Below are 560,948 nucleotides of genomic sequence, written 5' to 3'. Positions count from 1 at the left end.
AAACCAACTAACTTCAGCTTCATGTTTCGCAATCTATAATTACATAGAGTGAAGAAATGCAGGAATTGCATGGAATACAAACCTACTTGAGTCTCAGGAAAAAATGATTTGCCCTTCAAGAAACTACTCTATGTAGGAGAAGCCTATGCATGTTTTTTCTGCATTGCAGATCTAGCCCCGTAATTGCATTTTCCCATGCTTCAAGCTTATGCTGAAATACAATGCTGTCAGGAATGGCTTTGCTGCAGTTGAAGTGCACTTAGTTTTTGGCATTACAGTACTTTTGCACTGGTGCCAAACCTCATGATGAACAACGTGTGTCAAACACGACAAATTAGTGCTCAATTCAGTATGAAAATAACAAGGATCATATCGCAATCTTACGAGCTGTCCCAGAAAGAAACTAAAAATGCAATGATGAAGCATTTCTAGATATAGCCTTAGCTGTGCAAAATATTTAAAATAGCATTTAGAAAGCACAGTCATGGACAAATACGTGCTTTAACAAAGGAGGAAACTGGATGCATTATTTAACAAATGGATTTCAAACATTTGAGCAGTGCTATCACAGAGCAACACTTAAAAATGCATTACTACACTGTAAGACAGATTTCCATTCATTCCTCTTGCAATCTTAAGAGTGCATACAATATTTTATTCTGATTTTTATACACTCAGTTGAATACCAGATACTGGTAAAAGAATCATAATTCACAGATAAATTATTAATCCTGATTTCTGCTGTGTGAGCTACTTTCTGGTATGTCTGAATCTAAATTTCAGGGACATTTTCGGTAAAAATACCCTTTACAACAGAAAGGCCATACTTAAGGATTGGCATGTGGGTTACCTACCTGATCAAAGCTACATAATAACTGCTCAGAGCAAGCACAGCTGGTCTCTTCAGTGTTGACTAATTCATGAAGAAATGAAAACTTGAGGGAACGAGAAATGGCAACTTGCTGCTTTAGGATGAAGGTGTTTCATTAGAAACAAACACATGCTTCTTCCTACTGAACAGGGCAATTCTTGCATGTATTGCATTGTGTAACAAAATTGTTTATCAAAACTCATTGTTGAACTGTTTAAGTTCTGTTTAAGCCAGAAAGAAAGCAGGCCTGTTAACCTAGCTGTTTAGAAGCATTTGTCATAAAAAAAGTGTTCTACCTCTTCAACCAGTAATACAAGGCTGCATAAATCCTGCTAAACAGATGACATAAAATTAGGCCTCAGCAGGCGATCCTAAAGACAGTATTTTCCTTTCTTCCAAGAATATCACAGTCCAATCCTTCCCGTTTTCATAATAGAACTAATGAAATTATTAATTACATTCTTGCACCTCTAACACTAAGCATCTCATCACTTTATTTTGCAAAATTTAGGCAGAGGCCTCAGGTAAAAATTCAATTCAATTTGCACATAACTCTGGTATTCCATTTGCTCAATTTTTTTATTTTACATGATCTTTACCAAGGGTCTAGTGAGAAAGATCTCAAAATACTTCATTTTAATTTATATTTTTTAAAAAACTTCTCGAGCTTCCTTAGTGATTGACTAACACTTTTATTCCTCTTCATTTCATCCCTATGACAAAATGAGAGATAATCTTCCAACTTCAGACTTTGCAGCAGCAGTTGATGTAACTCAGGTGGACAGTATCACTTCACTTGCAAGCACAGGCTAAAGATGTTCAGACTGGGAGGCTTATGGGGAGGTAGTTTCTTACTTGAGACTCAGGTCATGTAAGGACCTGCTAATTCCTATCATGCCATTTTGTAATGGTCTTCAGTCTTAATTGATACTGTCAAATAAGATTAGACTTCACATGTAGGCACAGAATACAATATGGGGATCGAACATTCTGTGAGTTAGAAGGGAGGGAATTTTTACATGAAAATACTCTGAGGAAAATTTAATACTACTACTTATATTAAATATAATTTAATACTACTAAAATTAAATAAAATTTAATACTACTACTAATATTAAATAAAATTTAATACTTCTACTAATCAAACAAAATCCCAAAACTTTTCACAATTGGGCTTTCTGAAAATAAACTTCAGAGTCTATTTTGACACTGCCAGAAGCAGTCTCTTCCATAAACTGGCCACATTGCTAAGAAGCCAGCAAGAATAAAATTGACTTAGATTTTCACTGTTTTGTCTTCTCCTTTGAAAGAGAGCATTTTGGGCAGGTTGTTCAATACAGACAAGCCTTTTATATGGGGAACATTTTGGGGGTATTGGAGAGGTTTTATGTTGAATTACTGAATTAAAATTAAAAAAACAACTTATGTAATACCAAGTGTAGATCACATTTTCAGGAAAGATCAGAAACCCTTTGTCTTGTCACAGGAACTTTGAAGATCAGATTACTCTGTGTTTATGCAATGTTCTTTGTCTTCTTCAGCAGTTGCATTAAAGTAAGTAACTTAATTTACTGTAGGTACCTGATTTAGACTTAAGTCACCTTTTTCCACTAAGCACTCTCTTCAGCTCAGTCTGTTCTTTTCCCACTGCAAGTAGGGCATGTGAGAGAAGAGTGCAATCAATAACATTTCCTGTGAATCCAATCCAACCAGCCATGCTCATTGCTCTGTTTGCAGATGTTACTTGACCTACACTCTCATGGCCTTTCCTCCCTCAGAGATTTCTATTAAAAAAAGACAAGACTTGCATCCTTCCTCAATATTCATAATTAATCCTTGAAAGAGTCCAAGGATCCTCCAAGGATCTCCATTGTTGTCAACATGACATCCAGACAAATGAAGATGAGTGAAGGAAGAGTTTACAAATTTGACCAATATTTTGAACTCTTACAAGCATTTTAAGCTCCACAGGCACACTGTCCCATGTATTTACTGCTAAAGGCTTTCAGAGAACCCACTTAATTGCAATAAAAACTAGACAGCAATTCTCACCCTGGTGCACTTCATTGAGATTGAAGATACATTGGCAGCTATAGTCAGTAAAAAAAAAAAAGTAAGGCATTGAAAAATATTACGAGGTGAAGAGAGAAAAATATTTCTTTTTTAATTTTAAGCACAGCCCAAAAAGCAGCCTTTCCCACTTGGAAAAAATAGGAATTATGAATGAAGCAGAATATATTTGCATTTCAAGTGACAAACACAAACTTTAAAAATCAAAATATTTTAATAACCAGTAATTGTGAGACATCCCCTTGCTCATTTACTCTATCTAGACTAGCAGCTAATCCACAGCCAGTTTAACACATTCTGCAAGTTTTCAAGGGTACATACCCTTATTCTGTAACCCTAGCAACATGAATATAACACTGTAAATAAAATCTTACAAGGTACTATTTGAAAGCCCTGTTCTGCCAGGCTGTACTATGCAATTAAATTATTATATGTCGTTACAGAAAGCTAGCACACTGGAAATGCTGCCTCATTCCACAGTTTATCCAGACTTACACATTTAAAATCTTAGGCTACACAAGTAATTAAGTAAAACCAGTCATGTGATTATGTGATAAATAAATAGTTTTGTTTAAAGTTGCCTGTAGATTAAGTTATTGGACCATGCATTTTTGTAATAAATATGCAATCCCAGAAATACAACTCATTTAAAACTGCATTTACACTTAATGATGTCTTTTCATCCAGATAAAAATAAATATATGTTCAAGAACAAAACCAAATCTCTTATTAAATGGTTTGCAGAATTTATTAGGTCTCTTTTAATATATTCCATACTTTATCAAGCTAGTTGCATATAAAGTGATCTCCACCATATACATTAGAGTTTCTGTGCATCATCTAAAAAAAGTCACCAAAAAGTAATATTTTACAGGTTGCAGTTAACTTTTAATTAACCTAAGGTGAATCCTTCTGTAATTTAAGACACTAACCTGCACATTGCGACTAACTGCAATATTTAAATTATGTTTCACAGCAAGCTAAACCTGCATTTCAGGGAAAAATGTCACTGCCATCTCAACTTCTGAACTTCTATCGTTTACTTCCTAAACACCACAAAAAATTCATGTGGTGTTCACTCCAAATAAGGAAAAAGTATACAATTCCCTTAAAACAAAGCCTGCTCAGAATACATATGCTTTAAAAAAATCAGGAAACTCCTTGAGTAAAAGGAATTCACCCCAGTAAAAGGAATTCACCCTGATGTATGAATGGAAAAAAACCTTTTAAGTTCTTCTTGATTAATGCTAGGTGCTGCTCATAAAAAGCAAAACCAGCAAAAAGTGAACTAGGATTGGATATGACTTAAAGCGAAGAAAATTAGAAAAAGATTATATCTGCAACAAGCATATCCCAATTTAGAACAATCTTTTAAAGGGTCTCACGCAGATAATTAACAAATAGGTTTTCTGGTATTTTCATAGGATGCTCATTTACTGGCCAGGCACATATATTGTAAATATACAAAGAATCCAGAGTGCTGAAGTTTACAGAGCACTTAAAGGATTTAATATAATAGAGGTGGGTAGGACACAGGAAAAATATTTAACAACTTGTATAAATATATTAAAATCTCAGCAAGAAAGGTAGGAGCCCATGCACACAAGACAGTAAATGGAAGAAAACATTTAAGACTTGACTTCTTCCAACAGCACTGACACCTGAAGTCTGGAAAGTCAACAATTTACAGTATCTTAAACCATCTTTCTCCACACAATCTAAATGTACTGAATCATACCGACATTACATAGCACGTGAACAAGCAGCAGATGCATCAAGGGAACAGGAGCTATATGCATCATGTGGCCTGCCCAGTTAGAGGCAAACATCAGAAAAACTGTTTCTGACATAGGCAGAGATACAATCAATAGAGCTAATTGTATACCCGTCATTTTCAAGAGTTAATCCACAGTATGGGAAAGGGGAGCTTTAGGTAAAAGTTATGCACCCAGTCTCAGAAATGACAGAAGCAGAGATCTGTCTTTCAAAAACTGGGTCCATTCTGGACTGGCCTTGATGCACATGCAGTACACTTATTTTCAGAATGCAAGATTAATTGGGAATGTCTGCACTGGTGTTTCGATTGCCGTATTTGTGATGAATGAATAGCAATACCACTCCTAAGAAGAAGCATATGGACCCAACAGTGATGTAAGCAATTCCCAGGAAGGGATTTTTGCCTCCCATCCATGATATGGTGCTTAGGATCATCCTTTTTCGTCCATCAAAACTGTGTACAGGATAATCTGAAAAAACATTCAGGAAAACAAGAAGCAAGTTTCTAAACCCAGCTTGAAGTGGACACATGAAAATTTTCGTCATTTCAATCAGGTTCCAAATACTAACTGCTGCCTCTGGAACTGGAATTGCAAATATGGAACATTCAGCTGTTCTTTTTGGATAAAACTAATCTGGGCATTGTCAGCTACTTCAAAACAAAAGCCATGTTAGGAGACACTAACCATGAAGAAGAGTAAAATGCATGATTTTGTGTGTTTATGAAAGCAGCTTCAATAAAGCGAGGGAAATACAAATTTCAGTCCCTGTGTTTATTTTACTACAACATTTTTCTTTACATTCTGTTTTACATGCACTCCCCACATTTTTACAGCAGAGGAGAACACTGCAGTAGCTATATAAAAGGTATTATTAAGTGCTTTTGAATTTTAAGAATTCAGTAACTATGACAACCCTCCTTCTCTAGTCTCCTGCATTTCTACCTAATATTTAGTCTCCTCAACAAAGAATGACGGTCCTTCCCCTGATCCACAGCTCTGTCATTTTTGTGACCTTCAGCCAGTCTGCCTTTCATCACATGTCATTTCACCTTGAAGTTACAGTTCTTAAATTCCTTTGCTACCAGCTACATCTGTTCTTCCTCTTTTCCTATGCTTTTCTCAGTTCCTTCCCAGCATCCAACCAATCTGATTTCCCTGTCTCTATGAGGCTATTAAAGCTATAAAACTAGCACTGAGAAGAAGTAAAAGATGGTAACAATCTATCTGGGTCTCAGTGCCAGTTTTCAACCACAGCTCAATACCATCTCTTTTTAGAGACGGTATGAAGAAAGGCTAGTTCCATCTGATAACTTGCATATCATAGATATCTATTTGCATAATCCAGCTAAGGCCTGCTTTCAAAGGATACTGTATGCAATATCCAAAGAGTATTTTCCAGCCTGTAAGGTAGGCTGAAAGTTGTTTTTCCTTTCAATGAGACGATAGAGCTTGCGAAACGTTGGCAGAGCAGCTGTGCGCATCCACACGATGAAGTCCTCGTTGATAAAGCCGTTGTTGTCAGGCTCTGAGTCCAGCATATACACTGGCTTGGGCCAGTTCACAGGTTTTGTTGTGCCTAGGATTATGCAAAAATAATAAAGTATTTCAAATACAAAACTGAGTAACACATTGGCTCATCAAAATCCATTCTAATCCACAAAAGAAACACATGAATTTCCAAACAGTATGAACAGATAGGCTGACTCACTTCTGTTGCAACGCACTGGGCTCTTTAAGAACTTTTTATTTTGCAGTTTTAATAGTTTAAATTCCATAAATAAATAACATAATTCATAACAGCACTGTCCATTTGTTTAAACAATTCATGCAGGAGGGAAGTCAAGTCTCAAAGCACTGCTTGGTGGGTAATTCTCCATTATGATGATAGGCCCTCTACTCACTTGGTAGAATTTGAGAACCAGGAGCATGTAATATTGTAAACATCATTTCAGATTATGTCCAAATGCTTTTGCTACTGTTATTGGAAATACAATTCCACATTGTATTAAGGTAAGGTATCTGCTTTTCCAAGGGTAGCCATCATACTGACAACACGTAATTTGGCTATGACTAAGCAAGAAACCCCCATCAGGTTAAGCCTGAAGGTATTATATACCTTGCATAAACACACATGCTCTTAGAGCCCTAAGAAGGGGCTTTTTCAGACATAGCAGCCAAAGAAAACTTCTATCTGCCAAACTGCGTATAATCTAAAAAATTAGACACACCAGTCACTTCTAATAACAAAAAAAAAGAATCAGTTTTTTTAGAGAACAGCACAACCTAGACATAGAAACATTTAAATGAAAACTCCGTATGAAGAGTTTCATTTAACAACTGTAGGATTTCTTTGTAAGTTAAATCCAAACACGATAGAACTTTTACCGGTCTTGACTGGAATAAAATTAAATTTCTTTACAGTGGCTGGTATGGGACAATGTTTTGGATTTGTGCTTGACACATTGTTGATAAAGAGTGATGTTTCTGTTATTGCTAAGCAGTATTTGCCAGCATCAAGGCATCTTCTGCTCCTCAGCTGTGAGGAGATAGGAGAGGTGTCCAGGAGAGACTGGACAGGGACACAGATGGGATAGCTGATCCCAGCTGACCAGAGATATCCCATACCATAGAAAAGGGCAGGTAGAGGTAGGCAGGGCCTACTTCAGCTCAGGGACTCAGATGGCGGTGAGCAATTATTTTCTTTTGCATTACTTGTTTTTCTTGGGTCTTATTTTCCTCTCTCCTTGCTGTGTTTTTGGTTTGGTTGTTTGTTTTTAATTACTGAACAGCCTTTAGCTCAACCTATGTGCCTTCTCCCTTTCAGCCTTCCAATTCTTCCTTCCACTGAGCAAGGGCATGGTTAGTGAGACACTGTGTCATGATGCTTAGTTGCCAAGTGGGGTTAAACCCCAGCAGTGTACATTTCACATTTTTTAGTATTCAGGGTACAAAAAAAAATCAGAAATTAAAAACTACCAAATTAATGATTACAGTAAAAGTAAAAACCAAACATGTTTATGAGAAACTTGCAGGTTTTCACTAGTTATCCACAACTGTGAGACGTGTGCTGCCATCAAGCAAGCCAAGCGAGTGAAGCCCCTATAGTACAATAAGCAGTAGTCCAAGACTGATAATAGAGCGACCACCTCCAAAAGAGACTTTCTGAATTTGTCATCTTTTTCAAAGTAGTGTCATCTGGTATTGTTCATTTGTGTGCTGAAGAGTGCTGTGCCTGTTAAATAAACAAGTACTTTCCACTTCTCTCAGAAGAGTTCTTCCCAAACTGGTTAAGAAGAAAAGCCATCTAAGTTTGCTTTCTAGAGGAGCCCCTTTAGAGATTCTCTACCAAATTTGCCCTAAACCAAAACAATTATTTAAAGACAATCTTTCAAATAGCCGAGTAGTCCTTAGCTTGGATTTCTTCAGAGAACATTTATTTAGCACATTCAGTAAAATGTCTGAGGTAAAGCTCTGAAATCAAAATGTGTTTGAAATCAAAAGGTGTTTGAAGCATTTTGCTGCTCTTAAAATGTCACTTTTTTTCTTTTTTTACCTTGGAAAAGCGCAGTTAAGTTGTTTCCATCTCCTGTAGGATTCCTGAACTTTACATTTTTATCTGTCCACCATGCAATGCCTTTTTTGATCAAAGTAATCGGAGTCCTTGTGTCATTATCAATGCGGTATAACTCCAGGGTATCTAAAGACAAAATCAAATTAGAAGATCAGCTGCAGAAACATTCCTTAGATAGATGATCATGATAAGCACTGAAACAATTACCTCCAGGAGAAAACAAAATAAAGATAAGCAGGCAAGGCACGCACTGTCTGCCTGACACAATAACAACCTGTTCTGTAAGAATCAGTGTATATGAGATAGCAGTTTATTATCCATATATGATATCTATGTTTCTAAATCACAGCAGTAGCAGATTCTCACAACAGGTATTTCCATCCTTTGTGTGCTAGAAGATTAAATTAATTCTCCTAGCAATTTTTAAACAAGTACAAGCAGTACAAGATATTTATTTTATTCTGAACAATGAAAATGTGTTAATTCAAAACAAAAAAGCCCACACTATTTTTATCCAGAATAATGTGCAACACAATAGATAACATACACTAGATCACAGACCCATACAAATGATAAGTTAAAATTGTGACCATACCATTAAACATACTGTTGGCAATAGCTCCACAAGGAGCAATGGGTTTGTCCTCGTTTGTGCGGTAAGGCTCACATTCCTTACTTGGATTCTGATAGTTAGAAAGAAAAAAGGCAAATGAGTCTGTCCTAGTTCACACAACTAACTTGCTTTTGACTACATGATCAATACGAATTATAATACTTTACAGTTAATTTTCAGTAAACAAAATATCAATTCCTTATGGTTGCCTACTATTATGCAAAAATTCTACTACTTCATTATCATGAAACTAAATAATTTATGTGGTGATTTATGCAATAGACAGAAATTAGTTGCTCATTCACATCCAAGCATGAATACCTACAAGTAGTGAACTGTTGTCTCCATTTAGCTGGCTGTCATCCCGAGATTTCACGTAACGACGGTGGTTTTGATAAAAGTTGGAAAGCCCATAATACATGAATACATTGCTCTACAAAAAGCAAGAAGGGGGAAGAAGGATTTCATTAATACAAACCTGCAATTTTAAGTTCTTAAACTCTTAGGTTTATAGCAACGTTCATAAAGTAAGAACCTCAATCCTCAAACTTCATATGAGTACACAGAAGTACTGTCCTAACAAGGCTGAAGTCAAACAATATAAATGTGCCACCAACTATCAGAATGATATTCACCAGCACCAACCCCAATACCTGTCTTGTCCAAGGTAGAACCCATAAGCCTCATTTGCCTCCAATCTGCCAGAAAGCACTTATTTGGTATTTCCAATTCCTGTTAAACTGAGATTTTTTATATCATGCAGGAATAGCTCATCTACTCTCTAGCTGTGTGACACATAGGGTAACTTTGAATGTGTAAAACACAAGCATTCCACTTAATGTTTTATGTTTCCAGACAAATGGAGGCATTAACAAATATCTCATCCCTCCTGACAAAAAAGGGAACACAAAAGTCAGATCCAAGTTCAAAGGAAAACTAAAACTAATCCTCTAAAACAGAAAAAAAACTTAAGTGACAAAACTTTCATTTTCAATATTAAATAGATCATATAAACTGTTTTGACTTCATCCTGCATACAGGGCAGCATACCTCAAATGCATGTTCCAGTGTGAAATTGATGGTGCATGTACAAGGGGGTGTGCTGTCCCAGGACACATTTAAGCATTTGTTGCAGGGACTAGAAGGTTCTGTTCCTGTATAGTCAATCTGTAACAGAAAGTGCAGTCATTAATTTACAATGGGAGAATAAAGAAAAGTTATTAAGCAAGAGAGCTGCTGTGGCATTTATTTTGCAATCATATTATATCTCAACACCAAGAGCACATTCAGGCCTATCTGATAATCTCAAGAAGTTTTCTCCAACCTTAACCATTCTGTAAATGAGTTTTTGATTCTGACTATATGCTTGATTTCAGATGCAAACAAATTAAACACTGAGGTTAAATTACTCCTGGAGCAAAACCAAACAAAACCAACAAGCCCCCCACGCAGCCCCAATCCTGCCCCAAACCAACCAAAAAAACAACACCAAAACAAAACCAGCAGACACTCCACACAATGTCATGTTTCCAAACACACACTCTATGAAAAGCAGATCACAGTTTTTACATGCTTTCCAGAGAGATTAAGCTTTTAAAAGTCTAGCTATTTAATGAAAAAATATTTGCGTTAGAAAAACTTGCTTTGTTGACCATTTTTAGCCACTTAATTAGAAGAAAAAAATTTAAAATCACTTAATGCCCAAAAATTGTCCTAAACCAGGAAAGATTATTACACCAATATTATTTTGTCAGGAATAGAAAAATAATCAGTATATGGACAAGGAAGATGATCAGTATTAATCTGGCTTATACAGTATGTTCTGTCTTGAATATTGTAGACCATAAAAAGCCTTTTTTAAAAATTTCTACATTCAGCCTTATCAGCCACAAGCTCACCCTACAGTCCAAGCCAACTCAAGTAACTTGACCACATCAGCTCTCTCTCACATGTAGCTCCAGCAAGTGGGGCAGGAGAAAGCTTATGTCTGTCTATAAAAGATGTATTTCTACACTTAACATGAATTACCTATTTCAGAATTTAGACTCAGACTGGTGAAATATATACTTCACTGCAAAAAAACTGTGCAGTAGCAGTAGCATTTAAACTAGAACATCTATACAGTTATACAAAAGGCTGCTGCAAGTTGTTTGTCCTGATTTATGTTTGTAGTGAAAGGCATAACCAAGAACTAGTGATTTATGACTGGTCCTAATGCCCATATAGCTAAAATAAACACACACAGTGTACTCAGAAAAGAACTGAAGCCTATTTTCCTCGACATCTTCTTCAGGGTCTCTCTTCCTGTGATTTCTTCAGTATCTATTAAGCTGCAACCAGCTCCATCAGCAAACACCTTTACTGATTGGCATTTGCTCTGCTGCCAGATTTCTGACAGACAAAACCTATGCACTAGTGAGCCTAGCTGAAACTAGACAGCTTCAGAAGCTATTACCTGGCAGAGAGAGAGATTGAGAGAGGATCATGATCTTTACAGCTCAGCTGAACACGATATTAAGTTTATGCTGATCTAGAAATAGCACTGCTGCAGCAGCCATGACCAGCTTTGTTCAGCTGCAGCAGACAGACCCCACTGCTGCTCCCAACGAACAATGCATCTCATTTGTTGAAGGCTAACTGAGGGGTGGGTGTGTTCTGCTAAAGTAAGCTGAAGCAAGCATTTCCTTTAGAAAGAACTTGCCAGTGTGAGAAGTTGTTTCAGGTCAAGAGCACACACTAAAGACTAAGATTGCAATAGACCTAAATATGTCACTTTTAAAAATGTAATGTACTAAATTCTGTGGAGCATGAAATTGATGTATATTGAAGCAGTATTATGCTTTGATGCACTGTTATCAGCTTGCATGCTATCAAAGAGCTTTCCTGTACAGTAACTGTCAACACAAGTGTATTTTTCTGCATCCACATTTACAGATTAAATTCAAGAGAGCTTATTTAAAAGGATGAAGGCATCCATCTTCACCTCTTGACAAAGTAACACTTTTGACTGTGAGAGCTAAAGACTGACTATGGAGTCCATGGCAAGAACCTGCCTGACCCCTCTGTTCTGTCCCATGGGATCACCCAACAGCTGACAACCAGACACAGTGAGCCCTTACAAAAATCTCCGGATTTAAGGACATTGGGTCACTGGGTATATCCAAATTATTCCACACCAATGGCCTTTCAGGCTGTTGATGTCTATCAGCTGACATACACCTATGGAAGTAACATAATTACTGCATACACATATTCTCCAAACTATTTGTGATTTTGCAGACTTCATACTTTGTCCTACTCTGCTTAACCATTTCTTGTATAACAGGCAATCCATAAATCTGGTCCTCTTTGTAGGTTTTATTAATTTTTTATCATTCCTGACATGAGGCTACAGGAACTGCACACAAGGCTGAAGATGCAGGCAACAGTAATGTACTTACTTTCAGTCATCCATTCCTAGCCATGCCTTAAGTCAATCTGGCTTTTTATCTACCATTATGCATTTCACAGCAGCAGTCACAGCACAAAGATCTCTTTCCCACACATTTAATACTTTGTATATTCATCACATTTTATCATATATTAATATGCTCTGTCAGTGCTTCTTATTCACTCTGTATATATTTTAAAAAAAAACCAACACTCCAAAGAAGAAAAAAAACACCTCCAAGAAATGATCTATTTTAACAACAGACTCAAGATAAATGACTGATTATGCCCTTTTGAAACCATGAAAAAATGCTAGAGAAAACACAACAAAAACCTGATAGGTCTAGTACACTTAAACTGTTGGAAATCTTCCACATTTGAATTCAAGACATCTTATAAAGGAAATCAATGGAAGAGGTACATTTTGCTGCTCAGTCCTTGCACCTGTAGAAGAACAGCACAGTCCACAGAGATACTAATGGCTACCATACCTTGTTTCAGGAAAGAGTGACTTGAACCTAAATATGTATTCAGGGTCACAAATTATACATCCTACTCAATTCCAGTACACTAAGCTTACAGGCACATACACACAGATTTGAGAGCTATGCTGTTGCTTAGGAGGCAGGTGTAAATCACCACCTGTGCTTCCTGCCCCGATTACATTTCTAAAAAAGCTTAGTCACTGCATGAAGCTTCTGGATGTCTTGTCTCCCACAGCCAAACTTACAGCTGTTTGTGAATAACTCTTGGAGGTTATAACAAAAGCCAGCATTCTAAGCAGGGATGTATGTAATCTAAGCATGTATGTGACAGCAGTGTCTTAAACTGCACCCCTCAGTGGTGTTTGGAGCTCAGATGTTGGTCCTAATTGGTAAAATGCTTTATCTGTGTTTTGCAGCTGCAACTATAAAGCCTTTTTTGATTTAAACTTTTGTTTTCTTAAATTCAGCTGCCTATAGGATGATAATCTCACTTGTAGAGTGTCACTTCATAAAACAAATATGAGGATCAGGCAACTGAACACAAACTTGCCCCTTCTGACTTAGCACAGGCTCCAAAGTCCCTCCTGTCCTCACAAAAGCCTAACAATCAGATTTCTGAGAATTTCAACAGGTGAAAGGGTAAATCCATACAGTAAAACAAACAAATTAAACTCTTTTCAGTCTTGACTATCCTGAAATTGGAGAGGACTGAAGGCTTGTAACCACTACAAATGGTTACTGCTGCTCTCTACACACAACCTGACTGTGTAGGGGAGCGTTGGTTGGGCTCCCAGCTCACCTACGACTTTTGTCAGATGTTAGGCAGGAACAGCTGGTTTTTGGGTTCTACTGGAACTTACCAGCAGTACCTGACTGAGCTGCTTAAGCAACAACAGTATATAAAAATCCTGTATATGCATACAGCAGCAATACAGGTACAAGAAGTCACATACATTTTTGGACTCATGAAACTGATGCATTTCTTGTTCCCATAGATCAATGCCGATTCAGTCATAATGGAAAAAGGACATATTTGTCCAATTATAATGATCTAAAACTTTGTACTGATTTACTATAGAAATGGCTATTTTAAATGCAGTTGTCAACAAAAATCAGAGTTAGCAAGGATACTTTTATACTTCTCTCCAGGAGTCTTGGAAACATGCAATTGTATTTACCTTAAATATGTTACAACATGACAATTTAAAAATCTTTGTGCCCATGACAAGTTGGCCATGTTCTCTGAAGCACCTGTGCCAATTTTCAGATGTTCAGCACAACCCCAACACTTGTTATAAGAAGCAACTATTTTATAAAAAATATGCTTACATACAAATTAGGATGCTATAAAACACACTTCAGCTTTTGGGTTTTTCCCTTCTGCTTTTCTCCTTAACTGTAACTGTAGATCTTAACATAAAAGGAGGTAAATTGGTTTCATTATAACCTTATTTGCATTTTAAGAGAAATATGGAAACACCATTCATTCCCTACCTCATGATTTCTTTAGCTAACTGGGCTTCAGTGACAACTTGCCACCAGCTAAGCTACTGTCTTAAACTCTATTTATTTGAAAGTGGCAGCTTAATCCAGTAACTGGAGTGATTTGATCCCCAAAAATTCATACTCTCCAATAAAAAAACACAATGAACAACCACACACCTTCTTCCCTACAATCAATCTCAGTCATACTAGCTCACCAAAACTAATAGCTGTCAATTGCTTCTCAAGGCTGCCCACCCCTAAGCCCTGTGCGTTATTTCCTTTCAACACAAACTGGTTCTGTTATCAAATGGATCGATCTGTGATACACAGTTCAGTTTTCAGCTAATGCTCAGTAACTTTTCACAGCAGTAGCATGGCTGGTTATCAGATGTAAATCTGATAAAACTGTAAATCTGATAAACTCAGACTGGAGTTTTCTAAGTCTTAATTAGAAAAAGCCATACTCTTTGATCCTTGTTTCCAAGCTTACTCTGGACATCCTGGTCTCCCATACAGCACCTGCAACATTAAATCATCGGTGCAGGTAAGAATAACAGCAATACATTCACCACAGAGCTTTGTTCTGAAAATACAATTACTTTGGAACATTTGGACATAAATAATGGACTGCCACAGGCTATTCCACGGATGATGCGCTGCCTGTACTGCTGAAGAAGAAAAGGAGCACTGGGCTGTGTCGATTAAAGGCAGGCAGTAACTTCCCTGAAGCTCCCTCGGGAACACTGACAGAACTCACGGAAGAGCTCCAGCCTATCCGCAGACTCCTGTCACTCGCTGTCTGCTCGGGGCAATTAATGGACGCTCTGCTGACGAGCACAGACGTTAGGCCGGATCGGAACCACCGGGTCCGCCCCGCACGGCCCCCGCCTGGTCCCGGCCGGCCGGGAGGGGACCGGCTTTGCCCGGAGCCGCAGGCGGCCCCCGGCCGGCGATGCCCGCTCGCCCTGCCCGGCCCGGCCTCCCCGAGCGGGCCCCGGGCTCCCAAAGCCCCGGCCGGGCACACCCGCCCGCGCACCTCGTACTCGCGGATGTTGTTGGAGGTGACGAAGATGCCGATGCCGATGGGGATGAAGATGAGGCCGATGATGAAGAAGGCCGGCAGCACCGTGCCCGCCGTCAGGATGGGCTGCCAAGCCGGCAGGCGCTGCTGCTTGAACGCGGTGTTGTCGGGCTTGCGGGTCTTCACGGCGCCCCCGCCGCCGCCGCCCACCGCGCCGCCGCCCGGCACACCGACGCCGCCCGAGGGGTGCCCGTCCGCCTCCTCCTTGGCGCTGTAGTTCACCGCCATGGCGCCGCCGCCGCCGCCGCCGCGCGACACGTGACCGGGGGCACCGCGCCTGCGCACTCGGCCGCGGCGCTGCGGAAGGGGGCACGGCGGGCGCGGCCCGCCCAGACCAGGGAGTCCTGGAGTGATGGAGGCACGGAATCGTCAGGAGTGGGAGAGACACGCAAGATCATCCGGTCCGATTATCCACCCGGCACTACCACTGTGACCCCTAAACCACTAAACCGCGTCACCCAGTGCCAGATCCAGTCATCTCTTGAACACGTCCAGGGATGGTGACTACCACCTTCCTGGGCAGCCTGTTCCAATGCCTGACCACCCTAATAATGAATATTTTTTTCTAATATCTAATTTGAATCTCCTCCGTCTCATTTCTCCTCTCTCTCATTTCCCGTTGTCCTCACTGCAGACACGGCAGAACAAACCAGTCCCTGCCTCACTCCAACCTTTTCTCAGGGAGTTATGGAGAGAATTATCTCCCCAGGGTTTTGGCCTTTTCTTCAGGCCAAAACCCCCCAGCTTCCTCAGCTGCTCCTCACAGGATGTGTTCTATGTGCTGGCCAGGCAGGCTGTGCTCTGGTGAGGATTAGGATTCTAGATTTAGGGCAGGGATCCTGCCTCCTCATGCCCAGGGTTGGGGTAAGACCGAGGCCCGCAGCCTTGTCCTCCCCTCTCTGTGCTCCTGAGCACTGCCCCTCATCCTCCCTGCTGGCATGCACTGACCCAAGGCAGCATCCATTGGGTCAACAGAGAGGTCAGCTTCGGCTTCCTACCCTCATAAACAGGATTAGTGCTGCTGTAGAGATGTAACAATGCATGAGAGTTTTGAGGGTTTCTCTTAATGGAGCCATGTATGCCAACCACCACTTTTGGGAGCTCTTGTGCTCTGTACTCCTGCTCTGCTGTCAGGAGGTGTGAGTGAATCAGTGCAGTGGATACAGAATCACAGAGCAGGTAAGGCTGGAAGGGACCACAGAGGGTCATTGGTCCAACCCCCCCTGCTCAGGACTGCATCCAGATGATTTTTTAATATCTCCAGTCAGGGAGACTCTGCAACCTCTCTGAGAAATCTGTTCTAGTGCTCTGGCACCCACACACTGGAGAAGTTCTTCCTTGTATTCAGGTGGAACTTCCTGTGCATCAGTTTCTGCCTGGTGCCTCTTGTTCTGGTGGTTGGCACCACTGAGAAGAGTCTGGCTCCTTCTGACTCGACATCCCCCTTTAGGTACTTACACATATGGATGCTGTTGTTTCCCATTAGGAGCCAACCTGACTGCATTAAATAGAATCACAGAATCAATTAGGCTGGGAAAGACCTCTGAGGTCATTGAGTCCAGCTTTTGACTGAACACTGCCATGCCAACTACACCATGGCACTTGCTACCACTTACAGTCTGTTCTCTGACACCTCCAGTAATAGGAGCTCTACCACCCCTCCAGAGCTGCCTGTTCCAGTGGTTGAAACCCTTTCCTTGGAGATGCAATCACCTTGTGGAATCCAGTGTGGGAGTATGTACTTGTATCCCAGAACACCTGCTTTAGCAGGCTTTGCTCAAGCTAATGCAACCTTGGAAGTCCATGTTTCTCACTTCACTGGCACTTCTGCATTAAAGTCTGTTTTGTGAGGACTCTCTGGTCCTTCCTACACAGGACCCCAAGAGTGCTACCAAATCCACATTCAGAAAATATTCATGTATTTACTTGATTTCAAGGAAAAAAGTAAGTGGAACTATTTAATTAAATAACTTTATAATGTAGTTCAATCTGAAGACTTTTTAGCTGGCTATGGAACAGTTTATGTAAAATAAATGCCTTTAAGTTCTCTGGAGCACCGAGAGCATCAGCCAAGACCACTGGGGGGAGCACCTGACTTGTGCAAATGTATTTTGCTCTGGAGGCACCAAAGGCCTCCTTGACATAGCATAGGAAATCCGGATATATATAAAAATGTCTAAAATATAAGTATTAATTCTGTGCCTAAATAATTATATAGGGTACAAAAGTTAATAATATTCCTTGTGGCATCTGTGCTAAAACTATATTTCATTCCTAATTTATCTTTTCCAGTATCTTGTGGACCCCAACTTTTGCTGTCATTCCCTCTAAATAAGCCCATTGTCTCTAGTACCACCCTTTCCTTTATTGTCTTCTGTTTGCAATTATTACCTTCAGCTGTAGTAACTTTTATTCCCACAGCATCACAGAGAATCCAGAGAGATGCAGCCTGGGATCCCAAGGGAACAAGACTGCTTGAAAACCTGTGGCGAGAGATGGCAAGAAATTTCCCTGGCAGCAGGATAATAATCAAGGGGCAATAATGGGAAGCTGGGACCTGATGCTCTCAGGTGTGAGAGAACTGGCAAGAAAGGGCATGATAAATTTGTTTAATTATGTTTGACAACAAGAGAAATCTATTTGAGATTTTTTCATGGATTGAAACTATATTTTATCACTATAATTATACTTCACAGGTCTTTCAGTCCTCTTTAGACAGTAAGAGATCTCTAAGGGAAAAGTAGATCTTTCGCTGGTTTTCTATTGCTTAACAGCTTCTGATGTCTATAGCATATATATATATATATATATACACACGTATATATACATATATATATAGCATCGATATTTCACATTACCTTAGTGTGAAAGTTCTCCCCAATTACCTCCTTTAAAATTACAGTACTTGTAGAAATTAATTACATTGTTAGTCTATATTAATCGATTTCTTCCTGAGTGTCCCCAATATATAGACTAATTATGTGGTTAATGCACTTTTTTTACATCTTTATCTTAGATTCATATTCAAGTTAGGTGATGTAAAAAAATTGACTAGGAACATAAATACAAGATGAAATCACCAGTCTCCTACTCCAAAGTGTTGCAGTTCATCAAAAATATTTTAAAATCCAAATTATTTCAATACACCATGATTGTATGTATGTTTTAAACAAAGCTTTATTTTAGGAAGCTTAAAAACTTAATCTAAGTGCAAAACCATAAAAAATTATGTATTTGTTTATTAATCATAAACTTACACTCATAATGAATTTGCTTTATATTAAAATTTAGACAAGGAAAAATATTTTCTACTTTGACTGTGACCTTTTAAATCTAGACTCAATTTTGGAATACCATTTTACTTGCATCCTACTCATTTTAAAAGCTGAAGTTTATTTCAGGCATGTCACCATCACTTTCAAATAGCCAGGACTTTCAGTCCAGCTGAGCTTAGTGTAGATCTTAACATGGATAGGTTTCAATTCCCAAGTAATGTTTTGAAGATAGAAGATCTGGGTCACGACAATGTTCATTCTGCTGTGCAGTAAACTGAAATGTGGCACGCACTAAACTTTATTCACCTCAGCTGTATTGCTGTCTAAAAGCTGGAATTTTTCTCAGCTTGCACTAAAATATGATCTACAAACACAGCTATGTTATTGGTATATATTGTCTGTTATACAAAAAAACTCCCACTCCTTACAAAACATGGTGTACCAACTAAGTATAAGCTATACCAATGAAATTACTCTTCTGCCAGGATAAGCAGCACTTAATTTTGATTCCTCAGTATGGCTGTAATAGTAAAATCTTCACAATGGAGATCAGCTCCACAAAAGTTCATACAGGTGCCAGAATATCCTGCTTCTCTAGAGTGTCAGCATTTGCTGCAGAACTCATATGTAAAAGGAAAAACAGCTCCCGTGGCTCCCATGAAGACAAAATTGACTACACAGCAATGTGATATTCCAACTTCAAAGATGGACCAACCTAACCATCCCAGTGGGATGCTGCATTAATGCAGTCTTTCTGGCATCTCACAGCACATCTCCTGCAAGCAACACTCTTTTCCTTTCCAAAAATTAATTTCTCCCAGTAGCTTCTGCAGTTAAAAATCCGCAGTATTTTAGGTATGTGCCAGTGACTTAGATTAAAAAATCATTTGCTATGAAATATAAAAGAAAAAAAGACCCTGCCTGGATTGGGTGTAGCTTTATTTATCATTCTTTCAAAAATCATCCTAAGTATAGCTGCCACAGAACTCTCTGGATGCTATTTGAGAAGCTACAGCCACCAGTGTAAAAGGGGCCCCTCAGCATGTCAAGAGTGCCTGTGTCTAGTCCAGGTGCTAGTCCAGGACTAAAGAGTCTGACAGTGCCATCTCTGCCTGTGCTGTGAAAGCACAAGGTTAGAAACAGTTCAGTCATTGGGAGCTTGGTGATTGATCCATCTCTGTATCTTAACTTCTGAGCCTACAAGAAAAATGGAGCGATTTGCATGGGCATGTAGTGACAGGACAAGGAGGAATGGTTTCAAACTGAAAGACAGTAGGTTTAGATTAGATGCTAGGAAGAAGTTTTTCACTTTGAGGGTGGTGAGACACTGGAACAAAATGCCCAGAGAAGCTGCTGAACAGCTTTCCTGGAAATGTTCAAGGCCAGATTGGATGGGGCTTTGAGAAACCTGATCTAGTGGAAAGCATGCCTGCCCATGGCAGGGGGACTGGAACTACGCAATCCTTAAGGGCCTAACAACCCAAACCATTCTATGATTCTATGAATCAGTTTCACCCTGTACATCACTGTGACACTGTATGAGACACCAGTCAAAAAAAGGAACTTCCAAACCCATATTCTGTTCCCATAAACAAATACATGGATGAGCAATGCCAACCTAAAGAAACTGGAGTTTAAATGCAAACACCTGATTACATTTGCATAGTTGTGAAAATTTATTAGTTACAGTGTAATGAAAATCAACTTTTTTGGTACAGGCAGAAGTAAAAACATACTTTATATAGAAAAAAATCACAGCTTTAAAAACTGACTTACATAGTTTAAAATGAGTAAATTTGGTTGTATTTCAAGGCATTGGACTTTAATACTTAATTTTATGCCAAACCATCACACAGTGTAAGAAATATTCTGCAACAAATTCCATACAGCAGTCTTCAGAGTATTTAGTCTCACAGAATCTCATGGTGGCAAAAAAAAATATACTGAATACTTTTCCATTTAAACAGAAAACATTTCTTCACATACTCTCCATTACAAAAATATCAAATTGCAAATTTGACAGTGTATTCTACAAATAAATGTGTCATAAGCAACAGGAATTGCAACTTTGGCACAGCTACTTTACAAAGTGTATTATAAAAATAAATTATATGGCAAATATCAAACAAAATCAAGCACGTGCCTTAGGCTTTGCAATTGAGAGTGAAATTCAGCTGGCAGAAAGACTGCTGCTCTCTCTCTGATTAGATACTTTTAAAATACCAGCAAGGCCATTGGTTTTTAAAGCTCTACCAAGAAAAAAAAAATATAAAACCTAATGGAAGCCTAACACTTCCATAAGTAATCAGTAGCACAAGTGACCATGGTGTTGATGGCAGAGAGCTTCTGCAGTGATCCATCCACAGGCATGGAGGGTAGTGCACACAGAGAGCTCTACGGGCGGTAACTCATCTAGAGTTCACGCGTAACTGGTGAATGATGACACTCTCTAAAAGAAAAGAGAGCAAAACATTCGGGTTTATGGAACTACAAACGCATTGCAGCTTACTTTAAAGAAGAACAATTACAGTGGCAGTGCAAGGCATTTTTCTAAAAAGTGTCACAAACATACTCTCACATCCCTGCTTGATAAAACTGTCCTGGCTAATGCTAGAAAGGGAAACTAAATTAGTACCTGTCAAGGGCTCAGAGGGCCTTGGCTTCCACTTCAATGTCAAGACCATCATTTGGTTGTCCATAGGGAAAAAGGAGTAATACAGTTGAATGGATTAAAGCAGAGGGACACCAAAGGTCCAGTTCCACATCCAAACTAGGTAGAGAAAGACTTGGAGTTGGGTGTCTAGTATATTGTCTAAGCAACTTCATCATAAATCTGGTGGCAATTCATAAATAGAGATGAGGAAGAGGTATGGGGTCATTTCTCATTTTTTTAAATTTAAACTTGGTTTATAAACCTATGCTGTGTTTATTCAGCAAGTCTTCTTGAATTTTGCTACTGACTTTAATGGGGATAAATTTCAGCCACAGCTTGCAAAACTGGGTGTTGGCATTTTATTTAAAATGCTGGGTGTAATTTGCCCTGTGTGTAGTACCAGAGGTCCCTGACCCTGATTAATCTGCTGAAGTACTAATGGCCTGGTCTTCTGTTCTTCTACCTATATATGCAGCTCTTACAGGCAACCTTTTTAATATAAGAATTTAACTGTCAACTAACGTTTTTCTCTGAAAAAGTGTCTTTTATGAATTTCAAATAATGTAGCTGTACCAATACTAATTAAAGCATACAGTTATACATTTTCAGAAATATTAATTGAAATTACTTTTGTTACCTTCCTTTCTTAATAGTATGAAGATTTTTCAAAATTTACAGGACCCAAGAAATGACACTATTGATATAAATTTTGCCTTTTTAATAAATATATATATATAACTTTTACATAAATATATATATATAAATTTTGCAATTTTGTTGGCTTCTGCCTTTATCTGCTCCTAACTAATATTTGCAAGGTGTTTCATGAAATTACATTCTAAGAAGAAAGTAAAATGAAAATATTTTCCATGCACTCTTACTGCCAGAACTTTGCCACTAGATGGCAGATCCCAGTGCTGCTTTTAATACGTGGTGAAGTAAGAGCAAGGATGAGGCAACGTCCAATAAAATACCTTAAGGCAAATGAAATAATAGAATTTCCCGAATTGAAAGTATTTATTTTCCATAAATTTTATCAATAACGAAATATTTTCAACAAGAAATGTATATCAGTTCCACCATATTTGAGCAGTGAATGTGAAAGAACCACAAACTATTGCAAGATTTTACCTTACTGTTCTAACTGTGCTAACTTGAAGCTCCTGTGGAATATGATGTTAAAAGCTACATTTGCAAATTATTTTCTAAATATTAAAAATATTTTTTAAGAATTTTTTTTGATATTCACTATGTGCATTTAATAAAGAGACAAAATTCTAAAAAATGCGCAGCAGAAAAATATCACACTCCTTGTTAAGGCTCAGTCACCGAATAAACAGCAAAACTACAGTCAGTGTCTGAATCAGACATCTTTCTCCTACAGACCCAAAGAGTAATTGCGCAGAAAAAAGTAGGAGAAAAAATATTTTTTTAAAAACTCAAATAATTTCCAGTGATATTTATCTTCCATTCATTTTTCACATGTCTAGAGAACACACACTCTAAGTTTGTCTCAGTTATTTCTATTTGAAATCCTTACATACTGATTTGTATGTATGAATATATATATATACACAATTAGAGTAGAGCCAATTTTGTCAGAGTGCTTTTGGGCCATCCTGTGTAGGAATATGATTATATTTGAAGGATATGATTAAATAAATTTTAGGATTCTAGATGGAAATATTTCAAGGAGCTAAGTATTCACTTAAACAAAACAATTTATTTTTATGACAGAAAAAGAAAATGAAGTTAATGCAATACAGCTAATTCTGCTTTCAGTCCTCCTGATGTAAAGCAGAACTTCTCGAGGAAACACATCAGGATACCAGTTCATATAATAAAGCACATCAAGTGACATTTCAACATATAAAGTTTAATTTCTCCTTACAATATATACAAGTATCACCAGATAATACAAAAATGAATGTACCACAGACAATGCACACCCAAGCAACAAAAGAGAACCATACATCAGTATTTCTGTTTTTAAAAGCCCAAGGAGAGGGTTTTTTTGTTTAGAGAACCATTCACACCTGAGTGTTTCATACCCAAGAGCTGATAGCTCTGCACCTGACAGTAGTTAACCCTGGTTTCATTTTAAGGAAAAAAAGCCAAGGTAAGAGCAATGTGTAGGGAGTAAGATTCAAAGTGAAGTTAATATTTATAATGAGAAATATTGCATATAATTTTGCCCAAGAGAGCTCAAGCAAAATAAGGAGAAAGAGGGTAACTCACACTGACACAGGGGAGAAAACCATTCCCCTAAATGAAAGCAAGTTCAAAAGATGAGCTCACAAAAATTCCTGCCGGCAAACTGTGTTTCAAAGCAACTCAATGAAATTGGCCACTGATGTGTGATGGGAACATATAATTGGTCTGAAAACTGTCCTGACTGTTGCAGCTTATGCCAAGTACCTGAAACCCAGAGGGACAGTAGCTTACTCTATGCTCTTCCACATCTGATCAGAATTACTGAATGTATTCATGTATTCTGCATGACATATTTCAAGCAGTGACATATGACTTGGCATCCTGTTGGCTTGGATCAACATATTAATGTGGCTTTAGAGATTACTCCCATGGTGGTAATTACTATGTGCTTTAAGTGGTTTGAGGTCTAAATACAGTGACATGTTCTGCATGGGCAAATTACAAAGAGTCACAAAGTGTTTGGTTTCTGAAAAATCACACTAACAGGTGTCCCAAAAGGAAAAAAAAGTGAGCAAAGCAAATCAAGATCTCAATTATTCTTCTACCATTTGCTTAGGATGTTTACTATTCTGAGAGAAATCCCTCTAGGCATTACAGTTGAAGCTCTGTGCTCCTTCTTCAGTCACACTTACTCAACTGTATTGATCTACTAATGACTACATTAGCAAAACCCCTATGCAGCAGTAAGTCTGGTGGGATGGGATCTGACTCAGGGAACACAGTAGAAAACTTGCTAGGAACTAAACTTAAAATCAGAGAGATCATCTGGAGAAGTGAGGGTGCACCTTCTCAGTCCATGTGTGCTGCTCATGAATGGGCTGGCATTTTCCCTGCTCTTCCCCCTCTCCACCTTACTGCTGGTGCTAAGCCATGAATTACTACTGCTGGGCTTGAGTTATCACAACTTCATATATGGCCATGTCATCAGCCAAAACAGGGCTTCTCTCCAGCTGACACTGATTATGACTAAAGGTACAAAGATTACTCAGTCATCTTAGTTCCTGACAAAGTATTGCAACTATCATTATGATTCTGAGTGCATTATTTTGCTACTGAAATTGTTCCACTTCATTACAAAAAAGCCAAACAAAATGACAGAAAAAAGTTAAGAGAGAGAAAGCATAAGCAAATGATCATTTAGGAAGGCTTAGTTTATTATGCATTATAATCCAGTAATGCAGAATACACGAAAGCCCTGTAAATAAAGCCCTAATATTATCCTTTGGATTGATGTGTCAGAGATTGATTCTTTGGTGCCTAGTAAAATCTGAGGTCTGAACAAAGCTTGTCCTTGTGGCATTTATGACATCACTCTTGTGTTTATTCTTTGATGCTGTCTGAAGGTGAGCTCATGCCCTACTCTTCCACACAGTAAGGCACTGCTAAGCTCTTGTTCCTCTTCTCTGCCGTCCTTTTCATTAAACTGGAAAAACTTCTTATTCTGGAGATCCCTATCACTCTGTCAGGTTTGCATGAAATTGGTTGGTTGTTCAGTGTTATTCATTAGGGAAGGAGAGATGGAAGGATGGATGAACACAGACACTTCATCTTATAAGCCTCCTTTTCAACAGGGCCAGGCTCAAAGGCAGCCTTTGGAACAGGGACACAGATCTGGGGAGGGCTCCCTCCTAGTTCAATATCCTGACCCCTCAACCACTCCCTTGTTTCTGCTCAGTGAATACTGAAGCATTCCATGCAGAACGGCTCAGCCTTTCCAGGAGGGAATGAGAATGCCACCTTCTTCCTCCTCAGCTGTCAGTGCCACCAGTGAACCTGCCTGCAGCTGATGTGGGTTTGAGTCTCCTCAGATACTGTCTCCTACCTTTGAAAAAAGGTTTCAATCAAAAGCTTTTGAAAATAAGCAGCACTACCCCTGCGTTTGTGTGGTATTTGATCTACTAGAAGGCATTCGTGATCCTACAGTCATTTTAAAACACCAACTGGTTTCTTGTGCCCCCCTTCTTTCTTTTTCTGGCCTGTGAGCCTGGCACTAAGTTATGTTAAAGTCAGCCTTTACGCTTTTTTGCCAGATTTCTTTTAATTCAGATCAGTTTCCCAGTTAAATTCAAACACTTGTGCCACCTCAAAGGACAACCACATAGTCAGTGAGCAATTTCTTGGCTAGAGGTGACAAAAACAGGACTACAGCTTTTCAGTCCAGCGTGGAGTTATATCCTGACTTTAAGTGACCATGAAGTCCTGGCTTGACTTAAAAGCCTCGGAGGAAACACTAGAATACCTGCATTACGGATCTCAGTGAGGTACAGCAGCTGCAGTGCTACATTTAAGTCATAACAGTAACACTGGCTAGATAAGGTCTGTGGAAGAACATGAGGAAGATCTTCAGGATGCCTCTTGGGTTTAGGCATTGTTTTTAGATTTGGTTGTTTAAATTGCCTTTTGGAGCTGACCTACTGAATGGAGTATCTTAATGTAGTCACTAAACATAACTGTCTTCAGATTCAGAGGAAATTTCAATGTAATACAAATAGTTAGACTTGAACTTTTAAGACTTCTGAACTATAGGCTTTTCTTTTCTCTTCATCTTACCCTTCTTCTACCTTCAGGGAACAAGAATATTAGGTCAATTAAAACAGATGTCAAAAGTTCTGAGTATAACAAAATACCTGGCTTTAGCTAACAGTTTAACCAGCTGCCCAATTCCAACTCTTTAGACTTCTACTGCAGAGCAAAAGTCCATTTTTGTTGTGCAGCCCCTGGGGAAAAATACTGGGATCCTAAGTCTGACCTCTCTGGAATTTCTGAAGTCTGTCTCATCAAATCCTACTGATTCTACAGGAGCAACTCCCAGCCTATGCCTGCAATTCTGGCTCTAGCTGTGCCAGTTTGTGTGCCCTAGGTTTCAGGTACTGTGAGGCTGGCTTGTGTCTTCAGGTGAATTAGTTTCTTAGACCTCAAACAGAACCAAAATTTTCAACCACAGGCACACACAGAACGTTGAATATGGCAACAGTTAACTAAGGAACTGTTTCTTTGATGCAAAGAAGGCTTAAGGCAGCTGTATCAAGCTACATTATCTTGGGGATCATGTTTGCAATATTATTTGACTGTTTTGACCTTCTGTTTTGACCCTGTTTTGACAACTTCCTTCAGTAACAGTATTTAGAATCAATATCCAGAAAAAAACCCCTTTTTTTCCTTTAAATATCTATTAAAAAGTCTGTGTTACAAAAAGAACAGTAAGATCTCAGCAATGATTTATTTACATACTGAGGCTTTTAAGTGATAAGAATTCCTTGAGAGGATCTGATGTATTTCTGACATATTAACTCACATTGCTTGCTAATTCCACTTTCCAAGTTTTATCTGAAGTACTGGGAATAGGAGTTATGAAAAAATGCTACTAATACTAATCTGATTTTTGGATGTCATAGGACCTAGAACCTGAAAATTAACAGGCATTTTAGGTGCTACATATGTAAAACAACAAAACCTACTTTTTTTAATGTGGCAAAGAAAACATGTCCTTCATGTGAATAATAAAATGCCAGCTTTACAACGGGATAATTGTCATATCTGGATGTGAAACTGGAGAGCAATGCAAAGCAGATGGAAAACCAAACATGCTTGGATTGAATAGAATTTTGTTGACCTTTGGTGACAGAGTTCTTCCATCAAGTATCTTCTCCCAGACCAAATTTCATATTTCAGTGCATTTTCCTTTCTGTGATTTTTATTTATAATTTATTGGTGGTCTTCCCACCTTGCTTTCTGTTTTAACCACTGGGCCCTTCACAGCTTGCTGAGGTGAGTGAAGCATTATACAACTTTAAACCCATTATTTATTGGTCTTCTCAGCTTCATTTCTTTTGGTTGTGACTTTCTTCTGTGAAAAGTGATTGCTTAATGGAAATGTGCTTTAATAACTCTACTGTTATCAAATAGACAATCATAACAATCATCAGCATCCACACGATTTCCATGCTGGAAAAATTCCTTAAAACATGCTTGAAAAATGCAAACATACAGATGAGGAAATCACAAAGAGGGAAGGAAAAATGATGAATCACCATGGTATTGTAAGGTAGTCTTCATTTTATGACAAAATATTTTAAACAACTGAAAACTGAGGGTAATTTCTTTACCAAACCCTCTCTCTTTCATTGTGTACCTGAGCTGTGCCTTTAGATAGCAATTCCTGCCATCAGCAGGCTGTGCTGACTTACCCTAAGGATGCTTGGCAAGTGAGGTTTAAATGTAAGACCCAAGACCCAACCAGGAAAACTGAAAACCCAGTCAGGTCAATGGAATGAGGTGCCTCATAGCCATTAGTGGTCTTTGGAGCAGGCACAAATGAATTGTATTGATTTTTGCCAGATAGTGTTTCCCAAGCTTTTGCTGAAGACTAAGCACCTTCTGGCTCACAAGCCTTCATCTGAGCCCTGAGCGAGCAGTATTCCAGTGTGTGTAAGTCAGGGACCTGCTTCTAAGTTTTGTTTACAAGTGTTGACTCTCTCTGGAAGAATTAAATTGCTGCCAAACATTGTGCAACATCCCTATGCCCCTGAATTTAGTAACTGTCTTGAGAAAGCAGCTCCCTGCTGAGAAATGGTGATTTTCATGGGAGGCTCATAGAGAGGAGGCCACATGGTCACATGGTGCCCATCCTTCCTCTCCTCCCCTCCCACACATGAGGTACTGGCTTTCATTAAACAGGACCCCAATGCACATGGCAAGTCTTCTGGCATTGCTTCCCTAGGCCATGTGGCATTTCAATAATGTGATCAAGGCAGGAAAGTAGAGCATGCAGCAGCAAAGGTGGAAAGTGATCTGTTAAGGTGGGAAACAATCTAGTAAAAGTGACCACACCTCCTTTGATCTACTAAAAAGTGACCAAGTCTATCATTAAGAATTCCTGATACAGATTAATAACTTATTTCAGTTACCCATTCTCACTTCCTAGACTGGAAACCTTAATTGCCTTTTTGACAGCCTTTTTTTTTTTTTAATTTGACAAACAAAAGGATTTTGTTATTTAAGTAGTCAGTGCACACGCTTATTAGTTTGTTGTTAAGTGATAGCTGCAGGACTTTGTTAGTACAGGCAAACATGAACAGCTACACAGACAGGGGAGCCGACTCCATGGCAGCAGTAAAACCTGCAGAACGTACCCCCTGAGCCACCGCCATCAGCCCTGGCCCCCGCCCAGGGAGGCAGAGCTGCTGGCTGAAGATTTCTTCAGTTCTATTTTCATAGACTGAGTCTCAGCACGAGGCTCGAATTTTGTCACATTTCCTGCTCCTGGAGCTGCCACTACTGGCTTTCCTGCTTTCATACCTTTTGACACAGGAATGCGGGTGGGTGTAGGTCTCAGGGATGACCCATCCTGTCCTGTCTGCAAAACAAAGAAAAATGCAGTGAATTAAGGACTTTTCCTCATACATGCTCATCTTATACTTTGCTTTGGTTCTTCATTTACCTCTCAAACAACAATATCCCAAATCACACCTATTAGCAAAGTAATATTCACACTTGGAATCTGGCCATGGCACATACTGCTAGAGTAGGGCCAAAGGCACAGCTGTGATGAAACAAGTTTCCCAGAGGTGTGATGCAGTGTTTTGAATCAAGATGTCACAAGGATGGGAATTTGTGCAAATCTCCCATTCTACAGCATGATAAAGTGCAAGATGGCCTTAGAGGCTGCTACAACATTGGCCTGGCTGTCAGGACAGGTAAAATATTAGCATCTTGTATAGACACTAGTACAGGTCCTCAGAACAGCATAGTCCAGTGAGGCTAATGAACCCAGGGTAACTGCCAAATTTTAGGAGCTGGGGCATGATCACTCAGCATTGTAAATAAGATTGAATTTTACTTCCCAAAGTATGCTGAGCTCATGGCTGGGGCCATTTATTTCTGCACTGGGAAGAGCAGGGGGTTGGGAGAGAAAGAGAAAAGATCTGGATTTCCTTTTCCTGTGGCTGTGGCAGGAGGGATGTGAGAAAGGGCTCTCCCAGTCCAAGCACAAATCACAACTTGAGAAACTCTGGTAAGGGTGAAGCTGCTAACCCAGATTTCCAAGGATACCTCGAGGCAGTGTGGACACGGTCATTTTACTATCTCTGCCAGTCTTCTGCCCTGGACAACAGCTGAGCAAGCACACTTATCCTCAAGCTTGAGTACTTCAGAATTAAAAAAAAAAAACAAGAACAGCCTAAGTGGTTGGCGTGGGTGGCTTGGGGCTGGCAGACCCAACACAGCTCCTGTGTCCTTCTGGAGCCCCAGCTGGAGACCAGGCCAGAGCTATCCCATCGCTTTGGCCAGATAACGATGCACGTACTCTTCAAGGTCAAATCTGGAGCTAGCCCATATAAACCGTGACTTAAAGAAAATACTTATAAACATGACAATTCTGGAAGGAGAATGGGCTTTATCTCCTGCAGTGTGCAATACAGACACAAATGTTAATGGTGACAATTTCAGTGTCTCGGTTGAATTTCATATGTGACTGACATTTCTGTTCAGATTATGGATTAAGACTTTGATCTCACAAAAGAGAACAAGTCTCCTAAAATCCTGTAATCCTAGCTAGACCCACCTGCTAAATGACTAAACACTGCAACTTATGACATATAAGCAAAGTAAAACTTAACTGCTGAAATAGACTGGACTGGGGGCCCATGTCAGCTGCAACATGCATTTATACATTTACTTAAAAATGCTCTACAAGTGTTTTTCAGCCAGTGGCATCAGAGCTTTCTGTCTGCATCCTGAGCATGCAAAGGAAAACCATTCCTTAATCTTCTAAGAACAGTTCAAAACCCCATGTGTACACTAAAAAAAAATCACAATTGGAAAACTTGAATGCTGTCTGCCTGACAGGAAGGAAGCCATTTTCAATAACTAAAAGCAACATTTACAATAGCAGTCTAAAGGCTAATATGGAACTCACATGTAGATGTCAAAACAAGTTAGGCCCATACAATTCTGTAGGGCAAAACATGCAAATGCATTCCATCAGCCTTGGAAAATATGTCAACATCCCAGGGAACCCAAATGACAAACATCTTGTACTCCCTGAAAGAGTCCCACAGTGAGTAAACATGAGGCAATCAAATGGAGTAGCTGGAATCTCAGGCATTTCTTCAGCTTTATTCACATGTAAATTATTAACTAAGGATTTGGGCGCTTTCAAGTTACTCATTTCAAGCCTAAATCACTCAAAAGCACTTTGAAAAGGACTCTAACTTGCTTTAAATTTCTTAGTTGCCTTCACTCCAGCATACTAACGTGTTGATTGCATGGAAGCTAATGCCTGCTTCCCGGGCAGCCGCAAAAGCATTTTGTGTTTGCCAAGTGAGATGGCACAAAGGTGCCTCCCCAGCCGGCTGTCCCCTTGGGCGCGGAAAGGGGCAGCAAGCAGAGAGAGACACATCCAGCCCACGTCTGCAGCATCTGCGGCACAGAACCCACACGACTGCCTGTCTCTCCATCATTTCTTCCAAGAACTCAAAGCCATTCCTTCCAGCTGTTTGTCTGTAGGCTGCTGTCTTCTGGTTGGTCTGGGACTGTGGCTCCAACCAGAAACTAACCCTTACACAGCTGGAATGGAGTGCCTGAGATGCAGCCCCACGGGACACTGGATGATGGATCTGAGCAAGGCAAGGCAAGACATGGTGCTGGAACAGGCACCCAATGAGGTTACACAAGACATTACTGAGACTGAGATGAACACATGCAGGGGCTATGGTGCAGCCATAATCAGCTCTCACTGCAGACACAGGTGTATTAACCTCTAAAGTTGCAGTAAGGTTGGGCAGTCCCATTAAAGGAAAAAAGCAAACTGACCATACAGAACACATAGCATGTTTGAGTAGTTTGTAACAGATCCTGCTTGGTGCATTTTATTGACACACAGAGAGAACACACTGGTTTCTGGAATATTCTAAGTAAAAAAGTGGTTTTTCAGCAATTGTTCTCAACCTGATCGGGCCCCAGCTTGCTCTGGACAGAAATGATTCAGTTCAGTGACCAACAGACACCTTGAGCAATTTGATATGCCCTGGGCTACTCAAGCAATGTACACATGGCTGGTAGACAACACAGATGACCCAAGGAAACCTAAAACTTCTGATAAAGCAGCTGGAAGGAAGGCAGACCACTTGACAGCACTGAAAATGGCACTAAATAAAGTATGTTTAGGTAACTTTATCCTGAAAGGGTGGGACTTGAGATCTAGGCAATATAGTCGGCAGAGCCAGTGGGCAATTCAACTCACACAGAAGCTAGCCATGTCTCAGCTGGATCACCCCCCAGCCACCACAGGCAGCACACAGGCCTCAGTGCTGCCACGGGGAGCACACAGATTACAGACTGACTCAACTGCCCACACTGAGCCATCTTGTGCCATCTGAGGCGTCCCATCAGCTGCCAATGCAGAAAGGGACAGGTCAGTCATCCCTCCCAGCTTCACACAGGCACACACTTGCCAGCACTTCTCAGTTGCCACAGGCACACAGCCAGCACCACAACACCTCTGCACAGGCAGGCGAGCTGCTCCCTGCCCCTCCAGGGCAGCTAGAGCATACATGGGACACCTACACAGAGCTACATTTAGATGCTGGTCTCAAACTAAATGTTGTCCAATTGCAAGTGGCCTTACAGCTGCACAAACACTTGTCCCCTTCACTCTGGCACCCAGCAGCTTCTCAGCTGGGCCCTCCTGCCATGGTTACAGGATGCCCTGCATGGTTGGTGCTGTGCCACCGTGCTGGCTCTGCTGCAGCCGGGATTCCCTCTGCTCCCTGCAGATTTGCATGGCACTGGAGTCACTGTGTACCCTGGCAGCATGAACAGCTGGCACTCAATGCCAGGCTTGTAGGAGGTGGGGAGTACAGGGATTAAGTGATTATAGGACTGACACCCATCATGGTAGCCAAAGAAGATCCACATTCACCAGCAATCCTATAACCAAATGAAAGCCTAAATCAAACAGGATGTAGGCACCACTGTTTTGGGGGTTTTCACAAAGAATACTTGGGCTTATTCTGTGGAATTTTTTCTGCAAACTATATGAACTGTCCTGGGAACAGAAATTTGGGCCAATGTGCTAAGGGAAAACTAACAAGCAGGCTCATTTTGGTTTCCATACCCTCTGGTCTCTGTGGTCCATTTGCAATAAAAAAAATCATACCCTAGGTCTGCTAGGATAGTCCAAGTATTTTCCTGGGAGTGAGTTTGACTCCAATCAAGCTAAGGAGGACTAAACACCATTTTTTCTGTTTCTGTGGGAACCATCCAAATCCATAGGCTGCCATAAAAAAGGCACTAATACATTGTACAAAGCATCTTGTGTGAGCAGAGTTAAGACAAAAATTAAAACCAGTGAGCTAAGAAAGCAGCTGTGTATCAGTTTGTCTTGTTCGATTTTATTAAGTTAAACCTTCAAAACTGTATCTGTTGGTTTCATTTAGGGTTACTGCATAAATGATCACAGCTTGGGTTTTCTGACTAGGGGCAGTGAAGTGTGTTTGTAAAGTTGTCATTTGCAAAACAGATGGTGAATACACTTTTTTTTCTTTATAAGAGGCTGGGGAGGAAAAGACACATTTGAGCTTGTTCGAAGGTGCCTTTCAGCTGACTAGGGACATTAAAAAACAAAGGGAAGCATAAGATAAAGTAAATCCTATGGCTGAACTATTTTCCCTACATTCCAAATCTGGGAGGATAAAGTGAAGAAAGAAGCCAGTTTTTAGCCAGAAAAAAAAAACAAAACAAAACAAAAAAGTTTTGTCTGCCATGGTTCACTGCATCATCACAGTAGAGACAGACATTTAGTTAAAAGAAAAAGTTTAAAAAGAAGTTTTCCAGGCTTCTGAGAGACAAAGGAGTTTGTAAATTAATTCAAGACTTTAAAAAATGAACAGTTGCCTCTAATATGTAAGGAAACACTGTATAATAAAGTATCTACAATACTTTGTATAGGTGAGAAGAGAGAGCGAGCACATGTGTAATCCCAAACAGATCTGTGTGATGAATGCAAGTTTTCTTAATTCAGAAGCCTTAAATGGGAATGGCAGCTTCTCTCCAGAAGTGTGAAAGTTTAAGATAAACACATTTTGACATTTCAGCTTGGGAAGAGATGGCTGACGAGGCGTGTTGTGGGGCTCTGCTGACTCCCGAGCAGCACGGACAAATGAGCAGGGGATGACTATTCAGTATTTGTCAAGATACAAGAAAAAGGCTGTAACCAATGAAGGTATTGCATAAAAGGTATCAAACAAAAGAGCTTTTCCCAAAGCCCACAGCTGAATTCACTGCCCCCTGATGTTGTGGAAACAACAGTGTAAATGAGTTCAAAAAGCAATTAAAAGAATAAATAGAAAAAAACTCTGCCATGTTGTATTAAAGAGAAAGATGTGGCTACAGGCTCTGGTTCAGAAAGAAATACCCACCTATTGCCAAAAACTGGGAACAGACGCTGAGGGAAACATTACTGTGTGCTTACCCACTCAAAATAATCTTCCCCTAAGCATCTGTTGCAGACTCTGTCTAGCTAAGTTTTTGGACTAATACAGTACTGCTAGTTTTCTGTTTAATACCCTGGTTAAATTCTTTCTCAGGGTATTTCCAACTCAAGCAATAGAAACTCATGTCCAGTAATAAACTGGGGGAGGACTATCAATAAATACTGCCCACTATGCTTAAAGACAGAGGTGAGAAGTCTTTCACTATGAAAAAGAAGTTGGGTTACCAGCACAGAAGCCCAAAGAGAAAGCAAAAAAAATATAATAGAGGACACTCTATTGTAATACGGCACTTACAGAAATTCAGAGAAACAGAAAGAGCTCTACTATTCACTGGCTAAAGAGGCTTAGAGCTGTAAGCAATGATAACATGTCTGCTTATTTATTTCTTTGGAGCTCAGTAATATAGCAGATATTAACTGAATTATATGGGGATCAAGGGATTATACCAAAGAAATGCCAGCCTGCATAATTAGAGTCTAAAGACTTGCCAGCTGAGCCAAAAAACATGAGGTGTATTTTCAAAATTTAGATATTGCACTCATCAAAAATAAAAATACAGTTTCCTGCTCTGTCATACCCATTATTCTTTGTCCCTCTGTTTCTCACTTGTAATTTTGCTGGGTTGCCATTATGAAGGTAACTTTGAAGGGACTTCCTCTGGAAGTTAACTGCTTTGGGAGATAATACCAAAAGCGAACCAGCATCCAACACTGGTACAAAAATGCATGAATTGGGCAAATTCTGATTTTATAGTTAAGCTTGAGCCTGGAAGAAATGTAGGGAAGACAAGAGTTTCTCCTCACCCCTCCCATTTTCCCTGCTGGTGTCTCAAACCGGAGCTATGGTTTGTCCTTCTCCCTGCCATGAAGACCACACCATGAGACCACGCTGCTTACCACTGATTGTGTTCCTCGTGTGGAAGATGTTGTAACAGGTGTGATGGTGATAGTGCTCGTCACCTTGCTGGCTGCAGGTCGTGGGGACAGGTTGTTCCGAGGCGATCGAAGGACAGTACCAGTCACCACCTCCTTCTCTGCCGCGATGTTCACCGGCCGGACTGTTATCACAGGGCTCGCGCCGTCAGGCACGGCACCGGGAGAACGCTTAAACTGGGAGCCCAAGTGGATGTGGATTTTGTTGTCCTCTGTTGTGATAATGTTGGCATTGGCGTTGTACTTGCGGATTGGAGTCGGGACGGTTTGCTTTTCTGGCGTGACTTTGAAGACAGCCCTGCCCATGGTCATGTCTTGTGACTGTGGAGAGACGGAGATTTCCGCCGGCGCCGCAGATGTCGACACCGTCATGATCTGAATTGGCGATGCAGGTCTGTCAGCGAAGGGTGCTCTCCCTCCCTCTGGGGACTTTTCCCTGGAGAATGTTGTTATAGTGACTGGAGACATGGAACGATCTGGGCCCATGGGACTTTCACTGCCTTTTCCTTTTTGTGGCATAACATTGGGAGAGGGAATGATGGTTATTCGTGGCTTCTGATTTCCCAAAGTAGGAATGACAGTGGTACTTGAAAAAAATTCCTCTGCGGATGGACTGGTTATCTCCAAAGTTGCTGTACTGTTCTCATGGTCTGGTGTCACCCGAATATGAAGAGGTTGACCCTGCTTTGGTGAAAGGACAACCTCCCCAGGATGTGCTGGACTACTGTGGCTTCGGGCTCCTTTATCAGGAGTTGTCTGGGCCCCAGTTTCCCTCTTTTTCATCCATGGTATCCAGGATTTCCTCATAGCAAGCTCATTTGCTGCTGGAGGATATCTCTCAAGCACTGAAGAACGCTCCATGGGTTTTTTCAGACCCACCTGCCGTAGATTGCTCATGATATGATTCTCCTCCTGGAAGGATTTCCTTATAAACACTGCTGGAGTTTCTTCTTCTGCTGCTTCATTGCTGAGAGCATCTGTCTGCACGCCGGTGGATGTCAGGGGAACATCAACCATTCTTCTCCCGTTCATGCTGGGCCTCAGAGCACGGCTGTAACGCTTAGAAAGCTCCAGCTCTCTTGTCAGGTTCAAAACTTCCTGCCCCATGCTCTTGTTTTTGTTTTCCTCTTCCATAAACCTTTGCTGTAGAACTGAATAATCGACTTGGAGCTGAGAAAGCTGGTCTTCTTTGTTCATGAGCTCATGGATTTTTTCCTTAAGTGCTTGAACTTCTGCTTTCAAATCTCTGCTTTTGGCCTCTTCCAGACGAAACCTGTGCCTCAGCTCTGCCTCCTGGCTCACCACCTCACCTTTTTCTATTGCTTTCGTTTTGGCAATTTGGAGTTTCATCTCCTCCAACTGTTGAGAAAGAAAATTAGCTTTATCCTGCTCAGTCCTAAATTTCTGCTCTAGCTGATCATACTCATCTTCAGTCTTCATCAAATCTCCTTCAACCACTTCCAGTTGTTTGAGACGTTTTTTCAATCTTTCGATTTCAATGGTAAGTTCCTTAATCTTGTTGTCCTCATGACAAACATGCTCTGCTCCTTTCCTAGTTCGACCTCTTGTAATTTCTCTTTCTACTTCCTCCATACCATCAATTCTTTTCTTTAACAGGTCAACTCTACAGCTTAATTCAGATGATTTTTCTTCTTCACTTCTCAGTTTGCCAATTAACTCATCCCTTTCCTTTGTCAAACTAGATACTTTTTCCTCCATTTCAGATTTCAGTTTCAAAAATTTCTTACTTTCTTCTATCAATTTCTCTGTTACATCCATAACTTTCCCTTGTTCAACTTTAAAGTTCTTGTTTAGACCCTCAACCTTTTTTTCCTCCTGTTTTATTTTTTCCATCATATTTTTTCGCTCATCAACCAACATTACAGTAAACGACTTCAGCTTTGTAAGGTCATCTTTTAAGCTTATTTCAGCCTTTTCCAACTTGCTTTCAGATGTCTCAAGGTCCTTCACTCGAGTCTTCACCACTTCCAACTCATTTATCAAATCCTTAGTCAAATTTTTTTCTCTCTCCAAGTTTAAGTGTAGCTGAGTGCATTCTGACTTACTTTTACTGAAAGCCTCTTCCAGCTTCTCTAATTCTGACATTCTTTTCTGCAGTTTTTCCACTTCAAGTTTCAACTCTTTGCTATGATGCTCTTCCTCCTGCAGTTTGTTTTTCAGCTCTTTGCACTGGGATTCGGTTTTTGTGATCTCTTCATCTTTCCCCTCCATTTCAAGCACGCGCTTGCGGAGGTTTTCCACTTCTGCCATTAAGCTAGAGTTCCCACATTCCCCTTTTGCTATTTTATCTCTTAATTCTTGAAGTTCCTCCTCAGTTTTTTGAAGATTTTTGTTAGTTTCTTCTAGCTCCTCTATTCTGCGAGTCAACCCCACTAGCTTGAGCCTTAGCTGTCTATTATGTGACTCTTGATTAGCCAGTTTAGCAGTCATCTCCTCATGTTCTTGACAAAATGATGATGTTTTGTGTTCAAGTTCTGCCTCTAATTTCATCAGTTTTTGTCCATCTTCTTTTGTTTTTGCAGTAATAATTTTAAGCTTTTCTTCTTCCTCCTTTAGTTTTTGGGTTAAGTCCTGTATTTTCTGGCTTTGTTGACCAAGTTGTTCAATATGCATTTGTCTTTCATCCACCAGCATGAGTGCAAATGATTTGAGCTTGACTAGTTCTTCTCTTAGTTTATTGATTCTCTTTGTATGCTCCTTCTCCTTCCGGGCTTGATAGATCTTCTCCTGCTCAAGAAGTTTCTTCAACCTGAAACAAGTCAAAAGAGATGTGTCAGACTAAAATGCATATATACATGTCTGTATGTGTATCTCTCTATTTTTAAAATCACATTTTAGCTTCCTTTTTTATTAATTCATTAATAATTAAGTAATTTATTAGTTCTATTTCATTTTCAAGAAATAACTACCTACTACAGTTGCATTCCCAAACCAAGTATTTTGAATTACAGTAGTTAAATGAAAAATACATAAAATCATCTGGAAATCTGAAACACAGTAAAATTTTATACATGTACAGATAACAAATACATTAGGTTTTAATTTCCTTACATTGATTTTTCTGTTAGGATGTTGGTAAAAGTACATAATATTCCAACAGGACAGGTATTATCTACTCACTAATCAATTTACACCAAATTTGTTTTACAAGGTGAATTCCTCTGTATGTCTTGCATACAGAAAAATGTGTAAAATAAGGTGAAAGATTAAACTAATTGTTATATGCAGCCACACATAAACAGACTAATCCTGGTTACAAACAAACCAGCAGGACAGAAGATTACAGTAACACACAACTGATAACCATCTGGGCATCACAGGCTTATGAAATTAGTAGGAAGGTAAATTTTCCAACACAGTGACTATTATGCTAAAAGGTTTCTTCTTCTTCTACATTTCATTTAGTAGATGTTGTGAACCACAAGGACCAGACTAGTGAAACCTCTGGCTATAGCTGACCTCATCTGGAAAACGCTCTTCTCTGTACGGCCTCTACTGCGTTTTCAGACAATATAAAAACTCGCCATATATCCAAATTAGGTGCTCCTCAGAAAGATAATAAAAGCATACATTACCCAGCCTTAGCCATGCAACATGGAGCAATATATTTTATATCTGTGATTAATATTCAGGATCTGATGACACCAACATAGGACGTTCCTGCACATGTTCTAAGCACAGATTTATGAGGATGGTGATCCTCAATTGAAAGAGGTACAGATAACACAGGGATGCATCCCAACCAATCTAAGAGCCTTACTGTAAAAGCAGCAGTCTGACTTAGAAAGACACAGGTATGCACACTGAAGTTACTGTGAAATTTTTTTCCAAACTGCTGTCACAGCACCTACAGTTCCCACATCCTCTATCAAGACACGAGATAATTCAAATCCACTTGCTTTGCTTACTCTAAGTCTGAAGCTTCTCAGCTTCCTTTTTATAACTGAGATGCACATCCAGGTGGTAACAGCAGAGCAATTAATGCTTGGTAATTAACTCAAACTAACTGGAACATCCATATCTTAGCAAAGATCAACTTTTATCAATATTCTTATCTTACATGTTGGATTGTAGATGACAGCAGGTGGAGCACAGATATACATTCCTCTCTGCTACTCCAGCAATGAAGTGGTGCTAAGGGCCCTGGGGCACAATGTCAGACCCAAAGGACATCTCCCAGAGCCCTCACCTGAACTCTACACTCCCAGCAAGAGCCAGATTAACTCTGTACTCAGCAACTGTTAATGTTTCATTCCTTGTTCCTGGGGGACCCAAATCAAAAGGAACTGGAAAGAAAAGCTTTAAGAAAAGAGAAGGAAGTCAGAAAGCAGAACACAGGATGCAGTAGGTAGGGAAGGAGAAGCTGAAGAATGCATTTGAAACAAGACTCGGATAGGATGTGGGAGTAAGAGAATAGTAGGAACCAGCGGTAGAGAGAAAAACAAACAAACATTGCAGCCAACCTTGCTGGGTCACAGATTATTCTCAAAAGAAAAGTCTCTTTAGTTGTGGCAGCTCTTTGGAAAAGACTGAAAAGGCATGCTGGTGGATGCCTCATTATTGGGCAAGTTAGAATGTCAAAAGGTAAAAAAAGACCCACTGTCACTCACAAAGCACGCACTTTTCACACTGAAGAAGGAACTTTATTAGCATGCAATATATTCCCTGGCTGCTCTGCCTCAGTGCTTCATGCAAATGTTTCAGCCAAGAACTCTTCCTCATCTCCCCCAGGCTACATTTTTCAAGGAATAGTATGTATCCTTCCACAAAAATAACTGTTTGCCATGACAGAATAGTGAAGTCGAACCTGGTGGTGCTCTAAATGACACCTCTTCCAAAGTCATAAACATAGGAGAATGTTTCCAGCCTCCCTTGTCCCACAGGAAAATTTTAAGGTGACCCCTATAAATTAAAAAACCCCAGAAAACCGCTTTAAAAAAAATTGACATCCAAATGCCTAAAGATACTTAGAAAACTGTCTTTGATTTGTAATTCCTAGGTCTGCACATGTGATTTTCACCCAGCAATTGCTCCAGGCAGTGCACACCAGCCAGGCTGCTTAGCAGAGTGCAAAATAATGCACTGACTATACGTGGTTCCACGTGATTACCTGAGAGTCTACTGGGGAATACTGCTGAGAAAGCCACTGAAAAAAATTGCAAATACCTGTTAATCTAAGACAAGAAAATGTCAGTCATGAGGCTGAGCAAGAGAAGAAAGCATGTTAGCCCTGTCACTGTCTTGCAGGAGTGCTAGCAGTGGGGAATAACCAGCTTGGCCCCTCTGGGAAAATAAAGCAACATTCAGCACTTCATTCTGCTTCAGCTTTAGCATAGGGAAACTACATGTCTTAGATATGACAAGCCAACTTTCAGAGAAGATACTTATGAATACTTCTGTTTTTCATGTCTATGGGAACTGCTTCTAAAATCTGGGTCTGTGGGGGAGTTGGAAGGCAGCACACAAATATATGTGTTAATTGCCAAAGTAATTGAAAAATCTACACCTTTTCAGTGTTACTTCTAGAGACTAAAATAAAGCTGAGTTTAAGCTTGCTCCTGCTTCTCCATCTTTGTACAACTTTCATACCTCAGTGGTTAAACTGGAATTTCAGCAGGACTGCAAGGTGAGGTTGTCCCCTCTTGACCCTCACAGCACATTTGCTGATATCAGGCTTTTCATCTGACTGCTGCTGCTAATGTTTGCTAAGCAACACCGATCTACATGGGCTCCTATGCAACACTAAAAGCCCTTAGACTCCCAGCATCTGGTCTTCAATGTGTTAGCCAGAGCAACTGCAGGCTGGATTGTCAAGAGGCTGAAAGCACCTGCATTCAGGATCAAAATGAAAACAAACAAAACCTTTAGTACTGAAACATTAGATACAGCCAAAACACCGACAATCAAACAATTTGATACCCCCAGCCTGCATGTGGTGTCTTGGTTTGTGTTTTTTTAGAAACAGAAATGAGAAATGTTTGGATACAACTGAATAACCTGCCTCCATCACTGAGTCTCAGGGGTTTGGCTGAATGTCCCCAGAATGAAGCACACAGATGTGATCCAGCTCCCTGCCCTCGTTACCACAGGTGCCATGGCAAAGCCTGCAGCCCAAGTCAGTCCCTGAATACACAACCTGAATACACAGCCATTGCTGCCATGGGGGTCCTCTCCCTCTCCTTACCATCTGTCCTCCCCACAGTATTGAGGAACAGGCCCAGTACTCAAGGCAGGCCCATTACCCCTTGCAGTACTGTATGAATAAGCAGCAAACCCTCAGGTATGATGACCGTGTGCAACTGTTCACTGCCTCAGTTACAAACAAACACCCCAGGATGCTGCTGCTCCGATTCTGCTCTATAAAGAAAGATGCCTGACTGGCACGGGCAGGATGCTGGAGTACAGAAGCCACTGCTGCAAGCTGACATGGACCTGCTGCACAGGGAGCTGCCTCTCCTGGATCCCCACCAGCCTCAGCTGTTCACAGCCACACCAGGCACTGCTGGGGCAGCAGGAGAGCTCTGTTGGCAGCCGTGCTGAGGAGGCAGGAGCCTGAAAACTTTCAGCAACCAATCTCGGTTGCAGAGAAAGCGGACACTGGACAGGAGGAAGAGCAACTATGGAATTAGTTTTAACAACTCTCATGAATGGTGTGCTGGAAGTAGCTGGCAAGGAAGATGTAGGAGAGGATGGACAATAACCAGGCTCTCCCTCTCCTCCTGCCTTTAGGTTTGGTGCTGAAGTGTTTCACTGCACAGTCTCTGCTTCCCCTTCCCTCCTCCAAGCTATGAATCAAAGCACAGTGGGATGCTGACAGCTACAACTCTATCCCTCCAGTGATGTGGGTTCATTTCTTTAGTCATGGCTCCTCTCAAAAAAAACCATCCACTTCCAAGTGTTTAAAACAGAGCATGCAAAAGCAAATAGCCCCCCAAACATTTATTGAAAATCATACCAGTGTGTGTATCTCCCTTTCTGTTTGTACTTCCAGCAAGATGAGATAACATCACAGGTACTCAGACAACCTTTTCCACCTCTAGGACAGAAATAGGCACTCACCTACACAAGGAAATCCTGGGAAAGCATGGCAAGCCAGATGATGCCCTGAAAGGCCATAAGCTGCTCCCATGGTTTGCATGCACATCAACATTACAGCACCATAGTTCAGCTGTGTTGGCCTGTTTTAGCCCCCTGCTCTGCAAACAAACAAAGCCAAGCCTCCCAAGGTGTCTCCCAGTGTTTAATTAAGCACTCAAAGGAGGGGCTAATGTAGAGGGAAATCTGGAGAAGTGGAGAGCTGTTTCTCCTGCTATCAAAACTGGCAACAGGAGGAACAGCAGTTAGAAGAAAGAGGATGGAAAGGAGTCAAGCAGTAAGGTCTCTAGGGGACCTTATTAATTGAGTTCATACACAGCCTGGAGACCCACAGAGTTTCTCACTGCTGCTCCAGCACAAAGCCATGAGACTTCCCTCTCCTGTAGTACCTTACTTTGCCATTTACATTCCAAAAGTCTGTTGCTATGGGATGTAATGACGTCTATCCTATTTCACGGATGGCCAGTAAGTGGGAGTTAAGGCAAATACATTAATGAGGACTTGGTCACTCTAAGGATCAGATGACTGAGGGCTGATGAAAGCTTCTTCCTCCTGAGGGGCGAACAGCATTTCTCTGCCACTCACACAGCAATCCCAAGGGAATTTCCACTGGGAAAGCAAAAGTCTTTGCAAACTCATCTTTCCACTTAAAACCCAAAGTTTGCTACTGTACATGCAGAGTTAGAGAGGCTGGACAACTTCCTAGTGGTAGCTAGAAAGCTGCTGCCCATTAAGTGATGCAAGAGTCTGTAATCCCAGGACAATGAAAACCAGCAAGAGGTGGTTTAACTCAATAAAGGAGTTCCCTTTTTTTTTTTTTTTTTTTTCCTGTTTCATGTACAACAGCTGATTTTTGAAGATTATTTCTACAGCCACTGGGAAATCCTCCACATGTCAGGACTATTTCCCAGTGCTCCTGTGTTTGGGGCCAGGCTGAGATACACAAAAGGCTGAATTTTGCTAGTTCTGAGTACTTACAACTTGAGCTGAAGTCAAAGAGAGCCAAAAGGTGGTTAGGCTCTCTAGGAAAAAAAACAATCAGGCCCAAGACTTAAATTAGGTGATGAGGTCACACCTTTGAATCATCAGCCTCACTACTTCCCATGCATCCATCTCAACTGGGAGAAGAAATATGTAAACGAGATCAGATCCCATGGCAAGAAAAAGAATAAAGCACATCTGTATTACTTTTCTCCTTACTATCCATTACATTTTAAAGGTAAGGAATGAGAAAAATGTTTGAATGACCTTACTACAGAACTTTCCAACTTCTTGTTCAGTTTATGACAGGGTCAACTCTGAAAACAAACACAAGCTTGTTTAAAAAAGTTCTAGTAAACCCAAAGACAATTTTTTGTGGCTCTCTAATGTACAAACTCAAAGTGTAAAAAAGTGCATGCTCTTCATTGCTGAAGAACTGAATTAACTTTGGAAAGTGATTGTATCAAACTATATAAGAAAAACATTAATATTCTTGCTGCTTCTAAACTACATGATAGTTTCTAAAATACACTGAAAGTAAAGGAAATGTTTTCTTCCTTAATTAGGAGGACACATTGCTTGTAGTCTACAACAGTTTATCTTCTGTTTCTAACACTGATTTTGTAAAAAATTAAATCCAGTTTGCTGAAATAGTTCATTTGTGTTGCAAGTGTATTACTCCAACTGAGCAGTGACTGAAGGCAGTATTTTGGAATATGAACACTCACTAAATTCAGTGTCCCCCCACCCTTCCAACACACTGGTCACGTAAGAAAAACACTAAAGATCTTTAAGAACAAAACCCGACCGACATCCTTTCAGACTACATAACAGTATCGTCCACACTCATTCCGGAGGTTAGAGGAGGGGAAAGGGGATGCACAGAAAGCAAGCACGCAGTACCAGAGAGCGAAGGCGAAGCAGCGTTCAGCTGAGAGATCAGAATTGCCAAACCTGTCTCCGGGCTGCGGTTATCCTTCCCTGACCCCTCGGTGCGCGCTTCGGGAGGGGGACCCGCACAGCACAGCCCCACCAGGTGCACCTTCCAAGGCTCCAGCCCAACGCTACATCAGCCCCGGCCGCTCGGCGCTGTCCTGCTCCGTCCGCAGCCAGGGCCGCCGCGCATCCCGGCGCGCCCGCTTCCCGCTGCCCGCTCCAGCCCCGCTCCAGCCCCGCTCCAGCCTTGCTCCGTCCCGCCCGCGCCTACGCCACTGCCCGGTGCGCTCACCGAGCCAGCCAATGGCGCACGCACTCGGCAATTAGAGGCGCTCAAATTAAAAAAACAATTAAAAAATCAAAAATAAGAAAAAAGGAATTCTCTTACCTTATAGCTAGACCTACTCTTTTCTTTCTTTTTTTGTTTTTTTTGTTTAAGCAACCAGAGCGGCAGCCCGGGGGGCGATGCGGGGCCCGGCTCCGCGGCGCCGCTGCCAGGTGAGGCTGCGCCCGGGGCGGGCGGGGCTGGAGCCGCCGGGCCGGGGCAGCACCGGGGCAGCCCCGGCTCCCGTCCGCCGCCCCTCGCCCGGCGTTTGTTACTGACAGCCCCCCCGGGCTCTCTGTAGCTACAGTTCATAGGTGAACGATTAAGAAATAATAATTTGATCGCAGAGAGCCCCTGGGAGTTGGTTTTGCTTAAGTGGACTGGGATGCACGGAGCGCTGCTACTTCCCAGTCCCAGCTGCCGATTCATTCCGCTGGCTCAACAAAAGTTCCTGTTGCTTTCCTCTTGTCTTGCCGGTGTTTGAAGTGGCAGTACTACTGCTGGTACGCGCTGGCTGATCTTAAGATCGGCTGATAAAGGCATGAATAGATGAAGAAAAGCCCCTGGGGATTTAGTATACGGGAGTGTTTGTTTTTGAAAATCCATGCATAGTAGCAAGCCTAACCAAGTCTGGTGAGGTCTGAAAAGCACCATTCTGCTAGCTCCCTGCTTTAAAGAAGTCCTAAACCAGCCCTTTTGTTCCCAAAACAGCATAAAAGAACTTGAGGATTCCTTCTGTTTCCCTTATTATTCCCTGTATTGCTCCCAGTCACTTTTTCAGATTTGGGGAGGAGAGCTAGGAAGGGCTCCCTTTCCCTTTCCCTTTCCCTTTCCCTTTCCCTTTTCCTTTCCCTTTCCCTTTCCCTTTCCCTTTCCCTTTCGCCTTTGCTTTCCTCCTTCCTTTGCCATTCACTTTCCACTTTTCTTAGAAAGCTTTCAATAGCCAAAAGCACTGAAAGCATAGAATTTCAAATATTATTATACACTAAAAATGGATGTGAGTTTACATGTTTGAGAAACTGTCTAATTTAATGATCTTTGATTATTTTTCCTTAGGACCCTCATTCAGCACATAGCCTAGACAGAGCTCATTTGAAAAGCAGGTGCTTAGAGACTGGATTTATGCTTTTTATTCAAGATTTTATTGTTATTTACCTCACTCTCTTCAGACTCTGCTGAGAACAGAATTATTAATTTCTGGGTGGGAGGTATAAGTAGAAAAGGACCAAGGTTTTGCTTGGGACACCTGCTGTGGGGTACATTGGGTGTGGGTTTCAGAGTGCAGCAGGATGTGTTGTGCATGCAGATCACAATCCCTGTGATTTCGCCTGTTCCCAGGAGTGGATGCTCCAGACTCCTGCACATCTGAGATCCAACATGCTCCCAAAAAGACTCCATTCTTAGAATGGAAAACATTCACAATCCATGTAAATTAGCTTCACATGACTACTAGCACCATGTAGGAACGCAACAGTAAAGTCACATTTTCCAGGGAAATCTAAACAAGTCTTAATCATTCTCTCCCATTTCATATTCCTTTACCTCATTTACTAAATACTTTCCAAAAGATGAATCTGGGGTCCTATAGAGAGATTGTTGCTTCCTGTGGGCAAAGCTGATGCATCTTGGTATGTTTCTGTTTTTCCAGTGTCAGAGGAAAGGTTTCTGTACAAAATGCGTTTGTGCAATTACAAATGATCACATGCATTGAGCAGACCAATGATCTGCTTAGTCTATTTACTGTGTCCCTTGCAATCCCATTGTTTGGTAGAGCCAAACATTCTTTTAAAAGAGGAAATTGCATACACAATGGCAAACACTAAGATACTGACCATTGAAATGTAATGATGAGCCATTATATGGGCACTTTAATAGTTCATCAGGAGAGCTTAGATCCTTTGCACAAAAGTCTGCACTCTAAGTTTACAAAATAATTTATAGCAATAGCAGGGTGTCAGCCTCGAGGCAGTTTGATACTAGAAAGGCATGGAGCACTTTGCAAGCAAGTTTCAAAACTATCTGCTGACAGATGGGTTTGGCTGTGATCAGCAGCCAGGAGCAGGGCTGTGCTGGCTCGGCAGGGGAATCTCTGCTCACACACCCCAGCCCATCCCAGCTGGCTCTGGGCTTGGAGCTCATTGCACAGCTCGTCCCAGTCCCACTGCATGTGCTGCTGAGTCCCAGGTGCTCCTCACCTCTGCACTCCATTGCTAACCCCCACCCTCCCAGATCAACAGCCCTTCTGTGGTGTCTGCTCTGGCTGTCCTTTTGTCTGGGTTGCCACGCTTGGGCCGGGCTGGCACTGCAAGCGACACATCTTCCCTCATCTGTGTTCTCATGGTCTCAGCTCTGAGCAGAATGGTCAGGGATGTCAAGAGGATGTCAGAGAAAGTGCAGTGTAGTAGTAGTGAGCCTACACACCTGCACTGGTTAAGTCTGTACCACCATGAGATTTCACAATGAAAGTATTCTTCCATCACCATTTCAACTACTCTGGGTACCCATCACTACACTGGTACCAGACCTACAGGGGATATCAGGTAGGATGTCACAGCTAAGGCCAAGCGGGCCTTTAATATTTACAGCTTTTCTTTTACTGCTTAGAAATCACATTATGTGCCTATATAAAAATAGAAAGGTACTTCATATGTTGTTATTTCTCAAGAGTACCTCAACTTTAGGTGACTTCAAAGGCTGCGAAAATTTAACTTGCTCATGAATTTTTTTGTTCACACATTCATTGGGATGAAGTAGTTCAAGAAATGCATTCCTGAGTAAAGCAGCACTTGCAACATTGTGAGAGCAGATAAGAAAAACAACAAGAAATAAAAGCAGCAGAGGGAATAGATAGGAATCCCAAATTTCAACTCATCTTGAAAATCAGAAATGATACTCTGCATCTAGCATGATTGCCTACTACAGAGAAGAGTAACTGGGAATCAAAAGATGGAATTGGAAATAAATTAAAATTGAATGATGTGCAAATACACTACACATTTCTTTGATAAGCTGCTCCCTTTAAAAATTTTCTAACTATGCACAGCAAAAGATTCCTCTTGTGGATCTTAGAGACTTGAAACAAATTATTGCCTGATTATAAAATTCTCTGTAAACAGAGTTTTGTAACCTTCCCAGCAGACTGTCCCTGCTCTCAGTTGTCTCTTTACCTTCAGTGCAGAAACACATGGAACATTTATAGTGAAGGCAGAGATCTTGTAACTCTCTCCAAGTTCTCAAACATGTTACAAAAAGCCCAAAAATTACTGTTTGTGCAAAGCAAAGTTTTTCCTAAATTTGTGTTTACTTACATACATGACAAGTTACACTGTGTGCTTGCCAGACTTTTTTATTTTTTGTTCACAAAAGCTTCAAAGCAGTGAAAATCTTCCATCACTATTTTGTTTTTCTTTTTTTCCCTTCTTTTGCTTAAGTCAAACTGATTTGGTAAGTCAGACCTGACCTCCACTTTCTGCTTACAGTTGTCTGCTCTGAGTGCAACAGATAGAAATTGATTGAGTGACATCTTGACAGAACAAGAAAATTTGAATATTTAGGGAGGGAAGAGGCTGATTTTAATTTGCTGCTGAAGATATAATGAGCAAGGTGATCCATTGGGCCTTTTGGAGAAGAGAAATAAATAAAGAAGATGAATGCAGTAAATTCTTGAAACATGACTTTGTAGGAGAAGCCTGAGAAAAATACTTCAAGTTGGACTCTGTGCTGTATGTCAGGCAATACACTTTATATGGCATACGTCATGCACATTAGAAAACTTCATTTGGTGAGCTGCCCTGACAACTGGCTTTGTTCACCTTTGTTCTTATTTAAAACAGGTTGTTCCATGCATCTGTTAAAGAAATTGTGTGCACACACACATTTGCACACAGGCTTTTTTATTACCCCTCAGATCTTTCAGAATAAGTCATGCTGCCTAGGTTTTAAATTATTTTTCTGTTTATTGCAGCATGAAAATCACCCTACGTTGGGATCTGCTGCCTTTTGTCAAAGCATGATTCAAAAGTTTAACAAAAGCATTTCCAGCTTTTTTTTTTTCCTGTTGCACTCTATCCCCTTCCATTTGGTTTTCTGCTTTCTTAGCACTTGTGTGTGACCTCGTGATGGCTGGAAAGCTCAGCATCTCCAATACTGCTGGGGTTATTTTAAGTAAAAGTGATTACAGCTGAAGCAGGACCTGCCTGTGTCATGATTATTGCTTCATAGTATGATTTGGTCATATTTTGGGAATAAGCACCAGGAGTCTCATAGAAGCCTCTTGTGGCCCTTCAACAAGAGCACCTTGGGAGCCAAGGGGAAAGGTGTCCTGGAGCTGAGACAAGCACACTTGGCAGGATGCTGCCCTCTGCACCCACCATGGTGAGTGCTGGCTGCTCCACCTCCATCAGAGCCCCTCACCAACGCTGTCTGCCTGCTCTGGGCTCCACCCTTGTTCTTCTAAGCTACTTGCTTTTGAGGTGCTAGGTGCTCATGGGGAAAATTAGGTGGAAGAGTGAGCTCAAGTCTTTAAAAGCAGGGAGAGCCATGCCTATTCTTAGTTTACCCAGAGAGAATTAGTCTTTTGGGAGTGTCTTGGCATCTTTTGCTCCAGCTGGGTCTAGGATGTGAAATTAATCCTGACTGATTTTCTCCTTTCTGTTGCTTTTGTTTTGTTGGCCTACACCTCTCTCTTTGCTATTTGTCTTTTTTTACAATCCAGGTCCATCAGTTCAGTTCTTGCCCCACTGGTCTCACTCCTGCTGATCTTTTCTGAACATTCTTTTCCTTTGTGTTTCTTCCCACTGACCCTTCCTTCAAACAAGGTAACCCAGTAACTTGATGGGGTTGAAAGGCACCTGGGTCCTACACCTAAAACTAAAGGTTATCTGCCTCACTGCTCCACATTTGAAACACCACTAGAATATAGTATTTGATAGAGTGAGTAAAACTAGTGAGAAGGGAAAATGAGAGAAAACAGAATCCAAAGAATTCTTGATTCATTTTCACATCAAACCATACAAGTGATAGTGTGTCTGTAGTCACCACAAGAGGGTCACCAACATTGGAAAGTGTGCCAGAAAAAAGAAAAGAGTGACAAAATTTAAAAACTGGATTTAGGAAATAGCATTATTAATATTGTCATCATTTTTGCATGCAATTGCACACACTGGGCTGGTCAAGCATGGAGAAGCTCACACAGCTGTACAACATCAATGCAGCTTGAGAGCAAGTGTCTGTTCAAGTGGAGTCAATATAAAAACTCATCTCTGTCAATGCAGAGTCTTTTTTAGAAATACTGCCTTTGTGTGCACTTGTTCATATCATATTCAGCCACCTTGGTCACAGTGACCTAAGAATAATACAATCCACACCTATAAAAGCAGAGAAAATAATCTAATGAAGATTCCTTCTTGATTTTTAAATTACTTCCTTGTGAGTGTCATATTATCAATGATTTAGCAAATAATGAATCCTCAGAAAAATTTTCCAATGCTGTAGAAGAGCAGCCAGCAGCTGCTTTTATGATCTAGAGAGGGACCGATAGATTTTAACAACATCAGCATAGAGTAATCCTGGCTGTCACACCACATCCTAATATGCCATGTGCCAGCTCTCAGTCTGAAAGGCTGGGAAGGTATTTCCATTAATTTTGATGCCAGGACCCTCAGCTCTTGCCCTGAACACAAAAGTCCACACGCATTCCACCACATCCATCCCACAGCCCCACCTTTGCTACTGCTTTTTGCCTGTGTACTGGAGGTGCAGCATAAATGGGCACCTCTCCCCTCAAAAAACCAACAAAAATAAAACAAAAAAAAAAAAAAAAAAAAAAAAAAAAAAAAAACAAAAAAAACAAAAACAAAAACAAAAAAAACCCACCAAAAACCAAACCCACCACAATTGTGAAAAAACACTGAAGAAACCCCCCTTCACTTAAACAAAGGTGTTTGATTATCACATAGCTATTTATTACAGCTCATGCAATTCTAATGATTGCATTAGATTTGTGTCTATTGAGAGACAATTGGAGTAGAGTCTGCCCTCACAGCTCCCCTCTCCAGCCAATGCACAGGGCCTAGACTCACCCAAGGTTTGAGCCTGCTATTTTAACCTTTTACTTCTAGTTACTTAGAGCAGAATTCAAAAAAGACTCCCATAAATATCTGGAATGCAATCAATTAAGAATTTTAAAAGGAAAATATAAAGAAAACAAACAAAAAACCCAAAAAGCCCCCATTCAAACCCAAACCAAAAATACAGAACCACTGCACATATAAATATGAATCGTCACAAGCATCTGATTTTTGAGCAGATCTGTATTTTGGTTGCCCAGATTTGCTGTTGCACATCCTTGGTAGTCCTGTCATCTTGCCTGAACTGAGCATCATTCTTCACCTAAGGTTATTTGGGCTATTTATATTATGAAATACCTGTCTTTAAAAGCCAGGGCTTTGTTCTGAGGACAAGAGAGACATGGGCTGATGACAGCCCTTGCACAAGAACAGGACCTGTCAGTGTTTCCATTCAGAGAAACTCTTACTTGCACCAGCCCCTGTGCATCTCTTGCCACAAAAACATCATGTGTGGCTTTATTTCTCTCCTCAGTCTGAAATACTTCTAGTTTGCACTATCCCTTTCCAAGATCATATCCTGGCTGTAGCCTGTTGAATTTATGAACAGCAAAAAAAAGGACAGGGAAAACTCAGGTTCTGAGATAGAGAGCAAGCAAGGAAAAACTGGGCCAGTTTCATACACTAAGTGGGAATTAGAAGGTGCTGTGCTTGCCTTGGTCTTCAAATTTCTTAATTTCTTTCTTCCATGTCTGTATTGATCTCTGAATAACTGCAGGACTTAAACAATCTGGCCTTGTTGCTCTCTAATCAGGTATTCAGTCATTAGCTGTTGACTTCCACTGGGCATCCTCACTTACAAATCACTATTATTTTTTAAAATCTTCTAGTGACATAAGTGCAGATGATGCCTCATGCACAAGGAGGCAAAAGCTTACAGCATCCTTGGTGGAATCAATAGGCAATACTGACCAAAAAGCATGCAAAACCTAAAAGGCGTAATTTGGCTGTGGAAATTATGTAAAAAATTATAGGAATTAAAACTATTGCTATTATCATTGCTGTTGTTATAATTACTATTGTTATTATTGTTGTTATTACTATTATGCTTTATTGTTGTTGTTGTTGCTGTTATTACAATTGCTATGATGAACCAAAATGCATATATAAGTTATATAAAAATATTATTTTACAGGAAATATGTATTGCTGACAAGTTAATTTTCTGGATTGCAGACTCCCATGCAGAAGGTGTAATTGCACCCAACAAACTGCTGTACATAACACATTTATATGTGCATGTATAGACTTCTACAGGTACAAGCACACACACATTTCGGAATTCCTACTCTGATTCTATTAATCCCATTAATCAAGAAGAGCTCTACTGACTTCAAAGGAGTTGCAGCAATGCCAGCTTTGTGCTCATAAAAATCCAGCATCAGGATTAATTATTTCCTAAGACCTGAAGAAGAGGGAGGCAGAAAGCTTGGGTGAGCTAATGGTGGGCACGGGGCAATGGTGCCCGTCACTGAAAGCGAGTTGGAGCAGCAGCTCTGGTGCTGTCAGGTGGGGACACGAGGCTGTGACAGCAGGACAGACTCCCCTCTATTGCAGCATGAGCTGTGCCCGTGTCACATGAGCTGTTCTCCACACTGCCTCTCACTGTGACAGACACTGCTCTGCCCCTGCTGCCTTTGGAAACCACGGTTGTGTCCCAGGCAGTAATTTTCAAAATGGAAAAATGTTGACAGCTATGCATCATTTTAAAACGAGTTAAGTCATCTAGGAAAAGCCTGACATTTAAATGATGAAAGAGAATACATCTATCCCCTTCTGGTTCCTCTGAAAATGAACTTTTTAAATGGAATTGTACAGGAACTTTCATTCTATGATATATGTACTTATCACCAAGAGATACTTTTTCAGCTATGACATAATTGCTATCATCAGAAAAACATTGCTGTCATTCTGCTATAATTTAGCATCATTTTCTGCTCATTTCTTTATCTTCCCTCATTAAGGCATTACATGTTACTATTAATGATTCCCTAACATAAGCGACTGAATAACAAAGCTGTGTAATTGAATTTTCAGTTTCAGAGCTTAACTAAAAATTTAAAAATATATTTAAGAAAGCTTATTCTTTTTCTCTCATTCAAGTGAAAAAGTGTTTCATGTGGATTTCAGTGAAACATTTGTTTGTTTCAGATCAGTCATTTCATTTCCTCTTTTGTCATTTTAAGAAAAGCATGGGATAGAAGGGACTGTATCTTGGCCCAATTCACCAAACCAACAAGTGAAAAATCCTCCATTTTTCAGAAGATCAAGTGATCTGCCTGGACCAGTGAATTCCTCTGTCTGGGAAATTTGAATACTCAGGCCCTGACCTACAAGAAGATTTTCTTCTCTTTGGTGAAAAGAACCCAAAATGATATAAGTGACTTGTAAAAATACAACAATTTTTCCCAGGAAAAATGGGAACAGCCACCCCAAGGAACCAGTGATGTGGCCAGGAAGGCCTCCTCTGAGAGGTGGATTCAGGTCCCAACAAGTTGACAGAAGGATTAAAAGTCTATCATGGTCCAGGTGAGTGCCATAATCACAGGGTTATTTGATATGGTTTTTTGACTAGCTGGTCTTGTGAATTAGGTCACCAGATTTTCTTTGTTGACATTAATAATAGTCTTACACCCAAAATGGTATGTCCTAATGAGTTTTTTAAAAGTTAGTTGAAATACTAACTATGGCAACACAATATTATAGTCAGGCACCTACTCAAGTACCTTACAAATATGTGATGAATTACCCATTTTGCATTTCTCTGCTCTCACATTTGCACAGGCCTTGGCAAATTTCATGGGAATGCTTTGTCTGGATATTTGCACCCCCTGGATTTTTTATTTCTGCCTTAAGAATTCTTCACACAAAAGCCTTAAATAGAAATGAAAACTGAAATGGTGCAAATATAAAACTCAGTATTTCTAATCTCCACTGCTGCTGGAGATGTTGCAGGAATGAGAAGAGATGCACGACTTAGCACCCTGTTGGGGAAAGAAGATGGAGAGAGCATTACATCTGTTTAGGGTTAGGAACGCTTCCATATAGGCTCACTGATTCAGAACAGTCCCCTAGTCAGATGATGTCCTGAGGTTCTTGCTACAACTGATGGAAGTTATCAGACCATACAGAACAGGTCTGGGATATTAGTAGGCCATTAGGGCAGAAGGTCATACACTTCACTAATCAGACTGTGCACAGGATCTCTGCACAGGTAAACTTGCATTTAAACATAAAGCAAATATCCAACATGTATCCAATATTCAAGCTCGAGAGCCCATTTTATATATTTATGCTTGTAAATAAGTGGTATCTATTTAAATTTTTTAGAAATTCACTGAAACCTGGCATTTCAACTGAAACCTGTTTCTAATCTCTCTGAATGAGGAAGCAATTTTCCCTACATGACCCTGATTCAATTCTTGTTTTCTTTGCCTAAAAAATGACAACTTAAAAACATGGCCTCAGTAGAGCTGCGAACTGATCTTTATTTCAGTAGTATAATAACTCTGAAACATGCCAAAGGCCTCCTAAATGTTCAAATTGTTACCTATTGCACCCTGGACAGAGTTTGAGTTCGTGAGTAGATTTTGAATGACGTAATTTTTTCCCCCTGTCTGACCCTGGGAGCATTTGAATTGATGATTTTAGCGAGCAAACTTGCTAGGAATAATGAAGTACATATAGTTTTGTATAATAATTCTCTCTCAAGGGCTGTGAAGCTGATGCCTACTTAGAAAAAATTTTGGAACTGTAGCTGAAACAACACATGATGCCATTTTATATAATCCCAGAAGTGACTGAAAGACTGGACAGTTTTGAGGACTATCCAAGTGTAAAGAGATGGATTTGGATTAGTCCCAGCTCACATTGTGTAAGACTTGCAATACTTTCATATTGTTTCTCCACAGTCAGATGTAACTGTTTGTTCTCTTGTTTTCAAATTACCTTTGGAACCATTTTGTTGGAAGCTGGGACCAGATTCATTAGTTAAAACATAAACTTTTAGTCATCTCTGCCTTGCAGTCAACTAGAGCTGTAAAACAGGACCTGCAAAATGTACTGCCTTCAGATTTATTTAACTGTGCAGAAATTGTATTTGTCATTGCCAGGTTTTTTAATTCATTTCTTTTCATAGACTACCCCAGAATTTCTGATCTGTGACCCTGTGAATATATTATATTGACAGAAAATAACCAGCTTTTTCAAACCATACTGACAGCATGCCAGCCTGAAAAGAACAAAAATGCACTGCTGCCCTTGTCTTCTACATTATAATATTAAAAGTTTAGAGATGCACTCACTGAAAAGTAGACAGAGTGACTCAGTGTTCTAGTAAGGCCAGTAATGTGCAGTAAAATGAGTAACTGCTGTAGGCAATGGTGAAGCCCCTTTGGGATGGCTTTCCTTTTTTTTTGGTCACAATTTGGAAACCAGGACATAGAAACAATCTCCATATGAGAAAAAAAAGCCAGAATACAAATATGGCTAAAAACTCTTGGGGGGGGGGGGGGGGAAAGAAGATAGCAAAAATATTTCTGTAATGTCACCTAATTTCCAGACTTGAGAGGAATCACCAACAGATTACACTTACAGGCCAAAATCTGTGTTACATGTTTGGATCTTATACCTCACCCCAATACTTCTGTATGGGCCTATTTTTATCACAGAATTTGGCTTTATGGTGATAAATCACAGAAATGTATTAGTCCTGAACACTTCATATTTTTGGCTTGATTGTTCTCTAAACAAGTAATTGACTGATGGATACTCTGGATACTCTGCCCTGCTGTCTTCCTGCCAGCTCCTTTATTTTACAGTCTTCATAAAAATCGAGGGAAAATACAAACTGGAAAGGCAACACACTCAAAATCTCCAATCTGTATCACACTCCAGCCTTTGCACTTGCTTGGATCCATGAAATGCAGGGAAGCGGAAAGGCAGGCACTTCCCAGTGAAAGGCTTGGTGCTGCCGTCTCGTGGGAAAAGGGAGAAGGGAAGCCTTGATACTAAAAGCAGAAATGCAAAAAGGGGAGGAAAGGGAGTTTGTAAACTTGTTAACATCAACACTCCCATTTTAGTTTCAAGGGGGCTGTGTGCTTTATTGCTCACAGATCAGTTTCCTTTGCAGGTGATGTGGGCCCAGAATTACATCACCAGCAGAGCAGCCAAGAGCATCTCGGTGCCAGCATGACTGAAGCCCAGAGGAATGTATTATCACAGACCTCCGAGGGCCTTGCCAGTGCATTCCTTGCTGGGGGTGCTGCAGTGGGGAAGGCAAAGGGGAGACAATTTTACGTGAAGACTGAAAGGGAACTTTGTGGGGGAAAGAGCTGGGGTCACAGTCTTGCTGTCTCCTCTAGGCAGATCTAATTATGGCCATGTACTTCAAAAAGAGGGTTTAACTAAAACCAGATTTAGCAGGGCAATGCTTAGGAAACACAGACTGAATCCTCAGCCTTGCCTTTGAGGAAAATGTGAAATGCTTCAATGCACTGAGAACACTCACAGTGCTTGTAAAGAATAATTTGAAGCACTGAGGACAGCAAGAACCAATATTAAATCCTCATCACTTCAGTGAATACAATAAAGTATTCAGCCTTGCAATAAAATATGTCTATACTTTAGCACAGACAGCACTGAGATACTGGGTATACATTTCCTGATCTATGTGGTGGGGTGACAGAGTCTCAGCAAGCTCAGGGATCGTGCTGGAAATGATCAAATGACTCACAAAGCAGTCACACGGATGGATCCCCCATAACAGAGCTCCAACAGAGCCTTTCTGCCACATCACACCCTCTGTTTGGCAACCTACTTCTCATCCATATAAAGAAATTCCCTGCTCCTCCTTTTTGCAGGCTTTCAGGCTATTTCTTCTATCCATCCTGGATGGCAGGACTGGCTCAGTGGTCTTCACCTCAAGCCTCTTTCTCAACCTTTAAAATCAATGGGAGCTTTGCAGTGCTTTTAATAGGAGCAAAATGCGCTGTCAACCAACAGGATTAAAAGAAGGGCACAAGAAAAAATTTTCAGAGATTAGCACCTCTAAAAATGTTAGCATTTTAAACCTCATCTCCTAGGTCAATCAAAACATCAAAGAAATGCTGAGATTGCAAAGATCTCTATCCATTTCCACCAGAAAAAAAAAGCCCTGCTGATCAAATGAAAAAGTCCATATTTGATGAACCCAACCCTGCCCCCAGGTCCCTAAAGGGAAGGCAGGAGGGCTGGGACTAGGCAGCACAGGGAACAGCCAAGTACCAGTTCATGTTAAGCCTGCTTTATACTAGAATTTTTGGGGTCATGAAGTACCAATAGCTGGTTTAGCTGTGCCCAGCTCAGCCCAAAGTCACGCCACCAGCTCCCTCCCCAAAGCACAGCTGAAGTTCATGAGGGTGCCTCTGCTGGGAAGACTGATTTTATCCCTGGGGCTGCTGATGCCAGCTCTGCTGCTCTCCAAGTGCCCCCTGCAAGCCACAGCACCAAGGCAGTTCTGACCAGACCCTTCTCCACCTCTCAGACCAGAGACTCCTTACACCACCATCTTTCATCCAAGTCTTTGAGGGGGCCTGGGGGCCTTCAGCTCTTCCCCATATTCCTCAGCCTCCTCAGGAGGCTCCAGGAAGATGTCTGTTCTGCATTCCCCAGAGTCAGAGATACCCAAGCACAGCTTGATGTTAGAGAAACAGCAGCTGAGGTGGGCAAGCATTGAAAGGGGAAATCTGATAGCACAGAAAAATAGAAAATACTCTCCATAACTTTCAAACATCATTAGATACTATTATAGCACACTATAGGGAAATTTGCAAAACGCTTCAGCCACCATGTCTGTAGAAGCACCCTCCACTAAAAGTACCAGATTTCTTTCATCTCCACCTGGCAAATGGTCATCACTACTCTTTTCCTGTAACATGCAAACCTTTTCCACAATCTTTCTTCAGGTCAGTTGCACTTGGTCTTGCAGAGCCAACCGCAAAAGTGAGGCCCTTCAACCATCTCCATTTACCCCCACATCCCCAGCTGTCTACATTTTGAATATCCCAGTGCACAATTTTCTCTTTTTCATATTTTTCACGCGTCATTATTTTTGAGAAATCATGTTTTCCTGTTACTTCCTTCCTGTATGAGGCTGGCCTAACAATTATTCACTCATAGGAACTGTTTGCTTTCATAGCATGTTGTTGTAGATGGATTAGAGATAATGTATGAAAGCGCATGTAAAAAGTGTTCCAAAGTAAATACATTAAGAGAGTGTCAGACATACATTAGAACTGAGGCATATTTCTTTCTTAAAGAATCCCCTTTTTGCTTTGTTCAAACTTTTTCACAAGACAGCAAAAGCAGATGTGGCCTGCGAAAGTTGATGTAGACAACAATGGTTCGGGAAGATGGATAAAATGCTGTGAGGAAAGAAACTGCTGAAATTACTTAGAGCCAGTGTAGAAATTATTACTTCTCTCATTGTAGCAGACTGCTGTGAGATGGCCATCCTGCAGCACTGTTCTTCCTCTGGCTCACCCTGTCTCATTAACATTATAACTGCGAGTGCAGCAGAGTGGCTGACGGGCAAAGTTCAACTCTGTGTCCCTTTTTGTTTTCATGGAGACTACAAGTCTGTTCAGCTCTTAATAAAATAACCCTCAAAGTACCACAGTAAAATGAATTATATGTATAGTGGTACTTATAAAACAAGAATGGCTATGCAGGACCTTAAAAATGCCTTTGGGCAGGTCAGTTCTCTGTCCCAATATGTAGACTGAGTATGAGATTTTTGTATGCTTTAATCTCTTGCAACCTAATTTTTCCACTTCTAACTTTCTTTTTGACAAAATCTATTGCCACTTTGGGGCTTTCCTAAGAAGTCCCTCTCACCTCTCTTTCTTTGTGAAATCCTATCACCCTCTCTTTCTTTGTGAATATAGCCCTCAAACAATACTACTTCTAGTTTTTAATATCTACAAAGACGTGGGTGCAGCCTCAGTTTCATATGCACTCAGAAAACAAAGGTAAAAAGTTGAGATTGTTTAAGACTTTATGCTTAACAAGTAAGCCCATCCTGATTTTGCCAATCTGCTCTGCAAGTGATCTGAGAGGAGGAACCTGAAGAGGGAGGTACATGCATCTTGGTTTTCTATGTTTAGCTGCATGTCATGTTCCCTCTGCTTGGCCACTACTATCTTGAAACAAATTAGTGTCATAGACAAACAAAGTGGAATGAATAGCAAACATCAGATTTCTGGTGCTACTCAACATAAATCAAAAGGGCTTCAGCACTGCAATTATTGCCCTGCAGCCACCTGTACAGAGGCACTGGTGAATAAAGCCAGTGGATTTAGTTGCTCTTAAAGATCTGCTTTCAAGAGAAATTCAAATTCAAATTTTTCTTTTCTTATTGCTGTTTTTCTAAAAATTGTAGAATGTAGAAAACTTGAAGTTTGAGAGAGCAGGAAGGGTAAGAGAAAATGACCACAGATATGGGACATGATCTCTTAGTGGCAAGACAAAAAGCTCTTTAATCACTTCATTAAAGGAAGTAAATTCAACCCAGGTCATAATAGTAGACTATTTAGTGGCTTTCACACATTGAGAGGGAATAATAAGAAGGCAGTAATTTTCACATTAATGTGAATATTAAAATGTAAGGACAAATGTAAATGGTATTTTAATACCACTTTTGTAGCATTTTAGTGGCTGCATGTCCACACATACATGCATATTCAGCATAGAGACAAAGTGTATTCTATGAGAATCAGATGTGAAGTTGCTCCTTACTTGAAAATACAACATCTTTTATTTCTTAAAGCATATTTATTTTTACATTTTTTCTTTTCTGCTGTGAGAATCAATTTGCATAGATGCAGAAGCATTTTTGTTCTCTAAAATTTGCCAATCAACCCATGAAAGTAAAGACAGAACAAAACCAAAACCTATTAAACTAGGAAATATGGTCACTGTAGCTCATGTACCACCTACTCAAAGTTGGCACTGAACTGAGTTCAGGAAATACACTAAACAGTTTTGCTCCTGGCTTTTTGCAAATGTCTGCCACAAGCCTGTGGTTTCCTCAAAAGCATTTCTTCTTTGAACTTGCCTTAAGTATTTTTCTTAGAACTGTTTAAAAAAAAAAAAAAAAAAAAAAAAGAAACACAACATGGATTGATTTCAAGCAGTTTGGTATAAGCAAAAAAATTTCATATTGACAAACTGAGGCTGTTACTGGTGCTCAGTCTTCAGCTAAGGTAAGTGATATCTTTCTTTTCTTAGAGACACAGAGAACAAATTACTCATCCAACAAGCAGGATAAACACTCAAAAAAAAGAAATGTGGGGTGTATGGGACTGTGAGATAAACACCATGACAGATAATCCATCACAGGCTGGGCACATTTTGTGAGCATGATAATATTTTCTTCCAGATAACTTGCCTGAGGCATGCGTCTTCAAACTATGAAAAAGAATGCAGATGGTTTGTGACTTTGCAAGCCTAAACGCAAAGGGCATGGCAGAGTCCCACCACTGGTGTGCCGGTATCCTCATGTGTGTTGTGGTTTTCCTTACCTGCCCTCCTGCTGTGACAACAGTGCTCTGTCCCTCACAAACTCAGCACTTAGCTAAGCAAGCCAGTCCCAAACTTAGCCAACACAAATGACATCTGATCAGAAGCTACCTGGAGGTGAACGCAAAATGGCCATGACAAATGCAAAACAAATTTGTTTCTTAAGTCAAGCTCACACTGCAGGAACATTCAGCGGTATTCCTCCAGCTCCAGACTTGCACAGTAACGTGTGTACAAATGACAGGAGTGGACCAACATTTACAGATGTTTTACACAAAAGTTTAGTGTCATTTTAATACAGAAATTCCTGGCTGTGTCACTGCTGAAGGGACAAGCACTGGGGGGGACTTTCACTCACCTCTCCCGCTCCTGTTCCAAGAGGTTGGTGAAGTCATCGCTCTTGTTCATGTAATCTGTGTGTTTGTGTTTCTCGTTCTCCAGCTCGTAGACGGTGCGACGATGGCACTTCTCTGCCAGCAGGAGCTGCTCCAGCATGCGCCGGTACGTCTCCTTCTGCTTTTCTTCAAGTCTGTCCAGCTGGATGGTAGGAAGGGAGAACAGACTGTTTTAAAGGTCTCCTTGCTTACTTCATCTGATTTATTGACCAACAATGTTGTGTTTGGTAAGTGCAAGTCCCGTAATTATATGTCTTGGGTTTTACATAAAGCAGTGACTAGAAATAAGAATAACTGCCCTGTGAAAGTAATGATTTATTTGGATGACATATTAGCAATAAACATTTGCACAGTTTTCAGATGCACAAAGGACAGAATTTCACTCAGCTTTAGGGTAACAAATAATATTGTTGCAGTGCTGTATTTCCCCTGTGGTGAGGTGCTGTGCTGTGCTTTCTTCATTTCACTGGGAAAAAGCTGTAACTCAGAACTCAGAGCCTGGGAGCCTGAATTCACACACCTGTGTGGGGACTGGACACGTGCGCGAAGAGCGTAAAGTGTAATTTGAAGACTGAAATTTGAGTTACACATCTTTAACACACCTGTAACTCTGCTCAGATAAAAGACCCAAATTATTTAGATTCTGTCCAGATGCAGTTTTACATTACCAAATACAATTCAATATAAGCCTTAGGAATTTCCCCTCAGCCTGTTTTTTGACAGAAATTCTCTTTATTTATTCACAACCTTTTACCCTTTTTGTCCTCTGCATTTTTTATTAATTTAATATGCCAACTATTATTCAAACAAACAGGAGAAAAAAAAAACCAAACAGGAAGGTGTGTCTACAAACTTGCCGGAGCACTCCAAATCCATCATGGCTATTCATGTTGCTCCTTTTGCTCTTTCTTGGGTGCAGATGATCAACTCCAGCCTCCTCCCTGCCAAAGCAGCCCTCAGCCTTGGTACTTGTCTGGTTGCTCTGCCCACTCCCAACCCTTGCCCTGTGAGAATCGCATCTTCCTCAGCCCCAGCTGCCCTGGGCTGCTGTTGTTTCACATCATATCTCAGTAAACTGAGGGAAATAAGAGAGCAGGAGGACCATGGCAGTCTGCTCTCCAGAAGCTGACCATAGCAGTCAAAGTGAAAAAATCATTGCATTTTATCAAAGAGCCAGGTTGGATTCAGCTTTTCAGAGTAGATTTTTGCACTTAGTTTTTCTACTTTATTTCAATGTAAGCCTTGTGAATCTGTGCATGACAAAAGTTTTACATTGAGGTCCCTGTCAAATTTTCAGCTTCTTTGGAAAAAAGCCTTGCTAAACTCTTTTAATCTTGTTTGACAGGATTTTATGCATGCTCCCACATACTATGGTTTGATTTCCTTATTTACTAACATCCCAAAAATTCCAGGAGATGCTTCAATGAGAATACACAGTACAGAAATATCCCATGGTAGACACAACTCCTGGTGAGCAAATTAAATGTTCTAATTAGATGAACTTTGTTGTTGCATGCTCCTTCCCCATGACCTGGACTGTTATGAAACTATGAACAGGAGCAATGGCTGTTTATTTTGGCATTCACTCTGGCCTCAGACATTCTCAGGTCTACTCTAATTCTCAGGTCTACTTGACATTCATTTATTGCTTAAATTTTAAAGCAAGGAGTCCTGTAAGTTTCCTTTAGGGGCTGAATTGACTTTACAGTCCTAGAGTTTAAGTGATGTAAAATGAATATGGATTTATGATCCCATAAATATGGTCAAAGTCAATCTCCAAAGGTCTTCTTTTCTTAACTACCCTCATGACAGTGTTCTAGTATGCCAAGAAAATCAAGGAGTAGTTACCAGTGCTGTGAGCAGTAGAGGTTGAAGCCTGTAATTGAAAGGAATTTAAAAACTAGAAATTTAACACTCAAAGATTTTGGTCTTGCTTAACAGCACCAGCCCTTGGAAGAATACAACCTCTTTATGATTTGTGTTCAAATCCAGTGACTTCGCTTACAAATTATTCTGTGTATGAGTGAACAAGATTTTGTTTTCAGTGTACAAATCCCGTGTAATCCTTGTGCATGCTTTGAATACATCCAAAATATATGGAGTCTCACTTCTGGTTAGGCTTCTCCCTGCACATACATAATAATCAAGAAGTTGTTACCTCTGAAATTGGTTTCTCGTAGACATCTTCCCCTACAGACTTTTCTTGGGCGAGGATGGCATCCCTGTGCAGCACTCGAAGCACGTGCTCTGGAGTTGCAGACCCATAATGAGCTTCTAAAACTTCAGGTTTGGTTTTCTCTGTCTTCAGCATGTGGATCACATCCTCCCTTGCCTGTAATATTGCAAATCACTATCATGAGTCAACTTATTAACCAAGAGGGAGCATGGGGAAAATGGGGGCATTTCATATGTACAGACTGCATACACAAAAATAAAATAAATTAGAAAAATGACAGGTTGTCAATGCAAATATAAAAATGTTGGGAGATCTCAGATTAAACATGATCAGTCCAATACAAATATTGTACTTTAAGGGATGAATTATTCTGTTCCTGTATGACATTACATTTGAATGATATGAATTTTTATCTGAATTGCAACTATAGCCAGAGAACATCATTATTCTTCATAAACTGGATTTTAGTTGTTGCCCATGGTGTTCCCTGAAGGGACAAGGAAATGAGGAGAACAAGCAGCACAAGGGAGCTGAACTAATATTTCTCAGACAGTTACCTCCTATTCACTCCCTAACTGAATTTGTGGCTAAATACTCTTTTCAAGTAACCTTTAAAATAATTTTTCTTTTTTCCTTTTTTTTTTAAACAAAACCCTAGACATTGCAGACACCAGCTAACGAGACATGGTAAGTCTGAGCAAGTCCTCCCAGCCATGGAGGAGGGCTGTGCTGCTGGAGCAGGGGCTGGGAGCTGGGGTGCCCCCAGTTCCAGCAGCAGGAGCAAACACCTGGGCATGACCAGGCAGCTCTGCAGGGCCACCTGGCTACGCACAAGGAGCACTTCGGGGCTGTGCTGTGGACAAACACTTAAGCCAGGGCTCTGTTTCTAATGATGCTTGCCAACACCTGTTAAGCCATCTGTAAACTGGGGGCAGGGCACCTGCTTGTCCTTCAAGGCATGTTTATGAGGCCATAGTCCAGGGAGGAACTGTAAAACCTACAGGCTCTTGGTGGGCTCCTGGATTTCCCTAGAGAACATCTTTCCCACAAGTGCAAATGGATGGGGGAGCAGAAGAGTGTGGGCATTTTTCTCTTGCCCGCCTTTCTGACAACCCATGTGAGCTTGGGAAGTAAATTAAGCACTAAGGAAAGGTTCAGACATTTTAGGAATAAATTCTTTACAAATCCTGCCCCTGTGCAAGCAATGACTGTTTTAAGATTTATGAACTGACCAACTCTTCACGCTTTTCCATGCCGTTCATAACTGCATTCAATTCATCCCTGTAGCAAATCTTAAATCTTTACCCAGAACCACAGAGGCACCACAGCTCAACAAAACTACTTGATTTGAAAATGAGCAAGAAAATAATTTTTGGAAATGGCAAAGATCCTTTAATTTTTTTTTTAAATTTAAAACAGTCTAACATGAAAATAAGTTATGAACTTCAGGCAAAGATCATGCCATCTAATTAAGAACTAGCCCAATATATGTAACATTATGCATAACATTTTGTAGCCTGAAGTAAAATATTTGCACTTGCCTGCAAGATACAAAATGCAAATTGGAATGGTGTTAATCTTATTCCAAAATGAGAGCAGGAAAGGTTCATCACTCATGGATGTTACATTATGTGAGCTAGTCCCAAAGAAAGGCAGAAGACCATGTACACCTCACTACATCACATCCTAAGGCTGTGCCATTCTCAATACAGGAAAAATGTTATTTTAGGCAGGTTTGTGAATGTATTACTTTTCTCTATCCCTGTAGAAATAACAGATGTCTTAGTGTCTTCATCACCATGGGGCCAATGCTTCTATATTGAAGAAAAAGCTTTTAAAAAGTCCAGTAGGATAGCATGGGAGTATGGAGGGATTCCTAAAAGTCCAGATTTTATGATGTGTTGTCTTAAGCCCTTTTAGGAAGAGGCAGTGCTGAGGCCATGAGGTTCATCCTGTCCCAATGAACTAATTTGGTATCCTGCTGTGTGCTTCCCTGTGCCACAGGCAAAGGGAGCACCAACACAGAGGGATGGGGATGAGGAAGCAGCTCCCTTCTACCCTCTGCACCAAGGGACACAACCAATCATGTTGAAATGTTTTTTTGTTTTGATTCTGAGCACACAAAGCTTCATGCTCCACACAGCCCTTTCCTCAGGGACAGGCACATCTCAGACCCTGTTTGGGAGGGGAGGAGGATGAGTTCATTCTCTCCCGTTGGAACTGTGGGGCCCTGGATGGCAAAATTAAACACTGGCAGGGCTGGGCAGAGCAGACAGAGACAGCTCAGGATTGGGGATTTAACACTGTGAATAGGCAGAGCAAAGAGCTGGACTCCATTCCCTGTAGTGGTTATTTGATACAGAAATAGCTGTGCAGGCAGCTGCTCTGCCCAGCAAGTGCCCCTGCCCTGTTCAGTTGTGCACTGCCTGACTTTCCTTCAGGCCTCATTAGTCTGTCATCACTCACTGTTCAAATGGAGCAACTTTAGCACAAGGGAGTAGGAATAAGAGCCCCTGAAACAGCTAAGAGTATCCCTGCTAACTGAGAAGGGCTTCTGGATGCTGCAGGTTTGGGTCCCCCAAAAGCCAGAGGGAGTCAAACCAGAGGGAGCCAAGCCAGGGGAATGGATGATGCTGAATGGAGGAACTGACACCCCAAGAAGGAAAATAGGTGCCCAAGCTCAGTTCAGAACTTTGAAGAAAAAAAACCATTCGTTGCTTCATCTTTAAAGGGAAGCAGTGATGAGCCTGGCTCCAAGGGAACGGGGCAGGACAGTCAGCACCGAACAGCCCTTGCTCAGCCCATGGGAGGGTACCTAGCCCAGAATCAGGCTGGTTGGCACCATGCCCTGTCCTGTTCCCTTCCTGGGTACCCCACACTCTGCTGGCCCTCAGATTTGGATGGCCTTAATGGGGCAAGCTGCCTTTTGCCTTTTCTGGGCTCAGCCATTTCTCCTATCCTTATCTTCTCAAGGGTATCGGTTAATTCACCAAGGACTTTGTTTCAGTTGTGATAACAGCTTGTGAAAAACAAATGACAAACAGACACACAGGTTGCTAGGAAGCATTGGACCAAAAAGGGAACCTAATGCTAATAATAAACTGGAGACAAATTTGCTTTTATTTGGTCAGAAACAAGCTCCATCACAGGGAGATTCTGAAGGGCAGCTAACCTAGGTCAGAGAGACATCCAAGCAACATCCATCAGCTTGGGGTTTGTGAATTCCAGTCAGGCTCTCTGAAACTCCTCAGGATGATATAGAGGGAAGGAGCTGGAACAGCATGCCTGTGTATCTTGTGATTTCCTATTTCTCCAGATGACCAATTTTCCCCTGAAACACCTAGAAGAGAGGTCAGGTAGAGGTGTTTTCTTCCAATGTATAGTGATCTGCAGGAAGCAGACCATCTTCAGAAAACAAGTCAGAATAATCCTGCAGAGGAGCGCTGGGGCTACTTCAAAATCCGTACCTGTGAATTTTGAAGTAGCATACCTTTGAGCACGAGAGACTCAAAGTGGGGGTCCCTAGCTAAGAAGAGGGAGTTTTCAGCAAGCTGTTTCTACTGAGGGACATCTGCTGCTGGTGCCTCTCTTGCCCCAAAGTGCAATCCTGTTTTGTGTAAATCATAAGCTAGGACATAAACACAAGGAAGGTATTTCAAACTGCGAGTAAACTTGTGTATAGATGCCAGAGAACAGTTTTTAGCTGCTTTGGTAGAAGGAACATGATTTTTGGTGCAGGAAAATCATCTCTCAAGTCCTGCTTTTGTTTTGTTTTGTTGGTGCTGTGATGAGAAAGAGCATCCAGGCTTGAGAAGACTGCATATTGCAACAGCTTGTAACACAATGAAACTTATTTGCAAAAGTCCAGAAGACTGCAATTAGTCAGAAAAGCTCTTTTAAGTCAAAATATGGAATTTAAAAAATTTACTTTTATTAGTTTTTCATTACTTCAATTGTCCTAGAGAAAACACTGAGCTACCTTTCTGTCTATATTGTTAAGGTTGTGAATTCTTGAAAAAAAAGATACTTTTCCATTAATGAAGTGTCCCAAGTACCAGATTCTCTAAGCAGTAGGAGCAATAAAGACAGATTGAAGATGTACTCATTTAACTCCTTCGGTTGCTCCTGCTGATAGAAGAACTGTAAAGTTGAACTATGTCTAAGCTTGTTTTATGCTTACTGGAGGTGCCAAAATCTAAAGGCTGATGACCTCAGCTCTTGAGCACGCCATGGATGGCCTGAGGTGCTGGGGAGCACTGCTGTCCCACAAAGTTTTGCCTGCTCTCCTTTCCCTCCCCTCCATTCCCCACTCATGAGTGCACTTACCAAAGAGATGGGGTCTGTGTTACTACCTGGGAAATCCAAGACAATGCTCCCCTTCTCTCATGAGTGCACACTGCTTGCCCAGATGGAAGGCTGGCTCTCACTTTTTGGCAGAATAAAGGAGAAGGACTTTGTTGTGCTCACCGAATGAGCGGAGCAGGGGGCTGTGTTCCAAACCTCGCCTTACTACACGCCTAGTAAAATATTTAAAAGATATAGAAAGGATGTAAAGAGGTTCCTGCATAAAATTGAAACCATTTAGGAAACAATGGCATGACTCTGCTGCTTGTAAAAGGGGTCTGGCAGCCTAGCAACCAGATTCGTGGTCAATGGAAAGACTGTTACGCGAGCTGGGCGTTCAGACGTGCCTCTTCCTCATGCCCTGCCCTGCCAATTTACTACAGCCCTCTCTCCCCATTCCCACAGTCTTTGGCCTCTCCCATGAGCCTGCTGACAAAACTCAGCACCCACTAAACGGGGAATTTTTGCCACAGGCCATTTGTCACCTGGGAAATGGGACTGAACTGATCAAACTCGTTTCTTATAAGGCATCTAGTAAATCGGGGGAAAAAATTCACTTGTGCTCAAGATGGGTTGAATGGAGTTGAAGCAATCACTGTTTTACACTGTCAGGTGTAAAACCCAGCTCAAGATCATTTGCCAGTACATGTCTAAACTCTTCTCCTGATTCTTTTTCCTAAGTAGCCTTCCTGCAAATTCATAGTTTGTATCTCAAAATCAGTTACTGGTACCTATTACCTTCATAGCTCCACATCTGGAGTCATCTAACTACTTTAGAGAAATCTCTATATTTCAGTAACATGACAACAATCCTCTTAATTAGATGAAAGAAATTTTGAAAATTCAGGAGCAAGAGTAGCATTTATGGGAAATGCAATTATGTAATATTTTAGCAACCTGATATTTCCAGCTTTTGAATATTTCTTTTCTGGTTATGAAGACACTTTATTATACCTACACAAGGAAGTGCACTAAGTAGCAGATGTTTAATATTTATGAAGTTGTATTTTTCTTGCCAGAGATTAATGACAAAAAATAACTATGAAACCACAGACAGGAACCTTTACTTCTACTTGTGTTGTTGTTCCTTGCATTGCACACAGTTCAAGTTATTTATAGCACAACAGCTGCTCTGTTCAGCATCCGAAACTAGATAAGGTCACAGGTTATCCATATAATGTTGGGGTCTTACCAGTGACTGATTTCCTAAATGCCAGTAGGCTTTACAAATATTTCACCTAGAGTTAATAAACATCACACTCTAAGCATCCAGAGGGAGATCAGGAGAATGTTCTCACACTGCCTTCTGCGCTATCCAGAACATGATGTGCTGCTATCAGGGCAGGAATAGCCTCATTTCTGAAAAGTTCCATTAGAGACCTCAGAAAGTGGATATCACTATTTTAATGAAAGATTTTAATGAAAGCAAGCACCTTCAAGCAGGGGCACTCAAACACCTGTATCTGAAAATCTTTTCTAACACTAATCCACTCGTCCCTGTTTAAGACAAATAACTTCCCTTCATTCTTATCTTAGGAGGAAACAAAAATAATTAGAAGGAAAGTGTACTTTCTTAATTTTGTCTCATAATACTATAAATATGTATGCAGAACGTAGTAAAAACTACTCCTGACAGCTGGAATGACACTTTTGTTAAAGGCCTGATTGCTCTCTCTAGCCCCTCTATTGTACAAAGCATGTTTCAAAGCAGGGAGGTTAGATGCTCTATGGCATATTGCATCACACAAAGATCTTTTTGCCAAAAACTGAGTAAATACTTTTTTTCTCCTGTACCAGATATCTGAAGTAGCCTTGTTTGTATCACTCACTCAGTGATGCTAGCCATGCAAAACGCTGGCTAATTACATAAAATCATAGAATCATAGAAGTCCTGAGTTGGAAGGGACTCACAGAGAACATCAAATCTAAATCCTGGCCCTGCACAGGACAACCCCAAGAGTCACACCCTGTGCCTGAGAGCATTGTCCAAACACTTCTTGAACTCTGTCAGGCTGGTGCTGTGATCACTTCCCTGGGGACCCTGTTCCAGTGCCCAACCACCCTCTGGGTGAAGAATCTTTTCCTGATATCAACCTAAACCTCCCCTGACACAGCTTCAGGCCATTCCCTTGGGTCCGGTCACTGTCCCCACAGAGCAGAGATCAGTGCCTGCCCCTCCTTTTCCCCTCATGAGGAAGTTGTAGACCGTGATTAGATCTCCCCTCAGTCTCCCCCAAACTGAACAAACCAAGGGACTCCAGCTGCTCTATGGTTTCCCCTCTAAACCCTTCACCATCTTCACAGCTGTCTTTTGGACATGCTCTAATAGCTTTATATCTTTTAATATTGTGGCACCAAAACTGCACACTCGAGTCAAAGTAAGGCTGCACCAGCAACAGGAATACATCGGGGTTTTTTGCAAGGAAGACTTCATGTACAGCAAAGTTTTTTAAAACTTTCATCTTAGCCTAATTTCCTAATACTTGAAACTGGGAATTTCACTTGCATGAATTTCTTTTACCTTTTCTGTATTCAAGTCTAGGTACACAATGTACTCTGGAGGTAGAGATTACTTCAGTGATGAAAAGTGACCATTTGTTGATTGTTGATTTTGTACAAAGGGTAAGTGAAATATAGATCCAGAAATACAAATGATCCCTCATGGCCCTGAGGATATTGAACTGAACTGCCCTGTCTTCTCCACACTGTGCAGAACTTTCTGGCCTTGTATGATGCCTTTGGAGCTCTACACTGTATTTAATTTTATAGTGCTTTATCTTGTGATAGCTCAGAAAGCTCTTCTAAAATCAATACTGGAGAAGAGGCACATGATAGACTGGCTCAGCCACTGCATAAATCTTCTGAAGTGGCTCCAGAAGAATTACATCAGAAATTAATTTGGCCTGTTATGTTTGAAAAAGTCCCTGCTAAAGATTGCAGAGCTGAGGAGAAGCAGCACTGAGCAATGTATTACTTCTTCCAGCAAGCCTTGAAACAGATCAAATGAGCACTAGAAGACATCTGTCTGTTATTTCCTGCCCACACAGCTTTGTTCTGCTTTATTGCCAGAGCGCTCCATGGATGATGTCACTTTTTTTCTGAAGAAAACAGGCCACCAGAGCCTTTCACTGACATAATTAATTATCTGTAGTCTGGGCCACAGCCAGCAAAATTCCCATGGCAAGACCCTGAGAAGTATTAACTCCACACTGCTTGATGTTTGCAGAATTGTTATGGTCTGGGATACCCTGTCTTGTCTTTTCACACTGAAAGAGTGCTTTGCTTGATATTATCAAGCCGTGGGGCAGTTACTGCAGCATATAGAATTACAGTGTCATGATCCAGTCAGCACAGAGACACCAGGGCAAGGGGTCACTGTCAAGTTATGTGCATGACTCTGCATGTTGGGATATGTTCTGCATGCTCCATAAATGCCTCACAATGGCTAAACCCGCTGGTTTGGGTTTGCTGTACCCAGTCGTAGAGTTTTTGTCTCAGCCAACATTAACTATATAATATTTTTCACATGGCCCGAAGTCCAGCAGCAAGCAGAAACCACAGACTGATCCATCTAGCCATAAAGCTGCCATGTTCCTTTGGTAACCAGAACTTATTTTGTGATTTGTTAGAAGTGCTTTAGGAGGGAAAAAAGTGACTGATGAAAGGGCAATAACAGGAAAAGCATTTCTTTTCCTCTTTCTTCTCTTATCATCTGGCCCTATTAGTAGGTCTGGACCAAGACACGAGACCCATGGATCATGAACCTCTTTCTTATGCTTCACACATAAAATTACCACGCCATGCTCCATTTCCATTCCGTAAAGGAAATAACATTTCTCATGAATGAGATTTAATTTCCAAGTATATAGAGGATCTAGATATGCTGTGAATGCTACAAAAATATGGCACTCTGACATCAATATCAGTGTTCTCCTATTAATTTTTCCCCTTTTGTTGTATTTTATTTCTGCCAGGTACAGGTTCTTCTGTACTATCATCCAATTTGTTGAAATCCATTAGAAACTAAAAAGTATCTTCATTAAATGTGTAACTCGTCTAAATTGCTGTTTGCAAGTGCTACATTGGCGGTATAGAGAGCACAAGCATCTGAAATTAGGTGTTCTGAGTTGAATTTCAGGGATGCCCTTCAAGCAGCTGCTGTGAGTACCCTGTCTCCAAGAGGAACAAATCAGCCCAGGCTTTTTTTTTCCACAGTGATCTTGCTGCCTTCTGGCAGGAGCAGGCACACAAGGAGCAGGATGGAGCAGGACAGGCTGGAGCCAGCAGGGCTGTAACCACCAGGATGATGAAGTCAGAGGCATTCCTTCTGCCTCTTCTGTGGAGACAGGAGCATGTGGGACACTAACAGACCTAAGTCTGTGTACATGAGTAATAAACTGTATACACAACTTTCTCTTGTCCAAGCGTTTTGTTGGCTTCAATGAGATGTTTTTGAGTGCTCTGTGCTGCACAATGTGCATCCAAGTTACTGGTGGCTGATGAATGGGCAAGAACAGTAGGGCTGCATTTCAGCAAGCACTCACCAGCACAACCAATTATTTGAACACAGGAGTTGTCTGAGGAAATGAGGGAAGTGGCCAAACTCTGAGTGTGAAGCACCTGGGGTGGGTGGGCAGTGAAAAGCACAGAGTGAGAGCTCCCAGCCGTGCCCATGATGCCCTCAGTTGTCTCCAAAATCCCCCTGATTCCCCCCAATGTCTGTCCTTCCCTTTGCCCTCCCCAAGCCCCCCTTGGGGACATCCTTGCCCCTCTATTCTCCCACTGCATTTCCAAGAATGACTCTGAATCTCTTCAGAATGCTGTTTTACCTGAACTGCTGAGATTACCCAAGCCAGTACTGGGGAATTGGGGTTCCATATTCACATCAGTATTTCTGATTTGTCTAAACCTGAAGGTGACAAATGTCTGGAAGTTGCCATGCAACTGTATATTTGAGTTAGTTCAGTTCCACTCATTTTTCCGGCATGGAAGAGTTGATGCTAATTTTTTGCAAAGAAATCCAATAATTTCCAGGATAAGAAAGACATCACTTGCAAAATCCAAACCCTTCCTGTCTGAGGAAAGGACTTCCCTTCATAGTGCCTCCCTCAGCAGTGCATCATTTTGGGTGCCACATCTGCCCAGCCCTCTGAAATAAGTCAGAGTTTACTTCATTTTGGACATCACACAAACAGTCAAGGCAGCAATTTTGTAAGATGTGGCAAGACACAGGATGTTCAATAGGACCTGCAGTTTTCTATGTGAAAATGTTACATTTCTCTCACTTTAATCAACCAATAGGTGGAGCCTTCAACCCTAGAAACAAGACATTTTCTCAGCCATGTTATGACAATTATTATGTAAAGATTTATATTTGCATTTATTAAAGCTTGTTTTGGATGAAAAATAATCTGTTTTGCTCTCAAGAGCTTATCTGATCCTCAGCTAGAGGACAACAGACAAAAACTTAATAAACACAGAACTGGGGCAGCAAAGTTAATAAAAACAGGTTCATCTACCACTGCAATGTTAAATTAACAACTGGTGACTCAGAGTACTGGACAGCATTATGACACATAAGACATATGCTCGTTGCAAGTTCTCCAAAGAATCCCAGATATTTTAAAGCCAGAAATCTCATGCATTTAACATTGATTGCAAAATGATTGGCCATGTGCTCTCCCACAGAGTGAACTTCCAAGAAAAATGAGAAAAGATACAAACTTCTTTATTACTGTTGCACTAAATATACAATTTCCACTAAGCAAATGTAAAGAAAAAGAAAAATATATAGTCAAATTATATCACTATTTAAAACTAATTTTTAAAAGTTTGCAAGAGAGGATCAGTTTGGAAAAGGACCAAAACTTTAAAAGCTGGTTGTAGGCAATTCTGTTTTGAACAGAAAATGAAGAATTTTTGGAAAAAAGCCCCAAGCTGTTCCTAGTCTTCCTTCCACTCTAGATAAGATGTTCAGTGGGTCAGAGACACTTGTCAATTATTCCTCTCTCTTCTGATCCTTCAAGCCTAACCAACACAACAGATACTGCTCAGGCATTACTAGAGAAGGATGTTAAAACATCTTTGTGAAAGAGCTCTTCAGCCTACAGCTGTCCTGTGACAGGGACATTCTACTGGGGATCATTACTTTGAAGAGCTGAAAAGCATACATGTAGTTCTAAAGCAATTTTAGTACCAAAGAGATGGATGGCCACCATCCCTCTAGTTGACAGTATCTCTGCCCTTTATTTCAGATGGAGCAGGAAATTGCCTAAATAGCACAATTTAACTATATTTCAGTATACTGTCCTACCTTTGCTATTTTTTTTCCCTCTCACAAAACAGCCAGGTTCTATTTTAAAAGTGATGATTTTGGGACTTGCTAGACAAGTTCTTCTTACCTCCTCTGGTATATTCTGCACTTTGCACAGCAGAAAATGCAAGCTACAGAAAACAAACCATACTATTCTGGACAAAATTAATCTCTGGTTATAAATTATTCAATAAAAATAGAAGAGAGCATCTGTGGTCTGAATGTTTTTTTTTTTTTTTTTTTGTGCTGCAAAAGCATTCTTCACCAGCAAAACACAAACAAGCCAGGGGTCAGTCAGAGAGGAGAGAATTTACTCATTTACTGATATGCCAGACATTTTTAGGGTTTGTTTTTAGGCTTTTGTTTTGCTACACTGTGGATACCATCTACCCCTTCATTTTCTTGCCTTTTGTGTGCCCACTTTCTGTGTCTAGCTTGGCTCCATTTATCTCTGTTGTGTTGCCCTTTTGCTTACACTCTTTTTCTTCTATTGCCCAGCCTCTTTCCCCTCATTCCATTCTGCTTAAGTCACCTCTCCCTCCACACATTAACCCTATCTTCTCTTTTTCCCTGTAGCTCTGTACTTGCCAAGGTTTTTCCCATGGGGAATTTCCATTTCATCTATGATATGCTCATAAATCCTAAATTATTTCAATTCAATCAACAGGACTTCACAGATACCCTGCATGCCCTTTTCTCTGGCTTTACCTATTCTTTCTGCCTTGGCTCATCTGCTGCCTGTTAATCTGTGCTATTTTGCTAATGACCATCTGAAAACTCCTTCTCTTCACTGCTTGCTCTGGTGCCAAGGCAGCTTGCCCCAGCTTTCTCTTCTGGTTTCTGTTACCTGCACAAGAAACACATCTGGTTTCTTCCCACCTATCTATCCCACATTCCTGGCTTGAGCTTTCAGGCAGATCCATATTTATTAATATTAATGCAAGAGAATAAAAAAAGGCACTGGAGAAAAATATAGAAATTTGTACAGTGTTTTTAACTAAACAACTAGGTGGTTACTTCCAAGGTGGTTACAATATCTTGGAAAAGTCAATAAAAAAGCAGTTTGAGGCATTGCATGCAGGCTTACACAATGCAGCAAGAGGAAAAAGAGACAAAAACATCACAACAACAGCTACAGAGTCAAATTCTCTTGCTTATACCAGTCAGAGTGACAAGTGATGGGAAGGCCAGGTAATGCCATGCCTAAAGAGAAGGGCAAGTATGAAAGAAAGCACATGCACAAGGCATAAAGCAAATGCAGAAGGCACAAGGAGCTCTGTCCCACAGCAAGCACCACGAGCAGCTCCAGCTCCAGCCACCAAGAGGGGACCCCGGGGTGTGACTGCTGCTGGTCAGGGGTGATGGGGACATGGAGAGCCCATTTTGCCAGAGGAAATGGACAGGATGTGGTACAGTAGCACAGCAAAAGCAAAGGCTCAGAGCATGCAAGGCTGCTGCCTACAAACACATCAGGCATTATAGGCTGCAGGGACAGAGGCGGGCTTTCAAAGCAGGATCTCTGTATAGCAGAGTTTCATAAAGGTTTCACTAGACATAATTAAAGTTGCTTTAGAAATTAAATGGGAGAAATCAGATAAACATTAAAGATTTTCAGTTCTGGGACTGTTTTTCCAATAGGAGTAGTCCAAGTAAACAAACTACCTAAAACATGGCTTACTAAGTTAACAAAAAGGTTAAAGGGAGCATTTGCCTAAAAAATTAGATGATGGGATTTTATATACAGTAGATATTCTACAATTTTGTCTCCAGAATTCTCAGGTCAGTCAATGCATCTGCAGGATGAGGGAAGCCTGAGCTGGGAAGTGAAAAAAGGTAGAGTAAGAAAAAAGGTCACAACTAGAATAATAAAAAAGGGAAGAAAAGTGAATAGGGAAATTTAGCTCTTAGGAAAAAGAGTAGAACAGAGCAATTATAGAATAAAAGGCATTATATAATATGTAACCCTGCAAAAGGGAAAGTAGAAAAGCAGAAAGATGGAAACAGTAAAGAATTTTCCTTTCCTTTGCATATACAAAGCATAGTTTTCTGCGAGAGAGACAGCCAGAAAAATACTAAAATACCTGTTAAGATGTTAAAATGCAATGGGTAGTTTATCACCTATACCCATGTGAGTTAATTGACTTTGTTAAGAGAGAGGATTTTCCTGGTGACCAGATGTGCAGCCACTGATACCAAAGTGTTTCATAAGGACCTTGCCAGGGAGAACAAAACAGAGTCCTCTGCTAACCTTTCCCTGATCCTCTGCTAACCTTTCCCTGATGCTCCCAGGCTGAGAGGAGAGTCTTGCAGCCCACCTGAAGGTGAGCTCCCCCTGTCTCTGTTGGATGAGAGAGCTCCTTCCCCCACACCTGCCTTGTTTCAGCAACCAGCCTCCCACACTTGCCCTTCAACAAGATATTGCTCTAGCACCTCCTGCAAGCACTCAAATTAACCATTAAATGCAGTTTTGATTACATACTTGTAAGGAAGGGATTTCTTTGGCAGCAGAGTGGTTTGGTCTCTCCCTTTGAACCAGGAATGGTATATAAATAGGTTTACCTCTGAATATCTGCTACATCATGTTTCCCTTCAAATATCAAACCAAACCCAACCCAGTGTTACATTAGACCATTTGGAAGTTTGAGGACTTGTCAGAAATTGTGTCTTGTCTAATTAATAAATATTAATTTATACATCCCTTGTCTATGACACATCCTGTTCCTCAGGACATCACATTTCACACATTGCCCATCTGCACCCTCAGGTCTGCAGCAGAGGGAATGTGACAGCAGCTGGCAGCTTAACTTGCATTTGCTTTACACCCCATGGCTGCCTGGCTTTGAGGAGCTCTGCTCCTCAGGAAACATTTCAGCCCTAAGGCATGCAAGGGACCTTGACAGGAGTGAGGGGCTGAGCTGCAGGGGATGAATGCCACGCTGGCACTGGAGAAACCCAGTGAAACATGGACTATAATAAAGGCCTTGAGTGGAAAAGTTGCTCTTTTTTGAGTTGGTGTGAAATACAGGAAACTGTCTCCCAAGCTTAAATTGGCCTGCAGCAATAGGCACAGAATCTGGATAAGAAATTATTTTCCTTGAGAAACCTAATGATTTGTAGTGGGATGCTGTCATTATAAATATACTTTTATTATTGTGGGTTTTTTTCCCCAAACATGCAATGAAAGAGTGAGTCGTAAACATGTAAGAATACTCCTCCTCATTTCCTTTTGGGCCCCCAATCAGGAAATGTTGAAAATCAGTGTTGGTATTGCTGAAGATTAATGGCTGCTGCTCAGAAACCATACAGAAAGGGAATATATTCCTGCCAGGACAAATACATAGGCCATTGGACAAAAATCTGTGAACCACAGATAGTATTATATCATCATTATAAAGATCCACACTGCCTGTCTTGCTCTGTAATTAATAATATTCACATGTGGGTTTGACTGAAATCACTGTAACAACCAGGCAAATTAATGCCATGCCTTCATGGTCCAATTTATTCTATTGGTATTTGAAGTTTTCTTTTCAAATCAGCTTTACAGTATTTAAAAATTAGATATTTTTTTTTTCCAGGTATGGGAAGCAATACTTCCTGGATTTTTTGCCACTATATGTTCAATATGGGTTTAAAGACCATGTAATCACTACTTTTTTTTATATGAGCAGTTAGATCTCACAAGAGGACATCCACTCCACTGAGCTGTAGGCCCATTAAAATAAATCCCTGTCATCTGTTCATTTGCTTCCCACTCTCCTTCAGAGAGGCTGTACTTAAGAGCTCTCCTGCCATGTATATTGGGATGCATTCTCATCACCACAGCTTCTGTAAACTTTTTCTTCACTTTTGTTTTCTTGCAAAATAAGGCATAGGCTATATGGTGACCTCAGATGTTTGTGAAAAGCTTTCCATCTCTATATTCAGTAAATGTACAGGGTCCAGCCAGGAAACATGAAGACAGGCACAGCTGAGTCCAACTTGGTTCTAGAAGCTAAAGCACAAGCAAGCTACCTGAGGGTATTATAATTTCAAAAACCAATCAAGGGAAAATGAGGACATAAACATCATTTCCAGGGCATCTCTCCATGGTTTTCTGGCACATTTGACTTCAAAACAAAGAACTGGGGCATCAAGTTGTAAAGTAAGTGCTTAATATTGGTACCAAGATCAATGTCTCTGATGTGAGATGGTATGAGTAGTGAACATGAATACATTACCAACTTACCCTGCTAACCCCACAGTTGTCACTGTCACAGGTTACCTCCCGTGGCTTAGCACACTGTTTGAGGGTTCCAAGGCAGTGTCACCCTGGTGGAATGGGCATAAGGTGCCCCCTGCTCATGGCTGAGTAAAAAATTATGGTATTTTATCCCAATTTTTTATTCGGATAATAAGGTATCTCCCTACAGGTACAGCCTGATGCCATTCTCAAAACAAATTCTTCTTACATATGTCTAGATAATGTTTGCTTTGCCAGAATTGAAATGGCTTCAAAGTAAACCTGCAATATGATTTGTCAGTCCAACAAAATGCCAGCCACCAGAGATGTCTGAAAAGATCTGAAAATAAAAAGCCATTAAATGTCTCAGTGCATTAGGTCACTGTGACAGCCAGGAGGTAATACCAGAGTATTTACTTTGGCTGCAGCTTTCCTTGGCTCATCTTCCTTTGTAGTGTTAAAGCCAGGCTCTCATCTCAAGCCAAAGTGCTGGAGCTTGCCCACTTCAGAAATGGGTCAACACAGGTACCAGGGAAATAACTAAAATGGGGGGTTTGACATGAAATTAAAAACTTGTGTGGACTAAAAATAATTACTCTCTTCCCTGCCTGGCTGCAAGGAGCAGAAGAAGAGATGCACTCTATGGCCACCAGTGTGGGTGTCCCCCTGCCCTCCCGTCATGCCAGGAAGCTTCAGCTTCTCCCCATCTCTTTGGGGTCTGTATGTAGGAAAACCCCTAAAAGTATTGTCCAGGATCTATTCCCATCATCCCCATAGGGATAATGAGAACATGAGCAGTCCTTCAAAGCTTGTGTAACTATCCCACAAAGTAAAAGACTACGGTGAAGAACAGGAGAATTACACAAGCAATAAAGACCACATTTATTGCCACACAGGAAGCATTAGTGACTTTCTTCACCTCGCCTTTCCAGACCACAAAGGTGACTTCAGGGTAAATCTTTGTGAACAACATGAGCACGATACATTTCTACTGAGGTTTGGCTCTGTTCACCACAGAAGCTGCACGCTAGCTCCATCTCTAAGGAAATTACATATACAAGATTTTGAATAAAGTCAAATGGAGCACAATAAAAATGGCTACTTTTCTGTAATGGTAATTTCTTTTTTCTTCTCCAAAATTGCATTCAACATATTTTCTTCCTTTTTTCCCCGTGTAGTTTTTCATTGTAAAATGACTATTTTCTGTCTTTGACAAAATTATTTATTTTGAATGCATACTTCTTGTAATTTAGCAGTAGTTTCTGACAAACTAGAGGTGAATTATGTGCAGAAAAAGTGATACTTAATGATACTTAGTGAGATGGAATCTCAGAGTTGTGCTAATGGTGACTCATGTACCAAAGAAATTAACAGAACAATTGCTTCTTGTAATCAGATAAAATGGTAACAAGTTCAACATCAAAGTAATAATGTTATGAATGTGGGGAAAAGTAAAGTCTTCTATGAAAAGTAAAACAGTAATAGTTCATTGGAATAAAGGGATTAAGACAAAATGTTTCACACAGCTTGGGTGGCTTTTTTCTGCTTGTCCATAGGTTCAGTAAAAAAAGTCACTAAAGTACAACCAAAAGAACATATGGATTTGAAAAGCAGTCCTACCACAAAAGGGGATAACTTTTGAAAAGCCACAAGTCTTCATATTGACTTTTTGAAATACCACATTTCAACTTCTTATTTTGAAATTCTCTGGAGAGAATCTCTCATGCTACAGAGAGTTAAATGATGTATTAGCATTACAGAGAATCTCAAAAGTGGGCAGACATTTGGGAACAAGTTAAGTGCAAAATCAGGCTGACTGCCATCAGGGACTTACTACTGGGCTGAATTAACACGCAAACCAGGACAACTGAGAAAGCTTTCAAGCAAGCACTACTCCAAGAAATAAACGAATGGATCTTTGAAAGGCAAAGAACGTGCAAAGCACTGGGCTCTGGAAATCAGACAGGACAGGCAGAGCTTTGGCTGAGGCCTCAGTAACATCTAAATATGCAGAAGTTCCAGGGGACATCCTGAGACCATTTTCAGTATTCCTGACTTGTATATTGACCTCTTGAATATTTTCAGAAATGATTGTAATTGCATTCCCTATATTTACTTGTCTTTCCTGCTCCCTTCTTCCCACCCACCACTGATTCCCCTGTGGTTGTTTTCAGCCTCACCAGCAGATCCACATTTGTTTGTCAGGTGTTTCTTTGACAGGTGTTTGTAATTTATCTTGCTTTGGTAGCTGCAGTGGGAAATAAAGCATCACTTAAAACTGTGACTGTTAAACACCAACTACCACTGCTCTCTCCCTGTGGTCCTTTGCCTTATAATATGGATGCTCCTGTTAGTTGAGCCCTGTGCTCTTTGGACAACCTAAAAACAGATGGGTACGTAGAAAATATGGTTTAGAAGATGTTTAATTTACCTGCAATTCTCCTTCCATTATACTGAGTAGTTTTATCAAGTCTTCTTTAGAAAGCTCTATGGACTTCTTGTTCTTTCTCTCGCTAGGACCGGGTGATTTTGAGTGCCGTTTGACAGTTGCTGAAACCATGACCTCATCTTCCTTCCGTTGAGGTTTGTTCTTTTTCTTGGCATCCTCCTGAAGTTTTTCATTCTCTGTGTGGCTGATGACAGGCTTGGAACTGGAGAAGTGCCCGTTAGACGAGCTTTCTCCACCTTGGTTTCGGGACCTCATCCCTGCCTAGAAAGAAACAAACATAAAGATGCATTTGTAAACTAAATTACTTACAAAAAAAGAAAGCCACAGTGGAAATGCTGCCTTTGGTAAGAACAACAGTCTTCTAAAAACTGGAGAATACTGTCATGCTCAAGAGACTGTGGTGGAAAGCTCAACCATTCCAACAACTCTGTGTGTGGCAGAAAAAAAGTCCCGAGGTAAGGTTAGCCATCTTTTTCAGCACGCCAAATGCTGATATGAGTTTAAATGTATGGAACTTAAAATTGATGTGAGACAACATGTTCCAGTGTTTCCTTTTCTTCAGCTGATGTGTTGATCATTCACAATTCAATGCTACAAAACAAAGCAGGTTGTCAAATAGATCTTTTTTTGTGGCTTACTTGAGAAACAGAAATGAGATTAAATTTTTGAAAAACTTATTCCTGAAGTAGAAATTCTCTGTGAGAGTGGAGTGCCAAAGCATAACAAATGTCAGTCTGCTGTTTCTCTGAAATAAGCAATAATTTTATTGCAGGTAACCAAGAAAACTGGAGAATGCAGAGTAAATCAGGTGGCAAATACTGCACAGGATTATTAGACAATAAGTTTCATAAAGGAAAGTTGAAAAGAAGTTTGAAAAATGAGCACAAATGGTATGAAATTACTAACAGGTAAATGGGCAATATCAACACACTCTTTCCAGAAGATTCAGGGTTTGTCTAAAGGTCTCATGGTTATTCAACGCTCCCATTTCTGTCTTCTTAAGCACCTACATTGAGCCATAGACTATGACAGCAAACATTTCTCAGCTCTGTCACCTGACCAACTGTACTGCTAAATTTTTATAGCAATAAATCTAATGAAAAATATTCCACTGCTTCCAAGTATTTCCTCTTGTTTAAATTAATCTCTGGTGTTAGTTTGCAGTTTGCTCATTATTCAAACAGATGCTTTTCGACATCAATAACATCACACACACTACTGATAAGGAGTTCAGAGCAGCAGCCCACTAGTGAGGGAGCAAAACCTGAAATACATTGATTATTCAGCTTTGCTAAATTACACTGGGTCTGCAGTGGCTTGCCTACGTACTTGACTCAGGCCAGCATTATAAATCTCTTGCCACAATTAGCCTTGCACTTTTGTATTTTCACACTCAGCATGAAGATTGTCCTTTTATTATGACTGGTTACTCATGTCTTCACTAATTCAATGGAATTCATCCAGCAGTATAAACAGGGAGAGAATTAGACCCTCTATTTTGGAGTAAGAGAGTTTCACAAAGAGATTCCTTGCATTGTAGGCCTGCTTTTATCCAAACAATATGTGATACAGGTATACAATGGCCTTTAGCTTCCTGAATGCTTATGCAGGGTGTTTTTCATCAAACAGTTTGGATTAAATACATGAATTACACTTTCTAAAAACAGATCTCCATTATAAGCATGAACAATACCTGAGAACCTCAGGAAATCTTTTAGGTTTCAGATTTATAATGGAAAAATAAACATAGTACTATGTTTCCTCTCAGATAGGGCTTTTCAATTTGTTTAACTTTAATGGGTTTGAAACTTTCCAACCATGCTTCCTCTCAGGAGAGAGCACTTGGGATTCAATCTGTCTCTATTTTCTAAGTGTTTCCTTCTGAGTCCCTGTGGGTCACAGCCTCCAGCCACTTTCATCTCTAAACCAAACCTATTTTTTATGGCTTACAGTGAATAGCTTCATGGATCCAGGACATCCCACATGTTTTAAGAACAAATATTTGAAGACTGCCTTGTATATGTTTTGCAGTGGAAAACAGATTATTACATTACAGTATATTCTGCTTAGTAACGTGCCATTTTAGGGATTTCTCTGTAGCAAGCTGACCTGAAAGTGCACAATTAATGTTAAATTTAACTTATGTCTAGTTGAGACACATCATCAACCTGAAACATTGCATAATAAACCAGATGCACTTAGCTGAGTTTGTTAGACTTCATGAAAGGTGGTGTGTCACCCAGGCACATCATAACTCAAGACAGCCACTTTGATCCATCTGTCCTTGTGGGAGCTGAGAGAACAATTCATGAAGCTGTGTAAAGACTGAGCAGTTGACTATAGGCTTATCAACCTGTTAACAGAGAAATTAAGAATGCATATTTCAAGCGTGCTTATGCTCAGTATAAATCAGTAGAGGCCCACCAAGGACAAATGCAAAGTTATGTTCATTAAAATGGCAACAGAGAGGCTTAACCAATTGACCTGGTGTTTTGTATCATCTGGCTAATTAGCATATGATTGCTGTTAGAGGAGATTGAACTTGGTCTCTTTCAAAACTTCTTTTGAATTTTAGATTTATTTTGCAGCAAGCCTTACCTGACAGTAAGTGTGGCAGACATTCTGCCACATTCAGGGACACTGCCCCTAACAGCCTTTCTTAGTGTGAAAGCCTGCCAAAGTCAGGATAATGCTAACACTTACTCTGTCTTCCCTTGTGATATTGATACTTTTTCAACACATTACCCAAATGCAAAGGTGACATGTGCTAAAGCCAGAGATGCAGGTGACAGAAGCTTAAATGGTGACAGAGAAGGCCAAGGTTTCGATATTCACACAGTAATTTCCAAGGAGTTTAAGGGCCAAAATCAACGGCATGATCCAGCTGTTGTGCAGTGCTCTAGGAACACAAAGCAGCTGTAAGGATGACTGAGTTTTAATCAGAGCAGCGTGAAGTAGCCAGAACATACCAGTGATGTTGGCTGAAATACTGTGTGCTGGAAAGGAGTGCTCAGCATTATCATTTTGGATATCCGTCTGCATTTCTGATGGCATCACGATAAAGGAAAGTTTCTGAGTATTTGCATGACATTATTTCAGTATGCAAATATCCAAATCCCAAAACTTTGCTTATCTGTTGTTTCACCAGGGTTCCAAAACTGATTCTGGGGACACTGCCAGTCCACCACTGGTAACAAATGACCTCCTGCTGTCAGTCCTGACCACATCTCCATATCTTACAGCATTCCTGATCTGCTGAAGGGATTGTGTTCCCTGAAGAAATAGCTCGTATGATTTATAACAACTCTAGCATTTAACTCTACTTCTTTTTTCCCCACTCCTTATCAAATTGCATATTAAGCTGGGAACCTTTCCTAACAGTTTCCAGTCAAACAAGAAGACTTTATGTGATCAGTCACCTTGATTTTGACATTTATTGGCTACTCATTTCAATATGTGCTCACAGCATTGGTACTCGGCATGGGAACTCTTCAGCCCCTCCTCTGGTTCAGTCATTTTTTAAGCTTTATGCACAAAGGACAAATTCTATGGTTATTTACATGAGCCTGAATTGTTGTTCTGGGCATGGATCCTTCAGTTTTCACAAGTTAGAATCCACAGAAGATTTTATGAAATAACCTTTATGTTAGTTTTACTGACATCAGGAGGAAATCTGTGAGGAATTTGCTGAGTAGGATGTCAGGAGAGGACAGGCTGCATGCTATTCCAAGTTCTTTCCCCCTCTGATGGCAATTTGTTCTCCCCAAAGCTCTTGAAATGGCAGGTTAGATTAGGCTCTGTTACTGGTTCTGCTGGAATCAGATAACGCAAAGGGGCTCTTTGAACTTAATGTGCAGCCCCTCTTGCTAATTGGACATGATGATTTTGGCTCCACAGCATTTTCCCTTAAGATAATAATACTAATGTTATAATACACACACACATGCACAAAAGTTGATTTAAAGCCATGATATGGTTGTTGCCATTGGCAATAAGTTTGTAGTCTGGATCTCAGTTGCAGATCTAAGTGATTAGAGTATGACATGAAAGTGCTGGGTTTCTGACAGGCTAACAAAGTATTGCTGGGACAGTGCAGCTGGGTTAGTGAACCAAAACTGGAATTTGTTTCTCTGCTGTGACTTTGGGAACTGTGTCTTTCAGGAGCTCTGCTGTGCAGGAATTTGGAGTGGAGCAAAGTGATGTGCATAAGTGCCTGGGTACACAGGGTTGATTGAGGAGAACTCAAGCACTGAGCAAGACAAGTTTCTGCCTGGTGATTATGGATCACTATATAAGACTAGGAGAGAAAAATAATATAAATATACTCAAACTGGACACCAAATAATATAAACCCTCCATCAGTTCTGAAACACCCCACAAATGATGAGGAGAGCTAGAAAACTCTTTACATAGTGTCAGTCTGTATCTAAAAGTAGTAGGTACCAATTAAAAAAAAACATCAAAGACAAGACAAGACAAGAAAAGGGGAAGGGAAGGGAAGGGAAGGGAAGGGAAGGGAAGGGAAGGGAAGGGAAGGGAAAAAGACATTTTCCTAAATTTCAGGAGGAGAGGAGGATGAGGGCATCAAATTGACCTTGTTGGCTTAGAAGTCCTCAGCAAGAACCACCCCAGATGGGAATGGATGGCTTTAGCCCCAAGGGATCTGGATAGCCACAACTAAGTTTACCTGGCTTCAATGGTGTGACTTTCACAAGACAGTCATGTAGAGATACAACTGTTCATACCACCTCAGAGACTGAATAAAATTATTAGTTTTCATATTGGTTATTCCAGGTCATTTTCCTGGGCTCTGCAGATGTTCATTATTTTGTCTGCCTGGAAAAGATTAAAAGGAATCACATTCCCAAGAGGTGGTGATAGGCCCAGTAGGAGCTGTGGCTGCACTGAATGAGCAATGCTGGGCAGTTGGACTCTAACACTGCGTGGAGCAGCTCTGGATGTGACAGACTCTGGACTGTGAATGAACTAGGCCAAGGGAATGCAGACCTCATTCTTGCTTTTGCTTTTGCAGATGACTGCTGTGTTTGTTTCAGTCATGATGGTCAGAGAAGAGCAATAAACCTAATGACTAATACAATGAAGAACAGAAAAAATATCTGGCCTTAGTCATCCTGGAGTTTCCTGAATTTCTAAATTTTCAATCCTAAAGTACTAATCCATTGTGCTGTCTAACCCCAGTCTCTTGTCCTCATATGCATCATGATTTGAGCAAACAAGAAAAGGTCTTTGTTCCTTTTGACAGTGTTACACTGTGCCAATGTGCTTTTGTGAGAGCACATGTTTGCTGCTTGCCCTTCTTGTTGGACTCTTGGCACGGAGCTATGGATACTCTTTGAATCAGGACAATTCTCTACTTAGTGAACAGCTTGAATAGCCAAACCACTGGGCTGTAATTCCTGTACAGACTACAGACCTGTGCCTAGTCTAGCTATGTAAACCATTGCTGCTTTCATCCTTTCACCTGGTCTGCTTGCTGCCCTGGAAAAGTGTTTCTCACACAGGTGTTAGGAGGAACAGCACCCAGTGCTGAGCCTCATGCACTGGAGAATAAATATTTGCTTCATCCTGTTGACACTGCTGCCATAGTGGGATTTGCTGTTTGCAAGTAGTGTAGAAAAGTAGCAAGGTTATAGCAGACATGCTTGCTGAGGTACAGCATGAGAATCAGCAAAGCCTTTTTGCTTTATCAAAGAATTATTTTTTTTTTTTAAATTGATTCTTGTAACAGCAGTGCATAGTAACACACAGACTGTGTTCACCAAGGACTATATCAACAATAGTTCCTTTGCTTGAAAAAAAAAATGAATAAGCATAAATGTACTCAGAAAGAAAATAGATTTCTGAAAATTCCATATCCAGTTATCTTTCTAAATAAGTATAATCAGCATGAAAGTAGAAAAGGATTTCACAAAATTAAAAGAGGAAACACAGTCATCACCAAGGCAGATTTATACCACTTTAACTCCATTTTCTTAATTCCAAGGTAAACTCTTCTCTAGCTAAATTATGGCACAGGTTTACAAAGAACAGAGTTTGTGCTGGTATAATTCCATTAATTTTGTCATTTTCAGGAAAACTTGTGGTTTCATCTGGAATACTTCTACATGAGTAATGCATGCTGACCAACTAAGGAGTAACATAGACTTGTTTCACAAAGATTCATGTTTCCCAGGCTTCATCTGGAAAAACATCTTGGATGCATGAGGCATGAGGAATGATAAGCTATTAGATCATAACTGAGTCAAAAAAATAAACTTTTATATATCACCCTACCCATGTTTTGATTACTGTTCTTCCCAGCTGCCAGAAAGCACAAACAGGAGTCACAGAGGAGACAGTTCAAGTAGCTGACACCACTAGACAAACATGCCACAAGGTCTGATGAGGGCTGAGACATTTATTCTCTGGAGTGGCCATGCGGCTGAGAGGCACTAGCCAGGAGCAAGGAGGGTAGCAGCAGTGCCAAGTGCCTGCAGTGCAGCCTTTCCAGCCCATTTCAGCTGGGCTGGGAGAGATGGGCGAATCATCCTCTTCCCAGCACACTGGGGTGTCCCAGGGCCAGGAATACCTCTGATCTGAAGGAAAATGAATCTTTGGAGGAAAGTAATGCTGCTGCTTTCTGGGGCCTAGCACCCAGCTGGTGCAGCCACTCAGAGCGCTGGGCTGAGCACTGTGCCCTGTCATGATTCCTCACATATTGTTTTACAGCTCTCTGCTCTTTTGAGTTAACCCATTTCAAATCAAACTGTGAACTTCACATGAAGACAACACTAGCAGTGTCACCATTAGTTCCAGTCCAAACCTCCTAAACATTTGTTTTATCCCCTGACAGGCAGAGCGTGCCTAGAGAGTGGTAAGAGAGGTGATGCAGATTAGCTGGCCTACCAAAGGTTTTTCACTCCTGCAGTTGGCAAAACTCTGGTGTTAGGTAAGCACTGGTCACTTCTTTCTCTTGGCAGCATAGAACCAAGCTGATAACCCACAAGGTGAAATACACTGTGGACATAGGAACAACACTCTGGTGTCTCTAGTAAGTAATTTCTAAAGTCCACTGCTCCTATAACAGCGCACAGTCTCCTGCCAAGGTGGTAGAAAACTGCTGAAAGCAGCAGTACACAGGAGCAGGCTGAAACTCATCACAGGTCTTGCCTTGTTTGTAGCCTCACTATGACCAACTCAAATATCTAAAAATCAAATATCACTGAGGGAATACAGCACAGAAAGTAAAGTCATTCCCTGAGCTTTGCAAGCCTGCTTCAACCTACTGATGAACCATGGGACAAATAGCAAATACAATTAAGAAATGAGGAAGCCCTTAGCTTTCTACAAGATAAGTTTCAACTTTTCACTTTGAAATTACTTTTTATTTCAAAATTAACTTGTATTTTTAACAAGTATGAGATGAGACAAAAAGATTAATGTCCCAAAAGCAAACTCTAAGCTTTGGGTAGAGGTAAACATTTTGGTGTCTCCTTCTGACCTGATGTGGATCTTGAATCTGTCTTCTTTTCAGTAGCCATAATTTGCACAGCTCTGATTTTGCTGAAGCAGTAAACTATAGCTACATTTCACATGCGACTAATTAATCTTTCTTTTGTTTTAAAAAAACACAAAAATTAATCACAACGTAGATACCCTTACAGATTTTACGGCAAAAGGAAAAGAATTAGACAGAGGTCCTGTATCTTCTACAAATATAGTCTCCAAGAGACAACAGTGTAAAAAAAGCCATCTGCAGCATCTCAAATTTCAACTGTCAACCAAAGCAGGGAGCAAGTTCCAAATCTCTGTCAGTGACTCCTTTGTAGGAAGTTTCAGTTGTTGATAGACACAGAGTACCAGCTTGCACATGAATGCCTTGTCATCTGGTGAGACGTGAATTTAACCCCCTCCATTAGACTGGGCTGCCTTCCACCTCCCAAAAGGTTCCTCCTCTGTGAAGTTTAATTGGTTTTAAAACAAGGAGTTAAAAATAGTCTCTGATTCTAAACCTGGCCTTACTATCAATTTTGGTGGTTTTACAACAATATTTTTCCTATTGGGGAAAAAAAAATAAATTCTCCGGCTACACGTATGCTGGAGATTAACCATGCCCAGGACTCCTCTCTGACTGTGAGGCCAGCTGTCCTGGAAAATACTTCAGGCTCTCAAGCCCTCTTAGCATCCATAACGTGTTGGCTGCATCCACAGCGCCCACTGGGAATTGCTCCTAGCCCATGCTGACTCCTGAAACGTGCTCTCAGATGGGATGGGAGGGTGTTAAGTGCCCTGGGCACAAGTGTGCCAAGGACCACTGCAAGAGTTTAGCAAGGGTACACACATTCACCTCCCAGTATCTGTGCTCATGCCCCTTCACTGTTTAATTTACAACCTCTCCTTTCCCCAGCCTTTACAAACAGAGGAAATGGAAAACTAATCAGCCGTGCTAAGGGAAAGCACAACTCACCATAAATACACAGTCTGGAGAGAGAAAATAAGCAGTGGGTGGTGGGAAAACAGAAAAAAACCCCGAATCTTTCAAGTTAGATCAAGGCATGCTGAACTCTAGTACTTATTCTAGAGGCATATTTTTAAGTTGCTCCTGAGGGGTATTTTGGTGATAGAGAGGTTCAGCAGGAGCAGGGAGAGACAGAGAAGCTGAAGCACAGAGAGAGGCTGTACAACATCCTCACTTCACACCAGCCTTATCCTGGCTTTTGCTGGGCTTGGTGGCACAAACCTGGAGCTCTTTTTGTCACTGATAAGGGGACTGGCACTGTGAGGCTCCAGAGTGGCCCTTGCATTATTCAAAGCCCTGGCCTTCACTTGTCATTACTGTTTGCAGAGAGGTAAAAGGAAAGGAGAGTCTTACTTCATTCCTGGCAGTGCCAGCCCAGTGACTGTCATCATTTCCCTGCAATCCTGCAGCTTTCCACTGACTTCAGAACTTGTGGCAAAGAAAGTAAAGAAGTAAATGTCAGCCTAAATGATTTAAATAATACCAATGTTTCACATTGCTGACAGAGAGCAGCACAAAAATCTGCAGATGCCTCACCTGGCATTGAGAATGTCCTCAGCCACTTTAATAGTTTTCATTTTTAGAAACCATATTTGCATGCCTCTTGTAATGACATGGTTTCAAAATCCCTAGACAACAATTTCTTCACTTGAAAAGAATGAAGTTAAAGAGTTATCCTGCATGTACAGGTTGAGCTGGTTTTGATGGGGCTTTTTAACAGCCTTTTAATGTTAATCTGCTTAAATCTTCACCTGGCCTTTTAATTCAGAGCAAAAATTCAGGCTAAGCTGAAATACAGCATAGTTACTTTGAGTAAGGAAGGAAAGGAGAAGGAAGAAGCAAATAAATATTTCTGCATAGGCTTGGTCTTGCATTAGCATTACTAGGATTACCTGTTGCCAGGTTCTTTAATGTCTGTAACATCTTAAAATCCAATTTCATCAGGGATAAAATATAAGTTAATTGTGTTTGTCTTGTTGCAACTAGCCAAACACCCTACCTTTCTTAACTTCATTAAAAGGGTTTAATTTTCTTTTTTTTTTTTAACTAGGAAGGATAGCTACTCAGTTGCTTTTCTTAGAAAGTAATTTCAGTTCGGAGCTATGGAAAGATATTAAAAAGAGATCCAACAAATGGAGTGGGTGCTTTACAAGCCTACGTGATGTTAAAGTTGTCTGCACTGGTATAAATTCATGATGCTCAGCTTTAAGTATTTCACTTGTGTGACTTAGGTAGAGGTTTAGGTTCCATCCATAATCTGCAGTGTCTTTGAAATGGAGTCTGAGCTCTCTGAGGCCATGTTAGGACTGCAGGTCCATCCTCCTCCTCAGTCAGGCAGCTCTAGTGACCACTGCTACCCCACCATGGCTCCTCTTTATCAGGGAAAGCCTCCCCTGGTTATCTTCCCATGGTAGAAGGTTCCGACTAGAGGGTGGTGGTGTTCCATTCTCCCTGGGAGAGTTCATGGCTGGAGGTCTCAGTTTTGCCCCTCTGAGTCAGCCCTGATCTCTCTGCACCCTTAATTGGGGCACATCAGTGAACTGGCTGATGAACTGGGGCCGCATCCAGAAATGCATCGTCACAAAGGCCGATGTTGCTGGTGGGTGGGGAGGCACTAGCAGGTATTTGGCACCTCGTTATCAGCATCTGACACAGTGTCACACTTGGTGGCAAGTGCTAGGACATGGCAGAGGCTGTGGGACCCTGTCTGCCCTCACAGTCCCTGCTGTAACCAACCCTGCCAGCTTTGCAATAATGAAGTCACAAACTGGAGTGGCTTGTGCTGTTGGGATGGGTTTTCTACGAGGCGTCAGACCTCTGCTGCAGGCACACTTCTGCCTGTGAGGGGCAGAGAACACAGTCATTCCAAAAATACAGTGAAGAAATTGGTGAAAAGAGTCAATAGGCGACCCTTACTGAGCTCCCTAACTTGGAAATGAGTTCATTCGGTACTCCAGCTACAACCTCTCATGATAAACTGTTTTCTTGGGAGGAAGAGTGGGGAGAATTTGGCTGTAATTGTACAAAACAACTAATTAAAGAAAGAGCAATTAAAATGGATCTATGTTAGGTTTCTTCCAGTTAGGGAAGGTAAAAGTAGAAACTAATTTTTATTAATGAAAAATCTGAAAAAAATAATAAAATTTTCAAGTTCCTATTTCATATGAGGAGCTGAATGACAGAAAAGCAGTGGGGATCTCTGTTGCTGAAGGGAATTGGTGGGATGTCTCTAAATATTAAGGCATCACTGCGTCTTGGAATTCAAATTTTCAAGCCTGATTTGACATTTCACAAAATTTTGGTCACCATCCAAAAAAAAAAAAAAAGAGAGAGAGAGAAGTGCACATACAGATGGCATATTCTTGATAGGTCAGGTAAGAAAGCAGCATACATAAGTACATCACTGGTTTTCTTTATTTAGTGAAAAGCTGTCTGACCCTGCAGTTATGTAATGTCTCAGCATTCCTTATTTGTTTCCTAAATATTTTTCATCTGCCTTCAAGGAAGTTTAGGTGACAGAAATGACTTGGAGCTGCTTCTCCTGTGTGGGGGACCCAGGGCCAGGTGCTGCTGCTGGCAGCTCTGTCATCTCTTGGCTCTGCTGTGACCAAGCTGGACCAAACTGTGATGGGGAAAGGGGAGATGAGGCAGTTTTCCTCCTTTGAGGAAGCAAATCCACCTCTTGTCATATTCAAGGTGCTATACTCAGTTATCTTAAGGAACAAGATTTCATTTAGTGTTTTACACTTCACATTTCATTTACTGCTTTACTCCCAGTGAGAATAAACCTCACTCAGTGTTACATGCCCAGTGAGAGCGTCTGAGTGAGCTCTCACTGCCAGTGCTTGCTGTGGTGCTATTCACTACAAAGACCACAGACAAGAGCTTTTCCTTATCTGCATTTGTCCACACACAGACTGCATGAATCTCAGAGGTAAGAGGGTTTTTTCAGACCTGCCCAGAGGAAAGTTAAAGGGCAGCTCTCCAGAGCACCCAATAGCCAACTGCTAAGCACAGTTGTGCCAAAAAAGCAAGCTCAAACTAAACAGCTGAACCTCCGCTGTATATATACTGAAAATATTTCCCAAGGCTTTCAGAAAAGTTAGAATTAAGTCCCCATGTTGAATAAATATTTCCTTGCTTTTACTAATTAAGAATATTTTATACCTTTAAACCTGAAAGACTCTGCTAAATGAAACGGAATTTGAGGACTACATACACCCTATGCCCCTATATTAAATTGTGCAACTCATTTAAGCAAAGTAAATTCAGAAACATTGTAAATTCATAAACATGGTATCCATCTTTTCAATTCATGCTGAACAACATCATTGACTGCAAAAATACCCCAACATAAATTTAAAAAAGAAAAAATCAATCAGCAGTTTGTGAGTGAGTTCTAGGCCTGCAAAACCACCCTGCTGTGAAATGGCCAGATAGTTTAGAGAAACTCTGTACAGCTGGCAGATGGCCACGAGCGCAGCCTAAGGTGGCTGTCATGCTTGCAAAAAATATCTATTACTTTTTGCCGTCAAGAAAAACCAAAAGCCTGCATGGAAAAGGGCTCAGAGCACATCCCAGTGTTGTGGGATGACTTGGCTGCAGCACTGGATTTCCAGGCACTAGAATTCACCCAGTGGAAGCAGCAAACACCAAGGATTTGACAAACCTTGGACTTGTCAGATAAGCATACTTGTCAAAGACAAAGGATTACAATCAAAGGGATAGGAAAGCCTAGAAAATAAAAATACTGGCAGAACCCAATTTAGGAATGTGGTACAAAAGTCATGAACTGGTGTGGCAAGCCCCCTGTCCTCTGCTCAGCCACAGTGTGACACAAGGTCTTGCAAAGGATTTTTGCAGGTGGCCAGACAACTATTTAAATAAGCAAGAACAAGGCTGGAGAGCTCTGTGTAAATACTTGTCACTGACTGATCTCTTATACCTTGAAGATGCATTTCTAGAAAGGAAAAAACCCTGAAAATTGTTCTTCGCATTGTGTATTCAAAAAAGCTGAGAAGTGCCATTGTATTAGTCTTTCTCAAACCTCAGAGAAACTTTTCCAAATGCCTATACAGGCAAATATTAAATAAATGGCTTGCTGAAATAATGGAACAGTTGTTGGACTTTATAACACATGCATATTTTTAAAAGAAAGAAAGAAAATACTGGGAGGGAGAGTAATTTTTTTTCTTAAATGTTTTGAAGTCCATAACTAGAAACACATCGTTACCAGTTTGTACTCACATCAACTTTATATCAGAGAAAAATAAAGTTTTGTTTGTTTAACATCGTTAGATAGAACAGTAACTATATAAATTTAAGAAAGCAAATTGCTTATGCCAAGTTAGTGTCAATTAGCATTATGGATGATAGTTTAAGGAGGATTAGATGATGTACTGCAGGTTTGAAACAACTAAAAATAGAAAAGCCATACAAGCCATAAAAATTGCACAATGTGCAACTTTCAGTTCCAGGAAGATTGTGTTTGCAATCCTTGACTACAAATGGAGCTGCTTTCTCACTGTTGGGGTAGATCTTCTGGGGCCATAATTAATACAGACAGTCCCTAGCTTTCCAAATGACTCAGACATTTAAAAATATGAAATGATATTGGGCTTAAAGCAGTGAAATTTTTATAAAATAATTTAGTGTTTGCCTTCCAGTTTCTGAGCTGGGTTCACCGCTCCAAAGTATGTTCTAGCACCTTGAGGAACTTTAAAACTGGAAATAAAGAATGCTGTATAACCAATGTGATACTAGCAATGGGGCTTTTAAAAGACAGGGAAAATCCAAGATGAATATTGTAAGACATGTCATATGGTCATAGGATTCCATGGTGCCTGTTCCTTGTTACACTAAGTCCTTAACTCAGGATGCTTATTTTTAACTCATTGTGCTAAAAAATTTCAGAGAAAATAATGCTCATTGAGGATGTCCTTGGGAACTGTCAACAGTCCCCAAGGGTTTAGCAGCTCTGCAATTCAGATGAGCCTTTGAAAAACTCTTGGTTTTCATGTTCACATGGTCGTGGTTTGAAATAAGTAATTTTGGTTACCTCCTGGAGCTGACATCTGCAGAAAGCTCAGGTATTGCTTTCAGCCATGCTATTGCAACACTGCTGAGTGTTATTTATTTAGGAGCGTGGCTCCAGCTGGGAGCTGTGTCAGCAGAGCAGCCCGTGCTGTGCAGGAATACCTGAGTCAGGGATGCTCCCAGGGCAGGGCTCCACTAGAATCTGGGTCCGGAGTGGGGAGGAGGGAGTCGAGGGTAGAGGTGTCCCTGTGCCATCTCTGCTGCTCCCACCTGAGGCTGGCTGGGGTCCCTGCTGCTCCCTGGAGAACAGATAAGGTTCAGGGGCCACATGCCAGGACAAAGAGCAGCAGCACATTCTGCTTTTCTGCCAGCCAGCCAGCAGGCCAGCTAGAAAACAGAGGTTTCCAGACCTTAAGTGGCTTGAAAATACTAATATTTTTTATTAGAGACTCCTGTTGACTTTATCCTTGTGTTTCCAAAGCTGTGACAGTGCACAGTGGCCTCAAGAATCCAGGAGGATTTGCAGGTATGATACAGTACAGCAACTGGATGGTGACACCTCACACTCCCTTTGCCTCCAAAGAGCCGTGCCACAAGTCACAGCTTTCTGCTGTAATTCAGCAATCGACACCAAGAAACCCCTCATCCCAAAAAAGCAGCTGTAACGAGGGAAAAACCTGGTAGGTGGTGTGCTGGGATCCTCACTGAGCAGAGCATGTGCAGGGCAGTGACACAGCGTGGGGACAGGACAGCAGAGTATCAGTGACACTGCAGGCAGCCTGCAGCACAGCTGCCACCAGCAGCACAGCAAGACATGGTTTCTGTCACAGCCCACGAAAAAAGGAAGGCTGGGGACATGGTGACAACTCCAAATGCTGTGGAGGCACGGAGGATGTGCAGGGAACCAGGAGCTCTGCTCCAGGAGAGCTGGGGATGTTGCTGGGCCTATGGGATCAGAGCCATCGCGCTGGACAAAGGCAGGGTCTTGTGGTGATAAAAAATTCATTCATGCATTTGTTTGGGTTGCCTAAACAAACAGAATGGTGGACTCCCTGAATTCTGCCCTGACCCTCCTGACTGAGCAGCATGTTATGGCATAGACAAAGTTCTGCAGGTCAAATACATTCCAGACACAGCTGGCATGGAAACACCAGAGCCAGTGGGTCTGAGCAGTGCTGCATCCAGGCAGGGCCAGTGGCAGGGCAGGAGGGCTCACAGAGATTCTGAGGGCTGTGAGACCATGGAGGTCTTTCCTGGGCAAGGAAATCATGGTGTTCTGGGGAGCTGTGATCTTTTTAAATAAAACAGTAACAATTTTGTTCACATCTACAAAATTACTGTTATTTAAATAATTTATGTAGTTCTAAAAACAGTATAGCCATACAAGGAACATTACCATTCAAGGAAGAAAGATCTACTGCACTAAGTTAGCAGCAGTCAGAGCAGTGTATGACCCATTTGCCTATTATTTCTTAACAAACTGTATGTGAGTTCTTGCAAAATAGTAACTATCCACTTGGTATTTGTATATTTTTTCCCTTGTTCTAAGTGGAAAGAACAAGATCTATTGCATTATGGGCAATATAAGGAGAGATACAATAATGAAATCTTAACCAGCTGTAATTGGTGCACACATATTAAGGAAAACGTAGCTTAAGATTATTTTACTGATAATATTTTTATTTTCTAGAAAATTTGCTTAGAGAACTTCAATCTTGAGCAGCAGCTACTTCTTGGAAAAGATTGAGCAATTGCCTATTTATTTATTTACGAATAGCAGAAAATATTTCCTACATGTGCAAGAATTTGGGTTATCACACTGTTATACCACAAGCCCTGAATCACATCTCTCATGACAATTCACAAGAAGCAGAACAGAGATAACTTGTATGAGACACATGGGATTTACAGTAATTAATTCTTTGGCCTGTGAAAGATTTGTCCTTCAAAAAAAAATCAGTGAGGTTTTTTTCATTAATTTGAATGGAGGAAGGATCAAGACTATTGTCTTTAAAAGTATCTAGACCTAGAAAAAGAAAATGAGTCATGTTTTTGCAATGGAGAGCTGAATTTGCAATGCAATTCACACAGTGCAAGAAGCAAAGAAGAGTTTGCTGTCAACAAGCACATACTAATTATTAAGATACAAAAAGGGTGGACCAAGGCTTAGTGGGTCAAATTCTGACCTCATTTGCCTTTACTCTTCTGAGTTTAAAGAGGTTACTCTGGATTTTCATCTGCCTAAATGAGATTGAAATCTGATGTTCTGTAAGCAAACAAAAGTGACATTATTCATGATTCGCGGAAACCTTGTTCACTGAAGACATTGTTTAAAAATAGACCCTTAAGGGTACTTCCTTTCCTTTATTTATTGTTTTAAAGTCATTTTACAAGTGTAGTAATAACACCTATATCTTCCCAAGAAGAGACATCCTGGAACAGAGATAGGACTTAAGTAATTTCCACCCTCTAATTCTTGACCAAGCAGCAGGATAAGGTAGACACAGTACACTCTTTCTCCATTAAGCATTGATATATGTCAAGATAATATTTAGGCCTATACATGTCTTCTTCATTTTAATTAAGTGATGACAGAGTAAATAGTGAGCAAAAGAAAGAGTCAAGGTGAACATCACTTTAGCACTTAAATTATTCCCCATTGTACAACATTGTGTTGTATTAAGAAGCCCATGAGCTTTTGCTGCTGAGCTGAATACTGATACAGCTGATACTTCACTCACAGACATCACACAGGTGCATCAAAATGCTACTAAACCCCTGTCAGACTAATGAAAGACAAAGCTTTGGTTGCAGACTCCCTCACAAGCAACTTAAACCTAGCAGGGCTGCAATGGCATCACAGCTATTTGGGCTGCCCTTTCCATCCCAACTGTTGAGAGTTTTATCATGTGATAAAAGAAACAGAATAATTTTGTTTGTTACTCTCAGCAGAGTAGTAAGAAGCTATTGATTCTCTGTAGATTAGTTTTGGAGAAAGCCTCTCATCTTTCCTCATTCAGAGACACATGTTCCCTCTCCCCCAGTGGAGATGGATCAGGAAACCAAATGTAGCAGAAAGAAAGCTGAAGTTTTCTTTGGCAGGTTTGCCAAGAAGCCCTAATGTAAGGGGTCAGTGAAAGTCCCCATATTCCCATTGATCTACAAGCCACCATTCCCAGGACTTTCAAAGGAAAAGCCAGGGAAAGCAAAGACCTCTCAAAGCTGCTTTTCATTCCAAGCCCCAGCAGCTACACTGGGGATCACACAACAAGGGGCCAGTCCTGGGCAGAGAGTCTGGTGGGCTACTGTGAAGGTCTGGCTGTGCACAGTCAGTCAGAATGGGACACAAAATGAAGCTGATTTTGTCAAGCACCCTACAACCCACCAGCACCACTGGACAAGGCTTTGGGATGCAGGAAGGGGCACCTCCTTCCCACAACCCACAGGCCACCGTGGGGGCAGGAGCCATGTGACAGCTTCCGCCATCAAATCAACCCTTTGACTATCACTGTTATCATCAGAAGTGTTTGTTAGAATTACAGTTCCATTTAATTTATTATCAGTGCCCCAAGAACCCCACATTAGCCCCCCTGGGGTCACCAGTCCCAGTCCCAGGATTGCCACACAGCCACACACAGCCCAAGCCTGCCTTGCCTGCCCATGAGGGCACCAAGCTGGGCCCACAGCCCATCCTGGGCTCCTCCTATCTCCAGGAATGTGCCTGATGCCAAGGCCTGAGGCTGTCCCCAGCTGTCTCCCTCAGGTCTCTGTTCCCCAGGGGATTGCATCCCCAGTCCTCAGAAAGCAGCCCCTCCTGCATGTATTTCTTTAATTGTCTGTGTAACTGCTTGTATTCACAGCTGGGATTCTCCTTTGCTCTTGTTCCAGTGTTTTAAAAGTTTTTCATTTTCATTGATCTTCATATGTGCATGTAGTAGCTTAAATTTGTGCTTCCCTTTTCCTACCTATATTACAAAAGCTCTTTTTGCCTTCTGCCACAGGGCAGAAAAATGGAACTCAACCTGTTTATTCCTAAGAAAAGAAGGACTGTAGAAAAACATATGCTCCCCCAGTATCTCTCCTTTACACTTACAGATACATCCTGTTCTGCAGTGATCCTGATGCCAAGCACTGGGATGTCAGGCTCAGAATTACAGGAGAAAAGTTTATCTCTGAAGCTCCCCTTGAAACTTGATTAAACTATCAACTCAGTAAGGATTACAAGTAAAATAGCCAAAAAAAGATTGCTGTCACAGTCTTATTAGCTGGCAGTCAGGAGTCTCCTGGAGTTTTCCAAGAATCTATGGCACAAGAGACATGGGGGACACTGGATTTGACCAAACATCCTTTTCTCTGTGGTCCAGGGAGGTGGTGGGATCAGTTGTATCCACATTCTCTTCTGCTTTCCATTGGCTCACACCAACAGGAGCACTCTGCAGAGGTAATTCCAGGGTAATTCCAACTCTCTGAACTCTGAACCCTCTGAACTGAGATTTCTTTAAGGCAACATATGAATGAAATTGTGCCTTTCCGGGAAAGGTTCATCACTATTATACAGTGTTCATAGGAATTTTCCCAGTCAATAATTGTAAAACTTTGCCAAACAAACTTTAAAAATACCAGATCCATTTCTTCAATTATCACTGTCAGAAATCTAATGAACTGCATACAATGGTGGCTGAAGGCCTCAACCAAATAAAAATTTTCATTGATTTCCCAGCTTTTGATTGAAACCCTAAAACCTTTCATACTCCAATTTCAATCAACAGCTTGGGGAGGCGGATGGGGACGCACATTATTTCTAATGAAGATCCCCTCAGAAGATTCAAAACCTTTACTCAACCTCCTAAATATTTGGCACAGCACATCCTTGCAAGCCTGAAATTATTACTCTGTTTGCTATGGTTTCTTTTATTGTGCTGTCATGCAAGACTGTTGTACTTTGTCATTTGTAGCACATTACCTCAGACTTGTCCAGGTACAAAGATGGACTTCTGGGATGATCAGGGTAATGGAGCCTATCATATGAGAAGACAGAATGAAGAGCTTGGCTTGTTTAACTTGGCAAAATAAAGGCTGTTAAGGGATCCAGTTGCTGTGTATAAATATATCACAGAGGCAAACATCAGGGAGTTGGGAGAGCCATTTCAACTAAATGACAGTGTTGGCAGTGGAACACAATGGCATAGATTGGCCAGAATTCAACCCATGTGGGAAACCAAAAACAGGTTCTCACATCAGGCAATGGGATTTGGGAACAATTTTCCAGCTGGAGAAAAAGCAGCAAAACTCCTAAACGCACTCACAGTGGAACTTGATAAGTGTATGAGGGAGATTATAAAACATGATTCCTGAAATATTATAACAATATATTTGATGACCCATTAGATCCTTTCCAGTCCTCTGTTGCCATATAAACCTATAATATCTCATGCAGATTCTGTACACATCAGTCATGTATGCTTCAAAACAAGATATGCCAGCATACTTTATATGTTTTAAGCTATTTAAAAACAAACCAAACCAAACCAACAACTCTAACCAAATAGTTCAGTTTAGTAAGTGTATTTGTTCAGGGTAGGGATAAAACTTAAAATAATTTTCTCTCCCACAATGACAATAAATTCAATAGAACCCAAATATATTACAAAATAAAAATATTTTACATTCACTAGTCCAACACCAAAATTACTAAGATTATTGATAATTAGTTCTACTTGTCATCTAGAACTGTTTAAGCTTTATTACATTTTTTATAAAATATTTTATCCATGGATTTAAAACTTTTGCAGCTGAAGTTCAACTGTTATTTATGGTATTCTGCTCTAAGCTATAAATTAATTAAGGACAAGAACATTTTTGTGCTAATGCATTTTATGTTGGAAGGTATCCAAAAGATATAGCCAAGGGAACAGAATTATGATTGTTTCTAATTTATGTTGGTCATAGCATGGTTGAACACATGAGAGGGAAGACTTTTTTAAAAACAGAGTCGTCTGGTTTTGGAGACACTTCTTTTTTTTCACGCTTACAAGGTTTCTTATGCTGAGCTTGAAGTAAAAACCTATGAACTCTACAAAGCAGAAAATTTCTTGGGTAAAAATAAACAGTTTGTAAAAATCTACTTCCACCAAAATTAGTAAAATGGTTACATAAAAATTAATTATTTATGAATTTATGAAATCATAATAATTTATGAAAAATTCTTCTTTCTAAATGCAAACCCACACAGATACACACAGAGAGCCCCTGAGAATGGGACCCAACTATAGCCATGACAGTACTACACATAGTTTCACTTTCCTGTACCTCTTTCTTGAAATTTTGATGAAAATACCAGCATGCTATCTTCATATAGCTCAGTGAAGGCAAATTTTACTCCAAAGATGCCCCAAAATTACTGTAATATCATATCTTATGGTAATTAATAATATCAAATTCTGATTCGCTCTACTCTCAACTAAGATGGCCTCATAAACCTAGCTTGAGGTTTCCTGGTTTTGTTAGCATTCACTGTCTTAGCCAGCATTAAAAATTAGTTAAAAATCTCTCACCATTTTCTTGCAAGCAATGCTGAATTCAGCTCTCGAGATTCAGCATTAGATACTCAGGAAGAAAGGATCCAGGAGAATGGAAAACATGTCTCCATTGTCATCAGTTAATGGACGGCTTAGGACCTGAATTACTGACTTCTAACATCTTTTCCTCTCTTTTATAAAAATTATTCTGAAAGCATTCTAAGTTTCTGAATTTAATAGAAGACAGTGACAATCAATTTACATATATCTACATAACTTTGCATGCATTTCTTCATTTTAATTTTTTGTTTTATCATTTGCACATTCACTTATATTGTGAAGGAACATCCACCCATCCATCTTCTCTAGCCTCTTATTATTCAACATCCTTCCTCCATGCCTCTTCACACCTCTGTCTCTCAAGTAAACAAATCAAAAGTTTCACTTTTGACTCTGACATTGCTGGTGATTTTCATCATAGCCCATTTGTGCTGGTTTTGACTGGGATAGAGGTAATCACAGTAGCTGGTATGGGGCTGTATTTTGGATTTGTGCTGGAAACAGGGCTGATAACACAGGGAGGTTCTCCTTACTGCTGAGCAGAACTTGCACAGAGCCAAGGCCTTTTCTGCTCCTCACCCCACCTCACCAGTGACAAGGCTGGGGGTGTGCAAGGACTTGGGAAGGGACACAGCCAGGACAGGTGACCCCGACTGACTAAAGGGGTGTCTCATACCACATGGTGTCACCTTCAGCTTTCTAGCTGGGGGAGTAAGAGGGGAAAGGGGACATTTGGGGTGATGGCATTCATCTTCTCATGTGACTGACACCCATGATGGGGCCCTGCTCTCCTGAGGATGGCTGAACACCTGCCTGCCCATGGGAAGTGGTGGATGAATTCCTGGATTTGCTTTGCTTGCATGTGCAGCTCTCACTTGACCTGTTAAACTGTCTCTATCTCAACCCACAAATTCCCTCTCTTTTACTCTTCTGATTCTCTCCCCAGCCCACTGTGGGGAGGAATTGAGTGACTGTGTGGGGCTGAGTTGCCAGTTGGGATTAAACAATGGCACTGTTATATATGATTAAGGATTCAATCAGAAGAGATAGGCACTTCTCAAGTTCCTGATTTGCCTCAGAAGTCCATCAAAACAGCCATGTTTCCTCCTTAAACTGCTACTTTTAAATTTTCCTCCTTAAACTGCTACTTTTGTCTCAAGAAAAATTAGTTCTTGATTTGAACAGAAACCGTCCACATGCTTTGAACTCTTTCAGAAGCAAATTGGTCATGAGTAAATGAAGACTGATCAATTTTCAGAAGACTGATATTCTGAAATATTTTCTCTTACAGGAGAAAAATGTCTGTGCTAATTTTAAGAAAAAAACTTGATCCATATTCAAAAGAAAAAGTTATACACTGTCTGACACTAGATTCTGGATTTACACATTATTCTGGGAAATTCTGATACAATCCTCATGGGCCACATTATTTTGCTCATGTTTTTATGTCAGAAACAAGACATAGCTTCACCAAGGAATCTCCAGCACTGTAGGTTTTAAGTCCCTATTGTGACTGGTCAAAGTATAGTAGAGCCTCTGTAAGGACTGCTAGTTTCTGTGCTCCTCTGAAATATTAGTGAGAAACAGTGTAAGGATGGTCAGAAAGTGTATGATACTAACTCTAGGTTTAGAGCCCTGGACAGCAATTCCATGTGCTTATGTGCTTCCCTTTTTGTTTGTTTGTTTTCATTTCCTATGGAAGACAAATCTGTTCTCAAGGATCTCCCAGTTTTCAGATGATTTCTGTGCATCATGGCAGCCAGAGAGCATTAGCTTTGGCTTTCCTTAGTGATCCACAGCACAGGGATCTGAGCTCTGCAGGGCTCTGGCACTGACTGCCTTCCATCCTGGCTGTGTCTGGGAAGAGACCCAGAAAGGTGAGTGATGCTGACATCTTTCAAACCCATAGAGTTCTAGTAGAAAACTAATCTATGCTGCTATCACATTCTGGCACCTGCTCTCTTTTGCTGATTATTGTTGCTTTACATGGGCTTTGAAGCAGTCTCCACCAACAAACAGAACAGGATGGTTCTTCACACACTGAAGAGCAGAACTACAGAATGCCTTCTCCACGAATGCAGAAGTTAAACATGACTTGGGAGGAGACATTCTTGGCACAAATACTCACTTATGGTTGCTACCCAGATAAACCACATCAGGTTAGGGCAATCTCTTGAACTGAAAATAGCTGGAGACAGAAAAAGTGCTTTGGGGAAGTTTCAAATCCTTGCCATACACTTGCTTTCCCCTGCTGGCAGTTTTCAGCTGCTGGTTTGTGTGTTGGTTGGTTTGTTTGCTTGCCCAGAGTGGAGCACAAATGCAATCCCCAGCTGCCACTAATTATGCTGCAGAGTTCCTTGCCACTAATTGAATTTCAGGGGGTCACACAGAGAAGCCTTGAACCTCACTTTGGGAAACCAGTGGTGGCTTACTACTAATTCAGTAGACTTTTCTCCCTTCATCTGATTGCTTATGACAAGATATGGAAGTAAAACTGAAGGACTTGATGCTCAGCTATTTTAAATTACTGTGGCTTGGCTGGTACCCTTGAAAGCAGGCTTCTTTGTCCCACTGTAGTTCTGATATGAAAAGCATACTGTTATCTCAGCAAGGATGGTTTATTGAACTGCTTTGTTCAGATACAAAGGACTCCTATTTTAGAACCAAAACTGTAATTCATGCCCTACAACAACAAAAGCCAACTGTATCCTGAGCTGAGGTACACAAAAAATTATAATACCTCCCGGCAGGTATCTGGAGCTGACTTTTGTTAGTCTTAAACCACAAAAATTTATTGCCATTACTAAGCAGTTCAAATGTGAAAGCTATTCTTGCAAAACAGTCACTAATGAGCCTGCAAATAAGAACAGAGCAGCAGGGAACTGCAAAACGTTATCTCAAAAGTACTTGCCTCACCCTCAAATGAAATCCAAAAGCAACTCTTCCCATGGACAGAAAAGAAGGGCAGAGCACGTTGCTTGTTGCTGAGCATGTGAACAAATTGCATACCATAGCTCAGATGTCACAGCACTTTTTCAATAACACTTTTAAGCTTTGGCTAATGCCTCAAGCACCTAAAATCAAAGGTGAAATTGGATAGGAAGGATCTTAATCTTACGTATATTTAGATATTTATATTTATTGATGTAACAGTTGTTTCTCAGAAACTGTTCTGTTGAATTAGTGCTGGAGCTGCAAGTTTTTAAACAATCTGCATCTAAATTTTTGTAAAGCCAAAAAAACTATTTAAGATAAAAGTAACAGAAACATAAATTATGTTTTCAGAGCTACAATTTAAAATTGCATTGAGTTGCTTCTGAATTGCAAAACAATCCTATATCTGAAATCATTAGCAATGTTCACCGTGCATATCACAACTAAAATTCCATTTAAGCATATTTTTAAAATTATCTCTTCTTTCACTTAGCCATTTTGTTCAAGAATCTCTTTCTCATGGATGGGTTGGTAAAATATGCATCACTCAAAGCTCTGTAAAGAATGCAGCCTCTGCTCTGCTTTATGTCAGATCATTTCATCAGCTCTTGGAGAAGGATTTGAAAGGCATGTTGGCAGATGAAAGTCTCTTGGTTTGCTCTAAAACTGTGATTTTCAAACTTTAACAAACATGATCTGAACACAGGGCATTGAAAACTTGTGGAAGAAAATGGGTGGTCACTTTTACTTTGTGCTGTCATTTCAGGATGGAGCTGCCTCTGAGGTTCTGCTTCACTTACAGGAGTGAGCGACTCCTGGGGCTCTAAGGCACCACCACAGTCCTTTCACAGGAGAGGAAGGCCAAGGAATTCATCTGGTCAGTCCTCATGAGCTGCAAGTTCCAATGCTCCACTTTTGCATGGAACAGTGCAGAAGGCCCTGCAAGGCCTGATATCCCCACAAACATAAGAGTTGTGTGCTCTATTCTGCTGAAGGGCTCAAAGTGGTTCTTTGAGTTTCTGGTTGGTTTGTTGGCTGTTTACAGTTTAGTTCTTGATGTATCAAGAAGTTTTGGGATTTTTTTTCCTGATGGAGCTTTTCTGTATGAGTTTTTTGGGTTACTCATTCAATTGCTGTTCAATAAAAAACAGTCCTCCAAAAGCATATGGTTAAAATTAACTTTTTCTATTGGCTTTTTTTTTTTGCTTACATTTTGCGTTTTGAAAAGGAGATAGTCCTGTGAAATCATGCACCCACTTGTACTTTTAGCTCTAAGCACTGTTTGTCCATTAAGAACTAAGAAGACCCAATGAGCTGTTTTTAGCTTCGACTCATCTGACTGAAGCATCATCTGCTGTGCTCATTAATGAAGGTAGTTCAGGTGGAAACACTGATCCTTGAGCTTTATTAAAATTGTCTCTGTTGTTTTCACTCATCTAATGAAAAGAGAAAAAGGAAAGTAGATAGTAAAAAAAGATGCATACAAAGGATATATACTAAAATAACGTCTGAGGAACTAACTCAAAAAATCACTTTAAACATGTGTCACAATATTTTTTCCAATGCTAGAATTTTTCAATGTTAGAAGTTCAAAATATGCTTGGAAAACAGTCTCTCTAGCTGTAATCTTAGAGAAGTCTGATTCAATAATAATAAGTATAGCTTTATAATGCAGAAATGTTTTATGTGATTGTTCAGATGATCCCAGGCACTTGGTGGGCTCAGGTGAGTGTGACATGAGGATTACATCTAAACAAAGAGATTGAGCAGTGCCAAGGTTTGGTCAAAATTTTGGCATGGACTAACCAGGGGTCTTCCTAGAATGGTTCAGGAGCTAGCCCTGCCTGGGCATTAGCCTAGCCAGAGATTGGCAGCCTGAACCTGTGAACCTGTTCTGAAGTCCACGTTTAATAATGTAGGTATGAGCAGCCAATGGCTGAGGGTCTGAGAACCAGCACTGGCATTGTTTTGTGTCACCCACATATTTATAACTGTTTCTGTGTGGCTTTCAAACTGTGAGAAATGGAAACACAAATGCTTTACAGAACTGCAGCAGAGCTGCAAAGCCCTGGCTTTGGAGAGGAGGGCAAGCAAGTGAGGAACACTGAGACAGATGGCACAGTCAGATGGAATAAATTCCTTGGGGGTCTGCAGCAGGGAGAGGAGGAAGAGTGAGCATGGTAAAGTTACGGGAACAGCAGCTGCCATAGCTGTTTCTACAAGAGCAAAGCAGGTTGAGCAAATTGCCTTAGGAGCCTGCCCTGTGCCCAAATCCAAAGGGAAGAGCTAAGAAGACAGCTTTGCAGAGAAGTGTGGTACCTTGCAGATGGGTGAAGTTGGAGAGTTGCAGCTATAAGAGGGGGATTGGGGAAAGCTCCAAAGCTCACAGCTGGAAGACGAGCTGAGGTGGATGCTGGGACACAGAGATGTCCAACTTGTTGTCAGGCAAGGGTAAATGCCAGACAGTGCAATGGCACAAATCTCACACCACAGAAAGACACAAACTGAGATAATTCTGATTCCAAATGTGAATCAGCTGAAGATTGAGATAAATGCCTAATAAAAGCATATTTACACTGGCAAAGTGTCAGTATGATTGTTGATTATTCTCTGCCATCCCAAAGGCAATAAATCCATCCCACAGCAAAGGTGATGACCAATATTTATTGCTGGCAAAGAAATCCTGACAGACAAGGTACAACAGCACCACAAAAGGACTTAGCACTGTGCTGTTCCTCACCCGTGACCCTCCCTAGCAGCTGGAGCAATCATGCTATCCACACATCTTTTGCCACCATGGCATAGGCTCTGCTGAGGAAGTATTGTTGAAACAGAAAAAGCGAGGACTTTCATGTCATTTTGTTTTGAGCTGTAAGCTGAAGCACCAAGGGAAGGAAGAGTGTTTCTCAACCCAGTGGTGCACAGAGGTGCTCTCTGTAAATGGCAGGTGCCCAAGTCACCGGCAATAGGTGAGATAGCAGGAGCTGGGGCAGCTTTCAGCGTGTGTGGGCTGTTCTGAGAAGCCAGTTACCAATCTCTACCAGGTGTCTTTTCACAAGATATCCTTGGTGAGTGCTTTGCTCAGTGGCTCTTAGCCCAGCATAATTTTCACAGGAATGGCAAAAGTCAATTTTCTGCCACAGAGCAGTTTCCTGGCTGAATTTCAGTAGATCACTCTGGAACACAGAGACATTAAAGTTCTTCAGCAAATGGTTATGGGATTGTTTTCACATGGGCAAACAAGAATTTTCTCTCAACTAATTCTTGGAAATGCTCAAAGCATTCTAGCTGAAACTTCCAAAAACAATTCAGACTCAGCCAGACATCCAGCCTGAACAACTGAAGTTTGGCAAAGCTGTAAACAACTGGGCTTCATATAAGACTAGATTTTTAATGAAAAGTGTCAGGCAAACTCAGATAGGGCTTTGTTATCAGAGCTTGCTCTGCAGTATGTGCTTTCTTCTTATATCCCAGCCTAATATTTCAGTTGTAAATCAGTTGTCATGACTGTTTATTATAGTGTTTTGATATAGCATTTCATATCTGCTCACATTTATACTTCAAATTTTCATATACTGTGAATTACCAGTTGATTATATATATTTTACCAATAGTAAAGCAAACCTTCAAACTAAGAGAAATCCATCAAGTGCCACCATTAACAGAGTTTCAGGTTATTGTCTAGATAAGAGAAATCTGTCAGATGTATAAAAGTATCTCATGGAAGACCTTGATTTTTACCAGTTTTCTCTTGACTTTAAGCAGGGCTTGCAAAGAAAATTTAAGGGAAATCCACTGAAGAGACTCAAAATGTACCAACTAATGTTGTTAAGACTGTTTATCAACAAATCCATTCCCTTCCTTCTGTGTTCTAAGAGAAGTATTTTTAAAGATGCTAAAAATAAAACCAGATGTTTTATTAAATAAATTAATATATTTTTGTTTGTAGTCAAAACATCAGAAGGGATGTCTGTTCTGACTTTCACTATCTTATTCTTGGTTGATTTTGTGGTTTTTTAGAGAATACATAAAAAAGGACATGATCACAATCTGTGAGCTGACATAAACAGTACATTCTCAGACATGCTCTAAGCAAATTCTAAATATTCCTTATTATTATTTCAGCCAAACTTGCCAAGTTTTTTTTTTCTGTATTTGACCTGCAAATGATGGCTATTTTGGCAGTGCTCAAAAAATATGCAAAAATAATAAAATGTCTGCAGTTTGTGTTTTCCTGCCTGCAGTGCTCTATGACAGCATTTTTAAGATGAACCAGCCTGACACTGCCAGGCTTTTGTGCAATGTCCTTGGGAATTTTGACCTATTAACTACAGCAGATTTTAATGCAAGCTGTTTCAGGCAGGCTGGTTTCCATGAAGAAAGTGTTTGGATTTGAGGGGTCACTCAGATGAAATGCCACTTGTCAGAGTTAGAAACCAGATGATTGCACTGAACTGCAGGACAGAATTGAGAAGTTTTGCCTTCCTTGGGAAACCTGTGGAAAGGGAGTTGCATCAAAGAGAAAATGGATCCAGTATAACACAACAGTGCCCATATTAGGTATTTCTTGAACTGTCAAATACTACATAATCTAATATCATTACCTGACACAGAAAACTGAGCTTCACTGCCTTCTTCACAGTATAGTGACACTGTACTATTTATTTGTATTGGCAGATATGGTTTTCAGTGGTGTTTTGTGCTTGCTTAGGTTCTCTCTCTGCAGAGAAATGGAAATATGAGGTTAATACCAATATTCTCCAGCCGTAAATTGGGTCCCATGGGCCCTAGAGAAGGGCTAGGACACCTTCACACTCCCTGTCAAGGCTCAAGGATGTGCTTTCCTCAGCCCCTGGTGTTACAGCTGTGCAACCATCCTGCTGCTTGCCTCGTGTGGATTCCCACCACAGGGAACTGGAGGCACAGCAGTCTGATTAGAGCCTGCAGCTGAAATTATGCTGGGCAATTTCTTCTAGTAAACAATTAATTCTGCCTAAAAGAATGGGTTTGAGTACTCTGAAGCAGATTTGGGTCAAATTCAGCATAAAGTTGAAAAGAAACAAGAAACAATATTCAATGAAAATTGAATATATGAACTGCAGAAACAGTTCCTTTTCCTATTTCTGATTTTTTTTCCCCACACTAAGATCACAAGAAATCAAAGGTACTATAGGAGGGGAAGAAGAACAATTTAAAGAAACTTATTTCACTGCCTTCTTCTACCAAAAAGTCCCAATTTTCTGTCCAAGCCCAGTAGTGTCTTAAATTCTTACAGTACAGAAACTTTTTTTCAAATTGTCTGTAGGATTCAAAAATGGGTATTTGAACAAAAATGTGTGGATTTTCGGTCACAGGGAGCCAACCAACTCTATCACTGCATGTAGCTTTGGGTCTTTCCAAGTGCTAGCTCTTGCTCCATGAATATTTAAAGATTTCACACAAAGTTGACTTTTCTTCCATGAAGTGAAACAGTCAAAGTATTTTCCTGGGAGATGTTTTAATGTCTATACTGTAGTGAAAAGGTATTGTAACCTTTTCCTTTATGGGTTGTTTTGAATGATTCCAAACTCCCCCTTGTCATCCTGTTCTTTAAATTTTGATAGATGAGCCCCATAATAAAAGCAGTATTTTGAAGTCTAGTAAAATATTAAATGCAAACAAAAGCTAATGAATCTCACTGCAAATCCTAAAAAAACCCCCAAAACAACCAGAAAACATAGCAAAACATTAATTTTTCTTTTTTTTAACTCTGTCATCACTCAAAAAGGTACAGTTATACCATAAATAATTTTCCTGAGAATTTCTCTTGAGGACTAAATGAGCAATTCCTCCTTCTCACTTTTCTTTGTCTCTTTCTCTTACATGTTGACTGCTTACCTGTCCTCCAGCTTCTCTTTCTAACAGATATGGATGTTCAAGGACAGAACTGGGAGCACTGCAAATGTTCTTTCTTTCTCTCAGGGAGGAAAACAGTCCTGCATTTGTGAATAGATCCTTTTGTGGGTGGATCACCATAGTATTACTGAGTGCTTGATTATGATATGAAAACTCCTATGGACCAAGAAATCAAAGCCTGTTTGCTAGGGAATTATATATTAAGATGGATTAAATAACTTTTATGTTTGCTATAGGAACAAATATAATTAAAATAAAAAGATAAGGTGACAACTAATGTAAAACATAAAATATCAGTTGTTATACTACAGAGGTATATATGCAAAATTATTTTTATTCCCAGGCTCAGGTGCCTATTTTCTTAGGACGTGGGAGAAGGAATGAAGGGGAAGAAGAGGAGCTGTTGCTGCACCATTCCCAGATGAGAGATGGGTGATGTGCTCCCCCAGCACACGGCCTGCCTGCAGCCCTGAGCCTGCTGCTCCACTGCAAGAACCAGTGAATATTGCACACTTGCAGAGCTGCACTGTGATGCGGGTAATGGCACAAGGAAGGCAGCATTTTCAGCCTCAGAGAGCCTTGAGACACAGTTGATGTTGGGGTGAACTGAAATGTTATCTGTCAGCTGTAGCTGTCAGCAAAAATATTAAAGGAATAGCAGCTGCATCATGCCACAAGCAGGGGAGTGGAGCAGCCGTAGCTCCAAAATAGATTTTAGAGTCAGACAAGAGTTTTCTTTTCATTAACTCGAGTAATAGTCAAGGACCATTTATTTTCTAAGCTACTTTGAGCCAGTTGATAGTGCTACTGCTTTTAAAATGTTTTAAATGTTTGAGATGCAAGTAAAGAAGAGCTATTAAGAATAGGATGTACTGAAAGGTATGTTACTAAACCTTTAATTTGTAATTTTTCCTACTAATTGTTTTCTGCTTCTGTAGCTTTAAATTTGCCCTCACCATTTTCTAATGTAGGTTCTGATACAGCAATAAACCTGATATAACAGCAATAAACCTGATATGACAATAAAAAATCATAACTATGTTTCTCAGCTGGAAGAAAAATTACTGGCTTAATATAGATTCTGTAGCATTTATTCTTCCTTTTCAGGTAATTTAATTAATAAGATACTAAGTTATCCTGAAGGTATTTATTAAAGAATAGCATCTTACAATCTTTTTGGATAGTCATTAAATAAAATAATAATAAGCAGTGGTCTCTTCAGGATCTTGAATTCCAAGATAAATGCAATAAAGTTTGTGGCAGTGTGTTATTGTTTACTGCTTGGAAGAACTTAGGCAACAGCAGAATATTGCTCTGATTTTTGAGCTGCTGCTAATGAAGTACAACCAGACAGGGCACAGTTGTTATGAGTCAGGAAATGTGGATGCTCCTGGACAGAGGCCAGGGGGGCTTAGACACACAGGGATGAGATGTATATGCATCCTTTGGAGGAAATACACTGGGTTGTTTTGAAGCATCTCAAGCTGCCTGATCCAAGAAGCACCCAAATGGCCACCCAGAAAAGAGGCAATTCCCTCTCACTTTCTCAGGATCACCCCTTTTTTTATATCAGGAAAACAACAATGAAGTAGGCTGTCCAGGGGAGCTTAGAGATCAGATATTAGGTTCAGCCATGAGACAGAAGGCTCAAAATCCCGAGGGCTTAACTTTGTTCTTTCACCATGAAAAGAAGAAAAAACAATTCCACAAAAACCCCCACCAATCCCACAACCATAAATAATAAAAAAACCAAACAACACAACAACAGCAACAGCAAGAAAACACCAACCAACTAACCAAAAATGCCCCCTGATGTGCTACAATTTGCTGTGAGACTTTAAACAAACCTTTTGAACTCATATTCTGCTATAGTATGGTATGAGTTTTTTGTAAGAGAATGGGTGTTACCACTGCACATGGGGACAAGCTCCACTCTCCACAACGACAAAGAATTTGCAGAAATGCTGCTACATTTCAGTACATGGTACATATGCAACTCTTTCCTTCTTCTGAGCATTCTAAACGTCATCACTGTGTGTCACTATTTTTTAAGTGAAATTAACTAGGATCATCTAAAAGAAACTACTGATTTCTTTTCCTTTCCACACCTCTTTCTTGCATCTGAATATAACTGCCCCAGAAGACTGATTTTTTCACTCTTTTGGTAGGGGACTTTTCCTTATCTTCCTGCAACCCCTCCCTGTGTCATTCCCCAAAAGGGGACTACAGCTTTCACTCCCCTCCCAGCAGAGCAGGACATGCAGACCCTTTTTCTGTGCTGGTAAACCCAGGATGTGGGTGGCTGCTTGGACTTGCACACTTCACACCTCTTTTTCAGGGGAGCCCTCACAAGAAAGAGCTGAGCTCCCTTTCATGAAATCCAAGGAAGGGTCATTTATTACCTCATTCTCTCCTCAATCTGAGAGGCTCACAACTGAACTAAGGAATTATTTCCAGACCTCCTGCTTTGGTCTGGGCTAGTTTTGAGGCCATCTGTGCAGTTGTCACTGCTGTCACCCTGGCAGGGCACAGTGTGACAGGCCCACGCTGCCCTCAGCTGTGTCCCAGCAGCCATGGCCTCTCCTGAGCAGTGGCACATCTGTAAGGGTGGGACTCTGCCCTGCTCCCAAACTCACTGTCCCCTCTGGTCACTGGCATCACCAACCACACAGATTCAAAATCTCGAGAAAATCTTCCATAGTTGTTTTTCAGGACATTTTAAAACATCATGGCACCAGGTCATCTAGAGATCAGGGACTTCAACTTTCTTTAAGACATCAGAACTGCATTTTCTTCTAATTTTCTCTGGTTTTAATTAAAGCTGAGTGCCACGTTATGGCAGCTTAATTCCTTAGTAAGCCCTCATCAAAAATCCCAGTTGGCAAGAGTCCCTTGAGCTGCCACCATTGCTTTAACAAAGCAGGCATGACTGGAGACACTGCAGGAGCTTGCAGGAGACAGGCAGCACCACAGGACATTTCTGTTTTCCAGGTGCTCCCTCTTCCTCCCTCCCCACAGCCCCATAGTGGCTCCAGAGCTTCCAAACACCATCTAATTTGGGCAGTCACATTCAGCTCACCCCTTCTCTCAAAGGTTCTTTTTCCTTCAGGATTATTTTTTTCCCAGTGGTCTCCTCCTTGTACTAGAGAGCTTGTCCTGAGCACTCCCAAAATAACAACAAGCTCATGAGCTGACAGCACTCCCTTTGCTCTGTGAATTACTTCTCGTACAACTGAACCTGAGGGAATGGTTTTGATTTTCCTGAAACATCTTAATACTGACATTAGTTTGGTTTCTATTCTGGTTTGGTTTTGTTCCTGTTCTGGTCACATCCCTGGTCTTCCTTCTTCCTTTCTTTGCTGTGCTTTACCAGTATGGCTGGTTTATTGTGACCTACAACTAAGGGCACAGCTAAGCTTCCCTCCAGAGAGCTCCTCTAAAAATACATATTCTTGTCACGCAGACTAATTCAACCTCTATTCCTATTTCTCCCTGCAGAATCTGGTTTCTAAAGAGGGCTATTTAAGTCTTCTTATTCAAAGCTGTTGACATGATGTTCAACACTGCAACATCTCAGAGTGTCAAAGTCACTACTGTGTTTATTCTTGTAACATTCCAGGTTGTTATTAAAAGTGGAGAAGTAACTTGCTGAGAGTCACGCAGGGAGTCACTGATGTGAAAGTCAGCAATTTAAGCAGCGTTTCTCCTCCCTGGTATGGCAACTATCACCTCACATTTTAAGGTAGCAGTATTTTAAACAACAAAATTCAAATATGACGTGAATATTTTGGAGAGGGAAGCTGAATTTAGCAAAGATTTTCTGGTGAATAAGGACTCTATGAGATGTGCTGCCACTCTTACAGCCTTGCAGTTCAATCACTCTCTCACAGTGTTATTTAGACTTTGTTTACACAACTAGTGCTGGTGGTAAGTAAACTAACCCTCCCTGTGTGCAATTATGCTTGCCTTATTTCTAGACACTCAGTGCTGTCCTGGAGGGATTTTTGGAGCTGACACCAGCTGCCATTGTAGAATTTTTTTGCCATTCTACCAACTCCTTAACAAACTGTTACAAACTGTTGTGTTACTATGAGTGCATTCACTGAACACTTCTGCAGATTATTCAGTTTATTTCTGTTCATTTTCCTAGGCTTCTTTTGTGCTAGGATGAGAAACTCATAACATTGTCTACAGCTCTCTACATATTTCTCTAGCACTCCATTAGTTCTCATGGACCTGTAGAGATAAAGGTTGTGTGGCTGATAGTGATACAGGACAGGGGCTGGAAACTTGTGTCACTGCAGGGAGTTTGTTTTCTTGGAATGAGGAGCTCTGCCCCTATCACAGAGAGAGAGGGCTCTGAACAGCTCCTCCTGGGCCCCCAAGCACCACAGCAGTACAATCCTCTCAAGTAAGTTCTGTAAATTTTCATTTGCAAATGGATGGAATTCTGTACCAAAGATACTTACATGGCACTCCCACCATGGTTCTAATAAAAAGCTGTTCCAAAATAATTTGAGGTTTTAGAATATGTTCTCTGAAAGCAAAGGAAAATCAATTTAGATATTTTTTCTCTCCAACCCACTAGCTACTTTTGAAACCTCTACCCATATGGATTCAAGGCAGGGTAGTTAAAGATGTTTACCTGGAAATTCTTGATTAAGAGGTTTAGAGTTTAGCTTTAAAACACTCAACTTCCTGGCCTCCTGCTAAAGCATTTCTTGTCTGTCCTAGGCTGTTCTGGTGTCTTTCAGAGCACGAGCTCTTCTTCCTAAGCCTCACTACGTTTCTCACTAAATTAACCTCACTGAAGCTTATGTCCAGTATTTTTTTATTAAAAAGGCTGCAAGGGTTTATATGACCAGTGTGTGTGTACCAGCTCCTCCAGTTCCTCTCTGCAGCCAATGCTGACTTTGCTCCAGACAAGTACAATGGGATCTGAGACCTCTGTACACCACCAACTACAATAATTCCCTCTCCTTTTTCCCTCCATATGTACAGATGATGACAATACTCTAGTTAAAGTTCCAGTTTTAGGAACATTATTTATCTACAGAGAAGACCACCTGTCTTCAGGGGTTATTCTTGTTAGGTATAAGACATCCTGTATGTAAAGACCGACTGCCACATCTCTTTGAGTGTCACAAGCCCTCTGCTTTGTCCTTGTTTCATGCTACAATCGTCACTAACAGGTAAATTTAGATGCTTCCACAAGTTGAACTTTTTAAAATGAGCCTAAGCTAGTCAGGCTAACCAGAACTCCATCTAGGAATCCTGTTAGCCATATGTGCATCATGCTCTGCTCCTGATTAGGATACAATTGGAAAGAGATGTTCAGTGAGAAAAGGAAACTCAGCAGTGGAAACAGTCTCCAGACTTTCCTTCCTCAAAAGCAGGCCCTCTGTTATCCTTTCTTATACACTTGCTTTTTTATTACTTACATTTTCCAGGCTAGCCTTGCAGCTTATTGGACTACCTGGAGAGAATATACTTAACATTTTTCAGAATTGTTTTTGCAGAAAGATGGCGCCTCAGCTGTGCCTAAATCTAAATGTTTGCCTTTCAAACAGAATGTAGCAGGCAGAAGGAAAGGAAGAGGGTGTGCACTCTGAAAGCTGGAGTAAACTAAGATAAAATATTACATACAAGACTTTTTGTCCTTATTATTCCTATTTTAGGACATAAGACATCAAACACAACAAAATCAAACAAAAAACCCCAAACAAACAAACAAACAAAACCCACTACAAGTGGGCTTTTTGCAATTTTGAAAGTGTCAAAGACCTGTGATTTGTTACCATCAAGCCGTCTTTTGTTCAGTGTATTCTGTATTTTGATATACTGAATATCATTTCTTGCAAAATATTCCATAGCCAGCCATGTCCAAACCTTTGTGATCCAAAGATCACAAAGTTGAGAGATTTTAGAATATTTATAAATTAAAAATACTCAAGATCCATGAAAATTATCAAAGCCCTGAGCAACCCGATCAGAGTCTGGAGATGGTTCCACTTTGAGGGAGACTGGATGATTTCTGCAGCTCCTCCCACCCCAGTTATGGCTCTGTAAATAAGTGGCAAAGGATATGCCACTGTGACCCTGCCTTTTACTAATTGCACTCTGGTGACTTTTGTGCCTGGGATTCCAGCCTCTGTCTGTGCCCCTGGAGCGGCAGTGGCTCCACACTGAGGCAGCTGCCTCAGGACAGAGGCTCCCCTGGCACTCAGGAGCCATGTGTGTCCCTCTGGGCACAGGGACGTTTGTGCTGTGCTGGGTTTGACACAATGGACATCCAGCATGGCACCATTCCCTCCCTGCCTTCTCCTGCCCAGAGTCAAGAGATGGAATGTGTCGTTTTCTCTAAAGAATTTTATCAGACTGAGGAACTGAAATCCTTATCTACTGGAATAAAATGTATGTTTCTTTTCATTACAGAAGTCCTTGTTGAAAAATAAAAGGAGAAATAACACACTATAGAAGAACTACTGTAGCCTTTACCTTAGAAGTTAGATCCAAGAGGCTTTGCAATTAGAGATGGTGAGACAAGTGAGATTTTCAGGATAAGTATGAATGACAGACACAGGAATAGAGTAACTTCAGCATGAGAAATATATACTTAATTAATTTTTAGCCAGGCCAACACTAAACCAGTCATCATTAATCACATATTCTTTCCCACCCTTTTGTTTATGCCATTGCTTATGGCTTTTAAAGGGTTATTTTTTGAACAATCTGGATTATATATTTTAAAAGTAAGAATGTTCTTAGGGACACATAACTAGATAGTGTGAGATTTTATGAACATCCTTTCTACTGTGTTCACCACTTTGAACTTGAGGATAAATTGTGTATGTTTTTTTCAGTGTATATTTGTTGTCACAGCAACTGCAGTTTTCCCAATAAATGGAAATTGCATCGTTTCCTTAGCATTCAGGTTATTGCACTGAAATAGCACCATGAACTCACCGTTACTTCTCCCTTCCTGTTGTCAAGTTAGATCTCATTTAGTTGCAGGAGCAGGCACTAAAACAGGTTAGTTTAGATTTGTGTGCATTAGAAAGCTGAAACAAGTCTGCCTAGCTGCATTACATCCTATGACTCATGCCTGTGTGGGAAAGACCTTATTTTCACAGAGATCTCTTAGATAAACAAGGCAAGTTGGCAGCAATTCGATTACACTGATGCAAGCAGTCTCTGCTTTCTGTTGCATTCATTTCCTTTATATTTTCTGAAAAACACAAGCAGGCTGATAAACTCCAGTGAGAATTCTTCTACCAAGGACACATGAGCTTTCATTTTCAATTACTTTTTTTTTATAATAGGAACAGCCTTAAACCCAGTTTCTAAAAAAAAAAAAAAACAACCCTATTCTGTTACTGCAATAAAATAATTTTTTATCAGTTGGCTTTTTCCAAAGTTTGTTAGCGAAGCTGTAGCTCTTGCTATCGACAACCATAACACACTAGTCAGTTAGACACCTCCCTCCCACAAACACACAAGCCTCTAAATACTGGATTTAGAGGATTTCAGATAGAAAATGGATTTAGATTCCAAAATATCACTTTTACATACGCGCTCGAACAGATTTTTGATCAGCATAAATCACAAAACATTGCACTCTTTGTCACCATTTCCCCAAAAAGGAAAAGTGAAGAAAGTAACCATTACTGTATTGCAGAGCTCTAAAAGTGTGTAAATCAAACAAGTTAGTGCAAATTCATCGAGGTTTCTGCTCTCATTTTGAAACCCCACCAGTTTATACCTGAATGACTTTGGCCACATCTTAGATAATTAAGATTTTAATTGCCATTTTATCAGCTTTGAAATGAAACTCACTTGGACAAAGTGCAGCAATCTTTCAGATTCACACCCCCCTTTGCCTCTGTCAGCACACAGCAACCAGGGTTGTCCATTTAAGGGAAAAAGTACAAGCTCCAGCCTATTTCCCTGTGCTCTGGATGTGTTTGTCCCACTCCTTCAGCAAAGCATTCTGTTGTGCCAAAAAGCACTTCCTTCCTTGCAAAAGTCATGCACACGTGACCACATACATTGCCATTTCTGATGAAGGTTTAATTTATCTTTCAATTGTATTTTCTCAGTATTTCTGTGTGTGTAAAATATTGTGAAGGATGCTACGATCTATGTAATCTTACAGATCACCTTTACAGCTACAATTTGCATGTTTTACTTTTAGAAAAGGTTTAGAGAGATAGTCCAGACAAAGCAGAATGAGAATCGCAGGGCCAAGCCATCTTGAATTTAAAAACAAAAAAAACAAAAAACAAAATACAGCTGTCCCAACCTAGGAAGATTTTCTATTTGCACTTATATTAGGACTTATTTTATTATGATGCTGAGAATAAAAAGTAATATAGAAAGTACAGATTATCTGCAGAAGCAGGAAGAGTAGGGGCATAGACCCAAAATAAAAGGGGAAATCTAATCAAGTGTCATGAAATGCAGGATTTTCACAAGTACATGAGGCATCACACATTTTCAACATGATCAGAGACTCCCACTGTCTCTTGTGAACAGAATACTGGCCCAATTGTTTCTGCCTTCACCTCAAAGCATAAGTGCAGGACCATGTTACAAGTTCTGGTGTCACTAGCTTGGTACAAACACTGGCTACTAAGTAGAAAAAGAGAGGATAAAAAAAATCTTAATGTTTTATGAATTGATTGTCTTCTCTGTTATCCAGTATGCTTCAAAATGAAGAAAAGCCTGTTGTCTCTAAATAATTACCAATATTCTGTATAAAATTAGGAAACAACTTTCAGTAGAAAACAACAAGAGAAAGGAGAACAGAAAGGCTAAAAATGAAAACCGCCACAAGCTGAAAAGTTTAGACATTTGAGCTTCTTGTAAAGAAGTATTTAAACATCTCTATACAATAGGATATCCTTATTTTATCTTTCTAGTTTTCAGTTCTTATCCTAGGTTTTATACACTAAATATTTTGGTGAAATGGGAAGTATGAATAGATGGAGTTCCTTCTCATTTGTAATGTTATCTGCCTTCTTCACAAATATTCACTTTATTTTTCCAACTGTCATTTTAGATATGTAGAAGGACAAAACCCCTGACCAAAATTCAGTTTACATTTAAATAGCAGGACAACCTGCAACAACAGACCTTGAGAAAGGAAGAAACAGGAAATTCAAAGCAAAGTAAAATGTCTCTTAGAAAAAAAATATTTGGACAGAAATAGAGATGATCTCTTTTGTTAAATGCTCTTGAGGGGACTGGAAATGTATCTGCTAATTCCTGAATACTAAAACTTGATCTTATTCAATTCAAAGGAAATCTCAGTCTGAATTCAGTGGCATAAACCTGACCTTTGACTGGCACAGCTCTGAGGCACATTCTTAATTTCTGCCTGGAGGTACCTGAACTCAGTTAGATAAGATTACCAAAAGCCTTAAATTAACCATGTGTGGAATGTCTGCCAGCAGAAAGATCCTGTATCAGGAGGAGTTTCACTGATACACCTCTATCAATAGGAAGCTTTTATTGTGGAAATGGCTTTAGTGGTGAAATTGTAACCCAGAGGAGCAAAACAGGGCATACCAGCAAAACAGATTTCCTAATATTCTCATGCTTAGTCCACAGGCTGCTTCCAGGAAGCACATCCATTTTTTCAGGAATCCTACTTTGGCTGACACAGCTCTATTAGTATGAATGTTTAGTCTTTCCATTTTGTCAGGTGTGACAGTGAAAGGCACTACAGAAAACTCAGATGTCCTGAGGTGTCATCAAGCTCACTAATACCAGTAGCATGAAGGATGTACCGGTAAACACCAGAGCCAAAGGTCAATCATCTACCACATAGCAGCAGGAGGAGCTCAGGAAAATCAGAGCATATGTAAGAAGGGACAGAACAGTGCTGAGATTTGGAGATGAATTTCAAGTCTTTGAATTTGGTGTTAAAAATAATCAGATCCTCTATAGAGAGACTAAAAGACTCAGGTGATGAAAACACTCAGTCAAGATGGTGACTCTAGCTGTGACTAGATCAGCTAAAATTATAACAAAATTAATGTAATAATTAAATAATAATAATACTATGAAAACATCATAAAATCAAAAAAGTCACCAACATATTCTGGAAGTGAATTCAGATTGGAAGGAGCCTTTAGCATCATGAAAGGCACCATCCATTCCACAGTTATGTAAATATAAACAAAATCAAAATGATGCATGAGGGACAAAATAATTGGGTATGCTATGTCTACTTGTGTTCCACCAAAATCACTATGTGTACCACCAAAACATAAATTACTTTTGATTTGATATAAAATCGACCTTGGTTTCACTGTAGTCATTAGAAGAATTGGCTATCTTTCAAATATGAAGCCATCTGTTGAATAGCCACATTACATATTCCACAGATTTGATTGGAAAATCCCAGAGCCTCTTTGTGGACACCTGTTGAAAAGAGTAATTTTAGCCTCCTCCTCCATTTTGAAGTGGAAAGGAAAACAGATGTATGTAAAACCACAACTCCATGTGTTAGAGTTTGAAGTTGCTACTAGACTGTTCAGATGTCACTTCATTTGACAGTTATCAAGCTAATAATTTGCCTTTTGATTTAAAAAAAAATGGCTAAAAGCAAATTGTGCAAAAAAAGGGAAGTTGTATAACCACACATTACACTGAGCAACAACTAAACCAAGAAGGGAGTCAATATTACCATAGCATTTTCCCAGATTTTGCCATCCCTACATTTTCAGAAGGTCAAATTTGTAGTTTAATTTGCCAGATATTTCATTAAAGAGAAGAGGCAGTAATTTTCACTCTAATGTCAAGATGACAAAGACTGTACAAATCATATTGTCTCAGATTTATTTCTCACTGTGTAGCCTTCTTATGAAAAAAATAACTTTCTCAGGATATGCCCTTATTAAAAAGTCATTCCAAAGTTTCCTTTTGAGACTTAGATTTGGGATACCATAGTGCTTTAGTAATTCCACAATAATGATTATCATATTAAATGATAGCTGCCAAAAAGTGCTTTAGTGTGCCCCTTGCTATGAAAAAAATGTACACTCTGTTAATTTTTTCTTTTAAGAATTTTTTTCCATCCTAATACTTTACTTATTTTATCATTTCACAAGCAGTTACATTCTCAGTCACCAAGTACAAGTTGCTTCAGAGTATTTTAATTCCATCCAATCCATCCAGTGCTAAGATGTGGTATTGATGTCATTTATGTAGTATGCAGGGATGCAACTAGAATTATTTAGCTAAAGCAAGACATTCTCATCTCCCTGAGGCAGTCCCAGCGTCCACAGACTGTGTCCAACACCACAGACACTCAGCACAGACTCAGTTAGTTCATTCCTTCTTTAGGACAAATATTTTTCATCTGAGACAATTCTACATAAATCTGTGAACAGGGTTTTAGCACAGGGTAAGTGCATTCTTTAAATCTCTGCCTCCATAACTGAATTCATATTGCATATGAACTTACAATCAGTCTCTTAACAATTAATGTGCACTAGATTTTTTTGCTTGCAGAAAACAGCTTTAAAAGAGGTGGCAGGGAGGAGTGGAATTCATTCTCCAATGGATCAAACAACTTTTGTCAGTTAAGACAAAGTAAATCACACTAAGCAATTCCTTCCCCTAAATTACATGACCGCTATGGGGCCATGGGATATGCATTTCCAACAACAAACAGGCTTCCATCCTGCTGCCAGGGTAAAACAATCATCTGAGAACTGGCTTCTCATTTATGATTTTGCTGCTAGAAACATTCACTTTACCAACAATGACCCAGCTCAAGCACACTTAGCTACAATGAACATAAGGTCAGTCCTTAGGACAGTTGTATTATGCTGCTAATCAAAGCAGCAGAAATTAATATTCATTCTATGTAAATAAGCACAAGAACCAAGAGTGGCTGTCACAAAGGCAGTATGAAAGGCACCAGGTGTGTCCTAAAAGTTTGCAAGAAAACAAAAAGTACAAATGCGCTTGGCCACAAACTATTTGGTTAATTCTGTTAGTGAAAGGCTTCTTCCTTTTATTTATCACACAGGTTGTCACTGCTTTTAATAGCTGCTGGACTATCACTGGTCAGAGATGATATGTATTCTATTATTAAATGTTGATTTGTCTTCTGTCTGCATGTAAGCAGAGATAAACAACATACACGTCAAAATCTATGCACATTTTTTCTTATTACTACTGGCTAGTTCATTATGCTTGTTCTCAGAACTGCAAAAATTATTTAAGCAATGCTTTTCTATCATGAAAACATAAAAAAATCTCTAAAACTTTTATTCCAGCTTTCATCTATTGACATTTCCAAATAATTCAGAAGATTGTTCAAAGAAGGAAAGAGACAATAGACATTAGAAAAGAAAATTTTTGTTAAAAAAGACGCTAGAAAATAAAAGTTATTGTAAAAAAAATAAAAACGACAGAGTGTTTAACTCAGTCTTACCTGTCAGCAACACGGACCTGGGAATATATCCTTTACACTGCAAGATCACAGTAGCCTGTCCCACAGCACTGCCACGGGAGTAGAAATGATCCAGCTCAGGAGATCACAAAGACAGAAACTTTTCCCACTTTTCTGGGTCTACCAGCAGTTGAAGTAACGAAGGAAACAAGGTAGAGAGCAGAAGACCAGAGCTGCTTCCCGCAGAAATCCCAGGCAGGAGAAGCAGGAGGTATACTCTGTCTGTGTCTCACCCAGACTTTTGTTTAAAAGTTTTTTCAACTGTTGCTAGGTGGTGTTAGGCTTTGGCAGTTTAGTTCTCAGATTGTATTTCCCCTCTTCTGGTCTCTTCACACAGTGTTACAGCAATGACTTTGTTGAGCTCAGCTCGCTTGTGCTATATTTAACCAGTGTTCTCAGCAAGTCAAGCCTGTCAACAGCTGAGAAGTTTGGAGCAGGCTTTGCTGAGTTCCTCAGCTGCTGAATTATCAGTGGATGTTGCACTGCACAGCCCAGCTACTACATTCACTGAAAGATTGTGGGGAAACTGTCAAATCCTTTTAAGGGCTTCCAGTGACTTCACAGGAGTAATTACTATTTAAAGCACTAAATACAAGATGTGTATTTAGGCATATATTTTAGACTGCTAGAGAAAGAATACTTGTGTTTGCTGCAGATGAGTTCAATTATTTATACAGTGAGAATTTTCCTAGGACAAGTAGGAAGTTTATAATTTGAAAGGTATGCACTTCACTTGAGGAAAAATTACACGTGGGAAGAACTTTTTGCAGCATAATTTCTTACAGAGTTTAAATATACTAAGATGACATGGAGAAATTAATGAAGGCTTAGGGTGGAAAGTTTTCACTGTGATATTTATTCCAAAGACAACCTTCTTCTCCCAGACCAAGAGCTTCCTGCAGTTATTCCTATACTGTCTCTCACTGAAGAAAAGGAAAGCTACACATATCACAATTGGTTTGACAGGAGTATTCAGAACACATTACTCCAGGGCTGTGTGCATTCTGATGTATCCACACTTGCTTCTGGATCTAATTACCATTCCTAATTCTAAGCCACAAGTCTCTTAATCAACAGACCAGCAGTAACATCAGACAGCTCTCAGCCCACAAACTGTCATGATATCAAGACTCAAAGATGTTGCAGATCTCAGATTCTAGAACAAGGTTCTACCAGCTCATGGCACAACAGCCTCTGAAAATGTCTCTGGCAAGGAAAATTCCCTACCCAAACAACTCTGTTCTCATCTGAGCAGTACTTCAGAGTTAAATGCAGAAAGAGCCTCCTTTGGAAGGCTTTTCCTTGTGATGGTCTGAGGTATTGATCTAGGGCTAGATGAAGAGGCAGGGAAGAAAGAAGATGAGGAAAAAAAGCAAAATTATGCTAAAAAATTCACTTGTGGATATTTATACATTTATATATGCAGAGCAAAAAAATATTCAAGCGGGTCATAACAGTAGCCTGCAGTAATGCTGGGTGTCAGTGCAAGGAGTAGGATGGGGAGTGAAAAGGTATCACACTGTGGCAGTTTCAACATGCAGGAACATAACTGGCCACAAGGATATGAGACACCAGAGGGTGAGTACAAGCCCTTACAGGAAGCAGCTGTGGAATGAGCTGTAGCCTGGTGCTCTAACCCTGTCTCTGGAATGACTTCTGCTTGATCTGTGTCATTATCTAAACAAGCAAGGAACAATGAAAAAATACTTTCATTCCCAAGTTGCTCATAAAGAGAAAATGAAGTAAATATTAGGTATTATGTCAAGTAACTGATATTAAGACATTGATGACGCATTTATGAAAGCCCCAAACACTTCCATCATGTCAAATATATTTTGTTTTGGAGACCAAGTAATAATCACTAATTTCCATTTGCATCTCAATATTTGACTTGGACAGAATAGTTAGAATGTATAAAAAATGGGAAAACTTCTGGTTTTCAAAAACAGTTATTTGGAAGATGATTTTAGAGACAAATAATATATTGGCATAAAGTTTGTTGGTATATGCTTCCACTTTGAACTGAAGTAAGATACAGATATTCACATTCTAAAACGAATCTCTAACTTAGTTCCCTCATAAAATTGAGGTGCTCCAACCAGATGTATAACTTTTGGACTATTCTGGCTTTAAATTCTTGCTCAAAGTGCAGTACTAACAGCACTTTATTCATTCAAGTATAATAAATCAGGCAAACAAAACAATTAACTTGGCTTATAGATCTCAAAAAAACCCAAGCTATTCTCAACATTTCTCTCCCATTAGTTCCTGGCACGTTCATTGAGTGGAAAACAATACAACTTCTTAGGAGGCATTCTCTGCTGCCAGCCCTTGTGGGTGAGTTTCAACAGCGACCTGCTGGTGCGAGTCTGCTTATTCTTGTACACTTGCAAACTCACTCCCCAGCTGTGCACCATGGATATAACCCTCTAAGACCAGGGGAATTTCAGAAAAAAAAAATAGGTAAAATAGAATAGATTAGGTTTTACGAGTCAGAAAATATATAAGGATTGTATGGGAAAAGGTGTAATTAATCAGAAATACTGGAAGTGTAACATTTTTACCTTTGTGAAGTATGAAAATGGTTCTCATCTAAATGTTTCCCCTACTGAATGATGGAAAAAATAATTACAAATAGGTTGTGGAGGGTGGGAAATAAAAGGAAAAACAAAACCATGAAAGACACTTTTGGCATCTTATGTTAGGCCCTAATGTCAATAAAGATCATCATCCAAAGTCTTAGTGACATCCTCCAACTAAGTCTAAAGAGAAACTTTCTTTTAATTTCTGATAATTATGTTCTCTCTTAGTCAAGAAACCAAGATAATGGAGTCCAAAGTAAATAATTTTAAGAAAATTTGTAATGGAAGCCAAATATCTCAGTATTTTTTCAATCAAGCAACCAAAGGCCAGAGCAATGCAAAACAAGGGAACAAAATATGGCACTAGAGAGAGAAGAGCAGCAGCAAGACTTGTTGCCATTTTCAAAGATAATGTTAATCTCAACTACAGATGAGGGCCTGTCACTGTTCACACAATCATATTTCTTTGTGCTTGCATTGCTAGAAAATGAAAGAAAAATTTTTATGATATGAGCTGTTCTAGAGAAATTCCAGGCTTGAGGCAGAAATTACTGGCAGAAAATCTATGGTTTTTATGGAGAAGATCAAAACAGATGTCTTCTTCTGACCTTACTGGATTTTATTGACCTTAAAATGTATGCCTGTAAATAAGATTTTTCTGGAACACATACAATAGTATTACTATGCACGTTTTACCTCAGTCATCCATCATTTTGATGTACAAGTATATCTCATTGTCTTAGTCATAAAGGCATTCAGAGATACAGCCTACTACCTTTGTCCTTTTGAAATATTTTACATCAGCCTTAACTTCACCAATATACTGGGAAAAAATCTATGTGAATAGACTTAGAATTTCTTAACTGTATGTCTTGGTATAATTCTGTGTGAGCAACCACTGTGAGTTCTTCATTAAGCTGCTCCTTAAAATGCATTGAAGTAATCAATATTTTAGTTTCTAGTAAATTATTTTTTCATTTGCTTGAAAGGTAATGCACCACAGTTTTGTGATAACCTGCTTTCATACTTATTGCTCACTTACATAGATCTCTATTATTTTACATTATGCTACTGCTTTTAGCTTTGTTTTGGCTTTTCAGTATAAGTTGTGTGCTTCTTTACAGTTTGTTGGAAGGGAGGGTGTTGAATCATGTTTTGATTAATAAGATCTTGGCTATACCCCCTCAAGTCTGTATTTTGGGAGAGATGGGTGTTGATTTTTTCAGTTTTCCAGATATTATTGTCACCTTATAAAAGCCAATGCTGCCTTTTAGCTGTTAGGTCTGCTACGTTTTCATCTCAACTCCTGCTTTTTTATAACCAAAGAAAGAAACATATTTCTGCATTTTGTTCATAGATTCAGTTTAGTTGTCTATTTTATTATCCTGCCAAAAAGGTTCCCACCACATTCACAAACCTCCAGGAACACTTGGAATGTTATAGTATTTTCTGTAATAGTTTTGCATGCTTTATCAGTGAAATAAAACCAGGGTGTCGTTCATTTGAATTCTTCATATGCTGTCTTGATCTATATATTTTCTTCAAGAAACATTTTTTTCTTTTTTAGAAGTTACAATCTTAATAAAAGCAACACATTAAAAGACATGTCTATTTCAGTTATTTTATACTTATTTTTCCATTGTACAAAGAAAAATATTGGCATCCCATAAGGTGTCTTCAAATGAAGTGAGATGCAGATCAAATATGGGGCAGTTAGATATACAGCCACATCAAGAACATCAGATGACCCATTGGACTTAGGCACAACCCTGTCTCCAAAAAGGACCAAAAAAATAGTGATAACTTTAAAATCACATTTGAATACTTCAGAATCCAAAGACCCAGAACCTGGCTCTCACTACAGCTGGGTCAAATGGAGACAATAGGAAGCACCAGTCTGTAGGAAAGTGTCAAATCAGACCTCTGGATATTGAGTAAATCATCTTATTAGCTTCACTGCCACACCCCAGGAGTGGTATGCAACTTGCCCAAAAAGTAAAATAAAAATGAGCTGAAAATGGACTATTTGCTTTTAAGGCCAGAAAAAACTATTTTCATAAGCTAACAGTCTCCTATGCAGGAAAGGTTGTGGAATTTTCTTCATGCAAAACAGCAAGTTGCTGCAAATTAAAGCACATCTTTGAGAAAGATTACATAAATCAAATATGGATAACTTGCTACACTGATGTATAAGTCCAAGAGTAAATCACACTTCCTGTTTCAAGCAATCCCAATCTTTGCAATCTATTTCCAGTTTGATCTCAGCTGACTTGAGCTCCCATGATGGTTAGTCAGTGGCCTTCAACATCTCTCAATTTGTTCAATTCTAAATAAGTTTCTGTGGTTATTAAAAACCTTGAAGAGGAAATCTCTTTACCAGCCCCTCCCCGACCCCCCCTCCCCATACAAATTAATAATTTTCAAATGAAATGAAGAATTCTGAGGTGAAACACAGCAGTGTGTGTAAACTAACAACATTACAGAGTAAACAGGTAAACTAGGAGCAAAGAGTGCTTTCTCCAAACAAAACAGATCATCTGAATTTATTACCAAGGCTGTGGCACCCAAGGGCCAGCTCCCCAAGAAGGATGGCTCTGTCCTTGGCAGCAGCTGATGGATGCTCAGCCCTGCTCCGCCATCCCCAAGAGCACAGTGCCACCTACCAGCGGCAGGGCTAACTCATCGCGGGCCGGGGGACAGCACGGCAAGAGGGAGCTCTGGTCCTTTCACCCAATTCTGCACCATCCCTTCCTTCCTTGCTTGGTCTTCTGTGGGCTAGGGGGAGGATTCTTCCACTGCACATCCCCAGATTGCAGCTGTGTTTCCTACAAAACTGGCTTCTGTCATCCACTCAGTGCCATGCACATGGGTCACTACAAGTTGAGACCGGTCACATCCTGCTGCAATGGAGACACTGTAAGCCAACCCTCATTCATCAGTGCTTCTCCAGATTTTACTGACAGGAGCCTAAACTCATTATTACCTAATCTGTGCATCTGGAGGACTTGAACTGCTGTGGAGAAAGAAGTGCCTAAAACATCCCAATCGTCTAAAAATAAGTACCTGCCTGGAGTCCTCTATCTAGGAACAGCTGGGCTAGGAAGAAGTTTTGTTTCCCTGGAAGCCTCAGGACAAGATGCCCCAGAGATAAACCATAGATGTATTCCAAATGTAAATAACAGTCCAACTAACTTTTTCCTGTAGAGCTCTTTCCAGTCCCATGACCAAACTGTACACAAACACCTCTCAGAGACAGTCACAGCATTGGTACAAATTATTTGTGTGCAACTGAGCAGGAGAACAAGAGGGAAGGGATAAGGTGTTTAGATTCAGGCACAAATCTGTGCTTGAGGAATATTTCTGCAAGGGGTCAGAGGCAGAGTTTTGAGATTCAAGATTTTAATCTCCATGAAGTATCAAACATTTGATCAAACATCAAATATTTCTTTACATTCAATGTAAAGAAATAGAGGATATATGCAAAATAACCTCATTGGGCATAATTTACATTTTCTGGTTTTATGTTCACAGATGTGGGGAAGAGGAATCTGCTTTCTTCTTTCCTTTATTTAAAATGTGGTGAACAATAATGAAGAGGGCTCAGTTAAATTGGTGTTCCAGTAACTTGTTTGCGAAAAGACATTGCTTGCCAGTGATAGATAAAAGTGCTTAAAAAGGACTTGTTTTTAAGCAGTGCTGTTTAGAACAGCTCCTAAGCACAGTGTTTACTGGGGAATGTTAGGAGAGATTAATTTTGCTTTTTTTATTGACTGTTGAAAGGGCAGGATAATATAGATAACAAAATAATAATAGTAACAAGTGCAGGTGGAAATAGGAAATCTGGGGGGAAAGAAGGTTCTATTGCTTTAGAGTCAGCTTTGCCCATACTAGCATACAAACTTTCTGTATATTTTGGCACAAAAACTATAAAAATACTTTTGTTTTGGTTTGATTTTGGAAACAGCAGAAGGATTTCTATTTTTAAATCATATCTGCTGGAAAATATCCTCTGTGAAAAAATCCCCAAATGCTACTCCTGTTATTACCAGTAAGTCATCAGTTGGGATTACAGAAAAAGTTTGAGCTCTAAACATGTTTGGGCTGAATATAAAATCTGCCACCTTCATTCTGACTACAGAGCACTGTGCTGGAACACCACCCACCATATGTGACTTACTTAAACCACATGTTCATCATGCCAAAGAGCAAACTAACAAATCTAAAGCCCTTTCTTTTGGATGTAGAGCCTATGCAACTGCTTAGGAAATCTATCTGAACCAAAACCTGCAATGAATGTCTGATAATCTCAGTACAGCCTGGTGTCCAATATGTTTCTACTAACACAAATTACTTAGATGAAAACCTCTCTAAGCTGGAAGAAACTACTTGAGTCCCCTTAGTCCTCATAATTGAAATTCAATTTTTAGAGAAACAGTGATAGGAAATTTCCAGAGATGGAAATTCCACAGGCAACAGGGAAATGTTTTAGTCCACAATGCCGAAGTCAAGAGAAGGGATACAGAGGAAACTGAACCTACAATAGCAAGAACACTACAGGAGACTTCCTCATAAGGCATCTCTTCCTGAAAAAGGAAAGGGAAATAAAGCAAGTACCTTAAACACTCCTCATCCTCTAAACTACTGCCTTTCAGGGTATGAAAATCTCAGCAGAACAAGGTACTTACTGAGTCAAAGGTAAGCATCAATCACCACTGACAACCATGTAAGTTTCCTTCTTTTTCTTTACCTGACTAATTTAAGCAGACCTATATTCAGTCAGTTCCTGAGGATCCCGACTTGCAGTAATCAAAAGCATAACAGCACAAAGACTGCTTAGCAAAGAAGCCATCGACAGTACTGCCCAAAGAAATTTGTAAAAAAAGCTACATCATACTATTCATTTTATTAGGTCACCTTTTCCTTTACAAATTAACATATTACTACTTTCTACTTATAATGTCTTGGTTTGGTTTGGTTTGGTTTGGTTTGGTTTGGTTTGGTTTGGTTTGTGAGGGGTTTTTTGGGGGTGTTTTTTTGTTTGTTTGTTTTTGTTTTTTAACATATGTCACAGAATTAGACAACAATTCAGATTCAGAGGAACCTCTGGAGGTCATCTCATCCAATTCTGCTCAAACAAGGTGACCTAGAGCAGGCTGCCTAGCACCATGTCCAGATATCTTCTGAGTATCTCCAAAGATGGAGTGAGCACAGCAAATGAACAGTACCTTGAGCAGATCTGTCTCCTCTAAATCAGCCATTAATTAGGTATCCAGTCTGAGCTGCTTGGTTTTGCTTAACCTGTAGTAAATCAACATCAGTCATTGAGAGGAGATGATTGACCACTCATTTTAGGACAGTAAAAGTAATCTGATAAGAACCTAGTCTGCAGCACAATTCCACATCTTCTCTTTTTCCCAGAGTAATGATTTGGGTTTTTTCATTAATGTGTTTAGTAGTATTTCTCATGTGTTATTGTACGTAATGCATTATTAAGAAGTAAATAAAGTTTAGGCTTCACAAGAAACTGAAATAACCAGATAATTCTTTGGGGTTTATTCCCAGAAATTTCAGAAGTTTAACTTCAGAAGCCAGAGTTTAACTACCTAAGAAAAGCCCAAAGAACATCTTAAACTACGCATTTCAGTAATACTGAGACAATTTACAATTCAATTCATATTCAGAGATGATGCACTTTATGCTACTTCTGTTGCATTATCCCTAGAATCCATATTAAGTCTAAGATTTCTTTAACCAAAACCAGATCCCTTTCTGGCAAATACTCCTCCTTTACAGAATGTGGGAGGCCAAGATTTTTGAGTATTTTGTGCTTCCCTCCCACATACATAACTCTAAAAATTAAGGCTTACTTTATTTTGTCATGTTTTTTCCCCCAACTCTTTCATATTAAGCAGATTTTCTTTCTCCCTAAGGTCTAAGTAAATCCTTCTAGAAACTCAAGAATACACTCAGGCATCTCAAACCATTCTTCTGTATATCTGCCAGAAGGATGGCCTCCTGCTCATCCACTAAGTGCTTCTGCATCGCTTGTGTTTTATTAGTGCTGCAGCTATGACAGGTTGGGGTATAAAAAAATTTGCAGCCAATAACAAATCTCCAAGGCATCATAACTAAGACTCTTTTAGGGACAGTTTACCCTTCAGAAAACAACTAATAGAAAAAAAAAAGTTAATCTCCAGACCACAGTAACATCGTTGGGAATTAAACAAAATAGAACAACATGACCATTTTAAACTAAACCCAAGACAAATCAGTGAAACATTGCAAAACAAGTAAAATAAATCATTATCAACAGAGAGTAACAAAGTACTGAAGCAAAACATGAGCATCTGAAGAAAATATTAATTCTGTTGTAGCTAAAAGATATGGCTGGTTTGTCATATATTGCTGTAGTGCTCTATAAGACAAAAAAAAAAAAAAAAGGCCCAGAATTGCTTACTAGTCAAAGAAGGAGCAAAATTTTACGCAGAAGGGCTCTGTATTATTCACTGTTAATATTAGTAGGAATTGTAACTTCTCTAGTTTAAAATAGGCTGACAAATAAGAGGAAAAAAGCTCCTCAGATACAGACAATGTAACCAGGAGAGGGAAGAAAACAGAAAAATGTCCTGATGCAAACAAGAAAAGAAAGCAGTGAAAAGGTGGGAAGGGCAGTTTAGTGCCCCCCAATATATTTTAGCAGGAGTGCAGAAGTTTCAGTGGTGAGGGCAGCCTGAGAACCTAACTAGACAGAAACAACCGTTTCGTGCAATCAGTTTGGCTTACACTGCCAGCTGACACACACTGTGAAACCCAAGTCTCTTCTAATCCAAGATTAACAAACACTTTTTATAGGAGTGTGAGTTTCAAACCTTTACCTGCATTGAGGTTTACTTCTACCATTCATAACAAAAATAGGAGGTGTCACACAGAGCAAGGGGTGGCTACCAAGTTAGAATCTGAGCTTCAAACAAGGGGATTTGTTATTTTTTCATACCCACATATAAAGACACGTAGCAAAGCAATTTGCCTTCAAACATTTAAATAAACTTCAACAATCATGGGTTATTGTAATGTCAGAAGAGAAATATTATGAGAAATAATGAAGTAAATTAGTAAGGGATTTTAACTAGCTTCCTGTAGTGATAACAGAAGCCAGTTAACCATTACATTTTAGGAAGTAGCTGCCTGTAAACACTGACTAGTATAAAGACCTTAGGTTTCCCCAGGCCTGAGGGAAAGACTTGAACTCAAGAAGCTGAAATGCATCTGAAGGCACCATTCATCTCTATCAGGCCAAAATATCGTACAAATATTTTCTTTTTGGAAGCAAGCAACAGAAAGGGATGGGCAGCCCATCCCCATGTACAGTAAAGGTGAAGGGCAGCCAGAGTGCTGGCTTTCCATCTGATTCCACACCTATAACCATTGTAAATCCTGCCACTCACAGGATCAGCCTGATCACTCTGCTCAAACCACAAAGGAAATATTCTCTACATTCCTACAGGGAGTACATTAAAAATAGAGAAAAAATACAGAAAATTACCATTTTGCATTTGCTCATCAGCATTTTTGGGGGTAGGTCTTAGGGATAATGCAGTGCTCCAGGCACAGAGTAGTGGTAAGTGGGTACAGCAGCACATCACAGGCCTTTCACACCCTGGGAAGACCTAAAACTGATGGGACAAAGCAAACCTGGACAAACATTGCACTTGAATGTAATTGGTAAATCTGTGCAGCACTCCTGGGCAATCAGATTACTGATCTCAAATCATCAGGATGCCACAGGTGGAACTGAGATGGATGTGGAATGAGATTTACATTTGAGAAGTTTTATTAGGATGGTAGGAAAGGATGCAGCTCCTCACTACACATTTTTCCACCTGAATATAAGGGAGCTGCCAGTAGCTGACTGTAGTAAACTAGAAAGGCAAGTCAAAAGATAGCCAGAGTCTGAAGTTACACAGAAACAGCTTCCACTGGCCTGCCAAGGACATAGGCAAGACTAGTCACCCCTAGGAAAGCACTGATCCTAAAGAAAAAGGGACTCACTTCCCAGTAATGAGCAGTATCCCCTTACTTTGAGATCTCTCTCCATCAAAATATTTATTTACAGAGGCACTGTGGGAAGAAGTTCTTCCACTACTGTCTTCAGGTCGTGGACAGAAGCTGGAAGGACTTTAGAGAATGCTATCTAACTGTTTAGTTACTCTTTTTTTGTTATCACTGATTACCTGTCCTTTTTATTTAATCCCAGCTAGTGCATGTCCTTTTATTTCATCCTGGATTTTTTTTCCTGGATACATGACAAGAATGTATGGAAAAATAGGTTACTCCACAAATACTATGACCTGTACTTTTGAAAGATTCCACAAATGACAAAATATAGTAAAAAATATGTGGTTCATAGAAACTCCAATGCCATTTACAAAACTGAATATCAATATCTCTCTATTCTTTTGTGTAACTTTTTTGAGGTCCCAGATCTCACCTCAGGTTATTCAATAAACAAGAAGGTTCAAGAGAAGGCAGCAGAATAAGTTTGACATATTTTTAATTCTTCAACATTTTTGTCTTCACAAATTAGAGTTTTATAAGTATTACAAAATTTCCTTGTAACAAAATCATTAGCACAAGTATAGTAAACTATATTTATGAAGAACAACTTCAGAAACAAAGACAAATTTTTGTCTTCTCTACTGTTTGAATAAAATAAAAATAGATGAGATGAAGCATATAGAAGGACAAGAAGGAGCACTGAAATGTTGCCCAGAAAGATCACTGATGAACAAACCCTCCCAAATTCCTCTTCTTTGACTTCACCGCAATCATGACATTAATTCCTGTGGAACGTAAACAGGTTTGTCTTCTGTTAGCAGCTACCAACAAAATGAGGTCAGTCTTTGCCTGACTTTTGCAAAAAATAGAATCAAAGAGATACACATTCCCCTGGACTGCCCACAGCTTCTAAAGCTTCTGATTCTTTCTCTGGTACACCTCGTATTAAAGCAGCAATGCACTATTTGTTAAAAAACCAGCATGACACTTCCTTGGTTAACTTGTATTACTTGTCTAGTTCCATCAATTTAATAAACTTCATATTGCAACTTTTCGGTGTATTGCAATATGAAAATGTTGCTTAAACTTTATCCCACAGCTCTGAGACGATTTCATGAGGCTCACCCCACAATTACACTTCATACAAGGAGTGTGTCTGTGAGAAATCTGACTGATACTCTCATCTAACAAAACTTCACTGTCTGTGACTTTGGGCTTCAGCCAATGAACTTTACATTAAATGGAAGGAAAACACAACCATAATGAGCTCGAGATAACTATATATTAAATAGTATGTAGAGAGATTTCAACTGAGCAGCTAAAGCATACCTAATTGATTGATTGATTTATTTGGTACCAAACACCAATCAGTTTTAAAAAGTTTTGCAAGCAAGGATTGAAGAATTTCTACAGGAAGGAGGGCTAAGGAGGCTCTTTGCCCCACAGTTTGATTTGAGCTGTAAGTGATAGCCCCCATCATTATATTAGATACCCATGACAGAGGTCATGTACATGACAGTCACCTTAGGATCCAGTTGAACTAATATACTCTTGAGTTATTTACCCAGTCTCCCTGTGCTATTGAGAGAAACAAGCACTTCTGAAGCAGACCTCCTCTTCTGCTAATACAGTTGGTGAAATCACTCCCTGGAAGTGTTTTGTTCTCTCCACTAATCATAAGCTGAGTTTAAATCAGGTGCCCATGACAAAATAAGTTACATGACTCTCACCCTTCCTATCTCAACTTGTTGCTCTGGGATCCCAGGTGTCTGTCTTCTCTCCAGGTATCTGCAACTCCTTCACAGATATGAAGCTTTCATTCAAACAGCTATTTTAGACAGCTAATTTTCTGTTCTCCATTTCCATTACATTAGGCAGCCCTATATTTTCCATTTTTTCTTCAGCTTTTCTGTCTAGCCAGAAGGTCATGCCACAGACAGTGAAGACTACTGAGACCTACTGACTAGATCAACAGAGATAGGGATTTAGCTAAGATGATAAATGTTTTTCTCCAAGTTTCAACCCATCTTTGCTATGTGAACTTGAGCCTGATGTAAACTATCTCTGTGGTCATGCTTATATCAGCTGAATGCAGTATAAACAAGAAATGGCATAGCACAAAATACCAAAAGCTCTTGGAAGCATCATCATTATCTCAGGTAAGTTTAATGACTCTGATTCAGGCCTTATTTATATCAGATCTTCATAAAGAATGCTACATCATACTCAGTGTATGCAGAAAAAAAAATCCCAAACAAACCAACCAACCCACAAACAGAGAAAGAGAGAAAGAAAGAGAGAGAAAGAGAGAAAGAGAGAAAAAGAGAGAGAGAGAGAGAGAGAGAGAGAGAGAGAGAGAAAGAGAGAGAGAGAGAAAGAGAGAAAGAGAGAAAGAAAGAGAGAAAGAAAGAAAGAAAGAAAGAAAGAAAGAAAGAAAGACAGACTACTTCAAACAGACCTAATTTGGTAGGAGACAGACTTACCTATAAAGGCTAAATGAAATACACTTGTATATTTTATATATGTGTGTATGTATATATATATATATACACACACATATGTCCCAGTACATTATATATTATATTATATTAAGCTTATTCTATTATACTATGCAGTGTAGAGAGAGTAAATGTGATTGGTGAAATAACAAACTATGTTTATTATTACCTTAATTTTAATAAAAATTTGTTAGATTAATCCCGAAAATAATTACATATATTTTTATATCTTCTGCTCCCATGTTCTAATGACAAATATTAAAAGCATACAGGATAGGAAGTTTTTTCCAGTAGTGATCCACTTACAGGTTTGGTTACTCAGGCATTCACTAAAAAAGCTGTCTGCAAACTTTGACAGCCTCCTGGATCTGGAAGAGACTGCTGCCACAAATTCAGGTTTTCCACCGTGACCAGATCTGAAGACCCTCTACTCCCTGCTGGTACCATTACCAACAGGAAATTTAATAAGGTTAAGAAATAAGAGTTTTTACATTAACTTTAACTAAAAACATGCCTAAACAAGATTCACAGATGAGTGAAATTTGAATTTTTATCAAAATTCATGAGAGAAATTTAAAAAATAATTTTGCTTTAATTTACAAAGGTGAATCAGCGAAAGCTCTATGCCTGTAGAGAAGTGGTCAGAACTGGGACCATTATTAACAAGATGAGCCTTTGGGCTATGGGCTTTGTGTGCAGAACTGAAGCACTGGAAAAGCAGCTTCTCATGGATATTTTCTCTCATTTCAAAGCCATCACAGCAAAGAACCAACTGAATAGGCTTTGTCAAAAAAAGTCCCAGCGGCCGCAGTACTCTTGGTAGAGATACACTGAGACAGCAAATTTTGCATCTGAGACTGGATTTCAAGCACAGTAAAAGTTATGAATAATTGGTCCCAGTAGTTAGTTTCATCCTAAACACTGGGAACATTTGCAAAATTCCTAACTGGAAATGAGTGCTGAATATCATCCGACTTTGGAGTAATTAATCTCCAGGGTTTTCAGTGAAACCCATCTGAAGCAGTAAATCAAGATTGAATACAAATGGTGACATTGCAGAAGAAACCTTAGATTGTATGATTGCATTGCACTCACAATGCCTTTGTCATCTGTCCCGATTTTTAATATTATTAAATATTAACCCCAGAGATCATTTTAAGTGTGTATGAACTCCTAGTCTGAGTTAATAAACTAGCAATTACTGGTATGCTGTTACAAAAACAATATGCAAATGCATCTTAGTTCCTGGACTTACACTGATACCTTTTAAAGTTGTATGAGATGTTATTATTGCTATTTGTAACCAAAAATATTTGTTGTGGTGCACCCATTTTCAATTTTCTACCGATTTTCAGGTAACCTGAATGGGTTATTAGGAGTCTGCTCCCTTTTATACATCCTCAATGACCACAGGATGACATCTAGTGGTACTAAAGGGCCTCAGTCTTTGTTTACTTTAAACTGTTAAATTTGAATTAAACACACATTACAGTTTCCAGGATGGGAACTTCCTTCACATATAGGAACCATAATTCAAAATATGAAAATAGTTCTTTAGGAAAAGAAACCAAAAACCGAAATCAAATCAAATAAATTAAAATCCCATTCAGTTTTGTGCTCTCTGCCTTCTTGCAGAAATGTATAATCTTCTGCCACAAAATCTGTGAAACAGTGATAAAAATACCTTCCTAAAAATGAGAAGTGAAACTATTTTTTGAAATTGTAATAAATTTACTAAATATCTGAATGTCATGCACCTGACATATATGCATATGTATATATAAGCATATATTGTCAAAAAATCCAAGTCAAACAACATAGCCTTTAACAACATCATAAGTTACATCAGGTCTTCTTTCGTACTGTGTTTGACATGAAAGAAATATTTGAAAAGGTATTAATAAGTAGATTACACTTTTTCTACTGAATTAACATTCAAAATTAATTTTCCAACATTTTAATTCTGTACATAATATAATATAAAACTGAATTTAAAAAAAAATGTCCTTACCATCACCTTTGTCACTGTTTTCCAAAAGTTTCTGGTCATTCTACTTTATTACTAAAAAGCAGAATCAAAGAGAAGAGATCAGATACACATCCTAAATGATGTTTTAAAGTGCTTAAGAAGCAAAAAGTCCATTCATATCCAGAAAGATTTTAAAGAGCACACTGAATTTTGTAGACACAGCGTGCTGAATGTTTGCCATCTGGTCTGTATCTCTGGTTAGATTCTAGAAAATGTCTTAAAGAGGACTTTGATTCTGTTTAAGTGTGGGATGTACTGTCCACAACAACATTATGCATATTTTTCCCCTACATAATGTCCTGGATACAATGAATAAGGTCAGTACACACCAGATATACAAGTAGGAGTAATGGTAGCATGGAATAAATATTTGGCATAATGAACACATTTCTGTTTATCTCATTAACTATTACCATAGGGCTCTTAAAAATACAAGAGGTATACATACCAATTGTGGAAATGTTAATAAGGCTGCTCTTAAGAAGAAAAAGTCAAAGGCAAGTTGACATCTCGCTCTTTTAAAAATAAAGCACAAATTTCAACAACAAGGCTTTGTAATGCTTTCACTTGATCTTAGAACAATCACCACACTGTGCTTCATCCCACATACATATGACCTGCAGACTGAGAAAAGAGATCTATGGCATTCACTCCTTTGTACCAAATCCAGACATTTGAGGATGTGCATTTATACATATGAAGATATATAATCCCATTTAAATAATTTGTGTTTGACTTTGTCATCAGAATTTAATGTCACATGTTTTAATCAAATGCCATTTCCTTTGACAGTTGTTATTACTACATCTATATACTTCACACACACGCAGACACATATATACATATATATATAAATAATGTGAAATTACCAGCTAGATTCTATTCCATATCCTTTCTCATACCTTAAACATCTGAGCTGACATTTTCTACTTGTGATCTCAGTTTCAGGCTCAGATTACTTTTAGTTGGTTTGAGATGTTTTATTTCAGAAAAAAATCTTGCCATCCCCTTGTAAAGATTAATTGCCACTCTGCTAAAAATAAGATTTTTTTATTTTGCCTTACATAGAAGACCTGATACTTCTGAAGATGGGTTGCTTTTACAGTGTAAAGCCACTATTTGTTATCAAACTATAACCTTCTGTGCAAAATGATCTCATATTGCACATGCTTAAGAGGAAAATGCTTAAAATTGTAGCTGCTTGTTAAGAGTTTTGCAGATAGAAGATTCTGTCTGTATAGATCAACCTCCATGCTGAGGGAAGACAGAGTATTTGGTGAAATTCATCCCTGAAGTGCATTTAGATGTACTTTGATTCATCATCTCTTGTCTATTTTCAGCAGGTGTCACTGATAGTATTTCTGTTACATGTGGTTAGAAGTGGAATTTCATGGAATTATTACTGGTTTTCTCTGTATACAAAACAATTTTTGATTGTTTATTTTCTGGGTTAAAATTCAGGAGATTCTTTAACATCTCATTTGAATTAGACACTAGCATGTACTAAGGGTTTAAGGTCTTGAGCACAGACTGATCTTGACAAAGCTGGAGCACTATTCCTTTTTCAGTAATATCTAACACAGTGAAGCCTAATTGTAACATAAATAATTTTGGATGCTGTTACTTTGAATTCCATAGCAAGGTTAAAAGCCACAATAAAGATTTTTTAAGTGTTTTATGGGGATGTTTATGTTTATGTTTTTTAAAGAAAGAGGTTTATTTATGGAACTATATTTCTACTGGTTTAATTTATCTTTGTAAATAAATTTTATTTTTGAGGGGTACTACATAGTGTTAACACATGATTACCAGAAACTGTGGTTTGTGAGTTTGAAGTATTGAAAACAAGCTTTAATTAATCAAATATTTCTTACTTGCCTTCTTAAATTATAAAAGTATGAAAATGGTATTAGCTAATAATTTGCAGTGGTTGACTGAACACTGTGAGTAGTGAGTAGAATGAAAAATCCATGATAATATATTGTTTAATTTCACTTCTTAAAAAGTGAAAAATACAATCCCCCAGAACGAGCATTCATTTTGTGACTGAAGTATTTAAATAAACCCCTTACCAGTCAATATTGATAAGGAAATCAACCTGCAGACAGCAATGTATTTCAAGAATTCCCAAGTGATGAATCTGCGGCTCCTGCTGACTGCTGGGGGAAGTCACAAAGTTCAGCAGCACCGATCTGCCCCCTTGTGGCACACTAACAGAAATTGCTAGATTTGTAAAATCTGGAGACCTTCCGCTAAAAAAAATTAACTAAGCCTTCAGTGGGTGAAACTGGAATCAAAGTTATCTGGCTAGCTCAAAGTTTCTCCACGCTATTGTTGAAATATAGCATGACTAAATACAGACTGCTGAAAGTCACCAGAGATATACCTCCAGATGCCTTGTAACACTTTGGCTACTTTTGCCCTAATACTGTGGTCCCTTGTGTCACAGAGTTTGCTGATACTAGAGGGTATCTTACAAGATTTGTAAATTCTTCTGAAGAGTGAAGTGTTCATACATACTTTCATGGTTAATTTCACCTATTTTTAAGAAAAAGACTATCAAGACGGAAGGTTTTTTTCTTCTGTGTTAATGGCACAATCTGCTAGCTTCATAAAAAAGAAATATTTTCAGTTGAAATTCATCTGCCTAAAACTATAGTTCTAAAAGCATGATTTGAAAAGGTGACAAAGTAATTTTTAAGGAGTTTTGATCTTTTATTACTGTACATATGTGGTTTAGAAAGCCAAGACTGTCTAACTATTGACATATTTAGGAATTGTTCCTCAGTTCACTGATTAGAACTCCCTCAAACACTTGAAGGTCATTCTTCAGGCTCAACTTTACAAGGGAATGAAAAATCAAATTAACATAATCCTTTAATTTACTTTGTAAACATCTTGTGGAAGGACAGTTTTCCACTTGACTCTGAAGCACAGACAAGTAGACTATAAATTTTTATAGCTTGCTTAAAATTTTGTATTCGTATTCTTCAAATGCATAGGTCAGCACTGTAAAACATTGTCATAACAACACATTTTCATGAGTTGAAAAATTTCATTCCAGAGGTGATAAAAGAGAGAAGTCTTAACAAAAATTGATTAAAGGTTCTGCTTCCACAAGTAAAATTATATCTATATGAGGCAAGGTAAGGAAGAATTTCATCTAGAGTTCCCTGTTCTCAGGAGATAACAGTTAAGGGAAAATGTCATATAGCTGTTTCTGTAGTAAGTGATGAAGCTAATAAAAAAGGAGAATGATACTGTGGATGCAATGATTATAGATGCAGACTGCATGAGGTGTAGCTGTCACTTGAAATTCCCAAGGAGATTAACACATCATTTTAGTAAAAGTCAACTCAGTGGAGAATTTCAGTCTCACTGTACTCCAGTGACTGTACATAATATCCTTTGCCCACTATAGAACATCTTCTAATCTTAATTAGTGTGATTGCAAGTTTAAAAATAGCTTGTTAGTTCCTTGTTACTCACACCAGTGTAACATCAAATTTTGATTCTTCCTATCTAGAAAACTGGACACTCTTTTCTTTAGAGTTGTGTATTCAATCAGCTCACATGGAAGAAAGAATGAATAGCTTTAAAAATTCACCAACTCCAAGGCATCATTCTGCCTTTTCTATTTTACTTACCTGCAGTGATCTACCCTATTACACAGTCATAATCCTAATCAGGTGAGCAGCAGACTGTGCAGCTGCTCTGCAAAAATAACAAATGGAAGTGTCCTGCAGCTGTGCCTACATGGTTACTTTGGATGGGCCCCCTCTGCCCATGTTCTGTGATCAAGACACAGGTGAGTGCAGTAAAAGTTGTGCCATGCCAGGGCTAAGAAGGCTGCTCAGTGGCATGGTTATTTGGCCAAGCCAGGCTCTGGACTCAGGCACTCTCAGCTGGCTCAGAACCCTTGTGGTGTGAGGCTGAATCAGCTTTCAGCACTGGCACAGTGTCTAGTCACAGCCTGACATTCAGGCATATTCTGAACATTAATCAGAGTCCAAAAGCCTTAGGGGACAACCTGTTGTTGCATTAAGAGTACAGAAATATGGCAGAAAATAAACCCCCTTTCTTTCCAGCTAGTCCTGGAAGATTAAAGGTGTTTGGGTAAAGCTAAACTTAATTTATTATTATAACCAAAAATCCTGGTGACAGATTCACTAGATTTACAAAAAATAAGCGTATCGTGCTCTGTACGAGTTCTCAGGAGTATGCTCCCACACAGTCAGAGGTGCAAATTTTAACAGAGGCATCACTGCTTTGGGGAAGACAAAGGAGCAAGCCCATCAATTTGTCTGCAAGGTGATGCTATTTTCTGTCCACTGACATGGAGGATTTCAAATGCCAATTCACACTTTTGGAAGAAGTGGAGGTGAGACTGTAGTCAAATATGCTGTCACTGCCATTATAGACTGGACAGGAGGGGAAGACTGTTTATATGTAAAATAGTTACAAAAAAGAGATTACAAATGCTGTGGATCTTGCCCAAGAGTGTATCTGTGACAAGTTAGTATCAGTCTCTCTTCCATTGTAGTGATAAGGGTCATTAGGCCTCAGCCTGATTACCTGTCAGAAAGCCATCACACCCATGGTAATCCCTTCATTTATCTCATGGCATGTTTCATGGCAGCCTCATTCCTACAGCTGCCCAGAAAAATCACTGAGGAAAGGAATAAAATTTTAAATTAATCTGGAGACAATTGCAGAGGGCACAGAATTCTAACATTATCCAGTATTTTCTTCTTTAAGAGTAGGGATTTATGTGTGATTCAGGAAGTCAGATAGCCAGCCTGTATTTTCTGCAAAGTCTGTCAGGATACAATTCATCTATTCAAATAGGGACTCCTACACTATAGAAATCTACATCCAAGCTAGACATCTAGATACCCTTTATAGTAAATTAAAAGAAACAGGAGATTTAAGGAAGCAATTCATCTCATTCTAAAGCAGATAGCTAAATACATCTCAAATGAGTCATACCTCAGAAGTGCTTATTTCTCTCCATTAAACATAAAAGAATGACAGAGCTCCGGCTTAGATGTAGACTACAGTTCTGCATTCATCTAAAAACATGAAAGACAAATCCTGTCAGTTCTTATGTTTCTTTAATTCTTTAACTGTATTTCTTAATTGCTAGGAACATTTTAAGGCATTAGAAGCTGTGAATAGTTCAAAGACTGATTTCTCAGGGGCCAGCTAGCTGTAACAGACACTTATTTCTATAATGGAATTAATAGAAGAATTCTTACTTCTAAGGACAAATATTTTGAGATCAATATATGTGAGATATTTTGTTCTTAATAATACCTGGCTTCATCCACACATTTCACAAACATCAGTCAGTATTATCTGTATTATGCAGCTGTCTTGTAAGAACATAAAGACCAAGTACTAATTTTCTGACTTCATCTTTAATTGCCCAAATAAATTGTTCAGTTCTCCAGAACATTTAATAACTGGTCCTGATGAAGGACTAAAAAGCTTTATTCGGATCTGTTGGTCCTCTGTCACTCTTGTTACCTTTTCCCTCCCAGTTCAGGATCCACTGACTCCTTGCTCCCACTATTGAGAGAGTTCAAGCACTTCTGTTTGAAACTTGAACAAATTACCTCTACCAACTTCTTTCAAGGTTTGGTACTAGTGATCAATTTAAAATCAGGTTAAACTGGATTCTCCTCTCCCCTGCTGACTGCTGGTACTTAGTAACAGTATTCTGAGTGTTAATTTATCTCATGGTGCTAGGTTAATTTATCTTACAGCACTGATACCCCATTGCTAATCTTTAGTGTTTTGATCTATGAGAAAACAACTTATTTTCAGTTACATCATTGTTACAAACAGAATAGTAATTATTGTACCAGCGGATCCAATTAAGAAGTAGGCATGCCTCAGACAGTCACTGATGGTAGATCTCTAGCAAATTAATCCTAACCTCTGCTGAAGACAGGAATCCACAAACCTTTACCTCTGAAACATAAGTTGCTAGTTTTTGACTTTGTCTAAGGAGAAGTGGGGGTTATTGCTTAAACCAAAGAGATCTGTATCAGAAAGCCATTACATTATGCCTTGTTAATGTCCTGCAGAGTGTAAAAGCATCATGAACAGCATCAGGGCCTAAGAAAGGCAAATGATGACAATAAAGTTAACTATCTCTTTGCACTTACCTTTGGCAGTACATCTTCTTCGAGGTACATATAAACTATGGGTAATTTAAAATACTCTTCAGTACAGTTTTTGCTTATGGGTTACTACTGTTCTATAGAAATTGAAATACTGCATTTGTTGTTTGCAATACCAGTTTCAGATACACATCTCAATCTAAGTGTTGGGAGGCTAACATATTTATTTATAGCAATCTAAGTGCTATGACCAATATGCTTACAAATATCCTACATGATGAATAACGGTAGGGAAACATTGATTCTTATGAAGTTCATAACAAATAGCTTGAGCAAAATAAGAATGGGTTGACCAGCTGCCTAAGAAAAAAAGAAAAGGCCTGTGAGTTTTCAACTGAAAATAATGCTTATGGTCTCTGGATTTGCAAACTGCTCTCTTCAAGTAACATGGCAACCAGTAACACAGTGTCTATATTTAACCATAGCAGTAACCCCAGGTTTCATTAGACAGTTGCAAACACATTTTTGCACTCAGCAAAAGATCTTTCCATCTTTCCTCCCCCTTTACTACCAACGAGGAGCAGCCAGAGCAGAGCAATGCCAGAGCCCTTCTTTGAGGTGTGGCTCCACTTTCCAGCATTTGCAGGAGGGGAGGGAGGCAGCGCTGTGCCCACTCAGTGCCCGTGGAGCTGGCCAGCACCAAGGCAGCATGAGGTGACGTTCGGCAGCTGCCAGGAGTGGACATTACCTGGAGCTGCTCCAGAAAATCCCACCAGAAGGCTCTCCAAACAAGGGATATATATTTTTTTTGTAAGATATTTCCTTGTCCTGCTTCAAAATTCACTTTCTCCAGGCAGTTGCTATGAGCCTGTAAGTAGTCACACACTTGCACACTTTAAACTATCATGGTTTTTTTTCCCAATTATGTTTCTACTTATTTGTTTTCAACTGAGCTATTTCCTCACTTTGCCTTACCAAACTGTGTCTAGATGAAAGCTGCTCATTCTGGCCATTTAGATCCCTAGGATCTCATGTGTTTGCTTTTTTGTTTGGGTGAAAAAAAAATCTTAACTTTTTTCCACTACTATCTTCAATGAAGATTTTACAATTAAATGTACTAGTTCCTACCAAGTTTAATCCAGCAGAGCAAAATAGGATTACTGCTTTGTAACATTCCTGTAAGAAGGAGGATATTATTTGAATAGTTCCTCAGTACAATATCTATGGGGTTCTGTTCAATATTTCAGACTGCTACCCACCTCTATTTGGACACATTGTCTCATTGCTGTCTATTTATTATTACAGGAAACCATATACTTCAGGGATTTGCCAGTCATCTAATTGTTGAGTGTCAGATTTCTTCAGAGCTAACAGTGGTTAAACGCTAGCAGTATCCATCCACTTCATTTCTAACAACCTTCAAAACATTAGCCAGGTCTTTGTAGGTCTTTTTTAATGGAAAGACATATTTTGCAGCCCTGAGCCATATTTTGCAAAACTGAGGAAATGGATTACATTTCTCTCTTTTGTATTGGTAGAGTTTTTCTTCTTTGTATTATCCTTGGTTTAAAATCCTGTCGAAATTACCAGATTGCCCTCTGGTTTGCCACAGTTTTGTATCAGTGCCACACAGAACACTTCCAATTCCAAACATACATTTCAAGGGTGCAGAAAAATTACCAGGGATCTCAACTTTTCACCTTCATCCAGAACCAACAAAAAATTAAGGTTTGATTACCTTGAGCGGCAGTGCCTGGACCCAGCATCCTGAGTAGAAATCAAAACTCATTAGCTGAGTGCTGAGGAATATTGTCCAATGTCTGTAAAAATACATTTCCATGTTCTCTGAGACAGTCTTGTATCAAAAATCTCACAGCTGAAGAATGTAGAGAGTGGGATCAATGTTAACTGTCTCTGCTGGTTCAAATACACACATGAGCAAAGTGAAGTTCCTCCAACAGCTTCACAATAAATCAGGTGTTATTGCCTGCATCACTTCAATACTAGGTCAAATAAGGTATAATTTGTCTTTCTGCAGTCAATGTAAACCCTGAATAATCAAAGTACTGTTTTGTATCTGCTCAAAAGAGGTGATCTGTGTTGTTCTATTTAATCCAGAACATATCTGTATTGTCAAGTGAAATAATTGATTAGACATTGGTATCAGTGCAGTCTGGGGAGACTCCTGGATCTAACCCAAAAGACACATTAGACAGTCAGAATTATCTGAAAATCTCACTTCTTTTTGTTGGACAACATAGCTTGAATTGATCTGACTTGAAGCAACAAATTAGGCAAGGAAGGAATCTCGACTGGTATCTCTGGGCCTACTGTATAGTCAGTGGAGTAAACAGGCAGAGGGCAGATCACAGCTCAGGAAGACTGGATCATTGTTTGGAGACACTCTTCCACCTCCCTAAATTGTACAGAAATTGTGAGGTGTACATACAACTTTGGCCCCATTTTTTTAGTGCTTACAGTTAAATGCAATGATTTCAGGCCCTGAAGTCTGCCCCTTTTGAATTCCCACATGATTCCATGTAGCTGCCTACCCTGAAATAGAACTACTTATAATTGGTCAGTCTCCTTATATTATTTTTCAAGAAATACCAACCAATTTCTTCCCATAATTATTTAGCCATTATACACAGGCAAATAGATAGTTGGAAACTAAAAACATGCCAAAAATTCACTTACAGGCAGGATTTATGTTAATGATGTTTAACAACATGTTGCAGCTTACATAATTTTTTTTTAGTATTTATCTATGCACAGTAGCTCTACAAGCCACAATGATATAACTTCCTTTGAAGACACAGAATTTGACAAAACCTTGTGCAGTTAACTCACCTATTAAACTGATGTTCTATTTATGGAATAATACAGCCCATTCTCTAGCAATATGTGGTCATGTAAAAAAAAGACCCTATCACACAGACACAGGAGGAGACAGAATAAGGTTGCTATGGGAACCTTAGCTCTAAATGGTCTGGCTTTTGTTGGCTTAAAATCTCAAACATTGTGTTGCATTAATTATGTTTTGGTTGAGCTTCTTTGCACTGAGTATGAAATTTGTTTTGCATGCTGTTTCTGTCTTACATGTACGTATGCAACATTTTAACGAACAGAATTACATGGGTTAGGTAATACATAAGAGAAGAATTTGTTTTATTACTAAACTGAGTCATGGCATTGAGGAAAATATTCTCAAGAAATAAGGGCAAGATTTTCTTTTTACTCATCTAGCTAAAACTCAGATAACACTATCCTCCATTACTGAATATGGACCATGGATCCTAACAAACTAATATAGCAGAAGCAGCAGTGGGAGGGAGCCACAACAAATGGCAAGAATGAGGTGGCAATTGTGGGACAAAAAGGATTGGAGAAGTCTCTGTTGGAGGCATGGGAGGGATTTTAGTATGGAGAGATTAGATGGAAAGAAGCTGAAAACAGAAACTGAATGACAGGAAAGAGCCAGAGGAAAGGATTTTAGGGGAGACTGAGTGAAGGGAAGAATGAGCAATGACAGAAGTTGAAGGACTGCATTTAGTGCAGAAGCCACAGGGAGGAAAGTGGATAAAGAGATTCTGAAAACAAGGTTGAGTCTGTCTGTTGGGGAGGAGGAAATGGTAGCTGACAGTTTGCTGTAAAATATACTAATTAGGACAGTAATGTAACTCAAAATACCCCCAAATTATGAAAATATTGTTAATCAATCCTACAAATGAGAATAGATAGCATATATATTGTTCCAAAGCATCTTAAAATCTTCTGCTGTATGAAAACAACAAAATTTCATGCATTCTACAAACTAGAAACATTTTACAACACTGAATTTCTTCACAGGACATTTCAAGTGTCATGATGATGATTTTAATGACAATTTTCCTCTTGTAAAACTAGTTGAGGGTCATGAATAAGATTTAGTTTTCTTTTCTTTAAATTAAATTATCTATTATTAAGAAGATTATATTTAACTTGCTGAATTTTCCCTGGAATGATTACAATCTTTATTCATCTTTATGGGTGGTAAAGTCTGGAATTTTTATGATGAAAACTGGAATTTTTATGATGAAAAGCACTTTAAAACTTTTCTATGCTGAAAACCAATACATTTAATTTCTATAATACCAGGCAACAAACAGGACAGACATTAATAATAGGTCAGCTCCACTTTAATGTTCTCATATGGTAACCATAATTTAAACAGTCTGTTAAAAGTTTCACATTGTTGTAGCAACCATAGACCCTAGGTCAAAATACATATATCTTCAAACTGATTGAAACTGTTTAGTTTTGCTATCTTTATTTTGTTTGAAAATAAAGAAAACAGTGTTTGTGATCTAGATTATTTTCACACAAATTTAAAGAGTTCCATGTATTAAAGTAAGCAAATTTAATCACAAGTTACAAGGTTTTCTCAAAAAGAAATAGAGATTAATGTCTTCATAATACTAAAAGGAGCATTATCTTTCTTCTGAGCACTAAACAGTCTGAGTAATATGCTTACATATGTTCACAATATGCTCGCAAGCTGATGTGGATCTCAGGCTCCAGAAAAGACAAGTAACTGCTCAAGTCACTCTCAAGCATTTTTAGCGTAAAACGGTCAATAACACCCAACACAGCATAAACCACTCCTGTAAAACTCTGCAGGCAGTCACATAACAGTTATGCTCACAGCAGTTAAGTTCCCCTTAGCTTTTGATGAAACCAACAGCAATGCTACTGATGTTTTAATGTGAATGACTGTGTTATTTTAGGGGGCTCCAAGGATCTGAGACAGGACTCACAGTGGCAGCAGCCACTCCCTGGCCCCAACTATCTCTCAGCTTCTTGGCCTCAGACTTTTAACAGCTACATCTCCTTGAAGAAGAACATGACCTAATGGTATCCATTAGGAATAACACACCAAGAGTAACCAGATTCATCTTGTTTTTATACAGGCAGCTAATGATAAGGATTATACACGCCTGGAATGAATCAAAGACAGACACTTAATGACTGACATTGTCATTTATCAAAGAGCATAAAGACTTGGAGAATCCTTAAAGTTAAAACAAATGCTTGTGTTAGGCCACTTTACAAATTGGTACAGCTTGTTAACAAATACCACAGATGTCACAAGGCACTGTGAGTTAGAACATCCCCTCCCACTAAGATGTCCTTATACAGTATAACTTTGGGCCCACAAAGGTAACTCTTAATTTCTTTAACCTGCTCTGTCTCAGGGCTCATACTGCTTAACATCAATCAAGGTTCTCTACAGACTGCATCAGGGCCACACTCTACACCACAAATACTTCTTGCGTCTTATTTCATAGGGGCTAATTGAGTTATAATTCTGGAGAAAACTTCATCTTGTCTGAGACTTCCAAGCACACCTGGCATTTGACCATGCATGTATACCAGCATTTCATGTGGACTGCTGCTGTTAGGATATAACTTCATTAAAGAATGTAAATGACTTCTTCAAAAATAGCAGTGGACATCCACATCCTTCTAACAGAGGGAAATAATGTCTCAGAAAGCCATTCTCATCTTGAGGAGAAACACTGAGAAGATTAAAACACTCTGGACTTCTACACAGATGTAAATGTCTTCTTACAGATCTCTGGCACTTGTATTCCAGTCTCCTGAGAATCACTGAAAAGCTCTGATGTCATGCTACAGCTCTGTCCATCTTCTTCGGAATAGCTGGTATGTAAAATCAATAGGGAGAGAAGAAAGCAGGTGATATTGACTCCAGTAAGATATTAACTGTTGTGTAGGACTTCTTAAAACTGAACCAGGAAAAAAGCTGGGAAAATGCACTTTCCGTGTGCTTCCCTGACAGTCTGAGAGAGGCACTTGATCCTAAACAGGCTTATCCTACACAGGTTTATCCTAGATGTAATTCTATTATTTTCACTGTCAGAGCACAAGTACTGCAAGCACCTAACAAGGGGTCAAGGACAGGATTAGAATTAAAAGAAATTACTTAAACCAACAAGATGATACGCAGCAAAGAAATGTAGAAAATCAGACACTTTAGACGGAGAAATCAAATGAAGTGATACAAATTGAGATACAGCTGCTAGGGAACAACACTACAATAAAGGATGGAGGGTTTATGCTAGATTACAGATTGACCATGATCTGTGGTTTCGTTGAAAAATATTTTAGGTTATATTGAAGGAATTGCAGTATGTCAGAAGTAGGAGACAGTAGTCATTCCACTCTATTCAGTTTTGGAGAGAGCTACATTAGTACTGCATTCTGATTTGAATGCCCCACCTTTAAATACAGACGAGTTAAAGAGACTCCAGTGAGATTGAAAATAATAAATAAAAGAAGACTGAAGGACCTCTAGAAAAGGATGAGATACACTACAGCAATCTCACAGTATAGAGAGGTTACCAAAAAGTGCACAGTGAATTCTAACTGAAGAAGAAGAAAGCTATTTCTAGAAAAGATTGTTTAGGTTAATATGGACATTCCCCACTCCTCCTGTTTTAGTGTACTATCTGTGGAGACTGAAAATCAATCTTAAACTGAGACTTTTAAGAGCATATACTAGTGACATTTTAAGTCATAAATCTAGGCAGAAGGACACATGAAATTATCCCTTATCTCTTTCAAATCCTGTATTATGTGGATTCTATTACTTGCAGTATGGTTATTGTTATGTAAGCTTTAACTGGCTCCACTTCCCAGATGAGACTGAGCCAGTACAGAACTTGAGCAGTACAGTGCACTGACAGGAGCACATCCATTTCCCAGCCCAGACCCCTACACACATTAAGAAAGAGGTTTCAGAAGTTCTTCTGATTAGAAGGGGAATTTGCAAGGAACAAACCTGGTGTCTTCACCAGCAGCATGAGCAGTAAGGGAGTAAGTAATGCAAATTGAGAACAGGTGTGATTGTTTCACCTCTGCTTTCATTATGATTGCTACAAGCCCATGGGTCATGTTCATAGGTATAGAAATGTCACCTTTTTCTATGCTTTAGAATGTATTTTTGCACGTATGCGTACAGGTTAATATTTGCCATTTTACGAGTTTAGTTTATTTTTAGAAACATGATTCCAATATATACAAAAGTATCCCATATGAAACACGTAAAAACTTTTCCGAAAAGATTGCCTTAATTGCTTTGAGGCACAAGTATTCTTAAAGCTCCAGACACATAGGTATCTAATGAAACAGGCAGGGACAAGGTGATCCTCCTCTAAGAGGTGTGAGCCAGCTGAAATATATCAATATATCAGTTAGATGTGTTCTATTTACTACATGCATTTGGTTTAAATAAGCCATCTCTAGTAACAAAGTTCTTAAAGCCAATGGTTATTGACAAAGGATCTCCAAAGATACCAGCTACAAAACAGTTTCTCTTTCTAATGGTGAGACCATTTTAAAGGAAGGCCATCTGCAAGTTCTGCTATCTGGCAATTAACCTGTACTTCTCTCCACAAGTGATCATGAGAATGACTTCTGTAAAACTTCATACAAAAGGAGTTTCAGTATCTATTAAATGTGTTTAAAAACACTTGACTTAAGACATATTTCCCATTGATTTGAAAAGCAAGAGATTAGAGAGACAATATCCGACCCTGTGCATAAATGTATGTTTTGTATGCTGGATGTTTTTGGATGCCTGACATGCCCTAAGTAACAGTTTGAGCCTTGCTATGTTTTTATTATTTATGCTTAAATGTTATTGTAGAAAAATGTCTATTATTTTATTTTTCTCAATGTATACCCTTTGATTTTAGCATTTTTGTGCTGTAGATACATTTTTTTTTGTGGTAGATGAAAGACTACATTGTGGTTATGTCATGCTATTTAGGATGACAAATGAAACATTTTATATTTTTCCTTTTAAATCAGAAAGAACTTCTGCTCTTATCAGTAAAATAATGGAAGAGTTACACAGAAAGACAAAGAAAAAATTTATGCTGTTGCCTAATCTTAAAGTTGAAATGCAATCAATAAATGCATTTCATCAGTCTGTTGGCAAAACCATATTTCCCTTAGACCATCAACATAAAAACACCAGAAAAAAATAAAAGTTACAATACTGTTGCTACAGGAAACTTAAAGAAAATATGATAAAGTGAGTTAGACATTTTGAATATACACTGGAAAGCATATTCTATGTATCTTAAAACTAATGTATTTTTCTCGAGCCTTTTATATGCTCCCCTTTTAACACTTAGAAAATTATCAACATTTTAGTCTTTTGTTAGTTAAAGATAAATCTTTGCCTCAAAGATTTAATGTACATTTACCTTATGTACATCACTAGGAAATAATTAAAATATGAAAGATTACCCCCTATTTTTCCAACAGAATATATTTGATTTATAACTGGCTATTTCTTCTATAGCATCATTTCATGCATATATTTGAAATCATTCTCCTTTATAATGTTTTATTTTTCCTTATTGATCATAATTATTTTTCTATTTAGAGATGTAAATGAAGTAATGGTTCTGGACTGTGCAACAAATTCTCTACGTTTTTTTTCTCTATAAAAAATGACCTACCAAATGTAGCCCAACCCTGCAAAATGAAATTTTTATTTCCAAAAGTAATATCTAATGCTATGTTGTAGATAACAATGTTGGCATTTGACTCAATCACTCTTTTATACCTATAAAACTCACTTTGATGCTTAATTAGTTGTTATGTTTTTAGCTCAGCAAGTTGCTGTATCTCACTATCCAGTAAGAGAACTTGCAGATTTAAAACAAAACTGTTTCTCTTTGAATAGTTCTAATGCAATAATGACCAAATGCAAAAGATACTTAAATGAAAAATAGCCATCTTAAATTTCAAAATTTATAACAGCAGCAGAAAACCTAAAAGGTATTTGTTTATTATGGTTATTTTCCAACAGCACCAGGCTGAGTTTTGAGGTAAGTTGGTGAGATTCAAAAAACAGGTCTCCTTCAGGGAAAGAATTAGGAAAATAGTTTAGACAAAATCCCAATGATCTTAAGCAGTTCTTAGTTATTTACTACCTACTTGACAATCTATCTTTTGATACCACAGTTAAATAAAAAACCTTTTCCACATCCTGATGTATCACTGTAGTCCTAGCACACAGATGAATAGTACTCTTCCCTCTGGAAACATTCCTCAAGAGCTACCTGCAGTATGCCAGCTATCCTGGAATGACAACCCCTGAAATTAAAGCACTAACTTTAATGACAAGATATTGTAATCAAGAAATACATCTGATTTCACTTTGAAAATGCTAAGGAAAAAAACTAGGCAGCAGGTCATGAGGACAGCAAGAAGAGGACATGCATGAGGACAGGTTTTAAAACTGAGAACACAGGCTGTGTTTCATTAACATGTTCAAGAAACAGCTCAAAGAACAACAATGAAAAACAGTGAAAACTAACTTCAGAACACTTACTTCCTGAAAAATGGGAGTGTTAAATAAGTTACTTATAGTCTATTGAGGAAGTTCATGCGTTGTAAATAACAAAAAAAAATTCAAGGTGCCTATAAATTCCCTAAATGTCTATATTCAATTTTCATACCAGTACAGAAAACTAAGTAATGTACATTACCACAACAGAAGCTGTAGAACTGCAATCCCAATTCCATTTTATTCCTTAAGCAAGGAATTAGTGTTTCTAGGAAATAGCTACCTCCATTATCATGGCTAACCTTACAAAAACATAGAGGAAGCAAGAAGTAACTGGAAAGAATCAGAAATACAAAGAAAAAAACCTTTTCAGTTTCTGTAAAGTAATTTTCAGTACTGAATCATCTAAGCCACATTAATTAATAATATCTTTTTCATTGTGGGAAGAAAAGGAAAAAATAGATTTCAAAGATGAGACAAAAAATTCTTCATCACTCTCTGATGCAGTAATGAGCTTTCCACCCTACACAGAGCTGTGCCAACAGAGCTGAGCACAGGCAAGTGTTTGTAAATTCTGGATCTTACACTGGCCTGTGATTGTGAGCTACCCACAGTGGGACTGGTCAGCTGCTAGGGGATGCTAAAGGCCAGGAAGCAATGACCTGATGCATGTCATCCCTGGGCTCTTCTTCTGTGAACACAATAGAATTCTTCCTTCAGAGAGAAAGAAAACTCAGTAAATTCTGTAAGATTTCCCTCAGCAGGAAGGAGAACACTAACTTTGTCTTTCTCATTGTTCATTCTGTTACATGAAGAAAATCTTCTGGTTCCAGGCAAAGTTAAGAGGATCTGAAAAGATTTTGTAAGAATTGAGTGCTCTCAGTATTGTATTCCCTCACAAATAGTTCTCAAATGAAAAAACAAACCACTCTAAGGTTGAAAATAGACTACTAATAAAAGTTTAATTAATAAGAGTTACCCTCTTGCATCCTTAAAGAGCTTCAAAATAAAGGAAAAAAGAACAATGCAATGAGATGTAATTCTGAGCAGGTCTTTTCTATAAAAAAGTATATGTCAAATTATCAGACAAAAAGTCCAAAATCAACCATGCATCTAGATTAACACTGATAGCTTATTCCCTTATCCTTTCTACTTTTAAAGGGTATTTTCATCTACACTGCATCTCAGTTCACTAAAACTCTGAAGGTGTATTTGTTACCTTGATCAATGAATCCAATACTGTGCATTAAACATTTATTCAAATAATTCATAACTCTAAATCCTTAGTTTTTAAAAAATTGTGTAGAAATGTGTAGACCTGGATCAGTCTAGTATCAACTATCAAGAAGATCTTGTTTTAGTGGATTAATGCTGCAACCTCAGCAGTAAATCCTTTAACTGGACAATGCCCCTCTGAGATACAAGACAAGAGGTATTTTTAAAAATCAGATTCTAAATTTCTTTTTTTTTTCTTTTTTAACTATTAGGTTTCTATTGAACAGATGATTTTCTTGGTTTCTCTGTAATTAGCTGGGACCAATTTCTCCTAATGGTTTCCCGTTAACCTCATTACTAATGAAACAAGGATAGTTTGTGATCTCTCTTTCAGGAAGCCATTTTTTCTAAGGAGATTTTGAAGACTGAGATTTGTAGATTTACCAGCAGTGTTACAGCTTTTGGGATTTGTTCTTTAATACGTGCAAGCTCTGGTGGTGTGACGTAGCACTTGGGCAGCAGTTTGACATCTCCTGCTGGCTTCCAGATCACTCTTTGCCTCTCCATTGCATAAAAACTGAGCACTCTTGGAAGTATTTTAAACATGCTAGGTGCACTCAGGAACAAAAATACCAAATTTAGAAGACTTAAAGGAAAACAACAATTTTCCTTTTTAGCCTTTAATCGTTATATGCACTAGGCGCTTTAATTTACCTAATTTAGGATTTCAGTCTACAAACAAGTCTTCAGTTCGAGGATTTTTGGAAGATGACTTTTCAGGGGTTAGAAATGTTGGGAACCAGGTACTCTAGACATGAGAATCCCCAAATCTGCAATAAAGTTGGAGGAGAGACAGAGTCAGTAGAATCCCAGATTGGAAAAACCTGTTGCAGAAAGGAGTATCTGGTTTTCCCTAGCTATAGAATGCCATAAACTAGCTTTTAGTTTCTAAAGGATGTATGTTTTGGGGTTTTTTTTGTATTTTGGCCTCACGGGAAAGCTTTTCAAAATGTAAAACCATACAAGCTAAAAGTCAAATGTATTAAGGCCATGACTTGCAATTTCACTTTAGTTGGTGTGGCAATGCTGTACGTTTTACAAAATCCAACTTTTGGATTTGAATACGATCAGGCCACAGAATATTTTAAGATTAAAAGGAATCTTTGAATCTTGTGAAGACCTTTCCCCCGAGCTTGAGGGGGTGAGAGGCCGGCGGGCCGCAGCTCTCCGCCATGGACTCCCGCTCTGCTCTAACTTCATTCATTTTACCCGAGCCACCTTCTGGCCTCCCGAAAGCTGCTGCCTCCCGGCTGATGGAGGAGGGAGCGGGAGAGCCCGAGCTACGGCGGGGCGCAGCGCTGCTGCGGCCATTTTATGGTCCCGGGGCCGGGAGAGCCGGCGGCTCCCGCGGCGGGCGAGCGGCAGAGCGGGCAGGCCAGCGCCGTTCCCGGAGCTCCGCGTTGGCGGCGGCGCGCTCGGAGCCCTCGCCCTCCCGCGCTCTCGGGGACGCGTGCGGCGGAGTCTCGGCCAGGCCCGCCTGCCCCGACGGGCGCCAACGGGCCCGGCTGCGGCCGCTCGCGGGTATCTAGCGGCGGGCGCGCTGAGGGAGGAGCGGGCGTGCTGCTGCCGCTTCCTCCTGCGCGGGGGCCGGAAGGCAGCGCGGCCCGGCAGCGGGAGAGGGCCGGGCCTCGGCGGTAGTGCCGCCGTTGCGGGTCAGCCACCCAGCCTTCCGCAGTGGGGGCGGGCAGGCCGGGGGAAGGGCCGGGCCCCGCCGCCGCGCTGGGCGATGGAGTGAGGGAGCGCTGCGCGGCAGCGGGAAGATGGCCGGTGGCGGCGGCGGCGGCTGCAGAGACAGCTTGTTTCTGGAAGGTGCGTGCAAGGCTGCGAGGAGGGAAATGTGGCCCGCGAGCCGCGTTTCCCTTCTGGCGACCAGTAAAGGGGCACGGCACAAACTGGGGAATGGGGGAGGCGGGCGTGTGAGTTCATATGGGGTGGGGGTTATGGGTCCCCTTTGGGTGCGACGACAATGAGAGGTGGCTTCGCGGTGGGGGAAGGGTGGCTGCCGTGCCTGAGTCTGGTGAAAAGAGACCTGCTTTTCAGGGAGGGCTTAGTGAGGGCGATTTGGTTCGTTTTTCTTTTTTCCTTCTTTCTTTCTTTTACTGTTCCGAGGCGCCAGGAGTGCGGCGTTTCTTTCCTTTGTCGGGGCAGCGGCGAGAGCAGCCCGGCTCGGTGCAGCGGCCGGACTCCGGCGCGGCTCGGCGGGCGCTGGGCTGGGGGCGGCGGGCAGGGTTAGCGCCGGGTGAGAGGGAGGGAGGCCGGGGCTGCATTGCCCTGCCCTCAGCCCGCTCCCAGGCCCCGGCCTAGCCCGAAAGCTTTGGCCCCACCATAAAATAAGTCTTCGCCTGCTCCTAAAAGGCTCCTGTAAAGGTTTGGGACCGAGTTTAATTTTGTGAGGGGGGTAGTGCTTATAATTGTGATACGAAGGGGAGGATGAGCCTTATTACCTGCATTTGAAAGAAACCTTTTGCGTTTGTAAAGCCTTGACTCTTCTTTTTTTTTTTCTTTTTTTTTTCTTTTTTTTTTTTTTGTTACACGGTTTTGATGTCTTGAGGTGTTTTTTGTTTATCACTGTAAAGCTTTCAATTATACCGCAAAAAGCCTCCTGATATGGGGATATTTTTAAACTGTTGAGTCTTTATAGTTTCATTGATACGTCAAAAAATTACTGCTGTAGTCTTGCAGAATTGCTATAAGCACATGTCCTGATGGCATGGACCAGTAGTCTGGTAAATTCTGCCAAATTACCGCAATGATAACAAAGAAAAATTAATGAAATTAAGTATTCCTCATAAGCAGAGTTTTTCAAGTCAGGAATAAGTTTAGCGTGGGAGATTTGCAGTACCTGTATTGCACAGAACATACCCTCTTGCAGATTTTCTCTTGCTGCAGGATGTTGGATATTGGCTTTTTATTACAAGATATTCTGGAATAGATGTACCATGTGAACAAAGTACTGCTTGTTGTTTTAATAATTAATCTGGAATTTTGATGTTCAGAAACTCTGGGTAATAACAGCTGTCACGGTACTTACCTCCCTTATGCCTTGAAAGGATTTGGTGGTGAAATGCAGACACCCCATTTTTTTCCTGAAGTCTCCACAGACCGTGGTGAGGTTTGTGCAGAGAGCTAAAAGTGTCAAGGTGATTACTTGTCACTGTCTTCTCTGTGCACCTTGAGTAGTTGCTGGCTGGTCAGGTGGCTGAGAGAATGTGCATTTCATATGCAATATTCACACTTTTTTGCTTATGAATTCTCATTCCAACAGCAGGAGCAATACAATACTGGATAGCATCTCCATTTGAAGCTTCAGTGTTCCACGATGGGTGAACTGAGTTAGCAGCTGGTTTTGTGTTTCCCCATTGTTTGGGGACATGTTCATTTTAGGACTGATGAGGTGATAGAAACCCTAAGAGTTCAGCCACATGTGAAGAAAATCTAGTGTAGATGGTGGTGACAGAAAATTTATGGAGGTGGCCCAAGTCCAAATGGGACAGTCACACTTGGGCTGATTTAGTAAGAGCTGGTAAAATCTGTACTGATTTGAAGCAAAGGGAAAAGGCTTCAGATGTTATTTGATAGGTACTTATTAGAGATATTTATAGAAAAAGTACAGGCATAGAAAATCTATAAATACATATATATGCATGAGATTTTTAGCAATCTGCAGTCTGGAAAGGTAGCATATTAGCTCAGCCTAATGATGTTACCTAGAAGCACCGTTACCCTAAGGCTAGGCAAGCAAGAGATTGCCAGATTTGTGGGACAAGTATAGTGGGGACAAAAAAGGGGATTGAAGTATGCAGAGTAGGAAATAAGGCAGCTTCTGTTGCTGGATGATAGTTATTAATACATGAGCCAAGAGCTGTATCTATAACTTGTCTGAGTGTATTTTTCAGGGAGTCCTTTGAAGGCTGTGTAAGCAACAACCAAAAATTGTTTACTTAATGTTTTCAGAGGTGTTTTCTCAAAGACTGGCAAAGGGGAGGGACAGGGCTCCTCTGTCCATCCCTGCACAACAGAAGAAGTCTGGGTGAAATGGATGCCAGCTCTATCACCGGCTCAGCTCAGTCCAAGGGACACTGTGCTGGTTAAATATGTACCTGCATTTGTGTGTGTGCATGCAGGTACACAGGCATTTCTGGTGCTGTCCTGTTTAGGTTGACTATCAGTCAGACTCAAGATAAATGCACAGTTAAGTGAAATAAATTACTTTTCAGTATCACAGTTGTTCAGAAATTTGGTTTTGATTCCACATGTCCAGTGAGATACTGCTTTTCTTTCATTTAGTGTAACAGATGTTACTGTGAAGAAATATGTCTGTCATTCTAGTGTAAAAGTGCTTCCTCTTAACATTTTTATTATTCTATTCTCCAGTAAAAACAAAATGGTCTTTCTAGAAGGGTGTTCCTTGAATGATTGATTTGTTGCCTTTCTGGTAAGACCATTCTTGAACATGGTGATTCATAGTGATTCATGGTTTTTGTCCAGTTCTTTGTATCTAATGTGCATAATTTTTTATGCTGTATTATATAGACTGTTTAATGGAAATGTGAAGAAGATCCCTAGAACTGTAATGGACTCTTTTTAAAGCTGCATTTGTTACCATTCTGAAGCAGTGATAATAGTTGTTCACATATACATGGATATACAGGGCCTGTATGATTACTTCACTTGAAGTGCCAGGACTGTTAGAAGTGTGGAAAGTACTCTATTTTTGTTATTTAATCTAGATGCAAGTGAAAATAGTAAAACTGTTCTGAATTTGCTTTTTTAAAGCGATGTTTCAAGTTAAGGGCTGAACATGCAGAAATTGCACTAACAAAGTATTTCTCTTACATGGGAATTCTTTCCTGATGAGGAGGAGGAGAAGTTTAGTGAACTGTCTGCTACAGTTCCTGTGTTTTTTAATTGATAGTCATGTCTAAAATATAAAGAATGGTAGGCAAACTCATTTGGACTTATGGTAGGAGGCATGTTAAATATATGGGAATGGACAGTACTGTTGATCATAACCTTGGAGAAAAATTGCAGGAACTCTTGTTTTCTGACTTCTTCACTATTACTGAATTGCAAGGAAATTGTAATTTCTCCTTTCCAACATGAAATTTAAGTTTACCTATGTTTATGCAGTAGATAATAGGTAAACTTCAAAAGAAGAAGGGAGAAATGTAGTATTCTTTCCTATCATTTATTTCAGTCTCCTGGTGATTACAGTAGTGAGGCTGAGAACCAGTATTGAATTTTCTTTTTGAGGATCTCCTTTCTAAGGAATGTTGCCAGTCCCTAGCATTGGAGCTGTTGAGATATTTCAGTGCAGTCGTGGCAGGAATTTGCTCAATTTTCATTCCTATTTCTTGGCTACAGGTTTCGTAATAACAGTAAACAAAACTATGTGGTCTACCTGTTAGCAGCAGTAGTGTAAACTTCACAGTTGTCTGCCAGAAACCTCCAGAAGACTGCTTTATTCTTCTTTCAGTTCACATATAAAGATTTGTCTTCACCAAAGCAAGAGTTGTAGCCTTATGTATTTTCTTAAAGGTAGCTGAGATTCTGAGGTGGTACAGAAATGCAGCTTTTGTGTATTAGTGTAGAGTTACACACTTACCTTTTGAAGTGGTGGTAAGCCCCTCCTCTCTTTTTTTGTTTCTGTTTTTAATCATACTGAGAAATCTCTGGCTGGATTAATGCAAATTAGGAGGGTAGAGTGGAATTTATGTTCAGGTAGAACACTTGAAACGTTTCTACCTGCAAGACTCTTCTCTTTATTTTTCTCTTAACAGTGAAATTTAATTATTAATTGTTGCAATTGTCTCTAAGTCTGTAGTGCATTATTTGTGATCTAATGGAGATTGTGATTAGCTTGAAAATGTGGGGAAGGGTTGTTTCGGGTATCATTGATCTATATGAACTCCTGCTTTGTCCTGTTGAATTCTTCTCTGGTTTGCATCTGTCCCATCAATGTCCAGACAGCTTGTTTCTTCTGTTTTTCTTGAGAGTGTTTTCTTTAAATGACAGAGTGTGAAGTTTGTGACTTCCATAGCTTATCTATATGTCCCAGTCCTTTGATACATTCAGATTTTTTTCCAGCACTGCACTTACATCTTCTTAGACTTGAAGAATGTTCAACTGTCCTGTCCAGGGGTTTTCAGAATAGGAAACCATCTGACTTGAGTAACAGGTTGTTTTCTGTGAATGACACTCACTTGTTGAGAGCTATTCCTCAACAAAGTCAAATGGAAAACATTTCTTACTGTCTTATTTTTTTTATACATGCCAGACTAATTTGGGTGATAGGTGGCACGAAATATTAGGAAAGATGGGTGCTTCTTAAAGTATGCAGAAAGATACTAAAAATAAACCTGATTTATCTACTACTGCTCTATAGCATATGTTGCAATGTGCTTGGGAGCACCTTCTAAGGTAAAAGCCTGTGTCCCAGTCCTCTTCCACATCATCACCTCCTTAATTTTGAGACAGGATTCTAGGAGCCCAGGCTTGTCCTGAGCTTTCTGAAGTAAAGCATCTGTGCATAATTTTCTGGTTTTCATTGTGGAGGCATTTAGTATTTGGTAATTTTTCCTAAGTAACTCCTGCTCTATGTTTTCTCAAAGTGGGACATAGAAACTTCTGGTCTAACTGTCTTGTTTGGGATACCTCATCCACTATTTCTGGCTCTTGGATTTGGTAGTAAAGCACTACTCTTTCCTCAGAAAAAAGTTAAGAATTTCTGGTGAGTTTTAGTGGCAAAAAAAAAAAAAAAGAGAATGTTGCTAGAAGAGATCTTTACACTCTTCTTTATGTAACTATAAATAAAGAAGCAATAGTAATAACAAAAGTAGTAACATTAATACATGGTGGGATAGCAAACATCAACAGTTAGCAGATGTCATGCTTGTACAGATATGAGCCTGTTTAGATATTTCAGTCTTTCCCTTCTTGTTTTATGTACAAGGATAAAACAAAATAGATTATTTATTTTAATGGTTTCAACAGCAACTTTGGCTTTTATTACTGTTGTTTCTGGAAGACTGCACATGGGTTTTGGTGCAGTATCAGAGTTCACCTAGTCTATAGTTTTATCTTTGTGTCATAATTGAGGAGTACCAAGGTGTTTTGTGTTGTAGTAGATTCCATAATATGAGAATAGCCACTGAACTTGCCACTTTTAAATATTGCTTTGTAAGAATATGAAGGTTTTTTGAGTCATCTCATAATTTCGCCTCCTTCCTTCCCAGTAACAGGATCACCTATTCCCAACCCCCTGCCATAGGAAGGGACACCTTCCACTAGACCAAAATTGCTGGAGGCCCCATCTAACCTGGCCCTGAACACTTCAGAGTTGGTGCATTCACAACTCCCCTCAGCAACCTCTGCAAGTGCCTTACCACCCTCAGTGTCCTTGGCTACTGCTTTCTTACAAGTAACAAACATGGTAGCATAACTTCTATTTTTCCAAAACTTAAACCCCTCTTATTTACAGAGGTGTAAAGGTAATTTTTTTTACCAATTTACTTACAGGTAAAAATACAGAAGTTCTGTGAAATTTGCTCACTCTATTAAGCAGGGAAGTCAAAATCACTGTGCCTGAAGTGCAGGTTTCAGTATTGTGTGAACATGGTTCAGTTTGCTGCTCACTGGTGTTTGTTCCTTCAGTGGCTGAGCAGTCAGGGGTCAGGGCAGTGAGAGGACTTGGGGCACAGGACAGCAAATACCTTCACCTGTGTGTGTTGCTAAGAAAGGCGTGGAAGAGTGTGCAGGATAGCTTAAGATGCTGCAGGAGGCTGAGAAACCAAACAGAAATGGAGCTGTTGTGGTGGAGGATATTGTAGAGATACCAGGAACAAATCTGGGTTTGGGGAAAAAGGACAAATGTAATTTTCTTATCTTGGCAGTTCTAAAAGGCAGTTACACTGGGAATGAGGGGAGGGCATGTGTTAAGTTCCTTTCTTTTGGCCCATGTTTTGGCACTCACTTGGTTTCACTTTTTTAAGGTAGTGATAGTTTTACATAGATTGAAATCTGTCTAATGCTCTGTACTTACTTGCTATGAAAAGAATCAAAGCATTAGTAGAATATTATTTTTCTTATTATATAGAATTAAATTTGTTGGCAGCTTTATCTTACACATTAAATTTTTAAAAGGATGTATTCCTAACTTCTGTTTCTGTGTTTAGCAGCCTAGGATGCTTAATGCCTAATATTTTCAGGTTAAGATGACCTTAAGTCAGAATTGGTGTTCGAATGTCACGTTAGTGGGTGTGACTCCAGTTTGGAAGCAGAGCTGCATGTACTCTCCACCACCCTGGAAACTTAACCACTTTCTTGCCAGAGAGGTGGAACTTGCTCTGTTCTGTCTTGCCAGGTTGGCACTTTGCCAAACTTATGTTGAATTTGCTCATTGAAGGGTAACTGGTAGGTGCAGGACAATGGCTTGGATGGGGGAGAGCATACAGCCTCTCTTCTCATGTGAGAATAATAGCACATTTCCTGTTCCACCTCTGCCTGGTGATCTCTTAAGTCAGGCTAAGGTGTATGACATAGCTTAAACTTTGTAATTTTAGGTATTTTAGTGTAAGAGCAGCTTTATTCTGCCCAAGGAGACACAACTGTTTTAAATAGCAGGTTATCTTTTGTGAAGAACAGGGTTATGGTGAAGGTTGGAGACTGGAGGGAATAAATTAACAGGCTGTGGTTATTTCTTCTCAGGTTGGTCAGCAGGCCTTTAAAAAGTTTTTGTTAACAGGCAAGGGATGTAAGTGCTGCATGAGGCAAGGAAGCATTTCTGCATGTGTGTCCCAGTAATTCCTATGAAAGAAGAATTTGGAGTGAAAGACTTTGGGGTATCTTTCTCTGAGTTCATCTTGAGTGATTATAGATAAAGAGCAGTGATGATTCTAAACTCTGCGTTAAGCCCTCCTGGCTTTTTGTTTGTTTGTTTTCAGACCATATGAGCTGGAGCAAAGTCTCCCTGCTCAAATCTCTGTGAGATTTCGTTTGTTTGTTTATTTTTATTAGAAGACTTGCCACAACAATGTTTTAGGAATGAAAAATACCAATAATACTCTGCTGGTGTGGTTAAACATATTACTCTATGACATGATTAATAATATGTAATCTTAGAAATTTATGTCTGTAAGAAACAGCTGCAAAATATTTATTTTATGAGTATGTTTTTATTCAATGTCATACAGTTGTTTCATTTGTACTAAAATTCATTCTACTGATGTATTTTTATTAATGTCATAGGATATAATGTTATATTTGTTTGACATGTACAATTTTTATGGCTCATTTAGCAAAATATGAGTATCCTGCTGATGACAGAATTTAATACGACAGTCTAACAGAAAGATTATTCAAGAGCCCATTAGATGAGAATTTGAACTATGCTGTAGATGTTAGGTTTCATATTTACAATTGCCGTGGTAATTTCTGAGGCTCACTTGTAGAAATGTTTAATAGAGTGTGTTGTAATTTTATTTTTACCAAGGCTTACTGCTTAAGAAACAATTTAAGGATCCTTTACAATTGGGAGTAAACTTTCAAAAGGGAACTTTGGGACTGTGCTGGCCCCCAGGTCATTGTGATACCTGGCCCTGGGACAGTAAAACTTCAATGGAGATTTTGTAGCTCTGCCATAAGGCAGGTCTGTTGTAGCTGAATCTTTACTTGATAAATACCACAAAAAACTGTCTGTCATTGATAAAGTAAAAAGTTCTTTGTCATGTAGCAAAGCCTATATTAGATGAAAAAGACACTGCTCATTAGGGGTAAGAAAGGCTCTGTGATAGAAACAACCTAGAGATCAAGGTAAGCAGGAGTTTCTTTGGATAGAAGTGACTGAAACTCTGGCTGCAGGATGGTCACTTCTGTGTTTTCCTTCAGCTGTCTTTGGAGTGCTGTTTCTTGAAAAGAAATTGAACCTTTATAACTAGGTTCAATTAGCGAGCTGGCCTGTGTTATTTTATTAAAAATGAGTTGATAGCCCATCTTCATTTTTGTTGCTTTTATGAACAGTTACTGAGAAAACATTTGCTTTTCATGGGATGTTAAAGTGATTTTTCTAGCTTCTTAAAAAATAAAGCCTGCTTAGTGGATCTTAGTGTACTGTGACCTAGTCATCAGTTGTCAGTGCTCCTTAAACTCAGTTGCTGTTAGGTCTGGAGAAGTTTGGTGCTTCCATTACAAAGATTTCTGTGATCTTAATGCAGTACTCCAGTTGCATTATGTCACACCTTGCTGCATTGATGGTTGCTAATTGCAAAGGGAGTTAAAGTAAATAGTGTATCTAGTCTGATCAGAAGGCTGTTGCCTATATTTCTGTTGCATTTCTCTGATTTTTTTTTTTTAAGAGACATAATGTCCATAGATCTAAACTGTACGTGGATTTGCAGAGTCACAGAAGGGGCTGTGTGTGGGGCCATTCTGTAAGGGCACGCAAGGAACCGTGCCTGCAGCTGGCAGCACAGGCAGCCCCACTGCGGGCGCTGCTGGAGGGACAGACAGACAGAGCTGCTGCTGGGAGGGACGGACAGACAGAGCTGCTGCTGGGAGGGACAGACGGACAGAGCTGCTGCTCGGACGGACAGACAGAGCTGCTGCTGGGAGGGACGGACAGACAGAGCTGCTGCCCCTCCCGGAGACAGGGAGCTCCGGCTGTGCTGCGCTCAACACTGGCCCTTCCCTGGCTCATGGCAGCTTGGCTGGAGGAACTGAAGTGACAGAAAACTAATCTTTGGGGTGGGCAGGAGTGTTGGTGGAGCCAGTCTATTCCTTTTCAACCATATTAGAAATCCACCTCAGCTGACTGCTGCCTTGTGTGGGTATGAAAGCTTGCCAGTGTCTCTAAGAATTGGAGAAAACTCCAGGTATTTAGCCTTTACAGAAGGGCAAATGCAAATATTTTTCTTGCCACACAGTTTAACTAACTCTTTCATCATCCTTTCCCTACTCAATTATTTTCTGAAATGTCCTTTTTTCATGTGACCAAATTTTGAGGTTAATTGAGACTGTTGAGCATTTTCTTTGTATGCTTTCTTTGCTGTCTATTTCATGTGAATTCTGAACAATTGACAACATCAAAGAGGTGTCTTGCTCTTTTTTTCTATTTGAATTACATTTAGAGTTTCTTGTTATGGAATAAACATTTCTTGTGGAAGTGTTCAAGGCCAGGCTGGATGGGGCTCTGAGTGAACTGGTCTAATTCAATGCCTCCCCCCTGCTCATGGCAGCAGGGCTGGCAGTAGATGATTTTTAAGGTCCCTTCCAACCATTACCATTCTGTGATTCTTCTGTCCTGTGTGGGCAAGTTAAGTTCTTGCAGAGATTGTGGAACCTTTCTGAACTTTCAGTTTCTGTATGTTTTTATAAAGGGGCTAGTATCTATCTGACATCATGTGTGAAACTTTACAGGATAAACCCAGAAGAATTAAATAGTACAAATTCTTTTTTTTCTTCTTCCTCTTGGTATGTAAGATACAGTGCTTTATTTCAACCTGATGTTCCAATTTCTGCAGCAAACATGGAAACCTTCTCAAAGTGTCAGTTGCCTAATTTCCAGGTAGTTTGGATTATTAATCTTACTCTGTCTGTAACTGCCTTTCAGCACTTTCTCAAAATAGATTGCCATTTGTTTAGTGCTGCTGTATTCTCAGTTGCAAAAGCTTAGGTTTTATGTGAAGATGGATCCCATGGTGCATAACAAAGTGTGCAAATCATGTGCATAATATACTTTAAGGTTTCATGCTGTGTTTTGCTCATCTTCTAAAACTATTCCAGTGTTCAGAATTTGAGATCATCTGTGATTAGTGTAATATACTGATTTGCCACAGGAAGTGTATTCTGGAATTCTTGTTCAACTGTCATCTTCCTCAAAATGGCTTTTTAGCTTGATATATTTTTTCATATTTTGAGAGTGAATTGGCAGTTCAGAAATTGTTCTTAGGCTAACCTCACCTTTTATCCTCTATTTTTATCTATAAAATAGGAATATACCTCTCTTTGACTTAACTTTCCTTAAAAACAACAAAACTTTCTTCCTAATTTCTGAATTTTTGGTATATCTCCAAGTCTAGCAGTAGAGGTTTTAGGTAAGTAAAGAATTCATAATACTAGAGATGAAAACAATACTTTATTGTTTGTTTCTCCTTTCTTCCCTGTTTATTGCTGGCTTCTGCTTTTGATATTACTCAAATTATTTTACTTGTGTGGGAAGTTTGAGTGGGAATCAGACTTACTCAGAGAGGGAAAAGAAGGAAAGTGACTGTCATACTCCTTTTGGGAAGTTTTTGTGATGGGGTGCAGTTGCTTCAGGGGATGCTTTGTGCCTGTGAATAGTCACTGGTTTTACTTGGGGCTGGCTGGGTTCAGGTGGGTTGGAACATCCTGTTCAAGCCAGACCCAGTCAGAGCAGGTTGCTCAGGGGTTTGTCCGGTCTCTGTTGCCTCTCAGGTCAGTGTGGGCCACTCTTGAGCACACACGTGGTAAAGAATAAATTCTGTCTTCTGCAGACTAGCCTGTAGTTCACCAGCACATCCAAGTTGTCCTTCTTGAAGGGCAGTGATGTTTTTCCAGTCTTTGGGTACAACTGGCTGAAGTGTTCCTTAATCACATCTTCCTTGACTGTGGGTGATACTGCATTCCAACAGATTCTGCTGATAGAGGTCAGGAACTGTGAAGTCAGAGGATAGAACTTAGCAGTGAAATCTGGGATAACAAAAAAATGGATCATATTCTTAATATTTTTTCATGCCTTTTGTCATTAGGTTTCTGCCTCATTGAGCACAAAATGCCCACAAATTTCTGTAGCATTCCTTTTGTTGCTGGTGTAGACAAAGAAGGCCTCTTGAAGTAGTTCTGTATTGTTTTCTGATGCTGTTGTAAGGACACCATCCTTGGGTGGGGTAGATACCTCTACACCTCTGTTGAGAGAATCAGTAGAAAAGGTGAAGAAGCATTAGTTGTCCATTGTGTGGTTATCACTGCTGTCTACCCAGATAAACTTTCAAAGGCATCCCAAAGAAAATGTTTAACATACTTCAGAGCTCTATCCTTTCATCCTCCTCTGTTACTCCTTGTTAATACTTAAAAAATGTTAAACAGTTCAGCAAATTATCAAACTTAGGCAGTTCTGTGTCCTTCAGTCCTGTCATCAGTGCAGCAGCCTGCAAAGTAAGCAGCCCAATGTGCTTACAAGCCCTGAAAAAAACCCCAATAATTTACCAGAATATGCAGATGATTTCCATCTTTAAAGTACAGAACTTTCAAAAATGCTTTTGCTTTTCAGGGTCATGAACACTTTTGTCCAGGAATGAATGCTCTGTGTTTATCATTTGTTTTCTGTGGACATCAAGTTCTTGGAAGGGTGTGGGTGTTTTTGTTAGCCAGCTAAGAGATTGAATTCCCTTCACGTGCAAAGGAATGTCTGTGCTTGATATCCATTACACTGGTATCACAGAACTTCATTATTCAACTCCCTGCTTCATGTAATAGCTCAGCTACTGTGAGGTTATGATTACTGCCTGGTACTGGAGGTGCTTTTGACTGGTTTGGTTTTTTTTTTTTCTGCCTCTGTAGCTAATTTAGGGAGTGGAAAGTTAAAGCATCTTTTGAGCACTAGATATTTAAATCTCTACCTGTTAATGTAGATTAGGCTACAATTCCTTGGAAATTTCCTCGGTATCCATAGTACTTAGGTTAGTTTCAGTTCCTGGATGGACCTCACCTCTGCTGTGCTGTCACGGCTGCACTGTGTTAGTGTGGTTGAACAGGAGGAGGGACCTGATATATAGGGGTTGGAAAATAACTTTTCCCCTCCCCTGCTGCTCAAGGAGTTCTTGCCTGAATTATTTTCCTTCCCCAGCTTTTCTGTCAGTGCTGACATATGCAGAGTGCAGGACAGGAGCGAGAATTGGCAACTCTTAGGAAGAGTGAGGGGCCTGTAAAACTCTTCATGTAGTGCTACTGAATTCAGACTGTGAAAATGCAACCTCACTGTGGTTACACAGTTGATATAGTAGAGCTGATGGTATCAAAGCTGGAAGATAAAAAGCTGTTTTGCATAGAAGCCTGTCTGGAAGAATAATGAAGCAATGGGGAAAGTAAACCAAAAAATATTTCTGTGTTAGAGTTTTATGAGTACTTGTATCCTCTTAACAATATATCTGATGACTCTAAATGAGCAACAGATTAGAAAGCTTAGAAGCATTCTTTTTCATTTATTTAAATATGAGTCTGGATGAAGGCAATGATTCTGAGTACATTTAAATTAATTTACATTTTCTGTGCAAGCACTGCAATATCTGATAAGTTGGTTGCAGTTGTGATGGTGTAAGCATTTGTAAAATGATGCTTGCAGTGTTTCTTTACCAGCAACTGGGGAAAAAGAATGTAAACCTCAGGTCTTTCTGAAAAAGCATCTGGGTCCTGAACCTAACCTTCGTTTGATCTAGATTGTGTGTTTAGAATGGTTCTTGTACACACAGAAATAGATGAGATTTCAGCAGATGAAAGACCTACAAAAGTTTCTATGTGTGCAGTAGAGACCTTGAAGTCTCTGCTATTTTGTTCTGGGGGTTGGTAGGGAGTTGTTCTGGCAAACCAGTGATATATATGAAAAGCTTACTTTCCTAGAAAAGTTGATCCTTGTGTGGACAGTAAATGCATCTGACTCCTTTAGTGAGTTGATCTGAGAGAATCATACAACTGTTAGGTGTGAAAGTGATCTTAAAAAACATCTAGTTCCAATGCCCTTTCTGTGGACAGGTATACCATTCACTAGATCAAGTTGCTCAGGGCCCCATCCAGCCTGGCCTTGAACACTTCCAGGGGTGGGCATCCACAGCCTCTCTGGGCAACCTGTTCCAGTGCCTCACCACCCTCCCAACAAAGTATTTCTTTGTAATACATTTAATCCAAACCCGCCCTCTTTCAGTTTAAAACCACTCCCCCTTGTCCTATCACTGTCTGTCCATATAAAAATCCCTCTCCTTTCTTTTTATAAGACACTTAAGGTACTGCAAGACTGCAGTAAGGTCTCTTTGAAGTCTTCTCCATGCTGAGCAATCACAGCTCTCTCAGCCTGTCTTTGTAGGAGAGGTGCTCTCACCCTCTCATCATTTTTCTGGTCCTTCTCTGGAGTCACTCCCAGCAGATCCACGTCTTTCTTGCACTGAGGACCTCAGAGCAGGATGCAGTACTCCAGGCGGGGTCTCATGAGGGCAGAGTCACCTCCCTCAGCTTGCTGGCCACTCAGCTTTCTGTGCAGCCCAGGATACAATTGGATTTCTGGGCTGTCACTGAGCACTGTTGGCTCATATCCAGCTTTTCATCCATGAGAATACCCAAGTGTTCTCCAAAGGGCTTCTCTCAGTGATTTCTTCTCCCAGTCTGTACTCATGTCTGGGATTTCCCCAACTCAGGTGCAGTACCTTGCTCTTGGGCTTGTTGAATTTCAAGGGAAAGCCCACTTCTCAAGTTTATCCAGGTCCCCATGGCATCAGGTCCTTGTGTCCTGGTGTCAGCTGCACCGCTCAGCTTAGTGTCATCTACCAACTTGCTGAGGCTTCTCTTGATCTCACCATGTCATTGATGAAGACATGGAAGAGCTCCAGTTCCAAGAGTCAGGAGAGACCTGAGGGATGCCACTCGTCACCAGCTGCCACCTGGACATTGGCTGCATCCATCCAGCCAGTTCCTTACACATTAAATAGTCCATCCATGTCTTTCCAGTTTGGAGATAAGGACATCATGTGGAACCATGTTGGAGAAGTGTAGGTAGATGGCATCTGTCAGTCTTTCCTTGTCGACCATTGCTGTCATTCATTCCATCATAGAAGGCCACCAGATTGCCCAGGCATGATTTGCCCTTAGTTAAGCAATGGGCACTGCCATGGGTCACCTTCTTGTCTTGTATGTGCCTTAGCCTGTCTTCTGGAAGGATCTGCTCCATGGTTTTCCCAGGCACAGAGGTGAGGCCCTCTGACCCCTGCAGCTCCCCACTGCTACCAAAATCTTGCTGTACAAACCCAATCCAGCATCACATTCAAAACAATAAGGCAATAGGGATGTTTTTGTAGTGAGTTGTAGTGTAGATTGGTACGGAATGATTTGCCTTAGAGGCACAAGGTACAAGACATGAGAAAAACACATCTTCCAAGGTGATGTCTTTTGCTGGACACTAACACTTTACTAAATGCTGTGTATGTCACTTCTCATTTAGTGCTTTAGGCAGAATTTTAACTGGGTTTTTTGCAACTGCAAAATTTAGCTCTTATTTCATGGATATTCACTATGAAGTTTTTCCTTCCATTTAGGAATTGCTTGAATTGTTGAATGACAGTAACTCCTGCTGAAGGAGTTTACAAAGCAGTGTCCACACACAGTAATTTAAAGGTGTTGATCTGCTTGCTGACATTTTCCTGCAGGCATATTTTGCTTTCTAATCCAAAATTTGATAAGTGTGTTTTACACAAGAAGACTGTATAGCTTCAGGGTGTGGTTAGTAATGACATAAATGTCCTAATGAAACACGCTATTTTTTCAGGAATTTTTTTAATTGGCTTATTAGAAATTACATGTAACTGTTGTTTAAAAAAGCAGTGAAATGTGTCAGCTACACCTGTGTAACTTCTCTAGTTAAATTCCATGTCCTTTCTTGGGCTCAGAACTGATACCTCCCTTGGTGTAACAGCACCAAAGGGAGTTAGTAGTGGGAGGAAAAATGAGAGTGAAATCTGCCTCCAGCATGCTGCCTGTCCTAGGCAGAGGTACAGGGATTACCTTCTCTTGACGTAATATCTTAGGGTTAGCTCTGCTTTTTTGAATATTTTCACCTCATGGTAAGACTGTGCGTTGTTGATTTAAAAGACCTTGAATAGTGCACATAGTGAAAATTGCATCATTGGGGTTCCAAATTGAAGTCTTAGTACAAAATAGTCAGCAGCTTAGCCTTAGTAACAGATTACTTGTTATCCCCTTAAAAAAATTTAAAATCCTGTATGGAATCAGATACCAAGTGGCTGTTCAGATCAAGTAACTCAGGTGAACACTCTGGCTAACATGATGGTATACTTCTAGATTTACATTTTTGTTAGCACCAAGAGTGCTAGAGAGAGTGAAAATTGATCCAGGGTTGAATGAGCAGAACTGGGATACTGAGACATTTTCCATGATCATTTCACTGATCAGTAGCAGTGAATGAACTGTCCAATACAAAAATGCATAATTAAAAGAAGAGTTACAGAAAATGCTAAGAAACCTTTTTAAAAAGAAAGAAAATATGCAGCTGGAGTTGTAAAATATTTGCAGCCAGCTTGAGAGTTATTTAAAGGTATAGGAGGCTTACAGCATGCATGCTACTTGTTTAAGTAGATTTCAAAAGGCTCCCCAAATGCTAAAATGCCTGGCTAAACAGCTGAGTAAGATATAGTATCTGAAATAAAACTTCATAGTTCTTGAATCAGATCTTTTATCTGAGTAATGAAAATAGAAGTTAATAACAAAATCTGGTGGATTTAACCTGTAATTATAATGAAGTGGGGAAAAAATTGATTAGTAACTCCCAACAGACAGAAAACTATTGCTAAGTATTTCTTCAAACTCAGCAGGAAAGTTTGAGGAGTGTCTGGAGGATCAGTAGACAACCCAATTGAAAAAGGTGGCTTTGGAGTATGTAAGGTCATAGCTGAATAATGGAATTGCTTGCACTCACTTTGGCAATGCTTAGAGAGCTCTTCATGCCAGAATGTTTCTTAATAAGGAATGTGACAGAGTGTACGACTCAAAATGAAGCATCAGTGGAAGAAATTGCAGTACATTGAGCAAACTGTGAACAAGGCAGCCTGATCAAATGGCATTCATCCAAGTGTTGTAAGAGGAACTGGGGGATAAAGGAGCTAATGACTGCAGTGTGTTGCTTGTGGTTAGCATCATATTTCTGCTACAGGTAAGGAGGGTAGCTAGCGTGATATCAGCATTTTAAAAAGGCAGCGGCAGTATTTGAGGAACTTTACATCAGTGAGCTTTATAATTTCATGGAAATTATAATGGAGACCAGAATTGATTTCATTGTTCCCTCTGTAAAGTCAAAGGCTTTAGGAGAGGCTGAATAACCTCTGAATAAAATGGAAAAAAATTATAAGAAACAATTGGGAAGAGTTAGAAAAAGAGGACAGAAAAGGTTTGTTTTGTTAATAGGAGTAACCAGTTGAATTGCACAAGGATCTCTTACATTGGTGGACAGTTATAAGGAAAAGGGTATGATAGCCAGGTGACCAGGTTAGTAGATGGTTAAACTATACTTGTGTTAGTATAATGTCTAGCTATTTTTAAAAAGTTGTAAATGCTCAGGTTTTGAGTTATGTGGGTTGAAATTGTACATGAAATTCTGTGTAGGTAAATGTCAAGTAACCTGAGCCACTGAGAAGTAAAAAAGGGACATTTTTGTAGGTAACAATTGGCTCTGAAGTGCTTCTTAACCAATCATGAGTGAAAGGTAGAATTATCTGGTACCTAAAGAATCAATGCAGTTCTCCTAAGCAGTGAAAAGAGCAAATCCACTGTAAAGATTTTCTAGGAAAGGAATAAAGAACAAAACAGAAACAGCATTCTGCATCTGTAGAAATTTGTGAGATGTATGCATTTTGAGTATTCCTCATAGTGTGTGTATCCTCATCTCAGCAGGGTACAGTAGACTAGAAGAGGTTCAAAGAGAATCATCAAGAGGGATTTAAAGGCTTGAAACAGCTTTCATGTGAGGAAAAATTAAGCTGACTAATTTTTTTTCTTGTTCTGCCTGGGAAAGGAATACCGTGGAAGAACACAACAGGAATCTATGCAATCATGAGGGCATAGGGAAGGGTTACTTATTACTGTCTTCCTGAGTACATGGGCTGGAGAAGTAGAGTACTTAGAGCAAAAGGTGCCAGATTGAATCATAGTCAACAAAAGGAGATACCCGTGTAATTAAGCTGAGATACTTTCTGCTGCAAGATGTTGTTGACTCTATATAGCAGTCTTGATTAAAAAGCAAGCAGGGACAAGAAAAGGGTAGGAGAAGCTGTTAACCACAATGTTAATATGTAAAAATATGTATTTAACTTATTCACCCATGGCTCAGGACCTGCAGTAGGTGCAAGTAGTTGGAAGCAGAAGTTGAATATGCAATAAGTATTTCTGTGTGCATTGTTTATAGTTTATACTTCATCCTAGACATATGTTGTTGGTTGTGATTTTCTTACTCTTTTCTATCAGAGTATATGAATTTCATTCATTATTTCTAAATGCATTTTCAACAATGTAAAGACAAATGTAGTAAGAAAAAACACACTTCAACCATAATGAAAGCAGCTGTATAGTTTGTCTCACACAGAATTCGTGTGACAGCTCTTAATTGCAGTATTTAGGCCCAGGGGGAACAGTGCCGTGCTGTAACGGGTGCTGTCTCCTGCTCTGGAACACCTTCACTTAAGAATACCCCATGCCATGATATTAAATGAAAATCTCCCTGAGGGTGGATACTGTAGTAGAGAAATCTGAAATTTTATGTAGTATGACAGAAAGTTTTTACTTAGTTATGTTAACGCTGAAATTTTAATTTGCGTTGTATGTTAATTCAGGTCAGTGACAGATGTAGAATTAAAAATCCAGCATATTAGGTTGAAATTGTTCTTCAGACAGTTTGGAATTGTTGCTTTTATATGGAAAAATTCAGAATACATTTGGTTATTAGTCATGTAAATAATCCCTTTTTAGGACCCTTTCTGTGTGTGGCATACAGTTCATATCAGAGAAACTACCCTTAAATTTATGAGTATCAGTAAAACAGTTGAAAAGAGTTACTACATGACCTCAGGTCATAATTTTTAATAGCTTGCTAACTTACTGCTAATAAGACGTTGACAGATACTTTTATTTATTTAGGGAAATAATAGTCACCACTGTATTGATGGACTTACTGGTGAAATGGCAGTTAAACACTGTTGTCAATAAAATAAATACTGGGGGAAAATACGTGCATCTGGTTTACTCCTCTAGTTTGTGTTGATTAATAACTCAGCTTGAAATCAAGACTTATCTTAACTTGTTCTCATTTCAGCTTTGGATAGATCACAGTCCAAGAGAGATGGAGGTTTTAAAAGTAATTGGAGCTTTGATCATGCAGAAGAAAGTGAAGGAGATGCAGAGAAAGAGTAAGGATGCTTTTATCTAGGCTATTGAAAGTATAAATGTGTATTTATAATTGAATACTTACTTTCTGTAATTTATGAATAAGAAACAATATATAACATTTTAAACTTTCCGTGATTAAGAAGAAATATTTCAAATAAGTTGTTATTTTAAATAGTATTGCCAAATAGGAGTTCATTATAATGTAAGCTTTATTGGGAAAATGGGGCTTACAACACAGGGCACAGTAGATTTCGCCAGAGTTGCAGTTGTCTTTGGAACTTCTGTGTAAGTCTAAGGAACACAGACAAGCAATATGTGAACATGCACAATAATGAAGTTGATAGGTAGGGTGTCCAAGCAGCTTCAGCTTTTCCTTCCTTTAATGAGGATGCTACTCAGAACAGTTATGGTTCAAGTACTGCAGTGGCTTTAGGCCTTCATCAAGTTAAACTGAGCTTAAAGATTCTAGGTTTTTCTGTTTATTTCACTGAATGGAGTTAAGGCTGTTTTTTTTTTTTTCCTTATAACTTAATCCTTTACTTGGTATGTTTGGATTTTGGCTAAAACTTTAATCCTGTGTGTATAGTTTGAATGCATACTTTGTCCTTGTGACATTTTATTGTTACTAATATATTTTCTCAATATGAATATATTTATTTCCAAAATGACTAATGAATTGTTAAAAGAACAAGTGTCATGCACAAAGAATTCATGTCAATTTATTTGTTATTCTTAGATATTTGGAGAGTAGAATCTGCAAATTTAAAAGATATGCTGTGGTTCTCTAGTAAGAAGTCGCTGAATCCTGTGATTAAGTACAAAAATAATTCATATATGAATTTGTATCATCTAATATTCTGCCAAACACTATGGATTGGAAGGGAGGTAGGAAAATAGACATAACCACAGAGGCTGCAGCAGCAGGCTATGCTGTAATCTTAATAAAACATTAAGAAATGTGAAATTTTAGTAATTAAAAAATTAATGCAGGAGTTAATTAAAGTGTGAGGTAAGCATTAAGAGCTCTTGTCAAAACAGAACTATATTAGAAGTTAAAAGCACTTTTTAAAGGGTTCACAAACTAGGGGCATTTTAGTTTTATAGAATTAAGGTCGTGTTGTTCCCTAGCAACTTTCCGTCCATTTGTAGTACACACAAATATGTTCTAAGAGCAGTACATACCATACAGTTACTGTTTCCATTTTACTTGCCTTCAGAAATAAGTCACATTTGAAAACATTGCAGCTTTTTTTTCTACTAGTAATTTACTGCTGTTTTCCATCAGTCTCCAGCTGATGTTGACTTAAGAACATAGAATGAAAAATGTATAGAGTAATGATGCTAAAAATAAAATTTAGAAAAATTAATATGAAACATAATCTTTATGTAATTGTATCTGATTTTAAGATTGTATGTCTGGGTGATTTTTCATTTCTTTCAAATATTCTCTACAATAAGCAGTTTTTCCATAGCTAGAATTGAATTTTTATTGCCTACTTAGATAATTTTTGATTTGCTTTTATATCTGTGAATTATGCAAAATCTTACTCTGAAGTATAAATAGAAGAGTAGTTGGAAATTGATTTAAACTGGAGGTCTCGTCTTCTTTACTTAGTCTGATACCATTTGAGGCAATTTCTTATTCCCTCCAAACTGCCACATGTTTTAAGCTGCCCACTATTTACTTTTGGTAACACCTGGGTTTGTTTATCTTAAAGACATAGTGAGCTTTTAGCATTTTGAAATAATTTATATTTTTTGCTTTTTTGATGCATTTTTATTTCATACAGCAAAACATTGACAGAAGGGAGTCTTCAGAAAACAAGTAACAGTAAATTTTCCTTCCTTTTTTTATTTCTAAATTTCCTTTACCCTTAGTAGAAGATTTCAAAGATTAGCAGCTTTAATTCATGTAATTGTGCCAGAATAAAGCTTTGTGTCCCTCCCAGTATTTTGAGCATATTGTGCAGTAGGTAGGTATTTGCTGTAGTGTGCTGATACTAACTACAGTGTTTGACTCTTACATGGTTTCTTTGTGGCGAGAGCTGAGTCTGAAGCAAGCAGCTGGATGCATCTCGTGCTTGTTGTGGAGGCACCGGGGTTATGGTGCCTGACTTTATCAGAGCTTTTTCCCTCTTAATGGCAGACACACAATAGGTTTGTTTTGAACTGGCCTGAGAATAACATCTCAGCACTTAAAGGAGTGGCTGTATTCTTGTATTACTGCATGAGACCTGTGCTAATGATGTTGGTCAGCACTGGATGCCTGCTTGGATGATCTTTTCTTCAGTGAGATGAACAGAAAGTATGTGGTTAATGACCTCCTACCACAGCAATTTTTAGAATAGGTAGATTATTTTAAAAGAAGGGTGTCATTTAACTTACTTCAGACGTAGGTGAGATGAGTCATAATGGTTAAGATATCAAATAATGAACACAAAAAGACCGAAGAATATTTGTAAACTGAAGAAGCTTTGGAAAAATGATGATAACCCAACACTATATAAATTTAAATTGATGCCAGAGTTGATACTCAGTGTGGAACAAGAGTTACAGAAATTGAGAATGGGAATTAACAAGTATCTTATCCCAAAACAAATGCCTGCAGATAATGCTCATCCGTTTGAAAGAGTAAAAGTGACATTTTTGATGTTCTAAAAGGTTTGATCTACTCAGGATGGTAGCAAGTGGCTTGAGACTTTCCTTGCTTTATAATTGGAGATCCCATAGGAGATCTGCCTTTATGGAGAACCACAGAAGAAAAGACCAGTTGGTCAGTTGAGCACACCGAAACCTGTGTAGTCCACCACAGAATAAATGGTGGAAATTAAGCTGATCTTGTGTAGCAGAAGATATGAAAGGATGGCAGACTTAAACAAACCTGGCCAGTTTAATGTATTTGTATGATTCATGACATTAACATGTTACAAGATGCTTTCTGGTGTTACAGCTTACTCTCTTGAACTGTCTTGGATAATTTATGTTTACTGCCTTTGGAATATCTCTGTAAATGTTTTTGAAATGTATCAGTATGCTCCACAGTGGTTTTGTAAATGGATGGGCCCAGATTTCTTTTGGCTGTCATACTGTTTTCTTTATAGTCTAGACTTCTGCCTTCCACTGAGATAACAGTAGCCTTATCAAAAATAAGAAATACAAATAAATGGGCTTAATATATTTGTACTACAGTGTCTTTACTTAACTACAATTTTCTTTCAAAAAGCTTTATTTTTTGCCCCTTCCATTTAGAGGAATAAACCTCTTTTTTCCATGTGTTGACAAATGGAAAAGCATTGTACTGTGTTATATATTTACATTGGTATTGTACTGTGTTATATATTTGCATTGAGCTTTTTTCCACTGCTTATAAAATTTGTATTATTTTCTCAAAAAATCCATCCATAGTTAGATAGATTTTGTTTTTACTTCTTTTTTGAACCCATTAGTAGGGCACTGTAGCCTTTAAATTGATGGAAACTTTTTAAATGATGTCTAATTTTAATGGAATGACTTTGTAAATGAGTTAATAATAATACTCCTACTTCTCTTGTGCATCTGATAGTGCAGCTTTTTTAGTGTGCTGCCTACCACTATGTAATTTAAAACAAAGAATGTACACAGTGTGCTGTGAAGGCAAATACGTCAGCCTACTGGTTTTATATGTAATAGTTTTCAGAAAGAAATTCCAATTATGTTTGAAATGTGACTGGATCAGTTGATAGAAATGTGCTTGCAGCTTATTAGAGTGTAACCTCAATGGTCAGCAGAGGTTTAAAGTTTGAGTTGCTTTTAGAAAGTAGTGAAAACAGCCTGTTAATCTCAGCTGTCTTAACTGACTATTGCATAGCTCTTAATGTTTTAAAACATCAAACAAATGGCAAGTGATTAGAGGTAAGTAAACAGTAATTTTTGTTTTCTTGTTCAGTGCCTAAACATGAATGTGTAATTATGAATTTCCCTTAAGAACTCTGTGTAGGTAAATTACTTCTATTTCCCCCCTCCCCCCCCCCCCAATATTAGTAGAGAGTTAACATTCATTTGTTAGAAAATTTTAAGGAATGCATTGAAAAGTTAGAAATTATGTTCCACTGTGAAAATAACCAGGAAACCAGTGGTTCCCTGGTTAAAAGTGACAGAGTGTGGAGACATCCTCCCAGCAAGACAACTGAAGTTTCATTTCAGGGATGTTAAAAATATTACTGACTGGTATGTTGGGGGAGTGGTATAGTGTTTGTTTTGGGTTGCTTTTGGTTTTTTTCCTGGCTGTATAAATTGCATCATTGAAGCAGACGGCAGGAAGCATGTGATACATGAGCAAATAGACATTGCTTGGTTACTATGTATTCTGCTCTCTGAAAAAACAACCTTTCTGCTTCTGATGCAGATGCTTCACATTCCTTAAGATCTAAAAGTACTGGTTTACTTAAAACTTCCAATTTGCTAATACTGTTCTAGTCATGTTGCCTGGTAAGAGTTACTCTTGTTCTTTTTGATTTGAGCCTTGGCTCAGTGTTTTGGTCATTTGCAATGTGTTAAACTTCTTTTACCTCCCCCCTCAATTGCCCTTGGTTAAAATGGCTGCCGTATTGAAGCATGTTGACATCCTAAAAGTATCAACACAGTACAAAGGTGTTCTGAAAATAGCCATCATTTTTGTATGAGCTGAAGCTAAAGAACAAAAGCATTTAGAGGTGAAATGATCTGACTAGGACAGCACTGTAGGCAAATGCCAGAGCTGCAGATACTGTAGATTGCTGCTTGTGTGTGTTGCAGGGTTTTGTTTATTTTTTAGGATGTGGAAAATTTCTGAAATTGCTAAACTCTGTGTCTACTGATGAATGTTTGAGAAGGCTCCATGAGCCTCCCTTGAAAGGATGATTTGTTCTGAAAGAGAATGTTAAAAAAACGTTGCAGGATATAAAAATTTAATATCTGTGGGTAGTCTGTACAGGAGTACAACTGTACTCTTTTGCCTTTGTTTGAAATTAGTGATGAATCTACTACACTGTTTTACCATTGAGCACCTACAATTGTGGTGCTCTGTAAATGAAGGGAAAATACAACAGTGCCACTGGCTATATGTTCACATTTACATCATTCTTCCCTTTTCAAAATCAACAGTATGCACAGTCTTATCTCCTGAAGTTTCAGAGTCTGTATATCTCACTCAACATTTTAATTTTATTTTTATTTGCTCTAAGGATATTTGTATTGCATAAGATGGAAGAATAAGTTGTTACATGAAGGGAAGTATTGTGAATGGAAAAAGTTGTTAGGAACTTGAGGGATGGAGCACTGAGTAATTAATTTATATATATATGAAGAGCTAAAGTCATTGTATGCATTGCAAGCCAGCATGTCAAGGTGACACAGCTAAGAAAAGTATGTTTCTCTTGTGTAGTTCTTCCCTTTTAACACCTGGCGTAACTGCTTTGATTTTAAGGAATTTCTGCCTGAGTGATCTTGATTAAAACTTTTCAAACCATGCAATTATAAGTTGTCTAAAAGTTGCTTTTTTGTCACCAACATAGGAGTAACCCTATCAGGATTGATGAGATGGGATTGTCTGCAGGTTGTTCCTCCTGGAAGCAAGAATATGTTAGACTAATCTAGCTGCTGTCAGTATGAAGTGTGTGGTTGGTTTTTAAATTTAAATACTTAAGATTACTTGAGGATAACTGCCTGTTACTGGAAAGAATGGTTTTAGAGTGTCATAGAGTGGCTTTCTCTTTTTTTTTTTTTTCTTCTTCCTCTCCATTCTAATGGTTGGGGATTACAGGTATTGAAAGTGCTAAAAAACCCACATTTTAGTAAGCAGTAGAACCAAACTGAATATGTTCTTTTTAGTCTTTTTAGGAGCACATACTTTGGGTAAAATGTAGTTACACTAAGTTCTTCTCTTAAAACAGTATGAAGTCTGCAGTTTTAAACTACATGCTTGAACATTGATAGGCATAAGCAAAGTAAGATCGTGTTTTATAGGTTAATGACGTTTTGGACTCAATTTATGCAGAGAGTGTAGAATCTTTTATAGTGTCAGTAATATTGTTGTAACCATATTGAAGGTTCAGTAGCATTGTCTGTTTTGAATTAATCCTTTTAGTTTTGCATTTTGCAAAATAATTTGGTTTACACTTTAAGTTCAGGTTCACATTATGCATCTGATCACTCTGTTGCTCATTTCATGTTCCTGTTTTATGCATATTTATACAATGTGTATATGATGCATTTAAATGTGGAGGGAAGGGGATAAAAAAACCTTTTGCATTTAAAATGTTTATGTGTGCTCTGTTGGATTACAGTGTATGTGCTTTTCTCTCCCACACCATTCTAGCGAGGCAAATCTGCTCAGTTTAGATGACAATGATGGGTCTTTCAGTCCCAATGAAGAAAAAAAGGTAAATAATTGGTTTATCTCATGGTGAAAATGTATCTTTAAAGCTTTTTAGATTCTTAAACAGTATTGCGTAGCCATGTGTCCAGTGTAAAGAAATGGAAGTTTCGGTTGTGTTTTAGGAACATATGCCCAAGCTGTTTATCTGTCTACCCTTAAAATTTTTGTTCCCCTCTTGATCTCAATAGTATTCTGAAAAATATGAGCAAGACTAACTATTTCTAAGTTTAGACAATTATCATAAATAGTATACTAAATATAAAATATATATTGTATTTTGTTTAGTAAGATGTCGTAGTATAGGTGTAGACAGTGTATATTTTCCATGAAATCTGGTATAAAAGCAGTTTGAAAATGGAGCCAAAGTAACATTTATATTAATATTTTGCATTAATTTTCTCCTTCTAACTTCTACACAATTATACAATTATTTTAATATGTGAATTCTGTTGTGGCAGTCAATTCGTTGTCGACCCGGAGCTATCGGCGGCAGCAGCGATGCCATAAAAGCATATGCAAGGCGAGGCAAAGGTGGAGGTTTCAAGCTTCTAAAAGGGAATGCAATTGGCCTCAACATGATGGGAAATAGCAAGAAACTGAGGTAATACATTTAATTTATGTGTCCTTGCTTTGATCATTATACAAATCAATACACAATAAACAGAACTTCTAGTCCTTATATCTTGTGTGCTGTGCATTTTAATAAGCTATAGTGTACAGTGCTTCTGAGTAAAGAGGGAGTAAAGCCTAGATTAAGATTTTTTCTCTTAAAAAATATTTAATACTGCATTAGTAAAGTACCAGAAGCCTGTTAAAATGAATTTAGAGCATTCAGTGGCATGTTTGTTAGTACCTTACCCATGTTGCCTGCACGTGTTATTGTTCCCTCTATACAGTGATAGCAGGTAGGAAAATACTTTTTACATCCCTATCCAGATTCACTTCTTTCTGTGATGCTGAATTGTCAAGGTAACTCAGGATGTGTTTTCTGGTTTTCGTACTGCAAGATACATTTTCATTTTGGATTCACAGACTTTTTTTAAAGATTCAGCAAATAGCCATACTTGTATAGGCCAGCTTGAGACTGTTGCTTGCGTTTAGAGCAGACAGGAACAGTTTTTAAGCATTCACTGTTGTACTTGCTTGTTACTGTTGTCCCTAGCTTGAAAGAGACTGCTTTCTTTATTTAGTATATAATAAAAAGTGATATATTCACCGAAGTTTCTCAGGGAGTGTTTCATATTGCTGAAGTGCACTCACTGTAAAGGTTGGTAACCTTTGCAGGAAGGAAAAGTTTGTAAGATACCCAGCTATAGATGGGCCAGTCATCAAATATCCAATGTATCTGTAGCTACGTGAGGGATCTCCGTGTCTTCCTTTGTATGGCTTACCACCATCTGGAAACTGAGCTCTAAAGAAGCCACTTCCCTTCTTGTCCCCTCCAGTAAGAGAGGGACAAGGCAGAGACTGTGGGTTGAGCTAACCATTTACTGAAAGCAAACAGCAGTGGGGTAAGAAATGCACAGTGACAGCAGAAATATTAATAACAAAAACGTACAGAAGTAAAGGAAGGTGCTTTATGCACAAAAGGTGTTTACCACTTTGACTTAGTTCCATGTGGCATGGGAGAAAGACAAGATGGTGGGCACTCCTCACAGCTGGCTCTCCCCATCCCTGAGCCTGAGACAATGAAAAACAGTGAGAGACAAAACCATGGAAGTGAGATCATCTAAGCTGTGCTGCGCTCCTGCTCCACTGCACCAGGCTTGGGTTCAGGCTCAGCTCAGGCTCACTTCTGCCACTGCTTTGAACCACTCTGCTGGGCTCAGTTCCACACAGCTCTGCTGCTTTTCAGAACCACATCCTGGGGTCACATCTCACAGGAGTGGGAGGGTGCTGAGTGGCAGCAGCAGCAGATGGAATCTGCAGGGCTAATCCCAGCAACTCAGCCCTGATGAGGAGAGTGGGACAAAAATGGCACACTTCTGGGGATATGGTCCTTATTGTTCCCCCTGACACAACCCCCAGCCTTGATTTCAGAGGGGCAGTGTAGCAGTGTAGCCATGCCCACAACGTAGCCCCAAGCTCTGGCCCCTCTCTGCAGTCAGGACTCTTGTATGCTCTAAGCACTGTTAGTTCGTGGGACCATCTTACATAGCCACTTGAAAAAATAAATCCTCTAACTTCTGTGTGATAGATCTTCTTTCCTGCTGTTTCCTTCAAGCCTGATTTCTTAAGATAAACTGCTGGACTATTATGTGGAATTTAAGAAAGTTTTCTTAAAAGTAAAATTTACTTATTAATGAAAAGGGATTTTTTTAAGAGGTTATTTTTATGTTTACACAAATCAGCATTGTACTTCATTTTCCGTGATTTATCTATGCAAATAATGTTTTGTCTTTAAATTTTTTTTTTGTACACACAAGAGATTTGTAAGATGATATCCAGATTTCTGCCTTGCACATCTTCAAATTCACCAGTTCTTACAGAATCATCCTGGTCATTTCCATTCTTTAGTATTCTGTTCTTGAACATAGATTTGTAATTGTTACTTCTACCTTTATGTCTGTCAGGGCTCATTTGCTCTGTTTTACTATTGAGGAAATCTGTGCATCTTGTTCTTTGTTTTGAGTACACATTTAAAATTTTCCTTTGTCTGGCTATGGTATTTGTAGTGAAATCCAACCTTACCATGTAAGGTTTTTTTTTTGAAGCAGTCAAACTTGACTGCACATGTATGTTTATACATATTGTACGTGTATGTTTTTTTTAAGTTTTTGTTTTAAGGTAAATAGTTACTGAGGTTTTGTTAGATGGTCTACGCATGTAGTTCAGACATTCTGTTGCCTAGATTGGAACTGCCTTCTATTGACAAATAATACAATATAAACCTAAGACCTAGTAGGATTTATAAAATTCAGCTAAAAAGTTAGATCTGTTGCATGTAAATAGGCAGCCACCTTTTGTCTAGTACTGAGATGCATACTGAATTTAAATGAAAAATATGTGTTTACCCTTTTCTTAATAAACTGTCGTTAATGAAGGACTTTGTTATGAATAATGGATGTGTATAGACTACTGTGACTGCTTCTCACATTTTGGTCACTGCATTTTGTGTTTGTGCTCCTAGTGATTATTTCAATTTAATGACATTGGATATTTGTTGTACCTTTCATAACGAGTATCAGTGAAGGTTTGGGCTCTAGTCACTGCAGTGGTGATTGCTGGTTTGTTCACTTGGACATGCAGAATGGAAGGTGCTTAATAGTTACTCTTTCAGTATTTAGACTCTTCAGCTAGAGGAGATTCTGAAAGTTGATAATACAGTTAAACTGCTAGATTAAATACAAGAAGATCAGCTATTTGATATTCTTTATCTGTTCATGGTGATTTTATCACAATGTTGGAGTCTTTTTCCATCTAATCTGCAGAATAAGGACAAAAAAATTCAGATCAATGGGGCTTGGCTCAAAGGAGTATTATTCTAGTAGAATAGTCCCTAAAATTCAGAGAATAAGAGATAGGAAGAAGGGATATGCAAGTACAGTGAGACGAAATATCTCCTGTACTGCCAGAGAAATTGAAACCAAGCTAAAGGTTATGATCTGTTACCTGATTGAGCAAATTCAGTGTCAAACCATTAACCTAATTAGTTTTGGTTGTATTTATTTAAGCATGATGTCTTACTTAAAATAGTTTTATCTTTGCTAGCTTTCAGTAACTTGTGTTCAGGCCCTTTTAGATTTTCTTTGATAATATTTTGTTAAAACATTATTTGATGAACAGCAGAATTAATGTAGTCTGTAGTTGTGACTTTTTGAAATATTGTTCTTCCTTTACTTCTAGCTCCATCCATTTGTCCAGTTCAAGCTTTTTTTTTGTTTTGTCTCTTGAGTATGTGGTGGTAAGAATTTCTTAGGATCACCTGATAGTACGTGATAGTAAAACCTTGCTTTTGTCAGAGCCTAGGCTTCAAATTATTCTGTGGTTTCTGAGCTAACATTGATGAAACATTTATTGTTAAAATACTGTAAATTCTTTTTAGAACATTTGTTCTTTCAAGGAACTTTCTGACCTTTGCATCACCCCGCTTTTAGTGTGTTATACTAATTTTCAAGAAATTGTGCTGAAACTTGCAAACTCAAATTTCAGTTCTGACGTGCCTGTTTTGCAACTTGCTAGGACTTTATGATTGTATTTTCTGGTGTTTCTTCTGTGTTGGGTATGTTCCATTCAGAGAACAAGATTATGGAGCAGATTGTGTTTTAGAGCTGTCCTAGTTGGAAACATGTCTGACACCATAAGAACCATTTAAGTGTGCCATCCAGAACAGTCTGCTGTGACTCAGATCTGATCCCTGAGCAGTCTGTGATACTCTATTCCAGCACCTACTGGAGTTTTCACCACGTGAGTGAGGCAGAAAGCAAAAGTGCTGCTTAACAGTTTTTTTTCTGCTGTGGGGGCACACGACAGAGTTTCACAATCATGATAGTTTGGCAAAGGTCAGATCCAACAAACATCTGATGCATCTGAGATGAGATGCATCTGAGATGGATGTGTTTGCTTTGAGGAGGTTGGTGTTTGCATGGATGGTATTAGTTTTCAGGATGTTGGACTGTTAATTCAAATGGTTTATGATGTTTTTAAATTTCATATTTTAGAGAAGAGGATTTAACCCCTTGGGTTTGATAAGTCTTGTTTTGTTATGTTTGTGGTTATGTTAGGGAAATGCTCTGAAAGCTTCTCATCTTGACTTATGTAAGGCTACCAAAAGGGTTTGTAATGCTAAACTGAAATTAAAAAGCACAGTAACAGTTTACTCATTTTCTTCTTTTGGGGGGAGTGTAAAGCAGGGATTAGGAATTGGTTGCCAGCTTTTTTTGAATTGTGGTACTTCAGGTTTCTTTTGTGGAACTTCTTCATTGTTCATAACAGGACAAATGGCAAGATAATATTTCTGAGAAATATTAGTAGTAGGAATGATTTTTCATGTAATTTTCTCTAGTGCAGTTAATATTTCCAAGCAATTTGAAAAGCAGAGTTTAAGCACTGTATTTCCATAGTTTGAGACAGTTTGTATCATCAGCATGTTGTCTATTAAAAGTTGTGTGACTTTTGAACATTTCAAGCATAGTATTGTGTGTCCTGTCACAGCAGCGTGCAGGATAATTCTTTAGGTTTAATGATCTCTGAAGGAGCACTGTATTATTGATCTATTGTGTCTTAATGTCAGCTTTTACTAGAGAGAGTAATGGTAAGAAATCTTCTCTCCATAATTACTGGTTTTACATAATAATGAGATAAAAGTCAAAAGCAAATGAAGAAACCCAAGAAATGCTAGGATACATTGGTGAATGAGTACCTGAGGATCCTTTGGTTTTTTTCTATATGAGTAGAATCCTTTGGTTTTTACTATATGAGTACCTGAGAATCCTTTGTTTTTCTTTGTGAAATGTGTTGATTTTTTTCAGTTACAAGTCATCTTGCATCCATAAATTTTCTCTGTTCACTTTTTTTTGTGAGGGACATTCCTGAATTCAGTCTGTTCACATTTTGCCCCTTAAGTCATATTAAAGAAGTTAATATTATGCCTTAATAAAATGAGAGATGAAAGTATAAAATTATAAATGGTTACAAGTCATTAAAAAGGCTGTGTCTTTTCACAGTACAGGGTTGAATGAAAAAATCTTTGCCTTTTTTCCCCAGAAAAAAAAAATTGTGTATATTCTTTTACATCTATTTTATTATAAGGCTGAATGTTGATATGCCTGTAAAGTGATCCTAACAATATGTGTTATTGGTTCAGAAATACTTTAATACTTTATGTTGTGTATCTGGTCTTGTAAAATTAGGACACAGCATGTTTTACCAAAGACTGTGCAAACACACCAGAGTCTTTTCTTAAACATTTTCTATATGTTTGCAGTGAAAATGCTCAGAATATCTCTGGTCCTGTAACTGTGGTACATGGCAGACGTTTTCAGCACGCACACGCACAAACAGCCGTAGTAAAAACAGCAGCCCAAAGGTAAGAATAATTACTTGTGTTTCTGCAGGTGTTTCACTTCAAAAAAATTCTCCCTGGTTTTGTATGTAATGATTTTCCTTATGCTATGGAGTGTATTAAGAAAATCACATGGGTGCATTCTTGATTATGAGCTTTGACCTTGATTACTGAAGTTTCATAAAAACATTTAGGAATTACTATCATATAATACTAGAATTTAGTAATTTTAAAGAACATTGGCAGGTAGTAGGAGAGCACCTGCTAATATAAATATTTTGAGAAAATACTTTGAAATAGACAACCATAGGTTGCAGTAGAAATTCACTTAACTGACAACATGATCAGCAACTACTAAGTAACAGCACCTTCAGCTTGTGTAAGACCCACGTAAACATTAAATCATAGATCTGAAGATTGTATATGATCTGTATATATAATGTAAAACAGAAATTGCAACATCTTACAGAAGCAAGGTTTTGCATCTATGTAAATTATTTTTAGAAAAGATGACTGGAAGCCAGGGAATCTTATTGAGCTATGCTGAATTTAACTTAATTGATTTGAAACTTGAAACCCTGTCAAAGTTCCGTAAATTGTAGGGTTGGTTCTAGGTGTTTTGTACACCTAATGTGTTTCACAGACGTATTAGATAGCAACTGTTTTAAGGAATTTTCTTTCAAAATTTATGCATTAAGAGCTCTTTTTGTTTATGAATTCTGTGGATTTCCACTCCTTCATGAGTGCTTTATCCTGTCTGCATTTTGTAGCTTCCTTCTTCTTCTATCTTTTTTTTTCTCTGTTTTTAAGTATAGATTTTTTAGGATGATGGGATCATATACAGGCATTATCTTTTTGGTTTTTTCATTCTACTTCCCTCAGTTTGATTTGCTGACTTCAGGAAAAGAAAGCCCATATTCTAATGTGAATGAATGATATGATCCAAACTTGTATTAGAGTAATCTGGCATTGAATAAACAGACTGAAAAAGGAATTTTTCAGTCACAAAATAATAGTCATAGAACAGTTTGTGGTGAAAGGGACTTTAAAGGCTGTCTAGTCCAATCCCCCTGCCATAAGCAGGGATATCTTCAACTACATCAGGTTGCTCAGAGCCCCATGCCACCTGACCTTGAATGTTTGCAGTGATGGGGCAACTACCACTTCTCCAGTCAGCCTGTTTCAGTGTTTAACCCCTCAGTGTAAAACACTTGTATCTAGTCTGGATCTACCCTCTTTAGTTTTAAACCATTACCCCTTGTCCTATTGCAACAGGCCCTGCTAAGCTGTTTGTCCCCATCTATCTTTTAGGCCCCCTTCAAGTACTGAAGGCCACAGTAAGGTCTCCCTGGAGTCTTCATTTCTCCAGGATAACAAGCCCAACTCTTGCAGCATTTCCTCACAGGGCAGTTGCTGTCTTATCCTGCCCTTGAGGACTTAGGCTGTTGCCTCTTTCTGTTTCCAGCAGTACTGTAGTCTGTAAATGCCATATAGGTGAATGTATATGTGGTATATAGGATGGACATTTCCTCCCCCTTAGTAATAGTAGATGCAGTAGTAGGTTTCTCTTTTCAATTCTTTACATTTCTTGCCATCAGTGTGAGGCTGATGACTAAAAAAATTGGCAGTTTTTACCATGAGTTAAGCTGAAAGATGGGGTTGATGTTACCACTGTGGTTTAGACTGAATCAGCTGTGCTTTTGCTTGCATGAAGTCCTTTTTAGAATATTTTTGTTCAGTGTCCCATTGAGGAAAATGTGGGCCATCTCTAAGTATTCATGCTCTTACCTTTCTGGTGGGTTTTGTTTGTGTGTGTTTGTGCTTGCTTTTGTTTATTTGTGAGAGAGGAGTTGTTTGTTTGTGGGGTTTTTTGTTATTCTGAAGGATAAAATTTTGATTTGCAGTGCTAATGAAAATGATTTGAAGCAAAATCATACAAGACTGCTCTGATTGTTAACTTGATAATTCTCATGCACTTGATTAAGCCTTGTTGTGAAATGGTTCTTCTAACAGCCAGTCAAAATGGCTTCATCTTAGCAAGTTCAGTGCCATAGGTTTCTTCAACCTGCTCCAGAGATTCTTAATCTTCAGTGGATGTTGGATTTGCCTGCTTGCCTTTCTTGCCTGTGGGATTTACTTCTTTTTAAACCTGCAATGTAATGTGAAGAAAAAAGGCATGTGTGACACAGAAAGAAAACTAATGCATAACATGGGCAAGCTGAATATTGTGTGCAGTAATTGGATAGTAGTCATCTTGAGTGTTCTAAATATGTTTTCTCTTAGGATTGTTATTGTAGCTCATTTACATTAGCAACAGACAATTAACTCTTATGCTAGGAGTATTTTTGGAGTTTTAAAGGCAGGAAACAGTCATAACACTTCCAGCAGTGCTTTGTTACTGGAGGATGTCAGAACCAGCATGATCTAATTGACTGAGGGTGAGCTTTACATAGGAACTTTGCAATGAGGTTTAATTCCAGTAGCTTCTGACTCAACTGACTGCTTTCTAAAAGCTTCTAAATCTGTTTCTGAGTTAGAGGATTGAAAATTAATAAAATGTGGCTTCCTGACAGACTTTTTTTTAATAAATAGAAGAGAGATTTCAGGGCTACTTGATGTTGAAAACAGCTTTCTGAGTGAGAGGGGAGTAGTCAGAAAAAAGCCAACTAAAATAGGACTATTTAAAACTGACCATAGTATAAAATTCCTGACCATATAAATTGGATATTATATTTTGGTCATGTATTTTCACTTGTATAGGAATTTTTTGATACCCTTTTTTGGCTAGTCTTTACTGACATTAGGCAGTAGTTGAGTTTAAAAGTAAATGCTGGTGATGATTCCTCAAAAAGGACTATTTGCAAAAAATGTGAGTGCAAACCAAGAATAACATTCTAGGTATATATCAAGACAGAAGAGCTGATAGCATGGAAATTGAGCTCTAAATTTTTGAGTTTTGTTTTCCTGTGCTAATTTGCAGGTGACTCAAAGTTGTGTTCTATTAATTTTTTGCATTTGTAGATTGTTTTATGGTGTGGTGATCAGAAACAACATAGGGAAAATAATTTTATCTAATATATGGATAAATTATTATATATTAATATATTTTATCTAAAAAGTTCTTGAAAGCATAACCAGAAATAAAAACATTATTAAATAAGTTGAGCAACTTTGGTCTCTGGCACTGATGTAACAGATTCCATGACTTACACTGGGTTCTTTGGGTGGGGATGGTGTCACATGGAACAAGCTGATTATGAACTCAGTTATAATCTCTATCAAGTTGAATTTTTGTATGATTTGTACTGCATTTCTTATCTCCTGCAATTTTTTTGCACATACATGTTACAGTCTTTTTGAGAATCTCTTGGACTCATATGTAAAATGCAAGTTTCTAGCACACCAAAATTTGGTATTTCAAAATAATATTATGGTAAATATTCATGTTTTTTCTAGTGGAATCTGGGGATGAAATTAAAATTTGTTAATGTCTGATACAACAGATTTTCAGATATAGTTTGCTCTAGTGTTGTAGTTGGTTCACACTATTTTGCTTCATTTAAAGCATAGTTCTGTCTTATGCTATGGACTGACTGTTCTTCCAGACTTGGCATTGAAATAGCATGTATGTACTGCATGTTTAACAAATCTTATGCATGAGCTACATGAAGCAGTAGGGACAGTGATCAATCCAGAATTCTCATCTCTTAATCTTCCTTAGGTACAAAAATGAGAATTCCTTTAAATGCATTATATTGGTGTGGAATTTTAAAACAAATAAGTCATGTAATGATGTGCATAGTGTCCGGCATTCTGGGAGTTCTTTTCCTGCTGTTAAATTTCCTTAGCACTAGGTGTGTGTTCCTTAGCAGAGTGACTCTTTGAAGCACCTGTAAACAGTTAATTCAAGTTACATACTGGCTGTGCAGAGGATGCAAAGATACAGGGTATGGCTCCATCCACACATGGTTTGGATCTGAGTGGATTGATAAACTGGAGGTTACCTGCACAAAAGCAGTGTTTATTGTTAGTAAAGGCTAGCTCCAGCTAGGAGCAGCTCTCCACCTTCACACAGCACTGGCTCATTACCTACCAGCCCAGTTTTTAAGTTGTCACAGTCACATTCAATTTTGAAGTCCTTTTACTCTCTTCCCAGAGCACTGTGGAGATGGAATGCACTTTCATACTGCACTCTGTAGGATTATCAGGACTACATTCTTACCTGCTTTGCTTCCACTCCTGCTGTTTTCTGAGTAACAAGAGAATTAGTTTGCTCTCTTCTTGTGAACATACTTTTCACTTTGTGAAAGGGAAGGGAGGATGAGTTTTTATTACTGTGTAATATCATTACTCTGTTTAGTTTGGCTGAAGTAAAGCAGGAAACAATTTGAATTTGTTCTGTTTTAGAATACAGTTAATGTAATGCATGTATGTCAGAGGTTTGTTAGGCTTTTGATGTTTGGGAGGAACAGTCACACAGATTAAAAGATTACAGCATTCCATATTGCAAATTTTGAAAAGACAGAAGATATGTAGATGCTATTTTCAAATTGTCTGTGTGCTAAGCTTAGTTAGATTTATTTTTATATCAGTCTTGGTGTACAAAGGACCAGAATTATGAGCATCAGCTACATTAATTTCTATGTTAACTCATGTTAATGGAGATGCTTATAAACTAGTGGCTCTAGTTCCTAGGTTCTTTTGGGAGATTTTTTTTTTTTGGCCTAAATCTCAGAAGAAGGTTTCCATTTATCCTTCTCTAGCCTTTCCATATGGTTTGTTAAATATTTCAGGACTGTTGCTGAAATTTCTCAGTTTAAACACTTACATATTTTTATTAATTGGAAACAAGTTCTTACTTAATTCTTTTCTCTTTTGCATGGCAATTAGGGATTGTTTTAGTGGTTGACCTCTGTCTTAGAAGTCTTTTCCAACCTTAATAGTTCTGTGATTGGAAATGAGGCTTGATTATAATTAGTGTATTAGAATTCTATCTTAATGGCTTCTGCATTGTAAGTGAATTGAGATGACCAGGTTAAGTTCAGAATTAATCAAATTCTACTCATTGAAAAAGAGTCAAGTCAATGTAGTATTTAGACCACTGACTGTTGCTGTCTGTGAAGTAGTGTTTGTGCATTTCTAATTACTTTGACAAAAATTTGGTGAAAAAGTTGTAATGCTTGTTTGTCAGTTAGACTGGTGAGTGAAAGACAATGAAACAGTTACAATTTATATTTAATAACTTTTGCATTTAGTGATGTGCAACACATGTGGGGCTTTACATCTTATGTGTTTTTTTCTTTTTTCATATTTTAAGCAATCTGGACCGAAAGGAAAGGTAAGCTTACTGTTGATCAAATGAGCATGGCAATAAGCATTAAGAAAATTAACTGATTGAGTGCTATATTATTTTAGTTAAGGAATATTCAATCCAGTCAATCATATCTACTCATATGTGATAGTGGTTGATTGTTTTTAATTCTGTTTTTATGATTCACTTACTTGCTTTTATTGAAAAAGGACTTTTACATCCATCTGTAAGAAATGTTCTGTTACTGTGAATTTTGGGTAATTCTCCACTGGAAATTTATATATCCAGTGCAAAATTGCATAAACATTCTCTGGAAGTTAAGAATTCGGTGCTAATTCTTTTTGTAGAGCAGCGAACTTAGTGTAATAGAATGGTTCTGAAGCTTCTTAGTAAAATGATTTTGAAGCTCTTAGTGGGCTGTTTAACAGCTCTCACTCCATCATCTCAGCTTGGTTTGAATTGCATTAAAGGTTTTTACTGCATTACTGTGTATATTTTGTTCATGAAGTACATATATTAAAGCAGTTAACAGAAAATGTATAGCAAAACCTGAGACACTGGGTCTTTATTGTTCATTTCGGGCTAATTTCTCACTTGTTTTGCATCTGGTTTACTGCTAATAATATTTTGTTATCAGTATGAAATACCATACATTTATTTTTCTTCATATATAGCTTAAATTTATATGTTAGTGGAAGTGTTTTCTTGATAGTAATGAAGTAATTGAATTGTTGTAAATATCCTGTCTGTGTAGGTGGCTTTTGGCAATATGAGCTTGATACCAGGTTGAATTGTTCAAAAGTATTTGTAATGTTTAACCAATAATGATATAAATAGCACAGTTCTTTCTGAATTTAGGATTTTCTATGTTTATTTCAAATTCAGAAAATCAGGCAGTTCTGTTTTACTGCCTTTTGTTACTTCTTAAAAGAACTATCAAATAGATACTCGTCAGCCAGTTAGTGTCGCTGTATGGCATAGAAGAAAAGATTTGAGTTCCATGCTGGTGTGATCCTAATTTTTTCATGGGGACACCTGCTGCTTCTTCATCCAGTACTACTGGATATGTTCCTTTTTCTTTGCCTGCTTTTTGTTGTTGTCCTGGCAGGGGAAGATGATGTAGGCAGGAGCTGCTAAATTTAGCTTTAATCATTACTGTCATGATAAGTGCAGCAGCAGCAGCTCCTGACTTTCTGGGCCAAATGGGGTTGCTGACCTGTGTTCTGAAAACCCTGTTCCCTGCGCTGCTGCTTCTCTTTTCAGCCTTTGGCTTTTGTACTCTCTGCTCTTCCTCTAACACGTGCTGAAGGTAAATCTCACCTCAGCAGCTTTGTGCTTTAGTCTTATTGTGCTTTGCTCTCTTTTTGTGTGATGATGTAGAAACCAACAGCCTGCCTGCAGTGCTACATCTCCAAATAATGCATACGGAAGCAGAGGAGCGGCTGAATGAGGCAGCCTCACAAAGAGCCAGGCTGTGCATTAAACAACACAGCTCTTCTGTAAGCCCTGCACCTCAACAAAATTAGCAGCTGGGGCAGCCTTTTTGATGAGGCTTGTACCAAATCATAGGTAGCACTCCCTCCCAAATTCCCAGATCCAGATGTTCCTTCATGTTTATTTGCTTTTTAGCATAGACAGAAATTGTGGATCTACCCTTTCCCTGCATCATCATCTTCCCCCCCCCCCAACACATTTCTGGTTTTGTTTTCCTAGAGAAGAAATTTTAAGTGAAAATGTCGCTTTGTCTGGACAGGTTCATAAAGGTCTGTCTACCAGGCTGGTGTGAAGACACTAAGGTCCAATTCCATCAGCAAGAGAACACAGCAGTAATAATGAATCTTTGCTGAAAATATGAAATAAGTGACACCATTCTGTCTGGGCAAAACACACTTACTCAAGAGTATTGTGGCACCTAAAATATGTCAGAAGTTCATGATGCTGCACAGTCCAGACTGCCTGAGTATTTCTGTCTGGTGTGTTGCAGAAAAGCTTGATCTTTCTCGCTCCTGTAATCAGTGTTTTGCTGTTGGTGCTTTACTACTTCCTGAGATTGCTTTTTATCAATTACTTGTCTACTTCCCTTGCACTTAAAGGTATCAAAAGTTCTTATAATCTAGGATATAAGCAAGATGCCTAAAATTGTTTCACCTCTGAGCATTGTTTTTTTTTTAACTGTTAGACACAGAATGTAGGTAATCTTGCATCATGATCAGCTCAGCCCTCAGTTATTCCCATTTAAATGGAAGACTTAGTTTTGATCAGGGTTTAACAGCAAGAAGGTATTTGTTTAGAAGTGCTGTATGTTCTGAAATCTGCTCTAAGATTTTTTTTTCTTTTCCAGATAGTCCTTTTGAAGGTAGATATAATGTTTCCTTTAAAAAACAACCCATTTCCTCTTCTGTTTCTGCACTCACATATAATTAAATGGCTCTCTGTACAAAGTATTTTACTGGAGAAGGTATTAATGGATCTGCAGCTATTCAGGCAGCAACAAACACTGTGCTCAGAAGGGCAACTTTGTTTTCCAGTCTGTAAAAACTGCTGGTGGTGTGCTCTTCCTTTCTCTTTATGGGTTTTTCAGGAAAGGAAAGTAGTAGAAGGTGCCTAAAGTTGCTGCCCTCTTGTGGAAGGGTTGTCACTGTCTCCAAGACAGCATTATTTGTTAAAAAAATTTTTTAGCTGAAATCTCAAATTAAATAGTCTTTAAAGTTAGCTTCACTTTTCTTTCTAATTCAAAGCAACTTCAAGCCTGACCTTGAATTGCTAACCACACTAAAGTGTGATGGGAAGCCTCAGTTGTCTTGGAGCTGATTTTTTGTGACTTGGGTTGGGGTATTAATGGTTCACTCTGAGTGTATGAGTTCTATATTGTGGGAGAGGAAAGATACACTTTATTTTGTGCTACCACTTCTGTGTTCTTGCAAGTGTTTGGCTGTTTAATCTGTTTAGCTATAAATCTGAGTCTATGCTGCTAACATAAAATTCAGATGGGGGTAGATAATGCTAGTGTATTCTGATTTATTGTAAAAGAATTATTTACCCTTATATGGTAAATAATGAATTTATAATCTTAATAAGATAAATATGTTTTGCATATTAAAAATGTAATAGAAATGTATGGTTCTTAGAAGAAAAATTGTAAGTTAGAAATGTCCAGGGACCTTGAACTGTGAACTGCATTTTAAAAGAAATTTTAGTACTCTAAGTCTGCCATATTATTTGCTTTATTGTTTGCTTTCAATTAAATGACAAGTAGTTTCAATATTGTTTCTCTTAAATATCATTTAAGTTTTAAATATCTTAGACATCTTATAGAAGATAATTTTTCCAGAAGTAATTATGTTCAAAACAAGATTTACTGTTGTGAAATACTAGTGAAAGATAGTTATGACACGTGACACAACAGCTTGCACACCCTTACTGCAGTGTTTATATTTTTCAAATCTAAAATGATGTTACAGCTTTTTTTTACTTTTTAGAATGTCATGAGCTTTGGTTTTGATAGTACAGCTTCTCATAATGATGAGTTTGAGCTCTGCCTTTTATTTCCACTCATTCTGCTTAGAGTAACTCCATGTATTTGAATTTTTAAGGAAAAATTATATAAAAATACAGTGCATTGAATTTATGCATAAATATTCATACTGAGTTTCCAGTTTTGATTTTGAAAATTCTGGGGGAGAGGGATTGTTCCAGAAACACATTTGACACAATCAATAACAAATAAATTACATAATCTGTCATCTGTGATATGTTTGCCAGCAGTCACGATAAAGTACTATGACATCTCTAGATTCTGAGTAGCCACACTTGTTTCTCAATCCTTCTTTCTGCCAGAATGTTCTTTAAAGCTGCAGCCTATCAACACAGTCAGATGTGTTTGTTATTAGGTAAGAAGTGTCTCAAAGTACATTGTAGATTAATCTTGTTCCAAAGATATTAATTAGTAATGTTACCTAGAAATGCAGAAAATTCAAAGGTTTTATCATTTGATGCATTAGGAAATGCTGTGCAGAAAGAAATAACTGAAGCTAAAGCCTTCTTCAGCCTTAGCCAAACTTTTTGTCAGATGGGTCCTCAAAATTTAGCTGTTAGTGGTGATGTTACTGCCTGCAGCTGTTGGCTTTGCCCTCTTGCTGTTGATTAATGTCCTTGTAATCAGAGGTAGCAGTATGGAACATGTGTGACCCATTTGCAGCCAGTGCTTAACTTTCCAATAAAACCGGTTTCTGGTGAGTTTGTTGACAGGGCCTCCCGTGTTTCAGATGTGTGCCATCCTCTGTTATGACAAGAATAGTAATCTGAGCTGCAGTGCTCAGAGCTCTGAGAAAGACAAGTGCTGCAAACAGTAACCCACATGCACTGGGCTTTAGGAATCTTCATTTGCTATCAGCATGATTTGACACACATGGCTGTAAACTGAAAACATCTTTCAGGAGACTCAAATCTTGCAATAATGCCATATATTACATCAATTTGCACAAAAATATGTGATGTCTATATTATGCAAGTAATACCAATAAAATACTTACTATCCAGTAATTTGTCTATATTACAATATTTTAAAAACAAATATATAGGAACCACATCTGCTGTGCTGTTCTTTCTGGTTTTTGGCCATAACAGTTTTTGATATCAGATCTCCTTCCTCTGTTTTGCATCTTCTCTTCCTGTTTCTTAAGTTATGGAACTTGTGGAATCTATTTCAATATTAAAATAATATTTGTTTTTATTCTTGGCTTTTGAAAGTATCTGTCTTGAATTTCATGAATGAGGAGGAGGAGGAGATGCAGGCTTCAATATTTGGAAGCTTGTGTGTAAAAGTGACAGACTCCAGAACTATTGATTATTACAGATCAGAAACACTATTCATTATTTAGATCAGAAACACTTCCAAAACATTTATTGTGGCTGATAATACTATTTTATGTGTACAAATAGCATGTAATAGGAGAAGTTACTTATTTGTAGCTTTCAGATACATTTCAGGTTTGTTTTGTTCGTGTATAATTGTGACTAAATTATAGTGGTGTCTGTTAAAAGAACAACCGTACGTCTAATTCATTTTCCAGAAAAGAATACCCACCTCAGCTTCAGAAAGTGGAGGCAGACCACATTCGGCTACCACGGTCTCAAGGAGTGGGTAAGTTACCTTTGGAGTTCTCACTTCTTCTCAGCAGAATAATTTTTTTAATACCTGATTTGGGTGGGTGTGTTGCCAAATCTTATACAACCTTTAGTATATGTACTTACAGCCTTAGCTCATGTTATTCTAGTTTTGTACAAGTTTGTGCATGAAGGGATGATTTTGCCCTTCTTCACAGGTTTCTGCAAGTAGTTCAGTCATGTAATAATTTTAAATTAGGCTTAGTTATTTTAAAAGTGTAGTTATTAGGCTAGTTATTTTAAAAGCAACAGAAATAGGGAACATTTGGGATCATAAAGTTGGAGATGGAACAGATCTCTGGAGTTAATTAGTCTGAGCCCAAACCCCCAGCTTGTTTGTGAATTATTGTTGAGGAACTTCTGTAGCAGTGTTAGTACAAAAAAAATGCTACATAGTAACCAGCACTTGGTATGAAATGTATTCATACACTGAGGGAGTTAATAGAAGAACCAGCATCAGCTCTGTACCTCAGCTGAAACATGCTCTTACATTGTTGTTAGATGCAGCAACCTCACTGTTGGAGGTGCAATAGAAAAAATATAGTTTGGTTTCAGGTGTGGAAATTGTGAAACTGGAAAAGAAAATACCCTGTGTTTGTTAAGCTTTGTTAGCATGGCTACAGTCTGTAAACCTGCTGCATAGGTTTACAGCTGCATAGTGGCCTGCACTGGCAAGTTCTACTGTGTCATTTTAGGTTAATGTTAAGTAGATCTTCAGCAGTACTACTCTAAAGTAACTTAGGGAAAAGCCTCACCTATTATTCATTCTTTTTCAAAAATGAGCCATTCTTTAGTTTTGAGATTTCTTCTCATAGTGGGATGTTTGTGAGACCTTCAGTGTGTATATTGAAAAAGTGTTCATATATATATAAAAAAATTGCCTTAAAACAAGTTCTATGGTATAATAGCATAATCTAGCATCTTCTCCTATTTTTGGCAATAGACCCTCCACTTGATTTGTAATGCAGTTAGCACAGATTTGCAAATCCAAAGCTTCTTGCAAAGATACAAGATAAAAATTGTCAGTGAGCAACCCTGCAATAGTATTACTAAAAGTACATTTTGAAGTTACTTTGGGGAATGTTATTTTTTAGTCATACAACAAATCATGATACATTTGAAACAGTGTAGATTTTTGAGGTTTAAAAATGTGTTTATGTTTAGTTCAAGTTAGTGTATGTGAAAAAGTAAGATGATCATAATTACAGCAGTATAGGAGTGGACATTTCTTGTTAATTCTTGTTTTTGCATCTTTTCCCTTCTAGACAGTGTAATGGAGAATACAGATGACTATGAATCAGAATCTGACATTAAAAGAAAGGTGCGACAGAAAGGTCATTGCAAGTCATATCAGTCTGACTTGAGTCTATCTTCTGCTACAAAAAAATGCTTAACTCAGTCAACGGTAGGTTATATTTTAAAAATATGTAAACTCTTGTTGAATTTTAAAAGTTGTTGCATATTTTAAAAACAGACATTCAGGAGTAAAACAAATTGAAGTTTTAAAAATCCACAGAGTTGGGAGGAAGATTTACATAATTTAAAAAAGTTACAGTGATAGAGATATTTAAGTGCTAATATTCCTGCTAGTTGTGAAATATTTATTTTCTGACTTGAACAGACAGAAGCTGCACTGAAAAGAAAAGGAATCTTGATTTTATTGAATAGCTGACCGATAAACCAGAGATTGATAATTTTAATTTGCTGAAATAGAGGAATAATTTTTTGCTCTTTGACAGGTTTTTTTTTCTGTGTCATGATTTTCTATACTCAGAACAGTAAAGATTAAAGTACTGCAAAGATGCAAGTATTTTTTATTAAGTTGCTCACTTTTTCAGTGATAATAGTTCCTTAGGTATCCAAATGGCATTCTCTGATCTACATGCAACCAACCAGGATGTTTCTGTCAGGAACTTGTTTGAATATCAAATGTAAGATACTTTGGAAATTGCTTTAAGGCTCTCTGTAGTTTATCAGCTTCCCAGGCTACTATGGAAGTTTCATAATGCACACATACAGGTCACATTGTTTGACTGTCAAAGCAAAACCTCCTGTGAGGAGTTCGTGGTTTAAAAAAAAAAATCTATGATTTTTATATATGCTTAGCTTTTGTTTGAAACACCTGGTACCACTCCTTGGCATTTCCATTGCTTCTTTAATTAATTAATGTGATGTTAATAAAAAAACTGGTTTAAAATTTTTGGCATGTAGTTGAAGTAGAGGGGTGTGATTACTCTATCCTTAAGATCCTCCAGGTACTCTTGTTGCCTTCTCTTGAATATTTTTAATGTCTGATTGAAATTCTTCAATGTGATAAGCAGGATCTTTCTAAGAACTACATCTGTAACACCTGTAACAGCACTGAGGCACAATGCTGGTTGACATTGTAGCTTGGTATCATCCCACAGCTCAGATTGTAAGGGTCTGATATATTTTATATGCTTGGGGGTTTTTGCTTCTGTTTCTCTACAGTATGTGTAGCGTTGTTAAATTACAGAAATTTTGTAAAAATAATATGTTGTCATTGTATGATTTTGATCTTGAAATTTGGGGTTTGAAATTACTTACCACACTTGTGGAAGTCCTCTTTTGGAGGCATGTTCATGGCTGGGAGAGTGGGGAGAGGTGTAAATTGTGAAAGCTGTTTTCAGAGTAGATACTGAAAGTTTTTGGTGGGATGTAGGTGTTTGTTGCCTTCAGTAGTTCACAGTACAGTGGTTATGTTGTTTGAATTCAGTGCTCCAGGAGAAAATAACATACACTAAATTTTCATCTCTAAAGATGTCCTGTATTCACTTTGGTACTCGTTCTGTAGTTCATATATTATAGAAGTCCAAGTTCTACACTTCTAATACAAAACTAAGTGGGACCTAGTGAATGTGAGAAAAACAAAAGACATCTGTCTTTGTAGTGATAGGATACATTTTTCCTTGTAACCCCTGCTTGCTTCTTGAAAGTTTGGGGAACTCCTATTCCTCAAGTCCTATTTTCTTCTCTGTGACACATGACTCTAGAGCAATAATATGTACTTTGCCTTTTCTTCATCTCCCTTGAGGAGTGAATTTTCCTGCATGCCTTTCTGGGCTGTTAAAAGATACCTTGGAAGGACGGATAAGTTGAACCTACAAGGTTTCTGCGATTCCTCTCCAGTATTGCTCTAAGGATCTGTAGATTATTTTGTCCCAAGGAACTGTTTTTTACAGAAATAGTGTAATTGGACCATCTTGCTGATGGATATATGTATCTGAACAGTGTGGAGAGTTTTGTTTATGGAAAAAAATACAAGAAGAAAAATCTGAATTGTCCAACATGAATCACTTAAAAAAATTGTAACAAATGACATTTGTTCCTTTTAGAACATTTTTCACTTTCTTAAATGTAATAAAAAATTAAGCTGTCTTTTAATGTTTGCTTTCTGTACTTACTGTAATGGCTAATGTGGTGTTGTCAATTTCCACTGGATATTATGAAAAATTTTTCACCAGAAGGATTTAAAAGCATTGAAAGACGATGGCCAGGCATGTGGTTGAGTCACTATCCCCAGAGATATTTAAAAGACATGTAGATGTGGCACCTGGGGATATGGTTTAGTGATGAGAGTTGTGTTAATAATTGGACTTGATGATATTAAAGGTCTTTTCCAACCTAAGTGATTGTATGATTAATTCTGAGCAGAAATCAAGTACAAGATCTGGAAATTGTGTCTTTCTGCTTACAGTTACTGATTGTGTGTTTGTTTCTCCTTTAGCTTTTGGAACAGATTGATTATTCTACTGAATGCCCAAATTGTGGGAGGGCAAATGAAAATCAGACCAAATGCCGACATTGTGAAAGTGCTTCTGTAAAGGATTTGCAAAGAGTCTCCAGACAAACTGTAACATTAAGTGAATCTGTGGGACCTTTATCACGTTCTTCAATACATCAGAATTCACCAGGGCAAAAATCTTCAGGTACAGGGTTCAGCACAAAGAAGTTTTATAGTTCTGCTGTTGGAAAAGGTCCAGCGGATATTCTACTGAGTAACGAGGTTGTAGGACATTCTATGTTACGACAGAATGGAAAAATTGGTCTTATAACTGGGACAAAAAATCCTAAAATTACAGGAAGCTTAAGACAGAGGAGTACAAGACCATCTGAATTAAATGATCCAAGTAAGTACCTTTTTATGAACACAGCCATGAGCTGGAAACACGGAATATTGTATAGTGAAGGAACTGTGTGTGCAGGTTTACATAACTGATGTTGCATGGAATATTTTTGCGTGCGTTCTTGGGAAAGTGGGACGGAACTTTTAATAATTTCCTTTTTGTATGCAGAAGTACTCTTCAAGAAAGGTGAACATTGGGGAAAACAAAAATTATTTTGTGAATTTTTTTCTTTTGTTTGTTTTTAAAACAATACTTATGTTTGGGATATTGGAAAAACCAGTATTCTTAGCAGAATTCCATCCTTCATTTGCCCAAGGAGAAAGACAGTATTTGATTTTTATTTTGTGTTTTCTTTCCTGTTTTCTTTTAAACTATTAATCTATTTAAATTTTATAATTTGTAAAATGTTAATTTCTGTGCTTTCTCTTTGTAAACTCAGTAAGCAGGAAGGATGGAGTAAAGGAAATTATGTGTCTGGTTCTGTGCTTAGTTTATTAGACCATATTTTCCTACTGATTTGAATGATTTCAGACATAATTTCTCTTGTCAGTTTTTAGGTTGTATTACTTACTGTCAATTCTTGACTGAACCATGTTCACTTCTGTCTAGAGGTTGATTAATGTCACTCATTTTTTGTATAGTTAGTTATAAGAAATCAAAAACAAGGCAGAGAGTCCTTGCAACCAGATTCCAAATAAACATTAGTAAAAACATAATATAATTATATATGTGGAATTTTTTTGGCCCTGCAGGGCAATGACATAAATTATTTCTAGCATATTACTTGAAAAGAAATTTCTGTTACGAAAAGATATAGTGGTTGAGAATGTAACATTTTCTGTTTAGTTGTTTTGTCTAGTGATGATGATGAGGACGAGAATAGTGGCAGCACTAGGAGCATGGAAAGCATTTCACCTCATCCTGCAGATTCAGCCTGCTCCTCCCTATCTCCTTCTACAGGAAAGGTGGAAGCAGCATTAAAGGAAAACAGTTGTGGAATAGAACAGAGAATAGGTAGTATAGAAATTGCCATCACACTAGCAAGAACAGCCAAAAATGAAAAAAGAAATTTGTTACAGAAAAATGTAGTGGTTGAGAATGTAATATTTTCTGTTTAGTTGTTTTGTCTAGTGATGATGATGAGGACGAGAATAGTGGCAGCACTAGGAGCATGGAAAGCATTTCACCTCGTCCTGCAGATTCAGCCCGCTCCTCCCCAGCTCCTTCTACAGGAAAGGTGGAAGCAGCATTAAAGGAGAACAGTTGTGGAATAGAACAGAGAATAGGTAGTATAACAACAGATACAGAAATTGCAGTCACACTACCAAGAAAAGCAAGAATGAAAGATCAGGTACTATTTAATGCTTTGTTTAAAGAAAAGAGAATCAAATAATAAATGGAATATGTGAAGGCTTGTTTTGTATTGTCAGAAGTTGACTGTGTTTGATTGTTTTTCTTACTCAGCAGCTCATCAGGTAGTCTCTCTGCATACTTAATACTGGAAACATAAGAAAATTTGTTCATTACATTTTTACAAGCATTCAAAATTATTTTAATTATGCTGTTAAAATAAATGCTTCTGAGTTGAATGTTTACTCTTTTGAGACTGGACAGGAGTTGTGAAGCTCAAGGTCTCAGTTTGTAGCAGAATGTCAATACCAGCTCTTGCCTGTTGAGACTTTCTGAAGTTAAACATGAAAAGAGACACTGGGATCAATAATGGTCCTTCAAAATTAAAATGCTTTGACAACTCTAGCAGTTTATAGCACTTATGTTAGGACTTTTGTGGTGCAGCTTGTGTTTTTTAGTTGAGTACTGCAGTAAGAATTGGATAAGCAAAGACAAAAAAATACCCCATGAGCGCACCTTAAGTGTGGCCAAGGGGGAGAGTTTTTATACTGTGTTAAAAGCCATCTCAGTAGTGAGCCACAAAGAGGAATAAATTCCATGTGGCAATTGGTAGTGGAATAATGGTGCTGATTAAAGCAATTCCTGACTCACTTGTCCAGTTTCACTATTGAGAGTTTGATTCAACAAGAGAATCCGATCAGATTTCCAGTTCTTTGAGTTAGAGCACTAAAGTACTGATGCCAAAACCTTCTTGCTATGTTGAGATTCAGAAGCCATCATTCTAGTGCTGTAGCTGATGAAATTATGGATGTTGATAATATGTTGTATAATTAGTCACCACTATCAGTATGAAGCTGTGAACCTCCAGCCTGCAATAAAACTGTGAGGCTCAAAGCTTGGATTATAAATAGTTCTTGAATTAAGTTATTCTGGCAGTATGTGCTGAATTAATTGAAAGCATTGCATTGTGAAGGCACTGGTGTCTGACTTCTGAAACTCTCTCAAATGTTTTTTTTGTATATCCATATGTTCCTGTTCACTAGTCTTTACAAACCAGTTCTAATACTAGATGTTAGATTATTTTAGAGTCCAAGCTTACTTTTGAAAATGAAGGAAATAAAAAAAATTTTTGTGAAATATAACACAAATTTTACATTGATTGAATTAACCTACCAAGATTTGGAGATATCAGAGCAATTTTCTTAGATATAATAGAAAAAGCTTTATTCAACTTTCTCTCAAAATATTAATTGTTTACTGAAGAAACTAGTTGAATATAGCATCACTTCAGACTTTGCTGGTTTATTGTTGGTTTCTGATTTGTTTTGAACTTTTAATAACATTCAGCCAGTCCAGCGGACAAAAATGAAAACCTCTTTTCAACAAGAGACCTAGGAAAACATTTTAATTACAGGGATTTAGAATCCCTACCTTCTTCAGTGTATAAAATGAAGGAAGCATCCAAAAGTAGACTTTGAAATATTGCCAAGATAGGTTAGTCATTCAGGACTTTGAAATAATTTTCGAGATTTAGTCTTAACAGAAACACTGAATCCCTTAGAATGTTTTTTCTGTGGGAATTTAATTGCATTTTGTAACGAAAATGAATGTTTATTTATGGGCAGCTTTATGAAACAATATAAATACCAAAGAAAAGACTAGTGTACAGAAAATCCTCCAACAAAATAGAGCAATATAAGCAATACAACAGATAAATATCTTTATAGGCTGGCTATCAGCAGGCTTTATTTCATTGCAATAGGTTTTTTGGTAAGATAATTCTGTTGGTTAACAGGATACTTCATTGAGATTACAGCTTCAGTTAGCATCTAGAGACTTTTCTTGAACTGGGGCCAAACACCACATGGCCTTCTCTCAATGTTTAGTCTTCTGACCTTGGAATCTATCCTAAAACCATCTTAGCTCTGTAGAGATGCCTTAAAGAAGTTTGATTGTGCTTATTTAGTTATGTTACTTGAAGACTGTATTCTGGTGATGTGGTGATGCAATGTACTTCAAGAATTAGTTACCAAAAGCTTGGATTAACAAAAACGGAAATAAAAAATTAAACCACCAGCATTGTGGTGGTTTTACAGCATTAGTGCTTTTTTATCTGAATAAAACATATTAAAAATAACTTTGCTGTGCTAGACTGCATAGTGTTTCCAAAAGATAAAAATAAATTGGTTTTGGCAATTTAGAAGCACTATTTGTGATTTGGAAATGTCAGTAAAGTGTCTGCAAGTGTCAGGTTACCTTTTATTTTCTTCTTGAATGTAGCAATATTAACATCTTCAGGTGTTAAAAAAAGTCTTTTAGGAATTATCTCCCTTCTGCATATGTTTGAGACAGATGCTCTAGTAAGTAATCCTGTTGACCAACAGAAAATTAGCTAAACATTTAGTCATTAGTTTCAACGAGCTTGATTTAGCAATAAACCTTGGTGAGACATTCTGAAACCTGAAAATTACTTTTCAGTTTGGGAACATTGTGTCTAACACTCCAATAAAACGGCGCAAAGTTATTTCTCAAGAGATGGTAACCGAGGCCGTACCTGTAAATTACCAAAACTCCTGTGAAAGCGTCATCCTGAACTGCCGAAGCATTCGAATCGGAATGCTGCGCAGAATGGTCGTGGAGCCTGTGATTGTGAGTACCCTTGCTCTTGCACAGCTTGCTTTTCAGGCTTTGATGGACAGTGAGTTTTTGTATTTGAACAACATCATATTTTGCCTTTGTCTGGGGAGCAGTAAGTTTGTCTTTAATTTCAGAGGCTGTGATTTCCAGAGAACCTCAAATTACTTCCACGGTCTAACACATGCAGTCTAGCTCAGGTTCTTAATAGAAATGTTGTGTGCAGTACTCTGAAAGAACTTGTCTGCATGCTGAGGGGAGGTTATGGGCTAGCATGCATTTGTTAAAAAAATTGAAAACAACAGCTACAAGAAGTAGATAGGTGCAAGGAAGAAGCATTGTCCTAAAGGTGAATAATTTTACTTGTACAGATTTTTTTTTTTGGTCAGCCTTGTGAGGTACATGGAGTTTTCAAAGAGTCCTTGAATGTTAGTTTGATGCAGTCAGCCAGAATAGAATGGATACTTCTTGCTGGAATAACCACAGAAACAGCAGTGTTGTTACTTGTTCTTTCCACCTCCCTACAAAACACTATTGTTTGATTTACCTAAATGCTGATAGATGACATTTTCTTTTGAAGAAATAGAATTTGTGTATTTTTTGGAGTATTGAAGTTTTTGAAAACTGAGTACTTCACAGAGATCTAAAGTTTAAACAGTCTGTATGACTGAAAGAGACTAGAGTAGCAAGGAATGTGCTTGACTTGAGTTGTGCTAAAATGTCCATTTTGTGTTTTCTTAAAACTTGCATTCTAAATGTTATTTTTTTCATGTTTATTACTTATATACTAAGTCCATTGAAGTGTGTTTGCTAACAGTTTAAAGGCTTTCTGCAATTAAAATTTGCAGAAGATGTGAGATCTTACAATTGTGTTGTCTTTCAGTTTTGCCTGGATTATATCAAAATACGCCTAGAGAGTCAAGAAGGTGAGTACATTTTTCATTTTATGTTAGTACGCAATATATTTATTTTGAATTAAGTAACTCTGTCAAAGGTATTAATAAGTGAATCCTAATGTAACCTTTATTCTTGTTTTGTCATTTATGTAATAAATTATACTGGTGTCTGTAGTCAGATAAAAGAAAATGGAGAGTAGAAATTTGACCTGCCCTTTAACAAAAGTGATTAACAAAAATAAAAAGCAAGAGCAACCCTCCTGTAAAATGTTAGCTTTTTAAAACTTTATTAGTTCTTTAATTTCAGTGGTGTTAAGTAGACAATAAAAGCCACACTGGTTTCTTGGACCTTTCCTGTCTAGATCTCTCTTAATAGTTTTGTCTCTAGTGTGAAAGTTGTGTATTTCATGTCACTGAAAGAAATAGTGACATAATTTAGAAAAGGTCAGTTACAACTCCTGCTCTGTTTCCTTTCTTTTCTTTTATAGGGTTTTGCTCTGGGCCTGAAAAGCTTTGTTACCTTTTGTTAATCTTAAGTTGCATTCTTAAGATCCAGTCCTGTTAAATGTTGTTGTTGTTATTTGTAGAAGAGAACTGTTGTATTTTGTAATTATTACATGCAGAAAAATGTCTCACAACTGTAAAGATAAGTGTAGCCTTTGCTCAGTCAAGTTTATATTGCATCTAAAATACAGATGCATAGAAACTGAGTTTTCATGCTTTAAATGCATTTTTAAAAATAAAACACTGACGAGCTTAGTATAATTTGTAGAAAATTACTGTCAAGTTCTAGTTAAAACAGCTGTGTGGTGCAGTTATTTCCACGCACCTAATTCATCAATAGCATAAAAATGGTGACCCATTAAATGCTGCGTCTGTTAGGGCACTTAGCACTTTTTTTTTCTTTTCTTTTCTTTTCTTTTTTTTTTTTTTGAGTTTTGCATGTATATCCACTTCTGTATCAAATTTTATAATACAGTAAAACTTGTAAAAAACTTAACATTGGCATTGGCAGCATCCGATGCAATGTTAAAATTCGACCATGTTACTGACATTTCTTTTGGGGAATAAATTAGGAGTAGTCCTTTATTTCCTCAGGCAATCAGATAATTTCTCTGCATGTGTTTATGCTTTTTTTTTTAAAGTTATTTTTCATATGAACTTGGGAACTTGGTCAAAGATAAATGTACAAAGAAAATTTTACAAACTTACTGTAAAATGTGTCATAGCAATAGTTGCAAATTTAAATCACTGGAAATTGTGGGGATTTTTTTTCTGTGGAATAAAAAGAGTTGGTGGGCAGAAAACAGTTTGCTTCTGATGCCTTTCTTGTCATCTTCCAGATGCCATTGGAATTTAGCCTGTCTTTTAAGACATGAAAAACCGTTACTTCTTGCATGTCTGTAAATTTTAAAGTTTTAAGTACTTAAGAAATTTAGTGAGCACATAGCGACTACTTGTTAAAATCAAGGGGGACATTGTAAAGGAAACTTACAGATGTTTCTTATATTTTAATATGTCATTATTTTCTCATAGAATCAGAAAGTGATATCAGAGAGATTAACCTGAAAACTTCAGAGCTTACTAAATGCGAATGGTGTAGTGTCCGAAAATTGCCAGTAGTTTTCCTACAAACAGTACCTTCAACCTGTAGCGGTCTGAGAGATCAACTGAAAATGAGTAAAGATAATGTCTGGTACGAATGCAAAGGAGACAGTAAGTAAAACAATTTTATTCTACTATTTACTTCAAATTGTAAATTCATGTTTTGGGTCACGAATGAGTGCATTAAGACTAAAAGGGTCATCACTGGCTGGGGTAGCTGTAGTACTATTACCTTCCCAGGCTGAGAAAGAGTACAGTTCAGAACAGCTGGGCATCCTCTTTGTCCAGTAACATGCTAGTTATAACACTCAGTCAATTTAGTACAGGTTTTTTCACTAATATTTGTACTGAATTAAAGCAAGTTGGTTTGGTTAGTTTTTGTATAGAAGCCTTTACATTTATATGTCAACTTTTGTAATACTTCTGCCATGTATGCTGTTCTGCTGACAGGCTTTAGTTTTAGTAAAACTGTTGTATAGGCTGGCTTGGGGTTTTTTCTCCTGGCATACTTGTCATGATGATGTGAGATAGACAAATACCTGCTTGGAGAATATGTGGATTATCTTAATATATATTAAAATTTAATTTAATTTCTACATAATTTTCAAGGTCCTAGCATCTTAATATGCACACCCGTTAAATGTGACATTTAGTCCTCTTTCTCTTCAATAGGCTTTTCTTCAGGTTAGATTTTGTGGTTATTTATACTTACACACAGTTTTGTACATACACGAATGCATTCAAACAGAGGAAGAATGCTTTCAGCAATTTTAGAATGGAGTGCTCCCATAGTACTGTGTAATAGTCTCATCCATGTCCTGTAAGAAGTATGAGCTGTAAGGAGTCTTACAATTACAGAAGTAATTGGAGAGCATGCAGGAGACTTGGACAAAATTCTGGGAGCAGGAATTAGACCCCAGGTGGATATAGGTGTTCACAAAAAAGAAGAAAGATGTCTGTGTGAGAATGGCTCTCAGCAGTGTCCCCACCTAGCTCTTCTCCTTGAGGCTGTGGCACAGAGGTTTATATCCAGCTGCTTTATTGCATTTGATATGCAGGAGCACTTTGTGATAGCACACTTGCTCTCTGCTTTGTAAGCAATGAAATTAATTTAAGCCTGTATCCAGAGCTGTGTAAGCAATTGCATGTACATGGCTAGCTCCCAAAACAAAACACCCAAAAGCCAGTCAGATATCTGAATTCTGTGTGCATTGGATTGGGAATTGTGCTGCTGAGGAATTATTTTTCTCAAGAGTTACCATGCTGGGTTAAGAATGACCAAAGGGAAATGGTTATGCTTGTGTCTGAAAAATGGAAAAACAGGTCCTGGCAGCTCTCTGTTTGCAGCAGCATGAGACTGGGATTTGCAGCCTGAATTCTGTTACTTTTTCTGACTGTGTAGAATAATTCCTTTTAGAGCAATTTACTGCTTTTTGGTTTTTCAGATCATAAAAATGGATGATATTTATATAACAGCCAATTGATCACAGTAATTCTCTCCAGCTTCTTCAAAAACAGTGATGTTTATAGCACAGTCTTCTAGGATCAGAGAGGAAGTTACACCGAATGTACAGTTTTTAAATTGTAGTGAAATAATAGGGTAGGAACTGCAGTAAGAAAAAGTATTGGTTAGAGTCTTACTCTCTGATAACAAAGATGTTATTTCAAAATGTTTTAGCTTTGCATTAGTGTCATTTAAAAATTTATCAGATGTAATATTTAACATTTCTTGATTAAGGTAGAATTTGAATGCACTCTTTGCAGATGCTGATAAAAAAGGTTTGGCAGTTAGTCCTTCTCTCTTGTCTGCTCACATCTGTATTACTTCTTACATACATTATCAGCAGTGTGTACTCGTGTTGCCCTAAAATTCCATGTAATCTGTTTATAATTGCAACATGCTTTATTTTATTCCTAAATGAATAATTTTCTCTCTGCTTTTTTTGCAGGTCAGGAAGAACAGTACATAATTTTAATTTTTGAAACTGGTCTTGATCCTCATGCAAATTCAATATTTGAAAAAATAATTATGGACATTGGTATTAGAAATAACATTTCTGACTTCTTTGTGAAAATTTCCTTTGAAGAAGCCAATGCCAGGCTTGTTGCATTTACTAAGTGCTTGGAGGACAATTCCAAAGGAAGCCCATCTCACAGAGAAAGCAAAATAAAAAATGTAACTATGATTTTGTTTTAGAACTAAGTCATTGTGTTACACGGGTTACAAATATACTAAGGATAGTGTGTTAGTCAGCCAAAAAAAAAATTCCATCAACTTTTGATGGCTTTTATATGAAAATTCCCAGAGTGGTCCCTGGTGGATTATGAAACTATGGGAAATAGTCTGTACATTCACAGTACTTTTTAGGTACTGTTTGATTGTAAAATTATACAATGGTCCACAAGTAATGTTGTTACTTAAAAATTATTAAGGGATGAGAAATCTTTACTATAATCAGACAACATAACTTTTTCCAACTGGTAAAATTATGGTATTTCAAACAAGAAATTAAGTTACACTGTGGTAGTTACAGTTAATTAATGCTTTCATTAAACAACTACTTTTTAAAGAATTAGAAAGTTTTGTGATTCTGCAAGAAATGAGCAAAGACCTAAGTGTAATAGATGAGGTAGGAAAGGAAAAAAATCCACAGACTTGAAGTTCTCAAAACAGATATTACACTGCTGGACTTCACAAAGTTTTATTACCATTACTTCACAAAGTTTTATTCATTAAAATTGAGCACAGTATGCAATTTAATATTGACTCTATTCTCCTAAGGTTGCTTCTGAGTCCAAAATGCAGCAACGAAATAAACAGTTACCATTTTTTGATGATGATGAAGAAATTGGCGAACCACATACAGTATTTATTGGTCCTATAGAAAAGTAAGATATTTATTTTTGCCTGTAATAATTCTCTGAGGGGTTTTTGGCATTTCATACTTCTTATTGAATGTATTTTTCTTCTCAGGTTGATAGTTTATCCACCTTCTCCAGCTAAAGGTGGTATTTCTGTGACCAACGAAGACCTCCATTGTCTAAATGAAGGAGAATTTTTAAATGATGTTATTATTGATTTTTATTTAAAGTAAGTTTTATTTCACATCAGTTTTTAGTCGTCTTTTACTTTGAAACTTGAAAAGTTAACTTTAAAACTTAAAAATTCATAGGTCAACAACTATGTATAGCTGTAATTTTAAAGGTTGTTTTTGGTCTTGCAAGAAAGTTTGGTTCTTCTCTTGTCCTGCTTAACAGTGACATTATTCTTACCTGGAGAAAGGTTCTTTAAACTTTTTAACATCTCAAGAGCAAATTTAACTGGAAAAAAAAAGAAAAGGCTTTTTTAAAGTTCAGTTGTTCTTTCCAGAGTAGCTGTGTTTCCTGGAATTTGTTTTGATTAATGTAATACATAAGTTAATTTTGTGCTGTCACTGAGGCTACAGATGTTAGAATTATATTAAATTGTTACATGCTGCTGGTTTTATTCCACACATAAAGTGTGTATGTGTATTTTTCAGTCTATTAACATATTTTAGAAGTAAAAATCAAATTAATGTGTCACTCTTGGGACTGTTTGGAGATCTGGTGGCTCAAATACAAAATACAGGTCTCTTAGATAGGTTTTTATGTAAAAACTCCTTGAAAATTTGTTTTCCTGCCATGAAACAAAAATAAATACAATAAGAGTAGAAGGGCTTGTTGATTGAGCAGAGCAATAACATCTTGAAATATTAATACCTTGAAATATTTACATATGTTTTGCATTAATTAGTTCCTGTGGATAGTCAGCTCCAAATAGCTGTTCTGTGAGAAGCTGCTACAATTTGGTGGGGAACACCTGTTAGCAGTCATTTTTACTCTGTTGCTGAGTACTTTGAATTAAAACCTCCATTATTTTTTCTTTTTTTTAACTAATTAGGTATTTGGTACTTGAAAAGCTGAAAAAAGAAGATGCTGATAGGATACATGTGTTCAGTTCATTCTTTTATAAACGCCTTAATCAAAGAGAAAGAAGAAATATTCATGAAACTTCAAACCTTTCGTAAGTCTCTTGATAAGTCAGTTTAACATAGAGCAAATGCAATGAAGATTCCCAAAAACAGATGCTATACAGAGAGAAATAAGCAGAACTCTAGGAAACATCCAGATTTGTAGCAGACATAGAATATCCCTTGAAAATCTTAACAACCTGTTAAGGTGAAAATATCTGGAAAATGCTCCCTCAAATAAAATAAGCCACCCTACAAATTGTATGTTGTTTTCTTCTTCCAGAATACAGCAGAAGCGACATGGGCGAGTAAAAACGTGGACACGGCATGTTGATATTTTTGAGAAAGATTTCATTTTTGTTCCCCTTAATGAAGCGTAAGTGAACATACTTTTTTAGCACATTTGGTAAATGCTTAAGCTTCATAATTCTGAAATTGAAAGTTACATTACAATAAGAATTGAAGTTAAAAATTAAGAGAATAAACATCTTTTTCCAGGTGATAAAAATTAAGTAGTTATGTAAGACCTTTAAATGTTGTACTGTAAGAATTATCAGACAATATAAAGACAGCTGAAATTAACTTCTGTGAGTACTTTTTCTAGATTTTACCTCAATCTCTTGCATTCTTTCTTCTAAGCTTCTGGCATTGGTAACTTTTGGATTTATCATTTTTAGTCCTTTCTAATGAGACCTCTCTGGTATAGATGGGATCTTTAGTTACAATAAATGGATATTGAAAGAAATTTTAATTGAAAATCACTACTGCCTTGAGAACTTTATTCTTTTTCTTTATATCCCTTTGTCCTGCTATTTGTTAAGGGTCAGGAAGCAGACCATTAGCATTCTAGTGGTTACTAAGAGCTTTGATAATGCTTGCTTTCCTTAAGATCAGAGCAAGTTGTCACAAACACATTTCTCTATATCACAGAAATAATCTAAACAGTTCTTAAGCCAATATATTTATGAAAGTTAAAGTACTGTCTTTTAAACATAAGCAATAAAAACAAAATAAGGACAGATAGACAGGAATTTTCTAACTAACATCTCATAGGCATACCTAGCTGATGTTTCAAAAATTGAAAAAGAGGTTTTTCTTAATAAAACATGATTTATCTCGGTACTGTGCCATTGTGCAGTGGGAGGCAAATTTCTAAATCTTCTCGTTTTCCTGCCTCCTCTCCAGCTGAATTCTGAGGCTATCAGAATAGAGGCAGTTACGAGATAACTGGTCATACATAGATCTGTCCTTTTTATGAAGTTGTATTTCCCCAACAAAGGTGTTCATCAGCACTAACTTTAGTTTTTGATGTACCATGACCTCTGGCAAGACATCCAGATCTAGGGGATTTTGTTGACTCAGGTGTAAAGTCCACTGCCGGTCCCTGTCCACTGCAGACTTCATCCTTCTCACATGAAACTTGAAAGTACTAAAACTTTTGTTTTGTGTGTCATTTAAATTTTAAGTTGCCTTTGCACTTGTTTTACAGTTCACTTCCCACCATCTTCCCATGTGTCATTCACATATGCACGTGGGTTAGGCATAGGAGAAATGAGTGTGAATTAGAAGTTCCTGAAAAGGAAAATAAATAGTTCTGTGGTTTTATAAGAATTATTTATGTTGCTAGTAACTTAAAACACAGTAGTTTTCAATGTCTTGTTCATTTAGTGACAAGGAACTAAAGCAGTGTCTTTCTCAGCAAGTAGAACATAACAGTTCGTACTGAAGGCATAACATTCACACCATGTGTGAGTTGGTGATTTCAAGTTAGAGTAGCTTGGTCTCATGGACTCATCCTGTTGTGATTAGAGCATGAGAAATGTACTCCTGGTGTGCATCTGTCACCTGGATATAGTCCTGTTCACACTTCCTAGAACTGTCCCTTCACCTTAAGCTGAACCTTGTCAAGTGGTGATGGTAGGACCTTGATTTGCAACAGTGATTTCCTGGTAGGTACTGTAAGAATGTTGCAGAGCAGAAAAATAACTAAGTAGCCAGGGAGATGAGAAAGTGGTGGTTTGATGGGGAGTTGCTGTATTTTGGTGTCTAGTTCAAACAAGTTTTTCCAGACTATCTCATAACCACTAGATTAGGGAATGTAGACTCATCATGTAACCAGCTGTCAGTCTGCAGTAAGTGGAGGTGGGCAGGTTGGCTCCAGGGCAGAATAGTTTTCAGAAGAGTGTGTTTTGATTTAACCATGACTACATCTGTGTCCTTTGGCTGTACAGTCCTTCTTGTTCAGGTCTCCAGTGAAAACGCATTGTTCTCTTAAAAGTAACAGGCTGTTCTCTTTTTACATCCAGGTTAATATGCTAGTCTGCTGACATGATTGGTACATAAAGTCTCTGTTAATAAAATACACACACTTTCCAGGGCTGAGCAGTACTTAATATGTTCATTTATTAGATGTGGTGAATCATTCAAGACAAACCATGCCACACATGCTGCTTTCAATAGCCACTTACTTTAATTGCCATTAAGTTTTGATGCAGTTTGGGCTTCATAACCATCTAATTATTTTTTTAGCACGGCAGTTAGACATGCATGTTTCAGCTACTGCTTTTTCTTTTGTCTCCTAAAACACATTAAAATGTGACTTCACCTGTATAATATATAGCTAGCTTCTGTTATTTGCTGTAGACAATCAAAGATCCCTTGGAAAATTTCTTAATTGGACAATCAAAATCCACTTGTAATGCCTCAGTCCCTAAATTTGCTGCTGCTCTGGTTCTGATTGAGTGGCAAGTCAGTGAAGCCTGAAGAAGCAAGGAAATAGGAGAAAACTGTTGCCAAATTTGCCCTTTGTGTTGGGGGATATAACTGTTTTTGATTTGGAAAACTTAGAATGTAAGTTCTGTGAAGGGTGACGAAGACAGCAGAGCCATTGTGATGGCATTAGGAGCACTCTTTTTTTTTCTCCTTCTTTAACTTACTGTTGACAAGATTTCATTAAAAATGTGAAGTGTTACATACAGTTGTGAGATCACATAGGTGGAACATTATGGACAATTCAGCCATACCATTAGATCTGACTACTTGTGTTGCTAGTGCTGAACTACTAGAAAACTTCAAACAGCCATAAAACATGAACTCTACAATTTTTAATTAATGCATTAATGAAGAAAATGTTAAAAAAGAAATAAGCTTTGATTCAGAGAAATAAAAAAAATTATAAAGTGTGAGCAAATTGAAATAAATATTTAAGACAGCACCTGTTTTCAGCTAACCACATCATATTAATTAATTTGTTGGTGGTTATTTGCATGGAGAAATTGTACTTTTACAGAAGCCTGTGAAGGCTTGAGTAAAACCTGGTCAGAAAAGTGAGCAGCTATTAAAGTTTGTCTTTGAATAATTATGGGGGCATTCATGTAATTGCAAGTTTTTAATGTATTTTTTCCATTGCAGCGCCCATTGGTTTTTGGCTGTTATCTGTTTCCCTGGTTTAGAAAAACCCAAATATGAACCAAATCCCCATTTCCTTGAAAATGCTGCAATGCCGATGAAATGTTCCTCTTCAGATGGAGAGAGCAGCACACCATCTCCTTTGCCAAATGAATTAGATGGACAAAACTCGCCTTCCAAGTCTACAGCAAAGAAGACATTTACCAAAAAGTACAGTACAGCTTTAATCGACCCAAACACTGAAATAGAGGACAGTGAATCTTCATGTTGTAGAAGAAGTCCTTGTAGGGGAAAAAGTGCTTTCAAAAAACTGAATCAAATAGACAGTGATGTGGAAGAACCTAACACTGTGGAATCAGCATGCCATAAACTAGACCATAGAACTCTGGATGAAAACGGTATACAGGGTGAATTCACAGCTGCTAGCCAATCTATGGGTATGTAATTGTAAAAATATGCACATTTTAATGAAATATTTGGAGATTTCAGATCTATTACTACTTCTGCAATGGTGTAAACTTCATACTTCAAAAGCTTACTATATGGCTTAACTTCAAGTGCTTGCAATATAAGTGATTCATAGGTATTGCATTTTACAGGTTTTTGTGGCTTTTGACAGAACTCTCACGGCAAAGGGCTGGAGATAAAACACTGTTTTCCTAAATCAGATGAATTTTTCAATTCTGTGACCTTTTTTCAAACAAAATAATTCTGTAGATGCCACTTTGCATCCCTCAAGATTGCAGTTGTTAGGGAAAGAATAGTGGTTGACCTTGGATCCTTATAATGGATGTGCAGGGGAGAGCTGACCTAAGATTGTGAACAGCCTTAATATGAGTGTCTTTTATCATTTCATGTTTTGCTTCAACACTGTTAATTTCCTTAATGTCCTGATAAGAAGGTGTGTAAAAAGAGTAAGAAGGAAATAATTCTAAAAGCAAAAAAGAATTTTCTCCACTGTGTTACACGTAGAGAGGCTTTCTCAATTCATTGCTGCTGTGGAGACTGAGCTCACCAATCTGCAGTTTGTACCCAAGTGAACAAAGGAGCTGGCATACTTTTAAAGGCAGGTGAAGGAAGTAGAAAAGGGTTGTTTTCTCTGTTCACTGCAACATTTGGATCTCCTTAAGGCATAGAGTAGGAAAATTACTATGCAAAGGCTTTTACTTTAGTCACCAGTAGTATTCCTACTGACAGTTTATAGAGTAAGGAATTGTGTACCTTATGTAGTAAAGTTCTGAAAATATTACCAGTTGTATGGTTTAATCTGTATACCGCAGGCTATTACAACTTCAGTATCTTTGTGGGTATAAATAGTACTCATTTCTATTCTAAATGTATTAATTTGTGATAACATTGTCACTGTTCCTAGAGGGTCTTGGACAGGTGCTGGTGGTGGATGTAGATGTGTTCTTGTTTGAGTCAATTTTTCACTTTGTGTGTGATTGTTCCCATTTATGATATTGCTGCTATATGATGGGATGTCAGCAGTAGGATGCTGCTACTGTTGCTTCTCTGTAATTAGTTGGAGTGTGCCTTATGACAGGTTTTTGCTAGGATTACATTTCCTGTGGGATTTTTTCTGGCTGCATTGTATTGGCAGCTGATGATAATTCTCTTTCTAACTTGAATGCTCAGATTCTCTTGCTCAAGTATTGAAGATGATGCACCCTTTCATTAAAGCGGATGTTCTAAGGGGGCACAGTCCTGATTTAAGGCTGAGATTGACCCTAAGGATGTGTTTAGGCAGCTAAATTTAGATGCACTGTATTTAAACTTCCATTTCAACCAGATGGAAGATAGGCATTCTGCCTTGGGTTATCTGAGCAGCCTTCATCTATTGCTCCAGATGGGTGTGGATCTTGACTGTGCCAAATCCATCCCTGTAAGTCCTGGATATCCTTTAAAAGACAGCACGTGCCTCTGGTAGTCAGTGAGCCCAGGAGACTTTCTCTTCTCCTCCTACAACAGATACAGAGTAGCTGTTCAGTTAAGTAGTTCTGTGCTCTGATGCTGGTTTCCTGACATGGAGACCCTAGAAGCTGACTGTACATGGGAGTCTAAACTCAGATGGCTTGATCTTAAACTAAATCCTGGTGTTGAACTTGTGAATGTGTAGAAGTTCATACCCAAATAACTTTGAAGTCATCCAAAATATATCTATTTTTATTACTTATCTAATAATTTTTTTCTCAGTTTTTGAACAAGATGTGTTTTGTCTCAATATTAATACTTATTTTTTTTAAATGTGTTACATTAGTATATGACCTACTTCTTATGCTAAGGTCTTTTCAAAGATACTGAGTAAGACTAATTCCCAAGTTTTTCCCTGTGGAACTGCACTGGTGACCTCTTTCCAAAGTGTTACCTTAACATCTCTTTTGAAATATTCTCAAATGTGTGTGTTCTCCTTTTTTTTTCCACTAGCTACTTCACTGCCCTATTTACTATTACAGAAAACCTAGTTTCCTTTAATAGGTAATATGTCCTCCAATGACACCATAACCAGTATTATTTTTGTCATTGTTTTGATGTATTACAGTAGCCCATTTCTAGGAAGATTTCAAGTTTTGCTGGCATGAATTACTTTTCATTTATTTCCACAGTTTACTGTTTTTTTCCATCAAAATCTGTTCTTGTATGGCAGTAGTAAGACTAGTGAGCCTGTAGCTGTCTATATTTGCTTCTTATACAGGTACAGCTAGAACATTGATTTTTTTTTTTCTCCTGACATTGTTTCCCACTAAATATGTGACTAAATATATAGAGGCAATTGGGAGTGAATTTAGAGTTAATCTTTTATGCAATGAACTGAAATATTTCTAAGCTGCTGCTCCCAGGAGAGCTGATCCTTCATTCTGCCCTCCCCATTAGTGTGTTCCCAAGCTGCCTTTCCCCTTCTACCCACACAAGTCTCCACAGTGAATTGATGGAAGAAATTATTGCAGTTGAAAAATAATAAGCTAGTGACTGCCTTTTTCAGTGTGATCCACTCACTGTGTGTATGGATGTATTTGGTGATATGAAAGGAACCAGCTAGGGATAGGAGTTGGTGGTCATTTTAGAGAGCATATCAGAGTGCCCATTTTGGTGGCAAAATCAATTTAGACTCTTATAAAGGCTCCATGGAACTGTGGGGAAATTTCATAGTGGGTTTTAGTCCAGGTGTTTCAAATTTATTTAGGTGTTTCACACAATAGGAAACAGTTTCTGTTGGCCTAATTAGAAGAAACTTATCACTTTTGTTGAAATGCATAAATAAATTATATGTTAGCTGTATCACAGTTACTTTAAGCAATCCTGAGGAAATCTGAGGTATTTAAAATGAGTTTGGTTTTCAGTGCTGACATAGTATTTGATATTTAAATACCCTGCTGTGTGTGATTGATACAGATGGATTGCACAAAATCAGACTAAACTATAGTGAAGACTCAGCTGATGGCAGTAAACTAAATGAAGATGAGCTTATAGATTTTTCTGAAGACCAAGATAACCAGGTAAAGAATTTAGCAATTTTATTTAGGAAATGTGAACTGTTGTGTTGTATTTTGAATGGACAGCTTAAAACCAGTGTACAGATTGTGAATGTGCATTATCTGAAGCTACTTATCTTTACAAGTGTCAAGTCCAAAGCACTGGTTCCCTACAAAAATCTGCAGGTTAGCTGACAGAGAGGATTATACGTTTGTTCATTTGTCTGTTTAATAGAAAACTGCTGAACTGATCCTGCATTTAATTTTGTGAGTGTTTTCTGTAATGACAATATTACACAGTGATTTTAGTGGGAGCACTTAAAGTCAGTACACTTCTATCTTTTGTCTCCTCCACTCCATGTTCATCTACTAAACCCAAGAACAAGTTACTCTTCTTTCAGCTGTATTTCCTGGATATAACCAGACACATTTATAAGTATGTGTTGCTTTGTTGTTTTGTTTCATTGGTGCTTCTCCTAATCAGATTTACACAGCATGAATTTATAATCAAGTGCCGTTCTTGTTCATATTGGAAAACATTTAGATTTTAAAGCTGTGGGAAGACTGAATATTAAAATGTCCCTGATTCACTCAGGGCTGGGTGTGAGGGCATTATTCCATAGCTCTGATGCTTCTATAAGTGTAAGTTCAATGCGAGCAGGCCAGAAGTTACACATTTGCTCTTCTTAACTGGCCTGCCTGCTCATGGCCCAAGTGTATAACCTTTTCTGGTCCTCTGAGTCCAGAAAAAGCTATTATTTTTCAATCTGCAGCTCTCTGTAATGACTTCCAAGTAGCCATGTATATGTGTACACATATATACATATAAAAGCTCCAGTTGATGTTGAAACCTAAATGTGTTTTCAGCTGGACTTAGCCCATGTCTCCTGTCATGCCAGCTGTGCAGACATTCTGAGTTTTGCCTGATGGAACTGCCTGTCAGTTTTGTAGCAGATAGACTTTCCAGAAGATGGAGAATAAGTAGTACAGTATTTCCAGTCTGTGAAATACATGGCATGAAGGCAGGGAAGCAAGCACGTGGCCAGCTGCGTTCTTTGAGGAAAGGAACAAATTCCAAGCTCGTTTGTTGCTGTGTAGCTTAAAATTTAATTCAGGCAGAAGCTGTCACTGATATATTCTAGAATGCACAAAGCGAGTTTAGAAATGAGCATGACAAACTGAGGGGACCAACCTTTTCATCTGCCAAAAAAGGAGTTGAGGCTGCAACAAAAACAAGTGTATGAGGAGCAAGGCAGTAGTTTCTAATATGGTAACATATTCATGGCATAGCTTGAGGATTTCAGTGCCAAGATCCTGTGTGTTAGTGAAATGTACACAATGCACACAAAAATGTTAATAAATCATGCTGGTACAGGGATTCCCATTATTGGAAAGGACCTCCTTCCCCATAATGCTGTCATCTGTGAAGAAATGTTGAATTCAATGGAAGGGTGAGAAACTATGGATCACTGGAATTCTTTTAGATGCAACAACTTAGTGCTTTTGTTCATAAAACTTCTGTATCGTTCCTAGCAGTCAGTATTGAAATCAAAAGGCCAGAGGATATTTCCAGGCTTGTGATGTGACTGTTTTTGCAGTCCGTAGTCCTGTGTGTCATGGTTTAATTTTCCTTGCCCTAAGAAGAAAGTTGTTGCATTTTGGAACAAAAATAGAGATTTATTTCTCAGCTTGTTGCAAATCTTGTCTCATTTCACCTAGAAGAAAACATGTTTGAAACTGCCAAGCAAATTTCTAGTATTGACTGGCAATGAAAAGTGCTGATAATTTGTATTAGAACCAGATAATGGAGATTGACCTCTTCTAAGCCACAGTGTTTTGAACATGTCGGTTGCATTTTATTGTTTCACAGTTTAGACGTATTTTTATAGTTTCACAGCTGAAATAAATAGCAGCATTCAATCCATGTCATTCCAGCATGAATTTCAGAAACCATGTCGCTAAAAGTTGGTCAGCCTAATAAACAGTGAATAATTTCGGATTAAAGCTATGATTTCTTTATTAAACTCAGTTATTGGTATTGAATGAAAATGTTAAATGTAACAATAAATTCCTTTGCATCTGTTTGAAAAAAAAAAAAAACTATTAGCATTTAAATACCTGCAATAACATTGCTTCTGTAGGAAGACAGTAGTGATGATGGTGGCCTTGTAGATGATAACTGTAATTCAGAAATGGGACAATGGTACCTGAAGCCAACTATCTGCAAACAGTAAGTATTAAAACAGTTAAAATGGAGATTTCATAGAAGTTTATGAAATATAAAAGATAATAATTTTGAGAAATAGTCATACATGAACCTTAATCAGCATGCTGTTTGGATTTGAGAGAGAACTTCTTATTAAAGTCTTCAGTGAGCAGAAAATTTATTGAATGAAACAACTAGTGAAACAATAGCTTTTTTGATTTCTGTTAAGCCTGTGTGCTGCATCAGGCAAATGAAGATTGTTTCTTACAATAAGGCTGTTCTTTGGTATTTTGCACTTGGATTTCTACAAAAACAAGGTGCAGAAGCATGTTCAAATGTATCCTATATTAAAAAGCAGATTAATGTTTTTAAATAATTAAAAGTGAAAAAAACCTTTATCACTACTCAAATTAGTAAAGGAATATTGGAGTAATTTTTAACTGCCCCCTTTTCTTATCTAAATAAGATAGCTGTTCCTCTTTATTGTTTCTCTCTGGTTTTTTTCCTCTAATAAAAGAGTTCCACACTTCTTAAATATTTTTTTTATCTGTTCTGGATTTGAAAACTTTTCTTTTTCAATATTTGATACCCAGGAATAATTTCTTAGTAAATATTTACTACAGTTCTTTGCATTATGGTGTGATAGATGCATGATTCGAAATCCAGAAATATTGCTGCTAGTATTGCCGTCTTGACAGTTTTTGTATTTTTTTCATAATTTATCTATTTTTGTATTATCTTTCTTGTGACTACAAGGCTTACAGAAAGGTGAAGGCTTTCACAGTACACTCACAGTACATTCTTAGAAGGCAGAATAGAATTACAGATTTATATATGTTATGGAACATAGGACTTAATACGTTTTCAAGAAAAAGTCCATCTGTGTTGTGTTTTAAGAATATTTATGAGCTTCTGATTATAGCTTGGCTAAATTTGTCCCATTTTGATGACAGATTATCTGTACATAATACTTTCCAGCAGACCATATTTTAATCCAATGTGAAATTTCATAACATCTTTGATGCTTAAGTACCAAAAGTCATTAAGGGCACTTAAATACTATTAGCATATTTTAAAATTACTTCCATATAAAATAGAAAACTACCTTGAAAAGGTTGTCACTTCTTCCTCCTGCAAAGTACTACTTTTTTTAGAAGAGCATTTTAAAGAGCATTTGATGCTTTTTAAAGATCAGTACCTATATACATACTTTTTTTAGAAATTAAAACAAGTACAAGCAAATATTATTTAAGTGATCATCTGCTTATGCCTAAAAAATGCATACATGTAAATTAGTTTATAAATGCAAACACACCTGTGCATAAATGCATGCAGATATTTTGACTGAATTTGCTAGTTTGAAGTTTCTTTGAATTACACTTTGAATGTATATGCGTTATTGTTAGATAAGAAAAACCAGAGATTTGTGAAAAGTGATTGCATTTATTTATCCCTCAAAATACATACTACATATAATGCTGAAAATCTGAACTCTTATACAAGTTAGCTTTGATGTACACATCCAAATTGCATTTAAGGTGGCTGATAAGACTACTGTGCTTGTGGCTCCTGAAAAGGTAGAGTGCTTTAGTGATATCCTATCGAGTGATGGACACCAGCATCTGTGGTGTGCAGGAGAGGACTTGAGCAGACTTGGTTCTCTAGAAAATACTTGGTTATTGATACTTTTTGTTAAAGTCTTCTAAATAGACTTTTTAAAAGTCTTCCAAATAGAGTTGGTGGGTGTTTTGTGTATAACTACCAGCTAGATTTCAGATCCAGACTGGGATGAATTCTTGAACGTGCTTTCCTAATGCTTTTCTTCTAGTGTGCTATGAAGTGTGCCATCTATCCTCAAGCTGCTACTCCAGCAGGACATCTGTGGGCTCTGTGCCTTACTTTGTCTTGCCAGTGTCCCAGACACCTTGTGCACCTAAAAATCATTACCCACCTGAGGGTGTTTTAAGCACCTGTAACAAATTGTCTGACAGTACTGCATTTCCTGTGTACATTCCCAAGTGTACTTAGTGTATGGTTAAATATAAAGATAACCTGCCATTTAGCTATCCCTACTAGGAGGTTCTGCAGTGCTGGCAGAACTTTGCAGTATTGATGTAGTTTTGTTAAGGCCACCCCACAAACTTATTACTGTGTAACATTGTGTTTTTCAAGCTGCTGTGAAATACTGTGTACTTAAAACTTGTGTTCTGTGTTAGGCCCTGCATTTTGCTTATGGACTCACTGAGAGGCCCTTCCCGCTCAAATGTTGTGAAAACACTAAGGGAGTAAGTTTCCTATCTGGTGCTTGGGGCTTTTTGAGTTTGGTTTGCTTTGGGATTTTCTTTTTTTTTCTTTTTTCTTTTTTTTTTTAGTTTGGTTCAGGTTTTTGATGGGTTTTTTGGTGGGTTGGTTTTTTTTTTTTTTTAATTCTTCAGTGAATAAAAAAAAATTTTAATTTGCATGGTCTTTTATTGCAGATATTTAGAGGTGGAATGGGAAGTCAGGAAAGGTAGCAAAAGAAGCTTTTCCAAAGATGTCATGAAAGGTTCCAACCCAAAAGTGCCACAGCAGAACAACTTCAGTGACTGTGGAGTATACATCCTCCAGTATGTGGAGAGCTTTTTTGAGGTATGTATGTCCTTGAAGCTATTTTTGATTCCTGCAACAATCAAGTATAAGCTGTGAAAATGATTACAACTATAAAAGCCTCCTAGTGTAGCTCAATACTGATCAATGAGATTATGCATTATAAACTAATTTATGCATAAACACACAGAGTAACTTTTTTGAAAATAAACTAATTAACCTTTTTAGTTGCATGTACATAAAATAATTGTAAGCCATGAAATTTTCTGAGAGAATCTAAAGAAAACACATTTAGAGTCTTCCTTTCTGTTGTTCTGCTGTGTACCCTTTAAAATCATCCAGTAAGAACTTGAGATCAAAATCTAAACTAAAAATGCACTACAAAAAGCTTAATAATTTTCCCCTGAGAACTGTGACTGAATAAATTCAGAAATGTGACACAGGTAGGAGATTTATGTTTCTTTTGGGAGTGTTTTTAAATTGTAAGAAAACATGTAAGTGAAATCACTACAGCTGAATGCCAAATCTTGTTTCCATTGAAGGAATTGTTTGAATGCTTACTTACTTGCAAGCTGACTTGGTCTTCAATTTACAGCTCCTTTCCCAAGAGGAGGCATTAGCACCTAGAAGGTCTAGATTGGTAGGAGAAATGATGGTCAAGTGGGATGCTGCCTGCATGGGACAGTAACTCTTTAGAATCCCTGGTGCTTTAGAGCATTGTTCTAAACTGTCCTGCAGCTAACCCTTTCCTGGAAAGGCTGTCAGCTTACCCATTCCTCAGCCCTTCCTCCCTCCATTCATACATTACTCAAGAGCATTAAGGCTTCAGCAGAATGCATTCATGCAAATGGAAGGCAGAAGCTTTGCTTTACTGACGAGCTCCTGAGAGCTTAGAACCATAACCAGGTGCCTCCTGTTTTGTTCACTGGGGGTACGAGGAGCAACCGTGTTTTATTAACCCATTCCTTTTTGGAATGGTTTAATAAAAGTTCCTCGAAGTTTTATTAGCCCATTCTTTTTTTGCAAATTGATTGCTGGATTATGCCAGGCTGAATCCCTTGTCCTGCCTAGTCCAGCAGTGTGCAGCAGCTTTGTTTGCCAGAGAATAGCCACGACACATACATGTGACACAGAGTAAATCACAGGATATTCTCAGAAGTAACTCCAGTGGGGAGAGAGGGAAGAAAACCTGAGCTGGCTGCACAGTACTAGACTGTAGTTAGTCAGCGAACAATTTCAGCTTCGTTGTATTTGGAAAATTGCCCACAGTCTCATTTTGCAGCAGCTCTACAAACTTGGAGGAGTGTGTGGGAGCAGGTGCTCCGCCTGATGTTTGTCAGCGCCAGGGGCCGCCAGGGGCCGCTGCGGGAGGGCAGCGCGGGCTCCCCCGGGAGCCGCTCGCACCCTGGCGCCGCTTGTCTTCCCCGCGCTGAACTGGCTCAGGAAAATGTTGCTCGTGCAACGTTAAGCACTGACTGTTCCTGTGAAGAACGTCGCTAGTTTTTTTCACATACAGCCTTGCTGATCTTACCTCAGTGGTGAATGTAATTCACTCTTAAAGAGCCCTGATGATGTAAACTGGAGAACAGAAAGGAAGGAATTTCTTTGAGACAGCACTGTTCCCCAGATTGTCATTTAGTTGGGGTGGAATTGTTGTACAGTATCACTGGAGTAGAGAATGCTTCATAATAATAATTATTGTAATTATTTGGATGAATGTTACCTAACAAGAAAATAGAATGTAAGTATAATAAGCATTGGTGGTAGGCAGGAGCTTTCCTTTCTGGGGTGAAATCTAAATCTGTCTTGCCTAGTCGGTCATGATTCTAAAGGCTATTTATAAGAAGACAAATGTTTTGGACTCCTGATTAGCTCTACATTTTGATGCTTTAAAAATGTCCTGTATCTTTGCAGTAGTTTTCTCTCTTTTTTTTTTTTTTTTTTTTAATTAGGAGAGTTTTACACATTTATGCAGACAAATGCTTAGTCTAAAAGTTGTAGCAAACACAGTAGATTGTTCAGGCATTCTTATAATCAGAGTGTGATCGGGATGGATTTTAGTCTGTAACATACTGAAGCATGATTGATTTTACCATCATTATACATGTACAAAGCATGGAAATTGTAGAGATTTTGTTCCATGCTCGTGGAATGAAGTGAGGAAGAATGTACTTTTCCTCACTATAGTTTTCTTCTGTCATTGAGGTTATAACTCTTTACTGTAATATCCAAATGACCTTTTTTTCAGAATCCCATTTTGAGTTTTGAGCTACCAATGAACTTAACAGACTGGTTTCCACGCCCAAGAATGAAAACCAAAAGAGAAGAAATACGAAAAATAATCCTGACGCTCCAGGAACAGCAGAACAAGGACAAGAAGGGACAGAAAGACCCAAATTCAATGTTGCAGGAAAAGACAGAACAACTTACCAACAACAACTCAGACTGAATGTTGTATCTGTTGCATGTTAGCTCCACAATCAAAACTGAAACCTACATTTCTGTCTGCCCAAACTAAAGATTTGGCGTGTTCTCTGTTCAAAGTTACTTGGGAATGTTTAATGCCTGTATAAATGTGTGTAATAAAATGGTTTAATTCCCAGAAAGATGTGTATTAAGCGAGTCTGTACATATGTTAATGAGGCCAACTTTTTCAGCATTTGTAATTACTTTTTTTCCACTTGATAGGGAGCTTTTGTTATGTATTTCTGTTAATAGAACTTAAATAGCAACTTCTAAACATAAAGGAAATAAAGAAAATATAGGATAAAATGGTTACCTTTTTCTTTTTCAGTTAAGTTTTAATGTTACATGCTTAAGTAACACCTAGGGAATGATTTAGTAGTGAGGTAATTAATTCATATTTTGACCCTGTTTAGTTGCCCTTTACAAGATTATTCTGCTTGTGCTACAGACAATAATATGGTTGTGTCTCAATGTACCATGGCCTCCAAGGGTGATTCCCATCCTCCCAGTATCTAAGTGTAGGCAGTGTCATAGTTCATAGGACTGCTTCACATTTGGGGGTTTAGAAGATATGCATTGCAATTACAGTTCCACCCTTGCTTTAGTGGGACAGGCTAGGGAAAGGGGGAGAGTGCTCTTTGACCAGAGGTAAACTCTTCAAACAGTATTATAAAAGTGGTTTCAATGAAGTGATCTTGAGTGACTCTATTAAATCATATTTTGTGGATCCCAGTTGTTGTACAGGTGTATTTTGAGACTTTCTTCATTATAAAATTGTATTTTGGTAAGTGTACTTGGAATAGCAGATTGCCCACATTACATTTTCTATGTTACAATTCTGAATGTTACATTCATATGTGCTTTATCTAAGTAATGAACATTTAAAAAGAAAAAAAAGTGTATGATTACTATTTTTTCTAATATCCATGCAAAAAACCAAAATACCAGTGTTCATTGCTTGCTTGTTTGTTCTTGGCTTTATGTAGCATCAGACTAATGTAGGGACTTGCTTGGATATTTCCAGTGTATTTTGATTTTACAACAATCTGAAATGTCATTGTTGCTTAAACTGCAAATATAGCCCTTTATCCCTGTTCTAGAAAGACTTTGTCATTGAAGTGAGGAAAGGAAGAAAGGATTTGTTCAAGGATATATATATTTCCACTTTTCTACTTATACAGGTATCTTTGAAGGGAACCAGAAAGTGTCACTTCCCAGGAAGGAATTTGCAGGAGTAGAGAAGGATCTTCTATCTCTCCTTGCAGATCACATTTTCTCTCCCGATTTTTCTGCTGGAAGTGTCATTTACTATTCCCTTCTCCCAAAGAGAAGCAGCAGAGAGTTCATTAGCTGAACTCTGGGCCCCTTGAGATTTTATTTTTGTACACAACATCAGGTCTTAACTGACTGCTTCATGGCCTTCATGAGTTTTCATTCTCACTAAACCCTGAAAATGCAGCTGCTAATGATGTTACTTCCAGGGCATTCCTGCACAGAGGACTCTCTGTGGCACCCTCTGTTCACAGGGGGTTCTCTCACCAAGGCAGAAGGGGTTGCACATAGAGCAATACAACTGTGGGCTGCTAATCTTTGTACAGATAACTGTGGGATTTAGGGGAGTTGCTCATTCCCTGGTTTCTCTCGCATAAACCCTGGGCCCCATGGAAATTATGTAAGTACCACATACATGTGTTCTGTTAGACATGACTCCTGCAGTTTTGTTGTTGAAAGAATGTGGGGGCAGTTTCCTGGACAACAAATTAAATATGTAATGTGCACACCTCTGAGTTGTTTCCTCCTTCAAGTTTTTATCCAGTGTTCTTGCCACTGGTGGGGAAAAATAGGGATAAAATAGTTCCAGATTGTGGAAATGCAGGGTCTTGTGTATCTGGCTTTAGAGCAACTGACATATTGGAATAGTAGTTTATACAAGAGAGGGAAGGAAAATAATTTCTTCGAAATAGAGGAGAGACAATTGCAGGTAGTATGTATTCCTTCCTAGTCTAGGCTTTCCCAATGGTATGTTTTAATTATATGGAATATATCCACATTTCATCGATAAAGTAGTTTTCCTTTTTCTGATATTTGTGATGCAAGTTCATATTTTGATGCTGTAGAACTGTTTGGTTCTCTTACTGGGAATGGCCTGGTGCTTCTTCCTTTTCCTTTCTCTTTCCTGTCTTCCCCTTCATCCTCCCTCCCTGTTTACCCTTTTTCAAAGCTGTGGAGAAAGTGTTGGATTTACTATCATTCAATGTTAAAGGTCTCAAGATCTCCAGTCCCATACAGCAAGCTAATATACATGTTAAATATAGGAAACTTATTTTTTTAATAAAATGTGATGTTAATAGAAAAAAACCTACAGAATTAAGAATGAGTTATTTAAGACCTTCCTGACTCGCTTTAACAAGCTCCCTACTGCATGTGCTTGTTAAGTGTTATTTATTAACATGATGGTGGGCAATGCTGCAATGTTTTGCAATCTTAAAAAGTTTTACCAGTGTGTTTTCTGAATCAGATTTATTCAGTGGAAGCTAGTAGGGTGGGGACTCGATAAATGTATTTAATAATTACATGACAACACATGCACTCTATGGAAAGTATATGTTGTATATTTCTTTAGAGGATTCAGGCTTACAAGTGCTTTAGGAGTAGCCTGACTGCATTCTGCAGTGTAAGGGATCAGATGGCCACCTAATTAAATGTATCTGTTTGTATTGTTTTTCAGGTTGGGTAGAATAACAGTTAAGAATTCCTATTAAGGTTTTAGATTACTTAGCATAAAAAATGCATGTACTTGTGGTGCACATTTGCAGGATAGCTGCAAAAGCAGAGGAGACATCTAAGTAGTCCCTTGTGACGTTTCTATTTTTCCTGCTGAGAAACTGAGCACACTCTTTAAAAACCAGAGACTTCGAACAGAATTGTTTTTTGAGATTGCACTAAATTCTTGTATTGAAAGAGTCTGACTTGCAAAACATTCAGTAAAAAAGAGTGAAAAATCAAGCAAGCTTTACAGGAAGATGAGCAACCTATGGTGTTGATTTTTATTTTTTTTCACGTCTTGCATAGCAAATGAGTACAGCAGAAAATGTATGATTTTTAATTTCTATTAATATGGTACCTCTGGAAACTGAAATACTAGACTTCTCTTACAAACAAACAGCAGTGATTCCCTTAATTTAGTAATTAATGTTTTTCCCTCTGACTTTTAAATAAAATTTATGTTTGGTCACTGGTTAAAGCTTTACATTGATAACACGACACTTGTATTTTACCATATGAACAGAAGTAGGTATAAAGATGCTTGCTCTTTGCAGTCTTGATTATTGGGAATAGTGAGAGGTACTGGAGGCTGATAAAAGATTTTATTTTTATTTTGGAAAAGCACTTTGTTATAACAGTCTTTCTTCAGTGCTACATACTCAGTACCCCTAAAGAACCTCTGTGCAGTGACCTGAGTTCACAAAGGTACTTCTCTCAGTTTTTTTACTTTTCCCATCTACTTCTGGAAATGAAAGGAAAGCTGATGTTTGAAACAGCTTTGAAACAGTAAGAGTGAGGCAACAGCCATTTTACTTAACTCTCACCACCATATTTTTGAAGTAAATCCATTCTGCTTTACTCAATAATACCTGCTGAAAGATGAGATGAAAGATGTCTGTTTTCTAGGCTCCAGTCTGGTTAAAGGAGGATGTAATCCACAAGGTGATTGTTCTCTCAGTTGTGGTCTCTTGTAGTTTTCTGGCAGCCTTAATTTTGCTTGTTTTTCACAAATTTGCATTTGGAGTTGTGCACCCCTGTGGTTACAAAAGGAAACTGGGTAATGTACACCATTCCTTAGGGATTCCTTATTCAGTTTTGAGAGTAATTGCTAGCCACAACCTAGATTCAAACAGACAGCCTGTTTCTTTACTAGTGTATATTTTCCCATTTGTTTGTTTGTTTTTTCCCTTAGTTTTTTCTTTTTTCCCCTGTGAGATTCATAGTTTATATACCTGGGGGAGAGTAAGGAGTGCTATTTGCAATGCTAGATGCTTAAAAAGATACATAAGCTATGTTCATACATGAATATATATGAACAGAAGATTATCTGGATTTAAAAGTATCCAATTTCTAGTAAATGAGACGGACTTTACTTACTTGCCTTTTTTATTTTTTGTCTTCCCTTCTTTCTTAGCTGTTAATGCTTATTAGTCCTGTAACTCTCTAGAGTTCTTTGGGGTATGACTCTACCCAAACAATCATCAGGTAAGTAATTCACCATTGGTAGGAAAGAAAACCATTGCAATTTTTTAAATAAAAGATTCTTGTATGTCTGCAGCAATAGGGCTGAAAGTACAGTGTAAATAGATGATTTATTTTAATAGAATAGTCAAATCCACATCGTACATCTGTCTATTTGCACAGGGTGATAGTTATAGATGATACTTAAAGTTCCATTTTCAGGACCAGGCTCTCTTACTGTAAGCTGACTGGATAAGGGCAATGGGAACCAGACTAGTTTGACTCAGCTGAGTATTTATTCCCCATAAGCTGTGAGGATCCACTTAGAGGAAAAGCATTGTGCTCTGGCCAGCCTGAGTTTCCTGCTTGCAGAGTCTGTGTAGACTGGCCTAAACATCAGAGATTAGAGCATGTTAGATTTCCTCAGTGGTGTACCTTAGGGAAATTTATCACAAAACTGTGTCTGTTTAGAACTGTATTCTAAATTTAGGAACTTAGTTTACTTTTGCACATATACTGATGTCAACTACATATACTATAACTGAGGATACCAATGTTGTCTCACAGCAGTAGTTTGCAAACTGTTAGCAAACCTCTACCCCATTGTCTTCCAGATGTAACTCTGTAAAACAAGCTCTGTGACAGTGCCTGTTTACCTCAGGCTTCTCCTTCCTAACTTAAATTTTGAAAAACTATCCTGTTTTCCATATTTTTACGTGTATGTTAGAAATGCAGTGGTGACCTGGACAGGGACATTATTATACACTGGACCAAACCTATGACATTAATTATAGGAACTCTCAGGAATTCCTTTGTTTGGAATTTCAAGTTTTTAGGATCATAGAATGGTTTGGGTTGGAAGGCACCTTAAAAATCATCTAGTTCCAACTTGGCTGCTGTGCAAAAGGACACCTCCCTCTAGACCAGCTCAGAGACCCATCCAACCTGGCCTTGATGAATGCACGTTTTTATGTAGCAGATGGACAATAATAATTATTTTAGTTCTAGAGAGCTTCATATTTGCATGTTCAGGCCAGGAAATTTATTTCATACTATACATCAGTAGTATTGCAGATAGTGTGTCAATTCTGTAATACGAAAAAGTCAGACAGGATTACCCCAAAAGAGCACTATTACGAGATGGCACGTTTCTCACAGAAAATGGCACTAAATAGGTCATAAATTGTACTGGAATGCAAACAAATGCAGTATGCTTTTTACTTAAATGCTCCTCAGTCCTGAAACTTAAACTGCTTTGTAAACAATATTGTAATAATATCTCCATGTTACAAAAGGGCATTAAAAGGCCGTGAGAAGTTGCACAGCTTCCTCCCATCCTATAAAACCACTGAGATTTCTAGCCTTCAAACAAAATTTGTATTGCAAATGAATATTTTATGTTCCAGATTCAAGAAGACATTTTTAAGCAAATGTCTGTAACAATATGTTGAATGTGTTTGTATGGACAGCTTATGATGCAACATTTAATTAAAAAGTCATAGAGCTTTTTAAATTGTTTTCCTTTTGTGGAAGTCAGGTCTTTGTTTTGCAAGGACTGTTCTGTGGATGAATTTATTACCTCATTTTTGGTTCTACACCTTACTGTACAGTCTTTTTGTGAGTTTTTCTTTCTGCTGTGTTACTCTCCATCTTTCATACATGGTTAATGAACTTGAATGCCGTATAATTAGCCTGATTTCTAGCTTGCTTTCTCACTTGCATCCCAGTGTCTTGGTTGTCTGTGTAGAGCAGCTAAGTTTGTGGAGTCAGTGGAAGTTCCCTGTTTCCTAGGAACATTGTTGAATTCAAATAATTTCTTGAATTTTTTTTCAGGCCAGTAAGATGCTTGGCGGGTGAACTTGGCTTCGCTCTTATTTTGTCCAGTCAGAGTTGCTCCATATCATTATCTCCATATTGCAAGTTAAGTGCTGGAGTTCAGGGAAAGAGGTTAAAAGCATTTTAGTTTAAGTAAGCTAAACTACTCTAAACTGCTGAAATTCATGCTTCAGCTACTCTCACTTGTGAGCATTGAAAAGTAAGCTTAGAAAGATGCTTGCTGTTTACTTAGCTACTTGAGAGAAACCAGTTTTGTGGTTAGAACTGTTTGCTTAGACTGAAATTCTTTTGACTTGAGATTTATCTGAAGCCAATGTTGAAGAAAGTGTTTAATTCTGTCTTCCAGTTTCTTGCTCTATTCTTTACCGAAGTGAAGTGCTTTTAAATATACTTGTATAGAGCTGTTGTTTGATTGCACTGGGTTTGGAAACTCTGGCAAATCTGACTCTAAACATCTCAAACTGGGCACCTGAAAATAAGGATGTAGCTAATGATTTCTATTTGTAAGTATTAAGCTAATGATAAGTATTTGTAAGTAACTTGCCAAATGGATAATTTTCCTATAGCAATAGGTCATGTGCTCATGTTTGAAAACCATTGCTTAAGATGATTTAAAAAGTGATACTTTTTTTAAAATAGCATTCTCATTAACAATATGAATCATACAGCTCATAGTTGTCTTTACTGTGAAATTTCAAGTTCCCTAAACACTGTTAAGTTCCCCAACAGACTTAGCATCTGTGGCAAGAAGTAGTACCTGAAGAAAGTGTGATCACAGAAGGGGAGTAAATTATGACTCCTTATACAGTCAGAAAATTTTTGGACGCTTTCTATCTTCTTAGTGCTTATGTTTGTCTTACTTAATGTGTGTTTTGTATTGTGCACACTTTGGTTTTTCTGACTTCCATTGTCAGTATGTGATGGTCACTCCTAGAACTAATGCTACAGTTCTCATTTTTGTTTCTCCATAAGCAGTCATAGTGTGTTGTCATTTTCCTGCTTACCTAGATGAAGGCATGTGAGGGGAGAACTTGTTTTGGTGGTTTTTACAGATTTTACCCAAGCATCACTTGCCCCTTGCTGTTTTCTCTCCTTCCAAACCCCTGATGAGATCCCTTGTATACTGGTTCTCCTCCCAGTCTTTCTGGGCTCTTACATCTGTTAATCTTTTACCATGTCTCTAAGTTCTATTCTTCTATCTACACTCTAAATAAAAAAGGCCACTGCTACCTTTTTCCCTCTGTGATCCTGTGTTGCAGACTTCATCAGCAGAGAAGCTGAGGAAGTATGGGCTGGATGAGCAGACAGTGAGATGTATTAAGGGCTGAATATCTGGACCTGGAGGTGTGATCTATGGTACAGTATCTAGCTGGAGGCTGGTAACAAACTGATTAGAGGGAATGGACACAAACTCAAACAGAAAAGGTTTTCTCTGAGCATCAGGAAACACTTTTTTACCCTGAAGGTGACCAAGCACTGGCATGGGTCGCCCCAAGAGGCTGTGGAATCTCCATCCTTGGAGATACTCAGAAGCTGTCTGACATGATCCTGGGCAGCTGGCTCTAAGGGTCTCTGTTTGAGCAGGGGACTGCACCAGGTAACCTCCAGAGGTCCCTTCCAACCCCAGCCACTCTGTTATTCTGTGAGTTTGCTCTCAGTTCGTGCACTTGGTGTGACGAACGTGGCTGATGCTGCAGAGGAAATACCAGGCACTGCTGCTGCAGGAGTGCTGCAGTTCCAGGTGTGCTGTTCTGAGAATGAAGCTACAGGGGTCAAGGCCAGGCCACATCTGATGCTCATCAGAAGTTCACATCTTCACAAAATTTGGTTATCTTTCAAGACTGTTGGCAAAAGGCACAGGTCTGGCATAAAACACAACCTGCTTGCCAAATTTAAAACTATGCTACAAGTCTCTGGGCAACTTTATTAGAAAGTATAAACCACGTTACTGTTCTTTAACTAAGTGAGTAGAAGCATTTTAGCTAGCATTCAATTTGCAGCAAATACCTAATTTGGAAAACTTTAAACTGGGCAGCCAAAGGTTAGTGAAGGTATTATAAGCAACTGAAAGCAAAATGCAGCAGGTTTTGATACCTGCTATTTTTCTGCAATAATTTGAGTAGTGGTGCAATTCCTAGAAATGTTTGCGAACAGATAGGGGGTTCAGATTATTAGCAAATTTAGTAACTGAGTCAGAACTGGGCAATTTGGCAGTCTGTGGGCCAAATAAGCATGCCAGGAGAGAACGCCATGCTACAGTGAGTGTTTAACTTCTCAGTGAAGTTTGCCTTATCTGGCACTTAGTCCTACCACAAGGAGTTGAAGAGCTGGTGGTGGAATTTAAGTGTGGGTGTAAAGCCCAGCTCAAGGGCTGCTCACCACCAGGAAAGCACTCAGGGTGAGGGTTAGATAATCTAGTTATTCTACATATGGGAAGGGTATGGGGAAGCAACTTGAGTCTGTCTGTGCTTTTGGTACCATTCAAGTGCATGTGTAACTGTGCTGCAAATGGATAGAGAGAGCTGAAACAATGTGCTGCTTTGGCAGCCTATTTTTCTGGCAAAAGTGTATTATTCCTTCATACAGTGATCAGGGGTCCCCCAGCAAGCTTGTTAAGTGGTTTGCCCAGATGGATAGCATCAACAGAGTTCACATCTTTGAGAGTGGATTTATTCAACAAGCAATGTAAATGAAACTCTCTCTGTTCTGTATAATAACCCTACAGTGATAAGTGAAGGCTAGACGGGAGGGTGGTGCCTACAAGAGCTTTGCATTCCTACCTTAGTAGCATTAACAATCTTCCTTTTCAGCGTTTTTCTCATGCATATTTTTTTCTTTTCTTGCTTCTTACATCAATATGAAGCTTAGGACCCCTTAGCTGGACCCCTATATTTTGTGAATTAGGTGATTGCCAGACCTCCTCTGGTCCCTGCCCAAAGGTGTGTTAGAATTTCAAGGGGATTACTTATTCCTCTTAATCTCTTCTTTCCCAAAACTAGCTCAAAAACTAAAGCTAAAAATGCCTAAAATGAACAATCTGAAATGGGATGGAAAAAAAGTCTTCAAGGTATGTTTAACAGGCCATAATTGTTCAGGAACACACTATAAGAACAGTGGCTTTTACAGTAAGATTTACAAATTAATTAGTAACCCTACAGAATTCCCTTTGCTAAGAAGTGTGAGAAGCTGTCAGTACCCTGATCTCAGTACTGAATCCACTCTGAAGTTCATTTAACTGCAGGTGAGTAACCCTGCTCCATGAAGGAAGGACAGCCCTATTCCTGACATCTACAGGTCACCTATTTACTGCAGGCTACTTTTGGTTTTCAGCTGAGCCTGTGGTTATTTCATTGGCAGCTGCTGTTCATTGCTGAAAAGGAATTCCATGTAGGTGATCACAGAGTGCATCGAGGGGGAGTGGGGACAGGAAACAAAAATTTTAAAAAGCCAATTCTGTGGTAATTGCTATTGTGTGTCATCTGAGTTGCTTTTCCCGGGTTCTCTTTCCTCCACCAGAGCTCCTCCCTGTCCTCCAGATGATATATCTAAACCAGTGGGGCCCATTCTCCTTTTAAATATGCATGAGAGTGGGCCCATGATATCTTTGCCAAAGAGAAGCTTCAGCAGAAACAAAAGAAAATTCTTTCCCCAGAGACATGGGGTGTGTTCTACCAGGAATGGAATCCATCTGTCTTCAAACACTGGGATGGCTCCAGGAATATCGTCCAGCTACCCTGGGGTACTGTAATCTCATTTTCCTGTCCTCACCATTTGTGTTTATAGAATGGATTCACTCACAAAAGTGAAACAAAAAGCAGTGGACTTCTGAAGGATTGCAAGTTCACAAGTCAGGGATTCCCCTTACCTCCTTTCATGCTATTATTTATGCAAGCCTTGTTCTCTGGAGCTACCCACAATTCAAAATAATCTATTTGTTTAATTGAATTATCCTTTAAGAAGAGGAAATTGAAAAATGGGGCCAGTCCAAGAGACTTACTCTCAGTCAAAAAACAGCTTCAGAAACCAGTCACACATTGCTAGGGGTGAAAATGCAAAACCATCAATCTTCCTAAACTAACATGTTGTCAAAGAAAAAACTACTCATGAATTGAAATGAAACAGGAAGACTTTAAATAGGAACTCTTTCCTTAAAACATAATGTCTAAAATTTTTTGTAACTTGTATGAAGCTGTTGAAATAGAGAAAGCCTGTGGAAAAGTTAGAATATTAAAAAATATGCAGGCATAGTCAAAATAGATGTTTATATAAACTCTGCCAGCAAGAGGGGAAAAAAAAGGATCATTTCACTACTGTCAAAATTGGAGAATTATGTATGTGCACATAACATTAAGTAAAAAGGAGCAGATAAAATAAGACTTACACATTTCTTTCCAGTAAATAATTTACATGATAAGGAAATGAATGGTGCTTATCTAGAGTAAGCCTGCTTGGAAAGAAACCAAAGATTGATCCTGGAAGGAACGTCATCTACTACTGCTAAAATCCCAGCAAATTTTCTTGTTCTTTCTCTGAACATAAGCTGCTCAACCTTGAGCCAAGTTAGAAAGGTTCTTTTGCAAACATATGAACAAGCTATTCTTTATCCAGACAAATAATAGATAAATTGTGCTGGCAGCTTCAGCAGCCACATTTGCAAACCCTGCATGGGTAAGTCCAAAATTGTTCTATAACCAGTGACTTTAGTTTTTATCAGAAACTGACTGTAAAATTATAAAATAATTTTTGGGGAGTATCTAAGTGCTAAATCAGAATACTCAGCTGTTAGGAAATGCCAAGAGTTGCTGCTGGCAGGCTGTGAGGAGTTTTCCCATGACCACTTTACACAGATACAGTGTCGTTACATCACACATGAACACTCAGAGTATGCCAACAAAACAGTGTAAAGCAAATGAACTTCTGGCCTCACATTAAGTCATCAGCTGGGACTTAAGTCAGTGCCCATGGACATTTTTACAGGCAGAACTTTACCCATTACCTGTGATGTGTAAAACAGTTGTAGCTGTGTGGAATCCACAGGGAAAGCTAGCTAATACCAACGTGGTTCAAACATAAGCATTCCACCTGGAGAGATGCATACAGTAAAGGCTTGAAATCAATGTCAAACCAGATTTTTGCATTTAATTTTTCATCATAAAGTGTGGAGAGAGAAACTGAGCAGTCATGATACTACACACTTAAGAACAACCCTCTCAGGAGTGAAACTTTTAATGCAAATATGAGAGCCTTTACCTTTTCCTATTTATATTGAAGAGTCTAAAGTTTGATCCACTGAGTTATACACAAGAATTCACTTTCATTGAAATTTAAGCAGGACATTGTATAATATTATTTGAAATGAAAACACATGTAATATCCTCTCAGGGTTTTCGGAGAAATCACCTGCAGTCCTTTACCTGCCCATCCTTTCAAACTACCATTCATTGAGGCCAGGCTGGGTGGGGCTTTGAGCAACCTGGTCAAGCAGGTGTCCCTGCCCATGGCAGAGGGGCTGGAACTAGATGGTCTGTAAGGTCCCTTCCAACCCAAACCATTCTGTGATTCTGTGAACACAAACCTAAGACCCTCTCAGCTATTTCTGAGAAATCATCCAGGGTCCTTTACCTGCTCATTCTTCTGGACTACCATTTAACAGCTCTGACAAAATATGGTGGTTCCTACAATAACTCATCTTTTTAAAAATACGTGGCAACTTTAATGACAAAAGCTTACATGTCATGTTTATAGTAAACATGACAACCTGGATTCAGGTTAAAATGTTCCATTTTAATATCTGGGTGAATGAAGACACCTTGGACATCTGAAATATACTGTCAGCTCTTTGCGGCAGGGCTACAAGAGGTGCATGTGCACGTCAAACATCAAAATGTCCTGCTGCCTTGTATTGTTGATCTTTCTGCCTTTGGAATGCTTGTGGAATTCCTGGTAGGCCATCCAGAACATGGAGTTTGCGCATTGAAGAAGGTGCTTGTACAGCTCTGGTTCCTCACAAGAGACTCTCTGGCTGTGGTGGGTACAGGGTGAGCCTGCCCCGAGTTGAGCAGTGCTGACACAGCACCTCTGTGAGTTACACTTGGCAGGGCAGGCTCCTCCACTGCTGTTTGCCCTGCCTGGTGCACAGAGGTGTGGGAGGAGCAGGGTGATGCTAAAGGCACTCTGCCCTCCCTCCCAGCCTCAAGCTGCATCTGCTCCTCACACAGCTATTAAACAAAGACTGCTTGGCAGCTCCAACCCATCCGCACTGTTCCTGGTGTTCTGAAAGACTGAAATTACAGAGGTTCATCCAATTTTCCTAGCAATGAAACTGGAAATGCTCCTTACATACAGGCAATGAGTACAGCTTTTTTACAGCAGAACATATTTTGCTTTATTTTTCTCTTTCCGCTTCCCCCCCCCCCCCTTCCTTCTTTGCTTAGGTTGAAGTTTTTGCACTCTGATTTCACTTGTGAGTCTTCCTGTATTTTCCCTGAAGATTCACAGAACAGATGTTGCTGTGTCTTAGGTTATTTTTAAATTTCCCAGGGAGAAAAGAGGGGAGAAAGTAGAGACATGCTTCTTCTGTTGAGGGAGAGGCACATCAGAGGGTAAGATAGTGCTCAGCACTGCTTGGATTGTTTACACTGGAAGTATTTTGTTGATCGTTTCCTGACATTATATCCTGTTTTGCTAACAGAGGTGGTTTTAGCCAGTCACCAAATTTACATTTTTATTTACTTGTCCATTCACTTCTTTTTTTCCCCAGATAACAGTTATCCTTATCTCTCTTTTACAAATAAAAGTAAGGCTGACTGTACAAAGCACTGAAAGGTAATGCCAAAGACAAGCTTCTGTGCTCTAGAAGTTATACAATGTTTTGATTGTCCAAATTGTCAAACATTCTAAATTATGTCAAGTGAAGATGCAACCATCAAATTCACCTTCCCACTTTGCAGGCAAGTGGAATGTTTTAAAGACCAAAACAAGTCCACAGCACATTTCAAGAGTTGTAGGAATGTTAATCCTACAGGACACAGGATTGAACTCCACCCGTGCTCTGCCCAGGATGCAGGATTACTCATGCACCTAATGCACTGCCATTTTCCCTCCATGTGTACATCCACTCTGATCCTTGACAGAACCCCCTGAGTTTCTCTAGGTTCCCCCTAAAGGAGCCCCTGGGATTTCTCTTTATCCTCTAAAAGAGGCCAAGGCATTGTTATGACAATCATATCTACTGGGCAGCTATGGCTTGAAGAAATTGATGTAAATTATTTATGAGCTAGTGGCTGTACACACAATGTCCCTGGTGTTGTCCAAACACTCAAAAAGGATGCCATGAAACACACCTGCCTAAAGAAAGACAGCTAGGGCTGCAAAATTAAGGAAAAACACAAGATTTTTAAGTATTAACTAGTTTGTTTCCCTTTCCAGCAAAAGACTATGAACGCGAACCATCGTGTGGATAGCAAGGAGGGTTTGCACATACAGTCGGGGTCATTGTGCTGCTCTTGAGCTATTGTGGGGAGAGAAGCACGGTGCTGTGGGAAAGCTGACAAACCAGCTGGCGACGCCAGGAATGAATCGTGGTGAAGCCAAGGGACAGGGAGGTGACCCAGAGCTGCGGCACGGGAGGGGTGGCTGTGAGCGGCACCGGCGGTGTGACAGCCTGGCTGGGCATGATGCAACGCCGCCCGGCCGGGCCGCTCTGCCCGAGCCTCAGCAGCGCAGCAGCCGCGCAGTGAAGGGCCGGGCGAGGCACAGGCCAGGGCAATCCCGCAGAGCCCCGGCTGGCCCGGGCTGCCTGGCAGGAGCTCAGGGCACTGGGCTGGGGCGGGCCAAGCTGTCCTGCTGCTCAGCGGATGGGACCATGGCTGTGACACCCGCCAAGGCAGGAGCCTGGGGACACGGCAGGGACAGCACAGGGCCAGGGCGAGCCTGCGAGAGGAGCCGGGCTGAAACAGCCTCTGACTGCCAAGGTTTGTGCAGCAGCAGAGCCGCCACCTGCTCGGCGCCTTTCTTTGTGGGGCGATGGTCAGTGAAGACAAAGCTACCAAAACGACCCTTTATGTAACCGCATCGGTAAAAAATAAAGGAAGAGACCCAACACACACAAATAACCAGGGGCCAGCCCCTCAGCACCACCTCTGTCATGGAGGGCGCGGGCTGCGGGCCCGGTGCGCCCGAGGGGCCCCGCGGGCCCGGCGCGGGGAGAAGGCCGGGCCGGCCTCCCCGGCCGCCACCGCCCCGCCGGCGCTGCCCCCGCCCCCGGCCGGCCCTGTGGCAGTGACGTCCCGGGCCGGGCCGGGCCGTGCCGGGCGGCGGGGGCGGCGCAGAGCAGCGCAGCGGCGGCAGCAGCAGCAGCAGCAGCAGCAGCAGGGCTGGCAGCGAGCGGGGCGCCGAGCGCAGCAGCAGCAGCACCTCCATCAGCAGGTAAGGACGCGGCCTCTCGGCCTCCGCCGCCCCCTCCTACCCGCGGCGGGAGGCGGCGGCCGTCCGGCCCGGCCTTGGCGCTGCCCCTCGGCTGTCCCCGCGCCCCTCTCGCCCGGGCAGGTGCGATCGGGGCAGGCGAGGCAAGGGCCGGGCCCTCGGCGGGGCAGCGCTCCGGCCAGCGCCCCGCGGGACCGACCTGCCGGAGCCGGAGCTTAGAATCCCTCTGGACTGTCCTGGACTTCCTTAAATTGTCATGGAAATTCTTTCCTTTGTGGGCTTGTTTGGGTTTTTTTAGTATCATCCTCTGTGAAATTCCATCCCTGCGGAGTTACAGCTAAGCTTCCCTCTTTGCTTCAGAAACATTTCTATGCTGGTGGGATTGTTCTTGTAAGAGAAAATAACATTTGTGTAGCCTTTACTGGCCGGACACAGTACGACTGGTAGTTCAGTGGAAAAACGCCTTCTGGAGTATTTCTGCTTGAAGTACTTTTGCAGGCTGCGGTTTGGAGAGCAGCGTGTGTCACTGTGATGTACAACTAAAAACCAATACCCCATTCCTGTAACTCTCATCCATTACTGAATAGGAAAGCTTAAAAGAGTTTGTCTCCTTAATGGTTAGAATACAACTTGCAGCGCAGCAAATATACTGCTGGTGCTTGTCTGATACTTGGCTCTCAGGTTCTGAACTAGTAAATACCACCAAGGCCTGTAGGATGGAGGTAGCCGAACTAATAATAGTTGGCCGGTTCTGTAAAAGGATGGTTATTATCTGTTGTTTCAGCGAACGCTGCTGACTGCCAGCCCTGTGTCACAAAGGGGCAGGGAAGCAGTGTATGTCGTGACTTGTGCCCTGTGGTGCTCCCGGAGGGATCAGACCTTTGAGGCCGCCCAGTTCCGCACAGTTCAGTGGGCATCGCCGAGCTGCGGGCGGCCCCTGCACTGCGCTCACAGCGCCCGAGTACAAAGGTTGGCCGCGGGACTGAGCCTTCCTTCTGTTGCAAGTGTGACAGATTAACAGGGTGGAGATGAACTCGTGAGCTAAATGTCATCTGCGCTTTTAAACTTCATTTTTTAGTGGAAAAGAAAAGCCTAACAAAACCAGAAATATTTTAATTTTTAAAATGTTAATTTTGAAAACTTAGAAGTGTAAGCAAATCTCTTGCATTATTTGTTTAAATGCAATAAAGCTTCTAACACACAAGTTAACTTTTAAATGTATGGTTTATAAAATAACTGCAAAATATCTCAGTATTATTGAGGTGGGAGAGTAAATATCAGAATTACCAGAGCACAAGTTCCAAACCCTTGTGATGTTGCTTTTAATAACGTAGAAATTAAGATTTAGCTTGACACTACTTTTAGTGGATGGGTTTTTAATGTGTCTCAGTTAATAAACTATTTAGTGAAGGCACAGTTATGCCTTTGACTGTAAAACTATAAAGCCAGCAATGCAAACATAAAAGCGGTAAACTTTCCTGCGAGGCTGAATAGCTTTCTGAATTAAAACCATGTCAGTATTAGTTAGCAGGAATTCTAAGTTGAACTAATTTCCCCACCCCCATTATTTCTAGTCAGAGGGGGCATTCCTCTATAATCTGCACTAAGTACTGTGTCCTGCAGCCTCCGGCACTGCCATGTGCCTTTGTTTTGATAATGGGTCAGTATTTTGACCCATTAACAATAATGTTCTCATAAGGAAGGTGAAATAGTGCTTCCTTGTGCCTGGTCTGCCAGGGTGGAGAAGGCTTTGTGACCCAGTGTAACCTTTGTATTTCTGTGCTATTTGATAACACTGGTCTGAGGAAATATTTCAGGTTTTAGAAATTTTGACAGTCTTATGAGTGATGTGGCAAAGTTGAGTAGGGGCTAACTTTTTATCAGAACAAAATGTGAAAGCATACGATTAAGCTGGCAGGTTCAAAATGAACAAAAGAGGTGTGTTTTTGGTTTTGTCCCAGTGTGTGGTAAGTTAAGCTTTGGAAATCCTTCTGAAGCATGTGGATATTGAAAGTTTACAGGGACTTGAAAAGCAGCTGGACAAATTCATGGAAGAAAAACCCACTGAGGCTGACTTGTGTGGCGTAGCTGAAGTAGCTCAGGGAGTCACCGAGCTGAGCTCAGAGCTGGGACAATAGACTGGGAAAGTACTGTCAATTATTTATCAAATTTTTATATTAATTTCAGGCATTGACATAGTGGAGACAACAGTCCTGCTGTCTGACCCAGTAGGGCTGCTCTTAGGAAAATTGTTCAACTGAAGTTTTTGAGAACAGCTGAACCAAAGGGACCAGGTACAGAGATAACAACTCTAAGTGATAATTCTCAGGAAATGATTATGAGTCACCATCAAACATCAGTTTAAGTGCTACTGGGGGCAGTTCTGGCACCTTTGTACTTGCTGACATCGATATCTTTGATCAACAGAATTAGCACAAAATATGAAGGAGAGCGAGTAGGGCTTTCAGGCTGTGTTTTTGATGCTTTGCTTTGGAGGACAGAGGTTTCTGGTAAGTTCCAAGGCAGTATTTGAGTACAAGATACTATTTTCAGGAAGAAGATCCCATAATGCAGATGGGTAAAGTCGACTTGGCAGCAGCACCATGGAAGCAGATCTTAGGGTTATGTGGGATCACAAGAAGCACAGGGATGCAGCACTGTTGAAGTTCAGCATTTAGCTTTTCATACTACTGCAGCTTAAGTTAATAGAATAACGTGTCCAGTTTTGGCCACAGCCTGTTAAGAAAGATAAATTCAAATGTGTCCATCTACCAGGAATGGTCACCGCAGCTTAGGGAGGTTTTGGCAAACAGATCTGCAAAGAATATGTGTGTTTGGAAAGTGTGTTCCACAAAGCTAGACAAGCTCATTTCCAGCAGAAAGAGATGAGATGAGGGAACAAGAAGATGCTAGAGTATTAAAATTAGTGAGAAGTGGTTTGTGTTCCTCTGTCAGTGACTGTATCAAAAAAGATGAAACTAGTTTGCGCCAAAGACTTGATGAAGTTCCTAAAATCTGTTATGCCTTAGGGAAAACTGAAAGAAAGTAAGGTTGTGCAATCTCATTTCTGCAAAGGTTTTTGAAAGTCAAATAGTATTTGTGTTAAGGATATATTAAAAACACTCCTCAAAATTGTTTTACTTGTTCACATGCAGGGGCTTGAGTCTGAGGATTTCTTCAGGTGCCGTCTGTATTTGGGCTTGAGTTTATATGGAAAAAAGTAATTTCAGTCCTCAAAAGATGAACAGTTTCTCTGATAAAGTCCTATAATCTTTCAGTTGCTGGTCATCTCATGTTACAGCTTAAGGCATTTGGTTTTAAAATAATTAGTGTTGAGGCAAACTACTGCATTTGACAGCAAAATGTTGTGGTTTAGGAGCATAGCCTGTAATACTGTAGGAAATGTAGGTGTACAACCATACTGTGATTTAAACCAGGAAAATCAGAGGGATAAAACCTGAGGTATTCATCATCTACTCTAGAATATACTGAGTGTGGCATCATAACTTGTGTCCTAGTGTTACAGCATGTTTGGTCTGAAACACTTTCAAAAAGGACTTTCAAAATACCTAACTTAAAAAATAATTGCCATTTATCATATGTCTCTCATTTTGTATCCACTTTTTAAAGTATGAGAAGACATTTTCACATGGCAACATTTTAACATAGCTTGCTATCTAAGTTTCTACTTTGTTATTTCTTGGAATAACTGTTGTAGGTTTGTACTAAATACTAGTGACAGTGACTTGTGTTTCTAAAGTATTGATAATACTATATCAATATAAAGAACACAGAAAATTGTAGTTTTTGAACTGATGGCCGGGGATGAATCTTCCCCCCCCGAAAAACCCAACAAAACCAGCAGTTTTGCAAAGCTGAATGAGAAGCATCAGCAGTCTTCATAGATTTTACTAAGGCTCTGATGTCAAGAAAAGGATAGATAAATCCATGGGCACTTTAATCTCTGGTAGACTGATTTCTGTAAGTAATGACCATATAAATTCAATATATGTATTTTACTGGGGAAAGAATGCTAAAGCTGTCTTTTGTTAAGTAACCATCTTAGACTACCTATTCAAAAATCTGATTTAGCCAAAGCAAGTTCTTGTTTTGTTGTTGTTGTTGAGCTGTGTGCAGAAGCAGAGCAGAGGGTGATGAGGCTGGGGAGGGCTGGGTCTCTTAGGCCACTGTGCCATGGTGCTGCAGCTCCAAGGCAAAGCCTGTTGCCATCTGTGGACAGCATAGCCTGGCCTTGAAAGGTGCTTTGGGACTCCCTGGTGCACCTACACATCTTTACTTCTTCCTGCTGCCAAGGGAGCTGCAGCCAGGTATGTTTAACCTGCCGGCTACTGTTCCTGTAGGCACGTGTAAGCTCTGCGAGCTGAACCGCAGCTCTGTCAGCAGCAGGGCACGCGTGAACGCTTGGTTAAGTGTGAGCTGGTATCTGGCTGCTGTGGCTGTGCTGCCAGTCATACCCAGGCACTGTGTCACTCCTGAAGCACTTCTGTCAAGCCAAAGGACCTTCCTTGTACTGTGAGTGCTTCTTCTTCCTCTGCAAGTGTGTGCATAAAGGGCAGTTTCTGCTTGCTCCAGGGAACGAGAGCTGGATGAGGCATCTGGAATTAAACTTCACTTTCTGTGTGCACAGCTTGCAGCACTGCTGCTGTGCAGAATGTGGCCAGTCTCCAAACTGGGATCGGGTCCTGGCAGTGCCAAACAGAGGTGCCATGAGCACTACCAGAACTGGAGTGGCCACATCCATATGTGCATCTTTTAGGGCTTGATCTACTCTCAGAGAAATTAAAGAGAAATTCTCAGTCTTGAGCTGAAAATCTGAATGAACCCTGGTTTTGTAAATGTTCAACAGATGGCCTTATTTATCATAAAAGAATTCTTTTCTTTTTTTTTTAAGCAACTCTTTTAAGAGATGCTGAATTCATTTTGCAAAGGTAGTTACACAGACAAACTAAGAGTATTATTTACATAGTGGATAATTGTTTCACAAGCAAATTTGTTTTCCTTGTAATTAACAAGACTTAGTGGAGAGATTTGAAATTCGTGGAGGAAAAAAAAAGAGAAATAGAGTATTTACCAAAGCCAGTTGTTCACAAAAATCTCTTCAATATTAGCAAGATCTCTGTCTGTATTTCAGAAAAATATCAGCAACCTTCTGAATTATATCTAAATATTTCTATGGATCCTTCAGGCCTGAGCTGAAGAAGCCACAGAAATATCATTGCTTTTTACATTTTGAGCAAGTTCAGATTTGTATGGTCCAGAGCTCTGTCCCTCTCCTCTGCTATATTGTCTTTGTTGCCATGCACTCAGCAAGGTTTTGATCATGTCGGGTGCATTCTCAGAGTTCCAGATCCAAAGGAGCCCAGCTGTAAGGCGATACTGTAGTAGCCATGTTTAGGCAGAGGCTGTCTGTGGGAGGACGGCATGTCATTCTCCAGTCCCTAGGTGTGCTCTGTGCAGAGGTCATGCCTGTGGTGAGCTGATGGCACCTTTCCAAGTTCACACCTGTGCTTTGCTCTTTCCTGCTTTCTTCAACTTCAGTCCACCACAGCTGCTCTGCAGTGAGGGGATTGACAGCAATAAAACCCTTTCACCAAGTCCTCTGTGCCAAGGAGAGACAGTGTTGCTGTGTCTCCTTTTGCTTTGTCGGGGTGAGCGCTGTGTGCAGGCACACCAAACCTGCTTATCGTGGCGCTCTGCTTGTTTGAGGGGAGGCACTGGAGAGTTTTAGGGGAGGGTGCTCTGTAGCTGCTCATCCAATTCAAAGTTTAGCTGTGTGCAGTAATATTTTGTGATGTTGACCTTGCTTATGTACTGTAAGGTTTCCAGGACAGGCAGCAGAGCATTCAGGAATGAAGAATCTGACAAGCATTTTTGATGACTTCAATTTTAACAATTCTGTTGGGTTGCAGTTTTGTAAGCAGTTGGGCTGAGGGAATTGACTGCTGGACCCTGAAAGGAGAAATGGCTGCATCTTCTTGCCCTTCCCAGCAGTGTGCATGGTCATGGGGCTCCTTCACATCCCAGTGCAAATGGCTGGCTCTGCAGAAAGCACCAAATGCCATCACCTTTCTCTTTTCCAAATCTGTGAAAATCCATATCCATATTTCCATTTCTCTCTGCAGAGGTAGAGCAGCAGAGAGGAGGGGAGGCAGACGAGGTGTGATAAGTCATTGTCATTCAGCTCACCCTCTCTCAGGAAACCACAACCTATTTTGCAGTCTCAGACCTGTGTAACCTGCCTTGCCTCTACCAAAAGTTACACAAATGCCTCCAAAGCCCTTTGCAGAGAGAAAAGAGTATACACAGGGAAATTTAATAGAATCATACAACTACAGAAGGGCCTGGGTCGGAAAAGACCCTAAAGATGATCTAGTTCCAACACCCTGCTGTGGGCAGGGACACCCAGGCAGAGTCACATACAAGGACAGAGTCATAGAGTAGGATGGGAGAGGATTGTAAAAGATCATGGACTTCAAAGGGCCCTAGGATAATATGGACTTTTATTACTGTGTAAAGATAAAAACACTTGGGTTTAGTGCATGTTTTAGGGGAGAGAATGAGTTTATTTTGTGGTTTTGGGGGTGGGCTTTTTTTGGTTTGGTTTTGGTTTTTTTTTGTGGTTTGGCTTTTTTTGGGGGTTTGTTTTGTTTTTTTTTTTTTTGCTTTTTGTTACCTGGGATTCTTTACAAAGATAGGGAAACTGGTGATATAAATATTTGTCTCATTTTCTAGGCTCCTATGGAGTTATTTTTTCAGTGTTTGCCGATTGCTTTAAAGCCTTGGCAGCATTCATGCAGGCAGCCTTTATGGCAGGCGCTTGTGCACACTGCAGAATGCAGTGGCTTCTGTCTCTCTGCTGTACAGCAAGGAGTGTTACTGATGTGGACATGCCAGGAATGATGCTGTTTCTCCTTCTCTCATACTTGTTGGTTTGCTTTTCAATGAGTGTACTGCTGGGTCTGTCCTTTTCTGATTTTTTTTCCAAAATAGAGCCTCTAATGGTTTTTACAGATTTTAGTAGCTGATCTTCTTTTGGCTGTGGTTAAGAGCATTGCTTCAAACTTCAAAGTTCTTGGGAAACAGGAGAGGTGGGCTGTCACAATTGTGTTGAATTGGGGTTGTTGGGAACAAAGCACTCCTGTTTCTTCTGTACACGTGCAGTTTTGCAGATGGTGGGATGATCTCTGTCTTCAGTTGTCATTCCATCACAGTACTCTTGCATCTTTTCAAACACCTGAAATTAGTATGGTCAGACACTTAATCTTGGATTATTTGGACCTTGAGATAGTGTTTGGTTCACTGCATGAATGTCCTCTATTAATATTTTTTCTCTTTGGATGTTTGGACATGCACTACGGAGTTTTGAAAAAGTCTTACACCTTAGTATTTTTTTAGATCATTTATGCAAAAACAAATTTTAAGCTTTGTTTAGGGGAAGGATGTATTTTGAAATACCTTTTATGTCATATTCTGATGGTAATCTGAAAAAAAATTTAGATCATGTTTTATGTTTTGCTGTAAAGTTCTACATCCTTTCAAAGGAAAAAAGATTATTTCTTACTAAGCCAGGCAGAGGAATGTTAGCCATGAAGTTTCTTAGCCTTTTATCATGCTGTACAAGTCATGTCTTGCTCAAAAGGTCAACACCCACAGAACATGCTTTTCTACAGTTCAGTGGTCTAAGCAGCTGCTTTTCTTGTGGCTGTAGGAATCTTTCCTATTTTCAATGAACATGCAGTCTTTTGATGATATGACATCTGATGCTATGGCTATTTCTGGGTTATGTGTTTATAATGTAAATTATATCTATTCAACACCAAAGCAGCAATGACAAACATAAATAATGTGTTGGCCATATACTCTTACAGATTATTCTTTCAGTTTAAATCCTTGCAGCTTTTCCCAGTTTTGCATACATGTATGTATGTATTTTTGTGAAATATTACATCAGATTTCTTTTAACTTAGAACTAAAAATAGTTTATTTTAGCAGCTGTTGGAGTTTAGCTTCTTTGTTTCTGTTGCTACAGAGTTCTGTGTCTGTTCATGTAGTAGTCAGCCTAGCAAGGGTTATAATATATAAAGTTGGTTCATAGACTTTCTGGTTTTTTAAATTGCCCTTTGGAGCTTCTGTTACAGTCTGGGATCAGTTACTGATCTCTTTAGAAAGAGTTGTTTGGGTTTTTTTGGTTTTCTTTTTTTTAATGCCTTAAAAATGCAGTTGTATTTCCTGATATTTTGTTTGCTTGTTTTTGCCTAATAAAAGCTTGGGATATTGAGTGAGTAATAAGTACTGACTGCTTGAGTACATAGGATGGAAGTGGAAATTTATATGGTTTAAAAAAAAAAGCCAAACAGCTGTTTGAGATGAGTTGTTTTAGGATTAATCCTGGTCTCTTTACAAATCCCTTGGGGAGAGAAGAGGGCAGACAAAAGGCACTTCATGTCACTGGCGTGTTTACTGAGTGGCTCTGCTGCTTTAGCCCAAGGGAGAAGGTGGGAGCAGGGGAACGGGAAACTACGGGGAAGAGGAGGAGTATTTTGGGGTGAGCTCCTTCCTAAGAAATACATGAAGGCTGAAGGGTGATGCCAAGGTGGGAAAGTCTGAGGAGCTGAGAGGACCAAAGGGACCACAGCAAGAGGAAACACTTGAAGACTGCAGTAGAAGAAAAATGACTGCTTTTGTGAAAACAGGTTAGCATCGGGGGCTTCCTGCCGTGCCTGGGCAGGACTTTGAAGCCATGTTTTCCTCATTAAGCATAAGGTGCTGCCTGGTCCCTGTGCATGTCCAGGCACTGACCCTGGGTGTGCCTGCTGTGGGTGTAAGACCACGGCACCTTGCAATGTGGGCTAAGTATTTCACCCCAAGACAGGTGAGGGTTTTGGAGTGACATCTGAAGGTGTGCTAAGGTGTGGTTAGTGGTAATTAATGAAAGCTAATTGGCTGATGTTTTTCTAGGACTCAGCATGTTCTCTCCAGCAGCCTCTCGTTTCCATTGGTCATCTTGCTGGAAATGTCCAAGTAGTTTTTAGGGGACCAGGTAAGACAGGAGCCTTCTCAAAAGGAGCTGTCACTTCCTCCACTGTACATACTTAAAGGAGAAATTTGAATGGGCAAGATGCAGCTCTGCGTGAGGCTGCTGTAGCTTTGGTTTGTTCAGTTTGATCAGCTGCTTAATTTTAAATTCATGGTCTAATTTTGTGTGGAACATTTTATAGGCAGGCAAACCACAAAACTCTAACAAGTTATCTCCAGTTTGACAATGAAGGAGGCACATCTGTGTGAGAACTTTCTTCCCAAGTGTTTAATTTTATTTTGTTTCAGCCCTTTGTGTAAGGAAAAGCTGTGTAACTTGCACACATGTAAAGACAGAGGAGAACTGAGTTGAATGTGAAGTAATAGCCATCTTATGTAGTGAAAAATTAGCCTAGTAATATTAGCAAGCATTTGAACAAATTTTGCTGATTGGTGAGGATGCTGTTTATTTTTGAAGCTTTGTGTTTTAGCACACTTCAAGTTACTACTGTTGAAAAACAAGGATTTTTTTTTTCCTTTTTTCTAACAAATCACTTTCCTCAAGCATCTCCTGCAAATGTTCAGACTGTGCTGTTTTTCTAACATGAGCTAAAAGCTTATACTAACACGTAGGGAAGTAAAGGAAAACTATTGTGCCTTTACTATTATTATACTCTTGTCAAAGTCTTTGCATCTGTTTAAATACTAACCAGAAGAAAATGTGGGAGGAGAATAAAAGTTTTTTAAAAGTTTTCCCTTAACTGAGGAGAATTTCTCCTTTTTCAGGCTATCTTCAAGGGCTTCCACCCAGCTGGGACAGGAATGGCATGGTGTGGAGCTTGGGTGCTGCAGGCTATAGCAAGTAATGGGATACAGACCGTGGTTCAGTGATAGCTGATATCACCTCTTTGCACTGTTGAATGTAATGGCAGTCAAATTTTGACCCAGATGCATGTGATAGCATTCATTTGGAGCTCAGTGGAGTGTAGAACATAATGAATGCTGCAGTGGATGTTGTTAGCATGTCACCTGGATTGGCTTCCTGGGTTGCATGGTGTCTTGCCTGTCATTCATCTGCCTGGATCACTCTGGTGCAATCTGGATCCTTGCTGGTACTTCATGTGCTGATATTTGTTGATGGCTTCACAATGTGTCTCCCTCTGGATCAGACTTCCTTTTTCAAGATCAGCTTCTGCCCCTAAAGAATCTCTGTGTAAGTTATTCCCAGGACACATGCCTTTTATTTCATTTATGTTACACTACTTGCAGGATATCCTGCCTTTTGTGTTTCACAACTTGCTGGCAATGGGAAGGATTTGCATGGCGTCAATCCTACAGATGAGCACGCAGCTTCGCAGGCTCTGTGTCAACTGCCTATACCAAATCAGATTGCAAATGGAGTTTGTACAATCCAGCAAGTAAAACTGGCTGCATCACTGTGGTTTTCTAAGGATGAAAGAGATGCTGGCTCTTGCTTTACTTATCAGCCAGGCTTGGTGTCTAGTCAAAAGGGTAGTGGAGAGATGCAGTGCAGAACATTGGTAGAAGCAGAATTTGAAGACTGGGAAGAGAGTTTAATCAAAATCTGTGTTTTCTTCTTTGTTTTCTGCCTTCCCTAGTGGAGAATGACCAATGCCATACCAGTTAGCACTGGATTGGGAATGGCTGTAATTACTTGAAAGCTGTCAACCTGCAGATAACCCTGCTCATCAGGCTGAGGTTTGGAGAGTGATGTGGAGGACACATTTGCTGCAGGGAACGTTCCTGTCCTGGCAAGCTTTGCTCATGTGTGCCCAGCACTGCCTGGGAAGCCCTGCAGTAGAACGTGCTGGCTCTCCATGCGAGTCAGCAGGAAGGAATACTTTGTGTTGTTGCAGGCTATTGTGAGCTGCTGCTCTGCTGGGGACTCCTTTGGCTTTTCACAGTGGTCCTTGCACCAGATGATAACATGCTGAGCTTGTTCTGGTCAGCAAAGCTCCTTGTCACTGTGCCAAGAGCACCCTCACAAAGAAAGCCCTGTGCCTTTTACCTCCTAAGTGAATCCTAATGTGGATTCACTACATTCCTGGATCAAAGTAGCAGTCAGTCTTCCTGTTTTGAAAAAACGGAACTGGGGAGAATACTGTTGCTTTGAGATGAAGATCTGCTTTTCAGACTAATTTTAGGTGCAGCTTCATGTGTAAGGAGGAGGCAGTTTAGAGCAGAAGGGCTCAACAAGGGGACATCCAAAGTGATGAACGCTGGTGTTGGGCAGGGTGGTGTGGGCAGAAGCAGCCACAAGGGAAAGCATGATCTGGAGCAGTGGCTGCTGAGCCGGGTGCATGCTGGACAGGGCAGGCTGAGCAGATGTGACTGACCTTCCAGGCAGAGCCTTGCTGGCTGGGCTCAGAGCCTCAGCACAGGGCAGGGCGAGCACAGCTCCACTGGCAAGATGGGCAGCTGTGGGCCTCTTGTGTTCCCCAAAACAAAAAGCAGTCCAGAGCATTGCAAGGCATTTTTTAGATTACAGTTTTAATTCCAAATGAGAGTTTCTTTCTAGAAAAAAGGCATTTTTTAAAGGCATTTTGTGTATGGGAGAAAAGATAAACTAAGGGATACCTAGAGAAAGGGGAGAAGCCAAGTATCAAAAAAGATGAAAGCCATTCACCACAATCAAAGCCTATCTTTTATTCCACCGCTACAATAGAACAGCAGGTCAGGCAAAGAAATCAGTTGTGTGTCCTATACCTCCCTGATGCTTTTCAGCATAGATCTAGTTGAAGAGACCTTCAGTGGTAGAAGCTTACAGGAAGGCTGCTGTAGTTATTAGAGCACTTCCTGGGTGGCTCAGCCTTCATCTCTGAAGCCACACCTGGTGTATTAGGGTTTCCTATGCTGTTATTTCTGTTATGCTGGACACGTTCCCAGAATTCTGTCAAGAGCTTCTGTATCAAAGGAGGAACATCCCACAGCACAGGCTGCTGAGTGCGTGGAGAAATTAGGTAAACTACAGCAGCCAGTAAAACTTGAATGAGTTTTATAGAGGGAAGCTGAGAAAGCAAATGCTTCTTTTATTACCTTTGAAATACAATTGTGTTTCTCTCTTGTAATTGAATGTCAGCAACTTTTGCTAACTTGTCACTTCTAAAAAAAGGGTTTTTTTTTTTTCTAACAGACACGCAGTGATATTTTTATTTTAGGAAATTTAGATTTCTGTTCTTCAGAGGTCATAACACTGGGAATTTAGCCAGCATATTTCACCCTTGTGTCTGAAGGCAGCATAGAAACTGGACATGCAGGCATTTGAGAAGGCATTTGATTAATCTTGTTTCCTTTATTGTTCCCAAGTTATTGGAGTTATTCAAGAGGCATGCATTTTTTTTTTAAATTAGAGTAAGCCGTAATAGCCAGCAAGTTCTTTTCATTAATCACCCAAGTAAAGAAAAAACTCTGAGAGCTGTGAAATTCCTCTGAACAGAACATTGATACCAAAATACAATTGTTTGTATTGGGTTTTTTTTTATTAATTGAAATAGTTTTTTTTATGGTTTTTATTTATTAATAGAAATAATAAGAGAATTCTTCAGACTTTGTGTCTTTCCTTCAGTCAATAAAAGGAAGCACATACCTCCCTGTAATTGAAGACAGGTATGCTATTGTGGAGGGTGGAACAGGACTCTCTGTAAGGAGAGGTGGAGCCTCCATTAAGTGGTGTGATTCATATGTTGATGCATTCTGCAAAATAGGTCTGCTGGTTGGCTGTTTTGTTTTGGCTTTTTCTTTAGTTCAGTGGGTGGAAAGTTGTATCATTGGGCTGTTCTGTACTACATTTTACTCTTTTTGAATTCAGTTGTTCTTGAGTTCTTGCCTCATGTAGGTCACTGGGAGGAGGCTGAGCCCCATGTGATTGCTGCTGTCTCAGCACCAGAGGAACGGGAGCTTTCTGGGTTCTGAGGAAGAGCCTGACTTGTAATAATCCTCCAAGATCTTCATCGTACTTACATTCTACACAATTGTTTCTTTTACACTGTTTTGAATTTTTTCTAAGATGACCTTAGAAGATCTCTAATCATATGATAATGTGAAACAACTGTACTAAAAAGCCTTTAGTTTTTTAGTTCCCATGAATGATTCAAACACAAAAACTCATCCCCAGGGAGGACTTTTACTCTAGAAAGGAAATACAGGAAATCTAGGAGGAATTTAGTGTTAGCTTCCCCCTGCCCATCCAAGGTGGCACTCAGGTCATCCAACTGTGTGAAGAAATATCCATCATGACAGCAGATTTGAAACATTTCTATTTGCAATTAATTCAATTTGAATTAATCACATCTAACTTTTGTGTTGAATTCCTGATCACTGTAGCTTAAGCTCCCATGGAGCTCAAATTTTGGTGAAAGAAAATATATAGGAAAAAAAATCTATCTGAAGCAAAGAAATATATTTGCTGGAATATAGGAAGTGCTGAAGGCTTCCAGATTGGAGTTCTAAATAGAATGCTTGAGTGAACTTGGCTTGCTGCACTGTAGACTACAGGTCCAGGAAGCTGATGAGGATGCTCTGTAAAGCCTGGAGAAGAGGAGCAGCAGGTTGTCTTGTTGTGGGTCCACTGATGATAAGTTTCACATGACCTCACAGTCTTTCCTTCCATAGCAGTACAGTCTTTTCTGCATTGTATTCCTTGTCTTTTAAAAACTAGTTATATATTAGTTTTCCATGAAAAAAATCAAGGACTGTTGACTGTTTTGTGGTTTGCTGTTTTGTAATCAGCAGGGTAAGGGTCTTGCTTGTAATCAGGAATATGTCAATTAAATGTTTTTAACCTGAGGACTTTACATGTGACCTACTGAACTGTGTTCTAGGCTTTTTGATTGACATCATTAGCATTTCTGAGTCCATGGAATATCTGTAAATGCTGAAACCAGCCAGGAATCTGGCTGGTTCTCAAGTGTTTTTGTCAGAAGGCGTTAGTGCTTACCTTTGACTGTGTCTGTGTGTATACTGAAAAAAACCCAGAGAAGTTGCTTTGCAGACTAGGTGTGACAACTTGTAAATCAGATAGAAAAATTATAGAAAATATAGAAAATATAAAAATATTTAACTAGAAAGAAAAAAAAATTAGTCTTAATTTAAAATCTGTGTTAGTGGTTAAAAGTAATTCTTCAAATAATTTTCAAAATTGTGTTTAAAGTAGTTTCTATATCTAGTCTATATGGTCTCTGTTTCCACTGGCTGTGTACTACAGCTTTTTCTGCTAGACTGAAGTATTCTGTAGTTTGTTTTCCATGTAAATATTACATGTACTTAACCTGGCATTACATGACCCTTACCTTTTTTTATTTGGCAAAGAGTTGTTTAAAACCAGATGGAATTTTTGTGTGGCTAGTACTGAGCATTTAGAGGAAAGTTGTGTAAAGAGGTGTCTTGCCTTAACCTTGTAAGAACAAAGGGATGTGTCTTTGAGGTTAGAAATTAGCAATAATGTATTTTCAGTGGGAGGGATTTTGAAACTATTGATTTAGATTGTTCTAGAACTGGAGGAAGGCTTTAAACATGCTGCTTTTGATCACAGAAGGTGTTAGAATTAAAGGAAAAAATTAAGACGATTTAAATATCTTTGAAGCATGCTTAAGAACTATTTCATGTTATCCTCTTCTCTAATTGATTAACTGGATAATAGGTTTAAATGTACCAAATAACAAAACCCCTGGATTTCATAGCAACTGATCTGAAATGATCTAATTAAGTTTGGGTTTTCCTCTTGAGTCACCTGGGTGAATCCTAATGATTTATAGCAGAAAGCATTAAATTGAGTTGTGCCTGTTTCTTGGAAATAGTGTTGAGAAAATTAGAAATTTCTGCAAGAACATAAGTTAGATAAAAGTACTGAGTGGAAGTGTCTGTTTCATGCTTTCTGGTCCTCCTCACTCATATAGGCAAATCCATTTGATTACTTTTCTTGATGGTTTTGATATTGAGTGTATTGACAGCCTGTGGTATATGTAGACATGTAGCAGAGACATGGTTTGAACCTGTGATGACAGTTTTGCTAATTAAAAAATAATTTAATAGTTTTGATTTTTGAACCTCCTGAAATTTCTGCTGAGCACCATTCTGCTGAATTTCAGTTATAAATTTAATGTGTGGGGTCTTTGAAATATTACTTTTTCTTAATCTTCTTTTCAGGGGCTGCTAAACCAGCAGTTATTTTTAACTGTTCTAGAGGAGTGTTATTTAAATTCTAAATTTTATATGGGCCATATCTCTGTGATCCACAAAAAGTGCCCTACTTTAACAGTTGAGAAACACAATGAATGTAAACCCTGACATTTCCTTGACATGAAATAGCTCAAGGAAACTTTGCTAGTAAGTTCCAGAAAGTCTGGTAATGGAGGTTCTGTTACACTTTCCTTTTTTTCCCTTTATTTTGCATAAACACAAGAACAAAGAATACAGTTGTTAGGCAAATGCTATATGTACATTTTTTTCCTTTTGAAATGTTAAAAAAATCTGTATTTATTTTCTGATGATCAAAGTCATAATTTTCTAGACTGGCCTTGAATATCTGAAATCAAGTTGTGTCCAAATAATTCAGGTCATGCTTGTATGTATTTTAGATTTATTTTAATTTTTTTTTTAATGTTGTAGGTAATATCAGTTGAGAAGATAAGAACACTTGCTGAACAAAATTTTCTGAGCTATGGAAAAAACCATTGGGTTTGGGAAGGTCTGAGTTTTAAACTTGAATTGTGAAAATATGCTTAACATTGTGGATATGACTGTATTGTTGTATCAAATATTTTGCTTTTAATAAAGGGAAACTTTTATGTCTACAAAAGGATTGTATGCTCCTTGAGTCTACCTGTAATTCAAAGTTCATGTAGACTTTGTTTCTTTTTAACACAGAATGATAGAATGGTTTGGGTTGGATGGAATCTTAAAGCTCATCTAGTTCCAACCCCTCTGCCATGGGCAGGGTCATGTTTCACTAGACCAGGTTGTTTAAAGTCCCACTTTCAGGATGGGGCATCCACAAATTCTCTGGGCAACTGTTTCAGCACCTCCCCACCCTCTCGGTAAAGAATTGCTTAGAAGCACAGATCATACATGTTCTCAGAGATATTTCTCTGTTGTTGCTGGGACTTGTATTGCCTCTGTGGGGAAGAAGGACACCAAGAAATGGGAAATGTGACTCATGTCCTGAGTACCTCTTGTCCTGGCAGAGGGATGAAAGAGCTTTAGTTGGGTTTTTGTGGTGGTGGTATCTGTGGTTTTGTGGGGAAGAGTTAACGTGTGCCAGTCTTGTAGTTAGGAACTGTAAGCTTCTGTGTGTGAGCCTTTTGCAGTCCTCTTGAGAGTATTTTTAATAGGATCTTTATTGGTTTTGAAACAATTTGTGTTTTATACATTGTCCATAAATCCAATAAAAGTTTACTTTTAATAATGTGATGTTGGAACAGGAATAGAGATTTTGATACACGGTTAGGTCTGCGCAATTGCAAATGCCAGCTGTGCTTTTGACTTAAACCAATTCAAATCTAATTCAAATCTCTCCTGTCTGACAACCAGCAGTAAGATTAGTTACCAGAGAGGGGGATCTATACCCCAGTTTTAGACAAAACACGCTGATTAAAGTTATTTATGGGCTGAGTAATACAAGCCTTTGTTTGGACTGCTGAGCAGGGTTATGTTGAAACCTGCAGGAACAGGACTCACTCGCATTCCTGTTGCTGTTGCTTCCACATTTCTAGTCCACAGCATCATCTGATGATGCTGAGCCAGTGGTGAGTTACCAGCTGAGCATGCAAGTAATGTTTTACTTTGAGACCTGTTTGATTAGACAACAATATCTCCGTGTGTCCTTGCACAGCCGGGGTGAGGGCTGCTTGACAGGCACTTGGGGTGCAGTGTCCCTGGGTGGGCTGGGGAGAGCTGCCTGCTGGGGCTCACAGGACGGGCACTGCCAAAGCATCTTGGTCAACTGAGGTGGAACTAAAGATCATTTTAATCATACTTTGTGTTTAGAGGGTGAGATCACTACAATTGTGATCTAAAGGGTCTACAAGTTCTAAAGGGTAGAACTTGTGCTTAGCTGGTGTTTGAACTCCAAGAAGCATAAATTTAAAGTGTTGAACATTGGAGGTCTAAGGCAAAATTTTTGTTTTGTAGTAGCAATAGTCTGTCCTTGAGGAGGAAAGAAAGAAGAAAAACTTAAGTTTATGTTACTTAAAACAACTCTCTTGGTTTAAGCTGTTTTTTCTGGTTAAGTGATGATTTGTGATTGGTAGCTAGATGTTATATGATCACTCATCCCTGGTATTAAAGAATAAAGCCTAGATAAAAAAGAAAATAAAGTTGAAGTGCAGATAAAAAAGGGGGGAAAGTACTGTAAGCTGGCTTGTCACTATATTAGAGCAAGAGTCTCTTCTCATGCTGGCAAGCATCAGCAGCTGGATAAAGAATGAGTAGAGACGTGTCTCCATTAGTGTTTTAGTTCATCTCAGGAGTTTACTGTGGTACTGAACCTCCTGGTTGTCTGCATTTATGGCACTGCAAGCCCAGGCACCAAACTGCATCCTATTTGGATGAAACCAACCTGGAAGATGCTCCTTAGAAAAGCACCTGATACTCTGCGGCTGTGAATTCATATTCAGTCACGGAGATCAGACTAGAGCTACATGGTACAAACTAGAACTAGTAAAACCCTCCAGAGAGTGCAGAGTATGGGCTTAAAATCTTTACACTTAGTAAAAAAGAAAAAAAAAAAACCCAAACCAGAAATATCTTAAATTGACCATTCAAGTCTTCCATAAGATGTCTTTGATTTTGAATGCATAATATTTTGTTTGCCCTACAGTGAGTTCAGTGTAATTCAAAATTTTGTAGGAAGGACTAAAAAGCAACAAAATGAAGGAAGTGTGTTACTTAAGAGTTGAAAATTACATAGGTGTTTTCATTTATCATTTTATTCCTGAGGTGAAAATTATTGTCATATGCTCCTTATCCCACCACAATGTTAAATTATTGAATATTTGATAAGAGAGGAAAATGAAATTGAAACTAAATATCCATGTAATTGAAAAAGAAAAAAGTGCCCATGACAATTGCAATATATTATTTAGCAGAGTTTCACTCTGTTGTCTGATCTTAGATCCACTAATTCCTTAAAAATATCTTAACATTCAGATTATCACTGGATTGAAAGTTCTTGAACATCTAGATTGAAACCATTGCAGCTGAATTAAATGAAGACTGCATGAGCAGGACTTGGTGACCTTCTTTTATTTCTTAGATGAGTTTCACAACCTCTGGAGATGAATTTTTTGTATAAAATATTTTGCACGATCTGAAATGAAGGCTCAAGTGCCACGAATAAATGCTTTGAGCTGCTGGCCCCAGTTGGGAAATAGCAGTGGCAGCATGACCATGCTCATTCTCCCAGCTGTAATTGTTCAGGAAGTTTTGAATTTAAAAACACCTGAGCTGCATTTTGTGTCTGAATTTACAGCCTGACTAAAGCTTTCCTTAACTCTACTTCTTGCTTCTTTGCCAAAATAAATAGGCTGATCTTAGCATGTGACTGTGGTGGTTTGTCCTCTGCATGAGCTTCTGTATAGAATTTGTAATTGTACTTAAGGGCTGGTCCTGGGAGCTGTGATTCTGCATAAATTGTTTTCAGTTTACTTTCACTTCAGATGTATTCAGACTGTGCGTGCCTGTTCCCAGCCCCAGGGGTGGTTCTCTTCTCTTGCCTGTGCAGAGACAGTGTTTGCTCTGTTGCCCGCACATCGACATCTGCTATTGAAAACCTTAAAGCTATCCCAGGATTTGGCTAAGCCTGGGCAGAAAATTTATAACCATTTTCGTGGTGTTGCTGGTTGGCAATTTTTACTCATGGTTGACTTTAACAGAATCATTAGCAGGGATGCACTTTCTTGCAGCATGCATGTTAAATTAATAAATAACATTTTATATGTGATGGGGATGGGCAGTAACGTTCAGGTAATCTATCTGAGATTAAAATCAGTTGATGAAATGCAGTTGGACTTTGATCTCGATCTTCTGAATAAGAAGTGAGTGTGATGTTCTTGAGCTGGATTTCCTGTAACTTGAAGAGAGTGTGATGTTTTTGAGCTGGATTTCCTGTAATTCATGGTTCATAAAAGTATTGGAGCTATGGGAGCTGCATCAGTCCATTTAAGATACTGAATCAGTAGTAAGAAAAACAAGCTGTTTGTCTTCAGCTGTGGCAGAATCTGTGCAAAGATTAGTCCAGAGTCTGTAATCTGCATGACCCTGTACCAAGGTTTAGGGAAGCCTAGAACTTTCTCAAACCCTGCAGAGAGAAGTGTCTTGCCAAAAAATGAAAGAGTTGAGCTGTGGTCAGGATGTGGCTGATGTGGAAGTTGTTATGGCCTGCAGTTTTCCCTGCTGCCAAGATCCTGTCAGTCCTAATAGCAGATTTGGTTTGGTTTGCTGCTGGTCAGATGCCAAGCCTTTACAGTACTCAGCCTTCTGTGAAAATACAAACTATTCGTGAACAGTACAAGAATTAAAGGTTATTTTAGAGTCACAGAATGGTTTGAGTTGCAAAGGACCTTTAAAGAGATCAAGTCTTACCCCTCTGTCCTCACTAGGTTGTTCGAAGTTCCATTCAACCTGACGTTGAAGGTTTCCAGGGATGGGGCATTCCCAGCTTCTTCAGGCAAACCTCATTGCAAAAAATTTCTTTTTTACATCCAGTCTAAATCTGTCCTTTTTTAGTTTAAAACTGTTGTCTCTTGTCCTGTTACTAGGGGCCTTGATAGAAAGTCTCTCTCCATCTTATAGGCTTCCCTCATTTATGGAAAAGCCACAATAAGGTCTTTACTGAAGCTCTCTCTTCTTTATTCTGAACACCCCCAACTCTCTCAGCCTTTCTTCACAGGAGAGATGTTCTAGCCCTTTGATAATTTTTATGGGTTTTAAGGGTATTTTATTCCTAAATCATCTACTCCAGAAAATTTTTTTGAGATTATGTAAATGATCTTTATCTTTTGTTGTAATTACTGGTTTTTTGTCTCATAGTAATGGGCCTTCTATACTCATCTTTCCAAGGAAACAAATGGAGTTGCTGACAAAACATGTTCTGTGTCACTTCTTGGAGTAGCTTTCTTGTCTTTGCTGTTAAAATTGTCTTCGATGATTCTCATGATCTCATGATGTTAAGAGAAAGCTTTCAGTCACCTCCCTCAGAATTACTTTTATAAATGAGATCTGTGAACTTGGAAACAGGTTCTATTTTTTATTTATTTATTTGTGTACAATATTTGAATAGATTTTGACAAGAATCTTTCTTTTTCAGTTGCGTGTTTCTGAAGAGAGGGTTTCTCCTGTGTTCACTGGTCTGTTGCAGATTGTCTGTGTTTCAGCTCATTGCCTATAAACTACACCCATGCTTTTTGTAATAAGTACAAGCTGATATGCAGAGAGGAAAAAGAAGTTTTAAACAGGTAATGTAAGTGTTTTTAGGAACTAATTCTGTGTTTGGAAGAGTTATGGATTCTGTACAGTGAGGGATGGCAATAAATGTGAATTACACCTGTCAATTTGCATATGCTGCTGCTTGTCATTAGTTTCTAATATTTTCTCCTCTAATGAAGTGGCCAAATCAAAGTTAGTACCATTTGAAAACATCTGATATACTTGCTATTTGTTATACTGGTACTAAGTCAGAAAGTACAAATATATTTTTTCCCTGCCCAGGCTCTTTGTATTGGTTTGAGGTCAAGCATCTGAGGTTTCCTGCACACCTAGAGCAGCCTTTGATGATGCCATCTGAAGTGCTTAGTTTATTTGGCTTGACTTGGCTCCTGGCTGAGTATGTATTCTTAGTTTCCTAAAATATCAGTCCCATTTACACTGATATGTACCAGGAGTTTGGCAATGGTTTTTATAGTTGTACTTAAAAAAAACTTACCAGGCAAATGTGTCTCTGTTCAGTTATTTATGCATATGTATTTATCAAACTGATAAAACTCAGTGCAGGTTGGTTGCTTGCTTATTTCTGTATTTACCTAGTTTCGTTTGATTATTATGCAGTGAGAGGGTTATACAGCTGAAGTTCAAAACTTGACAAGACGGGTTCAGAGAAGAGGTCAGAGGGTGTGTGGGTCACCCTCAGGAGCTCCTGGGGCATTTCTGAATTATTCACGGAGGCAGCCATGGAGAACCCAGTTACTGATAGGCTCTGGCTTATGATTCAGCTCTTGACTTTCTCTGCTGGAATTGTAGGGCAGCTTGAATGTCAAGGGCTTAATATCACTCATCTAAAAGCACAAAATAGATGGTACTGTCACTAGGTAGTGTAGGCTTTCTACTTCAAGTATTTTTCTGAAAAAATATTTAAGTTGCGAAGAGTTCTTGAATTGCTGGTGAATTAACAAAAATACAAAAGCACTCAAACGTGGGATTTGTTTTGTGGTATATTTTTTTTCTGTTTGGCTTGGGTTTTCCTCCCCTTAAATCAGTGGTTAGGAATACTGTTCTGATTTTTTTGTATGGAAGGTATGAACTTTTTTGGGGTTTTTCTGTGTTCATATGAGTTAGAATAAATTACTGGGATTCAGTCTATCTCAGCCTCTTTTTGAATCAACTGGACAAAAGCTGGTATAAAATCCAATATATGCTTCCTTTAACTGGTAGAAGGCCCTGCTGGCTGCACCAAGATGTGCTTTAGCCAGCATTGATGGTGGTCTACAGAGGATTAAAATTCTGGTGTCCTGATTGCTTGTCATAATGGTCAGCTTCTGCAGTTCAGATTATGGAAGCCAGTGACCAGGTATTGGTATTTATATGATAAATAACCAGTATTTATGATAAGTAATCAATTTCCTTTTAAGTGTTTGGGAATCAAATTAAGGCCTTTCTTAGTGTTTTTTATTTGCATAATTAGATTTTCTACTTTTTGTGCTGGAGGTGAGGTCCCTTGTATTTGATAGATTTAGGCCAATTGGTTGCTTTTGTTTTGCTTTGTATATGAAGCTCAAAGAGAGACTGTTGGGTGCATCGGCTTAAGAGAGAATAAACATAATCAGTTCTTGTATTAGGTCACCTGAAGATGAGCAGTAGCTTGGCAGCAGCACATGCTGGGTGGGGAAACAGGGCACTCTAATTTGACAGTAGGAGAGTATGAGATGTAGAAGATGAATGGGTGGGGAAGGCTGGAAAATGACATAACCGGAGGAGAATTTAGAGTTCGTTAGCTTAGAGAGAGTCATCCTCAACCTTCAAGAAGCATTTGCTCTTTCTCATGTTTACACTTGGAAAAAGTGGCACATGAGGATATAAACAAATACACTGTTAAAGTGCTAGCTTAGAAGGAGTTTGAGGCTGCTCATGGAATATGATTTAAGCCTTTATGCTTGAGTACTGCAGCCAGTGGTCACACAGCATGACTACTGCTATGGAGAGTTAATTCCAGAGTTCACCTTGTCTGCCTGAACTACTCCAGCTAGATCTACAGGAGTTTATCCTATGTGTTCTTTATATATTATGAGATGGCTTAAGATACTTTTGATTTTGCTTTGATGTCTCTGTCTGTTTGGTGACTTCTGCCTTGGTATGCCTTTTCTTCTCCTCTTGCTGCCTGCTGGTTTCACTAGGGCTGACTTGTAAAGCCTGAAAGCATTACATTTAACAACCTCTTTCAAAAGTGTTTTTATAGCCTTGTTAGTTCTGTTTTTTCTAGTCCTCATTTCTCTTTTGTAATGCTTCTGAAGTGGTGTCTAGACAATAACTGAGAAACTTTTTCTTTAATTTTAACTTTGCTGCTCAAATTTGACACTGTTTTTTGTGTTTTGATACTTTTCCTCTTTCTGCTTGTTGCTATTACTGGAGTAGGCATTGCTGTTGGTTGAAAATGCTTATGCAGATTCCCTTGACATACTTAATTCTTGGTTTGTCAGGAAACTCCACTCAGGTTCTTTTAATGAACAAGAACTGGGACAAAGACCTCTCTATTTTCTTAGTAGGAACTAAAGTAAGAATAACATTCTTGAGAAAACAGTAGCTTAAAAAACTGGCAGAAGAGCAGGAATCGCAGAGGAAATCATCACATCTTGCTGATTTCTAATATGAATTGAGTTTTAATTTCTCAGTGTCATAGTCAAAAGACCACAACCGCTGTGGTTAGAATTTTACAAACTTACAAGCTGTACAAAATTCCTCCCGGTCTTGTGTAACAGCAGTTGAATTGGACAAATATTTGCTAGTTAACATGCCATACATATATGTTGCTGTCTTCCTTTGCTAAGTCTCATTTGATCTTCCATCTTCCCCACTCCTTGTCCTCTTGTCACATGGTACAGTTCATGAGAATGTTTGCCGTTTGTCCTCTACTGGTGTGCCACAAGTCATCTTTTACTGTGTACAGCCTCTCTTGTGGACTCATTTCCTCTGCCACATCTGCAGAGTTGGTATGTTTGTTAAAATTGCCAAAACTGTCCTTCCTCTGGATATTCTGAAGCTTCACTGTAACCTCCAACGGCAGATTTCCTTGTTCATGTGAAGTTTATTTTTGTTTCTTGAGCAATACTGAGAATTTTGCACTTAGTAAACAACACCTGAAAGACACTTGGCCTTACAGAATCTGTTCAGTTGATGTACAAATTATTTTGGATAACCTTCCTACAATAGGTGTTTTTTTAGTGGGCTACAGTTTTATTATATTAAAAGTGCACAGACTTTCAGAAGTGCTGATTGAGTCAATATGATGCATTTGAAAACCCATAAAACACGTATTTCAAAACTGAGGGTTCTTGGGCAATGCCTGTATCACCTCATTTACAGGATGGTAACATACATGAAATTCAGTTGCTGGGGGGAAATTTCCTACCATTAACTGAATTCCTTCTTTTTAACAGCTTATTTTGATGCAATAGCTATTTAAGTATTTGCAGAGAAAGTAATAATTTTTTTTTCAAAACACTTGTTCTTACTCAGACTATCTCCTGCCCTGCATCAGTACTTCTCAAGGTGGTCAGGAGGAGAAAAGGCCGAGCAGGGAGCAAGGCCAGGAGAGCAGCTGGGCTGAAAAGCCTCAAGCAGCAATTAACACACAGGAAGATGAGATGGTTTATAGGAAGCTGTACAGGTCTTTGGCTAATCCTGACCCTACCACACCCTTTCTTCTGCGCCTTAAAATTTGTTTTTCCAGGAGCATGGATGTTCCAGGCACAGGTGTTTTCAGGAATTGCAGCGGTCAGGCTAGAAGGACGGCCAGCAACCGCCAGCAGCACAGGGGCACTTACCCCGATAGCCGGGCTGCAGGCCAGCGCCTCAGGCAATCGCCCAGCGCTACAGCTGGCGACGGTGCCACGTGCAGGACGAGGCTCACTACGAGCTGCAACCAGCAGAATAAGAAAGCGAACCCCAACTGCGGTGAAATCCAGCTTCTGCTGAAACCCAGGGAAACCAGCAGAAGAAGACCGGGGGGGGGGGGGGGGGGGGGGGAAGCGCTTACAGCAGTCTTTAAAGGGTGAGGGTACAAGGGAGGAGTCAGTCTCTGCTCCAATGAGGACACTGTGGAGAGTGGGATCCAGGGGACTGACATGAGGAAAACACCAATAGGGACAATTTGAAGGAGGGGCCCCGGTGCCTGAGCCAATCATTCAGCTCTCCAGCTGGAAGCTTCTAGTAATAAAGGAGGGAGTGGAGAGTGAGTGGCTGGCACCAGGGAGGGGTTGAGAAAGGATACATTTGGTTACCAAGACAACCGGGGTGGATTTGGGGTAACTGACAGTAACTGGAAAGGAGGGAGGAGTTGGGGCAGAACCCTTACAAGATAGGGGGAAACAGAACATTTCAACCTAACGCAGCACAATATCTCCCCCTTTTTTTTGTTTAAAAAAGAAAAATAATTGAAAGTCTAAAAAGAAGTAAACTGAACTTGATTATTATATTCAGAGAATATGGAGTATTGCAGTTGTGCTTTACTGATTGGGAATTGCCGTGTTTAATGTAGAGAAAATAAGTTTTCTCCTTCGCTTAATGCATGAGGGACTGTCTTTTCTTATTGAATAGCAAAAACAACAGCAGAGAAGGCATTTCCTATGTGAATATTAAATAAGTGAATACAAATACAAAAGAGTGGTTCATCTGGAAATACTACAGAAATCAGTTTCTGGTGGTTAATATTGAAAACATGCTGATATATGCAAATACACAAAGAAGAAAATTAGCATGCTATGAGAAAAATTTAATCAGCTGTTGTGCTCATGTTGTCCCAAGCAGTCAGAGCAGGTAGCTTTAAAACAAATTTTTATCTAGTAATTCTCAGATGTGGACCTCAGATACTCTGTTTTACATGCATCCATCTGCAAAAGGTTGTGACAATTAACAAGTTGGGGTTAAGATTTTCAAATCAAGTTGGTTTTGGAGGTACTTCTGTGCTGTGCTGTATTGCAGTCTATTTCTTCTTTTCCAGTTTGGCAGAAGTCCCTGCCTCAATGAGTTACTTTACTGATGTTATTTTAGGTATGAAAAAGCTGCAGTGTGACATGAATAAACTAGAATGTGTTAAAGCAGAGTTTTGTAGTAAATTGGAAAAGTAAAGAATAAAAATGGTATTGGTTTAATACTCAGTTAAACAATGGAGCTATAATGGTATTGTAATTAGCTCAAATAAAAATAAATCTTTACTATAGCTGCAGTTCATTTGAAATACTGTGTCACCTGCAGTAGAATGTTGCATACTGCCTGAGCTTTGATTTGGAGAAGTTTCAGTTGAGCAGTAAACTAGGGTTGCAAAAGTAATTTGTCTGACAGTAAGGTACCACTCTGGATGAATGTTTTTCTCTGTCTAGTCTCTTCTTTATGTTTATAGGACCTTTCTCAGAGCAATCTCATGTGCCTGCTGTAATCAGCAGAATTTTGGGCAGCTCTTAAGCACACAAGTGCAAGATGGTTTTAATATTAAAACAACACTGTTTTACAATGATAATTTACTACTATACCTATTCTAATTAGTTTATTTTCCTTGGACTTAGCCATTTTAGTGAGTTACTGTTGGTTATTTAATGAAGTCTAATTTTTCATTTGTTTTAATTAGTTAATTGAGCAATCAGTACAGTGCCTTGGTATAGCAGACTGTTCATAGGATTGTAAGTAGGATCAGATCATGCAAATGCCTGCCTTCTGGGCTATGGCAACAGGTTCAAAGTTGCATTAGTATATTTTGCCTTTGTAGAATTCTTTCACCAGATGGTAGCATTTGATTTCTATTTAAATAGTCTACAACACCCAAATGTAGTTGTATTACATTATTTTAAAATCAATACTACTTAGGTAAACATAAGCGGGAGGAGCATAGTGTGTTAACTTTCAACTGAGGAAGAATAGTGCAGAAAAAAAGTTAGAGAAATATTGGTGGGTGTTTTTCTCTGAATCTGGGCAGTGATTTGTCTTGCAAGTTGTTTGAACACTAGATCTAGTGTTTAGCCAGTGCTGAATGTGTTAAGTATTCTTATTGATAATTAAGGAAAGGTCTATTACTACGTACCAATTATAAAGAAATAAAATCTGACATTTGAAGGAATATCTATTAAGTTTACCAGCTTCAGGCAAAGGCTTATTTTATATTGCTATCCCTCTTGTGCTCAACAGAGAGAAAAACTCCAATACTCCTGAGGTCTTTCTATGTAGAAAAAGGGCAGCTGGCTTCCACTTCTAAGCATAACCTTTGCAAATTCTCCTCTTCGTTTTGGAGATGTCTTAATTGTGGAGACCAAAATGATCCAGTAACTTAAAATCAATTAATGTATGTTAAGTGCATATACACAAATACAAATGTGGATGATAACTTATTTCGTCTCCTTTTTTGGAAGCATTGTCCAGGTTACTCCTTGTGTTTCATGGTGTTGCTATCAAATTTGTTGCCTTAGAGCTTTTAGCCTGGGCATGAGTCTCTTTGCTTTCGTTGTTTTCAGAAATGGTGTGCTGTTTTAGCAGTGTGATGAACTGCATGTAGATTGGATTTAGATGGTTGCAGATTGGGACAAAAGCTGTTCCCACTGGTAGTTCCTGTTCATATAAAATGCTGGTCTGTAAACTGGCTGTTCAAGAGCTTGTTCAGGACTAGGCTTCCTGCACTTGTCTCAAGGCAATGGCATAATACATCAGATGGGGGTGTAAATAATAGAGCAGGTAATACCTGGTAAGTTTTGATATCCAATTTCAGTGTGCTCCCTGCCAGAGTCCCAGCTGACAGAGATGAAGTGGTGCTAAACCCAAAATGTTACAACTGGTTTTATGTCACTTCTCAGCCAGAAGACTGTATTTATTAAAATTAATTGTCCCATTAATAACTGACTCACTTGTATTTAGATTCCTTTCATCCAATGGCATCTTAGATGCTTGCAAAGCCTCAGGTACTTTTCTTAAATTTGCATTTCCTGGTGGTGGCTGAATTCAGCCACTGCTCGGTCCTTCAAGAGGATTTCTTCAGCTTGTGACACTCCTGTCATAATTTTTTAATAAAGTATGTAGTTGCCTTTAAGAATATGTAAGAATGCAAAAATCCCTGTCAGTGAACAAAGCAGAAGCATCTGGATGTGAACTGGAGAGGTTGGATTCCTACTTCTGCTGAAGTTTTGGCAGTAATTTTAGGGTTTGTTTCTCGTGCAACATGGTTATGTCCAAAGCCCTGACCATGGTACTTGGGGTGTAAAAGACAGCCTTGTTTTTAGTGGTTGTGTGACATATCGTTTAACTACTATTTTGAACTAGCATTTTAAAAGCAAATGATAGGTTTGTGAAGAAATGAAGGCTTGGTTATATCCAGAAATAAACTCGGCTGTTTAGCAACTATGCCCACAATGGCAGTTGAATCTAGAGGTCAGGTCTGGATGGAAAGAAATTCCTTTTTCACTATCATAAAATAAAGAAAAAATGGCCAGCAGCCAGTTGTGAGTGAATACAGATGTTGTTTACAGGATTTATCATACAGTGATGGCAGCACATGATGAAGATGCTATTTTGTAGAGTTCATGGGCTGTGGCGAAAGGGTGGAAGTAAACAGGAGGAAGTGTGATACTGGAGGTTTTAGAACATAACTTTCTGTGTGTAGTTAAAAGAAGTTACTATGTTTTGTACATGGGAGAATAGTAAATCACAAGTTTTCATCAGTATTTCACAATAAAGTTGCCAAGGATAAGGCAGCTTGCTGTTAACTAAGACCAGCAGCATTCTCAAAGAGATCACAGCCAGCCTTTTCCTTCCCTTCCAACTTTTCTGACCTGTCCTTGGAGGCAGTAAAAAGCAGGTTATGTGCAGCAGGTGGTGACATATCCTCTGAGGGGCAAGGATGTCCTTTTCTGTTTGTAGTTGTACGGCTTTCTGGCCGGCCAATCACTCTTTTCCTTGCTGCTGCTCATGGCAAAGCGATCGGTAGCCTTCATTGTTCGTGAGAAACTTTGGATCTTCTTTTTCCTTCAGATATGGGAAAAGAAAAATGTGGGACACTCTCCCAGGCTTTCCCTAGACTTCTGGAGTTTGTTGCCAGCGTTTTCTTTGCTGCTTGGCAGGCTCATTTCTTTCATGCTAAGAGAGGCAAGTTACACCTTGGTGGTATGAGATTACTTTTTACAAATTTTGGAATCACTAAAACGTGTCAGTTTAGTAGATGAATGAGTTTTAGAGAGGAGTAAGGAACAGCAAGGAGAAGTGAGCCTTTTTAAGCTGAGTAGACTCTATTCTTATTAGGGTAAGGACTATAAAGTAGGTTTAAAAGAAACCAAAACCAAGCCAACAAAAAACCCCCCAAAACAACCAAACACTAAAAAAGGGACCAATTCAGCATATTTAAAATGGCACCATTAACCATTCAGAGTATGCCAACCTTGGCAATTTTCCTGGTTAGCTCAGTGAGTATTGCATGCAATCAAGTACTCCCTTTTAATTGGGAGCTTATTTAACTGTATAACTTGAGGAGCATAAAGTTTGAATATCTTGGCCTTTGCATCTTTTTCACTTGTAGATAAAAATTATTTTTAAAACAATTTTCATATAATTTTTAATAGAAAATAAGATTACTTAAGAGGAAGACCTGTAATGTTATAGTATGACGAGGGTCAGCCCTTAAAAGACTTACAGGATGATAAATCAATTGAGACCAAATATATTTGTGGGTTATTTGAAAGCCATATGTTCAGCCACACAAAAAGAGTGAACACATTCATTTCTCTCAAATGCCTCACATGCCTCAACGTGTGCTGTTGCAAAAATATAAATATTTGCACAGCAGCTCAAATACAGACAACTAGCCATTAGTCATATGCCCCACTGCATGCACAGACATAAATATATATATATATATATATGTGTGTGTGTGTGTGTGTGTGTGTGTGTCTTTACATATGTATCCATATATGTGTATATACACACACTCCTAGTATAGTCTTGGCTTTGAATCTATCTTGCACTTCTACTTTGATCATGAGATAGACTCCCTTCTTGGTTCACAAGTTAGGGAAGCTGGATAAAGAGCTTCAGGGAGCAGTGTGTGGATCCTATGAAAAATGATTGTGGTCTTCAGTCTTGTCCATGCTGAAGTCCAAGGGGTGTCCTCTGTAGGCGAAGCATTGCGAGTTGGAGAAAGGCTGGCTCCAGTCTGCAGGGGCTGTCTCCTTTCATACTGAATAATAGATGTAAACATAATAAACTAAAGTCTGTGTCATAAATCCTGTTGGTTTATTCAATTTGTATACAAAGTGTTTTGATTAATTTTAGTTTTATTTTTTCTTACAGGAAATACTGGATAGATCCCACAATGGAAGACGGGAAGCCCGTTTGGGCTCCACACCCAACTGATGGGTTTCAGATGGGGATGATTGTGGACATTGGCCCTGACAATTTAACTATTGAACCTTTGAATCAGAAAGGCAAGGTAAGTGTGTCACAAACAAAGGAACAGAGAAAAAATATACAAAGAAACCAACTTACCTGTAGGCCACGTCTTTGCCCCATCAACTGCACACAGCCTGAAGGAGTGAAAAACCAGCTTTCTGTTCTAAGTTTGGCTAAGGATCTTTGTTCAGCTTTAGCTTGTATTGCAATGGACCCCTCACACTGACAAGAAGCACATATTTGTCAGTTATCTGCACATGCATTGAGTATGTGCTCATGAAAGAGCGAAGGCTTGAATCTCTGTAGCCATTTGATTCAGTACTGTATGCTTTATTGTTCTCAATTAGACACTGATGAAGAGCCTGCTGCTAAGATTAGCTTCTCTCTTTTTCCTTACATGCATGGGAAGGGTCCTAAAGGGATGTGCTGGGCCCTGGCTAAGATTAGACACCATTACACTGATGAAGACTGAGAGATGAATCCTCTTAACTCAAGTGCCTTGAGAAGTAATATGATAAAAAAAGGTGCTGTGGAATTGCTACATCAAATTAAAGTCAAATAAATGTAACTTTTAAAATGAAGACCTAATTCATCCTAATTAGTGTGTTCCAATGGCTTGATTTATCATGACATCTTTCAGACTCATTATGTCGTAACTAAATGTCAGTTTTTGCAGGAAGCACCTTCAAGCTATCAATTATCCTAATTCAAATGGTCAGATTCCTGGGTTGTACTAGCTAGAATAAGATTAGCATTGCCTTAAAAGTTGTGGTTTCAGTCTTTTTGAATATATTTTTTGTGCCCTTTCTAATAGTTTTGGGTTTTCTTGTGTTCAAGGATGTAAAAAAGACAACAATGTGTTTTGTTGTCTTTTTTTTATGTTAGCAGTCGGAGAGAATGTCTTGTCACAGGTCAAAAGGTTATGCAGCAGTCCTTCCTTTTGGGGGAATGTTTATAGGCTTTCTTTTTTGTGCATCTTGGACAGGAAGTTGATTTTGCCTTCCTTAGAAATACAAAGGAAGTGTAACAACTGATTTTTGAGTGAGAGAGATAAAGTGTATAGGTTTAGTAGTAGTAGTAGTATTCATTTGTCCGTTTGAGGAGGAGCAAGATTATTCAGACAAGGATATTAAATATTCCAGATCTATGGCTAATATGAAAATGACTTAAATAAATTTCACCCCCACTGCTGTTTCTGTTTATATTCCCCAATGGTCCTGATGCCATAAGGAGCAAAAGCCTTTACTCTGAGACAGAAGCAATAATGATATTTCTGAGTCACTATTTATTTCTAACATATTCTTCTTTCAGGGACTATAAACAATTAAAAAAAAAAACAACAAAAACCAAAAAATTATCCTAAAATACAAATAGTTTGTTTCATGGTTTTCTCAACAACAAAAAAAATCTCGTTTGTCTAGGGAGTTTGTTATTCTGCTGTTGGCTGTTTTGAATTAAGCAGATCAATTAAGAGCCTAATGTTCATTCAGCTAAGGGAACAAACACTTCACAGTCTAAATAGAGATTATGGTCCAGCATTTTAAACTATCAAACTTAATTGATTAACCATATATTAATAAAGGTGGACTAAAAGGTTTTCTTGGTTACCTTCTCAGTCTTTTCAAGGTGTCATTGGTTTCTTTTTCAAGAACTATTTCTCATTGCTTTTTGGCTTATTAAGACGACTCTGTCCTTGTGCACTTAGACCATTCATTTGAAGTAGTCAGCATTAATACTCATTATCACTTTGTTTTCTTAAAATGGTAGTTCAGAAGTGCTCTTCAGCAAGAATGCGTGATCCAGCAGCTCTGGAGTTGCCCATGATAATTACAGGGAGGAGAGGAGTAACCTGATCTTGTAAACATATCCCGGCAGTGTAACTTATTATTATTTTTTAATCTGGGTCATTACCATGTCATATGTATTCTCTGTAGGCACTGGTAGCTTGCCAGAGGTCACAGTCTGAAAAGGAAATGTGTATGCATGTGTTTGATTATTGCCTTTTATGACACTGTTGTCAATAGCTGCAGCAGATGCTGCAAGGCAGCAGTTTCACCGTGTCTTAAACCCCTCCCTGCCATGCCCGTCCGTGGCCAGCTCTGGCACTGCAGAGTGGCACCTCCCAGCTCCGCCTGCCGAGCTGTGCGTGACACCCCAAACCAGGTCAGAGAACAGATCCAACTAGAAGAAGTGGAAAGTTTTCAGGATGGCAGAAAGCAGTGGAAGGGGGGCAGAGGAGCTGAGGCCATTGTGGTGGCAGGTTGCGTCACATTTCATTATTAAACCAAGTTACCCAGTCCAGGCTCTGCGAAGGTCCAACACACCAATTCACTTAAACCCCAGCAGCAGCAGTTTTGGGCACCACAGCCCATCCCCAAGTGTTTACAGCTCTGTGCAGAACTGTGTGTCTAAGGGAGCTGGGGATCTGAGTCACTCAGCCTGCCCTGCATGTACAGTACGGTGAGCCACAGGAGTGTTTTACTGGAACAGAGGATGCGTGTTACATGATGGGAACCTTTTCCCAAAAAGTAGATCATTGGCTTGTAAGGTTTATAAATGCCAGGACTGGAAAATAAATACCAGGAAAAAACAGCCAGAGAAACTGGAGAGGCTTTGGTAATGAGCATGGTCACACCTAGAGCTGGAGTCCTGCCCTGAGAACAGGCTCCAAACTGGATTGGTTGTACCAGAGCTGGCAGTCCTGGCCCATGGCCCACCAGCAGTCACCTGCTAGTGGTACAAGGAAGCAGGCAGGTAGAGAGGGAATCAGCTGTTAAATTCAGCTAGTATTGTGCTTTCATTTCTCCTTAAAGTGTTATTTTCTGAATGTGCTGGGATTCGTAATCTTGGATCCTGTTGCATATATCTTCTTTTTCTTTGAGGCTAAAATAAGGAGAAGGCAGATGACAGTGAAATTGCTAAATGGGGGATTTACTCTTTTCTTGGAGGTAGCAAATGTAAATAAAGTGATTAGGAAGAGATGTACTGGAAGGGCTTGCACCTTGAGATACCATTCTGGGCACCATGGGGCCCAGTGGAGTAGGGGGCAGGCAGTTCTTAGAACATCAGCAGTCATGAGTTTCTGGCAGTCACTGAGAGGGTGTGAGGTGCTGCAGGCACTCGCTGACACCCCTCCTGCCATAACTGAGAGATACCTTGTGGCTCTGTGCCACTTCTAAAGGGTCATGGAAGGCTTTATGGGCCACCTGCTCTGGTATGCTGTGAATAACCAGAAAGGTATTTTTCCCAGCTAAGTATAAAAGAATACATGTACTTTGAAAGTAAGGATCAGAATGTTCAAAGTTCAGTGCTTCAAGCTAAGGTGGTTTTGTTTGTTCTTTTTTTTGTTTTTTTTTAACAGTGAGCACAACTTGCTTGCACAAGGGAGACATGCTCTTGTCTGTCTTACACATGGTTTGTTCTGCTGTAGGTTGACTTGTGAAATACAGCTGAGAGTAGGGATGTCTCCTGTCTGTATCTGGAAGGTATAAAGGAAGGCATGGTTACACGTATTGGATTACATGGTAGAAAGAAGATCCTGCTTGAATGGAAAGATATCTTTTTTCAGTCATCTAGTTTCTGGGAGAATAGTTAAGATTGCCATTGGATTTCAAGGGTTGCTTCATTACAAAGACGACAGAAAAAAGCCTTTCAGAATGCCCTAAACCTTGTTTTGCTCCCTAAGACCATTTTATTGTCTCATAAGATTAATACACTCTCCACTCCCTTAGAACAAACTTGTCCTAAGTTATGATTAATGCAAGTCTTTCCTCAAGTATCTGAAGGGTTTTTTCCTTAAAATAATTGTTTAAAAAATTTAAAAATAGTAAAATATAGTAAAGAATTTCTTTGAATATTTTCTTATTGATAGATTAGATTATTAGCTTATTTTCTATTTAAAATACTAGATTTTAATACTTGGAGCTGTGCATGTCTAGCTATCATACTTATCTACGTGACAAGTACCTTACTTTACATAAAGTATTCCAAATGTGATATATGGCAGTGAAATTTTATTTTTAACATGTTGAAACTGTACCTATGTTCTTATCTAAAAAAGCCCAACGGAAAAGCATTAACTTTCAGATAGGAGATAAGACAGCATGAATTCTCTGAATTGTTTTTTTTTGGGGGGGGGGAGGGGTTTGTTTGTTTTTTTTCCTTTAAATTTATCTTGACTCAGAAGGCTTAGTGGTGAGGACATTGAAAAAGCCATTCCTCTTCTGGGTTAGTTCTAGCATGACTGACTTTAGCTCCAGAAATGTTAAAGTATCAGAAGTTTATGAAGAGTCTCACAGAATAGCTGGGAATTGTGTTTATTCTCTCCTGTCTTTGTTAGTGATTAATGGGTTTACACATCAGCAGACAAGAAGTGAAGGTACATTTTTGTGAAGCTCGTCATATTATTTTTAAACTTTCCCACTGTTTCATGCACAGGGAACTGATCATGTAGGGAAGTGTTGTATTCCAATACATCTTTACCAAACAAGATTTACCTTCAGTGTTGACAAACTTGTAGAGAAAATGATGATGATGATATGTAGTTATGGTAATACTGTGAGAGGGAGGAAAGGGTGTGGTGAATCTCTGCCCTGCAAAAACTCTGAATAGCAACAGGCATCTTTCTGAGGTAGATAAAGACATTGAAGGCTTCCATGGCCCTCACAAACTCTGGTAAAGAATATTTTGGAGGAAGTTGGTGTGACGGATGTTCAGATGTTCCATCGTTATCGAGCAGCCTTGTTTCTCTTAGAAAAACATCTTGTACATACTTTTTTGCATTAGATCCTGACAAGGGGATGACAAAATGTATTTTATTATGGCTACAAATTGCATACTTTATGGTAACTTGGTAGGGAAGGGATACTGTAGATTTAATGCTTTCCGTCTGGCAGCAATTAGTTCTGCTCTGAGACATTTTTAACTATTCCCACTTCAAAGAGAGTTGCAATTTGTGGCTGTTAATGATGGTGTAAGCCCCAGGACCTCTCAGGCTGTTGTGCCCAAGAAAATATGAAACAAGTTGCTGTCTTTCTCCTAAGTTTCCCTGTGAGATGTTTCTCATGGGACTACCTCACTGAGTACAATGTTAAACAAGCAAACATGTTTGTTTATTAAGTTCATTCTTTAGATCCAGTTGGTTGCCTTTTCAAATATTAGACCAGACTTCTTGTCTCCGTTTCCATGGGGAAAAGGAGCCTGTGCCTGCAGTGGCATGGTGGCTGTCATGTTTAATTGGTACAACAGGGGTTTTGTTCATTCATCACTGGCTCAAACGAGCTGTTACTACAGTAAACAAAAAAAAAATAGATTTAAAAATCTCCTTTGTACAATAGGTATTTTTGTGCAGATGCTGTAATGCATGCTTGCTTGGATGTTTTTCCTTCCTTTTTACAGCAATATAAATTATGATTTCTGGAGATGAAAAAAGAAACAAAGATGCTTTTGTTATGAATTTTTCCAGTTGGATGTGAACACTTGATAAATGGTTGTTTTGTATAACTGGAATACAAGGGTTGAAGGAAGGTCTTGTTTTATTGATTTATTGAAGAAAAAAACCAAAAAAACCGATAACCAAAGCTACAGTATTTGGTGATACAGAGGACGTTATGTATTGAACATTAATATTTTAAGTAGGAATATTTTAAAACAGACTATCATAACAACATCATAGTCCTTTGACTCAACTAATGATTTGCATTTTATTCTTTCTTCCTTGCAAAACTGAGGAAATTGTGTGTAATTTATAATGCTGTTACCTCTGCATCACTTTTTTAGTCTTATTTTTGTATTGCACAGTATGACATGCAATTTTCCACCTGAGAATCAAATATTATTGCACTAAAATATATATTACAGTGAATTCATTTTTATAACGTAGTGTAGTAATATAAATGCAGCACTTTTTGTCTGCATCTAGTAATTCAGTAAAATTCCCAATTCTGAAATATAAAGCTGGTGACTTCATTTGAAATCATGCATAATTACAGTGCACTCACTTGTATGATTGCATGAGATGTCTTTGAACTATATTTCTATTTTATGGAATTCTGACACTGTTAATGTTTCTTATCTAACAGACTTTCCAGGCTGCTATCAACCAAGTGTTTCCTGCAGAGGAGGACAGCAAAAAGGATGTGGAAGATAATTGTAAGTTATGAATTTAAAAATAAATTTTGCATTTGAGAAACATATATACAATGAAATGAATATTGTTTCCTTACAAGCTTCCTCTTTCTTCCTGGTTGTCTTTGTTTGAATTTATGTATGACCTTTGCTAGTCCTTTAAACTTCTCAAAGGAAGCCCATTTAAAATATAATTTATTGTGGTTTTTAGTTTTCATATGAACACTTTAGAGGAATGGACAGTTACCTAATTCCCATACAGATAGAACTGTTGCTTAACTTCAGAAATATTCCGTTCAGCATTATGGGTGTAACTATACTTTTTATATGTGACAAAAGACTCAGTGTCTTTATCAGCACCTGTATTTGTATAGCATTTTCCTGCATTTAAGGAATTTCTCAGATAGCATTCCTGTGGAAGTAGAGGTAATGCAATATAAGTTTTAAGATTACCTTCCCAAAACTGGGGATGGGAATCTAGACCTATCAGGACCACTAAAAAGGATAGACTTGAATTGGATATAGGAATGCTGGTGGAGAAGGAGTTTGAGGTGAGCTTGTGTAATAAATGTCACTGTTGATCTGCAGGACTTTTGTTTTATTGAGTATTTTGTAGTTAGGTGGATGGAAGCAGTTGTCAAATCTGGGGAGAGAGGAGAGAATACTGGGAAAGCTGAGTGAGTGCTATGATCAGCTTTTAGACAACTGTTAAATATTTTGCTGTTGCTGCACTCTCTGAGCAATCACAGAGCCTCTCCTGTCTTGAATACGGATGAAGGCATGAAGGCAAGTCTTTTCAACATTTCCTATAGTGTTTACTGCTTGGTGAAAATACTGAAGACTTTGTAAATAGTGGGCAAAAATACCTTCTATTGTTCTTAGTTTAAAATAAAGGCTAGGGGTCTGGTCTAGGTGATGTAACTTCAGTTCCTGTCCTGTAATAGGGTTTAGTATTTGCATCCCATGACAGGAAATGCAGCTGTTACAGCTTCTCCATGAGAAACAAAAAAATGAGATCTGAGTCTTATGCTCTGACTTAGATGGTGCAGTGTGGTTAGAATCAAGCAGGTAGCCTTGCTTCCAGCTGCTTATATTTTTGCAACAAGGATGTGGGTTCAAACTTTTCAAAGCTGTTATCTGTATTCTCTGTACATGGTGATTGTTAGGGAAATGCACTTAATCTGTGTATCTGTCCCAATGATTTTACTGAGATGTCCTGACGCTCTATGTCCTGGTCAGAGAATTGAAACGAGATTATGGAAATAATTTAAGATTTCAACAGAATACTATTCAACTAAGTTAGTCAAAGAAATTATCTTCTTTGGCTTTGTGAGAAGATAAAACTTAAAAATCCTTTGTTCAATAATCCCTTCTGTATCAAACATTATTTTAACTTTCCAGTGTACTCTAACTTGCTGCTCAGAAGTTGCAGTTCATTTGCAGGATGTGTGAATCCCAAATTCAATTTCCTTCTCTGTCCGAGAGTATTTGTGTTCGCTATCATTGATTTCTAGGAAAAACAACTATACTGAGTGCTTATAAAACTGTTCTAAAAAATCCTGAAAGGTGAGTAAAAGGACAGGGTATTGGATAAGACTGTTAAAAAAACCCCAGTTCTAGAGATGCAGAGCCTTGCAATTTCTTCATAAAATAATTTTCAGTAGAAACCCCACTTTGTGGTTTGGGCAGGAGAGCCACTGTGAGTAAATTTGGCATTGACATTTCCTAGTTTTTAGTGCTTCGCTTCACTTATGTGAACTATGTGTGTGTGTAAGTAAATATATGGAGAACTAAATGCACATGTATATACTGGTTATATTTAGACATGAGCCATATGAATATTCAGAATTCTCTCTCTCTCCGGTGACTTCCTTTGCCTTTGGATATGGATGCCCCTTCCAAAGGATTTATTCTAAAGAAGATGCATTTTGAATTTGCTGACATAAGCCTTAGTTTGCATGTCTTGAGGTGGTGGCATTCCCTTGGGGAGCATGCTCCTATTGCACACGGAGTCTGCAGGTACAGCTGCTTTAATTGCGATGAGGGCACTGGGGACACAATGAAATCTGGGGTCCTTTGCTTTTGAGATAAGCAACCTAATAAAAAGTTGATGATTAACTGCTTCCTTTAAAATACTGCAAACTCAGAGAGGTTCCTACAAAGATATGGTCAAGGATGTTGATAGACAATTACTATGTAATAATTTCTCATCTCAATACTGAGGATCCAAATGACTTCAAGTTTGCTAATTTTTTACCACGCTGTCCCCTCCCAGGCACATAGAGGGGCAGAGGGAGACTTCAACTTCCATTAGAGCAAGCAGGAGTTTCTGTTTCTGGCCCATTTCCTTTTAATGTCTCTTTCTCTTGGGATGACCTCAATAAAAGAGGTGAAGGCAGACCTGCAGTTTGTGGTCCCAGTGCCATTTTCTCAGGCGTGTGAACTGAGAATGTGCGGGGAGGGGAGGACGAGTCTGGCTGTGCAGCACCGGGTGTTTGTGCTCGGCTGCTGCAGCTCCCGGTGACTGTGGGCTCGTGGGGGAATGTGTGTCTGCTGTGCTGGCAGAGGAGGAGCTGTGGGGATGGGGGCCAGCCTGCTGTTTCATGAAGGAGTTGTGCACGGCCACGATTTCAAGGCTGTTATGATCCAAAGGGAGAGTTTACATAGGGTAAAGCTAAAGCGTGCCTGTTGTGCTTCTGCCAGGGCAGGAATATCTGTGCAAGGGGTTTTGTGGAGGAAGGTGGTTTCTTCTGAACAAACCAGAAGCTACAAGGTCCTTTGAGAAGTGTAAATTATTCCAGATATTTGAAACAAAGCTGTGTTTAGTTGTGTAATGAAGGGAAGGGCTGTTATTCAGCGGAGCTATGCAAGCCAAAGGGAGGCTGCAACTTGCTGGTGAACCTGACTTTGCTTCAGGCCAGTCTAGTGCAGATAAGGAGGGGACAGAGCCACCTCCACTCCTCAGGCCTCTGCAGGAGGAAGGGTAAAATGCAAAACAGAAACACAGATGTTTTTGAGAAGCTCCCATTTTCCTTTGCCAGTTCAGCAGGAGGAGTGTTGAAAGAGATGTTAAGAGCTGCTTACTGAACTTCAGGCATCCTTAGGGGAATAGGTGGCTGGGCAGGTTGACTTTAGGTCATGCAAACTGGCAGCCCTTTTTGCACATTTATGTAAATAAGTTAGAATACTTTGCTGCTGCAGCCCTTGAGAAAGGGTGTCAGTTCAACATAAAACAACTTTATTGGTCATTATAGATAAGAGGTGTGTATGTGACACTTGTGTGAGGTGCAAGCTAGTGGTTACTATTACAGAATCACAGAACCAATTAGGTTGGAAAAGACCTCTGAGATCACTGAGTCCAACCTCTGACCTAACACCACCATGTCAACTCGATTGTGGCATTAAGTGCTATGTCCAGTCTTCCTGTAAAAAGAAAAGACATTATTGGTACAGTGCTTATTCCATCCACAGTAGTTGGATGGATAGAAGTTTTTGTACTGTATTACTATAAGTTTTATCAGTGTGGCAGTCTGTCAGTTGTCACTACACAAAATAGTGTTGTACATTTGACTTGAAGCAGTGAGATAAAAAGTATTGAGCATATTTAAAAATGGAGGCTGTGTAATGAGTAGTGCCCTCATTTGGTTTAGGGAAAATATTTTTAACAGTGGGAACTGAAAATTACCTCTGTAATTAAGGCTGCTGATACTTTCCAGGGCTTTGTAGCTGAAAACAAGGACCAGCTTTGCCAGAATGTGAACCTGTAAAGTCTGAAGCTTTCTGTGGGTGCGACCATCCTGTAACAGTTCAGCAGTTACAGAATCACAGAATGTTCTGATCTGGAAAGGACCCACAATACTCATTGAGTCAAGCTTTTAAATTAATATTAGCCCATAGAGGGATCAAACTCACAACAGTGGTCTTAGTAGCACTGTGCTCTAACCAAATGAGCTAATCTCAGGGTCAGGTGTTTTATGTTAAAGAACAAAGGAGAAAGATACAGCTAAGTTTTGATGTGTTAGCATTTTTTTACCCTTGACAGTTTCTCTGAGGAGGCCTAGTACTCACAAAATTCAGAACTGAAGCAGGGAAGGGTTAGTGCCTGGTATTGTGATGCTGCTGTTGCTGCCTCCAGATCCAGATTAGATGTTTATAGTCATCAATTCAAAAATCACCAGAAGCCAGCTGTTACTCCAAATGTCAGTTGGGTGGCATTACCCTGGGGACACTGTGGCTGAGATTGGAGAGGGAAACTGGAAGGAAGGAAATAGTCATTGGTGGGGATTTTGGTAGGCAGCAGTTTCTGTGCTTAGAGGCTGGTGTGAAGACAGATGCACCATGTTTGACAGACAGGCTGGTTAAAGCAGCTTACACTGAGCAGAGCCTGTATTTGAGGCTTCTGCAGTCCAATTCTTTGTTCAGCAGCTTTCTGTAACTCCAGTTGTACAGTTAAGAGCAGGTTTGTGGGTTTTAAAATGTATATAGAGTCAGTACTCCTGTTCTCAAGACAGTGTGAAGAAATGATAGGGTTAAACTGTAAACAAAGAGAGGGGAAGAAAATTCTCCTTAATTGAAGATTTAGGGGTTTTTCTGTACTTAAAGGTAGTCCTGAGCTCTTAATGGTATGTGATTGTTTTTTACTTGCAGGTTCCCTGATGTATTTAAATGAAGCCACTCTCCTTCACAATATCAAAGTTCGCTACAGTAAGGACAGAATTTACGTAAGTATTCTGTGTCATGACAACCAATCTAATAGATATGTCCTTTAAAAAATTCACCATGTGTTTCCACTTCTGTTTTTTTTTCCTATAACAGAACTGCTAATGTGAAAAGGTTGAGGTTGTAAGCCTTTTTTTTGCTTTTTTTTCCTTATATTATACTTTTAGATCAGAATCCCATCTGATTTTTAGCAGGCAGAGCAGTAGGTTTTTCTCTACATGACTGTTTGTGTGCAACCATAGCACAGCCTTGTATCACAAATGTTCCTACAGGTAACTTATTTCACTGTTAACAAAGATGGTTTTCTTTCTTCATTATTTTTGAACGAAGCAAACAGGTGCCGTCTTTGACACCTCCTAGCTCAGATGTCCATCTTAATCTTTTATATTGCTATCAAATTGCCTAATTGTACTTAATGAATTCTGACTAAATTACATTTTGTCCTTGCCATCTGCCCAGATACTGACAGCTGTGAAACAGAAGATAAGAGTTTTCTTTCTTTCTTATTTTTTTTCCCCTAATAGAAAGCTGGCTAGGGATAATACAAAACAGTTCTACATATTTTAAAATGTCCGTGTTAAAATAATCAACCTTTCTTTTAGCACATATTATAAAATTAATTTAGCTAAATCCTTTTATATAAATGTAAAAAGAAAGTATAATTGTTTTCTTCTGTTGCAGTTGATTTACATAGCTTTAAATTTTTTATGGCTCAAGATCAAGCGCCAGCTTTAAAATATAAATAAATAAAAATGGCCATTTGAATGCTGCTCTGGAAAAATAATCCTTAAAGAAACCAAACCAAACAATAAAACCCCCCCAAAGAAGCAAAATTCTGAATATGGACTGATCATGGGATAGGATAGTATTTTCATAAAGTAGGATAGTAGTTCATAAAGCCTTTCTTTAGTGTAAGCAAGTACTACTAATATGGTGTCCACACATGTATTTTCTGAAGGAAAAAAACCCACTTTTTTTTTCAGTTTATAATTTAACTGCATTTCCCTTGTGAACAGTTTTATGCCTTTTTAAAAATCCTGGTTAACAATATTTATCTTGTTATTAAAAGGAAAGTTAATATTAGTATTTGCAACTCTTGAAGGAAAGTTTTCCTTTGGTGAAATAAGTGCTGAAAATAGAACTACTTAAGAATCGTCATATATTGTGTGATCCAGTCTTCTATTAATGTATCACACAATAGTTTCCAAATTTTAGTCTTCTAGGGACATTCTCAGTAACAACAAAGCAAATAAGTTATTCAGCTGAAGGTTTACCTCATTTTCTTCAGATCTTTTCCTGCAAATCTGATATTTAATTTGATTCTGACCCCTCTTCTTTCCTGTATGTAACCTGGCAATTATAACTGAGCTTTAAGAGTTTCTTTCAGAAATATTAAAAAACCCCCTCTCTTTAGTCTTCCTTGTCCTATGGAAAGGTAAAAAGCAGCCTTTGTCTGAGATTCTTCTCAAATTCCTTCTCTGTAAGAGAACATTTGCATTCTGTATTTCTCTCTGTGGAAGCAGCTATAGCTAATTTTCTTTTGGCTGAATGCTTTTATTGCCTGGCTTGAATGCATTCCCAGGCAGGATCCTGTCAGTCCTTCCTGCTGAGTTGCTTCCATTAGATATTGAAAAGCTATCCTCCTCACTGGAGGACAGTGTGTTATGCTATCCATGAGCTTACTTTATTCGCTTTTGAGCAGGAGGATTTGGCGTCCTGTCCTTGATCCAGTAATGCAGACAATAGGAAATAATTTAAAAGGAGACTGAGAGAAAGGTCAGATTCAGGACATACTCCACAGCTCGGTGGTTAGGGAATTTTCCCAGGATAATTTCATAGAAATGCTGAGAAGATAATTAAAGGAACTGTAAAAATATATTCTATCTTGTGTTTGCATTCGCTGGAGAGGATCATAAATGCAATTGTTATATGGAGGCTATAGTCTGTAATAGTAATAGACAATTGCTGTTAACCACTTGCTTGGATACTGCCTAGTAATTTGCTGTTCATTATTTTCTTCACAGACCTATGTAGCCAACATTCTTATTGCAGTGAATCCATACTTTGATATACCTAAGTTTTACTCTTCAGAAACTATTAAAAAGTACCAGGGTAGATCGCTGGGAACATTGCCACCACATGTTTTTGCAATTGGTATGTATTGAGCCTGTATTTGTCTCTTAAAAAACAAACATTGAATACTTCAGAGTTATCTGTAAATTGCAACCTGTAGCAGTAATTAACTTATTTTGAACTATTATAAAATAAAAGCACTAATGGCTAAAATTGCAAATCTTCTCATCTTTTTTAAGAACTTGTAAATGAGCAACTGTGACAACTCTATTAGGGTTATTCTGCACTTCCAGTGTTTTAAGTCTAAGCAATTCAAATATAATTTGCTGCCATTAAAAAAACCTAAAAAAGAAATAAAGAAATTCAAATTTTATAAGTGAAAAAGGTGTAATAATGATTGGCACTGTCTTTCAGTGTAGTAATTTTTTTTGCCTTAAATTATGTTGCCAGGGCATATTCACTGTTTCCTTTTATATGCTTGTGTTACAGACAGAAAGTACATTGAAATGTTATTTATGGCTTAAATTTGATTTCAGTCACTTTTGAAAATAAAAAATAATTGGAAACTATAATCAAAGTCTGACATGGTAACGGCCTTCTCATTGTTTTGTATTTTATTTTGAAATAAAAAGTATAATTAGCTGGAGTTTTCATACCTGTTGCATAATAAGAGAGATTTTTTTCCAAGTTTTCTCAGATGTTACTTGTTGCAAAGTACAACTGAAAGTTTCCCTTTAAAAATATATATAAAATAAACACAGACTACTATTTTGCAAATACATTTCATTAAAAAGATTTAGCTCTAGATTGTTGATTTTTTTTTTTTGTTTTATTCTGGAAAAAGTTGAGTAAGCCTTTGTTTCCAAGACTTTGAGTTCTTACATGTCAGTGTTGGAAGAATTACAACTGTAGTATAAATTAAGGGAAACAGAATTTAATAAACTATAATTAATTTAATTGTAAACATTTAGTTTCTATTCCTGAAAATGTTACATTTTAATTTTCTGCATTGTAGCTTAACTTTATCCTTGCAATTCTGCTGAGTATTAATTTTTGTCATGTCAACCATATTCTTCTTTTTAAGCTGATAAAGCATTCCGTGACATGAAAGTGCTTAAGATGAGTCAATCCATCATAGTCTCTGGAGAATCAGGAGCTGGCAAGACAGAAAACACTAAATTTGTTTTGAGGTTTGTATGTGAACCAAAGTTAGTATGTGAATCCCTTGTGCTTATGCATTTGGCTGACATAGAGGCAGAGCAAACTAAGGTCATCAGTGGGTTTAAGACACAATTCAGTACGATATGTATTAGCTTCTATGTGCACTTTATTACAAGAAATTAAAAGCTGACATGATGATGTGCAGAAATAGCTACATACTCACAGAAACTTTAACTCAGTTGTACTGACATCATGTAGTTATTATGGTTTATGATACAGTCGTTTTGGTATTGCACATCTGGTAATGTGGTTGATAAAAAACGTAACTAGACATTAATTGTATCTTGCAAGACACTGTTGGTTTTGCCTTAGATGTGTGTTTCTGTGTTCCCCCTGAGGTTTTCTTTTTAGTTTGTTTATCTTTTTAACTTTAAAATACTTTACCCAAGTTTACTGAGTAAGACTGAATAGTGGTATTTATTTATTTATTGATGTTCATGTGCGACCGATACTAAATCAAGTGTATTAAATTATATGGAAAGCCATATTGCTGATATATATCAGCCTTGCTTCCATATCTGCATTATTTTTAATGGCTTTTTATCACTCTGCAACACTAACTAGAAAGAACTGCTCCTTTAAGTACACCTGTGTCAATAGGTGGCCTGATGATGCAGGGAAGCACAGTGTGGGCAATATGCTCCCTTGCCATGCCTTGGACTTGTTTTCCTCTACAAATATTTAATTCCCCTTTCCCTAAAATAATGTATTTTCTAGTATTTCTCTACAGTAGAGGTATTATTTTCCACATCCTGTGAAGAATTGTCACAACTGCCTGTCTGTCCTTCATACTGCTCTGCACTGGCCCTGTGCAACCTTTCACAGATAGCTGTAAGAATTACTGCAAGGTGCTGGCAATGATTTTTTACAAGGGACACCCGACTCTATTCCTGATAAGAGTAACAGAAAAAGACAGCAGGCACTGGAGGAATATCTCACAAGAGATGCTCCTACAGGAGATTATTCTTCCACTTCTCAGCAAAGGAAGAGCTCATTATCCAACAGGCAAATATCATTGCTGCTGCTTCTCCCCAGCACCCTCCACAATAGAGTCCCTCTACAAAACATAACTGAGTTTTAAAAGCTGGAAGATTTTACCCTTGTGGGTTTAGAAAGTAAAAGGTGCCAGTACAGCTCTTTTAGTGCTTCTAAATTTTTTTTGGAAAGCACCATTTTCAAGAGCTGTTTTTAACTTGTCCCAGATTCCCTTGTGAATTTCCAGAAAGCATGCCCTGTGAGCAGGGAAAAAAAATATTAAAAAGACTGGGACTTTGGAGCAAGCAGATTGTGGTTCTAGTTTCTAATTCTTTCTTCAATTGCTAAATTGAATGCCTTAATTGTATACTTGCAATTTCTTATCCTCACCATCTCCATGTGGATTTTTATTAACACTGATAGTTATGAATACAGAACCACTATGGATGGCAACAGTCTTAAATTCAGGAAATAGACATGAAACCTAATGTATTTAATAAGATTATTAATAAATACAGATAATACAGTAATAGTTTGATTATATTTCTATTAAACTGTAATTTCCATATACATGTTAAAAAGAAATTTCTAGCAGGCCTTGGAGTATTAAAAAAAATTGGAAGTGTGCAAGAATATTTTTCTTTTAGCAAAAAAGAAAAGTTAAAATAAAGTTAAAGTTTATTTCAAAGTGCATAGGTATTTGAAACTTTAAATCAGAATGCCTTTCATATAGTAATTTGTTAGTATTTGTGCACAGCCATGTTAAACCCTGCTTAAGTGAGGAAACCTGACATGAGATGAATGATACTGATTTTTTTTATCTTACTTTACAGGTATTTGACAGAATCCTATGGCAGTGGCCAAGATATTGATGATAGAATTGTAGAAGGTACAGAAGTTTCTTTCATTTAACTAAAGGTTCCAACATGATTTTTTTTTCAGAAATGTGACTCAACAGCAAGCGAATAAAAGTAGCATAGAAATGCTATCAGACTTTCTAGAGCATAATTTATAGGCAGTTGATCTTGATCCTAGGTTTTGAAACATTTTTTATTTTTAATTCACTTTATTTATTATAGTATCATGTTGTCATTTATTAGAAAACGTTTCTGTGTGTGTTTGAATTGAGCTTTACACATATAATGTACTCAAGGTAGCACCCAAAATGGAATTTTAAACTGCTTAAAATCTGCAAGGACAAGATTGTTTTTTCACTACTATCTGTTAGTACCAGGAAAATATAATTCCTCCTCCTCATTATCAAGTTCTCAAAGTCAAATAAAGTAGGGAAGTTCTTTTAAATTATGATTCTGGATCATATTTCTGTTATAACATTTTTTGTCAGAAATCACATAATTCAGAATAGCACTTTGACTGTAGCTATCTTTACAGTACACTCCAAACAAGGTGAAGAGAGGCTGTGTTGATCCTTCTCATTGAGCCTCTTGAATGTTGCATGTACTTCCTAATTGAACAGAAAATAGCTTTTTGAGAAAATAGAAATACCTGAAGAACAAACAACCTTCAGCCAACCTAATAATTCCTCATACATCAGTTTTAGTCCTCTATAGGATAGCATAAATTTATTTGGGAATTTCTTGACTCTGTGTCTCTTTCTCAAAAAAAATTACTTTTGCTTTAGATTTTCCTGCTTTCAAATTTGAACCACTTATTCAAGAGAAGTACTTCAGGCTTTAATCTCTTGTTGCTGTAGGTCTGCTTAAACCAGTTCCTTAGTGAAATCCACTGTGTGCTAAAGGAACTCAGAAAGTGGGCAAGAGTTGGATAATGCCTGATGCAAATTAATTGGTACTTGTAGGTATTCCTCAAAGAGTTTGGGCTTTTTAATTTAGAACAGCATCTGATGCATGAATTCTGAAGGTTTTTAGGCATGATTTTAATGAATATGCTTGTGGCATATGTATTACTAGAGGAACCTTCAGCCTAGCTGAAAGACTTTGTGCAATTTGGTTTTGTTCATAATCCTTTCTTTAAAATTTCATATTACATAAAATGCCTGAATAGTTATCAAAGATCTTGTAAGAAGTCAAATGTACAGATTTGCATTTTTATGAACTTTAATTATTAAAAAAATGAAAATACAGCCAAACAAAAAAAGGTTAATTCTCATGTCCTATTACATGATGCATTATCACCCAGATTTTATTCAAGCATTGATGTCATTGCTTCATTCTTTAATTTTTGTAGGAGCAGATATTTAAATGGTTGTTAGTGGAGTTTTAAATCTTGAGTTTCTGCTCACATAGTTTCCAATGCTTATTTTTAGCTAGAAGCCTTAAAATATCTTGCAGATATTTTTAGTGGTTTATTGTTAACGTGATTTAGTAAACTATTTTTCTTTGATCTTCAAAGCTACTAAAAAGCGGTCTTTCAGAGGCCTTCTATTTCATAATTAGTAAGCAGTTTCAAAGTGTTTAAACTGTGCATGACATTTGTATGAGTGTGTATATATATGGATATAAGAATTAGATTGCTTGCTGTATGGGCTTTAACATGCTCAAAAGCAGCAGCCAGTAAAAAATAAAATCAGCCAGTCACTTAAGTGACCTAATTTGAAAGGACAGTGTTAAGTGGTTTTTGAAATCAACAGACTTTTCTAATATGATATTTATTAATTTCCAAGTCAATCTAATACATTGCATGCATGACATTTAATTGACATTTTTGTCTGTGGAATAAGTGAGTAGTTTAGATTTCATGAATAATAAATAATTGGGAAGCATCATATTCTGTTCTGTCTCATGTAGTTTATGTATCAGTTATTTACCTCCTTCCTATAGAAAAACATCACTGAATAACTTTTGGTATTTGTCTCTGAATTTATTGCAGTATTGATTCAAGTACATTGTACTGTTACAGGACATTTAAGTACTTAATTTCATGTTCCACCACAATATATCCAGTATAATTTGCAAAATATATTATTCCTAATAGGAAATATTTTTCCTTTGATTTTCAAACCTTATTCCAAATAAGTCCCCCGGTTAATTGTATTTGTTCTCTCTTTGTTTTTGGTAGTTTCCTGATTGAATTTTAACACTACAAAAATTAATTTTTTTAAACAGCAAATCCCCTATTAGAAGCTTTTGGAAATGCAAAGACTGTTCGAAACAACAACAGCAGTCGTTTTGGGAAATTTGTTGAAATTCACTTCAATGAAAAGGTACTGGAATTTTGTTACAGATAACCAGTGATGGGTTTTTTTGCCATATAATGGAAATGCTAGACTGGCATGAGGCTGAACAGACTTACTAGTCTTGCAGCAAATAGCCACTGTCCTACTTTACAGATTCGATTTGAACTGTGTCACCTTGAAAGAAAAACCAGAGCCACACTGTACTGTCTCATTACTGGAAAGCAGTGGCAACTCAGTAGGAAAATTGCTTCCACCAACAAAAGATTAAAAATGGGTCCCTTCGTTGCATATGTGAGTCTTCTCATATGAAGACTAACTCACTTGCTGTTAGGTATCCATCCATTCCTTTAATGCTCAACTAAGTGTAAGTTATGTATTAGACATAAATGTATTTTGATTTCAAACTTTTTTATGTATTTGTATGAAATTTTGGGACCTTACATAGTAATCTGTGTATGACAGAAGTCAAGGAATTGGTTTTTTGATAAAAATACTATTCAACTGTGTATCTTCAGAAAAATTTTCTTTGTTCAGGTGTAGTTTTGTTTGGGTGGGATATGTATACACACATTCCACAGTTAAGGATGGCTGTATGGTTGGTCAGTATGTCCAAGGTGAAGACTCCTGTCGATGTTCTCTAGAGATTAAATACATGCTTTCTCATCTTTCTGACTGAGGACAAGCAAACTGCAAAAATTTGTTTCTTTTCCTGCAGACTTAAAGCTCATTTGTTTGGTCTTGAGCTTGCGGTCTTTTCCTAAGTTTTCATCACTTGGTTTGTAATTTAACTTCAGAGCTTTTGTTAATAGTTTACCTAGTAAATAACCAAATTTCTTTGTGGGGAGAGGGACTACCCATCAACACTTATATGGTGTTTCAGTTGAATTACTTCAGCTGAAGAAAACAGCCCTCTGAGTATCTTCAGAAACTCCTTCAAGGTTGCTTCAGCTTTCCACTGCAAGATCAGCGTGTTTACTTGAGCCCCTTTTTTTACAAGGCATCACTTCTCACTTTGTGGTCACCTTTTTAGGTCTGGTTTCTCAAAGTGATATGAGTACAGACTGAGACCTCCTGAATAAGGGAACAACTGCATAACTGCAATCAGATTTGTCAGTCAGTTAATCCTTCTTAGTTCCTGTAGTGGCCATTAAATTCAGGAATTTCCTTGCCTGAAATTAAGATTTCTCAAGGCATAGGGAGTTTTATCATAGGCCAGATAAGAAATAGCTTTCAAAAATCTGTGTCAGAATTCCTTCTCAATAAAGAAGTGCAACTGTTGGAAATAAAATGTTGTGTCATAATTAATTTGCCAAGATGTTGTCCAAATATGTACTCTATAATTTTAACCTCTCCTTTTATTTTACAAGAATCTCAGTAAAATGCACCTAAAGAAGGCTGTAATAGCACTGTCATACAGAAAGTGTAAGGATGGCTGTAGCAATGCTCTTTGCAGTAACTCCTGAGGTTCTGCTATGGATTTCTGCTTTTTGGGGTGAAGAAGACCTTTCTTTTAAGAAGAGTGTATGTATATACAATACATGAGCTGGGGAGAGAAGTAATGGTAAAGACAATGGTTTTTTCCTAGGCTTAATATGTATCAGGTATAGATAGTTTTTAATCTTTTTTGGAGCAGTTTCTATTGAGCGAATCCTGATCAGGTAAAAGTAAATTGAAAACCTGAATCTGAAATAATGCTACAAATATTCATATAATCAGAAAAATATTTCTTCTTCCTAGAACTCGGTGGTTGGTGGATTTGTGTCACACTACCTTCTGGAGAAATCTAGGATCTGTGTGCAAGGCAAAGAAGAGAGGAATTATCATATCTTTTATAGGCTTTGTGCTGGTGCTCCAGAAGACATTAGGGAAAAGCTATATTTAAGCTCTCCTGACAACTTCAGGGTGAGTAGCAGAGTCAGCATTTGTAAAGTTTGTCATATCGTCATATGTGGATTCTTCATATAGATCATATTAAAATCTCTATTTATTATCTTTGACAGACTTTATAATTAAAAAACCCGGATTTTGTTTTTGTTAAATCTATTTGATCTTGGACTAAAGCTGCCTGACATTTTTCTTTACTGGAAGAATTCCTATACTTTTTCTCTGTCTTAAAATTGAGGAATCTGTGCTCTTCCAGAAAATGCACTGTTGCATACCCAGCTGTTAGTAATGCTGTTATGGGCTCTTCTAGAGATGTAAAGTGTGAATTTCTTTAGTGCAAATCAAATCTCCTGGTACATATCAGTCAGTTCTTTGCTTGTGTTCTGTCATTTGTTTCCATCTCTCACCATTTCTTCCCTTATATTTGGCTTGGAACATTATGGAAGTGGAATTTTGTTTATTCCTAAAATAAACAGACCAAATCTCTTGGGTTTTAAAGGGTTTTATAATACAAAGATGTGGAATTACAAGGACATAAGTTAAATGTCATCTCTTTAGACTTCCTTGATCTTAAACGAGATGAGAAGCACTGCAAACAAAGAATTAAGTTATTGTGCTGACTGTTTTCTTTGTTGGTTGATCTTCCTACTTGTTCTAAATAAAACTTGGACTGTGCTTATAGGTTGCTTTCCCTTTTGTACTCAGTTCCATCAAAATTCAGCAGAGGGCTAGAAGCTTTAAATATACAAATGTCCTGCCAGTTTTGTGCAAAGCCAAAGGTGAGACCTGAATCAGTGCACTCGCTGTGGGGAAGGTGGGGGCACCCTGCCCACCAAACAGGCAGCTGCTGCCCCTTGGCTTGGCCAAGGCAGTATCTCCTTATGGATGAGCCAGGAAATGGGCACAGAGCTGCACTTCCACATTGTGTGCACTGTACATTTGTACTGTGGTATCAAGGTGATCCTGCTCTCTAAAAGCCATGACAGTATTCTAGGACAAGTTTCCTTACTTTCTCAAGGCATTCTCTAGGCATTCACAGATCTTACATTATTTCTTTAAATATTTAGTTTGTATCTTTTTATATTTTTTCTATTTGTACTCACCTGTGTGATGGAAACTTGTTCAGATGCTTATTAGGAAAGAACTGCTTCCATTCCCTAGAAGGAAAGTTTTTCTTTTGAAACACTCAACAAACACAATACTTAAGAACACCCAACACCATTTATATTTGTAAAACGTGGAGCTAGTTTCCAAAACTTTCTTTTTCACTCTGCAGTTACTCCATGCAGTATTCTCTTGTATGATTTAAAGCTAAAATGTTGAACAGATTTTCAAGTACATGTTTTTATTGTGCAGTCGCTTTTCCATTAAAATTTATTTCTTGAAGTTAATAGATTTTATTTCTAGAATATGCTGCCTATCCACCTTGGGGATTTTTTTAAAAATCAAGAATTCTGCTCATGAGAGAACCCAAGGTTGTAGATGTCAGGGTCGGACATAAAACCTTCTTAAAATCAGGCTGATGCAGGATAGCACTTAACAGCCTGAGTTCTTTTACAGAGGACATTTTATTGCATATTTCATGTATAAAGAGTCTGTAGTCACACCAGCCTCATCATACTGTGACCTTTTTTTTGACTTCTACTAAGACTATAGCTGACACTTTAGTTTCCATTAAGGATTTTATTGCTTTATCATAAGTTAGTACTTGAATTCTGAGTTCTTGCATGCGAAAGGTCCAGTCTGCATGTTAAATTGCAAAACTTTAATGCAGCTTCTTTCTCTCTTTTAAAGTAGATTATCTTTAATTAAAAACCAAACAAACAAAACCTTAGGATATTTTTCATCCTTGTAAGCTTGTAAATGAATTTAAATATTCTTAGTTTATTACTTGTATTGCACTAAATTTTCATCTAGTACCATTATATGGGAGATTTTTAGGAAAACAAAATTGTAAAAGATAATTTTCCTCCTAAATTTGCATTTCTTTTGTCAAGATGATTTTTGTGTTCTTTGTTCTCATTTACTACTTCAGTTTTCATCATAAAATGGTTCTGACTAAGCATACTTGTGTCACTTTTTTTACCACATTTTGTTGACTGCACATCTGTTTCAGAGTTCATAGAAATGCCATCTTTCAAGCTTTTGATAATAGATTGTGATATTACACAAGGCAAAGTTTGATGATTGATCAGTATTTTCCAATCAGTACTAAATTTTATGAGAAAGATATTAATAAAAAACCTTGAACTCTAAAATTGGTTATGTAGAAAAGCTCATCCCTTAAGTCACATTGCATTGGCTCTATTGTGCCCCTTGTCTTGAGCCTTATGGCTTATCGAGGCAAAGTCCAAATTAGGGCCAGCTTGAGTTGTAAGACTCAAGCCTGGTTTCTTTAAAGTACACTTTGTTAGAAATAGGACCATCTCAAATTTAAGGTTTTTTTGTTGTTGTTTTATTTTGTTTCAGTTTGGTTTTGATTTGTTTTGGGGTTTTTTGTTTTCTTTTGTTTTGGTTTTTTTGGGGGGGGGTTGGTTTTTTTTTCTTTTTCAAAGAAGCAAAACATTTTTAAAAGATAGAGGATAAAGTAATTCTGTTTAATCTTTGGGCTTGCTTCCCTTTGACTTAAGTGATCCCTTGGAATCTCCTCCCCATCTATTTGGCCATCATGGCATAGTGACACATTGCTCTGGGCATATAAACCAAGACACTGCATTGGCTGCACCTGCCTGACCTGTCCTCTGGATTGCAGCAGCACTGATGGCCATCACCTCTGTATTAGTTCATCCTTCCCCTGCAGGTTCCCTGGGGAAGTGATAATTTACTTGGCCAAGGATTATGCAAACAGCCCTGCAGTTCTGCAGGTTTCTTACACACCCATTGTCCAGCACAGCCCACATGAAAGCGTGCAGTCCTGGGGCTCGTGCTTTAGGTTGCCCTGCAGAAGTTTTCAGAAATTCAAGGTCACGAGGAAACCATGTGCTGAACCTTGTAGGTCTTGGTGCCTTGGACTGAATCACATGGCTGTGAAAGTAGAGCTGCACAGTAAATCTGGAGTAATTCTGTACCTGGAGAACAGTAAATGGGGATGAGAAGCTGAACTTTTTTCTCATCTACATTTCAGGAAGAGAAGTGAAATTGCCTTATGTTTGGGTTGCTGAAGTTACAATAGTGTGTTATACTTCACAAAAAAAAAAGGTCAGGCAAACCATACAAACCAAACCCCAAGTACAATGTTATTTAGATGTACTGTATAATAACCTGAAACTGTGTATTTGTGTTCTTTTAAAATATAATTTCTCCCTAATTTAATATATAAATTTACTCAAGGTTTTAGCTTTCAAGTGAAAGCCATTATCTTGTGATTAAATGTCTTTTATGTAGGTTATCATTTAATACCACACTGGTTCACATTCTCAACCTGTCAGATAAGTTTCCACGCTCTCTTTTTGAAAAGTATGACCTTTTTCACTTCCCATCCCTAGTTTCTGGGATTGTGTTACTAATGCTGTAATACAGGGATATATTGTGTTTAAAATACTCTGTGATTTGCATTTATTATTGACTGATAAAGAAAACTTCTGTACTTTGTTAAACACCAAGCTAGCTTTGAACAGTTGTCACTTTGTTTTAATATTAAATTTGTCACCAAGTTTTTTCTGCTGTTAGAAATGCTTTGAAGAATATTTTGAGGTTTTGGAATTTAGCATGTAAATTTTAATCAGAGAGTGGAATTGTCTGTGTTCACCTCTTAGAAAACATCTTTGTTCAATTGAAGAGTAAAGAATCAGTTCACTTCCTTCAGACAAAGGGCTCTGTCCAAGCTTTTGGACAGAGTTCTTACATTCAGATGAACAAATCAGCAAGGAAAAGCTGTTGATCCCATTTTTCAGAAAGCAACAGTAATTATTTAAATCTAAATTCAGTCTGATTTACTGAACAGTAAATCTGAGATTACTATACAACATAAGGTGGATATCAGAAGCCAGGTTCAAAATAAGACTTCTGCTTAGACCATGCTGTAAGCTTTAAATATTCTTCAGACTTTTTAATACACTATGTCTCCTACTACCTATAGAAATATTTGGTGAGAAAAAATTAGTAATTTCACATTACATGTATGCCAGAAAATTAATTCTTTTGGTTCCTAATTTTGGTTGTCTTTTCTGTAATCCTGGACTCCTTGAAGAGGTTTAATAAAATCAAAAAGTAAGAAAATATTGTGTAGCTTAATGAATATCCCATTGTGTCAAAAAGTGTTTTAGTTGTCAAAATCAAGAAACTTTCAATAGAAGTTTGGTACTGTTGCAGTTCTTTAATTTTGTAGATGTAAATAAATATATTTTCAAAGAATGAATTATGAGCACTTATCATGTTGTTTGTATCAAATGGTTAAATCAAGCCATGTAGGGCAAGCTTTAAATAAAAGCATATGTTTTCCTTACTTCCATCTTTAACTATGCATTTCCACTTGTTTTATTGTTCCAGTATTTAAATCGAGGCTGTACCAGATTCTTCGCTAACAAAGAAACAGACAAGCAGATTTTGCAAAATCGCAAGAGTCCTGAGGTATGTTTTTATCTTCAGTTAGTTTATATTGTTAAATAATGGAGATAGAGTTGAAAGTGATTACAATTTTATAGTGTGGAATGAAATGTTCATTTTACACATCTTTATAGAGGGTACTCTCCAAGATGCTGTATTGAGAACTCTGCTTTGGAGTTCAGTCCTAGAAATACATTTTAACATGCATCATAAAATCCCAAATGGAACAGAGTATATAAAATGGTTTCCTCTTCATTTTTATAATATCATAACGCTTGATGATGCAGCTTGTCTTCTGTGGAAAACAAAAATCTAATACTTTTGTAATTTTCTTTTTAAAAATCTTAACTACTGGTAGAAATAGGTCAAAAGCCATGTTTTTTCTGGAGCCATGTTTACTACGTGGAGTTTTGAAATGATGCTCCAAACTGTTCTATAAATCAATAGTGCAACCTCACTTCTAGCCATGACTATATTCTCCTCCTCAGTGCACTTGAAAGGTTTTTGTTTCCCCCTTGCTATTAACTGCTAGTTATGCCAGAGCATGGAATTTCCTGGATGAAAGTCTGAAGCTTCAAAACACTTATACCTCCTTGCTCCATCTCTGTTTACATTTTTTAGAACTGGAATTACCAGAATTTGAGCACTTAAACCTTTGAGCTGTTCACATGAGGATACTAAAGAATTTGTTCTGAATTAATAGTATATATTAATTGGAAGTTATTAAAACACTTAATTAAACTTCTACTCTGTTCTCTAATAAAATTTTCATCTACTCAAAGTATGAAATTCACTTTTGTGTAGCTGGAAGGTATTTCAAATATTAATCAAATCTATATTTGTGATTCAGTAGCAGGGCAAGCTGCCTATATATCTGACAAAAATAACTTAAGAGCCTCATTCCACCAAGTGGTCATGCCATCTCTTTCACAATATGGTCTTGGAGCTTGTGCTCAACTACAAGGGACTGTATAGGTAGTTCCTTTCCTCAAGTCAACATTGTCAAGTCTGCCCCTGGATTTCTAGTGGTTGTATTATTGTAACATTCAGCATGTAGTCCTGACTTCTGTTGTTAAATGTAGGCTATTTTTTTTAATCAGGGATGATGGAGAATCAGATACAAAAATACTTATTTGACATCATGTGAGGCAGAACGCTGGTAGATACAAGCATATTGGCTAGCATTGGGGAATTTTGTCTCAGTTTACCCAATTTGCCTTTCACAAAGAATTGTAGTGAGTAGGCATAGAGTATCAACATTCACTTATTTTTTCTTCTGGAAGATGAACCTGTGCAATTTTCTGTTATTGATGTGATTTACCGGTGGGTGTTGTCATAAAACTGGTCCTCTGATGGACTTGAAATAAGAGAAGACTTGATTTGAAATAAGTGTTTGTCTAAATTAAAACATATTCACAGAATTGTTCTGAAAATATATATAAGACATGAAGTAGCAGAACATATGATACCATAATACTTATATGTAACTGCCATATTCATTTGAAGGTTCAACATAGGATCAAAGTTAAATGATATTTAAACCTAGTATAGCTGTTTAGACAGGAAATGTCTTGTTCAGGTTTTTAAATTGGAAGTTTAGTATTTGCTGTCATTTTACTAAAAATATTAAGATTGTTGTTTTGAATAAAAGTAGCTGGAATAGTCAATTAATACTTCAATTATTTTTGTGTTTTCCTTATCAGGAAGATGAGGTGATCATTTTACATAATTAACATGTAGTTTAATGTTATTGATGTGCCTACATGTTGTGTGAAGTGAATTTTTCAGATGCATGTGTTGTTTTGTTTTGATTAAAATCACGTTAGCTTATTTGACAGTAACAAAGCTTTTATTTAGTAAATTATTCATTTTAATTGATAACATTTAAAAATAAGTGTAAAAATGTAGCTCAGTCTGTGCATGTTCATGTAGTTTTTTTGATTGCATGCAGATGTGTTACTTTCTATTATTTAAACTAGTTTATAGCTAAAATAGCTTTCAATGTATTTAAATTTGAATAATCAGCAAAATGTTAAATTAGTATTTTAGAACATAGTTAGTATTCTTCTAAGCCATAGACCACTGCAAACAACTTTTCTGTTTCTTTATTACACCAAGAATTAACTAGTATTTTTCTCTAAATAAGCCTGTTTATAATAGGGGAAATGCTCCTGGTTCTGATTTGTCCTGTGCTCCTGTCCTTCTGTCATCCTATTGCAAGGACCTCCATCTTCTTTTAGCTGCTTGGGGTTAGAAGGATTCCTTTGTATTAAATGCTCCAATAACTCCCTTAGCAAAGTCTTCCTTTCCCCTGCTCATTATCTCATATTTCCCTGTCCTAAGCAGTCACATTCTTTCTAGCTTCTGCTTTCTGAAGATAGTTTGTAGTTTGCTGTGAAATTTAAGTTTGAAGATCATGCTTCCAAGTATCAACAATTTAAATTAAGGTTCTTGTGAAGCCTGTATTGTATGAAGAACTTGGATCTGCTTAGTTTGGCATGCTTTTGTATGCTTTTTGATATGACTTATCCTTGACTGGAAATACTTGCTTACATTTACTTTAAAGCACTTACATAGAATTTTTGGTTTTTCGTGTTTTATAGTATCTTAAAGAAGGCTCCTTGAAGGATCCACTATTAGATGATCATGGAGATTTCAACAGAATGTGCACAGCCATGAAAAAGATTGGACTGGATGATGAAGAAAAACTTGATCTTTTTAGAGTAGTGGCTGGTGTCCTTCACCTTGGAAATATCGATTTTGAGGAAGCTGGGAGTACTTCAGGTTAGATCAAAATAGAAATTATTTTTCCTAAAAATACTGAAAATGCCTCTTGATTAGAGACCTTCCCTTTGCATGTGAATTACTGCTTTTGAAAGCTTCTTTGTGTTCATGGGTAATTCCATCTTTATTCACCCCATTTTGAAGTCAAGTTTATCTGTTTGTTTTAAAGTTGTACTTCTTTCCATGCTCTGAAAGCAAACAGGGTTGCACTGAAACTGTTCAAGAACCTATTCAGTGAAAAGTTTCATATAAAGAAAAGAGCCATTTTGCATTTTAATGACAGCTTTAAAGTCCAACTTCTCTCTAATATCACAAAAAGATCTTGATGTTAGAAATTAGTAACTCCATCTGTAGGGAAAGGCATTATGTCCTTTGGCTTCCAAAAATAACATCATGCTAGTATTTTGAGAAATGAAAAAAAAAAGTTACAGCAAAACCATAGGTAAATATAACTTCTTCATTTTAAGACATTGCTCACAAGGTGAAGCAGTACAAGTGTAGTTGGGACTTAATTGCAGAATGTGCATGAAGGTTGATGAAGGAGATTTAATGATTTGGGAATTGTCCTTATTACCTTACTACTGAAATCAGCCTCTCTAAATTGAGAACTGCTGTCCATATATTCCTGAAGGGCTGATTCCTCTGGGTCTGGATGTACTACAAATGAGTTGCAAGACAGAGTGAAATTTGTTTCTCCTGGTCCTACTTCAAGTATGTATAGCTGTTGGTGCAGCTGTTTGGAAGAAAAGACCAAAGAACATTTTAAAGTGTTCTGAATAATGAATTAAATGAGTGCTAACCTTACAGGTTCACTAGCTCCTGACCCCAAGTACAGAATCAGCACAGTACTGTACAAAACATTCCGTTCAGAAGAGATCTTGGGTGGGCTCCAGTCCCATGTGTCAAATCAGGGCTAGTGCTGAATTCAAATTGGGTAGCTTAGGGCTGGCACAGAGGTGGGTTGGTTTTGGTTTTTGTTTTCCTCTCTCTACTCTATAGATCAAATGACAACCTCCCCAGTGTCAGTTCATGCTGTTGCCATCTTCATGAAGATGACAGAAATGAACATGATTAATGAGAATGAATCTGGGAAGATGCAGGTGTAGAGATGGGTAGTGGCCTCATGTAGCTCAAAGCAGTAAGCTTCCCAGAGAGCTTCCCTGTTTGGCCCTTTTGTGAGTTGTGACATGGGCATCGACCAAGTTAAACAGTGAAAGAGGTGCAAATGTGAGCTTGAGGAGGAAATGAATGAGAAGAGTGGGAACCACAGACGGTAAGAAAAGTCAAGGTTTAGAGAACAGAATGTCACCAGAGAACTTATGACCTCTAAATACTGAAATTCAGACTCACTTTTTTCTGGAATAAATTATAGATCTTCTAAAATGTAAAGGCACTTCTGAAATGTAAATTAATGTATTGAACTTCTAAATTCCAAATACATGTTTTGTTTTTCCCTCACCTTGTGTGTCTATACACAGGGTGTGCATTTGAACTGCTGCAGGCAGTCTCTTACCAGAGTGAGACTGGTAAGACCCTCTAGAGTTCTGTTGCTCTCTACTGCAAGCAACAGCAAACACATGTACATAAGTGCTAGATTTTATTAAAGTGGGTGATGTGCCATTTGGAGATCTCTGCTGGCCGAGCCCTGGCGCCGAGGCAGGTGCAGAGCAGCAGGACTGCACCTCCCGTTGTTTACCTGGGACATGTACAGAGCCTTATCTGAAAAATCCAAGTGCCAGGAGCCTGCCCTAGCAGCTGCTTCTGCTGCATTGCAAGGAAGCCTGGAGGATTGCAGGAATATCTAAGTTCAAAAGTATTAAGTCACTAGATTTAGTTTGTAGGGGTTAGCACTTCTCCATTTTGGGGTGGTTCTTCCCTACAAGCAGCCTGGAAAGCGTTCTAGAAATACCGAATTTCACGTGTAGTTTTTGGGCCAGATGTTATTTTTGTGTTTGTTTTGCGGGGTTTCCCTGGGCTCTGTGAGCTGCCTCTCGGCCCCGCACTGCTCTGAGGCGCTGTGCAGAGGCAGCGCTGCCTCCCTGAGGGCGAGGGCTGCCGCTGACGCTGTGTGTCCGCAGGGGGCTGCACGCCGCGCGCGCGGAGCCAGGCGGCGCTGGAGCGCTGCGCGGCCCTGCTGGGCCTGGACGAGGACGACCTGCGCGGGAGCCTCACCTCGCGCGTCATGCTCACCACGGCAGGGGGCGCCAAGGGCACGGTCATCAAGTGAGTGGCGGCGCCGGCGGGAAGGGCGGGGCGGGGAGGGGCCCGCCCGTGAGGGGCCGCCCGCGCTGCTGCCCTGCCGGGGGCCGGCTCCGCGCCGCCCCTGGTCACCCACCGGCGCAATCGGCCCCAGCTCCGCTTAACCAGCTGCCGGGCGGAACTGAGGTGCGCTCGCACCAAGCGCAGCTAAAGCGCTTCTTTTAATGGCTCACTGAGCACAGGTGCGCCCCCTTGGTCGTAAAGGAGTCACAGTTATACACTTACACTAGCTGAAGGCTAGCAGACTTTGAATAAGTAACTCCTGTGCTGTATAAAATCTCTCATGTGTTAGTGAGTACGCTGTGTGGCCAAAGAAAGTATAGCAGTCAGCCAGTTAAATCCACAGCCTGCACAGCAAATTTGATATGCTAAATAATTTCTCAGATACACTCTATTAAGGAATGTCAATGCGGTACCTGAAGTCTTTCAGAAGGCGCTTGAATCTTTCTCCTGAGGGCTGCGCAGTGCTCCCATGAGTGCTGCCCTGTAATAATTAGGGCTGGGATGCTTTAATTAGAGGGCAGGATGGCCACCCTTCTTAATGCCTGAGTGATCACTGTCCTTGTGTTTGTCATACGTAATTCTTCTGAAATCAAGTTTTAACTTTAAAAACACCCCTGCAAATGGTAATCCAGAAATTGCTGCTTTTTTGCTGGTTTTGGTAAACACACATTTAATCTTGACTGTAAATAATGTTTCACAAAAACACAGATAGAAAGTGTGGGTTTTTTTTTTTAATTTTTTTTTTTTTCTGAAGCTATTATCCAGGTAGCTTTCTAGGCACAGAAGCAAGATAATGGTTCCTTTCTGTATGTACATGGAAAAGAATTAAGGGCAAAGAGCCTTTATAAATATGGTACTGGTGATAACATTTCAAAACCATGAAATTTATAACTCTTGCAAAACGGAGTTTTATGAAAATGACAATGCAGTTACCTTTTATTTATGAAAAACCTCTAGCTTCTACCACAAATTTTCTCTTGCTGAGATTGATCCTAGCATGCAAGCTGTCAGGGATGCCTGCAACTGAATTGTGTGTTTTAACATTTAGTTTTCCGTGTTGAGTATTTTCTGGAGTTCACATAAAAGACTGAGCTTGGACTAAGCAGTTTTGTGTACATTAAAGTAATTTTCAGTGTTCAGCTGAATCTATCAATCTTTTAATTAGGAAGCTAATAAACATTCACTCCTTGGAAGAATACAGGTGTGCTTTTTATTAACCTATGGAAACAATCTGATTGTTTTAGTGAATTGGAAATACTTTATTCACATTACACCAAATGTTTAATATATGAAACTCATCGTTATGTGTACTAATGGGGTTTATTTGAGTTCCTTGCATATTTTGTCTTTGCAATTTCTTTGGAAATTTCTTACAGAAATTATTATTATGGAAAAAATTCTAATGCAATGACAAATGGTAAATAATGTAGAGGGGAGCAGGAGTTACTCTGTATTCAGTTAAAAGCTCAAGATCTAAACCTCTTAATTGTGTATTCAAAAGTCCATTTCTGGACAGTAAATTCTTCTCTCCCTGCCCAATGTAAATTCCTCCTCTCTCTCCTCCAGCAGTTACTAGAAATTGGGGACTTTGAGTCGTTGTCATCTTGCTGCCTTATCAGATGATATGGAGTGTTACAAGTAATTTTTTCCCCTTCATTATAAGCTTAATGTATAGGAAGATGTCAGTCTTGCAGGAAAAAGGTCTCCAGTGGAAAATATTGACCGAGCTTTTCCTATTTGCTCTTTTCCAGACCATGTCTAAATTGACAGCAAAATCTTTGATATATTCGTCCAGGTGAAGCTTTATCAGTACATTAGAGTAGAAAATTTCTTACTGTACAGTACAGATGGCACTCATAGTAATTCATGGCAATATGAACATTGCAGGTTTTGAAAGTCAGTAACATTTTTACTTAATTCAAGTTGGGATGCACGATAATTGCTGATCTTTCTCTGTTGACTTACTGCTTACCTGGTTATTTTCCATCTTCCATTTGCATTTTTAAATTCTTCTCAGCTTACTACCACCCACTTTCCTTTACTGAAACATATCTTGTGGATTTTTACATTATGAATTTTTTGAAAATAATCTTGTATGCTAATCTTGTTACAAAATTTTCTGCTTTGTTAATTCAGTATTATTAGAGCCCATTTTTTGAGAATACCCTTAGTTTCACATTCCTTTTAAGTGAAAGTGTTAAATAGAAGCAGAAGGGCTTTGAACAAATTGTATCCATGTCAGATTCAGATGGCACCCCACTGGAAATGCTCTCAGGGAACTGCTGGTTCAGCCTCTGAGAAGGCTGGAAGCTTCATTTTGGCTGTTGTACGTGTAACACAGACATAAGGCTTGTCTGTATATTTTCCTTTTGAGAATGTTTGGTGGGACATACCAAGCTACCACCATTATGGGGCACACCATGTAATCACTCCTCAAGTGACACTGTCAAGGAACGTTTCTTAATTTTTGTTACAGCTTTGAGTTTACTTTGGATTAAATCTGTAAAGATTTTCTGATCAGTGAATTTATCCTGATAAGCCTGTAGTGTTATTAGCACTGTGCAGTTTCAAAAGTCTGCAGACACAAGGAGCTATGTTTTTATGCCAGCAGATCTTACTTTTCCCATGTTTTATTTTGGGGATGTCAAAAATGAGTTCAGCAGACTCCTTACACATCTCAATGATTACTGCATTAGGCCTCTTTTGCTAGCATTTTATAAACTTGTGCATCTAAAAGCAAACATACTCTAATAAATACACCAATATCAACTTCTCGCATGGCTTACTGCACGTAAAAGTGGATTGTACTATTTTAGACATTTGTTACATAGACACAATTTTTCTGTGGTAGTGTGGTTTAGAAACTACTTGACTGATATCAGTATTAGTGTTTTGACAAGTACATTTTTTTTTGTTCCAGCAACCCAAAGAGCTGGTCATTTCTCTCTCTTTCTTAGGGACCTTTTGTGTGCAATAGATCATGTGAGTCCTATTAGGTCACAGTGAATAAATAGCTCAGCTGAAATCACTGTGCTCAGAGTATAACAAAGGCTTTGTTCTGCTGGGCACAGTGCAGCCAACAAGGAACAGTAGGAGGGTGATGCTAAATGCAATCTCTCTGAATTTTATTAAATAATCATGTGCAGTGAATTGCCTGGGGGACTTGACAGCTGCAGTATGTCTATCTGTCTTTGTCTCCCAAAATCCCAAAATAATTACCTTGCTGGATGTTGTTTTTGCCATCCATGTGAAGTGTATTTACAGAGAGAAATAATGTGTTAGGATTCAAAATCTGGTGCTTCTCTTAGACTGTAAATGTGCTACTGTGCTTTTCTCTTGCTCAGTTTCTTCTTTTCCAAGAAGACTTTCACACAGGACTCTGTCATCGCAAACTAAATTATTTTACAAGGTGAAAAAAATTAACTTGCATCATTCCAGGTTCTCCAGCTTCTTTTGCAGTACATTTTCTACCAAAATGCATTTTTTTTAGTGATGCTGCTGAAGTGTCCATTGGAAAAACTTTTTTTAAACTTTTTTGAACTTTAGCTTTTTTAAAATTAGAAATATGCTGCTTATATTCTTTAATTATGTGGAGTATTTAACTAGGTAGGGTTACTTAATCCAGGCTACTTTATTTATGAACCAGTAACCATATTGGATGACAGTAATTGATGGATATCACTTCACCTCCTCTCTCCCTCAGTTGTTCTCAACCATGGGCAAATTATACATGTTTTTAATTAATTTGTTCTGGAATATATTTGGGAACTGCATGGAGTTTGCATGGAGAGATTTTGTCCACAGACTAAAGCTACCCCATCCATGCTTTCCCCTAGGTCTCAAACTCTAGATCATTGGAAACCTTGCTGAAGAAATTGGCATGAAGACCAACAAGGGTTTTTCTTGCAGCCTTACCAAAGTACTTAGAATTTGGCAATTTTTTTCTCCATTGCATTCAGGTAGCTGATAAATTCAGGAGAGGGAAAGAAGGTAAAATGGAGGAAGGAGAATTTATCTTTTCTTGTTCAGGCAAGAAACAAGAGAAAGAAAGAGATTCATTTGTCTTTGTGCAGACCAAAGAAAGGAAGAGCTGAGGGAAAGCAAGTTCATGAAAAGAAAGCTACTTGTTCTGAACTTCAGTTCTGTGATGGGGCTCTTGTGTATCTACTCTTTCAGGGCATTTTCAGCATTGTTTAGTGGTTCTGAACTTTCAGTTGTGCAAAATGCTTTGCAGGGTTACATTTTCTTTCCAGGCATGTTTGCTGCATACTATGAAATTTAGCAGCAGGGTTTGGGGTTTGTGCAGTCTTTAGAATTGCACTTAACAGTGGCAGAATTTGCTATTTTGAACACTGGGACCATTTTGTAAATACATGCTTTAGCAGTACAACTATTTGTCATGTTGTTTAAAAAAGTAAGTGAAAAACATAAATGATTTTAATATATTGTATTATGTAATAGGTCTGCAGCTGACAGGAATTAGTATTCTGATCTCTTAAACGTATCAGAACAGAATGCAAAGGTACCTTCCTTCTATTTATAAGCTGAGATTTCTGCCAGTACTCATTACCTTAAGATGAGATAGATACTTAGTGGAAGACAAGATTGTGTGCTAAAGCTAATTACTATCAAATGTAATGTAGCTGCAAGTGTCCTTTGGGAATGGAGACTCTGGTTCCATGCCTTACCAGTCACAGTAGAAAGTGATCTCCATCACTGTCATGATTCTGCATCAGAAGTATTATCTTTGAAGAAATAAAAAAATAGTAAATATTAGTTAGTTAGTTTAGTGGTTATGAATTCTGGGAAGTGAAGGAAATTATGCAATATGGATAAGCTGTTGTTGTGGTTTAACTCCAGCTGGCAACTCAGCCCCTTGTAGCCACTCACTCCCTGCCAGTGGAAGGAAAAGGGGAAGGGTAAAAATGAGAAAACACATGGGTTATTGATAAAGGCAGTTTAAAAGGTAAAGCAAAAGCTACACATGCCAGAAATGCAAAACCAGGAATTCATTCTCTGCTTTCTGTTGGAAGGTCAGTGTTCAGCTCCCCAGGACAGCAGGCTTCATCAAGTGTTGTGGTTACTTAGGAAGACAAAAATTTAAATTCATAGAATCATTCCCCTTTCCCCCTTCTTCCTTCAGCTTTTATTGCTGAACATGATGCCATATGATAGGGAATGTCCCTTTGGTTAGTTGGGGTCAGCTGTGTCCCCCTCAGCTTCTTGTTCACCCTCAGCCTCCTCACTAGTGTGATGGGGTGAGGAGCAGAAAAGATGTCAGAGCAAAAACTGAACTTTAGGCTTTATTCTAACATAACAAATCATAAGTAAATAGAAATATTTTTGTAGATGGTGTTGTATATAGTTTAAATATCTTTCTCTGGAAACTGTCAGTAGAGTTTCTAATTATTTAATAAACAATTATGAAAGCATCTGAATCTCACTTCTACTGATGGTAGCAAAACATTATTGTTTTTTTACAGCTAAGATAGTCTAACTTGGCAAGGTTGTTTCCTGCCTTGGCCTGGAGATTGGGGAAGGTTTTTTAGGTCCTAATTTATGGTATTGGACAGGCTGGTTTTAGGTTTAGAGTCTAATCTCAGCATTTCACAGTAAGGAATTCTGAAAAATAAGATTTGTATCTTGTTTTTTTAGGGTACCCTTGAAAGTGGAACAAGCAAACAATGCTCGCGATGCCTTGGCTAAAACTGTGTACAGTCATCTGTTTGATCATGTAGTGAAAAGGGTAAACCAGTGCTTTCCATTTGAAACTTCTTCTTTCTTCATTGGAGTTCTAGATATAGCTGGTTTTGGTAAGTATACCTAAAATCATTTCTAGTTGTCACTTTTTTCCACCAAACATTCAATAACAAATTCTGTAATGAAGAGTGGGAGGGTTTTTCTTTTTGGTGTTGATGGTTCTTAAAAGGCTTTTGCTTTTTGCTTCTTTGACTCACTAAAATTCAAAACAGGGCATGTTTTGTGATGTGCTCTAGTCCTGCCAAGGTTGTCCAGGGGAACAGCCTTTGGTTTTCAGGTCTTTAGAGTTTTGGTATCTACTGCTAGCCTGCTGTATCATAGATGCATGAGGGTGTATTGGTACAATTTCACTGTCTCGTAGCATCTTGCTTTGGTTTGCTGTCAACTGTCTGTCATTTATCTTAGAAATATTATCTGCTGCAGTATTTTTAGATGGCGTGTGTACAACTTGGAAATCTGTAAAAGATTTCATTTTGCTGAAAGAAATGACTATAGATCTGAACACATCTTTAAATATTAGTACTGTGAAACTTCTCTTATTTACTATTTAATTTAAACTCTTGGAACACTGTTTTATCATAAAAGTTTAACTTCTGTCTTTCAGAGTACTTTGAGCACAACAGTTTTGAACAATTCTGTATAAACTACTGTAATGAAAAACTGCAGCAATTTTTTAATGAAAGAATTCTGAAAGAGGTATGATATATTTAATGTTATATTTGAGGATTTGTTTTTTTAACTGTTATATTTGAGGAATTTTTTTTTTTGCTGAAGAGATGCTTTAAATAGCACTACTTTTCATAAGATTACATGTTATGTTTCAATAAAAAAAAAAAATCAGTTGACATACTGTGTTTCCATATTATGGGACATCTGGTTGTGTCAGAAAAGAATGTGGATTTTTGAAAACCAGCAATGAGGTATCCAGAGATTGGATAGTAACCAATACCTAATGAAAATATTGAATTGAACAGGCTTATCATTAAGGCATTAAAGTTGGAATACATTAAGCTGTGTAAGAAAATTCTTAAATGTGTGTTGATTCCTGATATATTTTTAAAAATTGTTTCATGTTTATTAGAAAAAATAATTTTTTTCTTGATTTTTTTTTTTTTTTTAGAAAAAAAATTAAGAGTGGTGTTTTCTCTTTTCAATACTTTAGGAACAAGAACTTTACCAAAAAGAAGGCCTGGGAGTTAATGAAGTTCGTTATGTAGATAATCAGGACTGTATAGGTATGTATTTCTTGAATTCACAAGCTTTTTGTTACTGTCATGGGGAAAAAACCTTCAAGCAGAGGAGGTGAAATATGCATAGCACTAGTAATTATATGGTTTTATATATATCCTCATTCAATTCACAATCTTAAGAGTTCATAGGCATTTCTGCAGTACAAGAATAGCAGTTTCATCCTTTCCACAGGAAAAAGTTTGTAGTAAAAATTCCTCTTAAAAGAGCAGTTTCATAGAGAATGGAAAAAAAAATTGCAAAACTGTGAGTTTGTGTCTAATAGTTTCAAGAGCATGAATTTCTGTGTCAGCTTTCAAGGGCTTCGAAATATGTGTGTGAGAGGTCAAAGCAATTCAGTTGTTAAAAGTTGTGAAACCACCACTGTATGTTAAATGCTGGTCTGCCTTTCCTAAAACAAATTTGTACTTCTCCCTGGGTCATGTTATCAAATGGTAATATTAACCTTTTAGTTTTGACATATGGTAAAATGTGTATGAAAAGCTTAAAAATCTCCCCCAGCAATTGAAGCTAGACCTAGGATCGTACTGTAAGAAGTCTTAGGTGCTTTTTGGATGACTAATTTCAGCTTGAGATTAAGAGTTAAAATCAAACAATTGGTTCCTGATCTTTTTCTCCCATGTTCCACAAGCTTAGAACTTCTAGATTTGATGGATAACCTATATATGCCTATTAAGATCTACAGAATTGATTTGCCATGACTTCTTGTATTTTGTTTAATGGCTTTCCATAGGTATTTTGTAGAGAATCAGATCAGCAGCATTTCGGTGTGTAATTTTCAGTAGTGATACAAGTTGATATATTCAATTTTATAAACATATGGGGTTTTTTTATTAACAGATTTGATTGAAGCAAAATTAGTAGGTGTACTGGATATTTTGGATGAGGAAAATCGTCTTCCCCAACCAAGTGACCAGCATTTTACTTCAGTTGTGCATCAAAAACACAAGGACCATTTCAGACTCTCGGTAGGTTTATTTTTGTTGTCTGTCTTGTTTTAATGAAACAGTTCTTGGCACAGTTGATAGTAACACTTCAATGTAATGAAAATCTTTCATAAGAAATCTCATACCGCCCAGTCTGCACAGTCTGTACCTCTTTGTTAAGGACAAGTTTGGTGATTAGATTTGATGAAAAGTTCACTGAAGACTTCAAGCAATTCTAATATCCTGCTAAACTAAAGCCATATTCTTGACTTGCATTTGAAGTTTAACATGTAAAACATGAAAGGAAGTAAAAACACTTTTTAATTTAGATTGTTTCATATCAGATGAGTTATTTCATTGTTCTTTTAAAAAAATTTCTTGCTTTGGAGAACATTTAACTCATGTCTAATGTCTAGCTAGCACTTCAGAGATGAATATAGGAATCATACTAGGAAAATTTTTTGTTGCTTATTTTTTAACATACAGCGCTGTCTGGAAGATTAAGGCAAATTGTTGAAATTTATATCCATGAATTGTGTTGAAATTTAAAAAAATGCCTAAAAAATATGAGTAAAGGAAGCCATAATTTAAAATCCATTTACCAAAATTGTCATCTATTTACCTTGTGTTAAGTTTCCACTTAATCCTGCTTGCCTGAATTGGTGTGCAGTGAAACATTCTGATGATATGTGTATGATCAGCTAGTGCTTGCCTGTTAAGATATACCATCTAAAGCCATATCTTGAGCTTCAGTCTAATCCTATTCATATAACAAGGTTTTTCATCAGCTGTCAAATTTATGATAAAGAAAGTGTTGATTAAAGGCACAACCAAAATCAACTGGCTGGTGTTAGCAATCCTGGTGACATGTATTTTGAATGCAATGTATTTAAGAGTGTGGAAGAGTTTGAAATTGGGTTTTTAGAACATCATGGTTTGGACAGAAATGGTAACGATCAGCACAATTGTATTTACAGGAAATATGAATTTAGCACCTAGTGCTCCTGGCAGATCACGATGGTGTTCTAAGAATAAACTTTTTCTTAGTCTCCATTGCAATACTTCTTTGTAATTCAACTTCTTAATTCCAGATTCCAAGAAAGTCTAAATTGGCCGTTCACAGAAATATCCGAGATGATGAAGGCTTCATTATCCGACACTTTGCAGGAGCAGTGTGCTACGAGACGGTAATTTTGTCTATGGAACACTATGTTTATTGTGTTTTGTAGAACATTTATATTTTTTCAGTGTGTATAGCTTAAATGACAAAATTTCTTGTGATCAGAAGAGAAGTTCAAACATTGATATGTCTTTGCGAATTGACAAATTTCTTTTAACTTTTCAGGTTACAGCCCATTTTAATGACATGTGTTTTGTGTAAAAGTTTGTTTCAAATCTACAGGTAATGGTGTCAGTATTAAATATATTATTCACAGCCTACTGCAAATTTTGCATCAAAAGGTGTTTACATTCTGGGGAGAAGAATAAACTGTGATATAAAAGTATTGTCAGTGAAGAGTATTTGGAAGCATGATTATCCTTGTACAGAGTCCTCATCATACTTTGTGTTTTCCATTTCTACTGGCAATGGACTCATTCGTGTAAAAATACAAAATACCTGAAATTGCTACCCTCAAAATACTTTCCAGATTCTTGTGCTGTTTTGACTATTACTTATTGTACAAAAACATTGTAAGACCTGAAGCCGGTATCTAGACCATCAATTTTCAAAAATGAAAGTTTAAGTTAAAATGAAGGTCCATAAGGCTTTGTTGGTCTGTATAACTTCACCATGTATGAAGGATGCTACTTGCATTACTTACTTGGCTGCATACATATTCCTCTCTTGTGTCTTCATGGCCCAAGGAAACTTTGGAGGCCTGTGTTAGTCCTTTGATTCTTATCAAAGAAGAATCCCACCCTTTTGTGGGACGTCTGGCATTTTCTTCAAAGCAGTCCTGGCATCTTCTGTTCATTAATATCAAAGTCTGTATTAAGTTGCACTAAAAGCTGTTGAGGATTTTGTACTTGGGAAATTGGATACTGATATATTGACCTCTTGAGTTTCTCTGTAATGTATTGTTCTTCTCAAAGTTAGTGATCCAATTTAAATAAACCAGATATATAAAGTTTGTAGGAAGTGACAATATGTTTTAATAAATCAAATGTTTATAAATAGTCATAGTACTAATAAAATAACCTGTTTTCATTTAATTTTCCAAACAGTGTAGGTTTAAGCATGCACATTAATTCCCATTTCACAGTAGATCTTAAGTGATATTACAGGCAGTGAAGAATTAAGCTTCTCAGAATTCCCAGGTGATGATGATGTGCTGAGTGCTGGAAGTGGAAGTCAACAAAAACACAACTGATCTCTTTAAAGGCACCAAACCTTTCTTTGGGTTTCATAATTCCAACAACATCCTTCAAATTTAAGAATGTCTTTTCTCTCTGGCATTAGACTTTTGTGTATCCAGCTAAAAAGTTGTTTGAAATAATATATTAATATTTACCCCATGTGTTCTTGCTAATTTTTAAATATGTAACTATATTTCCTTTAGTTTTCTAATTAGACTGCAGTAACTTGGACAGTAAAACAAATGTGTTTTTATCTTTTGGGTTGTATTTTCAGATGCAATTTGTGGAAAAAAACAATGATGCTTTGCACATGTCTCTTCAATCTCTTATATGTGAATCCAAGGACAAATTTGTTCGACAGTTGTTTGAAGCCAACACTAACAACAACAAGGATCCCAAACAAAAAGCTGGAAAACTCAGTTTCATCAGTGTGGGTAACAAATTCAAGGTAAAATCATAGAGTAAAGAGTCCTATCTTGTAATATATGCCAGTTTTATGTTACTTGAATTAAATAGAACCTAAGGTTGGGAGAACTAGCAGTAATTTGAGATTCAGAAGAAAATTTGGTTAAATAGATGGTTTCTTCTGTTGAATTATAAGAAACTGGCATTTTAAGCTACATGCTATGCATTTCTGTCAAAAGTATCTTCCATAATAGTCCTTACAGAGATTATACAGTGATTTTTAGGTCAGAATCTTTCAAAGTCACATAGAAGTCTTTATTCAACAGGTTTTGAGATGTAAATTTGGATTCGGTGGACTTTAAAATTTTCTAGATATGACAAAATGTGTTCTTCCATCCTATTGTAATTATACCTTCTAGAAGATGTATTGATTCCCTACAGTTGGCCAAACTCTCAAAATTCAGTACCTAATTTAACCATAGTTTTTCCTTTTCTGAAATATATACTTAGTCATGGCTTACACAGGAAGATATTCATTGTGCTGAATGTTTCCCTTCCCAATACCTGAATCTGATGCTTCTCCTCATTTTCTCCTTTCTTCTGATGTTGCAAAGCTGACCTTCAAACCTTGTCTTCTCCAAATGTTTTCTGCATCCTTTTCTCATTCAGCAGTTTTATTTTAGCTGGGCTATTCCAGCTCAGGATGGCTAGAAAGAGAACAATAGGGGAATTAAGAGATGAAAAGCAGGCACATCGTGGGCTGCAGGTAAATTTTTCAGTCTCGTGGATTTGCAGTTGGTAGAGCTGCAGCAATTTCAGCAAGAGCTCTTTTCAACACATCTGGGCCAGATCCAATGAAGGATTTATATGCCTTCAAGTCAAGTGCTGAAACAGTTTTGGTATGCTATCTTACCTAGGGCCACCAAAAACCCCCCTCATGTTCCTAGCTAGACTCCTGACACAGTCCCTGGGGAATGCTAGTATCTCAGATAGCCCAAAACACCTGCACATGGAGTGAGGCATTGCCAGTAGCAGAAGAGTGTTTCTGCGTTTCTGATCCGTGTCAAGGTTAAGTACTGGATCAGGACTGCAAGATCAATTCCTTCTTGCATAATCACATTTTGTGGCTAGCATTTGGAGCTGTTTTCTAAAAAATTGTTTTCTTCAGCAGGGACTGAAAAACAGGAAGGATAAGCTAGCAGCACACTTGCTTTTTATAGTGATAGTATTCTGCTTCAGGTCTATACTGTATTGTGTTCTATGGCTATTTTATTTCCTGTAGTGAACACCAAGATATTGGTCAGTCTGACAAAGGGTATTCTCATTACACCTTTCTGGAGTTGTTTGGTTAGGTAGCCAGAAATAAATTTTTTATGGTGCCACGAAGAGCAGAATACAGGGCCTGACTTGTAAGGTCAGGCATATAACTGGGAATTGAGCAGGCTGCTCTCTTGAGTTTTGCTTTGATGAGCCTTTTAACTCCTTCCTATTCTATAGTAGTTGTTGAATTAAAGTGCAGCAATTGGTTTAATATAAAATACATGATCATCAGGTAGTCTGAAAAGTTGCATACGGATAAGCCATGTCCTGAGCAAACCCTGCAGCCATGAGTCTGCTTTAAATCAAGCTAGGATCCGCTATTTTTTAGAACTGTATTTTAAACATGAAATCAACTGGGGGATCTTTTGAGGTAGTTTCCTCTTCATTCCATCTGGATTTTCAGTTTCTCTAGGATTTGGCACCCCACCTTCAGTGGTGCAGTCTTGTGCATTATACCACTGCCCAAGGAGAGGTGAATTAAAAGGGAGGCATTTTTAAAGTGAAGCAGAAATTTTGTGGGGAACATTTTTGGATTTCTTTCTGTTACTTTGGAATTCCCCTCTCCACCTAGAACACAACTGATGTCCTTCTTGGATCTGGCCCATCAATCTATAATTCTTTCAATGTTTTCAAGTTCCATGGCATTTTGAATGTATGTGTTACTTCAGTAATTCATTTAGTGTTACCTTCCCAGACACAGCATGTGATGCTGATGAACACTAATAGCCTTGAATATTTCACTTCAGATGACATCAAAATAAGGTCTTTTATCTTACTACATATTTCATCTCTTTAAGAATAAGAATTCTTTGTGCATTAATTTGTAAGTCAGTCTTCTGAACTACCAAAATTAGAACTTCTTCTAATTATATCAATTATTGATGATGTTGCAGGGACTTCTCTTTATGAAATCCTTCACATATCCCTTCCTTATAACTAATTAAAATTAATTTTCATTAATCAGTTGAGAAAATAATGATTCATTTATCACTGGATCTCTTCAAGATTATCTGAGATGATTTTACCTTATGCTAATGATGTATTAAATTGTGACAATTCAAAGAGCAGTAGTTTTAGCAATATGTTTTGCTCATATACAGATTTTGTTGGAGAAGTTCACCTGAGAATGTCTCTGGCTTATTTCTTGTCAAATCACAGAGTATAAGGAAGGGGTATTTTTCCTCAAGCAGAAATGTATTCTGTTGATGGAAACTAGTCTGTCTCATGCAAACTTCAGCGTTTCTGACTTAAGAAAACATAATTATTATGATCAAGTTGAAATATAAACAGTATGTGTAAGTGAGAACTGAGCAGGAGGTTATTAGTGTTTGTCATGCTTCTTGTGGCACTCTTTCTAACCACATCCATGTTAAGTTAAAAAAATCCCAAACCAGTTTTATCTACCAGAGGGACAACTGGCAGCTGTAGGTGATGCACACTACCCATACAGATCTTGTTTCTTGGATTCAAGGTAATTGAAAGATCTGGTTAAAAAAATTTAGTCAGAAGTCAGATCCTTTGAATTTTGCTTCCGGTGCTGAAAAAGAATATGTTAGGATATACTGAATTTTGTATTGCTGCAGTCTATATACTTAAAGTTTGCTAAAAAACTAGAAAGGCTGGCCCAGCAGTAATTTATGTTAAAAAAAAAAAAAAAACAACAAAAAACCAAAAACCAGACACACCTCTAAAGTAAAAATATTGCTATTTTTCTGATGTGGTTTTGGAGTATTTAAAGTCCCTACCAACTACTTTCAATACCAACTCTAAATTGTTTTCTCTGGTAGGTTTAAGTCTCTGATTATCCTGAAAACTTGACTCCAAATAATAGTAGTATTACAGGCTTTTCTCATCACAGTATATTTAAATGTAACCTCACCAAGTGTAATTTTAAAATTGTAGTTTTTTGTCATCAATAGAGAATTAAAAAATTTGGAAGTTTGGAAATAGAAATAGATCATTGCAGCTAAATGTTGATATAGCATAAAAAAAAAAAAAAACCCAGAAGGAAAGCCTGGGAATATACTTTGTGTTAATTATGTAACACACAAATAATGCTTGTTATAGATTAAATTTGGGATTTCACAAAATTTCAGTGTGTTTTTTTTAAAAATGATTGCTGATTGGTCTAATTTTTTATATAATTTTATTACATTGTCATTATTTTTTATTTTCCCAAATGGACGTGCATGTTTTTTGTGATAACTATGTTGTAATAAGTGACTAGTCCATGCAGTATTGTTGTGCAATTAAATACAAGCAATTTCCTCAGGGCCATTCATGCACACTTGCATGATTTTGTCTATTAAAATTGGTGAATGTTTGGTTTATCAGTTCTGTCTCACTAACAATGAACATGCATGCAGTAATGCTGTACCTCTATTTGGTGTGTATTTTTCTGTTCATGCCATGGTAAGGGTCTTGAAATACCTGTTTTCTTTTACAGACTCAGTTAAATTTGCTTCTTGAGAAGCTTCACAGCACTGTAAGTATATATACAGATGAAGGTTGACAGTTTTCTGATGTAAAACAAAGTAGATAATCTCAATATTAGGGTTTACAATAAATGGGATTAGTAATTGCTTTAGAGTTTGCAGCTACGTGGAACATCTTCTTGTGCATGTAATGGTTATTTATTTACTGGAAAAAGGAAAACCAACCACCTTCAAAAAAGTTGTAGAATGAAAGTTAAAAAAACTTACTGAATAAGCAGTATGAAATCTCTCTGTGCTGCAATCTCCTGTTTTGTCTCTTTTACTTCTTTCTGTGCATTGGTTATCATTGATGACTAATTTATAGAAAATTTAGAAATGTTTATTAGAAGTTGTCATTTAAGAAATAATTTAGTATTAATTATTGTTTTAATGTTCCATAAAGTCATTAAAATATTTTTCATTTTAATTTTTTTGATAGGCTGTAAATGCACAAGTGGTCAAGGAAACTGAGTCCCCTAATGAATATTTGTTAATTTGGCTGATGTAATTAGATAGCTTGAGAAATTCTCCATGTACAACATGCCATTTTACTTTAGAACTTGGAATTGTAGCAACACAGTGCTGTTTCTCTTGACCACATGTTCTAACCAATTATAGATATTAGGTTATGCTCTGTCAAAAAAAGAAAAAGGGTGGAAAATTAAGGGAAACAAAGCAGTGGGGTGCTTGGAGTATAGCCAGCATATACGATTTTACTGCAGTCATAAGACTGGTCTGGAGGTGATCTATTTCACCCAGAACATTCTGGAACTGAAATATGTCCAGGGAAAAAAGTGTGTGGCCAGGCTTGCTGTACTCTTGAGTTTAGCTAATGTGTGACTGGGGAGATATTGATAATGTAGAGTTCCCTTGGCAGGTGCTGTCTCATTCTCAACTGAGAGATGGAAAAAGAGAGAATATGCTACAAATCAGGATTAATACTATGTTTTCTCAGTCCCAATTTTGTTTTAGAATATGCAAAGTTGTCATTAGCAGTCACCTGTTAAAGGAAAATCTGAATAATTGGGTGGTGCTCGGCAAAATGTTTTCCTTGATGAATGTCAAATCATCAGAGAGAGCAGTGGTGTAGCACTGTAGCACACATGGTCATAGCAGAGGAGCAGACTGGAACATCAGGGAAGGGAGACTGCAGCTGTGAGCCAAAGGAAGTTGTAAAAAGTAGAAGTTAAGGAGGGTCAGGTTCATCTGGCATGAGTCTGATGTCAGGAGTCTGGTTTGGCCATGTGAACTCTGGGGCATTTTAGTGTTGTGACTGTGGAAGATATTGAGGGTAGTAGGATCTAGAGTCATAAATGGTAGAGTATATACATGTTAAGAGAATAATTGAGTGAAAATTCAACAGAATTGAGGATCCAATTAATGGCTTAGCATTGAGATCAGTTACATCAAGACCAAGGTTTCAGTGCAAAACTGGTATATGAGAGAAAAAGGGTGGGGTTGGGACTTGATTATCTTTAAGGCCCACTTCAACCCCTTAACATTCCATGATTCTATGATAATGTCAGCATTTCTCTTTTAGAATACTATTATTTTGTATCTTCCCCTCCCCCCCACCCCCATAAGTCTTAATTATTTAACTGTTATTTTAGGAGTTTTAAAAATCTGTATTTTGCTAACTTCTTGCTTTGGTCATAGGGGTCGAGCTTTATTCGCTGTATCAAACCTAATCTAAAGATGACAAGTCACCACTTTGAAGGAGGACAGATCCTCTCTCAGCTTCAGTGTTCAGGTAATGTATGCCTCTGATATTTTTCCCTCTGATTTTTACTTTGGTGATTAAAAATTACTGTAAGCTTTAAATATGTGGAATGAAAGCAGTATTTCCTTGCTTGATCTGTTTTCTAGAAGGTAGGTTATTTATACCTTATAAACAGCTATTTAGATTTTTAGTGACAGCATTCATTTTAGAAATAATTCATCTGAATTGGCATTAGGACTCTTCTTGCAAAGAAGAGTTGCCCACAGTATTAATAGGGCACCAGTTCAGTCTGGAACAATAGAATTTAAAATTTCTGTGGCAGTTGAAGTGTTAGAAACTCCTGTGTGCATTTAGAGGCAGTCACTGTTAGCTGAGATATCTAGTAATTGAAGCACACCTGCATTCTTTGATTTTATAGATACTATGATTGAGTTTAATTATACTGCTTTCTCAAAAGTTTCTTTTTATATCACTATTAATTTGATTTGGAGCTGAACATCTAACATGGATGAAATGCTGCATCTTTGTTATTCTTGAAATGCTAGATGCTTTCCAAATGTATAGCTTTATTTGCTCGTGCCCCACTGAACTTTTTGAAAAACAAAGACAGTATAAACAAATTAAATTTCTATTGAAAGCAAGTATGCAGAAGATTACGTTTTATGACAGCAACCACAAGTTAAGGTCTAACTTAAAAACTTACCTGCAGCCTCCATGGCTAAGAATATGTAAAATAGGGGTAAAAGCTGGTATAGCCTGTGCTGCTGAAGTAATTTGAATCTTACTGACAGTGTCTGGGATTTACTGATACCCTAGTTGCAGCCAAAATATTGTAACATTACTGGGGACATTGATGTTACATCTTAGCAGCTGATACTTTGTACTTCAAGTACACTAAATGTTCTAGCACTGCCCTGCACATGTATTTGAGGTTGTATCTGCACCACATCTCACAAATACCATTCACATGATTGAAATAAATGCCTGGTTGGGCATTATTTGGTGGTTTGGGGTGTAGATTTGGGTCTTTTTGTCTTCCCTTTAAAAATGAAATTGTCAAATCTGCTGAAAAAGAAAAAAGATTTTGGAAGAAATATTAGAAGAAAAATCATATGGATGATTGAGTGTTACTTCTCAAATAGGGAGAAAGCCTTATGGGCTTTTCTCATGTGTTCAGTATTAACTTTTTGTGACTGATCACATAATCAAAAAATGCTACAGGCTTGATCAAATCCCAGCTGAACTTTGTGGTGTAGTCTCTGAACAATGTCTTTGAGTCTTATGTCATAAACCTACTAACTGTTTATCATAAAATTCACTGCTTAATTTGCATGTTACTGATGCCAGGTTTTGTGTATGTGTCTGTGAATTTAGGGATGGTGTCAGTTCTGGATTTGATGCAAGGTGGTTTCCCGTCACGAGCTTCATTTCATGAACTCTACAATATGTACAAGAAATACTTGCCTGAAAAATTGGCTCGACTGGACCCTAGGCTTTTTTGCAAAGTAAGAAAATAATTCTTCTGTATCATCCACATGAGAAAATATATTGTGATGTTGGTTTTCATGTTTCTTTGAAGGAGGCAGAATTTAATCCTTTCTGTTTTCTGTGTTTCAGGCCCTATTTAAAGCCCTGGGACTGAATGAAAATGATTACAAATTTGGACTAACCAAGGTGTTTTTTAGACCTGGCAAGGTAATCTTTTTCTTGGAGTTCATGATTATAAATCTTAAAATAATTGCCATTTGAAAGTGACATTGTTTAACACATTGATAAAAGTGTGGCCAACCTAAATAAGGTTGCCCAGGATTTGTATAAATAATTTTTTTCATTTTCTTTGAATAAACCACAAAATTTCTATGGATACAATTGGGTTTATAGTCTTGTTGCTGATGCTGCAGTATTTCTAATGCAATGTTTGTATTCCAAGAATTATGTTGACTTTTAGAAAGATGAAGTCAGAGCCAAGAAGAAATATTTTCTAGTAAAATCTGTTTATAACTGAAATCTCCTTCTGTGGTTCTGAACATTGCTGCTTCTATTCAGAGTAAGGAGATGAAGTTGAGAGCTATTGTGATGACAAAGGAAAATTATTGTAATCCCAGAAAAATGTTCTTCCTGTCTTATATTTACTGAAAAGCAGAAGTGCGGGATTTTCAGAAAACGTTGCCTTCAATAGGGAAACTTATACAAAGGTTAAAAATTGAGAAGTGCTTTCAGCTTTTATTTTTTTCCACAGATACATAATTAGATGTGTTTTGAAGTTGTGGAAGGCCAGAGTTCATCTCCAGGATGTATAAAAGCAATTGATTTGTAAAAATTTTGTCAATAAGTATTTTTGCTGTTTAGTGAACGGTTATATTATTCAAAATGCCAAGTGCTGGACATACAGCAAACATATAAAAAATCTGCCCTTGTAATTTCTGTTATCATTAAACAACAAAGTGTAAGAAAATTATCTGCTGACTTTAATTGAAAGCTGATATAATGACATACAGTTTATGTAAAAAATTTTAATTCAGCCTGATCTCAAATAATAATACCTAACACTCTCTGTTCTCCTAATATGTAAAACTTGTTTTAATTGTCATTTAGTTTGCAGAGTTCGATCAGATAATGAAGTCTGATCCGGATCACTTGGCAGAGCTGGTTAAACGAGTGAATCGCTGGCTTATCTGCAGTCGTTGGAAAAAAGTTCAATGGTGTTCTCTCTCAGTGATTAAATGTATGTGTCTTATGTTTTATTAACTCAAAATATTGGCTAAAAATAGAGCAAAGCAATTATTAACACCTTGAAATGTGGCCAAGGACATGTATAGCAGATACATACTGAACTCTGAGTAACTGATTTCAAGGTTGGTGAGATTTTTCTTGAAGTTACTCGGCAGAATAGGAATAAGGTGGTGTGCAATAGAGATTGGCACTTGTGGTGTGCTTCAGAAAAGGTATCTGGGAGATGGGGAAGGGTCTGATGCAGAATGTCAGCAATCTGATAACATGGAGGGTGAAAACTGCATTAGAATGGGGAAGAAGAGCATAAAGGCCTTATGCCAGTGCACACATGGCTGTGCATTTGGGCCAGCACAGTCTGTGACTGATCAATTATTATTTGTTGCTGTTTATAGTGAAGCAAATAGAATTTCTGAATTCTTAGGAGATTTCAAATATCAGAGATTGTAACACTAAAATCTTGGATTTGCTCTAAATTTTAACAAAAGTTACTGGTATCTGAATCTGGAGGGATGTATGAGTGTGCACACATTTCATTGTTCCTGTTGGCTTTGGGTGAGAGCCTCTGTGCCTGGCACAAGATTGTGAATTCTGCTATTCTGTTTCTTAAATGTTGTGGTTCCAATATACAAAAAGCTGTCAGGCACACATAGTCTACATACAGTTTTGTGACATCAAATGTGTAAGGAAGATAGAAGTTGTGTTAAACTGTATAAAGCATTAAGATTCTATCTTATGTGTGTTTACAGTGAAAAATAAGATAAAATATCGAGCCAGTGCCTGCATTAAAATACAAAAGACTATTCGTATGTGGCTTTGCAAGAGAAAGCACAAACCACGGTAAGAAGATATTCCTTGGTTGAAGGAAGTATGTTTTAAATAATATTTTCTTGGGACTGTAAAAGGAGGTTTACTTTATTAACTAAATCTGTCTGAAATCATAGAGTGATGCTAAGTACAATTGAAGGAGACTTAGAGGTTCTGTGTTCCTTCACTCTTTTCCAAGGATGCATAGACTAAATCTGAACCTTTCCTAAAGATGTTTCTTTATCTCTTTGTTCATAAAATCCTTCAGTGACAACCTTGTTTTTAAAAATATTTTATTAAGTCTGTCTAATTTAATTTAAGGTCGTTAATTGTTGTCCTTTACCAGTTCACACCTTCCTTCCTTTATAGGCTCCTTTTCATTTTTATCTTAGAAATAATAACTGTCTTATCTCCTCATGAAATTAATTCCATTATCTGATTGCAGGGAATACTGATAGAAAAACTACTTCAGTAATTAAGCTCTGCTGACACCTTAATGTTCTTTGACAGAGACACAGCTCTGTTCTAGTTGTGGGCTTCTCATAAATTCTTTTACATCCTTTGAGGATTATATTTCATTTTGAATCTTGGCATTTCTGACTTTTTTTTTTTAGCTAATTGGTGCTCATCTTTAATGATTTGATTTCGCTTCTACTTTTGTGTGTTGATTTGCAAATCCCAGTACAGTGATATCTGTTTAGGAAGATTGTCTACAGATTTGTAACTTCTGTGTGGGGCCTTCAATAGTGGTTCTTAAAAAAACTCTTGAGTTTTCCTGAACTCCTCCCCAGCCTTGTTTTCTCAATCCTTTGGGGTGTAATGGTGTTCATTCTGGGATGTAATACTGTGTAGTAGAGTTTTATCTGATTAATTCTGTTACTGCTCTTTGAATAAGTTGCACTACTCAGCCTTTATCCTTTCCAGTTAAAATCCTCTAGTGGATACTAATAATCATTAGTATCCATTTATTATTGTGAGAAAAACAAAAAAACAGCCCAAATTAATTCTCAAAATAAAAATGCATTTTTCCATTTTGAGCCACTGTTTGCTAAGTAATTTTAGTTACTGCTTGGAAAAGGCTCCATTGCTTAGTTACTTGATGTGATAATGTTCAAATTTCAAAGAAGAGGGAGAGTTTTGTCAGAAGGCATAACTTCTCTCCCCATCTACCTTTTTTACATGAGTGATTTGTGGAGTTTTAAAAGTATCACCATCCAAAATTATTTCAAATAAGCAAATAAGGTGTCTTACCTTCACAGCATTGATGGCCTGATAAAAGTACGTACACTGAAGAAGAGACTTGATAAATTTAATGAAGTAGTAAGTGCTCTGAAGGAGGGAAAAGCAGAGACAAGCAAGCAGGTCAAGGAGTTGGAGGCTTCTATTGATGCATCAATGACCAAAATTAAGGTATGTGATAATAATGAGAGAAAAAGTATCTTTGTACTGGAATATTTTAAAAGCTTCATCTAAAGGAGAAGGCCAATGCATTTTTTTTAACAGAAAATATGCTTTAAAATTGTGGTCTTAATTTTCAGTCATTGGGTAATTCCTGTTTAAAACTATTTGTAAATATAACTGAAGTGAATCCTGAAAATAGGTGCATATGACTTTGGTATCTGTGTGTCAAAATTGGCACTGAAGGTTTTAAAGAAAAAATGCATGTTGATATTACGAGATAAGTGCTGTCAATAAGTTGTTTGTTGCTTTCACTATTGGAATACCAATTACCATTATTACCATTATCAGAATACCAATTACCATTGCCAATATTTTAACTTAATAAGGGCTGAAACAAGGCATTTATCACAGACTAGAGACATTTCCCGTTATGAGGTTTTTCAAACTTGGTAGTAAAGAGAATTCAGCTTGCTGATTATGCTTCAGGTCTGTAGTCCTCTCTTTCTTACCACAGAAGCACAAAGACAAAATGAAGGCACATTGGCATTTATGAATGTTAGAAAAAGTTTGGTTTCTTGAAATCATGTTTCATGCAATATTATAGCTTTCTTAGTGTGCCATATTAAGACTTCTCTATTTAAAATCACTGTTGAAAAGATGGTAGAGTTAACCTATCAGCTTAGGGTTCTCTTTTCTACTGAAAATGATATCATTTGATTATCATCATGATACACTATCAGAAAAGGTCAGCAAATCCCCATATTGCAGTTTTATTAGTAAGATGTGAATTGTAAAATGAAATTAAATTGTGCCTGTCAATAAGGTTTGAAAACGCGTCTAGCAAAGGCTATTTTTGAAGCATTTTCAACCTGTAATTTGTTACTAATAACTTTTTAGAAAAAGTTAGTCACAACACAGTGCAGTATTTTTTCTGAGTGCTAGCAGAAATATTAAGAAAAACTATTCTATGCTATGACATAAAAGCAGAGCTGTAAATAACCACTAAAGAAGATAAGAGCACAATGCAAAATACCCAGGGAAGGCCTTAATTCCCATCCTAGCATGCTAAGAATTAATTTCTGTTGCTTAAAACTGCAAGATTTAAAATATGAAGGTATGTTTTGAAAGGAAGTTAAGTTAATTTCATTGATGAAATGGAGATGACTTTGTATGGTTTTATAGGAGAGGGGAAAGGAATGGGTCCTTAGATTTAGAAAGAAAGGGAAGAGTGGACTCAAGCTTCCCAACTCCGAGGTGTATTTATGATTTAAATATAGTGCTCAGTGATCTCATTTCACTTAATATTTTTAAGTATGTTCTTTCAAAAGTGAAGTACAAATAAAAAACAATTACCCCCTTATTATTTTTGCAGACCACTATAATGACTAGAGAACAGATACAGAAAGAATATGATGCTTTAGTTAAAAGCTCAGAGCAGCTTCTGAGTGCACTGCAAAAGAAGAAGCAGCAAGAGGATGAAGCAGAGAGGCTACGACGCATCCAGGAGGAAATGGAAAAGGAAAGAAAGAGACGTGAAGAGGAAGACCAAAAACGAAGGAAGGAAGAAGAGGAAAGACGCCTGTGAGTCTTGAATTTGAATAAGTTGCTAGTTATAGAATGAGAAGAAAACAGGAAAGGCTTTTAAATGAAGTTGTTTTTGATACACTTCCATTTAGAGAATAATTTGGATTGTATTTCTGTGCAGTGTTGAAACATTTCCTTTCCCAGTGATTTGTAAGGCAAGTGACAGAAGAGCATATGGAAGAAATTATATGACCCAGCTGGAAATACAGCCGAACTTGAAAAATTTCATAATTTACATGTAGTATCCTGTCATCCGAACTGTACTGATTTGTGGACTACCAATCAGTTTTATGAAAGAGACTTTGTATTTCTTACTATTTCTTGTTCATTTGTGTCATAATAACATGTTTTCATTTTCTTCTCCTCTTATGTAATAGGAAATCTGAGATTGAGGCAAAGAGAAAACAGGGAGAGGAAGAGAGAAAAAAGAGAGAAGAAGAAGAAAAGCGTATTCAGGTTAATGCATTAGCTGTGTGTGGCTTTGGGGGATTTCTTGTTACTGTGATGGTTTTGGGGTTGTGTGTTTTGTTTTCTTGTATTCATTTACTTATTTATAAATCTTTTTTATAGCTTATGTTCTCCACCAAGTCTAATGGCTTCTTTCTATAAATGCATTTCTCAGAGTCATTCACCAGTGTTGCTTTATTAGTAAATATAGGGCAAGTGTCATGTTTAGGATATGTCAAGACAGATGACCGATTTCTAGTTCCTATGCAACTTCAAGTATTCTGAGTGGAGGTGCATCTGTTTTTAAAGGATTTTAAAAGTTATTTGAAAAATATGCAACGTTGGAGAATCCTAGTTTAGCCTTTGAAGGTTTTGTGGGTGGTCCATGTCAGGCAAGTTTGGCATTCTTTTGCTAAAGTCACATCTTGACTTTGATTGTGTTATTTACTTGCTTAACTGCAAACACTGAGAGTACCAGTAATAATGAGAGGAGACAGGACTGTCCTTGGTAGCTCCTTTGGCTGCACTCATGTACACTAAATACATGCAGCTCAAACCCCACTCCTCCACCTTTCCCCTTGATTTATGGCAATTCTTATTGATTTCATAATGAGCTCTCCTTCAGAGGTGTGTTTGGATCCTATATCCCTCTTTTCCTTTTTTGTTGGAGATTGCTTGGGTGACCTGGGATAGCAGTCTTATGAAAAAAGAACATCTATAGTGATTGTCTTTATCAATGTTTCTTGGTTTCTGAGCTGTGGATATCTGCAATGCAGAATGTAATTTACACTTTTACTTTAAAATGCTGTGTTTGGATCCAAGTGGATACATATTCCTGTAAGGTGTTTCATTCTCCCACATACAGTTCCTTTCTCATTATCTTTCCTCCTGGTGGTTGGTTTTATCAGCTCTTCTGAAATGAGATTCATAAGGTAAAGTCACTGGTGTAATGGTACAGTTTTTAGTGTTTTAGTGGTGCAACTTCACAATGATAGGTGGGAAGCAGTTTTGTTTCCTTGTTAATTTTTGGGAACTGCTAAAACTTGGTGTATGTGCCTTTTGAAGGTAAGAATTGGATGGTCCTGTTTTATTTACTGTGTGTGCAAGGCTTTTTGTGAAATAATAATGGTAAACTGCTGCTGTTGTTTGACTCTGCAGAGGCAGCATATTTGAATTGCTCCTGCACTGCACTAAGTTGGAAGTTTTACCATTTGCTTAAATTCAAGTTAGATCAGTTCCACAGAGAATTCCAGTGTCTGTCTTAATCCCTTTTCAAAATGAAATACCAACCTGTATCCAAAGTAGTGCCTATTACAAAGTCCTGTGACACCAAGAGCAGAATATCAAGGAAGTATTGTGTTAGTGCTATGGAGGAGCAGCCATAGCCTCTGTTTCATTTCAGTTTTAATGATTCTGAAAACTTCTGAACATTAATTTTTATAATAATGAACTAAATAATTCATATATTAAAAAAATTACTTGGCACTTTATTAAAAAAGTTAATATAAGTGGTGGACAATATTTGATAAACTATATGAAAACCAAGATTCAGTTTGTAGCTGTTTCATTTTTCTTGGGTCAAACTAAATACTAATGCTGTTAATTTTTCATTTCTGTAAACTGTACATGTTTTCAAAAGCCAATACACAACATAGCATTTTTTTCAAATACTGCTCATGTAGCATGTTTTTATTGGGTAAGGCTAAAGGTGTCCTGTTCTCAAACAGGCTGAGATTGAGGCTCAGCTGGCTAGAGAGCGAGAGGAGGAGACGCAGCACCAGGCAGTGCTTGAACAGGAGCGCCGTGACCACGAGCTTGCAATGAGGATTGCCCAGAGCGAGGCAGAGCTCATCAGTGATGAGGCACAGCTCGATTTAGGTTTGCGCAGGTATGGAGTCAAGGAGTTACATTTTCCTCTCTGTGCTTTCTTTTCTCCCCATCCTGGTCCCTTGGAGAAGACTATGCTCTTGTTTGGTTAATGGAACTTTGTGTTCATTAAATGGAGCTTTTAAGCCAGTATATTGGAATGTTTTTCAAATTAAATTTTGAAATTTGTTAGATTGCTTTTGCTTAGACTTTCTTCATTTTGTGTCTTGCTACATCGGTGATTTTGTAGGTGCTTGTGGACATGACTGCAGGTCTCTTTCTTTTTTTGAGTTCTAACAAGGATGGCCAACTTAGAATTCTGATTTTTATGACTCATTTAAAGTAGGGAATAGAATTTCTTCAGTGGTAAGTAATAATAAAATACATCTTTGCTGGGTCTTGATGGTGGTTCCATTTTTACAGTGAATTTGTGTGGGACTTTTTTTTTAAAAAAGAAGCTCTCTTTAACTGCAGAAATAAAAGTAGTTTCTGTGCCCTGACTGGTAAGTTTTTTCAAGTGGAATGAAAATACCTAACATAGATGAGTTCAAATTTTAAGTGTTAGTCTTGTGTCAATTTTAGATGTGTGATAAGATGAGCTTAACCTTTATACCGATAAAGGTTACACAGAACCACACTGCCTGTCTGCAGAGCAAGAACTCTTCATGTGTAGAAGGTGATGTCTTAGAAGCAACTTAGAAGCTCCAGTAAAAATGGTACTTATTGGTCAAGTTGCATGAAGGGACCTGTGAACATGGTCACATACTTGGTGACTTCATTTATATGACTCTACTCAGCTTGTTGTTGTTGAAATGAGTGCAAGAAAACATGAACATGTTAGCGTAGAGATGGAAATCATTTCTTGAGCAAGATAATACCTAAATCTAGAAAAGAAGTGATAGATTTTTCTGCTTATATGAGATCTTTTTTATCTCATTGGCAAATTTTTTTCCCTTGTTTCCAAAGTCTACTTCAAATAGTTAATTGCACATTCAAAACCTGAATAGAATGCTTTTAATTTAATATTTGATTTTATTTTGGCTTGTTTAAAATCAAACTAAAACCTTACCCAGGCCCCAGTATCTTCTATTGAAATCAGAGGATTTTCATGTAATTTCAGGAGTTGCCTTAAAGGTAGCAGTAAAAGAAATTCAGTGAAATGAAAACTATTGGTTAGAACAAATTATGTAATTTAATAATTAAATCATAAAGTCTCAGGACTTCCTTTATATTATACCAATCAAAATTTTGCTAGAGTCTAAAGAAGTTATAGTCTACAGTCTTCTACATTTGAGACTGACATATTAGCGTGTGATACACTAAAATCACTGACTTTTCTATAAGTCTATATACCTTCCCTGTTAAATTTTGCTGTAATAAGATAAAGCATGTGTGACTTCATACTGAATTCATGCAGTATATTGCTTTTACAGTGTTATCACACTTCTGTAAAAATTGGTTTCATCCTTACATATTGGCATGAAGAAAATAAAGGTATTTTCCATTGTATGGTTGTAACTGTTGAGTGAAAAGAGGAAGAAAAGGGTGATTTTATGTGCTCAGTTTTAAGAAATACACGACACTTTTGTGTTGTCATATTTGAACTTGACTGCCTGTAGTTTATTTCTTTTTTTCACAGTGCCTTGCTGTATTCACTTTCATAGCTTTCATAGATATTTCAAGGGGCATAAGTATTAACAGTTTCCTTGAAAAATATATTTGTTGGCTTCTATCAAAGAAGAAAAGTTGTTTGTTCTGGCAGCAGGTCCAGGATTTTCATTTGTGCTTATTCTGTGCTGGATCTGCTGGACCTCTTCTAGCTTTATCCAATTTTACTACTCATCCACAGTAGTAATGAAAGGATGTGTAATATGTGATTTACTGCACCCAGGGGTAAATTAAAGGTAATGATTAGCAGTTAAGTAAAAATTAATTTAGATAGTAGGTATCTGCTTTCAATTGGGTAGTTTTTATTCATTTATGTGGCTTATTGAGACGTACAGTGTGACATGTAACATCAAAAGAAAGCTAGTCTTAGAAGAGTGTTGTGAGTGTATCTGTCCTGGGTTTTGCAATGGAACAATCCAAAAAAGTCCTGATTTAGCATAGATAGTGCTACCTGTGCTCACCTGTGTGTTTCCAGCACAGCAGTTAGACTTGGGGTCTGTTCACAGCTTGCATGAAGAAACACCCATCCTGTTCCCAGAGCAGCTACAGGAGGATTGCTGCTATTTCTTGTGACACGCTTATCCAAGCATGAAATAGATCAGTAGTATGCCTCAAAGTCTCTGATTTTAAAAGATTGGACAGGGGAGAAAGGCTGGGGGAAGCTTTCACTTGTACATTTTCTTTTCCCAGATTATAATTTAAGTCATAATTGAATGAAAAAGTTTGGGGGGGAGAAAGAGGTTTATAGATTCAGCTAAAAATAATAATAATAAAAATTCATAAGATAATAAAGAAGATGTGAGAGAGCAAGAAATGCTATGACCCACCTTTTCTTGCTTCAGATTATTAAAATATTAACTAGGTAGTAGTTTGTCTAACATTAAATGTCTTCTATTTGCAGAGCCAATGGAACAAAGCCACAAATGACTGCGTATGGCATTTTTTTCCATTTAAATGCTCTAATAGATACAAACCACAATAATTAATCAAAAGAAATTGATATTGTCCTCTTATTTACTAATACTCCATAGTAATCTTTGTTGGTATGCATCTGTAATGTCCAAATCAATTTTTAATGCCTTATATTCATTACTTTTCTTACATCTAATAAACCCTTTAATAACCAAATATACCAAATAACATCTATTCAAAAATTATTATATAATTGCTGTAAAGTTTTTCACATACCATCAATTTTTCACTGCCCTGCGTGATTTATTGTTCTTTACAGCATCAGGACTCTCTATGTGTGTATGTGTATATATATAGATATACCTATCTATATATCTATGTCTATATATATATATGTTTGTGTGTGTGTGTCTGAATTGAAATAATTAAAAATAAGTAGCCGTTTCCTGTGCACTTAATTTAATTTCAGTTTGATTGTCAAGACACTTTCATGGTTATAAAGGCCGGTTTTATATCCATATATATTTGGTTTATGCTCATATACCAATTTTCTTGTAGGGAACAAATGGCCACAGAAATGTCAGAAATATTGTCTAGGTAGGTGAGAAGGTATAACACCAGTGAATCAATAATTTTCTAAAAACAAATCACACATTAAATGGGTTGAATTATTATGGAATTAGAAGTAATGGAATCTGGGTTTTTTTTTTTAAATGATAAGCAGATAAGTAAGTTATTTCTTTCAGATAAATTGCATTTACCATTTTTTTCAGCAATTATTTCTTTGCTATTTTAATTTATTATATTGAAAAAGAATAAGAATAGTTCATGTACCCTGTAATTTTCTGTAATTTCATTAATGCTTCTCTAGCTTTCTTCTCCTCTCACCTTTGTGATAAACAGAGCTCAAGGCTCCACATCTTTTAAAGGCATATTTCTACAGATTCAGCACAAAGCTAATGAAGTCATTTAACAGTAATGTAATTGTTGGTGCATTTAATAAGGAAATATTCTCATTAGAGTTCTCTTAAAATAAAAGCAGTTTTGAAAATTTCCATGATAAGACCATATTAAAAACCCTCTTAAGATATCCAAACAAAATCCCCTTCTGGGATTTCCTGAATGGTAATGTGAGATTTTATGCATGATGCAGAAGAAAAGATAAATACAGGTTTTGGTCTGAATATACTAGTTGGTAAAATACTAATACTCTGTTCAAAGAAATGTTTGTGATTGTCTTCCATATCAGCAAGTAAATAGAAAGTGTTTTCTGCAACTTGATGGTAGAAATAACCTTTGACATTGATTTTATGAACCTTACAGAAGAAGAAAAATGTTTAGAGGTTTTGAAAGGGAATCTGTTGTTTAACAAGTTACTAAGCTATGTTTAGCAAGTTACTAAGCTATGTATATATAGTCTGAAGATGCTCAGTCTCACATGTTTAATGGATTTTCTAGTGGTATCATGGATGATTGGAATGCAGCTGGTAACTAAATTTTTCTCCTGCAGTGTTATTTTAAGAATAGGAATAAACCACATCATGTGTAATTAAGGTAGCATATGAATTTAAATGGCCATATTGTATTGCATATATTGACATAGTTCAAATGACAGTGGCCAATTTTTAATGTACAAAAAGATGAAAAAATTTTGGGGCCAAATCAGGCTCTGTGTTCTGGTTGAATTCAAAATGCAATGCTTCTCAGTATCTGCTTGTTTAAATAAATTTGTCTCACTTTTCATACACTGGAAACTTTTGACATTAGACTATCTTTTGTATTTTTAGTCTGAAAATACTGTTTATGATACATAACTCTCATATGGAGCAGTGAAGATGGAATGTCAAATGTGATGCTCCTCTTACTGCCAGACTGTTATGCTTGAAGTCCTGTAGAAAACAAGCAAGTGGTCTTCAGAGTGCAGAGTAGTATCCTAATAGAAAGACTAAGCCATTCAATTGGATTAACATTCTTAAAGATTACTAGTTTAACCAGAGAGGGTACAGCCTAGTTCTGCTGTGCTAAATTAGGCAGCAAACTCTTAGAGTGGTGGGTAATGTTGCTAAATAAGGAAAATCCTTAGGATTTGTCAAATTAGGTTCGAAAAGGTTAGACACCAGGCAGTGCAAATTATTTATCAGGAATCCTTGATGTCCTACAGAATATAACAAAATATTAAAGTATATATTTTGAAGAAGTTTGTCCAGGTATTTGTTTTACAGTCATGAGTAGTTCTAAGTCAATTTTTTAAGTTCGACTTCTCAAACTCCAACTGGAAGCTGTGTGGACTTGGATTAGTAGTATGAGTAGACATTAAGCTGCTACTCCAACAGCAAGATTCTGTAGTTTTAATTATACTGAAGAGATGGTTCAGTTGTTATTAAGAGGAATGTTAGGTTTACTCAATGAAATTTAAATTGCATTTGTTATTTCTGCTTTCAAAACTGCTGTATCTGCATAAAGAAAAAATTCAGGTTATAATAGTTTTTTATAACCTTCTAATTAAAAAAGGAAAATAAACATAAAACTTCATGGTACCACATGAGACCTTTATGGAAAAATAAATGTTAAAATAATATTCACTAGATTATACCTATTAATACTGTGCCTGTCCCACAAAGATATTACTGCACAAACAGACCTTCCAATGAAAAAGCCTGTTTTTTCTTATTGCATCAAGAACTTTGCTACCTTGTTAAAGATCTAGTTTCTTTTGAAGAAATTCCTTCAGATCCTGAAAGAATTCAATTTTTGTTCTTAGTCATGAGCAGAGACTGGTAAAATCTTGTGTCTACTCTTGAATTCCGTAGTGTTAAAAAGATGTGCTGATCATCACTGAACATTGCAGTGTTTTCAACTTATTTTATAAGCAAATCATCCACAGGAAGTTTTCTGTTCCTGAGGGAGGGTTCTTCCACTTACCCATACCACATTTCTTGGGGAAAAAAAGAAATTCAGGCTTATGTTTATATCTAATGCTCGTTTCGTACATGGAAACATTGTACATTTTCCTATAGATGATTGAGATTTTAGTAATAATTCCTCACTTTGATTTGCTGTTGACTGACTTTGACATTACCGACATGGTGAAGACCTTTTGCCTTTGGAAAATACTGAGTTTCAATGAGTCTTTTTGTACTGGTCAGCCTTTAGTCTGAGTGGTCTTTTTTACCTTGATGATAAATATCACCACTCTTGATGATCTTGATGATCAATATCATCACTCCCAACTCAAAATAAATATTGCTGTTATTAGATAGCCAATATAGAATTAATTTGGTTTCTTCTCTCAAGTTAGGTTTTTGTCAAAGACAGAATATTTTCTCAAGGTTAGGAACAATGATTTTGTCCTAGACCAATTTTAAATAGCAGAGGAAATGCCCTTTCTTTCTTCTCCTTGTTCTACTTCAGGAATATTTTTCCTTGTCTGTTTTTTGAATGGAACTAAAAATGTTCAGTCTTTGTTTTCTGCATCTTGGTTCTCACTAAGTAAAATGTACATCCATGTGGGATGAGCTACTCAGAATATGTGTCTTTCCATACATTAAAGGTATCAATTACAATTCCTTTTAATCTTTAGGAGGCAAATCAGATTATGATATGATTTTGAGCATAAAATATATTTTCATTTTCTCTTGATAATTTAAACAACTTGAAAATACTATGGTATTTTGTCTGTGTGGTAATAACTATGACACATTATTGATCATGGGATTTCTTCCTCTTCTTACAAAAATTCCTGTTTAATACTTGGAAAAATATATATTGAAAATACATATTTTAAAAATAATTGCAGGGGTCCTGCAGTGCAAGCCACAAAAGCTGCTGCTGGTACTAAGAAGCATGATCTCAGTAAGTGGAAATATGCAGAGCTTCGTGATACAATCAACACTTCCTGTGGTAAGTGTTTTTTTTTCTGAGAAAGAGTTCAAGTTGTAGTTATACAAAAAGTGTTACTTTCTTCCTATAACAAAGATTAAAAGTTTACATTACTTTGAGTGAATAAAAAATTAATTTTAAAAATTCTCTTACCCCCAAAAGAACAATACACAAAGCTATTTCCATATTAAGGAAACAGGATTTCCATTGTTATGTCTTTTAGGGATTATATATTTATGATAATAAACATCTTGGGAATAAAATACATGCTATAACTTCTTAATTAAGTTCACTCCATTTGATGTACTTCCACAGAGGGAATAGTAGTTATTATGCTTCACCTAGAATTTGCATGTTCTAAGAATTTTTTTGCTATCAGTTCTTGCTGTCACCAAATCATAAAGAAAGCAAAAATATGTTCTGTCTTAGATATTCCTATTATTCTTTAATTTTCACAATGTGTAACTTCTTTTTGGAAGCTTACAGTGGGGAATTACTCACCTTGGCCTCAGTGCTCTGAAGATAGAAATAGAGAAGAATTATTCATCTTTTAGATATTACTGTTTCTTCCTGCTTCTTATTGAAAGCAGTTGGTTAATTTGTAATTTAAGATCACTCAGAATTTCTTCCTGGATGTAGAAATTGGAAAGTAACTCATTCTCTTTTAGTGTTTTTACATATGCAAGACTGGAGCATTGTTTTCAGCTATGTAATGGTGCAGTAATAAGTGGAGTTCTTTCCTCATGAAGCCAGCTTGGATACTCTGAGATAACTAATGAAAAAGCCTTGTCATCATTCAATTCTTAGCATAATGAAATTCAGAAAAATTAAAATACATACATGAAAAACGAATACAAATCTAAGCAGTCAAATTTCTGTTTTTCTTTTTTTTCAGTTGCAGAAATAATGTTCAGCAGTGCAATTAAACTTTTTTTTAAATTTGTTTCTGTGCTGCTTGTATCGTGATACTGTCAACAGAAATATTTGTAGCACTTTACTGCTCCAAATATCCCAGTACAACAGCTACTTTGGGGACTGCCTTTACTCTAAAGCAGAAAGGATTCATCAAACTCTGAGGGACTTTTTGGGCCATAAAACACAGGCCCTGTGCTGCAGAGAGTTAGGGGGTTTTATATTACATTTTATCCTATTAGTGTCACAGCTTGATCTCCAATCATATACCTTATCAATATAGAAAAACATTTGATAAATATTTTTCTGACTTTTCTCACTCATGCCTTCTCCTTCTCCTTTTTTTTTGGTATAGATATTGAACTCTTGGCAGCTTGCAGAGAAGAGTTCCACCGAAGGCTAAAGGTGTATCATGCTTGGAAATCCAAGAATAAGAAACGCAATGCAGAAACAGAACAGCGTGCTCCCAAATCAGTCACAGACTATGGTGAGGAGAGATAGTTTTGTGTTTGTAGTAATTTTGGTGATAATATTCTAAAGAGAACATTTCTGGAATGTATTCTGGGTTTGCTAGGTTGAAGAAACTTGGAGTTTTTTAGGAGTGTTTTATGTTGATTTAAGGTAAATATTTTGGAAAGATTGAAACTGGCAAATTCTTCACAGAAATGAAAACACTTTCGGTAGACCCAGCTTCTTATGCTGAACAGCTCTCTCTTAAAACCTTTTCTCACATCCAGCTGATATCTGTTAAAAAGAGTTCTTGATCTACTGATGCAGGTGCTGGCATTTTTGTTAAATGTTCATTGCTGTGCTACTTTAATATTTCATAATATATAGCCATGTAGACATAGATATAGATACTTTTAAAAGGTGCTACTAATTCTGTCGTTTACATCACTGCTTACATACATCATGTTACATCCTCCTTTATAAAATCTGAGTGTTGATGCTGTAATTCTGGCTCATGGGGTGACAAATTTTGTGTAGACCCTGTTTTCTATTTAGACCCCTCCTTCTACTGATTTTACAGGCTGGTGTTTATTGACAAAGCAACGCACTAATCAGAGTAAGTTTCTCTTGCATTCATCAAGGAAGTGTAGGAGTTTCAGACTGCCACAGGAGTTTCAGTACAGGAGTTTCTGTACCTGGTTTCTGGAGTGTTATTTACAGAGTGGACTGTTACTCTTTTCGCAACATTCCACCTCAAAAGTCTGGTGATCATCTGTACAAAAGGAATCTAAGAAATTTATAGCATCACAGTAAATGCATGGAGCAATTTAGTCAGATCATTCCTTTTGTCTTTTTGTTCCATTATATTTGATATTTGTGTTCCTGTCACACAGTTCATGGGAGAGACAAAGAAAAGGGAAGATAGGCAGAAAGTGCTCTCCCCAAAGTCACGTGAGCCTGAGATTAAGGCATTGTCCTGGGACATGGAGAATAAGCATCCCAGGGAGTCCAGGTGCCCTAGGTAATTTCAGTCCATGTACAAAGGCACCTCCTTCCCCTTGATTCATTTACTTGAGTTATTTATTACTTGAGAATTACCTGAGTTTGAGGTTCTCAGGGAATTTTAGTATGGATATGTGGCAGGCAAAATCTGGACCCCTGGAGAAGATATTATCAAATAATGGGTCCTTGTGTCTGAAATGTGGTTTTAACCGCTTAAAAAAGCTTGTGACTGAAATGGCAGGAAAAGGCATTTGAAGCACTTCTGCCAAGTGGTAAATTGCTTTGAACGTTCTCTCTGGAGCTAAATGGGTAAAATATTCATACACAGTGTTGCTGATGGGAAGTATCAAAGAGCAGATGATCTTTGGATTTTTGCACACAAAGCTGAGAATATTCATATTCTTATCACTTTTGAGATATTTGCTGCATTCTTTTCAGTGTTTTTCATTGTATTTTTTTAACTTCATTGAAATATGGCATAATAATAAGAGAATAAGAGAACCTTGCAGCTCAGAAGAAATTGATAGTGACCTTTAGAGACTCTTAATGCCAGTATAATTCTTTGCATTGCAAATAATTATACCACATGGGCATTTCACATACATATGTACTGTAGTCATCTGAGAAGGTAGTAAGAAGAAATTCTTATTTCTTAGGTGTTTAAGCTAAAAGTCTTTCCGGTGTCAGTGGATGTGGGCTTCAAGTGATGTAGTTTTTTCGTTACATCTCTTCATTGATTTAATGTAGTTTTACAGTATCCTTTAATGTAATTTTATAAGTATCCTTTATTTAAATTCATACATTCAGTATAGAAGCTAAGCACTGGTTTGTGTATTATTACTGGTATTGACAGAGCTCTGGAAGTTTTTTTTCTAGCAGAAATGTCAAAAAATAAAGTACTACATTAATTAAATAGCAGATTTGTCAGAGCAATTTACCACTGAAGCTTTGTAACAGGAATTGCAAATTATTAAGGTGATTAATTTTGAGGTTAAATCTTGATGAAAAATAGAAGTAGAAAAAGAGTAGAAACACTTAGAATCTGCATTTATGTTGTAGCTAGAATTCCTATTTGTGTGTTATCAGCATTGGTGAAAAATGTTGATGTTGTAATGAAGCCATAACTTACAAGGGATCAGCACTTTCATATTTTGTTCAACATGTAATATTTGTTCACAGATTTTGCACCATTTTTGACCAACTCAAGTAAGTGAGGAGACAGTTGTTTAAGCTAACTTTGAAGAATAGGAACACTTGAGAGCTCTATACTAACATTGATTAATCCAGTGTTTTGCTACACATGTACATAGAAGTTAATTGTAAAAAAAAATAAATTATAATTTGACAATGTTATTCATCTGATGGTAATTATACATTACTGTAGTAATTAAAAATGTACTTATCTGCATGAAAACCTACCCATTTGAGGAGTCATGGGAAGGGAGAGTGAAATAACCTTCTTATATAAATTATTGAAAGATATAATCTCCGATTTTTTTTTCCACAACCACCAACACCCCAAAACCACTCTTGTTCTAGCCTTTTTTTTTAATGTCTGCACATGGCTTTTTGTTGTAGCAAAACTCTGGAATCAACATAATGTAACAACTATTTTCCTAGCACACAGACTAACATTCAGGTGATGGTTTCTTCTGAATAGAGAGCCGCAGTTCTATAGCACCAATAGAGGCTCCATTGGCTGCTTAGCATTTCTGTTCTCTAGATTTGCCCTCTTCTCTAGATTTAGATGTGCCTAGGAGTAAATGAGCCTTAGCAATTACTGTTGCAGTGCAAAAAGTATTCAACAATACTTAAGTACTGATCTGCTGGGATAAATGTTCAGACAATACATAAAATTAAATTAGTTTTTTATATACTCTGTCTTCCTGTAAGGTGTGTGTTTTATCAGAGTTGATGTATAAAAGTAACATTGTGTTAAAATCTGGGTGCTTTTTCTTCTATGTTTGTTGTTAATGTGCACATTAAAAAAAGGAGATTTGATACGTATTACATATAGGGGTTTGTTAAGGTTCTGCTGTTCAGGTTTAGAAAAATTATTTTTGCTTGAATCTAGGCAGAAGAAATTTCAAGGTGTAGTTGCTAGTCTATATTAGTCCTGTTCATGACTGTAAAAATAAGTTATTAAAAGTAATTGCCTTTTTTTATATTAATAAATGTTAGCTCAGAAATTCTCTTTGTTGCTCAATAGACAAGGAAAAAAATTGAATTCACTTTTAATTATTCCTTTTATGCTGAAACATAAAAAGTTTATCCTGATTTTCTTCTGTAGAGATGGTAAAGGTTCATAAGCAGGGTATCTGTAACAGTGGTGTAAACCACTAAAACAAAATCAGTAACAAACTTTTGCAGGGGCAGTTATTAAAGGAAAGGATGTTGCTTTTAAGAGCATTTATTATTTAAAACTGATTATGATAGTGTATATGTAAGATTAAGAAGGTTGATCATTTGATGCATTAACAGAGAGAGTATCTGCTTTTATTTGAAAGCGAGTTTCTCTCTAGAGTCTGGAATATGGGGAACTTAAAAAGTCCAAAAATGCATGTGGAAAATATTTAGCAAAAATATATATGAAACTTGAAAAAATTTCATGTAACTTTCTCCTTTAGAAGTTTAGTCAGCTGATCTTAATGGTCTGAAATAAAAAATTCCTTGAAAAAAGAAAGCAGCCAGAAATTACTTCTAATGCCAGATTTTGACTTTTAGAAATCTAGGCAGAAAATTGTTTGGTGGCATCTTTGTAATAAGCAGTATTTATTGCCAACATTTCCATTAACAAATTAGTAATTTCTAACAGTTTTATACATCCTTTTGTGTCGACTGTCAAACATCAAGTGATGCTTTTGTATGTTTGCAACTGAAAATGCTTCTGTGCGCTGTGATCTTTTTTTACAAAGAAATGGACTGAACTAAAGCAGTTACTGATTAGTGTTTCTGGTTGGTAAGAAATTTTACATGGCAAGTTTTACCTTAAATATTGATTAAAAGCAGAATATGTTATTTTATTTACTTAGTTTTGTTTAAACTTGCCATTGGGCAACATGTACAGGAGTCAACATAAGCCATTTCTGACCAGTGTTTTAGCTGTTGCAATTAACAGAATGCACATTATATGAGATGGGAATACTTTCTAGGTTTGCTGAGACTTCAGATGACCTTGAGAGATCATCTCTTGGGTTTTGCGGGGGGGGTTGTTTTCTTGTTTGTTTTGCTGTTTTGTTTGTTTTTTAATGTGCTGATTAATAAAGGAAATAATATGGCTTTCTTGTTTTCTAATTGCTTTGTTCACTTATTTTTGGGGGCATGTTTTGTATGATAGCACAACAGAACCCCGCAGCCCAGCTCCCAGGCAGACAACAAGAGATTGAAATAAACAGGCAGCAGCGCTACTTCCGCATTCCCTTCATCCGCCCCGCGGACCAGTACAAGGACCCCCAGAACAAGAAGAAGGGCTGGTGGTACGCACACTTTGATGGGCCCTGGATTGCTCGGCAAATGGAGCTTCACCCTGACAAGGCACCCATTCTGCTTGTAGCAGGTTGGTGTTGAAACTTTGAGAAGGTTCAGAGTTGATAACAAACTTCAGAAAAAGAGGATGAAGTTCCAAGTTCCCCACCGACCGACCTTCCTTCCTTCCTTCCGCCACTTCCTTCCGCCACTTCCTTCCGCCACTTCCTTCCGCCACTTCCTTCCGCCACTTCCTTCCTTCCGCCACTTCCTTCCACCACTTCCTTCCTTCTGCCACTTCCTTCCTCCCTCCCTTCCTCTCTTTCTTTCTTCTTATCTGGGCAGAATTTGAGGATTTGGGACTGCTGCTGATGGTGGCCAAATGTTTCAGAATATCACTGGGACATGTAACTGGTCCTATGTTTTACTTCTACACATACTTCAATTTGGGAAGCCATAGACAGTGGGAAATCAAATGGAAAGAGTTGTATTATTACAAACCCTGAGATTATTCCTTGAACTGGAGACAGTGTGAAGATAAAACATCACAATTTATCTGGGAAAGGTCTACTCATTATTATACTGTTTTTAAGTTAGCTGTAAAGAATTGCAAGCAGTTTGTATCAAAACAATTTGTGCATATGTTACATTGTCTGTCCATAGCATGAGGCTAATAGCAAGCTGATGCTTTTACCCTGTTTATGCTACTTAGTATGGGAAAATAGCTTTTTAATCTTAAAAATTTAAAATAAATGTTGCAATGGATAGGTAGAGATTTATCTGGTAGTGAAATGTATCCTCCTTTTCTGGAGGGTAAGGAACAGGGGAGAAAACACTGGAGAAATGCTGCTTACGCTTCTGTGTTTTGAGATTTTGTATTTAACTTAGAGACTGAGGAAAGGCCATAGCCAATTTGTTTCACTACAGGATTATGCTTTACTGGCAACAAAAGTTTTTTTTCTGCAAATTATTTTAAGTAGAATTCCTTATACCAGCTGTTGCTGTTCAGTGCCAAAGCCCATAGCTAAAAGTAGCACTGCTGTCGTGAGTACCTGTTAAAAATAAATTACGATTTAGTTTGTGAGCTACACATATAATTTCAGTGGATTGCCTATGTTGGTCCCACTGTTTGTTTTGTGTGGTAGGCTGACAGATTAGCTACTTGATCCAAAGTCTGGAATTCTTAGTTGCTTTGCTACATTTAACCGTAAGTAAAGCAGTTCACTGTGAAGTGGCCTGAAACTGAAGGTATATGTAATCCAAATGTGGTTGTCATCCTGTAATGGGTTTCAGAAGAATGTATCGAGATGATGATCTTTTGGCCTCTTCCCTTTATTCCTTTTTGCTTGCTGTTTAAGCACAGCTTTGTCAATTGCAGCATCTGATATTAGTTTATTCTCATACTGTTTTAGTGTTCTCTGTGTAACAAAAAACCAGGAAACTGAAAAATGCCTGTATCTGAGGACTTCCTCATAAGCTCTGAAGTCTACCAGCCAACCAGATCTACAGAGAGGAAATATAATTAACAAGGATCTAATTTTTATTGATGGCATCTTTCAATGATGTAAAATATGTTTTCTTTTTCCCTTTACCATTTCAGGTAAGGATGACATGGATATGTGTGAGCTTAACCTTGAAGAGACTGGCTTAACCCGAAAGCGAGGTGCTGAAATTTTACCGAGGCAGTTTGAAGAGATTTGGGAACGCTGTGGAGGCATCCAGTATCTGCAAAACGCAATTGCGAGCAGACAAGCTCGCCCCACCTACGCTACGGCGATGCTGCAGAACCTGTTGAAATAAGCGGGCAGGCGGCACGGGAGCGTTCGCGATGAGAACCTGGCCCGCGATCCAAAGGGAAGAGTTCCTCTGTGCTACAGAGGGCCTAAACGTTCTGTAATCAGAGTAGAGATGTTTAATATAAAGTGAACAGATTTTATTAATCATGTGGTTTGTTAATTTGTACTTCATGATGTTTAATCTGTGTAGTGAACTTTACTAGGTATGAGGACCCTGAAGAAACTTCAGGCGGTGTAGTTTGCTGCATTTTGTTTTTATGTTGCATTTTCTTTAACAGTTTCTGTTGTAACTCTTAATACTTTCAAGCAATCTGTCTGTACTTGGGTACATATTGCAAAGAACTGCACTGCAACCAGCTTTTTATAAGATTCCTTCTTTAAAACACTGAGTAGCTGGCTTCAAGTGGTGGCCTAGTAAAGAGAATATGCTATTATTAATAACTGGAATTGTGAGGCCTTAGCTTTGACTTCTGTTATGGAGAAGTTGGAGTATACTTTTATATAATCTGAGACATTTTATGTCCTGATTTGCAAACTGGTTAGTGTCTGTATTTAATGATTTTTGTTTTTCCAGAACCTGATGGGAAATCCTCCTAAACTTGAGACCTATAAACCCCTATTAAATTCATTCTCTGTCTTGGTTCAAGAGAAACAGTTTTCTGTATGTTCCAAGAAAAGCATTCATATACGTCAAAATAGTATAATATTGGAGGTCCTCAAAGAATGTACTGCTCTTTAGGGTTTATACCACTTTTCTTGTAGATTTTTTTTCTCTCTTTTTAGTACAAATCTGCTTCAGACTTTATTTTTCTGACGACATTTCTATTAGCGATTCTTGGACAGTTTGTTTAGCCAGGTAGTGTAATTTCAACATACTACGCAAAATTGTCCAAGCTTTGTATCTGAAGGTATATAAGATTAAGGATAGCACTAAGGGAAATATGTTCAGCTTTTTGCTGGCAGTATAACTTAACTGAGTATTGAGGCCTGAGCCTCAGAAATCCTCTTTATTTTAACTGTAACAAGATATACAAGGTCTGTAACTTTTGTTAGACTGTATAAAAAATTGGTCCAACAACATAATGCATCTTAATAATATGTGCTGATGAAATAGATACAATTTTTAGTGTACTGAAATATCATAGTGACTTGGATGCTGAGCTGTATATTAATCTCCTCTATCAAGTTTCATAGCTTGTAATAGTTCCCTTATGAAACTGCTTGTTTGGGGAGTTTTTGTGGGTGGGAATCATTAATTTCATGCAGTTTTAAGAAGCATCTTTTTCACTTAAGTGAATGTTGCTTTACCTTGCTAGCCATTATTTCAACAAATTAAACATGACCATTTATTATCTCTCTTAATAGAAATCCAAAATATAAGTAGCTTGATGTCCAATTCATAGCTTGATTTAAAAATGAATTTTTGCCCTTATAAATTGACAGTTTGCTTACAGTATGAAATAATTTCCACACTCCTTACTGAGCATGAAACCTCCTGGAAACTTTCATTTTTAAAAGGCATAAATATACTGAATTTTCAAGAGGGGTGATTCTGTAGCACAGAGAAAGGTCCTTGCTGACCTTAGACTATGGTTGCGTGCCACAGTCTGCTTGTTGTTATAAACACACTCCTCATGGGAATAATGTGGAGATATTCAAGTGGTATTTAACTCACTACACACCCACTGCATCAGGGAATCTCAGCTTCTGCTGCAGACCCACTCTACTTCCTGCTCATGTGATTGCAAATGAGAAAATTGTTTTCATTTAACCCAAATTTTTCACTGAAACAGTCATTTTTGGCTGGAAGAGGAAAGAAGGGCATCAGACTACTGGCTGGGAAGTTGTGTGCAAACCTGTACAGTGTTGCGTGAGTTTAAAGATGCAGCTTATGAAATTTAGATTACTGGTTTAATGTGTTACTGCATTGGAACCAAAATGTGACAGCTTCCAGTCCCCAAACACTTAGCACTGCAAGAAGCTGTGCTCACTCATGCGATCCAAGGAAGAAAAATCACTGACCTGACCTGTGTGTGTTTCTGTCAGGTTTAGCTGCTGGACTTAACACATTCCATCTCACTGTATGTATCTTTAAAAATCCATGGATCTTATGAGACTGAATATTGTAAGCAAAGAACCTCAAATGCTTACATGTGTGTAGGTATGTACACATATATGTGCTTATATATTTTAGTATGTATGTGTCTAAATATACCTGCAGAGAACTTTAAATAAAATTAACTGTATGTTTCCACTCTCTTCCTTTAGTTATGTCAGGATTTCCTTGACTGGCATTTGAAAGAAATTTTTTTCATCAGAATGGGTGTATGGAAATTTTTCTTTACTAAATGACTAACAAATATGAGCTATCATGAAAATAAAATGGACTTTGAAATAGTTGAAGAGGGTCTGGTGGCTGGACATCTTAAATGAGATGTTCCCACCTCCCAGCATTGCTCCAGAAGTATGCCTGAGGGAAGCACAACATGCATTCCAGAAATTGGGGTATTCTACTTTGCACAGTAGCAGACTGCTTTTTTTTTTTCCCTTTTTTCACTCCACACCAAAAGCAGCTTCTGCTCTTAGTTTTACTTATCCTTTTGTGAAACATAATTAATTTTCAATTAGTTTCAGATTATTTTATTTTTTTTACATGTCTGGTAATATTTAACTGCCTAACCAATTGTTTCCATGGTCCTTTGTAATGTGTCAGATAATTATAGTTGGTTGATTTGGAGAGGAAATATAAAAGGAGGGGAGAGGGTTGATATTTAGGACTGTAGTATGACCTGATGCCTATCTGATTTATAATTATAGAGAAAATTATAGAGGTTTTTAAAGCACATTGACTTGGTTCTCTGCATGTTTCATTAAAAAAAAATTCTTCCTGCCTGTCAGTGAAGCTGTTCATTATAGTTGAGATCTGCCTAAAATGTTCCACAAAACAAAGAACAGGAAGAGAAGCACCACACTAAGCTGCATTCCTGACTAGGTGACCCAGGAATATGCATTTTCTTGAGGATGTTATTCTGAAGATCCTAAGGTCATTCAGTACTTGTCTTTTATCCACTGATAAGATTGTGTTTTTCTTTACCTAGTTGAATCCTCTGGGTTTTTCTTCAAATATCTTTATTTAAAGTATTTAAATGACCTCTTAATACTGTAATGAAAATTAAAAATAAAAAATAAACACATTCCATGTTGAAATCTTACTTGTATCTTCTTACTGTTTTGTCTTTGAAGAGTTGAAGCATAAGGGTTAATTAAGTTATGAGAAAAGCCAAAATATTTCTTTGCTGGTTATATCTGCTGTTTTTCCATGAGATATTTTTGGTGCCTAAACCTACGTTTTAAAGCTTTATTCTAGTAAAGATTTTATCTTTACTTTCTAAGGTAAGTGTTCCTCCAAAATAACATTCTGATATTAGAAAATTCTGATTTTGTTTTCCTAAATCTCAAGCTTCATTTCTCAATATTTATTTAAACAAGTGTCTTTTTACTTTCAATACTTTTTAAAAAACATTTATTGCTATCACTTCCAATGTGTCTATTATTTGCTATGCCATGTACTCTGCATCCATTTAATTTTAGCTTGTGTCAGTCAGTGACTGGTGACATCAACTCTGCTGCTTGGAATGTGTGCTCTGTGGGGGAAGCTTTATGTTTGGGATGGAGATGTGATATTGCTTTTGTGAGGGTTTTGTGGTTTTGTGTTCTCCTTAGAGTCTTATAGAACTTTCTCATCTTAAGGGCCAAATTACAGTGGTAGTTTTTTAATTTTAAAAGATTCAAGTAATTAATACTTTATCTAGGAAATGTAATTTTGTTTCAGTTTCCTTATGGCTTTTTCGCCAACTGTAACTTTATATCAGTTTTAAAGTAACATGATAAGCTTACATGCAATACTAGGTACCACTTCAATTCCCTGTGAAATTTTCAAGTAAATAATTTTATTATGTTTTATTGAAATACAAAAGGTTTACATCCAGCAAATATTTGGTAATTAAGTGTTGAGAGTGATAAATACAATCATGAATAATCATTATTAAAATACACATTTTAAAATTACTTATTTTTTAATCTGACTAATGATAACTAGTACAAATTGAAATACACTAAACACATACAAAAATACATTTGTAATGGAAAAAAATGGAATGCTATCAGCATTCTTAATGCATTCTTAGCTTACATGAGCAATAGTGAAAAGCTAGCATTTGTAGGCAAGGATGACTTCCAGTTCCTTGCAAAAAGTACTTTTAAAGTAATTTTATTCTGAAATGTTACTGTGTAAAAACACATCTTAGGTTTCTTCTTTATTTTTCTTTCCTAGTTAAATAAAGTAAAACCACTATGTAAGCTGTAGAAACTCAAGCTTGTGTTCTTGGTGCACTGCCTTCATCCGTACGCAGTCACCAGTTCCGGTGGTTTTGCAGGCAAACCCGTGCCGTTGTTTGCAATTCATAAACAGTTCTTTTGAGAGGACTTGAGAAGGAAATCAAAGTTCAGTCTTTGCTGTGGTAACTGCACGGCACGAAGTAAGAGTTTGTGTCACCAAAGTCAGCTGCTGTCCTGAATACATGGAAGTTTCACATCTGGATGAGGGGCTGTCATCCAGGATAGTCATGAACTTTGTAGGAGCTCAGTTTGAGCTGTAAGTACGACTTCTGGTGTGCACCAAGCAGCAAACCAGTGCCTGAGTACAACACTGGTGCAGAATATAAATACACACACATACTCAAGAAAAAGATACTCAAGGTAAAATAATGCTTCTACTTGAATCAGGATTGTTGATTCATAAATTAATAAGCCTACAAAATACTTAATGGCCACCCATTGTCTGCTTGGATTTCTCCTACAAAAACTAACAGTAACCTCTCAAAATTATTTGTGTGGATGCTGACTCTAAAGTGTAGGTTCTCATGTGCAATTCTAGTCTACTCATTACCAGGCGGGTGCTTGTGAATACAAATCTCATGTTCTAAAAAGATGAAGCTCCACATATTGTACCTCAGCAAAAAGGTTAAAGTCTTAGGATAACCTGTCACCAGAATTCTGTTACCAGAATTAAACAGCTAAGTAAATATGTAGGTATGTAAAAATTATGTATTTTTTAACAGAAAAATAGGAATCTGATGTTCATGGAAACCCTTGGAAAATTAAATGCAACTTCTGTGTGATTTGCCATGTGAGCATTCAGAGAGGGAATGAAGAAGTTCCCAAATTTTTTTAATGTGGCCTTTGGTCAATGACATTCTAATTTCCATTCACCATTTGCATCAGTGTGTGTAAGGAAGGTTAGTAGAGGGGTATAGAAATGCACTGAAGCTCCATTGAGATTTTTACCAGAATTGCTGTAAAATACAATACCGAAAAATGTCACATCTCAGCAAAATCTGCTTCTAGCACTCAGCTCTTAAATAAAACAGTTAAGATGTGTAAGCACCAGACGCTTAATGCATGAATCTTAGTAGTGGGGACTTCCTACCAGGCATTTTAGACACGCTCAAAAGCTGCTCAACTTGGCCATTTTTTTTCCTTCAGTAAAACTATTCTTTTTAAATGTGCACTGATTTTAGAGCCAAAATACTGTATCTTTAGGAATTTTTTTTTTTTCTCATACTCATCCTGAAGTCCAGTCTTGAATAATGCAAACCTTCTTTCTTGAAGACCTATAAGAGAAAGTCCCATAAGTAATTTGAAAAGTATTGTTGAATTTGAAAGTGTTCTATTTATCTAATGGCTAATAGGCAAAGTCACACGAAAATCTGATAATTGTAGTTCATCATAAGAATCGAGCTTTGAGAAGAGAAAGCTTCAGGGAGACCTTCTAGTGGCCTTTCAGTACCTAAAGGGGGCCCAAGAAGGAGGGAGAGAGATGTTTTGCAAGGGCAGAGAGTGATAGGACTAGAGGGAATGGCTTTAAAGTGAAAGAGATTTAGATTAGATGTAAGGAAGGAATTCTTAACTGTGAGGGTGGTGAGGCACTGAAAGAGTGCCCAAAGAAGTCGTGGATGCACCATCCCTGGAGATGGTAAAGGTTGTTACTTCATGAATGACTAATTGGGTAAAACACCCAATCAAAATCCCCTCTGATAAGGAAGTTTTGCAATAATTTTCCATGCAGTGATTCTATAACTAAACTGGAGACATTTTTCATATTTGGGAAGGATTTCAGGGTTATTTTAGCTTCTACTGAAACTTTATGCCTATTTTCATATATGCCTTTATAAATACAGAGCTGTACTTTAGATAATATGTCCTAAAAAGCTGTCACTTCTGTCATTACATATTGCAAACCAGAATTTAAATACTGAATTCTCAATTTGGCCTACAAGCTCTAGATAGCCACATCCTGAAAATACAGTTCAAGGGTCATATTCTATTTAAAAAATCTTAGCCCTGAAGGAGTTTTTTAGATTGTGAAATCAAAGTGCTCCTCTTAATTTCAGCTAATGAAAGGTGTTCGACTTTCATTTTCTTCTGCCATTGACTTTTTCAAATCATTAAAAACATGTTGAATCTAAGGGTAAACATTCACTGTGAACTTAAGCAACAATGAAAAATAGACTCTCAGTTTTTTAAAATCCATTTCAATTTTGTGGTTGCTGGATTTCTTACTAAATTAATTTACTTAACTAGATCTTGAGAAGAGCTTTGTCAATGTACTTTTGGCAATTCAAATATGGTCTAGATGACACAGACCGTCTTTTCTTTCACAGATGTGCCATTTTATTACTTAATAAAATATTTAATTCTTTTCTATGCAGAAATTTTAAGTAGTTTAGCTATTATGAAAGTTTATTGGTCTACAATTGCCCACAGGCACATTTCTTTTAAGGTGGGTGTAAAATACTAATTGCAAACATCTGTGCTCATGCTTTTATGACCAGTGAAGTGAGTTCATTCTTGAGATTTTCCAAACTGCTACTCCCTGCTGCTTTGTCCATCTCCACCTTTCTCCATCTCTATCTTTGCATTCCAGTCCCCCCATTTTCAGCTCAGTCTATAACTCTACGTGAAAAGATCACACCTGGGAATGATGAATATCAGTGACAATAAATATTTTCTTTATGGTATCTTTGCTTGTTCCTTTATTTACATAACAATAAACATGTTAGGAGCTCAAGATTCATGTAGTTGATATCCTGTCTTCCAAAATGTCCAGCTAGTGCCAAGAGCACTCCTGTACTGATATTCCCCACAATAAAAAAGGGTGCTAACAGCTATAGTAAAACCTTTTAATTCTTAATTGGGCTGTAATTCAGAAAAATGAAAATGGCAAAGTAAAAGCTTTTTATTTTACCTAACAAGAGGACATACTCGGATACATCAGAAACAGTCTGTCAGTTTTAGAGGAAGTTTGACTCAGCTTTTCTCCTTTCTGTCTTTTTTCCCCCCACAAAGATACAAGGTGTTTCAAGTTGCAAAACTTGAAGTAATACTTGAGATATGACCTATATTCTGCTCAAATTAGAATTCCTACTTGCCAAACTCTATGTAGCTTAACCAGACTGAGTGATCTGAGATTTTTTTAGCACTGCTATTTAAACCTGTCCTTTGGATTGCATTTTGTGTAACTTCGTCATTTCAGGTATTTCTTCTTCCTTCCATGTTCCAGTGACTGCCACATTACCACATGGTTATACAAAACAGAACTTTGTTGCATAAAAACATTTATGAAGCAAACGTAGTTGTCATATCAAGCATCAAAAAACCCTGAGCTTTTCTTTGTATGGAATTACTACGAAGAGGCTCCCTGATAACATTGACAATGGGACACAACAGATTTTTAAGGCTCTTGAAAATAGTTACAAACCTTGATTTTGTGTGGCTGATGCTGGAAACGAAGAATTCCAGGGACTAACTTGTCAGTCTTGGTTTTGTAAACTCATCTGGTGACCTACAAGAGTAAAAAAACCAAACCACTAATTATTTCTCTAAATGACTAAAAGCACTCAGCTAGGATAGACTGGCAGAGCCATGCAAGACAGCTGTAAGAAAAGCAGTTCTACAGTCCTGTTTTGAGAACTACACTGCAGTAAATGTGGAAAGCAATGAATGCATTAGTATTTTCCTGAAATTGCCAAGCAAGAGTAGCTTCAAGTTTGATTTAGTTGTGGAGTTAATACACGAAGGTGGACCTGTTATTTCAGGTGGGGCTGTTGGTTGAGGGATGAGAAAGGGATTTCCATGCAGTTTACCTCCAGGCTGAATTGTGCTTTCAAGTTCATGTAATGCTTCGTGATCAAGGATCTCTGAGGAACTGAGACAAGCACTTACACTGCAAGCCGTGTGACAAAAGCTAGATAGGGATTCATCGTGTTCAAAAGCAGGATTAATCCTTACAGCATTTTCTGGATTGCAGCTGCTGAGAGTAGGACTTCTACAATGCAGAACATTTTTGTTTAGGTAAGATTTGAAATTGCAAAAGAAACAAAAGGAATATTTTGAAATGTGAAGGAAAAGATTGTGAGCAGCTTACTGCAAATTAGAGTTTCTTTTGCACTTTCTTCTTATCTTAATAATTAAAATGATGAAAAGAAAACCAAGGCTTCCTAAGCCAAAAATGAGAGGTTTAAAAATGAAGGGTTGTGTGGGTTCTGGACCAAATTTTGCACAGCGCTGTCCTTGGTAAAGCTGGTGTCTACGAACAGGGCATCTAAAATAAGAAAAGGAAGAGAAAAAATGTACAGAACTTCAAGGCAAAAAATACTGAGTATCTTAAACAAAAAGAACGGAAAATCTCCAATGTAATATGAACTCTTTATTTCCACTACAAATAATTATGTTTCTGCATGAAAATTATGTGATTGATCATAGGGAAAGATAATATTTTTACACTCAAGAGTGAGTTTTAAATAAAAATTCCTTGACATATTCCTTGCTGACCTACAAATTTTAAGGAAACAATGCATTTTAAATATCTCTGACAAATTTCTAACCCCACAGGTAACATTTGTGGTTTAGAACTTTGGAAGTTCAGGTGTGTTTTAAGGTAATGTCTGAACACAACCTTGAAGCTTATATTCTGTTTACTGGTGATTTCACTCTGGGGAGTAAGGTCTGGAATAGGAGTTCTACTACAAGTAGCAGAACTCTACAAGACAAGGGGGAAGTGAATTTACAAGGAGCACAAGGGCAAATAGTAGGCTATAATTTTCTCTCTGACAGTACTAGTTTGCACAAGCTGTCAGTCCAACACTGGCGGGAATTTGTGACTTGCTATAATTCACAAAAAATTTCATTTATTATTTTTAGTGCTTTTATAAGTCTTCATCTTGGTTTAGTTATACTTGTACATTCAGGATTTTTCTGGATGGGGAAAGGATTATTTTGCTTAGTGCATCAGTCTTGGAGGAGTAGGTCAGATCCCTTGCTACCTCAGCGAAGTTTTGAAGAGGACCTTTCTAGGTCACAGGCTCACTTCCAGTACTAAATGCTTCAGCTGCTCTACTGTGATTCTGAAAGTCAGGAATTTGGCAGTAATTGTGGTGAATTCAATATAATTCCTGTGATACCCATTGAAGAAAATTAATTTTGGTAGTTGGGTTGTTCCAGTGAATAATTTGAATAATTTGTCCAATGGTCTTAATTTTTTATGTTAATCTTAAATAAGGTAAAAGATGTATTGTTAATCTAGTCAAAGTATTGAGAGAAAATAAACAAATGCAAGAATTGTAACTTGATCCTTGCTTATGTACATGGCTGGTAACTACTGTGTGCCAGTCTAGTATACATTTTCACAAAATGCTATGAATTGTCTAGTCTTAGAATGAGAAGATACTTGATACTTTGGAAAAGAGAGTGCATATGTTCAAGTACTGTGAAGTTCTCAGAATTGACTTAAGATAATTCCATTTAAAAATCCTTAAGAAATATATTTGCAGTAAGGAAGAGCTGCTAATCTTCAAGTCTTTCCCAGCAATCCCTGAAAGCAGCTTCAGCCTTCACGTGCTTTATTGGGTGGTCTGGAATCGCAGTCCAGAAGCCTTATGTGAGAGAAATAATTTCCACTCTGATTACGTGGTCTTAAACACATAATTTAGGGCATGATAGAGGAATGGAATTAGATTATTGAATATTGCACAATCCTAAGATCTGCAATGTAGAAATACTATCATATTCCAAATAAAGTTTTTCTTTTTAACATATCTTACAAAAATGTAACTTCTTAAAATGCTACAATGTAATTGGTAGCAAAACTGTGCATGTGTAATTCCATTCTTCCAAAATGTGTTTGGAAATCTGAAATGAATGCATGCCTTTGTGCGTGTCATCACTGCCAATGATGCTGAATTTCTAATAAATTTCTGAAGCATCTTTAAAAATAACTAGATCATAATGTTCTGTGTATACTAACAGGCAGAAATGGATTTATCCATGGTGTGACTATTTATACTTCAGAAGGGTACTTGCAGTGTGACTTACAGCATCTGAATGTCGAGCTCTTGGCTCATTAGCATGGTTTCTGGGGCTGCTAAGAGAATTCATCAATCCATTTACCTGCAGACAGCTCCTGTTCCCGGCACCAGCTCGCACTTGCCGCCGTTGAGGCAGAGCTGGGGCTGCAGCTCGCACAGGCTGCGGCAGGGCAGCCCGTCCCGGCTGGCGTAGCCAGGCCTGCACAGGCAGTCGGCCTCCCTGGTCCACTCGTTCAGCACGCACTCGGAAAACTTGTCACAGGCCAGGAACTTGCAGGGGTCGGCCTGATCAGCTGTAAAGGAGGGGTGAATCAGTAACTGAAGCGTTACCCCAAAGGGCCTTGGCAGGGCTTGTGGCAGCCAGAGAAAACAGCTCCTGTTTACTGGCCTGCCACTTGGGTGGGCTGAGAGGAGGATGTTGTCCAGCATGGAAGGACAGACAGCCTCTTCCTGTACAGGACACAGCCAGGTCATGGTGACATCTGCACTGATTTACCCCATCTCTGCTACTCACTGAGTTTATTTTCTTCTCACTGACAAGGATTTTCACATTTGGATGATTTTACCCTGCTTCTGCTGTGAGTGCTATCATCATACTCATGGATCCTGTGCTACAGCCTTATGAAATAATTTCAACTCTGATTATGTGTTCCTAAACACATAATTTAGGGCACGACAGAGGAATGGAATTAGATTATTGAATATTGCACAATCCTAAAACCTGCAATGTGGAAATAGTGTCATATTCCAAAGAATATGCTTACAGGCTTTGTAGTGTGGGGTTTTTGCGTGGGTGGGGTTTTTTGTTTGTTTTTTGGGGTTTTTTTTGTGTTATGGTATATTAACATTGAAAAGGTCTGTTTGGTTTTTTGTTTTGTTTTTTAAATATTAGTAAGAGATGCCTCTGTGAGATTAAGGGAAAAGGACCCTGCTGATGTTCATGGGAAGGCCCAAATCAGAGACAGCTGTTACACAACTTTGCTTCTCCTTTCCCATTCTCTGCCAACCCAACTTGTACTGATGGGGTGATGAGGAGGAGGGCTGCATCCACCTGTCCTGTCTGATGGAGTCTGTGTCCTGGGTACCATGGGGCAAAAACCTTAGAAGGCAAAAAGTTGAGAAGCAGATCAGGGGATATAAATCCTGTTCTTGCCATCAAACAGCCCTGGTAAGATATATGAATACAGAAAGGAAAACAAAAACAAAAACAAACAAACAAACAAAAAAAACCCAAAAAAAAAAGTGGAGAAAAGAAAAAGAGAGCAGAGAAGGAAACCAGAGCAGAGAAGGAAACGAGAGCAGATATACAGGTATGACCTGGGCTCTGTGGCCTTTTATAATGATGTAGTTTAAAGGGAAGGTTTGTACTGGACATTGCAGCTTGTAACTAGGATGAGAGTTTTCTTCTGCAGCCATTCATGCTTTATACACCAGATGCTCAGTAATACTAATTTAAATGAAAAATGAGGATTGTATTTGTTATAGGAGTACTGGAAATCTCAGACACACACTGGGATATTCTTCAATGGTAGAAATGAATCCATCAGGGCTGATCACTTATAATCCCTGGATAATTTTATGGCTAATTCCTGTTTTTAATTTTTGACTAGTGGGTTTAGTATGCACCATTTCCCTTTGCTATATGCAGTGTGCATGTTGGCTTGATACGTCCTTTGCTCCTGGACTGGGAGTGTGAGCACAGGTAAACAACAACAACAACAACAAGTAGAGCTTGGCTCAAGCATTTGGCTGGGCTGAGTTCTTGTGATGTCATCTTCCTTAACATATACGTGCATACTTTGTTATATTTTCTGTTTCCACAGAAAATAATTATTAATAAAAAATTAAAAATCAGATATAAAAGTAATGATTAGTTAATTATTATAAATTAATAAGTATTAATGAAGTATTTCGTGCAGATATTTTGAAAAGTCCTTCTTTATGGTATTATTTAGGACCAGTGCAGTCAGCCCTCTGCAGTTGCTGACTCTTGATGTGGATTTTGGACTGTCAGTTCCCATCCATGTTTCACTTTGGTAGAACATCATTACCACTAGATGGCTCTCAGTTTCACAATAAAGAGGAATTTGCTTATATTACCATAACTTGATAGGCAGGTTGGATTTAATTTTTTTGTTTGTTTTCTGAAATTAAAACACACCTGCTTTGCCATACCTGTACTGGAATACACAGGCTTTGTGAACACAATTTCTTCTATTATGACTCTATAAGCTACTTTATAAGCTATATATACTACTATATATTACCTAATAAGCTTATAAGCCTCGATAAAACAGATCTCTCCACAAATTCTCTGTAATGAATTCTCTGTTTTCTTGAATTAATGTTGAAATACCACGTCAGTAAAGCATATCAGATGAAGATGAAAGATTTAAAATTTGTTATGAATTTGCATTTTAGGATCTTTCTTATTTTAATTTTTATTTAATGAAAATTCATTACTAAAGCAGGGAACATATGGCAGTCCAAAGTTTACTCTTTATAATTAACTAATTGGATATTTTATTCATCAAACATCAGTTTATTATGGTTTATTTGGAGGATAGAATACTGTGATTTTGTTAGCTTTCTTTACCACAAGCTACCTATGCTTTTAGTGGCCACAAAGACATATGTAAAAAGAAAACTGCTTAGAAACTGAATTTTAAATGGATTTTTGTTCCAGAATTGTCATATCTGTACATAAAAAAACAGCTTAACCAAAACTGCTTGAGGCATCTGCATACTTTTGCTATTGTTCTTCTCCATGGCAATGAAATTAAATTCAACACTCAAATAATTACCAGAGCCTGAAAATAGATTTAGGCTTCAATTTTATAAAATAATGTAGTTTTTGAAAACACTAAGTTTTTGATGTAAGAATAGTGTCCAGATGTGTAGTTACTGGCTTTCTACTGTTTAGCAAAGACTACAAACTTATTTGAAAGATATAAATCCAGAGGGATTCTAGAATTACAAATCTATGGAGTACTACATAAAGTCATGCCCAATTAGTGAGTATCTGTAGAATCCAATTATTCCTACACATTGTCTCCTTTTGTTTTGAATGCTGTATCTCTTTAGAAAAAGATCAAATAATGCTCTAAACCATGGTTTGCTTACAACACTGCAGTAATCACCAGAAATTAAGTTTCCATACTCCAATGCAAGACCTGCAAACTGCACATGAGCATTTCTTATACCTGTCTCCACCCAGCACTTATTCTGGAGATCACTCTGTCTCTGAGCAGCAGCTGGTGAACAAGCACAGCCCAACAGCTCCACCCAGCTTTTCATTACAGTAAGAAAATACATCTGCAGAGAACTTGCAACATCTTTTTTCATCTTATTACCCCCTATCACTGGAAGGATATTGCTAATGTGGTTGTTTCCAACACAGTCATACTTCTGAAGCTGTAACAGTCTGAAAAAAGATTGTCTGCTTAGTTTTGATTTAGCACATACATTAGTAATGCAGTCTTACCTGGCTCAATATCCAGGGAATAGCTGTCAATCTCCAAATTGAGGTGCTGAGCTGCAGCATCACAGAAATCTTCCAAAACACAGTGTACTGCTTCTGTGATATTGTATGGCACTGTCTTGGCAAATTTCATTTTGCTGTTCACAATCACACTTCCATTCCTGAAGTTGAGAATTTCCAGGTGCTTAAAACCTGTAAGGTTGGACTGAAGGTATGGAAGTAACTGCAAAACAGAAATTTGCCTTTATTTTAACTTGCTGTCAGTGTCTACCTGCTATTAATTTCTCTTATAGTCAATTTTCATTATCAAGTACACACATCACAGATTTATTTCCCTGAGTTTAATACAATTGTTAAGCTCCATGAACAAATTAACTTTTCTGTTTAGCAGTATCTTCTTCTGGATTTCTGCTCTTTTCTCAATAATATATTGAGATGGATGGGCAGCAATTTCCCCTGTAATGAAATGCATAGCAGCTGGGAGGTTTATTCATCTGGAAGAGAAAAAAATTACCTCACTCAAAAGCCAACTTTAATTATTTTCAAACATTCAATCCAGGCAGGTTAGGGCATAGTATAATAGGCATGTTATAGCTGAGCTGACCTGTGCCCTATTGTACCAACAGAGAAAATCCATATCTAATCATAGTCTATGCTATGATATATTTTTAAAAGCCTATTTTTAAATGCAGCAAGCAGACACAAGTCTCAGATATAATCAGCACTGCTATAGTGTTGATGTGGATCTAAGAAAAAGCCAAATAAATTACATGCTAGGCATATATCTGGGTTCTCTTGATCAAGTAAAATCTTTCATCACTGACTTCATAAACCCTGTCTTCAGACTCTAAGAGCACCCCAGGCTTATGGATCCTTTAAAATACAGCTTATCAGACTGAACTGTTGTAGGGTTTAGTATTGTTAAAATACTGTGCACTTCAGTGTATTCCTTTAAACTGCACCCAGCTACCACTCATGCTGTTGAGGTCAATTTTCACCCACCAATTGCATGAACTGTTGTTCCAGTGCTTTGTATTCCGTCGAGCTCCTGTTGAAGAGGTCATCAGAGAAGTGCATGTTGGTCACCCTCAGGCTGAAGAAAACCACGAGCTCTTTGCCTTTGGCAGCAGTGGTCATGGAGCTGGTGGTGACATACTTGAGCACGGGTGCAGGGGTGGTTTCTGCAGGCTCCGTGGTCAGCACTGGGATGTAGCCGCTGCCCTCGTCCAGCCCCGCCGTGCTCACGGCGCCCATCGGATCCAGCTCGGCCGCGATGTCCTGCACGCCCATCCCGGTGCCCTCCACAGGAATCCCCTCAGGGGCTGGCACTGAGGGCCCTGGTAACTCAAGGGACTGCTCAATGATCTCGGAGGGGCTGTAGGATGGGCTGGTGGCTGCGGGCAGCGGTGCTATTGGTGGCAGCACATCGGTGATGACAGCTCCAGGCTGCACGGTAGAGATGCCACTTGGAGCAGTGAAGAAAGGCAAACCTTCATAAGTGCTGGCTGTAACAAAAATGTCATCCCCTGATGATTCTGGTTCTTCCATGATCTTAACTGCTGCAGGAAAACATGATAAAACCAAATTAGCTATGCTGAAAAGCAAGCACAAAAAGCATCAAGCATGGTAAAAAAAATGTATATGGTATTTCCACTGAAACATTTTTAACAATAAGTTTAACCTTATCTAAATATGAAAATGTTAACGCCATCACCAAGAAGGTCTACTGAAACAAAATACCTCATACACATGTTTGAGTGATGGAATTTCTGCAGGTTCTATGTTTAATATTTATGCTTGGCAAGTCTTTCCTGAACCTCTACAGCACATTCTTGTTCTGAAGGTACATAATCACACTGTCAGTTTATATTGTCTGAAAGGGGAGGTTGGAGCTTTGAGCTCTCTGCTTGGAGAGAGCTTGTATGCCAGAGTCATTCTGCTTTGCTCTGTGAAAAGCTAAAGCTATAATTTGCCAGTAATCGTAAAATGTGATTACAAAAACAATACAGTCCCTCCAGAAGCAAACTGTGTCAATTTACCCAAAAGACAACAGCAGCAATGAAAAAATATTCAAACCTTAAGTAGCCATCTACTGCACCTGAAGCAGAACTTTTATGATATTCCCATTGGGGCTTGGCATGGATCTAGGATATGTGCTAACTGTAGCTGAAATCCAAATCTAAAGTGTCAGGAATGTGACTCTGAATTTGGTTTGAAGCTACCTGGCCACAATGACTTCACAATAAATTATGTCCTCCATCAAGCCACCTGTCCAAACTGGTGCCTTTGTCCCTTTCCAGGGCTATACCATTCTTCACATGGAACTTTTAGCAGCTCCCTTCAGGCAAAAACACTTATTGGCAGAATGGAAAGAAATTTTTCTACTTTCCTTTCCCTACATCCTAATTTCCTCCCAGTAGCCAATGAAAACATGAAAGGAGAGCAAAGTTTTGCATTGGGAATATCCTTGCCTGAATGAGGTGGCAATTGTCCTGCCACCCCATTTCAATAAAAGCTTCAGATGCTCTTCTCTTGCCATGTCCTCATGTTTCTTGTATGATTAAGGATACGGACAGATTAGAAAAGCAAAGCCTAGTGATGTTCTCTGTTTACAAAGCTCTTGCTATTACTTGTTATGCTGCTAAGGAGTGAGAGTCACTTATCAGTTAAGAGAACTCAGAACAGCTTTGCTGGCATTAGTGCCTGAGGCATTAATGCAGGATGATCTACTGATGGGATGAGCCTGCAGCCCCACAGACATCTCTCTCAGCACGAGAGCACACACTCCAGCACACACCATTGTGATGGCATTTGTTAGGCAGATTATATTTTAGAAAGATAACTATAGGAGAAAGTTGTACTGAAGTGGCTTTGAAACTGCAGCAAATTTGAAGCAGAAATGCACAACCATCTATATATTGCATGCCTGGCACATAGTTGTGTGCATATATATCTACATATGGTCTATACATAGACTATAAAGGTCTTCTGGCATCCTCTTATTACAAGCAAAGTAACTTAAAAGGCCTTGAGGGCATACCAAGATGATCTCTGAGCATCTATCACCTGTTTTTGTAAGCTGCCAGTTCTTAGCAATCACTGTGTCTCCATCTGAATGAGATAGAGAGCAAGTGACCCAACAGTTTGTGTTGGTTCCTGTTAGTAAATGGGCTCACATCAAGGGCTGCTGGGCACCTATTGTGGCACAGCACCATCCCAAACCCAGGGATCACTGACCTGTTCTTTGTCTAACAGGTGTCATGTTACTGCTGCCAGACTTGCCTACACTAGTGTCATGTTGAAATCAGCACTGCAATGATTTACAGCTCGTTTTACCAAGATTTTCATCTGTCTACATAAGGCTTCAATAAAATTCAGTCCTAAGAAGTTAGGAGCTATGGATCAAACAGAGAAGACCTAGCCATTTCATAGAATCAAAGAATGGTTTGGTTTGGAAAGGAACCTAAACATTGTCTGGTCCAACCCCCCTGCCATTGGGAGCTTCACCTTCTACTACACGAGCTTGCTCAAGGCTACATCCCACCTGGTCTTGAACTTTGGGATTGGGCATTCACAACTTGCCTGGGTAACCTGTTCCAGTGCCTCACCACCCTCACAGTAAAGAATGTCTTCCTAATATCTAACCTAAATCTACACTCTTTCTGTTTAAAGCCATTCTCCCTTGTCTTGAATCTACATGACTTTGTAAAAGATCCCCACCCAACTTTCTTCTACACCTCCTTTAGGTACTGGAATGCACAGTAAGGCTCTCCCCAGAGCTTTCTCTTGTCCAGGCTCAACAAGCCCAGCTCTCTCAGCCCGTCTCCATAGGAGAGGGGCTCCTGCCCTCTGACCATCTTCCTGGCCCTCCTCTGGACTCCGTGGTCTTTTTTGTGTTGGAGGGGCCTGAGCTGAACAGAGTACTCCAGGTGAGTTGTGACTAGAGTAGAGCTCAGAACTGAATTACCTCCCTTGACCTGCTAGTCAGTGAAATGAAAAACAAACCCTTCCCAACCCTTTGCATTTAAAATGTTGGGTTTATATATTACATCAATATATATTGATTTTCAGACTAGATGTAAAGAAAACACTTTTTTATTATGAGATTGGTGAAACACTGGAACATGCAGCCCAGAGAGGTGGTGGATGCTGCATCCCTGGAAATATTGAAGGTCAGATTGAATGGGACTCTGAGCAACCTAACCTAGCTGAAGATGTTCCTGTTTATTGTAAAGGGGTTGAACTAGATGGCCTTTAAAGGTCCCTCCCAATCAAACTTATTCTATGAATCTGTGAATCCATATGCACATAAAAATATGTGTAAAATTTTGCAACAGAACACAAAATACAGTTACATCATTCATCACAAAGGAATTATTTGTAAAAACTTCACTAATTTGCTTTCTAGAAGAGATTTTCACATCAGAAGACAATTATGTTATGAAACCTCTACAAGTACAAATTCAGAAAATTTAGACACAGTCTCAGCATATTTCATTTCAGCAAAAAGTTTAGTTTATAGAACTATCATTCAGGTGTAGGGAATCCACAGAGGGCACAAAATAAGTCAATGAAATCAAATATACTCCCAGAGTAACCACATTGAAGGTTAAACAATACAATGGAATTAAAAGCTGATGTCTGCAATAAAAACTGCAACTCAAATTTCAGCCACCTCTTACCCTCTCACAAAGTTGTTTGTTGAACTCCTCAGATGTTTTTTTTGTACTGCATAGCCAAGGCAGGACAGTATTGTACCGAGAGTGTTGTAACAAAAATTAGACACCCATTGGCAAAGACATGAAAACACTAAATTAAGAGGCATTTTCCTGTGCCCATGCTATATTAAATCTTTGTAAAAGGAGTTGTCCATGTAGGCATTTATTCTCTGCTGAGGGAATGAAATACACAGATTTGACTTGTCAGAAAAAAAATCAACTGCCATTTCAACAACTTCATTTTAGGTATCTGATTAGCTGGTCCTCATATTTTTTTAAATGAGGGAAACCCTTCTAATTGACCATGAATAAGGAGTAATTGTTAGGGGAAGGTCAAATTGTCATGAGACATTTTCCTAGAGGGCTTGCATTAATGAGCAGGCCCAGAATGTTATACTTTAAGGGGTCCTGGCATTTCCTTTCATTCATGAGCATAATAAGCACTGACATATTTCCCAAGTCCACTGGTGGGTATTCTGTACATGCTCTGTATATGAAAGTTACAGTGCTACAATGTCTATGTATATATTTGCATACTTGCTGGCTGAAAGAAATAACCAAAGAAGGGAAAATGTGCAGTTAAGAGATTGGTTCATAATACAGGGTAAGAATCGCCTTGTATGCAGCTCTGCTGATGCCAATACCAGATGGATACAGAAGGTAGATGCATTCTACAAATTTACATATTTTGTTAGTGCCTGAAATGTCACTAAATCCCTGGACACAGGACTGCTGTGTATAGACAAAGTGCTGAATTTATGTTTGAGGCCTTTAATTTTAACTAAGTCACAAGTAATATGAGGATTAAGAGAATTAGGAGAAGAGGATCATTAACCTAATGCATCACAACAAGTGTCTCCCAACACATGATTACTGATTACATTCATCTTTCTAACTGCAAAGCCAAGACAAAAGAGCCACAGTGATCTAAGACTGTCATTCTGTCTGTCTGTTTGGACCCTCCAGAAACGAGGTTCAGTGTCCATTAAATCCATAAAACTCTTTCTCCACTGACTACAGAGAACCTGAGTTCTCTGGGAATGCACATCATCTCTCCTCCATCCTCCAGTCCTAAAACCTCTTTTCTCTATTAACCTTTTTCCTTAGCATCCACACTGGAGCTCTTGACTAGTCTAACTTTTCATAGGGCAGCCTGAGAGCACAGCTCTAGCTCTGCTACTCACTCCACTACTGTGGTGTTCTGTGTAACTTATAGAAGCCTTCATCTTATTTTGAAAATCTCCATACCTTGCAGCTGTGCTTCATTATCAATGTTCTCAGCCTCAACGATAAATGTCATTCTCACATGATATCACAAGAAGAGTATTTTCTATCTTAATAAAATACTGCTTAGTAATAATAATCTTCTTTTATTATTCTCAGGACTATTTACTTCTATCTGACATTGAAAACTTAAAGAGTATGACAAAATTTGTGAAATCAAGACCTGAACATTTAAACCACTACAGAATTCAGGGCACTGAGCAACCAAAGCTTACTAATCCTGTCTATAGGTTCGTTATGAAAGAAGGATGATTCTTTAGCTATCTCCACATGGGTATCAAGGCCAACCTTCTGTTCAGCACCAGACAACCCTGTCTTACTGACTTTCCTGCTTAGCTAAGTAATTATGAAGGGCCACAGACTGTGTGTTTGATTGGGGATGTGTTACGACATTGCCCTCATCTCATTGGGATCTTTACCATGAATTCTTTTTGGGAGGTCAGTAGCATTATTTACTTCTGCAATGACTGAAGAAACAAAATGCAAAGAACTCTTCACTTGTTTCAACACACAAAGAGTAAGAGAAAACCATTAAGAAAAAAGCCAAGCCATGACTGTTTTTATTGCTCTTTAATTTTCCCCTCACAGTGGCCAAGTCTGCCTGAGAGCAGCAGAATGATGCAGCTCACTAAAGCCTGACTGTCCATAAGCATTTCACCACTGCAAGTCAGCCGGTCTTACTCAACTTGCACAGAATTTTCAGTACAGGTAAAGAATTCTCTTCACGTAATGCCTGTCAGTATTTTGATTGATGCAACTGTCCTTGGGAAATGGAGGCTCCCCTAGACTTTATGGAAGCCAGTCTGCTGCAGAAAGGAGTCACATCTGCCTTGAACAATTTCATATTTGGTCTCTGTACCAGTACAAACTCTCTGAAATACCAGTTTCTTGTGGGATTAAAAATTCATTCTTTCTTTGATTGTAATTTTCACATGCATTGGCCATAGCATGGTTGAAAATAGTAATTCAGCTTGCTGTTTTATAAATATGTTTATATAAATAATTTGTGGTTTTATAAAGGACTTCTGTCACTTCAATTAAAAGTTTTCTGAAGAAGACTCTTTCTGTAAAGCTTTGAAACAATGAAATCAATACATTTAATATTTTTAAAAAAAAATTTTTGACTTCAAGTTAATATTTTAAGTACAACATGTGGAGATAGAACAGATAACTATTAATTGAGCAATTTTACTTTTTAGACCTGTATCAAATTCATATGCTGAGGAAGCTGATGCTGAACCTTAACTAGTGTCTTTGGCATTTTCATTTTTCAGCGGTTTTAGAGGACTAAGCATTTCAGAGACACAGATATAATTTAAACAATACAGGAATAGCTGCTGTTTAAAGCATACCCAAAATTCTGAGTAGAATATAAGAATATTTTAGACAAAGTTGAGGTGCATAATCAGATACCTTGTATGGACAGTAGGTCAGTGGTAGGTTATTTCCACAACGTGACAAGTCACTTTCACCATTTTCAGAACCTTTTACCTCTTCTGCTACTGAGATTGCTCGATAAAATTACATACTAGTGCTCAAGCACTCTGAAAGTCAGTTTTCTGAGTAAAGTCCTTGCTAAAAATTATGCAACCAAGAATAAAATACTTTTGTGAAGTAAGGGGATTTGTAAGTACATTTACATAAAAACATGTTAAAAATGCCAGGGATACCATGGCTGTTTTGTATTGTAAGATATTTTGTATTGAAGTTCTGCATAATTTTCTACCATAGATATATCATATGAAAATATATATTAAACAAGAAAGATACCATGCTAATCTTGGAAGCAAACACCAGCAGCAGTGAATTTCCAAAGAGAAAAGCACTTTTACAAAGGAAAAGAATCAAAACCAAATAAGAAAACTCTTGATTAAAACAATAGCTTCAGGAGGATTTAACATCTCTTATTCCTATTGTTAAATGCTCTCAATCAAATTTGAAAAATTCCTCTAATGAATTTAAAATAATGAAATCTATGTGAAAACAGCCTGGGCCTTTACAAACACTTAGAAAATTAAAGAGACATCCATCTAAATGTTGCAAACACTGCTGTATGACACTAAAAGTTTTAGAGCACCCCAAATGGAGAACCTGGAATACTCTTTTTGATTTATTTTATATTGGAATGTTTGAAAACAAAATCTGACAAGTAACAATGCTTATCCTTCAGAACTTAAAGTGCTTTCCAAATTCCTGCCCATTTTCTCTATTTTTCTCAACTGTGCAACAGGCAAAAGTCAGAGCAAATTTTTGTAGAGGATGGGACCATCTGACAGTTTTGTGGTAACAAAGTTTATTAGTTTACAAAATGGCAAAAACAAAAAACAAAATACAAGTTACATGATACAAATTCAAGTAATGTGTTGATCAAGGACCTGAAACAGAAAAGAAAAACATGAAATTAGAAAGTTAAAACCAGTGATTCTCTTATAATTTCATAATCAAATAAACACTTTAAGACTTGCCAAGAAAAATGAAAGCACTGACCTTTTTTTCCCCCTTGTACTATGTAGTCACTTGTGTGAGAAAATGGTTCATGCAATTAAAGTTATAGAATGAGGAGGGTTTTGGTCTTCTAAATTGTGCCTTAAATGTATGTAGTCTGATTTTTCTCAGTGTTTTGAAATGGAAAATGTGACTCTGTGAGAGAGATAGAAGGAGATATTTAAGAGGGAAGATCCCTCTGGCTTTATGTTTCATTGTAGGAATACATTTCAGTCTTACTGATATTGAAAAGGACTTTGGGTCAGATGCCTTAGTGCAGACTTGGCTTGTTAAATGTGCCCATCGTGCTCGGATTGTGGGCCTGAGCAGCCCAGAGCAGCCAGGGCACTCCTGTCAGGGGGCAGGCAGGATGCTCAATGATAAACCCACAGTGCAGGAAAATTGTCCTTACAGCCACTGGCCCCAGGTTTGTGTGCAATTCCCCAAGAGACCCTCACGTAACACTGGGGTGCAGAAGTCTTGTGCCATGAGCTGGTTTTTCAAAAAACAACACTTAAATTAATATTTGGAATTGTTCTCACATAAAATGACTGGATTAAGGTACATGAGTTTCATTTAACTTTTCCAATTGTTGTTGAGTAGCAGTGACAATACAAAGATTAAACATTGTTACTCAAACTGCTCATAGAACTTACAGGTACATTGGGAAGCTAAAAATAGGAAAAAAATAACTAGTGAGCTGTCCATAAAATACTTTCTTCACTCCCCATGAAAGAACTAATAAGCATTACTAACACTAACCTTCTTGCCATAGGTTTTAAAGGAATTGTTAATAAAAGGGCAGAACCTCCTTTTAACCAGCAGGGAAAAAAAAAAAAATCATTATTTTTGGTAACTGCAGCTGATGCTGACTCTATTCTCTTCTACCCTGCCACGTATCACCATTAAAATCATCTGCCTTGGTGCTTTCAGGCATGCATTCTCCTCAAGCCACACTACTACTAGTTATTATTATTATTATTTTTATTATTCAAGGTTTTCAGTATCATGTAGGCATATTGTGAAGTTCTTCAAGATTTATTCAGCATAATTTTGATTTTTGTTGTTTCCCTTTGAAGCGTCAGTGTCTGATTCTGAAATGGTGAAGAAGACACAGGGATAGATAGGTGTAGATATAGATGGTTTAGAATAGGGATGAGAATGGAACTTTGAGTTTATTTTAATTATTTAATACAAGTTTAACCAGGGCTTCAGCAACTGCTGTAGGCTAAATATACATTTAGGAGAAAGGACTGAAATGTGTTAAGTATTTTCCCAACTTGATTTCTTTCCACCTCTAGAAAGATAAATTAAAACTATGGCAATTGTTATGGGAAGATGGACTTTAGGAACTGAAATCCTCAGCTATGAAGATGCCATTCATGAATAATACTTTTTGTTTTTACAGTCAGCCTCAGCAGGCTTTTCTGTGCCAGCAATTCCCTGCTCCAGCTCTGCTTGAAAGCCCATTATCCCAAACTGCATGGCAATAAAGATGGTTATTAAGGAATGTTTGACTCTCTATAAAATTTTGACTATAAAACTCTGTTATTGGCACCACTATTCTACAAATGTTGTATACTACAATAATTTAATTTTAAAACGTGCATCAACTGGGGAAGAATGAAAGAGAAGGCCAAACATGCAAATTCAGTAAAATGAAGAAGAAATAAAATATTTTGCATCCAGGCTTGGTTTAATCATGTTCTTACTGATGCATGTAATGATCCTACTGTTCTACAGAATGAAAGTGAAATTTCTGTGTCCTTCTAATTTACACCTGGATGTCATTGCTTGAAATTGAGTTTAGTTTTTTCCTCTACAGAACTTCATAGAAAGTTTAATTGAGAAAGAAATGTTAAGGACTTATGGGAGAAAAATTGCATGTTATCTTCAACTTAAAGTCAGAAGTTACTTGCATTTGCAACTAAAACCAAAAAGTCTATGACACCCCTGACAGCAGTTTAAGTTGCAAATATTCATAAACACGAATCACATTAAATTTAATGTGATTATTGCAAATATGCCTCCATTCAAGATTTTTATGTATTTTTGTTGGTTAGTTTTAAACACTGTAGTGTTTTTCAAACTGACTAACTAGCAGCTTAAATTGATATTAGCATCTGTGCTATCGATGTAAGGCATCTTAAGATGGCTGAGAAGATCAAAGCTGGAAGGCCAAGCCCTGTCTGTAGACAGAGATACAAAATTCCATTGAGATATGGAGCAGATGATGGAGCAGAGGTTATTCAGAGCACCCAAGTTACAACTTCTTTATAACAGTCCAATGCAGGTGGCATGAGTTTTTCTCTAACAAGGAACAGACTAAAAAAATTTCCAGTCTGAGGTCAAGTGGACTCTCCTATGCCGGAGAATATTGAATTCTCCAAAGAGAGGAGATTAATAATTTAGAAAGTCAAAGTTTTAGTACCATTTGATCGTAACACAATTTTTTTAAACCCAGTGTTTCTAGCAAGACCAAGGATTTTTAATAAGTGAGGGAAATGCATTATTTAGGGCATGTTAGTCTCAGCAGAGACACTTTGCCTAGTATTTGTTCCAACTGGACTACATGACATGTAAACTTCATTAGTTTCATTCATTTATGACATGACAAATGTTAACCTTGCACTTCCAGCACAGATGTCTGTATTATTTGTTTTAGAATATCCTTCTGATTATAATGCTGCAAAGGCCAGGGGTTTTAAATTAATTTTATTCAGGAAAATAATATACTTAAAATACACATTTAAAATTATTTGTGATACTGGCCCTTCAAATTCGGAACTTATTTCTGCCTTTTATATTTGCCTTTATTAGGCAATTAGAATTATTGCAGTCATGTCTAAAATCTGTAAACTGCCTCAAGTTTTTAGCCCTTTAGTTCTAAAGAAAATTAATTTTCTGGAACAAAGTGGAATTAAACTACATGCAGCAACACATATATACCCCTCCTGGAGTGAGAGCTCCTTCATGCACTGTAACAAAGAGGAAGAATTATGGGTGGTTTGTAGGCTTGACTACAAAGTGTGATTGAACAAGTGTGGAGCACTGAGGTCTGTGTTCCTGCTATTTTCATAGGTGCACAACGGGGTGTTACATTTTTTCATTATTATACATTATTATACATTTTTTCATTATACGAGAAGATTTGCATCTGGATAAGCAAATTTTCTTAGCAGCAATATAAATTGTTTTCAGTACTTCACACAGTCATTTTAATGAGTCATTGGAATTACCAATTGAGTTTAAAGAAAGTTATCACTTGTTTTGGTTCATTTGTGTTGTGTATTTGGGGGATCATGAATAAGAAATAATATTTGAAGGAAGACAAGCTTAGCCTTAAAGTAAAACAGAAGTGACTGGATAGCTTAATAATTTAAACAAGTCATGTGTTAAATTGGAAAAATAGATAGTGCTCACTTTCTCACAAACTGTTTTGCCTGGATTAGTCATTTCATTTCAGCATTTCTAAGTATATTTTGAAGACGTGATGTAGATTTTGTTCTATTCCAATTGCTCCTGCTGTTCCCAGCACAAAGACAGCTGGGCAGATTGCTGTCATTAAATTCTGACCAGATGCTAATAACTTACTTTAATATGTTTAGAATTTCTCAGGAATACTCTGTGTAGGCAGTTCTAATTGATCAAAATATTTCCTTCAATCCAGCATATCCTAATACGAGCCTGCTGGAACTCTTCTATTCCCCCTTATCTTCAATTTATAGACAACTTTCAGACTAGTGAATATTGTATAAGGTGCTTGAGAAAATGACATTGCTAGACCTACCTGTTCACTTCTCCAAACGTCAGGCAACCTTCACAAAAAACACTCTTTGCACATCTGAAGAAGCAAGAGACAAGCAGAAGGGCACAGAGAGAAGCTGATGGGGAAAAATGTCAAGAAAAATCCTGTCAGTTTATGATCCAAGAACATATAAAGAAAACATAAAAATATTTAAGGGAACAGAAGAGTTCTTACCCTCTCTATCCATTGATGTGAAAAAACTGATGAGCGTTCCTGGCACAATGAATGGGTGAATTCCAATCCTGGGAACATCCAGAGAGGTTCTTGCAAGAAACAACGGGGTTTTCTTTTCTGTGACAATGCTGGTTATGCCAAACAGAAAACTTGCTAAGCAAAGACACTGTTAAGGCAGCTGAGGTTGAAACAGAGACGGAAAAAATCCACAAATGTGCAAAACCCTGAGATTTTTTCCTAAAGATTACTTGGAAATAAGACTGAGTGAAGAGTATGCCACCTAATTGACTGTTGGGTAGCAGGATAATATTTAATGGGGACAACTCACAGCAGGTTTGTGTGAACATGAGATTAATTATGGCAATAATTAATGAGGCTTTTATCAGTTACACATACAGAGATGTGACCATCATGAAACCATAAGAAACCTTATCAGTGGTTTCTTGTCACAGAAAAAACCCCTGCAATAAACCCTGCAGAGTTTTTGTCTCTCAGAGTCCTTCTTGAAAGCCTGAGGATCACCCAGGCTCCTCAAACTGAGATGCAGTACATCCGAGTAGCTGAAGGATTTTACTGCAGCTTTGGTTTGTTTTGCAATAACTTCTCCAGAAATAATGCTGCTTCCATGATGGCCAGGATTTTGGGATAAACATTTACCTGGACTGTACGCCTGCTCCTGGCTCATCCCTCCCCCAGCTGCCCACACCTGGCAATTCCCATTCTTCCATGGTTTCAAAGGACACCTCTCATGGACTCTTCATCTCTCACCTCTTTCTGCTCACCTTTCTCTAGGTGTTGTATGCAGAACTTTGCCTGTATTTATGTCTGTGAGGCTGAGGAGGGTTATCTTTTTAAAAACTGTGAAAGAAATTTTTAAATTACTTGCTCGGTGATCTTGGGCAGGCCCAGTTAAAGTAGTTGGTGTAGGATGTAGACACTCAATATTCAGGAGTCTGTAGTGATGTCCAGCTCCCAGGGCACACATGTGACAGCCAGTGCAATAAAGCCCACCTCTGAAACAGAGCTAATACCTAAAAGGACCTCAGACTATGTTACTTTTGGTAGCCAGTTTTTCCTTTCATGGTAAAGAGTGAATTTAGATTTCTAAACACATGATGAAGAAAATGTGCTCCATCTTCTGGAGAGTGGGATGGGGAAATGGTTGAAAACTAATACAGTAGAATTTCAGACAACTGTTTAGACACTAATCCTCTGCCCAAACTTATACACACTGTCTGAGTAGTTCTTGCCATTTCACACCAAAAACAGTTTAAAGACTTTTCCCCCCTTCAATGTTACTAAGAAAAGCAGCTATGAAATGCAGCCAAGAACAAAGTGTGAAATATTTTGTACCAGGTAGGTTCTGCTGCCATATTAAAATTAATAGTACTAACACTGGTGACTTTAATAAAACCTGAACTTCCAGACTGAATTCCATCAGTTCCCATGAAATGCACAATATATCAGGAAATAAAAGGCTACAGGAAATACCGTACACACAGGAATGCCAGAATGGAAAAAGGCTTTAAAAAGGGAAAAAAGTTTTAAAGAGTAAAGACTGTACATTTTTAAAACTCAATAAATAGGTTTTCAACAGCTCTCCTGACTGTTAGGCATGCAGTATGCTTTGTGTAGCATAAGCTTTTAAGAAAATATAATAGCTGCAGCTTTGAGCCATTGCTAACACAGCATTCCTACTTTTTAGACAGGGAACAATTATTTTTTTCTCCTGCTACTCAGCTGCAGAAATAATGATGGAATTCTTATACTCTGGTGCTTGTTTCAGACATTACTTTTATTCAACAAGGTGAAACAAGATAGGATGCCTTATTTTGGGGTAGGCTTTTTTTTTTTACAGGTCTAGATTTTGTTCTATTTTGCAGTTTGACAGGTTCTAACCTAAATATGCAGCAAATAATTTCCTAAGGGGTCAGTGCAAGTGAGTTAAAGATCCTCAGCTTCTTCCCTTCAGTAATTTGGAGCTCATAGGCAAGAGATGTTTAAGAAATTGGGAAATAGATATGTGACTTTATACAGTTTTTATGACATCAAGTCCCTAACGCAATGAGTGAACAGAATGAAAAATGCATTACTTTCCTTTCCCTGCAAATGTAGCACTTTTCCACAGTTATAATGAATGCTATTTGAAGGTATGCTGTGCTTTTATCAGTAGCACTACAAGACTTCTCAGCATGCATTTGAAAATAGTTGCATGTAAGACTTTTCATCATAAACATTATTTTCAGGAACATTTGACAGCTGATCCTTGTAAGAAGTGATTTTTCTAAACTTTAAGTCACTCTGCTAATCATGAAGTATTTGTTTTTCTCTCATTTCCAAAATCTGTTTATAAAGGCAACATTATAGAATGGGAAGTTTATATTCAGTGCATTAGCTACCATGCAACAACATGACCATGAAATATGCTGTGCTCCTCCCAGTCAGGAGCTGAGGGTTGTGTGCTCCCAAGTGGGGTTGTGTGCTCCCAGGTGGCACCTTTTACATCCTCTACTCTCTAAAACACTGATGTAGTGATTTGCTTGATCCAGAAAAACACGAATGGGTATTAATCTAGAAAAACACGAATGGATGTTAATCTAGAATTTCCTTTTTTATTTTGCCCTGGCATGTTTTTTGCTCTGCCTTTTTGAAATTTTACCATAATACTCTGTACTAAGTGTTCCTTATCCTTTGGCATCTGTTGGGTTTTACAGGCTGTGTGATGAATGGACATTCCCCACTCCCACACCTCTGCCAGGCAGGCCCGTTGTGAAGGATTGTGAAGGATGTTATCACCATGCAATCCCTGTCCAGCTCTCCAATCAGCTCTGCCTGGCCTGTTTGCCGCACAGAATGTGGGCAGGCAGCAGGGATGAAGGTCCCTTCCTGCTGGCTTTGGGCATGCTGGATAAGGAAGAACATCTTGAAAGGAGGAGAAGGGTTCCCTCTTCTCACTTCCAGAGACTTCGGAGTACAGGAGGGACACAAAAGGCCAAGGCCTGGGAAAGGAGGGAGCTGGTTGAGCTGGGACAGAGCAGAACCTCCTGTGGGAACAGGGAACTTTCCTGCAGCAGGGAGCAAACTGCAAGGCTTTGAGTGTGATGTTCTTAGACATCCAGAAACACCAAGTGTTGAGTATTGTTGTGCGAGTTAATGCATGTTGTTGGAATTTTGCCTTTTGCTTGTTTTCCTCTGCAGATTTTTTTATTATTGCTTAGAGACTATGTGGGGACATCAAAGAATCCTGCTGACTCCCATGATGTGCTTACCTGCCCTCTGCTTTCCTTTTGAGAGAGTCAGTCAAAAAATCTGAGACAAAGCATATATGAATATTCATCCAAGAACTAATTCTTTTCTTGTGCCTGTAGTGACCTCTTGCCTCTTACACAGGAAGCACAGGCTTTGAAGTGTAAATAAAATTTAAGTTTACTGACCTAACACTGAGATGATAAGGCCAGGCCAGGGAGCAGGATTAGAGAGGGAGCAGACAAGAGCTGGGACAGATGGAGGGCAGCTCCTCCTAATCATGGCTATTCCTGCTTTGCCAGTGGAGGCTCCTGCCCTGCACAATTCAGCTACCTGCACACAGTGGCTCTTATGGCTTTGTAGCTGCTGGTAGAGGTGATGGAAGCAGTAACCTTACAGATATTTTGCTGTTCTGAGGGAGAGCCTAAGTTGCCTGCGCCCTAAAGCTGACCCCACTAGCTTTGTCTGAACTTTCTTTAGTTTGCAGGGTCAGCTGTGGGAAATGTGTCTATCATGTACTTTCATTTGAAAGGCTGCATTATCCAGACTTTTCTTTTTATGTATATTTTGTATTTTTCCTCATGTAGATGGGTGCTTCCATGACTACTGCATAGATAAAATGGAATAAACAAACAGAGAAAACAGAAATTAAAAAAAATTCACATTAATCAGACCTGTAGATATGAAAGCTTTTCTGAGCCATGGTACTCTTTGTTGAAATAAATTATGTCATGTTACTCTTGCAGCTATCATCCACAACTGGCAGTAGAGCCCAAAGTAATTTACTTTCCATGTTCTAAGTACCAATTTTTTAAATGTTAATCTAGAACTTCCTTTTTTTTTTCCCCTTGACATGTTTTTTTGCTCTGCCTGTTTGAAATTTTACCATAATACTCTGTACTAAGTGTTCCTTATCCTTTGGTATCTGTTGGGTTTTACAACCTTGAACTAAGGTGCATTAGGATTTTGCTGAAGAGGCCATCAGAAATGTACATTTTTCACCTTTGGTTGTGAAGGAGAATTTCCTGTCCCAATGGAAACGAACGCTTACTGCTCTGACACCCAACTGCATGTGTCACAACAGCTGCACCTCTCCTACTCTCTCTTACACAAAAATCTCTTACCTTGTCCAGACAGGCTGTCTTGGTCGACTTCCCTGGGAGGAGGCTGTGCTGTGTCAGTCAGTCCCTGTCTCTCCGCAGTGTCCCTGCCCGGCTCGGTGGCAGGCAGGGGATGGGCAGTGGTGACGCTGCCCGTGGTGCCCGGCTCCCCTGGAGGCTCAGAGCCACCCGTGAGCGAGTCCTGGCCAGCAGAGTCATCCTCTGGGGGAGGCAAAAAGGAATCCTCTGCTTTTGGAGGGCTGCTGGTGCTACCCAGAGCACTGAAAGGCACTGTGGAACTTGGGTGGTCAGTAGCAATAACTTGGGTGTATGGGTATCTGTCCTGGAATGGTTCTCTGGATGGTTTGGTAGGAAAATCAGGTTCAGATGTAATAAAATTATTGAATTCTTCAGGGATGCTGATTTCTTCACTTAGAGCAGGGCTTTCAGTTGTAAATTCATCAACAAATACATCTCCTCTTTGATCCACTGTTGCTGGACTGGGATAACCTAGTGGGAGTTCCTCCTAAAAAAGTTTTTAAAAAGCAGCTTTCATTATTATGTTGAGTTTCATAGCTAAAAAGGCAATAATCTTTAGCCACATGAGCTAGCAAATAGCTAAGTCAACATGGAATCGTATTACGGGTTGTGTTGGAAGGGGCCTTAGAGCTCATCTAGTCACAATCCCCTCTGCCATGGTGACATCTTCCACTAGGCCACATTGCTCAATGGCACATCCAGCCTGGAATTCTGCCAGGAATGGGGCATCCTCAACCTCCCCAGGCACCCTGTACCAGTGTCTCACCCTCCTCACAGTAAAGAACATCTACTGCACATCTAACTTAAATTTCCCATCTTTCAGTTCACTTTCCTTGTCCTGTTCCTACAGATCCTGTAGGATCTGTCTGACAGATCCCTCTCCATATTCCCTGCAGGCCCCTTCAGATACAGGAAGGCTGCTATGAAGTCGTAGGGTGTGTAAAATGTTTGGCATGTACATGTGATCCTGATCACAGTTCCTGCAATTTTAAAAGTGGTGGAAGAAAGATGACTTTAACTAGCCCTGTAAACTGCTCTCTTTCTGTCATTAAGATGTACTACTGAATTGATGAGACACTGTTTACATTGTAATTAAATCTGGAAAAGGTAATCAGGCAGTAATATTCACCTGTAAGTGCTCTAAACAGTGTCCCTGTTGCAGTAAAACAACACAACATTCATCCTTACAGAATGTACAAAAGGCACATATGTTATTCCAGCATAATAAAATTTTTGTGTGTTTATCTACCTCTTAAACACTGTTTAATTTCTTTTCCCATGGAGAAATAAATAAACATGAAAAGTGTTATTAACCTACCAAATCAGGGCCTGCCAGAGGAATAGTGACCACACCTTGGATATCATTGTCTAATTCACTAGGTGATATAATAGTTTCTGCAAAGAAAATAAAAAACATTAGAAAGAGAGAGAGACAGCACAGAATACTTCAGCACCAACAACATTGAAACTGGATCAAAACACATAAACTCAATTTAAAAAAAAGTACTAAAATGTTCTCCACCAAAAAATTGCTTTTAAAAATCCATCTAAAGACAAAAAACATCAGATCCCATTCAAAAAGGAAATTATAAAGAAAACCAAATTTTGTATACACATTTTTTTGTTTGCTTTATTTAGCATAAATGGGATAGGTCTGCAGAGAGCTGAACCATGGAGGAATGCTTAAAATCATCTGAAGTGTGAACCCCTCAGTTCAGTCTGCATGGACTACAATGACTCATTATATTGTGCTCATTAAGCCTCAAGTCATTCCAGTTTTACCCTGAGTCCACACCATTGCAATGTCAGTATTTTGGCTTTTGTGCTCAAGTTGCTCCTTTCACCTCTCAGAGAAGATCTTAAAAGTACCTGCATGCAAACTGTTTGTTTGGTTATTAGAATTAACTACTGGGAGAAAGTTGATTAAAATATTTATTATTGAAGTGTTCTATATAATTTTTTTCTTGGGACTTTTCCTCTACAAAAAAATATGACACTTTATTCTTATAGAAAGTATCAGTTCAACTTAATAACTTTTTTTTGGTAGGAAAATGCTGCTGTTTGCAAATGAAACACTGTAGCTATAATTCTGTCTGGGTTTTGAGGTTGTTGCAGTAAATATTCATATGAAAAATTATTTCAGATTATTTTTCCCCCTTTTTAACACATCTCTCAAAAAGTAGTTTGCTAGCTTTGCAAAAATGGTTGATGAATTAGAAAGAGATATTTATTAGCTGGATTACTGAATAACAGACCTTCAGCTTCTGCTGGAGGTTTTCACACCCAGCTTGTCTTCTACACTCCCTCTGTGTTTCAGTGTGTGAGTGAAACACAACTTTACTGATTTTATCTTGGGATCAAATGCTGTTTAAGGTGCCAATGTCTCTGATGCTGCTGAGAGGTTAGATGGCTTGCTTACAATAAAGATAGAGCTTTCAGAAAGCTAATCTTATGTTAGAGGCAGATGTAACATTTTTCTTGTTAAAGAAAGAAGAGTGTCCATACTGGAAGTTAAAATGATACAGTGAATACTCAGTATTTATTTTATTTTTCTCCTCTTCACGATCTTAGTGTGCAAAAAAACAAAAAACCAAGGAAAAAAATCTTCTAATACAGTTTCAAATTAGGCTGTATAAAGACACATTTTGCTATAAAGCTTAACTTATTTCAACACCAAGGAGAACGGACTATGTCAGATGAAAATCATCTGTTAGAGAAGCAAAGGACACTTTACTGAAATGGCATCAGTTTGGGAAGGCAAGATGCAGGTTTATGCCTGGCACCTGCCACCTGCTTTACTGACCATCAGTAAACTGAAGTGTTCCAAGGTCCACTGGCAGGGATTGGTCTTCATGGAGTGCAGTGGCAACCAGCTGCTGAAGGTCTGTTACTGTCAGTTTGGTTGCTGATATTTCCCTCTCTTCAACTGGAGAAACTGGAATTTTTTCACTTTCGACCTTATTAGATCCTATAGTGGAGATGTCATCTGCTGTGCCTTTGGTTTCTGAGCCATCTCTCTCAAAGTTCACCACGTATCTTGCTACTGTGCTGCTGGATCTGGAAGGGGGAAAGGTGAGAATGCCCAGAGCAGCAAAATCAGTCACTGGCGGAGAAATGATTTTCCACACCAACAAATCTGCAGCCATAACATATTCTGTTAGAGTAATGCAAATTTACATCTTTCTAATGAGACTGTCACCTTCAAATTACTTTTTCTTCACCTAACTCCTTTTTTTTCCCATGCATAACTTTTAATAAAAATTCCCACATTGAAGATAATTGCAAAAATCTTCTAACATAATCTGATTTAATCTGACTACTCAGAAATCTGTAGAACTGGTAATATAGTCTCAAGTCCTTGACTACTGATTCAAACAGCTATGAAGGCACGCTGGGGTTATTAAAACCCATAATCACACATTAATTATTCAGGAACCTATGAAAAGGGATTAGATAGTTCATAAAACTGCAGATAAGCAAAAATCTTATCACAAGAGACTTGTTTTCGCTCTTTTTCAAAGAACAGCCACCTAATGTGGCAAGCAAATCACTTTTTCACAGTGGGAGCTAGCTTTTCCCAGTGCAAATGGGTGTGGATGGCTTCTCCCTAGACATTCATGTTTAACAGAAGTCTCAAATATTCACCATTTTTAATACATCATTTTTTATACATGCTAAATTCACCTAATTAAATGAAAAATAGTGAGTACATTGTAAACATTTCTATTCCACTATGTTATTTTTTTTTACTATGTCAAATAACATTAAAGAGAAGAATTTCACTTTTATCTAGTGTGTGCAAGATATTTGCATTTATATGACATTGCAAGAATTCAGGAAACACATTAGAAAATTCTTCCTTTTAAAGCATGAGCAAAAGAGAAATTCTGGGAAACTGCTAACATTCCCCAGTAGCACTTTTAAGCAGCAACAATAGACTCTGTAGATGTTTGTATTACCAGTGAAAAACTTCCTGCATTTTATCAAGCTAGTAACTGGTCTCTTTGCTATTCTATCTGCCTTGATAATGGAGATAACAAATCACATTCTACATACTCATTGGAAATATTGTGTACATGGGAATACAGCTAGGAAACAGCAGATCAAAAATGAAAATTTGAATATAAAGTTTTCCTACTTTTCTCTTTCAGTATACAGCTGGTATAAATCTTTAGTCATATAAATGTGAATTTTCTTAGGTCAAAGATTTTCTTTTCTTCAGAGACATCCTGACAAAATTTGATTACATGAAACATTCAGATTAAAGTTAAAGGTGTCCCTGACACTTTCCAGTACAGATTTTGTACTTAGAACACAACCAATTCACTTTGTCACATCAAGATAAAGACATTTAAAGATTTATCTATGTACATCATAAAGTTATTAAAATCATAATTATTATAATTAGTTTATAAAACAATTATGAATGACAGAAAGATTACCCATCTTTCTCCTTCTTCTGTCTTCATTTCATCGCAGAATTAAGAATGTGAGAAAGGATTGCAAAAGAAAGAAAAATAAAGATTCATGTTTACTGGTAAATCGTTGTCACACATATCACAGCCATCTTTTGACAATTTATCTTATCTTCTACATGTCATCTACAATTTTTAGCTCTGTGTGAAATTGACAGTCTACTCTCCATCAGTTCATTTTTTCCCTTCCAAACAATGGGAATCACTGTGCTTTGTGTGGGGAAACAGGAATTTTATTTTACTGTGGCAGTCTGAAATATCAGCTTTCCTATTTCCATCATGAAATGGTGCAGTTTTAGCCCTGTCACTGCCAATCTCTGTGGTGGCAATGGGCACTTGTGGCAGTACTTTCCATGATCACAGTTACCACCCATTCAGACTGTAGTCCAGGGGTAACTGGAACCATTAATTACCTCTGGAAGACATATCTATGTTCCCCTTCTACACAAAATGCTCAGTTATTTTCCCTGGTGAATTCTCCAGAATGCCTATGATGTTGTCTTTTTTCATTGCTTTGTGGGAAATGCTGCTAGAATGTGTAGTACTATGGCAATAGTACTACATGGAGAGAATGGACAGCAACATCCATCTTTGCTGATCTGTAACACCTAAAGCTAACTAAATTACTGGATATTAGGAATCAATCCAATTTTTCCACCCTGATGAATGTTCTTTCATACCAGCTAAATCCAAGATATGGCAGCAAAATGGATCCCAGACCTCCTGGAGTCACAACTAAATGAGGTTAGATATTGCAAGTTGTAACTATGAGATGCTACTATAGATTTTCTCTGCTTGTACTGCAGTAGGCAGATTTTTGTTTTATTAATTTCAATATAAAAATACAAGGAACTAATTTTCAGACTATTTTGCTCTTCTCTCTCCTTTTCCCAGGCAATTTCTGCAGAGAGAAATGCTAGGAAGAAGGATGCTCTTGCCTAAAATTGCATTGCAATATGAGTGTTCTTTAACATGTATTAAATATTGCTAGAAGTACTGAGTGTTCCTGATGTTGTGCCGTAAGACCACATAAATTTGTCTTTTCCCCCCTGCTCTTTCTTTCCTTTTTGCAGTTTCTTACTACTATTATTTGTTTTTCATTTGATTCTTTATGCAATATCCTCCCCCTCCCCTATAGATTCTCTATTCTCTGAAAGAGTAAATGAGGTTTGTTAGTAGTAAACACACAAGGGAGCTAAAACTAAAAGAAATGGCAAGACAGAACACAAATTTGCTGAAAAAGTGAAACTTTTTTAATTGTCTGGAAGGCCTGAGAAAGAACTACTGAGAAAGTTTTATATGTGTGAACACAAACCTTCCTGCAACCCTCTCTTGCCAAGGCACCTTCACTGCAAGGTATGAAGGGCAACAAAAAAGTTGTCACCTAACTAATCAGGCTTCTAACTTTCTTTATCTTGTCATTTTAAAAAGTCCTTAATACAGGGTTGTTAACAAACAATTCAAAGAATTTATCGTGTCCTTCAAGCTTCAGGGGAATCAAAGCTACTTTTGCTACTTCAAAACCTCATAGTCTCACTTGGGATGTGTCTCTACTTCCTCTCATATTGCCCCTATGATATTCCCATAAAATTGCTTTCTGTTTACAGAAGTACACAGCCCACATTCTACAGGTCTCTTCCTTTTTGAGGACAAGAAGGAAGAGGAGAACCCTCAGAGCCAACAAAAAGGAGAGCCCCATTTTCTTACTTACTTGAATCCTAACACGCGGATTTCTTTGAATCCTGGAAGTTTCTCAAATATTTTTTTCATCTATAGAAAACCATAAAAAAAGTCAGCATTAAGATCTATGACTAAAAGGCAATCATAAGATGACTACATAGACAACGTTTTTCATATTTCAGAAAGAGCTTTAGGAAAGTCTCAATTGTTCTCTTTTGGGTATCATAATTGCTGAGTTTAAACACAATATTTGCTTTGCATATACTTGTTGTATTACCTGTTAATATTGTTTTTCTTAGTAATGTAACTATGCAAACAAGGGATAATCTATTTCATAACACAGCAAGTAAAACAACATTAATCAAATGGTTTTCTCATTTTCAATAGTTTTGGTTCATGAATAATTTTGTGATTCAAGTCACCTGTAAATTGTTCATTATTTAGAAATATTAAGCAACTGTAGATGAGTTTAGATTATCTGACAAATCATTTAGAAATTAAACAGTTTTAACTGTCTTGTACAAACAGAATAACAATACATTTTTAATTCTAATGTTAACAATAGTACAATTACATGGTTTTGAATAGAAGAGGCATTACATGTGTACTACACAATGTCTGTCTGAGGGTAATAGTGAAAATCTTCAGAGAAACCATTTTTTGCCAGCTCTGCCAATGCATCCTTTACCATTTTTCTACACATATCTGGAACTGAACCAGGAAAGTGAAATAGCTTCCACTAAGGAATGCTCATGAAACTGATGAGAGGCTTTAGTTAATTTTACTAAGAAAACCTTTTGGGAACCTCAAGTCATTAATTGCTATCAGTTAAACTGATAGCTGAACATTCAGTTAATGTTATTAACTGTATGAAAATATGACAGATGTTCCAATTCTTACATAAACCCTGGTAATGCACAATGAGTGTATGTCCTTTGAAGAATAGTTCAGACAACAGCAGCTAATTACTTTTAACATTTATATTACATTTCTCATTAGGTTTATTGTAGAAATTAAATTATGACAAAGTGCTGCCCATGAATTCCTGATTAAGTCTGAACAAAATTCCTAAAGTTATTCTGTTCATCCATTATCTGAGGCTTCTACTGATGTCAAAGATGTTGGCTTGTTAGCTTGCTGGCTGAATAGATGGCTTAAATCTGGGTATAAGCTGATACTACACATGAAGGTCTTGAGAAAAGAGGAATGACCTGTTTAAAGTGAGGGCAGTACATACTAATCCTATTTCATGGTGAAGATAATTTCATACTATGAACCTCAGCCAAGGTACAAAGTCAACAATTTTTTGCATTCACTAAGCATCCCTACCTGTAGCTGAAATTTGGCAGCTAGTTGTTGGTACTCTGGGGAGTTGGGGTCACTAAGTTCAGCTGTGTACTCCTGATCAGTGAGAGTCACACTGAATTCCACCATTTGCTCCACAGGCAATTGAGGGACTGCATTTGTTCCCAGGTCCTGGAAAAGAAAAGGCAAGGGCAAAAAGGGAAGAAATAAAACTAAGAGATTGTTTTCTCCTCCACAATTCAGTATTTAATAGGTAGAAATGTTCTCATTTAAACTCATCCCCAAAATAACTTTCTGAACTACATTCCACAAAAGGTTCCTAGTAGATCCGTTGGCTTAATTCTTCTGTCTTTGCAAACAAGTTTCTATTACTTGAGAGTTGCCTTTGATATGCATAAATGAAGATGAAGAGAATCAAGCCTTTCTTGCACACAGACTGTTACGAAGCCTTAGTTCCATCATCATGAAGTCACACAGCTGTTTCATGTTCAGAGGTTTGCATTTGTTTTTTGCTGATAATAAAATGGAATTATCCCTACCCATGATGCACCTTTCTTATGCAGTTGCCTTTGCTGCTATTAAAAGTTGTTGTATTTTGTATGCTGTTTACCAAATTTACAATATTTGCAGCTTTTCCCTTCACTGTGAGGCCACACATCTGTGCTGAGACCACAGCAGCCAGGACAGAGGAAACAACAGCCTCTTCCAGCACCCTCCCCTCTCTGAGAGGTGTCTCTCCCAGCAGGTGCTGTCAGTGTGTACAGGGGCAGTCCCAGTGCCTGCTGCACGGCTGCTCTGAGGACACGGCACTGGAGAAGCCTCTGACAGCTGGCTGGGCAGGGAAAGGCAAGGAAGGCCCAGCACTGTCTCCTGTGTCATGGCAAGCCCAGCAGGTATTCTTTTTTGGCATTATTTAATGAAGAGCAATGTTACAAAATGGTGCAAAATAGGCAACAGGCCCCTCCTTGAAAGAATGAAAACTGCCCAAAAGCTGGTTGCCATGCTTTTGTATTTTCTACTATATACCCAAAAACCATCATGCCCTACTCCAGTATGTAACAGATGTTAATAAACCCCTTCAGTCCTGCTAGCTGAAACAGAGGGGAGCACTTGTTTTGAAGCACTGTTTATAAGGTTTCTCCCTCTTTCCAGTTAGCTGAGCTCAAAAAGAAAAGGTGAGTGAAAAAGTGGGTGGGAACACAGGTTGCCCTCACCTTCACAGGAGTCTTTGTGTCATTGAAAATTTCATTGAGCAATGTGCCATTGGGCGCATATGGAGAGAGGGGTGTGCCAGGAGAGCCTGCAGAGGGAGAGAAAGAAAAGTCAGGAAAGAACGGTTTGCACATCAAAAGCCTTCCCTTGGTGTGTTGGTCAGGGGTCAGCTCACTGGAGCAGCTTTCCCTCAGGAGGGAGGGCTTCAGCACAAGCCTGTGCCATGACTTTGGGTGGGGGTAAAGCTGCTGCATTCTGTACAATAGACAACCTTTCTTCCAGGTCAAACATTAGTGGTGTGGCATGTGTGTGACTGAAGGCAAAAATGGCACTGACTATGATCAATGAAATTGTGTGAGTTAATAATATTTGGTCATTTCCTGCCATGCCACATCATATATCACCAACTGTCTAGGCTTAATTTTGCCAGTTGAGATCTTTGTGCCTATGACAGCCACTTTTCTTTAGGGCTCAATTTATGGTAGCAAGAGATGTTGACAGAGTTTTTCACCTAGAGGCCAAATTACCATGCTGGAAGTCCTTCCCAATAAGATTCTGTTATATTTCATAAGAATATATGTTCAGGATGGTTTCTCCTTGAGCCAAAATTATCATATTTACAGATTTTTATCACTGTGTGAATTAACAGTATTTTATTAACATCCTAACATTATTTTAAAGAACTGAAGTACACAACAAATCTAATTGTAATAGTCTGATCAATTTATTGTCTTGGCACCACTCTGACATACTTGCTTGTCAGTCTTAATTTGCCTTGCTTGCTTGTTTTGTTTTTGTTAACAAAATGCAGCAGCTGACATTCTAAATGGTATTTTTTAACTGAAGAACAATTAACCCAATATTATCTAAGTTTGAAACTAGGTGAACACATACATTTGAAGACAAAATTTGAATGCAACATTTGAGTAGCAAATATGTTGTAAAGAGATAAAAAATTATTCTCAAAGATTATTTTGCTTAAACATTTTCACTCCCCTGAACTGTTGTAGAAGCATTCTACAACATTCATTAAGTTATGGCCTTATAAGAATCATTTGCCTTAGCAATTTTATTTCACAGGCAGACACAGAACAAGCAGATTTGATTTTACCTGTAGAAATGGAGGAAATGTCTTCAACCTTTTTGCCTCCTGTTTTCTCTGCTGATATTTCATCTTTCCTATCAATCAAGTAGAAATGAGTAATTTAATTATCTGCATATTGTACTGGCAATGACAAAAGGGTAAAAAACCAAAAACATAGGGAAATGATCCCTATATTAAGCATAGTTTAAATGAGATAAGTTATCTCTAATAGAACGTTTTGTGACCTGATTAAACAGGCAGTGGAACATCATGACTACCAATCCTGTCATGAATCTGCTCATGAGGTTTTGTTTCAGATTTTATCACTGCCATCAGAGAGATGGAATCACAGAGATTAAATCAGTGCACCGGGTCTGTTTTTTTTTTACTCTTGGAACTCATTGAAGGGTTAACCACTATCTAAAATGGAAGAAAGGCTTCTGTACATCACCTAATCAGCTTTTGTCTTCTTTGCTATTTCTCATCCTATCAAGGTAGTTCAGTGAGAGCTTTGGGATTCTTCTCATTTTAGAGCCAATGGACATTTCAGGTTCCATGTGTATTTCATATGGTGTGGTGTGAGAAAATAGTGGGTGGGCATATTTTTCAGTTGTCAGCCTGCATTATAATACCATAAGGATGCTTCCAAATAATTATTGTATCAGAATGCAGATTATTTTGAGGTGTAGGAATGTTAGTGTTTGCTTCTGGATGTAATATTCATAGGTTAATGCCCACTATGGTCCCCAAGGAGGACAGCTAAAGATTCAAGTAAGAATATGGTGGGTATGATGTATCACAGGATTTTTATGGTTTTGTTGATAATTATTTTCTGATTTAAGTTTTACAGCCACATGGTGAATACATTTTAAATAGCTACTGTTAGCTTGCTTGAAAAACAGCAATAGTATCTATCTCTAAGTACATTTAAAAATAAATAGATGTATCAAAGATTCTTTTACTTGGACTAGAAATTATTCTATAGCCTTAAAACCAAATTGTTATTAATTTGTAGCTTTTGGGAAAATTAAGGTTCTTAGATAAGAATCTTCTAAGGGATATTTTGAGATTTTTCTCTCCTGAAATTCAGGAGTAAAGTATAATTCCCCAAATTTTCTACAGTGCATACAGATGGAGTACTTGTGAAAACTGAAAGAAATATGAAATCAGAAATATGAATGAAAGAAATAGGGGTACTGCAAATTTGTAGTATGGTGTTGACTGAAACATAAAGCATAAAGCTTGTAGCAGAGACAGAAAAGGTGTCCTGAGCTACAGGAGCAACATAGATGTTTAATAGCACAAAGAAAGAACATGGATGAATGACAACTGGTTTACCACATCTGGATATCTTGTGAGGTGAGAACTAAAGTATAATTTGTAATGTTTTCACAATATTAACTAGTCATGTGTTGTATTTATACATGGAGACTGATTTATCACCATGGCATCTACAGAAGATACAAAATATTTTCTAGCCTACAAAGTAGTAAAGATGAAGTCCAACCATGCATAATCATTGCTGTCTGTATTTCTGACTAAAATACAAGAAATTTCATGGAATTAAATTCACCTTCAGTATTGTGTCTAGGGAAAACAGTACTGTTCACAGAGAACCTAAGAACTCTGAGATCAGTCACTTCTCTTAATGTCTTGCTGCTGCTGCTTGCACTAGGATGAAGGAAAAGGCCTCCCTTTGGATTCCAGGAGACTTCAATTAGGCCCTACATTATTAGAAATATGTCAGATCTCCCATGTCAGAATGAATTAAGATATATAAGACCTCTGTGATCAGGAGACAGTGTAACCTATGAATGGAAAATATTATTTGCCTGAAAATCTCGTGAAAATCAAAGAAAACTTGAAAGGAAAAGAAACATAAGTCAGAAGTTGTGGACAATGATTTGTCTGGCTGTGCTGTAGTATTTATATACACAGAACCAGAGTTCAGTATGGTAGCTTTAATCCTGCCACTCTCCAACTTCTGAGCATTGCCAGGAGCATACTTTTTCCAAAGAGTTTACAGAATAAAGTATCACATCAATTAATACTGTCATGATGTATAAAAATACAGGAGAAACCTAAAGTGAAGGCAGAGAGTTTTCATGCTATTGTTTAAAGTAGCCTCTCAGTTAAACTTCTATTAAGCTGACTTTCCTTTTGAGAATTACAGCAAGTTTTGTCACACTCCCAGGCAACACTAGCCTAATGCCAAGCTATGTCTCTGTCAGGGTTTCATGCCCACATTAGTATGAGAAAACATTCAGGGGTGTTTTGGAATGAACAGGTAACTCAGCCATTTGGCCATATCCATTATTGTGATTCAATTACAGTGTCCTGTGATATATCCAGTAGACACATCTCTCACAGCACACACCAAATACACCACAGTGCTATCTGAATATCTGCTCACATCCACACACAATTACACATATTTTTACAAGGGAGGCAGTAACATCAAGTGGCAAGGTTCTACTTGTGCTACTTACCTTTCCTGGAAGGTTCTGTGTTTTACTCGCTGCAAAAAGATTAAGAAAAACAGCATTTTACTAGTGGGTGTATCCAACCATTGAGCCTGTTAGCTCTTTTGTTTACTACACTTTCATGTTTTCCTTCTAAGACATGCCCCCACCTCTTGCTGAGCAATACTTTGCCCTTAAATAAGCAGGTGGGGAGGGACTTGGAAGTCTCTCCCAGTTTCTTAGCAGATGTCAGTAATCCTTACCCGCTGAATTATTTCCAGGTGCTCTTGGGAATTGCTGAAGTTTTTCCCAATGTCGAATATGCAGAAGGTTTCTCTCTGGCAGGCACTAACCCAGTTCTGATATTCAGAAGTATCAGGAATCCGATCCAGAAAAATACGAAAAGCCTCCCACACAGCTTCCTGGCAGACTGAGTAAGAAGAAAGGGGCTGGGGATAGATGCTTTGTACCAAATGGTAAACTTGAAAGCCTTTTAACAGTGATTTGGCATTTACACATTTTCACTCAAGATGAAGGAACGCACTGCTTCAAAATGTTGTTTAAAAATTCTTTTAGAGAAGGGGATTTTCAGACTTATCAGAAAAAACCATTTTAACCAAAACTTGCTGGTAATTTAAAAGCCATTGCCTTTAGCACTTTACTTTGCAAAGCTCATTACTGTGAGATGGGACATTTATTTTCAGTACTTGATACCTACTTTGCCTTAGAGTGAGTTCATTATCTGCATTATCTAAAATATGGGTGTCTCTGAAATCAGTGCAGTAAGTTTACTCTAAACTTGCTGTAGGGATGTACTCACCTAGCTGTGTTAGGGCCCCTCAATAATACCTCAGGAACGACCTGCCCTCCCAGTAGAGCAGCTGCATGTGGAGCAGATGTGGTCAGGTTATTAAAAAGGAACAGGCCATCTTTTGAAGAGATTTATTTATTATTAGCTAGCAATTAAGGCTACTTTCTATCTCCTTTTTCTTGCAGCTCTCTGGCATTTGTTTTTCTGAGCAGTTAGTGCTGAATAAAGGTATACCATCTGATGATAAGTAATCCAGTTACCAGATAAATGTGACACATGACCAGTGGAGGAGGCATTGTAGTGTGTTCTCCCAGTTTGCCCCACATAAGAGACTGTCCTCATGGTGACCTAAGCTATGATGTGTATCTTCAGAGTTGGTGTAAGGTCACAGGAGGCTGAAGAATCCCACAGCAACTGTCTGAGCTCCTACATCTGAGCTGTTTTGTGTTGTGTGCTCATCTCTGGAAGCACAGAATACATATATATGGAAAAAAGAATAAAATTGTCTAAATTTTCTTGCAGAAAAATTCTCTAGATGACTGATATGATCCACAGTGCTTTTTCAGTTGCAAATGTGTCATGGACTTGAAGCGGGGGGAGGTCATCTCCTAGGCTTTAGACACAGAAAAGAACCTGAAAGTATATATCCAAAACACATGAATGTCAGATTACCCCACAGAGGGGTACAGGCTCTCAGGCTCCAGCATGCCTACCAGATTGCCTTCACATGAAGGATTGTACTGTGGTTACAGATTCAAGGATGAATCTTGTATCACCACATTTTCAAGTGTAGCTCTTTTTTGTTTGCATTTATCATTTTCATAAGATAAATTATCATGCTTAACTGGGAGGGCAGAAGTCTTTACCAGAAGTTTGAGTCTTTCCTTGAAGGAAAATTTTTTTTTAGGTTTTGATGAAAGACATTGTAATGGAAAATATGCAATTGTTCAAGGGAGCAGAAACACCTTTTTATGAATGAGTGTGCAAATTATTCAGCTGCAGAGTGTGTTTTGTTGCTTGCTTTTTGGGAAGTCCTCCAGTTTCAGTTGAAGAACTGGAAGACACCTGCTTAGAAAATTTTGTGAGTGTAGGACACTGTTGAGGAAAAGGAGCATTTAAGTTAAAACCTTCTTGCACTACAAGACTTATAGAGTCCAATATCCCAGCTGATATCTCAGCTCTCCAAAAAGCTGGTAGTTCTGTCATACTCAGATTTTTAAATGGAAGGGTCATAGTTATAGTTTTTTGAGTTCAGATTGATGATACCTGTCTGTTTCAGGATAGCTTGTTTTCAGCCCGATCTGAGATGTAACCAGGGAGTTTCAGGGACTTTGAGGATTTCTATTTAAGAAATGCTTTTTGGATCAGTCCCTATGACACATTCCAGATTTCTGTCTAATGCTCATTGGATGCTACAACGGATATCAAGTATTTTTATATGTATAGGAATAGCCACAGACTTTAGTGTAGTTCTCCCATGCTGCCTATAGCAAGTGGCTGCTGGAGTAAAATTTTTGAAGCTTAACCTCCAGGTGTCATTTCAGAGGGAACAAGTTTGTTCCCCAAAAGAGATCTGAGGAGCAGCCAGGTTACACAGATCATTGTAAATGGATGGTGTCTGATAAAGAAGAAAAAATGGATAAGGAAAGGTGATTTAGAGAGTAGATGTTGCCTTAGATACTTCTGTCCCAGAAATGCTGACTAGGTTTTAGAATTAGCTTTGGACTGTCCAGCTGCACTGCATATATGCACATTTCTCAAATACAAAATAGAACAGCAACAGCATAAAAGACTGGGAGGGATAGATGAAGAAAGAGAGAAAATTTGACCAAAAATTGGAATGGTAACTTGACAGGCTTTCTGTAGGCAAGGGAAGTAAAAAAAAAAAAGAGCTGGGAAGTGACTGACTTGGTTGAAAAAGTCTTCTTAATAAAATGTCTGAAATATTTCTTCTTCCCTGAGCCTTTTTCATTACTTGCTAGCAATTATCTCAGTGTTTATTGTATACCAACACTGCCATAGACTTAGTATAACTACAGATACATCAACACGATTGTGCAATGACCATTTAATGATTCCAATACTTGTCCTAAGCTGGTGCTATTGATTTTGCATAGCAATGATGGCACCTGCTCTTTTGAGAAGGGGGATGCTTCTTTCAACACTAATGCAAGCACAATTTGTTCTTCATGTTCAGCCATGCTAGAACACTGTGCAATTACTCTGAGTTCATTAGTCCTTTGAGGGCAATGTTTTATTTTCTTCTGGTAACTGTCTATCTTGAACCCTGCTGATGCACATGTAACGTTTGATTATCTATGTAAAAATAAAGCATAAAGTCAATAGCACTTACACTGCCTAAAGGTGAAGAACAAGTTTCTGGAAAATTACTGTGTTTCCTCAGTTAAAGGAAAGACTTTGAAGGAGGAAGTACATACTACAATAATCGTCTTACCTCTTAATCTGTAGTAAGCTTGGTGACTGGCTAAAATCTGCTTCACTGATTCTTGTGGGCAAACTTTCACACCAGTCGAGAAAAAGGATGACCTCTTTGTCCGGTGTTTTGCCATGTCAAATATCCGCCTGATGGTTGATATCCTGGACCTCTTTGTTGTTCTTTCTGTTTTGTCTGACCCTGAGGTAACTGCAAGTTGTTTGGCTTCAGCATGGTTTATTTTATCAGGAATTTCTGTAAAAAAAACCAAAAAAGAAAGTACATAAACATGGCAGTAGGTATTCAACGCAGGTTCATGTCTTGAAAATGGACATGAGAATTCTTTTTGCTACATTATAGTGGAGTCAATGCACTGATTGAATAATTGTGCTGAGGAGAAGCAGCCTCTGACCACTCGGGGGAACTGCAGCTCAAGTGACTTGGTAAATAATTTCCTTGCATTTCAACACGTGACTCCAGGACACACAGGGTAAAAGTTTCAGAAGCTCTAAATCCTGTTTTCAAAAGTGACTTTGGATTAGATTCACAAAAGACACTTAAGTACTTGAACTTTGTGCTACAGCATCTCATTTGTGAGCATATCACCCTGCAGGGAAATTTACAGTACAGTGATAAGTAATGTCTACACTGCAGATAAGTAAAATGAGAAATAGGTGTACTTTAAGTCTTTAAAATCTTATCTTTCCTTTGGGCTTCAAGGAACATCTCCCTTCAAATCAGGTTCATAACCTTGAAGCTATCCCAAGAACTAGACCCTGAAACTTTCAGAAGTTGAACAGAAGTTTTATTACCTTTGGGAAAAGAAAGACCTGTTTCCAGTCTGTTTACTCCACAGTGCATCCTCTATCCTTCCCTCACATAAACTGAAGTATTAACCAGATGAGACTTTGATTGTTTCTTTGCAACTGGATGATAGGTGTTGTGAATTCTCTGGCATCATATTTATTAAAACTTTAAATGTTCCTGGCAAAGTGGAACAGTTACAGTAGGAAAAAATGAAATCTGTAACTAGGAATTGAAGACCTAGGATTAAATTTTACTTATGAAGCTATTCAATTATGAAAAATGGAAAAGCTTCCAGGCTGTCAAGATAACCTCAAGCATAGGAATTTCCATCACAAAAATTCAGGACTCATCTGGTTCCACTTCCTAAGTATTTGTGTTGCAGTATTACATGAATAGCAGCTAAATTTAATATGAAAAAGTCAATGCTAAAAATAGTGTATAAACTACAAATTTAAGTGAGGTGAAATACAGCCATTTGCAGGATCATGTGACAGGGGCAATGAGTATCTTTTAGGTTATCTTCCAAAATTTTGTATCCATATTAATAAAGATGTTAATAAATTTTGTATCCATGTTAATAAAGATGTTAAATTTTTAATAATTTGATACGGTAATTACAGATGAAAAATAAAGAAAAATCTAAGCAGAATAGAAGACAATTTGAAAGAATTAGAAAGCTTTAAGCAAGATATGTGTGTTCTTGAGTCCTGATGAATGAAGTGAAAAAATTACTTTGAAAAATGGTTTTAAAACTTCTAATGGAGGAATAATGGGAAATAATAGGGTTAAAAAGGAGTAAGTTCAGTAGGAGTGGCACTAGCAAGAAAAATAGGAGCAAAAAATTATCAGTTTGCTGGAGAAAGAAGAAGTGTCATGCCGCATATAACAAATACTAATTACCCTGTTCTTAGGCAAATCAAGAGAAAATAAGGAAGGTTAAAAACACATTATCTTGACACTTTGGAGTAGTGTTAATTAAATGTTTAAAGAAAAGTGGGTAGATAAATGATGAGAGAAAAATAATTGAAAAACATACTTTTATAAAAAGAACAGTATATGAAAAGAAGAATAGGGAATGTTCTACTATGTGTGTCAGTAGACATATATATGTATATCAATATATGTCTCAGTTCTGATTAACTTCCAAAGGAACATCCATTGCTTACTGTGTAGAAATCATAGTAGTAACATCTATATTTTGAGATAGGTGCTACTCTGGTATGGAAAAAAGTCAACTGCTTGGTTGTGATGAATACTGTCTAAAAGAAAGGAAGTTATAGAACAAAGGTAATAGGTCACTGTTATTACTTTTAAATTCATGCCAGGGAAAGTGACCTGCAGACCTAGAACTGCCTAATTGTTGGAAGGTAATTTAAAATGATGATGCAGTCATGTAATATTTGATATGAAATGAAATGGAAGTAATTTTTCCACAATAATGTCAGGTCACAAACCATAAACTGCATAAAAGGAATTTCCCCTGTGGAAACACGTTGGGTTCAACAGAATCCCCAACTGGCCTAACACTGAGTCAGCTGACACACAGAGTTTTTTAATGTTATATTCAAATAACTGAAACCCTCTAGAAGAGAGAATCAAAAACCCACACGGAAAGCAGCCAGTTGTAAGTCTATTACCTTTCACAAGGTGTATTAACTGAGCTAGACCAGCTGCCCAGGCAGCCTCACCAACTGGGGCAGCGGATTTTGTCATTAAGCTCTTTGATAGCTTTTGTATGGAGCAGAGCCCTTTCTTGAAGGATTTGCTTCTTCTCCAGGATTTACCTCTAAGTCTTTAACTTGAATTAAGAATTATACTATTCATAAAACTGACAAAGGAGATTCTTCTCAAATGATTGCCATAATGATTTCAAAGTCTCTGTGTTAGGGTCCCTATTTGGTCTTTTCACTCTGACAAGTGACTAGTTGTTTTCTGCTCTCAGTTTGCACTGTTCTGCTACCCTATTTAGGGTGTTTATAAATTTTTAAAATTATTTTTCTTTTCATTTTTTCCTTTTCATTTTTTTCCTTTCTTTCTTTTTTTTTTCAGGACATGTTTCTAAAGCATATCTAATAGGTTTAATTTAATTTTAATTTAATTTAATTTACTTTATATCTTGTGGTTAGTAATTTTCTCTTACTAGAATAACTTTTATTGTCATAATTCTTTGAAATCACTTTTTTACTTAAACAAAATTTGAATTGGAAAAAGCATCAGCCTTTCTCTCCACATGATTGTCCAGGATGAATTTCCTAATATTTGCTGATTGTGAGTGGATAAAAACTTACCTTCTGGCATAAACATTTCCTCATAATTCTTCAGATCTGTGTTTTCTACTCTGACTGGGGAAATTCTGAACTGAGAAATTTTTACCTAAGCCTCACAGATATTTCATCCATAAACTTTACTAAAATCTGCCTCCATCTATACCTTTTTAGATGCTTTGTATTCACTGTCCTAGGTTGAAAAAAAAAATCAAAAAGACACAGGCTATTGCCAATATGAAATTGAAACCATCGATATTAGTTGATCCCTTTTCTCTTTTACTATGCATCATAGTAATTGAACACACTGGAGTGATGCAATTTTTACAGGTACATCATTTGATCATCTAAATAATCCAAATACCACTAGGTTGGTTAGCTTTTCTTAAAATAAATAACATCTCTAATTTTTTTCTAATTATTTTTTATACAAGAACATGCAATTAAAATATTCAGTGTTTACTGCAAATATACCCTGTCCAATTTGACTTTTTATTATTTAACCCTGTTGTTTCACAGAGGTGACTGTCTCAGTTTTACTTTTAAAAGGTTTGTTTAAGTTTTTTAGATTTCTTTCATAGTTCTAGGGCAGAAGTACAGATAACTGCAGAAGTCTGATAATGCTTTAGTCTACTTTAGATAATCTCCAAGATTCCCTAAACAAACAACTAACTCTCCTTTATTCTCTCATGCAAGAATCTATACCATGTCCAAATTTTCCAGGTGACATACTTGCAGAAAAATACTGAGGTAGTTTTACCAAGGTTATCTACAGAATCACTGTCAGCTGTTATTAAATTCTGGAGTTCCTGACATCTAGTCCTGAACTTTCACAAATATTACAAAATTTTTTCAAAACACCATAAAGCAATTTTCCAAATATGATAGAGCAATTTAATTCATATGGGATCTAATCAAAGTGCTTTGATATCCATACCAATCTCTCAAGTGCATAGCACTGCTTTTCAGGTTTTGGTTTCAGGCAGATAAATAATGTTCATTTCACATACTAAAAAATTGAAGTTCTCGAAATTAGGCCAGGCCTCTTCTCTGTGTCTCTTGAGACTTGAATTAACAAATTCGTACCCTAACTGAAACAACAAGGCAGGAGGAGCAGATTTCAAAAATTCCTATATATTATTAATAATCTGCATGTCAAAAAGGGAAAAGTAAATCACTGTTGAAATGGATTCTAGAGAAAAAGAGTTTAAAGTTATTCAGATAATTGGTCAGCTTTTGTTGTTTTTTTTTAAATTTGCTTTTATAAGCAAAGGAGCAAGAGGGCCTTATTCATACCTTTTAGTGTAAATGGAGTGGATGCTTCTCTATACAGCTTAACTAATTTCTCTCTGTTAATAGTACTAGGTTTGGAAGGCCTCAAATTTTGGAGTTTGAATTGAAAAGTTGCATTTTTCAGGAATGTAGATGATCTTTGGAACATTTATATACAGCATTATTTTGCGGCAAAACATTTATTTTTATTTGTCCTGAGAAAATTTAGATGCCATCAAATACTAAGAGAATAATTAAAAATATGATAGCTAAAGATTTGATAGCAAAATTCAAGGTGACAAGATTGTTGAAGTCTGAATAATTCATCATTAAAATCATCAAAAGTTTTGAAATGTGAAAAAGCAGATTAGTCTGAAAAATCAGTGGATCTTCTTAGGATAGAGAGGAATGCTTGATTGATAAATGAGACATACTGCCTGCACAATAAAATAATAACTAAAAGACCAGGCTTATGTAAAGGGAAATGTTGAAATAAAATGGAGAAAGCTTATCAGGAAGGTTAATTCAGCAAAGATCCATGAATATGTTGAGGTTAAATTTATAGTGGGGCTAACATTTTGTTGATAACTGAGCCAGTAACAAAAGCACAGCTAGTGCTTTTTACAACTAGTCCTGAAAAGTTGATCTTGAGATTTCTGAGTTGGCTGATCCATGTAGACACCAGATGGAGCATAGAAAGTACACAGAGGAAATACCAGGGCTCTTCACCCACAGGCACTCTCCTCATGGCACCAGTGGGGATCCCACATTCTAATGTCACTCAGCAGTGACAGCTAGTGCGCCCATGACATGTCCTCTCCTCACATTCCTTTTCAAATCTTTTATTCCATGGCTTCTTTTCCTCAGGTCTGTTGCATGGGAAGAGTCTACATGGATTTGAAGTGGCTTAGATGAGCAGGGACAGATTAATACATGGCAAGACTTTATCAACAAATGCTGCCGGCATCCTTTGTGCAGCAATCTCTATCTTCCCATTCAGATGTGAAAGTGGAGGTTTTACTCTTCCTGATGTTCAGGGCTGCTTTGCCAGATACTGCTACTTTGACTGTGTTTGCTTTGCATTTCCAAGTGTGTTTCCAAACTTAAAGACCCAGTTTGGAAAAGTTTAGGGTATGTGATTCCATACTAGAAAAATTAATGCTAATATTTAATCTGCTCAGGTCTTGTCTGTTCAATGCCCTTAAACCCAAGGTTATATGGCTTGCATGAACTTATCTTCCTGTCCAATATGTTATTGAGCTGTTTTTAATGCACACAGGAACTTTGAAAGGAATTCCTGAGGCACTCAGCCATGGTGATTGTTGCACCCTGGTGTGGCTTACCTGGTCTGTAACTGCATAGCTGAGGCACAGAGGGGAGCTCACTCTGGATCTCACTTCTTCAGGTTTAGTGCACCTTGCCAGTGAACTGCTGAGTAAGAGGGCAGTGCACACTACTCTGGGGAAGTTTTGGTGAAAGCTGCTGACACTGATGCTTAGCTTCAGTAGAAAAGGAAATGTGGCTGAGAATGCCTTCATTTCCAAAAAAGGAAAGGGGGCTAAGACATATATATAAAAGTAAGTAATTTTAATTTCTCAGAATGAATATGGACAATGATGAGCTTTGTAATTACTGTTTGGTATGTTGGCTTTGTAAATTCCATTCTTAAGTGTGACAGTAGCATTGCCTGTGGAATAAGGCCTGGATCTCTAATTTTGGCAATTCTGTATCTATGGGGGACAGTTCAGGCCTCCAGTTTGGAAGATCCTGCATCTAGCTGGCTAAAATTCGCTTGTGAACTTTCTGTACAAGAACTGCAAAGATGATAGCTACACACTATAGAACCCTTCCTGTACATACTAATATCTCATATTATGCAAGATTCAGCATCACCTTTGCATGTCAGGGAGGTGCCAGGCTCTGCTTGTGCAGTGGAGACTTTATACAAAAGACAAAATATGCCAGATCCCTGTGTCTCTTGCTGGGGTTCAGCATGACAAAACAGCACCTTCACATATTCAGAAGCTGTTGCACTCAAGCTGTCTATGACACAGGAGAGGAGTTCCAGGCTTCTGCTTAATAGGTAAGTTCTGTAAGTTTCAACCTTTCAAAGGCTAAGTTAATTTTTAAAATTAGATCTATACCAAGGGACTTCCTTCTCAAGAATCCAGGGAAAGGGTGGGTTTTCATACATTCTGCTTCTTGTCAGAAACACATGATAATTCTTCTTCAAATGTCTATGAAAGCTGAAAAATCTGGTACTGTTAACATAGTGCTCTAATAAGGTAAGTCTCCCATGAATCTTTGATACAATCCTATTGTAATCCTTATGTTAAAAATATAAAGTTTTTGATTATAATGAAACAACCTACACCTCAGAACCATGTATGGAAATAAATCTGAAGAAGAACATGATAAATTATTCAGAAATATGTGATATAAACAATGCCATCAGTAAATGTTCAAATTTTAATAAAAACTCCAAAATTTTTTGTTTTAATGGTTTTATGTTCAAAGCTAGGAGATGACATTAGGTAATGGTTCTTTTTCAGAACCCTTCAAATTAACCTGGATTTACATTTTGGTACCAAAGATCATAGTCAGCTAATGTGCTCTTGGATTTCAATAAATGTGGAGAATTTAATTTCTACAAGTCATTTACACTGGGAAGGTAAAATAGATATCAGAATTCCTCAGCTGTTGCCCTCCTTCTCTGCTCATGCATATCTGTGTGGTTTCCTATGCCAAGTGAAGAAATACAATTGAAAACCATCTTCAGGAAGAAACAAAGAATTTGGAACAATTTTGATGAAATTTATGCATGGGCCTTAGACAAACAGTTTTCTCTCTCTCTCTCTAGAGTAGATAATTTAGTAACTTCTTTGAATTATACTAATTATACAATTCATGGGAAAATAATTGCAGCATATTATCTACCTATTATAGATGAGAATAGAAAGCATAACATGCAACTGGTAAGATTTTCCTGCTTTTGTGAATATAGTTGTCATATACTAATGATGAAGCCACATTCACAATAAATGCTGTCTGTACACACCACAAATATTGAGCATGCTGAAATCTTTGAGTCAACATATGATTTTGACATATTTTCTTGCAGCCTGACAAAAACATAGTAAGAAACTCATGTATTCATAGATGTAATATGTCATTAAAGGTAGAAATGGTTACATTCTCTTTCAGACAGAAAGGTGAAAATTTTTATTCATCAGCTGTGCTCACTTCTGCTGCTGGAATACATAAAAATATCAAAGGCCATCTATGCTTTCATTGCCAGATTGTGAATCTTGCAACAGTCTGCTTGAAGTCCAGAACCTGTACGAGAAACAGCATTGAAGAGTGACTGGTTCTAATGCTCATGTATGAAACATGTATCTATTTTTTTGGTCAGCTTAGAAGCATTTGACCTGAAAGGCTGTTCTATTAATTCATATGGATATGATATCAAAGGATGCAAGAAAATGCCTTAAATGTTTGAGTTCTTGGAGGGGTGCATCCAATTGGCAGTGATGAAACACTCAACTGAGCACCTCTGCTCTTAATTTTCTGATTAGTCATTCTCAAGAGGTACAGCCTTCTCTGAGAAAGTCAATGCGACAGAATAAATTCAAGTTCCAGTGATGCTTTGCCATTTCAACATTTGTCAACATCATCAACACTTCAACAGTTTTGATAGTAAGAGACAAAGAGTTGCAGTGCAGAATGAGTTTATTGAGGTAACTGTATGATAACAATTAGGATATCTGGCGCCAGAAGCCCCAGTGTCGTCTCTTCACTTCAGCTTGTGTAATTGGAACTGGTTGATTTTCCTTACAGTTTGGGGTCACTCGTTCTGCAGTACAATCTACAGTCTCTGGCTAATTGACTACACCTCATTTTGACAGAGCATGACTTGCACTTAACCTTACTTAACTTAGTTATGTATCAAACTGCATAGACCAAGTTTGGTTTGGAGGACACCTAATCCAATTCTTGATCTAAGCATGACAATTTACTCATCAAGTTTTGAGGGAGAAGAGGAAAGGGGGAAGAACTTAAATAGAAATGTCTTCATTTTGTGCCATCACCATGAGATCACAAAATTAAAGATGTGTGCATTGCAGTTTCCTGCCTGAAACTCCTGGGGTTTCTATGATCTGTGCTGAGTCATATGTATGAAAGGTATACCTGCAACACAGCCACTAAAAACAGTATTTCAGGTAACAGGGGTACCAAGATTGTCAGTATAAAGTTGGGTAAAGTCTCAGGGAGTTATTGAAACATTTGAGTGGCCAGGAAGAAGGCAATTTTGGCTCTTCACTGAAGCAGCACTTTAGAAGCCAGTAGAACCTCACCAATGGAAAGACAAGCATGGTGGCCTAAGTGCAATTAATTATGTAGCTGTGAGCCTGGGTCTTACTGATTTGCAGATGTCTGTGTAACCAGAATCAGCCCAGCAACCTCTGCTGCTGTCCTGCTCTATGACTGCAACGCCTCTTACGAGCCAGGGCTTCAGTTTGTGTGTCAGACCTCAGGCCCTCATGCTTTTGTGAAATGAGAATGACAGCGCACTCTGTCAGAGCAGGTGAGGGTGAAACTGCTGCTGTGCTTGCCTACAATGATAAGGCATGCTACAATTATGTAACAGTATCTAAACACACCTACGCTGTGGCAGGTGCCAGGGTACTCCCAGATGATTGTTAATCTTGTGTTTTTCAGACAGGTTACTGTTCTGAAGTCTCTGTCTAGTAAACAGCAGCTGACGGTGACTAAATGCCAGCAGACACATATAGGAAAGCAGGTAGATATTTCTTTCTTTTTAAGAAGTGTGTTGTTCAAGACCACACATTCTGAAGGGGAAGAAATTGAAACACAGTTGGGCTTACAAAGTACAAACCTCACGGAGTGTACAAGATAGTGCACCTAATTTCTGATTAACATGGAAGAATTATGCGACAGAGAATGATCAGAAGAGTAATTTTAATCCCAAAGGGACTAGGTTGGACAGAGGAAAAAAAAGAATGAAAACATATTCAAAATATTTCAAAGCATCAAAATGCAGGAGAATGCATTTCTTCCTTTGGGGAAGAAAAGCTGTCTCGCGGAAAGGAAACCATGTTTGCTACATGATGGGTGTTGTCCATGTCACTTAGTGCACTGCTTAAACAACAAAGACTCCAAAATTAGCTGAAAAATGAACATGAACATTCCACATTTCTATTAGGTTAAGACTCCCAGTTATTTTATTACAGCCTGTAACTTAATGTTCCAGCAGAAGGAGAAAACCTTTGATCATTAATATTGACCATCTCGTCCATGGGTGTTTTCTGAGAAAAATTTCACATATTTTGCTATTCATTCACATGCAGTTCACCAATCCCTATGGCACAAGTGTGACTATTCCTGGAATTAATCTTTAGGATTCAGTGACAATGGCCTAGTATTTATATTGCAGTTTGGCTTTTAGCCAGAAAACAGAAAAGATCAAATCCCATATATAGTGCAGTGTTACATTTGTTTGAGAAAGGAGAGAAAAAAGGAAAAGTCTTACTTTTCATAAGTTTATAAGCCCATCCTGGAAAGCCAACTTTAACATGATAATTCTTATTTTATGGATGAGAGTAGAAGATAATCCTAGCGCAAAAAGCAGACACATCTTGCTTTCTTTCTTTGTTTGAAGCTTTATATTCCTTGATTTTCCTTTTCCTTTGGCACAAATTTGCTTAAACCTTTTTTTTTTTTTGAGGGCAATTACAGTAATGAAGATCTGAAACATTTATTGTGGAATTAGAACAGCCTAGCGGGAAGGGGTGAGTCAGAATAAATTAAAATGATTTCATAGAGCACACACAAAGCCTTTGTGTCCTAAGTAATGGCTGAGTAAATAGCAGATATTTGCTTGCTGAATAAAAAATGTCACAAAACAGCCCTGAACACGCTCTGGCCCTCTATGTTCTCAGTATCAAGTGCTAGGATGCACCCAGCATCAGGGCATAGTTCTGAGAGTTCAGAGCTCCTCTGCATTTTGGAATTTAGTCTGGCTGTTCAGGAGTTTACTATTCAGATTGTGTGCAAAGACTTTTTGCTGTCAAAAAGTTTTAATCCCTCTTACTTTCACTTTTCATTGCTAGAGACAATTTCTGTCAGGACAGTGGCAAAGTTATGGCCAAAGTTCAGTACTGTAACTCTTATTTGGCTCTCTACAATTTCCTGTTTGTTTACTGTGGAATTGGAGGTGCTCCTGGAGAGCCTCCAAATGGATGGAGGAAGGACTCTATGGGCCCTTAAATAGGGACAGGGAGGAAGGACCAAAAAACATTACTAAGCAAGCTCCATATTTGTTAACCCACCTTTTGTTAAATATAAATGTGAGTAAACAATTTGAATTTTAGTTTTTAATGAGGAAAAAAACAACTGACTAACCCTTTAAATATTTAGAAATGATCTCTATTTTTTTTTTTTTGTTTAAGATGGGGCTGTTTTATATCTTAGTCTCTTATTTCCTAGTCTGTCACAGTTTACATGTACTTCAAATCTGAGCAACTGTAGAGGTCTCAAAATTCCCATGTTATGAGCCCTAATGAGCAATTCATGCATACCACCTGCACTTTATAGAACTGATGGCAAGGAATATTTCTAGTTATTTAGTATTCCTCTCTGTCAAGATAGTCCCACATTATTTTGCTGGTCTTTTATGGAAAGTGTATTGTAGTCTACAATCACAATTTGCAATTGATGAAACTATGAGATGCCACTTTTACCACTATTGCTTTCTAAGTTGTAATTATAAATAGGGACTGCAATGATGCCATCAAGCATGCATGAACTGCCTGGAATTCATTCTGTCTCTTTCCATCACAGAATATTCAACTTAAATGCAAAACCATTGCATCTTGATAAAACTTGTTTTCTTGTCAGACATGAAATATCATCATTCTCTCATTTTTTGCCACATTTCCAAAATATCATTAGTGATTAAATAAAACCATTTGCATAGAATCTAAAAGTAAAATTAAAGAGCCGCAAAACATAATTCTAGTGCTAACTATATATTTTCCCAAGGATTTTTTCAGTTCTTTATTTGTCCACTAGAGAAGATTTACATAATTTAACTGAGATACAAGAACTGTGGTCTGTATTTCTGTTTTTCTTTAAGAAAAGCAGAAGTTTCTTTAAAATTTGGGTTTTCTTTAAAAAACCCAAATGTGTAAATAAAATTTTCCAATTAGTATTGACAGCAGGCTATATTTCATATTGTCTCCCTAACAAATATTTAGATAATGTTGAGGAGACTTATCTTTTATAGTTTTACATTCTTTGCCTTTAATTAACAGGCCTGACATAAAAATAGAAGGTCATTGACTTGAGCACACATAGCAGTTGTAATGTTAGCTTTTAATTCAATTATGCAAATATCAAAGTATAGATGAAAAATTTAATGAGAAATCTTCTCCAAAATTAAATGCATTCCCCAAAGCTCTAAATCTTTTGAATATGGGACTAACCAGGGAAAATCATATCACTGTCTTTTCTTTTTTGTTGTTGAAGTAGCTTTATAAATGTTGTGGACTTTTAAATGTTTCTAAGTAGAGCAAGAATTAGCTGACGTACTAAGTACAGATTAGTTCCCTGTATTTCTGTTTTCTTGAAAATAATTTTATAGTTATTATTACATTAATCTATACTGGTACTGCCATTTCTGTATATTTGACAGTATGGTGTATTCTTCCAGAATTTGTCCATCTAGAAGTTTTTGAAGTTGTTTTTAATAATAATTTAAGACATTTAAGAATAAGTGTCTTTACTAGTAAATGCAGATATATTTTGTTACTTTCTCTTCATTTCAGTGATGAAAGACCATCTTCAACCACATCAACACTGAGATGATATTTCAGCGTTTTTTAAATTTCCATATATTTGTCTCACAGATAATATTGTTTTTCATTACAGAACCTGTTCAGGTAAAATGCAGCTAAATTTCATCTCTTATAGATATTGTAAAGCCTGCAAAACACACGTAAGAAATAACGTCAATATTTCCTTTTTCAGCTTTATAGCAGTATCAGTAACTGTAATGGCTCCAGTAGTATTGTCAAAACACCACACTGTACACTAAAAATTCTGTAATAGGAAAACTTTTGATATTGCAATTATTTTGTTTCTCAACATATGCAATGCAAAATTAATCTAAACCTTATATATCAATATATGAACTTACCTCTGCTTCCCTGAACTTGGAGAGCAAGGCAAATGATCAAAAATATTAATCCAGTTTTCAAATGCATGCTGTCTATTGATCATTCACAGTTTTCAAGACCAGTCATGCAGGAAACAAGAAAATTTTGGTCAACTAGAAGAATTCTATTTTCTTAGAGAACTAAAATCCCCAAATGTCTTTATTTTTCAGGTGTCTCCAGCCTTGGACTGCATGGAATTGCAAGTGGGCAGAGTGCAACAGGTGCCAGAGTGCAAGAGCTGGGTGAATCCTCCGACGCCCACACTTCTGGCTCGGGGAACTGGAGTGGTAAGACAAGAGTGACGAAGTTTTAAAAAAAAGCAGTGTCTGTTTCTGGAATAATCTGTTTATCTGCTGCTCAGACATAATCCCTCTTACGGTCCAGCTGGAAGAGCTTTCTTCATCTCATTAACCTTCTGGAGCGGCATCTGTCAACCCCAGGAGACTTCAACAGCACCATGATAAACAACGGAAGTTTCTTCTAGTTCCCATTGCTTGGATTGTTGATCCTTTGGGCATTCTGGAGATATGGCATGTGAACATGGGAGAGATAATGGTGCTGTTTCCAAACCAGTGACCACAAACCCCAGAGAACTCCCTAAGGATGGCTTTTTCCTGAAAGAACATTCAATGCTCATCTCCTCCACCGCCCATGTCTTGGAATCCTCTCTCCCTTGTACCACAGGGTTGCTGTTGCAATATTCCTGTTGGAGCAGTGATGATGATGTTGTGTGACAGGGGTGAAGTGATGACTCAGCAGTGAATTGCAGCAGTGTTCAGGGCTGGCACAATCTGATGCCAAACTGTGACTGGGGCAGGGAAAGTGCTGCATGGTGGGAGGAAAAAAGAAAGTGGTGGGAAATGCTGTTCCAAGCACACAGCTCTAACTAGGCCAAGAATTGGCAGCAGCTGAATACACTGTTCAAACAGCTCTGCTCCAGTTTCACACATAACTATTTCAGTTACATATTGGCCAGTGTAGGTGTTTCATACTTACGCTTTTATTTTCCAATACCTTTTTTACTGTTGCATTACACCTGAAAATGCTACCAGGTAGGCATTTCTAGTGGTCTCTCCCCCTTAAAATTTTTTGTCCCAGTGCTTTAACATAAGAAGTATCTCGACTGCCAGCAAGAATCTGTGAGCACAAGTTACTTTAAGAACAACCTTCCTTTGAACCCAATCAGTATTCTATTTTTACTCTGGATTTAAACAATGGTAGCCTCCCTCCCTTTCCAAGATTGCCCGATTTCAACTACTCAGATCAGCTATGGTGCAGACTGAGCTGGGTTCACATAAGATTTGCTTTTTTTTTAGTGTATAAACTTTCATGCACATTGTTTTATTGATCCAACAAAACAAATTAGAATACCTTGTATAATACCAAAACAAAATTTAGAATACCTTGCCAGCAGCACAATGCAAAGCAACAGTGGAGATGATTAGGATTTCTACTGAAGAAAGATGTATTATTATATAAGGATCATTCTTTAGCAGTGCCAATATTTGTCTTTGCATATTTTACCTATAATAATCATATTGTATATAGTGATATCATAGAAATATTACCTGTGTGAAGCAGGTAGTTTTTAGTAAACATTTCTCTTGGTGTTATATTTGGAAGATGAAGCTCCCCCCATACGTTACCTTATTTTTAGTTACTTCAGCTTTCAATCTGCAACAATTGGAAGCAAAGAGAATTTTTCTCAGGGTGGTGGAATGTGCCATTTCTGGTGTCATCTGAGAATGTGGAATTGGTGAAAGGAAGATTATTTCTTCAGAGCACTCTGGGTACCAAACTCCATATGGAATTTGTTAGGAATGTGATCCTTTAATTCCATTAGGAATCTAATTTGTCAGACTACATTTTGAAAATGTGCAATAAAGAGATTTACTTAATTACTCTAGAAACTGGTTAGTGAAGCCTGAGCCAGGAATCAGAAATCCTATATCACAGCTTTCACATAAAAGGGTATTTTTGAGCCATTCACATGTTGGAGAAGGCAGACATTTAATAACACATTATCTTTCAGAGATAAAGGAACAAGAAAAATCCTAAAATAAGGCACTGCTTTTAGTGTCAAGATATGACTTAAGGAAAAGATTGAGCTCTATAGGCAAACTATGATTAAAAATTTGCAGGGCAGGAGTTTGCACACTTTGAGATTATGCTTAAATCATGAATATTTCAAGCTGTTTTCTGCTAAGACAGTACCTTCCCTGTAGTTCCATTTAATTAAGAAATTTTGTAACTAACCTTGATAACTGCCACAGGGGGAGCAAACAAGAATGATAAACACTCATTAAAACTAAAGCAATATTATCTAGGGACCACTCCATCTCTAAGTACTGCAGGGTTTAATTATAGGTCACTGTTAATTAATCTAGAAGTGTTTCTTCTAGTTGGTTTGCTGTCAACAATAATTATATATTGTTTAAAAGGTGATTAAAAAAAATTCTACTGAAACTCAATAGTACATTACAAATACTCTACCAAGACATGGGAAGGGCAAAACTGGAAGCCAAAATATTCATTCACCCAGAACAAGTGTCTAGAAATGGGTTAAATTCAACTTGTTACTGGTCATCTGAGTGCACTGCTGCACATACCTGGAATAATCACTGATATGCTGTTTAAATACAACTAAAGCTGTTTCCTTTGGTTGCAAAAATGAGGAAACCTAGATTCTTCTGGTCCCTTCTCTGCCGTTGAATTTGGCCAAATCAAGCCTTGTCTCTCAGCCTTCTGATCTGCAGGGATAAAATGGAAAGAAAAACTTTTAAAAAAATGAAATCGTGTGTCATACTCTTGTCCTGCAACAGCAATATTGCCTAGTAAGACTAGAAATTTGAATGAGATGGTGGTGAAAGTTATCAGAAGAATGGAAGGGTTTCCCTATAAGGAAATATTACCAAACCTTGAAATCTATGGCCTGAAAGACAAATTACATTAAGGTTAAGAGAATATCTTAGTTTTTCTTGTAAAATGGAAGAAAAAAGAGAAATATACCCAATTTCATCTTCAGGCATCTATTGCCTACTTTTTTCCTGAGCTTTTATATTTTTGGTCTTGGCAGCTTGCTGAGACAAAATAATTTCCAACTTAATTGTGACATCATAAAATTTTTCTTCCTTTAAGAATGAGAAGGAATTTGAGACATTTTTGAACAGCAAAACCATCTGGGAATGGGATACACAAGCTCTTCCAGTTGCAACAAAACTAGGTCCTGCAAAGTCAGTCAAATGCACTGAAGGCAAGCTGGGAACTGGGTCACTTTTGCTTTCCTGTTCTTTGTGTTATTTCTTTATCCATTTATTTGCCATAAACACAGACGAGATAGTTGATTAACTGAGTCTTTGATCTCATCCATGACTACCTTTAGGCACTGAGCTGTAGTCCCTCACTCAGACTAACTTTCCATTAAAATCTAGCTTACTGCTCAGGCTGAAAAAAAACTTCTTTATTTTCTGTGACACCTCTCTCCTCCAAAACAAGGAGCCTGATGCTCTGCTGTCCTGCAGTTGCAGAGACCATGGTGGAATTCTAGTCTGAGCACAAAATTGAAGCATGTGATGCATGAATGCAGCTCTTCATCCCCCTTTATGGACATAACCCTAGACTACTGCAATCCATAAATATCTCTAGCTTTCTCTGGGGCCTTCAAGAATCTTTGCTGTTATGCTGTTGCTATCACATTTGTGATGTCCTAGAACCCCTTATCAGTTAGAACAGGAAAAAGTATCATGCCTACATTTACACAATGAGTTATCAGTCAATATATCTCTCAGGACTGCTTTACCTCTGCTTTCAGGATATATCTTTCAGGACTCCATTACCTCTGCTTTCTTCTGAAACTTTTTTAGACTCTACACTCTTAAAAGGATTAATGTACTTAGATACTGTTTAGTGTGACAAGGGAGATAAGGGTATGAAAAAACCATGGTAGTAATTGAGTAATTCAGCATAATTATGAGGAAAATAGCTCAGCCTGCTTTAAGATGATCACTGATAAACAAATGATGCTCATGTTGATAGTGATATGACTTTGGTATTTTCCAAAATCTAAACAGAACTAAAATGATTTTTTTTCCTGCAAGCTGACCAGTTTCCAGTCAATGGAGATAAAGACTACAGTACATCTACCCAAGGAGATTATCATTCACCTGCTTGCTTACGAATACACAGCCTTCTGTTACTCGTGGGGCTGCCTTAGGCTTCTATCATGGGGAGTCATAAGGAGCTGAAACACATTTCTTCCTAGGCTTGGCACATTGCTTTTCTCTTGATGCTGGGAAAGGATTTTTCTAGATTTAGCTGATAGAGTAACTGGCAGATTTACTGGTCACAAATCTGTCCTCAGCAGGGTAGCAAATTAAGTTGAACATTGTAGTTATCAGCTTTAAAAAAATGAAGCTATCCAAGATGTCTCTACGTGAAGAAAGCCTGTGGAGATGAGGTCTTTTGCCATATATTTTCTCAAAACAGAAGAAGAAAGCTGGTAGCTCAATTTCTTTAAGTGGTAATAGGAGATGATTAGCAGTGAAAGAGAAGGCAAGGAGGGAGATGTCTAAAGTACCGTATGTGATTGTATCTTTATGCTAGCTTAGTTTTTTCCCCCTTTGAGTGTAAGATAATAGTTCCTCTTTCTTGCTTAGCCAAACAGCGTTCACTTTTTTCTTTCACAGTTTGTAGCTATCGCTTGTCATCCACAGTGTCTGCATTTGCTCATCAGGATTTTACTTTCTACATTTACCATGTGAGAGTGAAATATGAAATGACAGTATTTCCTGTGCACAAGACTGATCTAGTAGGCAGGAGTTTCTGAAAAGGTCCTGCAAAAAAACCCTAATGTGTGCTCCAGGGCTCTGTGCCACTCAGCCTGTGGTTAGACGGAGAGATATTAAAAACCTACCCAGAGAGATAAAAGTTTATGCAAATGTATGGAAATTTATCTTTATTGTGGAAACAGTAAATATTTTTTACTTAAGAGTTTCTTACTCTTCTTTTTCAGGAAGGGATGGGTATTGTTTTCTGAAAGGGACAGGTGACAGTCATCAGGACCCCTAAGGATCTGACCTGAAACTTCCTGATCTATATGTGTTGACTGTGATAAACAAAGTAGCTGTCATAATTCATAGTCCAGCAGAAGTAAATATAAAAATTTAATTCCAATATTTTTAACAAAATATAGGCAAGTATGAAATAGTGTGGAGATTGCCTTTAATTAGACCTGGCAAGGCTTGGGATTTTTTTAAAAAATTAAACACTATTATTATGTATATTGTCGGAATTTTTGCTTCAGTTGCTTTTAGTAATCTACTGTGTTTGAGCTCAGAGAAATGCTGTGAAAAACCTCTTCTGACAGAGTTGCTTTGGGAAGCAGGTTGTCTGTCAACTGTACAAGTACTGACCCCTCGTCTGACAAGATTGTTTCATGCTTTTGATGGAATCCTGTCTCTAGGATCTGACAGTATCATGCTATCATTGTGTACATAATGGATCCTGTGTATGTGCAGAGGCTGGTTTTCCCAGTACTGCTGATTCCCTCCATGGAATCTCACAAATTAATTTTGATGTTGTTGTTACCACCAATAAACTCCCTTATGGTTTACCTATTATATGATTATAACATTATAACAGTGTGACACTGCCATTACTCCTATCATGCTTTGTTCCTTGTATCCCATGTTACCTTATCTTGCTCTGTTAAGTGAACTACTACTACTACTACTACTACTACTACTACTACTACTACTATTATTATTATTATTATTATTATTATTATTTCCATTATTTCTGAAGGCCTCTGAGCCAACAAAGCTTTATCTGCATCTCATAGATGCATTTTTGAAAATGTAGGTGATGCAAATTACGGCTATGGAAACATTTTCTCTCTTTCAAACCATGCTATAGTTCTTGGTTTTATTGCTCAGTTGCTGTTTCTCATTTTGGTATTGAAAAGCTTTAAGGGAAATATCAATTAGATGAGTTCTCAGTTGGTGTCCCTTTCAAATAGAAAAAATTGAATATTTTTTGGCCATTTTATGTGAGGATGGGTATATTTTTATTGTTTCCAAAAGTAGTTATTGTAAAGTTGTTCTCATACTTAAAAATTGCCTCTTCACTTTCATTAAGCAGCTAGAGAAGTTGTTATGTATAATTTAATAAGGTTGTGACCTTGTTTTTCTATGAAGATGTCAGTTACCTCTCACTTCCAGGTTTATTTTCCCCTTCTTGCAGATTTGTATGTCTGGAAGTGTTTGCAGTTTCAGTGTGCTATTCCACAAGGCCAAATGCATTATACATGTATTACTCTGCATGCTGGATACAGCTGGGATTGTTTAGCTTTCAGAAGAGATGACTCAGGGGGGAATCTTAACAACCTTTAAAAATACCTGATGAGAGGGAATAAAGAGGCAGAACCAGATCCTCAGTGTTGCCAAGCTAAAGGGCATGAGGCAATGGGTACAAACTGAAATATTAAAAAAATTCTATTTGAACAGAAATTTTTAATATAAGAATGATTGAACACTGGGACAGTGGTCTCCAGAGAGGCTGTAATGTTGACATTCTTGGAAAAACAGCCGAGCAGCCTGTTCTAGCTGACCCTGGTCATCCTGGGGGCTGGACAATGTGATCAGCAAGGCCCCTTGCTCACTCAGCCATTCATTATACTCTCATTCTATGACACTCTTTTCAGATTACTGCAGGGCCTCTGTAAGCAACATTCAGCTCCAAACAGTATTTTCAAAAGGATTCTTTGATGTGGCAAATATGTTCATACACAAAGATTTCAGAGTATAATACACACAGAGCAGGAAGAATTATTACATGTACAATTAGAAGTCTAGGAAGCTGAATTACATTTCAAAGAAGGAAAAGTTTAGTCTGAATAGGAAGAAAAATATTACAGAATTCCTTCATTTCTGGAACTGAATTCTGCGATGACGTAAAATTTTGTGTATTGTTAGAAATGGTGTTAATAACCTGTTTAGATTTTTATTATCATCATTTCCTAGAATAGGCTTCAAAATTTCAAAAAACATTGTACATACAAATTCTCAATTAAAGATGACTCCTCCCCAGGAATGAATGCAAGAATTGATCAAAGTCATAAGATGGGAGTTTAAAAGTATTTCCGCAATAAAGGATCAGTTGTGATTCAGTTACTTCCAGTGTAAAACCTGCATCCTGAGATACACTGATGGGGCATATGGTTGGCAGGAAGGGAGGAGCTGAGAAGAAAATCTGTTGTACACAAATCCCATTTTCTTTCCCTTCCAGTCCAGAATAAACACTAAATTCTCAGTCTTTGATTGATATTTTGTATCAATTTTTAAAAATCACATTTTCCAACCAATTATTTGTCCAAGTACCATTTTTTGATTCTTTCCCCTAGTCACCATCTGGCCTCTCGTCTGGTCCCTTTTCCCCGTGTTGCCATCTGCTTTCTCTGCTTTCTGACCTTCCTATTTCATTCCATCTCCTAATTTCATTGTTTCTTTCTGCAGTTTTCTCATCTCCTCTGTGTCTCAGCCTGAAGCTGCTCTCCAGCCCACTGTGGTACATTACTTTGAAAGCCAAGAGTGGAGTGAAGGATTGTAGCGTCTATTGGCTACCCCTGGTAGATAATGGCAAGGTAAGAAGTGAGAAACTGCTTCTTTTATCTTATACAATACCACCATCCACTGGCAGGTCCCCCATCTTTCCTTCTGCATGTCACTGATGGCTACAGCAATACACAAGTAGCTCCTGTCTTCAAAATTCACCAGAGAATTAAAATTTAGAAGGCCAAACAGCTTACCTTTTATTAGGCAAAAATAAGCAACTGCAGTGTACCTTCTTTCTACCTCCCAGCAGATTGTGTTAACATGAGGGTTTATTTAGCTCCTTTTCAGACATCTTTTTAATTTCAATTTCTCATTCACCATTGCTACCTTCAGGTTCCCACAGTGGCTCCAGCTTCTTCATGCCTCAATGCAATGAGTGCCATCCCTGGAGGATGCAGGCTTCAGAAACCAGGCTCTGTTGTCAGCTGAGCCTGATGCTCTGCTCAATGCTGATAGAAAAGGATGTGTTATGTGGGTTCCTCTCACCTTACCCTGAGATAACTGAGCAGTGAACTGGGATTCCTCATCATTCTGGTCTGAGACAGGAGAGAAGAGGCCCCCTCTGGGATCCAGCAGATTTTTGCATCTCACTGATGATCAGCCAGACAAATGGTTTTGGAGGAGCCAGTTCAAGGCTGATTCTGGCACAGAAGAAGTTAAAACCAGCAACTTTTTTACAGCCTCATACCTATGTGAGACACTCTGGCTGGCTGTGTGTCCTTATTACCAATTCAGGGCTGCCTCTGTGCTATGCACTTGTTAGAGGCAAGACAGGGTAGTGCCTCTGTCCCCATCCAGTTCACACATACACATCTGACTGCTTTTTACAGTTCCAGCTAGGAACAGTGCTATGCCATGCAGCCACCTTCTGCAACCCTCTGAGCTTCATTTCTTACAGACTCTGAGCTCAGCCCAACTCCAGACTCTTTCTGTGTGCCTCTCCTCCCTCCCTCTGGCCATCTTTAATATCTGTCCCCTGTCATCTGTCTTTTTGTCAAGTAATCCCTTACTAATTAAACTCTGCCCAAAGGACAAATATACAAAAGTAGGTGAGCTGACATGAAATTTGCCAGCTCTTACTCCTCTTGCCCTTTTTGTGTGTTTAATCCTCTCTCTGGTTTTTATCTGCCTGTCTATTTAGATAAGAAGCTGTTGTGGAATAGGGATGTTGTGTGCGTATTGTACAAGCCCCACTTTCATAAACACTCTGGCAACACATAAATGCTACTATCACACTATATTTGAAGGTCATCATACCATGTCTTGCAGGTGTTAGTGGCAGCTGTTTTACTGCTGCCTGTTTGAGATCTGTTTGGGATTCTGCTTCTGCAAAAAGGTATTTCTTGTGAAACTGCTCACATTCTCACCAGGCTGGAAGCATTTCTTGGGCTCAGATGCTTTCCTAGATGCTAGATTCCATGGAAATGTTCCAGGAGAATTTTCTACACCAGCACTTTCAAACAAACAGGTCTCTTTACCCTATCTTCACACGAGGACTCGGCGTTAGCTCCACCTTATCCCCTCAAACAGCTTGAATAACTTGGGATGAAAGAAAATGAATGGAGTGTCTTTGGAGGGATGTCACTGCCCTGTGCTTCCTCCTTTTACCACAGATGCCTCTGTTTTCAGTTTGAATGTGCATTTTTGAGAACTTCTGTAACTTGTGTAGCAGTTCCAAAAGTCCATCTGTGTTTATGTGCAGCTAGTTGTAGCAGCACACACTCAGCATTGCTCAGAAAAGAGAGACAAGGAAAAAAGAATTAAGCAGCCAGGAACTGCAAAGCTCCATATTAACTTTTTAGCAGTGATTTAGTAAGTGATTTAACTAATTTAAAACATGCATGGTCATCCTTATTTAATGCACAGAACCCATGAAATCCCAAGTTAGCGTTTCTCACAGGGAGCCCAGGCAGGATTTTAGAAACTGTCATGTCTTGCTATAGAGTATCCACGTGAGTAAGTGTGGTCATGACATGTGAAGAAGTTCCTGCTTTCCTGGGACCTGAGTTTTCTCTGAAAATTATTTGCAGACTCTGCATGAGGCCCATTTGCTCAAATACCTTTGAGGCATTCATCAGTCAAATTGTCTTGATTTGTAGGAATTCTTTTCATAGGATGTTGGCTTTATCTTAAAGGAAAGTGATAAGCATATTATTGTCTAAACTTAAAAGAGCAATGTGAAAACAGTATTCTGTCCTACCTTAACTATCAAATTAATATTAATCCTTTATTTCTTTCCCTATATTTTCCCCGTTTTCTCATTTTCATACATGAAAAAAATGTCTGTATATCTTAGTGCTGAAGTTGGCTCTCTGTTTTTGGCTGGAAGGTATTAACTATTTTGGGAAATCCAACACCTTAGGAACAATCCAAGAGAATACTTCACTAAGCTAAAATTCCTGAACTGGTATTGTTGTGTCTTAGTAGTAATGCAAGCTAGAGAGCTGACTTTAAAACAGAACAATACTTATTAAGCATCTTGTTTTGGTGTGCAGTAAGGGCTTTCATGAATTTGTTTGTGGGATATCTCTGGATGGTCCAAATTCCAGGTCAGGGGTTCAGGTCAGATATATAGGGCAGGGTGCAATACAAATTGTTGATATTCAGACTTTCTAACTGGCAAGAGGGGCAGTTTCCCATGCTGGTATTTCTAGGACTGTAGTTTCAGGATATGTCCTGAATATGGGACACTTTTTATGCCAGAGAATGAATTTAAGGGTGAGATGCTCACTTACACAGAAAATCTGACACTGTTAGGATATGAAGACATCAGTGGCCACTTTTGAGAAAATTGCATATCTTTTTTTTAGACTCTGTGTGCTATAAAGTATAGCTTATCTATCAATAAAATTTCCAAACAAATTGGGACTCATGAAGCTCAGAAAAGTTAACTTACATTGATTAATAGAATGAGTTCTTTGACTTATGAAAATGATTAGGAAAAAATCACACTCTGATTAGAAAAAATCCCTCATGATGACCAGGTCTTCATTCAGAAGCATAATATGAAAGCAAGTGTAAAAACCCCAACAAACCTACAAAGTTAAAAGAATTTGGAATGCAGATATTGTGGTGAAATAAAAAGGATCATAAGGAAGAAGTAGAGACAGAAGTAGGAGGTCCTGTAGTAGTAGACACTTAATAGCAACAATGAGAAAAATAGAAATGCTAGAAAGCAATGGAACATAATTTTATATATAATGGCTCAGGAAACAAACATAATTTTTACCTAAAATATCCTAGAACTTTGCAAAACCAGGAAAAAGGAATGCAGAGATGGACTGAGTTCAATCTTAAATAAACTTTACAAATCCATGAAAAGGACCACTGTCACTATTCCTATGAAAGAGAGCTAATGTACTCCATGTTCTTCCATAATGTAATTCTTTGAATCTAGAAACTGGCTTCTTTTCTGCTAGAGTATGACAATCTGATCAAATTTTTATCATATATAATAGCCTCTGATCAGTATTCAATTTTCTAATGCAGTAACAAAGTCTTATCACATATGTGACAAGATTCCTGATAACAAAGGTAAGATAGATTAAGTATCATGTTAAAAAATTTCAAATGCATTAGAATTCTCCCAGCAAGACTTTTGACATTGATTTCCTGATGTACCTTGGAAACAGTGCTTACCCATCAAATTTCACAGCAAAACAAGTAAATAAGGAAAACTGGTGAATGAAAACATTTCCCTACTGGATTTGTAGAAGCTATATTGGAGCCATGTGTGCTGCATGCCTCATGGGAGCAGACTGGATAAAAAAATGGAATCCACTGTGAGGAAGAATGCTGGTTACATATACCTAGACCTAAGCATAAGTGATTTACCTGGCAGAAATAACATTTTTATGTAAGACAAAGTATTGGCCATCGCCATGAGGATGATTGAGAAGCATAAAGCAAAGATACAGAACTCCTTATTCAATATCATAGAGCCTTCAAAAAAGTACAGAAATTTTTCTGTAATGCATCATCATTACTTCAAAATTGGGTCTTTATTCACAATGGAGGAGAAATGTTTTCAAATGATATTTTGCTTTTCTCCAGGAAAGCAGTTAATGGCACATAAATTTAAATTGCTGTGAATTATGTTACATGCTTAATTTTATTGCATTCATTAAATTATATTACTTTCCACAAAGAACAGTGTGCTGTAGAATAGTTGTCAGTTTAAGTGTTTTGTAAAACTAACTGAAAAGTCCCACAAGGGACTTAATAATTTTCTTCTATAGAACTCAGATATGAGTGCAGACAGTTCTTTTGAAAACTTGCAGAGACTGAAGACAGAGCTGCTGCTGAAAGGAAACAAAGATTCTGCTTCCATAAAAGTGCACAGATCCAGAAAGAGCAGATAAGTATCTTATATTTGCATTACTGAGTCTTCTTGTAACCGTCTTAGTAGACTGGATTTGTGCTTTTTTAGTGAAAGTGCATTGCCTTTCAGCTCTTAAATTAGCTTTATTCTAATTCCCATTACCACACAACAGATGGAGAGCTATAATCTGAAGGGTCCTGTAACTAAGTCTGCCAAGTGTACTTGTGTGCAAAGGACTTGATTCCATCATGTTTTGGCTTGATTTCTACCAAATGGCATATGATTGACTTAAAGTAAAATGATCAGTTTCATAAAATGTACTCAATCAACTTTGAGCAGAGTGTAGCTTGCATGCATGTGTTGTAGCCCTGGGTACATTCCTTTCACATGTTTATGGTTTTCCACTTCAACATTATATATGTATTAGATTTTTTAAATTGTCAGCTATGATTTAAGGAGGTAGAAATCTTAGAATGATAAATAAGTGTCAATGACATAGTATAAATAGGATGCTAAGGCAAACTAGCAATTTGTTTGCTAGTTTGCCTTAGCATCCTATTTATACTAGGATTCACGATTTGTATTTGTTCTGGATTGTGACTGGATTGTAAAAGTAGGTTGTAGTTTCAGAGACACCTTAAAAATTTTACACAGGAATCAAAATGCATCTGACCTTTACAAAGGTTGGTGCAAATTTAGAATGAGAATGTAGCTGACACTTACTCACTTTCTCAGAACCTCTTTTATAATATATAGTTTACTTATGTCATATTATACGGAACATAAAAATAGTGAAAAGAGCAGCAAAAGGTTCACTAAAAATCCTTTTGCTGAGGTACTTGTCGAGGGTGGGGAAACTGACACAGTCCTACATGTTCACAATACATAAAACAATACAAGTGAAAAAATAAGAATGCATATGTTCGTTAAATTGCAGAGATTAACTTCCCATCAGAGCGCCATAATTTCTTTCAGTGCTATAGGAAAGCAAGTAGAAAAGTTTCTACAGTTGTTGCTTTTGTTAAATTTACAGAGAAAAAAAGTTTAATATCAGGGAATTCTGATGCTTTTGAGTAAATTTCCATTTCATAATATGAAAGGACTATGTGTGAAATTAAATGACAGCTACTGAAGCACTAGGGAATACAACAATATTGTACAGCACTCATTCATTTGGCCACCTGATAGAGAAGAAAAGCTCCTTTTCACCCCTGTTTTTGTGAAACATTTCACATCCACAAATACAGAATGGATACTTCGATATTGATGGTCAATTCTGAAAATTCCTGTTGAGTGCATTACAAAAATGCATTCCTTCTGTTGATAGAACTGATAATATCAGTTCTTTTGATGTAATGCAAATGGGACTGTTCTAACTGTGCAGTAGGTGCTCCTGTTGAAGTTATTTATAGTCTCAAGGGAATCAGGGTGTAGTTTTTAATGCCTGAGTTTGTATTTTAAGGTTTATTGCATATTTTTTAAGGCTTAACTAATTTGTAGTTAAATTTGAGAGGGAATTGCTTATAAAATTGCTGAGTCCAGAAATGCCATCTAATGAGAAACCACAGTTTATGAGAAAATCAACAGGCTTTCATCCCCACAGAATCTACTTATGAGAAAACCAAAAGGTTTTCTTCCCCACAGAAATGACTTAATTGTTCTGAACACTGCATATTGCATAAGGAAGATGAGTAGAGAGCAAATGTCAGAGCTGTACAAAGGCACAGACTCAACTGAGAGGGATGGGGAAAGTACAAATATGTTTACGGCACATGAACAAGCCAATTGCATCTTTAATATTCATTGGTAAAGCTATTAGTTTAAACTGGACAAACTGCAAGAGCTAACTTAAAGGACAATCAACGGCATCTTGTCCTACTGAACAGAAGGAACAATGCTGTTTAACTGGGATTAGCTAGCTGATATTTCTGGAAATGCAAACAGCTGGATTATATCTTCAAAATGGTAAACAACAGGCCTTCTTAAAGAGGAGACTTGTTAACAGGATAGTATCAAGCATAAATACAACAAGCAGACTTCCCAGAACTGACCTAGTTCAGCTTTGTGTTGTTTACCAGGACTACACCTCCTGCAGCATCCTACCGAGCACGCAGGGACATCTAATGACCAAATCAGAGACTGCAACTCAGCACACTTTGGCCACCTGAGCACTCAAGAAATAAGAGGTGTACACAGCAGAGGCTGGGGTGGGTGCAGGCAATGCGAGTGTTCAAAAATTGCCTCACATGTGTGCAAGTATCTCCTTATAAAACACAAAGAAAATTGTTATCTGAGTAGGAATGCTGAGAGAGGTTTTAATTGAAATAATCTGGGCCAATGCAGCATTAAAGCTAATTGAAACAAAGTAAAACCAAGCAGCTCCCATCCCATGTAATTTTGCAACTGAAGGGTTTGTAGTTTTAAAGTGATAGGACCTATCTAAGTGTAAGAAGTCAGAGTACTGCTCATACAGGAAAATCATCTCAGCAGTCTCCTTAAGGCATAAGGATTTGGGGAAGTGTAATTAGACCAGTATTCTGGGAATTTAGAAAGCTGGATTGAATTCTGTGCTCATCTACAGACAACTGTATGACCTTCAGCAGAGTCCTTGGGTCAGATCACCAAGGCTGCAGTGAGGGGAGTTAGAGGCTTAAAAGCCTTTGATGATCTGGAGCTTTGTTGATCAGTCTAGCTCATTTCCATAAAACTTTCCTCTCTCAAGGCAGTATTGCAAGGATGAATGTGTTAAAACTGTGCTTTTACAGTGGTAAGAGAAGGACCACAAACAGTTGAAAACTGGAAAGCTCTACTTGTGCACAGCTGCTGATCAAGCTCTGCCTTCAAAAGTTGCATGCTGGGGCTGGATTGAATCAGAATGGTATAGATTTTCTTTCTTGCAAGGGAGAAGTACTTTTCTTGTGTTTTGTATTTTGGTGGTGGGTTTTTTTGGTGTGTTTGTTTGGGTTTTTTTTTTTTGGGGGGTTTCTCCAGTTATCAGACAACACAACTTCAAATCTTGATTAATCTGAACAAAAACACCAGCAAAGGAATTTTTAGCTGGCCAGTTCTGTTTTCATCATGAGATGATTCTACAGTTAATGTGAATTGTTATAAAAATATTCACGGTACTCTGGTATTATTAAGACCCATAATGCTGTCATCATTACCTGGTTAACTTAAATATTTTTCTAGAATTTAAAAACTCCTACTGTCCACAAAAATAATAATAATAATAAAAAAAGGAATCAATGAAATATTTTTTTCTGTGTTGGAAATGTTTCCCCTCAGTGGGCTCTGGGGACATCGTCTCTTACTGTATAGGCTTCTCTGTTGCTTTTTAGTCATTGATGTTTCTTCCTGCAAACTTTCTTCTCTTAATAAAATCTATATGAAAGTTTCCCTCCTAAGGAACGAAAGCAAATTTCTACCTTTGAAGAGTCTCTCTGTATCCTTCTCTTATAAAGTGGATTATCAGGAATCATCTTCATCATCTTTTCAGCGGTTCCTGAAGCATAAGTGATAACTTTTTTGTAGAAAAGATAAGGACTGTTTTAATTTTGTTTACATAAGACTAGAATAAGGATCTTACTTTTGGATTCAAAGAGATTTAATTGTTTAACTGGGATTAATTGTCCACAGAATTTTCCACAGAACCTCCTAAATTATGTTTATGGGCTTCTACTTAAAAAAAACCAAACAACCAACTAAAACCAAACCAAAACCCCAAAACAAATTAGGCTTCTTTCACAGTTAACCAAACGATTCTGATTGATAGATCTGACACAGTGCCTCTGCTAGACCTGTGAGCTCCTGAATCACTAGGTGGAGGCCAGGCAGACAATTCTGGGTCATTTCAGATCTGAGACCTCAACCATGGTGTGGCAGAAGCATTCTGGAAACTGTGTGAAGCTTTGCTGAAGCAAAATACATTCAGTAGTCTTCATGGATGTTGTTGTTGCTCATTTAAAATGACTCTCCTTGAGTCTGATTGCCATCGAGAACTCCAAGGTCCTAGCCAAGGCCTGGCTTACTGCCCTTCCTTAAGGGTGCACCAACAGCGCCATCTCCCTTCCACTGCTACCTTGTAGGTTGGTTTGTGGGCTAATTACCTCTCTTGAAACTGTCTGGGAAATAAATGCCTCAGTTCCATCTGTTTTTCTGGGGATTAGCGTTGATTTGATTAAATTTGTTTGCATTTCTAGCATTTCACAGGCCACATCCAGAGGGGAATTAGGACTTTGCTGCACTCTGGCTTCACTTGAGTTTCGCACAGAGATGCAACACTCTGGAACTACATTTCATCTGAATCATGTCTATGCCTATAATAAATTACTGGTTTTACTGTAGCAGGGGAGTAGCTCTAGAAGCACTAAGGCTTTGAAGAAGTGCTCAGACACTGGTCCAACTGGGTTGCTTTGTTCCTGTAAAGAAGGATTTAATCAGAACTGTTGGAATGTTTAAGCAATAATATGATTTGGAAGTAATTTATCTGAGTGTGTTATGGTAAATCTCTCATCTGTTAGATCTATAAAAAGTCTGCATATTTTTCTTGTAATGAGAGATTCTCAATAACATATACACAGGTTATATAAATACATTAGCTACTATTTTCATGCCATTGAAGGAAAATTCATTAGGCAAATGTTCCTATTCTAGCATGGGTAGATGTGATTTCAACAATTTTTTGAGATTGTTTCAAGCCCTTAAAAAGTTTTTGGCTTCAGGCAATTTTCTTGCATTGTACATTTCTTAGACATTCAAGGTAAGTGGAAACATTTGCATGTTCTGGAAAAACTGATAGTTGGGTGATAAGTACTTCTACTTATCCACATTTTGTGGCAATGGAATTGTTATTTAATTATTTAATAATTTTACAGCAAAGGTTCTATGACTAATATTTCTTTATGCAGTTGTATATGGAAAGTGTAGTTTTTGTTAATGTAATTGCTGTGCTTAACCAAGAAAATAAATTCTAACTCACTCTGATAAGTAAAAGAAACATGATTGGAATTTCCTTTTAATTTGAAAGATGACAATATGTTGAGGGTTTCATGTGAGATCTTTATGTTGTGGAAGAAGAAATGTGTCAATGCTAGCTCATGTTTGTCTTATATCTTTCTTATTTTCTTTTCAGAACCAATGCTTCAAAATCCTTAGATATGTAATTGAGCACTGAACTAGCACTGTTTAGGATTTCTTATGTTTGGGTGCTGTGAAAGTCTGGGGTGATGAGGCATTTCTCTATGTTGTAGCAAGGACTACTTCTGTGAGACTCCAGATTGGTTGAGGTGATGATTTGGAAATTATTGTCCTTTTTCTGAACTTAAGTTTGTGAAATAAATGGAAGGGACATAAAGACTGTGATGCATAAATGTGATAAAATTGCAGCAGTATGCAATTGCCTCAGAAAATGAAATCATTTAACCCAATGCCTACTAATTTGTGCCACATTTGAAGCTGATTGCAGGTTTGTAGTTTTGGATGGCATAAAAATTATCTTTAAACACACACAGGCACACCTTAGCACTTCATACATAAACTGGGAAAATGAATGATAGGCTGTAGAACTAAAACCTACCATCCAATGTTTTGTCAGACATATGAGATGTGTTTCTGAATGCTGATTCACACCTCTTAAAATTTACTTTAAATAACTAGCTTTTGTAGGCCTGTCAGCTGGCATTTTAAAATGATGTAATTCTTAGTGCTAAGTCAATTAAAGTTTTTCTTATGAAAGAAGGAAAATTTAGATATTTTATAAAAAGATTCCTTTGACTGATATTGGAAAGCCTTTTTATTGCAGATCATATATAGGACCAGCATGGAAAAACCTCCTCTGTGCCTTCTTTTCCTAGGGCTGTACAAGTCAATTTCTCTCAGTCATTTTTCATTGCCTGTTGTGCTCTGGCCCCTGACCACTCTGGTGGCTGTCACGGAACTTGCTGCAGTGTGTTAATGTTTTCCTTGTGCCCTGGGAGCCCGTGAGAGGACACAGGGTGCTGCGTGTGGTCCCACAAGCCCTGCACAGACAGAAACTCCAGAGCATTCCGTGGCACTGGTGCTCACGTCAGCCCGCACAGGGCAGTGCACCAGCCCAGAGGGGAACAGCTCCTGCACGGCCCCCTTTGCATCCAGTGCTGAAACACTTAATCAGTGTCCAGGCTTAGAGCAAATTTGGGAGAGAATCCCCCAAAGGGGCTCCTCCAGGGAAGCAGATCCAATCGGCCCCTCCCCCCAGCTGGTCCGGGAGAAAATATCTCCTTGGAAAAAGGTGGAAAAAACCTGTTTATTAAGCAATAAAACTAAAACAATATCAAACAATAAAATCCCTTGCCGCTCCAAAAGCGATGACAAATTGAGAAAGTCCCTCCCCGGGTTGGAGTTCAGCTCAGTCTCTGATCAGTCCCTCCGGGGCTGGAATTGTCACAGGCCAGGCCCGGCCTGGTGGGCCTCAGCTGCAGCTGCCGGTGCTCTCCTGGGTGTTCAGGCCAGAGCACCTCTTCCGGTTGCAAGAGGTCCAACGAAAAGGGAAAAAAATAAAAGTCCAGGGAACTTCTTTGCCTCAGCTAGCTAACACTAACTAAAAGCAAAAAAAGAGCTCTGTCCAGCTGTCTGTGTGTCCGCAGACAACATAGTCCAGGAGGAGGAACATGGATGAGGAGTGCAGTGTCTGAAAACAACCTGCACACTTCTTCTCTCCCCCCTTCACTCTCTGGAACACTCTTAGAGGTGCAAAACTTATTATTCAACATAAACAGAATGAGACGATTGGGGATAAAAGCATCATATAGGCAACCCAGGACAATCAGCATCCAGCCTAGGTCAGTAACCTCAGCAATCCCTACAAGTATTGGAGAACATTCTTAATTTTAATAATTATTTTTTCCCTTTCTCTTTTCTAGCACAAAAAGAAGCCAAGTCACTCTCTAGTGAAAGGCCTTTTCTAAAGTCAGTATCACAAAGTGATAGTGGCAAAGTAATTTGCTATGGCCTGGACCTAAGGAAGATAAACAAAACTGCCAATTTTCTAAATTCAGAGTAATAATCTTGTTTAATAGTGGTGGTTGCATTTTTTACACAAGGATCAATTTTATGTCTTCCTCTTCATAGAATAAGCTGAAGTTTTAATTTTATACTTGCTTAGCCCTTTTGGCTTTAATCTTCTAGTCAGGACTAGCTCCCCTTTTTCTCAGCAATGTCAAATTTGTTATTTTATGCCTTTTGACTGAGCCTGGCTGTGGCCATCTTTTCAAAGCCATCAGAGAAACTATTTGCTGAGGAATTAGTTCTGTAATGTAGCTAAAGAAAGAAAGAAATTAGATAGGCTCTGTCTTACAAATTTTTCAGTTCTAGGACAATAACAGAATTCCTATGTTTCATTAGGACTCATGTTTTATCATTTGGTAATAAATTAATCTGTGTTAGATGTGAAGGAACTATTTTCAAATTGCTATTTAATGACACAGCTACAAAATTTATTTGACTTTTCAGCAATCATGGGCATATTAGAAGACATTCATATTGATATTCTGTGTGTTAAAATGACAAAAGCCAAATTTCAAATATTTGCATAATCATGGAAACTCATTGAAAAAGAATAATAAATTTATTGATCATTTATTAACAACCTGAGAATTCACAGAATCCTACCCTCAGAAGATGGTAAAAGCATAGTTTTATTTCTCTCCAACAATTTGTTTATCCAAAGATATTTAAAAATGTTAAGAGGGGAGAAAACCATCTCAGTGGTTTCTTATGCTGGCATTGTGTCATACTTTTATTTCCAAGTCCTTGCACTCAGAATTATTTACCAATTGTAAGCTCTAGATAATAAGGACCAACCGTAAAAGCATAGTTTTATTTCTCTCCAACAATTTGTTTATCCAAAGATATTTAAAAATGTTAAGAGGGGAGAAAACCATCTCAGTGGTTTCTTATGCTGGCATTGTGTCATACTTTTATTTCCAAGTCCTTGCACTCAGAATTATTTACCAATTGTAAGCTCTAGATAATAAGGACCAACCTGGAGGAGTTTCTGCCTTTCATGTGTGAACTGCTCTGTGTCAGGGTTTACAGCAGAAGCAGTGATGTTATTATCTGCTAGATACAAATGCATTCTGAACTTAACTGGACCTGCTTGAAAGTAATAGGAGGTCAACATGGCATTTAATACAACATTGTTTGAAAGCTTTCTGTTGAATATGTTTAACTTTGTCCAGAAGAAATAGAGGCACATACCCCTCTCATCTCATAAAAAATCTCAGACATCTTCCATTTCATTTATATCACTGGCTTCCTTTTGAAGTTTTGTTCAATTTGTTAATCTGTGAAGATATTTATTAACAGTTAATTTACACATTTGTACTGAAGGTCAAGTGGTCACATGCTATTGAGGATTAACAGCCTCCCTTTCTTTCTTTTGGTGAATTTATACATTAAGGTACTCTCACTTCAAGAAAAAGCTGCTGGAAAAAGAAATTGACTTTTTGTTGTGTTCCACTTGTGCTTATTGAAGAAATGTGCATTTGAATGAGAAATCTTTCCTCCTAGATACAACTTAATACAACTTGTCCTTTTGCTGTTGTTTGAAAGGCATATTCTTATGTGTATAATATTACACTCTTCTACTGGGAAAGAATGTATATTTTAATAACCTTGGATTTGCTAGGGGCATTGCAGGATTAGTTGGAAAAAGGTGCTGACTGAAAAATGAGGAAACACAGAAGCCTTATTCTGAAATTAAGAGTTAAAAAAAACCTTTAAAATCATAAGTATATTTCTACAACTTGGGGGTAGGGAGGTAAGGTGATTTCAGTGTCTATTACTTCATTATGAAGATATTTCTCTGCCTTAAAAAATGTTATTTATGAACTTTATGTGTGAAATTCATACTTAAGATCAGTTGTGGTGAGGGCTAGAATTAGGAAAATCATTGCTTAGAGAAATGAATGAAACAACAATTTTGCTGTTTTGGGTTTGCTGTAACAGGGTATACTCCATCTGCAGGGGCTGAGTGAAGCTCTGCTCACCCCAGACGTAAAGAAAAGGAACAATGAGGGATAAATAAATAGAGGTACAGGATTGTACCTTTCATGAGAGTGGGAAAAGATATCCAGTGAAACTGTCAGACACCATGCTCAAAACAAACAGAAAGAAGAGCTGCCATTCAAACTTAATTAAACTTTGGTATCTACTGCATTGGGATGCTGTGCAGATCAAATACTTTACAGGTTTTAGTAACAGATGAATTTATGGAGTAACTGAAAAATCTGATCATCTAACTACAACTTCTGACTGAAGCAGCCCCACAACATGCTCTTTTCAGGAAGCTGGAGAATCCTCTAAAGAAAGGATCAATCTTTAATCACTTTCTATTCCTTTCTTATGCCACTGTCCCATGGGCAGATAGAGCCTGTTGGGCTAAGGAGCTTTCCACTTAATTGTGTTCAAACATGTGGTTTTTACCTAGCCAGGAACCTCTATGGCTTTTCTGGCTGGCAGAAAAAAAGATTGCTCCATACAGCTGCTTCTTTTAAAGACTTCAGTGCAGTAAACACAAAGCTGAGCTTAAATATTGGTAGAAAGTCAGAAGATCTTGAAATAGTGATAGTGTAAAATATTAACATTGTTTTCTTATACTCTGCTGAAGTGTTTTTACAATTGCATTTAGCTGAAAAATTTCATATGGAAAGAGGAAGTACTGTAGAATATTTTAAAATATTTTTGGTTTCTTCTTCTTTTCCTAATCTGTCCACCAACAATAGTTCAGGATTGTCCTTTAATTAGAATTTGGTCTAGTTTTCCTTTGCCTTGGAGGAGATGCTGAACACCTGTGATAGCAAAGACAAAAAGAAGCTGGAAGAAATTATAACACTGGATGGATATAAAAAGGGGGTCAGTGAAAAACATTGCAGTTTGGAGGTTTTGCCTACAGAGAGAAATACAGGAACAGCTAATTGTACAGAAAATGCACTTGCAAGAAATTTATTGTTACTTAGCTTCTCATTTTGATTGTTTTACCCAGGAATACACAGACCTATACGGAGTCTTCTTTTCTGTAATACATTTGAGTGACATGACTGACTTCATGACTTTTCCTTCTTAGGTCCTATTCTCCTCTTCTGGACTAGGTTAGGAGGCATGAAGCCATGCCAAAAGATAGTAGTGTATATGTATTATTTGCATTTACACAATAATACCTGTACATCATACACTTGTATGTCTACTATGCTTCTCTTTCCTTTCTTAAGCCTTTTCTGTCTACTAAAAATTCTCAGTAAAGCAACTGAACACTTCTTTCCTGTAACATGCTATGATAAACCATTCGTCAGGCATCTGCTATTTGGTTGCAAAAATAATTCAGTGGCAATTATAAAAAAAATTCTCTGTGTTTCCCCAGGCTTCTCAGCTAGATATTAAGGACATTAAATATTTTCTTTCACTAAGATGGAAATTGAGTGTGGGGGGGAAATCAACCTGCTTATAATGACATAATAAGAGATGCTCTTTTAAGGGGCAATTGCTTCTTTTAAAAATGTCAATATCTCTCTTGACAGAAAGGTCATCAGGAAAAGTATCATTATGGATATTTGCAGAAACCTGGATATTTTCATAAAACCTCATATGAACAATGCAGAATTAGAAAAGAGTGAAAATAAGGTCAGATGCATTAAAGATGTGTGTGCCTGTAGCTTTCATAAAAAATGTACATATTTATTTAAAGCATTTTTTTGCCTCATTTTCCTAGTATCTGATTGTTCTTTAGCTAGTGATCACATATTAATACAATATTTTGTTGATAAAGAACCTAGAAAAAAAAGAGCTCTGCCTAAAATTTGTTCTGCCTGCTGAAGTTGCTCCTAAATTTTGCAGTGCCTAAGAGCTAGGTTTTGAGACCAGAAGCATTAACAGATGGCTAGGTTCCCTACTTGAGCATTTAGGAAATTGTAGTTATTTTAGATCCATCTCAAAAAGCCACAAATTGAGTTAGATGAATGCAAACACTGCATATAAAATATAAAAGAATTTAATATAAAAATATTTGGTTTGAATTCTTTGAACCTCATGTCTTACCTTTTTAAAAATCTTAGGAGTGAGTAGGAATCCTGGTTGAATATGATAATCACACTCTATGTCAATACTCTCTAACAGCATAGATGTGGTGCCTATCTTGTTATAGACCTGCGTAATGGTTGGACTTTTCCAGAAAACTGGAAACAAGGCTCTGTGCTCCCTTTTCTGAGGAAGGCCTAGCATTTGCATGGGGACTTTGAAACATGGATCCAATAGGCAGAATTTGGTGGGTCCATCTTCAGCAGTGTTCAATTTTTAATGATTTTTAAAATTTATTTAATTATTTGGGTTGTGCTGAGTGATGTCAGTATTTATTATTTGCATTATGAATGACCATAGCATGCTCAATATATTAGACCACTGTAGTGATTAGTTGCTCTATCTCCAGATTTTGTGACTCGTGTCAGAGGCACTCCAGAACTGATCATGTGTCCAGACCATGCAGATCATCTAGTCTCTTGACCACACTTGAGGATATCATGAGGTATCCTGGTTGTAACTTTAAAGTAAAACAGAAAAGAAAACTACCATCAATTTCTAAAATTTTTGCCCACTTGTGCAATCTCTCTTTTAGCATTAAACCCATTTAAACTATATTCTATGACTGAGGCCATACAGGGAACTATTTTTATTACTGTGGAGAATGAATGAGGGTGATTTGGGATAAGCATTTGAGATTTTTTTCCCCTCAAAATTTTACCTTATATGTGAATAAAAAAGACTTATTTTTGCATAAAGTATTATTTTCTTTCTTTTTCTGGGAATCATTCCCTTTTTCTGCCAATATCTGATTAAGCAGAGGGATATAATATTCAGTGAACAAAAGAATTATGTTTTTAATATAGCAGTGTTTGAAGTTTAAGTATACTCTAGCTGTTTGTCTAGGTATTTTTTTCATGTCTTCCTTTGAGAATTTCAGCAACTGTGTCATGTATGGCTAAGGAGAAACACCAAGGAATGGCAAAGTAAAATACAGAGACATATTAGAGGCCAGATAGTGGGAGATGTTGTTTAATCTGAGATGGAAAGGAACAAGTAGCCAGCAGTTTTTATTATCTAGTAATCTCATTATTCAGATAGAACATCTCTGAGGAGCAAAAATTTCGACAGTGCTTCCACCCACTTTTTGTATTGTACATTAATCACTTCTCAATCAGAAGGGGTTATCTCCTGCCCCTGGCCCTGGTACACTAAATCTCCTCTTTCAGCAAGTTCCTAATAAGAAAATATGTCTTTAGTGAGTCCCTGAGGTTAAGATTTTCTTCCTCCTTTACTAGTTAACTTCTTGAAACAAGAGGGAAGAGATGCTTGTTGTTTTAAGTCAGGTTATTATGTGAGTACAATTTCTTTGCCCATGCTGTGTCTGACAGTACTCAGGGCTCACTCTTTAAAGTCCATTCTCTGCCTAAATGTGTCCTACAGAGAATTACTGAGCTGTAACTAAACACAGACACTGTGACTCCAGAAAAAATTCTTGTGATCTTTTTTCCTACAGATGATGAATAAAACCATGCACTTCTGCATCTCTTTTTTTTTAGTGATAAGCAGTCATCTGGGATCTGATGCAATATTATTTGCTGAATAATGCCACTGTAGAAGAAAATTATAAAAAGAAAGGGAGAGAAATTATAAAAAGAAAGGCCTCATAAAATCAGGCCTGCTCTGTTAAACCAATAGCTAGCCTGTCATTTCTTCTAAGTGCAGCTAGTACTTTGCAAGTTCCCATGCAAAAACAATCTTGGTATGAATAGTTCATTAACATAACAACCAATTTTTGGGTGAAAAATAAGTGCACCCACATAAATGTTAGATCTGATCCATGAGAACCCACAAAAGAAATATGTAAACAACCTGAACCCTAGCATGTACACACAAATCACCTTCTGACCAATAAATGAAGTAGTAAGAAAACTACCAGCCAATAGATGTTGGACACGAGGTCTGTGAAAACTGTATTAAATAAGTTATGTGAATAAATAAAGATTTGGCTTTTCCCTCATGAAGAAAATGGAGTCTTGCTTGATTTATTCCAATGTCACTGGGCTTAGTAAAATGTTAACAATAACAAAAATATATAAAAATATAATGATAGACAGCAGGTTCATCAGTGTTGGCCAGAGAACTTCAATTGGTCTGGTGCCATTAATATTCATCACTGCAGAATCAGGACAAACTCCATCCTTAGATCTAAGAAAGACAATTAATACAGTTTAAAAAAAAAAAAAAAAGCAGATTCTTTCCTGTCTTTCTGACTTGTTGCCAGGTAATAATGCAGAATCAGTGTGTCCTTAGGTCTGCACATGGGTTGGGAAATAACCAAGCATGTTGCACAGAAGTACTCTGAAAATAAGTAAGAGTGTCTTTGATCCCAGCAAAGAAGTGGTATCAGTCTGGGCGGTGTAGCCCAGTAAAAAGAGCAGAAATAGAATAAATTTCTTGCATTGTTTTTTGTCAGTGCCCACTATAGCTTTTCTGACTGAAGTCTGGTAATAAAATTTTTTGATATTCAGATTGTTATGTGTGGGATTATACATCTTTCATTCCATTTCTCTCTGGATATGTACAGGGTTATTGCCATAGGTTAGGTAGAATGGAACCTGGCAATCTAAGCAGAATTTAAATTACTTTGTTGGTTATTCACTGCAAAATTAGCACCTGCCTTTTCTGGGAGCAGAAAAGAATGGTCAGGATTAGACACAAAATATGATTGCGATTTCAAATGGATCTCTCAGAAATGTACCTGTTTGTGTCAGTTCTGACTAAATTCAGTAACAACCATGCACAGGGGAGTCTGTAACCAGAGTATTAAGTGCACTTCATTCCTGTGTACTTGCAACACTGAAGTTTTCTTCATGTAAGGTGTCTATTCAGTGCCATTTGGCATAACTGAAATAAATTCCCTGCATAAAGACTGACAAATACTACAGAAAATGTGATAAAATCCTGACTTCCTTCTGAGTCTTTATCCATGCATCTTTTTTCCTTGCAGACTTTTTGCAGTGGACACCCTGGGATGCTGCCTAGAGCACCACTGTCAGCTTCACAGTCACTTAACTCCCTGTCCTACTGTGCAACAATCTTTCCTTATCTTATTTTTGCCTGTGGTTTTTCTGTCTTTTTTGTTTGCTCTTTGTTCTGTCGTTTTGTTGATCCACAATGTAACAAGTTCCCACACAGAGAAACAGTCCTGCCAACACCTATCATCCCCATTCCAGAAAAAGCACCAAAGTGATAATATGATCGTTTCCCCTGTAATTTATACCACTTTATTGTGCTTTTTGTAAGTATCAGCTACTTAAGGTCTGTTTATTCTGTTTTGTGAAATGGCCTGCAGAGTAGGATCCCATATTAATATGACTTCTAAAATGGACCAAAATTTCATGTTGCACTCTTGAAATACTTACTAAGGCTTGTTCTTAGGTGCATGATTAATTATGTAAGGTAAATAACTAATTTATAAATTAAACATGTATGCAACTTTTTAATATACATAAGTAATTATTTAATTTGTTCTTGTGTTCTTTTAGAATTTCCAGTTAAACTATTATAATTAATGCTATTTTAAGAGCAAATGAGTGTAAAATTGCAGATGTCTTTGAAGGAACAGACTTCACTTAGGCAGGAGGTGGTAATTGAAATAATTGAACTTCACATTGTAGTTAAATTTGCCTCCTGCTTCTTTCTTTTAACAATCACAAAAGAATATGGAATTAAGCCCTTTAAACTCTCAGATGAGATTAATTTCATGTCAGTGTACTTGAGACAAAGATAAAAGAAAGAAGAGTGCTTCAAATGGGGCTTCCATGTTCTTCCTCACGAAACAACTCCTGCTATAACAAATCTTTCTGACAGGACTTTCTCTCCGGATATATAAAATGCAAGACTGTGTAGTGTCAGAAACTGGCAGGCCTCAGGACTGGTTTTTCAATACATTTCAAAATGCTTATGTGTCTGTAAGGCCCTTTCCTTGGAACAGGGGGCACTCAGCCCTGAGAGCCAGACGCCCCTCCTGTGAATGCCCCTGACAAAACTGAGGGGGCAGCTCTGTGTGCCCAGGCTGCAGCCACTGCCCCATCCCTGACGTGCCTGCTCCACTCTCCAGAACAACACCCAGGCAAGCTAGATAGGTGTGTCCATCTGTCTCTGGCAGCAAAAACAGCTGAGGGGGCTTTGTTCTTGCCTTTTGTTCTCCTTCAACCCCATTCCCATGCCTTAACGCGGTCCCCATTGCTTTGCCAGCTGTGCTGGAGTAATCTGGGCTAAAGAAGTCTTCTAAAAGGGAGAGGTTTTCCTCCCCTTCATACTGTGCCCCTTGCTGACCCATCTTGAAGCACTCCAGCAGCACTCTGCCAAATGGGAATAGAGGATTCAGTGCTTCAGGGTCCTGCTGAGGGCTTGTAGCATGTGGCTGACCTCTCCTGCAAACAAAGCAGAAATCACAGGCAATTGTGCAATCATCATATCTGAGAGCACATGGCTGAGCCTGAATGCATAGAGGGAGGGGACAGGGAGAAAAGGCTGGCTGTGAGTGAGCCAACAGGTTTAGAAGTTAGGTTTTGGAATGAAATGAGGAATATAGAGGTTACAGCAAAAGGAAATGAAAAATGAAGCCATGGGATCCACCATGGGATAGGAATGAGATCCAGCTGGCTAATAGCCATTAGGCACTCTTCTCCTGATTGAGTAAGTTCCCATTTGAATAAGTCTCCATTTGGACAATACTGTTATCCATTTATCTTCTCTTTCTTCTACTGGATGAGGTCTTCACTTTCTGACTATCTTAGGGTTACTTAAACCATGTTAATGTAATGCAAGTTTATACTGTGCCATTTTGTGTAACACTTTGCTTGTCTAATTCATACACCATACAGTTCGTGCAGCTGCTACAAGACCCTGACAACTTCCCAAGAGGAAGTGTTCTCCTAAGTTGAGGTTTAAGTGTGAAAGAAGAAAAGGTACCTTACAAAGAAAATAATCAAATTTTTTGTTGCTTTTTGAATGAAAGGGTGTTCCAAAGACAAAAGAAAATAATTTTTACTAAAATGAGATGAGAAGGAACAGTTATGGTAACTATGGTGACAGAATTCACAGTAAATTCCAGTCTGTGTTTACACATAGGACTGTGCCTTATGACTGTGTGCCTTATCCCCTTATGAGGGATAACCAGCCACAACCCATTAGAATGTACATGGAATGTATTTGTAATTGCCCCCAATATTGAACATCTACTTTTGCTCATAGGATCCTTCAGACTAGAATCATGCCAACCTAGAACCATACCAAGAGACCTTTCTCTGCTTCTGAGACCCCTTTGTCAGAGAGCTTTTAAACAGTACAGTTTGTACCATTCTGTTTCATTTGGGCTTTGGTGGACTTCTATGAACCTATTCTCCTTAGTGGCAACAGATTTTCTGTTCTAGTTTGACAGCTTAGGTGATCAGCCCTCACATAACTACACTTTGCCTATTTCCTAAATTTGCCTATTTTCCCTACATTTCTGAAACTTTTAATTTAAACTTCTCGTTTAAAGTGTAAGTACTTAAAAATTATTTGAAAAGCTGGGCAATGTTTAGTAGAGAAAGAAACAGATTTTCCGTCTGGGGGGTCCACAGCTGGATGCAGGACACCAGGTCGGGGTCTCATGAGAGTAAAGTCACAGGATCATTTCTCTCTACCTGCTAGTCACCCTTCTTGTGATGCAGCCCAGAGTATGGTTGGTTTTCGAGCTGTAAATGCTCACTGCCAGGTCATGTTGAGGCTCTCATTCATCCACAGCTCCAAGTCCTTCTTTTCAGGGCTGCTCCCAATCCCCTCTCCACCCAACCAACCTGTACTTCTGCTTGAGATGGCCTGGACTCAGGTGCAGGACCTTGCACTTGGCCTTGTTTGTCTTCATGAGGTTCATGTGGTCCCACCTTCCAAATCTTTCAAACCTTTGTGGTAGAGAGAGAAATGTGCCAAACAAATTAGATTGAGCCTGAGATCTGGATGAATCATTGATTTCTTTTTGCTGAACTGACCTTAGCTCACTGACTCTGGAAGGCAGAAAACCTGGTCATGGAGAAAGAGCCTGACTCTTCTCCATATTTTTCATATTTTCTGAATACTGTTTTATAAAATTGCAGGTTTTATATGGAATTTTAAATTATTTTATTTCATTCTATGCAAAAGCAGAAAGAAGAACTCTCTGAAACCATATAGTGTGCTTTTCTTTGTTAGGTCTGTAAGGGTATACTTCAGTAAGGTTCTGCATAGAAATAATGATCTGCTTGCAATTTAATGTGTGCTAGAAAATTCAATACAGAAATTATACTCATTAAATCAAACAAACAACTCCCCAAACCATTTCATGCACACACAGGTCCCTTTACCCACACTGGATAAATAAGCAAAGAATCTCCCTTGCTCATCAGAAGAATTAATTTATATGCCTCATTTGGATAAGAGTTACTTGGCCTGAAGGCATTATAACTACAACAATACATATGTTTGCATCAAGTTCCTTCTTAAATTTTTAGAATTCAACCATAAAAGGGACTTCTGGGAATCTAGAAATTGGTAACTTCTGCCTACCCTGTAAGAGTCTGCAAATTCCTCATGTCACACAATCCACACAGATTCTCTGCAACTAGCCCTGCATGACCCCAACAAAAAGTAAAGCAAGTTTTCTCTTCCTGTAGTCTATCTGTTCAGCTAAGATAGCCATGAATTTACAGGCTACCTAGCTTATCCAGCTAATGTAACAGCTCCTGGCAATTCTTTCAATTGGTAATGAGCATCATCTCTAATTCACCTGCTGAGACCTCATGCTGTCTTGCCTCCCTTTCCCTTGTAGGCAAATATGAACCTTCTTGCAAGCATTTGTAATTCAGCTTTAAAGCTCAGTAATATTGTTCCAGGGTCCTGATTTGGATCTTGCTCTCTTCCCTTTGCAATGTGAACTTCAAAAGGGTCACTCTCGGTTTGTACTACAGCTTCACAAATCTCATTGACAAGATGTGCCTACATTGGGGTTCTGGTTTGGGGCAGGAGTGCTTTTCTGAAGTCAGTGTCTCACATAGAGAGACCAGAGATGAATTAAATTCCTTCTGATAAAATCCATCCCGGAACTCACCTGCTCTAGTCCAACACTCCATGGGACCAGAGTAGGGCTAGACTATAGTAAAACACACAAAATATGTATATTTGTGTATTGCTACAAAGAGCAGGGGCTCAGAACTAATTGTTCTACCTATAAAACTTCTTCTATTGGCACCTCTACCTCTTGCTAATGGAAATGTAGCCTCAACAGCCCTCAGATATTTTAATTTCTGTGTTATCTTTGTGTGACTTGTTGTAACTAAAATGGCTAGAGGCAAAATACTCAGTTGGATAAATTTAGCTGCAGTTAACATAAGCAGTTACTGCTTCTCTTTATATGTTGCTGATGTAAAAGGGATTTTTTAGGCTACTGATGATGTGAATGCCCATAATTGTAGTCTAAGAGTGTGTAGGTGTAGTATTTGTAAAAAGGGTTATGTTAATCTGAGAAAATAGGTTTGAAAGAAAAGTTAGAAAAGCATTAATCCATCCTCTTATCCCAAATCAAGAATGACTGCATGCAAACCATTCCCGGTCAGTATTTGTGGAACCTAGAAAGACCTAGAGTTTCTTATTCGATAATTAAAATTGTAAACACAGTATGCAAAATGTTACAATTTTTGACTAATAAATAATTGAATTTCCCCAGAAGCACAGGACTTAAAAGATACATAAGCAGAGTTATATAAATCCTTTTGCAGCATTTCCTTATAATAAGTGGTAATTGGAAACTTTTCTGTATAGGATGCCTTAATGGGTACAAAGCTTTTAAATTTTTGCATGTTTGAAATTTCTTTTGGAAAATTTCAGCCAAAGTGATCCCACAATTTTTTTTTCCAGTCATTTCCTTTCATCATTCTCTCTCTTTTGCTCCTCACAAACAGTAGCACCATCAGGGAAGAGATCTTTTTTTTGCCCATGCTATAATGTTCTGAGATTATATCTTTAAAAATCCCTAGTCTTCAAAGTTGTTTGAAAAGTTCTGGGGTCTTTTATTTGTTTGCTTGGGGTTTTTTTGTTGGGTTTTTTTGTCGTGGGCAACCTTTTTCAATCTCTGTGAAAACAAACTGGTGAGTACAGTAGAGAATTTTTAAATTTTTAAATTTCTATAGTTAAAATGGCCAAAGAAATTCAAATGCCATTTTTCTTCAAGCTAGTTTTCCTCAGACAGATCCCAAAATGGTGCTCAAGCTACACCTGTCCCATTCCTGTAGAATAATTGGATGTGGTTCTCATAGCTCAGAAATAACCATGCTGAATAACTGTTGCTGCTACAAATTATTTGTGTATGCTTGAGTTCAGGACTACAGAAGTTTCAGCAGCTTTCCCTTAATTGATTTCTGGTGAGCCTAGCCTCTTGAAGAAGTAATATTTTCTTGTTGTGAGGAGTAGAGTAAAAGCAGAAGGGGGAAATGGAATAAATTCAAAGTGCGGTTAGACAAAGACTGCATGAGAGTCAGAAAACTGGAGAAGGACCCAGTGAAAGCATTTGGTAATGAATTAGAAAGAAAAGAAAGGAAAATAAACTGGATTTTGCTGTGACAGTTTGGTGAGAAACAATGGATACACAATTTTTTGAATTGAAGTAGGGGGAATAAATGGGAAATTGGAAGTCAATTGTTCAAAAACAGAATGCTGAGAGCAGGAGCTAGAATTGAAAAGTTTAAGAATGATCTGGGTTGGTCATCAGTAACCTATTTACAGAACAGGTTGGGCATCTCTTGAGTGAGGCAGAATCCTGGGCCTGAGAATTGTGTGAGAAAAACTGATTTTAACATCTGCCTCAGTTTCAGCCATACACAGCTAATGCCATTGACCTTTTTCACAGATGTATTTTGGGAAGATGGCCCATGAAGTCTTCAAAAATTCTATCGAGGAGCTCTGTAGAAAGAATTGTGAGAGAGCACTCATAATCACATACTGCCTATGTAAAAATGTTTTAAGAGTGTGCAGAAGAGAGGCAAGCCCCTTAATTCAAGTCCATTCTGTACATCAAATCAGCCTGAAAGAATGATGTGTGCCTCATGTTTTTTTCTGTCCCTCTGTTCTCAATCTAATAAATCTGGACACTATGACAGGAAGCAGACCACAGTGGTGAATCACCAGGGGGCACATCACCTACCAGGTACAACTCCTATCCCACTGCTTCATCTGTGGGCAGCACACAGACTGGCTGGCTGACTGACTGACTCAGATCCATGTGCTCTGGGAGCCTGATGTGAAGTCACAGGACAAGAGCAAGATCATAGGTTGTGCTGACAGGTGTAGAGTGGGAGAGAATGGGATGTGAGCCCCTTTTGTGTAGCAGGCTCTGAGCTGGCTAGGGCCCCACGGAATAAAGATAGGAAGTGCCAAGTCAAAATGAAATAGCAAAGGAAGCCCCTGCCTTCTGGGGGCCTTTCGGACCCCAGCTTATCTCTCTGTAACCCCATAGGTCACTTTCCCCTAACCCCTACGAATAGACAAATTTGGATCCCCTTACACCCTATAAAAAGGGGCTGGTTTAGCCCATTCTGGTTAGAAGGGCCATCGCTGGAACCCTTCACAGACCCATCAATAAAACCATTGCTGTGGAATGCCAGGACGTTTTCTTCTTCCTCGCGTCTGCTTCCCAACTAGCCTGGGCACCTTAGCAAGCAAAGAGCTGGAATCCCAAGAGAGTTGAATCACTGAGGAGCTGATATCCCTTGGGCTTGCTAAGGTAGCCAGTGGCTGAGAGCGGCCTGGGCACTCGGACACTCTGTCCCCATGAAGGACTGAGCTATCCGGCCCAGGCTGCCTGCTCGGGGGCAAATGAGCCCAGCACTTGTGCACCTGTAACTCTGTGAGATTGGATCAGTCTGCACTCAGAGTGTGATTATGCAACAAAATATTGCAGTAGTTTATATATTTCTGGAGAGGATGGCAGGGGAATCATGATATCTCTACAGACAGTTCTGTCATTTCCTAAGTCGGAATTCCAGCAGCTGAATGGCAGCTTTAATAATGCTCTTTAACAAATCCTTCTGTGCATCATTAATTTGTAATTTTGCAATCTAGCTGTAATTTGAGACATGTATTTATTGAGTTTGCTTCAAGAGGATGGGAACCTGCCTGCAATTAATGTGGTGTCTTTTGACTTCTTCATTCAGTAAGGAGTATAATTTGCCCCAGTTCTTTGTTTCTCTCTCTGCACCCATTCCAATACATTGCTATATTTCTAGATATTGTGATGTGAGAATTAATCCTGTAAGAAGTATTCCCTCTTTTCTCCAACCCCTTTCTCCAAACCCTCTCTCTTCCACAGCAGGCTCTGACAATACTGATGGCCAAAATAGCATATTCTTCTTTGTACAAGTAGATCAAAGACTTTCAAGCAACATAGGTAGGAATATATCAGATTCCTTTCTTCTTCCTTATGTAACTTGATCTCTTTCCTTAAGGTAATAGCTCTTGGGTGTAGAAAGAGAAGAAATAAGAAGATTGGGTTGCACTCCGTCTTGAGAAAAATGAAAATTCCCTTGAATTCAGAAATGTCTTTTTAAATTCTGTACACATGGAGATTGTGGAGAGCTGAAAATATAACAGACAATGATGAAGTGACTAGTTGCTAGTTTGAGCCCTTGCCAAAGGCATTGGAGATGGGAAGCCCAGAGTTTCAGGGTATGCTGAAGTTGGGAGGGAATTGTCTTAGTAGTGGTCCATGACAGTTTCCTTAGGGCTTAATTAAGCTGGTACTATCAGGAACACCAGCTATTCTAGAAAATTGTAATAACCTTTTGGTCCAATTAAGTAGGAATTTTCTTTCATATTCTTCACCTCTTTGGATTTCTATGCTGAATTGTTTGATTCCTGTCCATTGCTGCACACTCAAGTGCTTGGGAAGCTAAGTGCATATTCTCTGAATTGTCTTTATTAAACTTTGAGGAAAGCTTTTTATTTGTTTTCTTTGAGCACTGAGATTTTTAATAAAAGCTTTGAAGAAGAGGTGCTCACATCTAGTATTTCAGTCAAGATGTCATGTAATGCTTTTTTTGAAGACATCAAGGTTTTAGCTAACTTCCTTTGTACCTGATCATAGCCCATAAAAGGGAATCAGTATAAAAAAATATGTGGCCATTTGAATTTCATAACCTTGAGAGACAGGATAAGTATTTTATGATATATCTATTTTTTTCCCATTAGTACACCTCCTAGAACCTTAGAAATAAATGCCCAGTGAGCCACTGTAGTGATACAGCAGATGGTATAAAGAGGTTAGTTTACTGTATATAATTAACAATGTGCAAATATGCTATTTTTACCCTCGTAAAAGTTCATGGAGCTCATTGGCCATGAGTCACTGCTGAGTCCGGGGATCTGATTTTAGAACAACATTCTTAGAACACAAGTTATCATCTTTCATTATTCTCTTTTCTTCAGGCAGTGGTGCTGGCTTTGCGAAAGCAAGGAATAATGTGGACTTCAGCTTGGGACAGAGGGGAGAGCCTGTGTTTTCATGAGACTCCTGAGTTTGCACCTTCAAGCACCCATTCTCAGACTCTCCCATAATGCTGTTTCAAGGCCAAGAGCTGATCCAACCAGTGTTTCCTTTTGAATTTATATCCTGATCCAGTGGGCTTCCATGACCACTTCTTGAAGTCAGTTCTGCAGAACTCTGTGTGGATACTGTACAAGGCCTTTCTGTAGAGCAAAAGGTTTTGCTTCTTTGAAGGCTCAAGTTTATTCATATACTATATATCCCTTGAAGTATATGAGACAGAGGTGGTCAATTAAGATTCTGATCCCTGTGCATTCTTGGAATATGGAATGTAACTTTGCCATTTAAGTACTGACTGTCTAATTTTGCCTCTAAATTTCTTCTTGATAAGTTTTCTGTCATAATCTCTATTTTTGAGAACAAAAAGAGTGTTTTAGATAGTAATGGAGTTAGATATAAATATATGATTCTATCTGGAAAACAGTATCTCAAAAAGTACATCTGATCAGCTGGCAGCTGCTACAGTCTGGCTGTTGCTTTGGAAGTGCTGTGGGCTTCCAGCTGGCTGTCTGGATGAGTTGCTGTGGGTTTTTTGGGCACTCTTGAATGATTCCCTAAACTCATTTCAACAGGTACTGCTTACATTTTAGTTTTCTAAAATTTGCTGCTTCTTGCTTCTGTTCTTTGGGAAGTATCCTTTATTAAAAAGGGTGTGCATATCTTATGTGTTCCATCTAACGTGTTACCATAGCAAAAATACTTGCTTTTAAGTCACACTCACCTAGAAAACATGGGTGGGCTTTGGCAACTCCACTGAAGGTTGTGGGGAGCTGTGTCCCTCAGCTCATCAGGGGTTGCCCATGCCTGACAGAGGAGTCCAATAGAGACATTCCTGAACTCCCACACATCCCAGGACTCCAACAAGTATTCCCCTGACTCCTTCCACCAAACTGGAAGCTGGAGTTGGAGGCAATGCAGCAGAAGTGAGCTAAGCATTGTTCATTTGCTGATGAAACACAGTCAATTCATTTAACCAAGTGTCACTGGGATAAACCTGCACTGCTTTGGGACCACCAGCTGAAACCCTGCCACTGTGTCTGCCCTGTGCCATTCTGCCATACAGGGAGGCTTGGGGCTATGCCAGGGATTTCACTGCCTTGGGTTATTCACAGGCTTGGGCTTCACAGGCTTGCTTTGGCAGTTTGAAAACACTTTGACATCTGAGGTTTATCACGAGATTGAATTAGGGTTCACTTTGATAGTTAAAATATTGCCTGCTAATTCATGCTGGTCGAAATAGCAGCTCTTTCAACACTTCACCAGAAAAATAGAAGTGATTATTTTTGGTTGCCTGTGTGGTTATACAATTGAGCTGGAGGTGCACTGCAATCTTTTCCTAGTTTGGTATGTAGACCAAGATTTGGAATTTTTTCTTGTTTTTGTTTTGTTTAATATGGGCCGACTAGGAAAAACAAACAAGAAAAAATTATAGCAGAACATAACACAAACATCTGCAAACCCTTGCAAGTTTTTTTAAGTGCAAAATTTAACTAAAACCCACTGATATTTTCAGATATCAGAGCCAGTAGTGACACAACTTGCTATTTGAGGACAGTGAAAGAGACATTTCTTAAAATCCAGCTTTGTAAGTGTTTTGTTCCAACTGTCAAAATAATTTTTTTTCAGAAATGTCTGGGTGGCCTTTCGATCCGTGATATAAATAGTTTAAGGCTATTTTGTTTATCTAAGATGTTAAAAATTATTTTAAGGAAAAACTCTGTGAATTTTGAATGGGATTTTTCTGATCATTTAGAAGAAGAAATATTTCAGAAAAATTAGAAACAGACAGTGCTTTCCAGAGCTTTTTAACCAAATACTCTTCTGTAGCCTATTTTGGACAGAATTTTCCATAGTCAAATTGTGAATATGTCATCCCTTGTGGTCTGACCTGTGATTTTGCTTGCAGAAAATGCATTGTAGGTGAGGCACAGACTAAAACCCGGGGTTTGCAGTAAAAAAACACCAAGAAAAACCAAACCAAGCCCCATTTGCTTGTGCCAGCTATATAATAGTTACTACTCCCTTTCTAATGCAGTGTATAAAACTCTCTATAAAATGTATTGGTGTCAAGAAGAGGGAATGTGAGGAATTTACTGAGCAATACACAGAAACCTGCTAGTAAAGTTGCTCTCCTTGGATATAATGTTTGAATGCCGTCAAAAAGAGCAGATGTGTGTTTGAACATGTCTTTCAGGTGACTGAAAGGCCCTACTTTTAAGCTGCTTGGAAAAAAAATAAGAGGCCACACCTTCCCAATCAATTCTATAATTTTCTTCTCACTCTATTCCATAAATTGAAAATATTTAGGTGCTCAAAAAAAAGGGAGAAGAGAGATCCTTAATTCATCATGAAATAAAAAAAACCCTACTTTTTTTCTTTGCTCAAAATCATGAAGATTTAAATTTCTGATTCAAATATATAATTTTTCCCACCTGATTTTTAATTGATATTGAAATTAAAATATTTCACTTGAATAGAGAGAATCATAGATTTCCAAGTTTGTATAGGAAATTAATTTCTCAATAGGAAGAACAGATAGCAAGCAGATAGCCCAGATTATGCCTCATTTCAGAATTAGCAGGAAGAAAAATATGGGAATGAAGCTTAAAGAGAACCATGATTCTTCCTTCATTGAAATTTGCACTGTCCTTAGGATGGCCTGGGCAAAAAAAAAAAAAATCCCATCACATCCAGCTATGGTACTATTTAGAAATTTAATAAACTACATTTGCAACTCAGAAAGTTCCTTTATATCTGCATTAAAAAAACCCACATATCTCCACCACAGTTACAAATAATGTGAGATTATTCAATTTCTAATTCTTGTTCTGAAGGATTAATAGTACTAAAACCCATCAAATAAAAATGATTTAACCTGTTTAATACTGGAGATTTAATGAATTATTTATGAAAGTAATTTCATCTAGACTGTGCTAAGTAGCGGAATTGTGTTTTGCTTTTTGTTTGTTTACCACTTTTTCTTCTCTTTTCATAGAACAGCTTATGTAAAGTAGTTCTAGAGGAAGTTTTAAAAGCAGTCTTGACTTTGTGGTACCATCCACTGATGAAAAGAATGGATGTGAGTATAAATAACAGGATTTTGACTTTAATACCCTGGGAAAAGTTGGGTAAAGACACACGTAATGTCAGGCACATTTGATGTCATAAATTATCCTTCTGGACATAAACTTAAGGTCTGAATGGTCTTGGTACTCAAAATTTGGTCCTAAAACTTGTACCAGAATTGAATTAATAAGATGAAGAGCTCATGACATATAATTTTGATTGTATATTCAGTATTTATTTGAAATTTATGCTAATATATTAATAATGTGGGGTATTTTTTAGATTTTAACTGAGCTCAGAATGATTGCTTTTTGCCTACTCTTCCTAGATGACCATGGATAAAAAAATTCCTATTATTCTGTGTGTTGTGCTTTTGTAGCACTATCAAGTTGGTCAAATCCCATTTGCAGTTATTTGCTGCAGAATAAAGAGTAGTGTTGTTTCTCCTTGAAAACTTCTGTATCCTTTCAGTTTATCTAAGAAGTACCTTCCTTCCTTGCAAGAAGCCTCTCTTGCTGAATGTTCCTCATGAACAAATTAACAAAGGGTCTCTAAAGGGAGTCTAACAAAGGGAGTCTAAAGCACTCTCTATCTATGCCAGACAAGATTGATAAATCACTTTTTGTAACCATGCTTCATTGATGCACCTCTCCTATGCAGACTGCAGTTTCAAAACGGTGCTTATCAATATCAAATCTGGTTAAATCAAATGTTAAAACACAGCATGAATGTCCTGATACTTGTCTTAGCATTTGTTGCAAAGTTCCTTGTGTAAGAAAGATCAAAAGACAAAAGAAAATGAGGAATTGAATACAAGAGTTAAAAGGAAGATAACCAACCAAGGCCCACTGCCTGCAGAATATGGGCAGCCATACAGCTATATAGAGTGTATACACAGTGGTATACAGGAAAAAAAGTGAAAAATAATTGCAGAAATTATGTAAGTTTGCTTTGAGTTATTATATGTGGTAATTAGTGGATGATATTCTTTGAAAGAAAAGACTCCTGGGCTTACTGAAAACATCAGTACTTGAAAAGATTGCACAATAATTGACTGTTGGGAAAGTAATTTTTGAAGCAATCTTGAGTTGTAGATGTTGTTAGCTGGACTCAGTTTCTAGAACTGTGTGCACCATGAGTGAAAGGACACTAAGTAGCTGGGATAGCAGCAGTGGTAAATATGAACTAGTGACCTGTAGTTCATATCTGCAGTTCAATGTTTTGGAGATATCAAATTGTTGCTAACTGCAGGGCTTTTGACAATCAATTACATTAAATTCTTAATTATTGCCAGTGAACATAGGTGGGTCCTAGGGCTCTATTGGCCCAGGCCTGTACAGAGCTCAGGAAAAAGGCTCTCCTTGTCCCAAAAGCATATGGTTGTACCATTGGGGTAAAATGGGGGTAACATAAATGAAGAGTATAGTATATTAGGAAAAAACAGCTCAGCAAGAAAGGAAAATTTTTACAGAGCATTAGCAGACTGAATGTTCTCAAGCTTTTTGTAAGCATCCCAGACATGCAGGTGCAATTTGAAAGAAGGCAGCAGAGTGGCTGTTGAGAGCTGCTACCCCGTACAGGGAAGAATTTATAAGAACTAGCTTTGAAAATCAAACTGTGCATAGTAGCAGAAGATTTTATTCTTGGATGGTCAAAGCAGATATGTGTTTTAGAGCATTATAAGAGACAGTTTAATTAGAAACAGTCTGCTGGAACTCTCTCTGCCTGTGAGTGCTTTCCACCACGTGCTTCAGGTCTCACTGTCTGTGGTTGTCTTTGGTGAGCCCTGATCCTGAGTTTTGTGCCTCTTATTATGTCTTTAGGAACTAATCTTTGAATACTGAATATGACAGATAGGTTCTGAATAGGCTGTGAAGAATTATGAAATTCAATCAGATACTGTTCTAGATGACATCTGCTTGAAATGTATGGGAAAATAAAGATATTTTTCCTGGGGACTCCCTTCCTTTAAACAAAAAACCAAAACATGTAATTTGAGGAATACTCAAAGTTCTATGAATTTGAAAATAAAAGGTGACTGTTATGTTCATTTAGTGACAGTCCCTAAGCTGTACATTATTTCTGCATAAGATATGGTATATGTTGAAAAAAAGGTAGAACTCAGAAATAAAAAATGACTGAATTTGAATTACTAGGACGTGTCTGTCCTAGTATTTTCCCAGTGATTCCTTAGGCTCATAGCTGAAATGAGGCTGAACTTCATATTTCATTGTTTTCTGGTTAATGAATCTCATTATACATTTTTAAAATTATTATCTTACAGAGCTAAATGCCATGAATATTTTACTTACATGTATTTACAGAAACTGAACAAGTAATAACTTAGCCTACTAATTAATAAACTAATTAGAGCTTATTAACACTTTTACAGATGGATTTTTCAGGTTACAAGTTATTTTGAAAACATTTTTAATCCTTCTAACTTGTGACTCAGTAATTTTTAAATTGTGTACTGCACAGCATGACATAATATTCCAGTAATGGTCTCACTAATGTTCTTTACAGAGATAAATACCAGCTCTTCAGTAATCTTAGTATTTACTGGCTTAAGCATCCAGGAATCACAGTCATTTTCTTCTCTATAGCACTTTGCTGAATATTCATGCTTAATTAGCTCATTTACTCTATGACCCCAGGATCTTTCTCAGTGTAAACACGTTTCAGAATGTGGTTGACACTTTTACAGAATTATAGGATAGTTTGGATTGGAAGGAACATTAAGGAAGGGGGTTCCAAACTCCCCTTCCATGAGAGGGATATCTTCTACTAGACTGGGTTGCTTTTATATCCCATTTTGCCCTTAAATCTCATTTTTGTCTTTGCAAATTTCATAGTTTTCAAAACAAATACATTTGGAACAATCAGATTACTGTGCAGAGCATCTCTATACACTGTGACTTGGCACTCTACTGATTTTCATGTTATTTCAGACTGCATATTTATAGCATTTACCATTTGTTCATCTATTAGATATCTTCACTGCTTACAGCAGTCAGGGAGAATTTGTAGACATTAATTGAGATATTAATGAAATGCAGACAAAACCAGATGGATTAAAGTTGCATGGCTGAGGCAGCTGATGCTTTCTGTTGTTTGTTCTGAAGCAGATCTTGCTGCAACAAATGGCAGGATGGATTGAAGCAAACATGAACCAGTTCCTGAGCTGAAGCACTCACAGTCAAGCACAATAAGGCAACTGAAAATGAGTATCAGGGTATACGACAATGCTTCAGTGGGTTTGGTGCTATTCTACCTTCCTGTCTAGCAACAGCAATCAAAAAGCATATGGTGAATATCTTGTGGCAGGAGCCTTTTTAGCTGCCAAGTTGGATACACCAACAATCACAAGCCAAATCTGCAATATGATAACGTAGCTACCATATTTTAGGAATGATAATCTGAGGTGCCTCCTTTGCTACAAATGCTCCGTCTATCTGGAAAGTTTGCAGGAGGGTAATAGTGCTTCATATGCTCTTGTTCTGGATTTTGCTGTTGAGTTGTGCTGCAGAAAGGAAACTGTTTGTGTGAGGAGATGCCTGGTGTAAAATGACAGAACAACAGCTAAGAGCATGGGATTGTTTTTGAGCTCTGTGGATGAAAATAACACATTACTGTCAATGCACCTGCCTTGGAATGCTCCCTGCGTACAAAAAGCCTTTTTTCTGTCTCATTTGAGGCAAAGAGTGTGCATGCCTGAAAAATAACGCATTATCTACCAGGTGCAAATTTAGGATTTTGCTGCTTGAGTGTGTTGTCATTCAGGTGCTAATGGACTGGCCTGAAGGTTTTGTTCATTAAAGACTGTTTAATTGCTAGGATGTAACATGGAGTTGCATAAGAAAATCATGGCCTTGGAAGGCTGGCCAGAAAAGCTACGTGATTGTCTGTGTCTGCATACAAATGCTTCTCACACCCCTGTGACCTATAGGCTGCATTTTTGATACTCTATGCACCAGCACTTGGAATATTAAATAGTGAACTTCAAAATAAGAAAATTAAGATTTTCTACTCACAAATAGTATTTTGAAACTGTGTAGCTGGATAAAGTCCAATTTATCCAGAACTCTGGTCACCAACAGTGGTGATAACCGATTGCAAATATATACATAAAAATATTAGAATTAGAATAAATGTGCCATATAAAACTGCATGCCTTCAGTGAATTCAGATTAATTATTCATATACCCATGTATATTATGATTTCATGACATAATAAAGATGTCTCTTTAAAACAACTACTGAATAATGTCTAACATTATTAAATGTAGAGGACACTAGTTAATTTGCAAAACATTTTAAAGGTTCTTTTTAATGCAACACCTATCTGATGAAGTACTGATGTGGCAGTTTGTTTACAGCTGTTTTTATAAGATCTGAGTTTAAACCAAAATATTTCTGTTTGCACTAGTAAATAAATCATCAGCATCTTGTCTGGGGATTCCTGGTAAACAGGCTGAGGTATTTTTTTCAATCCCATTCAGTTTTCCGTAATAAAATGTAAACAATTAAAGAAGGTATTTATGAAAAAGTAATTGCGATAATAAAAGGCTAAATAAAAGAAGATACTGAAAAGATGCTAGGGAAATGGTTTGTTGGTTATTTTAATGAGACATTCTAGCAGCATACAGACTTTCAGGGGTCTTCCATCTCTTTCTGATGTGTTGCATCAACTTTAGGAAAAATCACTTTTTACCAAACTATTGTTATCTGCTATAGCATCTACTTGCCTTACCCACTGATACAGTTTTTTTCCCCTGACTATTAAAATGGATTGAGTAGAATGCTGACATATACACATTCTTCCAAGAGGAAAACCTTCACATTCCCTTATTTAGGAATGAGCTTTTAAAACTCATTCAATCTGTAAATGACCTATCTCAAACTAAATGGAAAACAATACCCTTCCTGGAGTAGCCCACTTGAGTTTTCAAGGATAAATTTATCTTGTGCTTTTTCATGTAGTACTTTATTGTCCTATTTGCAATCCCATTTGCCAGATATTTTCATGCTGACTATTGCATGATCTCAGTGGCTCAGCAGTGGAAAGAGCTAAGCTGAGAGTCCTTCCTCTGGCGAATGTTTGTCTTGAGGTATCCTTTGTTTAAAAGTGCAGCAGTTGTGGTGACAAATACAAATTTTCATACTGAATAAGTGCAAGGCTTTGACCCACCATCCTCATTGTGTGGGAGAGCTGACTATGCTCTACAAGAGGAGAGAAGAAGACCCTGAACATGTGAAATGCCATGCAATGCAAAACATTTTGTACTGGGTTTATGAATACTTCATATGGCGTTGGCTGTGAAGTGAAATTATTGAACACGGTATTACATTTTCTTTTATGAAATGAAAGAGAGAAGAGAAGCAACAGTATGTGAGAGGCCAAATAACAGAAGGAGGCATATTTTCAAACTAATCTGCGAGTCTGGAGGTTGGGAAAGCTAAATAGTTGAAAACTCTCTGTGGAAGAAAGAAAAGGGAAGTTTCTCACACACCCTTGCAGAGACTTGATGCAGTTTGTAATGATGGTAAGGAGCTGCAGGAGCTGGTAAACCTTGAAGAATTAAAAATGCACATAGTTTGTGATTTTTTTTAAATTAAAAATTATGGTTCTTAACATAATGTTCAGGTTTAAGAATGCATTTATGGAAATTTGTTTTTTGCTGTTCGCCCAGACAAATGCCAATTAAAGTGGTGTGACAGCCTTGTATTTTGCTGTCAGGATGCTAACAGCTTTCATTCTAATCTTGCATGGCATGAGACAGGGAGGGCTGCCTTGCGCAGATCATTCACTGGAAAAAGTTGTTGGCCCATAATTAACATCATTTCTGTAGCAGGGGCATATTTCAAGTGAACTGTGTTACTGTGTTACTGACTGTGTTCCTGTTAAAAAAGAAATGCAAAATATACATCTGTGTAGAGATATACATGGTAAATATCCATTGATATTTGCATCAGCTGGAACTCTGCATGTAGACATAAAGCAAGTAAAACAATTAAAATCATCTGAACAAACTTAAGCTTGAATTTTGCCATACTACTCAAAAGACATTATCTTTTTTTTAGGGTTCCTGCTCTACCACAACAGGGGTCAGGGGAGGAAAATTGAGCTCTTAGAAAGAAACTGAAATTCAAGCTCAGTTCTTGCCAACAGAATTCTTATATTTCATGTTTTCATATGGCAGCTGCCCTGAGTGCATAGCCTCTATTTTCTGCTCTTACAGGTTGTAGCTGGCTTTTCTTTTCCCCAGCTGACTCCTGTCCACTCTCTTCACTGCCTTATTCCTAGCAGCTTTTTTAGCACTGTGAGGGGCATCACTTCTGCTGCTCTTTTCCCAAGGCTGCCATGTTTTTCATCTTAACTGATCTTTTATGAGGCAAAAATGGGCACAGGTGTATGGGAAGAGATTTTTGGAGTACTTCAGAATTACAGAATTAAGCGTACTCTATTTAAATGAATAATATAAAAGAAGATGGAGGAAGGTTTGAAGGCAATTTTGAAGAAGACCCTTTCAACATGGTGTTGTTTTTATTTTTATTTTTTATTTTTTGGTTTTTTTCCTGTTTTAGTTATGTTTTGCTATATCTCTTTCCAATACTGTGTTCATTCCCTTTTCAGTCTCCTGATCAGCATTTCCAATAATGAATATGTCATCAACTAAGATTGTGGGGGTTTCCTGATCTTATTTCAGCAGGAGAAATGAGACTCAGTGTGTGTCTGGATTTTTGTGGCATGTTTTTGGTAGTGGGGAGTTACAGGGATAACTCTTCTTCAGAGAAGAACCTGCCAGAAGCTTTCCTCATGCTTGGAGGAGCCAGTGCCAGCTGGCTCCAAGACAAGCTGCTGGCCTAGGTGGGAGAGCTTCTGGTGTAACAGATTCAAGAAGGAGAAGAGAGAAGAGTGAGACCATGTGAGAGAAAGAGCCCTGTGGACACCAAAGTGCAGGAGGAAGGGAAGGAGCTGCTGCAGGTGCCAGAGCAGGGATCCCCTGGCAGCCCATGGGGAAGATTGTGGTGAGGCAGCCGTGCCCCTGCAGCCCACAGACATCCACAGTGGAGCAGGGATCCACCTCTAGCCCCTGGAGGTTCTCATCCCAGAGCAGCTGGATGCCCAAAAGATGCTGTGACCATATGGGCAGCCTGCACTGCAGCAGGCTCTTGGCAGGACCTGTGGACTCATGGAGAGAGAAGCCCACACTGGAACAGGTTTGCTGGCAGAACTTGTGACCCCATGGGTGACCTCACACTGGAGCAATTTGCTCCTCAAGGATTGCACAGGGGAAGGGATCCACAGGGGAGCAGGAGAAGAGTGAGGAGTGGAAGAGACAGCCTGATAAACTGACCACAGCCTCCATTCCCCATGTTTCCTGGGGGGAAGAGGTAGAAAAAATTCAAAAGTGAAGTTGAGGCTGGGAAGATGGGAGGGGTGGGGAGATGGTGTTTTGAGGTTTGGTTTTATTTCTCATTATCCTACTCTGACTTTATTGGTAATAAATTAATTTTTCCACAAGTGCAGTCTTTTTTGCCTGTGGCAGTAACTGGAGTGATCTCTCCTTGTCCTTATTTCAACCCACAAGCATTTTCCTGTATTTTCTCACCTCTGACCAGCTGAGGATGGGGAGGATAGTGGGGTTTGGTTTTGATGGGCACCTGGCATTCAGTGAGGGTTAGCAGGTGTTTTTTAAAAACTACAAATAGGAAAATCAGCTATCCAGATTGACTTTCCTGTGCTAACAGGATCTGTTCTTTTTAGACTATCTTTGTTACATTGTGGTTCAACCTCATTTTTGGTGGTTTTTATCTTAGGACTGTTCATTAAAATAATCCCTAAATACAGATTAACAACTTGTTATGATTTTGGCCTGATCAACTACTTCTGTCTCTACAGATACAGTGAATATTGGCAAAGTGATAAATATATAATAAATTGCAGGATGAGATATTTAATTGCAATTTATTATGCCTCTAATATGTTATCTACTTCATCACTCTTCTGTCTACAAACCTAAGAACCTTGGCTAGAAAAAATGTAAAGCTCCAAGCCTCTAAGCTTTAAAAATCTGCCTATATAAACTCTTTAAATATCTGCCTTGTCTTTATAAAATGAAACTTCATTGTTCCTCAGCTAAGGAATTTTACCTTCAAAACAAGCTGGTCTTAGTACAGGGGGACATTGTTCAGTCATGCACAAGGGATGGCTTAAAACCTATTTATTAGCACTGCAGGGTAAAAATGTGGACTTCATATCTCTTGACAACATAATGTCCTGGATGTCCAGCAGGGCCATGCAACTCAGCTTCTTAATCTTCAACTGCCTGAAAGATGGAAAAGTAAGCAGTATTGGTTTTGATAGGAAAAATACCAGTTGGGTGCTTTTTTTCTTTTTTTTTATAAGAAATATGTGAAATACATCTTCTGCAGTTTTCTTTCCCTCAAACCTCCTTCCAGTTAGAAAAGCCTAATAATTTGAACAAACCATTTTGTCTCCTAAATATTCCAGCATTTGAGCATAGGTTTACCTCCCCTCCCTGCCAAAACATGTCAAATACTGCAGTACCAGAATTTTTAATGCTTTCTGGGCCCGTCTGCAGAATTCCCAAGCAGGTAATGCTCCTCTCAAAAAATTATAGTGATGAGGCATTTGATCAAAACCCCCTACTTTTTTACCATAAGTTTTACCTTAAGAGTGTATCTGTATGTGTATTACAAAGTACATACATATACATATACATACATATATATACACATATACATGCATACATATATATAAAAATACACATACACAAACAGAACAGTGTAAAACAGGCTGAAACTATGACTGGAGACACATTTCTATATGTCTGAATTTGCATATTGATAATGCAAATTCAGATATATTATTTATTCTATGCTAATGAAACACATAAAAGAAAAAAAATAATTTTTCTCAGTGCCTTTATGGTTTGTCATATACAATCTGAGTGTTTCATGAGTATTTTGTATTGACCACTCCAGTAAGTGAAGATATCTATTTTGATGTGATCCAGAAGACAATATTATATTCAATTTTTCTCCTGCTTTGTGGTTCCTAGGGCTTGAATTTTAGTGGTTTAGGTTAAATTAAACTTCTTTTCACAGTGAATTCAGATGTTGCTGTGAGTCATAAGAATTTTTAAAAAATCTGTGCTGAAGATCAATGCAAGTCAGAAACATTTCCAAATTGCTGTTGTTTATCTTGCTTCTTTCCCTGGATGCTGTTCATAGCTACATGGATTAAAGCAGGAGTTCTATGGTAAAAAACTGAAACCTCCAGGAGATAGCAAAATAGAAGATGATGAATGATGGGAGAGGTATTGTAAAGGGAAATTTTTCATGGTGTTGTGGGTGGAGTTCAGAGCAATGCCTTTTAATTCAATGGAAAAATTAAAAACCAGTCAAATTCAGGTGCAGTTGGAGGTGGAGATCAGGTAGGTACATGAGACAGCAGGAATAAGGGTGAGCTGTTCTTCTGCAGCTGAAAAGCTTGAAATTCTCCAAAGAGATTTCCTGTCTTGATAGTGAGAGGTGAGTAAACTTACATCAGAGGAAAAGTTCACGATATTTTGAGGGTGTTGAACTGAAGAAAATAATAGAAAACCTCTGGAAATTTCACTTACTTCAGTAGCTTACATATTCTATATTAATTTCCCTTTGCAAACCTAGTATTCAAAAAGTGAGAGTTCAGTTTAAATGTGAAATCACCTTTTTTTTAAACTTAAAAAGGAGTCTTTTGTTTGAGATGTCACTGCAGTATAATTTATCCTGCATTTATTATAATGTGCATTCAGTCACATTTCATTTTTTACTTCCGAGAGTTAATTAGTGTTTTAAAGTCTTTTGTATACTTACTCCCCCATGGCTGCATAATTACAGTTTATAATGAATAATCTCTGAGTTTTGATTGGCTACCCTGGCTTTCATAGTTTAACAGATAATCCTGAAAATAGAAAGCACACTATTCCCATACTTTAGGAAAAGAAATTAGTTTCACCTAGTTTAGCCATCTGAGAGCTAAGTGTCTTATCTACCCTTCTTGACAAGGCACCTCCTGTGACTGAGGAAAGGTAGGTAATGGATGGAACAGTTTGCCTCCATCACCATCACCTTTCACTCCTGAATCACAGCATCAGGGGAGAGAAGACCCTGCTGTCTAATGGAGAAAGCAATAGAAAAATCATATAATTATCATATCATTTTACCCACTAGTCATGAAAAGGACCTTTAGCTTCTTCAGATTAGATCTTGTTGACTGCAGCTCCAGGTATGCTCTGAAAATACTGAAACCTTTAGTTGTCTGTACACATCTTGAGCACATAGTTAAATGCCTGCCAGATTATCTTCTTAAAATAAGGACATCCAAGCATATATTTAAGTGTGGGGCTTTTCTGGTTTAAGGTCCAGGGTGGAAGTGGTATGTTTTTTTGCAGAGCTGCGTCTCAGAACTAGAGAACAGTTTAATTCTTGCCCAAAGAACAGAAGCCTGATTTAGGGCACGTCTCAAGGGGCAGCCATGCAGGGTGCAATGCTCTGTGCAGTTCTGCAGTGAGAGGTGCTGTGCCAGATGTTATATATGATCACAGTCTGTGTGAGGTAGATGTAGTTCCTGGCCTGAGACTGGCCAAAGCTTTTTTTTAGTGGCCTTTGGCTCTCATCAGAGTAGTGGTGATGGGCTGTGATCTGTCCATCTGGAAATGGGGTTGTTTATATTAAAAGTACTTCAAGGAGAAATTATAAATAGGCTTAGGCAAACCAACAGCAGTTTTTCTTCAGTATTGTTGCTTTCATTCATGTGAAAGTACTGCTTTTATTCATCGAGTACTGTTACTGCCTTTGTGTGATCCATAGAACTTATTGAAAATAGTGATAGCTGAAAATTATTTAAATGAATGGGTTGAGACAGGAATTTTTAATTTGTTTCATTGTGAAATCACTTTATCATTGTTAAAATGTTAAGTATACATTTATTTTTTGATGGGAATGCTTAGGCATTTATTTTAGTTTTTTTCCTGGGGGAAATTAAATTATTAATTTATGTAATTTAAAATGAAATTAAATTCTTTAATTAGAACAGTTTCTCTTTAACATATTTTTACAGGAGAATTAAAAAATAAAATGGAATATTTAGATTTAAAATGTTTTTAAAAAGGTTTACAAATCTGAGTGGTACCCTTATCTTAAAAAAATGTATCACCATGCAAAGAGAATCAACTACTTCAGCCTTAATTTTCGAGTTGTTTTGTGTTCTTAGAGTTGTGGAGAAGTCCAGCTTACTTCAAACCACACTTTATGCTCTAGAGGGACTATGAAGTTTTACGTTCAGTTGCTTCACCTTCATTTTTTTCTTATTTTAAAAATTGTTTTAGTGGATTATTCTTTGGCAAAAGAACTAGTTAAAAAGCAATATATTGATAATACTGCTTATTCAAGTTCTATATTTTACTTTTTATTAGTAAACTTTGACAAAATTTAAAAAGGACTGTATTGTGGGTTTTGAGTTTTTTTATTTACTGATAACCACATACTCAACCAACAGCTGTAATGTGAGAAGACCTTAAGGAGGGATTGTGCAGCTGAAAGACCCTTACTTTAAAAAAATATGCCAGTTTGTGTCATAAAAAAATTACTTCCAAATCTTGTTTTTACTTAAACTTGTATCACCATAGATACAAAAATGTTACATGGCAGAATATGTTTACACACAAAAGGGATAAAACTAAATAAAGAAAATAAAAGAATCAGTGTGGACATCTCCGCCTCTGTTGTAGCCAAACATCAAATTGTTCACAACAGGAAGGAGAAGATCCTCTGTTTCCAGTGCTTCATCGAGTGTCCTTTAAGCAGTGAAAGCCCACACTAATTTTCCAGCAGGAAGTGCAAAAAATGTTCATGTTCACAAAAGTACTACACTGTGAATAACAAGGTCTTGACAGAATTAACTCCTAGAACAATATAGTAGATTATCCTCAAAGACAGTGCATGTGTTTCTCCCACACAAATTTATTTTCTTCAGATGAGAGCGGAATAATTTTATCTTCTTAAAATTTCACCTTCTTATTTTATTACTTTCAAATACCAATTATATGCATAGTTCCTGTATAAAAAATTTCTGACATGACTTTTACCCATGGTACACAAGAGCTTTTGCACTTGCTGAAGCTTATGCTCTTTGCATAATGAAAAAAAATTGCAGTCTTTTTAAAATAATGATCTCTTGTACTGAAGAAAATGTAATGAATATAATTCTGACTTACTCTAAATTAAAAATTATTTTAAGCTATTTCAAACTTATGTCTCTAAAACTTTAGTACTTGGTCAAAAAGATACCCAAGCAAAATTACCATTTTTTATTACCTATTCTTTGGCACATAATTTTTCAAGTTTATTGATTCTTAATCCACTTTAAAATTCATACTATTTTATTGGGAAAAACCAGGTTTTGTTGTATCTAAACCCACATATCGATCATTTTTATCAATTAAATTTTGAATAATGCTTATTGCATTTTCATAATACAATACAGACTGCTTTCTATCTTGAATAGAGAGTGTGGGGATCTTCAGAGGAGATGTGGGGGCATTCTCACTGTTCCAGAGCAAATAAAGTGTTAAGTATCATGAACAAAGTGAAATGTTTTTAACAAGGGCATTTTTAGCGCGATGCTCTCCTGCCACAGTAATTATCAGCAAAAGCTCACACATACGACAGTGTCTCTGGAAAGAGCCTCAGCACTTTGTGCCAATTCATGTGAATATTGACACGTTCACATCTGACACGCGGTGGGACTGGGCCCTCCTTGCCAAAGTGGGCAATCAGAAGTTGGTCCCAAGTGGGTTTCTCACACCCCAGTGAGTACAGCAACCAAGGATGACCCCATGAAGATGCAGCACTTATTTTGTATTTTAAGAGTGTGCTTCTTTTTGGAAGGACTAGAAATCCATGCAAGAAGGATTCTGCTTTTGATTTTGTTCATGGTTTCAGCACAGAGGGCTTTATCAGCTTTCTGTTATCTTTGCCATGAGGCTGGCTAAAAGTTCTAGTCAGAATTGCACAGGAGTGGCACAATGCTTTTCTGCTGCTGCTTCACAAAGACTGCAATGGAAACTTCCTATGTAAAATCAGCTCTAACACAAATCAGGAGCTGACATGAAAAGCCTGTTACTTTTTTGCTCCTTGCAGGGGAATTGGACTAGACAACCTTTAAAGGTCACTTCTAACTCAAATTATTCTATTACTCTATGATTTTAAGATTTTATGTACTGAGTAAGGTGTTTGGGATTTTTTTTCTTTTAATTAGATAAATAATGATCTTTAATTTTTTTTCCATAGGGATAGAAGGACAGAAAGAGCTGCTTATTTTTTTTCATGTTTAAACAATAGGAATGGTTATTCATTATTTCCGAGCTTTTGTTAATTTTTTACTATCCAGCCCATCTGAGCACCCACTGGATTACAATCTTAAAATAATTGCTAAGACTCTTGAAAAATATTGTGTTCCAAAGCAAATTCTAGAAAGCTATTATATCAAAGCCAAACAAATAATTAAATGAATCATTACTTCTCACCTAGCACTCATTGCAGTGTTATTGCATAATAAAATCATCTGAGTGGAAGGAGAAATAATAAATCCAGAGAGAAATCAAGTCTATATGCTTGAAACTACTAGAATTCATTTGAATAGAAACAAAAGCAAGAAGGAATGATGGTGGTGATCAATATCAGCCTAGAAAATGTCCTTTATTACACCCATCCTTGCTGCTGTATTGCCTTTGCACATCAATTCGTGACTTGAGCCTGCACAAATCCAGTAGCTGGACTCCTCCAGGAGATCATTTTCTTCTACTGCTGCTACTGAAATCTCTGCCTTTAGCCTTGAGGTCAGAGAAAAATAAGAAAGTATTACCATGCAAACAAAAGAGGCATGAGATGGGGAGTTACAGCAGCTGAACTCTGAATCCTTCTTCCTAACATGATTGCTCTTAAAACCAACTTTTTATATTGCCCCTCTGTACTAACAAGGCCATCTGAGGAGTGGTAGGGTAATGGTCACAGCTCTTAATGACTTGGTAGGACTAGGGGTGCTTGATGTCTTCCAAACCAAGTTCACAGATGATGGAATTTCAGGCCCCTGAGCACAAGAAGAGAAAAAATTCCTGATGCTGTAAGGCACTCTGTAGTCCTGGTCATGGAGCAGGATGAGGCCATAGCTCCAGTTTCTCATCTTCAACCTTGTAACAATGCAGCAGGAGGCTTACAGATACTGCTTTTGAAGCAGATGTTGGAAAACTTTGCCTCTGACCTGCACTGGGCCTGTCACAGCCTCTTTATTTCCCACCACGTTATTATCCATCTCCTGCAGGAGAGGCAGGGCTGGGCCCTGCAGAGGGAGAACAGGCAGTTCCAGCAGCACCTGCTGGGGGCGAGGCAGGAGTGCAGGGTCACCAGGGAAAACAGCAAGGGACTAGACAGTAACTCCTGGCATGAATCTCTGTGATGGAAGTAAAAGTTCTCTTGCTTTGCATCCAGCTGATAAATAGGAGTTTTCAGTGGGCTTTCCCTCAGCTCATAATGGAGGGAGATACATTGAGACTGAACAGAACTGAGGTCAAAAATTAGGTACTTGAACATCTAATAATGGCAAGGAGGTTTCTAGGTATCTGAAATTATGCTTTGCATTTGTAAAGTATCTTACCAAACCCAGGCATTTCTTTCTCCCAATGGAAACTTGAAGTAGTGCAGGCATGCCATAATTTCCATTCAATAACTGCCATAAGCAGTGCTTCCAATGACACAAAATCAAGGTATGTATGGTTGAGGTTTGCATAAGGTCGAGCAAAAGCTGATTACCTAAGTTTTCAATGGCTTCATTTTAACAGAATGGTGCAAAATGACATGTCAAAACATATAACATTATGTGGTCTATTGAGTTATAAGTGGTATTTCTTAGTCCTGCAGCTGTCACAACCATTCCCATAGCCCCAAGCTACAGACATATTAATTTAGAGTTCCAAGAGTGGATAAGACATGTTGTACAGCTCCAACAGGATTTGTGGAATATAAGCACCACAGGGATAGCACGTATGTTGTCATAGTACTTATCAATAAGAGGAAAAATTTGTCCATTTTGACAGTGGTGAATGGAAAGGCATGGGAAAAAACAGTATGTGGCAGGAGATAAAGAGTAGATGCACTCTGAAATTAATTACCAACATAATTAATTTGATCAGCCATTAAACTGGAAACGTATATAAGAAAAATGAACTCTTTCTAAGAAAAAAGATTATACACATCCAAGCCTTAATTTTTGGCTGCTGTAATTTTACACAGTAAATATCTGAATAATAAGAAGTACTGTAATATTCTGGATACTTAGTTGCAAAGTAAGAACGATTTCATAATATCAAGAATGGAATATAATTTTAATAACAGGAAAAAAAATCAGAAATATGAATAAAGGAAGGGTTTGCCAAGTTATTTGCCAGTGACTATCAGTGAAATACAGAAAACACTTGCATGTAGAATCAAAGTGAACCCTTTCCAGCATATTTCTGTTCTGGATAATTTCACATTTGCCTGAATAAGTTATTATTATTAGGCTCCCTCCGGTTTGAAAAATGTGTTTCAGCTGTCAGATTGTGTCTAAAGGCAGCCATTCAATCCTTTGTTTTTAGCCCAAAATTACACTTGACATTTATTGTTAAACTCAAGGTGCCTCCTTACAAAACTGATTCACATTGTAATTGTGCATTTTCTACTAACTAATCAATAGATAAGCAGTTTACATGGCCTTTGGCTTCTAGTTCAGTCACTAGCTTTTAACAAAAATCACTGCCTTGGAAGCAACAAAGACCTTTAAAGGGATTGAAACAGTCATACATAATTAAGCTTTTCTGCCTGCATATTTATGCTTTGATAGCAGAACACAGAGAAAAAAAGTAAATCTGCAGGGATTTTGCCTCTTTTATTTTAAAAAACCCACCTGTTCTCAGTTTATGTATTTTCTTTACTCATGGACAAAGAGTTTATATGCTATTTGGCAAGAGAGAGCTAGGAAAAAGACAGAAATCAGTGGAATGTTTGTAGAAAATGTAGTAGTGGTAACACCTCTTTGTAATTCTTCAGACATTTTGGAATTTAATCCTTGCTGAAAATTAATGGTTTTGTACTGGGAGGTTGGCTAGGATCCATTGGCTGCAGATGCAGAGTTGATGACCACTTCCTACCTCTTGTTTGTGGCCCCTAGGAAATTGCTGTGTGAGAGTGCACCAAAATTCTAAAGATATATCCTTGATAAGAGTGGAAGAAGAGAGAGAAAAGATGATTCACATTCTCATGTTTTGTATTTACAATTGCTGACAGAAGACCAAAGAAATCTGTCTTTCATACTCAGTGAAGACTGCAGAGCACTGTACTGCTGCTAAGTTGTACTATGTCACATTCATGATATTTTCAAATAAAAATATTATTTGTCATGCACCAAAGTTAGGTGAGATATCCACCTACAATGTATTTGATATCTACCAGAATTACTGACTTTAAGAGAGCCTTCTGCATGAATTGTGGAGTAGCAATATTTAATAATATCCTCAGTGTGAGGGTGGAAATAGTTTCCATGAGTCAACAAATAAGTATTATTGTACCCTTCAGAAAGACAAAATGCTTGACAATATCTGCTTGATATCAGTAGAAATCTGAAGCTTTCATACACATGAGATGAATAAAAGCAGGTAGGTAAAGGGAGACATTGAATTAAAGAGCTGACTCTGTGAAGAGGATACTTAGATGCCCTGTTTCAGGTCTGGGAAGCCTCAAGTATCTACTGCCTGGAGAGATCCAAGATTAGTGGAACACACCCTCTCAAGATTCACTCTCTGTGGCTCCCTTCCTGTGATAAAATTTAGAGTGTACCTTCATGGCATCTGCAGATTCGTCTGCAAAGGCAAAATGTTGTAAGTTGGACATTGGAGCAGTGAACACAAAAGTTCTTTCTGTGTCCTCTTTCTTTCCCCATGGCTTTGCAGTGCTGTCCAGGCTCATTTATTCAGTGGTCCAATTTAGGACCTTTTTTTCTTTTTATTAAAATCTTCAAAGATTTTCCTGCCTCGCAGTCTGTACACTTGACACATTAGACACAACATAAGGAGCTCTTGGAGACCAAAGGCTCTCATGCTCCATAAATCCTTTTGAGACTTGTTACCATCTGTCAATCATGAGCCTGATAAATCTTCCTACTTAAGGCCAGTTTAGAACTTTTCAGTAGGTCACTTGAGCTTACAGCATCTTTTAAAAAATTGCCTGAAAGGAAAAAATGTTGATGAAAAGCAGAAGACAAATAACTTTCATTCCAGTGGGGGTTTTTTAAGTAGTTTTTTTCTGTCCCAGTGTCTGTCTTGAAGCCACTGGGCATATGCTTCTTAATAACTGATGTAGCACTATTTTCCATGGTCTTGTTTTTCAAGCTGCCAAATTCTGCACTCTAAGTGTGGCCTAACAAAGAAGGCAAATGCTGATTTAAGATGGATCAACAAACCAGAATGTGTCCATGAATGGATTTTACATTATTTAACAGAAGCATCAAGTCTCCACCCTATTGAGTTAAGGAAAAGCTAAGTCATGTTAAAGAGGAAACTAAGGGTGATATCAATTACCCAGTAAAGTCTTTTTCTCCCTGTTCCAGCCAGAGGTTCAAGGTGACAGGTAATTGTGCACATAATTATTACTGGTGAAAACTGAGTACATGGAGATTTATGTGACTGCAAGACATATTTCATCTTTAACCATCAAAGCTTTTGATAAATATGTATCCAGTTTTCTGTCTGTTAATTGTATAAAACTTTGGACATGCTTTGAGTAAGAGTAAAACCAGATATTTCTGCATTACAAAAGCAGAAACAAACACTTTCATATTTCACTTGCTCAGTGTACTACAGAAATGATACCAGTGAAACACATTTGAAAACCTGGAATCACTGAGAACAGATAGTGAATAATTTCTGTCTGAAGTGATTTCAGGTGATGACCCTGCTAAAACAAGAGCCTGACAGAGCACAACTTGCTGCAGTGTCAGAAAAAACCTAAAAATGTCTGCAGTGGAAGCAATCATCATCTCATAAAGACAATGTGGTAAATTTTATGTAGAAAAATGTGTATAAAAACTCAGGGTTATTATTAACAAAATGACTGACAAGTTCTTTTTATCTTCTCTTCCCTCCTGGAACCACAGTCATGCTGTGTCATTGGTTAGAGGTGAAAACCAAATAGCTAGAACAAAGTATCAAGGAAATATAAGTACTTTTGGCTGTTGGATTTCTCGGCTGTTTAGATGGTCTGGGAAAAAGCCCAAAGATGGCCTTGGGCCCCCGGGTTCGAAAGGACGAGAGGAAGCTTCAGAATTGTTCTCGGTCTCGGTGTTTATTAATTGCTTATCTAAAAGATTTTCTCTTGGCCTGACAGAGTTCTGCTCAGCAGTCAGCCATGGGCACACACTGAAAGCCCCTGGGGCGGTCACCTATCTTTATACCCGGAGTTACGTATACAATATTTATCATTTTTCTCCAATACCCTCTACCCTTATTAACCAGTGTTCCCCTAGTAAGGTCCAATCCTGGAGTGCCAACATCACCACAGAAGATGGAGGCTTAGAGGAAGAAGAAGAAGGAGAAGGGCACGCCCCAATCCCTCCATCTTGCCTCTCTAGACCCCCCTGTACAGGGATCTTAAACCCTGTATCTCACACTCCAATTAACTTGTCCCTTCACCATTCACCCCAGTGAAATCCTCCCGTCCTCATACTGATGTCATCTCCCATGTGGGATCAAAGTCCAGCCACCAGACATTTCTGGCAGCATTCCAGGACTCCCGAGCCCCCCAGGGGGGGTCTTGTTCACCCTGCACCCCAGTTCTGAGAGACTGAGATCCCACATTTGGCTACTTCTGTCATTCAAATAAACCCTGACTAATTACACAACCAAATGATTCAGTTGCATATCAACAAGAAAATACAGACCTTTCCTTTATCTGGGAGGTGGTTGAGATGTGCACAGCATCACATCAGAATACCTCTGGGGCTTCCACATAACGGCTTACAAGTAAGCAAGGATCCTTTCTGAGCTCAAGAAATCCTAGAAACTAATCAAAATCCTCTTTCTTTGAGGTAAAAAATATATCCATTTTTCTTTTTTCTAAGTACTTTGGCAATTAATTTTAAGAAAATTTACCTTGCAACAATAACTCATTTGTATTTCAGGAATACTGTATATAGTTGCAATGATTCAGAGTGAATCTTTTGCTCTGCAAAACAATTAGATATTATGAGGCTTTGTTTTGCTTTAGAAATGTAAATTTTGCAGAAATATGTTGACATGTTTAGCATTGTAACAATGTGTCCTAGTTTTGATTTGGAAAATTATTTGAGCAATGAAAAAAAAATGGAAATTCGCATATAGAGCAACAAGAGCTGAAAATCATATTATTTTTGTTAAAGGGACAAAATAAGCCTCCTGTAGTTTTACATCATTCTGAGCCTTGGAGTGTGGGTTTTTTTGTAATACTTAAGCAAATATTTATCTGCAAATAGGAATTTCATTACACTGTTTTCCTACTAAGAAATGGAAATACGTATAGGAGTTATGAGCTCCCCTAAAAGTTGGGATAATATAGTATCTATGGGTGAAAGAGTGGGGAATTTAGGCCAAAAATCCATTAAATGTTGCATCCCTCTGGTTCCTAGAGAAGGAGTTGTGCTATCTTTTCCCCGCACCTTGTCTCAGTTCAGATGGCTAATTCTTTGTTGTCAAAGGGCTGCTTGCTCTTGTATCCTTTCCCTTCTTCCAAACTCTCAGCTTAGCTGCAGGACTGGTTGGACAGAGCTGTTCCAGTGGTTTTGGGCTGTGGCAGCTGATGTTCCAGCCATGGGGATGGGAGAGTGCCACTTCCTTCCTAGGCATGGCATGAGTCCCTGCCAGCTCACAGCTGTGGCATATGCTCCTGACCTGAAGGGCTTGGAATTGGCTTTTGGATTCACAGTAGCAGCAGTCCTGTCTTGTCAGCAGGGTGGTGTCTGTGGTCTGGCGTGCTGCTGTTGCTGATGACTGGGATTCTTCGGCTTGTGATTTTCTTGGAAAAAACACTATTAATTAGGTAAAGAAACCATCAAAGGTTTTTGCTTATGAAGGTGAGGCATCGTGGTGTGCATTTAACCCTCTGCACCAGAGGACACACATCATCCACCCTCATTAAGACTCTCCCAGCATTTGCTAAGAGTGAATAAAAGCACCAAAGCTTGGTCCTTCTCCAGCTGCATGCTGACATTAAATGTTGTCAAGACAGGCTCAAAGGTTAGACAACATTTCTGCCTGCTGTGATGTATTGATCTTGTTTTTATGTTGTTAAAGTAATTAAAATTATGTCTGTGACAGTTTGTAAAGTCTCTCAGTTATAGAAATGAACTGCCTTTAGAGAAATAAACAGTCCTGTAAGAAGGAGAAGCAATGAAAAAGAACACGAGCCAGAAAGAAAATTATACTCATTTTCACAAATTGAATTATCTGAAATAACTGCTAACAATTATACACAGCCATTCTTCATTCCAAATGGCAGCAAAGGTACTGAAGCAAACTCACATACTTGTGCTTTTTTGGATGACTATTTGATATACTCATAAATAAAAGACATTTCACATGCTGGATTATGATATCTTGCAGCATCCAGAAACTCACCAGTGGAAGGGGAGGAGGGGTAGGTTAATTGCAGGAGTTGAAGGAACTGAAAAGCTGCACTGCTGCTGTGGACAAGATAATTTAGCACATATTTTCTCAAATGGCTGCCCAATAGCTTGACTATTTACTATTATACTTCAAAATTACCATACAATTTTACTGTACTTTTAGAATATCCAAGTCGTGCTTTCAGGTATTTTTGTGCTCAAAAAATAAATTTAGACGGAGGCAAAATCTCTGCTTGTATAAATTGCAAATGCAAATACACGTTTGTTGGGTTATATGTCAGGTGACTGTTAGAGTTATCTCACGCAGTTACTGGACTTGTTCATCAAACCTAAGAGATAAATTTCTGTACTACCATAAAACAATGGGTTGTTCAGATGGCAAAATCAAAGAAATACAAAAAAAAAAATCTACCCAGTTTTTTTCATGTTTGAATGCTTTACATACATACTATATATTTCAATCTTGCATTCTGTGATTATCAAAAATTTGTATTATAATTTTTTTCAAGCATAGCATGCTCCTCAATACAGGAGAGATATGGAGGTCCTTGGGAGGGTCCAGCGGAGAGCTTTGAAGATGATTGTATTGGATCTGGGTGAGCTGAAGTTCATTTTCTCTTCACAGTGCTCCCTGTGCTGAGCTTTGCATTGATAACTGGAAAGGTGTTGATAACCCAACAGTGTGTGGGCTACTGCTGAGCAGTGCTGGCACAGCATCAGGGCTCTTTCTCCAACTTTCCTTCCCCTCATCAAGGGGCTGTGGATGGGCAAGACCCTGGGAGGGGACACAATCAGGCCAGCTGACCAAAACTGTCCCAAGGGCTATTCCTTACCATATGGCATCAGCTGGGATGTAAAAGATAAGGAAAGGAGGATGAAGGGCAAGCATTTATTATTCACAACATTTGCCTTCTGGAGAAACTGCTACATGCGCTGAGGCCCTGCTGCCTGGGAGGTAGCCAGACTTGACTTGACAATGGGAAGTTTTTCAAAAGGAGAGAATTTTGTCATTCTCCCAGCAAAGCAAGAATTCTATTTAAAAAAATGCCCCCCACCACATAGGAGGGGTAGAGAGAGTGCAAATGTTCTAATTAAGAAATGGGATCCTAAGCAAAGTAATTAGCAGGTACTCCCAGGTGCTACAAGAACCTTCTTTTTCAATGTCTGTTCTTACTTCCTTACAAATGGCAAACTCACATTATCAAATGAAAATACAAATGAGCAAACTGGAAGCAAAATTTATGACTGCCTGATTGTTCTTCCTAAAATGTCTTTATTCCAGGAGAAAAGTAAATCTGTATATTAAATACAGGTATAGAAAATAATTATCTAGTAACATTGTGGAAGAAAAATGCTATATCAGATCAGAAGGAAGACAGATTTCTGACTGTCATTAGAAACAGAAAAGACATCTGAGAGGCAAGGACATATCCAAAAGTATTCATGAGCAGCAGAAATCATCAGCGAAAGGTTAAAAGCTTTCAAATGTTCATGATTATGAAAAATATTTGATCTTTGAAAGCAATGAATATGATGACTGCAATGAGAGAATCTGACAGTTCTTCTGACATAAAATCCTTAGTCAGGAAAGTTTTCCTGGTAAAGAACATTTTGTTGCTCTTGTTTTACTTTTCAGCTCTAAGATAATCTTAAAAATAGTGAGTCTCACTATAACTACTGATCACACTTTCTCAGTCCATGATAGGTATGCATTACCTTCTTATTGCAGTTAAAAAGTAATGATAAAAGAAGTAAAGTACAAAAAAGAAAGGCAGATCACTGTTATTTTCAACATTACTTGCTAATTCCCGTTCCTGGGAGAATTCCTCCCTATTGCCTGTCCCATTCTATCAAATGTCTCAACTTCTTTTCTTAACTTGGGTGTCAGAATTTGTTTTCCTCAAGAACCTTCTTTATCTTATTAATGGCTTCCCTGTTTATACAAGAGTACAGCTAAGCCACAAAACGCAGTCTCTCCTGAAGAGACAGGGGTTTACCAACTGATCCAGGCTTTCAGAGTATGGAGGGTGCAACCTCCTGAAACCAGGGAGTGTGCTGAATGTGAGCCTGCATTGAAGTGCTGACAAGGCAGGGGAAACTCAGACCCAGGACAGTCACATCCTAAGCATCTAGATTCAAAAGACACTCTGCCTGTGCAGCATTTAAATGAAGCCTCAATCTTTGCATCTCGAGGTAAATTGAATTATGTCTTTCAATTATGTCTTGGTAATAATGTCTTGCAAAAGAAGAGACTGTATGGTGGAGAAAAACAACAAAAAGAATCTTTATCATCTTCAGCCTATATACATTGCACATTGTTGGGAAAGATGTGAACATGCCTTTCTGAAAACAGGAGAGATTTCCTGCCAGGAGACTTAGTGATGAGTTGAAGTCCTTAATACAAGCAATAGTAGTTTAAATTAATATGTAATGCAGTGTTAGGAAATCTGTTGCTGTAATTGTAAGATTCTTCTTCTCTGCTGATCAGTATTCTACCAAAACCCACTCATTTCAATTTTGTGGTTGGAAGACTTTTTTGTTTATTATCAGATGGCCACAACCATTGTGTATTCAAAGAAACTCTTCAACATGTCTTTATTACTCTCTGTAGTGTTGTTTTATTTTACTTTGAGCCTCTTTCCATTACTGTAAAACAACATCTCATTTAACAGACCAGCAGTTGATGCTGCTGCATTGCAAGCTGTCTGTCAGGTGATCCTGCAGCTGCATTGTGGTTCACCTTGGAGACCACAGATGAACAATGCTTCTGGAATCAAAATCCAGTGACAGTGCTGCAGAGAAGGAATAGAAATTTGATTATTTTCACTGTACTCTTGTTTTCAATATTATAATTACCTGGATCAGATTAAAGCAGACTAGATTTTTTTCTAATCAAATTTAGCTCACCCTTGCTTCTGTCTGTGCTTATGATATGCATACAAATGCCTCTCCATTTAGGATAAAAAATTTGACTTTATTCTTTTCAGGTTCTTGTTTGACACTAGTGCATTCACTTTAATATACCCATCTAGTGAAGGGGAAAATTAAACCTATGGATAAGCAGTTGAAAACAATTATTAGCACAAAACTAAACAGCTTTAGTCTAGTACTTGCGTTATTTTAGGAGTAAGTGTATGGAAGAAAGAAGATTCTGACAGTGAATAGCTTAATGGCACATGACATGAAGTTGAGGATTTTATGGTGCTATTCTCTATGTCCTATGCGTGCTAGAGAAAAACATCAAGATGTCACAGGAAAGTCAAAGTTTTGATGGTCCTGAAGGGAAGACATTTTTTATTTCCTTGCTTACAAATATTAAAAAAGTTAATCATTAAGCAGAGAGAGAGTTAATATTGTGTTAGCATAAAGTGGATTCTATTAACTATCACTAAATGGTTGAACATTGCTTGAATATAACTTGAAATTTCTTAAACTTTTCTGATAAGGAATTCATAGACACACCTGAGAGAAGACAGAAGAGACACCTAATGTCAATACAGCATTTCCTTCTTCGGAATTTCAGGCAACTCTAAAGCAAATAATCTCTAAAGCAAATAATCAGAAGTTCATAGATCGATATGTTAATAGATTAGGCACAAACTGGAAAACAGAAAGATTAATCATTTAAATACCCACCGACAACAAGCAGGAAAAAATACCTGGTATTAGGGAGGCCATTCATCTGGCCAACATATTCAGGAGGCTTTATGCTGTCAGTATTCAAAAGTTTTCTAGAAAGTGAACAAAGAAAAAAAACTTAAAAGACATGTTCTAAGGCAAGAACTTTGTCCTCCATTTCTGTTCAGATGAAAATAATTTTCACAGAACTAATAATACATGATAATTTAAGTGCAAATGATCAAGACTTGATTAAATTTATTTTAAAAAATTACAAACAAGCAATATTCATGGCTCAGAGTTTTAAAGGTCAAACTTCACAGAGCAGAAAGCAATATGCTGAATCATTTGGAAAAATAATTCAAACACAAAAAAGGGAAATAAATTAGTTGTAGCTATTTTTTTGCATTGTCTTCCAAGATAATTTCAACTCCATGTGCCATTTGTGGGTGCTGACAACATACTTGACATATGCTTTCATGAAAGGAATAATTTCATCACATTGCTGTATCATTAGCAAACAAATCTGCAATAGGTTCAACATCTGATTATGGCAAACTTCTGTCCACAGTGTGACTGCTCAGATCTACAATTATTTTCCAATAATCTTTGCCTTTTGCAAGCATGAAGTTTACCTTTAACCCCTATTGAAGCAAATAGAAGTTTCAGCTAAGATGAACTCATATGCTGAAAAAGTGTTTTCCTCCAGCATCAGTACTTTACTTAACAATCAAATCCTTTCTGTCTATTCTATCAATATTTGCTCCCTTATCACTGTCTTCTTTAATCAGTAGAAAAATGCTCCACATAGTAGTACATGTATATTTAATTTTATCGCAAGAACTTATAATTTTTGCCTGAAAGGATTTATCCATCATCATTTTGCACAGTTTAAGAAACACAGCTTAATTAGTTTTTGCTTACTTACTGATAATTCAACTCACTATCTTCTAACCTGTTATATTAAGAGAAAAAGATTTGTATACAATAGGATGCTTTGTCTTCAATCTCTCTTGAAGGTTGGTACTACTTTTACCTTCCTAAAGTCTTCATGTGAGCTGCAGCTCTTCATTGGTAATATCATAACACAGTAAGTTCCATGGATTGCTGTTTAAGCAGTGGCCTCACAAAACCATGTGTAAATGCATGAGTTAATCTGTACTACCAACTTTATTTTAATTATTAAATTATTAATAATTATTAATTTTAATAAAAATTAAAATTATTAATTCAAATTATTAATTTTAATTATTAATTATTAGAATACCTTAGATTACGCATAAATTTGAAAGCTTGTAATGTTATGATCTACTGCAGACAATAAATTTATCCAAATACATATCCTAATAAAGTGTAAATATGCCATTGCCAAGCACTCCTAGATAAATCTCAAATGCGTTTCTCCCTGAAAGAACAGATTTGTTCTTTTAGTTGACTGTGAATTTTTAGGAGGAGTTGTACAGGCTATGACGAGAGAAAGAGAGAGGTTTTACAAGAGTGCTAAAGCAGTGGGGTTTTTTTACTTCCAGGGAATGCGTAATAGGACAACGGTCAAATCATGTATATTCACATTTTTCAAGTTTTATCAAACTTTCTCATGTTCTGAAATGAATTTCACAATTTTTTTGTGTCTTAGCAGTTGTTAACAGTTTTATTATGTTCTCTTGCTGGACTTCCAGTTTGGACATTTTCATCTACAGGGGGTATGTTTACAAGGCAACTTCTGCACAGCTGTACATGAATTCCTTGGGGTAACATCCAAACACTGTTTCATAAATGATTCTCTGAAGCATGAAGGATAAGAGGAGAAAGTGGATAAAATAAAATAAATGAGAAGTAAATATTTCATATAAATAGCAGTGGATTTTGTCTACAATAGGTCAATATATGTTTAAAGGACATAATTTCTGTCTGCTCTCCATGGCATCTCTTTTCTTAGATGGCACGAGACAAATTTCTGGAAAATCTCCAAGATCTTTATAACAGACATCAGAAAATAAAGAAAAGTGCTTCCAAAATTGCTTTTAAAACATTTTTAACACTATATCAATGCTCACTGTGGATCATGCCAATTGCTTTAAGTGAGAGTAAAATTTGGTTTCCTTCCCTGAATATCTTATGAAGAAGAGTCATAGAAAAACAGACCAAAGCCTTTTAAGCTGATACTTCTGACAGTTCCAAAGATAACATTTCTCACCAACTGTGTGAATGTTTGGAGACTAGTTAGAGACAGATAAGAAACCTGAAAATTACCTAGCCCATTGTGTGCTTTCTTTTCAAACAGACAAGACAGAATTTGTGAAAAAGGTGGTATAGCTATATTTCACAATAAAATGTATGCTAGCATATAACTCACATTTTTCTTTATATAGCTTGAATGTCAAGACTGCAAGCTGTTAGCCCCAACCTGTAAAAGCTTTATCTGGAAAAAAATGTATAAACAATGTTTTTAAAGCATTCATTAAAACTAATAAAGAACAGAAATATTTCTTAGAGATTTTTCATAGAGGCCAGTGCTACTGGCAAGATTCTCAAAGCAGGAATCTGTGGCAAATGGGTGCACATGGATAGTGTCAGAGAATGCAATGGTCTCAGATACAGGGCACATCACACAAGAGGCAGGCTGGAGCTAAAGCTGTGCCTGCAGAGAACAGGCCTGCTTTCAGTCACATTGCAGCTGAACTTAGATAAAGGAATAAAGAAGCTTACCCAGCAGGGGACTGTGTTATCGCTCCCATGCAAAGTCTTTTTCCACTTTCTCTGCAATGCTTGTCCTTACTCCTGTGTCCTTGCACTCCTGATTTCTGTGGTCAAAGCTACTTGCTGCAATTGCCTGAAAATCAATCAGAAAATACTGAAATTGCCTTCTACATAGGTAGAAAAATACTGTAAACTTCAATGACTTCAGAGGTTTTTTTCCCCTGTACCCCTGCCAGTGCCAGCAAGGAAGCAGTATTTATGTTGCCCCCTCCAGGGAAAATCTACACCACGAAATGGGAAGTGGTACAGAGACACCTGTCTAGCACAGACCTTTGCTGAGGAAGTACTGCATGGAGTCATGTTTGTGCATGTGTTAGACATTGCTACATCTGGGCTAACTGATCAGAACTGATGTGCACTCTTATAGTTACTTTCATTATGCTCTTTGGGAAGGAGCCATGACACAGAGTAGAAAATTTTCTTGCTGGTTTATTCCTCTGGAAATTATTCTGGAGAACTCCTTAGGGAATAATAAGTTTGGAAGGGCTTCCTGACACTAAGGCTTCAAAAAACAAAGGTGGACAGTGAACCATATCTTGATGCATCAAGACCCATCTTGATTACCTGAGTTCCTTTTGTCATTTAAAGTACTTGTCTCATTGGGGAGGAACTGCTGAGAACTTAATCTGGAGCCTGATGGAAGAAGGCTGGCTCTTGCACTATTAAAGAGACCACAATATTAAAAATACAGACTATTCAGCAACCCAAATCCTGGTTGGGGATTTTTGCTTGTTTTCATACTAAGATTACAAGGTAGGTAGATATTAAATTCTCCATCCAGATGACGTGTCAGTGTGCTCCATGGTTTGGGTTTGTCTTTTGCTTTCTAATATCTTCACAAGGGATATCTAGGCATTTCTTGGGGAGTAGTGTAGTGCTTTTCATTGTTCATGTACATAAAACCACCACGTGCTGGGTTGGAGAAAGGTTTAGTTGCAGGGTACCAGCTCTGCTGTGTGAATTGGCCTCAGCATCAGAAGATGATCAACAGCTCATTTTACTTACTACAATGTACCTGTGCTGCCTTTGTGCAAGTTATAGTATCACCTATAGGTGAGTTGTGTTACCAGCATCTTTGGAATAAGACAGTTCTGTAAATTATTTGGTTTTGTGGAAAAAAACCTCTCCTTCCCTATTTTACATTGGATAGATATTTTCAATGTTCAACAAACACCTCTCCAGATATATTCAGCCATCCTACTTTATTCAATAACACAGCAATTTAGTTTTTATTTTAAATCTTCCTCTCAAGCAAAACCTAAATAATGTGGTGCCAGACTTTAAACCAGTGGTTGTCCTATTGCTCATGTTTCCCAGTAAACTTTAATAAAGATAATATTTTATGCCTGGATCCCAAAGAAGAAACTGGGCAACTGTATTTGGTGCTTGTTTTCTTCAGGCTCTACCCCTGCAGAAAGCAGACTTTGACACCAGATGTATACTTTATAGTACTGGAGAACTTGCAAGTTTCTTTCTGTAAAAGTTGCCAATTGCAACAAATTATGCTCAGGTTTATGAGCAGTGGCCACTAGAGACTGAACTAAATTGGATTTGCACTCAAATCCCACAGCCCATGCCTTCTTAGGAGCAGCTGCTGCACGGATGATGGTAGGATTTAAATATGTTTATTTATGATATGCTAGAAATCTACTTCTGTAAACAGAAGTATTTTCATTTGGAAAAGGAAAAAGACGATGCCAAGAAGAAAAGCTACAGGGACGGATGGTTGCTGCTGCCCAGTATCCTTATTTTCTGAATAAGTGTATTATTAATTGAATAGAGCTTTACAAAATTCTGACATTATTGCAAGCTGATGTTCAGACTGTAGGAATTGATTAAGCTGATGATCAATAGCAACCTATTTTCTATATTTTCTAAATAAGTGTATTATTAATTTAATAGAGCTTCACAAAATTCTGACAGTACTGCAAACTGATGTTCAGATTGTATGAATTGATTAAACTGATGATCAATAGCAACCCATGTCTTTCCAACTAAATTAAAAATTCAGAGTAGGTATTCTGCAGAAAACTGAACACCCAGGAGGAAGGTAAGTAGTGCTGAAGCAAAAGTTTTTACCTCTTTTCACTCCTGTTTCACTCCAAAATTCAGGGATTTTTTCTGTTTGGATGAAATGTTCTGTTTGGATGAGATGTTTCTGTTTGGATGAGATGTTCCATCTCTCTTTGATGTGAATTTGTTGATTCACAAAGAAAGTGAAATGTCTTCTTTGTCTGAATGCAGAGGATCTAGTTTTTTCTAGCACTCTTAGTTAAGACACATCTTCAGAAACTTTTGCTTTTAAACCTCAGAAACGTTGGCACATTTCTATTAGACTTACTATGCAAACCCTGACTTGGCAGAGGTATTGACTGAAGCCATGTGGGGTGATTTTCAGCAGAGTGGCAAAAGGCATATTCTTGCTAAAAAAGTTCAGCTCTGAAAAATATCATGGTCTTTTTGCAGAGTCAGAGGCTAACAGAACTTCTGTAAGAAAGAATAAAAGCTTTCAACATTTAATTTTTTTTTTTTCTGGATGGATTCCTAGATGAAATATTCTGGAATTTCTCCATTAAAGTGTGATCTCAGGGAAACATCTGGACTGAAAAAATTCTGCTAATTTAGTTTTGCAAGCTTAAAAGTATTAGTAAGCAAGGTGTTGCAGTGGAAAGTCTCTGAAATCATTAGGAATGGGTGGTGTCAACCGAAGTGCATAAGGGTCAATCATAATTCTATAATGCATGCACACACAAATGAAGCTCAGTGGCAGACTCCCAAATGGAGTAATCACATGATTTGAAGGAACTCTTAAGCAAGCCTAATTGGAAGCTTTGCTATTTGAGTAAGTCAAATTGAGAGCTTTTACCACTATGTGCAATATTTGCTGGTGAAGGGTTTCTCTGCAGCCTGCTGTCTGCACTGTGCCTATGGGGCTCTCTAAATCGCTCAATCAATGCTGTTGACAGTCTTCATATCCTGAAGGAGGATTTTTTTTCTTTTTTATGTTCATGTTACTGGAGACATGAAACTTGGAGACATGGAACTATGTTAAGTAAAGCTACGGCAAATTATGGAGTCACATCCTTTTCATGGTTCTTGATTTGTTTTGGTAACATTGTCTGTGTAACTGGCTCTCGGAAACACAGAATCACAGAATACGCTGAGTTGGAAGGGACCCACAAGGATTATAATGCTCTTAGCCCTTCACAGAACATTCCCAAGGCTCACATCATGTGCCTTAGAGCACTGTCCAGATGCTTCTTCAACTCTCTCAGCTTAGTGCTGTGACCTCTTCTGTGGGGAGCCTGTTCCAGGGCTCAGCCACCCTCTGGGTGAAGAATCTTTTACTAACGACAAACCTAAACTTTCCCTGACACAGCTTCAGGCCATTCCCTTGGGTCCTGCCATTGGTCACCACAGAGCAGAGATCAGGGCCTGCCCCTCCTCTTCCCCTCACAAGGAAGTTGTAACTCAGTCTCCTCTTCTCCAGGATGAACATATTTCCAGTTCTCTCTCAGTTTTTTCTCCTTCATTGTCAGCTTAGCAGTGAAATTGAACAAGTTCCACTTCATGACCAAACCTCTATCTATCACAAATCTCTTTATCACTTCATTTGAATCTAAACTTTGGTTTCAGAGTTGTGACAAGGGATTAGGAATAACTTCACCTCCCATGCAACTTCTCTTGTCTGAAACAGGTGAGACGAGAGAGGAAAAAAGAAGACTTTTTACATGACTTCATCTAAATTGGTACTTGTCCTCTAGCTGTCTTGATCAAATGGTCTTGGTACAGTACATGGGACTCCATTACTTGTGACAATGGTAACTTTTTAGACTCCTGTCTTAAAAGCTGTTCAGGAAGGCTGAATGCATAAAAATCCCTTCTAAATTTGCATGGGCTTGTTAATGGAAAATGCAGATGCAACCAAGGTGAAGGCATTGCAATGTATCTTCATCAGAAAACGACAAATTTAGGAACGATAACTTAATGAAATTCAGTTTAACCTCTATAATTTTCTTTGCTCAATATAAAAATTAAGCAATCACCTCCTAACAACAAAGTCCATTTCACAATATCGAAGTCTGATTTTGTGGCATGTTGTTTCCTATAAAACAGGCCTGTAGAACCTGATGGCTCTCTGCTGGGGGCTGTACCTGTAAGTTACTCTGACATTCTCTTCTTCTGAAAGAAGCTTTTCAGCTTTATTCAGAAAAGTCTTGTTTTTATGTATATGTATACATATAAAATTTTTCCATTTCTACTGAAGACTTGCTTTTATGGTGATCTCACAGAAGGTGGGTCATGGCAATTTCATGAAACATTGTGTGCATACTTACGTTCCTACACAATTTTCTTCTTCATGTTTATGATTATACAATTTCTTGTTAATTTTTTCCACCTATTTAATAAATTCATGTGAGTTACATTTTAGATATACTGGATTGGAGACTGAAATTTGTAATTACTTCTTTGATTTCCTGGATGTACATATATGTATGTATGTATGTATGTATCTATCTATCTATCTATCTATCTATCTCTAAACAAACCTAAACTGAAAAGTAGAGACTGGGTTTCTTTTCAAGACCTGCTGGTAGAAAACAAGATGCTTGAGTCCAAATCCTGGAATTATCTCAGATTTATTTTGTGACCTTGGAAAGGTCAGCAGGGCCCTGAATTAACACAAAGGGCTGCAGACCTTCCTTATGGAAGTAATGCCATCCTGAGCAGCAGTGGGATTACTCATACATGTGCTTAAGGGTTTTGCTGAACAATGCCCTTAATCTCTCTGTGCATTAGTTCCTTGCCCACACCAGCATGTACAGATGGACACTGCCTCTTCCCAGCCAGCCTCACCCTTTGACTTAGGTTTCCATTATTTATGGCCTGTGCTGCTTATGCAATGCCTTTTTTGAGTGTAACACTATAATACAGCATGAACAAGTGAAAGTGCTGAATTCTGCCCCTGGGATGGGCAACCTTGGATGTACAGACAGACAGGGAATGAGGTGCTGGAAAGCAGTGCCATGGAAAGGGACTTGGAGGTCTTGGTCAGTGGAAAATTGAACATGAGCCAGCAGTGCCCTGGCAGCCAGGAGAGCCAACCCTGTCCTGGGGACTTCAGGCACAGCATCACCAGCTGGGCAAGGGAGGGGATTGTCCTGCTCTGCTCTGCACTGGGGCAGCCTCACCTCCAGTGCTGGGGGCAGCTCTGGGCACCACAGTGTAAGGAAGACATTAAACTATCAGAGAGTGTCCAAGGAAGGCAACAAAGATGGGGAAGGGCCTTGAGGGGAAGCTGTGTGAGGAGTGGCTGAGGGCACTGGGCCTGTTCAGCCTGGAGGAGACTGAGGGGAAACCTCACTGCAGTTACAGCTTCCTTGTGAGGGGAAGAGGAGGGGCAGGCACTGATCTCTGCTCTGTGGTGACAGGGACAGGACCTGAGGGAATGGCCTGAAGCTGTGTCAGGAGGTTTAGACTGGATATTAGAGAAAGGTTTTTCACCTAGAGGGTTGCTGGGCACTGGAACAGACTCCCCCCACGGAAGAGGTCACAGCACCAAGCCTGAGAGAGTTGAAGAAGCATTTGGACAATGCTCTCAGGCACATGGGGATGTGCCATTTGGGGATCATTCTTGGGGATGGTGCTGTGCAGGGCCAGGATTTGGACTTGATGATTGTGGAATCCTTCCAACTCAGCATATTCTGTGAATATATGTAATTCTGTGATATTTTTTCTGCTTTTAAACTTTACTATTGACTACTAGGTTGGTAACATCTTATTTGGAAAGATCAAGGGAAAGGATGCTTACAAAAATGTGTAAAGTACAGTCACCAAGAAAATTTTTTTATGAAGCCTTTCTGTTAAAAACTTTAAATAGTCAAACCAGTAGTCATTTCAGGGCAAGGGCTTGGTTTAATGTAATTGCTCAGTGATGTTCTCTTAGTTTTGATTGCAAATTCTTGATGCCTCATTGTTTTGATAATAAAAATTAAACTTTAAAAAATTATTTGATATAAAAATATATTCAAATTTAATCTATTTTATAAAAAAATAAAGTCAACAGTAACTAAATAAAACAACTTAATTGGCCTAAAGCTCTGTTTCTCAGGTTTTGTTTGTCAACATTTCTGGAAATTAATTTTAGAAGCTGATTTAAGATGTAGAGATTCTTCCAGAGGTAATTTTAGTTTGAAACATTTTTCCAGTAACCTACCTAGGGGTGCTAGGAAAGCTAAACTCTTCCAGTAGAACTTAACTAGGAACTGGTGGTGCACCTAACAAGTAAGAAGTACAAGCATGTTGTCTGTACTAACCTAGTCCTGGGTTAGCATCGCTGTTGAAAAGGAAAGGTACTGCTAAGAAAAATGAGAAAAAAAGCTTAAGTCACAAGAATTATATCTGAGAGAGTTACAAGTGAGAGAGAGCAGGAAAGGAACTAGATCTCTCTTATGTTACTTTGTGTGACCATGAGCCTTAGGTTGGTCTCTGTGTATGAATTTCTGAAGGGTAAAGGATGAGATGTATTTGGAGTTTGGCCCCATTAGAAAGGTATCCTTAGAAAAGTCACTAAACCAACATCAGAATAAGAATAAATTTTCTTGCTCAAAGTTTTTTCTTTGTTCACCATGACCTGAGTGTAATACATCTCAACCAGGTAAGAATTAAGTCATGTTTCAGATATTGTGCAGAACTTAACTGCAGAATTAAAAGTCTCCCATCATTAATTCCCTACTAAAAAGGGGTTACATTGGATTGCTCACTTACTGATTAAACAGCATCTGATTTAGTTCTTAGCTAATTTAACACAAAGCATGCCCTCTTTTTCTGTTGGGTTATTTCTACATTCACATGGTATTTCCTACCATATGCTGTACCTATATTCTCTTTTTATGTGCTCTTTTTGGACACTGCTGTAATGTGCATATACTTGAGCAATTTACTGGCGATATCAGCTGCTGATTTATCGGTGAGGAAAAGCAGAGTGCTAACTGAGTTTTTGTTTCTCCTCATTGCCCTGGTTCAATTACAGCTTGGTACTATGAAATATTGCAGCCTCTGCTTTTCAGCTGCACTGCAAATCTCCATTTTCCATTAAATGAGCATTGCAAAGCTTAGCAGCCAAGTAAGCCTTGTACCACCCTTCTGTAGGTAATCCAAGTAAGACAGTAAAGCAGTGCTTTAGTCTCAATGTCCTTCTACTGGGATGCTCAAGTAACAGAAGTTCAGGTTTTTCACAAGAAATACTGTACTTTAGACAAAGGTCTGATTCACAGTGTGCTGAGAGTAATGTCTCTCCTTTGTCCTTGAACAGACCCAAACTAAAACAGAGTGAAAAATTCTGTGCTCAAAGCATCTCAGTGCCTGAACCTGGGAACCTCCAAGACCACACATGAAGCTCTGCTACTTAAGCTAAGCAAGCAGCTATGACAGATGGTAGTTGGAATAAACTGCTCTTCTGTGGAGTACTCAGAACACAGGAATGAGACAGTTAGAGCCTCCTATCTTACAAGCATATTACAAAGACAGGAGGTTAACATACACATTTTTTGAAGGCCTCACTGGGTATACCTTTGTGGTTCTTCAGTTGTGGGATCAAGAGAAATGCTGAAGTGTGTACAGGCAGTTTACAAGGCTGTTGCATGCAGCCAACCTGCAGAGGCACATAACACCCCCCTTAAGCCCAGGGCAGCCTCAGACCATAGCAGGGGCAGTGCTGCTATTGCTGCCATCAAATGGTTGATCAACCTGTTCCTGAGTGCCACTTGTGCAGACTAGAATATGTAATATTCCATCCCTCTCCCTGGATGGAAACAGTTACACAAAACAAAGAAAGGCCCCAGCAGTTCTTTCAATCCATGGAAGTGCATCAGCTGCGAGAAGGAAATAATGCTTCAAAGACATAGGACATCTGAGAAAATTATTCTTGATTTGTTTGGATATATTTGGCCTTGAAGTGAAATTGCTCCTTATTCAACTGACAAGAAAACACCAAGGAGATTGCTGCAGTGTTTTTGTGCTCTTGGTGTCAGCTGACACTGTATGATTTTCAGAAACACTGGCAGCTGTTTTAATGGAAGAAGTGAACTGAAATGACATCACAATTACAAATAAATCTCAGTGAAAATAGTGCCATTCTTGCCACTCTTTGCTATCTCACAGACATTTAATTTCTGGAGGAAGAGGTAGTTTGCTTTTCTCTGTGTGCTGAACAATGCATTTCTTGTATTGATTGATCAATTTGTACAGAATGCCATAGCTTTCTCAAGATGATCTGGAGAGTGTTTGTCCTCCTAGATCTGTGTCTAGAAAGTTTTTCTAAAATTCGTTGAGATTTCTAAAATATATTAGGTCTAGCATGAATAATTAAAAGGATATGACTTTATGCAAGACAGAGTCCATTAGACATTTTGTGTATGTGCTTGTGTCATCCAGAACTTCAAGACCCTATCCATTTAGAAGCTCTTGCATTTACTGCTCTGATATTAGTAGGAAGCTACAAAACAAGAACTAACAGCTAAACCACTGTTCATTTGTCATGTTAATGTTTTATTCTGTGTTGTAATTTTTTGTGTAGATTAGCTGCTTTCTGTGCTGTGCTAAAGTACTACCAGATTTCTTACCTCATTCTTCTCTAAAATGTGTTCCCGGTATGTCACAGATGCTGCTGGCTGTACATTGTGTGTTGGCTCACGTGCACCACGGCATGTGAACCATGTAAATCTGTCTTGTTTGTACAGACACCCCAGCAACCTGTGTGAATCTGCAAGGGTTTGAAACCTTGCTCTGGGGATGACAGTGTATTGCTCTGTGAATAAATTCAGGTGAAGAATTCTAACAGAGCTCACTGGCTGTGCAAGGATGAGCCAGTGAGTTTGGGGTAAGAAGTTTCTGTTTAGATTTACATAGAGCAGGAGTGCTTTGAATCACAAAGACTATATCCTGAAATAATAAATATTCATAGGTATTTAATGAAAGACAACTGCAATACCGGTGCACTGACTGTCTTAAAAGTAGATCCAACGATACAGTTTGCCCAGGGTTCAGTTTTGGGGGCTGGGCTTGTTTAGAACAGGAGCTGGAATGGGTAATTTCCACCCATAGGTCTCTCCCAGCCTACAGATTCTATGACATAAATAACAACAAGTTAGAGAGTTCAGTCACGAAACACTTACCAAAAACATGTTGTTCTTGCTGTAGTCATCTCTGCACTTCTGTGGGAGCCAGGATTCCCTGGGTAACGGGAAGGCTGGTTATCCTAGAGCTGCCACATGGGCTGCAGTATTGCACTGTCCTGCAAACTGCCCCCGAAAAGTCACTTGGGCATCTCTGCATCATGCTCCAGACAAGCACAAGAAGCCACTGTAAGCTTGGCATTGCATTCAGCAAATGCACCCTGCTGGAATCTGGAGCAATGAGGGTGTGTGGCACAGCCTCAGCCACAGGGCTCTGGCCAGAACAGTCTGGATGTGTTCTGTGCTCTGGTTTCAAGTCAGTGCCAGCCTTGCAGAGTGGAAACTGACTCTGCAGAGATGCTTCTGGGCCGCCCTGCACACAAGTTTCTCCAACAGATCTGGGGGCAGTGTGAATACAAATGCCAGCCTGTGCTGTGGCACAGAGCCAGCCTTGGTCTTCAAGGTTTATTGGCATGGGACCTGCTCTGGGCAAACATGGCAATACTGCTCATCAGATGTAGCTGGCAGTGGAAGAAGCAAGGTAGCTGTGCTCAGCACTGAGCAGGAGTCTGCAGAGAGCCAGGTTGTGATGTTTGTGGCATAATGAGTCACTTATCACGGAATGACCTGCACATGATAATTAGCTGCCAATGATAAAAGCCTCAACTTTTCATGTACTGTTTGTGGCAGAAGGAACCCAGGCTTGCTGCTCATCCCCAGTGCCCCCATGCTGGCTGGGCCTCTGGCACAGGTCTGGCTCCAGCTGACTTCAGGCAAAGAGCTTGGCAGTGGGGCATGCAGAAGGCCTGCACTGCATTAAGCTGCGGCCTCAGCAAACATCACAAACTGACTTGGAAAGGCAGAAATTTCCAAATATATGAATGAATTGAGGGAAGAGAGGTGGTACCTAGTTGAATTAAAACCTTGAATTACAAATATATGAGAATAAATTAGTTATATTTCTTAAGAGAAACGCTGATTGGGCATTGGAATGGGCTGCCAGGGAGGTGGCGGAGTCACCATCCCTGGAGTGTTTGAGGACAGACTGGATGTGATCCTCAGTGCCAGGGTCTAGTTGATAAGGTGTTGTTTGGTCATAGGTGAGACTCGATGATCTCAGAGGTCTTTTCCAACCTAGTTAATTCTGTGATCTTGTGTAACTACAGTAAATACATTGCTAGTTAGAAAACTGGCTTCAATTCCAAAATTTGTCCTGCTCAACAGAAAAATTCTTTTAAAGGTAAACATGCAATTCCAATTTCAACTTCAAATGGAATTTGACATAAATCACAAACTGATCCCTTCTCTCTAACTAAGTTGTTCATAATTTTCAATCACTGGACTGAACAAAGGCAAAAGGTCTGAATTATGTCACATAATCACAGAATTAGATTAGCATATTTGCCATGAGAAGTAAATAGAAGATTTAAGATAATTGATAGTTTTTTATTGATACTTTAAACTATGCTTGGAGTCATTATAATTGCAGCCAATCTCCTCTGATTCTTTGCATACATGGATAGTAACAAGTTTTTCATTTGCAGCTTCTGTAGATCTTTCATGCTGCAACGAAGATAGAATTTTAAAACATATAAAAGTTACTGTAAAAATCCCCAGAGCTCACGGAGGAGCTCAGAAATGAAAAGGCAGTTACAGGTTCTAAAACTAATTTTGTGTTAGAAGATAATTTTGGTTTCAAAGTGCCAGCACTCTTTTCAATTTGCATTTGTTGGATTTCACTTCTGTTTGAATGCCTGTGTCTGAGAGTCTAACTAACAAATCTTGTTTGCTTTTAGTAATTTAATTGCCAGATTGCCAGATGTTCAAGAATCAAAATTAATGAATATTCTGGAATGTGTTATAATGATATTAATCCTGAATAATCTGAACGTGATCAAATATAGAAAAAGTAATGATTTTATAAAACTAAATACCTTTAAAAGCATTTCTATAGCAGTAGTAATTTGAAGGAACACTTCTTCTATAATGTAGGGAAAATATAATAACATAAAATTAGGATATTCATATTCAAATGTGAAACAACTACTGAAAACCAAAATCTTAAATAATAACACAATGTTTATGAAAATTAATCAGTAATTTTGATCTGGAGCTTAATCTCTGGAGATGTTAACCCTAATTTTCCTTCACAAAATCAACTGACATATAAATAAAGAGTGCAATCTCTGTTGAATTGATTATTCTAATACTATTGTTTGGCATAAATTGTTCTCTGTAGAGAAAACTGTGTAAGAACTCATGGGTGCTGTATTTACTGACTTTACACCAGACTGATAAAAGGAGTCAGAGTGACTCCACAGGGAGTTTTTGTCACTGTAAATATGTGCTGGGAGCTTATTTGCTCCTGTCTTAAGCAGGCATGGTGAGGCAGACCTGACCCAAATCTTCTCAGAAGTATGAGGAAACTTGAAATCTGTCACCTCCAGGATGACACAGGTAAGGCATTTCTCCTCACCATAAATGGCAGCAAAATCAACTGTTACGTTGATGGCATGGTTTAGGGAAGCTGGGGAAAGGCAATGGTGAAGGCAGAGCAGAGCCAGCACCTGGGTAATGAGGAAAAATCATTCTTGAAGCAGTCTGCTACCAGAGGCAGCCACCCACCCTCTGTCTGTCTAGGGGAGGCCCTATCTGTGTGACAGCTTTAAATGTTTATTTGAAACATTAATTCAGACCAGTGCAACACAGATGTGCACATATGTTAATAAAAAAAAAAAAAAGAAAGAGTTGCAAGTAATTTGCTGCATTTTCTTTCTGCTGTGTTATGAAACAGGAAAAATGTTGAAAATTTTCAAGAATTATATTGAAAGTTATCAGTCATGCTAACTGCATGTTTCTAGTGTGAGTGCCTAGCCATATATTTCTGTGAAATACAATAGCCAGAGCTGTGCAGCATTTTCAATAATATTCTTCCATCATTCTGCAGAAAAAAAAATGAAGTAAGGAGAATTGTTTTTCTTCTTTGAATTCCTAATTTTGTTCTTCCTTTAATTCCTAATTTTCTTTCCATTATTTCCTAGGTGATAAATATGTCAAAATATTTTAGAGAAAGAAAGCTGGGAACTGATGCCTAGAATTTAATTTTCTGTTTTATCTTGCATGTGGGACAGTAACAAGCAAGGAAGGTGGCAGCAAAAATATTTAGCAATCTCGTTTTTCCCTTTGCCAAAGTATTGTTCTTTTCCCCTATTGATTTTCTGTCCCAGTCACTGCTGCTGACCTGATTTGTATGAAAAGAATTTTCTTGTTTAAATAAATATACCCGAAATGGTCAATGTTAACAATGATGGGGAAAAAAAGGTGATATAAAAGGAAGAAATATACTTTTTATTAGTAGTATTTGAGCTTTGGATGAAAGTGATGAAAGGCTTGTTTTTTCCCTTTGCTTAGGGAAGCAACAGATAAAGCATACAAATTCATTTGTAGGTGAAAATAACACAGAGAAGTCTCAGACATTGTGCCTCTTCAGCTGCTCATTTCCCAGCCTTGGGAGCCCTTGGGAGAGGGCAATACAGAAAATGTCCTCCACTAATAAGAGTAAAGTTTTGAAAGTACATCAGTGAGTAAAGAAATCTTTCAGGCATCTTAGACCCAAAATAATTACTGAGCTCATTATTCTGTCTCAAATCCAAAGAGACTGGATCCATTGAGATACAAAAATAGAAGTATAAGGATCCATAAAAACTTATGTAAGACAGTGTAGTCACCTTACTAGTCTACAATACATACAGAAATAAATTATAAAAATTGTTGTGATGAACCTTAAATTTCTCTTGATTAAATTATGTATTTAACCTTAAAAGTTTTGAATGACACTGCAGCCTTTTATACTTCATTTTATTTCTTTTTGTTTTCCCCTTTTTGCCAATTTAATTCCTTGTTTGCAACTTTCCTTTTCTGAATAGTTCATCCCTTTTCCCATTGCTCAATCACTTTTTCTGTTTTGGTGCATTCAGGCATACTATTATCCTAGAGGCATTATCTGTTTTTGCAGAGTTGAGTGTATTTTACCACTCTGCATAAAAAAACCAAAAAAAAAACTGTTGGGAAACTTGCAGCATTTTAGATCTCATTAGTGCCAAGTTATGTTTATTTGTTGGTGTTAAGGTAGTTCATTTCATATTGTGTTGTCAACAAGCACAGTAACTAGGGTGGGGTAGGTGCAATGCAAGAATATTAGGCAAATACTAGTGAAAATAAGACTGAAATCTAATTAAAACTGGCTATGCATGTCTTGCTCTTTTCATGCACAGGCTATGCAGGTGGAAACTGCTGCACCTTCATTTTCCTGCATATGTTCTTGCTCTTTTCACACCAAAATGGGTTTTGGGAACAGGGCTAAGGGAAAATACAACTCTGTGGTAATGCTGGAGTAGTGGATAAAAAATAAAAAGTTGAACAACTTATAATGCAGGGTAAGGGATGGAATAGTTTTCTCATGTTAAACTTGGAAGTCATCAGGGAAGAGTCCAGTGCCAATAGAGAGCAGAATGAGGACTTCCATTCTGACAAAGGCTTTTGAAATATAAAATTCTATACAAGATTTCCAGGGTGTTATTTTTACTGACAGAAACATAACTCCAGCGGAAGGTATATGAGTGCAAACCAGTTTAGTGTTAGCTTTACTTGTAGCCATAGCTACAGCATTTACAGCGCATGAGGCTTACTAAAAACCAATTAATCTATAACAAAAGTGCTTTTGCCAAATGCTACAGTTTGTTGTGGACTAAGGGGTAGACAGAGTGCATTACCTGTAAGTTCACCACTTTATCACAGGCAGAACTGCACAGTTTGTGTTTGCAAACTCTTGGAGTTCTGATGATTCCGTACACTTTCTGAATAGTTCATATACCTCTGCATTAGTGAGTACACATCATAAATTGAATCCTTAATATAACAATGTAATTTTAAAAATAGAAACATCCAGTATTTATCAATAAAATTGTAATGAAATATGAGATTTTCTAAAAGAGATGCCTTCAAGTAACTCAGAACTCAATGAAGAACTCTGAATCCAGGGATACAATGTACAGCTTTTAATGTGTAGGCTTATAATATATCAGTGTCAAAGGATAAAATATATAGGCTTTAATACCAGAAGGATTTATGAGATTGTGAGGAACATTAAAAATGAAATACAATTAAATGGAATTTAAACTTCATCTGTCTTCACATGGTGACTTTAAAAAGGGAAAAGCCAGATATTCTGGTGCTGATGCATAATGACCCTCAATTTAAAAATGTATGTACTATTTCTCATTTCACTGTCTCTAGCTTTATTTTATATCATTACCTCTAGTTATATTTTATGTCTTGATTCTGTCTGCCTGAGCAGATGTAATTGCTCCCCTAAAACATTTGTATTGACTGAAACGACTTTATCATCTAATGAATCAACAAAGCACTAGCCCAAATGTTTAATATAAAAGATCTTGAAGTCAATGGGATTTTAATTAAATGAATGTTTAAGGGCTTCATTGAAGGGCTTCAATTGTTACAACTCACCTGGCTGATATAATTTTTGTTTCCTGTCTGGACAGTGACCTGCTCCTGTCACCAAACGCATCAGTCAAGAGTCTTAGGGTTTTTTGTGTCACCATTAAAAAGCAAGAAAATTTTGTGTCTGTATCCTATTTTGGAACTTTTTTTAATTGTCAAAATTTACTACTGGATTTTTATTGAGTTTAATTTTTAAAACTATGGGAAGTACTGTATTTGGTCAAACTGATTTCTCTCCCTTTTCAGATCCAATTCTTGAAGGCTAAACTGAGTGTTTTTTGTTGTGAGAGAACAGTTTCTGAGATCATGATGACTTCTAAAATTTTTCTTTTACTTCATTGTCTTTTAATAACAGAAAACCCTACCACAGTGTAGAGGGAACCCTGGTACTAAAACAAAAGTTTTACTTTGAAATGGATTATAGAGAGTGGAGAACTAATGTGAAAAGAATTGAGCATGATCAAGAAATGTGAGTGCCTAAAAATAGACATCGAGTGACATTTTAGAGGATGTAGAGTATCTGAGAGAGAGAGACCTATATTAAACTGACAGATGCTATTAGCCCTACAGGAGATCCATGCCTTTCTTCTGTAGTAGATGGCATCCACATTTTACCTCCTGATATTGGATTGACTTGGCTAATATGCTTCCATATAAATCTTATATCAGTAATAATTTGTCCTTCAAAATACCAAGTTTCTTCTATGAAAATATTGACAATAGGATGCCAGCCTTCATCTGAAACTCTCAAATTTGACACCTTTGCCACATTTCTTTATATGTAAACTTGGTTATAGAAAAGGTCCTTGTAGAGCCTTGATGCTGTTGGTAAAATAACAAGTCTTCAAAGCATTATTGGTGCATTAGAAAGATTAAAGCTCACACAAGAACCTGTTTAAATAAAAAAAGAATTTTTTGAATAAACCTTTTATAGACAATTACTGCTACTCAACTAGCTTTGTTTTTACTTCTGCCAACTGTCATATTCAGATCGACCTTTAGCATCACTATTTGTTTACTGCAATTTCCAGTAGCTGTCCAGCCTTATGCTCACTCTTTTTCACCCTACTAGTGTTCTAATTTTTAGAAGAATTACATTACACATTGTTGGATTGTTGGCCTTGACTGTATCCTCCTATCATTTCATAAATTGTTTCATTACATCAGTACGTAAGCCCAAGCATTGTACCTGCTAATTATTCCCCTCTCTCTTAACTTGGGGGGAATTCTGTGAGCAATGTGCAGTTGCAAATTTATGTACTTTGTGCCACAATCCTTTCATGCACTGCTTCTGCTGGGTGTTTGTCAATAGCTCTGTCTTAGATACCATATTTTACTCTCTCTGAGTGCTTCCATTTGGTCTGAGTAAGAAGTGCTTCAGAGCACAAAAATATCAGACGGAGAAAAGCCTGTTCTGATGGTTTTTCAAGGAAGACTGCAGTTATTAACCATAAACTAAAGCTTCAACCAGGAACAAACAGCCACAGTTCAATTATTACCATTAATGCAGATCAAAAGGAAAGGAGGAGGGAGACTCTCGTGTCTGTGTTTCACGTGTCTGTGTTTCTGACAGAGAAAAACTTGATTAAAAATGACAGATGCCATGGATATCTCATATTCTACTTTTCTTTGTCCTTTCTGCTCATTATCTGTCTGTTAGTGCATTCCAAAGGACTGCAAGAGCCCCAGCTTGTGCCAGTTGAATGAATGGCTGGATGAATGGTTAATCACTGAGGGAATGACTGGCCACAACACAATAATCATTTAACTAGTGCCGATGCAAACTTCCAATGCACAATCCACCATTATTTACAGATTAGCTCAATGAGACAGAGGGAATATGCATCTGCAAAACCATCCTTCAGCAAAGGGGTGAGGGATCCAGTGAGAGCACATTGTGAATATTCATAATTTGCGCATGATGAACAGCACAGAAGCTGCCAAATCATTTCAAGAGCCCAGAGAGCTTTTACAATAAAAGTGAAGATTAGCTGCCCTCATCTCTATTGTTATGAGGTGACTAGCTGGAGACAAGAGGTGCTTTGTTCTCTTCACAGGCCCATGAAAACACCATGTTCCAAGAAATCTGTTCCAAGGGAAGCTGTTTTGTTTTTAACTTTCCATTAGATAGCATCAGGTACATCTCTTACTTTAGGGTTGTTTTTTAATTTTTTTTTATTTTGTGATCTACGTGCCTTCTTCAGGTTATACAGAAATCAGTATTTCTTTTTAAAATTAGGAAGAATAATTTCCAAACGTGACCTGTATGACTGATCCCATGTGATCCTTAAGCCTGCATTCAGACAAGGCAAGATCTGGGGCTAGAAATTCACTGTTTCTGCATCACCTCATTGGGTGATCACCATTCAGAGAAGAAACTGAGTCAAAACCAGGGGTTTTTGCAGATGGAGACATGTTTTTTTTGTCTGTCTCAATAGTGACATGCAATAGTGGCCTAATGCAACAGGGGATATTGCAAACCTGGTACACACTAGTTACAGTATGTAGCGTATCTCCTGTGCATTTCAAATAGCACTTAAATAGGCTACGTAATTCTGAAACATTTGTGTTTGCAAGGTCAGCATGCCCTGGGATCTCACTGGTCATCCCAAGTTCACAGAGCTGGACATGTATCAGTGTAAGCTGAGCACAGAAAGGCACACAGGGCAAAATAATACGATTTTCTGCATGGCAACAGGCAATTTTTCTGTTCTTTCTGGGATTCTTGTCTTGTTACTATTACTTTGGCTGTGACTAAGCAATGATGATCTTTTGTACAATATGATTCTCTTAAACCTCTGTTGTGCTATAGGTGTGGGCACATAAAAACAACAGACAGACACTAAGAAGTTTTCTTTTGAGGATTCTGTGGATTATAAACATTAGAGCTGCCCCTGTTGAACACATTAACTATGTTAATGCCAAATTAATTTTAGAATGAAGAATGTAATTATGTCAGGTAGGACAGCAGTAAGAAGGAAAAAATTAAAATGGTAGAGAGAATTGAAAGAAGAGAAGATGGGGGAGAAGGTGAGTTAAGGAGCAAAGGATGTAACATGGGGAGTCACAGAGAATTCTCCCTCTCTCAAAGGGGAAAAAGCAGTCACAGCAAGTCTCATTAAAGGACCTTTAAACTAGATTTGAAGGGGGAAGGGGTAAAAACCAGGCTTGCTAGAGATAAGCCTGAAGTGGCACACCAGAGTTTGAGGGACAGTGTTGGTGAGGCCCTTTGGTCTGTTGACATGGCAGAGATAGGGAGACCCATGCAGCAGCAAAGCTGCAAGAGTTATTTAAGGGTTAGAAGCCACAGAGGCACCTGAGAATGGTCACATTAGGAACTATGTGAGATTCTCCACCCAAAAAAGGTGGTGGGATCAATCACCCAGCTGAAGTGCATCTACACCAATGCACGCAGCATGGGCAGCAGACAAGAGGAGTGGAAATCCATGGCACAGCAGGAAAACTGTGGCATAGCTGTCATCATGGAAACATGGTGGGATGACTCACAAAACAGGAGTGCTGCAATGGATGGCCATGAACTCTTCAGAAAGGACAGGCGAGAGAGGAGACGTGGTGGGGCAGCCCTGTGTGTTAGGGAGTGTCTGCATGGTCTGGAGCTTAATGATGGTGAAGATAGAGCTGAGTGTTTATGGGTAAGCATCAGGGGAAGGGTAACTAGGCAGATATTCTGGTAGGAGACTGTTCTGACTACTCAATTAGGATGAATATTTTATAAGCAGCTGGGAGAAGTCTCACAATCCCTAATCCTTGTTCTTATGGGGAACTTCAATTTACCAGATGTCTGCTGACACAGAGTCAGACATGTTTTCTGAAGGAATTAATGATATTTGCTGGAAATACAAGGCAGGAGAGAGGAAACATTTCAAGAGTTTCCTGGAGTGTGTGGGGGCTATTTCCTGTCACAGCTGGAAAAGAAGCCAAATGGGGAAGGTGCCCTGCTGGATCTGCTGCTTGTGAACAGGGAAGGACTGGTGGGTGCTGTTGAAGGCCTCTTAGTGGTCATCAAGTGAGATTCTTCAATTCTCATATGGAGCGGGTATAGCAGAATAGACGCCTTGGACTTCTTGAGGGCAGACTTTGGTCTTCTTTAGGAGTCTAGGTGACAGTCTTATCATGACAGGGGCCATTTACAAGAAGGTTCAGAAGGAGGATTTAGGGACCTACAGGTCTGTTGAGCTGACCTGGATGCTGGGGAAGGTCAGGGAGAGGGGATCATCTTGAGTGCCATCACATGGCACACGCAGGACAATGAAGGGATCAGATTCAGCCAGCAGGGGTTCAGGAAAGGCAGGTCCTGCTTGACCAGCCTGACTTCCTTCTATGACAAAGCAAGATCTGCTATGCTCGGTCCCCTTATTTTCCAAATTACAGAAAAATGAGCAGTGAGGATCTGTGGGACAAGGTGCACTGGTGCTGTCCTAGAAGGGTCACATCTACTTTTCATTTGGGCTTGGTGAAGGCAAAGCTTCTTCTAACAGCTCTCTCTGACTTAATATCTAAATTATTAAGCAGCTGGTGGCATGATTTTCAAATTATTTTGGTCTGCCTTGCTTATCTAAAACACATTTTCCTCTTTTGAGCTATTCTGCAGATTCTCAGTTATGCTAACATTTCTGCACCTCTGAAGTCTCAGCTCAGTTTTATTTTCAGGCAGTTTGATTAGTCACTCCTTTCAAGTTACTCATCAGTTTTTGTTTTACATCTAGTTGTTTCAGAAATCATAGCTTTTTTCTATATTGAAAATTAATTTTTCCTTGGTTTCACTGCTGTACTAATTTCTATTGTGAATCATCTTATTGGAGATAGAACTTGCCACCTTTTCAGTGATTGCAAAGCTATATCTCTATTTATCACTTTTTATATGTGCCTGTGGTTTAATTTCATTTCAGCATTGTTACACTTTGACTGGAGCAAGCTCAGGCTTCTCAGCTGCCCATGCTGCTCCCAGCCTGGCTGTGCTATTTGTGCTCTTGTCTCTTGCCAGGGCCTGGTACCCATGGTTTGTTCAGATGCTGTGCTGAACTCACTGCCCCTTGCTGCAAGGTGCAGGGGCAGTGTGGTCAGAGCAGGAGGGCAGTTTTGAAGGAGTCTTTCATTTTTGCAGAAGTCCATGCATCACAGAAAAGGGAGAAAAGTAGTTCCTAAGTACTCTCCTGACACTTGCAGATATCAGTGCTCATTTCAGGCTTGAAATGAATTGACTGCACTACTGCAAAAGCCATGGCAGATGGATTATGGCTGTGGACAAGCCATACTTATTTACCATGGCATTTTTGTGCCATGAGGTTCTGGCAAAAAGTCACCAGAAGTATCTTCCATGCTGGCAGCAGCTGGCTGTGAGCATAAAACTGTGAGAAATAAAAGCCTGGCTGGGGTGCTCTGTACCAAAGGTTGTGTCATACTCTATTGTATTTACGTTCCCCCCAGATGAAGGAAGGAATGATGAATATGATGATGAATCTCAGAAGGCTAATTTATTATTTTGTGATACTATATTATATTAAGGAATGCTATACTAAACTATACTAAAGAATACAGAAAGGATACTTACAGAAGATTAAAAAAATAATGAAAACTCATGACTCTCTCGAGAGTCCTGACACAGCTTGGTACTGACTGGCCAATGAATGAAAACAACCCACACCAGAAACCAGTAAAACAATCATCTGTTGGATAAACAATCTCCAAACACATTCCACATGAGCAAAACACAGGAGAATCAAATGAGATAGTAATTGTTTCCCTTTTCTTTGAGGCGTCTCAGCTTCCCAGGAGAAAAATCCTGTGCAAAGGGATTTTTCAGAAAATGTGAATGTGACAATAGTCAGTGTTTCTTTTCCCTCGAGCACATGAGAGCACAATTCCCTGAAACCTTTGGAACAAAAGATAATTAGAAGGTGTCTTTGTATAAGGCAGCTTTCCAATGAATTCTGCTGCTGTATTCAACAGCCAAGGGGGTAGATTTCCCTTTCCTTTCCTTGGAAAGTGAGATGTCAGAAGCTCCCACTCAGCTTGTTCAACTGCCTAACCTAAGTGTGCTTACCATGACACCCAGACTACCTTTTCTCAGAATTCTTCCAGACCACATAAAATTCATCAAGAAATCCTCTATTGCTACATTTCTGCTGGCTCGGCATTCTTAAGGTAGGATTTAGAGTTAATATTCTCCTCTAACGAATCGTGAAGAAGAGACCAGACCAAAAAAGATGCCCTTTCTTTTCTGCAGAGCAGAAAGGCCAAATATGCTTGGCCAGCTGCAGATGAGTTGCTGTCAGAGACTGAAATAGCTTGTGCCTCAAACATTGATGTAAAGTCTTAAGCTGTATAAAGAAGGCCATCCCTCCCTGAAGGATGCCTGGCTGGAACTTTGGACTGAAAGTCAAACTACTTGATTAGATAAACGGAAACCATTATTCAATCACCAGGCCTAGGAAAAAACAAACAAGGCTGGGGGAAAGTAATGCATCTACAAGAAAACCAGTAGACTCAGCAGCCATGCTGAGAGTCACCTCTGGCTAAATTTGGGGTGAGGGAGATCACAGCCCACAGAAGCCAGGTTTACACAGACTCCCAGAAACAAGGTGGGGGGAGAAGGTTTCAGGTGTAACCTCTGATCAGAGGCAGGGACCACCCATACTCTCTTACACAGACTGGCCCAGCTTGAAACCCCCAACCCCACAGGCCACATCCACAGGACATGCATGTGAGAAGCAGCTGAGGGGGTGTCACAATCCATCAAAGACCCCCCCAGAGTGCTCCCCAGAGGCCTTGCACCACAGGATTGCAGGTAATGCAGCAGATCCTGAGTCTGCTGCAAGAGACTGCCTCCACTCTTCCCCCGGGGGACATACCTGGACATTGTCACCTGGCCTGAGCCAGTATTAACCCACAGGATTCTCTGCTTTCGGGGACCTTCACCACCAGGAAGACCAGGTGGAGTGGATCCATGGAGCAGTGATATGGTCTTTATTCTGTCTCTATCAGTCTCTTTCTGTTCCAATCTCTCTTTTCTATTTCTCTCTTTTCCTTTCTTTCTCATGTTTACAATCAAATAAAACCAATACTATTGACATTGGCATACATACGGTCTTGTTTGCACCATAATTTGGGCAGACATTTCTAATAACCTTTTAATAACTGGATTTTGACAGTTGCCTACCTGGCAAGTATCATTAATTCCTTCAGAAAATGTGTATGACTCTGTGTACCAGTAAATTGAATGGTACCCAAGTCAGGAATTCCCAGGCACTGGATGGGATTACACATGCTGCAACAGGGCTAAGACAGCCCCTTAGCATCCTTTTGGCCTCACTACCTGGGGTCTCACCAAATAATTTCTGACTTAGTCTGGGAGTCATCGCAGGTCAAGCAACATTTCCATGTGGTGGTTTGAATCATTTCACACTTTTGGGGAGTGAAACATCTAACTGTGTAGGCATATGTCACTCTGGGCCACTACATTTTTAGGAGTCTGACTGTTGCCTAACTTAACTGGTGAAGAATGGTTTGGGTGAAACATCCAATTTACTAGCTGTAGCCTCTAGGTCCAAGCAGGGTTGCTTTGGGATAAACATGCAGCCAGAACAAATGAGAAATGGTCACACATTCTGAGGAACCTGTCATTTTGTGCCAGAGGCAATTCTGAACAAAAACAAGAGGTGGACATTGTGAGTCCACTAACATGGCAACACATACACGATCTAGAATAATTATTGGGGTTCTTGTTACATGAGTGTCTATCAACTCTTGGCTTCAAAAGTGATCTTTTTCATGCACCATAGCTTAAACTCCTGAGACACCTTGGCCTTAGGAGTACAGGAATACAACTGTCCAAACTATTGCACCTACAACTCCAGTAACGTGCCAAATGTCCCAAAGGCCTTGGATTGCATCAGTTTTCTGAGCGTCTTAGAATCCTAAATCAAATGGAACAGGATAACAAGCAGCTCACTTGAACTGTGACCTTCACCCCTCGACTCTGAATCGCTAAAAAACTCACTTGGCAATTCAGTCTTGGCAAACTTTTAGGGACCCAAAATAAAACACAGCTTTTAAAATAAAGGCAAAACCCCTTTTCTTCTAAATATGCATTCACAAATAAGTATTGCACATAATATTAATCTCTTGTTCCAGCAGGAATCGGAGTGTGTTGGTGCATTTGGACTTTTAATACTTCCCTTTGATTGGCTAAATACGCCACTTAAGCCTACATAACTCAGTAGGGATCTTGCTAGCTTCCAAAAAACTGGAAAACTGTGATGCACATTAATTTCCCTTGTGCAGATAAGAATGTACACCCTAATTTGGAATTTATATTTGTGAGAGAAAAAAGCTGTATTCAGCAGCAGAGATGAGGTACATCAATGTAAAAATGAAGCCAGGTTTTACCAGGAGGAACTAGTGCTTTTGATAAACTGCATAATTAGGAAAAACTACGAATCTCATTTTTAATGTAAATGCCAACGGGAACCCTTTTTCCTTTGGCATCAAACCTCCACCCTCAATCTACAAAAGCCTGTATTTATTTTGAAAGGATTGCCACAGATTATTATTTAGAACCTTAGGTTATGAACTGGGAACAACAAAACTCACAGCAATGTCCCCAAGCATTGCATTTAACCAATGAAAACCCCAAAAGACATACCATTATTTGGTAAATATATATCCTCACCACCACTGAGTGGAAACCTGGGAAGGCAAGCAATTATCACTGTGTTGGCAGTTTGCATTTGAAGTGTGTAATTACCTCTCCAACTCTCAACGCAAAGTGTTTCACTGTACTTTAGAGCTGCTTAATGAACATTTACTGACGTAAATGAAATCCAACAACCATCAGATAAATATAGTGAAATTGTTTTTTCTTTTAAATTCATAGAACCATAGAATGGTCTAGGTTGAAAAGGAACCTTAAGGATGATCTACTTATAACCCCTATCCCGTCCCAAAACTTTAAACCAAAATACTTCAAATCTTTCTTTTGTTGAAGTGTAAGTTGTCAGAATCTTTCTGATATTTTCATGACATACACACCAAATATACAAATATGAACTAAATATAAAATGAACCCTGAAGGTTTGCAGTAGCCCACTGGAACCAGGGCTAACTGCAAGCTCTACAAGGCAAGCTGGTACAGCCACAGCAGTGACCAGGCAAAGAAGGAAGTGCTTCTGTCTTGAGGCTCCATAAGCAAAAACAACACCAAGCGAAGGAACAAGACGAAACATCACCAGGCAACCCACTGCAAGGGGTTAAATAGTCACAAACCAGGGGGTGGACACAGAAAACCAACCAAAAGGGGGATTTCAAGGGTGGAGCAAGGGGATTGCATCAACACTGTGGGACAAATCAGAATAAGGGGAGGAGAGGGGAAAGTCACACGGGCCAATGGGGTGTCGTGGATTAGGGGATTTCCAAGTGGGTGTTTCAATCAGGGATTGGCCCAGGGAGTGAATGGCAGGGAACATTCAGGAAAAAGGGGCAGGGTCTCCTTGACAGGCAGGGAAAGGGGTGGGCGGTGGATGGTGGTGTTGCCGCCTTCATAGGCAGGGATGGGACTAGAAAAAAGGGAGGGGAGGTGCTTGAGGGCAGTTTTAAGGGAGGGAACCGCTTAGGGAAAAACCAGCTTGGGGGTGTAAATACCAGCTTGGAAGATAACAGAATGAACCATTTAACAATGACTTAATGAAGTAAACACAAGCTGCAATAAGGGTTCATATGTTATTGGTAGGTATTTTAATTTTTTTTCTGTAGAGAGGGAAGAATTTATTTGGTGAGATACGATGCATAAGCTTTCAGAAAATTTAAATAACTCTAACTTGCTTTTTATGGTTAATTAAACTAAGTAAACCACAAGTTTTAAGTTTGAATGCTTTTATCTTTTTTTGTTATATCTTGTCTATGGCTGGCCAGACAAACACAGGCCAGAAATCACATAAGTAAGAAAATTACAATGTTGTAAGGGTACTGTCATATTTTTATCAAGGATGCTGAGTTTGATGAAACAATAATTTTTCAATATTAATTCAAGAAATATTTCTACATTTATTAGCAAACTTTCTAGCACATTCTTCATTGTCACGATCATCACATTATTATCAGATAAAATTGAATTTAGATTAATATCTAAACCTCTTTAGTCTTTGTTAATTCAACTAACTCAGCGGCAGTTGTTAAAGTACAACTTTCCTTGCATTTTCCCAAAATCATGAACTGGAATTTGAAAGTGTGCTTTGCCATATTTAACCATGATGAGTATTACCCTTGTGTATAGTACCAAAGAAGTTCCCAAGATTGCTTTTGAAGGAGGACATTATTTCAATAGAGAACAAGTGAGACAAAATCTTCAGACTTTTGTCAAAGTGTATGGGCTTTGCTCCAGTTTAGAAAATAAGGCAGGGTCTCATTCTCAGGACACATAGAAATTGTGTTATAACCATATGCTCACCATGCTCAGCAGGACAGCAACTTGATTAGCAAAACACTTCAGGAGAAAGCCTGACATTAAAAGTGTGATTGCCTATTATGTGTTGAAATAGTTACTGTGAGAGCGCAGAAATTATTTCTATTGAAGAATATATCTGAGTTTTGCTTATTCATGTTTAAAAGTAGATTATTGAATGGATTGCAGGACTTCAAAAATATTCATTACTCAAAAGGAATTCATTGCTCAAAAGTACTTATCAACTTATTAGCCTTTTTTTTTTTACCTCACTTGAAATCTGGTGCTGTTTTGTTGTGGTTAAGTGTTCTTTGTGTTTTATAACAAAGATGGAATTATTGTTTTGCTTTTGATAACAGGCTAGCATGTCTACCCCAAGAGCTGCAAATTAAATATTATTATGTTGTTTTCTGAGAAATATTCATAGTAATAAAGTTCAGCTGCCTAAAAATTCGTCAAAGAATATACAGATTATAAATATAAGAATTAGAATTAATGTGATCACAATGTGCATTACCCAGCATAGTGGCACACCCTGCTGTGTTTACAATGAGATACAAATTTCAAAAAAGGCCTGTTTTCCTTCTGTTTTCCTCTCCCCTCAACCTAGTTCTATTGTCTATTTTAGTGCCATCATTTTTTCTTGATGCCACACAGCATTTGGGGAGCATCTGCAACTGGGCTCAACACCATAAGGAGTAGGCTTGGTCCTGTACTACATCTCAGTGAGGAACATTCTGAGTGTTTAATGCTTCATGAAGTTAGTCACAGTCTTGTAAGCTTTACCACGCAGGCCGCTCTGCGTGATGTAGATTTTGCATTAGAAGTGCTCAAGCCAGAAGGCTGCAAGAGACTTCTGTGCTAAAATGGAGGACACTTGGCTTTTTTGAGCCTCACTTTTGAGATTTGGATCTCATTCTGCTTAAAAACTTGGATGATGTTAACAATCCTTTCTATTGGAAGCCAAATTCATGTTGCATGACTAGGGTAAAACACCAAATTGTGGAGGGCGAGTGAGCTGAAGTTCTGTGGATGTACCTTTGATTTTCACTGTAACCTAAAAGTCCAATGCTTTGCATTCCAAATACCTCTTTTTATTTATGTTAAGCAAATTGTACTTGATATGAACATGAAGTAGCCAGTTATGATAATTTTTTCTAAATTTGCTAAGTGACACATGGCCTTTTATTCTTAACCATGGGCATGATTTCAGATGGCTGAGTTTGGAACTGCTGATAGTACATCTATTTTGAATGCCTCCAGGTAGATGCAGAAAATTGCAATGTTCTCCAAATCACTAAATATTCCAAATCACTTAAATGTACCTGGGTGTTTTGACAGCGCTAATGAATAGCTGGCAGGCAAATATAAAGCAGAAATATTATGCCAATGGAGAGTGAACAACATTTTAAAATAAGGCTGTACATATTCAAATAAAGTAAAAGGTGATAAAATATTTAACTCATTATATAAGTAACATTACCAATTTTGTTACTTGAGAAAAAAAGAAATTAAAAAATCCTTAGAATATGACTGTTTCACGAAGTATAGTAGCCAATCAGCACAACTTATACTCAAGAATATTTAAAATATGTCCTCTACTGTTTACAATTAGCACTTTACAATGATTTCTTCTAAAACAATCAAATTGCAATCAATATGATTTTCATAACATCTATTTTTCTCTACTCAAAATTTCAAATGATGATCAACTTGGCTTTTAATTGTATTTTATAATAAAAGACATTGCAAGATACACCCTTCAACTTTGTTACAAGCAATTAAGTAACTGTGATATATGTGTACATAATATGAATGTTTATATAAAGAAAATACAGGATGGAAAAATTTTGTATGGAGCTTGTTATATTTTGAGCATATAATCCAGAACTAGAGTTCATTAGTGTATTTGGTCTGCTTATTTACATGGAAAAGTGAAGTGGTGGCAAAAGCATTATGTAAATGAATTAAAAAATACCCTGGCTGACCTATTAGAAATTGCAGATGTCAGTATTGTGCAGTCCAGCAATACTGCAAGAGAACAGTTCAGGAGAGGCATATTTAAAGATCCCTGGAAGAGCAATCAGATTAGAAGAACTACTTGGAACGCCTTGTTTTGAACAGCTTTGTTTCACAAAAAAAAAAAGAAAAGATTTTTCAACAGCACATCCATTTTAAAGGCATCTTTCATTTGAAAATATTTTCCCAATTGTCCTGATTTTTGTACTTGCATTTGGTCAGATATTAAAATAAGAAAATTTACACTGAAGGAAAATGTGGTCATTTCTGAGAAAATGGAAACTCTGTGCTGGAAATAATGGGTGAAAGTTCTCAATGGCATGAGCAGTTAATTGTGTTTTGTGCAGCAATGAGAAGCAGTTTAAACCTCTGGAGAGCCCACCTGAGCTTCAGTGACACAGTGGTGAATTTGCTGGGCAGTGGGAAAGTCAGGCTGTGAGACAGTCAGTCCTATTGCATCCATTCACCATCAGAGGGAAGGAGTGCCTTGTGTAATGGGTACTGACTCATGGTGCATGGCAGAATTATACTCTGATATGGTTTAATTTCATTTTTGCCATGGTGATTCGTTTCACTTTGTGAATGAAGCAAAACTGATAGAAGTTTCACAAGTGCAGAAATCCTGCATGGAATGACTTTCCATTTTTTATCATCACTTTTTCTCTGGAACAATTTTCACTGTGCCACAGTGAAAGAAGGAATCTGCAGCACCATTCTAGTTTGACTCTGTCCCTCCTTCCCTACTCTTTCCCATGCCTGAAAGCACCCATTGTTGGGGAGGTACTGTGAGTTCACAGCCTCCCTGGAGGGGGTCCTATTCAAGACAAGCTGTGCAGAAGCCAGGAGAAAAATCAGCACTGGCTCTGCCCTTTCTAAGCAGTCCTTTTTCCTTTTCCCCCATTGTTGTATCTGTTCTGAATGGTACTACACTGTGCTCGTCTGCTGAAACCCTAATCAAAACTTATTGTGCATGAAATTCACTTATCGAGTATTAAGTGCCCAACTGGGCGTGCAACTAGATTTTTTGCCTGCACATCTCTGGAAAAAAAGCCTGGGGTCTGAGGGAGATTTTGTTCAGTTTAGATGATTTCTATCAGAAAAAGGCCATGTCTCTTACAGTGGTGGATGGTAGAAAACTACTCTCCTTCAGCATCAATCCTTTATTGCCTTGTGCTACAGTTCCTGCCCAGCTGCTGCAGCTGATATGTGGCCCAATAACTGCTGGGTGCCAGCCACAAGACTGTGTTTAGGACTGGTTTAACAAAGAGAGTCTTTGCTCTCCCTTCCTGCTGTGAGGCACCTGCAAAACATGACCAAAAAAAAGGTGAAGCTGACTTTTCCCATTTTATTAGACTATGACCCACAGAGCTCCCTGGAGCATGATTTGAATGTTGAATTTTATCACACAGACAAATCTTTCTCTTACATTTTGGTTGCTTGTCCATTGAGTGTGTTGTGTTCTGTAATTGCTAGTTAATGCAGTGCAGCAGGGTCAGGTTGTACTCTTGACACATAGAATTTTTAATCCTTTACAATGGCCCTTAAAATCAATGTAGCACTCAAGGGAAGTAGAAGCAGGCACTGGAGGTCCAGATAGTTGCCTCTAACCAGGGTGCTTAAAACTTCTCAAGCTTAATCTCAGGAAAAGGTATGAAAGCACTGACACCTCCATGTCTTCTTTTGTATTGCAAACTGCGTCTGAGTTTTTAGTGTGCTTTCCTTGAGCTCCCCTGTGCACCAGAGTCACAGGTGTTACATCCCTTTCCAGCAGTACTCTCCTCAAGCTGCAGCCTTGTCTCCGTCACTTCCATGTGCTGTTCACTGGGGCTAGAAGCACTGCTCCAGTGAACAGCACATGGAAGTGACGGAGACAAGAAATACATTTTTAATTTTAATACTTACACTCTGCTTACAAACATGACAGTAATTTGCAGAAATAAAATAACCAGATGCATGTAAATTCTTCCCAGTTCCCCACAATTGTGAATGGTGAGTCAGACCTAGTAGTGTTGCTGTTACTCCTCAGAGAAGATCTTCAGGTTTCATAGGTTTTCTTTTGTCCCAAGGGTAATCTGCAGGCTGACAATGGTGGAAGGACCTGCCTTTCCATCTGGAAAGAATGGCAGCAAGAAGGTGAAAAGGGACATTAATTTAAAGGAGACGCTAGATGGTGGAACAAAGATAGGGAGTGTGAGGCATTTCATGAGGCTGTCCAGATCTGTTCAGAGGAAATGACTGAACACACAAGGAAGGCACTGTACCTTAAGAAGTGTTATAGAGCAGTGTGTGCTGGGGAGATGCTCTCACAGAAAATCCTGCTTGATCTCTCTAAAGCTCTCCTGGTGATGGGCATATGCTCCTCTGTGTCTGCCCAGCTCTGCCTTGGAACACATGGGCTGGGCTGCTGCTCTGAGCATCTGAACAGCAACAGAAGCATTCCAACAATGCCATGGTAAAAATGCATATCCAGCTCTGCAAAAATATTGTCCTGGGGAATTATTACTGTGCACTTCTCCAGGCAGGGACTTAGTCTCAATTAAAACAATGCCTGTTGCAGAAGAATTACTCAGGTCTAATTATTTATGAAGACAGATGATAAATCTGTGTGGAGGTTTGAACACACAAAAATCTATTATACAATATGTGTTTGACTGGCTTCTCTCCAACTAACACCACATTTCTAATATTCACCTAAGATTATTGTTCTCTCCCAATGACATTCCTCATTGTCTCATAACCTCTGCAATCTAAAATTTAAGTGCTCAGTTTGAACAAGTCATCTGTCTCCTTTTTAAGCTGGTGAAGTTATCATCCTCTACAGATGCCTTAATCCCACCTATTTTACAGAGGGGTCTTGAATGTTTAGGCTATAACAGATATAAGTTTTTGGTAATAAAATTGGAAGAGAATTCTACTTTCATTTTTCTCAGGTATATGTATTTCTCTTATAGTGTTGTGAGCATTGTCTGTGATATGTTGGGTTTTGTTCTTTGTGATTGAATCCCCTCTGGGACAATTAGTTTATCTGCAGGCATGAGATTTGGGGTGATAGTACTGGATAACTGAGCAAAATGATGATATTTTTCCAAAGGAAAGTGAACTTTCCAGAAAAAGGAAAGGTTTTTACATCTTATTGCATCACAGTTACTGTCTGTACTTTCTTGGTTGACCTGCCTGTTCACACAATGGCATAAGGACAGTATGGCTGGGGTAGGAAGGCACCTCTGGAGCTCATCCAGCCTGGTCACAAAGGGTTAAAACGAGCAGATTGTCCGGTCTCTTTTCCAGTGAAATTTTGGATATCTTCAGACTTTATGAAGGAAAGAAATACATCTTTTTGATGATACACATATTACTGGAATGCAATCTGAGTTTACAGCCACCAAATTTCTTCCACAGACCCTTTCAAATGGTGAAATTGTCTGTTTTCACCCATTCTACCTTTATGTTGGGGGGGGGCCTTTATTTAACACTGTATCCAGTGACAGGGGCACACTTAAAATGTTGTTAATTAATATATCATGCACTGAGCAGATCTTTGCCTTTCAGCTGCAACTCCCTGCTGGGTTGTGTTTTGATTTTGGAATTAATTTAGAGCTCATGTCATATAAAATATTAGAGCATCCAAACCAAAACTAAATTTTATTTAACAGCATTTATGATAACTTTTCAAAGCAGTATGAAAAATTAGGAAATATATTTTATTTTTCCATGCCCTAGGGAAAGTAATTATGTTAATTGCATATTGTATATAACATCAGTTATAACTTGTGAAAGACTGATTTGTGTGTGTGCCCACATTCTTACACAATGAAATTTGATTTAATAATATCTGCGCTGCAAAACGTGATTTGTAATAATTTTTTTTTAATTATGTATTCAGCTTCAAAGTGGGGTTACTATTAAGGTAAGGTAACTAATATTACAGCACTATAATAAAAACCTAACAAATATAAATGTATATCTTCCTTCTTCATAAAGCCTAATTAGAAATCTCTTTACTGGTATCAGGCCTAAGATTTCCCTGTAATCCATAAGGGTTACCATTTGGAACTTTTCTTTAAATTGTATTTGCATTCAAATGTACATTGGCTTAGTTTTGTTGTGAAATATTGAAAGCAGCTGAAAGAACTTTGTCAACCTTGTTGAAGTCAGGAATGTTTTCTTCTAGTCGAAGGCACACACAATTGCCACATACTGCAGGGGACAATGGAATGCCATTGCTGGAGGGTTAGGCTTTTGAATCCAGCCCCAGAGCTAAAGAAGCAATCACATCTTGGTTTTAGAGGGAAATTGTTTTGCATGTCTGCCTTCTGGAAGCTCCTCTTGTAACAGTCCATCTGATTTGAAAGTACTGACTCATAACATCACAACCTCCTTCAAACAATCCCTGTCAAGTTGTAAAACATTGCAAATATAACTGGATATATGGAAGAAGCAGCACCCTCTCAGCATGACTCCTAAAGCAGATTTGATCATTTACACTGCTGCTATTTAATGAGTAGTGTGATATGAATTGAGATGCAGTTGCCATTTCCACTTTGGGATTGCTATTTGTTCCTTTCAAAATCTCTTCATTTGCTTCGAGGCTTATCTTGGCAATCCACAGAAATACTTGTTTAGTTGATGAAGCTCCCTGTGCTGCCAAGAGACAGACATACACAGTAAACAAAGCACCTTGTTTAATTTGGGCAGTAAAAGTCAGGTGAATTCACCTTAGGAGATGTCTTGCATCTTAAAGAAGGAACCTTATAGTGCTTATCTAACTTTTAAATGGCAAAAGTGAGCTGATATGAATCTCAAACTCTAAAATATAAAATAGATAAATAGATAAAATATTATGGTTCTTTCCTATTGATCATGATCACAGATTTTTTTTCAATACAGAAGATGCAAAGTTGTTTCCAAGCTTTGTCTTCCAGCAGAGGCAGTATTCCAACAATTACATATAACAGTTAGAAATTAATTTAAACATGACAGCTAAGGCTGCATTTCCTCCCAAAACTGCTGTGTGGAGGAACACTCTTATCTGTATGGGCATCACAGCACAGGAGCAGCAAGGAGCTCATGAGACCCTCAGTGGGTTCTTGTGCTCCGTGACAAGGGTGACGGGGTCTTGGTCATTCTTGTCAGATGTTTGTTCAAGCAGTTCTCAAGACTCTCCATTGCCAGAGCCTCAAAAGCTTCTCCAGGTTGATTCCAGTGCTATACTACACTTAACATCAGAAAATGTTTGCTTTATTTAATATAATCATTCATTCTAATTCAAATCAATTACTTCTTTCGCAATCCACCACTGGCATGGCCAATTATTTTATTTCTCCTCTCAGCAGCCTTTAATGTATTTTAATAATGTCGCAGGGCTCTTTGGCATGCTTTAATTTAAATGACCCTACAAGCTTACTTTACAGATCATGATTTCTTGACTTCATTGTACTCCTAAGGATTCTGCTCAGCTGGTCTACAACTTTCTTGAAGAACAATGCCTGAAATCAGAAGAGATAAGTTCCTTCTAAGGTGGGTCAGAGAAAAGGGATTACTTCAAGGTTTTGCACACTGTATATATTTTATATATTCCAGTACATTGTCAACTTTTTTCCTAAGCTTGTATATGAAAATGGAAAAATGCAAAGACTATAATGCTGATAAAGCTGAAACCATGGAAAAAGTTGCCTAATTTTTCTGGGACCCTTTATTTTTGTAGTATCAGGAGCTATCTAGCAGCTAACGTAGATATTAATAGACAGATATATAAAAAAAAATAAAACCATGAAATTTCCATTTCAGAAACAAGTTTAGAGTTTAGACAATTGATATCTGTACTTTGGTTGTGATTGCTTGACAGTGGAGCCAAACACATGTGGTTTCTTTTCCCCTGTATAGCAGGCAAGTCCTAAGTGTTAGGAATTCAAGCAAACCCTCACAGTTAGTTTGGTATTTTGAACTGTGACTTGGGCTCCCTTCCTGGAATGGAAGTGCACTGCTGCCATGACTACTGCTGACGTTAGCTGCCATGCAAGCTTGCCTTTAGTGGCTCAGTTATAATGACAGTAAAAATGATCAGAGTCTAAATGAGATTAAGCACTTATGAAATATATAACTGGTTAATAAGAAATAAGTATCAACGTGAGCTCAACATGACCCAGCAATGTGCATTTGTAGTTTGGAAAGCCAGCTGTGTCCTGGGCTGCATCCAGAGCAGCATGGCCAGCTGGTTGAAGGAGGGGATTCTGCCCCTCTGCTCCTCTGTGGTGAGATCCTACGGGCAGCGCTGCTTCCAATTCTGGGACCCCAGTGTAAGGACAAGGAGCTGTTGAAGAGAGTCCAGAGGAGGGCCACAAAGATGATCAGAGGGCTGGATCACTTGCCCATGGAGACAGGTTGAGAAAGCTGGGGCTGTTCAGCCTGGAGAAGAAAACATTCCAGGGGGAACTTACAGCAGCCTTTGAGTACCTGAAGGGGGCTAAAAGAAAGCTGGAGAGAGATTTTTTACATGGGCATGTAGTGATAGGTCACTGAATGGGAAACTCAAAGAGGACCGGTTTAGGTGAGATATTAGGAAGAAATTCTTTACTGTGAGGTAGGTGGGGCACTACCCAGAGATGCTGTGGCTTTCCCATCCCTGGAAGTGGTCAAGGCCAGGTTGGATGGGGCACTGAGGAACCTGGGTTAGTGTCAGGTGTCCCTACCTGTGCCAAGAGAGCTGAAGCTAAATGATGTTTAAGGTCCCTTCTGACCCAAACTATTCTATAATTCTATGATGAAACCTGAAGCCCTTTAACCTTTCTCTGTTCTGTCAACAGTATTTTTGTCCTTTGATGGATAAAGGAAGAATCAGTTGCAGAGTCCACCCTTCAGGTGCTACACAGATCAGTTCCTTCTGTCCCACAAATGCCCTGGAGGCTGGAGCTGCTGGAGATGTGGTTGCTTGCACTCCATGGCCAATGGAGTTTGAATGTGGTGCTACTCTGGCTACTGCTTTTTCCTGGGCTCTTGAGAATGGACACAATGGCATGATGTGTTCTCATTAATTAGTGAAGCCTTCCACGGCATGCTGCCTCTTTTGTCTGTGCTCCCCAACAGAAAACAAAATTCTCAAGTCCATATTTGGAGTTTTTAAATCATTTTTTTGGAAGAATGATTATGTGCTTTGGTAACTAAAACCACTGCATTATAAAGAAATCAATTTATTAATCCCATCCCATTCATCTCTGCATATCCACATGCCATTTTGTTGTCAGTGATTTAACAAAAGAAAAGCCAAATCTCTGTTTTTAATTGTGTGGGTAAAAAATAGATTAATATATTATATCATGATATATATTTATAATTATAAATGCTGAGAATAATATTTAAATGTTTACAAAAGTCTGTTTTGTGCAGTTAATGGACTATGTCTTCCAAAACCTGTAGATAGTATGGAACTTTAGAAATGATAACTGAATAAGCTACAGAATAAAATAGATGGGTAAGTTTTGCCACAGTTTGCCAAACTTGACATTTTTCGTGAGTTCTTTATATGGTGACTAGCTTCTAAGGTAATTTTAATATAATTCAGAAACTGCATTCTGCCCTTGAATATGATCTGTATAGGTCTTCATGACCTGTCTCCGTAGATGTGGCTGTCGAGGCTCTTTTTTAAACTAATGCTTTAGCCTAGGTTAATGCACTGATATTTAGCTTGCTTTAAGAAGAGAATACCTAAAGTTAAAACTTGCTTTACTTACTGCCAGAAAGATACTGAGGTTATATTAAATTGAAATAAATTCATGTTGCAGTAATTATAATTTGATATGTCCTTTTCTCTTGAATTTATTTTCCTAAGCAAGACAAGGAGTTCTAAAACTAGATGTTATTTTCCTATTTAGATAAATTATTTAAAATTGCCTTGAATTTAATTTATGTTTGGAGCTCACTGCAATGCATTCATGTTCTAAAGCAACTTTTGTAAAACTTTGCTCTGATGATATGCATTTAGCAGGGTTCCAGCTGGCAGCTGGACACTTTTGAACCCTCAGCAAGATTCAGCCTCTGTGGAACCTCGGTGGTAAAATGTCGGAGTACTGGAAGTGCAAAACATCCTTTTCTAACTCATTAATAGAGTTCAGAAGGTTTCAGTAGAGAGTTCCTGTCAGCAGGAAAATCTAAAATTGCTGTAATGCTCACTTACTGCAGGCTCTGTCTGTTGATGACAAAGTCATATTTTTAATGCATCAAAAAAGAAAAATCTAAGTAACCCATGAGGGAAGCACAGCCATTTAAGGCACACATCTTGCACTTAGTGTAGGGACTGGAACTCTGCTGTGCCAGTGTGCTGTCTGCACTCCAGGGGCTTTGGGCTCTTTGCCTGGGCAATATACAATCTATGTGTCCATGGGTGCACACTATTACTCATGTGCAGTAGATTTAGGAATATTTTATCAGATCTGCTGTTTCTGAACTTAGAACTGATGGGAATAAGCATTTATTTTTAATAATGAATCTTTTTATCATATGTCATTGATATGGCAAATGTAATTCCAATTTACAAGAGGTCTGAGTATACTTTTCTTCAACAGAAATATATGAGAGAGCAAATTCAGGTCTTATATTCAGAGATGCCATTCTTGAACAAATAAAAAAAAAAAAGATCTTAAAATGCATGATACAGAAATGCTTTTGTTTTCTTGAAAAACAGGGAAAAATCCTAAAAAAGTACCACCAAGTTATGAACATTGAGTATAAAAAAAAACAAAACTAGCAAGGAAAGCAAAGCTTTCTACACCAATGAAAGGCAATTTTTTTCTCTAATATATACACAGGTTGAGAAACCAGTCGAATTGCTGTCCCAGCTCTTGATTCTCATTGTCATTGACCCTGGAGCAGTCGGTACTTAAGCAGCAGCCTCAGGTCAGGGATGTCCTACAAGGTTTTATTCCGGGCTCAGAAAACGTTGTGGTGCTGGAGGAGGAGGTTGGGAGGGCGGTGGGAAAGGCAGGGACAGGGAAGGCTCTGCTGTCTGGGTGCCTCTGGGTGTGGGGGAGGCACAATCCCCCGTGGGCAGTGCTGGACCTGGGGATGTTGATGTTTTCTGCATAACTGACCTCATTTTGCTCCTCCTGTCTCTGTAAGGCTGGCACTGCAGTGTCCCTCTGCTGACACCGAGGGACTCCTTGCCTTCCAAGTTTATGCACTGAGGCAGGGGAAAGAATGCAAAGATTCTTACCCTCAGGTCTTCTGCTGTAACCTGGCTGAATGCTATGAAATCTGACTTAATGTTCCTCCAGATAAATAGTATTTCAAGGAGTAATTTTTTGTGATTTTGTATTTGTTTGTTTTTTTGTGGGGGGAGTGTGTGTAGGCTTGTTTTTTTGTTTTGTTTTGTTTTGTTTTTTTAAAATTTCTAGGGGATCTTAAACTACTTTTCAGTCAGGACTATCACAGATATTTAAAATAGTAAAAAATTGCTGCAACTTAAATAAAATAATAGATGCTTTAGAATATCAACATCTAAAATAGTGCATTCTTGTTCAAGATATCCTTATAATTTTGTCTTTTTTTCTGAAGGAACACACTAAAGAAAAAACAGATCTCATTTATTCTGTGAGCTGAAATGCTGGGGTTCTTTTCTAAAGTCTTCTTTTAGCTTTCAGGGATATGGTAGCTATGGCAAGTAATCTGCTCTTTTATCCTTCCATAGCCTCTGATTAACATATGTGTCCTTTAGTGTTGTCTTCAGTTTTGCCCTCACACTTGCTGACAGCAGACAGAGTCAGCTTTTAACAGCAGCACTGTATTAACATTTACCACAGATTAGCAGAAACATAGATTATTAACAACGTTTCCACTTGATATGGCTTTAAGTGAAATGGGACCTATTTTTTGGACTGCTTCTAACTCTCATTTCCTCAGAAATCCTAACACCCTGAGAAGAAATTTAAGTCTTTTTTCTTGTGAAATCTTGGACACTCAAGTTACAACATTGCAGCCTGACCTCTTGTTTTCTTAACTGGCATCAGAAAATTACTTATTGCTTTCTGCTGTAGGGCTGAACTCTGATATAAGGCACAAAGCAGCATGTGTAGGTATAATTGCAAAATTGAATTTGTGATTGAGGAAAAATTGGTTACACTGTGGTTGCATGCCCTCTAGCTGAGGAAATTGGCCTTTTCATCCTGTGTTCACACAAGCCCCCTCCTCTGGAGATTTAAATTTGCAAATTTCAAGATGTCTTAGCTACTGTGTTATCCTGTATTGTGTCTACGACACCTTCCACTGACTCTCTGCCACTTTATAGATGCTAAATATTCTCTAAGACAATAAAAAAAAGCATAAGTGCAACTTGCTTAGAGTACATTCCTGAGAAAAGAGAGACCTTGATTCTTAATTCTGCTCTGAATCAAAACATGGACTTGAGCCACGATTTGTCACCTTCCAGGAAAGTGCTCAGGAAAGTGCTTTAATACTGAGTAATTTTCCTTCTCACTGGCTTAATGAATATTTAAATAGTCCATACAAGATGGAACAGAATCAGTGGGAGAGACTGTGAACAAACCTCTCTAGAATATCTTACAATGTTGTAGCTAGGTCGTTGTTGAGGAGACACGGCTTCAGATCCTGTCAGGAAACAAAAAAATTGCATCTGCCTCCTATAGTTTGAGTGAATATGCTTCTGTTTCCTTAGCTTGCTTCTTTGTCTCCCTCTCTCCCGCCTTCTCCCACAAGTGGTACCAAATAAACTTTTGGAACACAGCGAAACAAGTACCTTTGGATATTTCAAATATTAACTCTCTCACCACTGCTACAGAGAGGTTTTATCTTCATTCACATGAAGGACAAAAAGGAAGCAGAGGGAGAGCTGATGTGGTTTCCTAAAGGGTTATGTCAGTTTATGAAGCATTACATTATACACAGAAAAGTGATTTTCTAACACTAGGGCATGGCAGTTGAGCTCAATTTTCCTGTAGTCTGTGCAAAGCTGAGGCAGATTGGGCTTTCTGGGTAGTTTAAGATGACATAAGACTGCACTGAGGCTGAACCATCTCATCCTCTTCTAGCCTTGGCATGGTGTCTTCTGCTCTGGCATTAGTCATCCCACAAATGGAGTTTGAATATGAATGGCTCACTAGTCTGAGAGAAAAGCAGGTAAGGGGGGTTTTTTTTAAATTTTCTTCTTCATTTTTTTTTTCTTTTCCTCTGTGCTACTTCCATGTTGGTTCACCAGTCTTGTCCATTTGATGGCTGCTGTCTAATTCCTAGAGCCTTTTGGCAGATTTGCTTAGACTTGCTTCAGTCAGACACACAATTAGAAGGTGAGGGATAAAATAAAAAAAATAGTTTTAAGGAATGAATAGATGCCAAGAATGGACAGTTGATGCTAGTAGAATTACATGATAAGGCAGAGACCTCCATACATCCATCTGTGAAAGCCTTTAAAAAAGGCAGTACATCCCCTTTTTTTTTGTGTTGTAACTTTGTGCCTTGCTATATTTGCATAAACCTGAAGTTAGACTAAAATTAGATATTATTACCCTTTCCTTGTTAGAAGTCATGAATTTTTTTAACTGCAGCTGTTCTACCCAGGTAAAGCAGATCCCTAGGATAAGCTGACCAAAAGTAAGTTTTCCTTTCACACCCCTATTCACCATAGTGGAGTCATTCAGGCTTTCTCATCCTAACAGGTAGGTCCTGAAGAGACATCTTTTAAAGAGTTAAACTTACTTTTTAACTTTGCATGATTAAAATGATTCACTACAATGTTTCTATTAGGAATCATAGTTTTTGCAGCTAGATGAATCTTTAGGAAGATAAATGTAATTTTTCAATGGCTCTGTTCACACAATTTTATAGCTTAATCAGTGATGAACAGTGTGAGATGTAAAATATTGTTATTTCTTAAATTATTCAATTGTATTATATTTTGCATTTGTTTAGTACTTCTTGTACTCAAACCTTAACATCTATACCTAAACAATAGCAACTGTTGCTATGGTATTGTTCTCGCTTATAGAAGGACATTGTCAACCATAAACTATATTTCTAACCTTCTCAGCTATTAAAGGAGGTAACACCTCCTTTCTTTCTGCTGCAATTTTATTATGTCTCATGATGGATGTTGTTAATTTGATTTTCAGGGCTGGAGTGGTTCCAGAACTGATGAATCTATTTGCATAAAATCTCAGTCTTGTGCCTGTCATGGATGGGCTGTGTTCATTATTAAAATAATGAGTTTTGGAGGAATCACTCAGTGTTAAAGAATCTCTTCCTATACTCTTTCTGCTGTGCTTGTTTGTTATTTGTATTGTGATGGCAGGCACAGCAAGCTGGATGCTGGCTATACACTCAGGATGAGTCTGTCTGTAAAACAACAGGACTCACAACCACATTCCTACCTCTGCTGGTTCTCTACCAGCACAGAAAATTTCCAGGGTTTGAACAGTCTTATTGGAGTCAATATTTTGGTTTAAAATATCAAACTAACAAAATGGTCTTTGAAACAGAGTAAAGATATTTCAAAAATGTCGACCTTAAGGAAAAAAAAAAATTCCCAAAGTTTACTAGGTCTTCTTCTGTTCTTGTTGAAGGCTTTATTTTGCAGAGAAACCCCAAAGGATAAGAATGAAATCTTTGACTTAGACAATTTTTTTGTTTTTTTTATATGATGTGTCCTTTTTCAGTGCATTCAATAATAAAATAGATAATCATCTAAAACATCTAAGTACCTCCATACTTCTGGACTTCATACACCAGACCATAAGGCGTGGACAGAAATGGGAAAAAATACCTGAACAGAAGGAATTCACTAGTTACTACAGCTTGGGGCCAGATTGAACTGTTAGGCATGCAAGCATAAATCTGGAGTCATGCTCTCAAGAGCAATCAGATTACTCCAGGCTTGTGCTTGGCTACCTAAGATCAGCATCTGCCCAAGGATTTTTTCTGTAAGTACATTGTTGTAATTAGTACTGTCAGTAAAAATTACCAAAAATGTCAGACTCTCCAGGTTTTGATAAATACCTTGAACAACTGTAAGTTTTGCATCAGGCATTCTCTATTTTGAATTAAAATCGACAGAGCTGCATGGCAGATTCAGTCTGCCAATTTCTTCCAAGCTGTATCATAAACACTGAAACAATAATTCGAAACAAGGTCTAATGCTGAACTAGAACCTATCACCCTCCTTTCCCTATTTCTTATTACCTTTACATAAAAGGTGGAACAGTAATTGTATGGAGATTGGTATACTGAGAGATGCACTTTTTCTACAGTTAATCATTGTGTATGAATAGTATTTATTGGACTAGTCTAATAGGATGTCTGCAGCATCATATCTGAAATTATTGCTTTAATTCATAAAAGGGTTGTTAATACATAAAAATTAATTCTTTAAGCAATTTAAACACAGCAATTTCCTAGCTACATTTCCAGGTAAATTCTACATGAGGAGTTATATTGCTCCCAACCTCACTGGTGGGTTTTCATACCAACTGACTCATGTTTGGACAGAGCTTTTGTGTTCTCGAGCTGTCAAACGTTTCCATGGTCTCTTTATTCTCTTTTATTTGAACATTAGAATTTGTGTTCAGTTTTAGGAATTAACCAAAGTCTTGCTGTGATTTTCTTCCTAATGCAAACATTATGTTCCCTAAAATCTTAGCCCTGTCAAAGGCATTTCTTTCTTTAGGCTGGCCTTCATTTTTTCTTCACTCTTTTAACTTGATTTTCCTAATAGCACAATTTTCTTACAGCTTTTTTAGTCTTAATAGCAAACAATGACTTTCCAATCAGCCACGATAATTTTGTTTCTCTTTCTTAATACACAAGCAGGGGAAAAAATTTCCTCTCTTCTAGACTTCCTAATCTAGGAATACAAATTTTTAAAAAATAATTATTATATGGGAAATATTCCCAAACTATAGAAATTTCCTTAGGGAAACTGATGATTCATAACAAATTCAGGTAAAAATATTGGATCACAAAATGTCAAGTACATACTGTATGGTTTTTGCATCTCTAAAAAAGGAATGCTTCATGGTCCTTGAAGGTCTGCTTCAGGTGATTGATTATAAAATGGATTTTTAAAAGGGAAATTACCAGCTTAGGAACCTTGAGAATCTTCTCAGGAAAAATTGCCTTCTCGAGGACTGCTGACGAAACCATGGGAGGATGCAGAAGGAAAAAGGCCTCACTTTATGTATGTATACCAGAATAAAATATAAGTAGAGGCTAAAATGGCAATTGATATCTGAAAAAAAAAGAGTAGGAAAGTTATTAAGAAAGGGTCCTGATGTTTAATTTTGGAAAGGGTCCTGGAGACAGCAGTATCTTCAGTAGAGCAGAAATACTGGAAGTGAAGCTGGAAGGTAAGCACACACAGAAGAGGAAGCTCGTGCATTTGTTGTAGGCAGTGTGTCTTGTGGTTTTAGAGACTGGGGGATATCTGAAATGGAATCACTGTTTGAAAAAGCAGTCAGAAAGGAGTACAGAAACTGGGGAATTTTCCAAAACAGAAAAAGGAAATGTAAGAGGGTGAGAGACTGAGAATGGTGATGAAGGGCTATAAAAGGAAAGAGGTCAAACCGATGACTGTAGCAGAAGAGAGAGTTAAATATCTAGTATAGAGTTGAAAACTACGTGTAACTGCAGAGACCTGCCAGGACAGGACTGAAACATATGGTGTTCCCAACATGTCAAGTTTGAGGAGCAGTTACTCAGATTTGGCAGTTTACACTAAGAGGATTGGCTCTTAGGTTTACTGTTATCATCATGACAGAGAAAGGCAGTGTTTCTTTTAAAGATACTATCACCAAGGAATTAATTAGTTTTGACAGAAGTCAGTTTGACAGTGGTACTCAAGTGAATACGATAGTCAAAAGGGAAACAATGACAACATGACAACAATGACAGAGCAAGATTATTCTTTTTGCAAAGCATTAAATAAACATGTTCATTGGCTCATATGATGAATCAGGAAGTCTTCAAAATCTTGGATGTAAAAGCTAAGCATATTATACCTCATTGCTATGCTGTGCAAAACCTAAATTTTTTAGCAGTCTGTTCACAACAAGATGAATTAATGATTGGCAGAGAAACAAGGAACACAGAAAAATAATTCAGATAATTAAAGGATCAAAGAATTTGGCTCTGGTGAGGCAAACAAATAATTTAAAATTTGAAGGGAACAGGAGGATAAGAAATAGGGACAAACCCAAAAATTAACTTTGTCTAAGACAAATCAAGGATACTATATAAGTAAAGGTTTTTTAATGTGGGGTTGTTTTATCTACAAATGATTGAATCTATACACAGTGACTGAAATAGAGTGTGTATGCAATGAACCTGAAAGTGCAATTGAAATTTCTTATATATGTAATAAGTGCAGATAAAAAAGTTAGTCTCAAGGAATCTCAATAACAGTTGATCGTAGTGCAAAACAGATTCCCATCAAATTTATTTTTTGGTAAGATGACTGTAAACAACATTGCAGTTAAAAATCTATATGCTTACCTTGATCTCTGTTTTCAGACAGCTTGGAATTCACCTATGAGAAAGAGATATGTAGTAGAATTTGAAATATGATCTGACATGCAGCCCACTGTAGATACATCTACCTTTCAGAAACACTGTGTCTTGCACAATTCATGCTTTCAAACTTCTGCCTTTGAAGAACAATGGAGGATTTTGTCCTGCCATCCTTTAATTCCATCTTAACTCCTGTAATGGGAAAATTGCACTGTTGAGTCATTGATATTTCTTGTATTTCTGTTGAGAGAGCTGTTTTTCCTGTCATTGCCTCCTTACACCATTAGTTTGTACCTTAGAAAAATCCACCATTCTGCTTTCATTTCTGTGCTATCAAGAGATTTCTAGGTGAAACAAATACTTTCTAGTTTTAAACTCTGTGCCTTGCAATGGACTTATTCTTTTAACTGAATGTCTCAGCTGCAGTGTGTTGGAGAGGGCTGCGCCCTTGACTTATGGATCACTGTTGTATTAGGGCCTAAGGTGTTGAAAGAAACATCTTTGCTTGGTTTTATACCAAAGATGAGCTGCCTCTGACAGCATCCATGGGTCACCAGTGTGATCTCAGTGTGTCTGATCCCTCCCATCAGGTGAGTTGTGGCATCACAGGAAAAAAAAAGTGTCCCAGAAGCCAGTTAGCAAGTACATAATAACCTGAGTAGCAGGGGGTGATAGTCTGGGGAAAGACATTCAGAACAGACCAAAATGACTCCATAAAAAAACTGAAGTCATCTTCTATACAGCATGATCAAAGCACTCTTAGCAGGTGGTGCTAGAGGGTGACTTGGTTCTCATGAGGATGCTAGAGCAAATAATACATATAAAGAGATAGTAACATTGGTCTCAGCTGTAGATTTAACAGTGATTATGAAACCTGGATTTTTTCTGATATGTATTCCTGTGGCCAGAAATGTTAGTCCTTCTTGTACATTCTCCCTTGGTTGCTATTACCAGAAAACTATCTTTTTTGGCTTAGGAAAAAATAAAGCTCTTGCTAGAAGTGTGTTGACTTGCACTCTGTGTTACAGGGGATTTTTGAAGGATTTTTCTATGACATAATGCAGAACAATTTGAATGTGAATCTGATTTTTTCCAAATTTGGGAGTATTTGGATCTCAGTTCTGCATAACTACTTAGTGAAACACAGAATGACAGAAAGTTACTAAAATGAGACTTGGTTTTTTTTCCTTAAGCTGTCACAGATCAAATTACAAGTTATGAGTGGGAAGAAGGGGAGAGGGAAGAGAAAAACAAAATTATGATATTAGACCTTTGAAGAAAGTGTAATGTTTCTGACAGAGAAAGTGGAAAAAGTTTAGAGACAAGTTAATGTAAAAAAAAAAAAGATTATTGAGTGATAGTTTCTCAGTATATGCTTCAGTTAATCACAAAACAACTTGCAGATAGAGGCTGTTAAGAAAATCAGTAATAGTGACCATAAAAAATTGATTTCTCAGCTATAAAGAGTGGCTTTGGTCCAAAAATCAAATTGAATATTAAATTATAGAAAGCAGTAATATAACAGGGTAATTGCCAGTATGTTCAGATGAGATAACAGATAACAGAAAATTACTTGTTTTGAAAATGACAATAGTATATCAAAAACACTTTTAAAAGTCACTATTTTTATTGTCTACAGGGAATAAAAACATACTTTAAGAAAATGAAGATTATGTCAGATTTTCTGGCATAAGAATTTAATAATGGCTGGATAACAAAGACCTTGCATAAAGACTTTTTAAATTCACACTTCATAGATTTCTTTCAAGGTGACTTAAATTATCAGCACTTATAAGTTTTATAATTTTTTGTTTTACAATACCTGGAAGCAGATACACATGAAACAACAGGAACACTTTGGGACAGAGCTCAGGATGAGATTGAGCCCAGACCTGGTGAAGGTATGATGAATGTCATGACTACAGCAGGCTGAAGCCATGTGACTGGGATAAACCATCTCCTGACATGGACCAAAAGACCTGAGGAGAATGACTTTGCCCCATCTTGATGCAGCCACAGGATTTGTCTCTTTTTCCTTTGCCTTTTAGCAGTTGCACCAATATGGTGCTGGGGCTACATCTAGAGACGAGAATAGGGTTAATAAAGGAGGGCCAAAAGAGGCCCTATCACTTACTGTAAATCTGCCTCTGACACCACAGCTGGGTGAGATTGAGCATCTACATGGGTGCTCTACATCTAAGCTCCTTTTTTAGTCAGTGAAGGTCCAGCCAACATCGAGTGGAATATCAGCCCAGGTTTCTTTGGCTGTGCTGAGGCTTCACCACATGGACATCAGCCTGAACACAAAGTCTTCCAGGGCTGTTTTGGATGGTTTGTGCAACACTCCCTCAGTGTGTTGATTTGTTCAAGTGAGTTTAATGCATGTAAGCAAGTGAGACTTCTAGTACAAGGTACTGTGTTTAAAGGCATAAAGCAGTTCTTTATTTGTTGAGTGTGTGCAATGGATAGTCAGGACTAATGAGTTCCTAGGGTAGGCACTACTATGCTTTTCATCTTCACTAAACTGACAAAGAGTTTTCATTGATCAGAAAACATAAGTCAGGAAGGGAAGAGTGGGCCTCTGGTGTTCACTGAATGCTCTGATCCTTTTTGCTTCTGACTTGTCATCTTCTGACTCCCAGGTGTTTCACTAAGGCCTCTATATGTTTCCTGATCACAGATTTTCCCTTGAGTTGTGGTCTATGGATGTTCTCACATTTCTTCCTTATATCTTAGCAATATCTTCAGAAGTCTGACCTGTTCTTATGCAGTGGGGCCCTGTCAAAACTAGACCTGAGGAGCAGGTAGACAGCTGAGGAGACAGGAAGAAGAAAACATCTAGGTGATCCAGGAGAAAAGGCAGGCAGACACTGGTCCTGTGGGGAACTGCACACTCTGGAGTACAAGTTGAAGGTCAGGAAGTAGACTGGAAATGGTTTTGGGTGTCACCAACGGAGTTAAGTCCCACACAAGGTAAATGTAAATGCCTAGTGCACCTGCAGACACCTAGAAATGGATGCTTAAATGTAGGGATTTGAATCTTGAAAGGAATCTTGCCCTAGATGCCTTGCTGAGAACAGCCACCCAGATCCTTGATAGCATAAAATGGGTTAGCTGAATTTAGGCTCATGTCCTAGGGTGACTTTATGATCCTTGTGTCCCCAATCATCTGTTCTGTCTGTGCTGGATATTAAGTTCTGCACCTATAACACTGCTTTGGAGAGTGAAAGAGGGGAAGAGACTAAGAGAAGGATTTTCTGTGAAGAACCCACACTCCAAAATCACTGGCTCAACCCAAATATACCCTTTCTAGTCTGCCACTTTTAGACACTGTTTTATGTGTGCCAGTTTCTGCCCAATTCATTTATTCTGGAAATGCTGGCTATTCATATAGCAGACTAGCATTTCCTCAGGCTTTCTAGGATAATGGGGAGTCATTCCAATTCAGGCAATGTAAGATGATTTGCCTTCTCTTTCTGACTCTAGCAGCTGCTGTCTTCCATAGCTCTGGCTTTGGAGTTGTTACTAGTCAAACTATATTTTCTTCTTTTTTTTGCAAAGATGTCTTTGTAGTATAAGACTACCATTTATGATGCTTGCAGCTGCCAGTAAATATCCACACCCAGTAAAATTCTGTGAGCAATGGATGTAAACAAATATGCAGGAGGGACAAAGGATAGATGTGTCAATTGTGTTTTTATGTCAAATACAAAAAAGTGGGCTTGGGGCAGAAAACTAGAGGATTACTGTAGATCCCTACAACTGTGAATAAAAGAAAGTTCACAGGAAACATCTTGCTCTTCAGAACTAAGACTAAATGCGTCTTTGTACTGACTTGGAAGGAAACTGATAACCCATACATATTGAACTTGACTAATATTAATTTAATTAACTGCATAAGGGATTATTTATTTAAAAAAATATTTAAGGTTAACTCTTTGTGTTTTCTCAGTTGATGACCTTTTAATTGTTTTGTGTAGATTGCTGGACACTTAGTAGAACACCTTGACATAGATACATTTCTTGCAACTGAATGGAAAACAGTAATTACTGAAACAAAACAGCTTAAAAATATGTTAAAAAACAGTTCAGAGCCCTGACATTAGTTCCACTGACTGTTAACAAGAAGCAAATTGAATTTTACATTGTCAGATAAGGTACAATATAAACAAATTATAATACTAACTAAGCCTAGAGTATTTATAAATTTCTCAGGAAGTGATGCAGGAAGCAGCTGCCTGAAAAACTTGTGCTGCTTTTGTTCCTTTCCAGTCTTTACGTTCATCTGCACAGGGAACAAGGTTGTTTACCTGTAAATTATACTTTCATAGAATCAGGTGTGCCCGTGCTTATACTGAATCAAGCAGAGAGATATGCCTGAAAGTCTAGAGTCCATGTGGGGATTTCAGGGATTTGGTATCAGTCTGACCAGGTGCTTCATTACTTTTTGGTAGTGCTTACTTGGTATTGTCTGTGACTTGTTTTCTTTCTCTTCCCAGCAGCACGGTCTGTGTACTCAGGTTCCAGGGAATGAAGTCTGTCCTTCAAGATATTTGTTTGTAAAATGTGCTTCCTCCCACCCATGTCATACATGGCAGAACACTGTTTACAGTATTTCACCCTCCCTTATTTGTGAGCCTGATGATATTAGAGAGGTAATGAACAATGAGCAAGGAAATAGGTTGTCACAACAAAGGAAGCATTTGGGGGTTTTCTGTCTTTTTAATTTCCAGGAAATAAAAAAATCTTGATTGCAGGTACAGTGCGGTTTCATATAATTTTAATAAAATACCTTTAGCTTGCTGCAGAGGTTTTTTCTTTTTATCTTGTGTTGGCCCACTGGAAACACTGATATTTCAGGGGCATCTGAAAAGCAAGCATGACATTCCAAGCCAGTGTGTAGCCTTTTCTGGATGTACACAAAGAAGATTTTTAAAGAAGCTAACACAGAAGGTCAGAAAAAAGAGGCTGTGTCTTATCATGAAGGTGAACCAGAAGCTGGCTGTCCTTGAGAACCTATGGAGAAAAATTCTTCCATACGGCTGATTTGAAAACTCCAAATCACAGAGGAGTAGCTAAAATTTGGAAAGGTGGTCATAGATGGCAAGAGTGCAGCTTGACAGCTAAGTTGCAGACCTGTGACATTATTCTCCCCTGTCTGCCTCCCCTGAAGCTGGAGACCCACTGAAATTAAAGACAAGGACATTGTCACCTTTTCCCCATTGCTAGAATAGATGATTATTCTACAGCCACAGCCTGTCCCATCCTCCTCTCATACCTATTTCCCCGTCCCTGTGACATTATCCCAGAGGAAAGGCATTTACAGTCATGGAACTGATTTCTGATGAATTTTCTTACAATTCTTATTAATGTCATTTACAAAAGAAACTGTTTGACTTGTAACAGACACACCATTTCTAGTCTGATGTTGAAATACAACATGTAAAAGGGAGGCTGTTAAGCACTGGGAGAAAATTTTTTTTATTTAGAAAAACCCTTTTGATTTTTCTTTGTAGGAAGTTCTATGGGTTGTGGCCATTTGTGATCAGATCAAAGCAATATGATTTATTCTGTGGAAGAAAGAATAACATAAAAAGTATGTCATGGACGGATGTCACTTGTGATGAACTGACCATAACCTTAATTCCTGTTTCCCTGCACTGCTGGGGACGTTGGGTTAGACCTGGGAAGGAGGGGGGGGGGGGGGGGTAGGGGGAAGGTGTTTATAAGACTTATTTTACTTTTTTTTATCCTGCTCTGATTTTACTGTTAATAAATTCAATTAATATCCTCAATTCCAGTCCTGTTTTACCCATGAGGGTATTTTGTGAGTGATCTCTCCGGGTTCTATCTCAGTTTATGAACCCTTTGTTATATTTTCTCTCCCATGGCCAGTTGTAGAGGGGAGTGATAGAGTGGCTTTTCCAGGTGCCTGGCATCCAGCCAGGATCAAAACACCAAAGCACCTGTTCATTCATGCAAGCTTTTGTTTTGTTTTTTGTTTTTATAGCCTAGTCGTGGAGATTTGAAGGCTAAGTCTGCACAACCCAGATATAGACCAAGGCTTTTTATTACATTAGAGACAAAGCTAAGGGACAGTTACAACTCAGCTTTATTTTCCTCTGAGAGTAGAAATAATGCAGTTACTACATTTTTTTCTATGAAATGTATGAAAAAGTGTGTTTTGTCTTTCTGAGCTATGTAGTTGTCCTGAAGGTAAGAACTGCAGACTTTTTCAAACTTTTCAGACTTTTTCTATCTCCTTTAACCATGCAAATCCCATGCAACTGGTAAAAAAGAAAAAACAATTACCTTTAAAGACTTTTTTTTTAACAAAATATTTTTTTTTTTACAAAAAAGTCCTTTACTCCTTTTTTTTTGAGGAGTAATTTTGTTTATGTACCTTTTGACTTAAGACTTCCAGCTTTTCACCACAGCCAAAATAGTGAGAAATGTACTTAAAAAGTCTAATAAAAGTGAAAGCAGAATTTCTCTTAAAATTGCTTATTTAATCAGCTGAGTACCAAGCCAATAAACACAATGAAACTAAAACAACAGAAGCTGAAAACACTTTGTTTTCACCATAATTTGATTTTCTTTATCAGTTCTTTTTTTGCATCTTGTTTGATGAAAAATGTAAGGGCATGAAGAATTAACATTTAGAATTTAGGTTTTGTTTAAAATGAGCAAAAATTTATTTCACCTTTTTTCGTCATGAATCCAGCAGGAAATGGCAAACTAACAGTATATATATATATATATATATATATATATATATATATATATGAATCCTCTATGACAAGTAATAATGAGTTAGCTTTCAGATCCTCTCAAGCTGAAACTTTGGTCTGTGTATGGTTTTTGATGGAACAAAACCAAAAAGTTGAACCTTTAGAGAGAGAGAAGAAACACTTAATAGTAGTAGCAAATGTATGGGAGTTCAGCAATATCTGTTGGGTAAGAATGGATATAAACATTCATGTGCAAATATAAAATAGATCAGAAAAAAAAATTTGATGTATTTTTTTAAAAAAAGTTGTATCTTACAGTGTAAATCACACATTTGCACAATTCCTAGAAATGACATGTTCTTAAGCCCTGAAGTTAATCTATTTTCTGACTCATTTTGGTAGCAGTTGATCTTGATGTGTCCCCTTAGCTGAAGTTTAATTCTGTCAGAATAACACTTTTTTGAAAACATGTTTTTGAAACTCAAAAGCTACAATGATGGCTCGAACATGGACCTAGTGTTAGCTCCAAATTCTAGCTTCACTCAACTCCTCTCTGAGGGAGTGTTTTTCTGCCCAAAAATGCAGATATGGGAATATGTCTGCTCTGGTGGCACTTCAGTGGAAACAGGATGGTTTCTAAGTAGACTTGATGATCACACCAGTGTCTTTTCTGCTACTTTATCTCACCCCAGGACAGCCCAGGAGACAGGAATTCTCATGACTAAACAATTTGCTGTGGGTTACCCCTGGTATGCAAAGCATGAAATGAAATGAAATTGCCCAGGTGGACAGCTGGCCAGCACGACATTTTGTTTGTTGTGGTCTTCTCCAGTAACAGGGGAAACTGAAATAGGAAGATTTGTACTAAAAGATGATTAAAAGAGAGATGAAAAATCCAGGCCCCCCAAGTCTTGGTAAAAGGAGAAGAGTAGAAATTGCATTAATGTTGTTGTGCTCTACAATAGTCAAAAGATTTAATCCTAAATTTGCATTATTTTAAAACTTGTAATGCAGTGAATTTATAGTGACTTTTTAGTCAGAGTAAGTTACTGCTTAAGGTTGTTCTTTAACTTGCTAGGCTAGTGAAATTCACAAACTGAGCTTTTAGAAGAACTGTGCTTTTTCTGATATCTGATATCTCCTTTTTTTCCAAGATATACAGTATGTACCTTTGAGGAGGGACTGTGAATGGAAGTGGCTGGGATTATATATTTGTACCAGTGATCTGAAGGATGACATGAGATGATAGCAGGGAAGGAAAGAAAGTGCAAGGGCAAATACCTCTATTTTAATTCAGCACAAGGTCCTAGATTTAGATGTTCTGTGGATGGATTTGTTCATTTTAACATACTAAGTAGATAGCTGATAGTAGAAGAATAGGGGTTTGTGTTGGCTATTTTTCTTTCTTTCTGCCAGTGGCCAGCACAAGCCCCTCAAATGCAAATGTATTGCCATTGCATGAAAACAACCTATACAGGCTATGATTGCCTGTACATTCCCATTTACAGCCTACCAGAAGAAAACACTTGCAAGGGCTAAGTGAGATACTGTCACTTCCCTGAGTGAGTTGGTGTTACTCACATGGCTTTCCAATACTTTTTCAGCCTTGCTAAAATTTGTTTTCAGTACTATCGACTGAGCATGCATTTCACAGTGTGATTGTACATTGTATGGAAAATTATTTTTGTATTGAATTTCTTTCCTATCCAACTTTTCATTTCTATGACTGATATTCTTCCATTCTAAACAATGCAAATAGAAATTTCTGATAGATCTTCTCTAGAAATAATAGCTTTGCATATTTTATCACATTAATTTCTGTTCTCATTAGTGAAAAGACTTAAAATTTTCATTTAAATATTCAGCCATGTACTCTTTTTAGTTTGCATTGTGTGTTCGTGGAAAACTCACTTCTGCTCCATTAACCATGAGACTAAGTGATGGCAGTCCAACAGAGTGTGAAACACTGCCTGCTATTATTTTATTAGAACAATTTTGGAATTATTTTTATCCCATTCTTCAGTAATCTTGTTAAATATTTCATTTGCCTCCAATTACTGCTGCACACTGGGTGAAAATCTTAATTAACTAGAGTGCAATGACATTCATGTCTACTTCCTGACCTGCAATCATTACTTTAAACCCTAAATGCGGTTAAAATATTTCAGTGTTTCACCTCTAATGTTTGTTTTTACTGGTATGGATGTTCATTTGTCATTATGATTCACTGCAGTTTTTCATGTCTTCTGAAGGCTTTTCATGCTGCTTTTTGATTCTAACAGAACTGTTCTATCTCATTACAAACTCAGCTGCCTTAGTATTCCCTCTTGCCACATTCTAAATCACTTGCATGTGTATTAAATATCAAACCTGGTAAAGAAGGTAAAGATACATCATCAGAAAGTTATAATGAAGAAGGAATTATAATCCTGTTGAATCTTCTAATTTAATTAGCAGTTCCTACCCAGTCATCAATTAATGATTTCCTTTTTTTGCCTTTTACCTCAAGACCTAGCCTGTCTAGTAGCATTCTGTGGATCACCTGTCAAAGTTTATCAGAACAAAAAAAAGCTTTAAAGAACTTAGTGACTCTAAGGAGATGGAACACATTAATAATTTTGCTTTAGGTCTCCCTCTCCTTTAGTTAGTATAATCAGAGGAAAAGGAAAAGATTACTTTTTTGATTAAGAACTTTGTATATCAGTAAAACATGACACAAGTCAGTAAGTACTGTAAACAAATGAGTTGTTTTGACAGGTTTGTAAATACGCATTTAAAAATAAATGTGTGTATTGACCTTGCAAATCACTGCATATCTAGATCTTCTTGCATGCATAATTTTGAATCTATAAATATGTCTATACTAGAAGTATCTTCATCAAATCCACGACTAAGAATTGCACCTGCATTTATACTATATAAGGAAAAAATAGGTCAGTAAAATTTGTTTAGTCTGCTTTAAAATCCTTCTGTCACTCTTCTAAAGATATGGTAGCTAACTTCTCATGCTCCTTTTTGAAATTATAGATGAGATGCTGGTATTAAGGAAGTCAGCAAGAGTCAAGTTTCATTGATTTTGTTTGGGTCATTGTTTCACTCTCAGCTTAAAACCAGTAATTTTTAATTTAAGTAAATACTATATTATCAGTAAATTTGTCTTCTGTTATGAGGGAAAGAACATCAGTAGAGTAGATAAAGGGAGTATTACTAACCCCTGAAGAAGAGGGGCTAATTAAAAAAAATAAGTAGAGAAATACTTGTCAAGAAAAAACTGAATGAATTTATGCATTTCTGTGTACACATACATGTGGTTAGAAATGTTACCAGCATCTGAAATATAACATACACAATGTACAGAGAAAGCTAGGAAGACATGAACAAAGACATTCAGGGTACAAGCCCTTCCAAAATATTTGTTTTGAAGAAACCTCATTACACACTGTAGACTAAGATTGTGTGAACAGGAAAAGAGAACATGCATTCCTTAGCAGCTCTACTTTTTTCCTGTCTGACAATTTCTATGGCCTAGAAGCCTTAGAAGTTCATAAGTAAATTGCTGCTTTTCTTCAGGGGGGCCAATAGTAATGTTAGTCTTACTTTGATTTGTTTTTTGTACCATATGACATGGAAATTTTTGAAGAGAATGAGAAGAAGTTTATAATCTCATATGCTAGCATGGGTTTTTACTCTAATACAAACAATAAATAATATTTTTTCAAGAATTTTAGACTATAAATTAGCTTTGATGAAACAGAGAATGGGAAAAGGGGGCAAAAGAAGGGTGTAAATAGCAGAAGAGCAAAACTGTAAATTAAAATAGACATGTATGATGAATATACCTTGACACTGAGAAACTGGAAAGTTCTCTACACTGGTAAATATGTTTTATCTGTGGCATGTTCTCAGCCTCTGTTACTTGTGAAGGGATCTAGGGATTGTCTAAAATACTCCACTAACATCACTACATCTTGACAAGTTCCTAGTGAACTATGGACATAGTGGGGATTTGATTTTTCTCCTTCACTCTTTATTTTGATTAAATTCACTTACAAGTATGTTTTTCTATTCTAGCTTTATCAATGAACACAGTTCCCAGTCTCCATCCTTATCCTGGGTGTATGTTTCCTATAACTAACGGGCTTTAGAAGAACTTTCTGATTAATTCTCATAACTTTTTAAAATTAGTCTAATTGATCGTGTCTGCATAGTCACTGCTTAAGTGCAACTGGGAAATGATTCAGCTGAAGCCCTAAGATTGCTTTGTGATTGAATTTTCTAATAGACACTCTGTTACAGACTTGATAATAACAGAATTTCAAAGAAATCTGCTGTGAACTTTCCTGGTCCTAAGGCTTTTCTCTTCCTGCACTTCCTCCAGGCCATGTATTCTTTACAACTAAAGTGTATTTGCTGTGAATTGTTCCCATGACTCACAAGCTGCCTAAAAATGCAGTAGCACTATGACAGGGGAGAAAAACCATGAAAATCAGATGCACAGGCTTGTATTGACCTATGAAAATAGCAGTGTCAGTAGAAACCCCTTTGAATTCCGTATGAAAGTGCATATTCCCCAAAGGCAGGAAACTTAGGATTCATGCAGTGATATGGAAATCATACCAGCCCTTCAAGAAAAGAGAGAATCCAGTTTGCTGGTGACTGACTTGGAAAGGAAGCCTCTAAAAAAGGAGTCTACCTAAAGTAGAAACTCAAGTAAACCTCCTTGCCAGTCCCTCAGATACTCTGAGAAAACTGGATCATAAAAGAAAATACCTGGATCCTGTTACCAAATGATTTGGTAAAACCTCTCTAGGAGTGATGCAAAAGTGGAGCAGTGAAATGTAAAAGATTTGATGTTTACTAAAAGGAAAATATCTTGGTGGTCATATTAATCCCATTCTGCTATGACTGTGATGTGTGTTCCACTAGAGGGAGAGGGGATCTAGGCTTTAGTACTTCTGCAGCAGAGCAGCAGGATTGTGGAAAGACTGATAAAGGACTTATGCTAAAGGGAAATCCAGAGACCTGCAAAAAATTCCTCTGTGTGAAGTGGTGAGTGGAGGAAATCAACAGCTAAGGGTGGTGGAAGGAAAAAACCCAACAAAATCTGAAAGTAAAATATATGATTTGACCTCATCTGATGATGTTGATTATGGAATGAAGAGCAATCTAGGATATAGGAACCTTTTAGGCCAAAGTTGGATTCTATCTAGTTTAACATTGTTAAAAGCAGAGTGCATTTCATTAAAGCAAGAAGACTGATAGGAGCTCAGAGTTTTTTACCATTTGAAAGTTTTGAGGGACAAAAGTGATGTGGCCCAGAAAGAACAATAGGATAACAAGTGATTTGAACCATAAAGCATGCCCGACTTCCTCCACAGCAGCAGAAGCTGTGACAGAAGATAGGCAAGCCCTGACTATTATGTTTATCCCCTTTCTTATTTTCCAATACTGCCTTGCTTACAGATTCAAATGGCTCACATCTAGTAGCATCTGAGATCAAAATGATTGTTTAATAAATGTATAGACAAAGATGACAGCATTTCATTAAGCATTGAATGGTTGGGTTTTGGGGCAATAAGGACTTCTGATTGCATTCTGATAGTCTGTCATTTGATGTGCACCAACAAAGGTAAAAAAAGGGTCACCTTTATTTAATATGGAAGAGTGAGGGGGAGGGTGATGACTGGATTTATGCTGGTAATTAACAGAATAGTAAGATGACGTGTCAATGTCCCTTCAATGACACCACGAGTTTTTCTCACCTTCCTTAGACTTGACACATATTGTACTATTCAAGCAGTTCCATTTTCTGACTGTAGAAATGAGACAACTTTGCTCAGGCTTGGAACATGACAAAGAAGTGAAGACAATCAGCACAAAAAACAAAGGGCAGGAATCAAATGCCATACTGTGGATGCTGTGAATATCAGTTTCTAACCATGTTGGTGTGATGTCATTTGTCTAGTGCCTGGACTAGTTTTCTTAAGTATGCAATATATTGTGCCAGCATGAACTGAAATCAATTCATGTTGCTGATTTTGCCCTTTTCTTACTACTGTGAAGAAGTCCAGTTCTGTCCAATATCAATGAAGTTTGTGCTTTCTAAGGGTTTCTAAAAGGAAGCCACTACTTGGGTACAATTAGGTAAACACTGTCAATGTATCCTTGAGTGAAAGCTGACAGGCTCACTCTCCAGTTCTGATGAGCTATCCATTTTCACTCACATCCACCTGACAACCCTTTCCTTTCTGTTTGCAAGGCCTGCTGAGCCACATGAAAGATCCAGGCTAAAAACATGCCAGGACATATTGTTCAGTCATCGTTCTGCAACTCTTACATACAAGGTTTATGAGAATCTTGATCTATGTTCCAAGTCATAAGTAAGTACACAGAATAGCTCAGCATGACAGCCATTCATGCTGGCAAGGACCGTGGGTGGTTTTCAGTACTATATGAGGTCTTCTAAATAATACCTATTTTTCTGATTGCTTCCTATACAAGCTTGCCTTCTTTTGCAACTAAAATAAAACTGAATTTTGTATTTAAAAGCACATTAAAAATAATGTTTAAAAACAAAAGCTAATTGTCACACCTCACGGGAGATGAGACTCTTTAAATTAAAAAATTGTTGCTTCATTCAGGAAACTACTGGTGTGTGGAGCTGACACCCTAACAATAGCTGTGTTGAGAAAAGAAACATTATTTTCTTTGCACAAAATGATCCAAGAACACTCTGGTCAGCCTAGGAAAAGAATAAGTAGAACTGCTACACATGTCTGAATAGTGCTTCTCTGCTTGCATACAGCCTGTCCTACCAAGCAGCAAAATCAACGTCTTCATAAAAAAGTGTTCTAGACAAGGCAGGTCTTCACCTGACTACTCAAGCTAGCTTCCTACTCTGCCCAGTGGACAATTCAGGATCACTTCCAAGGTGCTTGTCATACACAAAATACTCACATGAATTGGAAGTTATGTGACTATCATGGTACATAACTTTTTTTCTGTATCTAGAGGTCTGGCACAAGTAAACCACTGAAGTGCCATTAACATCTAAGGAAAACCAAGGAAATCAGTGTGCCTTATTAAACATACTGAGTAAAAGAGGATTGGGATTGTGTTTATGGGAGGGAGTTTAATTAAATCAATACTCAATTAAAGCAAAAGAATAGTTGAAACAAGCTAAAATTAAATACATTTGAAGTGTGGAAAATTTCCTACATCTTTATGATAGGTGCAGTGATATCTATTTAAGTTACAGTACTTTTTTCTGTGAGAGACAATGGCATCTCCAGCACTCTCTTGAAACATGCTCTACCATTACTCAGTGTCTGTGAAATAAGACAGATACACTAGTGATTTTCATAAATCCCACCCCCCACCCCCCAATATCTGATTTGTATTGCTATTTGCCAAAGACTGTTTTCCCCAACAGAACTAATACTTGCAGTGTTGAACTGTCACATTCAAAAGCAGTGTATTGCAGTGGTGATTCTTGTGTAAATATTGTGTTAATGAATGTTCTCTTCAGACCATTCTAGGACAGAGGTCCAAGTCTATCCTTCTTGGAAGATCGGCTCTTTTTCACCTAAAAGCAAGCACATACATTCCAGGAAACATGTTTCTTTCCTACTTGGAAGGAGAATGATCTAGTAAAAATTACCTGAATGATGTGTGACTTGAAGAGTGTTGATACACTCTCTTGTTATTTGAAAGCAACTCAACAAATAAATGCCTGAAAGATTTTGACTCAGAAAAAGCACTCCTGAATCCTAGGACAACTACAATCTTGAATCCCGTGATTCAGATTATAAGTGTATTCTGAATTAGAATCTGGCACTATATCTGTCTGCATGTTGGGAAATGGTTGTGCAGGCATGTTTGTATGTGAATGTTCCTAATTGCTAATGTTTCAGCCTCTTTTAAAGTGCAATATTGTAGACAGATTCAACTGAATTTGTGTACTCTTTGTTGTGGTTTCAAAGATCCATCAATCAAACTTCTTCAGAGGTACTGACTCATTCTAACCACTTGTCTCTCATTTAACAGTGACTGAGGCAGACTTTTATCTCTAGAGAATTTTGATTTCATCTGATGCTTAAAGAGGTGCTGGAAATAATAAAATGAATGCTAGTCTGATTAAAATGATTGCTGGTCAAATATGACATTTTTATTGCCTATTAAGTTTGATATTCTTCTTGTTAGTTCGATTCATGCTTAGTATATAACCAAAGAAAATAATTATCATGCATCAATATAAAAAGATAGTACCAGAGGAGGAATACAATGCAAAAAAAGAACATAAAAAGTGGAAATCAAGGATAGACAGCTAAAGGAGTATCTAAAGGCATTGTTCAAACATTGTGGGACAAAGGAGAAAGGCCAATTACCATTTGGAGGTAAAACTACTTATACCTAGGTGCAATGTGTAAGAAGAGATTTTAAACATTTCTTAACACTGCCAAATATTTTGAAATTACAAACAGTGTCAGCATATAGTGCGTTATAATTTTTCTGGATGACTAGAAAAGCTGACATGGATTATAAAGAGGAAGGATTTCACTTCTCAAGCCTGAATCCATTAATTACTATCACAATTTGCATGGAAGCCGAAAGATCCATTTGATTTAGAGACTGTAGCTGATTCAGATATGTATTTCCTTCCTTCCTTTCTACTAGACCCTGGCACTAAGACATCACATATCTTCTGATAACTAGAGATGATTTTTGGTGGTGCAGGACTATATAAAAGCATGTCAGCCCTATGGCGCTACAGTGCTGCCATTGGTCAGAAACAGCTGCTCTAGAAATTTTATGTAGGAAGTTCTTTCTCATTTCTGGCTTATTTACCTGTTAATAAAATTCTGTCTTCCCCATGCACTTTTCAAAAATTCCTTTTAAAAGGAATTTTAAAGGAATTTTCTAGGCAAAGAAAATTCCATAGGTCTAATATCTTGGTAGTTCAGTGATAAATTTCATAAGTTTCATAGAGTACTATACAGAAAAAATTTGTCTAAACTTCATAAAGAAAGGCATTCAGAAATTTTTCTGTATTGGAAATGACAACAGCAAAATCAGGTCTTATTGAATAGAGCAGAGCTTCATGCTTGGCATTTGTCAAAGATTCATTTTGCTACAGATTTTATCAAAAGTTTTCCTTAACATACAGGTGCAAATATTAGGAATATGCTGATGACTGATAATGACACAAACTTGAACCCCGCTGTTTATACAGTGGGGAACTGAATCATCATAGGTATAATATTTGGAGGAATGGAAGAAAAAATATTTGTATGGTTGTGGCTAATACATGTTTCTTTAAAATTAGAAGACCTCATCAGTTTGAACTGATGAAAAATTCAGTAATCTTCTTTGGTTCAGGATGTATTTGGTTGACTAAGAGGACAAAAGAAAAGCCAAAGAGATCCTGAGACAACTAATTTCTGGACAATAATAGTGTCAGTTTACTCAGTCTTGTAAGATCTCATGTAGAATTTTATAAACAAGTCAAACTCTGGACAAAGAGAATGGTTACTAAGATAGGAAGGAACAAAGACACTATATAGCAGGCAGAGATTAAAAGAGTTTTTCATGTTTCACTTTACATAAATTGTCTGAAAGTGGATGTGATTGCTCCTTGTGAATAGCATAAACACCAAGAATTATTAAAATTATCAGAATTATTAAAACTGAATGGTAATGCTACCAGCAAAACACTAAATATAAACTATTCACATTTTAAGACTAAAAAACATGCAATTTCAAATTATTATATATTTAAATTATGTACATATATTATTTATACACATGATTTACCATTTTAGTATATTATTACTCTTATATGTATGATTTTATATATATGACATATACATTATTACACAATACATACTGTGTACTATAACAATGAATGAAAATTTCAAACATATATATACACACACTCACATTCTTAACCTTTAATGTTCTAGTTATTGCAGTTTAAGCACTCAGTAGAATCTTATTGTACTTGCTTAATGGTATTGCAATTAAAAAAAATAAAAGAAACATTGCAATAAAAGAAACATTGTTCAACTAAAAAAAATATAACATTGTTGAACTATTTTTGTTGAATACTTGGCACGTGCTCATTTTGAATATAAGTTTTTATTGTGTTATTACATGAATCAAAGTAAAAGAAAGGCACTATTATCAAAAACCTGCATATTAAGAGTGGTCCTCAGCCTCCTAACCTTTCAATTATGCATAAGAATTGTTTAAAATGGAACATAATTTAATTTGGCTCCAAAATGTCTAGGGAACATTTCATCAGTTTGAAGGTGGAAAGGATCACCCTGTGGAGCCCAGGTCTCTGTCTCATCTGTGGATAAAGTATTGGTACCAGCCTGAGTTTTATGGTGCTGTTTAAATTGATTCAGGTTTTTCATGTCCCACATAAGTTATCAAGTGGTGGTTGATTTAAGTGATTTTTATGTTCCTGATTGCACTGCAACTAAATCAAAACTCCTTAAGAAATCTTTAAGGACACTTACCTTAGTCCTAATTCAGCCTCAGGCTCTAGGCTCTCAGCTAAGACCATTCTATTTCATATTAATGACTGTAAATTTTTTATAGTAACTGGTTCACAGAAGCCTCGTATATTCAGTTGCTAATTGTTACACCATGTTTACTGGAGTAATTGATTGGAAAATATGACTTGATTATGCTGCTGACTTACAGTCTTCTGCAATGATGCAGTGCTTGAAACTGGAGCAAGTGTAGTGGATGACTTTGTATTCTGATTTGGATAGTGATACATTTTCTTAGGTTGAATTCAATCTCCAAAAATACCAATATAATTAAGCAGATGCACTTATTTCACTTGATGTTTACTACACCAATAACACTGAAGAAAAGAATGCTTACAGTATATATACTGAACAAGATTGTATCACTACTAACAGAACACAGCATGCAGTTATGTAAATTAACCCAGTGGTAAATACTGTAAGGTGACACCATCCATGTGACTCTTCTCTCCATTTGTGTTAGAAATCCCCTATAGGGATGAACTTGAATTACACTCCTGTCACAGAATTCTTTGTGCATACAACTAAATATTTTCCCTTTCACCCTCTATCGTTAATTTACAGATGGATCACTTCCCCTTCCCCCCACAGGTATATTATCCTGACCATCTGCTTCCATCACTATGACTGAGATCTCTTCTTCTTTGACAGAATAAGCTCTAACAGGGGATTGTTAATAGCCTTAGTTTCTGAGCAGCTAACTGACAGCAACATTTTTTTACTGCTAGCAGTCATTACTGTAATTACATGTTTGTGCTCATATTCTGTTGTTGTTATGCCGGGAAGAAGGGTGCTCTAAGGGAAAAACATAAAGAGACCTCATAAAAGTTTCATTATAAATACTTGTGTCCTGTGTAGCTACTGAGACTGAACTGTGTTGACTGTAATTCTGCCAAGGTGTGGCTGCATGCAGAGAGGTATGGGGCAGTATCACTGCAGCACTGCCAGGACCACAATTTCACTGCAGTGAAGAACTTTTCTTCCTTGATCTTCTTACTTTAAGACAGGGAATACACTGTCACAGCTGCCACAGCTTACCCGTGAGGATGCAAAGGGGAAAAAAAGCTCCTCCTTCCTAACTCAGAACTTGTACCCCTGGTGCTTACATTTTAATTGTAAAGTTTCTCATGTACTTAGAGCTTGTGCATGATAGTATGTGTCTGTCTTTCCTGGGCTAAGCATTTTCACATATACTTCACACAAAAATCCAAACAGCACTTCCAGTCATTCCCTTTCTCACAATAACTTAAGGAATAAGTCTCAGAGTATCTGAAAATCTTGCAATTGGTTTTCAAACAGTAGGGGGAGTAGAGATGGTACTGACTCTTGCTCATCTAATAGTACTTGCATTTCTTGGAAAAGAGAAAATTCTTCTTCAGCTTGAGGGCATGGTACAAGATCATCTTCTTGGAGGAGGTCTACTAGTTGAGTCGGTTAAGAATGACCACAAAGGCTTCCAGCTCTTTCTGTCTCTTGTCAACATGTGCACTGGTGTAAATGCTCTGCAGTTGTAGTATTGATGACAACATCTTTTTGGGGGAAGAAGTCCTAATTCCTACATGACAGTTCTCAGCCTCTTCCATGATTTCTAACACATCAATAACCCTTGGGTCTTTGTTGACACAGGGATCTCCATTCCCTGACACCACTGAGATGGCAGACCAAATGACCTTGCTGTCATGCCCTAGCTCACACTTAGTGAGCCTGGACTAATTCCTTTCCTCCTTCAAATCTAATTTAAAGCTCTTTCAATGAGTCCTGCTGACTCCTTTGCAAAGATCCACTCCCCCTCTTTGAGAAAGGTGCACCCTGCCTGTCGCCAGCAGCCCTGATGTCCTATAAAACAACCCATGATTAAAATGCCAAAACTCGACCAGGCACAGCCATGTATTGATCTGTTGGCTCTTCTTGTTTCTTCAACGGTAATTCCTTATAACTGGAAGGACAGAGTAGAACACTATTTCTGCTCCTGATCCCTTAAGTATTTGTCTCAAGCCACTGAAGTATCTTGTGATTGCCCTCAGACATCTTGTTCATCACTGCCAACCTGAAAAACCCAACACTGAACAGTAATCTGAGGGCTGTGCCAGGGCAGGAAGGTTTCCCATTATGCCTTTAACCTGGACCCCAGGGAGGCAGCAGACTTCCCTGGGAGATAGGTCCAGTTTGCATATGGGATCTTCTGTCCCCTCAGAAGGGAGTGTCCTGTGCCAACATCCCATCTTTTTTTCTTTGTGGAAACAGTTTTGACAAAGTCCTTAACCCCAGTGACACCTCCATACCAGACAAACCATTGTCCTTGCCATTGTTCAGCTCTGTGTGCAGAGCCTCAGACAAATAATGCAAGGGCAGTTCTGAAGAATGATGGAAAAGAGAAACAATAAATACAGCAAAAATAGAGGAAAAATTGACTTGAATGAATATATATAGGTAATAACCAATAAATATTAAAATTGGAGTGAAAACATTGAATGTTTTTTATATATTTCTCATATTTTAATCCAATTGCTTCTACTTCTTGCATAATTTGAGTTGTTTTTCTTCTCCTAATACTTAGGCTTCTTAAGTTAATGAAACATCAATATAATTTTATTTTCTTTGACATTTTATGGTGTTCAAATAAAAAGTAGGAAAAGTTCTCAACCTAGATAATGATTTTGGTATTGATGCAATGTGTTTTCTGAGGCTTCTGAGGCAGACGACTACAATTCAATACCTCCTTAAACATTATTCTACAGCAACAGAACAGTAATTATTATTTCAATACAATCAGATTTATGTAACCCTCTTTGATATTCTGGGTGTCATAGAGATTTTATCTTTCTAGATAAACCCTCCTGAATTACTAGCATTTTTTAATAAATTATCTCCTATGATTGAATTATGCTTTTATTATAAAATGCTAATATAAATGGGACCAGAATACACATCAAAATGCTTTGAAAACCTCTTGTCTATAATTTTTATTTATTGAATGAAATGGTAGTGTTTACCTCATGAAATCTCCAACTCCTCAGTATTTATAGCAGCTTTCACCTTCTAAAAATCACATGCTGGATCGGTATTTCATTAATAATGCAATAATAAAAATATCAATGCAAATCAAATTCAGAAAATAAAATAGCAGATGGTGAACTATTTCTTTCCTTGGCAGAAAGGCATTCTCAAGTTGCAGGACGTCTGCATGTCTGTAATCAATATATTTAACTGTGTTTGCAACGCCTTTCAATACTGTAAATATAGTTGCCTACTTTTAGCAAACAACAGATGCATGAGTTGCCAATGCGTGATTGTATTGGCTTACTTATATATGATGTATATATGAATATTCAGAGGATTAAAAACATTTTCTTCTTAAGACTTACTGATGTGGCATGAGCAGCATTTGTTGGAGGTATTACGTACATCATTGTGAACTGACTCAGAATGTGTCTAGAACTGTCAGTCTCCCACTTTTATGTAATTCACCAATTAAATAACAAAAAAACTACATTCTTTCTTCCTCTTTCCAATCCTTACTGTGTTTCAGCTCGGTAAAGGTGTGTAAAAATATAATGAATCTTATCCAGAAATTCCAGATATGGCAATTACCAAGAGTGTGTGGTAGCCACACTTCAAGGCTAAAGAGGTCTTCAGAATATTGCCTATAATACAGATGTGCAATACGTTTTTTTAACCAGATTGCTGCAGATTACAACAATCACCATGTATAGAAAGCTGTTTTCAGAAATGGAAGCAAAATTAGTAGCTTTAATTTAGTTTGCAGAGGAAATAATGGCTTTCTTTGCTTCTAATTGTTTTGAGCATTGGGATGGTCATTTTTATCAATGATAAATGTAACACTAGTAGTGGATCTAGATAAGTATGTCACTTCACCTACATTCACAGATATCCTTGGATAATCTCCCAGAGCATTTTTGCTATTAGGTATTTTCATGACTTTAAAAGAGAGGTACCTTTACAATAAGCTGTTTTTTCATGTGTCAGCATTATTAATGGGCTCCCGTTGCAAAAAAAACCCAAAAAAACCAAAAACCCCAAAAAACCCCCATATTTATATATGTATATATACACATATATAAATTGGGAGGGTTTTATCATATCCCTTGCTGGTTATTAAGAATCTGACCCTATCTGCAGAGGGTCCATGTGACAAGTGACTAGGTAGCTGAAGACTCTAGATGGTACAAAGGCTCCACTGATTACTAGAAATTTTGTTTAACTGAAAGCTTTGATATTTCTTGAAATTCTGTGTGGCAATAAACTACATTAACTACAAGAAATCACAGATAACAATAAGCTGTGCTGATCACTAAAACTTTTATGTAACAAGAAAGCCCTAATTTTAACTTCAGCCCTGTAAACATTCCTTATTCTACCTTATTCTAAAGGAACCTGCCTGTCCTGGTAGTGTTGGCTGACAGTGCTCCCAGGCTAGAGGAAGAACGATTACTGGTATGCCTTTCCACTGATTTATGCCAATAGTTATTGTCAAGTTTTTCCTTCACCATCAATGCCCAAATTTTCAGCTTCTGCTATGCATCTGTGAGCTTTCAGATTCCATTGAAAAATCTCTCCTGTAGCTGCTTACTGCACATTCTTTTTTCCTTCCCAAGACTTAACTGGTTTATTTTGAATGTAAATATGAATCCAAGTGACAGGAATCATTTGGTTCCCAGCAGGCTCTGCTCTCAGTCCTGTCTCCTTTGGTACATGGGTACTGTCACAGAGGATCAAGCTAAAGCTAAACATCAGCTGCATCTGAAAGAAAAAACTTTTCAGTAGGAGCTGAATTTTACATATTTCAAAAGAATTAGCTGGAAAATTCAATGTGAAGATTCATACCCAGTACAAAACCCGTTGTATAACTACCAAAACTCTGGATATTGTTATCCAATCTTTTCTAGGATTTGATCTCATTAAGATTGTGACCTCACAATTGTACATGGTAATAAATTCTATGGGTTCCATTGCATTTCAGGACATTTTCAGTGATTTTGGTATTCCATCACATGCTTTGTATTGCTTTGTGCTACCATGTGGAGAGATTTCTCCTACTCTTCACATATTTCCTCTCTTAACTTACTTCTTTCCAGTTCAGCTTTATTCCTTTTCAGTCTTTCATGCCCACATGTGTGAGGTAGGTTGTAAACCGTATGGTCTAGCACAGTGAATTTTATGACAAGGATTGAGACTTTTTTCTCAGGTTTTAATTGCTACATCAAAATCAGTGTCAGTGCTGTATAAAGCATCTATTCCTCTTTGTTCCAGAAAAAAAAACCCACAATGCACATATTTTTAAATGAACTGACTTGCTTTGAGCTGTAATAGAATAGCCTTACTCTTATCAAAAGGAAGACAGGGATTCAGGGACAGTAGTAGTGATTGCTGTAATCAGACTCAAGAACTTTAGGATCATTAGGTTGGAAGGGACCTCCAGAGGTCTTCTGATCCAACATCCTGCCCAAAGCAGGTTTAGGTGGAGCAGGTGGTAAAAACTGTGTCCAGTCAAGCTCTGAGCAGCCTCTCAGCCTTTTGGAGCAGTCTGCGCCAGTATTTGAACAGTCTTACAGGGATATTCTTTCCCCTCCATATTGCATTGAAATTTCCCGTGATTCTCCTTGTGAATGCTGCCTCTTGTACTGCCACTATGCATCTCTGAGAACAGACTGGCTCTGGATGCTCTGCACTGTTCCTTTAGAGACTTGCAGACAGCAGTAAGGTCTTTCTGAGTTTTCTCATGGCTGAAGAAACCCAACTCTCTCAGTCTGTCCTCCTCTGTCCTGTGCTCTGCACCCTGTGCTCAAAGTGTGTTTCCATACATCTGTGGTTTGTTTCTCCTGTGTACTGGGGAGCCCAGATCTGGACCAAACACTCTCAGTACCTCACTGGAGCAGAATACAGGGAAGAATCAGCTCTCAGTCTGCTGGATATGCTCTTCCTCATACAGGTCTGGAGGCTGTTGGTTTTTGCTGCAAAGTTGTATTGCTGGCTTGTGCTGAGCTTGTCCACAACACCTTCAGGGCCTTTTTCTGCCTGACTACCCTTTAGTCAGATGGCCCACAACCTGTATTCCTGCATGGAGTTATGACATCGCAGGTGCAGGACTTTGCATTCACCTTTCTTAAGGTTCGTGAAGTTCCCTTCAGCCCACAGCCATCAGTCCACTCAGAACAGCAGCCCTGGCCTTCAGCTTACTGACAACTCCACCAAATTCAGCTTTGACAGCAAACCTGCTGCAAGCTGAAATATGTTAATTACAGTTGTGTTAAGTGGGAAGAGATGAGGCTGGACACAGGTTCAGACTTAGGCCTAGCTCACCCACAGTGTTGGCATAATAATTTCTAAATGTATATTTTCATGCTATTGTGGAAAACTTCCTCAATGCTCATCTGCATCAGTTTCTTGCTTAGTCAATTGAAGAGTAAACTTTACTTTCCTGCTGTTAAAATAATCTCCACCAGTATTTTCTGTTCAGCTTGGCATTCACAATTCCTTTCATTGAAATAGTCTTTTTTCTAAATTTTATGTTGACCTTCTAATTAATCTTGCTGTTTCTTCTGTATTGTAATTCTCCTTTCAGCGACCATTTATACAAGAGTGGCAGTGAAAAAAATGGAAGGGATATGAGCAGTGATTGCAGTTGAAAAATGAGCATAAATCCCCAAAACATTCTGGGTGTCCCGTGAGAACAGGTAGCTCAATTAATATATATACGATGGAAAATAATTCTGAAAACTCAAGCCACTCAGAAATCTTGTGGGTATATTGATTTGTGTCACAGTATGTCAGGCAACTAATTTTATCCAGCCAAGAGATCCAGTAATTTTTTCTTGTCTCTTCTGAGCCCTCAGAATGCAGGTGTCATGCATTAAAACCTCATTTGGCTTTTAATGCTGTTATAGTCTTCCTTTTAAATTGCTTATGAAGGGTACTCATTGCAATTGAATCATTAAAGTGGACTTTTTATTAACAATTGTGTCAGGTCACTGGTTTTGCATCAGAAGCTCTTTTCCTGCCACGTCAATGCTACAGCTTTCATAATGATAAAGTTTTCAAAACAGGGTCAGATTTTGTATTCAGGATAAAGGCTAAGACCATGCAGAGTTGGATGACAACTTCCTGGTTTTCTTCATTGTACTACCAAAACCCTGCAGCAACCTTTAGGTATTCAGAATTTTCAAAGTATTTCTATATAGCTCTACATATCTACACTGTGCAGTTCAGATGAAAAGGAAGGAAAAAGAAAAAAAGCTTTATTAATACTTTATTATCTAGCCTCAGTGGAAAATTGAAGCAAAACCCTCTGATTCCTGAGAGTAAAGATACTGTATGTCAGAAGCACACAAAAAACCCCCACCCTCTTTAACCTCTGCAGCAAGAGCTCTATTCTGAGCCTGGTAAGGCAAAAGATCATATATCTTATAAGAGAAATTCAATAAAGCAGTCAACGACACTTTTGCTCATATAATCCCCAAATGCTTTAGATGGATAATCTGTCATTATTCCCTGCTGCTGCTGCTGGAGAATTCCTTGTTGTAGTAGCCTGTGACGGCATTCATCTCACCCACTACCTAGGGTTTAGTGCTGGCTAAACGCTAGTGTACCTACTAGAATATCCTTACTCATTTCCTGCTGTGAGACAAGACTAGGAGGAAGGCAAAGTGAGCTCAAGAGTTTAAAAGGGTAGCAAGAAAACTTTATTAACAATAGCTAAAAAAAAGAATAATAAGAACCAGAATAAAACTTTCAGAACACTCCTCCTCCCCTCTACATACAACTTTTTCTTCCCCACTACCAACGAATAGAAACAATTTAGTCAGTTTATCACCTCTAGAATAGTTTTTCTTCAGTTTACTTACAGAGAGGAGTTTTTCTTGTCATTTTATGGAGACTTCTCTACAAGAAAAGTTTTCTCATGGCAGCCACCTGGGAGCCTCCAATTGTGAAGTCCCTCCTATCTTTTTGCAGCCTTCCCACAGCTGTGCTTATGGGATATGTTAACTTATGGGGTATTTTTTTAAAGTATTAGCTGTTCAAGAGCAAAGGTTTTCTTTATCTATCTCTGAGATAATTTCTATTTTTGGGAGTAGAGGTCTTCTTCTTTCTGTGGGGGAAAAGGGTCTTCATCACTCTTCTCTCTCTATTTAAATTTTTCATGGGATCACAGCTACTTCAACATCTGCTTTCTTCTACATAGATGCTTTTGTTCATATCTACAATTTGAATACTTCATCGCCCTATACTTTCAATTATGAAAAATAGGGGAAAAAAGAGTTTGATGTATCAATTACATTCTTCTTCATAGCTCTATAAGAGGATTTCAGCCTAAAACTAAAGGCATCCCCTCAAACCTTCCACGTGGGATTTAATTTAATGACCTTCATGTCTCATGCTGTTTTCTACGTGTCTTCACTCTGTTTTTTTCTCTCACCCGAGGGAGGATTGAAGGTCTGCAAATCTTATCAGTGCACAGAAAGAGTTAATATCTCACCGGGGCCTGCAGAGGGCCGCATGATGCCTTTCGGGCAGGGGCTGGGGTACTTATGGCGATGGATTTTCAGGCTGCACTAGGGGGCTGTGCCAGGATCTCAGGGCCCGGCCAGAATGGAGGCAGCCACTCTGGCCTCATGGCTGGTCTTTGGCCCCGGCTGTGTTCAGTTCCAGCCACGGGGCTGTTTTCTGCATGGGTTGCAGGGCCACCTCCTGGTTTTCTCGACAGCTGCGCTGGGGAAGGGCCAGGATCAGAGCAGCCAGGCTGGAACTCAGCGGCCAAAGGCGACACCTGCCCCTGCCCGGCAGCCGCTGAGGCCTGGCCCGCCTCAGATGGCGCCTGGCGGGCTCCCCGGCCAGAAGCCGGCCCTAAAGCAGGGCCCAGCCCGCCGGAGACAGCGGCCGGGCCAGCCTTGTTACTTGTTCCCGAGCTGGAAAGAAAAGAAAAAGTTGCCAAAGTTTGTTCATTCTTACATGTATGTTCAAAAAGGGGTGTTCAGCTTTCTAGTGGTTTAACAGAGTATCACTGTGCAAAATGAGTCACTGATTGGTGTTAGACACAGAAGAAACTCTCAGTAAAATCATCTCCTCTCAGAAAAATCATTCCTATAGGTGGCTTCTTCCTTCCTCACCAAATGTCAGTGCAAAACTAGCACAACACATTCATCTGAGCTTGTTGCTATAAGATCTGTTTATATTCAAGAGAAAGAAATGTGCTTTAAACCCCATTTAATTTGCTGTATTTTGGGTGACATATAATCAATTGTTTTTTGGAAGAACTTATTTGTAAAGGAAGCATCAGCTAACTAGTACAGATGTAGATACTGTAGGCACCACAACAGATGTGTCCCATCTTTAATTGCCATTATGCAATGCCTAATTAGTTTTACACATGTGTGGGACAATAAGTAGTCCTGCGTGGAGTGGATTTTAGCTATGAAAACCTCAGTTTCATACCATTTCAACTGCCTCTACATGTGATAACTTTACATTCAAATGTGAAATGTTTAACATGGGTGGTACCTGAAAATTTCCTTCCTTGCAATAATAAGGTGCATAAATACAAACCACCCAGGACATGTAATAATGTAAAATTTTCTTACATGAGTAATTGACACTCAGTTCAAAACTTCTCAGTCATCAAACTTCTCATTGTAGGGAAAGTCTTTTACTTTGTCTTTCAGCTTTACTTTTTTTTTTTTTTTTAAATAGAGTTGTTATAGTTTTCCAAATCTTAAGATGTCACAAATAGCAGCACCTCAAAAGTTAAGCTGTGTATCTTTTGTCACTAATTGTTTTTTTAAGGCATTGCAGAAGAGACAGTATTGCCACGAATCTAAGAGCTGTTGCAAGAAGAAACATTTTCCAGAACACAACACAGAGGAATTTTCCATCTTGTTGAAATTCTAAACAAATATAAGCACTACTTGTGGTGGTTGTCTACTCAGTCTGGTGAAAACATATGCTGTAGGACGTGTGTGCACATTGTTTTAAAGATCTTCAGAAGAGAAGAAAAGGTCTTTTTTTAAGATAAAAGATTTTAGTGAACAATCAAACTATTGATTCCTCTTTAGGATGTTTGCAAGGTGACCTCTACTGTGGACCACTGAATCAGTGAACATGGTTTCAGTTCAATGGGTACAATATATTTCTGTGTTCTCAAGCTCTTCAACAGTTATTTTTCTTTACAAAGCAATTAGGGGGTTTGGGGAATTCACACTTCGGTTTCTCCCTGGTTTTACAATTTTCTGCTTGAAAAAAAATCCACATAACTGTGATAATTCAGAAAAGGCATCACTTTTTATTAAATAATATAAGGCATTCATTACCTAGTTGAAAGCCCCTTTTATTTACTACCCATTAATATTAACACATGTTGCACATGTTGGGCTCTGAACCTTTTGAAGTTGTCTCTGGTTCTGTTACCAAAGGAGAAAGTGATTTAGAATAGTTTCTGCCTGGGGGACTAGAAGTGAAAGAAGTCAGATGCTAATGAGTCTTCCTTTTCAGACTGTGAGGTTATCTGGGAAGCAGCACAAGCCAACTGGGGACCTGCAGCTCAGCAGAGTGCAAGGATCCATGGGCCAGAGAACTAAGCTGCCCTACCCATCCTGCCCTCTACAGAGGTTAAAGATCTTGTTTCTGTTATTCAGCTTGCATGTAACTGTTCTGGAAGGAAAACAAAAGCAAAATGTTTACATTATCATTGGAAGCTTTATCCAAATCTGCATCTATGAATAAAAGTGAGGTCCTATCACCATGAGTTGAGGCAGTAAATGATGGATCAAAGCAGGCAGTCAGGGTTTATGGAGCCCAATAGCTCCGTTTGGGCACTTCCAGAGGAGCCTCCTTCTGAGCCCAACTAGTTACATGTGTGTTTATCTTTCAGCATTCAAAAGCTATTTCTGCAGTATATGACTGTAAATAAAAAAGGACACCTAAAGGAATTTAGAGAAATTATGCTCACAGACTCCAGGAATGGCACTGAGGTTGGGACTCATGGCATACCTTAGGTGCAGTCACTTCAGGTTTGTAGTGTAGCACCCCCAGGTGCTGACATAGATCTTTGTTGGACCCTCCTGTATTTTCTATTGCAGTGTATTTTATTCTTTCAGTTTAAAGAGGGGCCAGAGTGACTGGTTTTCTAGTTCAATCTGGTTGGGATGAATCCCGGCCCAAATAATTTATTTGGCTTACTATATAAATGTATGCTTTATGTTTCAATGAATTTTGAGCTCTCAAAGGAATTTATATTGATAATATGAGGTGTAGTATAATGAATGGGACATAATCTTGAATAATTGCTTAGAATATGGCCATTTGTTTTCTGATAACAGCCTATGGGCCTTGGTGATAGCTGCAAGATCTCCTTATTGCTGTTCATGGAGAAAATGCTGGCAGACAAGACTGCTCATGCCAGTAAGACAGACAACCATAATTTAAAAAAGCCTTTAGAAACATCTGTCATATAGGCATGTGTATATATCTATAAGTCTATGAATAATCATGACACCAGTAGTATTTTCACATTCATTCTTTAAGGATTGTAGCTGCTGACTGCTGATGCAGAATTCTTGTTTCTATTCTGTATAAAATTAATTAGTGTTTTTAGATATCTATTTTCTCTTCTCAGGATAATTATCACATCCTACTGCTGCATATATACGTTGCACCACATGCTTCAGTTGGAGACATATGGAAAAAACAATATGGATAAATACAAAGATAATCTTTTCTTTGGCATGTGTTTCCAAATGGATATAAGCAGGGTTTTTGACATAGTATCCCCTGTAGCACTACACATTTTTGTTTTACTTCAGTTTTTCTGGAGTCCTGTCTAATTTAATGATTCTGAAAGCTACAAAACTTTTCTGGTATGAATAACAGTGGCATTGGGTTTACACAGATGTCTCACAATGTGAGACTAAATCTTTCTATACAAATAATTATACCACTTTTGTACTGCTCTTCACCTGCATCAGCTTCTCTGTTAATCTTTGCATCCTTTTTGTTCTGGCACCATCTTTACATATTGTTCTTTCCCTCTAAAAATGCTTGTCTGAAATCAGGTGCAACTCCTCACAACTATAACTGATGGGCATGTTCAAGTCCTAGGAGTCTTCTGCATCTTACAGCTCTCTTAGTTTATTGCTTCCTTGACCCTACTGTCCTTTGGAGAGGGGCATGCTCAGCACTGTTGAACTGAATGTGAATTTTCTATATGGTATATTTCATGTTGAAAAGAGAGCCTAAAACACATTTCCAAATTTCATAATGTCAAAAAAAACCCCAAAACAAAAACAAACCCCACCCAGTGTTGTTTAGAATTATGAAAATTTATTTTGACAGAAGTGCTCTGATTTTTGACAATTTTAAACCTTATGTTACAGTATTGCATGCAAAATAAAACAAATTTTAAAAATCACTTTATAATAAAATGACAAAATATTTTGACGGTATCTGAACATTTTCCCCTCTTCTCTCCACAACAAAATTACAGCAGAATCTACAAGATCTCCTTATTTGATGCAATTCTATTTCTCAGTGAAAAATATGCCAGCTAAACTTACTTCCAGCTGACTTCTGCCCAAAGTGAAAACTGTGAAAAGCCAAGCTCTATCAGTAAAAAACATGAAAAATTAATTTATTATATAACTTGCAAATAAGCAAGAGGAACTGCCAAAGACATCTGAAATCATTTCATACTCAAGATCTGTGTCAGAAGTCCAGGAAGAAAAAGTTGCCTTGCTACCTAGGCAGAAACCCAATCTGAAACTGTCACAGAAGGCATCTCTTCACATGCATATTAAACACTTTGGAGAGCATTTACAGTCAATGTACTTCATTATGAGTTATTCACTGGACATACTGAAGCAGGGATTACCACAGTGCAGGTCTTGGGACACTTGAAATTTTATGCTAGCATTCTTTATTCTATAGTTTACAGTCTTGGCCCAGATGTAGAGGAAATTGCATGAGAAGGTTGGTTTTTTGCCCTGCACTGCGTGGTTTCTGTCATCAGGGAATGAATGGGCACAACAGCAGCCAATGGACTCAGATATCAAAGTAGAAGAAGGAGTCCAGTGAATTTCTGGCAGACTGCATGGCAGCTGTCCTAACATGTGGCATCTGTACTGTTAGGTGAAGCTTTCAGTTCCAGGTTTATGATCTCACATGGCTGTGCTGGAGAGCAGAGGCAGCAGAGCTGGAGATCAGGGAGCCACAAATGAGGCCAGATTCCATTGCAAAGATGCTGCAGTGCAAAGGAAGTGTACAAAGACATGGAGGTCTTCTGGGAGTGCAGCCACAGCTGTTTTGCCTGTTTCTACAGCTAAGTGTGTGAAATCTCAAGTTGTTCCTCTCTTAAATCCATCACTGTTGAGTCAAGCAAGGAAGATTGAGGGGCACAATGCGGGAGTCACCAATGGGAGGTTTGCAACCACCGTTTTTCTTCAGTGTTGTGCCATGAATATTAGTCACACCAATATTGTCTTTAGTCAGATTCTACTTTCTCTTTGCAGTCATTTGAAATGGTTACATAGTTGTTAATTTATTTACATTTTCTGGGAATTTTTAACCTCCCATAAGGTGAGGCATTATCACAGGGCACCAGACCTAGAAAATAATGTTTCTCATTTTCAGGAAAGGGTCTAACTTCCCTTGGGATTCTTTGCAATGTTGTAGGGCTAGGAGTGGCCTAGGTCATTGCTCCTTTCCTCATGAGGCTGAACTTTCAGCTTGTCTATGATGGGTGTCACTTACTGCCTAACTAAATGTATTCACAAGTTCACTTTGATGAGTTAGAAGGCCAGGGAAAAATAATTATTATTTTACACAAATTTATATTTTTCAAGTGCTCTCCCCTGAAGGAGAGCACTTGGGTGCTGGTAAGCCTCATGCAGCCTGGAGTACTCAGTGCTCAGTGTAAACCCAAACCAGCTTGTTGTTTGGTCCCAGTCTGTCCTCGTTTTCAAGAGGGTGAGATTCAAATGGCCATCCAACAAACACCTTCTTTAGTGCATGCTGAGCACTCTTCAGGCCCATTAACTGCACTGAGTGGCAATCCATTCAGACTAATAAGTGCTTAGACAGCTAGTGGATGTATAGAAAACTAATTTCAGATGCCCTCGTGCCAAACTGGATCTCACCCAGAGTTTTTCTGTAGCACACCTTCACATCTTTCAGCTTCCTGCCTTGCCCTGCTAATGCTCTTCATGTTCTTCATGTTTGTTGAAACAGAGCAGTCATTACAAAATTGGTGACCTATGGTCCCAACACGTACAAAATAATTACTCTTGACACTCTTTGGTTTTGATCTGTTAATAACTACAATGAGCCTTGCTGCTATAAACATCCCTAACTTATATAGCAACAAAAATGGTTTCTGTACTAGCAGCAGCTGATGGTGATCAGATGGACAGTACAGCAGCTGATATTTACCAAAATAGAATTTTTCTCCATGTGCTTTATATTTGTGTCATAATTCTGTATCTCCTTGTGTTTGGAAGAAGATAATGGATAGAACCAAAAGGCCAGTAAGTTTTATATTAATTTGGATGAATTTGAGTCAAGCAAAAGAGAGAGATGAAGACTGAGTGAAACCATCCATCAATTTCTCCATTAAAATAATGGGTGTGAAATATTTATGTTTACATAAACACCTTAGGTTTTGAAGTATTAGGTTTGAAAAAAGTATAATGGACAGAAGTTGGTAACTTGGACCCTTCTCTGGCAGCAATTAACATCACACCAAATGGTCTCATCTCTTAAAAGAGATATATGAATAATTTAAGGATATTTCATAATGATAGCACTTCAGAAACCAAGGAAATGAATATGCATCTCACTAAGTGTTCAGTTAAGGCCATATTACCTCTGTGTCAGTGGCCCAACTCAAGGAGTTGCTCACATTAGGAGTTTCCTATAGTTATCTGGGGTAAAATTACATGATATAAGGATACAGTGACACTGAAGAAATTTCTAGGTGACAAAGTAGTCTGTCCTTAATATTTGGAGAAAACAGCAATTTTTATGTGGAAGAACCCCATGGAAAGAATTACAGTATTAACTTGGCTGACCTGTGATTATTGAAGTCACAGATATTTCAAAGATATAGATATTTATGGAGATATTTATAGATATTTTATATACAATCTTCTTTTTAATTTATTAGCTCAGATATAACTGGAAGAATTAACAGAGACACAGAATGGATGAGGTAGGGAAATATCTCTGAAAATTATCTAGTTCAGTACTCCTCTTCCAAGCATAGTGAGCTAGTGTAGGTAATTCAAGACCATGTTCAGCTGAGGTTTGAATATCTTCATAGAAGTTCCACAGCCTCTCCAAGCAACATGTTCCAGGTGTTTGATGATCTGCACATTAAAACAAGACAAAACAAAACCAACTAAACAAAAAAAGCCACAACAAGGTTTTTTCTTATGTTTAATTAGTATTTTCTGCTTCCTGTAAGTATTGTCCCTTGCCTCTGCCTCTGAGAAGTGCCTGGCTCCATCTTTTTTACTGTTTCCTATCAGGAATTTTTATTTGTTGATAAGATTCTCCTGAGCCTTTTCTTGTCCAGGGTAAACAGTACCAGCTCTCTCAGCCTCTCCTCATGTGTCAGATGTTCTTGTACCTGAATCATCCCCATGACCTCTGATGGACTCAGTGGGGAATGTCCACGTCTCTCTTGCACTGGAGAGCTCACTCAGAGAGAATGGGATCCAGAACTCCAGATGTGTTTCATCAGTGATAAATAGAGAATAGGAATCACCTCCTTGACAATGTTTTCCATCATGCAGTCCAGGATGCTGTAAACCTTTCTATGATAAAAGAATCCCATCTTTCTGGCTCATGGTCAACTTCTTGTCCACCAGGACTCCTGGGATATATTTGTCAATCTACTTTCCATACAGTTGGCTCCAGCATATATGCTGCATGAGTTTCTTACTCCCTGGATGCAGGATTTTGCACTTCACTTGTTGAACTACAGCAACAAGAGATCAAAAATGAATTTCCTGTCAATTTCTCCAGACTGTGGGTCCCTCTGAATGGCAGTCCAACCCTCTGATATATCAGCTACTTCTTGTTTTTCTATCATGCTTGTAAAGGGTGGGCTCATTCTCATCACCCAGGTCATTCATGAAGCTGTTGAACAGTATTGGCTCTAGTATTGACCCCTCACCACTAATGACTGGCTTTGGATGGACTTTGTGCTGCTGATCACAGCTTTTTAAGAAAAGTTACATTTCAGACCATTTTCAGTCTGTCTTACTGTCCACATGTCTAGTCTGTATTTCATAATTTTGTCAGTGGGGATGTTATGGGGACAGTGACAAAGTTCTCCCTAAAATCAGGGTAAACAGCACCTACTAATTGCTCTTATCTCATCTGTTGAACTCATCATGTCATTCTACAATAATGTAAATTTGTTCATATGTAATTTCCCCTTTCATAAATCCATGCTGAATATTCTAAATTACTTTATTGCCTTAAAAATATTTGGAAATATTTGCAGGATTATTTGCTTTGTCACCTTTCCAGTGATTGAGGTGAATTTTACTACCCTCTAGTTCCCTGGATTCTCCTTCCTACCCTTCTTGAATGTTGGAGTGATCTCTTTCTTCCAGTCCTTAGGAATTTCTCCAAATTACTATGATCTCTTAAAGATAATTGAGAGTGGCATTGCTTCCTCAGGCAGATTTCTCATCATTTGCAGGTCTATCTCATCAGGTCCCATAGATTTGTGTGCAGTTTATTGAAATATTCATTCACCTGACCCTCTTCCACCTTGTTGTGAACTTTCCTACTGTTCTCAAGGACCTGGGATCCCTGAAGGCTGGCGTTATCTTCTGTCTGTAGCTGGGGCATGGAAGCCATTGAGCACCTCAGTCTCCTATTCCTCTTCAGCATCAGTCCGCATTTCCCCTTGTTTTCCTTTTGCTGTTAATGTACCTGCAGAAGCCCCTCTCTCCAGATTTTAGTCTAGGCGGGCTTTTGCTTTCCTACTTATGCATGCAGAGAATTTGTCTGTATTCCTCCAGAGTCATCTCTCCTCTCTTCCACCTCTATTGTAAGGAGCTCCTCATTCATACCTGCAGGCTTCCTGCTATCTTTGACTAATTTCCTGTTCATCAGGATATCACTCTTGAACTTGGAGAAGGTGATCCTTAAAAATCCTTCCTCTACCTCTCTTGTCTCTGGGATCATAACCCATGGGATTTTTCCAAGTATGTTCCTGAATTGAGCAGAACCATTGCCAATACATATGAGACATGAATCTGAGTCAGACACAAGATGCCTTGCACAGCATTCAGAAAGTAGCAGGCCATGTAGGATTTCGTTAAAAGCTAGTAACTTGAAAAGGAAGTTGTTGTGAATACTCAAATACTCAAGAGAAAATATGATATTTAAAATTATCAGAAGAATCTTAATACTTCCTCTTAAAAAACCATGTTTTCTGATAAATATTTATACTGTAAATACATAATCTCAAAGGAGTCAGTTCCATGTCTTAAGTATCCTAAAATTGTGCAGCTTGGTATGACACTTTAATGTAAATTTTATTGAAGTCAACAGTGTGAAATGTATGGAGTAAGTTTCCTATAAATTATCCCACAGTTACTTTAAGAGAATGTGGGGAGAAAAAATGAATCTAATTATACTGGAGATGTTAAAATGATGCAGACAAACTAAGAAAGGCACTGAAAAGGCAACCAAGTTCCATGGGCTTAGAACCCCCAGTTCTATAGAGGAAAATCTCAGCATAGTTGTAGTCCTTGGCTTGGAAGAGAATGACTGAAGATGTGACAGCAGACCATAAAATCATGAAACATATGGAGGTACTGTGTCTGGAATGCTGATCCTGCTTATTGCAATCCAAAACTTAGGGAATACCCACTGAGATTGTTCAGGTAAAGGATGCATAATGCAAGCAATGCATAGTGAAACTGATTGTTAATGTTTTGGGCCACTGGACATTAGGACCCTCAAACAAAAGTGAAAAAGAATAGGCCTATCAATTTATCTCCAGACATACTGGTTTGCCTGAGGGAAAAGACTACTTAATATTTCTCCCAGTTCTTACACCCCTCCTGCAAACTTCTGCTCTTGGCCACAGTGATAGGCATGAAACTAGGCCACCTCTGGCCTTTCTTTGGTCCACCATTGCACACCTTACAACTTTTATCCACAGACATGTACTTTAAATTCAGTCTGAGTTGGTAACTGCTGTTTGGGTTGTGTGAGAGCAACATTTCACATATTATATTGTGTCTCTCTGGGACAGAGTTAACTTCCCCAAAGCAGTTCTCTAAGTGCTGCTGTTTGTATTTGTAGCTGGAAGGCTTGTTGATGACACACCAGTGTTTTGGCCATTGCTGAGCAGTGCTAGTGGGGCATCAACCTCTCCCACAAAGGCCAGGGGCTGGGAGTGGGCCAGAGGTCTGGAGGGGACACAGGATAGAAGATCCAAACTGCGCAAAGCCATATCCCATTGCATGCATGATCTTGTCTTGAGCAATTAAAGCTAAAAGAAAGGAGAAGAAGGGGGACATTTATAATTAAAATTCATTATTCAGATGTTTCTCTTCCAAACCAACTGCTATGATAACTGAAGCTCTGCTTCTGAGAGGTGACTGGACATCACCGCTGGTGGGAAATAGAGAATAATTTATTTTTTTTTTTGGCTATGCTTCCATGTATCTTAGCTTTTCTTCATTAAACAATCTTTATCATGAACCACAAATTTTTAGTCTTATTTTCTCCCCCTGCTGAGGAGGGGAAGTAAGAGGGCAGCTTGGTAGGAACATGTCTGGCAGCCAAGGTCAACCTAGGAGCTCAAGAGTGGGGCTCTAGAATTCCAGATAATGACAGTAATAGCAAGATATAAAAGGTAAAACATGGACTTGACATTGCAAGATGGTGGAATAATTGTGGGGAATTTTGTTGTAATTGTGATGGGGGGATTAGCTGTCAAGAGTGTGTAAATTGTCTTTAAGAACTTTTAAGGAAGTCTGTAATCTTCAAGGTATGTACTGGAGAACATGTTCTTAAATAAATATAAGGCCACCTTTTGCCTTGATACAACAGGTCTATTGACCAAAAGAAACTTTTTTGATCCAAGGAGGTAAGCCCTTTTAGTCTTGTCTTTGGTCAGTAGTTAAGACATTAGAGAAAATTAATGTTCTAGGAAAATAAAATGAGTTAAATCTAATTTGCTTCAGCCTCAGTAAAATGCTTGATTCGATTGGTGTAAGAAAAATTATCAGGTTTCTTAAGAAAGAGAAGCTGGAAGTTAGCAGAATAATTGAAGACTTGGGTTTTCACACAGAATATCAGATGAGCCCATACCAGTTACTGATTTCACAAACTTAAAAAAGTGCTGTCACTTCAAAAGAGAACTTGGTTAGCATTCAGGAGGAAATGGGTGACCCTGAGGAGTGAGGAAATTAGGCAGTACAGCACTCAGTAGTGCAAACCAAGATTTTTTCTATGAAACCTGAATCCCTAAATATGAAACTTGATTTGTTTAGGGAGTTATTTATTTGGTGTGTTGTCTACAAAACTTGCAGTAAATCTGAGGCCTGCTCTGGTGCTCCTGAACAACACTTTTGCCTTTATATAGTCTTTGTTTAATCAGCACAGTCCCAAGCATGAGGAAGTGAAGCTGCTATTTGTGCTGGAAAAGCTCACGCTGTGTTTTAGTGAGGGTGTCACTTCTGTGAGTCCCTGTGAAAGATCTGTGAGTTGACACTTAAGGTAGCAGACACAGAAAAAATAGGTAATACCAACCACCCTTGGCTGAGTAAAGGTTAAATATTCAGTCTAAGCTAAAAATTTAGGCTTTGGACAATTTGGCTATTGCATGTTTGTTCACAGTCCATAGGGAAGTGAAAAGTTGCTGTTAACACCTCTACAGGTCTGCTTTCATACATGATGCCTGCCAGCACACGGCTGCTGCACAGGGAGCACCCTAAGCATGCAGAGGTCAGAGACTTTTGTGGCTTTCCAGATTTTGGCTTTGGTAATGTATCACTTAATTAGAAAACACATTTCTGGGCAATAAGCAAATGTAGTTTTGTATCTGGCAGCCTTGTCTAGCCTGAACATAGCCAGTGCTGCTTGCAATCTCAACACTGAAATTCCTAACTTCATTTATGTATTTTGTATTGTACTTCTGTAGGCCAAGTCAGGCAACACACCTGTCTGTGTCCTGACATGCCTCTGTTGCTGTATTTCATGTATTTCACTGCTTCTTCTCTCAGTTCTGTCCCTTCGAATATCTGGGCTCATAAGGTATAAAGACATTTTTTGCTTTAAACATTCTTCTTTAGATCAAGTATCAATCAGTTTCATGGCCATGCCGTAGAGGAATGTGAGTTTCTTTTAATGTTCATCTCTCAGACCAAAGAGAAAACTCGTATTTTTTTCTTGTAAAGCAGGACAGTCTTTACATAAGACAGTGGAAGGGAACTCTTGTCCAGACATAACCTTATTTTCTTTCTCTTTGAGAAATATTTGGGCATGAACAGAAAATTGTCATTGGTTCCTATTTTGCTATCCATTTTATGTTGAATCTGCTTGATATTACAAACTTCAAATGAAAACACTACTGAATTAGTGTGCTCTTCATATTTTTTCCTTCAATTAATTTTTTACATTGCATACAAAAGAAGATGAGCATTAGCAATTATGCAAAGATAGTAAATCTCTTTATACGTACCCTTGGTTACTTTCCTGTGAAATTTTAAAACCCAAAAACTTGCATTTGCTTGTTTTGAGCACTGATGCTGAAGATCCCTCCTGCTCCCACTCCTTCTGCAGCATGGCTTCCCTGTTCTCACTTGGGCTGCCTGCACAAGAGAGCCTGAGGCAGTGCCCAGCATAACCCCTGGGTTCTCTCCCAGAACACCACTCTGTCCATTGCACACTATTTGCCTCTTCATATACAAGATCTGTTCATTCAGCTTCTTCTGCTGTTTTCCTCCTGCACGTGTGGAGGACTCATCCCTGCTCCTTTTACCACCAGAAGAGGATTTATTGCTTTGCATGCATTGTTCAACAGAACAATGCATATATTTGTTTTATTCCACTGCAAAAGTCATTCAAGAGCGGGAATGAAATATGATCTTCATCTTTAGTCAGGCAGAGCTCAAAATCATAGCAGTGGATTTCTTATCCATTTCAGAAAGTAAGGGCTGAGGAAAAACATCGGGACTGAATTATGGATCATGTTTCCAAGACTGAAATGGTATTCCTGAGAGTAAGGTGCTGTGGGTTAACACACTTTTGGTGATGCTGCAGTCACACTTTCTCAATTTATGCTGGAGTTTCTGATCTTAATATTCTTCTTAGATGTATTTCACCGTTCAGCAGAGTGACCAGGTCCTAGGGATGATGGAACAAATCAGAATAAGAGAAGCTTATTTTAACACAACAGAAGCCAGTGCAGATCTAAGGTACACTGTTAACTCACCTTTATTTTACCCTCTTTTTGTAATTTAATTTTGTGGAAAAAGACATCAGGATCTGTGATAATATCCAACTTTCCAAGGACAAGCTGGATTCAATGAATTTGTATGGTTGCAAACAAGCAAACCCCTTGCCCCTTCTGTCCTCAGTCTGGAACTCAGAGGCTAGGAGAAAATAAAAAGACCTAAAGGATTAGAGGGCCACCCTGCTGTGGGAGTGGGAGGATCTCTCTGCCATGCCTCACACTGATTTAATTCATACATTTTGGAACTTAATCAGGGCAGGATTTCCTGAACTGGTTCACTGCACTGGGCCAAACACAGACCTTTTTCTCATACTTGTTTCTTTAAATGCAATATTATTAGTGAGAAAATATTTATTTTAGTGTTTTATCTCTGAGCCTCTTCATGGAGCCTCTCTGAGCTCCTCTTTGTCTTGATGCTGCATCTTTGGCATCACTTGCCTATTGTGCTTATTAAAATGTCACACCGACCTTCAGAAATGTACCTGCTGTCTGGAGACTGTGCCTTAAGAGTAGTTCTGATGCCACTGCACATTTTGGCTTGTTTATTAAGCCCTTAACTCACAGAACCTGATATTGTGTCAGATCATCTGCAGCTAATTGAAAACACCAGCTGACAAGAAGATTAAAGGAAACTTCCCGTTCTTACTGATGCTTGCTGGATGTTTTGTATCTTCACAACACTTCATGGGCAGTTCACAGGATAGTTTCTGCTGTGCATAACATTAAAGAAATTATCTCCTTTTGTTGATTTCTTTCCTTTTCCTAAACTTTGAATGTTCCCCTCTCTCTGTTTCTTCCTGGAGTGTCAAAAAGACCAAGACCTTTTTGATTCTTTTTGGCTTGAACTAAAATCACAAAGATCCAATTAATTACGAGTTTTATAGAAATAGTACTTTGCACTGAAGCACTGTTCACAAGGAGAAGGTTTAGGAGCTTCAGAAATAGCAATTAATGCTTTAGACTTACTTCATAAAAGCTCCCTCAATTCATAGATAATTGTTCTGCAGAGAACTGGAGAAAGAATTTCTCCTTCTCTGGGGATGAAAGAAAAGTAAGATTTCATATAAGCTGAGGTTTTTGTTTGTTTAGTTGTTTGATTTTTTTTAAACTTTTCCAGGCTGGGGTATATTTGTTTGTTTGGGTTTTTCAATCAGTGCAAAAAGCAGGCATAGCCTGACTATTGTTTGTTTATTGCATTTTCAGGTTGATGGACATTACGTACCTGCCCATCCTATCCTTCCAACCCTTGAAAATAAGGAAACTGAATTTAAAATAGGCTAGCAAACAGTGGCATACCTCATTTTCAGTTTTCAGGTCTTCAAACACTTTTCTTTATGCGTGCAGACTCTAGGATGGACAGTCCCATAGGTGACCACCAAAGTCAAAATCAGTATACAGCTTCCTCCTGTTGTATATATTGAAGGAGATTAACCTCTGAGATGGGTTTCATAAAGCAAGTTCAGAGTGTTACATGAAAGCATGAATGCTCTTAAATCACAGTTCCTGAACTCATGCCTTCTGAATCCTGAAACTACGAAAAAATTACAGAAAAGAAGGACAGGGAATAAAAAACTTCTCCATCAAAATCCAGGTCAGGGCCTTATGTTAATTAGTTATTCACCATCTTGTTTTTCTAACAATGTTCACAAAAATGGAGAAGGAGAGTGGAGAGGAGTGATTAAATAACACATCTGGCCCTGAAACATTATTTCTTAATGTTATAACTTGAAAGGGGACTACTGCAAATAGAAATTGTGGTATAGTTACTATGCAATAAATTCTATTCTTGTGTCAGCACCCGCTGAGCAGGGAAGAGGGGAGGAGACTGAACTGAGCCTTCATCTCATACATGCAGCTTGATTATACATAAGCTTTAAATCCAGCTCTCATTCCACTTTATATTTTCATCTCCATTCAGTTTCCAGTGAAGTGTTCCTGTGTTCTTGAGAAAAAAGGAGGATGTGATTAGGTAAGAGAGTAAAGCATGCATTCAATTACAGAAAGCATTATCATCTCTTCCTTAAACTGATTAGTTATTGTTCTCTTAAGCAGCACTAACTATGCTCATGTGCTCTGCAATCCAAGCCATAAGGCATAGGCACTGGCCAAATGCCAGTGCAGCACCCACTGACGCCATTCATAGAAGACAGAGCATGAAAAGACTCCAGTGGAGATCTTCTGAGGAGCCTAAAACTTTGGTCCATGTTTTTCAGGAAGCTTCTTTCTGAGGAGGTTTCTTAGTGACCCTCATCCCTGCCAGGTCACGCTCATTCACCAGTCAGTGCCACATAGGAAAGGAGCCTGTTGTGTCCTGATTAATTCATTTGACCAGCCTGAGTTTATACAGTAGAGGAGTGCAAGCACAGCTGTGATTAGGTTTATCTTGAGCTGATTTTACACAAGTTTCTGTATGCTCAATTATTTTTTTTCTGGACAGGTTGCTTATGACATAGCAGACACCTTTGGGATTTTGATTCAGCACTGCTGTACGGGAATGTTTCATATTTTGCATGTTTTACTGTGGTTATCAACCTTAGTAACATAAAATTGAGAGGACAAGGATAAAAAGAGCAAAGGATAATATCTAGGGGCAAGCTCCTCCTATATGTCAGTTTGGAGAGAGAGCCTTTAAACAAAGGCAGTCAGCTCTACAGGAAACCTCTTCCCCTGACAAACAAAAGCAGCAGTCTCGAATTTTAGGGCTTCTCAACCAGTTGCCTTTTGAGAGCCTTAGTGGGCTAAAAGAATGTAAAGCAGCTGCAGCTGGGGGAGAGTGAAAAGGCACCACACTGTAGAAGTTATGGGCTGGCTGCAGACACCTAAGGTTTCCCTCTCTCCTCAAGGAACTACAGAAGCCCTACCAAAGAGCTTCTCTCTTCCCAGGGAGACCTGAGAGCAATATTGGGCATGGCAGGGACAGACATTTACTGCCTTTTGAGTGTTTGGCCTCAGCATGTAAGGAGAGATCTATGAATAGAGACAGGGGATTCTTCTAGTGTGTACTAGTATATAAAAATTAAAAAAAGGAAAAAAGAGAGATATAAAAGATATTAGATTATTTTCTTCCTCTGTCTGCTGTTGTGTTACTGTTTGCATAATTAAATCATTGGAGTGTACCTAATCTTGCATTCTTCAAACATATCTGATGCAAACTGGAGGCTGCCTAATATTAATTATTAGTATTATTCATTAATTATTATTAATTATTTAGTAGTAGTATTATCAGCCAGTAACTGGCTAAAACAAATGGTGACATTTGGTTGAACTTATTTTAAAAACTCAAAAGTAGAACGCAATCACATGTGGGGTTTTTTTTGTATAAAAGTTTGCAGTGCTCAAATATTTCTTTGTGTGTAATTTTGAAGCATGAAATTGCCTGACAAACTAATATATACCCAGAGGTTATTTTACTGTGCAGCAAGTTCTAAAGAAGGTTCATCATGAGCAGATAGATTGTATTTTGAAATTTTGATCCAGGGCCTTTAAAAGTGAATGTTACTAAAAATACTAACAGTTTCTACTTTTAAAAACTTCAAAACAAATATTGTTTGTGTTATTTGCACAACCATGAGGCTCATGTATCCTAAACAAGAAGATCAGTAATATTATTATTATTAAATAATACAGTCATCAAATCAGTTGATGATCTAGAAAATATCCTGTGAATATATCAACAAGATATTGAGAAAGTTCATAAAAATCCAGCCTTTACTTGTCCCAGTTTAGTCAGTACTTATTTAGTAAGGTAATATTGTCAGAGATATTACCTTACTAAAGAATAAACAAAGTTTGGAAAAGTGAGGGTTACACAGACAAGACTCTCTGGTTATTTATGTGAGACAGAAGCATGTAATGAGAGTTCTCTTCTGAAGTAAGCTGACGCTGAGCAGTAATGTGTCACAACATACCACAGATTAATTTCAGTTCAGTCAACCTCAGATACAATGATTAGCACAGATGATATTTAACGCTGCAATTTGCATACTGTGGATTAATGCTCAACCTGGGTGGTTACCATAAGTAAGACATTCATCTCTCTCCTACATTCCTTCATCTGCAGATATTCAGGCAAACCTTAGTTCCCAGTGAGCAATACTCACTACCATGATGAGCAATAGGAAATGAAAAGTTAAATCCAAAAGCAAAGAATCATCACTAGGTTTATAAATTTAGCATTCAGATCAAGTAACTTATACAACTCTGAACTGAAAACACTGTAATTATTTATATCTCCGTGGGAAACTTATTGCTTTCATAAAATATCTAAATATATTGACAACCAGTAAATATTCATCATTTGAAAACTACTATCCAGCTGCAAGTTTTGCAGTAATTAATTCAGTTCTGACAGGGTGAGCAATATTCTTAAGTTTCTTTAAGACTTAAAAAAAGGTCAGATTTGAGTCTCATATTTTTCTTGTGAAAGAACTGTGGAAATATATATTCCAAGTGAACCAAACAGATTTGTAGGCAGCATCAGGAAATGTAATGATAGCATACCAGACACATATTTGATTGAAAAATATGTTTTTCAAGCTTTTTACTTACTGGTTGCAGTGGTAGGTGTTAACTGCTAAGCATGAAAAATCTAACAGATTCTTGAACTTTGAAGATCTCAGCCTGAAGATATTTAGTATTTTAAATAGTTGTCTTAATATATTTCTTGAAGTTTGGAGAAGCTAAGGATTTTCTGGTAACATATGGAGTTCCGTGATTTTGGGATGCAGGCATATTTTGTAGTTATGATCAGCCATTAGGGTCTATAATGTCTATCATCCTAGAAATTTTATCTTTATTTCAAAGGTGCATGTCTTTAGATACCAGGAAAACTATGGGTCCAGATATATGGCTATCAATATTCAGAAAATGCTAAAGCCCTTTCTGTGGTGTGATGCACTGTTATCTTTTAAATAGAATGTCTTCTTGTTGATGCTAAACACTATTACTTTTACTATTACCTCCAAAATGCAGTAGTAGCATATTTTCAGGGGCATCATACATTTCAGAAAGGTATCCTTCAAATATCATAAGTTCTTTCTGCAATATCTTGCTCTGGTACAGGGAATTTCACAAGGAAAAGAAAGCAGCAAAATGCTGATCTTTTGCATTCAGCTAACCTTGGATCACAATATATGATCTATTTTAGGCATTTCAGTCTACATCCAAGTTCTAAAAGGAGTCAGAGGAACCATCTTCTCTTGTGACTTTGACTGCGATGAAAGCAGTTTTAAAATTACTTTTTTATATTTATGTGGAAGAAATCTTGATGAAGATCTGACACAATAATTTTGTGTTTATCTGACAGACCATGGACCATACTTGCTCAGTGCCACCCCTGCCAGAATAGCTCCTTGAATCAACTGAATGTTTTTACTTTAGAAATAATGTGATCAAGATACACAGTATGACACATGGCTCTTCTCACTGCCACTTTGCAGCATGTAACTTCATGCTTCAGTCTTCTCACTTATTGTGAAAATTCAGTGTATGCCAGCAAAGCAACAGATAGGGAAAAAAAAAAATAGGAGCTTGCTCCCTGTAAAATACTATGAATGAGAAAAGCAGCAGTGAAATATTCCTGTTTATAAACCCCTTGGTGGAAGAGACTCTTCCACATTTCTTTGTATCCACTCCAATGAAGTTCTTCATACATAGAGACAGTAAGTTTAAAAGAAAAAACTCTCCATTGCCTGAAATACAGTTTTCCTTGTGAAGGATTACATACATGCTTTTTTTTTTTTTTTTTTTTTTTTTTTTTTTTTTTTTCTTCAAATCTGTAGCCATAGTTATAGGGAAAGAAAATTAATTTTAAAAGGCACAACATTTTCATTTGATGAAGGTGTTGCAGTAATTGTCCTTTTGCAACAACAAATATTTGTCTTTCCAATTTGAAGATGTTGTTTCCCTTTCTCTCAAAGAGTAGAGCCCACCTCTCATAGCAGTTGCTGTTTCAGGACATCCAATGATTACATGAAGATATGCTGTTTAAATTTGTACTCAGTGTGAACTGCAAAGCCACTGCCAAGTAGATATGGATTCAAGTGAGATGTTTGGAGGACTTTTTTCTGTTCACTAATATAGCATGGAGTAGTCACCCTCAGTCTGGGAAATAACTTGCTATTGTCACAATGTTTGCAGCTGGAATAGAGTTGACTCAACCTGTAACAAACAAAATTGAGTTTGGAATATACTACAGAGGTATGGATTATTCAGTCAAAAATGACTACACACTCAGAAACTGCTGACAGTAAAGTTATTTCCTTCCTTCCTTCCTTCCTTCCTTCCTTCCTTCCTTCCTTCCTTCCTTCCTTCCTTCCGCCACTTCCTTCCTTCCTTCCTTCCTTCCTTCCTTCCTTCCTTCCTTCCTTCCTTCCTTCCTTCCTTCCTTCCTTCCTCCCTCCCTCCCTCCCTCCCTCTCTCTCTCTTCTTTTGTCCATTCTTACCCTTTTCTTACCCTTTCTCACTGTGATAAGAGAATCTTAGCAGGTTTCCTAAGTAGCATTTTCTTCCCAGAATATCTTCTGCTGTACCGAAGATTATAACCTCTCCTCCAACCCATAGATTTATTATGCTTAGGAAAAGCAGAACGCTTAGGAAAATTTGAGAGCTATTTATTTATTTGCTTCCTTATTTATTTTTGGCGCTTACATAATTACACCTGCCATGATTAGTTTTAATATGATGAATTGCAAAGATAAAAGTGTAGCATGCTTTGTGCCTATTCATTTCACTTGCAAATGCAGCATAGATCTTCCTTATTGCCTGTGCAATTTCACCAATAGAACAGCCTTTAGAGAATGCTGAAATCAGTCATCTGAAGCCTGTAGAAATGTGATTGAGTCTGGTATGAACCCTACAGGTTTCTCTTTCCTTGTTTACTTTGTTTCTGAAACCAGAACCTCAACTACAACAGATGATTCCTTTGCCCTAGTGTGCCCATGGTTCAATTCTTATTAATAACATCAGGAGATAACAAAAGAGGTCTGATATTCTGTTTGTTTGATTGTTTGTTTAATATATATTTGTTTGTTTAATATATATCTGTGGACATACTCATCTGTAGAACACTGTCTTCATTGCATCTCAGCAGGTTGTGTCCTGCCTTCCAGTGACCCTTACACTTTTGTTCAAAAGCAACCCAAATGAAACAAAATTATAATTTTAAGACCTCAGCAAACTTCTGAACTTGTCCAAAACAACTTGGAGATCAAACTTATCTTCACTGAAGATCACTCAGGAGAGAAGCTGGATGCAATCTCCTCAGTTACAGAAGGCAGAGACATGTCACATCATCACGGCATGTGACATCAATGCTTTCTCTTCTGAAAGGCTATGATGTCTGTAGCTCATAAATTCAGGTTAACTGTTTCTTTTATGAATGGAAGTAGATAACAAAGCCCTTTCTTTGGTGCTATAGATGGATCAGAGCAATAGTTTATAGGAATATTTTGTGCAAACAGTTAAAGAATGCTTCCTTTACTTTTTCTTCTTTCCTCTATGGTTTGTTGGGTGTCCTCTGTGGAAGGTTGGTGATGAAGGCATAGATTATTCCTTCATGTTTGTTTTCAGGTATTCTCAGGTCAAATATGGTAAAACCTTAGTTGAAAAGAAAAACATACTCATAACAGCAATGTGATTTTGAAGTTGTTTATAAAAATCAACATACATAAAACCTTAATTTCTTGTTAATGTATTTTCATGTGTTATATAAATAAAGAAAATAAGCACCACTAGAATGTTATCAGTTTTGAATAAAAGCTATTAAACATTACAATACCATAAACTTGAGTGCATTCCCCTGGACCTGTAGGTAACAGCATACTCTCAATCTCTGAGAATGATTTGTTCTTTTTTCCTTAGTATTAAGCAGGAGCTGAAAGCTAGTACAAACCCTGAAACCTTAATTATCTGTTTCCTCTAAAATGAAAATTAAAACAAAAGCTTGATGTATATCTAGCTAAGAAGCTCCTACCTGAACAAGATCTAAAAACTTGCAAGGAACCCAAGAAAACAGCAATACTCAACAGTGTTTGGCAATTACTTGAGAAATATTTTTCTCCAAAAACTTTCCTTTGCTCAGAGACATCTCAAAGCTAAAAAGAAGCCAGGTGACTTTCATTCCCTATTTTGAGAGCAATTTCTGATATCTGCCTTGCTATCTAAACTTTTAACTAATTATAGAATTATATCCCTTTATTCAGCCTTAAATATGAGATTTAATATAGTGGGCATAACTTGGTTTGCTGAAACAATATCTGTTTAGTATAGCAGCTCTGTGGAATATACAACAAAACCTCTGTTGCTCACAGAGTTCAAGGAGATAATTTCTTCAGCCTGTGAGTTTTGAATCTTTAACCAGCTCTTGCCTTCATTATTGCTAGCAGAACTACCTGAGTAGTGAAAGGAAGCATAAATAATCAGCCACAAATGACAGCAGCAGTGAAGTTCTTCACCATGGGACATGCAGCACTGAGCATTAAGTCAGGATCTCTGCTTTTGACATACAACCAGTAGCCCTAACTCTAACCTTAATTATAGCCCAGGGCTCCATCTCCTCAGAAAATATGTACATAAGGTATGGGACTTAAGAAATACCTTACCTCTTCCTACTCTCAGGCTCGTTATCGTTCAGCAAAGAGTGTATTTTATATTTTATATTACTTTGTTCTAAATCTTAGTGCAATTAAGTACAGGGGAGCTACCCCAGCAATGAAAAAATCATCTCATACTGCCTAGAGTTGACACAAAATTTTTGCCTAACTCTACAGACCTACAATTTTGTCCCTTTGGATTAGCAAATCCTGACACCATTCCTAACTTTAACCTTTCCATTCTAGTCAAGAGAATCCATCTTTTCTGAAACAGTGAATACTGAATGTGGCACCTGCCTTCTTGCCATCAATCAGAGCCATTTAGCACACAGCAAAAAAAGGAACTCTTCAGTTTCTAGATTTAAAAATCCAAGCCCTAACTCTTGCTTTCAAGTTCATTCTATCGCAAGGATCAATTCTGAGTAGTAAACCCATTAAAATACTGCTCATCATAGGCATCTACTTTCATTTGAGCTCTGAAATGCCATTCAGCCAAAATCTTAAATTGTTAGGTCCCAAATGCTAACACTACCTGTCAGCTTGAATTTATTTAGAGGACTCCCCTCTTCTGGAAAAGTAGATATGCAATACTGTATGAAAGGGCCTTTGTATTCCTCAAAAATTCTTAGAGCCATTCAAAACACAAAAACTTTTCATTACTCTTTAGACTCCTGTGGTCTAACTCTAACCTTCTTCTCTCTAGCAAAGAAACCTAACCAGATGGTGGAAGGGGGGTAATTTACTGGCCATGACCATCTCTAACCTTGTCCACAGTGGTGGAGATGGTGCAACATCCAATCTTACAATGAGATCTTCTCTCTCCAGAGACCAAAATCCTATCATCTTCACTTTCATTCCAGCCAGCCAAGCCATCTGAATAATAAAAGAAGGCATAAAGATTTACCACAAATTTTTGCCAATAGATGACCATTTCAATTTCAGTCTGTGTGGGCTCCAGAGCAGAAAAATTGTCAGGCTTTAGATTCCCCAACTCCTAAAATTCAAGAGCAGGAAGAACTAGGGTGACCTTTTTTTCTTTTGTTTGGGATAGGCATGTCACACATACTAATTGAAGAGCTGCTAGGTTTCTCTTTTATCTCTAGATATACTGACTCTCTAAAGTTATTTTAAAAATATTTTAAAGCCACCCACCCATCATTTACAGGCACATACTGGGTTGTGGTGCCTACCCACTGGGCATTACATGCACGCTGTACCTGCGTAGTGTGGAGAGCCAGAATGTGGGTCTTGTACAAGTCCTTTGGCAGAATTCTTGATGAAAGAGGCCACTGTTTTTCTGGTATTTGCTGTTGCAGAGACTTTCTTGCAGTGAGATAAGATTGCTTAGATGTTGCTATATGGTTCTGGTGTTCAATAATGGCTAAATCCATCACTTCCCAAGAACTTCATTCTTTATCCCAACGTCTCTGATCACTCCTCTTAGGTAACAATCTGTGTGAGAGAACATGGAAAAGACAGATTGAAAATCTGAATGTTAATGAGGAAGTTAGTGCAGAGGTAGCAAAAAGGACTTCTAAAATACAGCCTAGCAATCACCAGGAAGCAATTTTACTTCTTCTAATATATATTTTGCCTTCCACATGGTACTGTTGAGGGTAAAGTGATTGATATTTAAAGTGCTTTCCATTTCTTTGATGCAAGTTGCTATGGAAACAGAAAGCATACTTATCAGATATTTGCAGTCACTTTTTGTTCAATCTAACTTTCTAGGTTCACTTTTTCTTGGAGTCTTGCTGCACTTTTCAGCATCTGATGTCCATAGCAGACCCACAACAGAACTCCTATGCTGCTCTGTATACTTTCCTTTCTGTATATTTTAGCTGGATTTCTTAACAGCAGAGCTATAAACTCAACTGCTTTCAGCACTGGAGAAACTTCTGCCCATCATGGGAAGGATTTTCATGATAATGCATTAAGCAGTTCAAAGGTTGGAAAGAGACTCTGTTGTTCCTTTAAATATTTATCATATCCATTGCAGTATGTAAATGCAGTTAAACTATTAGCCTTTTGTAACAACTGCCTTTGGATGTGCCATGTCAAGGCATTTGGGGCACTGCAGCCCTGTGCATACAAATATACATATTATGTGGTTTTAGCCCTTCAGGACTTGGCTGCTGCTGCTACCTCAGAACAATCTTTCCCTTTCCAGAAATGTGACAGCTGTAATCAACAGAAAAGAGGAAGGAATCTGTTTTGCTTTCTGTTTGATTTGACTTACATTTGGGTACTTTCCTTGTTACAACTCTAGTTACAAGTTTTGATTTTTTTACTGATTCTGTTCTGTAGCTGAGAGAAGAAAGCCTGATTTAATCATAAAGAAAGATGAAAGGGCTTGTATATGTTGGGGTTTTTTATACTATTTGTGTGTTATCAAGGGAGAAAAATTTCCATGCCACAAAGAAAAGCAAAATAGTAGGATTAAAAAAAATCTAGCTTTTTAATAAGGTCTGACTTACCCCTCTGAGGCACAAGCACAAATACTTTCTCTGCATACCTATGCACATGCATGGACAATAGACCTCCAGGGCCACATGAAAAAAGAAGTGAAACTTGACTGGGAAAACACTTGTCAAATAAAAAAAAAAAAAAAGACTGCCTATGTTAAGCATGCACCCCTATTGTTCTGAAAGGGAGAGGTGTTTGTTTTAATCTTAATAGCAAAAGGTGCAGATGTGTCTGGTTTGCATTCAGAGCTTTCTTGGGGTGAGTGTGGATGGCTCCGGAGCAAAGACAAGTAGGAGATTCCTTTTCCCAGTCAGGGGACTTTTCTTCTTTGCAGTCATTCTTGTCTCTCAGTTCTTGGTTGCTTTCCTTTCATGTGAGCCCTTAAATTAGAGGATAAGTGAAGGTTGTGTTTTGGTATCTCTTCCTAAATCTATCCTCTGATGAATCAAGAGCCCCCTTCACTTTCTTGCCCATCTGTTAAAAATCTTACAGTATAGTAAAGGAAATACAAGTGTTTTACTATCTCTGTTGCTGAGACTGTCAGTTTCTTAGCAGTAAAAGAAGAAAGAAATAAACCTATTGACAATGAGGGGAGATGTAATAAAAAGTGACCTTCATCTATATTTCATTTTTTTCAAAGCTTCAAGAGAAGAGTAAAAGGCTTGCAGCTGGGTTGCCACAAACATCCTGTAGAACTACTGAAAGAAACCTGCTTTCAGGGTGTATTTCTACTTCCACATTCCTAAATGCTTTTATGCTTTAAAAAGCCTTCTTCTTTCTTATGGATTTGCATGGAGACTGCTAGAGGTAGACTAAACTTCTTCATACAGGCAAGAAAAAAAAAAGAAAGATCCCAGGTTGCTAATTTTTCTAAGGACTGAAAAGTAGTGCCAAAATAATTTCCAGAGCAGAAAAAGAGCTATCCTCTTATTTTTACTATAAATATTGTAACATTAAAAGAGTCATTTTGGATGGGGCAAAGCCATTAACAGAAGGAAAACAAACCCCAACCACACATTTTAAAATTCAATACTATTTCCATTAATTTGTGAAATATGTAAGTGCATTGTGTATTCTGCAGGACTGATGGTGAACTGCAGCCAAGGGTCATCAGGGCACTTGAGGTGAAAGGCAGCAGTGGAGAAGAATGGCTGCAGAAAGGCTGCGCTAAGCTGACTCAGTGCTTGATTTGCCATGTGCTAAGCAGCTATGAGATAATTCTTCTCCGCATCTCAAAGGTCTCCCTTTTGTCCTTTACAATGGATGAAAGAATAAAGGGGCTGAAGAAGTTATACTCAGTACTTGGCAACCTCACTAATTCAATCTGCATCTCAGTTCCTGCTGCTCCTTTTATCCTATTTTTTTGGGTGACTGGGTGGGTGGAGAGATCGCTCCTCCTTCAAATCTTTTTACACACAGTTACATTTCCTCTTTTGTAACAACTCCAGTAAAACAGAACAGCAGAGGCTCTGATTCTCCAATTCTCTCATAATCTTTGCTTGGTCCCCATCAACATCCTCAAAATGGAAATGCACCACTCTTACTTGCTGCACCTTCCACCCTAACAAAAATGTGGAGATGGAGACTTGCACTGTCCCATCCTTCATGCTGGGGCAGGGATTCCCTTGCAGCCCTGTTAATATTTGATGTCTGCCTTGCTGCTGCTCCAGTTATTTCTGGCTTGTTCCTAGTAGGTGTTTATTGAACAAAGGCCGACAGCTGGGGTGCTGCATACAGTGAACACATCTTGAGAGGAGATTCTTTGCTTGCTTTGAGAGAAGAGACATTTCACACAGTGCACGGTCATGGCCTACGTGAGCCTTATGTATGGGAAAGGACAATTTAAAACAGAATGAATTCTAAATTTGAGTGATTTCCCTAATTGTTTTTAAGGGATATACAAAGCTGTAACTGTAAATTTTGGGTTTGTTGTTGGTAAAGAAAAAAAAAAGTAAAGGAAAAATCTCCTTTTCTCTGACATCATCAAGAAAGCAAACAAATTTTCACAAGTGCTCTTAATAAGGAGTCAAGTAATTTAACTAGAAGTAACAAATCTGTGCTGAAATATCCATTTCAGTACCAAAGGATTATTAAAAGTCATCCAGATTTATTTCACCGGTCTCATTTCAGCATCAGAATATGCTGACAAAACTTTGGAAATTTAAGCATTGGCTGCTTTTCCAGATATAGCTAATTCATAAAAGATGATGGTAAGGTATATGACATTTATATGCTGAGGGTCAGTACATCACAGTATTGTACTACTGATTTTCAATGTCACTTGAGTTACTCCATCATTTTGCTATAACTTCTTTTATGTTTTGAGCTCTAGAGGCAAATACTTCAAGCAAATGGCCATAATTTCTTCTGTGAAGTTGGTGAAGTCTAACAAACAACTTCCTTGAGGGTATATCCTCACATCAATAAAATACGTGAGCTAGCAATACAAAAAGTGAATGTATGGGGAAGACCCTAAAAGCTGAGATAAAAAATTTAAGTATTAGTATTTTTTATTCTTTTCATGAGGCATGATAGTAAGTTTTTTTTAACTAAAATTAGGTCTTTCAGGAGCAATAAAGAAATCTGAAGAGTCTACTGTCAGTAGAGGAGATACTAATGTCAGAGAGAAGTGCTAGATGAAGCTCTGCTGCTGCCAATACCTGCATAGATGTGTGTCTTTCTTTGCCTCAGTCCCTTCCCAGTAGAAATGGGAAAGTTCTTCAGTGACTATCATCAAATAGATCAATGAATAATTTGTGTAACTATACTATAGCAAGAAGTTAACACTGACAAAGTTGAAAACCAATAGCTGAGTCACTGACAAAATATTTTAGACTAGAAAACTCCTTGGTTGATGCAACTTACTAAACAAATAAACCCACACTACAATGTGCTGTAGCTGCATTTAACTTCAGAGGGAGATATTTGAGCCAGGAATTTGTCTTTGTTAGCAAGCAATAGATGCAAACTACTTGTCAAAGTTCAATAGAGTAATGAGTCCTTTCCCACAGCAGTAGCATTTCCCTCAAAACAGATATTGTTTTTTGCTTCACCTCATAGATTTTTTACCATCCAGTGAATGGGTATATTGTTATGTTTGGTTCTGTTCTTGTCAATAGAGATGGTACTTTGGGCCAGAACAGCAATAAAGGATTCCAGTAGCTGGGATTACTGGACAAATTTAGGATTGCTGTTGACAATTGACCTGAGATAGTGCAGTGAGTAAAAGTCTTTCAGGTGTCATGTTGGCAAAAAGGACTGTGGATGTGCTATTCTTCTCTATTATTTGTGGAGGTAAGTACACCCTTAAACAATGACGAAAGGAGTTGAGGACTAGACTAAATAATTCAGAAATCTCTTAGTGCAAATGTAGCTTTTTTCTACATGTGCCAAGGAAGATCTCATCCTAAAATGAGAAATTCTTGGAATCCATTTAAACATCTGCATTGATACGGAAAAATACTGTTTTCATTTCCATCTTCCTCAGGAGTTGTTTCTTCATGGTGTCTACAGACAAATGCAGAGGTATTTTATCTTTCAAGTAGTATGTGCAGGAATTGGAGACCTATAAAATCATGGTCCTTCCATCTCTGCCTTGGTAATAAATATTTTTGTGCCACCTCTAGTGAAGGCTGTGTTTATCAAGTTTACAAAACTCTAGATCAGACAAATGACTAACACAGTTCTTAAATCTAACATACATTTCCACAAATTTTGTCCCTGTCTTTAAGGGAAAGATGTAAAGCTTGCCCAGGCATGCACTCTGATGCAATCATCTACCCTTAAATGTTATCAAGAAACTATTGTGAGTAGATAATTGTGAGTAAGTAGAGATCAACCTATTTCTGAATTATTATTGAAAATCTGATAGGGACAGAGAAAAGAGTTTTCCAGAGGCTTTCAGTATTATCCACTGGGCAAAATCTCATTCTTAGCACTTGTCTAAGGCAGGTACACTGGGCACCACGCCATCTGACCATGCATTCAGGGATGGTGTGCTCTTCCAAGGGCACACAAGTTATATTGTCATATTCAGAGATTCAAGCAGCACTGCACCTCATGCAGTATTTTCTTTTGTTTTTCTAAAACATTTCCTCCAAAACATCACCTGTAAGATCTATAGCTGTGTTTTCACAGTATATCTCCTCTTTCTGTTCTGTGTTTTACTCAGGTCTTAGATAAATCTTCTGTAATTTCACAGAGAAAAATAAATAACTGAAAAATTTCTTCTCATTATATCACAGCAAATTCAGGTTTTACTTGGATGAAAAACATGTTTTCCAACTGCACTGTTGTATTCCTCATTTTTTCTTTGAAGGTACTGAATGTGGTTGGAAAAAACAGTGCCCAATCTATCAGTGTGGTGTACAGGCAGTAGCTAGACAAATAAATTTAGTTCTTTTTGAACATATATTCAGTATCACTTGCTTTGCTTCTACAAAAGTAAGAAAAAATGAGGGTTTTTTTCTATCTTCTTTTTTTCCCCCCTTTAATTTGCTTAATGTGTTTGGAGGGAATTAAAAATAGTTCATTGTGAAAGGAACTTAGTGTAACAATGTAAGTCCTGATTTTTGCAATGATCTCTGATGAGACTGTGTACATACCAGCCAGTATCAGACTACTAATAGTCTTAGACTGTGAGCTAGTCTTAGTTATTGAAGAACAATGTCTATAATCAAGGAAAAAAATCTATTTTAAGTGATAACTACAATTCCTAACAAGATGTTGTGGCAAACATAGATCAGAGGTGTATTTTAGGACTACTGAGTGAAATTCAGGTGTTTGAAGGCAAGTATTTACCTTTTTAACTGTTGCTATAAATATACAGTTTATGCACATTCACTTGTGAAAAGCAAGAAATCCTCCCTGCCTCTGACCAGTGAGGATGGTCCAGCTTGTGAGAGTCAAGTGGAAGACAAATGTACTGTTCATGTACTGTTGAATGTCCTTCAACATGTGACACCATTAAAACATGATTAAAACGTGGCAGTTTTATTAAGCAACATTAAACCACTGTGTAATATGTGGGTTATACTCTGCTACACCAACACATTGCTGTAGCAGATGTCTTTAAACCTTTAAACATCTCAGACACTAGTCTGTGCTGACAGGTCCTTAAACTGTGTCAGTCAAGTTGCATTTACTTTCTTGCTCTAGATTTAGTAGACAATGTAAAGTGCCCTTGGTGGAGAAACTAATCAGGTAAAAAGCTTATTACAGCTTACATGAGAGCTTTGAGTTATTCACTTTGCCAAAATCAAACCTTTTTCTCATTTGTTGTTGTTGCTAATAAAACAAAAGGAAAATCTGAACAAAACCAGCAATTCATGTACCTGTCATTCTGCATCCCCACATCCATTATCCTGTAGTTCATTTCCCTGTTACTCTTTGCCTTCAGAAGCACACAGTAAAATACAGCTTGTTCTTCATTTTTCCTCCTGATGAGGTAGAACAAATTAAAAAATGAACAAAGAATTGCTGCAGATTTGACAGCTGCTCCTCGCTTTTATTAGTTATTTTTTGTGTGTTTATTAACACCCGCCTGCTTCAGACATCAAATGTAATTTTACTCTGAGAATTTCAGTGCTGTGGTCTCTAATCTAATATACTCTGATAATCTTCATTTTCGTGACCTTTAACAATTAGCTAGCTTTATCTATGGATTCTGAATGTATTTCACATTAAAAAAAATATTGTACCACACCCCCCCCCCCCTATTATTTCATTATTCATAAACTGACCTGGGTACATATATGTGATTAAAATTTTTGATTAAAACCAAGGATTAGCAAAGGGAAATGTGTTCTGGACAGCAATAATGACTTGTAACTCTTGAAGTTTGTTTAAAGATATTTTTGATTGTCAATTAATTAGCAATATTTTATAGACTAAAACTGCAAAATACTTGGAGAAGAAGAACAAAAACCCCATACTCCATTGAGCTTTTGAAAACATCTTAAGATTCATCCAGTAAAAAAATCTTTTCTGGCATTACAAACAATTTCTACTTTTTAGTTATTCTAAATTTTATTTATTTCTAACATTTCAAAATTTTCAACTTTATTTTAATTGAAATCATATAATTGTGAACACAATGATTCCAGAAGATTTTTTTTCTTGTTTTAGACTCTTAGAGATTTCAGGTGTGGGTATAAATTCTCTCTTTTGACAGGTTCTGCAATATCAAAACATTGGAAATAATGAGACAGATGGAACATAGGCATGTCCCCATCATGCTTGCAAATAAGTATTCACACAGCACTGTTATGACAAAGCCATTTCATTTACACCTGCTCTAAGTTTCAGTGGTTAATATTTGGGAATACTTGAATAAAGAGAACAACACCTAAATGTGTAATAATCTATACTGTAATGGCAATGCATACAGGTCTGTTGGTTTTGTTTAAATTAGCATAAAATTTCTATGTTTATTCCTAGATTTGGAATGTTTGTCTTCCAAATTAAAAGCACTTCAATAGATGGAGAAGATCCTTAAAACAAAATTTC

General features: G+C 38.1%; 5 protein-coding genes across 11 annotated transcripts; 2 read left to right on the top strand and 3 right to left on the bottom strand.

The window, feature by feature from the left end:
- Window positions 1-3,010: 3,010 nt before the first annotated feature.
- Window positions 3,011-15,611, bottom strand: TMEM30A (transmembrane protein 30A). Its single transcript, XM_054280283.1, has 7 exons — window positions 15,339-15,611; window positions 9,954-10,070; window positions 9,229-9,336; window positions 8,886-8,973; window positions 8,273-8,416; window positions 6,089-6,295; window positions 3,011-5,187 (listed from the first exon to the last, which is right to left on the bottom strand). The coding sequence occupies exons 1-7, from the start codon at window positions 15,609-15,611 to the stop codon at window positions 4,994-4,996; spliced, it is 1,131 nt and encodes a 376-aa protein (XP_054136258.1). The 3' UTR covers window positions 3,011-4,993.
- Window positions 15,612-20,661: 5,050 nt separating this feature from the next.
- Window positions 20,662-121,550, bottom strand: FILIP1 (filamin A interacting protein 1). Of its 4 annotated transcripts, XM_054280285.1 has the most exons (7): window positions 121,303-121,550; window positions 79,872-80,150; window positions 62,544-62,717; window positions 60,349-60,527; window positions 34,915-37,720; window positions 28,824-28,881; window positions 20,662-21,107 (listed from the first exon to the last, which is right to left on the bottom strand). In XM_054280285.1, the coding sequence occupies exons 2-7, from the start codon at window positions 80,142-80,144 to the stop codon at window positions 21,067-21,069; spliced, it is 3,531 nt and encodes a 1,176-aa protein (XP_054136260.1). In that variant the 5' UTR covers window positions 80,145-80,150; window positions 121,303-121,550; the 3' UTR covers window positions 20,662-21,066. The 4 variants fall into 4 exon arrangements, with proteins under 4 accessions (XP_054136260.1, XP_054136259.1, XP_054136263.1 ...); XM_054280284.1 differs by lacking the exon at window positions 20,662-21,107 and having other exon boundaries at window positions 28,675-28,881; XM_054280288.1 differs by lacking the exons at window positions 20,662-21,107; window positions 60,349-60,527; window positions 62,544-62,717; window positions 79,872-80,150; window positions 121,303-121,550 and adding an exon at window positions 44,002-44,067 and having other exon boundaries at window positions 28,675-28,881.
- A 33,317-nt stretch (window positions 121,551-154,867) lies between these two features.
- SENP6 (SUMO specific peptidase 6) lies at window positions 154,868-226,839 on the top strand. The gene is made up of 25 exons (XM_054279377.1): window positions 154,868-155,060; window positions 173,347-173,440; window positions 179,755-179,818; window positions 180,273-180,415; window positions 185,741-185,842; window positions 191,136-191,156; window positions 196,202-196,272; window positions 197,561-197,700; window positions 200,044-200,446; window positions 201,290-201,457; window positions 201,562-201,794; window positions 204,272-204,442; window positions 205,311-205,353; window positions 206,860-207,039; window positions 208,878-209,104; window positions 209,711-209,817; window positions 209,903-210,019; window positions 210,851-210,973; window positions 211,204-211,296; window positions 214,332-214,765; window positions 217,722-217,825; window positions 219,943-220,031; window positions 222,224-222,292; window positions 222,485-222,635; window positions 224,842-226,839. The coding sequence occupies exons 1-25, from the start codon at window positions 155,012-155,014 to the stop codon at window positions 225,040-225,042; spliced, it is 3,597 nt and encodes a 1,198-aa protein (XP_054135352.1). The 5' UTR covers window positions 154,868-155,011; the 3' UTR covers window positions 225,043-226,839.
- A 12,637-nt stretch (window positions 226,840-239,476) lies between these two features.
- Window positions 239,477-340,625, top strand: MYO6 (myosin VI). Of its 4 annotated transcripts, XM_054279610.1 has the most exons (34): window positions 239,477-239,549; window positions 269,346-269,484; window positions 275,525-275,594; window positions 280,218-280,291; window positions 282,314-282,443; window positions 283,447-283,552; window positions 285,392-285,447; window positions 287,645-287,742; window positions 289,453-289,617; window positions 294,088-294,168; window positions 296,748-296,928; window positions 299,007-299,151; window positions 304,846-305,003; window positions 305,555-305,646; window positions 306,113-306,185; window positions 307,039-307,166; window positions 308,216-308,311; window positions 309,757-309,930; window positions 313,654-313,692; window positions 315,338-315,431; window positions 316,776-316,906; window positions 317,019-317,096; window positions 317,997-318,126; window positions 318,881-318,971; window positions 320,198-320,348; window positions 321,712-321,920; window positions 322,301-322,379; window positions 324,098-324,258; window positions 326,806-326,835; window positions 327,375-327,413; window positions 330,613-330,716; window positions 331,963-332,094; window positions 336,397-336,615; window positions 338,125-340,625. In XM_054279610.1, the coding sequence occupies exons 2-34, from the start codon at window positions 269,368-269,370 to the stop codon at window positions 338,322-338,324; spliced, it is 3,831 nt and encodes a 1,276-aa protein (XP_054135585.1). In that variant the 5' UTR covers window positions 239,477-239,549; window positions 269,346-269,367; the 3' UTR covers window positions 338,325-340,625. The 4 variants fall into 4 exon arrangements, 3 of the variants coding, with proteins under 3 accessions (XP_054135585.1, XP_054135583.1, XP_054135584.1); XM_054279608.1 differs by lacking the exons at window positions 326,806-326,835; window positions 327,375-327,413; XR_008483196.1 differs by lacking the exons at window positions 315,338-315,431; window positions 316,776-316,906; window positions 317,019-317,096; ... (10 more) ...; window positions 336,397-336,615; window positions 338,125-340,625 and adding an exon at window positions 310,557-310,653 and having other exon boundaries at window positions 313,654-313,684.
- Window positions 340,626-343,403: 2,778 nt separating this feature from the next.
- On the bottom strand, window positions 343,404-397,751 carry IMPG1 (interphotoreceptor matrix proteoglycan 1). Its single transcript, XM_054279998.1, has 19 exons — window positions 397,103-397,751; window positions 384,563-384,796; window positions 381,560-381,726; window positions 381,324-381,352; window positions 378,862-378,929; window positions 377,753-377,838; window positions 376,563-376,709; window positions 375,265-375,323; window positions 373,521-373,541; window positions 371,882-372,135; window positions 370,397-370,473; window positions 369,064-369,565; window positions 353,228-353,784; window positions 352,229-352,448; window positions 348,827-349,037; window positions 346,806-346,982; window positions 346,525-346,706; window positions 346,140-346,223; window positions 343,404-343,992 (listed from the first exon to the last, which is right to left on the bottom strand). Exons 1-18 carry the CDS (start codon window positions 397,167-397,169, stop codon window positions 346,192-346,194), a joined length of 3,090 nt encoding a protein of 1,029 aa, XP_054135973.1. The 5' UTR covers window positions 397,170-397,751; the 3' UTR covers window positions 343,404-343,992; window positions 346,140-346,191.
- Window positions 397,752-560,948: the final 163,197 nt, after the last annotated feature.

The sequence above is a fragment of the Melozone crissalis genome, unplaced genomic scaffold (genome assembly GCF_028551555.1).
Source record: "Melozone crissalis strain CALT ecotype California unplaced genomic scaffold, PUWL_Pcris_2 ptg000027l_1, whole genome shotgun sequence".
Classification (NCBI taxonomy): Eukaryota; Metazoa; Chordata; class Aves; order Passeriformes; family Passerellidae; genus Melozone; species Melozone crissalis.
The sequence above is the reverse complement of the archived record's forward strand: the minus strand, read 5'-3'. Positions and strand labels throughout refer to the sequence as shown.

Coding starts and splice junctions, on each gene's coding strand:
- TMEM30A (XM_054280283.1), bottom strand. CDS start 15,611: ATGGCGGTGAACTACAGCGCCAAGGAGGAGGCGGACGGGCACCCCTCG. Junction 9,337..9,953: donor CACTGGAACATGCATTTGAG/GTATGCTGCCCT, acceptor TGCTTTTTGTAG/AGCAATGTATTCATGTATTA. Junction 8,974..9,228: donor GAGACAACAGTTCACTACTT/GTAGGTATTCAT, acceptor TCTAACTATCAG/AATCCAAGTAAGGAATGTGA.
- FILIP1 (XM_054280284.1), bottom strand. CDS start 80,144: ATGAGGTCCCGAAACCAAGGTGGAGAAAGCTCGTCTAACGGGCACTTC. Junction 62,718..79,871: donor TAATGGAAGGAGAATTGCAG/GTAAATTAAACA, acceptor GCAATATTACAG/GCAAGGGAGGATGTGATCCA. Junction 37,721..60,348: donor TTGGAACAGGAGCGGGAGAG/GTGAGTGAAAGT, acceptor GACTTGTTTCAG/GTTGAAGAAACTTCTTGAGC.
- SENP6 (XM_054279377.1), top strand. CDS start 155,012: ATGGCCGGTGGCGGCGGCGGCGGCTGCAGAGACAGCTTGTTTCTGGAA. Junction 155,061..173,346: donor AGACAGCTTGTTTCTGGAAG/GTGCGTGCAAGG, acceptor TTCTCATTTCAG/CTTTGGATAGATCACAGTCC. Junction 201,458..201,561: donor TGGAATAGAACAGAGAATAG/GTAGTATAGAAA, acceptor TTTTCTGTTTAG/TTGTTTTGTCTAGTGATGAT.
- MYO6 (XM_054279610.1), top strand. CDS start 269,368: ATGGAAGACGGGAAGCCCGTTTGGGCTCCACACCCAACTGATGGGTTT. Junction 306,186..307,038: donor AGATAATCAGGACTGTATAG/GTATGTATTTCT, acceptor TTTTATTAACAG/ATTTGATTGAAGCAAAATTA. Junction 326,836..327,374: donor ACAAAGCCACAAATGACTGC/GTATGGCATTTT, acceptor ATTTTCTTGTAG/GGAACAAATGGCCACAGAAA.
- IMPG1 (XM_054279998.1), bottom strand. CDS start 397,169: ATGCATTTGAAAACTGGATTAATATTTTTGATCATTTGCCTTGCTCTC. Junction 375,324..376,562: donor CTGCCAAATTTCAGCTACAG/GTAGGGATGCTT, acceptor GGTTTTCTATAG/ATGAAAAAAATATTTGAGAA. Junction 369,566..370,396: donor CTCTGGCAGGCCCTGATTTG/GTAGGTTAATAA, acceptor AAACTTTTTTAG/GAGGAACTCCCACTAGGTTA.